The sequence below is a fragment of the Manis pentadactyla genome, chromosome 3, assembly GCF_030020395.1.
Source record: "Manis pentadactyla isolate mManPen7 chromosome 3, mManPen7.hap1, whole genome shotgun sequence".
NCBI lineage: Eukaryota > Metazoa > Chordata > Mammalia > Pholidota > Manidae > Manis > Manis pentadactyla.
Window position 1 is genome coordinate 217,652,579 of NC_080021.1, and position 528,126 is coordinate 218,180,704.

Genomic DNA, 528,126 nt, shown 5'->3' on the forward strand with positions numbered 1-528,126 from the left:
ATAACAGTGGAGAGAGTGGGCATCCCTGTCTAGTTCCCGATCTCAGAGGAAATCCTTTCAGCTTCTCGCTGTTCAATATAATGTTGGCTGTGGGTTTATCATAGATGGCCTTTATTATGTTGAGGTACTTGCCCTCTATTCCCATTTTGCTGAAAGTTTTTAACATGAATGGATGTTGAACTTTGTCAAATGCTTTTTCAGCATCTATGGAGATGATCATGTGGTTTTTGTCTTTCTTTTTGTTGATGTGGTGGATGATGTTGATGGACTTTCGAATGTTGTACCATCCTTGCATCCCTGGGATGAATCCCACTTGGTCATGGTGTACGATCCTTTTGATGTATTTTTGAATTCGGTTTGCTAATATTTTGTTGAGTATTTTTGCATCTACGTTCATCAGGGATATTGGTCTGTAGTTTTCTTTTTTGGTGGGGTCTTTGCCTGGTTTTGGTATTAGGGTGATGTTAGCTTCATAGAATGAGTTTGGGAATATCCCCTCCTCCTCTATTTTTTGGAAAACTTTAAGGAGAATGGGTATTATGTCTTCCCTGTATGTCTGATAAAATTCCGAGGTAAATCCATCTGGCCCGGGGGTTTTGTTCTTTGGTAGTTTTTTGATTACCGCTTCAATTTCGTTGCTGGTAATTGGTCTGTTTAGATTTTCTGTTTCTTCCTGGGTCAATCTTGGAAGGTTATATTTTTCTAGGAAGTTGTCCATTTCTCCTAGGTTTCCCAGCTTGTTAGCATATAGGTTTTCATAGTAATCTCCAATAATTCTTTGCATTTCCGTGGGGTCCGTCGTGATTTTTCCTTTCTCGTTTCTGATACTGTTGATTTGTGTTGACTCTCTTTTCTTCTTAATAAGTCTGGCTAGAGGCTTATCTATTTTGTTTATTTTCTCGAAGAACCAGCTCTTGGTTTCATTGATTTTTGCTATTGTTTTATTCTTCTCAATTTTATTTATTTCTTCTCTGATCTTTATTATGTCCCTCCTTCTGCTGACCTTAGGCCTCATCTGTTCTTCTTTTTCCAATTTCGATAATTGTGACATTAGACCATTCATTTGGGATTGTTCTTCCTTTTTTAAATATGCTTGGATTGCTATATACTTTCCTCTTAAGACTGCTTTTGCTGCGTCCCACAGAAGTTGGGGCTTAGTGTTGTTGTTGTCATTTGTTTCCATATATTGCTGGATCTCCATTTTGATTTGGTCATTGATCCATTGATTATTTAGGAGCGTGTTGTTAAGCCTCCATGTGTTTGTTAGCCTCTTTGCTTTCTTTGTACAGTTTATTTCTAGTTTTATGCCTTTGTGGTCTGAAAAGTTGGTTGGTAGGATTTCAATCTTTTGGAATTTTCTGAGGCTCTTTTTGTGGCCTAGTATGTGGTCTATTCTAGAGAATGTTCCATGTGCACTTGAGAAGAATGTATATCCCGCTGCTTTTGGATGTAGAGTTCTATAGATGTCTATTAGGTCCATCTGCTCTACTGTGTTGTTCAGTGCTTCTGTGTCCTTACTTATTTTCTGCCCAGTGGATCTATCCTTTGGGGTGAGTGGTGTGTTGAAGTCTCCTAGAATGAATGCATTGCAGTCTATATCCCCCTTTAGTTCTGTTAGTATTTGTTTCACATATGCTGGTGCTCCTGTGTTGGGTGCATATATATTTAGAATGGTTATATCCTCTTGTTGGACTGAGCCCTTTATCATTATGTAGTGTACTTCTTTATCTCTTCTTACTTTCTTTGTTTTGAAGTCTATTTTGTCTGATATTAGTACTGCAACCCCTGCTTTCTTCTCACTGTTGTTTGCTTGAAATATGTTTTTCCATCCCTTGACTTTTAGTCTGTACATGTCTTTGGGTTTGAGGTGAGTTTCTTGTAAGCAGCATATAGATGGGTCTTGCTTTTTTATCCATTCTGTTACTCTGTGTCTTTTGATTGGTGCATTCAACCCATTAACATTTAGGGTGACTATTGAAAGATATGTACTTATTGCCATTGCAGGCTTTAAATTCGTGGTTACCAAAGGTTCAAGGTTAGCCTCTTTAGTATCTTACTGCCTAACTTAGCTCGCTTATTGAGCTGTTATATACACTGTCTGGAGATTCTTTTCTTCTCTCCCTTCTTGTTCCTCCTCCTCGATTCTTCATATGTTGGGTGTTTTGTGCTGTGCTCTTTCTAGGAGTGCTCCCATCTAGAGCAGTCCCTGTAAGATGTTCTGTAGAGGTGGTTTGTGGAAAGCAAATTCCCTCAGCTTTTGTTTGTCTGGGAATTGTTTAATCCCACCGTCATATTTGAATGATAGTCGTGGTGGATACAGTATCCTTGGTTCAAGGCCCTTCTGTTTCATTGTATTAAATATATCATGCCATTCTCTTCTGGCCTGTAGGGTTTCTGTTGAGAAATCTGACGTTAGCCTGATGGGTTTCCCTTTATAGGTGACCTTTTTCTCTCTAGCTGCCTTTAACACTCTTTCCTTGTCCTTGATCTTTGCCATTTTAATTATTATGTGTCTTGGTGTTGCCCTTCTTGGATCCTTTCTGTTCGGGGTTCTGTGTATTTCCGTGGTCTGTTCGATTACTTCCTCCCCCAGTGTGGGGAAGTTTTCAGCAATTATTTCTTCTAAGATACTTTCCATCTCTTTTCCTCTCTCTTCTTCTTCTGGGATCCCTATAATACAGATATTGTTCCTTTTGGATTGGTCACACAGTTCTCTTAATATTGTTTCATTCCTGGAGATCCTTTTGTCTCTCTCTATGTCCGCTTCTATGCGTTCCTGTTCTCTGATTTCAATTCCATCAATGGCCTCTTGCATTCTATCCATTCTGCTTATAAACCCTTCCAGAGTTTGTTTCATTTCTGCGATCTCCTTTCTGGCATCTGTGATCTCCGTCTGGACTTCATCCCATTTCTCTTGCGTATTTCTCTGCATCTCTGTCAGCATGTTTATGATTCTTATTTTGAATTCTTTGTCAGGAAGACTGGTTAGGTCTGTCTCCTTCTCTGGTGTTGTCTCTGTGATCTTTGTCTGCCTGTAGCTTTGCCTTTTCATGGTGATAGGAATAGTCTGCAGAGCTGGGACGAGTGACGGCTGGAAGGACTTCCTTTCTTGTTGGTTTGTGGCCCTCCTGTCCTGGGAGAACAGCGGCCTCTAGTGGCTTGTGCTGCGCAGCTGCGCACAGACAGGGTTTCTGCTTCCTGCCGGGCTGCTATGGAGTTAATCTCTGCTGTTGCTGTGGGCGTGGCCTGGCTCGGGCAGCTACTCCAAAATGGTGGAGTTGCGTTGGAGCAGGAGCTGCTGGGAGGCTATTTATCTCCGTAAGGGGCCTCCCTGCTCCCTGCAGCCCAGGGGTTAGGGTGCCCAGAGATCCCGGATTCCCTACCTCTGGATTAAGTGACCCGCCCTGCCCCTTTAAGACTTCCAAAAAGCACCCGCCAAAACAAAACAACGCCCACCAAAAAAAAAAAGAAAAAAAAAATTTTTAATTAAAAAAAAAAAAAGTTTTTAATTAAAAAAAAAAAAAAAAAGATGGCCGTTCGTTTTTCTTTATTCTCCGGTGCCAGCCTCAGGCCTCTGCTCACCGGTCTTTCTGCCCTGTTTCCCTAGTATTGGGGTCCCTATCCCTTTAAGACTTCCAAAAAGCGCTCGCCAAAACAAAACAGCAAAAAAGCAAAAAAAAAAATGGTCGCCCGCTTTTCTTATGCCCACTGTCGCCCAGCCTCCAGTGCCTGCTCACTGTTCTTGCTGCCCTGTTTTCCCAGTATCGAGCGCCCTGCACTCTGTCCCGGATGGCGGGGGCTGGGTGCTCGGCAGTCCTGGGCTCCGTCTCCCTCCCTCTCTGCCTGCTCTTCTCCCGCCGGGAGCTGGGGGGAGGGGCGCTCGGCTCCCGCGGGGCCGGGGCTTGTATCTTACCCCCTTTGCTAGGCGCTGGGTTCTCTCAGGTGCGGATGTGGTCTGGATATTGTCCTGTGTCCTCTGGTCTTTATTCTAGGAAGGGTTGTCTTTGTTATATTTTCATAGATATATGTTGTTTTGGGAGGAGATTTCCGCTGCTCTACTCACGCCGCCATCTTCCGCCCCTCACCCATAATCTATTTTAAAGTAGGAAGGAGAGAAACACTTATAAAATGCCCAGTGACTTACTGCTCTGTAAGGAACAGAGTATTGCCCTGACTACTGAACGGGGGGTACACAGCAGCTTTGGGCTAGGGATGCAGGAAAATGCTGTAACTTACTATGAAAAAAGAGAACAGTGGAATTTTAGGTTGAAGAAAATCTTTTGATATTTAACATTAATCTGTTTGCCTTTATACTAACAGTCATAAAATACAGTTTTGGGCATTTTTAAGGAAAGTGTCCACAAAGGCAAAATTAGTATCTAGGACCCTCTAAACTCATGATTGCATCTTGCCTCTGAGCCCTCTGTAGGCCTTGTAACTTTGTCAAGTTTGTTTTTAATTTGTAAACAATATATTTGCTTTTGCATGTTCTTTGCCTTTCTACTTATGGAATTATACCAAACGTATTTTTCTGCAAACTGCTTTTTACAATCAACGTTATGTCTGAAGACTCATCTATCCAAGATACACTCAAGAGTTTTACAGCCCAAAGCTACACAACTTGAGAGGTGTTCTTAAAAATATAATGATGAAATTTATGAATACACAATATTTATTTGGAATGAATAGCACAAATTACACATTTTTTAAATTAGTAAGACCCACTAATATTTTTCAAAATCAAGAAAAAAATATTTAAACTGCAAGCACGCTATAGAAGCTACATATTTTGGCTTCATACACTTTAATTACCTCAACACCTCAACAATTAAGTTGAAGATCATTTCCTATACAGAGATTCACGGGCTAATTCAGTCTTTTCTCTAGCAAGGTTGATGAAATTTCATTAAGAGTTCATAAAAGTTTCTTTGAAATTAATGATTTCATTTGATGTCATGTGAATTTTTAGGATTATCAAAGAAAATTTCTGTCAAGCTTTTTATTCACATATGAGCTGTAAGATTTCAGAGCACATAGTTTGTGCAGCAATTGAACCTAAATACTTAGGTTTGATGACACATGGTTACCAAGTTGTCATAGAGGTTCTCACTTTTAGGTATGTATTACAAGTTTTATGTCAGTATTTTATGTCAAAATTTCAGTACTTTTTCCAGTTTGATCATGTGTCTCATTCCTCATCACTATTTGAATTATCAACAATCCAGGAGCCTGTAACTCATTATTTCTATTTGAAATGGATCTCTTCTTAATGAATTACTGAAATTTTTTGCTATTTCTATTGATTTCATCATTCATCTTCACTTCTGCCTCATATTCCATTGTTTTGTAAACTTTATATAATTTATATGCAGTTATATTCAATAAAATACACAAATTTAAGTGTATGATTTGAGGATTATTCACAACTATAATTTCATGTAACCATCTCTAATCAAGATAGAAATCATTTTCTTCATCCAAATAAGTGCCCTTGGACCACCTGTGCAGTAAATCCCCCTCTCCACACTCACCTGATAAAACTACTGATCTGATTTCTATCACCAAAGATTCATTTAAATCATTCTAGAACACTCTATCAATGGAATTATATATTGTGTACTCTTTTGTCCATCTTCTTTTGTTCAAGATGAAATGTGTGGCATTCATAGATGTTGCATATATCAGCAAATCATTATTATAAAGTAGGATATTAAATGAATATACCACAATTTGTCTTTTTCACTCTTCTTCTGATGAATATTGGGGACTTTCAAGTGTTCTGCTATTAAGAATAAAGTTGTTATAAACATTGGTGTACCAGGCTTCTAATGGACATATGTTTTCATTTGACTTGGATAAACATCTAGGAGTGGAACTGCTGGATTACAGTGTAGGTGTGTCTTTGTCTTAACATTATGAGAACTTACAATTCATTTTCCAAAGTGATCTTACCATCTTACATTTCTTAAAAACAAAGTATAAGGCTTCCATATGCTCCGCAACCTTGCCAAAAGTTCCTATTGTGAATCTTTCAAGTGTCAGTCATCCCAGTAGGTTAAAAGTGTACCTCATCTTTATTTCCCTGATAAGAAATGATGTAGAATGTCTTGTCATGTTATTTATTGGGTATTAGTATATGTTCTTTGTGAATTGTCTGCATGAGTCTTTGACCATACTTTTTTAAAGGACTTAATTTTTTTTATTAAGGTATCATTGATACACAGTCACATGAGCAACATTGTGGTTACTGATTCCCCCCATTATAAAGTCCCCACCACATACCCTATTACAGTCACTGTCCATCAGCATAATAAGATGCTAGAGTCACTACTTTTCTCTTCATACTTCCCAGTGCCTCCCCTACATTATGTATGCTAATCATAATGCCCCTTAATCCTCTTATCATTCCCTTCCCACCCACGCTCCCCAGTCCTTTTACCTTTGATAACTGTTAGTCCATTCTTGGTTCTGTGAGTCTGCTGCTGTTTTGTTCCTTCAGTTTTTGCTTTGCTATTAAACTCCACAGATGGGTGAAATCATTTGATACTTGGCTTTTTCCATCTGGCTTATTTCACTGAGCATAATACCCTCTAGCTCCATCCATGTTGTTAGAAATGGTAGGATTTGTTTTTTTATTATGGCTGAATAGTATTCCATTGTGTATATGTACCACATCTTTATCCATTCATCTACTGATAGACACTTAGGTTGCTTCCATTTCTTGGCTATTGTGAATAGTGCTGCAACAAACGTAGAGGTGCATATGTCTTTTTCAATCTGGGATCCTGCATTCTTAGGGTAAATTCCTAGGAGTGGAATTCCTGGGTCAAATGGTATTTCTATTTTTAGTTTTTTGAGGAACCTCCATATTGCTTTGCACAATGGTTGGACTAGTTTACATTCCCACCAGCAGTGTAGGAGGGTTCCCCTTTCTCTGCATCTTCGCCAGCATTTGTTGTTCCTAGTCTTTTGGATGTTGGCCATCCTAACTGGTGTGAGGTGATATCTCATTGTGGTTTTAATTTGCATTTCTCTGATAATTATTAATGTGGAGCATCTTTTCATGTGCCTGTTGGCCATCTGAATTTCTTCTTTGGAGAACTGTTCAGATCCTTTGGTTATTTGCTTTTTGGTTGTTGAGGTGTGTGAGCTCTTTATATATTTTGGATGTCAACCCCTTATTGATATGTCATTTATGAATATATTCTCCCATACTGTAGGATGCCTTTTTGTTCTACTGATGGTGTCCTTAAAGGACTTAATTTTTTTAGAGTAGTTTTAGGTTAAATCAATATTGAGAGAAAAGTGCAGAGATTTCCAATATACTCCCTGCCCCCAACATAAGTAAAGCCTCCCCAATGATCAATATCTTATCTTTCCCCAGCATGGTACATTATTAACAACTGATGAACCAACATTGACCATCATTTTCATTTTTGGCCGGTAGGATGGCTAGAGTAGGCTGGAGTTGGGTACTTCCCTTTCACCCAAGTCACTGGAGCTGACTGGATTTCCCTATTTTCCTTTCCCCAGGACAGTTAGGCTCTGACACTACCCTAGCACAGTAGGTTTTGGTTAGTTTCTCCTTAAGGAAAGCCTTTTTAAGAACAGAATGCTCTGGTATATTTCAAAATGTTTCCTTTTCCCCTTTCCCTGCTGGAAGACCAAGATTTTTCTCTGATAATATATTGTGGTAAACTGGTTGAGCTCCTGGAGGCAAATTTCATAAAATTGTGGGGGACTCCCTGTGACTCAATGCTCCCAGTTTTTATCTCAGAGTTGTCTACACTGAGCCTGCAGCCATTCCTCAATTCAGAGGAATGAATTGAGGATTCATTCTAGTCAGGTTTTCTTACTCAGCATAGGTTTCCATTTGTGGGTCTCAGCTCAGTTGAGTTGTTACACTCTGTATCCACCCATCTGTCTCCAGTTTGTGAGGCAGCATGTTGCCCTGTGTCCTCCCCTGTCTTGTAGATCCTAGAAGAGCTGTTGACTTTTCAGTCAGTTCAGCTTTATACTTGTTGTTAGGATGGAGTGGTAGCCAAGATCCTTACATGCAGAACTGGGAAATGGAAGTAGTCTCCTTTGGCCATTTTTAATCAGATCGTTTCAAGTTGTAAGACCTCTTTACATACTGTACATTCAAAATGATGAAACTGGACCACTTTCTTACATCATACACAAAAATAAACTCAAAATGGATTAAATACCTAAATGTAAGACCTGAAACCATAAAACTCCCAAAAGAAAACATAGGCAGTAAGTTCCTGGATGCAGGCCTTAGCAATATTTTTGTTGTTTCCTTAGGCAAGGGAGAGAAAAACAAAATTAAACAATCAGGACTACATCAGACTAAAAGGCTTTGTGCACAGTGAAGGAAACTGTCCATAAAAGAAAAAGGCAGCCTACTGAATGGGAAAATCTATTTGTGAAAGATGTATCTAGTAAGTGGTACACATTCAAAATATGTAAAGAACACATACAACTCAACACACACACACAAAAAACCAATACAATTAAAAAACGGGCAGAGAACCTGAATGGACATTTTTCTAAAGGAGACAGACAGATGGCCAACAAGGCACATGAAAAGATGCTCACCAACAGTAAATGAATGGATAAAGAAGATGTAGTTCATATACACAATGGAATATTATTCAGCCATAAGAAAAAAACAAATCCTACCATTTGCAACAACATGGATGGAGCTAGAGGGTATTATGCTCAGTGAAATAAGCCAGGCGGAGAAAGACAAGTACCAAATGATTTCACTCATCTGTGGAGTATAAGAACAAAGAAAAACTGATGGAACAAAACAGCAGCAGACTCACAGAGCCCAAGAATGGACTAACAGTTACCAAAGGGAAAGGGACTGGGCAGGAGGGGTGGGAAGGGAGGGAAAAGGGGAAAAAGGGGCATTACGATTAGCACACATAATGTGGGGAGGGGGCACAGGGAGGGCTGTACAACACAGAGAAGACAAGTAGTGATTCTACAGCATCTTACTACGCAGATGGACAGTGACTATAATGGGGTATGTGGTGGGGACTTGATAATGGGGGGAGTGTAGGGCATGTATGTAAAAAGGGTGTTTGGCAAAGGTGATATTTGTATGGTATACTTTTTATCTCTGAGGAAGGGCATGGAAATAAAGGTGGGAAGTTACTCTTTTACCAGATAAATTTCACAGCACAGGCAGTTACCCACTCCCACACACACTTGTAGGTAGCTTCCTGAGTCCATTCACCTCTTCTGTGAAGGGCCCCTGATTTCCCATCCCACTGGGTAGTTACCCTCTCAGCAGTTCAAGGCATGTCTGGGCTAAATCCAGCTCTGGAAGTGAGCCCTGACTGGCTGAAGACAAACCATTTTCCTGGCTCCATGATGGTCCAGAATTGGGCACAAGTTCTAATTTGGGCATGAGGAGCAAAACCCAGGACTTAAGCAAGAGCAGTTAGGAGACCCTTTTCTCTTTCCCTGAATGGGAGGCAGGATGCTGAAATGTGGCTAGGAGGGCATCCCTCCGGCCAAGGGGGCCCCTTGTGTGGACTGAAGAGGAAGTGGGCTCTGGAGAAGGTGTGTGAAGGGGGCAGCAGAGAATCGGTAAGGAAGCACACCTCTGGGGACTCTGAGTAGTTGGGTCAGCCCCTGCCTCAAAGGAGCACTCCTGCTGGGCCTCCAGTCGTGAGAGTCCCCGGATTCCTTAGGTCTGTCTGGGTCTGACTGCTTGACACTTATGAATTAAGAGTTTTAACCTATAAACTCACTATCCCAGAGAGAACTACTGTTGACACTTTGGGTTTAATTCCTCCCATAGATTTATATATATGCAATTTCATTACTTTTTTTATTTTTACAGAATTGATAAAATATACTCTTCTGAAATATTTCAGTTGATAATGTTGCTTACCCTTATGTTAATAACCAAATCTATCAGTACCATTTTTAATTACTGTATAACATCCCATTCGAGCAATATACCATAATTTAACAAATTTCCTTCAAACAAGCACTCCCGCTGGGCCTCCAGTCTTGAGAGTCCCTGGATTCCGTAGATCTATGAGTCTGACTGCTTGGCACTTGTGAATTGAGAATTCTAACCTAAATATTCACAATCCCAGAGAGAAACACTGTCGACACTTTGGGTTTAATACCTCCCATACATTTATATATATGCAATTTCATTTATTTTTTTATTTTTACAAAATTGAAAAAATACACTCTTCTGAAATGTCAGTTGATAATGTTGCTTAGCCTTTTTATGTTATCGAAATCTATCAGTATCATTTTTAATTACTGCATAACATCCCATTCTAGGAATATATCATAATTTAACAAATTTCCTATTAAGGAACATTCACTTTTTTTCTATTTTTCATATTATAAATGTGCCATCCTTATACACTAGTTCTGTTATTTCTTTAGGTCTTGAAGTGAAGTTGCTGGATCACAGAGTATATGCATTCTTAAGGCTTTGACTTTTACCAGAATGTTCTCCAAAAGGAACATACAATTTATACTCCCATCAGCAGAGATTGGTATGTTTAATAGACAGAAAGAGGTGACTAAAGGCACATACTTGCTAAAAAGAAACCATTCGTGTACCAACTGAATGTTTGAATGCCTATTATTTGCACAACACTGTGATAGGTGTTGGGGGTACAGTGGTGACCAAGGACTCCTCAATTCGTTTCTCTGTTTTCTTTGTTCTCCAATCACGGCAGGTTTGGAAAAATATCTAGCTTTACGGATGAACTAACTAACTTTGCACATGATGATGTTACATGGATGACAGCAGACAGAACACTCAGGAGACGGTAGAGTTGCACCCTGGCATAGATGGTGCCATCATTGTATGGATTATTGCTCACCAACACCTTCCCTCCTATGCTCTCCCCTGCCCAGATGTGACTAGAAGCCTAGAAACCTTACTTCCCTTGCCAGCAGGGTTCTGCTAAGGGGCTGCTACAGGAGGTACTGGTGAGAGACTAGAAGGCAGGAGGGAGGCAGAAGTTGCTGTGTTCCAAGGAGACACCAGTTCCTGCTGAGGCCACATGGCAGAAAGAGGACACAGCGGCACGGGCTCCTCCAAGGGCAGCAGCTGCAGACAGCCCAGACTCTGCAGAGAACCTGGGGCACGTCAGCACCGGCCAGCCAAGGGGCTGGAGCGGCTTTCCCTCGGCTCCCCGCTGTGGGGTAACACTCAACCTTCCCCCGTTTGCTCCTTCATCCTGTTTAATCATTTTGTAACCCAAATCCCTCTATTAAATCTCTGTTTGAAATATCCAGAGTGGTTTTGCTTTCCTGACTGATGGGATAGCCCAGCGTCAAAATTATCCTCAGAATCCGGTTAGGTCTGAGTCGTGCCTGAGACCTGCACGGCATCTTTCATTAAGCCTAACAGAGCCAGTTTTTCTGAAACAATGGAAAGACTTCTGGATTTTTCTGTTTTTTTTTTTCCCCCTGGTTGAATACGAGATGAATTCAGGGACTGGCTTGGACGGGGCATCTTGTATGAAAAATACATATCTTTAAACTGTAGAGTCACACTCAGGAAGATGTGATTCACAAACTACGACAGGCATATGGGAACTGAAACCACTTTGGGGGAACAGCAGATCCACGGCTTCCCCCTCCCATGCATCTCATACTTACCCACGTTATGAATATGTACATAAACTGGGAGAACAAAGCAAAATGGCACATGTTACTCAAGCTATTAAAGTTCTCATTTTTGCTCTGTGCACACATGGTTGAATCCGTGTAACACATTGTTCACTGGATGTGACTCTACCTCCTGCTACAATCAGAGGAACCTGGGTACTGCTGTTTCAGAAACAACATTAGCTGTAATTATTTTCAATATAACAGTACAGAAATATTCAATCAATTCATGTGCTCCTCTTTCTTTTCACATTCAACCACACTTGAATATGAATGTGTTAATAAAATTTTAATGCCCCATCATAAACTTGTTTTCACACCCTTCCTTTGGCTGCTGTACCTTCTCTTTAATAAACCTCAATAATGAAAAGAGCTGAGCTGACACACATATAAATATAACTAAACCTGGAAAAACAAACGAGAAATAGCACCCGTTTAGCTTCTGTCATGCATGTCTTCTCCCTCGCTGTCATCGTCACAATGGAAGATGTCCCTAAACAGAAAGACTTGCTTGGGTGCTGCAGGAGACTGGACTTCAGTGCCTTTTTTCGCCATTTTCTTCTCCAGCTTTTCTTTAAGCAAAGGTAGACTCGTCTCATAAAGGTAGTCTATGATCTCTAAAGAAAAGAAATTTAATTTTGAAATTACTTGTACAAAGCCTCTACCCAAAGTCAAAGACTACAGGGCACGGATGTGCTGTTATGTGTGAGATCCTCTCTAGCTGGTTTACTGACATTCACTCATTCAGTCCTCTCACAAATCCCATGAAGTAGGCACTGTTGTGAACCCATTTCTCAAATGGGAAAGCTGAGGCATAAAGACAATATGAAATGTACTTAAGGCCATGGAGTTGGTCCGGGGAAGCCAGGATTCAAACCCAGGAAGTGACATTGCTGAATGTAAGAAGTATTTCATCACACTCCAGGGCAGTGTCATCTGAACCAGTGGTCCCCAAACGCTTGTGCTGGGCAGACCACCTGAGGCTCCCCTGTGAGCTCCTCAAGAAGTCTAGCCTCTGGATATACTCTGGAGATACGATTCCATATGTCTAGGATGAGGCCCAGGGACATAGATCTTTAATGAGCTCCCCCCATAACTCTGATGATCTGTTTAGGGATTACATATCCCCCCATAGCTCTGATGATCTGTTTGGGAATTACGTATCTAAACCACACAAAAATAGCTGCAGGAAAGGATCCAGACATCTTTTGTTTTTTCTGGAACAGGGTGTATGCAAGCATGAGATATGAGTGTGTGCATGTGAGTGCATGGTGTGAGCACTGTGAGCACACGTGTGTGTGAACACATGGTGTGTGTACATGTGCATGGTGTGTGTGTGAGCACATGGTGTGAACATGTGCGTGTGTGAGTGCATGGTGTGAATGTGTGAGCACGAGTCTGCATATAAGCATGTGCGTTCTGAGTGCATGGTGTGGGCGTGTGCATGTGAATGTGTGCATGTGAGCACATGGTATGAGTGTGTGCATGTGAGCCCATGGTGTGAGTATGTGCGTGTGAGCCCATGGTGTGAATGTGTGTGTGAGTGCATGGTGTGAGAGAGCATGTGAGCGCATGGTGGCAATTCAGAAGCACTTATTTAGTGAGTGCTTTCTAGCAGGCTGCACACATTTCCATCACCTCAGTTAATCCTTTGTGAAAGTCCCATCAGGTTGGGATTATGATTTGCCAATTTTCATAGTTTTAAGACTGGAGAAAGTGAGGTTCCCAGAAATTAAGGCACATGCTCAGGGTCACACTACCAGCTCATGGCACCATTTGCTGGGTTCTCAACTATTCAAATACTGAAAACACTGACCTGGAAAAGTCTTCTTCTGCCAAAAGGGAACACAGGTAGCTTTCAGCTTATAAAATTTACTTTGAACATAAGTTGGAGGCACATCACTTTAGAAAGGAAAAGGTAAAAAAGTTAGTGTCAGCTTAGAAATTGGTGATTTCTAAGTGCATCAACAAGGGGAGATCTACAGATGTAAGTAGCTTTCTTAATCATCATGTCCTGAGCAGGAGATCATCATGTCCATAAACATGACAAAAACAAGACACATGTGAAAAGCTACTGTTAATTTGGCTGAAAACACACACATGCAAAAGGAAGAAAATCAATAGTACATAAGATGGATTCTGTTTCAATTAGAACAATGTACATTACTAATTGGGAAGACAGGCCCAGATATTATAGCTAATAAGGGGTAGAGCTCGGAATTCACTAGGGTAGCCTGGCTTCAAATCTTAGGCTGTTAAACATTACATTTAGAATAAGTACATATTTGTCACCATTCAAAAGCAGATGTCCCCTGATTTTTTTATTTTGCAAAGCTAAAAAAAAGTAGATGCTATTATGACTGGGTGCATGAAATACATTTTCCATTTACAATAAGTAGTACAGAAGCAACCAAATCCTAAGTTGTTTTTTTAAAGTGCAAATCACTAACTTTCACTTCCTGGACACTTCAACAATAAAAGTGTCTCTAATTTGTTTCAATAATTAACTAATGTAATAGTTAAAGTGATTAGTGTGAGTAACTTTGTGTGTTAAGAAGGGACAGGAACAGGTACAGGTACAGGTACAGGTATAAGATAACTGAGTTCTTAGAATAAGAAATGATAAACGAAAAATCACTACAGACCCACAGAAATATAAAGAATTATTAGAGACTACTATGAAAAATTATAGGCTAACAAACTGGATAACCTAGAAGAAATGGACAACTTTCTAGAAAAATACAACCTTCCAAGGCTGACCCAGAAAGAAACAGAAAATCTGAACAGACCAATTACCAGCAACAAAATTGAATTGGTAATCAAAAACCTATCGAAGAACAAAACTCCGGGACCAGATGGCTTCACCGCTGAATTTTATAAAACATTTAGTGGAGACCTCTTTTCCAAAGAGTAGAAGAAGAGGGAATACTTCCAAACTCATTCTATGAGGCCAGCCTCACTCTAAAACCCAAACCAGGCAAAGACACCACAAAAAAAAGAAAATTACAGACCAATATTCCTGATGAACATAGATGCAAAAATACTCAACAAAGTATTAGCAAACCGAATTCAAAAATACATCAAAAAGATCATCCATCATGATCAAGTAGGATTTATTCCAGGGATGCAAGGATGGTACAACATTCGAAAATCCATCAACATCATCCACCACATCAACAAAAAGAAGGACAAAAACCACATGATCATTTCCAAAAATGCTGAAAAAGCATTTGACAAAATCCAACATCCATTCATGATAAAAACTCTCAACCAAATGGGTATAGAGGGCAAGGACCTCAACATAATAAAGGCCATCTATGATAAACCCACAGCCAACATTATACTTAAGAGCAAGAAGCTGAAAGCTTTTCCTTTAAGATCAGGAACAAGACAAGGATGCCTACTCTCCCCACTTCTATTCAACATAGTACTGGAGGTCCTAGCCACGGTAGTCAGACAACACAGAGAAATAAAAGGAATCCAGATTGGCAAGGAAGAAATTAAACTGTCCCTGTTGTAGATGACACGATATTGTACATAAAACCTAAAGAATCCACTCCAAAACTACTAGAACTAACATCGGAATTCAGCAAAGTTGCAGGATACAAAATTAATACACAGAAATCTGTGGTATTCCTATACACTAACAATGAACTAGCAGAGAGAGAAATCAGGAAAACAATTCCATTCACAATTGCATCAAAAAGAATAAAATACCTAGGAATAAACCTAACCAACGAAGTGAAAGACCCATACTCTGAAAACTACAAGACATTCATGAGAGAAATTCAAGAAGATACCAATAAATGGAAACACATCCCGTGCTCATGGATAGGAAGAATTAATATTATCAAAATGGCCATCCTGCCTAAAGCAATCTATAGATTCAATGCAATTCCTATCAAAATACCAACAGCATTCTTCAACAAACTAGAGAAAATCATCCTAAAATTCATATGGAACCACAGAAGATCCCGAATAGCCTAAGCAATCCTGAGAAGGAAGAATAAAGCTGGGGGAATTATGCTCCCCAACTTCAAGCTCTACTACGAAGCCACAGTAATCAAGACAATTTGGTACTGGCACAAGAACAGAGCCACAGACCAATGGAACAGACTAGAGAGCCCTGATATAAACCCAACCACATATGGTCAATTAATATATGATAAAGGAGCCATGGACATACAATGGGGAAATGACAGCCTCTTCAACAGCTGGTGTTGGCAAAACTGGACAGCTACATGCAAGAGAATGAAACTGGATTATTGTTTAACCCCATACACAAAAGTAATCTCGAAATGGATTAAAGACTTGAATGTAAGTCATGAAACCATAAAACTCTTAGAAGACAACATAGGCAAACATCTCCTGAATATAAGCATGAGCAACTTCTTCCTGAACCCATCTCCTTGAGAAAGGGAAACGAGCAAAAATGAACTCATGGGACTATATCAAACTAAAAAGTTTTTGTATGGCAAAGGACACCATCAACAAAACAAAAAGGCTTCCTACAGTATGGGAGAATATATTTGTAAATGACAGATCTGACAAGGAGTTAACATCCAAAATATATAAAGAACTTACACACCTCAACACCCAAGAAGCAAATAACCCGATTAACAAATGGGCAGAGGATATGAAAAGACAGTTCTCCAAATAAGAAATTCAGATGGCCAATAGGCACATGAAAAGATACTCCACATCACTAATCATCAGGAAAATGCAAATTAAAACCACAATGAGATATCACCTCACACCAGTAAGGATGGCCAGCATTGAAAAGACTAAGAACAACAAATGCTGGTGAGGATGCAGAGAAAGGAGAACCCTCCTACACTGCTGGTGGGAATGTAAGCTAGTTCAACCATTGCAGAAAGCAATATGGAGGTTCCTCAAAAAACTAAAAATAGAAATACCATTTGACCTGGGAATCCCACTCCTAGGAATTTACCCAAAGAATACAACTTCTCAGATTCAAAAAGACATATGCACCCCTATGTTTATTGCAGCACTTTTTACAATAGCCAAGATATGGAAGCAACCTAAGTGTCCATCTGTAGATGAATGGATAAAGATGTGGTACATATACACAATGGAATACTATTCAGCCATTAGAAACAAATTCTACCATTTGCAAGAACATGGATGGAGCTGGAGGACATTATGCTCAGTGAAATAAGCCAGACGGAGAAAGACAAGTGCCAAATGATTTCCCTCATCTGTGGAGCATAACAAAGCAAAACTGAAGGAACAAAATAGCAGCAGACTCACAGACTCCAAGAAGGGACTAACGGTTACCAAAGGGGAGGGGTGGGGGAGGGCTGGTGGGGAGGGAGGGAGAAGGGGACTGAGGGGTATTATGTTTAGTACACATGGTGTGGGGGGGTCACAGGGAGAACAGTGTAGCCCAGAGAAGGCACATAGTGGATCTGTGGCATCTTGCTGTACTGATGGACAGTGACTGCAAGGGGGTATGGGTGGGGACCCGATAATGTGGGTAAATGTAGTAACCACATTGTTTTTTCATGTAAAACCTTCAAGAGTGTATATCAATAATACCTTAATAAAAAATTAAAAAAAAGAAAAGATGACTGGGTTCTTTCAGTCTCATCACAGTGACCACCTGCTGAACACGTACTCTGTGCCAGGCCCTGGACTAACCATCTCCCACGTATTATCTCCTCCAGTCCTCATACGGTCCTATTAAACCAGTCTGTAGATGAGAAAAGTGAGGCTCAGAGAAAGTCAGAGAAGAACCTGCCCAAGGATGGCTAAATAGCAAGTCACTCCCAGGACCCAGCGCCGGGTCGGCGTGGCTGCAAAGGCCAGGCGCTAAGGCGTCCACGTCTTCCCTCTCCCAGCAGGGCCAGCCCAGCCTGACCTTCAGGGGACCCGAGCCCCGGCTCTGAGGAGTAACAGTAATTGATCTGGACATTTGCAAACTAAGTAGGTGATACACCTTATTAGGTGGACATACTTTGTTTAAGTCATGCCTAAATAATAATTCAAGGGAGGCTTTAAGAATCTAAGAGATTGGACTTTTAATTTTTTTTCTAATGTTTTAATTCATTATTAAAACCTTGAAATTATACCATTTCAAACAGTATTTGACCTGATACCATAACCTCTGTTTTACAGCTTTGGGATTTATAAATTGGTAAGTAGAACAACCTACCTTTCAATATATAATTTTACTCAAAATCCATTAAAAGCCCATTTTACCTTAAGAAATCATGTGATCTGAAGCAATATCATACAATACACAAAAACTTATTGGAAAAGTCAAAATTTTCAAAAAAATGTTTTGCTGTTATAAAGGGGGGCTTTGTTGACATGAGTCCTCAAGGTGGGAGTTGGTGGGGTACACAGCAGGACCCTCCTTCAGAGCGCCTGGCACCCTCACTCTCAGGGACCTATAATACTGCAGGTCCCCTCAGGTGAGCCAGAAAAGGACAGGGCTTGGAAACACAGGCATGTGTCTGTGATTCCTCAGCATGTATCCATGAAATTCCCAATTCTCCAAGTTAAAAAAAAAAAAAAAAGCCAATGTTCTTTGTCCATAATCCCAAGGTGTAAATAACTAACCAGTATCAGTTTAAACCCTTCCTAATGATCAACAAAACCTGACACCAGAAAGCCAGCCAGGCTATAGCAGCGTCACTCTAGTTCCGAAACTAAAAGCTGAGCAATCCCTCAATACTCCCAATTCCCTAAGCCCGCCAATCCAAGCACCACAATCCTCAATGATGTGCTTTGTTTAGAGGGCCTGTGCTCTGCAGATCAATTCTCTCTTGCTTAGCAAGTAATAAATTCTGATATTGAGAGAAGCAGCCTCTCTCTTCAATAGCAGGAACTGATTCAAAAGAGCAAGGTAAACAGAGATCACTTACAAACACGTGATATAAAGCTCTGCTGCCTCGGTGTCTGGTGACACTGAACTGTGCTGCATACAGGCTACCCGTCCTGCAGCGTGTCCCGGAGTGAGACCCCACCCCACTTCTGGACGAGAAGGGCAAACGAACACCACAAAAACTACTGAGGGAAGCTCAAAGAGGAACAGGATCATTATATTGTCTCACCCTATCTCCCCACAGCCAGTTCTTATCACAAAAGAGAAAAACTGGCACTTTTATATAGTGGGGAAATGTGGCAGATGCCACCAGAGCCAAATGATCAAAATCAGAATCACGTGCCTCACGATGTGATGGGATGATACTGACATGGCATTATGTATGTTGTATTCCTGCCAGAAATACAGAACATGGATCTAATCATGAGGAAACGCCAAACTCGGCTGTTTCTACAAAACAGCTAGACTGTATTCAACCACAACTTCAAAGCCACCTAAGAAACAGACAGAAGGGCTTTACAGTTGAAAGACACTTAGGAAGACAGGACAATTAAATGCAATGTGTGATCCTGGATTGGATCTTAAATCAGGGGGAAAATTCTACAACAGCCATTATTGGGACAACTGGTGAAATCTAAATGCGAACTGTGTTCTAGAAAATAGTATTCTATCAACGTCAAATACCCTGCATATGATCGACATACTGTGGTCATGGACAGTAACCTGCTTGTGTAGGGTAATTCATCTACCACAAACTCTTAAATGGTTAGGGGGAAATTTTTCCTCCCTTGGAGGAGGGAGCAGCAAGGGAGGAGGGGAGGGGAGGGCAAATGCAGCAAACTGTGCAGAATGGGTGATTCTGGGCAACGGGTCTATGGGGTCTTTGAACAAGTCTTAGAAGTTGTTAGTTCTTTGAGGCTTTGAAGAGACTTTGCACACATTTCATTCATCCTTCTTAGGAGTCTTCAGTAAGGGGTGGAGTGGAGGGAGGGGCCGATTTACATGGTCCACAGTACACTGAGTGGGGCTTCCAAATACATGTTACATGATATGAGCTACAGATGGGTCCATATGTAGTGCGAAGTAGAGCCCCGCTCTTTAAAATCTGAGACTCACTCGTTAAGTCATCTCTTATCTTTCAATCAGCTTACTATTAAATTAATGGCCTTACCCTATGGTACCAGCAAGGTCTTCCCAGTCTATTTCAGTAGCATCTTCCACATTTACTTCATACAACCTATGAGAGAAAATAAAGTTTTCAAGGAAAAGTCAGTACGACAGGCACCCTTATGGACTCCCAGGAGACTAAGAGCTTGAAGGCATCAGCAGGTCCACCCCTTCCGGCTCCCTCAGACAGGCCCTGCGGCCTCAGCATGCAAGCCCAAGGCCACCCGAGGTCACCGAGGCAGTGACCTGCAGACCAGGAGGCTGCCTCTCCACCTCCCGAGCCCTCCACGTCCCCCACCAAGCCATGCTGCTGCTTCACAGTGAGAGACACAAGTTCGCCGATCAGTGTGGGCAGGTGGCATCAGTACACATGGACTTAGCGCGTAACACCTCGACACCTGCTAATTCATTTACCCTTAATGCCCCCCATGATGAGATGGGGGCATCATCTGTTCTACAGACCAGAGAATGGGGGTGAAAGCCCGAGCTGCTGGCTCAGGCACTTCATGACTGACTGGAACCCAGCCAGGCCTGCCCAACTTGAGACGCCCTCCTCGGGTCTGCAGTGCTGCTCCTCCGTAGGGCAATACGGTGGAGGCGTAAGCAGCCAGACAGTGTGGAGGGTCAGGAGCACACGGATGAACTTCAAGCAGGGCTCATGATGGAGAGCAGGAAGAACGAAGCTGGACAGGTGGCCAGAATACAAAGGTTTCTTCTGTGCTTGCTGGCACTCACATGACATGAGCCCAGGTCCACCGGTGTTGGGGAAGGTCCTTGAGAAGCCATGACAGCCAGCTGCCCTGTGAGCTGAATGCCAGGAGTCAGAGGCTGCATGCCCTCACCCCATCCTTGGAATGTGGGTTCTGCTTGCCTCCCCCGCTCCCAGAGGCTGTCTCAAGGACAGGGCCTTGAGATAGTGTGCGGTGTTGAGACCATCTGGATGGTGTACGCAACTAAACCCAGTTAAGGCCTCTATAAAAATGTTACAATTTGGTGGGTGTGTGTGGGGATCTACTCATGTACCAGCCACCCAAGACAGGCCAGGTATTATTCCTTGCTTATTACCCCTACCCTAGCCCCCTGCAGTGGCTTGCCTCTTTCTTTGGTCTCTCCCTGTCCTCCAAGTATGGGGGCAGGTTTCAGACCACATCTGGGCAGCTTTTGAGGAGCTGAGACTCACAGGCGTTGTTCAACAGACCCGTGCCTCCCCTTCTATCAGGGGAGGGAGGACTCTAGAGCTCCATGGACCAGGAGCTCAAAGACAAAGCAGAACCCAGGCAGCAGCGACACCAGCTCACAGGCGCTGGGGGGCAGGAGGGCTCAGCCTCAATTATTTACCTCCATTTTCCAATGGACAGAGATAACTTAAATCCACAGGAAAACTCCCAAAGACATTTTAGTCTACATTTACTGAGGCCATGGTATGTCTTACAGTGTTAGCTCACTTCTTCGCCAAAGTACACTAAGAGGCAGGTGCTAGCATCACCCTCACTTAAGATGACAGACCAAGAGCCAAGGGCCTATGTGTAGAAAGTGCTGGAACAGGGATTTCAACTTCAGTGATCTCGCTACAGATTCTGCTGTTTAACAACTACTCTTTGGCTGGAGAGAACAGTTAAAACTGTGTCACTTTCTATTTCTGTACCTTTCAATCAGGTTGATTTTGGCCTGCAGGGCATTAGCTCCACGGAATACATCCCGACCATTTGTCATCCTCTTGGTTAGAACTTCTGTCCTGTGTTAAAGGAAAGAAAAACACAGTTTACTTTTGGAGGCCAAGTTTCCATTAAAACATCCTACATTTTTCTCATCTAAATTACCTTTATTCAAACCATTTTTTAACATTTGCAACTTACCACTGTTAACATTTACCACCATTGAGGATACACCTATTTTTAAAGAAAAGTGGGAAAAGATAAATAAAACGACAGGAAGTTGATAGTTATTGAAACTAGATGAGGGATACAAGGAGTTCTAAGTCTGTGTGTGTCATAAAATTCCCATAATAAAAATTTTAAAGGAGTGGGTCGGGGGGGTGGGGCACAGAAAAAGCCTATTAGCAGGTGCTAAGGACACTGTGTAAACTCAGTTTATTTATTTTTGATTGTTTATTAGACAGAAGGACATCGTGCTCATTACCATTACTAGCTGTTGGGACACAAAGTAAGACAAATTTAGTGAAGTGATAAATGATTTGATGATCCCTCCAAGGCCCAAAGCTGGTGGCTGAAGAAGAGGGCTCCCCGAAGTTCCTGATGACAGCAACCGCCCCACGGCAGGTGCTGTCGAAGTACTTATCCTGACTAGCAAAATGCGTCACGACCTGATGGGCAGATCATCAGCCGTTACATTCACATCCTTGATAAGGGATTCACGGGACACACACAGGTAACTGACGCTTGTTCTGGCTAATAGCCATCTGTGGTCGCTGGTTTGAAGTGGATCCCTTGAGGTCATTTCAGTGTCACAGAAGTAAATATATGGTCAAGCTTCAGGTTTCCTACTTTTTCCTTCAAATTCAAAGGGAGTCGTTCACACTACCTTCATTGTGCTGACTCTGGTGCAGAGCCACCCCCTCATCATCTCCCTTTGGAAACAGATACATCATCCCCCGGTTGAGGCTTATAACTCATTCCTATTTTTAATCTAAATATAGGAGTAGAAAGGGCTCTGGTCCCTCCATATTATACACCTTCCCTCCCCAAACATTATCTGTTCTTTGGAGTTTATTTCCCTGAGTGTAGTCCTCTATTCAACCAAGCAAATATTCTACAGAAGAATTGGAAGGCATGTAAATAATGAACAGCATGATCTAGGAGTTTGGTTTGAACACTAAATAGGCCTACTCCAGATTTCATTCTTGTCTGATATTCAAGATGACCGAGGTCCCCTAGTGTCCAAGACATGGGTCATGAGCTACAGAACCATTGCTCGAGGTGTCATGTGACGGCTGAACATCCAGCTCAGAGACCCTCCAGGGCAAAGAGTGGGCAGCAAGATCAGGGCTGCATATACGTCTGTGTGATGAATGCAGAGAGAAGTTCTAAGAGGAAGAGTGTGACTGGCTCCCTTTAGATGAAAACAGAGGAACTGCTGACTGAGCCAAAGTAAAAAAGGCAGAACTATTACTGATCACTATGCTTTCATTTCTCTCGAGTGTTAGTTTTATATTTATTTTTTATGCTGCAAAACAGATAACTATCTTGTTTTGTTAAAGACTTAGAAAGGGACAGAGTGAAGAAACCGTAAGTCAATATTCAGTACCAGCAAAGTTCAAGTTCTTTGTGAGGAAGCCGTACAATGAACTGGGGCTAGGTAAGTGCTAACTTGACTCAGATACTGATACTGAGGTAGTTGGAGCAGTGGGTCAGAGGTGGTCATTCCTGACATGTGAGGCTTTCCACATGCAAGCCGCACAGACCTTCTTAGCAACCTTGCCAATCTACCCACTCTATAGAAATTACTGAGAGAGAGAGAGAGAGAGAGAGAGAATATCTATTGAAACTTAGGAAGCCTTAAAACTTACCACTTACTTTTACACTGCATCCAATTTCTGGTTTCTACTATAGCTTCTACTTCTGCCCAAGATATGCCCTTGTAGAGTTTTTCCCGAACAATTGACAGGCAGCCTTCAGGATTTTCTTGGAGTCTAGAATCCACCTCTTTTAACTCCTGGGGAGTCATTTTCTTTAGAATCACTTCTTCAACAGCCTTGATTAGTTTCTGGGTCTCTGTCTTACTCCAAGTACCATGATTTCTTTCTACAGACATAAAAAGATGGTCGTATAGTTGCTAATCTATTTGCTTTCAAATACAATATAAAAAACAAAATGGTTACAATAGACAACATGTCATTACACATTTGTCCAAACCTACAGACTGTATAACACCGACCAGGAACCTAACATTAAAAACTACAGAGGAGGGGGCGGAAGATGGCGGCGTGAGTAGAGCAGCGGAAATCTCCTCCCAAAACAGCATATATCTATGAAAATATAACAAAGACAACCCTTCCTAGAATAAAGACCAGAGGACACAGGACAATATCCAGACCACATCCGCACCTGAGAGAACCCAGCGCCTCGCGAAGGGGGTGAGATACAAGCCCCGGCCCCGCGGGAGCCGAGCGCCCCTCCCCCCAGCTCCTGGCGGGAGAAGAGCAGGCAGAGCGGGAGGGAGACGGAGCCCAGGGCTGCCGAACACCCAGCCCCAGCCATCCGGGCCAGAGTGCAGGGCCCTCGATACTGGGAAAACAGGGCAGAAAGAACAGTGAGCAGGCACTGGAGGCTGGGCGACAGAGGGCATAAGAAAAGCGCGCGACCATTTTTTTTTTTTTTTGCTTTTTTGCTGCTTTGTTTTGGCGAGCGCTTTTTGGAAGTCTTAAAGGGACAGGGACCCCAATATTAGGGAAACAGGGCAGAAAGACCGGTGAGCAGAGGACTGAGGCTGGCACCGGAGAATAAAGAAAAACGAACGACCACCTTTTTTTTTTTTAATTAAAAAAAATTTTTTTTTTTAATTAAAAAAATTTTTTTTTCTTGTTTTTTTTGTGGTCGTTTTGTTTTGGCGGGTGCTTTTTGGAAGTCTTAAAGGGGCAGGGCGGGCCACTTAATCCAGAGGTAGGGAATCCGGGATCTCTGGGCACCCTAACCCCTGGGCTGCAGGGAGCAGGGAGGCCCCTTACGGAGATAAATAGCCTCCCAGCAGCTCCTGCTCCAAGGCGACTCCACCATTTTGGAGTAGCTGCCCGAGCCAGGCCACGCCCACAGCAACAGCGGAGATTAACTCCATAGCAGCCGGGCAGGAAGCAGAAACCCTGTCTGCGCGCAGCTGCGCAGCACAAGCCACTAGAGGCCGCTGTTCTCCCAGGAGAGGAGGGCCACAAACCAACAAGAAAGGAAGTCCTTCCAGCCGTCACTCGTCCCAGTTCTGCAGACTATTCCTATCACCATGAAAAGGCAAAGCTATAGGCAGACAAAGATCACAGAGACAACACCAGAGAAGGAGACAGACCTAACCAGTCTTCCTGACAAAGAATTCAAAATAAGAATCATAAACATGCTGACAGAGATGCAGAGAAATACGCAAGAAAAACGGGATGAAGTCCGGAAAGAGATCACAGATGCCAGAAAGGAGATCGCAGAAATGAAACAAACTCTGGAAGGGTTTATAAGCAGAATGGATAGAATGCAAGAGGCCATTGATGGAATTGAAATGAGAGAACAGGAACGCATAGAAGCTGACATAGAGAGAGACAAAAGGATCTCCAGGAATGAAACAATATTAAGAGAATTGTGTGACCAATCTAAAAGGAGCAATATCCGTATTATAGGGGTCCCAGAAGAAGAAGAGAGAGGCAAAGAGATGGAAAGTATCTTAGAAGAAATAATTGCTGAAAACTTCCCCACACTGGGGGAGGAAGTAAGCAAACAGACCACGGAAATACACAGAACCCCGAACAGAAAGGATCCAAGAAGGGCAACACCAAGACACATAATAATTAAAATGGCAAAGATCAAGGACAAGGAAAGAGTGTTAAAGGCAGCTAGAGAGAAAAAGGTCACCTATAAAGGGAAACCCATCAGGCTAACGTCAGATTTCTCAACAGAAACCCTACAGGCCAGAAGAGAATGGCATGATATATTTAATACAATGAAACAGAAGGGCCTTGAACCAAGGATACTGTATCCAGCACGACTATCATTCAAATATGACGGTGGGATTAAACAATTCCCAGACAAACAAAAGCTGAGGGAATTTGCTTTCCACAAACCACCTCTACAGAACATCTTACAGGGACTGCTCTAGATGGGAGCACTCCTAGAAAGAGCACAGCACAAAACACCCAACATATGAAGAATCGAGGAGGAGGAACAAGAAGGGAGAGAAGAAAAGAATCTCCAGACAGTGTATATAACAGCTCAATAAGCGAGCTGAGTTAGGCAGTAAGATACTAAAGAGGCTAACCTTGAACCTTTGGTAACCACGAATTTAAAGCCTGCAATGGCAATAAGTACATATCTTTCAATAGTCACCCTAAATGTTAATGGGTTGAATGCACCAATCAAAAGACACAGAGTAACAGAATGGATAAAAAAGCAAGACCCATCTATATGCTGCTTACAAGAAACTCACCTCAAACCCAAAGACATGTACAGACTAAAAGTCAAGGGATGGAAAAACATATTTCAAGCAAACAACAGTGAGAAGAAAGCAGGGGTTGCAGTACTAATATCAGACAAAATAGACTTCAAAACAAAGAAAGTAACAAGAGATAAAGAAGGACACTACATAATGATAAAGGGCTCAGTCAAACAAGAGGATATAACCATTCTAAATATATATGCACCCAACACAGGAGCACCAGCATATGTGAAACAAATACTAACAGAACTAAAGGGGGATATAGACTGCAATGCATTCATTCTAGGAGACTTCAACACACCACTCACCCCAAAGGATAGATCCACTGGGCAGAAAATAAGTAAGGACACGGAAGCACTGAACAACACACTAGAGCAGATGGACCTAATAGACATCTATAGAACTCTACATCCAAAAGCAGCGGGATATACATTCTTCTCAAGTGCACATGGAACATTCTCCAGAATAGACCACATACTAGGCCACAAAAAGAGCCTCAGAAAATTCCAAAAGATTGAAATCCTACCAACCAACTTTTCAGACCACAAAGGCATAAAACTAGAAATAAACTGTACAAAGAAAGCAAAGAGGCTCACAAACATGGAGGCTTAACAACATGCTCCTAAATAATCAATGGATCAATGACCAAATCAAAATGGAGATCCAGCAATATATGGAAACAAATGACAACAACAACACTAAGCCCCAACTTCTGTGGGACACAGCAAAAGCAGTCTTAAGAGGAAAGTATATAGCAATCCAAGCATATTTAAAAAAGGAAGAGCAATCCCAAATGAATGGTCTAATGTCACAATTATCGAAATTGGAAAAAGAAGAACAGATGAGGCCTAAGGTCAGCAGAAGGAGGGACATAATAAAGATCAGAGAAGAAATAAATAAAATTGAGAAGAATAAAACAATAGCAAAAATCAATGAAACCAAGAGCTGGTTCTTCGAGAAAATAAACAAAATAGATAAGCCTCTAGCCAGACTTATTAAGAAGAAAAGAGAGTCAACACAAATCAACAGTATCAGAAACGAGAAAGGAAAAATCACGACGGACCCCACGGAAATGCAAAGAATTATTGGAGACTACTATGAAAACCTATATGCTAACAAGCTGGGAAACCTAGGAGAAATGGACAACTTCCTAGAAAACTATAACCTTCCAAGATTGACCCAGGAAGAAACAGAAAATCTAAACAGACCAATTACCAGCAACGAAATTGAAGCAGTAATCAAAAAACTACCAAAGAACAAAACCCCCGGGCCAGATGGATTTACCTCGGAATTTTATCAGACATACAGGGAAGACATAATACCCATTCTCCTTAAAGTTTTCCAAAAAATAGAGGAGGAGGGGATACTCCCAAACTCATTCTATGAAGCTAACATCACCCTAATACCAAAACCAGGCAAAGACCCCACCAAAAAAGAAAACTACAGACCAATATCCCTGATGAAGGTAGATGCAAAAATACTCAACAAAATACTAGCAAACCGAATTCAAAAATACATCAAAAGGATCATACACCATGACCAAGTGGGATTCATCCCAGGGATGCAAGGATGGTACAACATTCGAAAGTCCATCAACATCATCCACCACATCAACAAAAAGAAAGACAAAAACCACATGATCATCTCCATAGATGCTGAAAAAGCATTTGACAAAGTTCAACATCCATTCATGTTAAAAACTCTCAGCAAAATGGGAATAGAGGGCAAGTACCTCAACATAATAAAGGCCATCTATGATAAACCCACAGCCAACATTATATTGAACAGCGAGAAGCTGAAAGCATTTCCTCTGAGATCGGGAACTAGACAGGGATGCCCACTCTCTCCACTGTTATTTAACATAGTACTGGAGGTCCTGGCCACGGCAATCAGACAAAATAAAGAAATACAAGGAATCCAGATTGGTAAAGAAGAAGTTAAACTGTCACTATTTGCAGATGACATGATACTGTACATAAAAAACCCTAAAGATTCCACCCCAAAACTACTAGAACTGATATCGGAATACAGCAAAGTTGCAGGATACAAAATCAACACACAGAAATCTGTGGCTTTCCTATATACTAACAATGAACCAACAGAGAGAGAAATCAGGAAAACAACTCCATTCACAATTGCATCAAAAAAAATAAAATACCTAGGAATAAACCTAACCAAAGAAGTGAAAGACTTATACTCTGAAAACTACAAGTCACTCTTAAGAGAAATTAAAGGGGACACTAACAGATGGAAACTCATCCCATGCTCGTGGCTAGGAAGAATTAATATCGTTAAAATGGCCATCCTGCCCAAAGCAATATACAGATTTGATGCAATCCCTATGAAACTACCAGCAACATTCTTCAATGAACTGGAACAAATAATTCAAAAATTCATATGGAAACACCAAAGACCCCGAATAGCCAAAGCAATCCTGAGAAAGAAGAATAAAGTAGGGGGGATCTCACTCCCCAACTTCAAGCTCTACTATAAAGCCATAGTAATCAAGACAATTTGGTACTGGCACAAGAGCAGAGCCACAGACCAATGGAACAGACTAGAGAATCCAGACATTAACCCAGACATATATGGTCAATTAATATTTGATAAAGGAGCCATGGACATACAATGGCGAAATGACAGTCTCTTCAACAGGTGGTGCTGGCAAAACTGGACAGCTACATGTAGGAGAATGAAACTGGACCATTGTCTAACCCCATATACAAAAGTAAACTCAAAATGGATCAAAGACCTGAATGTAAGCCATGAAACCATTAAACTCTTGGAAGAAAACATAGGCAAAAACCTCTTAGACATAAACATGAGTGACCTCTTCTTGAACATATCTCCCCGGGCAAGGAAAACAACAGCAAAAATGAGTAAGTGGGACTATATTAAGCTGAAAAGCTTCTGTACAGCAAAAGACACCATCAATAGAACAAGAAGGATCCCTACAGTATGGGAGAATATATTTGAAAATGACACATCCGATAAAGGCTTGACGTCCAGAATATATAAGGAGCTCTCACGCCTCAACAAACAAAAAACAAATAACCCAATTAAAAAATGGGCAGAGGAACTGAACAGACAGTTCTCCAAAAAAGAAATACAGATGGCCAACAGACACATGAAAAGATGCTCCACATCGCTAATTATCAGAGAAATGCAAATTAAAACTACAATGAGGTATCACCTCACACCAGTAAGGATGGCTGCCATCCAAAAGACAAACAACAACAAATGTTGGCGAGGCTGTGGAGAAAGGGGAACCCTCCTACACTGCTGGTGGGAATGTAAGTTAGTTCAACCATTGTGGAAAGCAGTATGGAGGTACATCAAAATGCTCAAAACAGACTTACCATTTGACCCAGGAATTGCACTCCTAGGAATTTACCCTAAGAATGCAGCAATGAAGTTTGAGAAAGACAGATGCACCCCTATGTTTATTGCAGCACTATTTACAATAGCCAAGAATTGGAAGCAACCTAAATGTCCATCAATAGATGAATGGATAAAGAAGATGTGGTACATATACACAATGGAATACTACTCAGCTATAAGAAAAGGGCAAATCCAATCATTTGCAGCAACATGGATGGAGCTGGAGGGTATTATGCTCAGTGAAACAAGCCAAGCGGAGAAAGAGAAATACCAAATGATTTCACTTATCTGTGGAATATAAGAACAAAGGAAAAACTGAAGGAACAAAACAGCAGCAGAATCACAGAACTCAAGAATGGACTAACAGGTACCAAAGGGAAAGGGACTGGGGAGGATGGGTGGGTAGGGAGGGATAAGGGGGGAGAAGTAGGGGGGTATTAAGATTAACATGCATGGGGGGTAGGAGAAAAGGGAGGGCTGTACAACTCAGAGAAGGCAAGTAGTGATTCTACAACATTTTGCTATGCTGATGGACAGTGACTGTAAAGGGGTTTATAGGGGAGACCTGGTATAGGGGAGAGCCTAGTAAACATAATATTCGTCATGTAAGTGTAGATTAGTGATAGCAAAAAAAAAAAAAAAAAAAAAAAAAAAAAGGGCAGTTCCTGTGTGGTAACCTCCAACGAGTTCTACACAAGGGTATAAAGGGCATATAAAAGGGTAGGCAAAGGGTCTGTTTGTGTTTATACAGAGGATCAAAGCCTAATTGGGCTACCCCGAAAATGAACTAAGATACGATATGAAAAAGAACTTCCAACATCTGCACTCTCTGGAAGACTCATGCCAGAAGATGATCATCAAAAAACCCCAACAAAGATCCACGCACTGCTACAGCTGTAGATGCACTCATCCCACCAGTTCCTGGACCTGCCATGGGAATGAGGAAGGAGATATCTAAGCTGGCCTGTGCATACAGTAAAACAACAAATTTGACTGGATCTATACTGTTGGAACTCAACCAAGAATTTGGAGAAGTGCAAATTGTAGCACTCCAAAGTCTTACAACTACAAACTACTTATTGTTAAAAGAACATATGGCATGTGAACAGTCCCCAGGAATGGGTTGTTTTCATTTGTCTGATTTCTCTCAGACTGTTCAAGTTCATTTGGACAATATCCACCATATCATAGATAAGTTTTCACAAATGCCTAAGGTGCCTAACTGGTTTTCTTGGTTTCACTGCAGATGGCTGGTAATTACAGATATGCTTTGGTTATGTAACTATACTCCTATTATGTTAATGTGTGTGTGCAATTTAAGTAGTCGCTTAAAACCTATACATGCTGAAGTTACTCTACAAGAAGATATATCAAAGAAATAATCAATCTTCCCATGTTTTCTTCCGCCTGCTACTTCTATAGCTTTTCTTCTTCCTTCCTAATTACAACCCTTAAATAGAATTCGTGCCTCATATCAAATTTACCGAGTATCATAATTCTTCCAAGTGGTAAAGATACCTCAAGACAAATGCTGGGCATAGAAGCCACAGGGCATAAATATGCAAAGAAGTAAAAAGTTAACTTTTTCAAACAATAAGGCTTCTCTCTCACTTACCAACTTCACATTTCCCTGTATGGCCCCGGAAGATGACTGGTTAGCCAGAGACGGGTAAGATTCCTCAAGGGAGGAACAACCTAAGACAGGCACAGTCGCAGGGGGGCCATCAGGTGAGAAATTGGGGATCAACAGAGGTGAGGCTTAGAACCTCACCCCCCCGTTCTGAGAGAAACCTTCTGCATACGTGGATGTTTTATTGCCCTGGTCTAGCTTGGATTAACACATAGTCTACAGGCACACACCTGATCATCTACATGTGCTCTCTTACAACACTAAACTATGTTTTCTACCTTTATCTTGTATCTACCTACCACTTCAGCATTTTATTAAAAATAATAATAATAAAGAGAGAAATGTGGTATCCACATATAAATCAAGTATAAAAACCAAATGAGTATTCATATTTGAACTGACTGTTTATAGTTCATAAGGCATGAGCAAAACCGAAAGTTTCTGTGATGACTGCCCTTGTACTGTTCACTATGTAACTTATTCATTATGTAAGAATTTGTTCTCCATGTAAGAACTTGTTTGTTATGCCTCAGAAGATTGGAGACTGACGAAAATTAGGCTTGGGGTGGAATAATGATTGTGCATTGAGCATTGACTCCCCTATAGAGAATTTTATTGTCGTTAACAACCATTTGATCAATAAATATGAGAGATGCCCTCACAGAAAAAAAAAAAAAAAAAAAAAAAAAAGGACAGACTTCCAATGGTAAAATAAATTAGTAACCGGGATGTAATGTATAGCATAAGGAATATAGTCAAGATATTGTAACAGCCTGGTAGGGTGATAGCTGGAACCTAGAATTATGTATATAAATGTTCTACCACTGTGTTGTACACTTGAAACTCATGTAATGTAATAGTGTGTGTCAACTACCCTTCAATAAAAAATAATTATTAAAATTAAAAAAAAAAAAAAAAAAAAAAAGAAACATCTTTCTTGATCACAGATCACGAAGAACTTCTACCCACTTGGTCCCAGAATCATTTATCCCTATTATTCTACTATCTCTTTATCATATGTAATCAATTAAATATACATAGTTATTATTTATCTTCATTCACTAAATATAAACTCTGGGGAACCAAAAAAAAAAAAAAAAAAACTACAGACTCTGAGGGATGTGCCAATGTAGATTCATGGCACCATCTGGTGAGGGATGCTGGTAATGAGAGAGGGTTGTGCACGCATGGGGGCAAGAAACACATGGGAAATCTCTGTACCTTCCTTTCAATTTTACTGTGAGCCCAAAACGGCTCTAAAAAGATAAAGAGTTAAAGGCAAATTAGACACATTTCAGAAGACAATGGGCAACATCTCAATTACAAACACAGTTGATAAAATTATCAAACAGTTACATGCAAATTAAAATGAAACCATCGAAGTGGACATTCTTTGCAAGAACCAATATCAGAAAAGTCCTTTCTTAAAGCAACATATTTTTTTCAACTTCAAAGAAGTTGTCCTGTTTCTGACAGAAGTATCTCCTGCATGACACCGTGAGGTTCTCAAATATTTAATGGGAAAAAAAGAACTAAATGACTTTTATGTTACATACCTAACTCTCCCCAAGAGTTCCCAGTTGAATTAAGAGCTGCAATGACATGCTCGCAGGAGTGAGCAGTGGAGACACCTGAATTTAAGCCAATCACCTGGGGAAGGTGTCAAATGAATCTGTGGTTCATCCGTGTCTAGATGTTCAGTCACGCTAAGGAAGAGGCCTCAAACCACAGCCTATAATTATCTTTGGTTTGGCTTTAAGAGTGTCATTTTCCACTCAATAACAATTTGGATGAACAGTTAAAAAGCAAGAGTTCAAAAAATAAAAGTCTAGATTTCATACATACACACACACACGAGTGTCCCTCCCCTTCTCCAGATCTGGGTTTTAATTCTCAGAAACCAGAAGAACTGGCCATGCTGAGTATTTGCATGCACCAGTGGCCAGAGCTGGCAGCATGAAGGCGTGATCTCCAGCTGACCCCAGAGCCTACCACACGCCAGCCATGCAAATGCCCAGCTGCGTAGCCTGTTGCATGCTCTGCCCATGTGCCGGGAGCAGGGGAGCCCTGCCTAACTGCAACACTGACCGAAGACTGTCTCCTTAAAGCAACTGACAGTTTTTATTGTGAAGAATAAACTTCATATATATAAACTTCTTTATGAAAGTGGGGAAAAGGAGACCATTAAATCCCTGCTCAACAGGCCAGCTGCACCGCACCCCAGCCGATCTCCCTTGCTGCCTCGGGGAAGGGACCTTCCCCACCCAGGTTCTCCCACACAGTGGCTTCCGTGGGTATCAGTCAACTTGGCAGTTATAGTCCTGCTGAAAGCTACTGAACTGAGGTGCAGTAGAAACTAATCATGTGAATAAGGACGGCACAGTTTCATAAACGCACACAAGGAAATGACAGGAACCAGCATGCAGAATGGCTCAGGCAACGATGGCACTCACTCAGAGGACAGGCCTGTGGATGCCTGGGCACCAGATCGTCGCAGGCTAGTGAGGCTTTCCAGGCTCATTCATTTCCCAGGCAGGCCCCTGAGCCCAGACTTACCGCTGCTGATCTGGGAGAACTTCAAGGCAACGGAGAGGCTGCTTCGAGCCACCATCTCCCCGATCTTTTTCCAATCGTTCCCATGGAGGGCCTGGTATATCTTTAACTTCTTCGTATCTCCTTTGCTGTACCTAAGAGAAAGGGAAAACATTACAAGTTTGAATTAACTGCAAGGTTAGAAACTGTATTCTCATGCTGTACACAGCAGTCCTGGAAAAAGGTGAATGGGTGGGCCATCAGAAAGACCACCCAGAGCTCCTGCCACTTCCTATCTTGGCATCTCAACTGTGGTCACCCTGTAAGCCAAGCACCGCAGTCCGTGGCCAGGGGCCTGGCTGAGCAGCCAGAGCAAATAACTGGACAGTTATCACTCCCCATTCAAATCCCTAAAAAGGTTTCAGGCACAATACAAGTCAGACTTCTGAATGTGCCCACAAAGCCTGGCACTCCCTACTGTTCAGCCCCGCCAGCCTTTTAGGCCCGTCTCAGCTCAGAGCCTCCGTGCGGGCAGTGGGAATGGCCTTCCTCCACCCCACCTGGACAACTCCTACAAGGTCTTCAGACGCAGCATACGTGGCGGACCCTCAGTGAGGACCCTGAGCTCAAGGCCCCCGTTGGTCCCTCTAGAGAACACTCAGCTCCTGTCACTGGACTTCGTGCTGGCTTGTAATTACATACATTTAGGGTTTCCCTTGTTTACCTGTCTCTTCCTCTAGACCAGTGTTGTCCAACAGAAATACAAGGCGGGCCACACACATCAGTCAAGTTTTTCTAGTGGTCACATGAATATTAACTTAATTAATTAGCTTAATAATATATGCATTTAAGCCAATAAATTTAAAAGGCAATCATTCCAAAATGTAGTCAGTATCCAAAAGTATTAATGAGATATTATGCACTCTTTCTTTAAACCAAGGCTTCTGGCTCCAGGGTATATTTAACACATAATACAGCACATCTCAGTTTGGACTGACTCCACTTCAAGTGCTCAACAGCCAAGTGAGGTTGCTGATCACCGCGATGGACAGCACAGCCCCGGAGGGGAAGCCCTACAAGGGGAGGGACCTGTCGGTTTTCTACACTATGGGATCTGTAATGCTTGCCAGACAACAGGCATGCAGTAAATGTGACAAATGGCTTGACACAAATATACAATTATTGAAGGAATTTAGGGTGCAGTAATCCCATGTAAAAACAAATATATTAAAGATAAGAACTGAAAGAGCACTAGAACATAAATGGATTTTGAAATGAATCACCTTAAATGTTTAAGTGAAGAAAAGCAATTGGTATGACACTGTGCAATCCCTGGGGGCGCGGAGTGGAGGTTTTTGTTATTATTAATACAACACAAAAGAGGCCCGAGAAAAACACTAGCCCCCTCTGCTGCCAGCCACGCAGAGCTGCTTCTGTCAGTAAGATCCCAACACTCTCAAGAATTCACCTAAAAACGCAGAGTGTAGTAAACAGAGGCTCGTAATCTCACTCTGAAGGACCTACTTCCTGGTAGTTTCCTTCTCAAGGGCACTCTTGAAGCAACAGAAAGAGGACACCAGCGAGAAACAGAGCCCAAAAATGAGGAAACGGGCACACAGCCTCTAACAGCCCTCAGGGCCTTCAAATTCTTGGATTTTTGACTTTCTACTGTTTTTTTCAGTTAAGGAGTCCTAAAATTAGAAAAACAACCCAAAATAAGCGGTCATCACAAATATGGTACAAACAATGGAATGAACTTTTATTACTACAGTGAGAAACATTCTAAAAAGTTCACTCCCACGCTCACGTCACAGGTAGAAAAATATGTCCCTCCGCTGCCACCATTTATTTACCAAAAGCATTCTCTTAAGGCTCATTTCAGATGTCATCTTCAGTGCGTGTCCTTCAGTTCTGTCCACAGTGGTCTATCACTGAGGCTTGGAGACACAGCAGGGTGGGCTTCAGTCCTTGGGGACCTTTCCTCTACTTAAGGTTGATTTCTTTTGGTAAAGATTTAAAAAAAAGAAGCCAAGGTCAAGTCAATGCCTTGGTTTAAAATCACGTAGCTAAGTGTAACTCCGCTGGTCTTGCCACATTTCCTAAACCTGCCTCCCAGAGGGAGACGGAGCAGCTGGGCCATCGGCGACTGCTGTGGGGCCCTCAGAGGCAGGAGCTGCCTGTGTCCTCGAGGAGAGTGATGATCCACAGCTGACACCTGATCTACATTAGTTTTATTTGGAATGTTGGAAAACAAACTATAATTGGGTATTTTATCTGGGGAAAGAGGGAGGAGAGAGTGGTCATCACCCATGAAGCAGGCTGTGCAGACGACGCCACTGAATCAAACTTAAGTGGCCTCCTCCGCATGCTTCCCTCCACCTTAAAGTATTTCTTGCAAATGCAAAGAACTGGGCTCAGGGCTGGCTGGGGAACAGTGCACCGAGAAGGAATGTTCATGCATGGGATGCTCACAAGTTGGCGCGGAGCAAACTGCACGAGGAACAGTAAGAGGCACAGTGTGTTGGGGGAATGATGAAAGTATAAAGAAAAAGGTGAGGATTTAGAAAGCGGAGATCTCAGAAGATTTATTAAAGGGGTGTAAATGGAAAGTGGCCTGGAAGACACACAGCTGGTTTCACACCCACAAACCAGCCTGGTTTCTTTCTTCAAAGCTATTCTTGCAGACATTCTGCTTTACATTATCAGCACACTAGAGAAATGTTCTGATTTAAGTTGATAAGACTTTTTTTCTTACCTGCCTTTGTAATTATTGACATCGAACATCTTCTTTGCTCGATAGTATACAAGTTTCCAGGGCCGGGCGATGCCCTTCCCTATAGTTAGAAGAAAGGCAGTGAGAGATGCACACAGCCTGGCATGAGATGCACCCACGTCATAGAAGGAGCCCAAGACAGCCCCTTATGATACTATCCCAGACCCCAGGATCAGGCTGGGATTTCACATGTCCTGCAGACAGCTGGCTTAGGGAGTGGATGCACAAAATCACCAGTTTCCCAGGAGATCTCTGAAAACTAGATGCTTAGTATATAGCAGCTCTAGTTTCTAGTCTACTAAATTCATGGAAAAGACCCTTAGAGGGCAGAGTAATTTTAACATAATTTGAATGAAGAGGAAGGGATGCTAAGGTGGAAGACACATGCCAACAGTTCTTCATCAGATTAACCAAAACCTTTCCAAATGGGCTTTTCTCTCTTTCCCACTTTAAAGACAGAACAATCCCTCCACAGGGGCTCACTATTCTGTCTACTCTCTTTTCCTTTCTGCATTCCAGGGAACACCTAAGAAATTATCCTTTTTAAATTCGAGAGAGATTTATTTCAGTCCAATCCTATTTTGCTTCATGAGCTTCTAACATTCTAAGTATACGTCCAGGAAGAGGGTTCCAGGTACAAAGCATGACATGGCTATACTAAAATACATTTCAGAGATCACAGGGCATGTAAGGCTGTGTTTTGTGCAGCATACACAGAAATACGTAATAAGGAACAGGAAGAGAAATCAAAGACATAATTATAACCAAGTAGGAAAACTAGAAGTTGACCATGTAATTCTTATAAAATCTGTAAAAGCACTATACCTGGGAGACCTGAATGAAGTTCCAAATCGTCAAAAGTACAGGCTGGCAACAAGAGGACTATTAATCATGGAGGCTGTTAACACATACTTCATGCACTTGATGGGCCGGGCACTGTGCTAAATACTCTGCACGGGCTGTCTGTCTACGGAGGCTGAGGATGGGCACAGAGCAAAGCAAGTCCTAAACTTACCAATGTGCAATCGAAATGAGTATTTTCTTTTCAAGTTGGTGATCGCAGACTTCTCCTCAGGATATCTGTCTGTGTACAGCAGCTTGTCTGCATTCTCAATTCCCGTCAGGGATAGAAATTCTTGCACATTTTGCTCTAACTGTTTATTTTCCTTTACAGAAAACTTGCCAAATTTAATAGTGACACCTAGGGTTTGGGTGGGAAGAAAAAGGACGTATTGTCAATATGAAAAAAAGCAACCCTCCCGCTTGGTCTTCAGCCATGACAACACGGTGGTTCACCAGCTCCTCCCTGCTGGGGAGGAGCCCCTACTTAGGCACCTGACATCGCCTCTCCCAGGCCACACTGGGGAAGTCGGCTTTCCTTCAGTGTTCAGCTCAAGCCACACTCTTTTCCCTAAACCTTCTCTGGTCATCCCATTCCAAAGTGACCTTTTCTGATTCATCGATCTCCTTCTAAAATAGTTTAAAAATATATATATTAAAAAGTAAAATATGTTCATGAAAAATGTGAACAATATTGAAATGGAAGTTTAGGAGAAGGCCCGCCCTTACTCTCCTCTGCCACCCCACACCCCTGCGGGAGCGCCGTGAGCTGCCCGGCATGAGTGTGAATACCTTTGTGTATTCCTGATGCGTGTTTACGGGGGTGGCGACGTCACTGCCCTTTACGTTCTCCCCCTCCTTGTGACTCAACGCATTTGGTTCATTATGTATTGTGTTACACAGCATATTTTTCTATTCTTAGACTTATTTTTTAAATATCTCATAAAATTTCATCATAGAATATACAAATAAAACTGGATCATTCCATAGATACTGCTCTGTAAATTTTTTTCTTGATTAATTTGTTTTTAAAAACTAATCTCTTCAACATGATCAATTCCATAAGGCTAAGGCCTCTTTTTACTTTTTCCAATGACCAGTGGCATTGGGCCTCACACACTCAGTAAATATTGCTCATTTATAGTACACAGCATTGTATTTGTAATTTATTCATAAATCCAGTAAGCCTCCTAGGAGGTTCCTGTAACACAGTGAAATTAAGACTAAGTTGGGTCATGCTTGAAACCATGCCCACGACAACCAGCTTATCCTCAAATTAGTACCACAGGGAAAGAAACTACAACTTGTTGAGGCTGACGATGCCAATACTGGTGTTAGTTTTATTTCACTTCTGTACCCCTCCCAGGGTCTCAGCCACGCACACCCCTCCTCCGCTCCCAGGACTGATGGTTAGTCTGTGGATCACTGGTTTCTTCCGCCCCATCCTCCTTGCTGCCTCTACCAGAAGTTGGGCAAAAAACAGGAAAGCCAGAGCAGTTCATTTTGCTAATTTTACAGCTCAGGCAATCATTCTGGAAGGAGATAAAGCTAAAAAGTAGCTGAAGGATGTTTCTTATGAATCTATAAATACACATCATTCACAAGAGTCAGGGGCTAGTTATGCACACAGGAAGTTCAACAAAGATTAAAGTGCCACAAGCTCACCCTGTGCTTTAAACTCTTTAAACCGTCCCAGGTCATCCCGGTACATTCGCTTGATTGTCGTGGCCGCCCTGTCCTTGATGTCCGGGATGAACTCTTGGAGCTGCCTCACAGCGGAGTCCAAATCCACATCTAGATCGCCTGAAGCTCTAGAATCTTCGGATAAATATTTTGTTGCAGAATCTTCAGCCAGTTCCAAATTGCTTTCTTCTTCATTTGTAGGTTCTAACCTAAGGGCAAAATCTGGATTAACGTTAACATAACACCTGCTCTGATGGCTTTTCAATTCTTTTCTTAGAATGACTCTCACTCTGACTACTACAGCATGAGAGCTACAAGGCCTCTTGGAGTGGACTCAGTCTGTGATGTCTGAACTCTTTCACTTTCCTAACTTGGATATACCTCAGAGGCAGCCCAGGAAGTAAGTGTGTGGCTCTAAGCCTTATTTCCACCAGGTATTATTTCTTATCTTACTATTTTTAAGATTTTTTGCTTTAGATACTGACTTCCTAATAAACTAAGCTGTCTTCTACCCCCATGGAAACTCAAGACCCCCAATGAGTTAAGTTTTATAAATAATGGTTACTAATTAGATAAATCAGTATCAGGTCTTACATGGTTACAGTTGCTTTGCTACAGTTAAGAATGGCCATATTTTTTCCCTTTGCATACATTTCTATGTATCTATCACTAATTCATCCCCTTTGAGTATATTCAATCATAACAGCTGACCACTCAGACATGAAACTGAAAAAAACACTATGCATTTGTCGTATGAAACACTATGAAAGGGTCAACAGCTTCTAGAAGACCCACAGCCCAATACAAGTTAAGAACCACAGTCCTAGAACATTGCTACCGCATTTTCAGTGTTCTGAAAATGTCCCCGATGAGATGGCACAGGGGATGACATGAGTGGGCCCATAACTATTATGGGCAGTGTCTTGAGTGCGACCCTCTCCCATTTAACTTCATGTGAAACTTTCAAGACAGGAAAACCTAACAAAAGTAAGAAAGTCAGTGAGGAAAAATGGGGAGAAAATCTGTCCCAAGTCCCAGGAAGTGGTTAAAAAAATTCCTGTATGTATTCACCAGGCAGTTCACTTAAATGATAATTACATAAATAATGACATCTAAATTCCCTTTGTTAGTGAGAACTCTAATTCACGTGTTTTTCCTGCTCTGCTTCACTGTAAATTATCTAATCCTTTCTTCTATGTATATGCATATAGACAAAGGTAATTTGGGGGCCTTAAATGCCTTTGAAACTTATTCATAGAATTTCAGGGCTGGAATAGTTCATAGTGAAAATCTAACTGCCTTATTTTACACACAAAGAAAGGAAGCTACCTGCCAAGTTACTTGGTTAAATGTGTACACCTTTTTGTACATTTTACAGTTTCTCTCTTCATGATTCCTACCATTTACTATGGATGCGTAGAGTAAACAGGTCGCAGGCAGAATTCATGCAAAGACACACACCATCAGAAGGCACTACATTCCCACGTTACCTGTGTGCCTCTTCCGAACGGGCCTGGGTCTTTCCCCCGTGTGGCCTGGGTCTCACACTTTCTTCAGTCAAGGTACCATTCCCGTCCAGTGAGTCAAAGAGCGTGTCCTCCAAGCTCGGACTGAGCACTGAAAAATCAGCCCCCAACGCTGCCACACTTCCAACAGAAGACGTTCGCTTCCTTTTCTTGGTCTTTCTCTTTCTACTGCGGGAGCCCTCACTGCCTTCTGCAGGCCCAACCTCCCCGAGGACCCACACGCCTTCAGAGGGCTCGTCCTCGGGACTCTCGGGCGCTGCCGGGGCCGCAAACTCCTGGTTCTTTGAGAATTTTCTCTTCTTCTTTTTCTCCACCTTACTTCTGTGGGCAGATAGTGAGGCAGGGGTGGTTTCGCCCTCCAGGCCCGCAGACAGCAGGGAGTCCTGTTCCTGCAACTCCGGTGGGGCCAGGGTGCGGCTGGCACACGGGCTCCCCTGCGAGGCATCACAGGATGCGGCTCTCCACCGCCGCTTTTTATTCTTTTTCTCCCTAACTTGACCGTGACGTTCTGACTCCTGTTTATGTGACTTAGTAACTGCGTGTGGTCTGTCTGCTTCAGGCTCTTCTGGTGACTTCTGTCTCTTGCTCATATTAACATAAACGACGTCAACATCCCTTCTAAAATCCTCTGGCATGTTCTCAGTATTTTTTTTATCCACCAGGATGTATGAAACACCTTTTTCCCTGTCTACACCCAGAGCACTGTTTCTTCTCTTTTTCTTCTTTTTGGGAACACAGGTGGCCTTTTCAGTCTCATCACAGGCTTCTGATTTCTTCACAGGAGAAGAAACGAAGTGCTGGAAATCCTTTTTCCTTTTTTTACTCTTATTAGTTATATGTGATGTTTCACTTGCCAGGGGGGATTGTCTGAAACTGTCGCAAGAACATCTCTGATGTCTGTCCTTATGGACTGAATACTTTTTCTTTTTCTTGTGAAAAGCTGGAGTGTGGATTTCCCATCTGCTTGGTTCTCCTTCCATTTTATTCCTACAGGGAAATTTGAAAACAATGGTTTATTTTTGCAAAGTGTCTTAAATGTTGGCCTCAGGAGAAAAAAAAAAAAAGCAGAGAGAAATGAAACTATAACAAATGACAAGCCTGGAACCATGATTACAAATTTCATGCTATGCTACATGCACAGGGGGCTCACTGTGCTTCACTATCCAGTCCCATCAACTTTCTGGCAGGGAAAAGCAGTTAACAGAGAAAAACTGTGGCCTGCATGCTCAGGTCCTTGTTCCCACCACAACTGCATCTCTGGACTTTCCTCCCAGCTCTGCTCCAGCCACACATGCCTGGTGCTGGTCTCCCACACAGGCCACAGTCTTACCGTGGACTCAAGGTCTTACAGCGTATGACCCCCTCTGCCTGTGCTCTTGGCTGCCTCCCCCATCTCCCTGCCTCCTCCTTTCATCCTTCAGAGCTTGGCTTAAACATCACTTCAAGAAAGCTTTCCCTAATTGAAAGGATATATACATGGTGACACCATGTATATTAAATTTAAAACACGTAAAATGATTTTATGTATCTTTTCTAAATGGATGCAAATGCAGTAAAACTATGACTTAGCGGCATGGGGATTATAACTGGCAAATCCCGGGAGTTGGGACAAGTACAGAGCCCGTTTCTCTGACAGCTATAATCTCTTATTTCTATAATTGGGGTAACGAGCAGGGGAGTGTTTGTTATTATTATTATTTTTTTATCTACACTTAACTGAATGCCCGAAGTAGTTCTCTTAGGAAACCAGGGGCAGAACAAGGGTACAGATTGCTTAAATCTGTGTTTGAAAACAAGCCACTGAAGAATATAAATATATATCTATTTACAAAAAAAAAAAAAGAAAAGGAAGCTTTCCCTGACTCCCTGAGTTTGGTGCCTTCCGCAAATGATATACTTTCATGGTAAACTGTACTTTTTTTGTAGCATTTGGCCCAGCTCTAGTTTAAAAAATAATTATTTAACTAACCATTTAATGTCTGTCTCCTCTGCTAAAAAAAGGAAACCCCAAGAAGGAAGGCACTGTCTGTCTTGTTCCCCTCTGTACTTCCATCAGAGTGCAGGACATGCCACTGTCTTCACAGTGGGGGTGTCAAATACCCATTGACCTCAAGCCAGAAGATTACCTCTTTGATTAAAAGGCTGAATGGACCTTGTTAGGGCCAATAAAGAGTCAAAACTCTGCAATAAGTTAGAACGGAGTTTCATAAGGCTCAGGTGTCAATACTCATATAAAGCACATGTATTTTTGGAGTTTAAGTATGGTAACAGAAATGTACTTTACAAAAGAGATGATTAAAAACATAATTTTACAGGCATGTCTTATAGCCCTCCTTACTCTGAGTTGCACCTGAGTTTCAGTTTTTAAGATTTTATTTCTCTTTGACTAGGTAATACATTTACGTGACTCAAACATCAAAAACAATCTATTCTTTTTTCTCCTCCTTTCTTACACAGAAAGTAGCTGCTATATATTCTGATCAGCATTTTGCTATACAAAAATATGCTCGCACAATAAACTATGCAATACTGGAGATGTCTTTGTATCCATAGTCTTTCAGGTCTGTGTGCTACGCACATTTTCTACGGAAGGCACATAATTTGTTCTAGGAGGGGAGAAGCTTTAAGAATCGGGTAGCTGGAGGGAAGGGGAACGTGAATGAGCATGTGGCCTTATACCTACAGACCATATCCCCCAGCTCCAGGACCTCACCTTCAATGGAGGCACCTAGAGCTTGGGTTGATGACCCTAAGGTCATCCAGAGAAGCATGGAAACTCATCTGTGACCTCTTTGAAATCTCAGCTACCAGCAGGTTGAGAGCTGCAAGTCAACTCTCTGCTCAGAGAGGGCCTAGCAGACTTTGTCTATCTTAAGCGCTGCTGCAGCCTCAGCATCTGGCATGGTGCCTGGCTCATAGAAGGAGCTCAACAAATATTTTTCTTCAAATTAATTAATGCCTTCTCTTTGGCTGCCCTCGAACTGCTAATGGCTGGAGAAAAAACTCACAACTGAGCAGATGGGCACCAGTCTACATTCTTGGCTGCTGACTATAGGTGGGGCCTGAACACCGCCCAGTAACCAAACTATATCCCTCCAGATCTGCACTGTCCAATACAGTAGCCACTAGCCACACAAGGCTGCTAAGCACTTAAAATGGGGCCAGGCCAAACTGTGCTCTAAGAGTAAAATACACATTGGACTTCAAAGACTTGGAACAAAGATGGTAAAACAACTCTAACTTTTGTATACTGCCTTCATGTTAAAACAATAATTTGGATATTAGGTTAACTAAAATACATTCCTAATTCCACCTGTTCCTTTTTATGTTTTTTAATGTGGCCACTAGCAAATTCTAAACTATTTGATTTTTTTGGACAACACTGCCACAGACAGCTCACTCTCCCACTCTTCTTGAAATAGTTTCCAATCTCCTAACTCTGAATGAATGGTTAAATTGCATTCTTCCATTTCAGCTGCAGCACCTTAGCTTGCCTATGACTTCACACTCACACACACAAGACAAGAAATATGTTACCCCAAACCTAACATGCTTGCCTGTGTCTGACCTGTCCTCCTTCCCTCTTCCTCCAACAGAGGAAGTATCCCTTCTGTCAAAGGCCATGTCCTCTGGGTGCTGGGTCTCAGTGCCCTCCTGGCTTCTCAGAAAGCTTGGGATCCAGCAGGTAATGCCTCCCACCAGCTCCAGCCTCTCACTGCCCTGGCTCCCTTCTAGCAACCCTCCAGCGATCTTTCATTTCTCCCAGCTTCAAACTAACAAACAGAAAACAAAGATGCAACCATTCTCTAACCCTCAAGTCCCATCAAGCTATTCTCTTTCCTCCCTTTCACGGCAAAATTTCTTAAAAGAGAAACTGCTCCCTCCATTTCCTTATCTTCTGTCCACTTCTTAACCCACTTCCTTGCAGCTTCCACTGCTATTCCTCCCCTAAGACTGCGCCAGTAAGAGTGCCTATAACCTTTGAGCCACTAAATTCAACAGATACATACTTGCCAGGCCCATCTTTCAGGACCCCTTAATAACAATGCACAGATCAAATGATGCCTTTATTCTGTAACCTTCCATCAGTTTCTTTTTTTCTTCCATTTTTGTAAACAGCCCTTAAGCTTCTCCCTCTGGTCTCTGGAAATCAGCACAACCTTTTAAATATGTAGTCACTTCCCGCCAAAACTTTTTGTTTTTCCTCAGTATTATTAAGATAAAGTTCAAAATCCTTACAGACCCTCCATGCCCTTAATGATCCCGTCCTTACCTGCCTCTCCACCTCATTTCTCTCTGGGTTTCAAACACCTTGCCTTTTTCATTCAGTGCCTAAAATATACCATGTTCCCTTTCATTCTCAGGGACTTTGCAAAAGCAGCTCATTCTGCTAGGAATGCTCATCCTCCGTTACCTGAGTGTTAACTGGTCTAAGTTTGAAAGTCACTTCCTCAAGAAGGCCTCTCTAATCGCTTAACTAGTCGGGTCTCCCCGACGTGCAGTGTTTCTCAACAAACCTGCTGCTTCCCTATTGCACTTCGCGCGGTTTGACAAGATCGGCCTCCCACGGGCTAGAACCTTGTCGGTCTGGCTCCCAATGATTCCCCTGTGCTCATACACGTGGATAGGCAATTACCCCCGCTTATTCGGAACATCCCACCTCCCGCCCCCCTAGGACCTGCCCAAGCCTGGATTCTCTCGCCACCTGTGGGCTGCAATGGAGACCTGCTCTTCTCTGCTCTGCTGTGAAAGGCGCTCCGGCTGCGAGGGAGCTACCAGCCAGATGTCTGACTATCCATCCGCTCCTGCCCAAGATCGAAGCCTGGGTTCTTGTGGAAGGGCCTGGAGCGGCCGTGCAGGAAGAGGCGCGGCCCCAACCCCCGGACGCCTCGGGCTAAAGGCGAGTCCCCGGAGACGACAACCACAACCTCCGCTCGATTTTTGTACGCGCATTAAAGAGCCAGAACAACCGAAGGAGTTTCAACCTACCGACCCAAGCACCACCACTTTTCTCCCAACCCGGAAGCACTGTGTGGAAGCGGAAGTAGTTGTACGTTGCTTCCGGCCCCACTCGGCATCACGACGCCATGGCAACACTCTGCGCCGAGGCTGACGCAGGCGTGGTTGCAGGGTGTTTTGTTCCTGGGGTTCGCCGGGAGTTGGGTGGGGTTGACTGAGAGAGCAGGACGGGATACCTGATAGGCTTATTAATTCATGCGTGCATTCCACTTTGTCAGCAGGGTATTGTTGAGCTCCAGGAGTGAGCAAGATAGTGAGGTCCCTACCCTGAGACAGACAGATAAATCAACCGAGATACTTTCAGATTATCCTATAAGGAAAATAAAACAGGGTAATGCGATGGAGAGTGACTGGGGACAGTGCGTACTGTTTTAGATGGAAGCGACGTCTCATTGAGGATTGACATTTGGGCTTAGTTCTAAATGAAAAGGGCGAGCAAAAATTCTGATGGGAGATTGTTCCAGGCTAGAAGCAAATAGAAAGGCCCTGAACTTGGCTGCTGGAAAAACTGAAAAAGGTCAGGAGAGCTGGAGCAGTGAATGAAGGAGAGAGTGAAGGAGATGAAGTCAGAGGCAGGCAGGGACGAGATGGTGCAGATCTGATGCACATTCAGCTAGCAGGAGCTTTGGAGTTCTCTTCCAACCCCCCTATTTCAACCAGGTCCTGAAGAAACTTAGTTTATGATAAAATGTAAAGCCTTAACTAGGCCATCAGATCGAGGACAGTATATGTACCACTCAGACTTTTAGCCTTACTGCATAGTGAACATAACCATCTTGGCAATTAGTTTTCTCATTTAATCCTCTAACAACCCTGTGTTGTAGATATCTTTATTAGGTATTATCAGCCTCATCTGCAGATGAGAAAACCAGGGCATAACACAACTTGTCCAAGTGGACGTATGTGGCCCACCCCAAGATTCAAACCTGTGCTCCCTCCGCTGCTCCACTCATTCCTCCACCTAATTGACTTCCTCTGTGTGAGCTGCCAAGCAGCTCTGATTAAAAAGTGCACAACCTGTATTTCTGTGAAAGTATGGGAGATAAACAGGCTGGAGAAACCATAAGCACATATATGCACACATGTCACCACCCAAGGGATGCTACAGTCTGTCTGTCTGGAAATGTGGTGTTGGTGTCCACTGTTGGTATGTAAGGCCTTGAAGAGGAGGTTTGTCATTGGTGCAACTTGCTCCATGGTGAACCCAGAGCCTTGTGGGTATTTGCATGTTTAGGTTTTCATTGTACTCCTCTTTCAACTTCTCTGTGTGAACTTAAAAAAAAAAATCTGAGGGGGAGGGAGATTTTTTAATTTTTATTTATTTTTTATTTTGGTATCATTAATAGACAATTACATGAGCAACATTGTGGTTACTAGATTCCCCTCATTATCAAGTCCCCACCACATACCCCATTACAGTCACTCTCCATCAGGAGGGAGATTTTTTAAAATGCAGATTTCCAGACATTCTAATTCGGTGAGTCTGGGTGAGATCCTGGGAATCTCTATTTTTCAATTTCCCTCCATTCTTTTGAACAAAGTTGGGTACCATTAATCTCATTCAACTCTATAGGCTTTCCTCCCCACCCTTTTCACAGAAGACAAAACTGAGGACCCCAGACATGCCTAACTGGAGATCACCCAGTGGATTCGCAGTAACATCAGCCCCGGAATGAGGATTTCTATTTCCTCAGGAGGGATGTAGCGCTCTATCTCGGGTGTGTAATGGGGCACGGAAAGGAGAAATGAGAAGGGACAGTGGGGGCGGGAGGTCTGGGGGAAAATAGAACATCTGGGACTCAAGACCCCGGCGCTTTTAGCACAACCCGTGGCATTTTGGGTTTTCTCAAATTTGTTTAAGAAAACTTACACAGGTCCACTCTGAGAGCCACCAGTAGTTTCCCGCAGGAGAAACCTACCAGAACCGCCGCGGCGCCGTTGGCGTCCCGTCGCCATGGAGACCGGCCGTTCCATTCTTCTAAAGGGGTGGCCTCAATTTCCCCTCCTTCTACGATGCTCAGCGTGGCGGCTAGGGACTTGCCGAGGAGCCAGACGAGCTGCTGTAGCGTTTTCGGAATCCATACAGCGGGGCCTCGGCGCTAGGCGGGCGCGCCCCGCTCCGGAGGGGCCCGGTACCCGAGGCCACCCCCGTCAGGATGGTGCGGCCCGACACGGCTGGGGCTCTAGTGAGCCGGGCGCTGGTCCGCTAGCACACAAGCTGGCCGCTCCGGCCAGGGGCGACTTCCCGTGACCCCAGGATGCCAGAGGTCAAAAGCTCCTTCCAGGACCCCATGCGATGGACAAAGAAGCAGCAGCAGCCGGTGCGCCGCACTGTCAGCCAGATCTGCCCGCCCGCGCGGCGACCCCTGACCGTGGCCGACATCCGGCCGGGCATGGAAAACGAGAGGCTGGGGGTCGTGCGGGATTCCATGTTTCAGAACCCGCTCATCGTCAAGGTGAGCCGCTCCCCGCCGCCCGCCCTTGCTCTGGGCGCCTGCGCTACCAGTGGCCTGCGCCGGGTCCGAGATGCGAGGCGTATTCAGCTCTTGTCCGGACACACGGGAGCCCCGCGCGGCCCCGCGGGGGAGTCGCCTCTTTGAGCCTGTTTCCTCATCCTCAAAGTGGGCGTGAATGCGCTCATTACAGGGAGCGATAGGCAGTTGGGATGGGGTCTTGCCCGCGGGCCCCCTGCACAGCGCCCAGCCGTGTTGGCACTTGCCCGTCTACCCACGAGACCGCTAGTGAACCCACAGTGGCCGACTGTGTGCTTGCTCACGACCCCGCCAGCCCTCGCAGGCTCAGCCACTCGCTCGCATTTCCTGCTCCCTGAGCTGCACTCTGCAGCAAGCGTCCTGCATCCCTCTGCAAGCACCAACCGCACACTCTGATGCCCAGCCGTCACGCTCTTTAGAGTTACCACCCTACGAGAAAAAAAGCGCGAGTCTCTGCCCTGGGACGCCCGCAGGCACCAGTGAGGGAGCTGAGGTTTCAAACTAGATCGCCTCCTCTTAGTGCATGCTCCCTCGGATTGGTCTCTTTTCGGTGACCGCGCTGCGCTGGCGCCGCTACACCCAATGCTGCGGCCGCTGGAAGCGTCGGGTTGAGGTCCCGTTCCGGGACTTGGTCGTGGAGCAACTTTACTTTGTACCACTGGAGGGCAGTGTGCTTTTAGAAATGCGGGCAGTTCCCAGGTGACAGACGCGGAAGGCGCAGATGGTAACCATGTTTTCAGTAACAATTTATCTGAATGCCAGGAGCTGATTAGAGAGCCCTGAGGTGGTGATTTTTGCTTTTGATACTGGAAACCTGGGCTTTCTTTACATCGTACTAGAATTATCTGAATTAATTGGATCCTATGACAACACTGCCTTTTCCCTTCCCTTCCCCAAACTATGTCCCTGGGCCAGCCACTTGGGAAAGCTGCCTTATCACCCTCCCCACTCTACCATTTAATATGCTCCCTTTCTTAGGGGCCCCCCAAAGCGGAACGAGGCCCTTCACTCATGCCTAGGTGAGAAGAGCTGCTTTCAGGGGACAGACGGGACAGATGGATGGAGTTCACCATTCTGGGGTCAAGGGGAGAATCAAACCTCTCATCAGCTCTTTGGATGGGAGTGATTACTTTCACTCAGGCAGTTACTAGCAAGCCAGCTCCTTGCTTCTTAACTATAAAATGAATGGCCTTGTGGAGTTATTCTCCTCCATGATGAGTTCATAGTGTGATGTCCACCCAAGCCATATATATACATATATGTGCATAATGCGTATACATGTAGGTATGTGTATATGTGAATGTGTATATACATATACACATACATTTTACACGGATATGTGCACATGGATACATACATGCATCTGTGTGCAGTATATGTGTGATATACGCATATATAAGTAAAAACTTGCCTCCCTCTTTTACTTTTCCTCACTCCACACACCACGAAGGACAGTATTTGGCCTCTGGATGGCACTAGCTGAACAGTTTCCAGGATGAGTTCAATCCCTGATACCTGCACTGGAACGTCAGTGTGGCAGGAGATGACTGACCCATGCCCCAGGGTTCTGTCTCCAGGGTGTGAGATGCAGAGCAGGACTGCCCTGGCCAGCAGTGCCTGAGCGGAGCAGCAGAGGGCCATTTCCAGGCGCTCTCCGGTGACTGTGCCTGGCTTCTCCTTGTCCTAGGCAGCCAGGGGCAGAGAGCCTTTCCTTCTTACTTTCTCCCTCTGAATCTTAATAGGCCACCAGGTACTTTCTGTGGCAGTTAAGATCATGTCCACATTTCGGTATTTACCTCTGCTACAAGACTTTCTACCAAAACCATACCTAAGAAAAAGCTGCAGAGACATTGAGAGGGAAAAGGAACCTTGACTGTTACCTCTTCCAGACCCCTCCTTACAACCAGGTTCACAGGGGCCATTCGCAGTGGGCTCTTTGCACAAAGTTCTGACAGTGCCTGGGTTGGAAGGTATGTTCACTGGCTCCCAGCCCAGCATTATTTTTTACAACTGCAAAGAGCTTCCTGTATTTTAGAGAAAACTTAAATTATGAAAAAACTTGGGGATTTTCAACTTTAAAGGAGGTTGAAAGTATCCAAGGTTGTGGAGATTTTAAAAATATACCTTCAGTATGTTGTTGAAATCTCCCGTTGAAGTTTGGCTTGTGGATTTCTTTCACTTTGGCATGCCAGTTTCACAAGCCCCTAGGTGAGTGTGCACCTGCTTATGGTGTGTAGCAGAGGGGGGAGTGCCCTCTGTGGAGGGTGTCTTTAGGAGGATGATTGGAATAGAAGTATATGTCAGTTTTGTCCAAGTCTGAACCCGTAGGCTGCATCTATATTGGAAGACTGTAACACCTTAGAAATAGTCATTTATGCCACCACACTGGATGTTTTTGTGCAGACTGTTTTCTCCAGTGAATAGGAGCAGGATTTTTTTCATTGAAAATGCACACACACTGCCTGAACAAACCCAGCACAGCTATTTCACACCCATGGAATTTACCAGGATGTATACACATCAGTTATTCACGGACATGTCTGCAAGATGCCACAGTAACCAAGTGAAAAGTGGAAAACGCAGACATCCAAGCAGGTATTTTATCTACAAATGCTCATGCTCAACAACTATTTGCCTCATTGAAAACTGAACCAACTGCTTATTAGTGGGACTGATTCAATCAACTCAGTATCTTAGGTGGGCACAAAGAGACATAAATATTTTCCATTAGAAAGAGCTTCTACTCTATTGTATCAAGGGATATGCAGTTAGCCAGTTTTCCTTCAAATGTGACTCTCTGGGAAGAATAAAATTAAATAGAGAAGGAACCCAGCCTCTCTCTGCTTGATTCTCATTTCCCCAGAATTCTGTGACTCAACACAGGATCCTGCTACAATAGCCTTCAAGGCTCTTCACACAACCTGTCAGAGTGCACCCTTCCTGCCACGGAAACTCAGCTGATACCTTGTCAATACAATTACAGGGAGAGACTGCTTGGTTTGCTCCAGTGACAGCCTTGAATCTTTTGTCGCCCTGGAGAGGCAGGCTATGTACAGGGGTGGAATTTACTGAATCGAGCTCCCTCAGAAAGTGCAAATGATCATGGCACAATTTTTTCATAATTTATTACTGACTTTGTTTTTCTGTGGGAGTTTATGTCACAAATAAGAAGTACATGCATTTGTAAAATAGAGTCATTGAATCTCATCACTGGGGGCTGCACAGAGGCTTCCAGATACCTAGTCCAATTCCTTTTTTAAGGATATTGAGGCACAGAGAGAGGGAGAGATTAGTCCAAGGTGCCAGTCTGACCTGGTTGCAGAAGTGGGATGAGATTCACATCTTCTGACTTCCAGCCACATGCTCTTGTGGCCACATTTCACTATTAATCAGTTACTTAATCACAACTGAGATTGGTTATGTCTGTACAGCAGGCAGTCAAAAGTGTTCACCAGTGAATCTAATGCTGGTATCATTTCACTCTATATTCCTTCCAAAGTGAGCTCTACAAATTACAAATTTCTTGGGATTTCTTGATGGCCAAGAATTACTTTTTGAATGTGTACTAAGTGCCTAGCACCACGCAGACGGGAAGTTACCTATTTAGCGAGGGAGATGGGTGTGTGTATATATATATATATATATATATATATATATATATATATATATATATATGTAGCTTAGCATAGACCTGCCTTAAAGAAAGCTCTCAGGAGATGTGAGCTTGTATTGCTGAACGCGCCCCCGCACATGGACACACACATAATAAGCAATGTCATGGGTCACCCCCTGTAAGTTTCAAGTTTCGTGACCCAGAAGCATTCAGATTTGGGGAGAGAAAGCCTTGGGTAGGACTCAGGAGGCTTTCCAAAGGAACAAACCTGGACCTGGACCTTGAAAGGCAGGGAGGCAGATTCTAATCAGGGGTGGATTGGGAAAAACTCAGCCCCTGGGCCGAATGGTTCACCCTCCCAAGACCCTAAGTTGTTCCTAGGTCTTCACCCCGACTGGAGCTTTAGTTCATGATACTTGGCGCCCCTGCTGTGCCCCTTGCCATTATCGTCAGGAGGGAGTATTCTTTTAGAGCTGGTGTGTTCGAATTGGATGCTTTGCAAAATTAGGCAACCACACCATGCCCTCTAACAGCTTAATATTTCTAATAAATATTGATGCTGGTGAACATAAATGCAGACAGAGACAAATGCAAAGAAGGCAGGCAAACACCCAGTTGTACAAATATCCCAGCGTGGGTCAATATTTTTATTATGTTGGAGTGAAATGTGAAAATGTTATATTCAGCTTTATCAGCTGAAGAGAATATACCTCTGATTGCTCAAATCCTTTTACATTCAATTATAATGTAATAGAAGGAAATCAGTTGTTAGGCAGGGGGATTAAAAATGAGTTGCCTTCCCATCCTAATGGACCCCTCTGGGCTGAGCCAGTGGGTAGGTTTCATTTTTCTAGGGAAAGCAGTGGGTTTATCTACCCTTGCAACTCCCTCTCTTGTTCTTTTTTTACTTTGTCTTTTTTTTAAGTCAAAGCCTCCCCCTTACCAGAGCTTGGGCACATCCCTGGGTGAGCCATGCTGGGGCGGAGGCAGGAAACTAATCTCCCTGCCCAGCTCCACGGCCACTTCAGGAAGCCAAGTTGCCCCCTCACAGGCTTTTCAGCGAGGCGCAGCTGCCCTACCAGAGGAGGCCTCCTCCCTTTTTGTCCCTGTGGGAAAGGGGTGCTTTGGCTTTGAAATTTTGATGATAAGACCTCCAAATTTGGGTTCCTCTGCTTGAACTCAGCTACCGTCTGAGTCTCACAACATTGCAGTGTGGCGGGCAGGCCGCTCCTGAAGGAAGAGCTCTGAGTTCTGGATGAGCAAGTCAGCTGTCACTTCCAGCACCTTCCAGAACCTTCCCGGCTCACATGTTGTTCCCTGTATCCTGTATCGTTCAGGCCACTTTTCCTTCATTTGAAAGACAAAGTTTTCTGGATTTACAACTGGCCCTAACAAAACTTCAAGTCCCTATTTTCTACTGCAGTGGTTTTCAAGCTGTTTTGTCACAAAAAATGTCTGATTCAAACTGCATTTTAAGAAAAAATGCATCTTTAACTGTTTAAGAAGTATAATAAAAAGGAAACTCAGCTACATGCGTCCTATGTGAAATGCCAATTCGTAAGCTGTTATTTGACTCGTTTTGGGGTGTTCTGTGCTTGAGCTGGAACTGCAGTAATGTGTCACAGACAGGGAGACTTACAACCAAGCACGGGTCATTCCGGACTTGCAGGCTGGGCCAACCAGTCAGTGTAGGACAAAGTGCAGAGTGCTCTGCTGTGGCCCCTGGCATCCAGGCCCCATTAGATTTCAGACCCATCTGCTTCAGGACCCTCTGGCTGGTTGGGCAAAAATAACCAAAGGCACAACACAGTCACGATCTTGTACCACGTTGGGTTGGCTTTAGCGTATATTGTAAATGTCAGGTGCTTCTTATCAGCCTCTGTATTTGTATTTGTAAAAAAGCAAAAAACAAAAAAAAAAGGTTGGGGGCAGCAATTGTTGGCTGTTGGTAACAATTCAACTTTAAATGCACCTGCTCCTGAATCAGTGTGAGGACTGTTAAAACCCCTCCAGGCCGCAGCTGTTGTTTTCATACACTCAGCCACTTTCTTGCTCTGCCACCTGTGAGAACTTTGAGCCTCAGTGTCCTCCCTGTAAAATGGGGTGACAGTAGTTGGCAGCTGGCCATGGGACAGTGGTGAGGACTCAGTGAGACAACATGGGTGTGCCCAGCCCAGGAGGGCACCTAATAACTGGGCACTTTTGTTATTTTTCCAGTATCTTGATTCCAAATGTTTATGTCCTTCAGAACGACCTTTGTGTTCTCATTGGTCAACTTTAAATGTTATAAATCTGAACTTATATAAATAATGTAGACTGAGATAACACCACCCAAGTGCTTACTTCCCCATTCTGGGCTCTCCTTGAGAAACACTGTCACTGCCCCACGTCAGGTTTCCGGCAGCTGCGTGCCCTGGAGCAGGTGTGCCCTGGCTCACCGAGGAAACAACTGTTTTCCTAGCTCTTGCCAGGGTTCTTGGGCAAGTGGCTTCCTCTCGGAGCCTCAGTTTCCCGTTATATGGAAAGCACGGGTGCTCATCCCTACCTTGCCTACTTCTCAAGGACATAATGAAGATCCATTTCAGTGAGACACTATCTAATGGGAGAGATTATGACATTCTAAAATGAGACCAGTGGTTTGCAATGGAGTGGGCTGATTTCTCTTCCCAGGGAACATCTGGCCAGAGCTGGAGATATTTTTGGTTATCACAATGGAGGGTGTGTATGTGTGTGTGCACACGCGCACTACTGGCATCTGGTGGGCCAAAAACCAGGGATGTTGCTCTGCGTCCTGTGAAGCCCCTACACCAGGGAATCATCTGGTCCGCGATGTCAGCAGCACTGAGGCTGAGAAACCCTGAACCATAAGACATGAACATGTGGGGAATTCATGGTTATCTTACCCATCGTCCAGGACCTCTTGAAAATCTAACACAAAGTTTATAAACATGTGATCGTTTAGTGGTTACTGCTTCCTGATGCATTTTTGCCTGTTTCCCCCTTGCCTTACATGTATGGTGATTTTAACCCCCACCCCACTCCACCTCACCCCCTTTGAATCCATTTCCTCTCCCTTAGTTATAGCTTCTGTAAGTTTGTGGGCTTTTGTTGGGGGCTTGTCTATCTCCGACCTCACCCACGTGGTAGTTTAAAGAAATAAAAAGCATTTCCAGCCATCCTTACAGGGCTGCTCGGCAATTCATCAGCTAAGCTAATTAGCATCGGGGCGGGCCTGTTGAGTCCCCGCGGCGACCCAGCTTTGCTTCCCTGGGGCACCTCCTTCCAAGGGTTCTGTTTGCTTTTGTTTTGTTTTTCTCAGCATGAACTCATCTCAGATTTAAAACGTAATTGCTTGGGTACACCAGAAATTGAACTCCTGGCGGGCCAGAGCCCCATCACAGCCTGTCTGCTTTCATTGCGGCACTAAGTTCAACATTTCAGGGAAGCAAATAAATGCGCTTTAGAAAGAGAACGGCTGTATTTTCCCACCCACTAATTTAAAGGCACATCAAGGTTCGGTCAAGAAATTGACTCCTATGGGTCAATGAGCAGAAAGGTCAACACGGGTAGCACATGGGGGAGAATGGCCCACCAAAAGCATTGTAGAAAACACATAATGAGCCCAAAAGAGGGATTTTTTCATCTTTTATGTGAGCCAAACAATACATATTTGGGAGACCAATGAACCCAGAAGTGTACAAGATAAATTTCTTTGTGTGGATCAAAATCTTTTGTGTTTGTCCAGAAGACTGCAAGTGGCGACGCAGAAGCTCTTTGATTTCAAGGTACAGCTTTAGTGAACGCCTGTACCGCGGCCAGGTGGCCGGCTGTTTGTGACCACGGGCATAGTGTCTAAGCCGCATTTGCCACATTGGAGAAAAAGCCCCAGTTAGCTGATGTTTAGATGCTGCAGCCTCCCATGAAGACGGGGGCCCCCAGAAAGACGTGGGGAGAGGCGATCCTTTGGCTGCAGCATTTCAGCCGAGAGAATTAGAGAATTTGCGGCGGCTTTGTTGGTCGGTGTTACTGGACAATAGTGAATCTGGCTGTGTTGCTACAATAAAATGCTGTCTTAATGTTCCCGTTATGCAGGATTGCATTCATATCTTCCCTCTGTCCCCCAGGAGATCTTTAAGAACAGAGGAGTTGGCTTTTCATGTATTTATTTAGTTTTGGCATGCGCTGGCGACTCAATGAACCCAGTCAATGAGCAAATACTTGCGGAACACCTAAGTGTGCAGAGCGCTGGTGCAGATACAAGGGCTTTGAGAGTTCGTTCCCAAGGAGTTTGGGGTCCATGGAGAAGCAGACTTTGCACATTAAAACCAATAATGAAAGTTATTAAAGGCAGAAGGGGAGGTGATGCAAGACGAGAAGTGTCATCCTTAGGAAAGAAGGCAGGAGCCGCCTAGAAAGCTTAGGCGACTGGACGGGGGCTCTGGGATGGGCTGGACTCTGGTGGATGGACAGGAGGACGGAGACAAGAGACACCTGGAGGGGGGCTGCCTGAGCAAAGGCATAGTGTGTGAAATGGCCAAGGTGTTTTCAGCAAGAACAGACAACTCCATGGTTCTGTGGGCACCATGAGGAAGGTAGTGGGATACACACTCATTCAATCGCTGCTTGTTATTAACAGAAGCTTTTAAACACCTACTGTGTAACAGGCACGGAGCTAGGCACCAAGGATCTGGGGGTAGACCAACCTGCATATAGGCTTTACCTTCAAAGAGCTTATAATTTGCCAGGCAAAAACAGGCTTAAACACAAATGTGAAATAAGACCCATGCAGTGCTGAAGCCAGCAGTCCCTGGATGTGGGGAGGTGAGAGAAGTTCTGCTAGGCTAGCAGGCTTGAGCTGAATCTCCACACAAGATTAACAAATGTGTGTGGGGAGCTGGAGGGGTGAGTGCAGAGGTGGACCCGGGTTTCGTATGACCTGAAGTTCATGCAATTTGGGGATCCCCCTTAAAGAAACAGAGTACAAAGTTGGACACTAAGTCCAAGGCCTTGGAAGGGGCCGTGTCCAAGCAGGCAGTCCTGAAGGTACAGCTTCACTGGCTTCAGGGTGAACCAACTTTGTCTTGGGGAGAGAAAGCTTTCCAGGAAAAAGGGGTGGTGTGTCCCAGGGAGTGGAGAGGGGAAAGCCACTAGTGGGCCAGACTTGAGAATGCTTGGTTCCTTTCCAGGCTGTGTGCCATTCATGCATTCATTCATTCACTAAGCATTGCACACTTCCCCTGGACCAGGCATGCCAGGCCCCAGGGCCACAGTGATGAACTCACAGTCTACCGCACCCCCTTGACTCTGAAACCTTGGGTGAGCCCCTTGGAGGCTTTAAGTCTTGGTTCCTCACACTCAAATGGCTTCCCCTCTGAGAACCAGCCAGAGTCGACCTTTTATTTGCTCATTCAACCATTTGCAAAATGTTTATCTAGGGGCTGTTAGGTGCCCGGCAGTGTGTTGAATCTTGTAGGTACCTTGGTGGACAAAGAACCTTAGTTTCTGCCTGCAGGCAGCTGGCAAGGCCCTGATGAAGACAATCAGGCAACTACCACTTACTAGGGAAGGAGGCCAGGGTGCTAAGCGGTGGCCACCAGGAGGCGAAGGAAGTCTCATTCCCAGGACATGACCTCTCAGCCCAACCTTCTGAGATGTGTAGAGGTGGTCAGAGGTGTTTGGGTGGGCCGTGAGTGGAGACTGTTCAGGCAAGTAAGAGGCTTTGTGCCTCCAAGGGAAGGAGGAACTTGGAACTTTGGAGGCTGCAGTGAAGCATGGAGGAAAACAAGTGCTGAGAGGAGGCTGGCCCTGGCGGGGACTCCAGTCAGCCCTGAGACTTGCGGGGGCCAAAGTAAGACAGGACAGAGGGCAGGGACACAGGTCCAAGTCTACAGCGCCAGTCCTGCGCTGATGGGGACACAGGCCAACAGAGAGATGTGGTCCTGGCCTCAGGACGCTGCGGTTTGACAAGGAGACCACCAAGCGTGCCCCTGTGCTGGAATGGACATGTTAACTGTGTCCCCTACTAGGCTGCATGCTTGAAGCACCATCAGTGGGGCCAGACCCACAATGGTTTAGGGTTCACGACTGCAATGCATTACTTTTTACAAGTGAAACAGGCCCCCAGTCGGTCACACTCCCATTTTCCTCCAAGTTCCTTGAGGGTCTCTCAGGGCCGAGTGCTGGGCTTCATGGCTGCCTCCAAAAATTTTATAAACTGGCACTGAAGATTTTGCTCTCTCTGTGGGCACCCAGTGGACATACATTTGGAGGTTTAAGCAAGTCTTTCAAAACCTCCCGTTCCAAAGGGAAGGCTCCTGCCTGGCATTCCTGAAAGCTCTTGTCATGTTCTAGGCAGCACTCGCTTCTCATGGCAGATGCTCCCAGAGTCACCCTGCAGGCCTGACTTCTCCTAGAGCTGGGGCATGAGGAGGAGGCTGAGGCCTGGAATCGGGGTTTCCAGGAAGCTCCTGGCTCTAGTCCCATTTGGCCAGCTGACACCCCCACTGTGCCAGCCAACAGCAGCTACCCTTTGAGGAGACCACTGTGTGCCAGGCCTTGTGCACCAGGCACTGTGCTGGCCCTTCTCAGGCATCATCTCTCTTAAGTCTTTGCAACAATCCCAAGAGACAGGATTGCTATTCTTCCCATTTTACAAATGGGGAAGCTGAGGCTTAAAGAGGTTACTCAAGTTGCCCAAGTCATCCAGCAAATGTATGAAGGCTTCTAGCCACGTCTCTTACTCCACAGCCCAAAGTCATAACTAGTGTGCAAATCTAAAGAACTCTGTGACCATCAGAGTGCTACCAAGCACCACACATCTACAGACATGATCACAGCTCTGCAAGGTCGGTGCTTTTAGCTCAGAAAGACTCAGTGACACACTCAAGGTCACACAGAGGGTACGTGGCAGAGTAGGGCCTGTGCCATGGCCTGTGGGGGTCCACAGCTTGTCAGGATCCTTACATTTATGCTATACTGCCCATTACCCCGGAAACTCCTTTGTCTTGATGGAGAGAAAAATCCAGTTCATCTATGTCTACGTCTCCTACATCTACATCTGTCTAAAGGGTCAACTTAATCTGGAGGTGTACGTCCTGGTGCCAAGGAGCTTGCGGTCTAGTGAGGCACACAGCCACACTGCACACATGCACACACACCTACCAGTTGCTGCACATGGCTGGAACCAACAGGGCCAGTGGTGTGACCCGGACCAGACTTGTTAGACTAGAAGTGAGAAAGAGGGGCGGGACCCATGGCCCAGAGTGGTCCAGGGAAGCCCAGGCAGGCCTCAGTGAGGCTGAGGCGAGGGAGCAGGTCCTCTTAGGTGTAGAATGGCCGACACCATGAGCTCAGGTATGTTCGCAGGGAAGGTCTGGGGTAAGCGTGGCATGAGGAGGCACAGGGAGAGGGATGCTGACCGCTGTCTGGATGGCCTAGGGAGTCTGCACTTCTGGTGTCAGACCACATGTTTTTAAGAAGAGATGAGACATGAGCCAGAGGGATGCGTGGTTTCCCATGGAAGCCGGGAGTCTAGGCTATTCTTAACGTGTGCATCTGCTGGCCAGGGGGCCAGGATGGTGGACCGGAGTGGCCTCACCCTTTCAAAGGGAAGGTGTCCCTCCTCCTCTCCCACCCATGGCCCTGTCCGCTCCCCGCCTCCCTAATCAGTGAGAGCAAATTGTTATCAGATTAGTGGCAGCAATGAAAAGCACAGTCCCTCACCCTCGCAGTTAGTTAGCATTTAGATAGGCTGGGACAGGGGCCCACACAATAGGCATCAAAGCCTGCTCGGGAGAGGGAGGGATTAATTTCTTTAACCAACAGGCCCGATCTGGCCTAACTCATTACCCTGCCTTGTCAGTGTGGTTGTTAGATTCGATTGAAGATTATATACCATTTAGGCCTTTCCCTTGTTTTCTGCTGAAACCGGGGCTATTGAATTGCACATTCTCGCGTAGCCACCATCAATACCCAGCGGCCTGAGGTTCTAATTCTGCTTCATTTAAACTTCATCAACTTTTCCAATCAAGTGGAAGGATCCGAAATAGGCTCTGTGAGCAGAAAGGCCTGCTTCCCTTTGTCAGATAATTTATTCTGCCTTCTCCCCGCCTGCCCCGCTCTTTTTCCCCCTGCAGCCTGGCTCCGCTCTCCCTGCCGAGCTCCCACCCTCCTCGCCCCAATGCTGAAAATGAGATTACAGTATTTAAATGACTATGATAATCAATCCAGGGACCCGGAGCCGAGATTGAGGTTAATTTTTCTTAGCAGAACAAAGAAGCCTGATGCCTTTGGGGACATGGAGGTGCAATCTGGGTTTCTTGCCTGTGTTTTTTTCTCCCCCTGAAATTGCAGTTTTAGGAGTCTTTTCTTGTTACTAACTAGGCGCCGAGTGTGATTTTTAACAGCAGCAGCCCCTCAGAGAGCAGAAATGTAATTTTGAGTTGATAAACAGCTAACGGCCTTCAATCAACAATTTTAATAGGAAAAAAAAAAAGTCACTTATATGTTATGAGTACGGATCTAATGAAAGGGTGATCATTTACCTTACTTATTTTTAAACACGCTAGGAAAAATTTCCCACTGTGTTCGAACTAGTAATTACAGCCACACCGTACACCCATAAACTTTTGAATGAGGAGCCTTGTCATTCAGGCGATCTCCCTGGCAGCTTTTGGAGCTACAAAAGTTGAGATTTTGTCATGTTTTGGCTAATTGGAAACAGGGTCATTATACCACTGAAAATCAACACGAAAGTCTCTTGTTCACTTGTTAACTGAAACGTTCCCAAGCCGGCCAGTCATTCTGCGGGTACCTATCCCCCTCCAACCCCCACCTCAGCTTCTAAAACAGAGAGAATCAAAATATGTATATTTCTTTGTCTCCCTTTGCTATCTTGTCAGAGCTGTTTTACATGCTGCCACCCAATGTTATCTTTTATTTGTGTCAGGAGAAAGGATTTGACAAGTTCAGTATACAATGTTCATTTGGCAAGGCAAATTTTTCATACCAATTTTGAGTAGGAAATGAAACTATCTTTCAACGGAATGGGCAACATCATTTTTGGACAGACTTATTATGAGAGAGAGGATTGCAGAACTTTATTGCCTCACATGATCCTGAGAAGTCGAATACATTTTTAAAAAGTAGGACTTGGTTTCACACGGAACCCGAGTTGAGGGAAATAAGAAACACCCATGACGTCTTCAAGGGATACCTAGTATTATATCCCCCTCCCAGCTCCCAAGTTATTAATAGGCTGCAATAAATGGTTCCTCTTCTATATTATAAGGACTTTGTTTCAGACCCTTTAAACTCTGGGTGAGTCTCCCACAGTTATCTGCATTTCCAAAGCAAAATATTTAATAACCACCATCGTCTGAAGGAGCAGCAGAAACCAGATGCCACTGTTTGTGAAGAGTGAAATCTCCCACCCCCGTATCTACTTTCCATCGCTGTTTACCTACAAAAGAAGACTCTCTCACCTTCTGTGCTACCAGATTCATTTGGGGCAGTGGTTTATGGTGACATTTTTCTTTCTTAAAGCAAATATTGACTCACCATGGGGAAATTAAAACTCCATTAGGCATTGCTACATTGTACAGCAGGCTGCATTACAGCAGTCAAGCTACTATTAATTGGTTTCTTCCTAAGGAATAATTCAGGGAGGGCAGAGAGAAAGGGAAGGAGAAGGTGGATCTAAGCCGTAATTCCTGAAAATGATACCATCTAGAACGGCCCAGGTGATCACTACATGGTTATTCATCTAAATATAAACTTGACGCTGCCTAATAGAATGGATTTATCAATACAAAAAGCCTGCGGTTGAGTTATTTCCAGGCTGGGGAGAGTACATGTCCAGGCGCACGTGGGCCAGCCTCCAGCAGGTCTGGGGACTCAGGGTGAACTTCCTGGGAGCACGGGAAACCCCAGTTCTTCCGATTCTCCCATCTGAGACATTGTTTTCTTTCCTGAGATGAGTTACGAATCCCCGTCCAGAGCGTTCCCTGCTTCCTTCCCAGCACGTACGCTCTGCTTTCCTGCCAGGCTGGCTCTGTCCCTCGCCTGGGTCCCCCCCACTGTGGTCATCCCTGGGTCTAGTGATTGCATCTTCTGCTTTCGTTGGCTAGGGCGCTGTAATGAAAGACCGCCACCTGGGCATCTTAAAAACAGAAATTTATTCATTCATGTATTTATTTTAATATGTAAATTACAATTGATTTATTTATTGCCTCTCAGGTCTGGAGTTGGAAGCCTGAGGTCAGGGTGTGGGCAGGGCTGGTTCTTTCTGAGCGCCGTGGGGCGGGACCTGTTGCTCGCCCCTCTCTTTGGTTCGCAGATGGCCATCTCCATATTCATGTGGCTTTCTCCCTGTATGTGTCTATGTCCAAATGTCCCCCTTTTAAAGGACGCCAGCTGGATTAGGGGTCCACTCTGCTGCATTACGACCTTTGCAATGACCCCATGAGGTCACCCTCTGAGGCACTGGGGGTTAGGACTTCAACATGTAACTGCGTTGGGCTTGGGCGCTGGTCCCTGGTGCAGGGGTTGTGGGAAGGATAGCAAGGCAATCCATCAATAGAGTGGCGTCTTCCATCCTGAGCTTGAGGCTGCTGTCTTGAGGGCTGTGGGCATGGCAAGTGTGTACAGCTCTGCGGTCTCCCCTCCAGCGCAGCGTGAACCACTCATAGGATAAACAATCATGCATGGTCCTGTGCCATCTATGGTACTTTGGCCTTGTTATTGGTATTTAACCCTTAAACATAACTAACTTGGGTCACTCACCATCTGTAAGCTACTCCTTGAGGGCTGATTCCGCAACGTATTTCTTTTTATCTCCCACAGAGCTATGTATCCATCCATCCATCCATCTGTTCTTTTAGTCAACAAATACATTCATATTTACTGAATTTCTATTATATATGACAGCTACTGGTCTGGGCAGCAGAGAAGATATCAGTGAGCGAAATTTGACATGATCATCACCCTTGTGGAATCTTATGGTCTAACTGAGCAGACAAACATTAATCAAAGAATCACAAATGCAAGATTACAGGTGTGATAAGAGTGAAAGAGGAGAAGTTCATTGTATATCTAATTGGGAGACTTCTCGTGGTTGGAGGTCAGGGAAGACTTCCTGAAAGAAGAGAAAATCGAGCTGAGATTTGAATTAACTATGAGAGGAATGTATGTGTGTGGGGGGGTGCAGATGGAGAGAAAGGACAAGGGCATGCCAGGCACTTTGAAGAGCATGTGCAAAGAGCCTGTGGTGGGAAAGAATGTGGGGATTCAAGGCACTGAATGAAGCCTGAGCGGCCAGAGCATGGCAAGGGGAGACAATGGTGTGAGGTAGGGCACTGCATCTCTGAGAGCAGATCATGCAGGCCCTGGCTGGAGGTCAGTTGAAGAGTCTGACCTGTAGCCCAGGAGCAATGGGGAGCAGGTAAAGGCTGTTAAGTGGGGGTTGGGACTGGAGGAGTAGGGACATGGTCAGATTGGCTTTGGAAAGGTCCTTCCGGCTACAGGTGGAGAATGTACTGGAGTGGCCCATGGGGAGATCCATTAGGAGGCTTATGAAGTAATACAGGTGAGAGATAGCTCTTGAATGAGGGTAGGGGAGATGGAGACAAATGGGTAAATTGGAGGGATAGCTAGTAGGGAGATGGGGTAAGACTTGGTTATGGGGGATAAAGGTGTATATGGGGATGAAGGGGAAGGAGGTGTGGAGTTTGGAGGGAAGATCACGGGTTTGCTTTTGGATATTTCTTGTGGGTCAGGGTCTGGTTCTCAGTGTCTGATGATTCAGTGAGTTGCTGCTACCTGTCTGGACTTCTCTCTCATTGCACCTTATCTACAGCTCCCCGCAGGTCCCCCCACCTGTGTGCACGCTCATACTTCCCTGTATTTCTACCGTCTGCCAGCTCACTGCACACCTAGCTGGTTCCTACACAGTAAGACTTAGTTCAAGAAGTTTCTCCTCTTGAAAATGCTTCTGTATCTCCCTGCACTTCATGTGTTCCTCTAACCACTTTATACTGGATTGAAATTGTCCTTTTCTATGTCTATCTGCGGTGAGCTCTGAGTGTCTCTAGGGCAAGGACAGTGCCTTGTCCTTTTCTTTATTTCATGTTTTAGCCAGTATTTGGTATATTGTGGACACTATAATGCACATGTTTCTTGAATAAATCAATGAGTGGATATAGGAAACAATGAATAAATGGATATGTGGACGGCTTAAAAGTTTCTGCAGTAACAGGCATTGGGTGGTACTGCAGTAAACAAGACTTACTTTTTTTCTTGAGGGGCTACAGCATAAGCCTGGAATTTTTAATGACCCTCCATCACCTACAGAACAGAATCTAGACTCTTCCATTTGTCAAAAATTTTCTGAGTCTGTTCAAAACTAATCTGGTCCTTGGCTAATTCATGAGTTATTCTCTACCATTATGCTCTGATAATATTTAACTGCATGTTGTTTCCCACCAAACCATATCCTCCATGCCTCCGTGCCTTTGCACAGGCTGCTTGCTCTGCCTGGAACACCTTCCTCATTCTTTTGTTGGGCCATGTGATGCATTCTTATCCTCAGAGTCCCAGTGCAAATACTATCTCTTCTATGCCACCTTCCCTGACTCCCTCTACTAGACATGGATATTCCTCTTGTGTTCTTTGAATATTATTCCATGGTGGCAATCACCTTAATGTATTGTAATCCTTGGGGACAGGGATTGTTTCTTTTTATCTTTATGTCCCACGAACCTTACTCAGTGCCTGGCATGTGACAGGTGCTCAGTAAGTGTCTGTTAGTTGAATGGCTGAATGAATGACTTGCTGTATGATCTTGGGTGTGTTATTTCTCTTCCCTGCTCATTTCCAAGATCTCAGATTGCTTCTTTGGCCATAACAGTGTAGTTTTAAAAATTGATGTGATATGTTTTGATACCCCTTCAGCAATGAGTTATAATTTTCTAAAAGCTTTTGTCTATTTGCCTTTTAACTTCTTCATATAGGAGTTTTTCCTTTGGTTCCTGTCTTGCTTGGTGATGATTTCTCTCAAATGTTTCACTGTTCTTGGTGTTGCAGTAATATTTATATTTGCCATTCCCTAAGTACTTGCATGTATATTTTTTGTCTCTTCACTGCCTCTAGTGATTGTTGGGGGAGAGATGGGGTAGTTTGGGAAGTGGGATGAGCTGGCAGTTTTTCCCTCTGGGTGAGAGCATACTTCTGGGAATGAGGAGCTACAGGATAGTAACTTTTAGTCTCTCCCATGATCTTGCCTTAGTCTGGATACAAACGCTGCTGGGGCTCTCGCTTAGGGAAACCTTGGAAGGAGAGGCTGAGCCAACCTGACTGCTCCAAAAGCAGCATCTCACGTAGCCCCAAACTATTGCCCCAGCACCACTCCCCATTTCTGTATGTTTCGTGTGGGCTTGGCATTCTCCTGGACACTCCCTGGCTCCATAGCAATCATCTCCTACATGTATTTCTGGTGGTGGCTTTCTCTAGTTTTTCTTTACTATATGTCTGGTTCTATCTGGTTTTGATCATTTGGAATTTCTCAAAATTTCTGGTTCACTGATGGGGCTCTTTCTTGTTTTCCTACACCGTTTTGGATTTTTTCCCTTTTGAAAAAAAGTTTCTTTGCTCTTTCATGGTATTTTGGGAGGGTGGGAAGGTAGACATAAAGATGTGTTCAACCCACCATTTTGAGCTACTCCCCTCATTTCTCCTTCCTAAGATTTTGCAAGCATTAGATCTCATGATACGCTTTTAAGGAGCGCTCCAAATTGTAGCATAAAGAGGGTTTTAGAAACTCCTTTAGCATCTACCCATATTTTTAAGCACAACAAAGAATGTTTCCATTTTTCTCAATGACCATATCTACCCAAAGAACTAGAAAACCACTGCCTAGTTGTGATTTGAGAGAAGTCCTTCGGTGCCAGTTCTTCCTACTAGACTGCTGTGGTACTAGAAAATCCCGACAGAATCCCTTCTCTCCCTTGGGGCGTCTGAGATTGCAGCGAATATGCCCAGAGGAGGAAGCAACACATGAAGCTGTTTTTATCCAATAACATAAAATTTGTACCTCTTTTGTTCATGGCCAAGTAAGTTCCTATCAGACAAACTCTCCCAGAAAAAAACAATCTGTAAACTTTGGACAAAATATTTTAAAATATTGAAACAAAATACTACCTGAAGGTGCTGGAAAGAGAACAAACACAAGAAGATATCGTAGGCAGATGAGGGTGTCGACGCATGGAAGGAGAGAAAAGCAGGGCATGATTTTATCATTTGAAAAATGGCATTTCACCAAATGTCAGGCTACCGTCAAGTGCTGCACAGGGTGTCTAGAATTTGGATAGAAATCTCTGGTTCCATCCAACCCGTGTTGAGGAACCAGAAGACAAGAGTTTGAGGAAACTAGAGTCAGAGAAAAATGAGGGAAGAACCCAGGAAAGGAGAGAGCCAAGGAAGGGGAGTCAAGATTCGGCATGTGAACTCTGCCTACGTCTCTGGAGGATTCCTGAACTACATGTAAGTGGTGCAGACTCTTTTTTAAAAAGTCCAATTCAGGCTGGTTAAACAAGTGAGCTTAGATGCGAGCTGCTGCCCGTAGGAGAGGAGGCAGCTTTCAATCTGGGTTCAACCAAACTGCTGCTTACAAACCAAACCAAACCGAACCAAACCAGAAAGCTCTTAAGAAGAATATAACAGAATCCAGAGTAGCTACAATATATCACTCATGGTATCCAGGGTATACTTCAAAGTTGCCTGACACACAAAGAAGTAGGAAAACATGGCTTATTCTAGAGTGAAAAGACATTTAATTGAGACAGACCTCACAGATGGCCCATATTTGGGCTTAGCAATCGAGAATTTTAAGTGGTTATTGTAACTAGGCTGAAGACATAAGGAAAAGATGTTCATAATGAATGAAAAGACAGGAGAAAGAACCAAACAGAAATTTTAGAAGTCAACATACAATATCTGAAATTTTAAAACTCACTGAAAATGGGCTCAACATCAAAATCTAAATAACAGAAGAGTTAGTGAGCATGAAGACATATCCATAGAAATTATCCAGTTAGGAAATAGAGAAAAAAGTGGGCAGATCCTCAGGGACCTGTGAGATAACATCAAAGGCCTAATGTATGTATTATTGAAGAAATAATGGCCAAAATTTCCCCAAATTTACTCAAAGACATACATTTGCAGATGAAATAAGCTCAGTGAACTCTGAGCAAGAGTTTTAAAAAACTGACTATGCACATCATAGTCAGTTTGCTAAGAACCAAAGAGAAAATCTTGAAACCAGACACAGAGAAAAATAACACATTGTGTACAAGGGAACAATTCAAATAACCACCGACTTCTTATCAGAAAAAAAAAAAGTCCAGTAACAGAGATCTTACAGTGGATTTATTAGACTTTCTAGTTCTTTAGAACAACATCAGGGAGCAGGACACAGTATAAGTGAGCCTGGATTTGGGGCAGGGAGGGAGGAAAGATGATACAAGGAAAAAATGTTTGTTTGGAGGGACAAAGTGGGATGGGAATGACTGATCTCTAAGCAGCAGGTGCATACCGAGTCTGAGAGATGAAAAGAGGTGGACAGCTCTGGCCCACATTTGAGAAATACTGCCAGCTCCACAATCTTGCTGGGAGCCAGTCCTACCCATGGACTTGGCCATGGGATTTGGACTCAAGCAGATATACCTCCTGACCCTTCTTCTGCCACTTTCTGTCCACAGAGCTTCAGTTCCCTGTCTATAAAAGAGGGGTAATCATCATACTTACCTCGTGGGGCCATTGCAAAGATTACAGAAGCAAATGTACATAAACACAAGCTCAGAGCTCAGTAAGTGGCAACTGCTGTGATGGTTACTACTGTCCTCAGGTCAGCAGCCCCTGATTGCAGACACTTCAGGTGCTCTACACACTTTGAGTACTCGTTGCTCTCTGTGTTACACGACGTGTACCACTTGCCTCATTGCCTCCATGAGGATGGACGTCCCGATGTGGCATGCACTGGTCAGGGTGACTAGCTGTCTGCCTGTGGGCAGGCTGCCCCTCCTGCTGAGATGCTGCCTCTCTGCACACACCCCTTCCTCCTGTTCTCACGTGGCCATTTCTCACCCACCATTCAAACTCACCTCTGAGTGCCCTCCCTCTGCCTTCCCTGACCCTGTCCCTGTCTGAGAAGCATTAAGTGCCAACCCCCACTGCTGCCTCCAAAATATCCTGTGTGTATTTCTGTCATTGCTCTTAGAATATATATTCAAATGTCTGTTCTTGTGGGTTCCTTCTTGGCAGAAACCAGCCTCATTCATCTTCTTATTCGCAGGGCTTGGCATAAAGTTGGTACTCAATAAATGTTTGCTGGATGAGTGAATAAATAAATGGTTTAATGAGTACCTAGGAGACTGTTCCCTAGTAAATAGTAACCTTGGCATTTCTATGAATGCCTTGATTTATTTTTCAATTCCAACTTGAGACACTTCCATTTTAAGATTTAAACACAGGGTGTTCTCCATGAAGGAAGACATAGCCATGTGCACAGGTGGGTGAAAGCTCTGAGCCTGCAAGTTGGCCTCATGGAGAAGCAAAATATCTGTGCACAGAATTTTGTGTCATTGAAGCATAGGTAATATCCACAACATGTGTGTTATCAAGCCAGGTACCTAAGAACAGTGGAAATGCATACAGGGACCTGCTGGGGGCTGGGAGGTTGTTTCTGGTCAGCCTTTTGATGTGAGTATTTAACAAGCAAATCCAAGCAGGGACTTTGGAACCGCGCTCCCATCGATCACAGCCATTCCTCATGGGCAGCCTGGAGCCCAGAAGGAACAAAGAGGGCACGTGGCCACTCCCAAACCAGAAAGGGCTTTTCTGCAAGAGGACATCGAGCTGTGTGATAAAGCCCAACTTTACGCCTGAATTCTGTGTGGAGGCTTGGAGCAAGAACATTGTTCAGACACCTCATGTGGACTTGGGTGCATCCCCTTCCTCCGTCACCCTCTGAGGTGGTGGTGTGGGCTGAAATGATTTGCATTGTGTTTATAAGCTGACAGGGTAATCCTGAGAACAGCGGGAGGGGAAGCAACCTAAGCAAGACTTCTCAACCCTGCTAATTAAAACAATCCTTCCTCTCCCCACGAAGGCTAATGAGACAGAAAGAGAGTGGGCTAATGAAAATGTCACCATGAGATTGCCCACTTATTTTATTTATTTACTTAATGCTATAACTTCCATTTTGGGATTCTGAGAGAGAGAAATTTTCAAGAATTTTCTAGAAGACTCATTTTATTCAGCATGGCTCAACACAGCATGAGCTCACCCCCAAGCATATCATCGATGATCTGAAATTTTATCTCCACTTGTCAGTAATAACATATTCTAGGAAGAGGGTCTTGCCTGTGTTCACTTTGAGACAAATAAAAACGAAGTGAATCTGAACCCCTTCTCAGAGTATTTTCTCCCAAATCCAAGAGGCCAGTTTGCTCATGGAAGCCTCAGCCCCTCCCGCAGGGGGCTGGCTGGGTAGGTTGAAGGAGCATCCCCCGTATCTGGCGGTGTCGGCAAGATGAGTTCTCTCCGCTCAAACAGACTTAATATTGATCCCATCAGCACTTGGCTCCGCCAAAGGATGGCAAGAATTCAATTAATATGGTGTTTAATGGAGCCCAGCATGACCTGACCCTTCAATACTGTGAAGGCACCCCAGGCCCGCCTTTACTCCAACCCCTTCAATGCTTGGTGACTTCAGTGAATGACTTCATCGGCACCCACTGTTTGCATGACTTGTGAAAGAAAGACACCATTCCCTGGGCTGTAGATTCTAGTTAAGTGGGATTTTTATGCTGGTGAATAGATAAGGCAAGTGCTACCCACCGTGTAACACAGAGAGCCTGAGTTTTTTGTTACCGGAGGGTATCTGCTCAACAGGACATTTGCACCGTGAGATTCACCATCCTCTGCAGCAGGTGCTCGTGCTTGGGGAGAAGCCAGGGAGTGAAGAGAAGACAGGCTGGTTATGGATCTGGCAGGCGTATTTGCTTCCTATGGCTACCTTAACAAACCATCAAAAACTGGAGCGCTTGAAACAGCAGAAACACAATCCCTTATGGTTCTGGAGTCCAGAGGTCTGAAGTCAAGGTGTCATCTTGAGAACCCTTGAGGAGCCCTCCTTGCTTCTTCCAGCTTCTGGAAGCTCCAGGTGTTGCTTGGCTGGTGACCGAGTCCCGCCAATCTCTGTCTGCCTGGGGACATGGTCCTCTCTGTCTTCTTTCTTACAAGGGCACTTCTCGTGGGATTTAGGGCCCACACAGATAGTGCGGGGCGATCTCATCTCAAGTCCTTAACTTAATCACATCCGCAGAGACCCATTCTCCAAATATGCTCACATTCACAGGTTCCAGGGACATATCTTTTTTTGAGGGGGGCTGGGGTGCTATACAACCCACTATCATGGGGTTGGGCCACATAGAGTTGAATCGGTCAGTTGATCCACGTCAGTTAAACGAGCATTTCCCACTCTTGCTTCGAGGAAGAACTTGTTCCCCTCGCCTTTCACACGGCATCATGGTGTACAGAGTAGCTTTATGAAAAGAACGTTCAGAAAAGAATACAACTTCTTAAAGACTTTACTCACTACCTTTCCACTGTGCATGTAAAGCTGGAGGATTCAATTCTGTGTCTACTGAAAGTGATACCTAGGAAGACTTGAAGCCATACGGAGATGCTCATGATATGATGATAAGTGGGGGCAGGGGTGAACACAAAATTAAATCTCCGGTTTGGTTACACTTCTGTAAAAATTATCCTTGTCCACGAACAGGGCCAGGAGGGGGATTCTGACAAATGAAACGTGATGAAAGTTATGTACAGGGGTGGATATTACAGATTTCCCCCCACCCCTATTTTAAAATTCCTGTTATAATGATAATAAAAAAAATTATTATAGTGGCTGCCTCTTAGGGACAGAAGGGGGGGGACTCTTGAGAGGCAGGAACAAGGAGACTTACTGTTCATTTTACACCTTTTGTTTCTTTCTTTTTTGTTTTGTTTTGTTTTGTATTAATGTACAATTACATGAGCAATATTATGGTTACTAGACTCCCCCCATCACCAAGTCCCCCCCACAATCCCCATTACAGTCACTGTCCATCAGTGTAGTAAGACGCTGTAGTATCACTACTTGTCTTCTCTGTGTTGTACAGCCCTCCCCGGGCCCCCACCCCCTACGTTCTGTGTGCTAATAGTAATGCCCCATTTTTCCCCTTATCCCTCCCTTCCCACCCATCTTCCCCAGTCCCTTTCCCCTTGGTAACTGTTAGTCCTTTCTTGGGTTCTGTGAGTCTTCTGCTGTTTTGTTCCTTCAGTTTTTGCTTTGTTCTTATGCTCCACAGATGAGTGAAATCATTTGGTACTTGTCTTTCTCCGCCTGGCTTATTTCACTGAGCATAATACCCTCTAGCTCCATCCATGTTGTTGCAAATGGTAGGATTTGTTTTCTTCTCATGGCTGAATAGTATTCCATTGTGTATATGTACCACCTCTTCTTTATCCATTCATCTACTGATGGACACTTAGGTTGCTTCCATTTCTTGGCTATTGTGAATAGTGCTGCGATAAACATAGGGGTGCATATGTCTTTTTCAAACTGGGTTCTTAGGGTAAATTCCTAGGAGTGGAATTCCTGGGTCACATGGTATTTCTATTTTGAGTTTTTTAAGGAACCTCCATACTGCTTTCCACAATGCTTGAACTAATTTACACTCCCACCAGCAGTGTAGGAGGGTTCCCCTTTCTCCACATCCTCGCCAACATTTGTTGTTGTTTGTCTTTTGGATGTTGGCCATCCTTACTGGTGTGAGGTGATATCTCATTGTGGTTTTAATTTGCATTTCTCTGATGATTAGCAATGTGGAGCATCTTTTCATGTGTCTGTTGGCCATGTGAATTTCTTCTTTGGAGAAGTGTCTGTTCAGATCCTCTGCCCATTTTTTTAATTGGATTATTTGCTTTTTGTTTGTTGAGGTATGTGAGCTCTTTATATAATTTGGATGTCAACCCTTTATCGGTTCTGCCATTTATGAATATATTCTCCCATACTGTAGGATACCTTTTTGTTCTATTAATGGTGTCCTTTGCTGTACAGAAGCTTTTTAGTTTGATATAGTCCCACTTGCTCATTTTTGCTTTTGTTTCCCTTGCCCAGGGAGATATGTTCATGAAGAAGTCGCTCATGTTTATGTCCAAGAGATTTCTGCCTATGTGTTTTTCTCTAAGAGTTTTATGGTTTCATGACTTACATTCAGGTCTTTGATCCATTTTGAGTTTACTTTTCTGTATGGGGTTAGACAGTGATCCAGTTTCACTCTCTTACATGTAGCTGTCCCATTTTGACAACACCAGCTATTGATCCTTTTGTTTCTTTTTAATTTTGTGCCATGTACATGTAATATTTATTCAGAAAACTAAATACATAAAAAAGATGAAAAGTCCCATTCTCATGAAACCTTCTCTGATCACCCTCTCCCCAAGAGTGGGACCTGCTTGCTGAAGCTTTTCTTAGGCATTAACACACTGTTAGTATGTTTATCATACCGCTCTGTCAAGGCTTGGGTGTTCCTTACCTCCTGAATACCAGTAACATCAGGGACTAAGTACTTCAGGAACAGAAAAACACAGTCAGTATTCACCAGTTTCAAATTTGAGGCAGGAGGCAGCAATAGATGGGTCCGGAGCAAGGAATCTTGGATGTCATGGTAGGAATCTGGACTTTGTTCCAGGGCAGTGGGAAGCCATTGAGATGGACATGATTGTGTTTGCATTTTAGAAAGATCACTCTTGAGTATACAAAATGAGTGTATAGTATTTTCACAGTGCAGATATAATAGATGTCAATAAATCCCAAGAGTATAGGTAATAGTAAATAAATAATATAATAGTAATAAATAGTAATAAACAATAAATAGTAATAAAATAATAAGGGAATGATGAGTTTTGAGTATTTATTGCCCTTGTTTTTAATGTAACTTATTTAACCATGAGTTTATATGATTTTAATAATGGCTTTGTTTAACAATTGGCCTACAAAATTCCTGAATATTTAACAGTCGGCTCTGGTGAGCTGGTACATACGGGCACTGCACACCACTAGTTTCAACTGAGTCTCAAATGTGTATATTTTAGAAGAATGTAATTGCCACCGTACAGCCAAGTCTCAGGGATAAGAGGATCCCTAAGTTCCCCTTTATTTTGCAGGGTTGGGGAGAGATGGTCATTATTATTAAATAAGGTCTTAGAAGGAAGTTGAACATGTCATTTCACTCTGCACTGGGGGCTGGCTCCCATCACTAGCATTGGCACTCCAAGGTCAACCAGTGTGGGCAGCAGGGGCATGTCCTCGCCCCGTCCCCTCCCCTCTCTGAGCCGCGGGCTGAGGGATTCATCTCTTTGTGGTCTGCTTCAGTCTCCCCGACTCATCCTCAGATAAATCAGCCAGGTTACAGTTCCAACTCTTTCTCTGGATCATATCCCCTCATCTGTGTGTCCAGAGCAGGCATCTCTCTTGGCCCTTGATCCTATGATGCGGTGATGTGGTTCACCACTCAGGGAGGAATGGGAATTCTCACCATTATCACCATCCTCCTCACTATCACCATCACCACCCTCATCAGCAACATCATCATGCCCATCACTGTGTAACAGGAGAAGCTTGGCTCTCTGCTTCCCTACTGCATTTGTCTCCTTCCCTGCTTTCACCTTTGTGCTGAAAAGAAAAAAAAAAACAGAAAGGAAAAGGGCTTCTGCTCAGTCCCACACGTAGGCTTGTTAATCATCAGAAGGGATTTTTGTAGTGTGAGATTTCTGCAAATAGCCCCTTCTGCGAGGAGATAGGGAAATATGTGTGGAAATGATGATTGCCCTGTGGGAGGGTTTAGGAGCGTCATGACCACACCTAGGTCAGTGAGAGTCAACCACCCCAGGCCCAGAGTTCCTCAGCTCTCCTCAGACCCTTGCCACATCTGCAGCCTTCACTCACCCCCAACCTGCTCCCCTTTCCCAGCATAAAAACTTGCAATCAACCCCAAGTTAACACGGTGATTTAAGACACCAGTCCGCCATCGTCTCGGTCTGTTGGCTGCCCGAATAAAGTCGCTTTCCTTGCCCCAACCCCTTGTCTCTTGGCTTACTGGCACATCATGTAGCAAGCGGCGAGCTTGGACTCTGGAACAGATGGGGAATCTCACTATCGTCAGCAGCAGTAGCAACAGCTCACATCTCCTGAGTCCCTCCCATGGGCGCGGCACTGGTCTTAACAAGCATTCTCTCATCAGAGCCTTACAGTAACCCCACAGGGTAGGCACCATAGTCACCTCCATGTTACAGATGAGGAAGGTGAGGCTCAGAGAGGTGTAGAAACTTGCCTGAAGTCACACAGCTAGTGAGTAGGGAAGCCAAGATCCAAGCCTCGGTTGGACTGACACCAAAGCCTGTGCTTCGGTTTCCACTGACTGGCTGTTAACAAAAAATTAGCAACTAGATTATACTTAATGGTTTGCAAAGAACGTTTGCATCCATCATGTCATTTTCTGTCATTACTACTATTGTCATTTGAGAGTCAAGGAACTTGAGGCTCAGAGAGGTAAAGGGACTTTAGATCCCACAAATGGCAGGCTGTAGAGTGGCTCTGGAACCTGCATCCTGAACCCCACAGGCTGTGGGGGTTGCGCTGTCTTAGATAAACGCCTTCTGGGGTCTGGACCTTTCTTCCGTAAGCAGGTATCTCCCATATACAGTACTTCCTGAGGCAACCTGTGTGTGTTTCCAAACCAGCTGTTAAGTGACAGATAGTCCAGCCTGCTGATGTGAAGCTTGCAAAGACCACCCCGATCGTCACCGTCAGCCATCTCTCCCAGCCCCTCACCCGCGCCTGCACCCTCAGTATGCAGTACCAGGACTGGTGGGACCCTGCCTGCCTTTGTTTTCAAAGTGAAGTGTTGAGAAACTCACCCCATAAATCTTCCATTTGCATATGTTTCTTTGGGAGTAGGAGTAAAGGAGGCTGGGGGCCAGATATTCTCATGCAATTCTACTCATTATTTACACAGACAAGGAGATATTTCAGTAAGACTGCACTCAACTCTGAGTGACAAGGTATCTTTCTGCAGTGCAGGGTTCAGGGAAATTGTAGTGAAGTTGACAGCTTTTTAATGTACAGTTGCTATTCCACTGAAATATGGCATGTTTTTATTTGGGAAGTACAAGATGACCTGTTTATTAGCTGTGATTCAAACTGATTTTACATACTTGGAAATACAAAGGCAGAAGAACAGCGTGTTTCTTTTGGGGGCCACAGACTCGCCCCCTCCTCCTTCTGCCACAGTAAGAAGACAGCGAACGCTAAACACCCAATGTTCCAAATTGGAGTGGACGTATTTTCCTTGAAATGACAGCCTACCTTGGAATCACAGGAAAAAGTTGCCAATTGCCTTAATCCTCCTCCACAGGGTAACCAGGAAATGCGAGGAGAACCTCCCTGGTGCTGGGAGACTAAGTGAACAGGGACACCGGGGGAAACACACGGCCCTGGGATCTGGCTCAGAAACCTGCTCTTTTTCCTCAGTGGCAGGGCTCTGGATCTGCCGTGCCTGGGCTCGTGCCCCTCCAAGGGTGACTGGTGGACCAGCAGCACGGGCATCCCCGGGCACTTGGAAATCCTGAATCTCAGCCCCGACCCAAGACCAAGCAAATCAGAGCCTGCATTTAACAAGGCCTGCATTGAACACAGGTGATCTGTGTGCACATACCAAGTGGAGAAGAGCTGGCCTGGAGTGTCCTCCACCCTTCACCCAGGCTGCGGGAAACCCAGTTGCTGGCATCATTCAGCACACATTTGTTTGACACTACTATGTGCCAGGAGCCAATTTAGGGAATAACGCAGGAAATGACCCTGCCCTGCCCCGGGGAGCTTGCACGCCAGTGGGGAAGCCACACGGGGAACAAGGAATCACGGGTGGGGTGGATTACAAGACCATCCCTACCTGGACAGAATGGCATTTGCATCTCAGTGGGATTGTAACCGGCAAAACGTATCCAAATAAGAAAAAATACCTGTATTATGTTTCACATGCTTTGTTTTCCACAATCTCATAAACCTTGTCTTACAGGTTGTTTCATACCGGGATTCTTTTTCACTCAGGCAAAATCTACACAGATACAATGAACCATTTACAGCGCCCAATTTGGTTACCTTTATAGTTTCACCATGAGCAAATGCCACCTCTCCAGTTTTGAAACTCCCTCATCCTCCCAGAACAGCCTATATCCATTCAGTGATCTCTCTCCTTGTCCTCCCCAATCTCGTCTGCTTTCTGTCTCTGGGTTTGCCTATTCTGGACATTTCATATGGAAGGAACCGTGTGATATGTGACCTTCTGTGTCTGGTCTCTTTTTTGAGGTTCAGCCACATCACAGCCTATTCAGCACCTCATTCCTGATTATGGCTGAATACTGTCCCCTTGTCCGAGGGGACCACAGTTTCTTTATCCGTTCATTCATTGAAGGACATCATGCTCACTAAAAAGAACTCTTCCCATTTAAAATAGGCTGTGTCTATCTTATGTGAAATAAACTGTGTTGTTCCTATGAGGGAACAATGCTCATTTTGGATTATTACTTTATCAAAAATGTGTCTGTTTTGTCAATTATATTGGTCTGAAAGGCTCAAATCAGAGCCTTACCCCGAGAATAGAACTCCAGGTTACATGCATGGGGCTCCTGGACACACACGTGAGTGGTAGGCACTGGTAGTTAAAAAATCACTTATTTGGGTGTGCAAAGCATGAATTTTGCGCCCAGGATACAGCATGAAATCAGAGGCAGATCTGGGCTGTCTTTCCATTTTATTCCATCAGTCACTGAGTTCACTCAACAGCAGTTTATTGAAGGTCAGCTCAAGAGTGGGCCCCAGAGAGATGACAGGGGCCCTTCAGGCCTTTGGGTGAGACACTCGGACACTCCCAGCGAGGGTGAGGGGCTCCACCTGGTCCCTCTCTGGATTCTGAAGACACCCCCTCCCCATATCCTGCAGAGACGGTCTTTGCAGCTCTGAAGAAAATCAGGTGGAAAATGAAAGCTGTGGGCCTGAGCCGAGGCAATGGAAGAAGGTATTTGTGAGGATGCGGCGCTCAGATGGCGCTTTCCAGCCAAGTAAACCGGGAGCCACCTGCAGCACTGCCAGGGAGACACACGCCGCATCTGGAAGGAGAGCTGCATAATCCACAGCTTGTCGTGTGGGCGGGAAGTGTTTCTCTCCTTTGAGAATCTGCCTAATTATGGGCTGGATGTGCGCCAGGGAAGAGGGGCGCAGAGAAACGAAGCATCGGCCCACACACATGGCCCGTCCCCGCCCTCCCGGGGCGCCCCTCCCCGGGGGGTGGCCCTCCTCTGGGGGCAGCAGGTCCAGGAGCCGCTCTTCCAGCCGGGGCTGCTCCTCCTCCAGGCCGCAGGTTGGGAGGCGCCCCTCCTCGGATTCCAGAGGGCCGGGCCTGTGAGGCGGGAAGGCGACCCAGCCCCATGGGCCGGCGGCGGTCCTGCCTGTGAGCTGAAAGGCTGCAGAGTTTGGACCCGCTGCAGCGGGTGTGGCAGATTCTCCGTGGCTACTGGTACGATACTGACTTTTGCAGGTTATTGCCTTTCTGTCCTTTTTCATTTTTTAAAAATTGTAAAGTACACATCAAATCTGCCATCTTAGCCATTCTTATGTGTTTAAGGTACATTCACAATGTTGTATAACTGTCCCACCATCCATCTCCGGAACTTTTTCATCTTTCCAAATGGAAACTCTGTCCCCCAATCCACACTAGCTCCCCCTTTCCCCCTGCCTCTGGCCCCCACCATTCTGCTGTCTATCTATATGGATTTTGACAACTCCAGGGGCCTCCTATCAGCGGAATTGTACAGTATTTGTCCCTCTGTGACTGGCTTCTTTCACAGAGCGTAATGTCCTCCCCACATAATGTGGAGGTGTCAGGATTTCCTCCTTTTTATGGCCGAGTAATACTCCGTGGCATGGAAGGACCACCTCCTGCCTATCCATTGCCCAGTCGACAGCCGCTGTCTGCTCCTAGCTCTCGGCTGCTGTGAGCACGGATGCTCAGGTTGTTGCCTTCTGAACAGTTGTTCAGTCTTGCTGCCCTCCCCCTTGTGCTCCCTGTGGGTTCCCCAGGGCTGCGGGCCTTGGGCATCACTCTCCATCACCTGATGCCACTGTGGCGAGAGGCAGATACAGTTGGCTCTTATGGTCACACCAATTATCAAAGATCACCCTGTCCTGTAAGCAACTGATCATGGAGGGGGCGGTTTCCTCAAGACCTAGGTTGCTCCTGGGCATGGTGAGAGCACACAACCTGTCAGATATTTCACTGTGCAAAAAAGGTGGCAAAGAGCTTCCTTAAAACCTGGGATGTTAAAAGAATCAGCTCGAGCAGTTCCAGAGAGCAGCCCAGAGGGGACTGGACTTTGACCCAGAGCCTGAGACTGCCACCCTCAGCCCTGGGTCCCCGAGTCTGTGGGGCACGAATGGTCCTCCTTCCCGTCTTCACTGTAGAGACGCCTAAGGAGGCTAGGACAGACATCTTACAGTGCTTTCCACACTGCACTTCACTGCCTGGGGAGCCTGCCAAAAATATGGCTTCCTGGGCCCCATATCTGGAGAGTCTGATGCAGAAGGGGGCCCAGGAAGCTGCATTTAGTGATTCCCGTGCAGGCTGCCCCTGGGCCACACCGACAGACAGTGCTGACGTTTGCAGGAGGTAGAACGTACTGCTGCCTCTCCCAGATGCCCCAACTGTTGTGGGCTGACTTATGCCTGAGACGGAGTGAGCACAAGAAGATACATTTTAAGCAGCCAATCCCTTATGGGCAGGATTGGTGGGCACGGGCAGGGGGAGGTGCCCATCTTGATTTCAGAATAAGTAAGCCCTCTTCCATCCATTCCTGAGGCCATTCCTGCCGACACTGCCTTTGCACTGAAGGCTTGAACTACAGGTAGGAGACTTTGTCAGAAAAACCCTGGAAGAGTTGAGCCTCTTCATCCACACTGACACTGCTGGCTCGGCCTCATGAACTCACCTTGGGGACTCTCCACATGCGTGTGCAGGGGCCCCGTGAGCTTGGCAGTCATGCCCTCTTCACTCTCAGACATCGAATTGTACAATGCAGATCACACTGCGGCTGACCGAGAGCTCTGTGTCAGCAAGCGTGCCAAGCGATGCACTGACACTGTCTCATTCACATGAATCCTCCTGCAGCTTATGAGCGAGGAATTCATTCTCCCATTTTACAGAGAGGGAAACAGAGGCTCAAGGAAGCTAGCGAGGTGCCTCCAAAGCCCCGGAGTCAGCCAAGCAGGGGAACCAGGATTCCCACCAGCGTCTCACTTTTTAGATTCCACACTCTGCCGCTGGTTCTGCATTTTGCATTACCCCCCTTAAAATCAACTAATGAGTGAATCCTGATGCCGAGGCAGCTGGAGGTGGCCTCCTCCACCTGTCAATTAGCACCTGCCTCTTTTGGGGGATGCAGAGAGGAAACTAAGTCAAATTAATTGATCATTTTCTATTTCAGGGGACCCCCTCACAAGGAAAAAAAAGCTGTATTATTCTAATGCCATTTTCACTTCAAGCCAGCTAATAACTGAAAGCAGGTGCCAGGGATGCATAAAGCAGCTCACTGTGCGAGGCTTTGTCTCCAGTCCCTGCATGGACTTGATTCTCCACCCTACCACCCAGAGGGTGCAGCCTCTCCCTGCGTCCCCCCAACTAAACAGGGTGCAGACGTGGCTCTGGGATGGCAGATCAGCATCCCACGACATCCAGCGCACCTTCTTTCCGTGTGTTCCAAACTCACACTCCTCTCAAATGCACGCCGAGCTGCTGACAGCAGCGAATGCAGAGACCTCAGACACCCAGCCCATCGTATATGCTGAAAGAGTGGGTTTCTAAATACTCGGAAAGGTCGAACATGCCCCAAAACTGGGCTGATTAAAGAATCCGCCTGCTGCATCCATCTGTACCCAGCCGTAGAATATTTCTTAATAAAACCACCCGACATTCAAGTGCTATCTGTCGATGGAAAAGACCTACTCAGGAGTGCCGTTTACACGGCAGTGGGATTATTTGGTTTATTTACAGCGAGTTGCTGTATTATGCAGCGAGGGGCTGCCAGGGGAGGTAGCCATCGTTAACATGATGACACTGTTATGTGCTTTGTTTGGGAGTGTGGCTTAATTAGATGACAACTTGGAGGTGCTAGCTGTTTGCAAAGTAACAGGGTCTCCTGGGCGGAGGACTAATTTAGCTTTTTGGTTTGATTTGGAAATGAGGAGAAAAGAGAGAAAAGGCTCAGATGTTGGCGGGTCAAGAACACACACACACGTGTAGACATTATACGTACATCACAAAACTTTGGGTGCATGACCCTGGGAAGACAGAGTCGGGGAGGATGGAATGGCTCCCTCATTCAATTAGGTCTGACACAACCCATCATTCCCGAGCGCTTTCTCTCATGCGTGCTGCATCAGGCAGTATAATGTAATGTTTAAGGCGCAGCCTTGATTCATACAGACAGACAGACAGACCTGGCCTTGAAGCCCAGCCCCACCACTTGTAGCTGTCTGATGTTGACAGGTGTCTATCCAACCCCCTTGAGCCTCCATTATTTGGTAAAACCGGGATAGTAATACCTACCTAGGGTAGGGAGTGGGGTTGGAGGGTGTGGTGTTATGAGGCTCATGTGAGGACACGTAAATTAGCATGTGGCAGAGTTCTTGGAACACAGTGAGTGCTCTGTGGGAGGAGTCTCCTGATTACAGAATGCAGAGGAACAGGGAAGGATGGAAGTGTCCAGGCCCTGCCACCTGGCTAATCATGAGACGAGCCTGTCTAATGCCAAGGTTGTGGAAAAGGCCAACACTGGGACAGGGCAGCCAGAGCCTGCAAGTCTGAGGCTTTACAGGGGCTGCCAGTCTGGAGGGGGATTTTAAATTTGGTCTCTATTGCTTATAAAGGTATTATTTTTCATACAAAAAAATTCACTCATTTTAAGCATACAGTTTGGTGAATTTTGGTAATTGTGTACAGTCATATAACCTCCATCACAGTCAAGACAGAGAACAGTTTCCCCACCCTAAACAGCTCCCATGAGCCCGTTTGTACTAGATCTTCTCTCTCATTTCTAGCCTCAGGCAACCACTGCTTTCTGTCAATACAGTTCTGCTTTTCTGAGACTTTCATATAAATGGAACTGTGCAGTTCATAGTCTTTTATGTTAGACTTCTTTCTTTAGCATAAGGCATTTGAGATTCATCTATGTTGTAGCCTATGTCGGTACTGCATTCTTTTTCTTTGCTGAGTAGTTTTCCATTGTATGGCTGTACCACTATTTGTTTATCCATCTGCCAGAACATTTAAGTTGCTGCCAGTTCAGAACTACTGTGAATAATGCTGCTATGAGTGTCCACACACACATTTTTGTGTGGGTGTATGTTTTCATTTCTCTTGCGTAAATATCTAGGAGTGCAATTTCTGGGTTACAAAATTAGCATACATTTCACTTCATAAGGTTCTGGAATATTGTTTTCCAAAGTGGCTGTACCATTTTGCATTTTCACCAGCAGGGTGTGAGGGTTCCAGTTACTCCACATTCTCACCAACATTTGCTGTTATCAGTACTTTTAACTTTGATGCTGGAGTTTTGAAGGATGATTAAAAATTTAGTAGGCAAATGAGGTGGGAGGATATTCTAGGTAAGGTTAATAGCACAAGGAGATGCAGGGAAACAAGAAGGATGCCACATGTGGGAACTTGAGGAAGGTCAGTGTTGCTGGGGCAAAAAGTATGAGACCTGGGAGTGGGGAAGCTGGGAGTGCAGGAGATGACCTCAAGGTGTGGGTAGAGGCTGGACATGATGGACTATACCTAAAAATGCAAAAAATGACTACAACTGGCACCCATTGAATGCTGCATACCAGGTGCCAAGCTTCTGTAAGACAGATCCTCATATTATCCTTTCTACAGATGCGGAAACTGAGGCATGACTCATTAACATTATCTTCATCCGCATAGCTAGTAAGCAGTAGAGCTCTGGCCATCTAGTTGTAGAGGTCAGGTGCATAACCATTACACCACACTGCCCAAATCCAGGTTATGATCCTACAGGCCATGGGAGCATGTTAATGTTCCTAAGTGGGAGATGAAATGAACAGGCCTGGTTTTTTGCAAGACCACTTGGCTGTAGAGTGATAATGGATTGGAGGGGGTAAGCCTGGAGGCAGGGAGACCCAGAGGAGGCTGCTGCCATTGCACGGGTGAGAGGTGATGGTAGATCTTAGTAAGTCAGCAGCAGTGGGGAAGAATCAAGGGGATGGACTGGAGGGTTTAGGAGGTAACTGATTGAGTGTGAGGGCAGGGAAAAGAGATTGAGGATGGAGATAGCAAGTTTCTGGCTAGGGCCACCGAGTCAACAGAGGTGCCTCTAACCAAAATAGAAAATCCCAGAATGGGAGCAGGTCTGCAGAAAGACCGTGAATTCAGTCTGGACTTGTGGATGTGGACAGCAGGTGTGGCACAAGCTATGGTCTCTTGGTGCTGGTAGTTTGAACACTCACATGGGGGGCATGAAGGCCTGTGATAGTTGATTCATAGTTTTGTGGAGATATGCATGTGAATATCCTGCACTGTGAAGTGCGTGTGTAGGGGTCATTTAAACTAATGAGTGTGCCCAGTCAGCCACCCAGCATCCCTACTCTGGGCTCTCTCCTCTGCATTGCATGACACTCGTGAAGACCTCGATCCCTCTCTTTATCCCCACAGTTCCCCCTAAGTTCTACACCATTATGGTTTGCTCCCTGGGCTAATTGCAATTGCCCCCTACCTGGCATCTCCCTACATGTTCTAGTCTCCTTGTCCCTGTTCCCAACACGGAATCTTAGGATCTTCCTAAATATAAATCAATTCCCCTCACATCCCCATTTCAAGCCCGTTAGGGCTCCCCTTGCTGTCTGCAGGGCTGGCCACCATGCGTGTGTGCCCCAGGTTAGTGTGAGATGACACGGAGGGGGCCATGGTAGGGGGGCCCCGGCGGAAGGGACATTTCTGCAGTTCATACCTCGATAAGAACATCGACACTGCCTCCCTGGAAGTGTAAGGGAAACTGAGGCTCATTCATAAGAAGGCTCCTGGAGCAGCCAAGTGGCGTTGGGTTGGGCACTGACCGTTATAAACAGGCAAGAGCTGCTCCCCGCCCTCCTCTGCAGGACCACCTGGACTCCATTCTGGTCACATGGGGTACGGTGGGCAGGAAGGTCAGGGGAGAGGCTGGTGAGCCGCCCAGAAACCACGGGAGGACCAGTCGAAGGAGAAGATTCGTGGCGCGTGCTCAGGTGACGTGAACACCTGGCTTTTCTTTGGCTGAGTATCATGGTGGTAGGGGTGGATGAATGTGGGCCACTGGCACGATGCCTGGACCACACTCTCTCATGCCTGAGAGCCTCAGGTTCCTCTCTGTGAGAGGAAGGGAGTGACTCAGTGATTTCTAAAGTCCTTCCCAAATCTAACACTCATCTTTTAAAAAAAAAAAGCCATTATAATTCATATCTCTTAAAGAAGGAAATGTATCTCTTGTTGGTTAAAATTGAAGCTGGAAGATTCATTTTTTAAAATGACACAGAAACATCTCATAAAAAGAGGTCCAGTCTGGAGGTCAGGGCCAGGAGCACCAGATGACAGTCTCCAGTCCTGTACCTCCCTGCCCACTGTGGCAGCAATTCCTGGATTCTGGGGCAAGACTAGAAAGCCTGATTGTGGCGGATGTTTTCCCCTTCAATTATCTTTTGGCCTCTCACGTCTGAGTATATATGAACCATTTGCTTTTCTAATTTATAGGTCTTCCTTTTGGAATGTTGGCTCTTACTGATTCAGAGAAAGGTTTGTTTTAATAGATTGGAATTTTATCAGCCTGCGTATTTGCACCAAAGCATAATAATAATAAATTATAGTCCTAATAAGTAGGCTGCCCAGAAGGACGATGGTGGCACCCCCCAATAATTGATGTACATTCTTTGGAATTTAGAGGCATCATAATTTATTGGGGTTCATTTTTCTATCCAATTTGAGGAAAGCAGCTGTGTTTGGTAAGCAATAAAGCCTGCCTTTGTATTTCTTGGCTAAACAGAAAAAAGCATTCTTATGTTTTACCCGTCTCCTAGTTATTACTGCAGTATCTAGAAGCTTCTTTATGGGAAAGAGTTTATCAATATTTCAATTATACACTCCAATTTCCAGGATGTTTGTAACTCGTCTATTTAAAAATCAGATCAGGTAGAGAACACTGAGTAGCCCATCATCCCAGGAACCTGAGCACTTTCTAAAACATTAAACAACCAGTACAAGTAAGTTGGGTTCCTTTCAACTTTAAGGATGAAACTTTGGTTTTTCTAAACCCCACAAATAAAGTGGAATTAAGTCTCTTTTTCTATCAGAAGCGTTCAGAGCTTACTGGGGTTTCATTTGCAGCGGGAGGGAACAGATAGTGGAGGCAGCATGCCCACATACTCTCAGTGGAAGGTTCGCTCTGGAGAAGCACCCAGAAATCATCTTTTTGCTACCAGTTGAGTGATCGTTTGATACAACCCCTTTTGAACGGACCCGCGTGGTGACTCCTATTCTAGAAGTGAAGACTCCCTGGGAAAGCAAATAAGCAGTCTTAATTATGCGGCCGGCACATTGGCTTTTAGGAGAGTAAACATACCTGAGTGTAGCCACAGGCCAGCGGTCGGGTGGTCCAGCCCTCAGGGTAGGCATGCCAGGTACTCCAGCTCCCAAGGGCGATCTGTGGACTCCAGTCCCCTGGCTTGAGCCAGCTCTCTCCATGCATACCACATGCCACGTCCTTCTTTCCAAGTTCCCATAATTCAGAAGTGCTTGACCACGTAGAGCATCCCAGGGCCGCCCGGAGTGAGAACACAAAATACCATGGCACTCCAGCCCTACATAGATCCCATTTTATTGGGTTGGCCTTTAAAAGAGAAGCCAACAAATTAGCCTGCCGGAAGGACTGCCTACAGCAAAAGCTCAGCACTGTCTCGAGAAGGAACAGGTGGCCTGTAGTCCACTTGTCGCTTCTGTCTGGACCTTTCTTGGGCCTCATTAACGACGGGGGAAATCTTACTCCTGGTGACGTCCTGTGCCACTGCAGCAGAGCCCACTAGTTCTCTGCTGTTGTCTCTCCAGTGGGTTTCAGCTCCTGGCAAGTTCACTCTTGATTTGGTGAGACTGAAAAATGACAACGGAAAGTTCTTGGGGGGAAAGAGTTTGACGGTGGCGGCGGGTCAAGCACTAGAATCCCATCTGCCTCAGGGCAAGTCTGCCTGCGCAAGTGGGTCTCTGCCTCCTGGCCTCCCGCCCCCGCAGCCGTCTCAGCCTCCGTCCTCGGGTGCTGCCACTCCAACCTCTGCTGCAGAGCTCTGGGCGGAGCTCTCTATATAGTCAGTAATAATGTACTGCCCACACGTGTGCAGTGAGCCAGCCGATCAGGGGCAGGTGAGAATCCTGCCACAGGACCTTCCACTTCATCTCCAGCTGCTCATGGGTTTCCCATCTTAAAAACAATCCCTGCAGCCCCAGTTTCTCTCCACTCAGCCCCCAACAGGATGCAAGAGTCACGGAAAAGCAGGAAGTCCAACTTGAGGGTTTGGAAAGGCCATGAAGTGTGGTGGCCAGAATGTGGGCTTTGGGTGCCTACCTGAGTCCTCAGCCCGCCTCGGTTGCCTACCGGCTGTGAAACCTGGAGCAGGTTGGCTGACGGCCCTTGGTTTTCCCGTCCGTGAATGGGGATGACCGCATGCACCTGGCGGCCGTGCTGTGGGGCTTAAATGAGAAAGTGTGAGTGTGGGCTTGGCATCCATTCAGTCCCTGCATTTCTAGGAAGCACCTACCTTATATCAGGCACTGTCCCAGGCTCTGCAGAAACAGAGAGAAAGAGAGATAGGGTGCCTCTCTTATGCTTATGTTCTCATGGGGGAAAAACAGACAAGGAAAGAGTAACCAAAAAATGGCATTTCTGTGGTAAGCGCCTGGGCAGGGGACAGTGAAGGCCGCTCTGAGCCAGTGACTGAGGAGGGACCCCATCCATAGTAGCTATTGTCTCTCTTTCATGACCCATTTCAAAGGGCGCCTCCTCCAGGCAGCCTGGCCTGACCCTATCCTGATGTCTCCTTCCCTCTGCCCAGCACGTATGCCCATTCCCACCCTACCCCATCCTCGGCCAGCTCCATGTCTCTGCATTCACGATGACGGACTTGAACATGGGTGCAGAGTCTAATAAAGATGTCCAGAGGGGCGTCCTTCACGGGACCCTGGTTAGCACACGGGGACTCAAGTCTGTCTCTTCTTCCTCTGGTCTTCAGGGGACAACAGTAGGACAGAGAAACCATTCCGCCTGGGCAAGAACGAGCTGGGAGATGATGGGAAAAGGCCTGATCCAGCTGGAGATGTTAAAAAGGTGACTGTTTAAAACTGTGAAAGCAACTAAGGGCAATCCCTCTCATTTACTCAGGCGCGAACTGAGCCCCTAGAATGGGTGGCCCCTGAAGGGGAGGACGCCACTGGGCTGAGCATCCCCTTGGCGGAGCCCCTGCCCCATGCCACGGTGGCCCGCCCAGTTGCCACGCATGCCCATAGACAACTCAACCCTGGGAACTGACAGGAGGCTGCATCTTATAAAGGGGAAAAAAAGGATTAAATTCAAGATTTTGCTATTATTTTTCTCTGATAAAAGTGCAGTGAGGAATAGCTCAATTGTGTCACCGCCTAGTTTTTCATTTGTGTTTTCTTTTCATGCTTCAATATCTTCCCCCAGCTCCTCACGTCTCCTTTTCTTTCTCCTTCCTTTGATCTATTCCTTTTTCCAAGAAATGGGGTTTATAAATCATTGTAATGCAGCCTTGGGAAAGATGGTGCTTAGTGCAGGGAGAAATCCATCGTTGCTAACAGCCCCGGCAGGGAGAAAAACTCTCGGCTTGTTGCTGGGTTCTGGCGACGCGTTACTGATGGCATTTGCTTTCCATGTGTGCGCGCGTGCCACCGGGGCAGGCCCGCAGGGAGCGTTCCGCACGCCACCTTTGTAATATTTCAAGCCTCCTCCGGCAGCCGAAAACAAACTGCTCCTGCTTTGCTCTGGAGGCAGGGAGAGGAAGGGAAGGAGAAGCCAAACGGGGAGGCAGCCCAGAGAAGCGCGCTTGTTTCTCTCTGGATTCCGCCTCAGATACAGCGGCTCCTAAACCGGCTGTCCCTGCCTCCCTTAGACCGTTCGGCGTCCCTCGTAATGAATCTGGCATTGCGGGGCCTCGAGCCCAGCTCTCTGCGGCACTTAGGAGTCTAACAGCCCGGATCCCTTCTTGCCGCAGCCGCGAGCCTCCCTCGTCATGTTTTATGGTCCCATTTTCTCCACAGCTCACAGCAGCCGGGAAGCGCTGCGCTCAGAGGCGAGGGTTGCCTTCTGACTCAGGGCGGCCGTGCTGCGCGGGTGAGATCCCGGGCGCAGCAATGAAAATCCTGCCAGGCCGTAAATCAGAACATAAACACAGATCCGGCTGTCCTGGAGCAAGGGGCATCTGCACCAGCCCGCGCCCCTCAGCGGCCCGAGTCACATGGAAGCGCTGCTCATACGGACATCAAGGGTCTCTGATACCTTCCCGACCCACGGGGCCCTCCACGGTCTCGTACTGGGTGGAGGCTGGGGAGGCTCAGCGGGCCTCACCTCACCCACCCTCCCCACCCTCCTTCCTCCGCATCGGGCATCGTGGCTGAATCTTCCTGGCACCGCCTGTGTCCATCCACCTCATCTTACCTGTGGAGGCCAAGTATTAACCCTACCAGTGACCTTGACTCAGCAAAAGAAAACGTTTATTTCCTTTCATCGGTCAGGCCTAGCCAGGACGGAGTGAAATGGAGAGAGCGACTCCACTGGCATTGTGCAGGCCAGCGCCGTCCACTAGAACTTTGTGTGGTGATGGGAGCCCCCCGTCTCTGCTCTGACCCGTGGGATCACCACGTGGGGATACTCAGCACTGGAAATCTGGCTGCTGTGACTGAAGATTATTTTAAAAATCTAGATAGCACTCGTGGCTGGTGGCTGTCATCTTAGGCACACAGATGCAGACAGAACTCTGGAACGTTCCGAGAGGAAAGCTTTGGGTTATGTCTCCTGTTATCCCAAGCCGCTGCTCCCTCAGGCAGGCTGGCACTGAGACACGAGGCAAGTCCGAGCAGATAAAAGTGCCGGGGGAGAGCATGGAAGGAGTGAAGACTTTTGGGGTCATGTTCTCTCCCCCAAGTACAACTGGGGGTGAAGACACTCACCGATTTGATAGCTAGACGAGATCATGGAAGAAAACTTCCCATAGGGTAAAAATGAAGATAATCTGGAAAACTGACTTGTGTTCTCAGGAGCAGTTCAGACACAACCCTGGAATTGTCTCATTTATTGCCTTGCATCTAATCTAGCCTGAATGGATGGATGGATGGATGGACAGACAGACGGATGCACGGATGGATGGTATGTGTGCTTGTTGAAGATCTTCAAGAAACTGCTCCTGATTACCCAGGTCTTAACATGTTTGGTGTGGCACACCATACGCTATAGGGCTTCATCAGCCATGGGGCTTACTGACCAACCCCTTTAAAGTTAACTGAAGGGCTTTTCTGGATGTGCCAGATGGGATGCTACAGAGAAGTCACCAAGTCCCATCTCCTGCCATCACTCTACCTGCTGTCACCACTGCCCCAGCCCCTCCCCTAGTTCCTGGGCAGGTTGGTGCTCCAACTGCCTGGCTATATCTGGGCCCTCCTACTTTATGGGTAAATGACTTGACCTTCTAAAGCCCCCATTCCTCCTCTGTAGAGTGGAAATTACTATAACACCTACCTCAAAAATGTATGAACACTCATCAGTGGATGAATGGGTACACAAAATGTGGGCTAGCCAAACAATGGAATATTATACAGCCATAAAAAAGGAGGTACTGATACCTGCTACGATGTGGCTAAACCTCAAAAACATGATGCTAAGAAGCCAGACACCAAAGGCCACACATTGTATGATTGCATTGCTAGGAAATACCTAGAACAGATAAATCAAATCCATTGAGACTGAAAGTAGATTAGTGGTTGTGGAGTGAATGGTTAATGATACTGATTTGCTTTGTGGTTGTGAAAAGTTTTGGCACTAGATAGAGGTGGTGTTTGCACAACATTGTGAATGTACTAAATGCCACTAAACTGTATGCTTTAAAATGATCAGTTTTATATTATGTGATTTTCACTACAGCAAAAAAATAATTCTAGAAAGGTAGGAACATTCTTTGACATAAACACCTCGGCACTGCACCTGGTGCATAATAAGTGCTGAACAAAGGCTGGGTCTTAAAAGCAGTAGCAGTAATAACCCAACCAAGTTCTCTGATCACTATAGAAAGTTTCACTTCTGACCACAGAAATGTCTCAGGATAAACAGGCCACACACATTCAGATGATGCTTAAAAAGTGACCGTATATAGGGAGGATGCGTGCAGATAGCACACGTGAGCAGGAACATGGGCAAAGGGCCAACTGCTTCTGGTTAGACAAAAGCCCCATTGGAGGAGGTGGTGGCCAAGGATGCGCCCTGGTGCAGGGGCCTTTTCCCTGCCTCTCTCCCAGTGGCAGGCCGAGTTAGGGACCCCATGCCCCCCCCCCCCCCACCATGGTACCTGCTACAGCTTTGCTATCACATGCATTCCCTTCGCCCTGGCAACCTTGTCCCTGGCTCTGGGACCACTTCTGTTTCCCTGCTCCCTTGTCCCCAGCAGCCACAGGGGCAGTCCCTAGCAGCGGGAGCGGCTTGATTTCTCAAGCCCAAGGAAGCCATAAATCCAGAGCTTAATCATGTCTTCATGATCATTCAGCAAAGAGCAACAGAGGATTTATTCTGCCGGGACCGCAAAGGGAAGACTGCAGGGGGTTGTCATGGGGGTATATTGGTTTAGCAAAGGTAGAACAGCTCCCCTGGGCCCTTCCCAGGACCAGCCGATGAACGATGACACGGACGGTCATAACAAGGCAATTACTGGCATGCGCAGGCAGTGCTTTGTTAAAGAGGCCGGCTTCCCGCACGGGCCCTTTGTGGTGCGCCTCTCCCGAGCTGCAGAGCGCCTGCAATTTCTCCCCATCTCTGCTCTAGAGCCTCGTCCTTGAGAAAGTAGTAAGCATTTTTTAAGAGCCCCAAGGGTCCTTTCCAGTTTCCTCTGCAAATGATAAGGAGGAAAGTCAGGGAAACCCAAAGAGGACTCTCTGGTCCCTTGCACGTGATAGGCACATTATGTCTATTTATGGAACATCTCCACTCCTTCATTTTGTGGGAAAGAAGAAAGAGGTCCAGAGAGGTAGCAATTAGTAACTGTCACACAGCGGTCTCACAGTCCCCAGTGGGAGCTGACTGCTGGAGTGCGTGGCTTCATGTACAAGCCTCAGCACTAGAGCAGCAGAAAGTGAGTGGGCTCCCCTGAGAAGGCAAGAAGCCCAGCCCCGCTTTTTGGGGGTGATCTCTGTGCAGGGTTTCTTGTGAGTTACTCCAGAAAAAATGCAGGTGGGTGCAAGTGCTCCTGTCCTCTCTGTTTGCTTGTTTGTTTTTCCACACATGGGTTTTCTTTGCTTATTTAACCACCTGTGAGGATCGGGCCATCCCTTCACAGCGGTAGACATTCCACTTCCTGCTTTCTTGAAGGTGCGTCTCATTCCACCAAAGGACCATAACGTGCAGCTCCCTCTGGCCCACCGCCAGCCCCACCACCATAATCAAGTTTCTAACCTTGAAATCGTGTTTGCATGTATGTCAAGTACATCTACAGGTTGAATCTTAGTCTGGGAGTTGCTGGGCCAAAGGATACTCACATTTCAAAATGTCACAGGTGAAAATCACCCTCCATGAAGGTTGGCCAACTTGCTCTCCCACAGACGCCATCCGAGCTCATGGCCTCCCCTCCCACCCCATTAGCTACCTTTTCCACATCTGCTGCTTGTGTGTCTCTTATGTATTCTCCTTCTTCACACCCTCTGAGCCTACTGTCCAGCCCTCTGCTTAGATTGATGGACACATGATAGGTGCTCACCATTATGAACACATACACAAATTCCCCTGGGTGCCAGGCACCATTTCTGGTGCTGGGAGAAAGACCCAGACCTGTTTCATGGAGCTTACTCCCTGGCAGGAGCTGGAACAGATGAGGCTGGAAGCTCAGTGTCCCTGGGGCCACCCACCTGGAGAACCTGAAGAAGGTAGGGTCTCCCAGGTGCGCACCACACACTAGTGGAGCAAGCCCAGCCCCAATAAAAGATCCCTCGTGGCACAGGAGGAGACGGGGCACCAGCCTAATGACACAAGGGCAGGGAGGGGTCACCATAGCTGGAGACTGATCTTCCTGACACCTTCTTTCCTCCAGCACTCCCAGTCCAGGGCTTCCAGAAGCAGCGGCGTCCCACAGGAGCAAACAGAGACCACCGCGCAGGCCTGGGCATGGAGGGAGATGTGTTTCCTGGAGGAAAATGAAATCAGGCCTGAGGACTGGTGGGTCTCTGGGGTCCCTGTCATCTGTGAATGGAGCTGCCGACAGGAAGGAGGCAAAAACTCACCTGGCTGGGGAGGGCCGTGAACTGAGCCGCGGATGCACAGACAGGAGTAAATTCCACTCCCACAGAACCTGAGCTAGGAGTCCCTAACAGAGTTCCTAATCTTGGCTGCAGGCAGCAGGCAAAAGAGTTGGGTGGGGATCATGGAAATAGGTGGCTTGATCTAATTACAAGTAACAGCCTGCTTTCAATGAACGTCTCTATATAGACTAATTTCTTATTTAATAACAATAAACACGTTCAGGTGTTTCTCAGGAAATGGTACCTAAAACCATCATGAGCATTTTACAATTTCATATTTAAAGGAACCGTGCTGATCTGCCCATCAACAGCTGGCACACTGGCTGCCACCACCGAGTGTGTGCCCTGAGCCAGGCCCAGGCTCCGCCTCCAGGGATGTTTCCCCATGAACCCTCCTGCTGTCCCCACTTCACAGATGAATGAACTGAGACCTGGAGAGGTTAAATTACTCACCCAGGTTAAAAAGGAAACAGGGAAAGGCAGAGTTGGGGGTTCGGCTCAGAAGCGCCTATCTGCAAAGCCTGTTTTCCAGACGGCACATGGCTGCGGAGCACAGAGGGTCTGGAGCAGCGCTGGCCCATAGAAAATCTACAGACACCGTGTACATGGCTTAACATTCTCTGGTAGCCACGTTAAAAAAGAAACAGGTGAAATTAATTTTAATAAATATTATTTAACAACATATTCAAGATAGTATTGCTTCAGCATGTAATCAGTATAGAAGTTATTAATGAGCTCTTTTGAATTCCTTTTCTCATACTATGTCTTTGGAATCTGATGTGCATTTTACACGTACAGCCCATCTTGGGGTGGGCCAGCCACATTTCAGGTGCTTAATGGCCACACATGGGTTAGTGGCTGTTGTGTTGAAAAGCATAGCTCAAAAGAGTGAGCAGTGACTATGCAGGTGACGTGAGAATGCTGGCTGCCTCCCCTGACTTAGGGTGGGAGCCGTGCTTTTGTGGGTACTTGTCTCAGGGGCTCTATTACAAGTCAAATTCACATGATATTTTTTTACCTAATTCTTCTGTTTTGGGGAATCTCTTCTACAAAAATCTATGAGGCAAGGATATACACATACACACAAGGATGTTTGCTGCAGCCTTCTTTGCAACAGCAAAAAGCAAAAATGAGAACATGGAAACAACCCATCTGGCCACGGGGGTGACACCATGTAGCTGCCCTGTGGAGTATTATACAGCCACGAAAAAACACGAGTTAGGCCTCAACAGAGGTCTTAAGGGAGAGACACAAGTTGCAGAGAGCACTTGTACAGGGGGAAATCCCTGTATCTCTCTAGATCTCTATGTGGGCACATGGCTAAGTGAGAAAGGCAGGGCAGGGCACACCCAGCTGTTAACACTGGAGCCCTCAGTGTGTGGGTGGGGAAAGGGATGATTTACTTTGTATACACATCTGACTGTTTGGCTTGTACAACAAGCACAAATTACTGAACATAGATATTCATCATATTTCCTAAGCAGCCCCTCAGTTCTGTAAACCCTACCCCTGGGTCCTGGAGCAGAGCACGCAGTTCCCAGCTCTTTATGGGAGCTGCTAGCTTTTAGAAACAAACAGGGTGAACTGCACAAGGGCAGGAGGAGACATGACAACCCAACAGAGACAAGAAAACAAAAGACAGTTCAGCACGCAGCCTGGAATGAGCCAGGGGGAAGGACTCTCTCCAGAAACCTCCGAACTGCCTCGGTCTGTGGATAGTGGCCATTAATACCATTTGAGCTTGCAAAGTGAGGGGGTGATAGCTTAGGTTCCAAAGGAGTCTTGGCCACAGACTATCTGGGGGAGGGGTGGGAGGGGCAGATATTAGCATTTTTTTAAAGGCTCCTGGATGATTTGAAAGGGCAGCTGGGGTTGAGAATGTCTGCTCTACCATCATAACGGCACTTGCCCCAGGACTCCTTTAGACAAACACTTAATTTACATGAATTCAAGGTACCTGCAGATTGTATGGCTGTGTCTCTATGTGAAGCCAGACACACCTGCAAACCAAGTCCTGGGGGGATCATAGCTTCTAGAACTTGTGGGCAGAGGACCGGCTCATTCTGCAAGGCCAGATGCCAGATGATGAATGTTAAATTGCCGTCCTGACTATATGAGCAATCAGGTCCCTGGGGAAGAAAGACTGTTCAGGTTGGCATGGGGATGCCTGGCCAAGAGAGGCCCTGATGAGCTATTTTCCCTTCAAGAAGAACATCTCACCAACACTTGTTATTTTCTGTTTTTCTTGTTTGGGCAGGAGCCATCCTAGCGGGTATCAGGAAGGGGTACGTCCTTCTAAAAGCTCCATGAGTGACATGCTCTGGCATGTGGGTCACACAGCCAATGCAGGTATATAAGACCACCCTTCCCTTCCTGCTTAAAAACCTGAGTCCTTAAAATGGACCACAGCCCTGCCTGTTCCTGACGTGCCTCCCTGGGACGTGGGGCTTGGGCTCCATGCCCCTCGCCCGGCTGTTCCCTACTTGCCCTCAGGTGTCAGCTCTGGAGTCCATCTCCCTGGGAGACTCTGACCCCTGCCTGCACTTTTCCAACACTTATCACAGGGTGATTCAATGCCCTCCTGTGACACCTACCTGATAAAGCCGCTCTTGTGAGAACGTAGGAGCCACGTGGACAGGCTGCATCCCCAGGCCTCCTTTCCATGGTAGGCGCTCACTCAGTCTTCTGAAAGAGTGCGTGAAGGGCCTCACAGGCCCACTTGTGAACAAGCGCATGCGTGCACACATATACACACGTGGCACCCGGTGTTCAAGTCTATCTCAGCCTGTGTGCACCACCCCAGGCAGCCCATCTCTAAACGGAAGAACCAAGATAATTGTCAAATGCACCAGATTTTATTTTGATCTCCCCTTCCTGCAATTTCCTCTCTTTCTCCCTCCAGCTGGAAGTACCTAAAAAACACCATCTTTGCCACTCACATCTTTGTAACGGAACCCAGAAGCTTTCTGAGAAAAAAAGACATTCCCTTATTAGAACAAGGGCTGGAGCAGGGCACCCACTGCTGCCTGGATAGGAGGCCCGAGCAGCCCCAGTGGGCAGCAGGGGCAGAGAACCACCGCCGAGGCGCCTGAGCCGCCAGTGTGTGTGGTCCCAGAGACTGGTCCTCCAAGTGCCTTCCAAAAAAAGCTAAAAGCAAGACAAAAATACCTTCCTTTTCTCCTAATTTGTAGTTTTCTGGTGTTAGCAAGGCTTATAAGACACATGCTCCCAATTAGCTGCTCCTCTTAATTTAAATGCTTCATAAATTATCTCCTGCGCCTGTGGATTATCACTTCATAATGCGAGTTAGCATTTAAATAAATAGCTGTGGTGTAGAAAATTAGAGAGGTTTACTTCTGAGGCGCTGGCATAATGAAGGGAAACACCGCGGCAGCTGAACAGGGGCGGGGGAGGACGTGAGGGGCACGGAGGCTGATCCGTGCCTCCCAGGAAATGAGAGTCACTCCCCACGTCCATCCGCACTTATTGGTGTCGACATTCTCTTTTATGAAGGCTATTTCATTGGCTCCATCTTTTTTTTTAGCTTTTAATCTTGAAATAATTACAGACTCATAAGAAGTTGCAAAACAGTACAGAGAGGTCCCTACTTCCCTCCCCCTGCTTCCCCCAGTGGTAATGACTTACATAACTAAAGAAATAATCAAAACCAGGAAATTGACACTGGTTCCATCCACAAGTCTTGATCAAATCCCACCAGTTGCTCTGCCATTTTTTTTCAAGTGGGCATTTGTCTCACCAGTGAGTTTCAGCCCCGGGCAAATTCACTCTTGATTCGGTGAGACCAAAAAATGACAGCGGAACGTTCTTGGGGTGAAAGGGTTTATACCCAACTTTATTCCCACAGTGGCAGGTCAAGTGCTAGAATCCCATCTGACTCAGGGCAAGTCAGCCTGCAGCAAGCGGGTCTCTGCCTCTGTCCTCGGAGCTGCCACCACCCCAGCCTCTGCTCCCCTGCGGCCGTGCAGCCAGAGCCCTGGGCGGAGCTCTTTAGACAGAGTCAGTTATAAGGTATTGCCCACAGGTGTGCAGTGGGCAAGCCGAGCAGGGTCAGGTGAGAATGCTGGCCACAGGACCTTCCATTTTCTCTACAGTATTTCAAAGGCGTCTCAGGGTGCGGCAACACCGGGAGGAGCCGCCGCCCCTCGGGGAGCACCTGTGAAGTGCCACACCCGGTACTGGGGGCTTTGTAGCCAGTGTCTCACCCAGTTGCTGCACCACCGGGGGATGAGTTCTCCTGTTATGCCCATTTCTCAGACGAGGGAGCCGAGGCTCAGTGAGGATGCCTCCTGCTCCAGGCAGGATCAGAACCCAGGTCAAAATGATCACACAGCCTGTGTGCTGAACCTCCTCGGCTCCTGGTGGGTGGCCCTGGAGGTGGGATGGGGTGCAGACCAGCCTCTTTCTGCCTCAGTGTTCTTTCTGCTGGGTCGTGGGTCTGAAATTTCAGCACTGCAGGGCCCCAAAATCTGAATGCTTATTTCTTCTTGAGAAGTTTGGGCGGTTTGCCAGGCGAGTCAGATGCTTTGGGCATTCCAGCGATGGGCATACGAGCAGGGCCACTTGTAGGGTAATGTTCACAGGCTCTGGACTCTTGCTTTCGTGAGCCCATAAAAAAGTTGAAAACTACATTTTACAGATGTATATGTTTATTCTGTTTTCTTCTGCCAGGGAGAGAAATTAAAACATTTCTGTAGGCCCCTCAAAGCCCCTGGGCCCCGGATGCCGTGTTCTGGTGCTGACGGATGGGTCAGCCCCGCACACAGGACTCAGTTCTCAAGCAGCAGTTAGAGCACTAAAATTGCTTAGGAAAGCCATGGCCCTCGCAGGATTAGGCCCTGGCATCTGTGACCTGAAACTCATCAGGACACCATGCTGAATGAGGTGGGGAAGTTGGGAAGGTCCCACAAAATGATCTGGAGGAGGTGGCCACAGACACAGCTCCCCAGGACTCAGTGGCAGGTGGCAGAGCCCCAGAGCGTAAACTGTCAGTGTCATGCTGGAGTGGCCCTTCTGCCCCCAGCGCTCTTGGCCCCCAAAGGAGGTCTACCCTCTTCTCTTTAACTCTTTATGGACCCGCCGCCACACCCAGTCAACAGTCACACCCTCAGTTCCTGCACAGATGTCTACAGCTGCTTCTTGAAACCTGGTCTCTTCTACTTTGGGATATGTTAACACTGTGCTGTAAACATTATCAGGGAGACCTGACCAGCCGCAGGGCAGCCTGTTTTAAGGAGAGTATAATTTTTACCTGAAATACATGTCACAATGGACTGATCTAAATTCATATGTTGAAATCCTAACACCCCAGGTGGTGGTGGTAGGAGGTGGGGTCTTTGGGAGGTGGTGGTGGTAGGAGGTGGTTTGGTCATGAGGGTGGAGCCCCATGAGTGGGATTAGAGCCCTCATTAAAGGGACCCCAGAGAGCCCCTCGCCCTCCCACCAGGTGATGTGCCACAGGGTCATTGCTAGATTCTAAATGATTTCTGATGAGGATTTGGCCCCCTCCTGAGGATGAACTGGGATTTCTTTTGCATCATTCCTACCCAGCAAAGGCCACCAGATAAAATATAGGCTGTCCAGTTAAATTTCAGATAAGCAGTGAGTAGTAAGTATGCCTCATGCTATATATTTGGGACACATTTATACTAAAAAATTAATCGTTGTTTCTCTGAACTATTTTAATTACTTTTTTATTAAGGTATCATTGATATACAATCTTTATGTTTCACATGAGCAACATTGTGGTTACTACATTCACCCATATTGTCAAGTCCCCCCTTACACCCCATTACAGTCACTGTCCACCAGTGTAGTAAGATGCTATAGAGTCACTATTTGTCATCTCTGTGCTAAATCGTCTTACCCGTGACCCTCCCTACATATGTGTGCTGATCATAATGCCCCTCAATCCCCTTCTCCCTCCTCCCCACCCACCCTCCCCAACATTTCCTTTGGTAACTGCTGGTCCCTTCTTGGAGTCTGTGATTCTGCTGCTGTTTTGTTCCTCCAGTTTTGCTTTGTTCTTATACTCCACAGATGAGTGATATCATTTGGTACTTGTCTTTGTCCACCTGGCTTATTTCACTGAGTTTCTCTGAACTTTTAATTAAACTGGATGCCCTGCACTTTTATTTGTTAAATCTGGCGATGGAGCCCAGCAGCCAAGCAGACTCCCATCATGTTCCTATTACTCGACCCCATGGGCACCTGTTTCCTTTCTGTGCCTCAGGAAATGACAAGTTTGGGGGAGCCACGAATTGTGTGTCTAATTTCAGTATCCCCCTCACTGTGTACAACACCCAGCACACACCTGACAGCAGATGTTGTCTGTCAAACACACGCCGGGGCATGGCTCTTGGGAGGTTTCTGTGGAGAGATGGGCTGATAGTTCAGGAGGCTATTTGCAAGGCTCTTTACTGCAGAGGGAGAAGAGCAAGTTGCAGGGTGGCAGGGCCGTGATGGGCCCTGGGGTGTATGGAGACACGCCTCGATAGGTGTGTTTGTGACGCAGGCAACTGTGAACTCGGACACAGCACCAAGGCCCTTCCCACCGAGGGCGTGGTGCGGGCAGGCGCTGGGCAAAGTATAGCGCTGAACCCTATGAAATTGCCTGTGATTTCCCGGTTGAACCCCCAACTGGCTGTTTTGGGCAGTTGAGTCTAACCCTTGATGGGCATTCTCATCTCTGATTCTCAAAACAAACCTGGGAGGCAGTTACTATTGGGCATCCCCATTTTACAGTTGGGGAGACTGAGGCCAGAAGGGGTGATGTCACTTGTGCAAGGCTGCTCAGCTGGTGAGTGTTTCGGTTCAGGCAGGCAGCCATGCACACTGAACCTCCAAAGTGTACACCTGCACATTGGGGTAACTTCCGCCCCGGCAGAGCCATTCCAGCTGGGCCAAACCAGATGTACGGGAGCGGTCCTCCCGGTGTGTCCCTGGTACGGGGGTGCAGCTCCTGGTTGCACAGGCACTGGTGCCAACCTGCTTAGAGCTCTGGACTTCCCACGGATTCCTTCAGCTCCTCTTCTGACAAACAGGTTTGTCATCAGGATGCCCTGCACATGTCAAAACTCTTGCAGAATGGGGATTGTTCTTGAGCAAGGATTTGCATTTTTTGCATTTATGAAAATCTTGTTTGGTTAAAAATGAAGTTCACTGTGCACTGTTGAGATGTGTATCTTTTTATTTAAATAGGGAATACATGTTGTCCAGTGGACACCTTCCCCTAGAAGAGTCTGGTGTTCCTAGTCTCTGTTCCGTGTGGCTTTCTTCTGGACAGTCATACACTTAGGCAGGCCTTGGGCATTCATTCATCCCTTCAGCCATTCACTCGTCTACTCATTTACCCAAACATGAAAATCACAGAGCTAGGACTGCAGCTCCATTCATCCCAGGAAAGGCTATGACTCCAGTAAAACAGGAGAAGTGCAGCAGGTCACATCCCTCAGGGATGCCAGGGACCAAAGGCCACCCTTGGAATGTTCTAAGCCCTTTGAAGCTCGTAATGAAAGGTGTCTGAGAGAGTTCAGTCCTTAGGACCTGAGGGAAGCGCACAGAGGAAGCTGCCAGGAATGGGCTGCAGGGGAGATGCGAACTGGGTTGTGGCAGCAGGTTTTCGTGCTCCGAGAGGCGTTAGGGGTGACGAAGCTCGTGGTGCATGGGCATACCAGGATAAAGGACAAAGACAGGCAAAACGGTGCCCCGATCCCATGGCACATTGTTTGGGGGCATCAGAAATGCCCAGGACAGTGTCTGTGAAATAGTCAAAATTGGATCTGCCTGCCTATGTCTTTCCACCTGATCTACTAATCATATTTCTTCAAATTTTATATCCCGGACCCTTGTAAGGGATTGTATTGGAGGCGTGTTTTAAGCTGCATTTTAATAAGTCAATAAGAAAGCTCAAAATTATTTAAAGCTTCTTAAAGAGGATTATATTTGATTTCTTAGGGGGATTCTGGGGAGTAGAAGAGTAAAGACGCTCTGTCCTTCTGCGATTGTTTGACATGAAGGAAGCACGTCGCTGTAGACAAAAACTTTTCACTATTTTGTTGTTGGAACGGGGATGACTCGGTGTCAGAAGATTTTTGCTACCTGCTGGTGGCATTCGCCAAGCCTGAGGCCTCTGAAGCAGGAGGATCACGTTTGAAGCTTTCAAACAAACGCTGGGGCTCTCCTTTGCAGTTTGTTTCTACGCTTTAAAATGAGAGTCTTCTGATATTCTGAGAAGGACAGATTTCCCAGGTGCCTGGGAGAGCCCGGCCTGGACATTGTGCATCGTGGGGTCTAGAGAAATCTGGGCCAGAGCACATATTAAGGTTTGTTTTTATGGCCACTGGGCCGCCATTCTAAGGCTGGTCTGCAGTGGGGGCAGCACAGGACCCAGGCTAGTTCTAGTTTTCCTGCCGAGGGGACGCTGGGGTAGGCCCACTTTGGAACTGAGCAGACAATGCTCTTTGATTTTCCTGTCCTGAATGCCCCAGCCAAAAGAGAAATCCGGGGCAGTTGGGCAGGGGAAGGGGATAGATTAGGGATGGGAAGAATAAAGGAGCCAACTGAAACCGGGCCGGCAGCCTTCTCTACATCAGATCACCTTTGGGGGCACTGGAGCCTGGACAGCTCAGATGTCTCGCGGCTCAGTCCTCACAGCTGCCCTCTCGGCTCAGACTCTTGTCGCCTCCCACCTGGACTGCAGAGCCAGACTCCTGGGGCCCCCCGGGGACCCCACCCCCCGCCATTCTGCTCTCTCTTCCAGTCCCTGCTGTAGTCACTCGCAACCATCCCTGACTCCCTATTAACCTGTTAAAGAAGACAGCCTGGCACGGTCTGGCCCACTACTCGTCTTTCCTCTGGGCAGCCAGACCATTTCTGCTGCCGTGTTTCCTGTTCATGCTCTTCCGCTATCTTGGCGTGTGAAGCACTGCCCCGTAGCTCTCTCTCCACCTGGCATGATGAGCGCTTCTGAAATGCTGCCTTTTCTGGGAGGTGGGCCCCGAGCCTGGCAGGCAGGTGAGCCTGCTCCCTTCCTGGGGTCCCCACAGCTGTATTCCCAGTCATACTTCTTGATGGTGTTTGGGCCGTCTCCTATGTGCCCGGGGGCTCTGCATGTGTCAGCCTCTGCTTGGTCCCAGGGGCCACACACTTCCAGGACTGTCCCTCACTTTCTATGCCCCATCCATGTGCTCCGGGAAACCTTCTCCTACATGATCCCACACCTTCCTGGGAGGGCAGGTGGTGAGCTTCTTTCGTCTTCTGGGCCCCAGAACTATGCTTTCCTATTTCTTCAGGCTCTGATCTACCGTCTCCGCATGAGTTGTAATAGGGGTCACACCCGATTTCAGTCCCAGGAGATGGGGTCTGGCTCATCTTGATACAGTGCATGGCATGGAGGTGTTTCCCCTGACATGTGTTTGATCAAAGCTGTGTGTTGCTAGGCATCCTGGCCCCTGTGCTTGTCAGCGTGGATGGCTGGATGGCACTGCTGTGTCATGTTGTTGGAGGTGTGGGGACTGAATATGACCCCCAAGAAGAAATGTCCGAGTCTCAACTCCAGGCCCTGTGAATGGGACCTTATTTGGAAATAGGGTCTTTGCAGCTGTCAGCAGGTTAAGGATCTCAAGATGACACCTCACCGAACTGAGGGTCAGTCCCAAATCCAGTGACTAGAGTCCTTACAAGAGAAAGGAGAGGGAGCTTTGAGACACAGACACATACAGGGAAGAGGCCATGTGAAATGGACGCAGAGGCTGGGGTGATGCACCCACAAGCCAAAGAATGCCAAGGATTTGCCAACGGCCACCAGAAGCCAGGAGAGAACCCAGAACGTGCTGTCTGTGGCGGCCTCCAGGGGTGCCATCGCTGCTGACACTTGGTTTTGAACTTCTGGCTTCCAGACGAGCAAAAGCAAATTTATGTTGTTTGAAGCCACCAAGTTTGTGGCAATTTGTTGCAACAGCCACAGGAATAAATACAGAGGAGACGGTCTAGGGACATTGCGAGGACGTCGTAACCATCTGTGCTGTGACACTGACCTACTCAGGCTCTGGGGCAGCTGGTGCCATGCGCAGCCTCTTGCATTTACCTTGGTGCCTCGTGTCAATCTGATGGTTTCCCTTCTGCGCAGGAGAGTGAGAAGGCTGTAGCGGATAGTAGAGGCACCAGCCAGAGGTGGCCACACTCAGGCCACTTGGCCCCCTAGCCTGGCCTCTGGCAATTAGCTGGGTGCCCCCGGGCATGCATGAAACCTCCGAGCACTAATCTGTAAAACTGGGACAACAGTAGACTTACTTCTAAAGTTACAATCATTCATTCATTCTGCAACAGAGATTTATTGAGCACCTACTATGTGCCAAGACCTCTTTTAGGCACTGGGGATAGAACAATGAATAACAACCGCAAAGAAAACCAGGCTCTGCCCCACAAAGCTCACCGGTTAGAAGAGAGAGATGGAGACCAAAGTCCATAGCAGAACGCACAGCCGGTTGGGAGAAACGAGGGGCAAAGGAGGGGTGAGGAGAGGCTTGGGCACAGCTTTAAATAACAGGTCATGTCAGAGGGGTCAAGGGATCAGTGGGAGTCAGTGCTTAGCTCCGGCCAAGGCGCTGGGCACAGTGATCGCTCAGCACGCAGCAGCTGTACTTCTCTGGGCCATTCTCTGGGGAGAGAAACAAGCGCTTATTTCTCTCAGTTTTGGCGGCAGGAAGTTCAACATCCGGGTGCCAGCATGGCTGGGTTTCTGGTGAAGCTCTCTTCCTGGTTCACAGACGACTGGCTTTTCCTTGTGTCCTCGCACGGTGGGAAACAAGTGAGGTAGCTCCCCGGCCTCTTCTTATAAGGGAGCAACCCCGTTTGTGAGGGCTTCATTCTCGTGACCTGATCACCTCCCAGAGGCCCCACCTCCGAACACCATCACACTGGGGGTTCATTAGGTTTCAACACAGGCATTTGCAGGGGTCACAACCATTCAGCCTGTCGTGGTGTGCAAGACCCGAAGGAGCTCCTGCTCCCCGTTTCTGTTCTCTCTGCAGGATGCTCTGTGCCCCCTTTTGTCCTGTATGTGCCCCCTCCCTTGGGTATCCTGGATGCCCAGGCAGGTATCTGGAGATGAGAAGAAAATGCCTGAACTCATGTGGGAAAATGAGGGGCTGCTGACTCCAACGGGCAGTCTGGTGGGGGCCCTTGCAAACCAGGGGTCATAAAGGAGGGGCTGCTAAGATGGCTGTGCTGGTGGCCATCTGCTGCAGCCACCCACCCCTTCATTCATTCAACTTGTTTCTGCCCAGGAGACAAAAAAGCCCAAATGTTTGCAATTTCTTTAAAAACAAAGATGAGAGCCAGCATGGGAGATTATAGAGTTGGCATAAGAAATGTGTCCTGTTTTTTCCCTTGTCATCTGACTGACCCAACCAGGTCTGACAGCGCTGCCACTCCCACTAGGCATGGTTGGGAAGAGGGTCACCAGGCAGCAGGCCTGGGCTGTCCACACCCTGCACATTCCAAAGAAAGGACTGGCCTTGTCCTGCCCCCTGGGAGGCAAACCTCTAGTCTCTGAGCCCTTGATATGTCCTGCCTGAATGGAGCACGTATTTACCTGGGGCCTTGGGCTGGTTGGTCCATGCTAACAATGTGATTTATGGTGGGGGGCCCTCACACCTGGGGGGTATCAGTGCAACCTCTGGAGGGGCTGGAGACTAAAGTCAATCACATGACTGGCCAGCCAGGTCTATGTGACCAACTCCCAGTAAAACCCTGGACACCAAGGCTTGGACAAAGGTCCCCATTGGCAGTGTTCTATGTGTATCATCACACCATTGCTGGGACAAGTAAGCACCATCCACCCAGTGCCACCGGGACAGGACAGCTGGAAGTTCTGCACCTGTCAGAACCTGGACCCTGTGCCAACCGCCTCTTCCCTTTGCCAATTTTAGTCTGTATCCTTTTCAATATAATAATCCATAACAATGAGCAGAAAGGCTTTTCTGAGTTCTTAAGGTCCTTCTAATGAATTATGGAAACTAAAGATGATCTTGGGGACCCCCAAATGGCAACAAGCATTTGGCCTCTACTTATCCCTGAATAGCAGCATGAAGCTGAGGGGCTCACTGCAGCATTTCAGTAGGGGTTAAGGTGCATGTTCTTAATATCTGCCAAAAAGAATGCTCCTGCTCAGATGATTGAGGCTGTGATCTAGGTGAGGAGGTGGGCACTTCCTCCTCAACCTTCAAACAGACAGCATGGCAGGGGAACTTGGGCGGATATCTGGTCTACCTCTCAGGTCGGGACACAGGGCTGGCATTCCCCCAGTTGTTCTGGCAGTGCTGGTGGCACTGGGTGTACGTTCAAACCTCCAGACTTCAGAAGGTGCACCCTCAGAGAAGAGCAGTCCTTCCCTCTAATAAGCAAAACCCCAATGGCTTTTATTACTTTGGGCAAAATAAAATGTGCTCCTGATAAGCAAAGGCTGTGTCGACTTGAGGTGTCCTATTTGAAAAGATATGAGAGGCGAGGGACAAAAAAATGCAAGGCTCCTGCAAGGCAGGTGGGGCCTGCACAGGCTCGAGGTGACAACAGGGGGCTGATCATCTAATGAAGGAGAGAGGAGTGGGCGCAGAGATGCTCATTTCAGCCTCACCCTTTCAAACCAAAGTGACGGAGTTCATTTGCATTTAGATCTCCTTGGCTCACTCTTTTCATCTAAAGACAAATCCTCACAAAAGGCTGCTTAATTAGACCAAATTAGATTTCCGCTCAGCAGCTTGTCATTCATTACAAAATGCTTGCTCTTTTTCTATTTTGGTAATTATAGGCTGGTCTATACCAGTCTGTAAGTATTCAGTCCAGCCATTGAGTATGACTAGCATTCCTGATTTTGTGCAGAGAGGAGGAAAATTATTCAGTTGCACCAAATCTGTCTATTTTATAAGTTGGATCAAGACCATCACTGGAGTCTTTGACAATAATGAGTATTCTCACCCTTAATTCTTTAATGATTAATTGTAGGAGCAGCACAGAGCCTGGTAATTTCCAAGACTAAAAGCTAAGTACAAACAGATTTCACATGTAGCAATTACGCCATGTATTTGAAATCCTCACCTGAGTTACGCAGCCCTATTCCGTCTAAGGAGCCACCCATTAAATCACTTAGAGGACAGCCCCTTGTCCTCAGTTAATACCGATCAGCTGTCTTTTGTGCTGAACTTCTTCAGGGCAGCTCAGACGTTTTCCCCCACAGTTCATTCCCTCCTCCCAAGCACGGAGCCGTGGCATTCCCAGTGCTCAGCAATAGAGACACGGCGGAGCGGCTGCAGGCAGGGGCCTTAGCAGGCTGGGCGCACGCGGGCCCATCCAGGGTCTTCATTCTCCCGTCCTTCCCACCCCTTCTACTCAGGGCCCTGGGTGCGGCTCTGCCCCTAAAGCGCTCTCCACAAACCCAGGGACGGTCCCCAAAGGGGCTGGCATTGTGCTGGAGAGGCCGTGGGAGGCGCTCCATCCCAGGGCGGCGCGGTTGGCTTTGCTCTGGTCAGCTGAGAGCCTGTGGGCAGGTGGGCATGAGCCACGACCAGGCGCAGGTGCTGCTGGTGGAGGTGGACCAGGGAGCCTCAAGTCCCTCGAATGAGAGATGGGAGGAGGTTCTCTCCTCACCCCGAACTGGCCGGTGTTGAGAGAGGAGCCAGCCCATGGGAGAGCCGGCCAGGGAGCCCGGACGAGGCGGGCCCTAAAGCTGTCCCGCCGTGCCGCTCTGCCCTCCTCAGCAGAGGGCCTGGGCCGTGCGCATCTAGACACGATCCAGAAAGAGAATGGCGGAGCCAGGGGGGGCCCCGGAAATCAACTAGCCCTGTTCCTTCATTTTACGGAGGGGGACACTGAGGCCAGCGAAGGACAGGGAGCCTCCCCAGAGCTGCCCTCCTGGGCTGCCCTTGGCCCCCAGCCTCCCACACCTGCTGGTTCCTGCCCGCTAGTCCTAGTCACAGGGCGGGAACCTGCCTGGGTCTGCTGCTCTCCCTGAGCCCGCACGCTGTAGCCTTCCTTGAGGGTCCTCAGCGGCGCTGGGCTGGCCTCTTCCACTTTTTGCCCTCAGAACTCAATTCCCTGGAGAACCTGAGAACAGATGCCGTAGGCTGTTCCAGAAGACCTGCCCCAGGCGGGCCAGGCCTGGGAGGAGCTCTGCTTCCACTAGCTTCCAGAGCACCAGCGGTCTGTACAGCTCCCAGGCCCTCAGTCACACAAGGATTACAGAAGAGTGTGCTGAAGACCTACTGTGTATCAGGCACTGGGCAGGGCAGATCTGCCCCTGTGCTTAGGCGACTGACATGAGCTGAGTGGTATGTGGCAGAAACCACTGCCCAAATGATCGGTCAGTTATGAGCCGGGTTCAGGAGGGAACATGTGTAAGATCCTGTCACTGGATGGGGGCGGGGGGGATATGGATGAACATGGACTTTCCGTGGGAGGGGCTGTCAGGTTCACGGAGCTGAACCAAGGCCAGTGGCTGGGAGTAGAAAGTGAGCCAGAGGGGGTGAGGCTAGAGTGGAAGCAGAGCCCTCCTGCATGGCCTGGGCCCTGTTACATCCAGGAGCCAAAGGCGCCCTGTGTTTGGGTCCCTAGGCTGTTTGTTTCTGCAAGCAGGCTGACACCCATTAGCTCAAAAACCCACCGGCACCAAACTCAAGTTTTTACATATCTAATTGTTTAAAAAATAGCCCAAACAGATTTTTAGCCGTGTAGAGACTGCCTGCTTTGCATGCCCCTCCAAACAACATGTTGATAAGATAGAGCCTTGGGGTCACTAGACCCAGAGCCACTGCTGCGCATCCGTGTTCTCAGACCCAGGGGACCTGCCCTGAGCAACATCGCCTGGACGCCTACACTCCTCCTGCCCGGAATTCCTCTGCCCTCCCTTTCTGGATGGTGGCCCCTTTGCCCATAAAACAGTCTCATACTGAGCGGGACTTCCCTGCTGTCCATCCACCCTGTCCAAGCGCTGCCCGTGTAGCCTGTGTGGTGATGCATCTCGTGGTCATGTGGTCATGTCTTTCCTCGATCAGCCCAGATCCTTGAACTCACTTCTTACACTCCTCTGCAACTAGATCAGTACCCGTCTCCACCCGTCTCCATATCCCCACAAGTGGCTGCTGCCTCTGCATCACCTTCCCTATAAACGGCAGTCCGGAGCCAGTCAGAAAACAACCCCACAGGCTGCACAGTGGAGGGGGGCAGTGGGACCCTGTCAGAAATCAATTGCCACCCTTAGTAACAGGCCCCATCTCAGAGCCCCTTCGTCTGCTTGTGCTGTCTGCTCTGCTAACAGGTCAGCTGCCATTTTGTGTCAAACTCCTTTTCATTTATTACAATGCCAGTTTTTTATTGACATGGAAATAAAACTTACAATCAATGAGATATTATGAAATATACATCAAAACAAAAGTCACTGGGGCTGGCGTTTTCATCTGTTCTCGGGGAGGAACAAGGGTTTATCGGGGGAGGGAGAAAACATTGAACATTTTCCTTCCCTATTACATGATGCGATTTTCAATGAATCTATAAAGAAAATGAAAACATAAATAGAGTAACCAAACCCACTGATCCCGGCAGCTGTCAAAACTTAAAACAGTTCAGTCTTCCTTTGATTTCTGTTTTAAGTTTTGAAAAGTACATAGATCATTCTCGGCTTTTCCTTTTTCTTCCTTTCTTTCCTCTCTCTCTGTCTCTCTGTCTCTCTGTCTCTCTCTTTGTTTTGGGGGAGAGCGTCTTCCTTAAGTCCTCTCCCTCTGTGGCCTGCTTGCCTCCACCCATGGCAGCTGAGCTGTCCAAGTGGCCAAAGGAATGCACCACATTTCTTATGCCCACACCCCGTGTCTGTAGGGGGACCTCTTACTCCATTCATTACTTCTCAGCAGTCTGAAAACTTGGTCCTTTCCTTGTCAGATGCCACATCAAAGTAAGCTTTGTCCCCTTACTAACCTAGTGGCACGTGGAGAAGGGGGGGGCAGGGCCGAGCCCTTCCCAGCCGGCGCGCACCTACTGCGGCGGGCCAGGCTCCCCCGGGCCTTACCTCAGCCGCCTCGTCTAAATCTCACGCTCATACCCCAAGACAGGGATGCGGGGTCAGTTCTCCCATTTCAGATCATGAGAAACTCAGCCCCAAAGAGGTCGAGTAACTTGCTCAAAGTCTCGCAGTGAAGAGGGGTCAGAGCCCAGACTCAGACCCATCTGCCTACACCAGGCGGACGAGGCAAGGACCTCAGAGATGGCCTAGCCAGGTGATTCATTCTTTTCTTCAAGTCGTGGAAACTGCTGTTCTGAAGAAGACTGATGTGGAGACCCCCATAAATAAAATGGGCACCACAGCGGCCCCTGGTCAGGTCAGGATGAGTGCTTCCTGCTCCCAGGGTCCTCTTCTTGTTGGCCACCTGAGCCACAAGGCCCTGTGGCCCTCAGCGCAGAGCCCTTGATCTCCTCCTCGGTGCCCCAGTACAGATGAGGCAGGGGCTGGGGAGCAGGCGGGGTGGACCGGCAGTCCAGGCATCCTTCCCCACACAGCCTTTCAAAGGTGAGGCCACGCAGCAGAGGAGGGATGTGACATTGAAATGGGATCCATTGAGTTTCACTGGTCCTTAGGCTTGCTTTGGAACCAATATTCATGAAGATCTAAGAAGCTTCTTACAGGCATGTCCGCGCCAGTTTCCAGCATGCAGACCATCAGAGCAATGAGACTGGATGGACTTAGCCGTAAATACTCCAGTCCCGGCCTAGACACCGCCTCCTCCCTGCCCAAGGCTCACTTCCTCGAAGCTGAACACTCTTGTCCAACCACGTTGTCCCTCAGTGAGAGAGTCATCCCTCCACATGCATTTCTTTCCTGCTCCGTCCCAGAAAGAGAGAAGTTCACTAAGCTGTTTGGGTGAAAGGCATGGCATATCCTTTCTGTGCATATTTTAGTTTTTCTTTTTATTGAGGCAAAATTCCCATAAAGTTAACCGTGAACCACATTTAAGCATACGATTCATGGCATTTGGCATGTTCACAATGTTGCAAGGCTGTCCAGTTCCTAGGCGTGTTCATCACCCCAAAAGGAAGTGCCATGCCCAGGGACCTGTCTCTCCTACCCTGCCCTCCCCCCATTCCTTGGGGACCACTGATCTGCTTTCTGCATCTGTGCATTTGCCTATACTGGACATTTCACTTAGTGGAATCACACAACATGTAGCCTTTGTGTCTGGCTTCTCTCACTCAGCATAAATGCCTTCCAGGTGCGTGCACATTGTAGCGGGTGTCAGGCCTTCACCCCTTCTTACGGCTCACTAGTAGTCTGCTGTGAGGATCGACTACATTTTGTTTATCCACTCATCAGTCGATGGACATTTGAGTGGTTCCCATCCCCTTTCTGAGGAGCTATCAAATGGACATATTACTTTTACATCTGGTTCTCTGATGACACCAATGGAGACAGAGTTGCTGATAATTCAAAATAGTGGAGAGGCTAATGAAGACCACTAGCCAGGATGCGCACTTGTTATTAAGAACCTTCCAGGCCCTCTGCTAAGACCTTTCCCTGCATTAGGAAACGCCCCAACAGTGCTATGAGCTGGGCACTCTCATTATACCTCTTTTATAGGTAGGGACGCTGAGGCTGGGTGGATAAGCAACCTGCTCAAGGTTACCCAGAGTTGAGAAGCCAGAATTCCAACCCAGAAATCCACTCTCAAGATCATGGTCTTAAGCGCCAAACTGCAATGTGCCGATAATGTGCCAAATGATTTCTTTGGATCTGGAATGTGATGGGGTGTAGGCTGGCAGCAGCAGAGCTCTGCTGCCAATTCTGCCCAGTTGGGGACTGTTACAAAAATAGGTTTGCCTCCCTTAAGCCCATCCCAGCTGTGAGTGTCCGGAGCTGGCCTGTAGGGGGGCTGGAATTAAAGCCCACGCAGTGCATAATGCATGAAACATAAGGGACACATGACTATAAAGCACTATACCAGGTGATTTCTCTCCCCCAGGCTTTAAGCTTTATCCCTTGTTCCTTCGCCCCCATGACAGCTCCATTTCTTGGGCACCCACTCTGCATCCACCATGGTGTTGAAATCAGCTTATTTACTCATCTCAGCCACAGACCTAAGAGAGGGTGTTGTTTGTCCCACATTACAGATAAGGAACTTGGGGTCCAGATAGCTTGAGTTACGGTCAAGACCACACAGGTGTCATTGGCCCAGTGCTCCCGTCGTTCAGATTCAAGAGCCTTGCTTATAAGCAGGAGCCGACCCTCACCTCCTTCCCTGATCAGAGGCACCATCTGTTTCAGGAGCTTCTGACTCTGCCCAGGAGGAGAAGTTTCTGGGAATTTGCTCCCCAGGGCAAGAAGCTGCCTCATAAGAGTGGCGTGGGTCTGTTCATAACTCACATGACACCTAGCCAATTTGGGTTGCTTTTGGTTTAAAAAAAAAATTCCAAATCACGGTGTTTGTTCCTTCCAACCACTCACATTTGCCTTTTTCAAAACACTGTGCCTGTTCCCCCCATCCGCCTAAACCTGCTGTTGAGTTACCGGCCCCCAGAGGCTGCCAGCTCAGAGCGATGCATCCGTGCACTTCGCTGCTCGCCGCCTTCTCCGAGTGTAATCAAACATCAAGCTAAGTAGCAAATAAATCTCTCGATCTCATAAGCTGCACAGCGAGATCATGTAAATGCAAATGAAGGACCTGCTTTCAAGCTGTCGAGGGGGAAGGGAGGGAACACAGGGGCCCTGTCACCATGACCGCCTCATGCGGCAAGGGTCATACATCAGCTGCAGTAACAGCGCTGGCGGTTCCTAGGTCTGCAGTGCAGCAGAAGGGAGCCCGGGCTGCCCCAGGGAGGATGGGGGACCAGCAGGCGGCAAACCCTAGGACCGTGAGGACCAGGCAAGGGCTGAGTGGGGTGACCGGGCAGGTGCAAGGGGCCTGGAGGGGTGTCCCCATGGAAACGGGGCTCCCCTGCACCTGAGCCAGAGAGCTACTCTGGAGATACCAGCAATAACCCAGCAGTAGCAGAAGCTACCGTGTCCTGAGCATGCTTCCTGGGCCAGACACCACAGAAAGCTCTCTGCAGTCTGGGGAGGTTTTCCAGGCCAGGAAACAGGGCCCAGACAAATGGAATGACTTGCCCAAGGTCACACGGGAATGGCAGAGCTGGGACTCAGTTCCGTGTGACATTAACACGCTGGCTTCTGTACCCTGCCATTTGGCTGGAGACCACCCCCACGGGCCTCCCCCAACCCAGCGGCAGCCAGCTTACCCCCGTTACAACCTCAAGGCACAGGACACAAACCTCAACTTTGACCCTTGGCAGGTATATGGAGAAATAGAAACTTAATGCTTTATTTCTGCCCCTGACTTCTTCAATTACAAAAGTAAAACCTCAATACCACCCAAAAAGCCCCTCACTCTAACTCCATACCCTCACCCCATCAGTTACATTACCGGGTTTCCTTCCAGTTTTTTTTTTTTTCAATGATTTGTTTTCACATGGTCGTCACAACAGTATATGTAAAATTTTGAATCCTGCTGTGTGTGTGTGTTTTTTTTTTTCCACTCGACCTTCTTTTCTATTCCTTTGATCATATATGGATGTGGTCTTCTCACGTGTGGCTTTTTAGTATCGTTATGCGATGTTCACCTGCCACTCACACAATGCACACGGTTCAAAGAATCTGGCTTCTAAGACGATGCCAGGGTCCTTTGATGCATAATGCACCTTATTTCACATGATTGTTTATCTGAGGTTCTCATTATGGAAATAAATAAATATCTTCTATGCTAATCATGATCACAATTTGCATTTATATTGTGCTTTTCATTCGAGGATCTTAAGTTGTTTTACAATAATGAACTACCCCTCTGTGAGCGCAATGGTATGTGTGTGCATATGCATGTGTGGGTAAAGCTATATACAGATATTTATTTAATAACTACCAAGCAATAACTGTGGGATTTCACGTAACTACGCTTTAATAGGATGCAGGAAAGTGAGTGGAGGCTTTTCAACTGTCGAACAAACATTCTTTTAGTTTAGACGCTGGGCTACAGGGTTAATGAGCTACACTGCGTGTGGCTTCCAGGAAGCAGGAGGGATTCCTTTATGGGGCTGCTCCTGATGCAGTGAACATCTCAGATAGGTCTAGAACCCAAGCATTGAGCCCCCAGACAGAAAACCCATCTTGGAAATGACCACCAGCCGTTTGTCCAGAGTGACATCCAATTCAGGCCATCCAAGAAGCAAGGCCAATTGATTTTACCCATTCTCCCTCTTTGGTGGGAAACAGGAGCTAGTTAAGAATTTTAAAAAGTGTTCTGAGTGGAAAATTATTAGATTTGCGTTGCAAGACCTGGTCACTGGTTTTGAAGCTGCCCCATGGAAACGGGCTTTGGTGAAGCTCCAGGGCTAGGGGCCCCCCTTCCTGGGACCCAGGAGCCTTCAGAGCAAGCAGCAGCCTGTGGAAATGCCACCTGGACTTGCCTCTGGAAAGCCCCACGGTCCTCACGCCGGTGACTGGCTGCTCCTAGTCCTTCCAGATGGGGGCTGCCTGTCCAGGCTGGTGCCCAGTGTGGGTTTCTGGGGCCTGCCCCCCACGGGGAGGGAGCCACTGTGCGGAAGGAGCCAGAGAACCCCAGGACCTCCCGGGATGGGGAGGGAGAGGGTTTTAATTAGAGCTGAGAGATGGAAAATAAGGCAGCGAGGGATGACATCTTAATGAGGTTTAATGAAGCTGTCTGCTGATGGGGACAGCTGTCACCCTGAGCTGTGTTCCAGCCAAGTCACTTCGTGACAGAGGAAACTCAGAAAAAGGCACAGTTTGAAAGCTGCTGAGGAGGGCGGGGCGGCCTGACTGAGACCTGGGACTTTTCTCCCACGTTTGCCTCTTGATTCTAACACCTCAGTGACAAGGGATTCCGGCTGGTGGGCCATATTTGAATAGCTTCCAATACTTCATAATTCCCTGCTGTGCAAAGCTAAGGCGTGCCTCTTAAAAGACCTTGAGAATTTTGCATGTGATGTCTTAGAATTCAGGTTTAAGAAATGAGACATGCACGAAGGGCCTGAATTTATGGGCTGACAGGTTCATCTCTGCCTGAGCCTTGATTTCCCCTTCTGCCCACTGGCAATGATGCGGCTGCCTTGCAGAGCTGCTGTGAGGCCCACTGTGGGCTCAACAGAGAGTTATGGCGGCCGAAAGAGCCATGTGTACACCAGCTCCTCAACTTACCACCTGGGCGGCTTTGGGCAAGCGTGAACCCCTTTACAGTTCAGTTTTCCCATCTGTAAAATGGGAAAGCTACCTCACAGTGGGGTTGGCAGAGTTCAGAGAGGAGCACAAAAAGCTTTCAGGACTGAATAAGTTCTCAGGAAAGGGGTTTGCAAAATGAGGTCACATGACATAAGCCCCGCAGTGGGGAGGCGCTCAGCAAGTATTCAGTCCCGTCCTTGCTTCTGTCTTGACTTCTCCAGTAAAAATGTGTGGAGCTTCCAAGGGATCCTTGTCGGGGGAGGGTGTCTCCAGCCCTCATGTGGCCCAACAGCCTATCCTTGCCATCTGCCCCAGGACCTTTGCCCATTCCAGCCTGAGATCTGGCTGGGAGACCCCTTTTGCTCTAGGGTGTCCCTCATCCTGTTCTTGGCTGAGGGGGACAGGCGGCCTGGGGACCGGGTGGCCAATCAAGCTGTGCTTTGTGGCCACATCTCATGAGTTTCATGGATATTAGAGTGGGGTTGCTATGGCAAAGCGGGCGACCAGTACTGTCTGGTTTCACATTCCCTTGTGTTTCAACAGCAGCCGATCTCAGATGTCTGTGGGACTGGCTTACAGGAACCCCTCTGGGTGCCCTTGTCAGTCCTTAGCTGGCTTCACACATCTTCTGTGAGGTTCCCAGACCCACAGATCCCTCTGTGAGGTAGTTTTTCTCTCAGGCTTCTAGAAGTCCCCTCTAGGCAAGCTGGGCAAGGAGGCCCAGGGTCAGGGCTGGGCCCTTCCACCTCCGACTCCTTCCTACTTCCAGGGAGCCCCAGCAGTCCCTCTGGAATTTTCTTCAGGTCGGCTCTCCCCAACACGCCAACCCAAGGTCTTCCCACCATTCCTCTGAGCCAGTCATGACTTTGCTGTCCTGTATCCAGGTCACTGCCAGCCCGCAGTCTTTCCTAAGTGACAGCACTTCCCAGAACCTCCAGCCTAGGCATCACACAGGAGACTCAGTCTGGGGCTGTCAGGCATGAGGCTACTTACAAGCTTAGTAAGATCGGTGCACGCAGAAGGACAACGACGTCCTGGAAGTTTGTGCAGAAGGCCAAGTGAGTAGTTAAGAGGCAACAAAGACTGTGTGGAGTCAGGTGCAGGTTCAAATCCTGCCTCGGCTACTCATTAGCTGTGCAGCTTTGAGCAAACAAGGCCCTAAGCTATCTGGGCCCCCATCTCCCCACCCCAAAACCAGATGGCAGGAAGCCCTCTGCAGGACTGCTTTAAGCATTAGAGTAAAGGGGCCAAGTTCCCTCTCGGAGCCAGGCCCTCGGTCAGTTGCTGCGGTTGATGGGGTGGCACCAGGGTGGACCCGTGGGCTCGTGTCTTCGGTTAGCTGAGCCGGCCATGTATGATAAGCTGCTCCTCTAGAGCTTCTCTCACTGGAATGTGAACGCAAGCCCTGAGCTGGAAGGACTGAGTTTCGAAGGGAGAAATGTCAAGCCTGGGGATGGGTGGAATAGAGGAAAAGGCCAGGGGGCACCGCCAGCCCCAGCTGGGCAGACACTGCACTGAGCCTGGTGGGCGCTCTCAGGCCACAGTAGAGCAGGTGCAGCATCCCTCTGGGCTTCCTACCGTGGCACCATCTGACACGGGGGTGTGACCGGAAATCCAGAATCCAGTGGCAAGGGTGGAAGGCTGAATCTGCTTCTCAGCTGAATTATTGGGGGCGGGGGTTCTACCTCATTCTACCAGGAAATGCTCCCACCTGGGAAAGTCAGAGGAAATGAGGAAACCAACACTCAGGGGATTCCAGGTGGGGCCCAGTTCCCCAGAATCCTTGGGAGCTAGCGAGTTGGCTCTGTCTTGCTGCAGCTGTTTGTCTTTGCCTGTGCTTGGGCAGTGCTTGCATGGAGAGCCCGCTGCTCTTTCAACACGCAGCCACATTCACAGCTCAGATGCGGGGGTTCGAAGGAGGGTGGTGGGCGGGACTGCACAGTGAAGGACGCCCACATCAGGAAACGGGGACCAACGCCCCGAGCCTCCCTGTGCTGCTCTCAGCCCCTACTCCTGCCCCCAGGCACCCACACTCCTGACCTCAAACCAGAGACTGGTCATGCCCACGTCTGAGCTCCTCTGGCAGGAGGCAGAGCACCCCGTGTGTCTGGCGTCTTGCACCCCGCACACCCCGGGGGTGTGTATAGCTGCTCTTTCCTTGATCTAGAGTGGGATTCGTGACTGCAGCGCTATTGGCTTTTGGGGCCCTCTTTGTTGTTAGGGTGGGGATTGTGGCACAGACCTAGCAGCATCCCTGGCCTCCACCCACCAGATGGAAGGCACTACTCCCTCCCAAGGTGTGACAACTCAAAATGTGTCCAGACTGTATGTCCACTGGGGGGCAAAATCAGCCATGATTGAAGACCTCAGCTCAGAGGTTTCTGTGGAAGGAATATGTTACAACTTTGTTACCTGTCTGTGACAGCCATTTGGGTTCTCTCTGGTGCTTGGCTGTTCAGATTGAGCTACTGTAAGCATCTGACCTGTCTTTGGGTGAACACAGGCACTCATTTCTGTTGGGTGTCCAGGAAGGAATTATCAGGTTAGTGGGCAGGTGTGTGTTTAGCTTTAATAGATATTGCTAAATAGCTTCCCATAGTGGCTGTACCCATCTACACTACAAGTACTGGTTTACATTACAGATACAAGTGCACAAGTGTTCTGGGTGCTCCACATCCTCACCAATAGTATTGAGCTTTTACTTTGCATTTCCCAGAGGTTGAGAACCCTTGAAATACAAGTCTTGGCCACTTGGCATCCTTTTAACGAAGTGCCTATACAAGTCTCTTGCTCATGTTTCTATGGGAGTGTCTGCCTTTTTTTTCTTATTGACTTGTAGCAGCTCTTTATATATGATGGGTAAGAGTCCTTTGTCAAATATATTATTATAAATATCTTGTCTCACTCTATGGATTCACAGATTTTTACAGCTAAAGGCAATCTGTGCCCATCAAACCTCCTGGTGCACGTAACTGTCATTACTCAACTGGCCTTTTTTCAAGACAGTGAATTTCATAAGGACAGGGGTATGTGTCTGCTTTGTTCACCTTAGAACTCCTGGCATAGTTGCTGCAAAGTAGGTACAAAATAAATATTTGTGGAGTGAAAGAATGAGTGAACCTTCCCTTGGGATGATTTTTGTAGCCTAAGGCTTCAATGTGTTTCAGCCATTGTTGACTCCCAGGCAACTCACACTAAAAAATGCGGAGGTTGAGGCAGCCGCTTATTTCCCCACCCAAAGTGGCAGCCGGCTTCTGAGTCTGTCAGGTCATTCCTTTGCCAGCTGGAAGTCTGCCCACCTGCACCTGCTCAGAGGGAGGCCAGGCCTCTCCTAGAGAAGTCACATTTTAATTAACTTCCCCTGCAGTCACCAGAGAGGCCAGATCATCTTCATAAACAACTGAGAAGCCAGAGCTTTGTCTGCGGCTCAGAGTGAGTCATGTGAAAGGAATTTAAAAAACCACCCAGTAGAGGCCCTGTGTGCCCGCCTGGAACTCAGAACTGCGTCGCCTCGAGGGAGGCCAGGCTCAGCCTGGGATTTGAGATGGGAAAAAAGAGGGAGAAAAATGATCAGGTACTGTGTTGAAAAGAACTGGTGTAATCTCTAAGTAGGCATTTTGTCCACATCCATTCATTCATTCATTCACACATCTCCTATTTACGAGCATCTCTCCAGTGCTGGGCCCTGGAGAATGGGGGGAATAAAGGCTGAATGGGGCAATCTGCCTGCTGCTCAACTGTGCTGTGAACCTCAAACTGCTCTTTAAACAAGTCTACTTAAAAAAAAATGAAACAAAATTAACCTCAAAATAAATACATAAAGACTGAACACACAGTCTACCACGGGAAGTGGACATTAAACAGATTATCATGCAGTTAATGACTTAATTACACTACTTTGTAATTTTTAATGGCTTTACTGGCATATAATTCACATACCATCCGATTCACCCACTTAAAGTGTGCAAGCCAATGGCTGTCAGCACATTCACAGAGCTGTGCAACTAACATCACAGTTAGTTTGAGAACATCACCATTACCCCAAAGAAGCCCCACACCCTTTAGCCATCATCCAATCATCTCATTCCCCTCCCAGCCTCTGGCCACCACTAATTACATCCTGTCTATGGATTTGCCTATTTGAGACATTTCTTGGAAATGAAATTACAGAATTTGTGGTCCTTTGTAACTGGTTTCTCACAGAGCTTCACACTGTCAAGGCCATCCACACCGTGGCAGTTACCACTGTGTAATTTTGAAAGTGCCCTGAAGGTGGAGTTCAGGGCTCCGTGGTGGCTGGGCTGAAGGCAACCTTGGAGGGCTTCCCAGAGGAAGATGTTTTTGCTCTCAGGCACTTGTTGAGCACCTGCTATGTGCCACTTGGAAAAAGAAGGCAATAGAAGCTATGGTTTTGGCTGAGCAGAAATTTACAATCCAGGCAGGCTAGCCTGGCATGTGCCTTCATGTTCTAAGCCCCAAATGACTAGAACCAATAGTTAAGAGTTCCCGGAGCCAGGTGGGGGAGAAGCCCCTGTGAGGCGGAAGGCTCCAGAGAGCTTGAAGAATGTAGACAGGCCAGGAGCAAAGGGGCTTCCAGGAGGCTGGGGCGCCTGCAGATCCTTCAAAGGTGGGGAGAGAGCCAGTCACATAGACCTGGGGGTCACATGGGGGAGCCTGGGAGGAGAAGCTGCAGAGGTGGGTGGGGTTGGACTGCCAGCCCCGGGGAGTGCTTTATTCCAAAGGCAGGGACGAGCCACCACTGGGGGCCCTGATCATGCAGCTCTGTGCACGCAGGTCTCTGGGAGCCAGAGAGATGGGGACATAGGTGAGATGGGAGGAGAAGGGGTGAGGCCAGAGCGGCTGACCCTCTGGATAGCGAGGCCAAAACCAAGGATGCCCAGGAGACACAGCACCCTGCACCAGGGAGCTCACAACCATGGCCCCGGGGACAGGGAGCAGCTGCACCCCCCTTCTAATGTCAACAGGCCTGCCAGCGCCATGAGCCACGTACATCTGGGGCTTGTTGGTTTTTACTTAGCTGGTGGATCTGGGTGTGGGCTGGAGACAGGTGGCCTGGGTTCAGCCCCAGCTCTGCCATTTCCTACTGCAGGGCCTTCTTCCTCTGTGCCTCAGCTTCCCGTCTGAGAAATGGGGTAGTGAGGGGATCTGCTTCCCAGGGCTGTTGTGAGGACTAAATGAGAGATGTGTATGAGGAACCAAGTACGAACCTGGAACACAGTCAGAACTCAGCAAGTGCCCACCAGTGAAGAAGGTGATGATGTTCTAAGTGCCATACAGTCTGGGACCTCTGACCTCAGGATGCTGCCCATCTAAAGAGAGGCCGGGTGGGGTACTGATCAAGAGCTCCAGCCTGGGTGCCCGCCACAGCCACTCCCTCAGGGGCCGTGGATCTTGCCTCCACCTCTGTAGGTCTCGGCTGCCCCATCTGAAAATGGGGGGATTAATGTGGCTGATCATAGAGCAATTTTTTTCCAACAAACCCCTTTGGGGTTTTTTGCCAGAGACCCAGAGAGTAGGAATAGCTGCCCAGCCCCTGGGAGGGCGACAGTGGGCTTCGTCACCGTATTCCCCCCTCAGGTGAGGGATCAAGGAGGCAGCGTTGGCCTCATGAGCTCCAGGGACAAGGATCGGAGCTGTCCCTGGTAGGAATGAGGGTTAGGTAGGAAAGATGCCCCCTCCCCTGAGGTTGGCCTCAGAGGCAGTCTCTGGGGGCCGGGTCCTTCAGTGAATCTGCACACGTGAGTCTCGTCTACCTCCAGCCAGGCAGATCCAGGCTGGATCCCAGATACAGGTGCTCAAGGCAGGCGCCGCACTCCCCTTGCCCGTTGTGCAAATGTCTCCCACGGACCTCCTAACTCTGCTCTCCTCCTTGCCCCTCTGCATGAACCCTGACATGCAGAGAACCCCCAGTGCATGCCTCCACCTCCAGCTGCCATTTGGTGTTCATTGTGTGGAGGGCTCTGTCATCTACCCCTGCAGCCCTGAAGGTCACCCATGGGACCTGGGGCAAAGCAAGCACCCCATGACTCTCTATTGCTGAATTTATTGTAACACGCTTGGTCTGAGATTACACCCCTCACCTTTGTGCTCCGTCCTTCTCCCAACAGGCTGAACTCGGAAAGCCCCGGGAAAGAAGTTGCAGTCTGCCTGGACTTGATTTTAATTATGGACTTTACATCCGGGGCCTGGATGGAGGTGTCCCTGAAGGTGAGTGTGCATCCTTTGGAGCTCAGGAGGGCTCAAGCTCTTGACCTAGGCTGGCCACTTGGCAGCTGGTCATGTGGCAGGAAAACAGCTAAGGGACCTGCCTTGCAGCATGATTCTGTTGGAAACCACAGCCTGGGCTTGGTGGAGATGGGTAGGACCCAACAGGGGCCAGATCTAAGGTGTCAGGAAAATAGCAAGGGCCTCAGCCAGAGTGGGCCCTTGTTCCCTGGCAAGAGAGTGTCTGCGCTCTGCACCGTTTGAGCTTCGAGCACAGAATGGGCTCAGGATCAACCCTCTGATCGTGCACAGGAGGTCGAGGCCATGCAAACCCAGGTGCATGAAGGATGCTCAGGCACCCTCTGGAGTCCCTGGGAATCCTGATGCCTCCCTTTCCAGGCGCCCAAGCAGGGCTGTCACCCAGCAGGCTCCAGGTCAAAGGGAAAGCGTGTGTGCTCCAGTCTCTTTTCAGTCAGATGCCACAGATGGCCTTGTTTCCCGGACTGACCACTGCCCCGTGGTTCTGTCTCTCCCTGCCCTCAGCCATCGGCCACTGGAACGTGTTGAAGCAGCAGCCCACCTGCCCCCATGAGCTGACCAAGAATTACATTGCCATGAACCGCCGGGCAGTGAAAGCCGGCCTGGTAACTGCCCGGGACAACTTCCTCTACCGGCGGCTCAATGACATCCGCATCCGTGACCAGGATGACTGGCGCTTCAGGAAGGAGCCGCCCTCTCTCCCTCCGAACATGACGTTCGGCATCCGCGCCCGGTAAGGTGGCTGGCGACCAGGGCTCCCCCGTCACCACGGTCAGGGGTGGGGGGTCAGGAGGCACGCAGCGGAGACGGAATCAGGGAACCTCATGGGAGCTCGGCTCTTAGCTCCAGGGAGGGCTGATGACCCAGATCTGACCCAACAGCGTATTTCACAAAACCTGTTCACAGTGACTGGTTCGGAGGCAGACTTACAACCCACGCCCCGACCCTGGTCTGTAAGACAGTCTATAAAAGTTGAATGTGGTTGCACATAATCAAATAATCAAATTGCAACGCAAACCACCTTGATTTCTTTCTAAGGGGAATTTATTGGCGCACATGACTGGAAACCCCAGGGGCGGAGCTTCAGGCACAGCGGGATGCGGGCGCTCAGGCAGTGTCCGCAGCATGCGGTGTGGCCTCCGCACCTCGGCTGTCCTCTGCCTCCGGGCTCTGTTCTCCGACAAGCTTCTTCCCCAGGTGGCAGAAAGGCCACGAGCAGCTCCATTCTTAGGTCCTATTCTCTCGGCACCTCCAGTAGGAAAGGGATAGGAACTACGAAAGCCTTGAAATTAAGATTCTTTGGACCAACTTTGGTGCCATGCCCATCCCTGAACCACCCGCTCGCTGGGAGGCGGTGTTGCAAAACACGCTGATCGGCCAAGTCCTTGCCCCTTCTCCGAGGTGGTTGCAGGCAGCCCCACAGTCCACAGGGGCTAATGAGAGAAAGAATAGGGGTTCTAACTCAGAAGGAGAATAGCTCACAGGAGCAGGCAAAACCAGCAGGTGCCCACGATGGCAGAGCTTCCAAACTCACACCAGGTCACAGCTCAAACTTAAAAACAAAAACAAAAATCCCCACTAATACCTGTGCATCACACGATAGGAACAAACAGAAGCACTGTCGGCGGGCACCAAGCGCCTGGCGGCTCCAGCCGCCCCAAGCCCCTCTGAGCCTGTGACTGAGCCAGTATCCTGGCCCGGCTGTGCGGCAGTGCCCCGCCCTGTCCGCACGCAAGACCACTGACAGTCCGTCCCCAGCCTCTTGCCCACCTGACACCCTGTTCCTGGATAGGTTCTTTTCTTCAGCTATGCCATCAGACATTTTTTTTGTCATTAAAACACTGTGCAGGAGGTAGGCAGGGTTACCTATCCTGCTGAGGCAGGGGGACATTCACTGACTCCCCAAGTTGGATTCTCAACTGTGGGGAAAATGGAAGTGCCTATGACCAGGATCCTCACTGAACCCTAAGCTACTTGATGGAATTGGCCTACTGCTGGGCCACTGCTTCCACACCCATAGGCAATAAGCTATTATTGACCGAGTCACTAATAAGCCAGGTGTCAACCCCAAGAATGTTCTGTTGTCATTTCTTCATCTCACCACATGGGGTGAACCTGCCTAGAACCGAAACCTCAGGCCAGACATCAATCCAGCATGCTGACAGTTAAAGATATAAAATATTAGAATGCATAAGACATTAGTGCCTGGTTCAAAGCCCTGATTTAAAATGAAAATAGAAGTGAAGAGAAGTGAAGAGACTTTCCTAAGGTCACACAGCAAGCTGTGACCAGACAAGAGCCAGATCTCAAGCCAGGCTGGTGGACTCCCTGTCCAGTGCTCTTCCTTCTACATCCTGCCCCTGGTAGGACTGAGGTACAGCATGAGCACCCACAGTTTCCGGTCCTGCAGATGCGTTATTCCACATACAATGGAAAAGGTTAAGTCAGCTGGGCTTAGAAAGGATATCCATTATCATCTAGCTTTCAATATAAAATCTTAAATTGCTATAAAACCGAGTGGCTACAATTCCAGGGAAGGGACGTGATGAAGTGGCATCTATATCTTCTGTGATGGTAAATGGGCTTTGCATATGCAAATTGAATGGATTTTAAAATGGTATTTAATGACAATTTTCGTAGCAGACGTTAACATTAATTGCACAAAAATGAAAATGCTGCATTAGGTTGCTGTTAGCAGCAAACATCATGGCCATAAAGCTTTATCTTTATCAACAGCAGCCCTTTCTGATGTGACAGGGTGGCTCAGCAAATCACAAGCAAAAGGGCTTTTACGGAACAAAAATAACCCCCAAAGCAGGCCCAAATCAGCATCAATTTCCCTTTATCTCTCTGTAAATGGAGGTTAAATGGCTGCTGGAGAAGCTTTTACTGAGATGCCCAGCCTGCCTGCAAGGCCCCTCACCCTCCCAAAGTAAATGCAAGGAACGGTTACAAAATCATTGCCCCTTTCCATAATGGGGCTATTACTTTAAAGTTATGGGGCGAAGCCCATTCTCTAATGATCACCTTTTACAAGCCTCGATTGTATTTATTTCTTTACTTTAAAAGCATGTTAGTACCCAAATCCGATTACACACAACCACCCGAGGACTTGTTGGGGTGATTTGGTCCAATAAATAAATAAAAAAAGAAACAAACAAGCGCCATGTTAGAAAATAAAGTCTCATTTCAGACTTAATACACTAAAACTCCCTGTGAGCTAGGGATGCTCATGAGCATGGGGTTGTAATTGCCATGGGAGGTGAAGTTCTGACCACAGCTCTCCCCCCAGCTCCAGGATCAAGCCCTCTTGCCCTTCCTATATTTCATGCCGGACAAAATAGATGTGGGGACAGCGTACACGTCCATCCACCTGTCCACTCATGCAACCTCTCGATACCAGATGGGATCCACACCTGGGTGGCATGACGCAATTACTTCCTTTCCAGTTAGCTGATTTGGTTTCCAATCCACACCAATTTGTTGCAGATTGTCACTACATTGGAAAGGTACATTTCAATCCACCAGGCTCTGTGGCTAAAGGTAAGTGGAGAGCTAAGCAATTACCTGGGAAAGGGTGCCCATGCCGACACACGGCCGTTAGCGGGCACCGCGGCCAGGCCAGCCCACAGAGATGTTTAGTTCAGCCTGTGCAGTCATTTAAAAAAAGTTTGAGTGAGTTGCCACATTTAGAAAATCAGGAGACCTCATATAAAAACCTGATTTCCTGCTTCTCTTAAAAAGGCAGCAGCCTGGGCAGCTTGGGTCTGCACTCCTGCCCGGCGCCAGGGGCTGGTTCAGGTAGGTACTGAATTTGCAGCTGCTGGCGTAGACGGGTCGTCTCGGTCCCTCAGCTAACGGCTGCCTCTCTTTGTCCTCTGGTAACGGTAGGGGCCACCCCTGGCAGAAGCTGCTGTGAACTGAGTTTCCATGTGGCTGGCATTTTGCACATGAAATTGCTAATCCTAGTATCAATTCTGTGAGGCAGGTACCCCCCTGCTCACTTCATAGGCCAGGAAAGGGATGATAGGAGCCCCACCAAAGGCTGCAGGCGGCAGGGCCTGGATCCGTACCCCGGCTGGCAGGCCAGCCTTAAGGACGGCGCCTCTAGGATCGGGCAGCTGGAAAGAGCCTACGCATTCTCACTCTACCATTCGCTGCCAAACCTCAGAATTCAAATCAGGGAGGAATTTTAAGTTCTCCTCACCAGCGTGTAAGGCCATGATACAGATCTCAGAGCATGCTGTGACCCAAGGCCCATAAACAGATTATGTCTGGAGGCCAGAAATGTAACTATTAAAGAAGTGCTTAATTATTGATGCATTTTAATAAGTGTTTGCAAGTGTTCACATGCCCATGGCACATCTTAATTGTTAATGCTCCTAATTGGTCCGGCATTGTCAACTATGATGCGTCAGGGACGGCGGGAGGGGAGGGGCAGAAAGAGCTGAGCAGCAGCCGGCACTCCTGGCAGAGTCGGGGTGCCCAGGGCCCTACCACAGTCCTGCGGGGGGGCCTCACGCCACACACCAGGCAAGGATGCTAAGCAGAGGAGCCACCACTCGGTCAGTGAGCCGACAGTCCCCTGCCTATCTGTGTCTGACACGGACCTCATGAAAGGTAGGTAGACCGTGCTTTGAATTAATAATGGCAATGATGTATTATTACTATTACATGTCAGACATATTGCTGAGCACCTCAGATGCGTCCTCTCCTTAAATAACCCTGAACAGTTCAAGTGAGCGTGAGGTTGGAATTCTCACATCCCATCTTACAGAAGAAGAGACAGAGGGTCAGAGAGGCGAAGTCATTTGCCTCTGGCTGCTCTGCATTGAGATAGGAATTGGTCTGGCTTGAATACCTGTGACTGTGGCACTGATCTGCCTGCGTAACAAACACAAGGATGAAGGTGACACGGGTAAATGACATCCAAGTTTCTTCTGCACTAGAAGAAAGCCATCCTATCCAAATTTTTTTGAAAGCTTTAAACTTAATCTTAACACATTAAAAGAGCCTACTAAGTGTCCTTTTTGGTGTGTCACTTCCCTTCACCATCTTCAGGGACTCCCCACTTCCTGATAAACAGCTCCTTGTGGGGTATCCAGAAACTTCGCTGGCCCTCATCACCCCAGCATTCCCAGGGCTGACCCCAGTGTCTGGGCTGACGAGGCCCTCGTAAATATTTGCTGAAGGAATGCACGAACAAATGGCCACCTTGGGATCTGGGTCTGAGGCCAGCAGAAACAGGCAACTTCACTAGAATACTTAGCTCACCCACCAGTTAGTTTAGTCGAGACCCCCTCCTGCTCTGGCACTGAAAGCGTGCAGACCATGGAAAAATAACAAGAAATGTAGGTGATGCAGCCCAGCCTTCTGCCTGTGGCTGCTGCTCGCCCAGCTATCAGATGCAGCAGCAGCCTGGCACTGACAAATGTGAAGGATGGAGGGAATTTTACAGGCTGTTAAAAAAATGTTTGCTGCCTGACAGGTTTTTTGAATCTCTCTGCCAAGCTGATTTATTTTACAAATTTACAATGGTCCCATCAATCACTCTGGGTTATTTTGTTTCTCCTGGAGCCAACAGCCAAAATCCAAGCCACTCACCTAAACTCCTATAAAATAATAATAAGCCCTCTCCCAGGCAACTGTCCCAGGGATCCAAGACAGTTTCTGAATGCAGAGACCAACTCCAGGCTTATTGGGGGCCTGCAACCTGACTGAATGAAACCAGGTTTACCACCAGGGGGAGTATGTGCACCTTGAAAAACACCCTGAGCCTCCAGCAGGCTGGAAATGCACCTCCTGCCGGGCAGAGAAGCCCCCCAACCTTTCCCCCACCCCCACCCCCGCCCCAACCAGCCCTCCTCACTGCCGGCACTGCAATGCAACAGTCCACCTTATGGCAGTCTTCTCCACTGCATACTCAGGTCCTGGAGGGCAGGAACAACATCAGTTTGGGCTATTGCTTAATCATCAGAGCCTGGTACACAGTAGGCACTCAGTAAATATTTGTTGGGGAGAAATACGGTCCAGGGCCTTTTGACGATTTTGAGTTACTGAAAGTGAAGAGACAGTCCATTTGAGACCCAGAGAGAGGAGATGGTGAAACCAGAAATTCTTATGTCATTGAACAGATTCTGAATGCTGTGATCCCCTATGGTTGGTGTTATGAATCAACATTGTGGCGATAATGCCTCAAAAAGCGAATGTGTCCCTTGGCTGCATTAATAGAGGCAGCAAGTCCAGAATAAGGGAGGTGGCCTTCCGACTACTATATTCTGCTGCTCAGGCCCCACTTGAAACATCAAGTTAAAAAATGTGGGGCATCATACGTTTGGGGAAGGCTCATAAACAAGAGAGTGTCAGAGGGGAGACAGCAGGATGGTGGGTGGGATGAGGGAGGGAGACCACCGTGTACAAAGAACACGATAAGAAGTGAGCTCTTCCTAGCTGGATGAGTAAAGCTGCAGAGTCCTCAATTCTGAGACTCTGTTCTGAGGACAATGGAGGGGCTACATTCCCAGGGGATTCAGAGAACAAAATGAGGACCAGCGTGTGTGTTTTTGGGGGCAGTCCTCGCAGCTGATGTTTGCAGAGCCCTGGGTTGGTGGTGAAGTGAGCATTTTACATGCATCATCTTGTTAAATCCTTGCAACTCCAAGTAGGGAGTAGTTTATTGTTATTATTCCCATTTTGTAGATGGGGAAATTAAGGCTCAGAGAGTCACTTGCCTAAGACCACATGGCCAGTCAGTACAGAACCAAGGTTTGAACCACCCCTCCTCGCGGAGCCGCCTTCCATACCCACAGGCTGCATGCCTCCAGGGGTCAGAGCCAGGCCCGGGGGCGGGGGGGGGGTCGTTTCTCCCGACCCAGTCCACAGAGGGGCCTGCTGCCTGTCTCAGAGGCAAGCCCCCAGCAGTAGACGGCATCTGTGCACAGCACCGCAGACATCAACAACCAGACTGATGAGCATTTACCAGGGGCCCAGCCTTCCACAGACTCAACTGATCCTCACTGCAGCCCAGCCCCTGCGTTTATCCACGAAGAAACTGAGGCATAGAGAAGTTAGGCCCTTCGCAAGAGGTCACAGGGGTTAAGTTGGGAGTGTGGCCCTTTACCCCAAGATCCTCACACTCAGCAGCCAGAACAGATTCTCACAGGAGGCGGGCGCGCTGGCTGGCACCCCAGACCTGCACAGCCAGGCCGGCCAGAGCCCGGAGCACCCCCCCCCGCTAGGCCCTACCCAGGCTCCCTCCTCAGGGCCGGCCTGCTTCCGCGGGCCTGGAGGGCATTTTGTGAAAGGCAGGGAGCTAGAGGGAGAGGTGTTTGGGGCCATCCTCTCTCCGCGTCCCGGGGACCCCAGGCTCTCGGGGCGCGGCTGCCGCCCCGGATCCCCGCGCCGCTGCTCGCGCCCTCCCCAGGGCGGCCTTGTTGCCAGAGCGGGAAGGAGACATTTGTCATCCTTTGCCTCTTGCCCCCTCCGCTCTCCGGCGGCCTGATGGAGATTTATTCCTGGCCTGGGCGCCGTGGCATTCGGAGCAGGGAGGGCCCTGGAGGCCCCGACGGGCCGTAATGGATGGGGCCGCCGCCCCCGGGGCCGCTCCCGCCCGAGCCCCATCCATCAGGAGCCGCTCAGCGCCGGGTCGGCGCTAACGAGGCTGCCGGCCGCTCCCCACCGGGGCCGCCCCGGCGCATCCTGCAGGCTCCCGTCCTGCTTTGGATTTTTCCAGAGCTGGGCAAAGTGAGGGGGTGGGCTCACGCCTGGCTGGCCATGGGCCTTTCTTCGCGTCTGAAGCCCCCAGTCTTGACACAGGGGGAGGGCCCGCTGGGGTGCAGCTGGCTCTACCTTTCTGGCGACACAGTGGCCCCTGTGACACAGGGCATGGAGGAGCCGGTACTCCTGGGAGCCGGCCCGCACCCCATGGAGTGGCATGACGAGCCAGGCCTCAAGAGTGACCCAGCACCCCACGTCTGTTGCCCTGCAAGACCCACAGGCAAAGGCATTTGCAGAATGCGCGAGTCCCACCCCATCTGTCCCTTCGCCTTTGGAGGCGAGCTGGGGGTGGCCATTCACGCCGGAAACCAGCATTAGTTTTGCCCGAGAGCAGCTTGTCTCTTCAGCTCCAGGGGCCCGGGCACAGGGAAGCACATCCTCTCATGAAGCCCTCAGAATGGCCCTGTAGGTCGCAGTTCTTTTGTCTCCACTGTACAGACGGCGAAACTGAGGCCCAGAGACACTTGTCCACCATCACATGGCCAGAAAGTCATGCTGGGGTTTCATCTCACAGGCCACATTTTGCTCCCTCTGTCCTATGCTGTGTGTTCATTCAGCGCCCACCTGTGCTGGGCATCATGCCGGGTGCTTGAAATGCAGAGAGGCAACGGGACAAAATGAAATAAGTAGCAAATGGATGAGGCCGCAGTGCAGCCCCACTGCTTCTGGGTGGGCAGCGGAGGGGCTGGCAAGGGCGCAGAGACTTTGGGTCAAGCCTGGCTTTGCTCACTGCTGCACCCTAGGGCCTAGAATACAGTAGGTGCTCAATAAAGGCTTGTTGAATTAGTGCAGGGGAAAGAATAGCTAGCTTGTGATCCTAATGCCGAAAAATGCATGAGAAGGCCAACCCTTCCCCGGGACGGACTTGTCAGCGTGTCCTGGGGCTTCTCCAGCAGAGTGCCACGAAATTCGGGGCTTAAAACAGCAGAGGTTTATTCTCTCATAATGTGGAGCCCAGAAGTCCAAAATTAGGGTGTCAGAGGGCCGTACTCCCTCCGGAGGCTCTAAGGGACAGGCCTCCCTGCCTCTCCCAGCTCCTGCTGGCCGAGGTGTCCCTCCTTGAGGCTGTGCCCCTCCAGTCTCTGCTCGGTGCTTGCGTGGACTCTCCTTTGCACGTGTCTCCTCTTTCGTCTCTGATAAAGACACCTGCATTGCATTTAGGGCTCCCCTGAATAATCCAGGTGCTCTCACCTTAAGGTAATTAATTACATGTGAAAAGACTCCTCTTCCAATTAAGTCTTGGAACTTAATTGGTCACATTCTCAAGTTAGGTTAGACAAGGACATATGTTTTTGGGGGCCACCCACCATTCACCCCACTGTAATTGTCAAAGCATCTTACCACAATGGCAGAAAGTCCTGCATTTTCAGTATTATTGGGTTTTGAGAAAACTACCTTTAAAATTGTTATTTTACAACACTGCCCTTGGAGTCTTGTACGTTGCCCTTATGTTTTTGTGAAGAATATGAAAGGGTTTGTAATCACTCAAAAGTTTTAATCAGTCAAAGGTGACAGATACGCTTTCCTGAGGAGTAAACATTTCTGGCAAACCTCTCTTCTGTGTTTATTAGGAAACTGTCCAAAAACAGAAAAGTTCCCAAACTCCCTACCTCCACCATCCCACCACTAGGATTAACAAATGTTACCAAGGACATACTTGTTTCCAATCCTCCATTATTATTATTATTAAACAAATAAAATACAACAAATACAGCCCGAAGCCCCTCCTCGCCCTCCCCAGCCCCACGCCCTTTCCTTTCTTCCCTGAGGACCATCCTGAGGTTGGAACACACATGCTTTCCACCTAGGTTTTCACATTTTCGCTATACCATTCGATGCCCAAATATATTGCATATTATTTACTGTGTTTCACACCATATATGTTGCTGTGCTCAGTGACTCGTTTTTTTCACTCCCTATGTTTGCAAATGTTAGCTGGCTCCCCATCTGAGTCACCCACGGTGGACGTAGCTCTCTCTGTCATTGGACAACCAGGTGGCTTCTCATTTCTCCTATGACAACGAGGTGCCCTGCACGCCTTACACCTGTATGTGAGATTCCTCAGGATCACGTCCACAAGTACAGCCTCCCCGAGATGCCCTGATTGTTCCCATGGTCTTTCTAGCACCCTCACGACCCCCTGGGCAGGGACACCCCACTTGCCACTCACCTTTCCCCAGGTGCCAGGCTGCCGCTGCACAGTAGGCTCCGGAGCAGTCTGGAGTATTTCACTCTCGTCACACCAACTTGGCTTCCCTGGGCGTTTTCCTTTCTCTCCAGAAGGGCTGAAGCCACAGCCAGCTGTGTCGGGGTGGGGGGTGCACTGGAGTGCAGAGGGATAGCTCCCAGTTTTGGGGTGCAGGCACTCAAGATTGGCAGAAGCTTCCCGAAAGCCTGGCCAGCTCTGCAGCCCATCCTGCCGCCACTGCTGGGTGCCTGTGCGGGGAGCTGCTAATTGAATTCACCCTTGTGAAAAATGTTAACAAATTGCAAATGACCCCGTAGACAAATTTAGAAGTCAAGAGTGTGCTGCTAACTAAGCCTCCCTCCTCTGTCATTAGCTTTTATGTTGGATCCACAAACAATTAAAAAATAACCACAAGCCCAGAGGCCCTCTTCTCTAATTAGCTCTAAGAGTCCTGCCAGGGAGAGGCTGCACCTCAATTACCACCCTTCCTCCTGCCTAGTTAGGAAAGACGGGCCCTCTGGCCAAGGGGGGACAATTAAGAAAAAGGCAGTGGGACTGAGGGGGGAGGTAGGGGGACTCCAGTGGTCCCTTGGGAACCAGAGCTGACCAGCCAGCCCACCCCAGGACAGAGGTGCTGGCAGCCACCAGGTTGGAGGGTCCTCTGCACAGGGAAGGTGCCAGGGACCGTGGAGGCCAGCATCACCTGGGCTGGGGGATGCTGCATCCTTGGTAAAATGCAGATGTCTGGGCCCCAGCCCAGGCCGGGCAAGTCAGAACGTCCAATGGTGGGGCCCCGGTACCTCTGCTTCCAATGAGCTCGCTGGGGGATTCTTATTTACCCTCAAGACTGAGGATCTCTGGCCTCAGCAGGATGAAGGGAAGAAAGACGTGTTCACACGCAGCTCCTGGTCCAGGCCAAGGCCGAGCACAGCTGGTTGCTGGGGACGTCTGCGGGCCCTGGGCACGCTTGCTGTTGTGAGCCTCTCCCTCCATAAAAAAGTAATAATAATTTAAAGTATTTTATGGCTGTGCTGGTATAAATATAAATATGCTGCAGCCTGGGTTATGTTTATGTTTTTCTTCTGATTTTAGAATAGATTAAAACATTTTCATGGCTCCCTAGCAGTGTCTGAGGGCCCAGGCCCCATGCCACCTGGGCCAGCAGACAAATTGGCCCCAGTTTTCCCCACAAGCCTCATCATCCGCTTCCTCTCTTCAAGGGGTTCCTCTCTTCCCCTGTCCCTCCCAGCGCCTCCTTTCTGGAGGGAGCGGGGATGAGGCAGAGGATGGAAAACTGGCCTTGAAACCTGAGACTCCAGACCCAGCATAGCTCTCCCCTGCCCCCACGCTGAGGGACTTTGAGTGCATCCCTTAACAACCTCCGTGAAACTCCATTTCTCCATCTGTGAGTGGGATTAATACTACCTCCTCCTATGACAGAAAAAAAATGGTGTGAATTCATCAGTAAAGAGTTCTTTGAGCTCTTAGGAAGAAAGAGACATACCAAGTATTTTTGTTATTTGAGACATAGAGCCAGGGCTACAATTCCACTTGCCTGCAGGGGTCTGGCAGGTCAAAGGGCAAAGCCAGCCCCATGTAAGGCAATAGGGAGTGGTGGGGACTGTGTCAAACTCAAGCACATGCCTGGCCTAAGGGAAGCAGCTCCAGCCAGTTACTGACACCAGGGGAATGTGAGCTCAGTGTTACCAGATCATCTAACACCTCATCAAAGAAGGCCGGGCATTTGGATTTTTATGTGAATTCTTCTGATTAAAAAGTATATATTGGTAGTAAGAGTTTTTAAGTGCTATAGACCAAACTAAGCATGCCTGCAGGCCAGGTGTGGCCTAGAGTCTGCCATGTGCAACCACACTGGTGCAATGGTGGTGGATATGGATTCCAGGGAAGTGTTTCATCTCATTGAACTCCTTATCAATACTTCAGTATCAACAGTTCTTTATCAATAAGTGGGGGAACATAGTAACAGTTCCTGTCTAGCAGGGTTCTTGTAAGGATGAAATGAAGAGTCACTGGCACATGGGTGCAGTGTGGGAGGGAGGTGGGCATGGTTACAGACAGGCAACAGGCAGATCCTTGTGGGGATGGGACTGTTGTGTCTTGACCACGTGCTGGGTACACGAGCCTGCACATGTGATGAGACTGCATAGAAATAAACACACACACAGATGAGTACCAGTGATCTGGGGAAGTCTGTACAAGAGGAGCAGGTTGTCTCAATGTCAATATCCTGGTGACTTTGTTCTTTAAGAGTTTTTTAAGATGTCATCATTGGGGGAAGCTGGATAAGGGATACAGGGCATCTTTGTTTTATTCTTACACCTGTATGTGAATCTCCAATGATCTCAATAAAAATGTTGACTAAAAAAGGCCAAAAAAAAAAAAAAAAAGCATTGAGCTGTGGCTTTGGCACCGTGTGGGGAATGTTAGAATCACTTTACTAGAAGAAACAGTGGTACAACTTCAGGCACAAGTAAAGTACTTGGTAAATGGTCACAGGAGTCACTTGACGGTCAGACAGATGAGCCCATTTAGGAAGCCCCAGTGGCAAGAAGGGAGGCCCCCAGGCCTGAACGGCACTGCTCAGGCCATGCAAGGATGGGCCCTTCAGAGCCCCACCTGTGCTGGGGCACCCTCAGCTGATGAAGGAGCTGGGTCTCCTTAGATGGCACCATGGCTGGGTGTCCCTTGTGGGTTCAGTTTTGATTTAGAACCTGAGAGAAGTTCAGCCCTCCAGCCTTTTTCCTCCAAAACCAGACCACCCACCATCCACCTTGAGCTCTGAACTGCGTGCTCAGCTGGGGAGATGCAGCCCAGCCCGGAGGCCACTGTCCACTGCTGCAGCCCCTGAGGGTGTGTGGGCGCCAGCACCTCTCCTGCCTGGGGAGCAGCCGACCACTGGCATATTAGAGATGGATTTTAATTTTATTTTAACAAAATAGCTGTCTCCACTGGAAGAAGCATCAAGTGCCAAATAAGGACCAGTTTTGAGCGGAATCACATTGAACAGACCTCCGTGCTGTCATTGATTTTCCAGGAAGAAAAAAACTGCCTCTGGCTACTAAACCGAATTAGTAGTCACTGATGACCAATTATTTTAGCCCGCTGTGAACGGAGAGCCGTACTAAAATCCGGTTTGTCAGACCCAAGGCTCCCTTCTCAAACACCTTTCAACAAATGTGTACCTAAAGTCCCTCAGAAGGCCCCTACAGCTTCCTCTCTTCCGCCAAGTTCTCCAGCTCCACCAAGTTTTAATGAGCAGCGAAGATGAAGATGGGCTGGCATGAAAGGCCCCCTCTAATCCACAGAGCGCTCTTTGGCAGAGAGCAGCCGCGCCGGCAAATCAGAGCTGTCAGCCCTCAGCCCCCACACGCACAAAGTGTCAGCCTAATGTTTGCAAATGATCATTTCCATTTCCCTTGCTCGTCCCTGGTGCCTTCATCGGAGATCAACCCCTGGTCTGGGGTATCAGTTGCGAAGCAGCCAAGATGGATTTGATGGAACTAATTTGAAGTTTCTTGCAGGCCTACCCCAAGTAGGAGCTGATTTCATTTCATTTCATTCCCCATTTTCCGCTCTATTAGACTTAGTTTTGACATGGTTTTGCTGTTAGTGGGAACATCAGGATGGTGAGAAACTTTTCCAAGAGGTTCCTGCCAGGTTATCAACAAATAATTTGTCACTAACGTGGCGCTCAGAAACAGAGAAGAGGGCAGCAAGGAAAACCTCAGCGTGCCTGAGGGCCTGGGGACCAGGGACAGGCCACCAGGGGGCCAGGGTGAATCAGACTTCTTTGTGGAGAGGAAGCTAACAAAGTCCAGAGAAGCAAAGTGTAGAAAAACACAACTTCACTCTACCGTCTGGGCATGGAGCAGGACTGGCAGCAAGGGCACCGGGACAGGGATGGTTGGACCGCTCAGGCCCGCTTTGGGGTCATGGAGCACACAGCCTAACCGTGAGGAGCAAGGATCTGGATCTGCCTCCCGGGTGCTCTGTGTCTGTGAGCAAATCTCAGGCAAGTTGCTTGATTTATCTGAGCCTCAGTTTCCCCATCTGAAAGCTGGAATGTTCATCCTTACTTTCAGAGAGATGAGAAGTCAGGGAGACTGCCGCGGGAATGCTCAACAGCGGACTCGGTGTAGTACGTGCTCATTAAAACAGGAAATGCTTTGGGACCGCTGTCCTCCAGTGCCCGTCAGGCCAATGTGCGGCTGGGAGGCACGGAGCTATGGCGTGATCCCTATCTTTGTTCACACTGCTCCCTCAGTCTGCAGTCACCTCACTTCCTTCCCTGCCCGGCCACTGTCCTTGTCCCACGACGCCCTGGCTGAATTAGCCCTTCTCTCCTCTGAGCTCTGATGGCCGTCCCAACTCACACGTAGCCCTGCTGGGGGGTGGGCTGCAAGGTGGATGCCCCCAGAAGCTTCTGACACAAATGCAGCAGTTGCTTGCTGGCTGTGTGCTCTTGGGCAAGCCAGCGAACTCCTGGGGCCTCAGGTTTCTCATCTGTGAAATGGGGGTATTAGTGTCTGTCTCTAGACTTGTGCGAGGGCCCAGGCGGCAGGCAGGCAGTGTGGGCTGCGAGGGTGATCGCTACTTCCGCTACATGCCCTGCGACCCCAGCGTGCAGAGAGCACGTCCCCACATCTCAGAGAGCCCGGCCCGTTACAGGGGGCCCTGAATGCTGCTGGGGGGGTCAGATGGATGGAGGCACAAGTGAGTACGTGAACACAGAGGCCATCTCATTCACAAGCCGAGCATCCCTTCTGCTGTGTCTTCCCTCCCCGGGGAGGCCTGGGGTCCTCAAACCCCGTGCCCTTCCTCCGGTCCCGGCCTAATTCACTCCACCACGCGGCAGCAGTTCTAAGTGTGGCTGTCATCACCACACCCCCTCCTTCTCCTCTTGCTCGGCTCCCTAGTACCTTCACAAAGACCTTCCTGTTACAACCTCTGGCTCAGCTATTTTCTCCTCAATCTGTCTTCTTAGTTTTTCTTTTAAAACAACTTAATTGAGGTGTAATTTACAGACATTGAAATGGCTCACGTACAATTTGATGAACTTTGACAAGTGTGTGTACCTGGGCATCCAGGGAAGGTAACAGCGCATCTCCATCACCCCAGAGTCCCCAGGCCCCTTTACAGTCAGTTCCTGCGCCCACCTCCAGGGGGGTCTCCGCCCTGACCAAGCTCCCAAACTCTGGTGTGGACCTGGATCGGAGGCCTTCTGCCCCCCTAGCCCAGGAGCCCCTCCCCAGACCTCCAGGTACAGGCAGAGCATCTCTCTCTAGGCTCTGCAGGCCTCCAAGCAAGCCTCAGCACCGTGTCCCCAGCCCTGATGCTCTGGGGACCCTTGCGGGATTACACGGAAGCACAGACTTCCATGAGCCCAGATCACCTTCCAACAAGGTTTTAAAGACCCATCATGAGACAGGCTCTGGGGGGACACCTTGTCCAGCCTCCTCCTCGGCTTCATGAATCCCCTCATCTCAGGGTGGGGCCGCTGCCCCATGTCCCCTGTCCTGACACGACCCTCTGTACCTGGGGGGAGGGGTGCCATTGCCCTTTCTGGGCCCAGGATCTGCCCTGACATGCTGGCTCTAGTAACAGCCCCCGGTGGGGAGAGGTAGGGCCCAAGAGGCCGCGGCTTGCCCTCCGTGTCTGCACACTGTGCGGGGTGCCAGGGCCACGCCCCCGCCCACCCGTCTCTAGGCTCCAAGGAGAGGCTCATTTCTTCCAGAGACAGCCCATCTAGGGCACTGCAGTGGAGGGGGCCAGCCACCCCCAGGAAAAGGAGCGGGATTGGATCTGCCGCCATGCAGATCATTGACAAAGCACAGACTTTCTGGGCAGGGAGGTGTGGAGGGAGCGATCCAGCCTCCACCCCTGCTGCCTGGAGCATGGAGCCTTGTGAGAAACGCAGACACCGAAGAACCAATCCCTCTGTACGAATGTCAGAAAGACCTTCCCAGGTGCAATTGCAGGGGCTCGAAGTCCCACAGAGTTAAGGGAAGTCTCAGGGAGCGACCTCGGGGGGAGGCGGGTTGTCTCATTTAAGCTGAGACCCAGTGGGATGGAGCGAACCGGGGACAGTGAGGAACAGCCCCGGAGGACGCCGGCACCGGGGGCCCTGGGAGAAGTGGGGTGCCCTGGGCTCTGCCAGTCTGGGAGGCAGCAGGAGCGGGATGGGGTTTGGGAGACGGTGCGGGGCCCAGGGCTGGGGCTGGTGCAGGGTTGTGCCAGCGGACGGTGCCCACCGAGGTCTGGGGGCCTATGTGAGCAGGGCCAGGCCCCTGGGTTGGCCTCTGTCTGGCGCTGGCTCACAGGCAAGTTCCCTTCAGCCTGTGCGGAAACCGGTTCTTACCCTCCTGGCTGCGGATGAGGTAGCCCGAGGCGTGGGAGTCAGGCTTTGCTTTTAGACTGTGCTGTGTGACCCTGGGCCAGCCCCTGGCCTCTCTGGGCCTCGGCTTCCCCACTCCCACCTTCCCACCGCGTTTAGTGAGGGTAAATAATTAAGACCTTCTGAGTGAACTCCTCCAGCTCCACCAAAGAGAGCTGCAGACAGGACGGCTAGAACTGTGGCCACAGGGACTCGCAGCCTGTGGCAAAAATCATTCATTTTGTGGTGGAAAAGTGCCTTTTTTTATTATAAAGAACTACATTTACTTAAAAAAGAGTTGAACATTGTCTAAGGTAGCAGCAAAAAATTGATGCAGAAGAAAACAAGAAAAATGGCTCATATAGATGCATCCTCAAAGGGTCAAGTACGTGGGAAGATGCTAGAACTCCCCGGGGGTCCCCCCCCCACCGACCCCTAAGGCCGGCAGGCCCCCTGGGCTGCTTGTGGAGAAAAGGGTGAAAAACAAATACCCGGACAGTCCTGGCCCTATGTTCGTAGGCTGTGCACCATGGGGCTGGGGGGCGGGGTGGGCTTGCATCCTGACGCCGAGTCTGGGGACCTGGACCTGTCACCCCCATTACTGGCTGTGTGGCAGAGTCATTCTCAGACTTGGAGGTTTTTTTTCCCCCTCTTTATTTGTTACAAGCGTCACATAAAACCAGTAAGTCAATGGGGGGAGGAGCCGGGCCCGTTGCCCCGCTCCGCCCATGTCTGTCCCCAGCCCCCGGGCTTCACTGGTGGGCTCCCTTCTGGTCTGTCTCCGTCCACTCACACCAAGCTGATGCCCTGTGCACCTGCCCCTCTTCCCCCACCTCCTGGCGTGTCCTGTCTGGTGTAGTAACCAAAGGTCCAGCTTCACTGCGCAAAGTTTCTTTCCTCCCCACGGGGAGACTCGGTGGGAAGGTCAGGGAGTGGGCCGCTCTCTGGGGCCTGCCTCCCGTCGGCGGGGGGTGGTGAGGGCACTGCAGGAAGGCTTTCCTTACTAATACCTTGCCCGACCGGATACGGTACTATTTCATTTAGCAATCTTTCATTTGCTCTTCTAAGTGAGACTGACCAACAGTGTATACACTCTCTTTGTCTCAGTTTGGATCATAAAACGATTTGGGAAGCTTTTTTTCATAAAACGCTCTGGAGAGCCCTGGAACTCTGTCTATAGCAAAGCTGTGAGAGCTCCCGGGTCCCCAGCCCGGTACCGCAGCTCTGTTAACGTTTTCTATACGTGCGTCAGTCAACTTTGACCTTCTGTATTTCCCTAGATAAATTATCCATTTTGTTTTGATTTTCAAATGTATTAGCATAAACGTATACATAATATTCTCTTACTATTAAGAAAAACATCTTACCTGAGCTCGGGGGCAGCTCCCACTTTTGTGTCACCTGCAGTTCAGTTTGGGGCCATTTTTTGAAAACAAAAAGTCAGAATCACCTATACAAATTTAGGCACAAAACCAAAACCTTAACTGGAATGCGAAAACAAACCAGAACAAATTACAGATTGAAATAAGCTGACAAATGCCACAAACCACAAAATCCAGAAAAATAAAACATTAAAAAATTAATTGCCCTCTGTTCATTTTTCTCCTAATTAACGTGCCCTCTGTTTATTTTTCTCCTATGCTTTTGGGTTCCTTACTCTTTGATTATCTCTTTGTATGACAGTAATTTTATACTACTTTTCCATAAAGTAGAAAGCTATTCCAGTCTTCCCTCTAGCATGCTTGATTACATTTTAAAAAATATTTTACTTTGATATTCATAAATGACATATCTGATAAGGGGTTGACATCCAAATTATATAAAGAGCTTACACACCTCAACAAACAAAAAGCAAATAAACCAATTAAAAAATGGGCAGAGGAGCTGAACAGACATTTCTCCAAAGAAGAAATTCAGATGGGTGGGAAGGGAGGGTAAGGGGGGGAAAAAAAAGAAAGGGGGCCTTACGATTAGCATGTATAGTGTGGGGGGCACGGGGAGGGCTGTGCAACACAGAGAAGACAGGTAGTGAGTCTACAGCATCTTACTACGCTGATGGACAGTGACTGTAATGGGGTATGTGGGGGGGACTTGGTGAAGGGGGGAGCCTAGTAAACATAATGTCCTTCATGTAATTGTAGATTAATGATACCAAAATAAAATTTAAAAAAAAAAAAGAAGAAGAAGAAATTCAGATGGCCAACAGGCACATGAAAAGATGCTTGCTCCGCATCGCTAATCATCAGAGAAATGCAAATTAAAACCACAATGAGATATCACCTCACACCAGTAAGGATGGCCAACATCCAAAAGACAAACAACAACAAATGTTGGCGAGGTTGGGGAGAAAGGGGAACCCTCCTACACTGCTGGTGGGAATGTAAACCAGTTCAACCACTGTGGAAGGCAGTATGGAGGTTCCTCAAAAAACTAAAAATAGAAATGCCATTTGACCCAGGAATTCCACTCCTAGGAATTTACCCTAAGAATGCAGCAGCCCAGTTTGAAAAAGACATATGCACCCCTATGTTTATTGCAGCACTATTTACAATAGCCAAGAAATGGAAGCAACCTAAGTGTCCATCAGTAGATGAATGGATAAAGAAGATGTGGTACATATACACAATGGGATATTATTCAGCCATAAGAAGAAAACAAATCCTACCATTCGCAACAACATGGATGGAGCTAGAGGGTATTATGCTCAGTGAAATAAGCCAGGCAGAGAAAGACAAGTACCAAATGATTTCACTCATCTGTGGAGTATAAGAACAAAGAAAAAAACTGAAGGAACAAGACAGCAGCAGACTCACAGGACCCAAGAATGGACTAACAGTTACCAAAGGGAAAAGGACTGGGGAGGGATAAGGGGGGAAAAAGGGGCATTATGATTAGCACACATAATGTAGTGGGGGGGACATGGGAAAGGCAGTATATACAGAGAAGACAAGTAATGACTCTATAGCATCTTACTATGTTGATGGACAGTGACTGTAATGGGTTATGTGGGGGGGACTTGATAACGGGGGAGTCTAGTAACCATAATGTTGTTCAAGTAATTTTACATTAACAATATCAAAATTAAAAAATTAAAAAAATGAAAAAATAAAATAAAAATATTTTACTTTGAAATAATTATAGCTTAGCAGAAAGTTGTAAAAATAGTACAGAGATCCTGTATATGCTCTACCCAAATTTACCCCAGTGATAAAATCATACCTAACCACTATGCAATATCAGAACTAAAAACTGACATTAGTCCAATGCACAGAATTGATTTCTTTGTGATTTTCTCACAGTGCAGATGTGAGTGAACACAATCAGATACAGAACCGTTCTATCACCTCTGAGATCTCCCTCATGGGACTCCTGGGTGGCTCCCCTCCCCATCATCCCCTAACCCCCGGCAAATTCCACAGTGTCCCATGCATGGAATCATATGGTAAGTAACCTTTTGACATTGGCCTTTTTCACTCAGCATAAAGGCTTTGAGATCCATAAGTTCCCATTTCTCTGGAATAAATGCCCCAGGAGTGCAATTGCTGGGCCACATGGCAAGGGTATGTTTAGTTTTTTAGGAAACTCCAAGTATTTTCCAGAGTGGCTCTACCACTTTACATTCCCACCAGCAACACACAAGACCTTTAGTTTCCCTGCATCCTTGCCAACATTTGATGTCGCCGCCACTTCCTACTCCGGCTCTGCTAAAGGTGTGAAATGCCTACGTCATCATGAGCTAATCTGTGTTTCTCTGGTGGCTAAGGATAATGGTTGTTTTCACATGCTTACCTGCTATCCATATATCCTCTTCCAAGAAACATCTCTTGATGTCTTTGGCCCATTTGCTAATTGGATTTGTTCTGTTTGCTTTTTACTGTTGAGTTTTGACAGTTCTTTACCCCTTCTCCCTAGAGGTCCTTTGCCGGCTGTATGGTTTGCAAATACTTTCTCCCAGTCTGCGGTCTGTCTTTTCGTCTTCTTAAGAGGATCCTTTCACGGGACAGAAGTTCTGAATTTTAAGGAAATCTGATTTATTCTTTTTTTCCTCTCCTGGATTATGCTTTTTGGTGTCAAGTGTAAACTCTTCACCTTGTCTACCTCTAGATCCCAAAGATTTTCTCTTACCATTTTTTCTAAAAGCTTTATAGTTTCACATTTAAATGTATGTTTGAGTTCATTCTGGATAGGGTGTAAGACTTAGGTTGAGAGATGTGTTTTTTTTTAATTTGGGGGTTTTTTGGCTTATGCTGTCCAATTGTTTCAGCACCGTTTGTTGAAAAGACTATTCTCCCACTGAATTTCAGTTTCCATCCATTCACTCCCTCTAACCTATTATAACTCATATATAGCTTCGTTTTTATAACACCCTGAATCATGAGAAAGTATATCTCCTAGAAGTTTGCTTCATCTTTCTTTCTCCGACTCCTCCCGTGCCCTGTTTTCCAACGACAAATAATTACTGAGAGCGGCAGTGAGCCAGCTCTCCTGGAGGCGGACGGCTCCTGAGCCCAGGTGCGGGCGTTCCGTGGCTGAGGCTGGTGACCAACCAGCAACGGAATGAGGGCAGTGCTTCTGCGTGGGGGCCGTCTGCAGGTGGGCTGGTGGGGACGAGCCCTCTGAGAAAGTGGCCTGACAGCGGAGCCCTGGAGGGAAAGGAGAAGCTGAGCACGTGCCGAACAGGAGAAAGAGGATTCCAGGTGGAGGACAAAGGCTTGGAGGGCTGGGAAAGAGCCCAGGCTTCGTCTAAGAAATGTCAGCTTAAAGAAAGGGTGATGTGACCTGATCGATGTCCTGAGCTTTCCCCGTGTCAGACAACCTCTCCACCTTTTTATCCAAGTTAATGAGCCACAGCAGAAATGGGCAAAGCCTGCTGGCTCTCCTTCAGCTGGGGCTGGGCCCCTGTGACTCAGGGTGTGTCCACTGCCCTCCCCGCCTGAGCCCCTTCCTGCCTCTCCAGGTAATAAGAACTGCTGACCTGGCAGCAGCAGGACCCAGAGCCAGCCAGCCCAGGCTGCAGGGGGCTGCAGGGGTGGGTTCTTGGTGATATATGCAGCAGGGGCTGCTGGGAAGGTCACTTTTCTGTTGTGAATGGCCTCTTGGGGTAGATCCTGCGAGATGACACATCTAGTGTCATTAGAAAGCCTAGCTATAATTTAGGCTGCTCAGAAGCATGGGGTGTGTAATAATTAAGTAATAAAAATCGCCACAGGAGTAAAGGAATTGGAAAACAAAGAGCCACTGTTGGTAGATGCACTGCAGGTTGCTCTGTAAAGAGACCTCTGAGCTCAAGTGGCATTTCAAAGCCACTGAACCTCGAGTCAGACAGAGTCTCGGCCCAGCACAGTCCCAAAGAGGTGCACATGTAGGGCAAGCAGACTGTACCAGGGGCACAGGTTTGGTAGGAGAGTGGGAAGTGGAGATCTGGGGTCTGGTCCAGCTTTCCATTTGACTCTGGGTCCACAATGTTCAAAACATGGAAGGGCCCAGCAGGTAGCAGAGGTAGTCTGGTAAAAGGGCAATAGGGAAGGGAGAGGTCTGGGGCCAAATGGCACCAGACAACTCAGGTCCAGCCAATTGTTGTTACATAGGAATGCAGGCCCATGTGGTCAGAACATTTTCAAGAAAATCTGAAAGTTGGTTCTTTATGTAAACTTTCCCAACTTTTAGGTGTTGGCAACAATTTCAAAGTCTTATGACAAATTCTGGAGGCCAGAAGCTTGAAGTCAAGGTGTTGGCTGGGTTGCACGCCCTCTGGAGGCTTTAGTGGAGCCTCTTTCCCTGCTTCGTCCCACCTTGGGTGGCCCCAGCGTTCTTTGGCTTGTGGCCACATCACTCCAGTCTCTGCCTCTGAGCTCACTTCTCCTCCCCTTCTCCCTGTGTCTTTCTTCTGTGTACCTCTTAGAAGGACACTTGTCATTGGGTTGAGGGCCTACCTTAAAAAGCATTTACATGATTATTAGTACCATCTCAAGATCCTTAACTTGATTATATCAGCAAAAGTCCTTTTTCCAAATAAAGTCATATTCACAGATTCTGGAGATTAGGATGGAAACATATCATTTTGAGGGTCACCATTCAACCCATTAGAGCCTGATCAGAACTACTTTCTTTTCTTGGGCCCTACTCCCACTTCCTGAAGCAGAACCTCTGAGGAGTAGGCCCAGGCAATTTTTCTGCACCATGAAATCTGACAACATATGGCCCAGGGAATGGGGAAATAACCAGCTTAGACATGAGTGGTAAAAAATCAGCTCAGACTTGAGTGGCTAAATTGTTCACAATCAAAAGGAAGATCAGAAAGAAATGAGTGGAGAAAACAAGGAGCTTTATCTACTGTTTTTTTCTTTTTCGCTTTTCACCTCTTCTTATGAAAAATTTCAAACATGCACAAAAGTATAGCAAATAGTAATCCACTCCCAGGATCAACCTTTACAAGCTCAACCATTATCAATATGTTCTACTATTCCTGTTTCATCTTTTTATTGTATTGTATTACATTTTTTGCTGGAGTTCTTTTTTTGAAGTAATTCTAAACATATTATTCTACCCACAAACCCTTCGTATGCATCTCTCACAGAGAAAGACTTGAACAACCACAATACGTTATCGCGCACAACACAACTGCAACATTTCCTCAGTGGTTTCTAAAACTCAGCTTAGTGTTCACTTTTCCCCAGTTGCCTAAAGAAATTACCTTTCCACTGTTAATTTGTTTGAATCAGGATCTGAACATATTGCATTTGGTGCTGTGTTTCTTAAGTCACTTTTAGTCTCTATCACTTCCTCATCCTCCCCTTCCTTCAAGGTCCCTTGTTTGCTGAAGTGATTGAGTCATCTGTCCTGCAGAATGTCCCACACTCCAGACCGGGCAGATGGCATCCTCGTGGTGGTGTTTGGCATGCTCCTCTGTCCCCTTCATCTCCGTAAATCGTAGTATGCAGGCTGAGAGCACCGGTCCAGGGTGGCAGCACTGGTCAGGGGGGCTATTGAGCACTTGGAATGTGGCTAGTGTGGCTGAGGAACTGAATTTTCCATTTTGTTCACTTTTAACTAATATAAATTCGAATTTAAAAACTGAATCTTTTGAAATAATCCATTAATATTTTAAATGGATTACATGTTGACATGCTAAGATTTTGTATATATTAGGTTAATAAAGTGTATTACTAGGATTAATTCCACGTTTTTCTTTTTACTCTTTTTAACAAAGCTACTAGAGAAATTTTAGTTATGCAGTGGGCTTGCATGGTATTTCTGTTTGGCAGAGCTTGTCTACAGGTTTGCTTACCTCCAGGCTCACTGTGGCTTTTTTTCCCCATCAAAATTATTTGATCGATGGTACTGCACACCTCCTATGATATCACTTCCCACACAATATTTGTTTGTTACTTTCAGCAATGGTAAGATTAATCATTTGGGTTTTATGTTATGTATATTTTACTACAATTTTAAAAAATGATCATTTGGTTCAGCTCCTGCAGCCTGACCCATACACCGTAACATTCCCCATTAGCCTTCCGCCTAATCACTTTAGCAGCTATTGACGATGGTTGCCTAAGTCCGGGATTTCATTAGGAGTTGTAAAACAGCGATTCCTTCCCCTCGATCCTGTCATTCCTCCTGCGTTCACTAGCTCTGTTCTTCCGTAAAGATCTTGCCTCTGGCACCTGTGTGGTCACCCCGAGCAGGTCTGTCTTGCAGCCATCCCCCCTGCTCTGGATGGGGATGATAAAAGTACCCTCTTTACAGCGTGTAGGGGTGGGGCCCGCAAAATGCTCTGCACGGGGTACAGTTTTCCCTAGCTGGAGACCCTTGTCAAAGAGAACCAGAGTCAGACACCAGAGGTGATAAAGACAGATCTCCCTCTGTGCTATTACAAAAGGGGAAAGAACCTTCATTACAGAACGGGCTTGATTCTGAATACAACATGAGGGAGCTTTATAGCCAAGGAGCAGAGGGCAGGGGTCAGTGGATTGAAAATCACCAAGAAGATAAGGGGTAAAGGGATTCTTGCCAAACTGACTTAACAGGGTTCTTGGTAAAATCAGGCCAATGCGATCAGATATCAAGGGTGGGGGGTGGCGGCACTGACTTCTCAGATTCTTTGCTAAGACTGGCTTCTGGGGCCAAGGATTGAGCCCAAGGACAAGGCCTAGTAGAAAAGAGGTCTCCGTAGGGGCTTCTCTAAAATATGGTCACGGGGAGAGTCTGCCACCATCTCAGGCCCAGCGCTTGGTTGGTGTGCAGTAAGAAACATTTGTTGAATGACTTGTCAAGGCGCCTATTTCTTGCCCTGCTCTGGGAGGCCAGAGAGAGCCTCTCACAGCCTTGGGGGGAGCGGTTTGTCCTGCAGCCCAGACAGACAGGTGGTGCCCCCCTCAGAGAGAGGCCTCAGCCCTTCCATGACCTCAGGCATGTCTGGACTTGTTCTCTGCAGGCCTTCCACCCCTTTCTCTGATCTGCTGCAGCACCGGTACCAGCAGCTATGGGTGCAGGAACAAAAGGCCACCCAGAAAGCCATTAAACTGGAGAAAAAGCACAAGGTAAATGCACCCTTCAGGCTAAAGTGGCCCACAGGGAGGGAGAGTTCTGGTGGGGCAAAGCCTGGAGAATGGCTTTGTGCGCACTTGCCCCTGGGCTGGGGGTGGGGCCAAGTCTCACATCATTGTGCTGAAGGGGTCTTGGCGACGATCAGGTTCAACCCCTACGGAGCCCCCAAGATTGGAAGATTCTGACATGGGTCCCCGGTAAGTTGGCTCCATTTTTCTGAGGCAGGATAGAACCCGGTCTCCTGACTCCTGCCGGGGGACTCCTTCTACCCAAACTCTGCACGACTTCACACATCCGGAAAGCAGATTGTAAACTCACTTGACCCGGCCTAGACAAAAACGTGCCCTGTCCTGTCTACAAAGGAAAGGCTGACAAGGCAAAGTCACTGAGGAGGCCACATCCAGGAGGGGCCATGAAGAACGCATCTTTCCAACTTTAACAGTACGTTTTGTCTCAAACAAATGAATAGGCCCCATGCTGAACACTTCACGTACATCACATGCATCATCTCATTTGCACCGGACAAAAACCCAGGAGGCAGGTCCCTGCTCCCCAGGCCTGGACAGGGAGGCTCAGAGGTGGCACAGGCGAAGACACTGGGCTGAGAAAAGAACAAGGTCCGAACACAGGGGTCACCGTAGGTCCAGACCAGTCACCGTAAAATCCGAACGGCTTACCGTGCTAGCAGTGCCACGCAGACTTCATCAGAAGGGCGGTGCCAGTGCCTCTGGTTGTCGCTGCGTCCATAGCCAGGGTGGCCCCCATCCCGCGCTCCCTGCAGGCACCACGCTGAGCATGCACCGGCTATGCATTCTCTCATGAGGTTGGGTCTCAGCAGATTATCCCAATTTGTTTCATTTTCACACGGGGAAACTGAGGCTCAGAGAGATTAAGTGACTGGTCAAAGGTGTCCAAGCTAGGCCTGGACTCATGTGTGTCCAGCCCCAGAGCCCAGGCTCCTCTTGACTGTGAGGTCCGACTCCTGCTGATTTGGGGAAAACTTGGGGTTCAGCAACAGTGCTAAACAGGGAAGCATGAGTCCTCAGGGATTGCCTTTGTGGACGGCGTCTGCACGCTTCTATCGTGGCAGGGGTTTTATGGTGGGAGATGCTGAAAGTCCTCCAGGCCCTGCTCTCAGGAGAAGACTGCCTTCAAGCATAGACGAAATGAGGGCCCGGCAGATTCAGGCTCAAGAAAAAGCACACAGAGTGTATTACTCTTACAAGTTCTACAAAAACATAGGAGCACGTGAGCACATGAATCAGGCCCCCCAGGACCTTTGTGCTCCCTGTCCTGTGCCCCTTCCTCATGCCCCCTGCCACAGTGGCACATCCTCTCGGGTCACCTGAGTGCCAGCACATCGCCCAGCTCATCTCCAGGTCTGGGGCTCCGACTTGCTCCTTTGAGGAGCTCCATATAAACAAGAGTCCTCTGTTACCTGGAAACATCCCCAGGAATTTGTATGATTTTTTGAGAAGGATCTTGGCCTCGGGCTAAGGTTTGACTGTGAGTGGAAATCTCAGGGGCACCCAAGGAAAATACAGGGTCCAGGGCCCCTCCCCACCTACTGTGGGATTGAGGCCCTGGACCCTGCGTTAGTCTGCTTGGGTGGCCACGACAAAGCACTAGAGGCTGGGCAGCTTAGACAACAGAAATCCATTTTCTTTCTCACCATTCTGGAGGCTGGAAGTCCAAGATCAAGGTACTGGCTGGGCTGGTTTCTCCTGAGGCCTCTCTCCTTGGCTTGCAGGTGACATTCTCTGAGTGCCTTCACACGACCTTTCTCTGTGTGCATCTCTGGGGTCTCTTCCTCTTCTTACAAGGACATCAGCCCATTGTGTTAGGACACACTTCTTAGGACCTTCCTGAACATTAGTAATTTCCTTAACGGCCCATCTCCAGATACAATCACATCGGGGGATAGGACTTCAACATGTGAATGTGGAGGGGACATGATTCAGACCGTGATAGACCGTGTACGGCAGGACCCCAAGTGTGGGCTTGCCAACATCTGTTAGTGGGCACAGAGTAGTTAAAGAGGATCACGACTTCCTCTGTGCCTCTGAAATCCCTTCTACAGAGACCTTGTGGGCTCCTAACTCAGCCCCTGAATCCTTCCTCCCAAAGGAGTCCTCCTTCCTCTTCCACAGGCAGACCACAGCGGGGACCTGCTCCTGAGAGATGGCATCAGTCCACCAAATCATGCATTCTTCAAGCACTGTAGAGTCCCTACTAACTGCAGGGCTGTGTGAACTGTGCAAGAAATCACAAGGATTCCTGGGACCCTGTACCTGCCCTCAGGTGGCTGCATGCCAGAACCCCACGTTCTAGGACCGAACCAGAAACCAGAACAATGTGCTCACAGCACCCCATGGTCCCAGGTGCCACGGTATCAGGCCTGGAGAAGGGCCAGATCCAGGAGGCATGTGACCCATGGGTGTGCAGCCGTGCCCCAGCCCTCTGCCCCCGCATCCCTGAATCGTAGCTCAGGCTTCTCCAGGCCGCCAGGTCGCCATCTTGCCTTTTGCATTTCTCTGGCATGCAGGTGATGCTCGGAAAGCTTTATGAGACTCGGAGCAGTCAGCTGAGGAGGTACAAGCCCCCCGTGAAGCTGGATGCCCTCTGGCACATGCCTCATTTCCAGAAGGTCAGTCTTGCCTCAACCACCCCTTCCTGCAGTGGCGGGTGCCCCTCACTCTGCCCTCTCTTCACCTGTCCTCAAGACAGTGGAATTTTGTGAGCTTCTAGCCACTGATTGCATAACAATAGCAATAACAGCAATGGCATAACTAATTTTGAGCAGTTCCTGAGTGCCAGGCGCTGAGCTCCACTTACATTATCTTTTGAGTCTCCACACTTAGCTGTGGCAGGCTGCCACCCTCAGTCCCGCTTCACAGACAGGATGCGAGTGCTGCTAAGTGGCAGCCTTGGGTGGCATCGGGCCAGCTGATCGTGGAGCCTGTGCGCCAGGGCGGACACCGTCTGGGCTAAACCCCCTCCGCTGAGGGTCATCCGTGCACCGCCTTCTGTGCTGGGGACTTAAGGGTACAGCCAGCCCATGCCACCAGCGCTGAAGCTCCTGCAGATGGTGTCCCGGGGAGAAGGGAACAAAGGTCTAATGCGGGCCCATGTAAGGGCTTGACACGCACTCAGAGGCACCTGGCACCCGCCTTGCTCTGGCCTCAGAACTGAACTGGTGCTTATTAGACCACACAGCCCCTGTAGTACCCAGATGGCGTCATCTCCATCCTCATTTAGCAGGAGGGGAAGAAAAACGAAAGAGCTGAGGGCATTGGACAGACGAGGTGACCTGGGAGATTCAGGGACAGTGGCCTCAGGATGGCAGGGAGCTGTTCATGCCCAGCTGGGACCCAGCGAGGCTGCCTCAGGGCCACAGGGACACGCCTGGTCCTGGGAAGACAGCTGGGCCAAGCACCGTTCCCGGCCAGCCCCGGCCTGGCGGCTGTGTTGAGTTAAACTGCAATTTAGACAATGAAGGGGCGGGTGCCTTCTTGAGCCTAATGCAATCGAACAAGCCGCCGCGCTGGGCGGAGAAGCCTGCCCGCCGCCTGGATGCGGCCTCTCGTGTCCTGCCCCGTGGCCTCCGTCAGCGCCTGTCAGCAACCATCCGCCCACCGCCCGCCCTGGCCTCGGCCACTGCCTCTCCCAGTCTCCGGCCTTTCTCCGGGTTCCTTCTCCCCTTCTCCCCTTCTCCCTCTCGCACTCGGCAGTTCCAACCACAGCCTCCTCCCGGGCCTCCTTCTGTGGCCTTTCCTCCTTCCTTTTCTCCCTGATTTCCTGGGAAGCTGAGGGGCGGGGCGGAGCCAGGGCTCTGCCAGGCAGATTCTTTATAGCGCTGCCTGCTGCCCAGGCAACAGACAAAGAAGGGCTCGGGTGGTGTCCCCCGGCAGAGCATGGAGAGCCCCCAGCCTCCAGGTCACCCTGATTCTCCTGCGTCCAGAGCACCTGCACCACAGGCAGGTAGCCCCACATGCCTGGCCCCCAGTAGAGCACAGAGCAGAATGAACAACTGTTTCCACTGTCAGAGGAGGGGATCTGACTCGGCCGTCCGGGGGTCTCCTCTAGGCTTTAGAGTGTTGCCGTAAAACACTGGCGTGCACACGTAGCCAGCCTGCAATGCTGGCCTTTTACTCAGTGTCCGTCGCCTATGAGTATTATCTCATGTCATCTTCCAAACAAGTGTCCTTTCCCCACCTGGGTGGCTGGGCCGGGACCCAGGTTCCTTTGCCTGTAGGACCCTCACTGGAATGCACCACCCATCATGACACAGAACTAGTGAGACGGGGTTAACGACGCAACCCTGGGACGTACGGGTGTTTGTGTCTCTTCCGGGGATGTTCACGGGATTCTGTTGGGAAATACTACCGACAAAAAGCATTTATCAAGCCTCACGTGTGTATCAAGTGCTGGACACGCCTTAGCTCAGCTCTGCTGTCCCTGTTCCACGGCGTGGAGACTGAGAGCGGTGAGAGAGCTCACCCTATAAGGTGGGGCCCTGGGTTCAATCCAGGGCTGCCCTCAGCCCAGGGCCTGCAATCTCCCTCCCTCCAGTCCTGTGCCAGCACAGCCGGCTCCTCTCCACCCGCAGAGAGCTCCCTTTTTTCCTTCACAGTGTTCTTCCACATTGGAATTAATTAACTAATCGGGTGATTAGCTGTTCAACGTCCATCTTCCCCAGCAAAATGGACACCCACCCACTAGGACCATGCCTGCCATGTCCCCACCGCATCCCCAGCGCCCAGAGCAGGGCTTGGCACCCAGTAAGTAACGGTTGTGGAAGGAACGGACAAGGAGTAGATGAATGAGTGGATGGATGAGCAGGACTGCCCAGAATGACCGAGAATTCAAAAGCCCTTCACAGACCTGCTGAAATCCCTCACCCACCTGGCTGCCCGCTGCTCTGAGCTCGGAGGCCCCCGGCCCCAGGGTGGGGCTGCCGCTCTCCCAGGCGTGTCTGCCAAACCCCAGGGGGGTCTTGGTCTGCGCCTCGCGTCTCTGCTAACCCACAACCCCCACCGGCCCCGTGAAGAAAGGAAAACATGCTTCCAAAAAAGTTGAACCTGTCATAGTGACGGATGACCTAAACGGGCTCTCCCCGCTTGCGAACAGATGTCAACGCTGAACTCTGTCAGAAATAATTAAACACCTTTCACACGGAAAAACAGCCGGCAGGGGCACGGAGGCTGCTCCCGGGGCTGGGTCAACGCGAGCAAGCTGGCCTCCGCGCTGACCCAGCCAGCCCGCCAGGGGGCCGCACCCCTGCACCCAGGCCGTGAGCCCCAGTGGGCCCAGGAGAAGCCCTTCGCGGGGCTCCTGCGGGCCTGGCTGGACCCTCAGACAGTGCTGCTGGCGGCCCCAGGCTTCTCTCAGGTCTGTGTGGCCAGCAGCTGCCACAGATGGCCAGTGCCCAGAGGGAGGGTCGCCCACAGCTGGGAGTGGCCCTTCTGCCAGGGCGTTTATCCTGTGCCACCAGCCGGCCAAGAGGCCCAGGCCAGCCACGGAGACTCCATGCTCCTCCGTTTCCTCGTCTGAATATGAGGGGGAAGCACCTGCTCTTGAGGGGCTCTGTGACCCCAAGTTCACTGGCCAAAGAGCCAGGTGGGAGGGGCCTGGGGACCCCCACAGGTGGTGGACCCCAAACCCAGAGTGAGCTGTCCAGGGAACCTTCCTCAGGACCCATCTGGGGGACAGGATGTGAACTCATCGCCTCCCACACCTGAGTGGAGGGATCTTGGGCTTGGGGCCAGCACCCTCTGAGCCCCGTGGCCAAGGCAGTGGGCTCTCTACTGCCCCACACAGGGTGCGCTGGGAGCAGCCTGCAGGGACGGAGGAGGGGAGCCGGGTGGTGTGTGTGTGTGTGCGCGTGACTCCGGGGCACACGGACGCCCTGCCATTCCCTACCTGTGAGGTGGCTTTCCCTGTCCCAGGCCCAGTTTCCTCTTCTGTAAGTGGGCTAGTAGGAGTTTTTGAGAGAACACATGTATGTGACATTCAGCAAGCACCTGGTCCCTACTAAGGTCTCAACAAACAGCAGCTGCCATGAGGATGGTCCTGCTGATCATTCATTCATTCATTCATTCACACATCTTGTTGAGCAGTCTGCTTCAGGCCCTGTTCTCAGTGCCCACCATAGGCTGCTTCGGGCTGCTGGCACCTGGCAAAGGGTGAGGTGAATGGACAGACAGTGGGCAGGTGGGTAACTGCACAGGTGGATGGCTAGACAGGGACATTTGGAGCAGCTCTGCCCCCAGGTAGCCCAAAATGGTGGGAACACCAACCCTAGTTGGTGGACCAAAGCTCACGGGTAGGGATGACCCCATAAGGACCAGACTCATTAGCATAATCCTGGCATGGACTGGCCCACCCTGTTCATGTGCCTTTTGCAGAAACCGCCTCAGGTTTTCCCGGGTGGAGGCCGGATATCCCAGCATGTCCAGGACGGCCCTCCTCTGGGCCTGTCGGGAGGCGAGATTATTTATAGCGCTGCCTTCTGCTCTCAAAAGTGACCCCGACTGAACCGCACATTGCATGACTGCCTAATATTAAGCCAAGAAAAACAGACGGTTTATCCTTTACAAAAAGGCTGCCAGTGACAGCAGCCCAAAGACAAAGGGGCGAGCGCCCCACATATTCATGGCAGCACCGACAGCAGCGAGGAGAAGGCCTCTGCACCTGCTGGCAGATTCTGTACAGACATTATGGAGGTAACAGTGATGCCACACAGCCGCTGAGCGGAGCGACTTGTCTGTGCGTGTGGACTGATCGCCGCTCATCGGGAACAACCTCTGTGGTGACCCTGCCTGGGTGGGCCACGCATCCCTGCAGGTGGCCATGACGTGGGAAGGAGGCCTCCCAAGCCGGGCGGCGTGACCTCTGGGGCGGGCTGGAGGCTGAGTTTCACTTTCTCTGATGCTCTTTTCTGCATTGTTTGAATTTTTACTCTGAGTACACGTAACTCTTACCAAAACCAGTTTTTTTTAATGTGTTGGAAGGATGGGGACGCTGCGCCCTTCCCGGGGGCTCGTCCAGCGCTCATGCCCCCTTTCAACCCAGTTCCCCCTGAACTCACAGGACGCTTGCATGCTGCTGGCCCAGCTGCTTGCTCAAACTCCATTTCCGTCAGGCGTGAAGGTCAGAGGCCAGAAGGGAAGGCAGTGGGCTTCCCGAGCAGGGTCCCTACCACCAAGTCCATGCTCCAATTGGAGACCCCAATTCCATTCTAGAGGTGGGGTTTGCCCAAGCACCTCACGTCCTCCACGTCAACCTGAGCTGTGCCTCCCCCTGCACAGACCTCCCCAGCGCCCACAACCACTGACATTACATAGTCATTCAGTCACTAAAGTATGAACAAATTGACTATATTTTCATTTGGCTTTTGGTTTCAGCCCCACTGCTTTAGAATAATGGCCCAAGCTATTAAGCTAACGGGTTGATTTACAAGCTCTTGTGCTCCCAATGCTGGATCGGATTCCTATCTTTGTGGAAGACTAACCCTGCCTCAGGTCTCCTGGGCCCCCAACTCCCTAATAGAACGGGAGACGGCGGGAGAAAACCAGCAGGCAGCCAAGCAGAGACGCAGCTGATTAGTGAAAGCTGCTGAATCTAAGGAAAGGATTTTCTTTCCCACCTTTAAGCTCTCTTACAAATCATGGCTGGCTGGAAAGTTAACTCTCTGTTAAGCCCCCAGAGCGGGCTCTGAGCCTGTCCGCCCTGCTGCCACCGCCTCTCCAAAGGGCTTGCCCAGTGCAAATAAAGGTGGGCCTTTCCCTGCACAGATGCGTCCAGCCCCAAAGCCACTCCTTCCAGGCTCAGGAAGGACAGATTCTTGATCTCTGCCCCTCCCTGACGTCCCCGCACCAGTGATATATTTTGAGAATTCTGTCGCTCTGTTGCACAGAATTAGAATCATCCCATATTGCCATGTAAAGCACTGAGGACGGGTGGGTGTGTCACACGCAGAAACAGGGTGATAGGAAAAATGGTTCAGAGGCCCTAATGCAGGTGACATTGCTCCCCTAAATACAGACATACCCCCATTATAAATCAGGTCCGTGTGCAGAAGAGCTGACTGGGTGAAGGGATAAAAGCAGGGGCTTCGTTGGTTTTGCATCATCTGGCACCTTGGAGGTACAGAATTTTTAGGCACCTGTTCATGAGGTGGTGACCTTGCTGTTCAATATCGGCAAATGGAAAATAGTCAGAGATGAAGCTCTGGGGACAGGGGCGAGAGGAAGGGACAGTGGAGAGGAGATAAAGGCCAAGCTCCCAGAGCATCTGGAGGAAAGCTGGGTCACGTACGGAGACATCAGCGTCTATGCTGGGGCCCAGAGAGGCCGACACCGCAGATGTGGGAGCTGGCACTTTTAACAGGACCATCCCTGCAACCTGGGGACCACAGCCTGGCTGCCCCCTAATCCTTCCAGCACACAGGAATTTTCAGTTTAATCCAGAAAGCTCTTCTCCCCTACTGAGTGCAAAAGTATTTCAAATTTTGCGTTGGGAATCAACCAGAAAATAGACTAAGAGAGCTTGTTTTGCCATGAGGTATTTGTTTCTAACCCCTGGAGATAGCTAGACTCTCATGTTGAGTTTTGGGGGTCAATAGGATGCTGGGGGTCCCCAATTTCTTCATCCACATCATCCCCAAGGGAGTAAATTCTCGATGGTCTAGAGAATCTCTCGGGCTTGCGAAGGAGTTTGGGCTAACGCCTGCCACTTCTGTGATGCCTTCCACAGTGTCTCCCATGAATCCCTCATTCCCCTGGGTCCCCACTTCTCAGTCTCTGTCGCCAGGCACCAGCGCCGCTGGTGTGGTGGGACCGAAAGCTACCCAGCCTGTGGTAACTTTATCAAGCACCCACGGCATTCATGATACCGAGCATCAACCTGCCAAGCACAGGGGGTCAGGTTTCAGCAGATAAACAACAGTAAAGGATTTACTCAGATAAACTCAAGGTTCCATCAAACTGAGGTTTGTGTAAAGTGCTGGCAAGGAGAACTGAGAGGCTGGCATCCTCGTTTCTAAAAGCCACAAACAACACACACTGCCACCCTTCTTGCCTTGGAGATGGAAAGCCCGCTGCACGTCTGACGTGGGGAAAGTAAGACAATGGGCCTCTTCCCACCTTCTCAAAGAGGTCCTGGGAAACGATGCCTTAGAGCAGTGCAAAAAAATGGGGGTAGTTTGACCTAAGTCCGATGGCCGGCAGTGCAGAGGGAGGTGTGTGCATGAAGTTCCCCCAAGCCCCTTGTCCTGGATATTGTCCAGCGACAATAACAACATGGACAGCCACACATCTAGAGCCCCTCTGCGCTGGGCTGGGTGACCTGAGGAATGATCTCATTTCATGTCAGGACTCCCAGTAACCCCATGCAGGAGAGAGGAGTCACAGTTTCAGAGATGAGGACACTAAAGCCTGGGGGCTTAAAGCCACATGCCCTGGGTTCACAGTTAACAGGGGGCAGAGTCGGGGCTTGGACCTCAGGCTCTGAAGGAGCCCATAAATACTAAGGACCTGCCACTGAGGTCAGGGGCCAGTGGGGGCTAAATGCAGGACCTGAGGAGGACAGTGAAGGGCAGTCAGGAACTCGGGTTTTTATAGGTGTCCAGAGGGTCATGGCCAGCCCTGCTCTGGCTGAGTTAAGCCCTTGCAATAAACAAAACTTCCCACTATTCTGAAAGCCTCCAGGCCTTGATAAAATGACTGGGCATGTTTTAAATTGCAGTTTGGCCCCAAGGCTAAAGAGGAAAGCGGCCAGTGTCAAGCCTTGCCATAGCAGAAGGTGTAAGGCAGAGAGGGGGCACTGCTGGGGGGCTGAGCCTGTGGGCTCCAGCCAGCCTCACGCCTGCCTTGCTGTCTGCATCAGTAAAGTGGGATGACCTCAGAGGGAATCAGGCGCAGTCGCGCACGTGCAGGCCTTGGTGTGGACCTGGCCAGGGGAAGGGTGTGGAGTAGTTCATTCTCTGGGTTGGACAGGGCTTTGGCTGCAGCTCCTGTAGATGAATGGTCCTCAAACCTGGCTGTACCTGGGGTCCTCTGAGGAGGGCCTTAAAATGCAGATTCCAGGGCCCCACTGCCAAGCCTGCATCTTTAGCAAGCAACTCAGCAGCTCCCGGGTCAGTGTCAGCTCCTCTTAGACAGTCATGACCTTTAAAGTACTATTCTTGATGGCAGGTGGGTGCCCTTCATCCATCCGATATGTTGTGGCCTTCAAGAGGAGACACGCTTGTTGCAATGGCCTGTCATCTGTTAACAGCCCTAAGGACCATGAACTTCCATCTTAATCTGCTCAGGCTGTGTGACAAACACCACAGACATTTATTTCTCTCAGTTCTGGAGGCTGGAAGTCCGAGATTAGCATGCCAGCAGGTCGGGGCCCGGTGAGACTCCTCCTGGCTTGCAGAAAGCAGGCTTCTCGCTGCGCCCTGAACTGGCAGGGAGACAGAGCAAGCTCCCTGGAGTCTTCTGACATGGGTGCTGATCCCAGGATGCGGCCCCACCCTCATGACCTCATGTAAACCCAATTACTCTGAAAGGCCCCATCTCCAAACACGATCACACTGGGGTAGGGGGAGTAGGGCTTCAACATATGAATTCTGGGGCACAAATCAGTCTGTAGCAACTTCTTTCTCAAGGTCAGTCAAAATCTGCCTTCTTTTACCTTCCACCTCCTGGAGTGTTTCTCCTTCCGGGGCGCTTGGAATCACCTGCTCGCCCTTCTAAGACACAGCCCTGCAAATACCCAGAGTCAGATGCTGCTTCCTCGCGGATGCCCAGGTTCTGCATGGTTCCTCTGAGCAGAGAGTTCCGAGTGTCAGCACTGGGACCCTGTGCGGCAGTGAGAGTGGGCCACCCAGACCCCATGACCTTGGCCAGTCGGTGGTGCATTCTCTTCCTTAATCTACAGCCATACAAGAATTGTCAACTTTAACTGCCTTTCTGCATATTTTTGAACAAAATTGTGGTTGAAGATGTTCATCATTGTCACTTGGGTCATTTAATACAAGAAGCTATGTGAACATTTCCTGCTTGAGGGCAATTCCAGGAAGACATTGCAGTCAGATTTGTATACTAGAAATAATAGTAATAACAGTAGCAGCCACCATGTCTTGGGTGCTTACTCTCTGTGCCAGGCACTGTGCACACAAATATTTGTCAAGTACCCACGGCGTTCATGATACCGAGCATCAACCTGCCAAACATAGTGGCATCAGGGTGTCTACACTCAGATTCAAAAGCTACATGCAGATCCATGACCCCATGGGTTGCATAGGATGACTCCACATTTTCTTCAGAAACTCTGTTTTATGCAAGCAACCCTTTAATATCTTATTTCACGTGATGTGTAAATCATTGGGCCCCTTTAAATCACTTGGAAGGAGACAAAGTACAAATACTGAAGAAAATAAAACACCTCTTCTACTTAGAGTTTAAGCTGAGCTAAGCAGATGGAGAGGGTCTTTAGGAGGCTTGAATCTCAGATGCATTTCTAAAGGCGCTTTGCCTTATCCCAGGCTCCTAACCCATCCATCTGCCCATCCGGCCATCCATCCATCCATCCATCCATCCATCCAACCATCCAACCATCCAACCATCTGTTCATCTACTCAGCCATTCAGCCAAGATTTGTTGAGTGTGGGGTGCCCCCAGCAGTCCAGTTTCCGCAGGACCTCTGAAAGTCTCCTGTCTGTTGACATTTCCCCAGAAGAGTGTCCAGAATAAGGCATTCACATCCTCATCGTCTAGCTGAGGACACTTAACTCTAAAATTCCTATTTGTCATTTGACAGGGTCAACCTTATCAACCACAGAAAGGTTCTGTTTCTCCTTTAAAAATAGCCCCCCAAATTCTTCCTGCTCATTAGTCCAACAAGAGAAAAGGGGAGAGACAACATCAAACCTCACCACATGCACCCCAACCCAACAGGCCACGGACACCAACCATCTGAGCATGTCCCCAGCTCCTGGCAGTAACAGGAGTTGCTCAACAACCTGTATGAATAAGCGATTAGCCATTGACGGGCACTGCACAGATGGCTCAGCAAAGGACTTAATTTGCAAACAAGCACAAAATCAAAGATCCTGTCAGCCAAAGAACCGTGTGCCTGGATATCCACCTTGCACTACCTGAGAAAGCACTGTCAGGTAAATTTCCAGAGAAGGTAATTAAGGAATCCCCATCGCCTATTTTCAGCAGCAAAATTTGGAGCTCTGGAATTTGATGCTCATTGGGGATCTGGTGTCTCCTCCCAGCCTGATCCTTCATCCAAATGAGCAGCGGGGGTTTATGCCTGGATCGGCTGGCAAAGCCCCCTCGCTCTCCGGAAGATGCCCTCCAGCACTGTGTGCTCCGGCTTCGGACAAACATTAGCAGCAAATGAAATCACCGCTTGTGGGATGGGGACGAGAATAAAACACAAATGTGGAGGCCTCTCTGAGATGTGGCAAGTGCCAATTAATATTTATCAAGTACCCAGGACGTTCACGATACCGAGCATCAACATGCAAAACATGCTGGCATCGGGGAGTCTACACTGATTCAAAAACTACATACAGATAGCTGCCCTGCCCTGGTGGGAGGCCCCCTCGGGGGTTCAAGCAATATTTACAGCAAGTGGACTCGTTCCTGAGACGGTGCGGTGCAGAATTCTCAGCCAGGAACAGCCACCCAGGCCTCCCCGGGGGCGCGGTGCTGAGACACCAGCCCAGGTCGCTGGGGCCACTGCATGGGACCCCCCCCCACCAAGGGTCTCGCGGACGCGCCTCCTCCACTAACTCCTTCCTGAGCTCCTACTCGAGTTTAATAAAAGGCGTCCCGCCCTCCAGTGCCGGCGAGACTGCCGGCACCGTCCAGATCCTGGCATTTCTAAGTGGGGTGGCCGGCTGGCAATACCCGGGCGGGCACCCCAGGGGCCGTTTGCAGCCGGTTGCCCCCCGGCGCCTCCCCGAGGAACAGCACCAAGCAGACCCCCACCGTCCGGGCTCCGAGAGGAGGGGAGGCCCTGCGAGCAGCCCCGCCCGTCGCGGCTGCGTTGACTGACACGCGAGGCAGGGGGCCCCGGAGCGCAGGGAGGGCGAGCCCCGTCCCCCGGACACCCCTTCCTCGGACGGGTCCCGGAAGGCGAAAAGTCTGGAAAACAACCCCCTCCGCCTCCCGCCCACCCCGGCGTCGCAGAGGGAGAGGCCGGCGAGCCGCCTCACCTGGCCCCGCGGTGCACCGCCGCCAATTACATCAAAATGGGTTGTTTTTAATGGTCTTTTACACTGACAAGTGGGCGATCATTCCGGGCCCGCTGGCTGTCAGGGAGCCGAGGCAAACCCTCCGCTGATAATGCCCAACGCTGCCAATTAGGCGCCGCGGCCGCTCCTGGCGCGCTAACGACCCCCCCGCCGCCCCCGCGGCCCTTGGGCGCCGGCGCCTGCTTCTTGCTCTTCCCCGCAAATTACCGGCACAAAACGCGGGGCCCGCGCCTGCTCCGCCACGCCAGGCCGGGCCCTGTTGGGCCTAATGAGCCGATGGAAGTTTCGTGGCTCCGGCGCTAAATTCTTTTCTTGTTTGACAGCTGCTCGGCTAAGGCGAGTGTTGACCTTATAAAAGATTTAGTGTTTCTCATTATTTTCTGTCAAGCTTCACAAGTGATGGCTCTGCGGCTATCATTTGCATCCTGGGGGTGTGCGCGTGCGGAGGGGCCCCAGGAGGAGACGGGAAGCGGGAAGGGGGCTCTCTCTCCCTGCGCCGCGCCGGGCTTCTGCACAGGGGCTTCCGGAGGCACAGATGCCCGGGCCGAGGGCTCCAGAGGGAAGCGGGGAGGCGAAGCCGAGCGGATGGAGCCGCGGTGGGGGCGCAGGGGAACGCGGCACCCCGAGACTGGCCGGCTCCAGAGCCTCCCGGGCAGCAGCCCCGACGTGCTGGGCAGAAGGTTTTCGGGCCACCAGGGTCTCACCGGGAGGAGCTCCCTCTTCTCTTCCAGGCCCCATTCAAGCCATTTCCTGCAAGCTTCCTCCCTCCGCTTTGCATCCATCTAAGGATTCAATGGTTTTAAAAAGCAGAACCGTTTTCAAAAGTGGCACGCATTCTTCTCCCCTGTGAGACTCTGGGGGCATTTGTTAGCCCTTGATTCCTGCACCTCTGCCAAATGGGGGCCACCCTTCAGGGACAAGGCTCCAGTGGGGGTCCCTGCCGGCTCCTCTGCCAGCCTCCCGACGGCCTCTCCCTCCCATCTCTTTCAATCCCCGTGTTCACCCTCTGCTCTCACCTACCCACTGACCATCGGAGGTGAGAGTGACCCGAGGTTGCCTAGGAAGGGGAGAGAGGTAAGGGCAGGTAAACACAGTGTCTTCCCCCAGGGGTTCTGAGGCTTTACTTATCCTTGTTATCATGGGATTCTACTTTGATCTCTTAGAGCAAAATCATGGCACCTTCTCCCCACTGGACCCATAGCAGACCTTGCTAATCAGTCACTGCACACCTTTTCATGAGCTAGACTCAACCTGAGAATGTTTTATAACAGAACATGGGCATCAGCCACCATCAGTCTGTTAGAGCTGATAGGTGAAATGAAGCTACTCACCACCCTTGCCTTAGGGCGGCCATTTAAGATGATATGCACATAAAAGGAAATAAAACATAACCCACTAAAAAAATAGAGAATTTAGACTTTATCAACATTAAGGACTTAGGGGATTCAAATGATACTATTAAAGTGCAAAGACAACACACAGACTAGGAAAATATATTTTCAAATCATGTATCTGATAAGGTACTTATATCTATGGCTATAAATATTACTCTTACAACTCAGTAATAAAAAGATAAATAACCCAATTTTAACATGGGCAAAGGATTTGAGTAGACATTTCTCCAAAGAAGACACACAAATGGCCAATAAGCACATGAAAGATACTCAGCATCGTTAGCCATCAGGGAAATGAAAGTCAAAAACACAATGAGATACCACTTCGCACCCACTAACTAGGTTGGCTATAATAAAAAAAGACAGTAACAAGTGTTGACAAGGATGCAGAGCAATTGGAGCACTCGTATATTGCTGGTGAGAATGAAAAATGGGTGCAGCCGCTTTGGAAAACACTGTGGCAGTTCCCCAAAAACTAATCATCGAGTTTCCATATGACCCTATGCTCCTCAGTATATACCCAGGAGAAATGACAACCTACATCCACACACAAACTTGTCCATGAAGTTTCTAGCATGATTGTTGATAATGGCCAAAAAGTGAAAATAATCCAATTGTCCATCAACTGATGAGTGGATGAATAAAATATGGTAGATCTGTACAATAGAATCGATGAAAAGGAATTAAGTACTGAAGCATGCTAATCGTGGATGAACCTTGAAAACATGGTCAGTGAAAGGAGCCAGTCATGAACGCCCACACCTTGGAAGATTCCGTCTGTGTGAAATGTCCAAAACAGAGACAGAAAAGAGTGGTTGCCAGGTGCTGGAGGAGAGAAATGGTGAGTGACTATTAAGTGGGTTCAGGTTTCTAATCTAAGTGCTTTCGACTTGAGATGGTGGTGATTGCAAAACCCTGTGAATGTACTAAAAGTCACTGATTTATACCCTTCAAACAGGTGCGTTTTATGATATATGAATTACATCTCAACAAAGCATTAAAGAAAAAGGTCAAGCCACTTGAAAAAAAAAATTAACCCACTTGAGTTAGATATGTGCTCATCGCCCAGATTCTGTCTTTGGAGCCTGGAACAGGGCGATAATTGGCCCCCGTAAAATGGCCTCAGATGGTGAGGGAAGGTCTGGTATGTTCTTAGCTCCGCCCAGTTACCCATTACGACTCTCACTTCCCTGAAGCCTATTAAACAAGGAAGCTGAAGAACAGGGTGCGCACTGACCAGGAGGTGTTTGGAGGGCTCAGACAAACACCCCACCTTGGTGTTTCCCATTATGTATCTAACAGCATCTAGCAAACAGATTCATTGTTCAGTTTCTTACCAACTGCTGCTTACTAGCCTTAGCTAATCCTTGGGAATGATCTAGAGATGCTGGTCTGGCTTCCGGAAATAGCAAATCGATTCCCATTTTCAAAGGCCTGCGTGACAGTCTTGTCTTCTCCCCAGTCTGTCTCCAGAGCCCTACAGTCAGTGGCACCCAGACCTGGATCCCAGTTCTGGCTTTGCCACTTTTAGCTGGGCCTCCTTGGGCCAGTGCCTTAACCACCCTGAGTCTTGTCAAGTGAGGACGGTGTCCCCCACCCCTTGTCCTCAGAGGGCCGCCACTGCTCCCCACCCCCACCCAGCACAGTGGTTCCCTGTGGTCCCACGTTAGACCTTGTGAAGAGGCAGGAAATTTGTTTTCTTAGCCACAGTCCCGATGTTCTTTGAAAAGGCAGCATGTGTCAGCAGGGAGTCAGGCCCTGTGTCCTTGCTCCTTCTATTTTGGGACCACAGAGAAATTAGAGCCATAGCAGAATAACAATTTAGGGGACCAGATGTCTCAGGAGAGATTGTCACCCTCAGTAATTACTTCAGCTACAGACCTGCCACATCAGAGCTGAGGACCCGGCCTGCTCGCCCGTGCCATCCCCTGCGGATCTGTGTTGCACCCAGGCTTCTGACCTCCAGCTGCCCTGAACTTGACAGAAATTACTGACCTGGGACTGATCCATAATTTTCAAGTGCCTCTCATTAGAGAAGACAGCCTCTCAATCTTTTAAAGCAAAAATCTCTCTCCCAGTCACCTGAGCAGCTGTCACTTTAAAAAAACTAAACTAAAATATCTATAGCTGTCTATTTTTTTTCTTTAGCTCTTTGACAGATCTTTTTTTTTTTTTTAACTCTGGCTATTTTTTTCTCAACTCCTGCCTTTGCCTTCCTTCTCAGCCCTCAGCTTGGCACTGGAAGGCTTGAGGTCATTTGGGGAGACCTCTGTGTGGCCAAAGGGTCAGCAGGACTGCGTTGGGGGGCCTGGACTCCAGCAGGTACAGGACGGCTGCTCAGCCTACGAGCTTGTTCAGTGGGGGACCAGCTCTCGCGGCTGGTGTGTCCACGTACACACACCCCTCCACTGCATGCCCGGATAAGGCTGCATGAACAGCACTGAGGCCTGGCAATGCAGAGAAGGTACAAGGAAAACCGCTGACCTCCTGGTGAAGAGCCGGGGCTGTGGCTGCCACGGTGTGTCCCCTGAAGGAAGAAAGCAACGGGGTGAGAAAGAACGAGGAGGAGGCGGAGCGTTGCTCACTCCTGGGCGTGTGGACCAAGGCCTGTGCCACCAGACAAAAGAAAACAGCCGCCTCGGGTCCTGGGTGTTTTCTTAGGCACTGAGTGAATTTAAGCCCTTGAAGCAGGAGAAACCTAACAAGCAGGGGCCTTGGGGAAAGTCAGCACAAGCCAAAGCCATAAATCACCGGCTGCAAAGCTTCGTTTGGCAGCAAAACTCTTGATTCAAATGGAATCAGACACCAGCCTCCAATAAATAAAGCTCGTGACACAGAGTAACTCTTTTCTAAATTGTGCAAGTGGAGGGAGGAGCCCATGCCTCGCCCTGGAGTCACTTCTCCAAAATATGGTTTGAAATTCCTCCCTGTGTTTTCATGTTAAACCGAGGAAAAGGCAAGAACCCTTCACAGATAACGCTGAAGGCCTCTCTGCCTCCCTCCCCTCCCGGAGGCAGGGCCGGAACACGCTGCAGCCCTCCTCCCAGGCCCACCCAACTGGGCTCATACACACGCCTGAACAGGGGGCTCGTTTTATGGGCTTAAAATTTTTCATATGAATGGCATCATACTTAAGTTCCTCTCTGTAAATCACACTTCATTTTCACCCAACATTGTTTTTAAGATTTGTATGTGCTGATCCAGAGAGACCAACGGCAGCGTGTCCAGTAGAGCTTTCTGTGATGACGGAAATGGTGTCTGTCTGCCCTGTCCATTCAGCAGCCCCTGGCTGCACGGGGTTACTGAGTGCTTGGAAGGTGGTTAGTGCAATAAAGGAGCTGAATTTTGAATTTTATTTCATTTTAGTCACTTGAAATTTAAACAGCCTCATGTGGCTGGCGGTGGCCACAGCAGTGCCTCTCTGGAGTGTTCATTTGAGTTGAGGCAGCTCCCACTTTGCTTTACCCAGGCCCCACGGACGGGCGGTCGTGCCCAGTATGTGCTAGCATGTAACAATGAGGGTTCTTGTACACATCTCTCAGCAGACATCTTTGAAAGCTTCTCCAAGGTGTACATCTAGACACGGGCTCCCTGGTTCATGGGCTGTGCACACATCCAGCCTGCCCAGCTAATGCCACATCCCCTAAGAGTGGCTGCACCGATCTACACCCTCACCAGTAGTACACGAAAGTTCCCATTTCCAGTGTCAGACTTATTACTGTATGATCAATCGGATGGGCAGGAAATGGCATTTTCTTGCTTTATTCTCTGATTGCACACAGTAGGATGGCGACCTTTCCTGTGTTTGCTGGCCTTCAGACCCCCTGCGAGCTGCCCTTTCCTTATTTCTGCCTGGTTTTGTGCCACTGTGAGGAGCCCACACCACTTCCGCCTCCACATCCCCATCTTATTCGGAGTCTCTGCTTGCTTCTTGTTTGCTATTTAGGGCCTTCTCTGGCCCCAAAGCATGAGTTTGAGTCTTTATTACGATCTCTCACAGAATCTGGTACTTCTTTTAGTAGTCAGCACAATTACCACAGAATAATTAGTTATGCAATTATATTTTTATACTGGTTTCCTGGCTCCAGGCTAGCACAGACCTGCTGGATTCTCCCTGTATCCTGGCCTAGCACAGAATCCGGAACACAGTGGACACTCAGTATGCATTCAAGTGAAATAATGGGCACATAAAGGAAGGGCACTTGCCACGCCTTAGCCCCTAACCCAGGTCATGTGGCACCTTCTCTATAATGGCGCCGGTTCATTCCACACAGGGATTTTCTGTTGACAGCGGAGCAGACTTTTCAAGCAAGCACAAAAACTAAAAACTCAACAAATACCAGAGGGCCTGGTTCATGCCGATGACTTAAACACCAAAGAAATTAACTTAGAAACCTGCCACAAACATAACTAATAAAATCACCTGGAAATTTTAAAAGCATATTTGTAAATAACCAAAGGACCAAAGAAGAAACCCAAAAAGAAAACTGATAGAAATCAGAAGAGAACAGAACAAAAATAAATATACTCAAAACTTGTGAGATGGGGTAAAAGAAAATTTTGAGGCAAACGCAGTTGCTAATGCTGTGCTCTGGAAGTGCCAGCATTAGGGAAAAATTAAGATTGAAGGGTATTTAGCTAAGCAGACATCTCCAGAGGCTAGGAAAACAACAACAGAGTCACCTCAAAAAAGGAAATCACGAAGTCAAGGCAAAAGTAATGAAATGTCAAAGGTACAATTAAGGGTATCGACCAAATGAAAAGTCAGCTCATTGAAAGTGGATCAGGAAAGTGTAGATGCTTCCAAGTGAATCAGGAAATGGCATTCCCACGGGGCTAAGGGGAGACCACAAGTCAGGGGAGCGGGTTCTGGAAAAGGTGACAGACAAGCTGGCCTCAGCTCTGCGAGGAGGACTTCTGGGAGGCCCTGGGAGAATCGCGGCCCCCTGGGGCCTGGGATTTTTTTTTTTCCCACCTGTAGCACAGGAGATCTGTGCTCTCCAAGGTCTCTTTGACCCCAGGTTTCTCGGATTCATTTTATTCTAAGAGGGTTACACAGAGGCAACGGATATCATCCAGGGATGGGATCACGATTCTTAGGACCAGGGCTGAATACAAATCCCTTCTAAGACCCGACGGCTGCTCACCTCCCCTGCCTCATCTCATTCTCAGCCATTCTGATTTGCTTTCATTTCCTCTAATTTGCCCAGCTGCGCCCCACCTCAGTCAGGGCTTGGGCCGGTCCCCAGCATCCGGACATTCTCACCTTCCTCTTCCCTCATCCCCTCTAGAAAGGCCTTCCTGCCACTGAGATGCAGTTAGAATGCCCCAGTCCATAGTCTTATTCAATTGCCATTAACCAGTTACATGTCCTGTGTGTTTAGCAGTCACCTCTGGGCCACTGTGCAGGCTCCACGTGGGCAAGCTCCCTGGCTTGGCTTACTCACCCGTGTGCCCACAGGTGTACTGTGCCATGGAGCTGGGGGTCCTTATTCAGGCAATATTATTTTAGATGCCCCCCATGCACACAGGGCCAACACCTTGGCCAACCCAGGTAGAGCCACCTCCGCCTGCCCAGCTCCCAGGGCTACTGGCGGGCCCTGGCACTCACCTCTTATTTACCTACATTGACCTTAGAACGACTCAGCTCCATTCAGCAAAGCTGTCTCCTGCCAACGCTGTTACAATTTCTTAGCTCCAGGCAGAGACAGACTGCAGATGGCTTAATTTAGAAGCATCTCAGAAGGAATTCCTTGCTCCATAGCTCTTCATTCCTTGACTCCAGGGGTCCATGGGGTCATGACCACACGCAGCTTGAGGACTGGCTTGTAATTAGGATCCTCATCTCTGGCTGGAGCAGCTATTTTAGGAGGGTCAGCATGCGTGTGGGACAGGAGCCACAACGTCCCCAGCAGTGACTTTTGTGAGACCCATTTCATGAGCCTTTATCAAGAGAGTGGAGTCTGTCACTGGAGATCTGGGTCCAGTCTGTGTGAATGGAGAAAAGACTTAACCTTTTTGGGCCTCGTTTCCCCATCTGCAAAATGGAGACAACTCCTGGATGTTCTGAGGCTTATGTGAAACAATGCTCTGCAAACAGCGCACCCAGCAAACGGCCAGTCTGTGATCGTGACGCTCTGAGATCCCAGCCGAGGGCTCCAGGGCAGATGTGAAGGGGGCGCCCGGCTTGTTGGCACTCTGCCAGCCGGCTCTCCTCTCCGTGGTCTCCTGTGTGCTGTTGAGGGACTCAAGGATTTCTGGGTACAGAGCGGTCCCCGTTTCCCTCTCTTTCTAAAGACCCATCCCACAGTGGTGGTAAGGGTTCGCTTGAGGTAGCTTTCTGGAGAGTCCATCAGGCCCAGATGCTCAGCATCCCCTTTGGTTATCACGCCAAACTCACGTAGTGCTGCCCCCGAGCCCCCAAGACCAGGGGAATTCTGCCCACTTCCTTCCCCAGCTCACTCATTTCCTCACCCTTCCATGCCGGCTGTGGGGGCCCCGGGGAACAGCACAGGCACAGACCCGCCTCATAGAGCTTCGGGGTGGAGCACTCATTTGAGCTGCCCTGTCTTGGAAGACTTAACTCCTTGACACTTCAGTTGGAATGGGAATTGAGAGACTATGTGTGCCTTCCGCCTCCGCCCCCCACCCCCCAGTCAGCCCAGAGCTGCAGAGAACATTGTAGGTGCCGGAATGTGGGTGGCCAGACATGGGGGTGAGCCTCCAATGCCCAAAAACACCCCCTTAGACAACCAAGGGAAAATGGGACTTGGAAGCTGACGAATAAACAGTGTGTCATCCTGGCACATAGAAGTGCTTAATACATATTTTGTAGGTGGATGGATGAATGAACATTTCTTATTCACTGAAGTTTCTAAGAGTAGTTCGCAAAAACGAAATTTTCTACTAGGGTCTCTTTCGTCTTGGTGCTCGTTTTACCCTGATTACCTCTCAGCTGAGCGGCTCCTCAGGGCCTGGGCCCTCCTGCCACCTCCTCAGGAGCTGAAAGGGGTTCTGAGCCTCCTGCCATCAGCATCGCCCACCCCCCCACCGTTCCTACACGCTGAGCTGCCCAGGGAGTGGCCTGCACGGGGCATTTGTTTTGTTCCCCGAGGCTGCCGTAACAAATCGCACAAACGTGGTGGTTTGAACAGTAGAAACGTATTCTCCAACTGTTCTGGAGGCCAGAAATCCCAAACCAAGGTTTGAGCAGGGCTGCCTTCCCACTGGAAGCTCCGTGGGGAATTCTTTCTTGCCTCTCCCAGCACTGGCGGCTCCTGACATTCCCGAGCAGCGGCTGTGTCACTCCAATCTGTGGCTCTGTCCTCCCACGGCCTCCCCTTCTGGGTCTGTGTCTCTTGGAAGGATGCTTGTCGTTGGATTTAGAGGCTGCCTGAATAATTCAGGAAGTTCTCATCTCAGGGTCCTCAACTTAATCACACATGCAAAGACCCTTTTTACAAATAAGGTCACATTCATAGATTTCAGTGGCTAGGATGTGGGCATATCTTTTGGGGGCTCAGCATTCAACCCATTACAAGGGTCAGGGAAGGGTGCATGGAGACAGCAGAGAAGTAGACTGCGACAGCTACACTTCTGTGTTAAGAACCACTGGTAAATGGCTACCAGACACAGACCTCTGCCGTGCGGAATGCTACGGAAGACTGGAGACCTAAAAGTCCTCACATGCCAGCCTTCCTGAGCATCTCTAGCTGCCTTCTGGAAAGTATGTGTGTCCAGAAAATCATGTCACACTGTAAAAATGCAGCCATCCCTTGCCAGGGGAAATACAAAGGCGCTCCTTGGAAGCCTTCCATTTGTTGGCTTTTTTCTTACTGCATAATGTATATATAGGGTCTTCTCTCCTCTTGGTAACTTTTGTGCAGCCACTGGGAGTTTTTCTGAAACTGGAGATTGAGCTGAGAACATGATCATCATTCGACTGATCCAAATGAGTTGAGCAGCAGGTACTAGGCCCGGCCTGGTGGGATTAGGTGACTGTGGCAAGGCTGTACTGCTCAACTCAGTAGCTTTGGGATGTGACTTAGGCCCTGTGTGGGTTACCAGAGCCCCAGATGATCCTGATGCACATCCAAGAATCCCAAACCTGAGGCTGGGGCTGAGGTGGCTCTGGGAAATGCTGCCATGGGTGGTCTGTGGAGAGACTTGCAAAGGGTTCACAAATCTTGATATGGACTGCCCTGCTTTACACCTTAGGGCTTGTGGGGTTTTGTTTTTGTTTTTGTTTTTCCAGAAGAAAGGATCCATGGCTTTCTGCAGTCTCCAAAGGGTCTACATCCTCCAGAAAGCAAAGAACTTATTTTATGTCCTGGAATAAGTAAATCTGCTCAAAGCCATTTGATTTGTATGGGTTTCCAATAAGCTTCTGCAGCTCCCTCTCCCAGGCCTGTCCCAGGCCTCTGCTCCCAGGGGGGGACCCCAGGATGGGGCACGGGGCACAGAGACTTTCCCTGTAAGTCCCTCCTCTACTTCCTTTTAATATTTTATCCTCTCCCTGGTTTTCTCTGACCTGTCATCACTGGAAGGCTGCCTGCAGCCCTGGGGGCTTAGCTAAACTCCCAGGAGCAACCTGGCCTGGATTCTTGACCAAATCAGTGGCCAGCCTGGGGCCTGGGGCCTGCTTTATCCTGAAGACATAGCAGAGCCTTCAGCTGCTCCTGCACATCAGAGGAAACCTGCCTGCAGACCCTCCACCTTGGCTACCATGTCCCTCTGTGACCTTGAGCTCTGGTGGGCCCCAGGGCCCCATGCTGCCCCCTTAGCCTGGAAATCCCTGCTTATCCTTCAAGCCTCTCCTTCATGTCTGATCCCCAGAGAGACCCCCTGACTCCTGCCAGGGTTAAGCTCCTGCTATTTGTGTTCACTGTACACCCCCCACCACTCCACCAGTTCTAACAGCTGCATAATCGCCCTTGATGCTGGCTCCCTATAGATGAAAAGTTCCATGAAGGGAGAGTGGGTCCCTCATTTACTGCTATATCCCCAGCGCCTGGCACTGAGTCATACTCAATACGTGCTGCGTGAATGAATGTGAAATAAACAAGTGAGCCTGAAACCTTTCTACCCTGTGCCGCCCTTAGGTTATCCGAAAGAAGAAATGCCATTTTAGGGGGAATTTTCTTGTACTTGGAGGTGATATAACAGACTGAGGAAACAGGAGGGGCTTTCACCTGCCACTGTCTCTTGAGAAGGAAGGGCAGGCTGAGATTTAACTGAAGAGAACCCTGCTCGCTGGGTCTGTCTGCCTTGTGTGTTTCCTCTGGAAGGGCGATGTTCTGGAACTCTGGCTCTGGTACTGTTGGGGGTTGACCCCTCGACTCCTGGGGTGGCTACCACCCAGGAGGAGGGACTAACTAGATCATCCTCCCCTGAAGGGGTGCTGGCGGTGCCAGGAGGTCCCCCTTGGAGATGGTGGCTTGTTCAGGGTTTTTAATGGTGGAGAATCAGCATGTGAAGGACGGCACTGGCTATTTGGTCCCACTGCTCTGCCATCGTCGGGTGATATTTATCATGCACATACCATCCCAGGCAATGAGCTGGATGGAAGAAAAAGGGCTGGCGCCCTGGCAGCCCTTGCTCTCTCTGTGTCCCCTCCCAGAGCTCAACTTCCCTCAGGGCCAGGGTGTTCATGCACTTACTCCCTGCTTCTTTGCCTTACAGTGATTTTTATTATTGCTTTAAGATGGAAGTTGGAGGGGGCACGCACTGGGGACAGGCCCCCAGAGCCCTCATGCCCACTGACCTGCTCTTCCCCTTTGTCCATAGGTGGGCCCCCATCTGGATACCTTCCCCACTGAGGCTGACCGCCAGAGAGCATTCAAAGCCCACCAGGAGGAGTCTGCTGTGCGCCAGGGGACCCTGCGGATGGGCAACTACACCCACCCCTAAAGCCTTCTTGACACAGAAAATTCCCGAAGGACTCACCTTTCTCACTCCAACTCACATGACACTACCCCATTTTTATGCAGGTTCTTTTCAGTAGGGACCTCAGAGTCACGCCTTAGATCAATTATTTTCGGTAAGAGTCCCTCTCTTTAGGTTAGCCAACACTAGCTTGCCTTAGTCCTGGCAGCCCTCTACCTAGGAACACCACCTTTTCTGGAGGCCACCTACCCTCTCTTCTCAAGCCCCCACCTGGTAAGATAAACCCAAATTACAGGGCAGATATTAGACTCCAGGCTGAGGGTCATTTCCAAGGCTCTGCCCATTAAGTTAAGAACAGCCCCGGTGTTTCCTGCAGAAAGCATGACAGTAACATGAAAGTCCTCACTTCCATATTCCAGACCTGAGTTCTAATTGCTCTTTGCGGGATTCCGGAGGTCTCACCGTGACAGTGTGATCTCTTTGAAACCCCTGACAAGACGAGCCGATGCTTAGGCCTGGGGGCCTGCTCGCACCCCCTCCATGCTGGGGCCCTATTGCTCAAGCAGGCCGAGGTGGGCTTCTCCACCGAGCCCAACTTTTGAAGAGCCTTCTGGGTCAGGGGGCGGGCTGGAAATGCGTAGGCCAAGGGATGCCTCAGCCAAACTCCAGGCACTTCTTACCTCAGTCTTTCTTCATGTTCTTTGGCTTCTTCCCACAAATTATATACTGATTTATTTTCAATTAAAAATGCTATTTGTCACCCTCCTCTTGGGTCTTTATTTGAAAACAAGTAAACCTGTAACTGGTGCAAGAACCAACCTCCAACCCTTCAGATGCTGCTGTTACCATGCAGATCAAGGTGGATCACCTTCCCCGAGACATCCCTGCAGTGCGGGCAGGAGTTGGACAAGGACTCGCGTTCTTAAATCCCGTTTCTAGTCTGAGGATTCCCAATTATTGATCTTCACCCTGGAGCTCTCCCCGAAATTCTAGACTCATTTATCCTGCGGTCCACCGGACATCTCCACCCAAGCGTCTGGTGCGCATCTCAGACCCGCATAGCCCAGACGGGACGTTTGACTTTTTCACCAAATTTGCTGCTTCCTGCGTTTTCCCATGTCACCTGTGAGACCATCACCCAGCTGCTGAAGCCAAACCTTTCCACACGGCTGCCTTGCCCTCTCACACTGAATCCATCAACAAGCCCATCAGCTGTGCTTCCAGAGCACTCCCGATCCACCCGCTTCTCTCTAAGCTCATCGTGTCCATGGAAAGTCCTTACCCTATCCCTGCTTTACCTCCCAATCCAAGCAGCCCCTTAGCACTTCAGGGGCCTCTGCTGCTCATGAAGTAACGTCCACACACCACACTAGGCCGCAGCACCCTGGGCGAGGCAGCCGAGGGCCACCCCTGTGGCTTCATCTCCCACCTCTGATAGCATTCATTGCTACCCATGGCCAGGGCTGCTGACTCCTGACTTAGGCTTTCTGCTTGCTTTTCCCTCTGCCTGGAACACTGGACCCAGGTCACCTGAAATGCCTGCCCACTCCTTGTCATTTAGATCCCAACTCAAAAATCAAGTCCCCTTCTCAAACAGGCCTTCCCCACAACAGCCATGAGCTCACACCAACCTGCTTTGCTCTACGCAAAGCACTGATGCCTTGTTAGCACCCCTCTCTCCTCTAGAAGGGAAGTTGCATGGGATCAGGGGTCTGAGATCCCAGGGGCCCAGCGTATGGTAAGTGGCCAGTGCTACCTGTGGAATGACCCACTGCATGAAGGTCTGCTACGGCTTAGCCGCCTACAGACCAAGTGCTGGGCAGGGCCCGTCCATCAGCCTCTGCAGGGAGACACACCCAAGTCTCGTGATAACGGATCTGAGTCTTGACCAGCCTGCACCCCCATCTCCTCCCCACCCACACCACCAACTCCACAAAAACATCACACATACTAACTCCATCAGGTACCTGCCCCAAGCCAGGGCCTTACCAGCACCCCACCCCAAGGGTCTGAAATCACCCTCCATGAACCAGAGGAAATAAGTATTCCCCACTCACCTTGGCTAAAGCCACCCTGAAGCATTCTGACCCACAGGGAGCAATGAGCCTGGCATGGGAGCTGGAGGGGCCTGGGCACTGTGCCAGCAGCCACTCCAAGTGGACAAGAGCATGAAACCCACATCGGTAATTTCTCTGTGACCTCAAGTAAGTGTCTTAACCTCTCTGTGCCTGCCTGTGAGACAGGACCCTGACACAGATAGGTCATCTCCCAGGCTAAATTAGATAATGACTGCATTAAAGAATGTGTATAACATTATTAGCACTGGGTCTGGCATTTTAAGCAATAGATTAATGTGAACTGCTATTTTCTTATTAATAAAGCACTCTGAATCCTGTGAGCTGGGGGGAGAGGGTGAGATGTCCAAAGGAACAGAAGCCTTTGTGTCTAGGTGCATCCGGAAGGTGAAGATATTTTTAACTGAACCCACTTTTTTGCTGAGCAATCCCTATGGAAAGGGGACAGGGGCACATCGGGATGCGAAGTTTCCCGAAGGCCTGAAATTAGGCTGTATCCCCCGAAGAGTGGGGCAAGCTCTGGGAAAGAAGGGGGGCTATGGCAGGGAGAGGGTGCCATCAGGAAGTGGCCCGTCCAGGCCTGCTTTCCCACGGACTTGGGCCAAGGAGATAGTCTGTACGTGGTTCCAAAAAGCTCTGGCAAGTCTCTTGTTTGTTTGTTCACATCTTGCCCCACTCAGCAGGGGGCCCGAGTGCTGGGGGCGTGGTCGGGGCTGTGACAGGTGCTTGGGAACCCGCCCTCCATCCTGTCCCGGAGATGTCTTGAGGCTCAGGAGCCCCTCCGCCCAGGGCCCCTCAGCGCCTTGTCCTACAGCGCCACCCACTGGCGAGTCTGCGTCAGAGGCCACCGCGCTCCTGGCCCGCCCCCGCCGCGCCCTCCCGCAGCTTGGCTCCTCCCTCCTCATGCATCACTTGCGCGCAAAGCCCCAGTTCGGATTCCAGTCTGATTCTGACTTCCCAGGTATCCTGTTGCGTCAGCCGAATGCCCGTCCTCGCTCACGCTGACTCTGGCTGGGGAGCGCTCCCAGCACAATCGGGGTACCTCTGCCTGCCCTTCAGGACCCAGGGTAGAGTTCCCAAAGGATCCAGCCCGGAGGGGCCTCGGGGATTGTCTGTTAGCCTCCCTCCACCATCCGCTCCCCACCCCACAGACGGAAACCAGATGTGGAAGGAGGCCGGAGTGCGCAGCACGCTGGCTCCAGGCAGTGACTGGTCGCCATGCGTTCCAGAGCCTGCCCCCCAAAACCACTTCTCAAAGATGGGTAGAAACGGGGGTTGCTAATCTTTCCACTCCAAGTCCTCCTAATCACACACACACACCAATAAATGCCACGCGAGGGTTTCCGCCACCAGGTAAGGCCTGTGCCCTGTTTTAGCTCATTTCCCTGCTGGTTAGCCTCTGGGAATATTCTGCCTCCTGGAGGGTTTTCTTGGTGATACCCCATCAGGGACTTCCTTTACCCCAAAGAAGCCCACATGAACTGGCTTCATGAGCAGCAAGGAGGCGGCCGGTCTGCACCCTCACTTGTCGGCTTGAAATGTTTGAAGTCCCCTCTCAAGTGGGGTAGGCTATGCTCATGCTGCTGTGTGCTGGGCCAGAGGGGAAGCAGGGGCCGGCCTGGGGTGCAAGAGGGTTGAGATGGAGCCTTGGGAAACAGGACTCAGGAAGCTGGGAGCAGCCTGAGGAAACGTCTAGTCCTGCCAGAGCAGACAGGGCTGTGGAGCTGCTGAGCAGCCAGACTAGGCCTCGAACAGACCTCTAGGCTGGTGGGTTCAGCTTTCTCCTCATGCTGAACCCCCACTGACTTCAATCTAGTTCCAGATTTTTAAACTAAGAGCCCAAACCCTTTCATTCCCATACTGCCTGCTTTTCTCTCCCTCCCTCCTTCTCTCTTTGCTATAACTAGATCATTAATAGTCTTCTTGGCTGGAAGAAAAGAGAGAGGGCTTGTGGAGGCTTCTCAGGGTGCTGCCTGGCTGGGGCCTCCTCGAAGCCTCAAGAGGAAGCACCGCTCACAAGCCTCAGATCCAAATCCCATCTCTGGATGCAGGTAGAGATGGTCTGGCTTTTTGGTTCACCCACCCCAGTGCCCAACTATTGCTGGTTTAGAAACCACAGAGTTCAGGGGTCCAGAGAAGGTGCCTCTCTGGCAGCAAGCAGGGCAGCAGCCCAGGTGCCAAGGGGGCCTGCACTGCAGCCAGGCCTGTGATTCCAAGCAGGGGCCTCTCTTGTGTTCATCCTAATGACCAAAACAGTCCTTTGGCTGCATTTCTTTTTATCTGGGAAACCCTTTGATGCTTGGAATCATCATTAAAAAACAAACAAAACATGAGGTTGGCTTTTTATACAGGTTTCTAGAGCGGAATGCAGGTAAATTATAAACTTGAATCTACAAATGAGAAGTCATCTATGAAGAGCAAATTTTAGATTGATAGGCTCCACAGCCTGCTGAACTCCATGAAGGTCCATGCGGTCCTTGTCAATGACATCTCCAGCATCCAGCACGGTGCCCCGTGAGGGGCAGAGTACATGCTTAGTAGGAAGGAGGGAGGGGAAGAAAGTATATGCTCCTTTTGGTTTCAGGAGCTACATGGGGTTTTGAGCTCTGTCAACACAAATGCTTGAGAACAGCATGACCTGCAGGCCCACAAAATGTTCAAATCCTTGTCCAGCCCATCTGTTTGCAGAGCAGAGAGGTATTAGCACCCAGGCCTGGCCTATGTCATTGAACTCCCCGGCTCACCCCGCATTACAAACTGGTTTTGGTCAGAAGTCCGGGGGCAGAGAGGGTGCTGACCTCTCCAGTGGGGAACAGGGAGACAAGCCTGGGGGCGCTCACCTGCCAGAGACAAGCACTGGCTGTTGTTGTTAGTAGTTGTACTAGGAATTGCATAATTGCTATCCTCCAACGGAGCCAAGGGCAGAGTCCTCACAACCGCCATGTGAAGCGGGCAACAGCATGCCCATCTTACAGCTGAAAAAAACGCAGCTCAGAAAGTGCATGTTCAAGGTCACAGAGCAGGACTGGGACTATAATGAGGTAGGTAAGGCCCTTGCCTAAGGTGCAAGATTTACAGTGTTGCCCCCCAAATCAGTAACCAAGACAAACAATATTCTAATGTAATACTTTCATAAACAAGATTTTAAAATCCCTATGGACAAAATAGCTACAGTTTCAATAAAGCTGTGCAAGACTCACCCCCTTTGCCTCAATTCCAGAGCACCGGATTCCAGAGCCAGGAGTCCACTTCAGGTCTGGCTGATTCTGGAGTCCATATCCTCACCACACACCCTGCCCACATTATACCACCCCTGACGCCAGCCGCTCAGAACCCTGAATGATGGGATTCAAGCCAGAGTTCAGTCATGAGCAGGGAGCAGAGAAGACCTCAGGGTCATTCTCCAAAAGCTTTGAGTACGTCTCCCCGTGTGGCTCTGCCCGCTGAGCCAGGTGACCCAAACAAGCCCTTCCCTGTGCCTTTCAGTGGAGAGGGCTGTGGGGCTGGGAGGAAGGAAGCTAGTAAGAACCACGGCCCAGCCGAGGCCCAGACACACCCAGCCCCATTCCTGATCCCAAACCCAAGCCAACAGCCCCAGGTAGAGCAGACGATGTGGATCCTACAGGCAGGCCGCTTCATCTCCATGCGCGGGCCTCTCCCACTGGCGTCTTTCCCTGCGAACTCTGATGTGAACATCCTCGTACCAAAGGGGAAGCTGAGGTCCAGGCAAGAGAGAGGCTCTGTCCAGAGTGGAGCAGGGCCAGAGCCCAGGCCTTGGGGGGCTTGTCCACACAGCTGCCCTTCCTGCCCCTGGAGAAGAGCAATGGCTCCTCTGTGGGTGTCTCTCTGTGGGCCACTGGGTGGCTTCTAGGGCTCTGGGTCCATTAAGAGGTTGAAGGTTTAAAAGAAAGCAGCCTCAAAGGACGGGATGGGCAGGGGCTGGAATTTGAAGGCCGAGAGTCCAAAGGGAAGTTGAGGGCTACACAGGAGGGGTCGGAGCCCCGCAAGGGGAGCCTGGGTGCCTGACTGGCAGGCAGTCTGTGCTCCTGGTTAAGACAGCAGGTCCTGGGCATGCCCCTGTGGCACTCACCCCTGAGCGCCACCACCACCACCACAGCCCCTTCATCAGGCCCACTTCCTCCCTGGTGAGCAGGGAAGAGGTCTGCCTCCTGCTGTGTAAACAGAGCTCTTGAGGTTAAATGACCTGCCCTGGTCACACTTGGCTGTGCTGGACCTTGGAGACCTTGCTGCCCTCCAGCACTGACTAGGTCCTTTCTCAAACGGTAGAGTGGGTCACCCCCCAGGAGCCCTGGACGCTCCTTCCCAGCTAAACAAGAACCCAGATTGAGCGAGCGTGCACACACACACACACACACACATACACACACACACCTCTCTGCTGCGGACTAGAGGAGGTACAAAAGCCATCCAGGTTGAGGGAGAAAAGAGAACGGAGCTAGAGAGAGCTGAATCCTATATTCCAAATAAAATAAATCACACACCATGCTTTATATTATAATAGACAACAATAATTCGATATTAATGATAAACTAAGCACATGATAAATATTGTTGGGCCCTAAGAAGCACCAAGAGGACGACCAGGGTTGCAGGAGGGCCTCACTGTCCTTTCCCTCACCGGCTACACACACACACACACACCCCAGCGCAGCGCTCTGCGCCTCCGCAGGCTTTGCTTTCGCTGGATGAGGGATGCAAACGTCAGCCTAAGACACGGAAGCCAGCAAGGGTCCCTGCGCTGCTGCCAGATGCACCTCGGGGCAGGGCAGAGCAGAACGTGGACTTCCGTTCGGCCCGGCGGGTCCTGTGGATCCTGGCCCTGGGGCATCATGACATTTAACAGGCCCGGAGGGGATCCTCTTGACCCAAGCTGGGTCCCTGGACGCTCCGGAGGAGATGAGGCCCCCGGGGAGATGGAGGTCGGGGTGAGAGAGAGGAGAGGGGCGAGGAGGCCCCAGGGGCGCCTCGGCTGAGGGCCGGCTGGGAAGGGCCAGGGCGGTCAGCGCTGCTCGGTGATTTATGCCCCCCTCCCCACCCACCAAACGAGAATGAAAGGCAGGCCAGGCTCAGCCGGTGGCGGGAGGCGCTCACCAAGCCAGGGCGGGGGCCTGTCTGCTCGGGGCCCCTCGGCGCCCGCCCTCCCGCCTCCCCGACAGCTTGCAGGCGAGCCGGACCCGCCTTCCCCGGGGAGCCGCTCGCCCTCGCCCCCAGCCCGGCCGGCGGCGGGGCCGCTTCCAATCTGCCGGAGGGCGCGCAGGGGGAGAGCGCGGGGAGCCGGGCGTGAGGCCACCGCCGACTTCGCCGAGGGGCAAGAAAGTTTCTTCTGAGCCCGCCTCGTGGGTTTGGGGGTGCGGCGCCTCGCTGTTTCGCTGCGGCCTCGGTCGCGGAGCCTGACACGGGGCCGGCTGGGAGGGAGGCAGCGCGCCGGCCCGGCTGGAAAGGCCCCGGCTCCCGGCGGGAGGCGGGCGGGGGGCGCTCGGCTCCCTCCGCCCTTTGACCGCAGACCAGGGTTGCGACCCCTGGGGTTATGCGGAGAGGATCCAGTCCCGGGAGGAGCCTGAGACCTGCCCGCCTTCCTGCTCCTGCTGGAGGCCGACCCTGGAAAGGCGCTAAACTAGAGAACGTGGCGGAGTGGGGAGGGCGGGCGGGCGCGCTATTCACAACGAAAAGCCCGTGTTTCCAGCGCTGCCTTGAAAATACATCCCCGGAATAAGAAGCCGTTTGCAGACGTCTGCACCCGCACTCGGATGCTCTTGCGCGGTCCTGTTCAGAGGTACAGAAACACTCGGCCCGGGACGCGGTAGTCGTGCCTTCCTTGCCGTTTGCGCTGCCTGCCTCGGGCCACACGATTTCTCGTCCGAGGCCCGGTCTTCCCAGGTCCTCCCCCCGACGCCCCACAGTAATGCCGTCGTGCCGGCCTCTCCTCGGGGCACACACTGCGTTTCCCCACCCCTGCCTGGCCCTCAGGGTCCACAACGGGCTGCATCTAGAACCCAGCAAAACGGCCCGAAAACAATGTTAACAAGTTAACATCTCTTCGCCACGCCGGGACAGAGCTCCACACACACACACTGCTTTCTCTGCTGGGTCTAGTCCCCTCCTGTTGCTGGAGGAAGAAAAATGGGGAGAAAGAGGATCTATGACAACCCCGCGGACGAATAATTTGAATAATTGTGGGAAGGGGTAGGGAGAAACTTAAAAAAACCTCATATCCCAACCCGCCGGCAGCGGCGGCCGGGCCCGGACCCCTCCCCGACAGCGCAGACCCCCCTCGGCTAATCACCCTCATTAGAAGGCTCATCACCGGCCTAATGAAAGCAAACCGTGTGGAAATCGCCGGTAAACAGTTGGGTCTGTGCTTTAATTAATTCAGTGTCTCTTTTAATCAAACTGAAAGGGAATCGGGCAGCGGCTTGCGGAGCCGTGACATCACCTCCAAAATCGGCCAGAGCCAATCAGCGTCATCACTCCGGGGACACGTGGGCGAGTCCCCTTTAAAAAAAACACACACAACACAACGAAAAAAAAAATAGAAACAACAACAAAAAAAACCCGAGCCCCAAAGTAAAAGTGACACAAGTTCATTTTTTAAAGAAAGGGGGGGAGGCGAAGGCGCGCGCGGAGGACCGGCCGAGAGCTGCGGCCGCGGAGCCGGCGGCGCTGTCCGCGGTGCTGACGGGCCCCCGGGAGCGCCGAGGGAGGACCGCCCCGGCCAGGTGGAGCGCCCCGCGCGGCGGGCCGCCGCTATCCGCGGTGCTGACGCCGCCAGGTGCGCTCGGTTCCGCCGGCTGGTAGGGCGGCTCGGGCCCGCTGCTGTCCGCGGTGCTGATCACTCCGCCTTCGGCGGCCGCGCGCTTGGAGGAAGCGGACGGTTTGGATTTTTAAAAAGCCGTTCTTTATTTAGATTCTAGTATCCTCGCATCTCTTCTGCGCCAGAGGGGCGCTCAGGCCGTCCGTCTCCCCCTCTGCTCTCCCCAGCTTTGCGCACCCTCCCCCCATTCCTCCCTGGCACTCCCACCACCCCCCTCGGCTCGGCAGCTCAGCGCTGTGCTGCAGAAGACGCGCTGAGCCCTTTTGGATCTAATGCGCAGAGGAGGTTGGCCCAGAGCTCCTGGGCTCCCCCAAGGCTGAACTCCGTCCAAGGTGCCCGCAGGCTCCCTGCCCGCCTTCCCCATGCCAGCCCACAGCTAGGGGCAGGGGCAGCAGCGGCTGGGGTTGGGGGTGGGTGGGGAGCTTCTGGGGAGGACAGGTCGCAGCTTGGCTATGGAAGGCTCCAATGGCTTTGGGATCGACTCCATTCTCTCCCACCGCGCGGGCAGCCCCGCCCTTCCCAAGGGGGACCCCTTGCTCGGGGACTGCCGCTCGCCCCTGGAGCTGAGTCCGCGCTCGGAGAGCAGCAGCGACTGCTCTTCACCAGCCTCGCCAGGAAGGGACTGTCTGGAGACGGGCGCCCCGCGGCCTGGTGGGGCGTCAGGCCCAGGTTTGGACTCCCACCTGCAGCCTGGGCAGCTCTCGGCCCCAGCCCAGTCGCGCACCGTGACCTCCTCCTTTCTGATCAGGGACATCCTTGCCGACTGCAAACCACTAGCGGCCTGTGCACCCTACTCTAGCAGCGGGCAGCCGGCTGCCCCTGAGCCTGGGGGCCGTCTTGCGGCCAAGGCCGGAGAGGACTTTAGAGAAAAGCTGGACAAAAGTGGAAGCAACAATTCCTCAGATTCTGAGTACAAAGGTAAGAAGTCGGGAGCTGAAAACTTGGGGGGATGTTATACTCCTAAAAATTAGTATTTAAACTTTAGGTTCACACACTTGGGGACATGCACATGCTCATTCGGAGCTACCGAATGGCCTGCGCTGAGCAGTAGGTCTTGTCTGAACCTTTCAGCTGGCCCTGTGGCTACAGCTTGGCTTTGAGCAACAAAGAGTCCAGCGGAGAGAGCGCGGAGAGGGATACTGTGTGCCCTAGGAGAGATTCCCCAAATGCCGGGCAAACTTCTGAACTTCAGCTGGGACCACCCTTCCAGCGGTGCTGGTAGACAGGGGCAGGTTCCTATCAGGCCAGTGGCTCTCCACTGGGAAAAGGCCATGTACAAGCAATGAAACACCCAAAGGGTTCTGCTTGAATGTCCTTGCGTAAGAGCAAAAAACTGGCAGGAAATTTCAGCTGGAGCCCAGAGAACAATCAGAATTTTCCACCCTTTAATCTGAACTTTCGGATGGGAGGAGGAACTGGGCTTTCCTTCCCATTAGGCCCAGCGCAATAGGGCCCTGGGAATCATGCAAAAGAAAATGCTCACTGCAAAGAAGAAACAGCAGCCAGGCGGCTGACTGGGAGCAGGTTCAGAGGTCTGGTGAAGAGGGGAGGACTCTTCACCTACCCAACTGTTCTCACTGAATTTGATTTTAAGTGCATTGGGCAATCAACTTCAGGTGGTGAGTGGGACCCAGAGATTCCCAACTAACCAGCCCTGCTTCCCCTATATTGGGGTTGCAGCCTCTCCACTTGCCTTTTCGCCTCCGTCAATCTTTTCATTGCCATTGCTCCCTTCTTAACCAAGGAGCTGAGATTGGGAATAAAAGGAAAAGAGGGAAGGGAGGAGAGAAAGGGAAGGAAGGGAAGAAGGGAAGAAGGAAAGAAATTCAGAAATTCTGTTTCCTGCCCCCAGCCATTACCTTGACTTTGCTCTTTGTTGAGGCCAGAAGCACAAAGTCTTTCTAGGAAGAAGTCAGCAGGCAGGAGGTGAAGGCGTTATCAGGGCTTCAAGGGAGAGAGCCCTGTGTCCCCCATCCAGGGGAAAGCCAGGGGCTGGCAGAGGCTGTTCAGAGCTTTTTCAGCCTTATAATTAACTCTCAGAACCCTTTTCATGAGATTAAACTTCCCTGTAAAGGCAACTTCTTTATTGTCCTGGGGGCCCTGCTCTTCCTGACCCCTGTTTGTACTAAATCTTCACGAAAATTTAGGAAGATTCATTTAACACTCTCCTCCCGACCAAGAATTCGTTTGTGGACGGGTCCTAACCTCCAACGGAAACCCATCTGGGGCCCTGCTCCACATCTCACTCCCCTTTGCAACCCCACAAAACAGCCAAGCCTCCTTCAGCCTCACTGTGCCAACCATGCCTAGAAACGGGCGGGTCGAGCCAGAGAACCAGGAAAGAGGTCGAGAGGCATGTGGCCCAGCGAGCCTTGCTCCTCCCCCTGGGGCCTGTTTAGAGAATCAAGAAAATTTGCCCTGGAAAGACAGGAGTTGAGAATGGGGGGAGGGAGATAACGGAAACATATTTATAACATCGTGTTTTATTATTTATAATTCTCATCTGCAACACCCAGCCTATAGTTAGAGTAAGAGGCAAGAATCCTCAGACTGCATGCTAATGACTGGTGCTCTTGGTTGTGAAAGAGTTGGCTCTTGTCTCCTTTTATTTCTTTGCCCATAGGTAGGATTTTGAGGAGAGGTTTCATTTAAGATAATTGGAATATCAATTTTCTTCTCCGGTCCCTGATGATATCTGATCAGGGACGTGATGAGGACCGGCTGTCCACATATCGCTTAAATAGGTTTGCAGCAGAGGTGGGTGGAAGGTCTCCCCCCACCTGCACCCCTAGGCGCTGCCACCTTTGTACCAACGAAGCCTGCGATGAAAAAGAGAGTGGGAACATTCACTGCCAAGGCATGGTTGAGCATTTCTCAAATGTGGAGGTGACTTTTTTCAGGGCCTGAGTGGGAAGATTTGCTGAGACAGACACAGGGTGGGCATCTAAGTGACTCGACTCTCCACCCACCCTCCATGCTAAGAGTCATGCAGTCGAGGCAGGGCATAGAGGGAAGGCCGGTCCCACCCCCGAGGTTCTGGTGTCACGGGCCCCTCGCGCATCACACACGTAAAAAAGCTGAAGCTTTGAAGTAAGGCAGCCTGGCCCTGGGCCTTGCCTGCTAGAGCCAACACCCGAGCAGAAACCAAACCAACACTTCTCTGTAAGTAGGCAGGGCCAGTGGGCATGGAAGTCCGGGGCGTTGAGATGTGGCCCCTGTGCCACAGTCTGAGGCCCCATCGGCTGAGCCTGTTCCCGAGGCTGAAGCTGAGCGGTGCCCAGCGTGCATCCGGCATCTGAAGGCTGTAGCCTGCACGGGGGAGACTGGAGCAAAGCCCCAGCAGCCGACCCGTTCCTCCTGCCCCCACAAACTGCCTCCCACCTCAGCCCTGAGAAGGGATTTTCATAAATAATCCGGGCAATTAGGTGAAAAGGTGATTCCCACAATATCAGGTTTGAGGTTTGGACGATTGTTTCCTCATACTCGTTCAGACTTTACCTGCTGGCATGGACGGAACTCGTTTCCCCAGCCCAGCACACCTCCGGGTCGGCCGAGCCCAGGAGGGCAGGGCCAGCCAGCCGCACGGGCGGCGCGGGGAAGGCAGGCCGGCGGCCGGCGCGGGTTCTCCCCGCCCGCGCTCTCCCTGCGCTCCCGCCTCGGTGCTCCCGCTGCCCGGCGCCCTCCCGGCCCAACCGCTGCCTTTCCGGTTGAAAAGTCTCGTTCCCTAGTGGCTCAATTAACCGGATTATTGTTTCCTACAGAGAGAAATCCACTCGCGTTCAGCTGAACCCTGTCACTGCAAACGCACAATGAAACTCGGCATAAAGGGAAATGGAGAAAAAGAGGGGGAGCCCCAGACCGCGCCACTAGTTTTGGGGAAACGGCCTCCCTCTAAAGTGCTTTGCGGGGAGAGGAGCGAGATGCTGAGCTCGCCCGATCGGGTGTTTGTTTTCGGGCGGGTCCACCCCGCACGGAAGTGCCTGGGGGAGAAAGACACCGCCTTTGCCGAGGCCGTTCTTGGGGCTCAGGAGCGGAGTCCCTGCTGGGGTGTCCCGACGCCGGGGTGGAAACGCGCGACCGCACGGACAGCGCCCCCAGCCGCGCGCCCTCTAAGGCTTCGCCTGTTTCCCGAGGCTCCGCGCTTCCGGACGCGCGCCGGCGGCCCGCCCGGCCCGGCCCGGCCCCGCGCCCTGTCTGCAGGCGGCCTAAGAACCGGGAGGAACGGTCGCTGCAGAACCGCATCCTTTCGGGGCCGGGAGAGACATGGGTACAAGCGTTTGTTTTCGGGACAGCGATTCGCTCCGAGGCGAACGGGGTTCCGTCCCTCCACGCGGGTTTTCTCCGCACTGGGGGAAAGCGGAATCGGGGCGCAGATGAGAAGCACAGCCCCGCGCGGCCCGTCCGGCTGGAACCCCTGGGTCCCTATCCTGCCCCGCGGGTCCACCGGACGCTCGGCTGCACCGCGGTTACTCGTCTACCCCTCCAGGGAGAGTCGAGGAGGGCAAGCGGATCGCGCTCTCTGGCCTTTGGGTTACTTCGGCCCAGAGGTGCCAGTCCTCCGTCGGTATTCGCGCCCTGGATCTGGGGGACCCGGAGGCCCCGGCTCCGAGCGCCTTTGCCGCGGCCCCCACGCGCTGGAGTGCGGCGCGGCCGCCGCCGTCGGGAGCCACGCTCACACGAGCGCTCCGGGCCGGCGCGGGCAGGGACGCCAGGGCGCGGGCGGACGGGCAGGCGGCGAGGCCGGGCCCTGACGCGCCGCCGTGTCTCCGCAGTGAAGGAGGAGGGCGACCGCGAGATCTCCAGCTCTCGGGACAGCCCCCCGGTGCGCCTGAAGAAGCCGCGCAAGGCGCGCACGGCCTTCACCGACCATCAGCTGGCGCAGCTGGAGCGCAGCTTCGAGCGGCAGAAGTACCTGAGCGTTCAGGACCGCATGGAGCTCGCTGCGTCGCTCAACCTCACCGACACACAGGTCAAGACCTGGTACCAGAACCGCAGGTGAGGCCTGGCTGCCGCGTGGGGGCTGAAAGGGTCCCCTCTCCTTTCCCACTGCCTCTCTATGGGACCCAGGAGCCCATCGCCTGATGCTGAGGGTCCCTGAGCTTTCCCCGTTCTGTACAGTGGGGACCTTGAGGCCCGCAGGAGGGATGGCCCTGCCCAGAGTCCACAGTGAGGGAAAGGTACGGAGCGGGAATAGGTCTCCAGGGCCATCACCCGCATCCAGGACGGAGGACAGACACAGGGCCAGCAGAGGTCCAAGGCCTTCCCCCCCAGGCAGGATCCTACCACCCCCGGGCCAGCCCTAGTCCCACTGTTGGGGGCTGCTGAACTCTCCCAGCAGAAGTGCCAGGCCAGGAGAGGCCAGAAGCTTTGGTGGCCAGAACACACCTGGGGGAGGAAGCCCAGCCCAGCCCAGGCAGCTGCTGGGGGAGGAAGGGGTGGCCGAGCTCTCCCAGGGCTCTTCCGCCTTCTTAGCCTTCTTAGCCCTCCCAGTCCTGACACCCGAGAAAGGAACAGGCCTCCCTCCAACTCCTTGGGGACCAGGAGACTGGGAAATCGGTGTTGGCACTGGTCTTGAACCGGGTGTTTCCTAATCTCCTTCCCCAGCACATTCACAGGATGAAGGTACACGAGTACAACACACACACACATCTGTAGCCACGCACACACACCTACAGACACACAGTGACACAACTGACACAGTCACACACAAACATACCCTCTCAGCTGTGGCTGGAATGGTGCTTTCCATAAACAAGCCTCAGAACACATCGCCCCATTAATAATAAATACCATTACTGCTCCGGGCATCAATAATTAAGGCCCGTTACAGTAATTACGCAATTATGATGATGATGAATAATTCAGGGAGGGAAACAGGGTTGGTGGCTGAGCCCGCCTCAGTGGGACCGAGACTGGGCGGCCCAGCCTTGCCGGCCAGGTGCACCCAGAAGTCTGGCTGAAGCTCTGTGGTGAAAGGGTGTGTGGCCTCGACTTCCTTGTCTTCCCAAATCGGCTCATAGTTGGCCGGAGGCCTCCTTACTTCAGGGCCAGAAAGGCTGCAAGGCTCACCCTAGGCCCTGGACCTGGGTACAGAGGGCAGCGGGTGAGACGGAGCAGCCAAAAGGGGCTGTGTGCACAGCAGTCCGCTCGTGCTGCAGTCGTCCTCCGAGCTTCCACAGAAGCCGCTAACTGGCACACATTGGGGGTGCTGGCCTCCACGGGCAGGTGTTGCCCCTGGGAGAATCAGCTGGGCCCCTATCTATGGCTAGCAGCCCCACCCCAGGGTCACCCCAGGGGATGGATATGCCGGCGGAGGCCCAAGGCCCAGCTCCAAGGGTCCCGTGTGATCCCCGAAGCAGAATGTAGCGAACTTAGAACCCAGTCTTTTGACACAGACAGCCTGGCTCTGCCTTTTGAGACCATTTCTAAAACTGGCCCATGACTCAGTTTCCTTATGTGTAAAATGGGGCGTGCAGACATGGAGGGTCCAGGTGGAAGATTAAAGGAGCTGAAGACCCTAACAGGTGAGAACGGTGCCTGGCTCTCTGCAGTCCGCTCACACACTCCTGCGGTCCCACGTGGCCTCCCTGCGAGTCTCTGGGCCGCACTCCTTGAGGCGCAGGGTCTCCTGGTGCCGTGGTCCCGACCCCGCCTTACGGGTTTATTTTGGTCTCTAGGACTAAATGGAAGCGACAGACTGCCGTCGGGCTGGAGCTGCTGGCGGAGGCAGGCAATTACTCGGCGCTCCAGAGGATGTTCCCGTCGCCTTATTTCTACCCGCAGAGTCTCGTTTCCAACCTAGATCCCGGCGCCGCACTGTATCTGTACCGCGGGCCCAGCGCGCCCCCGCCCGCCCTGCAGAGACCTCTGGTCCCGCGCATCCTCATCCACGGACTCCAGGGCGCCAGCGAGCCGCCCCCGCCGCTGCCCCCGCTGGCCGGCGTCCTGCCGCGCGCCGCGCAGCCTCGGTGAACCGTGCGCCCGCCGCCCCGCGGCCCCCTTTGCCTGAAGCTCGGAGGGCGCGGGTTTCAACGCCCCTTCCAGGGGCCCCCTGTCCGGCCTCCCAGGCGCCCCAGCCAGTGTCCCCGAAGGGCCCAAAGCCAAGTCTACTGAGGCCCGGACCCCGGACTGAGTCTCCCTAACCCTCCCCGGCGTCCTCCCTCCCGGCGGCTCCGTCAGGGAGCCACTTCCGTGGGATGTACATACATGCCCCCCACCCCACCGCGGGCGCCCCTCGCCCTCCCCAGGAGCAGGCTGCACTCTCCCCCCCGCTCCATGCTCCAGCTGTACACAAGCTCTCTCCTCGCACCCCTGCCAGGCGGAGGCGTGGGTGCAGCCCCTCTGCCCGAGCGCCCGGAGCAGCAGAGCTGTGCGTACGGTGCGAAGTGTATATGAAGTTATTTATTCGTGACCCACGAGCCCGTGACCGTGTCCGTGAATCAGTGAGTCTGTGGCTTGTGCCCTCCCCGCCTTGCCCAGGCAGGGCAGGAAGGGGTCAAGGGTGCCTGCCCACCCACCCCGAGCCCCAGCCCCCACACCTCCAGCCTTCGGGGGTGGGCAGCCAGGCCCCTCGGGTTCTCTTTTTTAAATGTCGAAATAAACTTCTTACAAATGACAGGCGCCTGTCCGCACTCCGCCCTTCTTTCCCATCCCCGCCAAGGATCCGTTCTCCCCTCCTGGGACGTGGTCTCCTTCCGTCCTCAATAAGGAAGTATTTTTGTTCCCCTCTCTTCCTCGGTGCTGTGGTCGCGGGCAGGGCCCCAAATGGACTCCCGGGACCTCAGTCAGGGTCTCCCCTCCCTGGCTTCAGTCTTCCTATTTCTGCAGAGGGGAGCCCTCGACTCCCGCCGCCGCCTTCCTCCCCGTTGGGCTCTGGCTGCTCCAGCCAGTCCTGGGGCCGCGTGGGGGTCGGCACCCGGCTTGCTCTGCCGCGGCTGGGCTGCGGGACCCTCGCTGAGCCGGCTCATCTGGCCACGACAAGGGTGCCGGCAGCTGGTCACCGGCCTGCCGTGCGTGGGGCTGACAGATGGGCTCCGAGCTGCTGCCCCCATCGGCCCCCTCGGCCGCTCGCCCAACCGCGCCCCAGCTCCCGACGCTCGCGGGTGCCCAGGCAGCTCCTGGCCCGGGCCGCGTAGGACCCGACCCAGTCTTCGCTGGGGCCCTGGCTTCACATCTGTAACCCTCCACTCCTGCATCTGCTTAATTCCCCGTTAGCCCAGGAGTCCACTGGAGATGAGCCCCAGAGGGAACCAAATCCCAGCATCTGACCCACGCCCCAGCCTGCGGCTCCAGGACCCCAGGGGAGTGGGTTTAAATCTCTAGCCAGACTTGAGGCCTCCAGTTCACATTCAAAGGGCCAAGGTCACCTCCTGAGGCCGTTCCCTCTCTGGGGAGGTGGGCACAGGTGCTCCCCTCCCACACACCACCTGCAGCTCAGACTCCCAGGATGGAAGACAGCCCAGGGCTGGAAAGTTCTGGGGCCCAGCAAGCCGAGTCCCCCGCAGTATGGGCAGGATTGCTCTGGGAGAGGACTGCCTCCTGGAGGAGGGGCAGAGGGCATGTGTAAACCATGACCCCCACCCCTTAAAACCGGACCCTGCTACTGTTTCCTCCCCACCCCCCACCCCTCACACCACCACTTTTCTTTCCTGGGACGGTGAGGGTATTATTCTAATTTTGCAAAATGCACAGCAGCTAATTAAGTCAAGGAGCCCCTCGGCTTTCTAGTTCTTTTGCATGTGAATGGGGGTTGGTAAATCCCCAGCTCGGCTGTGGTGGGGGGCGAGGGGAGACGGTCCCCAACTCAGGGTTAATGAAGTGGGAAAGGAGTCTCTCATAGCCTCCTGCAAACAAACCCCCCAAGCAACAAACCCCGTCCAAATCCTACACGGATTGACTTAAACCCAGGGGATAAGTGCTTTAAATTAATCTCATTGAATAAGAATGAGACCAAACAAAACTCTTTAAAATCATATTAAAAATCTATCAAAGGACAACTTGCACTGGTGTGCTTTTCATTTTGTGGCAGCGGAGGAGGTAGACTGCAGCGGCCGCCCTTACATTTACACAGCGGCAGTGTAAATCACACACACATCCTCAACTATGTAATTGTCCTTGTACCTCAGAGGCGATTTCATATCTTACATTAATGAAGAACAAGGCTTCCCTACAAGTTTATAATTACAATATTTTAAATTGTCCTGCACTTCCCATCTGTAATAATAACTTTACAACCTTTGCAGTGAGGTGGGCTCCCGCTTTCATCCAGTTAGAAGGCTAAATTGGTTTCTCTGTTCCCAGCCCTGGAGTGGGGCAAACTCTCGTTCCAAATAGGAAAGAATGAGTGAGAGACCCCCGGCGGGCAGAACAAAAGGAGGCGGCCCTGCAGAGGCACTGAAGACCCCCACCCCCACCCATTTATAAACCCAGACTCAACAGGACAGAAGCAAGAAAGTTTAAAGGAAGTTTAGATCCCTTACAAGCCTTGTTGCGAGACTTCTGGAAAATTTTAAGAAGTCAAGCATATTTTAACGGTACCCCGCTGCCCCCACACCGAACAGGCCTTCCTACGAATTTTTCACACGACGGAACAGATTAAGAGATAAAGTGTAACAGTCACGCAGGTAATTTAACAAGGCCAGTTAGGCACCCTTTTCAAGCAAGGCAACTTTGCCAGTGGAGAGAAGCCTTACATTTTGTCTCCTGGACGCGACGGTCGGATTTTAATGGCTTCCATGGATTGTATGTTGAGGGGCTGAGGTGCTAAACAGCAAGGCGACTCGCTAACCATTTGGGATGACCTGCCAGAAGGGGCTCCATTTACTGCCCACTCTTCCCTAAATCTTGCCTCCCTTCACTGCAGGAAAGAAAAAAAAAAATCAAAGGAATCCACTGGGCTTTGTCAAAATGTCCTTTGCTGAGATTTGGTTGGCTCTGGGCTTCTCTGAGAGTGGAGGATGCCGTTCACATTGCATCAGCGCTGACTTAATCACTCGCCAAGGGCTCTTTGCCCTTCAGTGTGTGAGGATGGGGGGCCCCCTCTGAAGATGTGCAACCGCTTAGGGTTACAAATATGATTTTTTAAAAAGAGCATTCTACAAGCCCACGAGGGGGAAAGAGCTTTAGGCTGCACATTCCTTGAAATGCCCAAATTTTCTGCAACTTCAAATATGGGGATCAGGCTTATGACACAGAGACATAGGGAAGTTTGGGAAATTAGAAAAGGCAGCACAATTAAAACTACACGCAAAATTAAGAGTATGTACAATGGAATTAGGCTAAAGCTTTGCCTAATGCCTGAAACGTATAATCTGTCAAGAGCCATAATAGGAGAGAGATTTATTTTAATGTTATTTAAATTTAGATAACATTAACCCTAAACCTGCTAATTCCGTATTTCTTTATTAACTGGGGGCAATATATTGATTCTACTTGGAAACAGGCCCACAAAGCATCTGTTAAGAAACCTCACCTGAGGGTTAGCAAATTAAGCCTAAATTTTGATCTTGGAATTATAGTCACTTAAAAACTTTGCAAGGTGCTAGCACTTCCCCTGCCCCCATCCAGGAATGCAGGGCTCTGCAGATTCGCCCTTTAATGGAATGAGTACTATGGGGGAAAAAAAGTAGGGTTTCTCTTTGATCATCCCCAATCACTGGCATTAATCCTGTTTCTCACACAGCTGGGTTTTATCCCTAACGTATTTCTCCTTTTCTCATCCAAATCATGTGAACCATTACACAGTGACACAGAAGTTGGCAGATTTGCCCAAAGTTGGTTTGACATGTGCTGCTGGGTTTTATTATTATTATTATCGTACAAATTTCACCAACCGTCCCTATTAATTCGCATGTGACAGCCAATTCTGAGAAGGCCGGATTTTCCTTCCTTCCTGCAGAAGATCAAAGCTCAGGAGGCTCACACCCGCTCTCAGCGAGTCCCGAGTCCCTTCTGGTCCGGTGTGGGTGACGGCTGCCATCAGACAGGGACGCAGGCAAGGGTGCTGCCCCGGCCGCATCCCCACGGACGGCCCTTCCTGCACCTCTCGTGATCCCTCCTGGCCGTGTAGTTCTTGTGAATTTGGAAGGTCTGCTGCAGTGGCGCCTCAACACCCATCTCAGGAGTGGGGAGGGGAGGAAGGGACGCTGACGAAGAGGTGGACACTGCGCTGGCAGACGCAGGGTCAGAGGCTTTTACCCCTCCCGCCTCTGGACCCCCCTGGGGTCACCACGTCCAAGTGTTACATTTATTGGGAAATCAATACTCCCCGGGGGCCCTCTTTCAAAAGTCCCAGAAAACACAACAGGGGAGAGGCGGCTGAGGGCTGGGTCACAATACAAAGACCCCCAGACCTTTTGGAAGACAGGATAGGACTCAGGGGGAGAAAAAGCTCAGGGCACCAGTGCCTTTTGGCTTCAAAGGCAACCGTACATCAGTTAGCCCCGAAAGAGTTTTCTGAGGACACGAAAGAGACTGTAATGCTTGTGAACGTGACACGCAGTTCAGAGCAGCAGCCTGCATTTGGAAGACATGGGCTCATGTGAAACTCAGGGGCAGTTTTCACCCACACCCCAAACTCTCTTGGTTTAAACAAAGCATTTGTAGATCAAGAAAAAGATGTGATAAATTTTTTCCTCTTCTTTTATAAATTCAAGACTTTAAAATCCAATTTCACAAAATTCATGACAATAGATGCACTGATTGGGTGGCTACAGCAAAACGCTGTCCCAGGCTGGCTCCCAGCCCCTCCTGGCTGAGGTGGGGACAGTAGGCTTTTACAGTAAGTTGTGGGGGCGCCATTTGATCTACTGGCAAAGACAAGTGTCTGGCATTGGTGGGATAAATGCAGGATGTAAGGTACCTTCCGTAAGGCACAAGCTAAGTGGCTCGCCTACACTGTGCGGGCGCTAGCCCCACCTGCGCCCCACTGCTTCCTGGAAGGGCTCTCCTGACCAGAGGCAAGGCTGGGGCTCCAGGAGCCTCCGGGGCTCAGTCTTCAGGGCAGGGCGGCACCAGTACTACTTGACAAGAATATGGAGGCCATCTAGTGCCTCCAGGGGCCCCTGGGATCCACTCCGAGGCCCAGCCCTGTGGAAGCAGAGTTTAAAAAAACTTTCTGGGAATTCTTGTCCCTCAGTAAGTCTTTCTGGACTTTTCTCTGCTTCATGGAGAGTGTTTTTTATGTTTTCCCACGGCCGAGGCTGGGAGCCGGGTGCAGACGGCGCTGCATGGCTGGCTGCCGCGCGCTGCATGTTTGTTTTGCTCTTTGACCTCGGCGACGCTGGCCTCCATCCCGCTGGAGTATTCCGAACGCAAGATTTCAGCAAGGCGGTGTTTACTCTGCATCTTCCTATGAAGGTCAGGCCTGAGGGACAGTAACAGCAGAGAGGAAAAGAAACTTTATTATTTTTTTTCTTTCCTATTTGGAAGGAGGCTGAGAGCAGCTGGTTCCGAGACTGTGGAACTGACATTTCTGCATTAACAGAAGTACAATCCCTTCAATGGTGCTTGTTTTGATATTCTAGGCACCAGGAGATTAGATACGGCGCTGACAGATTTTCATAACGGTGGCAAAATATCATGGCATTTTTAAAAGTGAGGCTTTGTTCTGTGTTGTTTTCATGGAAAAAAAAGAACAGTACACACTCATACTCTGACGGCAAATGGGGGTGCATGATACAGCAGTCTGCCAGAGGATGGGGGAAGAAACCGCTTTGAAACCCAGCAACGCTCAGCAGTAGAAGCCCGCCAGCCTCCTTGCTTTAAGGCACTCGGCCTCCTCCTGGACTGGGCGGCCATCCTGAGGGGCCAAACGGCGAGCAGCGGGAGGGGTGGGGTCAGTCACAGGCACCCCCCACTGGCTGAAGAGACTCTTGTCAACATTTCTGACCTCAAAACAGGCAAACCCCAGGGGTGCCTGGGCAGAGTGTCGGTGTCTGCACTGCAGCCAGAACGGCAGCTCTCTGCGTGCCACAGGCTGGGGGCGGGAGAGGGGTGTCTCCCGGCCCAGGCCCACATGGAAAACTCGAAAGGCTGAAAATCAGTTTCAGATGGCGAATCTTAGTAACTGTTTTCAAAAAACAGCAGCCTTACCATGTGGTCAGAAGATGAGAGGAGGGAATCTGTAGAGGTTCAACTGTACACAGAAAAAAACGATAGGAAAATTGAAGAGTAAAATAATGTTTAAGATAGGACTGCCATTACTACAAAGTCTATATTGCTACGTTAGCAATTCCTTCAACCCTAAAATGGCAGTGTCCTAGGATAACACAGTGCCTTGGAGTTCCTACAAAAGGTAGATGTCACCCTTACTACTTATATTTACAACATCTTCTTGGCTGTACTAATCAGAGGATAGATTGGACTAAATTTGTGGTCAAAGTAAATACAACAGACCTCCTTTAAAATCCAGGAATTAGAAACAGGACTACTACTATGCTAAGCTGATTATGGAAGGTTACAGAATCCAGTCCTAGCATTATAATCATACCCACGTACAACCAGACCTACTGACAACCACATTCCACGGGCAGGTGTGAGTGGCAGGGCAGCTCCATCCCCACGACCGTCCTGCGGTGGTTCTCTGCTGTGACACCCAGGGAGCAGCAAGGGAGCTGACCTCTGAGGGGAAAACAAGGCTGGAGCCAAGGGCTGGGATTTTACAGTAAGGGCGTGTGTCCGTCAGGGACGGGGCTCAGGGGGTGAGAACTATCCAGGGAAATGCCTTCTGGGCTCTACATTACTGCACGTGATCTTCATCAGACAAGGCAGGCAGGATTAGCATCCTTACTTTACAGACAAGGAAACCAAGACCGGAGGCGGCGAGGTACCTTGCCCAAGACCATCTGTTACGTAAGTGCAGAAGCTGAGATGCAAACCCAGGTCAGGCGGATTCAAGGCCTGCGCTCTTCCCCTGAGGCTGCTGGTCCAGGACCTAACAATCAGGCGTGAAAAGGGGGACGAATGCACGATTTGAAAGAGGGACTCCTCTGTGGTCTCACAGGAGTTTTAGAGGGATGAAGGGGGCGGAAGCCAGATGACAAAGGAGCAAGGAGTGAGGGGGACAGAAAGGCCGGCGGAGGGGTGGAGAGGCCTTGCTCTGCTGCCCGCCAGCTGACTGACACGGAAGGAGTCACTCAGACGCTGTATGTCTCAGTTGATCCTCTTCTGGAAAATGAGGATGATACAAAGAACAGAATTCATGAGGTTTTGTAAGAATTGAATAAAATAAGACCTATAAGGTGCCAGCTGGTGGCTGGAATGTGGATTTCAGTCAATCACAGTTAAAAATGAGGAAACTAAGGTCCGGAGATGCCAAATGACTGCCCCAAGGCCATGCAGGAGCCAGGACTCACTCTGGGTCCTGGGTAGCTGGGCAGGGCTTTTCTGAGGCCCTGCCTGCGTGGACTGGGTGCTGGCGCCCGGGCCAGAAGCCACGCCCTGGGGGTGCCGAGTGTGGTCTGGAAGCAGCAGGAGACAGGCTGAGCTGGCGACACTGAACTTGTTCCAAACTGAAGGCTGCCGGTTCGGGTGCCTGGCGTTTATTTTTAGTCAGGTTATATGACAGACAGAGTGAAAAGGTTCTGACAGGAAGGAATGCTTTTTCTTTCACCTTTTTGAAGCCAGGTACTCACAATGTGTATAATTTTAAATGTAACAACCCTAGTTTCAAAATATGCAAAATTTCAGTCAAAATACCCTTCCCAGCATAAGCTCTACAACTTCAGTGATTGCTCCTGCCACTGCTAAAGCAAAATAAATAACCAGAATCTCATTTGGGTGATTGATACACTACCTGCCGACAGAGCAAGCTCGGCCTGTGGGAGCCGCACCCTTCCAGCCAACGCATTTGGCAGTGTGCTGCGCTCAGACTGGAGGTCCACCGACGCAGCGGAAGAAATGGTGTGGAAGGCCACACCAATGTGCACAACACATGGCAGACACACCCACTGTAGACACACACACACCACGCAGGCCACAAGATCCGTCCCAGACAAATACAGCCGGGACAGGGCAGTGGAAGGTGACCTTCTGGTGGGCATGCTGTGCCACTGAGCAGGTATGTTCATTAAGCGTCCTCGAGCCCACACTGAGGTGGGGAATGCCGTCAGGAAGCAGAGCTTGAATACGGTCGTTTGCCTTGCAGTCATGATCTCAGAGTTCCTATTTTATGATCTCATTTTAGTCACTGTACCTTCATTTTGGGGTGCAAACCCAAACCCCAAGGTTTTTGGTGGTCCAGAGAGCAAGCAGGTGTCTACAATTTCCAGACCTAGCCTGCTTCCTTAGAGGAAGGACCCCATGGTCGACCCTGCAGGGCTTCCCTGCTGTCCACCCCAGCAGGACCCACCTTTTCCCTGGGCCAGCTCACTGCGTTTCCTTTGTTCTGAGGCCCAGTGCTAAAAAGGCCAAGTACAGATGGGAAGATGAAACGTTCTAGCCCCAACCTGCCGTGGGCACATGTGGGCTCGATTCCTTCTGCCAAGCTGCAGTTCTCCCAGTAACTTGCCAACTTCCTGCCCTCCTTGCCCTCCGAACACCTGAACCCCTCTCCAATGGACTTCCCGCACATCCACCAGAGTAGTCCTGTAGTTACCAAGCGACAGATGAGTTTATCTAACCGCAGGGAGCTCCCTTGTAGTGAAGGCTGAATACCCACCTCAGTTACCAGGCTGGATTACCCAGCAGGACAGGCAGATGTCACTTTCACTGCCAATAAGGTGAAATCACAGCCTAATTAGTAAATCAATAAGCTGGCTAGGAGGACCACTGAAGAAGAGCGATCTCGGGACCTTCTCCGACTTCATCAGTAAACTCACAGATGATCGTCCTAAGTAAAGAGCCACTTTAACTCACGCTTGTGTTAATGACATCCTTTTGCAGGAGAGAATTTGTCTTATTTGTGGTATTGTCAAGTTTCTCAATATTTTCGTCAACATTTTATGGCTTTAGGATCATGCTTATAAAAGTCTTCCTCATCCTACCATTTAAAAACTACTGATTTTCTTTTAGCTTACCCTTACTGCTTTAATTCCATCTAGATTTTATTTTGGTTTATGGTAGGATATGGAGAATTTTACTACTTCTTCCTAAGAGTTACCCAGCCATCCAAGATAGGCACCGAACAGCAAATCTTTTCCCCAAGGACTTGAAATGTGCTCTGTGACATTCCTTCACACATGCAGAAGGCTTCTGAAGGCTACATTTAGAGAGCAGATGAGGATAAGGATTGTGGCCAACATTAATGGGGTTTACCAAATATATAACACAATGTTTAAGCAAATACAATTACATGGGTTGTTAATGGATTCAAGTATAAAACTGGTCAAATCAAGGTCACTCAACTGGCTATGTGACTTTAATAATAGTTATACTCCTAACATTTACCCTGCATGTCACTTACCCTGTTTTCAGCATTTGCGAGGCACTGAACTAAATCATTTATTTCTCCGACAACCCTCCCAACAGGTTTCAGTAGCACCCCCATTTTAATGAAACTGAGATGCGGAGAGGGTGTGTAGCATGTCCAGGGTCGCAAACCAGTTACAGAAGAGCGGGGATTTGAGCCTGGGAGTTCTGGCTCCATGACGTGCACACCTAACCTCTGCACTTTGAGTCTGTATCAAAACAATGAGCAAGTTTCCTGCATGAACAGATTTTAATTCAGGAACAATGTTCATGTTATCTCAAATCTCAAGGATTTTTCGAAGCTCTGATAAAGTGCATCTTAAGAGTAATAACTAAGTAACAAGTGAAAAGAGCGGTTAAAAAAATCATTTGTTCAATCTCATTATAGATACTAAAATAATCCGTATACGTATGCATGCAGAGAAAGTCTGAAAGACATAAAAAATGTGAATTAAGGAGTATTATTTTTATCATTAAACAAGAACACCAGTATATTCACTTTAGGGGGAAAAAAACCAACTGATAGACTTTTGTCCTATGTAAAAGCATTTTGATTTTTCCTTATCACAAACCTCTTTGCCTTTTAGTTTGTTTGATTTTGTGAAGGAATTTTCTCTTGTTGTATAACTCAGAAAGACAGACCAAGGATTAAAAAATGTATTTTTCTAATCTGAAAGGCTCTGCTTGTAAGCAAATGACCCAGGGCCCCAAAAACTCTGCCGGAGAAGCAAGCCCCGCTGGAAGAAAAGCCTGGGTTCTAAGTGGTTGTGGTAGCGGACAAGGACGACTCAGACGGCGTAAGGCCGACTCGAAGCTTCTCCCCTCCTGCCTCGCTCTATGCAGAAAAGGCGACCATGTCTGAGTGGGGTTTGCTGGCTCTCAGATGACAGTAAGAGTGACAAACAGCTCCAGGGAGATTGTGACAAGCAGTCCCCTTGGTGCAACAAAATAGTTCAGGTGAAGATCAGCTAGTGTGCAATGGTAATTTAGCCTACATGCCATCAAACCTTCCGTGGTCATTGAAGGAAAAGCAACCGAATTAAGACTCTCTCAACCTTTGGAGTCTGTTTTGGCGGAGCGTACACTGGCAGACTGACCATTTTAGGGATGCCTTCTTTGTGATTTCTTAGGACCAAACCATCTTTAGCTTTTATAAAACTACCAGGGCTGCTGAAGGCACCCACTCCAGGCGAGCTCTCTGGTGGCAGTGAATATCACAGCAAATTCCCGAGAGTGGCCTTGTGGGCACAGATCGATAGAAAGTGAGTCTCTGTCTTATATCCAAGAACAAGACCAGTGAAGAGCAGAAAAGAGCACTGAGGCACCTAGCTAAGGACAGCATGACACCAGGACATGAAGGTCACAGGTGGCTGATACCTCACCCCCACGGCCGATGTGCTCCTGGCAGGGCATGCTTAGCAGGACAATGCTTAGAGATGGCCTGACACGGAAAAGTGAAGAGCTGAATCCAAACCCAAGCCCCAGGAACGGACAGGAACTTTGAGACTATTCAGTGTAAGTGTTCTGTCGGGACTTAGGCCTGAACATTGCACGGCAGGGTGGCAGTGCTGGGGAAGGGGCAGAGTATCAGAATTCCAATGACCCTCCTGGATCCCAGCTCTGCCCCTCACCTGGCTAATGTTCTTCTTATCAAGGCAGCAGCTTCTTTAAGCTTAGTTTCCTCATGTCAGAAAGGGCCTCCATGTAGGTACAGGGCTAGTACGAAGGTAAAACAGACTAGTGTGTTAGGGTGCTTTGTAAGTGTAAATTCCCCATGAAAATATGATGGATAAATGCAGGGTGCACATGGAAACAATTAAATGTATTTGTAACTTATGATTATATCCTGAGAGTACTGACTGAGATGGATGAGCTCGGGGCAGAATCTTAGCACCAATCCCAGCACTCAGGCCTCTGGGCCTGTCCTGCTTGACGTTATTATTGATGACTTAGATGATATCACGAGGCAATTTATCACACTCGCAGATGAAAAGCAGCCTGCAGGGACAGCTCGCACACTTGTGACGGGACACGCTAACCGGCCAAGAGCAGGGGCTCCGTGGAAGGCTGAGGCTGAGCTGGGGCCTGGGCAGGGCCTTGCTCCTGGAGCAGACCCCGGGCGGTCTGAATCACCACGCGTGAGAGCAGGCGGGCACTGAGCGGGTGCGCCACACCTGAGCGCGGGACGACCCAGGTGCCCAGAGCCCGAGAAGCCGCTATGATTAAGACTATGAACCGGGTGCCAGGAAGCCTGGGTTTGAATCCCAGCCCTGCCCTGTGAAAAGGAACAGCATGACAGGGAGGACAAAAGGAGGTGGCCCTGCACTGCTGAGGACCTGGCTGGCACTGAGTGCCACACCGGTGCAGCCACAATCCCCGCCCCTACCGTCAGCCACACTATTGCCGTGGTTGCCCTCCCCCCAGAGCCAGTCAGTCTCTACTGCACGTTTGGGAAGTTTTACACACCCGATTCAGAAAAGAACCTGGGCTGAGAGAAAAGCCGTTCAGACAATGCGCTGTGCGCCCTGGGGCAGGCACATGGGGGCAGAGCGGCCCCTGGGGCGGGAAGACCCTGGCGCTGCCCTGAACTGGCAGTAGGACGTTCTCTGAGTTGGCCAGGGCACCCATTTTCCCCCCAGTCCCAGTCTGCCCACTTACAAAAGGATTAAATGAACTAATGAATCAAAGCGCTTCTCACAGGGCCTGCTGCAAAGGCGTTCACTGAATGTTGACTATTGTTATTATCAACAGCATGGAAAAGAGAGAAGGCGGAGGAGAAAAGGAGCCGTCCCCAGGAACCACCACGGCACGGGGACCAGGACTGCTCTGATCAGTGGTTAACACCACCTGGTATTTTTGTGTTTGCAAATCATGCACATTCAGCCTTTGAACCTCACAGAGACCAAAGGGCGGAAATAAGACCCAAGGGTGGAAAATGAAAGCAGTCAGTCTGGGCTCACTTTCAGGAGCTCTAACAGCGAGCAGGGTCCATTGTGGAGGTGGTGAGCCGCCCGCTGCTGGGAGGCCTGAAGAGATGTGATGAGGTTTGGGACAGTGTGGGCTGTGCAAGGACTGATGCTTTCACCTTATGTCTGGACTCAGAGGAGCAGGGACGGGTGGAGGAGCCCTGGTTGGGCCGCCCAGTGCTGCATGCTGTCGCTCCCGCCCTCACCTCCACGGGAACCCCCTTCCATGGGTCGGCCGCACTTAAGTTCCAAAGTCTGACCGCAAGCCCAGGCCTCTTCACTGCTCCCTTCTGCCTCTAGACTTATTGGGAAACCAGAGGAAAAATGGATCCAGGTGTCAGTCGCAGCTATCTCTTGTCAAAGGCCTTCTGAGACGACTGCCCCACAAGCACTCCAGGTTTCTGCCCCGATGGTTTCAAATCAGTCTTCCATATACACAACCAAAATGTCTTCTCCTTTAAGTCCATTTCTTTGGTTACATGAAGAATTATCTGTTCATGTAAAAAAAATCCCTAACAGGGTTCATATATTTGCTACTTCACCAAATACTGATTCTAGAAGCCAGAAGCTTCTGAACAGGGTATGCAAGGAAGCAGAGGTGCCGGCAGTGTGGGCTCCAGGGTCACTCAGACTCAGGGCCACATGACCAGGCACGCCCACTTCTCCACCAGGTCCTAGGGGCCTGCCTTGGTCACAGGGCCCTGGTGAGGTCTCAGTGAGACGATGCATTTGGCCTCCGCCCAGCCAGGGGCACATGTAGGCCTTACACATGCTGCCACCCCAGAACCTAGAACTAAAGAGCTGCACCCGGTGGCTCCCGTTGAGTCTCCAACCGCATCCCTCTTCTTGACTATTAAGTAGTTGACCCATTACTCAACACTTCAGACTACAGCTGTTACCATCAGGTCCAGAATGAAGTTGACCCTTGAAGAGACGTGCAGTCACTGTGTAGAGGTCCCAACAAGACGGAATGGCTCTGCCATGATTAACGTGAAGGGAGCACGAAGGGCCTGGGGATGCACACCTTCCCAAAGAGGAGCCCGAGGAATGTGGGGGAAGATCAGAGGAGGAGGAGGAGGAGGAGTGGGCCCTCAGAGGGCCAGCAGGGGCTCAGGAAGATGAATACTAAACTGTAGCAAGGGGAGAGCTGGAGCCTTGGGTCCCGTGGATTTCTCAAATGCTATGAACTAAAGGCCCTCTGAGCGAGGGGCCCGGTGTGAGCTGGTCTCTCCTGTTGCACGCGGCGTCGGGGGCCTGCCGACTCAGGCAGCCAGAGCTTCCAGTGCCACTGCTTGGAAGGCTTCGGCAGTGAATGTTGCCGCCTCCCGCGCTCTCCCAGGAGAGGCTGGCTGGGTTCCTGTGCTTTGTTGTCAGCCCGGCCGCCTGACTGAGAGCAGACCCTGTGGTTCCTGCTGTCTGCAGGTGACCCAGGTGCGGCGGAAGCACAGGGTCACTGTGAAATCCCTCTAATCGCCTCGTTAGCCGGGTGGGGATGGGGGTGTATCTGTTCCACAAGGAGGCAGAGGGCTGGTAATTACATGGTGTCAGATAGAAAAAATAGTGGTGGAAGCAAAGGCCAAATGTAAAAAGCTGCAAGTGCAGAGCTGTAATTAAACCAGAGCCCAGGAAGGCAGGGCCCAGTGTCAGGCGCAGGAGAAGGGAAGGGAGTTACAACTGATTTGCATTGGCTGTGCTGGGAGGGAAAGGGGGCGAGCCCTCCAGAGGGGCCTGGGCCCACCCGGTGTGACCCATCTGGAGCTGCCTGTCCACACGGCGGGTGGGGCCAGTGACCCACAGGGAACGCGGCTGACACCCAGCCGGAGTGACCGCCCTGTGCGGGGCGTGCTCCAGATGGGACCCAGCTACCTTCCACAGCACTTTCCTGCCTCTTGTCCAGTCTGGACAAGAGTTTATTCTCCTCAGTACAAATGTCCCAAAGAGATAATCCAGCACGGATGTCAAAGCCACCCACCTTGTCTCCCTTGACAGGCCAGCAGACTATGCTCTTGACTACAATTGCACCATTTACCCAGGTTCTATGTTCAAATATTATTAATTAACCCTTACTCATCTTTAAACCATAGATCCACTGAGCCCTCACTCTCCCCTTGTGCTAAGGAGGACACCCATCACTTGCCCTGAAGACTACATTCTTTCAGGTTCCCAGGGCTGAACCTGGGCCTAGACTTTTGAGATTTGGTAAAGCTCATGATCACCTGCTTCTCACTCGTCATGATGTCAGACTTTACTGACCCACAGTCTCCTAGGTTGGGGCTGGGCATCTGCATGTTTATGCAGCTCCCCAGCAGATCCAGAGAGCAGATTGTGCTCCCTGCTCCAGGGAACATGCACATCTGTCGACCCTCCATCTGGGCATTGCTCTAGCCTTGTCCCCATGGGGCGGGGACCCCAATCCTGAGCCTGTTCATCTGCATGTTCTCTAGGCTGACCCCCATGCCTCCACACCTGCGAAGTCGGAGAAACAGAGCCAGAGGCGTCGTCCTTCAGTGGGACTGGTTTCAGCCCCGAGGAAGGCGACCCCAGGCTGTTCTTAGGACAGACCGACTAACGGAGCAGTGCAGGACGTGCCTGAAAGGCAAGTGGTTCCCCGACAGGATTGGCTGTTTGCAGGGTCCACTAAACAACTAAGAGGAATTTACCTTTTCCATGCCAGAAGAATGCCTTTTTTCTTTCCCTTTATGCTCTTTCTCTCAGAATTACAGAATGTTTTCAGTTTCTATAAGTCTATTCAAAAATATTTCCTGAGCATCTACTGTGTGCCAGGTCCTATGGATGGCACTGGGGATTCAGTGAGAAGAGCCAGACAGGGTTCCACCCTGAGTTATACTTGACCACACACACAAATGACAGAGACATAAATGGCTGTGCCAGCAGAGGAGGCGTGGGGGTGGGTCTGCCGGAGAAGATGACCTTGCAGAAGACACGGAGGTCCAAAGATGAAGAAGAGCAGGAGAGGCCCAGGCCACAGCATGCTTGGCCCAGGGCCCGGAGGGCAGACTGGGAAGAACGGGAGGGCCGGCTGAGGCGAGGTCAGTGAGGCCAGGCCACGCAGGGCCTTAGAAAGGGGGTCTGCTGGCATCTGCTTCAGGCACTAGCCTGAGACATCACGGAAAGGCGGAAGTCAGAGTGAGAAGGGCAGGGTGCAAGCCTCTCCCACCCTTCATCTCTGCAACTCCGTCCCTTCTGCCAGCTCGTCTTCTCTGACCCACCTGCCTGGGTGGACACCCCCCGTCTTCCAATGCTGGCACAGTGTTTTATGCCTGTTTGTACAGGCTTGCAGGGGAGCCGCGTGGCTGCAAGAGACCTGATAGCAGACGGTTCTGGAAGTTCCAAGCGGAGGGGCAAGAGCTGCCATTCATGAAGACAGGGCTTGGAAAGCTGAGGGACTGATGCAAGGCGGTCAGCGGGATCAGTGGTGCTGACTGGCACTGCAAGATCGAGTTGAGGAGAAGCCCACGTGCAGGCCGGGGATTTGCATGGAGAAGCCCCATGTTCTGAGTGTGGCTTTGTCCAGTCTCTGATCTCATGTTTAGACAATCTGCCTTTTTACAAAATCACTGGCTCAATGGAATCGAGGAAATTTTCACAGTGGGCAAGATTCCAGCTTTGCCTTCAGCTAATTAAGTGATATTAGGGAGGTTGTAAATGCCACATAAAAATTGGCGGGTAAGCTGCTCCTAATGATGAGAATATTGCTTTGCAGGGAGATGCAGCTGCAGCTTCTTAGTGCCGGTCTTGGAGGGAACCAGTTCCGTGTGTTCAAGGTTGTTGCTGGTAAGAGTTCAAGGGTGCTAAGGGCTGACAGTCAAGTACTTTCACTCTCTCTGTTCCGGGGACATTCATAAGTACGATGAGGGCCAGGGGAGAGAGAATTTCCTCGTCACTGCCACCGTATCAACAAGTGCGCCCCTGCACTCACATTGTAGACCCTGTGTCCAGAGCCTGAGGCTCAGCATCTGCTTTGATCCTCAGGACAAGTGAGGCTTCGGTGCCCCCATCTGAGAGGCAGAGGCATCGAGCCACAGGAAGGCTGTCACTTGTCCCAGGGCATAAAAAAGGTAAGTGATCAATCCAGAGGCCTGTGTTAATAAAACCTGGACTCTCCGCCACGGTGGGACGCTCCCAAAGTCAGCACGCAAGAAACCAGGGAGGGGCAAGGAGATGGCTAAAGGGTCATCAACTTCTCGGACTGGAGCATTGGTCAACACAGTGACCCTTAACTACTTACTTAACAGTTACTGAACAAGGAGGACGAGAATCAGAGAGAGAGGCACAGCAGAAGCCTTCAAAGATGAAAAATACCCTGAAATGGGACAAAATCTCTCATTTGAACTGCAGTGATAAAGCATCTGTGATAAATCACATGAGAAGAGTTGGGTAACTCTGATCTCCAGATGTTTTTCTTACCTCAGAGGACACGCCGTATCTGCAGTGTGGCAAGTGACAGAGGGTGAGGACAGGCGCGGCTTAGGTGTGTGGTGGTTCTGAGGTCCACACCCAGGGGAGCGGCCCCACACCCCCTTTACCACCCATCACAGCCTGCTGAGCACTGGCTGGGCACACCCTCATCTAGTCCGTATTAAGGGAGAAGAGGTCCCATTTAGATTGTTTACCTGTTTGATAAAATCAGGAACTACCAGGTACCACTGTAGCTAGGCTGGCTTGAGAAAACTTACACAGGCGAAATAAAATTGTATTTCTTTTATGAATAGTCAAAATTCAGATTTTTGTTCCTCTCCCAATTTCAGAAGGGAGCTGAGACCAGTGGAGCAAAATTACTGAATTCCAGATAAAGAAGATGTCCCAGATGCTTCTAGAAACTAAGAACAACTCAGCAAGACAGGGACAGCAGAAGCCAGGGGTAAGGCCAGTCTCAGGTAGCTACAAACTAAATCATTTGGGGAAAAGTAGTGCCTTTTGTAATTACAGCCCACAATTCCACTGCGATAGGGTGGCTGAAAGCCAGCAGGCCTGCTCTCTCTTTTCATGCTGTCACAGTAACACTAAGACCTTAAGGCACATTCCTTTCTCTATTTTTGAACCATCTTCTAGTGTCAGATGAGACTGCAGCCCTCACTGAATGGTGTGCCTGCTCTTCGTTCCTGGATACGTCCTCCTCCTTAGTGTGACTACCCAGACAGACAGACACCCTAGCAAACAACACAGCTCTGCCCTCTCATGGCAGACAGCGCTGGGTCTCAGTGTCTCTTGGGAAGAAACAAGGAAATCTAGGAAGTTATGTTACTTGGCTTTGCAGGAACTGCTGAATCTACGTGGCTTCAAAACAAGAACCACATTTCAGGGGAGGAAAATGCCATGCTCATGCGGCATGTCACTAGTGGGCCATTCAGTGGCTTACCAACAGCGCTAGCTCTGTGTTGGCGCACGTGCAGGTGCTTGGAGTGGGGGCTGTTCTGACAGGCTGGTGTCAGGTGGTAGAAGGGGTTCGGCCTGTGTGCTGGGGGAAGACATTTAGTGCTCCCTTTCAGAACAGAGGACTGAAGAGGCAGACAGAGTCCTGGTGATTAAGACCTCCTTTGGGAAATTAACTATTTCTTTCTCTGAGAAGTGGTCAAGTAAAGGAATAAAGGCATACAGATGAGATAAAGCTCCTTTGTCACTGCAGGGAAATGTCCAGTGGCCTCCTGACCCAGGCTGCCCTTGCTTCACATGTCAACACCAGGCTGAACTCCTTGTTTGGGAGATGAAAGGTGAGCCAAGATTTTGCTTACAGTCTCATGGACTTGGTTTGCACCTATGAGAAGTTTGCACATGACAGAGAGTTATTCTAGGCAGTAAACACCACAAAATGGAACGCAGAATTTAGAGAATTTAGTGCGTTTACTTTATCTACCCCTACAAAACATACGGAACCCATTCTCTTTCTTGACAGATGGATTTCAGAAGAGACGCCTCAGCTCAGAACAATCACTGTGGCCACAGCATAACCCTCTGCACTTTGTGGGTTTAATGAACTTTTCTCTCCAGTCCTCAAAAAGCAGCAACTGGCATTTGCTTGAGCCTTGACTGAGGTGTGGAAAATCTGTCAAGTTTTCTCTGCCGCTTACCCTGACCACAATTATACGGTCCATATGCAGATTAGCTGCAAAGTCATTCTTCCTGTGGGAGCGACAAGATTTCCAAATAAGAAAAGGTACCCACGGTACCCTCGAGTGCCCATGTGCATTAGCAAGGCAGGGGTGGGGTGGGAGGGTGTACGGAGCCGGGAGGGAAATGCCTTCTAAAGGGCGTAACAACAGAAAAGGAGCTGTAACAGGGTGGTGACATGGCAAGAACAGAGAGTGGTATTGTCATGGGCAGAGTAATCCTGTGACACACTGCTGTCACTCAGCACCCGGCTCCCTGCTGCGCCAGCCAGACATCAAAGGCTGCCCCATACCATCTTACATGCTCTTTATCGGCTAATCAGCCCATTCTTCCCTAAATAAAGCCCTGTTAAATCCCCTGCTCACAGGGGCATAGCAGTCCTGGTGCCCATCTGCTAGCGAGGGTCCGCTGAAGCAGGAGGCGGCGGTTTGCTCTCTCCCTGGTGGCTCCTCAAGGTAAGCACAGTACTGCTCCAAGTCCCCTCCCAACCGCCTCCCCGCTTCAGTTCTTCAGGACCTGGCTAAGAGCTGAGGACATCCAGGCTGAGAGCGGCTATCTGGATTAACACTTGCTCATGAAATTCCCCGTCTGCTATCAATAAAATACTGGACTGCATTTATATGGGGAGAGGAGTAAACAAAACATGTGTTCCTTACTAGTAATCACCTGGCAGACCTACTCCTCCTCTTCCAAAGTGGCAAGTACTTCTGGAGCTGGGGACAGGATGGTCAGGCTTCTAGATTAGGAGGTCACTCTCAGTCCTCACTCCAAGCCCCACGGCCTTACACATACTCAAAATCAAAGTTGGTATTCACAAATACCAGCTACCCCAAATCCCAAGACAGGACCCTAACTCTGGTAGGCAGGCAGCCCCCAATCCTGGCACAGCTGTCACGGCCGGGAGTAGATGCAAGGGGTTTCTCCCTGGGAGGACCCGGCTCTAGAGGGTGGGCAGAGAGGTCTCTGGCCGCAGCCCCGCCCAGGACAGGTGGTGGCCAGCAGCAGGTGGTGTTTTGCACCTCAGCGCCCTGGGAGAAACTGGCTAGACGTGTCTCAGTCTCGTCTGGGCACTGGAGAACGGCACACGTGGAGAGGACTTGCCTCACAGGATTACTGGACTATTTACTGTCCCAAATGACAGGTTTTAATATATGAAAAAATCAAGCATCTTAAAAAAATTCCAAAATTGGAATCAGAATCAGGTAAAGTTGTATCCATCATGAAGAGCCTTGCAGATACCAAGTCCCCAGACAGGCGAGGCGGACCTGAACTCCTCCGGCCTCCGGCTCCCTGTCCTAAGGCACCTCACCTGCCTGGCCCTTTCTGGTTCAAAAGGCACGTTCCCACGTATCACCTAATTTTGCTTCTCAAAACAATCCTGTGAAGTAGTTAAAAATACCGATGTCCTTCTCCCTTCTGAGGACACAGTGGCTCTGGGAAGTTAAGGGGATACGGTCTGGCGCCCGTAAGCTCACATCAGACAGGAGCTGGCATTCCAACTCCAAGAGCAACGGTCACTTCCCTACACTGGGTGGGCCTCCCGCGTCATCTCATGCCGGAGAAGCCGGGGCTCCAACCAGGCTGATAATGTCCTCAACCTTCTTGGTGATGAGCAGACAGACCTCGTGCTGGAGCGCGTACGGAGTGCGGTGCCGCCCACAGATGCTCAGTCTGAGCAGGTACAGTCTGGAGTCTGCAAGACGACGGTCCAGAGCATTCAACAGTTCCTTGGGCCCCCAAACTTTTGTTCAGTGTATCCTTCCCACCTACATATTACATAAGCAAAATGGCAATCCATTCCCAAATTGCCTAGAAAAGCAGCTCAGGCTATCTAAGATGCCCGAGTTCCTGTGAGGGGCTGGGTCTGGTACTAAAAGAACACTGGCTTTATGGAGAGAAAGACCTTTTACAACTGCATTTTGATGCATGGAATCATCTCAGGACCTCCTGAAATTGTGAAGGTGGACACAGAGCCCAGTGCTCACCCACAGGGTAACGCTCCCCATTCTCCCTCTCCTCTCGCTGGGACCTCTGGACAATTCTGAGCCTGCTTTTCAGGGCAGGGGTCAGGGAGGTAGGGGGAAGAGTCTGTGGAGCTTGCTTCCAGCAGTGCTTGGCTGCAGGCGCACGTCAGCACCAAGGAGAGCAACACATGCTGAAGGGCAGATGAAGCCTGCAGGGGACCCGCCATGGCTGGGCTGGCAGTGCGGCCCCTCCCATCTCCCTGGGACAGGGTGTGCCACACCAGGGCTGATGTCGCGGAACAGGCCAGAAGTCCCCATCAAGTCCCAGAGGCTTTGCCAGCTGGACCACAGCACATCTGAAGCTCCAAATGCGGCAGGTCCCTGGGTTACTCTACTGGGGCAGTGAGGGCCACCCAACAGGTTCATCCTGCTGCCCCAATAATCCCACTACATCCAGACCCCCAGGAGATGCCACCCAGTTTCTGCAGGTGCCTTAAAAACATCCAATTAGGTATTTACCCTCTTGTTCCAAGCACTTATTCTAGTGAGAGAAGGGCTGCTACTTGTAGTAACTTACCACAAAAAACCAAGACAGAGGGGTTCACACCGAGCACACAGCAGCCTACCACGTCATCCCACTGCCGCTCACCTGACAGAGCTCTCCACACCCATGTGACTTTCAGCCCCTGTCACAGGACAGATTCGGCTCATCTTACCTTTTCAGGTTTGCCTTCCTCTTCTTTATAGCTGAGACACTAAGATTTTGGGGGGCATCTCTTAGCCCAAAGCTCTTAGCCACGTGCCCGAGGTGGAGCAGTCGGACATGGAAGATGTGCTTCAGCTCCCGGGGGTAGGTTGCGTAGGCTCGGATGAAGGACTGCAGGGCTGAAAGAAAAGGAGGGGGAGAAGGCGGTCAGCAAGGCCTCGACTGCCATGCCTGCCCCAGTCCAGGGGCTGTGCTGCAGTTTATCTTGCCAGGTAACGACGACACACACCAGGGCAGTATACCAAACACGAACAACCTAAATCTACACTTGTGTATTTTTTTTTTTAATTCCTCAAAAAGCAAACAACGGAACAACCTTAGGACATACTATCAGTTGAATACCCTCCCTGCAATTTCAGATTTTACTGTGTAGCTTGCAGTAATCCTGAGAGCAGGGGCCCTGTTTTCCTCTTCATTATGTCTCGGGGCTTCGCTCTGTACCTGGCACACAGCAGGCCTTTGATGACTGTTTGCTATATAAATGAATGAAAGGCAGAGTGAATGAAGAAACTTCAGTGTATGGTATTTTCTCATGAAAAATGAAATCATTAGACGTTTATGTTAGGAAAAAGTTTTCCTAATTAAATTTTACTCCTTTTTTGAATAGCTAATATATGCAAAGGTTACAAAATTCAATGGTGATTGTCATTATGTTCATTATTACTCTATGTTATTATTACCACACATGTTGCTTCCCACCTTAAGCTCCACCTCCAGCTGCCTCATCCAGGGGAATCACTGATAACAGTTTTTTGTGCACTCAGGAGATTTTAAAACCAAATTCATTCTAAAGTATCCAAGACTGACTGAAATATGCTTCTTACGCATTCACGGAATGCATAACAAAGTAAATAAAGACAGAATCTTTAAAGGGAGAAAGAAAATTTAAGTTTCTAAAATAGTTCACAAAACAGTTCATCCCTTGAGGATTACCAAGAGTTTAGAGATGTTCACCAGATATTCTATCATGAAAACGTCAGTCCTATTTTAACGTTGTGAAGGGTCCCATCCTACACCTTGGCACTGGCCAGAGAAACCAAGGCAACCAAGCCAGGCACGGTTCCCAGGAGGGTGGTGTCTTGGCTACACTTTAACTGGGCATTCCTTCAAGGAAAAGTTTGTCCGATGCATACCTAGTTCCCTTTGAGTATCTTGCAGTAACAAGGAAAACCAAGTATCTGCTCTTTCCTCACGCCAACAGGGCCGGTGGGGATTGTTCTGAAAAGCGCTCCCCATCCCCATCGCCATCCCCATCGCCATCCTCGGACTTTCCTTCCAAGCCCTGGTCTTCTGCTGGCCCAGCCAGAGCCCAGCACTGCGCATCTCATGCAAGCAGCCACTAAAGCCAGCCGTTCTTGCCCTCCCTCGTTGAGCCACTGGACTGGCAAGTTTGCCCACAGCTTAAACATAATATCCCAGCAGCACCTGGAGATTGGCGTTTATGAACAGTAATAAAAAGTGTCATTTTAGCAGATCAGCTCCTGGAAGGATCCTGGGAATCCATCAAAGCTCTGTTTACTGAGCAAAGTGAACTCCTTTTCCCAATCGATGAGGAATCGTAACCAAGGCAACTCCTGCACCCCTCTCTTAAATCAGTGCTTACTCCCCTTTTTAATAACTGGGAGACAAGCTTTCTCAAGGAAAAACTTTAACACTTCAAGTGGTCTGGGCTGTCTGGAGGGCTCTGACACCAGGCTTCTCGACACAGAGCTGCATATTGAAGTCTGCAGAGAGGAAGCTACCCGACTCAAGCGATCCCGGCCCCCTGTGCTACCTCTCCGACTTTTCCCAACTCCTACCATTTACTCTGGTCTAAAAACACAGACTGAAGCCAAGCCAAAGAGTTTAAGCTTTAAAAATCTCAGTTACCCGACCACTGGCCCAGGCCTCCTCATTCACAGCTCTCTCCTGCTTAGCAGACTGGCCCTGGCTTCTATCTGGTGAGCACCCCCCCTTCCTCTCCTCTACCCCAATCCTAAGGGCCGAGGATGAGAGCCTGTCCCAGGAAATGCAGGTGCCCAACGAGCAGCTTTACAGAGGTAACGACTCAGCCAAGAAATGGCACATGTGTTTTCTTCCTCCATAACTGTTCTGGGAGGATTTCGCACTGTGTCTTTTTGCTAAACCTCACTGTCCTCAAGACTGCTGTCTCACTGGGGACAGTGACAGGTGGCTGCCATCACATACTTGCATGGCCTTCTGTGTTTGGACGATTCAGAGAAGCAGGAATTTTAGACACAGCAGCAGCAGCTGTTTGAAGGGCCTTCCAAGGGCCAGGAAGGGACTTACATTGGCAGTGTCGAGAATGTGTAGAAGGAATAGGGGCTGTGGGGCCAAGACAAGAGTAAAGGAGAGAAATAATGAAAGCAGACATTTATTTAGGATGATGGATGAAGCTACAACCAATTAGAGAGCCTCCTCTGTAGTCGCCTATTCTGATTTCATAGCCATAAGGTAGGTGTATTAAGGGAAATCTGTTTTAAAATACCCTATGTGGACATTCTGTCCTTTTTCATAACATTGACTTTATTCCTGGACATCTGATCAGGAACAGGGGCATCTTCCGGATGATGCTCAGAAGCCAGGGAAGAGAAAGAGCAAAACTGCGACCCGGGAGGCGCAAATCACCCTCGCTGCTCCCTCCCCCCACCAACAAAGGCACCTGCACCTTCCCATGTGCATGGCAACAGGGACAAGCACCCAGAGGAGGCGGAGAGGCGGCTTGTTAGCGAAGCTCCGGGCCAAGGACCCAGCCAGCTCCGAGGGGAAAGAGGATGACCTGCCATGGGTAGCAGGGTTTTCCTGACTTGGAGAAGCATCTCTTCCAAGCCAGACAGGACGCCTGTACACACAGTCCCTGCTCTTCAGGGAGGCCTGAGACGGACAGGAGCAAACCACGGAAGACTCCATTTTCGAAATTTTTGTTCCAGCTTCTGGAGTTTAAACTTAGGTTACTGTAATTTTTACTATTTGAATCTCTACCTAAGAGATGCAAGAAATGAGAGAAAAAAAGGGGCAACTGCCTCTGGAAACTGACAATGATTAAATACTGGTCATTAATATGACTGGGCCAAAATGCAGAAAGAAAACAAATGTATACTTGGCCCAGTTTCCAACTAGTTTTCTGCCATAAAGGTAAAAAACAGCTGCTTTGTTCATTATTCACGAGGTGGGTTACAAAATGTCATAAAAGGAAAGCAAGTCAGCAGTGGGAATTTGCATACATAGATTGAAATGCAAAAGATAGTATCCATTTACAGGATGAGTGGCTGTCCCCTGGTGAATTTAACACTTTACGTGGCAATTATGTGAACATTGCCTCCAAGCCTCCAGAACACATGATCCTAAGTAACAAGGGTAGAAAAGAAATAGGGAGCTTCGTGTCTGATGTGGGGTGACTGAGACCCACTAGAGGCAGTTTCCACCCAGGCCATCATCAATATGGTGTGGAAACCAAGTAGCAGATAAGGAAGATGATATATTTATTTCTCCTTGGTACATAAACATGGGGGAGTGGCCCACTCTACCAACCATTAAGAAGAACAGTAACTCTTATTCCTTGGTGTTAGCAAGTTCACCAGTAATGATGATGACAGAGCACAAGCCGCACGCTCTGGGCATTACTTGCTGTGATTTTAACTCGATGGCTCAGACCAAAACACCTCTGACATCAAAACTAAAGATGATGGTGTGGCTTCATTTCTTTTCATTGCGACTTTGTTATTAACTCTGAAATTTGGCCGCATGACGCCTAGTTATGTACCCAAAGCGAGCTGAGTCTGCCTGACTTTCAGCAAATGACCAAACGGTGAAGTTACACTGTGCCCAATATTCTGTTCCTCTTGTGAGGCATATGCCAGCACTTCCCTAAAGATGGGTTCATGGGAAAGCCCTTAGGAATTGTCAAATTCACTTTGGGGACATGCAAGGGCAGGGTACTATTAGAAACTAGTCTAGGAGGTCACACGGTTGCTGTGTACAGTGGTTACAGGCCATTGCTGGGATGTCACCTTTCATCCTGTGGTTCTGATTGGCTCCAGTGTGATGGCAACAGCCAAGGACTGCTGTTAGGACATGCCAGGGTCTGTAATAGGCCCTTGGGAACATCTGCTGACCACCCTGTCTGGCAGCTATTTCCTGCCACCCACAACCACCGGTAGCTGGCTTCCCAGGCCTCACCCAGCCGAGGCTATTCTTGCACAGCACCAGGTGAGTCTTGCAGCCTTGGTTAGACCACACTAAATCTCTGCCCTGAGCCCTCCAATGGCTCCCACTTCACTCATTTTGGGGTATGGAGATACCCCAAAGACCTCTCAACAGCCTCCAAGCCCCACCTCCTCCTGGCCACACTGCCCTCCTTGGCCCCTCCACGCCGGGAACACCCTCTGCCATTGCCCGGTGGCTGAGCCTCTTCGGGTTTTTGTTCACATGTCACTTTCACAACCCAGCTTGCTCCGATCTTTTACTTGAGGTGCACTCTGCCCTATCACCCCCTACATCTCCCTACCTGTTCTATTTTTCCCAAGGTTCTTATCACCTTTTAACAGTCTGATTTATGTATGATTTATGTTTACTATGCTGTCTTCTCCCCCACTGGGATGTTAAAAGGCAAGGGTTTATCTGTTTTGTTTGGTCCCTGATGTATCCTAGAACAGTGCCCAATTCAATATTTTTTAAATGCATGACTTAAAAAATTTCTTCCAATTCATAAAAAGAAGAAAAGAAAGGATGCTATAATATTTGTATACTGGTAAGCCAGCCTGATGTTCTCAAACCAGCAGGTAACTATCAAAAAGAACTGTGGATCCCCCCTCCATGGACTACATCTCATTAGCACACACATGAGACAGTCGCCAGCCAAAACCCACAAAGCTCCACTAGGAAGGACGCTTGGCCCTTCTCGGCTCCCTGCCTGCACGCTCTGTGCTCGGAGTCAACTGGAGTCCATGCCTAATGCCTGGTGATCCCAGGAGCAAATTTATCCTACAAAAGGGCCAGAATGTTACATTAATATTAAACTCAGTAAGATGTTAAATTAACACCTAACTCTTTTGTAAATGTCCTAGGAGTTGTGTTCTCTGGTCCTTCCTTAGCACTGTCCTTTCTCATTTCTCTTTGTACTTTCAAACTGGAACTGCTCAAGTCTACTATTTTCAGCCCTTACCTGCCTCTCTTATTTCTACCTCTACAACTATTTCCACTGACAGGTCAAATCTCTTCTATCCAGTTTCCAACGAAAGGGAAAAGCGAGTCCCTAAAATCCAAGCTGCTGGGCCACAGTTCTCATCCTGATGTAAGCCAAGGTAGAGCTTTATTTGTGCACAACACAGGGAAGGATGGAATTAACATTTAATATCACTTTAAAGCCTTCGTGCCTGCTTCCAAACCCTGCAGAATTAGGGAGATTGAAGGCTTTGTTGCTGAGTAGAGATGCCAGGCTGGCCTCTCAGCCCGCCGGGGGTATCCAGAGAAGGGGGTGAGGCTCTGCTGAGCTGTCCATCCAGTCACCTAAGAAGTCCACCAACCTTTCTTTGCCCAGGAGACCCTCCTCTCACTGGAGTGCACGTAATCTTCAAATACTGTCTGCAAGACTGTGGCTCGCTCTCGGATTTCCTGGGGGCCCACGGCACGGGATTTCTGGGAGGGTGACGGAAGGATTAGAGGAGAGACAGTCAGTGTCAGGAATAATGAAGCAGTTTATAATAGATTTAATAACAGTAAAATCACACAGTAACCACCTAGGGGCCAACAGGGTAATCCTTTCAATATTACTAGGAGAGAAAAAGGGAGCTATAAAGATGTTAAAGTCAAGCAAAGATGAGGATGGCTTTGTGAGAGAGCAGATCAGGTCTACTTACTTATTTACTTATTTACTTACTCTTCTTCCTGGCCTCTTATCACTCATGTTCAAAGAAAGCCCAGTGGAGACACTATGGAATTTTCCAAGTCCCATTTGGACTCTCACAACATCACTGAACACGAGCAGTTTCCAATGAGTCTTGTGTCTCCCACTTAGGCCTAAGTCTCCTCCCTTTCTCCTATACTCATCAACAAAACTGGCAATTCCTCTGTAAGAGCATCTCACAGTGACCTGCCTAAAATCTAGCCTACCCTTGAATTTCTGAGCATGGACTTTCTTCGTTCCTTGTGAACCTAGAGAAGTTCACACCCTTGGTGTTTCAGATTCGTTCTTTCAGCCAAGAATCGTCATGCGACCTTCCAGGAGCCTGTTAAGGAGTGGGCTGCTCCAGCACTCACATTCGAAGCGGACTGCAAGGACCCTCACAGTAAACTGCCCTGTGCAAGAAATAACATCTCTTTGCACCAAAAGACCCTCCAGTTGGAAAATGTTAATAAAATAAAAAACTATTTTCTTTTCATCCTTTAAAACAATCTCGGAGAAAAAGATTTCCTTTCTTTAGGTTCTCCTAAAAATGAGTGGTTTTATTTCTCATTCCTTAAAACAAACAGAGCTGCCTCCTCTTGAGTGTGAAACTGACCCAGAACACAGATTTTCCACAAGTTTGGCTACGATGCCTCCCCAAGATCTTGACTGTCTGAATGATGCTATTAAGTCTCTACCCACACCAACACTGTACATGGAAACACTGCACAGGGAAAAGCCAGTGCAAAACCCAGTATGTGCCCATTAACCCCATACAGGACAGAGCGTGCGCACCCGTGTCTGGCTGCCTGTGCCTAACTGCGACTCCTGACACCCTCTCACTTCTAAAGCTGCCACAGGAGAACAGACGGGGGAGAAGAAAAAGCCTTACTCTTTTGATTGACACTCATCTCTCTGTATTAATAGAGACTTAACCTGGAAATGTTTTTAGTTTAGTCAGATCATTCCTTCTGCCTGTTTGGTTGATGACAGTCTAGTTTATTTCACAGTACATGGTCCCCCAAAGGGCTTTACCCACGCATGTGTCAAGAAAAGTCACTCAGGAGCTGTGTCATTTAGGGAAGTGGACATTTGCTATTGTCATTAACAAGGATTTTTTCTTTACCCTCCTAACTGATGTGAAATGCAAACTTTTTTTTTTCTGCCCTCCTTTCGTTAAGCCACCTCAGCAGCACAACTGTCACCTTCCTTGTGTTTTTTTTAATATGAATGTGAAATTAGCGAGGATGCCCTTTCCCCTGGCGGACAGAATCCTCTGTTATTAAAAAGTAAAGCACTTTAATAATGAAAACTTTTTCCTCTTTTTCCTGTGTTTTAACTGTTTAAAATTAATGAGAAGGGCAGAATGGTTGTCAAAGCGATATTGAAAGCCGGGCAGCCAGGACCGAATAAGCACAAAAATCCCTCTAGAGTGTTAGATAAACAGAGCTCCAGCCCGCTCGAATCCCTCTGTTGGTTATTGTATACATTCTGTAACAGCTCTCAGAATAGATCTGAGAGCCAGGGAGGCAGAGAGGTTTCAGAATTCCAATAAAGGCCTCAAATTAAAGACAGCCTGGTGCGAATTCCAGGAGAAAATTAAAGAGACCTCAAGCTTAAGTGACAGGTGACTTGCTTCTGTGTCACAACTGTCAGGGGATTTAGTGATAATATGGCAATATATTACAAAGGGCTTTTCTTATTCCCCCCTTTAGGTTTCAAAATGAGGCATCTTTTCTTCCAAACCAAAAAAAAAAAAATTACACATACACACATATATAATATGAGCGTGTATACAAGTGAAATATGAAGAAAAAAGGGGATAAAACTAGGTTCACATGTTTGAAAGGATGAGGTCAGTTTCAGTAAAATATAAGAAAAAGTTAATGGCAGAAAACATAATATACTTAGGAAAAAGCATGTCTTTTTCCCCTCACTCCCACTCCCAGAAATACTTCACTTTAAAATTGCCCCTCTTGAGAATGACTGAGATATTTTTCATATGTCTTCTGGGGAGGACAGTCTAAATTTAAACTGCAGACAGAGGGGCACAGTTATGCAGCACCATCTCAGCCCCAGACAGCTATGATGCTCCCGTAACAAGGGCGGGTCAAAGCCCGGAGGGCACAGGAACGCCCTGCAGGCCTGGCTTTCCCACCCTCAGAGGCACACAGACTCGGTACTGGGTAATGAAGCTAACTTATAACTAGTGGGCCATGGGTACTTTAGAAAAATAAATTCCAACAGTCCACACACACTCACTATTCCTTTGTCTGTGAGACCCTCTGATCTTGGAGAGCACAGATGATCAAACAGGACTCAGCAAAGGGACTACTGGTCTTAGTTTAATATCTCATGATGCCAGTGACAGATTTTTAAGTTTACAGGCGTATTTCGTAGAACTAAAAAATTTATGTAAGAAAACATGTTTGGGTGTGTGGATACTTTGAAGATGAAAATTTCATGCCTATCACGAGGCAATAGACAACCTTAAGATATCTAAGCCGGACTATTTTTGTTGTAAAAATGTTTTAGATGGTAACAACGGTGGGGGAGGGCCATTTTCTCTTTTTTTGGAAGCATGCCTTGATACTAGCGACTTCTAAGGTATTTTTAAACTAAATGGAAGGATTCTGTTTTAATCACTTTATTGCCAAGCAGAGTTTTACCCCTACAGTCCCTAGAACCTTCTGAGTGCTTCTCAGTAAAGTTGAAAGATCAAATTTATTCTCTTTGTAGGTGGGTGAACACACTCGACGTAGCTATATATTTTTTATATACCTAAATATGAAATATACATTTTACAGATGCTTCACTTTCTTTCTGTTCACAGAAACCCAAAAATGTATGTGCCAAAGGGACATTTATAATGGACTTCAGCCAGGCTGGGAGAGGAAGGGCATTATAGTGAGGCGCCTGGCTATATGTGTACAGGGCGATCGACTGAGTCTTTGTTTACCTGGTCTTGCACTGGTCCATGTACTGGAAAGGACTGTCCAAATTGAGCCCAGCAATCAAGACATTCTGTCTGTCTTCTGAGGAACAAACAGTAAGCTGTATCCAGCATCTGCTTTATTCTTTTTACTACTCACATGGGTCAGGAACTCTCAAGCTGCATATCTACGTGACAATAAGTAAGTCAACCCTAGTAAGGTCGTCAATTTACTTTTTCTTTGTCCTTTTGAATTACTGTTAAATTTGGTCACAAAAGTCAGGTTTTCATCAACATGACATCTCGAACCTAGTATGATTGATTTAATTTAACCAGTTATTTTGATGTCAGTGAAAGTGCAACCTTGCTTAGTGTTTATTTTTTTAAAACAAAGACCACCACACCTTAAAAGTATCAAAATACTGTCCTCATTCCTATCTGTAAGGCAGGAGCTCAGGGCTGCAGTGAACTTACAGGGCCCAGAAGTGGGCAGGGCACTTTCTGCCTTGTGTTAGCTACTCCTCACAGCAACCCTACAAGATGGGCTCTTGTTCTCATTCCACAGATGGGGAAACTGAGGCTGGGGACAAGAGGGTCTGCCCAACATTGCTAACCACCAGTAGTGAAGCAAGAGCTCAAACCCAAGTCCATCTGACACGATCTCACACCAGTTCCTCACGTCTCAGCAATCCAAGGCTGGCCTTGAGGTGAGGAAAGGGCTTGGAAAGAGGAACTGATGCCGCGAGGCCACAGAAGGGCAGATGCTACAAAAATGGCTGTGCTGGTTCCTCAAAGAGCAGAAGGCAGTGCAGCCGTCCGCTTCTTCCCTGGGGACTGTCCTGCAGGCTCCACACACATCCACTGCTGCCCAAAGACAAGGCCCAGCCTCCCGGAGAGAACTGATCTGCGCCCCGGATAAACACCAGCACCAAAGCTGGCCACAGAGACTGTATAAGGGAAGCCTAGATGGCCTAAACCTCTGCTGACTAATTTTGTGACTTCACTGCTTGCTCTTATTTCTGTAGAGTGGGGCAGGCTGTGATGGTCTATTTATTGTGCTACTACTGCAAAAGGCACTGGGCTCCGTGTCACTGAGTCTGGGCTTATCCCCCCACCTGCTGCTGGCTGACGTGGTGATGATGATGGCCAGGAGGACAGCGGCCCCCAGGCCCCGTGTGGCTACTCAGGTTACTTCTGACTCCACCCTCCAATCTCCTTACGAGAACACTAGTATTCTCAATTTTACACATGAAGACTGAGGCTTAGGAAGGTCCAGCACTTGTTCAAAGCCACACAGCTGGTGAGTAAGATTAGGTATGTGGCCCTAAGGCCATCTCTTGACCACTGTGCTACACTGCCTGCTTATCCCTACACTGCTGTCGTGGGCTAGAGTGAAGTATCTGCAGGAACATTAAAAAAACCTACCTCGAATTTGCAATAGCTTTAGAGGAACAGAAGTGTGTCAAGACCAGTGAGTATCTGTCTGGTTAGTAGCCAGTTCCCTTGAAAACAAACTATTCATATGGGATCCCCAAAAGTCCAGCATGGCTGGGATGTTTTACAACGAAGCCATGCTTTAAAAGACCTGTTTGATCAACTGAATCTTTAACTGCTATTTTTGTTTCCAGAGATCTTTGTTGTGGTACTATTTCTTGACCAAATTTCACCTCTATGAAAATGACTAACATTGCTTGATCCAACAAGCAATTTAGCTCCATTTTCTTGGCTTAGGTAATACTAACAGAGGCGTGCTGGTATATGACGTCAGATGGCCTGCTTTCACACCCCAGGATCAAGGACTGTTAGCTGCCCTTCACCTCTCTGGCCCATTTCCTCGTCTGCAGAGTAGGACACCGATGTCTACCTTCCAGGGCTGCTGGGAGGATGACACAGGACCAAGCACATACAGAGCTTAGCAGAGTCCTGGGTCCAGAATCCACACTGGGACCATTTCCTTGCCTTTCCCTAGGTGAATTCCCTCAGGTGCGCTCTGGTACCAGAGAGCTTACATCAGGGCCAACTAGAGTCCCCGCCTCAGGGAGGATATCAATCCAAATAATGACTCAAACTAACCCATTAAAAAAACCCATTGGCCTCATCTATTTGGCTTTGATTTTCCCGTCTGTCCTTAGGCGTAACAAATTGCAAAATAGTCAAGTACTTAGTATGTCATAGATAAAATCACATACAACACATACACACATGCAACATGCCAAGTGATGTGTTGTGGGGAAAAGATTGCTGGCCAAGGGAAAGCCTCAGAGAAGCAGTTGGAAAGGATGTTCGGGGCTGCTTGCAACCACTCAGGATGTCCATATGGAACTGCACGGATAATAAAACTTTTCTTAATGATTTCAGCTTTACTCTCTCTCTGGGTTATAGCACACACATTAAGAAATGAATGAATTGTGTCTGAAAGGAGACACAGGGATATTTTAATTTTCTAGTCTGTCTTGGATGGACGGGTCTGGTCACTTGTCCATACCGACACTCTGGAAAGGGACGTCCGGGGCTAAGTGTGTAACGCTGCCTCCAAACTCGTTCTGGCCTGGAATGCGACCTTCTTTCTGGGAAGGCTGCTGCTGCCTGGCCCATTAACTGGACTGAGACCAGCAAACACATCCAGAAGCCAAGAGAAAAAGCACCATCAAGATTTGGCCTCACCTCATGTTCATGGTTTTTATACACCGTGCTTGATGGAGGAAGTTAACTACCCCATGCACGACATCTCCACTACCCCAAAGCAAGAAATGAGTCACGTCGGTTACTAGGAAGCACATACACAATACAACTCACCTGCTTTCCCCGGCGCCTCCCTTTGAAACAATCATCCCTTGTCAGGACAGACAAAATATCTTCCACCTTAATCGCAGAAACACTGTAAAAGAAGGGCGTATCGAGGTAAACTTATTTTGTCAAAAACATTCAAAATCATGCATAAAACTGGCCTATTCTCAAGCTAGTTAGATTTAAAGTAGAAGCTACATCTTCACAGAGAAGAGAGTATTTTTGTAAATTTAGGAATTGGGAAGAGGACCTCTATGATATTCTAGGGACAGATGGAGCAACATTCAAACAATTTCCTCCTTAATGAATTTAAAATAAGCTACATTTAGAATTTCCTTTATAGGGATCATGTGATTGTTTCTTGTTAAGTCTCAAATACTAAATTAGTAGGCTTTCTTGCTTATTGAATATACTACCTTGACTTGGGCAGAAGATGATAAACATTTCGGATAGTCCCTTTGGTTTTAATAGTTAAAAAAATAAGGTGGAGAAGGCTAAAGACCCTTAACTCCCCCGTGCCGGGTAAGAGTAACGAGCGCCCCCCATCTACGCACAGCTCTCTTCCAGTCTCCGCTGAAGGACTTCGCCCTCTTGTGCCTTGCTTATTAAGCAGTGAGAGCCACACAATGTCTGTTGAATCCAGAGCTACGTGCAAATGGCTGAAACCAGAGTCTGGGCTTCACCCTCAAACAGAAGCCATCAGGAAGGAGCCGGAAGCAGGCTGTCCGCCCTGCCGGGCAGTGTCTGGCTCCACCCGCGCTGCCGGGCCACGGCGCTCCCCCTGGGGCTGTGGGGGCAGCGGGGTGCATTAGGGGCTAGGGAGGAACACGAGCGGCCAAAAACACTTCCCCGGGAGAAAGAAACAGGGCAGGAGGCGCTCTGGAGGGAAAAACAGATCTTAAGAAGATAAATGATTTTCCTGTACGTGTTTTTTTTTTTTAATGTAACAGCAAATTAAAACACAAACGGCAACCTCGTGAGAGAAGACAATTCTCTCCCTTTCCCCCAAAGGTTGGTCTGACAAAGCTATGAATGAAAATGTCAGATCTGTGACAGCGGTTTACCTGAAATGTGTCACCACTTTCCCGGCGCCCCAGCACCCTCCCCTCAGCTTTCCCGCCTGCTGCCAGCCCCAGGATATGTGAATCTTTCTCCGGCAGCTGAGAGTCAACTGGAGAAGGCAGAGTAGATACCGCAAGCGCAGGAGTTGGGGGGAAAATGCTCAGGACTTCATGGAAAATCCATGTAGTTACAGAATTTGCCTTATTCATACCTGGGAATCTGAAAAGAGGTGAAAACAGAGCCCAGTCCTACCTTTCCCTTTGTCTATCTGCCTTGCCTCTATTCATCGCTTTTTTTCTTGAGGGGGGAAAAAAAGGAAACACAGAAAAATCAGAACATGGGTCAAACACTGAAGCGGGGAGAAAGAAACATGAGTAAGGCCACCGCAGCCAGGCATACTCGGAACTGCGGCTGCCACGGGAGGCGCCGTCCTCCGAGCCGCGCGGCAGTGCGGCCTCCCAGCCAGCCTGGCTCCCGGGCTGTGCGTCTGCGTGACAGCGCTGGGGCCGATCACCCGAAGCGAACAGGAGCCGGGAGAACTGCAGCGCCTTACAGTTTACAAGGCATTCCTCCGAGTCTAAGAAATTGTGGCTTCTGAGAAACAAAGCAGATCTACCCTGCTTATTTATGGTTCTATCAACAGATCTAAATCACCCCTCTTTACTGTGAAAAGAGAGAGAGAGAGAAATTCAAGGAGCCAGTCTTATGCCTGATCTAAGAAATGTACGTTTTGATGAAGCATTTACATTTTAATAAACCAATGATGACTGTCATTAGAAACATATTTAAAGAAGAAGTGGGAAAAAGTTAGGAATTCAGGAAGCCAAAAGGATCCAGAAACAAAGCTGCACCGAGAGAGCGGCGGCCCGGCCCAGGGCACCCGCCTCCCGCCCTGCCGGCCCAGCCACACTGCCAGGGGGAGTCCTGCGGTCAGCGCACGAAGGCAGGCGGTGACCTGCTGTGACGGCCGCTGCTGCCGAGACCCCCGGCCTGCCTTCCTGAACCTCCCCTGCGATCCATCAGCCATCCCAGCATCCCACTGCCTGGCTCTCAGGCACAAAATGTACCCACACACCTTCCTCCTCCTCCTTTTTCTTAGTATTTAGGTATGTACCTTTTGGGTTCAAAAAATGTTCAAATCTGCTTCTTTCCATTGTACACTTTCCAGTTCATTCTTGTTAGATTTCATTTTGTATTAAATCAAAAAAGCAACCTATTTACATATATCCACTATATGGCCCTTCATCCAACAGAAATCAGGCAGTGGGATGTACCGGCTGTGACATATACTAAGCTGTTGTTTTTTAAGGTTGACTACATCTGGCCCACGAAGCAGTTGGTGGTTCAGGCTCGGGCACCTCAACAGGTGCATTTTTCAGGGCAGAAACCAGCGAGACTGCAGCCCTACAGCACCCCTTCCCCACAGCTAAGTGCTCTCACACTACCCCACCCCTTCTCGCCACAGAGGACCCAAGTCTCTTCTCACCCCTCACCTGCCCCAAGTTCAAATCGCTGGAAGCATCGTGTTGAACTGCCCACAAATGCTGCAGGTGTGCTATTTTTCCAGCTAAGATCATCGCAGAGGATGACTGTACTTCTATCTTTAAAATATACTTGGCTCACTAATAATTCATGTTGGTACTGTTATTTTCCCTTTTCCAACTGAGGTTTACATTTGAACCTTTCACATCAATCAACTTGGATGTGTTCATTAAAGAAAAATCAGAGAGCAGAGCAAGGCAGAGGCACCATGCTGGTAACTCCGGGCTGGACAATCAACGTGTGACTCCATGACTGCAGCACTCGCCTTCCTGAGATCACACCAGATGACAAAGCATGGAAGAACTTCCAGGGAGCCGTGGCGGGAAGGAACGGGAGGCTGTGAGTTTGCAGGTCCCGAATGGAAGATGGAGGGAGCCTGAGAGGCCGCGGAGGGGCACTGATGCCATTTTTTACTGAAATGCCGTCCAGGGGAACACAGATCCCTGCAACAGGGAGAGCGGCCCTGGCCTGTGACGACGGCCATCCAGCCTGTGAGGCCAGGAGGCCAGGTTGGTCAGTGGGCTCCCTTTCACCCACAGTGCTTCTGGAGTGCGACCGCCTCACCAGGGGCCCGCCTAGATGCTGAAAGCACGCAAACGGGAAGAGGCAGCCAGGGTCCAGCCCAGGGAACTCAGGATCTCCAGACGGAGACGAAGCCCTTGGTGCTTGATGGATTGATGGGCATGAGATTTCTCTCTCACAACTAAGATAAAATATGCGTGCCTTCCTGAAACAAAATCACTAAACTGACAAACTGTATTAAGGTGGGACACATTAAATAGTAGAAAGCCCAAACCATCTTTATTACTAGATTCATCAGGAGTGGGTCCCTGCTTCCGCCAGCTTTGAAGAGCGTAAGGCTCAGGTTCTGAGAAAGCCCCAGTCCATAAATGTTCACATCAGCAACCTTGAGAGAGCGTTGAGAGTGTTGCAAGTCTGACAAGGGTGAGAGGCAGAGCTCTGCAGGGCAGGATGCGTGGCGGGTGCTGCTGGGGGTAGCCACGTGCAGTTTCCTAAGTGGGTGCCCTGCACTTAGTCCCACAGCCCCCCAGACCAGGTCCCCATGCTGACTGCTGGACATTCCAGTTCAGATATAGAATGCAATGACTTTCCCAGCTCTGAACTTTAGGGAAAGAAAGTCTCATCATTTTATTTGATGGATGACATAAAACACAAAGCTGGGCAAAAAAAGCACCAAGAAACATGACCCTCCCATTCAGCCACACAGCTGACCCGTGTGCCAGCGTCACAGCATCAGTTCTAGGTGGCGTTCGAAGCAGCCATCACTGCTTCTGTGCATGGCCTGTTCGTGTGCCACCATCTGGGGCACACATAACTCTTCTTATGCTTCCAAAAACAGTTAATGCACCATTGTTCTCTGTCTGAGCAGAAGACACTCTTGAAAGTAGACTGGTGTGAAAACTGCATGCTGTTAGGAGCCCAGTGTCAGAGCTTGAATACTCAGGTGCCAGAGGTTTCATGGAAATCATGACAAAACAAATTTATTTCCATGGCCAAGGTGAATTCTTTCTGCTTTCCTCATAAGTCCTTCTGGCCAGGTGGAGACATTGTTCTCTGTATTTCTTTCTTTGTCTTTCCTGAGTTAAGTTCAGGGTCTGATGGAAGCCCCTGACTGGTAAGCCTCCATGCAGTCAGGCCCATGACCAACAGCAAGAACTGAAGGCTTTACCTGGGGACATTAGGTGCTACCACTTGACTGGGCACATACGAGATGGCAGCCAGACAGCCTTGGCTGGAATGTACAGTGTGTATTCAACTGACACTAAATTTCTTCCCTGGGCTTATTTTCCTAGGGGACGGACAGTTGTGGGATGAGTAAGAAGTACTACTTTTCTCAAAGACAAATCAACTCTAAAGGTACAAAACATTAATTGGAAGAAATATAAAGTGTGAATAAAAAAGATCTTTAAGAAGCTGGCTGTGACGGCTGTGCACATTGACAGTAAGAGAAATAAAACAAAGAGTTCTCTCTTAAAGTAAAACGAAGTGCAACAGATCGTTCTCTTAGTCTGGCATCACAATGAAAATTGTCATGTGCTGATGATATTAAGGGTTTTAGTCTTTGCCACTGGCTATTCTGGGACTCGTTTAGGGATCACAAGGGTTAATGGCTCTTCGTCAGCTTACAAGGCCCATCCACTGTAAAAAGTGACAGAAAGTTAATTAGGTGAGATCAGCTGAAACCCTGTTCAGGTTTCTGACTCACTTGATTTTGTGAGAAGCCAACGAGTTGACATATTCTGCCTCCGAAGGAGCCAAAATGAGCAGGCTGCTCCCATGGCAGCCAATCCGGGCGGTTCTCCCAATCCGATGGATGTATTCAGCGGGTGAAGATGGAGCATTGTACTAAAAAAGGTAACAAAAATGAAGGCATTCGCAGATCAAGAGATTGCCATTAATTGGAAGTGCAATACCCCTTACCTGCCTCCAGGTACCCCAAGAATTAAAACCTGGTGCTATGGTTGCAAAACCTATTGCAATCACAAGAAGTTGCTCAACCCTGAAACTCCTGGCTTCATTGGAAATAACAAGGCTCTGACATGCAAATGTGAACAGTGGCCAAGTTTGAGATAAATGAGATGTCTTCTCATCCCAACATCTCCCTTTTAATTTTACTTCTCCACAGGTCTCTTCATTGCCCTATCTGCATCTTTTCACTGAGGTGACCCTGCAAGGTGAAACGGAGGCAGGTGGGGAAATTGCTGCAGGATGACCGCATGACCTTGGCCTACTTCCTCTGTACACAAAGCAGTGGAGACAGGCCACAGAGGACTGGACAGGATGAGGAGGAAGGGTCCAACCACTCTGATCCCAGAGGTAAGCCCTGTGCCAGGCCCCTGCACCCACCCAGGAGCGGCCCCATCCCTGGGTTGCAGTCCCACTCTGCCCCAATGGAGCGGAGTCTCAGGGCAGTTGGGAAGCAGGTTTCCTCCCTGCAGGGACAGGCTTCTGCTCCCATGGAGAGCATTCTTCACTTGGGGGAAAAGGGCAGACTCCATAAGACAGCAGAATGAATTATGTATAGCATGTCATGTTCTCATGGCAATAACTTTGTCACCATTAAAATGAACTGACCATATATTCATTCTTCCTTTTTCTTCTTTGCTGCTTCACGAATCAAAAATCAGAATGCTATGATGAATATAATGCAGAGGAGGCCAGGCACATTAATCAGCATCCACACTGTTAGAAGGCTCTAAATGATCGATTTGATGTGTCTGGCATGCCACACATTAAAATTATCCTTGCCTTATCTTTAATTTGCTCTGTTGCTAGCAGGAAAGAAGACACAATGCCTCTAGTTGCAGTGATCATCTGCCACAAGATCAGATTTCCTAGCCAATGAAAGGCATCCAATTCCACTAACGTGAATAAAACCATGACTCACGTAAACAGGGCATGTGTCCCCTGGCCCCCACACAGAACAGCTTCAAAATACCATTCTGCAGACTAACAAAAAGAAAAAAACAAAACTAAAACTGTCAAACTCTAGTGCTAACACCTGTACCCTCTGGCAAAGCGTCTAAGGCTAGAGGTATGTGTAAGATGCTGTCAGGGACTTAATTGCCCCCTGAAGGTCAATGTACACGGACACGGCTCTCAGGACAGCTGAGCCATCTCCTTCTGGACACAATGAGGCCTCCCATGGGCCCAGGTAATTCCTGCTATTTTCAGATTGCTGAAACCTTGGTGTGACATGCGTTAGTCTTGGGAGCAGGGGAGCCTGCCCCTCCCTCCCGCAGCCGCACAGTCTGGCTGTTTTGTTGCAGCAGTTAGGTGGGCTGGGTTAAGGAAAGATGTCAGGAGAATTGTGCAGAGAAGGCTGGTTGCTGCCTGGTTACCAGGGCAACACCCAAGAGGGTAATAATAATTATTCCACTTAAAGCCAATGCATCTACTCATGATCATACATTCCAGCCTCGAGCTCGCACCTTAACAACTAAAAAATTACCTGAACAATCCATGTGACTTGAGGGAGATCTAAGCCCCGAGCTGCAACATCCTTCAAAACAGAAAAGAATATGGCTTAGAATTGAGTTTCTGAACCATTCTGGGGTCACGGATCCATTAGACAATGTAATGCAAACCAGTGAGGGCTCACCACATCTCAATGTGCACAGGCATGTACATGTAACATACACACACACCTCTCAATGTGCACAGGCATGTACATATAACATACACACACATGCACACAAGTGCACACACACATACCCATTTGTATTCAACTTCAAGAACCCACTGAAGTCTGTGCTTAAAAATTCTAATTTAGGGCAAGTTCTACAGAAGCCTGCTGGTGTGGCAGTCACAACCCGTTTCAAAAAGAATACAATCTGCAGGTTGGCCCAAGACCTTAAGTCATTACCAGCTGTGTCAGGTAAGAATTCTGAACACTTTCTAGCATGTTCTACTACTTTTACATTTTATTTGGAAAACCACTCTACAAGGAATGCAGTCATGGCTTACTATCCCTAGCCCATACTTATCAGCAATGCCTCCCAATGATGTGGCTTTGAGGCATGCTTCTAGAAGATCACTCCAAGATACTCCTTAAGGTGAGCTGCAAAGTATTTTCTGGGGACACTGCTTATTAGCCTCTGAGAGCAGAAAGGATCAAGTAATGCCCCACCTCCTCTGACAGCTAAATTAGAATGCCAGCTGAAGATTTAACCAGACAAAAGAAAACTATAAATGCAACAGAGATTTACTTTTTCTTTTCAGCTGGTTCCCACCCCAAAAGCAAAGACTGTCTGCTCTCTAGTCTCTGGCCATTCTGGCAGAGAGACTAGAAAATGGGCATTCTCTAGCCTCACAATACCCTCACACCCAGCATTCATCTTCAAGACTATCGGTCACAAAAAGAAACCTACCATTTACTGAGTACTTAGTAAACATCAGACCCTGTGTGCAGCATTTTGCCTGCATTATCTTGACTGACCTTCAGATCAGTTTTTCTCAAAACATTTATTACTCCCATTTGACAGAGAGGAAACCAGGGTTCAGAGAGACTGAGTCAGTTGTCCAGGGACACACTGCTAAGTGGAGGGAGCCCTCAAATCGGGTCTGCTTTACTTTCTATGGCCCAATGATAGTACACTGTTGCAAAGTCAAAAAGATGCTGCATTCCTCACATGCTGCTGATGGGAATGCAAAGCAGCACTGACCCTGATGGTGGAGAATTTGGTAACACCCAGCAAAATTACATATGCACTTGCCCTTTAGCCCATATGCAATCTCACACCTAGAAACCCATCTCAAAGACACACTGACAAAAATATAAAATGATATACACAAGGCTGTTCATTCCGGCACTATTTGTAATTGCAGGTCTGGACAAAACCACAACGTCTAGCGAAAGAGGCAGGTGGAATAAAATACGGCAATACCTACCCAAGTAAGAGTATCACACAGGCAGAAAAGGAACGAAGATTCCCATGTTGATATGGAGAATCTCTAGGATGTATTTTGGGTGCATAAAGTATGCTTTTGTGCAAAAAATGGGGAAATATAAATATATCTGCTCATATTTCAGAAAAGAATGATGGAAAAATCTAAGAGCTTATAAAAACAGTTACCAAAGGGGAGGGAAGAGAATGGGGAGAGGGGACAGGGAAGGAAGCTAGACTCCCTTTAATGGACTTTTTAAATTTGACTCTGAGACCATATAAATGTTTTGACATTAATTAAATAGTAAGAAAATGAGCTATCATACAGTATCACCTAAGATGTATTCTTGCCAAAAACAAAGGAAGACCCTACCACCCAAACGCAATCACAGACCTAACTACTAGTTTGCCGGAGTATGTGGGGAGAGGAACAAGTTCGCCGCCACCACCACAGGGGCACAGCCAAAGCCCAGAATGTCTAAAAGACACATGATTTGGTTCCTCCTACCAAAAATATCAAAGGAGAAAAAGGTAACAAAAGCAAGGCATTACATGGATAGATGGGTAAATGGGTAGTTGGAGCCATAAACCAAGAACCAAACCTGGAAGAAGGTTCATCAAAACTATCAGCTGTGGTTACCTCAGGGCAGAGGGGGCTGGGCTGAGTTTCACTTTTCTCTTTGCATTTTCCTGTGTTGCTTGCTTTGTAATAACAAATGCCTATTATTTCTCCCCAAATTTTCATTTAAATAACCTACAGGAAATTGGAAGCAAAGTACAATGAGCACCTGTGTATCCTTCACCTGAACCCACTGACGGCTCAGCTTTGGCACGTCGGTTCTCTCTCTATACATGCGTTTTTCTCAACCATCTGAAAGTAAGTTGCAAATATGACATTTCACCTCTCAAAACCTTAACACATGTGTCCTAAGTAAAAGGACATTCTCCTACATAATCATACCTAAAAAGTTTAATATTAAATAACATTATTTACCAATCATCAGCATACTCAAATTTCTCCAGTCATACCTAAGATGACTTTTTAACTTGTTTTTCTTTCACAACCCAGAACTGAATCACAAAGCATACTATTTTTATTATATCCCTCTAGACTTCCTTTAATTTAGAATGATAGCCCTGCCCACAATATTTTCTTATTTAGTTTTTTGATAACAATACATTTTGAATAGTCCAGGTGTCTTGAGGAACTTTCCAGAATCAGGATTTGTCTGTTCTCCATGCTAAGATCTGGGTGAAGCATTCTGGCAAAGAGACAACAGTGGTGTGGTGTGTACTTCCCGGCACACGATGCTGAGACACACACTACAGCAGTCTGTCCCACACTGATAGTACTATGCTCACTCACCCTAGTTAGGGGCACCCCCCCAGCTCTCTCCATTGTGAAGGGGACTTTCTTCTTTGAAATTAATCAGTTCAATGGGAAGGGAGAACTTAAGACTGCTTCCCAAAACCCTTTGCCCAGCGATTTCAGCATCTCTGATGCTGCCTGTCTGCAAAATGATGACTTCCTTAGTCCATCATTCCTTCCTTCCAGTTAGTAGCTGGCATTTTTCTGTTAAGAATAGCTCTCCCTCCCCTCCCCTCACTTTCAAGTATCACTAACAATTTATGTGCATAAAGCTTTTTGGAAAATAATTACCCTATGCAGTTTCTCTAAGTAGCATGTTAAAACAATCAGGGTCAGAGGCAAGACCCAAGGAAGATACTGTCTTCCCATCACCTAATTTGCCCAGAAGGCCCACAGAGGGCAGGGCAGGATCTGATTACACCTGAGCTTTCTGGTTTCCTTTGCACAGTGGCTAGCTGCATGTATTACGTGTTAAATGGAAGTTTAGTGTACTAAAAGTGTGTCAGCCACCCACAGAGTGTTTCCAGATAGTTCCCACACGCCCTGAAAGCTGAAGGCTGGTGTCCCAGAGCTGATGCCTTTGAGAGCACAGTTTAGAGAGCTCTCCAGCTAAGAAGGAGCAGGAGCTGCTTTCTCTGCTAACCGCAGCTGATGTCTTTAGAAAAGCTGACGGGTTCTTAACTCCGCTAAGCTCTTGTTAATAAATGACTTATTTTATTTAAGTGCCCTGCAGTGGGAGAGGCGTGTACACGATGGGCTGCCTGAGCTTTACAGACAGGCTTTGTAAAAAATTTAACGCTTGTTGCCTTAGTAAATTCAACGAAGAACATAGAAAAACTCTGAAATAGCACATAGCACATGGTGTTGCTGAAACCCCCCGAATACAAACACGCTGGAAGGTGAGTTAGGAGGGTGCCAGGTGGCTGTCACTGGGACCGCTCAAGGTTCTCTTTCCCACCTGGGCAATCTAGCTCAGGGCCACGGAGCTCCCACTCCCAGTACCTCCTGTGCCGGCGTGGGGGGCGGGGCCTCACTGACAGCTAAGCACCACCCGCACTTAACCCAGCTGTTTCTATAACGCTTCTATTTCTTCCCAGCCTAGGCTGCCAGAGGACAGGAAGCGGGAGCAGTCCTCCTGCTCTAGAATCAGAGAGACCTGGGCTCTAGCACCACTTCAGTAGCATACACGATCAGGGCAAGCCAGCTCAGCTCTCTGAGCCTCAGTTTACCCACCTATAAAATGGCTGAAGACCCATCCTATTTACACCATGGGGTCTTGTGAAGATCAAATAAGACCATGTATGTGAAAGGTGTTTTGAGAATCATACATCTATTTCATTTCATGGTAAAGTTAAGACTTGATATGGTGGCAATCAGACAGTGATTTAGAAGCCTCTTCACTTGGCAAAGGCTTTGGTTCTCTGCCACTGTCAGAACTTAGATCCAGCCCAACTGTACTCTAACCTAATTAGGGCAAAAGAATTGCTAAAGTCAGTTCTGAAAGACACTCAATGGTGAGGCCTTGCAGGCCCTGGGCTTGACAATTGGCTGCCTCCATGAGACCAACGGGTACAGATGGAGGGCAGCTTGCTCAGGTGCCAGCCTGTCAGTTGGATTAAAATGACTCATTTATTTACCCAAGAACCTCACAAAGTGCTTTTACTAACGGAGAGGGAGCCTGCCGGCTCTCGGAGCAAGGGACACAGCAAATTCGCCTCTGCTGCCTTCCCAGCCTGCCAAGAGTCATTACTGCCGTGTGTGGAAAGCCATCAGCAGGGTGCAGGCCCCCGTTGTCCGGGTGACAGATTGGGCTGCGTAATCAGAGGAGGAAGGAAAGAGCGCAGAAGCCGTCAGAGGCAAGAGATCTTGGCTGGAGTCACCAAAAACCTGGCAACATGAGTTAGCGTAACTGAGTAAACAGCCAGCTATCTCCAAATGATCCTGCCGTTAACACAAATGAAAGAAAGTGGCAAAAATAAACTGTACCTAAAAAACACACCCCAGAGAAAACCAAGAAAGCCTACATTTATCTTGGTAGTAAACTGACATTCTTGTGACTCTTACAGCCTCGACTCCTTTGTCTCCTACCTCCTGGCGCAATAGAAATTCCCCAGGAGGAAAAGAAATTAAGAACCGCACAGACATAACAGTGTGCTTCAAGGGAAAAAGGAGAAGGTGGAGGAAGGCGGCGCAGGGGACTCAGGCATCTTGTGAAAAAGCAAGCATGTGCTGGACAACCACAGTGCACTCCGGCAGTGACGAGCCAGCAGACCTGTCCAGAGAGGCTGGAAGTGCCTCTCCTTGTTGGGGAAAAGGTGACTGTCCTCCTTTATCCAGGGACACCCAGAGAGCTCCATGTGCACCAACAGAAGGCCTAGCGTCGGCCCTAAAGCCAGAGGTGGCTAGGAAGTACCATTCTCCAGCACATTTCTCTCTACCAGTTCACCAGGGAAACAATGGTATTAAAACCACGTTCCCTCCCTTTGGCTTAGGGTAAGTTCTCTACCATAAGCATGAGGAGGTATTCTGTTGATAATCCAATTATGTTCTGATTCATTTGATTCCTTAATTCCATTTGGGAAAGTGGGCTTTGAACTTACAAGTAACTTTCTCTTAACTTGGCTGCTTCTTAGATCTTCTAGAGGACACAAACTTACATTTCAAACATGTAAAGACCAGTCTTTCACAAACTGGTCCCTCCTGCCCCAACTACCCTCTTACGTTTGCCTAGACTCCATATCACCATTGTCACATGTTTATTGAGAACCCACAGACCATGTACCAGGCCCTGAAAGACTGCATGAAATTAGAAAGATCCAAGCTTTTAAGATGTTTATAATCAAGAAGAAAGAAAATACACACATATACCCTTACTGTTCCCAATAACAAAATAGAGAGAAGGTAGGAAAGTGGGGTGGAGGGTGAAGTTTCCTAGAAGTACAAGAAATAGCATAAGAGAGCTTCTGTGTGGTCACACCCCAATTCCCAACTTTTCATACAGACATTCAGTCTTCTGGCTCATTCAAAGATCTTGGGATGATAGATTGAAGTGGCAAAAGGAATGTTATGAAGGGGAAAAAACCCCACATAACAACATGATTCCTCTTTACCAAAAGAAGCCAGTTCCCATCAGCCTGTCCTGATGTGGCCCCCGTTCTTCACGGGCACTAAGAAGCCTCCTGAAGAGCAGTCAAGAGGGCTGGCAAGCAACAGGCTCTTTAAAAGAACGCAGAATAACTGTACCCCCAGTCAGGTGTGACCCAGCACAGCTTGTCTCATGTGCCCCACCTCTCTCAGACACCAGAGACTTCAGGCTAAAGCAAACAAATATGGCAGAGTAGAAGGAACTGAGAGTGGATGAAGACCTTCTCATCACTGCCTAGGCTCGAATCCTGGCTTAGAAATGGAGGGAATGAGCCTCCACCCGACTCTCCTCCGGGCACGATCACTGCAGAGTAATGAAGAGACTGCCAGCGGAGGATCGGTGTACTGGAGGCAACCTGAACAAGTAAGCAAACACTCAACACAGGACTTTACGAAGAGAAATCAGGTTGTGCCAAGTCAGAGCCTGCTTCCCATGCATACCCAGACTGGCAGGGGCCCATCAGGGTGCCATGCTTTGCTAAGCCAATGGCACTCGGTCTACTGACATCGCTCGCCTGCAGGTATCAGCCAGGCAGAACAACGGAAGTCATATGCTTTTGACCCCACTGAGAATTACATTTCAGAAAGAATGATCTTTACTTCCATGTGGAGCTACTAAAAAAACCAAAACCAAAACAAACTGAGAAACTGAACTTCAAACACCTGGAGTTTCCTTCTGCCTCTGACTGAACCCGTGTCTGTAAAACACAGCAGGATGTGTGGAAGGAGGCTCGACAAGTTCCCACCAGGGACAAGGCGAGCATCTTCAGGGCCAAAGATAAACATGTTGTCCCTATCCTAACTCAGACGCCAACACAAAGGTTCCTCCTGCCTTCCGTTCCAATAGACACGTGGTGACATTCACCCCTCAGGCAACACCATATTCACAGAAAGCTAACTCATTTCCAATAAGCAAGTATTTTAGTCTTAGCCTCTCTCACCAGAGCAGGCCATCTGGTGGGAAGACCCCTAGACAGGGTGTGATGAGTGGCACAGAGAAATGCAGGGCACACTGGGCCTGCTCAACATGGAAGGGCTGGGGCTCCAGGGATTGCTTTCCTGAAAAAGTGAAATTGAAGCTGAGAGCCGAAAAGCATTTACAGGGCCAGTATCCCAGGCAGAGGGAACCCATACATTAAAACTTCAAGGCCAGAAAAAGCAGGAATGATGCAGTCAGGAACTGAAAGACCTGTTTGGCGGAAGGGTTGGGAGAGAGGAGGACGTGGAGACAGAGGGCACAGGAAGGAGTCAGGTTCCAGGAAGTATTACTAGGCATAAATTTTTGATGAGTTCCTTTATCAAGTAGATTATTTGGATCCATTTTCACTTTAGACCTAGCCTTTAAAGATGGTTTTAGAACAAACATGAGCTGTCTGATGTGTGGCAGGCTTCCTCAAGGGAAGGGCTCCTTGGTCAGACTCAGACCTTCTTAGGAGGCAAGATTCTGTGGCAACTGTTCTCAGATCTGCATGTCCTGCGTCAGTGGAACCCCTGTTCACCACACATGTGAGAACTGGCACACTATGATAAGCAGGTGACCGGGGAGGCTATCTTGACCCATAAGAAACAAAGCTGCACTCACTCATAAGCTCTAGATTTAGAAAGAAAACAATCTGTTACCTTTAAAACTGAGCACAGAGTAGGAGTTACTTACAAAGCAATTGTATTAAATAAGGCCTAGACAGGATTCACCTAGCGAACCATCTTTGTTTCCACCAGCACTCAATTTACAGTGCACTTTCATGACTGTATATACAGAGATTTCTCAAATAACCAATTGGGGACTCAGTTATATCATCCAAACTACAGGGAAAGTATTTTCATCTTGGGGGGTAAGCAACAACCATGTTGGAGTGGATCCCCAGAGATGGGGAGACAGTGAAGGCGTGTTTTCCATCTCGAAAGAACATAAGAGATGTGCATTAAAAAGGTCAGCACTGTGCTGCACGAGGCAGCTATCCAAGACTGCAAAGATGGAGGCTGAGTGAACTGGCCCCTGAAAATTGGAGGGCAAATGATAGTTTTAGACAATAGCAAATAAAATCTGTCCAAGCACATCTATTTTCCTTTAAGAAAAGGTGAGCAGAGGCAAATCACATGACTTTGTCATGGAAAGACTTTCTCGGCTCTAATTACTCCCGATAGCTGTAATTTACAAGTTTTTGGTGGAGAGAAATTGCCAAGATTCACACGTTTTCAGAGCAACAGCTGCCGCTATTAGTGAGCAAATCACCAAGCCTTCTGCATGGTGGCGGCCAGCGATCTGAGGTGTAGTCAGCTGACAAACCAGAAGTGCAGAGACCAGCCACCCCAAGAGGCCCCTGGTATTCCCACTCTTTGCACCTTTTGTCAAGAGACAAAAAATTGCCACTAGCACCACAGGAAATTTCAACGTTCACGTGGAGTCTGGAATGGTACGTACTGTGCAAAGAAGGATGCCTGCTGTGGAATGTGAGAATTCTTGAAACACTGCTGTTCTTTCCTACAAAAACAAGGAAAAGCAAGGCCTTACAACTCAGAGACCAATGCCAGCAAGGCAGGCTTAGTTTCCCATAACCTTCCCAGTTTCCTATGCGGTGGCTCTTTAGGCACAGACGCTTTACCAAGAAAGAGGAAGAAGGGGGGATTCTTCCCATCTTCTCGTAAGACCCTCTGCATACAGGACGGGATTTCCCAGGCTCCAGCAGAGAGGCAGAGCTTTGAGGGCTGCACCTTCCCGTGCAACAATGCCAGGGCAGCAGCCCCTTCAGCAGCGACCAAGGCCAAGCAAGCAAAGCCAAAGGCCACAGGTCGCTGCAATCAGGGTCCCCTGCACAGAGTTTATTCTTAGTACATTTCCTAAGGCGGTTCAGAGGAATGAAGAACAACCAACTTTTACCACAGGGCAAATTCTTAAAAAAACTAATTTAAAAAAGATTTGAAAATTATAAAAGCCATATATTTTAAGTCAAAAGAAGAAAATTACATCATCCTACCACTGACAACACCTTGGTGTTTCCCAAGCCTCCTTCCATGCAAAACCTAACCAAATATGTAACTTTAAAAAACAGCATCATCCCACTTTTACACCATTAGCATGCTCTTACATTATATCAAAAGAACTGAACATGTTTTTATGCCAAGAAATATCCAAAGCCACAGTGTGTCTCATGACTGTATAGTATCCAGCTGAACGGGAGCCCCTCATATATGCCCGGGAGCCCCTCATATATGCCCAGAGCACCGTCGTTAGCAAGGGAGGTTGTCTGCAACTGTTTACTATTACAAACAATGCCGGGAAAACGGCTCTGCAGGTAAGTCGTGTGTACATGCTTGATCATTCCCTTGGGGTAAACTCCTAAGGGCAGACTTGCAGGACCAAAAGGGAGCGTACACTGAGAGCTTCTCAGCAAGAGGCTGAAAGGGCAGGCCCAGTGGGTGTTCAAGTCACATGGTTCCACGCATGTCCATCTGTCAGCAACAACAAAAAGGGAAATATAACCAAATTACTAAAAATCTGGAAAACAGAAAAAAGTGAAGTCTCTCCTCCCACTCCGGCACAGCCACTCTGCCACGGAGGTGCACCTCATTCCAGTCTTTCGCCATGCGTGGATTCTGACACGTAACTGGGAGGGGGCCCAAGGGCCACATCACTCATATAGCAAATAATGACAGCCAGCATGCCCTGAACACTACTGTGCCCACCACTGGCCTTCGCTGTATGCATCTGGACTTACCCAATCCCTGTGACGACCCTACGAGGAGATACTAGTACCAGCTCCATTTCCAAATGGAAACACGGGGGCAGAGAGGCTAAGCAACCTGCCCCCAGGACACACACACAGCTGGTACAGGTTGGACTGCACCGGGCCCAGGAGTTATGCTCCAGAGTTGGGGCTCAGACCCCCCAAGGACAGCTGTATTTGCCCATTTGCTGCATGGGCTGTCCGGGGGCATTCCGAATGGCTGCGCTGTAGATGCGAAATCAGAAAGGTTCATAAAAGCCTGTGAAGCATCCCGACGCCTGCACACACCGGGCACAGACCTGGGCCGAGGAGGTCCATCACACGCTTGAGCTTTCGTCACAACTACCACGCGGCAACTCCTTCAAACAGTCTCACCTCCTAACGCTCCTAAACTTGGTTAGAGCTGTGTGGGTCACCTATGGAGACCACACCACGGTCATGTGGAGCAGTGGCCGGGGTAACAAGGCAGCTGTGACTGGGACTCTTTTAGTCTGGTCTGAGACAGACACTGTACCTCAGTGCAGTTCATAAATCAAAATGCAGAAATTGTCCCACCCATCTTCTACCCATCTCAAGGGAAGGCTGTAAAGGCTAAATCCTTAATATACAAAGTAACACAGTAAAATACTAACAATTACAAAATTATAGAAAAATCTAATTATTCCTGAAAGAAAAAGAGGGACAGTAATAACAGCACCTCCCCTTTCCAGAGCACTTCCTATGTGCCAGGCCCAGACTAAGCAGCTTAACTGCATTAGTTCAGTGAATTGTCACAAAGCCCTATGAGGTAAGTTCTGTTACTATCTCCTTTTAGAGACATAGAAACTGCAGCACAAGAAAGTTAAATGTCCTCTTCCTGAGGTCACACAGCCAGGACATGGCAGAGCAAGGACCAGAACACAGCAGTCTGCCCCACAACACACAGCTATGAACATCCTGCTAGACTGTTACCTGCTACAACGTGAGATAAGCAGTTGGAAAGAATTTAACTACAGAATCTTCTGTATGATCCATCCAAATTCCTAGATCCTCCTGAGTTCACATCCAGCCCCCTCCTCACCCTCGGGCCTGCCCTGCAGAATGCCTGATGGCAACAGTCCTAGAGGCTCAGTAAACTAAGGCTAAAAAACCAACCACCGCAAATTGTATTACATCATGAGCTCAACAAAAAACTGACTAAGGGATCCTAAAGGTAAAAACCAAGAGTTTATGCACTTCACAAAGGCTGCAGTATTCAGGAAATTCTAGATAAACTTGTAAATAAGCTGTGTCCTTGAGTGACCTTGAGCAAGTTCACTTGTTTGAGCCTCCACTTCCTAACTTACTAAAACAAAAAAGCAGAAACAGAAGAGGGCTGGACTTGATCTTTAATGCCTCTTTCAGCTCTACAATGTTGTGATTTTTTCCACCAGGTCCAATCAAATCTTATTATTCCAACTTCTGGTTTTCTCCCACTCCTTCCAGTCTCCTCAGATGCCCAGCAACCACTCCCCCAAGATGCTCCTGTTCCCAAGCCCTTCGCAGTTCCCGTGAGTTTACCTCATCCTATTCTCCACCCGGACGCCCTGACCAGATGGCCCAGTGCCTGGGAGTAGAATCACACTTCTGCAGCTCAGTTCCTAAAATAAGGAAAATGTTCTACTTTTCTTCCTGAACAAAAACATTACTCAGAGCTGAGACGGAACTGAGATCCCCGGCCCCTGACGCACAGCACCCTCTCCCAACCCAAAACGTCCAGAGCAAAGCGCTGCATCTTGTTGACAATGACAGCAGTCCTGCTCAGCAGTACCATCTGGGGTCCACAATTTAGCTCCATTAATGCTCTTAATTTGAAGACATCGAGCCCTAATTACACACTGGGTACTAAAAGGCAAACCCATCCCTGGTGCCAGCTACTTAGTGGTTCTCTGTTGCCGTGGCAGCTGGCTGAGGTAGGTGGAGGCCAAGCCGGGCCTGTGAGCGCTCTCAGGTGGAAGAGCCCAGCTCCCCACGCAAGAGCGAACGGGAACAATGGGCTCCCCTTGGCCGTGGCCACAGAGCCGTGTGACCTGCCTCTGCTCCAGTGGGCCGCGCGCTTTAGGCTAGCGATTCCCTAGCCCAGTGGAGTCTGTGAGGGAAGCTAGCGCTGACCCCAAAGGATGAGTTCAAGTTCAGCAGGACTCAGCTCTGTTCCCGTTTCCGCTCGTGGGACAGGCGCGGGTGCTCACCTCCTGCTGCATGTTGCCATGCAGCCGTAGGAATTTTAATTGTGAGGAGGCAGATGGTGGCTGCTCTGACGCGGGGGCTCCTGAGCAGCTCAGCAGGGTCTGGACGAAGAGGTGGTAGTGGAACTCCACCAGCTCGCAACTTGAGAAGAAGATGATCATCTTCTGGTCTTTTTCAAACTACATCGATACAAAGGGGAAAAGCAACCACATTTTTTAGATTGGGTGACACCTAAAACAAGTATTTATCTAGAATCAGTCATGCAGGCCCCCCATTTGGAAACATGTGACAGACAGCTTTGAATTAAAGAACAACATTGACAGTGCACGCTACAAAGAATTCAGGAAAGGAAAAAGACACAGCCATCGCCCAGCCCAGGTTCCCCACATCCAACGAAGACAGGTACACTGTGAGGGGAAGGCCGGACGTCAGCTCGGTTCCCTCATTCTCACCACCACGACCGGCTGGGACTGCAGATGCCAGAAGACCTTGGGGCCTCGCTCTCAAGCCCTTCCACCTACGATTTCCCCGTACACCAGAGAAACTTACCACATGAGTCTAGTAAATAAACACAGACATCCTAGGAGTCTTTAAAACACACGAGCTCTGGCCCTTTTTTTTTTGCCTCACCTTCAGCACCTTTCTGTCATCTATGACACTCCTAGCATCAGTCCCAGAAAGATATGTAAGGCAGATTTCAAGCTGAATGCAATGGCTACCGCTGACCTCTGATTCTTTCCTAGAACCACTAATACCTGTTATGCATTCACAAACACAGGTAAGTTGGAAATCTTCTGCATGTGCGTCTCAACTCGCTGCCATCAATGCCTGACACGAACACAACAAGGCTTTCTCCCCTGGTTCAAGCCGGGTCTCGTCCAGGCCTACCTTACATTTCTGCAGGATGAAGGCTGCTAAGGAGACAAGCCTCAGTTTGCTGGGAACCAACGTCACGTGCTGATCCAGCCTCTCTGGTATTGCAAAGCTGTGCAGCTCGTCGCTAGCTTGTGGAGGCCAAACCTCAGGAACTGCTCGGCCCTTTGGGTCAGACTGACCATGGCTTTCATCCAGGACAGAAATACAGACTGGATTGTGCAAACTGATATCAGCCAGCCGTGCTACACCTTGGATAGAAAGTGACAAAGACAAAACAGCTGCCAGGCACACGCCATGAGACTGGTGTGTTCGCACAGCCCACACAGGCTGCGCCAACACCGAGGCAGCACTGGTCTCCCTACGGCCGTCGTGGGGGAAGCCCATCGATGGCTCCCCACACCCAGCAACCCTTCCACACCCGGTTTCTCAACTTGGACCCGTGGAAGGCCACCGAGAGGACATTAACAGGTGTCTGCCCACCACCCCCAGAGAGGGCGCTATGGCCAGGTAAGTCATGAGAATGCTGCTTGGTTTTCACAGGCTCACTGGCCCTCCCAGGACCTTGCCTGTGTGAATGTGCACCAGGACCCTCCAAGAGGAGGCAGGAATGTGTGGCATTTCCCAAACTTTTGAGCACACAATCCTTTTCACGGATTATCTCTGAGGATTAATATTATCTAGAATATACTTTTGAGACAGTCGATCAGTCACATGAATGGCATCTGGTATGTGCACATCAAAATGTGGCTAGAAAACCAAGTAGGCCAGACCCAAGAACGGGAAAGCTGCACTATTGTTCAGTGACTTGAGCAGGACAGTTCTGCTGGAGTCTGTAGGACTTTTCCAAGCCTTAGTGTTCCCATCTATAAAAGAATGCTAAGGATTTCCATCTCGTGAGGATGCAAAGACTGAGCTTCAAGAATTTTCTGTTGAAGGCGCAGTGTCACTTTAGGAGAAAGGCAGGGGAGGGTGACTGCGGTAAAAACCACACCGGGTAAGAGGCCATCACCTCCAGGACCAGCGCCCTGCTCTCCTTGAGCTGCAATCATGAAAAAACCTCACGAAACCACTAGGTGGATGGCAATCAGCCTTTTCTCTTCCTCTGCCCCGACACAAGTAGCATCCTCCTCACAGAGATGGTTCTGGACCTGGGACCTGCCCACTCTCCCCATGCCCCAGGGAACACAGCAGGGGGAGGGCAGGACACAGTCTAGGAAAGCAGTCCTTTGTGGCACTTCTCTCCTCACCCTCTCTGCAAGGCTGAGAACCATGCAGATGACATCTAGTTCTCCTCTTCGTTAAGCACAAAGGCCCCTCTTTACAACTCACCTTCTGTGAGCGTTGCCGACAGCAAGACGTTCTGTCGTTTCTGGCACTCAGAATTCACGGCATTGAGGATCACTGTGACATCCTTTTCAAAACCCAAGTCCAAGATTCTGTGGTTTTCAGAGAAGGAATTTTAATCAATATGACGAATAAATGCTGCGACAAAGACACCAGAAGCCCCTTTGCTTCCACCTTTCATGCTTCCTGGATGAGGCTCACCTGTCTGCTTCATCCAAAACCAGCCACTGTATCCGACTAAAATGAATGCTCTTTGTGGATTTTATGTGATCCACCAGACGACCAGGAGTTGAGATAAGGATATTTATTCCTTTGCGGAGTCTGTTTAAAATTATATATCACAAAAGAAAGTAAATCAAACAGGGTTGTATCAATATAAAACACAGGAACAAGGCCAAGAAAGATTCATGTCTAGCATCAAGGTACCATAACTCAAAATTGTCACAAACATCATGACAGATAGAGACATGGGTATATTTAATTTTTCTCTGAAGTTTCTCTCCTACAGAATACAATTGTTAAGACCTGAAATTATATTAAAATCATAAAACCTTAACCTTGAAAGGAATCTTTACAACCCAATGCCCTTTACATGCTTCATAGATCTTTCTAGAACAGATGGTCATCCAGTCTGTTAGTGAAGGCTTCTGAGCCAGAGAACCTCTTACCTAGAGATATCCCATGCCAATGTATTCTAATGGCTAGAACCTTTTTGTAACTTCCATACAACAGGCCTAACTTTGCCCCATAGACGAGGTAGAATAAATCTCATGTCTTACTCCCAAACATCATTTATCCCATTATTCCACAGCAATAAAATCCTCCAATTTTTAAGCTGTGTTTGTTTTCCAGCTTCTCTTGGAATTAAATGTGGTCATGTGCCTATGTTCAAGCAATGGGATAAAAGGATAAAAGAATAAAAGGAATATGCAACTCCCATGAGTGCCTTTAAAAGGATGAAGATGACAGTATTTTTCCCGCTGAGACAGTATCCTCCACCTGGCAGGGAATTAGATGTAATGGCTGGAGCTCTAGCAACTAAGACTATGAGATGACCTTGAAAATGGAAGTCCCACTTAGAAGGAACCTGGGTCCTGACACTAAAGCACCACGCCAGCCCTGGATCGGCTATGCCAGGCTTCTTGAATATGAAAGAAGAAAAGAACTTCCCTCCTGTTTGTGCCACTGCTGTATGTTGTTATTTACAAAGGAATCTAATCCTAACCATCCTTTCAGGCTTCAAATTTAATATTTACTCCTCAGTTACAGACTACACACATTGCTGGGTGTTAGTTACTAAGCATTAAGCTGAAGCACAATAAAAACGTTTTAAAAAGGATGCAAACAATTTGGGGTTTACTTGTTGCAGTGATCTTCAGTGATACTCCCTGCCAGTTGTACAGAAGCAGCCATCAGTGTATGCGGACAGGAAAGGCGAGGTACAAAGGCACTAGGTAAGCTTACAGTCTTGTTTTTGGAACACCAAGTGACCAAAAGCCAAACCCCAATGTACACAAAAAGGAGTCACCAAGGGGACTGTAACAAGGGGGACCATGGGGCTCAGGGGGATGGGAGTTAAGAAGGTAACGAGCATTGTTACTGACTACATAAGACAGGAACGCTTTGTAGGCTATCCAGTATTTTAAACCACAGCACCTCCTAGAAGTGACCGCTTCCGCTGACTAGTACGTCCCCACACACTAGGGCCAGGAAGCACAGTCCGAGACAGGGCTCTTGGGTTTGGAAGGATGAGTGTTACTGAACAGGGAGGCAGGACAGACAGAGTCAAAAGGAATTAACAACAAACAAACCTCCCCCTACCTGGCTTTTTCTGATTTTCTCTTCTCTCCTCCCATCAACACTCCAGGCACAATCCAGTTAAATGGCTACAGAGAAGACATCAGACAGAAATCAAGGCAAAGCCCCGTTTACTGAAAATACGGAGACTGATTCTAAATTCCTTTTCCTCAAAGACGGTGGGAGGAAAGAGTGAGTCCTCTCATAGTGTCAGGTGCCCTCGTGCAGATACAGTCCCTAAGCTCCATCCACCACGCCCATGATCACCACCAGCAGTGACCTAAATTACAGCTACGTGACTAGCTCCCAGCACCATGAGAGAAACTGAGTTTTTAAATGATTCAAGTAGCTTCTCTGCCTTTCCCCATGGGGCCCGAGCTGAAAACACACTTTGGTAATTCTGTTGCCTTTTTTTTCCTTTCTGGTTAAAATAAAACCCAAACACAATCCATCCTTACCCCTAACTCCTGATGAAAGAAAGGACAGACGGGTGATTCTGTCTAATTCGGTGGGATGGTGGCTTTGGCTCTGAAGCCTCCTCTCTCTCTACTTCTCTGCTTTCTTAAACTCCAGTGCAGCTTTCTAAGTTGTCCTCCAGTCGGTCACCTCCAGGCTGTACCTGTGAACCTTTGCCTGTGGTCTGCTGGTGACTAGGAACTGACTACAGGACGTTCCGCACCAGGAAGCCCTAGTAATGTAGCGAAGCTAGGTATCAGCAGTCTCTAAAGCCTCCATCAGTGAAAACTACAAACTGCACCCAGGGAGAGCAGAGACATCCAGGGAATAGAGGGAAATCAGAGTAATTCCCAGCTCTTTGAAAACAAAGACAAGACTGTGGAAACCTCTCTTTCCTCAAAAAGTCAGGAAAAAAAGATAAAACTGACCTCATGGCTTGCCTTACCTTAAGCAGCTTCTGGACAGTGTCAAAGCTTTGTAGAGCCAGCTGTAAGTATTAAAAAGTCACAGATGAGGAGCATGGTCCCCCCACCCCCACCTTTTAAAAAATTTAGACAATGTCAAGTAATTAGGACCCAACCTTGGACCTCAAAGTTAAGACTTAAGGAAACACACACACACACACACACACACACACACACACACACACACAGACACACACACACACACACACACACACACACACAATCTACTGGGAAAATATGTCTTGTTCTTATTCTTAAGTATGTCCACAGCCTGTCAGTTTAGAGAACAAGGGTAGTCATCTCATCTACTTCTCGGACGTATATAAAAACAGTGTTTTGTGCTCCCTCTACTGGTCCGAATTCCCAGAGTGCCACACAGAAGTGCAAGTGTGTGGTGAACAAAAGATGGGAGAAATTAAACAGTGACCTGATTCTGGCTTTCTTTCGAGAGAGAGAGAGAGAGAGAGAAAATATAGTATGTACAAAGGGGAAAACTGGCACAGTGACACGACGGGCAGCCTGGGGAAGTTGGCTCCAAAGGTAATATGGCTGCATCCTAAAAATATGCCAGGTAGAGCAGCAGTGAAAGACTGAGTGATGGTCATTCCCCGAGTTTATTAAAGAGAAAACCCAACAAGCCCAGTGGAAAGCAGAGAAAGTGAAAATTACTGTAGGTCACAACCATTAACAAACATCAAAAAAGCTTCTATGTGTTCCCTTTATCCAAGGACATGGATACAGTTTCTACATGTTTGGTATTCATGGAGCATCCCAGGGAAGGAGCAAGTTTGCTGCTGTAAAAATTTAAACAGCTCTGTGCCTGCTCCTCACTGGATGGAGCTGAGATAGGGCACCGCAGGCTGTACAGAAGGCCGAGTGGGAGCTTCCAGCTCCACGAACAATTCTCCACAAGGAATGATTAGCATAGAGAACAGATACCCTAATCTGAAACTGTCTCCACAGGCAAATAAAATATATCAGATGTAAGAGATTTCTACCAAGAAAGAAGAAAAATATGGAGAAGCGGAACTTTCAGGAACAAGTAAAACATTTGGTATATTTGGTATGTAGCTTCTTAAAAAATTTTTTTTGATTATTTATAACAAGCAAGAAAAGTATAAAAACGTAATTATTTTCATCCTTAAATTATTAAAAAGACAGAAATTTATAGTATCTTATTAGTTTTTAGACAACAGGGAAATCATATTTATGATTTTCAAAGAGTATTTGAACTTTTCTTAACAGGAACCAGAAGGATGGTTCCTAGGCAAAGGAAAGGGTGTAGTGGTTTGTGCAGGAAGGAGAAAAATAATTTAACCGCTTTTAAATTCAACAGGGCATCACTGAAATACTTGCTTAAATTCACCCTGAAAGCGAGGCTGCTTACCTCTCTCGTTGGCACGAGCACCAGAGCATAGGGGCCATCGCTGCGCTGTTGACACAGAAGGAAAGAAACGCCATGAGGAGGATGAGTGAAGGTACAGGGCTCCAGGTGGACAGAACTGAAGGGTGGCCACGGCGAGCATCAGCTGCAGTCTCACTAGAGAAAGGGACCGAAGCCCCACTACCCTCGTTATTATGGAGCACTGTTCTAGAGGCTCCGGCCCATGCAATCAGAGAAGAGAAAGAAACACACATAAACCTGGAAAGCAGGAGGTAAAGTTGTCATTATTAGCAGATAAGGTTTTGTCCTAAAAACAAAAAAAAAATTAAGAGAAGCAAGTGAAAATCTATTACAAAAATGACAATTCTGTCAAGTAGCTGAATGCAAAATTAATACAGCAAAATTCAAGCCTTTCAACATAGAAGTTAGAAAATATAATGGAAGGGGGGGAAATCACACTTAATTAGCAACAAAAAAGACATAAACAATAGGCTTAATAAAAAATATACAAAACCCATATGATGAAAATTTTAAAACACTTCTGAGGAGCATAAAATAAAATTTGAATAAATGGGAAGATGTAGCATATTCTTGGGTAAGATGACTCACTATTAAAAATAAGCTATTTTTCTCCATAATTCAACCCAGAAGTGTAATGCAATCCTAACAAAATGCCATAAATATGCATACATATGCGTATAAAAATAACCATCAGACCAGCTGATTTCCAAGTAAGTATGCAAAAGAAATGTGTAAGAATAACCAAGACATTTCTGAAAACCATCAGCTGTTAAAACAATTTAAAGCTATAGTAATTTTTAAATTGATAGTAGCACATAGAGATTTCAGTAGTAAACACAGTCTAGAATAGAATCAAATATATACAGAAATCTAGGAAATAAGAAAAGCGGCATTTTACATTAGTAGGGAAAAGATGGGCCACTCAGAAGTCCTTTTAGAAAAAAAAGTTGGAATTCAGTTGGCCTTTTTACAGATGGCATAAAACTCTGAAACCACAGACAAAAACATGGATAGATTTTATTACATAAAAATTTTAAATTTCAGAATGGAAAAATAATACCTAAACAAAATAGTTAAATGACAATATGGGTAAAAAATATGCCAAGCATAAAAATGACCAGTTTCCTTAGCTCATAAAGGTTTATAATTAAATTTAAAAATAAAAATGAAAAAGACCATAACAACTCAAATAGAAATATGGAGAAAGGATATGAACAGCTGGTCAGTGGAAATATGAATTCAAAACATGGCTTTTTACACATATGAGAAGATGTTCAACTTTACTCCTAAGAGAAATTCAAATTGAAACCATAATATGCTTTTTTTCCCTGAGCAAAACTGAAACAGCTGACACGGCTGATGAGGGCGTGGGCAAACAGGGGCTCTTGCACACTGCTGGGAGCAATGCAGATCGGCATAACCCAGGTAGAGGTCAATCTTAGTATTATCTATCAACTAAAAATGCAAATCCCACTTATAGGAATTTCTCTAAAAGACACACACATGTACATAAGAAAGTTGTAAAGTATTTCACATACGGTAGAGTATTTTTAATAGCCTTGTTTGCAGCCAACTATTGGATATAATGTGAATGCTACCAATGAGGGGTTGATTCAATGATTTATGGTGCATTCACACAGCGGAATACCAGGCGGCCATTAGACGCATGACGCAGATGTCCTGATAAGAAGTTATCCGACATACATTGAGTGAATGAACAAACATCATATATAAAAGACAACCATTTGCGACTCGAACCAAACAGAATAGAAAAACAAATGAACAAAAACTTCGATCCAAGAGGAAAGGGGAACTATGCACACTCAGATTTGCTTTACACACCCAGAATGTCCCCAGGAGAATGCACAGAGAGTGGGGAGAAGGATGCCTGGGTCCTGGGACGACACCAGTCCATGGTGAAGGGAAGGAGGAGCAGAGGGACTTACTTTTCACAAGTTTTCTGGTACTCTTTAATACATTACATCTAAAAATAACAGGATTAGCAATAATAAAAGGAAACAAAAAATCCAATGAAGCCCCACCTTGAAAGGGATCGCAGACACTTAGGAATGAATCAAAACAATGTTAGTGCAGAAGCTAAGCACAGACTGCGCAGCAAATTTGAAAGTATGGTTTTCATGTTTTGCATAGAAAGCATTTACACACAAGGAAAAAAGGATTTGGAATTCAAACTAGAGCCGTCTGTACTGAACACCAACTTCGTGAGGCTGCGCGGAAGCGCAGGCAAGGAACGGTAAACATGTTAGAACAACGGTATCAACGTGCCAGTGTGACGTTAGGAGATTCTGACATTTCAAAAGGTGTTACTACACGGGCAAGAAGAAAGAAAAATCAATTCCTTGCAGGGCAGAAGTGAGTGAAGAAGGGTAGATGTGATGTTTAAAAAATCAGAGCTAAAATAACTGAAAGAGTGAAAACAGAAAAGCAGTCCACGCTCATTCCATCACCAAAGCAATTTAAGATTCTGTTGGGTGCCCTGAATTTGCGGTTTCCTCAGATATGTTTTTTACAGGTCAGATCATTTTCAGTGACCTCCAAGGGTCTATATTAAATATTACTTGAAATAAGTGAATTAAATTTGCGCTTGGAAAACTCTTTCTATAGAGTATTTCAGCCTTTAACAGAATGAGGTGTTAAGGGTAGTAAAATATCTGAGCAAATAAAAACAACCTCATGGCTTGTTAATGGTTCTAAACATAAGCACATCAAATCACTGCCCTTCAAATGAGCCGCAGGCCTGAGGCAATGCTTCCCGAGTAGGTCCTCTGCATGCACTGGCTCACCTGACCCTCACCATAACCCTAGATGACAGGTGCTGCGATCAGCCCCGCACGACAGGTGAGGGCACTGAAGCACAGAGCGGTGAAAGGGGCTGCCTGGAGTCACACTCGGACCCAGGCTTTGTGCAGAGCTCCCCGCCAAGCTGCCTCTCTCAGTGCGTCATCCAACCTCTGCAGTCCTCGTTCACAAATCTGTGAGTGGGACAGCCAGACTAGAACAGAAGGACTCATTCCAGCTCAATTATTCCCTAACTCCACGCTTCGGAGAGGAAAAAACCCTCTCCTGGCAAGAAGTTCTCGCGGGGTATATAAATGGATGAGACTTTGCTGCACTATTATGAGAATTTGCATTTCATCCTGTGAGCCAGGAACAGTGCTAAGTGTTGGCGTGAACTGTCTCACTGTAAAGCACCCAGTGCGAAGAAAAAGCTGGTCTGCTCACCCAGGAAATCAAATCCCTCCTTTACCCATCTCAGAGAAGACCGGTGTAATCGTTTGACCTTGCCTTTTCATGAACACACAGACACACAGATTAGTACGTATGAAATGGAGTCACACTATTTTGTAATCTGCCTTTTTCCAATTAACATGGCAAGACTTGTCAAGGTAACAGTAATTTCTTTCAATTTTATGTTTTACTGATTTTTAATTGTTTGAATAAAATTTAAACATTCATTTTAAAATAATTTCAGCATTACAGAACAACTGCACTATAGTACAAAGAACTCCATTATATCCTTCCCCCGGCTTCCTCATATGCTACTGATTTTCAAAATCACAGTATGATCATCAAAACCAGGAAATTTTTGATTCAATACTATTAATCAATCTACAGACCTTATTCAAATTTCATTAGCTGCCTTATGAACATCCTTTTTCCAGATTGGGATCCAGTTCAGTACCACATGTTACAGTTAGCTATCACACCTCCTTTGACTCTCAATTGGGGGGAGTTTTTAGTATTTGTCTTTTCTGACCTTTTGAAGAGTACTGGCCAGATGCTTTGTAGAATGTCCCTCAATTTGGGTTAGTCTGACATTTGCTTATGAATAAATTAGGGTTATGTGTTTTCAGTGAGAATCACAGAAGTGATGTGTCCTCCATGCACCTATCAGAGGCACATGGGGTCTACACATCTCAGCACTGGGGACGCCCACCCTGATCATTGAGTGAAGGTGGTGACAGCCCAGCTTCCACATTGTAAAGTTATTATTCTTCCGTTTGTGATTAAGAAGTATCTTGTGGGGAGATGCTTTAAGACAATGCAAATACCCATTTTTCATCAGGCTTTCATTCACTCACTTTATCATCTATGATGATCCTTGCCTGAAACATTACTGTGGCATTTGCCAAATGATGATATTCTACATTTATTCATTGGAATTCCACTTTAAGGAAGGGCTTTCCCTTCTCCATTTACTTATTCAATAATTTATTTATATCAGTTTGGACTCATGGATATTTGTTTTAGTCTATGAGCTGTAATCCAATACTATCATTATTATTTTCTCACTCTAGTATCAGGTAGGTGTGATACACATCTAACTCCACATGTTCAAATTGAGAAAAAAGGTAAACCAATTGGCTCTTCTCATCTGCTGGTGCACCCACCTTGCTTCCTATTTCTGACCTCACCATTTCCTCTCAACTGAGAATAGCTAGGGCTGTATTTGTGGGATTTGGGGCTAGGTTTTGAGACACCGCCGATGCCTCTGAACACAACAGTTAACTGGCCTCCTAGGGTTCCCAAGGGGACCAATTCTGGCCTCTTGGGGTTAAGTGTTCTACTCACCACACGGCCTTCGAAAGTTACTTAACTTCACCAAGACTCCATTTCTTTTTTGCAAAATTGGGGGAACAGTTTAATACCTACAACTCAGAGGCAGTTCAAGGTTCAATAGGTAACACAGCAAAGCACTTGGCATGATGTCTGACACACGGGGAGCATTTTCCACATGTTCCCTATTAGACCTACAGTGATGATGATGAAATATTTTATTCTATTCTACTCTGAGCACAATCTTCAGATGCAGCATGCTTATGTAATAAGCAAATTAAAAAGAGGTAAGAAAACAATGCTAAGTGAGAAGAGATCCATTTGGGCCTGGAACACCTGCTTTGGTTCAGTCTGATGCACAGTATTTATGCACTGAGCAGTAATAACAGAAAAACATTTACTCTCACCTGTATTTTTGATTTCATTGCTTGAAGACACTGGACCACAGGGATGCAGTAGGCAAGAGTTTTACCTTTTAAAAAAAGTACAAAAGCAATTAAAATCATACACCCTGTAGATGTAAGAAAAGCAAATATATTAAGAGAAATGGCCATCTTTGAGTAGTACTGAATTCTGGGGAAAGAAAAAGCACACATCATACATTCCAGAGGGGTGAAAATGGAATTCCCGTTTGCCACAATGCAATCATTTTGCTTTGTAAATTCAGTACTCCTGAAAGAAACCCTGCAGACTCAGCTCTATCACGCATCTAACACGGGAGGCTCTGATACCTCCCCCAGGTTACACAAAGGTGCACCTTACTGGTTGTTCCTGGAAGCTAGAAAGCTCTTCTGAAGTCCTTAACCTCTCAAAAGAGCTTCAGTGGTCAAGTAAATGTCCTTTGTGGTGCTGATGTGATTAGGAGCCAGTCTGAATCCCAGACTTAGCCTCTAAAGACCAAGGAGAAACCAAGGGATGCCAAAAGCCTTAGGTTTCCACCCGCCTAAATGGTGGCTGAGCTCAGGGGGCCGAGGGCACAGAGGATCAAAAGAATAAGTCCAGACAACTCTGGAACACGCAAAAACCATGTTCCATGTCCGAGTATACTAACGACATCCAACAGTGTCAGACTGTTTTAATGCCAGAAGGAAATATTCATTCCCCACTGGAGTGAGGTTGGGCGGCTCTGGCCACAGCCAGCAGGACTGGCGAAGGGCTCTCAGGGACGGCGGCAGGACCTGATGACTTCCTGGTTGTGGCACCACCGGACCAGCCCCTTCCTTTCCCCATGGGAACAGATTCCGGGAGCTAATCAAAAGCCAGCATGGCCTCCCTCCCCAACAAAGCAGCCACCACTACAGACACCTTACTATACAGCTACTCCGTGAACATGGCCTCGAGACACAGGACGAAGGACAGAACAAGTGCCACTGACCTGAGCCCGTCTGCGATCTCACGAGAGCATCTCTGCCTTCCAGCAACGCGGGAATACTTTGCTTCTGAACACTTGGGTCCAAAAGAAAGAACATATGCTTATCTGTAATATGTTACCCATTATGTTTACAGGCAGAGCAGCAGGCCACACAAATGCAACCGGCCCGTGCTTTGGTTTGCCTGTCACCTGCCACCTTACACGTGACCTAAACATTCAGTGAGGGGCTGAGAAGCTTCTGACGATTAGAAGAAGGAAACCTCAGTTAATTTCTGGAACTTAGTTGAAAATGTAAGCCAGAGATTGGCCATTCTTTTAGATTCATTAAAAAGAAAAATGTGACAGGCACGATGATATCAGAACTGCCATGAAAACACGTCACACACACTCCTGCCTTCCATAACGGGGGATAGAAAACACTAAAACACGATGGGAAGAGTCCCAAGCAGAAGGGAAGCGGGAGCCTGTGAGCCATCCGGAGGGACAGAAGTGCTATCCATTCTCCAGAAAACCAAGATACGACTGAAACACACACACTACGACGTATGTCTACATGTCTATTTAAAGACAAACAACAGCAAGAGTACAGAAATTATTTAAATTTGGTTGATAAAACTGAACCAAAAATACTGATGAGGTCTCCTTATTTTATTCAGTATTCTTATTAATTTTCACTTTAAGTAAATGTGATTACTAGAAATTGTAAAGAAGCATTCATACTCGAAAAGAGCAAGTTCATCTCTGCTACGTACCTTTTTTTACTATTCTATTTCCATTTTCTGAGAGCTTTACTACTAACAAACTTTTCAAAGACCTTTTTTCAGTATCCCATTGTATCTAACCAAATATTTACTCGCCTTTTTGGTAGAGTCTAGTTCTTAATATAAAGAAATTACATGATAAATTCTGTATTTTGGACAAATTATTTTAGGGCAGCATGGATGACAGTGGGGTCTTATGCACACCATCTTATGGACTAGAGCTCTCTTATAGCTTAGGGCTGAGAGCAGAACCAGATGGAGACCTAGTCTCTCCATTTAACAGGTGAGGAAACTGAGTGGCTAAGTGGTATGTCAAGCCGTCGATGGTCAATGATGTGGCATTGTTTGCTAATGCCAAGACACAAGGTTGCTCTGTCCTCTGCAGACAATTATGATTTCATTTGCTTATACCCACTTACATCCTAAGAATATCAAGGCTGGCCTGGAATTCTTACCTGGTCATACATGACATTTTTAAGACTGTATTTATTGTGGAAATCTAAAAGAGAAGACAAAAAGCAATTTTCTTTATGGATTTTTTGGTACAAATATACTTAATGCAAATAAGGACATAGAAAGGAGAAAATACTGGTATGAAACGATTACCATGGTCAAATCAAGTCCCTCCAGCCCAGTGGTTCTCAACTGGGGGTGGTTCTGCATCCCCCTCCCATCTGCCGACTACACCATGCCATGACATGTGGCTGTGGCTGGAGAATTGTTACAACTGAGGGAGGTGAACAGAGGCACAGGCTGCGGCTGAACCTCCTACAGTGCCCAGGACAGCGTTTCCATCCCCAGATGCCCACAGCTGCCAAAGCTGTAGGTGAGAAAACCCACCCTAAAAGCTCTCGGGAGTGGGAAACTGCGACCATATGAGCAGAAGAAATCCAGATGCCCTAAAAGTTAATGTATTTTTCTCTTCTTACACTAAAATAAGTCTGGAAAACGCATTCATGGTTTTTAGGGAAAAAAGTGTCTATTTGTGCATAGTAAATTCATGTTAAAATAGCCTCGTCTTCCTTCAATTCTTTGTAACTACAGACTTCCCTTAAGAGCAAGATGCCAGCGCAGTTCCCTTCCCTGTGGTCACTGTGACATCTACCACCCAGAACAGCCTCAATGTCCCATCTGTCCAGTAATTAGGATGTTGTCTTCAAGTCCAATAGACTCCCAGTCCTAAACTAAATTAGGTGAGGAAAGTCTTTAGATTTTTATTAAAAGGGAGTAGAAGTAATTCCTATTATTAAAATGGGGTAAATGGAGGTAAGGAAAGTGGCCAGCAACCTAAGCTCACTTGAACTGTCCTGGAAGAGCAGCTTAGCAACCTGAGTTCATTCAGGTAACTTGGTACAGAAATGACCATTCTTTTTTTTTCTTCTTCTAGAACTGTCATGAATAATCAAATAATTAAAAAAAAAATCCACTGCATAAGACAGTGGAAAGATACTTACCAAATGTGGGTGGAGGTCCAATCCATGAAAAGCATCTGAAGTAAACACTTTTTCTTGTACCTGCTTTACTACAGGTCTGCAAATGATGACCAAAACCCAGGCATCAGTTCCAACAAACAAAGAAAAAGGCACAAACACTTAATTCCTTTTATTCCTAAAGTGCACCTGCACCTGGACATACCTGTGGAGTTCTGGAATTTCAGGGTTGTTTTTAAACAATGATGAAGTCTTAATGCATGGTTTCTGTTCTTGCTTTCTATCACTGGCACTAGCGGAAGACTTCTTCAGAGAAAATATTTTCTGTGCTTTCCCCTTAAAAGTCTTCTGTGTTTCTTTTGGAGCAGTTTTCTTTGCCGGGAGAAATGATGTCTCGTTCTTCCGTTTCCCTGGGGGAGCCTCACTGGACCCTTGGTATTTTCTTTTGGTGGCCTCTCCTCGCTGCATTGTTCCCAAAAGGAAAGAGCAACAAGAGATGCATTAGTCCATGAAGACAGACCTCAGAGTGAAGCCTCACTGCCCACAGAATTGCATCTCTCCCTGCAGAGATCATTATGCCCCATATGTCAAGCAACAGTTTAGGGTCTGCAATCACATTCTTTGACTCAGCTTTTTTTCCAAAAGGAAAACAAAAAAATCCCACAAAATCTCAGCTCATTCATCTACTAGACCCCATCATCCATCTTAACTGTCAACTTAGCCAAGATGAAGATCAGGCTCAAGAAGGGAGAAACATTTTGGGGCTGAATGTTAACAAATGGAGTCTGTTTTAGGGAAGAACCCACCTTGTAAGGTATGCATGTAAGTCACCCACATCCCTGGAAACCCATTCACACGAGAAGAAGGGGGGCAGGGGAAATGAATCCTCCCTCTCTACCAACAACGCCCATTGGCGACTACATGTGGAAGGCTGCATCCCAGCTTACACGCACGCAAAAACCTTCATTACTGCTCCACCCTCGCAGGCTTGGATCGCAGTCATTCTCTCCCCTCAAGCTGCTCCCCCAGATTCAGATGGCTTTCACACAATTCCTTCTTGCCGTTTCCATTCCAAATGAGAATTCTGCTCCATCCGTCACTTCTGCCACAATTATTTCCAACCCTCCTTGCCCTTCAGCATCCCATCTGATCACCAATCACAGGCTACAACGCTAGATGTTTTCTTGCCTGTTGCTTATTTCCGTAACATGAATGTGGTTAAATTCATGATATCCAAGCTTCCCCTAGGAGAAGAAACATCCAATTCTTCTATTTTCTTTGGCCTTCTCTTCCAATTTACACATGAATATAAAAAACCCCGTGAGTAGCCAGGGCTTGTTATTCTGGAGTTTGGGGTTCACTTGAAATATGTTACTTTCCTCTTAGCTTGAAATGATGACTTCCAATTACACATCAGCTTGCTTTAGCCGTAACTGTCAGCTTCACACTAACCTGCTGATAACAAGAGTTCTTTGTCCTAGCAACAACAGGAACTCCTACATCTAAGTAACGCAATAAATACAGCCTCACATATTTAATATTAATAAAATACTGACCTACCTCATTTTCCAAATTTATTCTTACAGAGTCCCAAGTTTATGAATTTTCAGATTAAAGAAAGAGATGAAGTCAAGCTGCAGGTCTGTTTGATCATTCACAAGGCAGAATGAAATGTGCAAACTTTACCTGATTCATAGAACCACAGACTCTCTGAGCATAAAAAGGCCTTAAGGCCACTGCCACCACACACGGACTTCCTATCACAGGCTCACGGGTGGTGTTTCTGCCTACACACCTCTTCTTAACTGTTCTCCATCCCTTGAGGCAGACCAAAGTCTAAGAGTTATGAAGCTGTTTCTGAAATTCAGGTAAGATCTGCCACCTTGACCATCTACCTACTAGTCTGAGGTTTGCTGTCTGCGTCAACACAGAAGCAGCTTACTTCCTCTTGTACGTAACATTTCTCATACATCAGATATCTCCTTTTCTCTGTCTTCTTTGGACTAAATAATCCAAATAGGACACAAACTTTAGATCCCTTATCATACTGGTCACCCTTTACTTCCATGTCAACTTCTCTCTAAAAGCAAATATTCAGAGTTAAGTACAATATTTATTAGACAGCTTTTCCATTGCTCTTAAGCTAAATCTGTAGTAATATTATCTACAAAGCCCTCTAAAATCTGGTCTCTGCCCATCTCACCAGTCTCAGCTGTACCCTCTGCTTTTCTGGTCTTTCTTAATTCCTAGAATGTACCACACTCCCTCCCTCCACAGGGCCTTTGCACATGTTACTCTTACCCCCATGTCTCCAACCCTCCCTTTGGCTGCCTGACTGACACTCATCCTTAGAAGAGTCTTTCCTGACCTCCTCTTTTTTTTTTTGGTGGCCTCTCCTCGCTGCATTGTTCCCAAAAGGAAAGAGCAACAAGAAATGCATTAGTCCATGAAGACAGACCTCAGAGTGAAGCCTCACTGCCCACAGAATTGCATGTCTCCCTGCAGAGATCATTATGCCCCATATGTCAAGCAACAGTTTAGGGTCTGTAATCATTCTTTGACTCAGCTTTTTTTCCAAAAGGAAAAAAATCCCACAAAAATCTCAGCTCATTTATCTACTAGACCCCATCAAGCTAAGGATCCTGTTCTTGACTCACCTGGAACCCTTATTCTCCTTTGTAGCACTTAGCACAATAACATGCACGGAATGTAATTCACTGTGTGGGGTCTGTCTTCCCTGTTAGATCATAAGCTCCGTAAAGAAATGGATGAGCCTGTCTTGCACAGCACTGAGTCCCTGCATGGGCCCAGGTCTGGCACAAAGTAAGTGCTCTACAAACACTTGTAAGATGAGTGAACGGCAATGGAATTATCCCTTTCTGTAACATGGACACTACCCTACTACAGCTTAGCTTTTCTCCCCCAGTGCCCACAGCACATTCGTTTAAAATCCGACTGCTTAGTAGCTGCCAAGTAGCTTGCTTCTTAAGATACCATGCTGGAATATCAGCCAAGCCCTGGAGGAAGTCACAGACTGCTGGAGAGACATGTACCACCACATATCCAAACCCGTATTTCCACTATAGAAGAGGTATGGACAAAGGACTATGAAAGCACAAAATAAGAAGAAAGACTACTATGGTTTATCACAAGCAGACGCAAAGAAACAGGAATGCATCATGAGGTGGTATTTGAGCAGAGGAGCAAGGACCTATTGAGATCTACTAAGAATGAGCTACACAGCATGAAGCAAGTCACATCTGAGTCTCTGCTCCTGCACCCGTAAATGAAGATTATGGCAGCTGCCCCCCTAGGGCCCATCTGGCCCTCACAGTCTAGATACTATGTGTTCAGTATCAGTAAACATACTGACTAGTTACTGTGCACCAGGCAGTATGCTAAGCACTTATACGAATGATCTCATTTACCAACAGAGGTACAGGTATCCTCCCATTTTAAGGTGACGACACTGAGGCAGAGACGGGAGGTAATCTGTCCCAGAATCACTGAGAGATCCAGGCTTCGCCCAGGCGTCGATTACACAGCTTGGGTTCCTGACAATACTATAACTGCATTTATTAATTATATCCTGTTTGGTTAGAAAACATCACATACAATTTGATCGTTATTTTGTTTTGAGCTGTTTTCTGGAAGGATATATACCAAAATGTTAATCAGAGTTCTCTCTAAGTATGGCAACTGTGGATGGGGATTTTTTAATTTGGTTTTATTTATCTACTTTCCAATTTTCCAACAATAAATTTGTGTTAATTTAATGACCAGAAAACACTTTAGAAAGAGAATGTTCTGCATAGTGTTAGATATAGGGTAATTTAACAGATCAAGGTTTTTCCAAATCCAGTATGTTACCTATTCATCCCAAATTCAGGCTACTGGCAAATTTAATTAGCATGTCCACAATTCATAATTGTGAGGACACAAATACGTAGATGCAGACAAAACCACTATAGACACTTATACTTACCACCTTATTAGTTAACACCCTTTTAACACAATGGTTTAAGCAATCGTAAAACAGACACCCTATGTCTATTTATTAAACTCAAAAGTTTCAGCAAGTGCTTCCTATGTGTTAGTTACTAGGCACATACACAGCACAAGCACCTCACTTTCATTATGTAGCAATTATATTACTGAAAATGGAACTAATATTATTATTTTTTAATTATTGACATTTATTAAATGCCCTTCTATGGACCAGAAAATGTATAGAGTGTTTCTGTGTATTATCTCACTTAATCCTCATAATAACCTTATATGAAGTATAAGTTACTCTCATTTGATGGGTAGGAAAAGTGAAAATCAGAGAGGCGCAGAAACTCCCCCAAGGTCACGGAGCTAGTCTATTGCAAGGCTGGCATGTAATCCCAGGTCTGTCCTACCCCAAATGCAACTCTCCCAGTTGTGACTTTCCCTTCCCCTTCCCACAGAGATGTGGCAATACCATTGGCTAGCTGAAAACTCCTTACTCCCAAGCTTCTAAATCCTGAAGTTTGATTAATACAAAAAAATAACCAAAGAGAATACAGACAGCGGGTGTTTGCAGCTGTAAGGTTCTATGAACTCAAGGAATTTCATCTTCAACACATTGGTTGAACTGAACTGAACTTCGGCAATTGACTTTTCAACGGGCTTAATCTGCTGCTTTTTCGAGAACACGCGTGCACACACACTCTCCGTCATTAGCGTGAGATTGTGGTCCGGTAACATGATTTTACAGATTTTCTGCCCTGCAGATCTCCTCTTTCCTAAGAGATAAGTCAACCGTCCCAGAAAAGTTTTCAGTTGTGGCCTGGGTTGAATTTAAGGCATCTTTCCCCTCCCTAGTGAAGGGTTTATACTGAGCTGTATCCTTTCCCCCTCCACGGCACGTGGATGGAAATCTATGCCATTTCTAAAAGCTCTAGAAAAAAATGTCTCGTCTCCAATCCTCATTACTGAAACAAATTACCCTAAGTGCAGGCAACAGAGACAGAGAGAGAAGTGTGGCTGGTAAGTGACGGGGCTGGGACTCCCGCCCGTGCGCCGGTTCCCAACTCCAAAGGGAAAGAGCCTCCGACCTTCACACTACCTTTCGAGTCCTCCAACTACCAAGGGCTTCCCAAGCCAGCAGCCACCCCTCTAACCAGTCCGCTCCCTCCAAGACCCTCCTGCGCGGGGTGGAGTTCCGGTCTCAAACACGTGTTGCTCGGCGACTCCTCCAGAAGCTAATGCTATCTGACTTTCTACCAACTACGTCAATAATTTCGAAACCCGACCCAGAGGCAAGGCGGCAGTTCGCGGCGCGCCGCAGGCCCGGCCCAGTTGCGGACGGATCTGAAGCCGGGTCAGCACTCACCCGCCTCGCCTGGGCTCGGCGCGGTCCGGAGGACGTCCTGGGGGCGGCAGCCGGGGACTCGAAACCCTGGAGGAGCACGCCGTGGGCGACAGCCATGGCCGGCGGTGGGGTGCAGCCTCAGGCGGGCGAGCCCGACGGGCCTGGACCTGGAGAAGCTGGACGGCGGCTCCGCTTGTGCCCACGTGGGACGCGCGCGAGGACCCCACAGCTGCCCCGTCGGGTCCTGCGGCCGCGCCCCTTCCGGGTCCCGGAGGGCCCGCGAACACCGGGTCATGCCCGCTGGAGATTGGAGCCGCGGCGCCGGAGCCCCAGAGCTGGCGAGGGACGCCGGCCGGTGCAGGGGATGTCCAATTACACAGCCCCGGAGTACATGCTTGTGAAGTTTGAATGCCTCTGAGAAACAAGAAGAGGCCGTGCACCACCTACCCAACGTTTCCTTCGTCTGCCGCCGGGTTACGGTCCCCTCGCACTGTAGTTGCCCGGGGAGGTCGCTGTAGGGCCTGGGGCTTGCTCTCCCAGACAGGGTGTCCTCGAAACTGTTTCCCCTCGCCCTTCGCGACCGAGTCCCGGCTCTTCTGTCCAGCCAGCAGAGGAGGCGCGGTTTCTGGACAGGCAGCGCCTTGGCCACCTGGCAGGGCTAGGTCGCCTAGCAACGGCGGGGTCCTTCGTGGCTCCGCGGCGCTCCGGGCCTGCGGGGAGTGAACTGCTGCGGCGGGTGCAGGGGGCCGGCGGCGACGGTGCGAGGTGCGGCAACGCAACGGCGACGCGGGGTTGGCGAGCGCGGGCACCCGGCCTCTACATCTGAGGAGAGATGAACACTGCCGACAAGGCCCGGATGGGGCCTGCGGCCGACGGGTCTGCGCCGCCCGAGGAGGAGGAGGGCGAGGAGGGCGGGAAGGAGCGGGCGGCGGACGCGGTCCCCGGGCCCAGCGCCGCTTTCCGTCTCCTGGTTACTCGGCGAGAGCCGGCCGTGAAGCTTCAGTATGCAGTGAGCGGATTGGAGCCGCTGGCCTGGTCCGAGGACCACCGCGTGTCCGTGTCCACGGCCCGCAGCATCGCCGTGCTGGAGCTCATCTGCGATGTGCACAACCCGGGCCAGGACCTGGTCATCCACCGCACCTCGGTGCCAGCCCCTCTCAACAGCTGCCTTCTCAAAGTAAGTCATCCCGGGGCCTCAGCCCTGGGGTCTCCTCCTGCGGCCGCGTCACTGGTCTCGGGGGGGATTCCCCTCTCACCCAGCGCCTAGGGCTAAATGACTAGCGTCGCTGTAGTTTTAAACACACACAAAAACGCTTGCTGCCGTTTGTTTGCCCCGAGTTTCCTGGATCATCCACCCGCTTCCGACACACATGTATCCTAGGAGGCCCGTCGGAGCCAGGTCCTTCCTTCGCCCCTGCGTCTGGCCAGCTGCAGGAGCAGATACTCCCTGTCGAGCTTTCTGAGGCTCCACCCCCTGCTGACCCAGCCCCAGAGCTGCCTCTGCAGTTGCTTCTATTGTTTGGGACCTACTCCCTGATGCCCTTGGTTGGCATTGTTTACTGTGATGTGCCCTCCTCTTGCGCCTCTTTTGCTTTGGAGAAGCATAAGAAATTTCGGTCCGTTCCGTTATCTTAACTATTTCCGGGACTTTATTATGAACGGTCCTTGCTTCTCTCATCTTGGGCAGCTGGGCAAATACCGAATCACGCGGTTTGTTCTCTAGTTTTTCTTTAATAGCTAAAAATCTTTAGGATGTAGAATGAAAAATACAGCCTCTGTAATAAATGCAGTTCTTAAACTTCAAGTCCAAGGTCTCTGTAGATTTAGAGCTTTCAGCTTCATGTAAACTAAGTTTACCTTCAGAACTTCAGGGTTCCTGAAGTCTAAACTCCTTTAATATCACCATTTTCAACTTCACCTTTCTTAAGTGGTAAATTATATTATTCATCATTAGTGGTTTAGAAGTATAAAAATTTTCTCTAGTTCCTTTATAGATCTGTATGCATATATGTGGCCTATTAAAGTGTATATTCACTCACTCAATAGATACTGAATATCACTGTGTATCATCTAGACACTGATCTAAGTTTTGGAAGTCAATGTACAGAACAGTCCCTGCCCTCATGGAGGCTGCATTCTTCGGCAAGTCAGAGCAAATAATAATGCTGTCAGTGGTAAGTGCTGTAGAGACCTGTATCCATCCATATTCAGAGAATGTATGTGAAGTTTTTTTAAACCCATATTCTGCACAGCCATTTTAAATATGAATCAGGAGTTACACATAGGGTGCAGGGAGCCCACACCACAAAGCATACTTTTAAGTCAAGTTTTGAACGACAGTTTGATGCTGAATTAGGTCATTGGTAACTTGTATGGCTAACCCTTCTACGATCTTGGAGAAAATATAAAATTGGTTCAAGGATAAATAAATAAGATAGATGATAATATGGTGAGATTGTGAAACACGCAGGGAGGGAGGCAGAAGAAGGGGGCCTGAAAGGGCGTGTGCTCTGCCAAAAGGGAACTACTGTTTCTGAGGATATTCATATTCTCATGAACTAGAGAAAACTTTAAGTGTGTGTGTCAGTATGGTAGAGATTTAAGAAAGAATAGTGAGGAGAGGTGCTTGTATCAGGAATGTTATGTGGTGGTGAATCTGCAGTCCTAAAGGAAGGGTTTTTTGGCTTGTAAGAGGAAGGGAAGAAGGGGTCCTCCAGGTGGTAGGAATAAGATAAGAAGTTGGCATTTGCATATGTATTTAAGCCAATGACCTTACTTACTGTTGTTTAATTAGTGATGGATCAACAGATGAGGTCTTCTAGAGGACCGGAGAAAGTGAGATGAGGCCAGTTTGGGAACTTTGAAGGTTAATCTGAGGAAGTTGGCTTCGATCTAGGAGGCCCTAAGGTGCTATTACAATTTTCATAAGCAGGGATTGACATGGTATGGTTCAAGAATGTGAATCTGTCTGGATTAGAGGCAAGATGATGATTATTGGGGTTGGTATGAAATAGAGGTTAAGAGATTGAGCTTTAGACTGCTGCATGGTGGCACAGATGATGTGGGCGGCAGTGGACACCCAGGGCTTCTGAGAGCTCACCCAGGGTCCTGGCTGGTTGTTTGGGGGGCGGGTGCCTGGTCCCACTGGAGATCAGGGGCGGAGGATACAGAAAGAAGGACGGAAGAAGCAGGGGGAGAGGGGAGAAAAGGAAGACTACTTTTTAAAAGCCCAAGTTACAGTCAATAAAATTACTGGCTAAAAAAAAAGAGATTGGGTTTGAGCACAAGATAGCAAAATAGATAATAAAACCTTTTTGGGAGATTAAATTAAATACATATATACATATGGATACACACACACAGTCGATACAGTTCTGGCACGCTGTAAATGCTTGAGGTAAAAAATGCAGACAAACAGGCATGAAGGAATATCTGGATTAATTCTGTGGCTGTGGACAGGAAGGTTTCCACAGTATGCTGATAAAAATTCCACTCTGTCATGGGGTGCACAACTGTCTAACAAGTAATAGGGAATCTTTATATATATCTCTCATAATTGATAGCTTGCCTGAAATTAATTAATGGCATCTTCCCCTTGTGTACTGTTCTTTGGTATGCACATCACACAAGGCATCAATCAGTTCGCAGTCCTGCAATGCTAGGCCTGCCTGGTGAATGAATGCTGAGTTGTCCCTGCAATTCTAAAAGAGGCCTCTATGGGTAAAACTGCGGTGTACTGGTAGGAATGTAAAGAAGTCTGTATTAGCAGAACTTGGATGGCTCTACCCATCAGCAGTCTCTGGGGATATAAATCAGCTCCATGCTGGCCAGCTTGCCTTTGCTCTTCACACGAAGGATGGACATCCTGCAGCCTGGGTGGCAGTGGTAGTGTGTAGCACTGCTGGGAGGCTACACGCTAAACCTCTCTGAAGCTTTTGCTGTATGATTCTGTTATTTAGGTTACGAATTTCTTTGGGGAAAATATGTAGTTTTCTAATAGTTCAAATATTACCCACTATTTACAAGTTAATGTCCTGGGCACTGAGGTTATGTGATAAGAAGGTGAATGATATAAATATGAAAAGCAACAACATTGTGATTTAAGAATAATTTTTGCAATTTTTCTTCCTATTAGATTACTGGTTCAGTGAATCTAGTTGTACAGTTACAAATTCTGATAGTATATGTACAACTAATTTTATCATGTACCAATTGCTAGGAGCATTAGAAAGTATTCTTCCATCCACTACATTAAGTTAAATAACTATCATCTGTCTTTGGAATTATCCTGTCCTCAAGAAGCTTCCTGTCCCATAGCTTCAAATGTGTTTCTGCTTGTTAGGTACTTAACCGAGTACATAGCTATTAGTGGCAATAATAGACAACTGGAAACAGGATGGTATATAACTAAAATGATTGGCTAGGAACGGACCTCTGGCTGCTGAACTGGACTCTTAGTGGTGTATGCTCCTTGGGTGTCTTGAATATTTTCAGTTTGTTAACTAGTTTTGTGATATGGAGAGCTGGGGGGAGGTGCAATAGGCTCATTCAAACATGTATTAGAAATTCACAAAACTTCTCCAGTGGCTGAGATCCATGCTGCTCTCCCTCCTATCAAGAATTCTTCTCATAAGGAATGAACTAAGGGTTGCTCCTCTAGCTTCCTTTATTAAATTCTGTGCTGCTGTTTTGGGATACAAAGCCTCAAAGTTTACTTTTAATTCTATAGTAGCTTTTATCTGTAGCAAATTTACCTATACTAAGGATTATTGCTTGGTTTATAGTATTACAGTATTTGGTGAATAATTTTATATCTACCCTTCATTTAGTGGACAACCTTTTATCTACCCTGCATTTTATATACTTTTATTAAGTCTTACTAACATTTGTTTAATCCTGAGAGTATTAATAAATTATCATAGCTAGTGTTGATTGAACACTTAATAGATGTTTTACATATATTGGCTTATTTAACCTTCCAAACTCTGTGAGACATGTATTGTTAGTTCTTGTTTATAAGTGAGGAAATTACAGCTGGAAGATCAAAGCAATTCGTGCGGCATCTCAGAGCTAGTATGTGATCGGCCAGAATTGGACCCAGAGTCTGGCACCATAGCACAGATTTTCAGTCATTATTCTGTGCTTCATTTGTCATATTTCAAATTTTATTTACGCATACAAAGCTCTAGGCTTTGGTTAGCTTTACTAACCGGCTAGCCTGCTACACCTCCATTTGAGTATCCAAGGGACTGTTTTAAGGGTTTTTCTAAGATCAAAATATAGTGTCTCAAACATCATTTCCAGAGTACTTCAGGATGTTAAAGGATGCCTTTCCCCCGAAAAAATGGTTGTTTAAAAAAGAAGTTTAGATACCTCTGGCTAAATAAGTCTCCACAGTAACTCCTTAGGACACTTAACATGCTCCTGTGGCCCTTCGAGGGAGGCTGGCTTACGTGCATTCCCAAAACTACTTGGCCATGAAACTCTTCTTCAAGGGACGGTTCAGGGGAGTAGTATTCTGTGAACACACTTTCGGAAAAGTTAGTAATCAAACTCATTTGTTGGACATTTTATCTACCTTTCATTTTATATGCTTATTTATTATGTCATCCACCAGTTTCAGCAGGAAAGAGCGTAGATTCTTCCAGTTTTCCTATGCCTTTTTTTAATGATCCCTGCTGTCTATGCAATCCATTCTTCTGTTATACACTGGGGGATTTTATTCCCTATCAGGCTCAGTGGTCTGTGTTTTTGGTTCTCTGCTTGCCATTTGGGAGGTACTTGAGAACTGTTTATCGCACTCTGGTTTTCTGACGTTGCCAGCCATCCAGGGCTTACTGAGGGCTGTAGTCGGTGGTTCTGAGTGCAGCGTCTTCCAACTTCTGGGTTCTCGAATGTAATTCCTCTGCGCTTGGGGACTTAACCTCATTGAAAAGGACTTACTGTATCCGTACCTGTCTGGCTTGAAATCCTTTTTAATCATGCTTGTTCTACCCTTTTCAGTTTGAAGATCGGCCTGTATGTAAAAGGAGATTGACCTTGAAAGGTTCTGCTTTCTTTCTGTTATCCATTTCTCTAAAGAGAGGGGTCAAGGCCTTTTTTTAATCCTGCTTCCAACATATCAGAAACCATATTTTAGTTGACCTCTGTATTTTGGGCATTAGCCTTCCTGGCTATTTCTTTTGGCCATTTCTCTCTTCCTCTGTCTTAAATAGCTCTTTAAAATCTGTCAGATTTAAAGAGGTCACCATCATACAATGAGGCTAAATAAATAGCACTGCTGATACATGTCACAAACTTGGAGGAGGGTTGCTGAATGAAGCTAGAAAGATGTCAGAAGGCCTCTCAGAGAACTAGACCTAGTAGGATGGATGGGATTTAGGTGGGAGGGAAGAGGATCCTGGGCAAGGGAGCCAAGGAAGGCAGACGGGAAGGCTTAGGGAAGGGCAGGCAGTCTAGTTGGAGTGGACATTATAGAAACGGTGGGCAGAGCAGTTGGAGTTGGCTTTCAGTGTACTTGGTAAATGAAATTTCAGGTAGAAAACTTAAAACTTAAACCTAGCATTTGCATCACAAAGATACTGTAAAACCCAAATAGATCTAATTGTATCAGAGTTGTATATAGATAGGTATTATCGTGAATTTGTAACAAGTTTATTGTTTTATGTCTAGTTCTGCTAGATGCCCTGTTGACTCTTAAGAATCAAATACATCTCTATTATCACTATTGGTTAGTAGTTTCAAGAAGACTGAGAACCAAGCTATGAATAATGACAACACTAAGTCTTGCCCTTTAAAAAAAAACTGTGATATCTTTAGTAAATCATCATTTAGTTTTAGATGTGTACTTGATCTCTTCAGTGCTTGTCACACCCAAATTAACAGAATACAAAAAATGAATCAATTAATATATGCTAAGTAATATAAATATATTTCTCTTAGAGTAAAATATTTATCTGATAGTTTTTATATTTCTTATTTTCAGGTTGGCTCAAAAACAGAAGTTGCTGAGTGTAAGGAGAAATTTGCCACTTCTAAGGACCCCACAGTCAGTCAGACTTTCATGTTGGACAGGGTGTTCAACCCTGAGGGGAAGGCTTTGCCACCAATGAGAGGATTCAAATACACTAGCTGGTCCCCCATGGGTTGTGATGCTAATGGCAGGTGCCTCTTGGCGGCTCTGACCATGGACAATCGCCTGACTGTCCAGGCCAACCTCAACAGACTGCAGTGGGTCCAGCTGGTTGATCTGACTGAGATTTATGGAGAACGTCTTAATGAGACCGGTTACAGGCTCTTTAAAAACGAGGCCCCAGGAGGGACTCTGGGGGATTTTGCTGAGTTTCAGAGGAGATACAGCATGCAGACACCAGTCCGAATGGAGTGGTCAGGCGTCTGCACCACGCAGCAGGTACGGCACAACAACGAGTGCCGGGATGTGGGCAGTGTGCTCCTGGCCGTCCTCTTCGAGAACGGCAACATTGCTGTGTGGCAGTTTCAGCTCCCGTTTGTAGGAAAGGAATCCATCTCTTCGTGCAACACAATTGAATCAGGAATCAGCTCTCCTAGCGTTTTGTTTTGGTGGGAATACGAGCACAGTAATCGGAAAATGAGTGGCCTTATTGTGGGGAGTGCATTTGGACCTGTAAAGATACTTCCTGTCAATGTCAAAGCAGTTAAAGGCTACTTCACTTTAAGGCAGCCTGTTGTCTTATGGAAAGAAATGGACCAGTTGCCCGTGCACAGCATTAAATGTGTGCCACTGTATCACCCTTACCAGAAGTGCAGTTGTAGCTTAGTGGTGGCTGCAAGAGGATCCTATGTGTTCTGGTGTCTTCTTCTGATCTCCAAGGCAGGTCTGAATGTTCACAATTCGCATGTCACAGGCCTCCACTCACTGCCAATTGTCTCCATGACCGCAGACAAACAGAATGGGACGGTGTATACTTGTTCCAGCGATGGGAAGGTGAGGCAGCTGATTCCCATTTTCACAGATGTCGCGTTAAAGTTTGAACACCAGTTGATTAAACTCTCAGACGTGTTTGGCTCAGTGAGGACACATGGGATAGCAGTGAGCCCCTGCGGTGCTTACCTGGCCGTCATCACCACCGAGGGCATGGTCAGCGGCCTCCATCCTGTTAACAAAAACTACCAGGTCCAGTTTGTCACTCTCAAGACCTTTGAAGAGGCAGCTGCTCAGCTCCTAGAATCTTCAGTTCAGAATCTCTTTAAACAGGTAGATTTAATAGACCTACTACGCTGGAAGATTTTAAAAGATAAGCATATCCCTCAGTTTTTACAGGAAGCTTTGGAAAAAAAGATTGAAAGCAGTGGGGCCACCTATTTTTGGCGTTTCAAACTTTTCCTCCTGAGGATTTTGTATCAGTCAATGCAGAAAACCCCTTCGGAGGCCTTGTGGAAGCCCACCCTTGAGGACTCGAAAATCTTAGTAGCAGACTCGCCTGGGCTGGGCAATGCTGAGGATGACCAGCAAGAAGAAGGCTCTTCTTCCAAACAAGCGAGTAAGCAAGGCCTTCACGAGAGGAGCAAAGAAGGTGACCCAGAGGATGCCCCGGAGGACTCGCTCACCCAGTGCGGCGAGGGAGGCCGGGAGCCAATGGAAGAGAAGCTCCTTGAAATCCAAGGGAAGATCGAAGCCGCGGAGATGCACTTGGCCAGGGAGCACATGAAGCGGGTGCTGGGGGAAGTGTACCTGCACACCTGGATCACAGAGAACACCGGCATCCCCACCAGGGGCCTCTGCAACTTCCTGATGTCGGATGAAGAGCGTGACGACAGAACAGCCCGGGTAGGTGTTTGTCAGCAAAAACGCCGGAACAGTGGGAACTCTGCCTGCTCTGTGACAGAGAAATGGACGGCGTTGAGTTCCTGCAGCCCAGCTTTCGCTCTGATATTTTTAGGTAGTTGGTCAGCATGAGGTGCGGGAGAATAGACAGGAAGCACAGGTCGACGCGGAGGACATTCACATCCCGTGCAGAATAGTTCATGCCTCCTCCCGCTGTGGCCTTGGTTTGTGAGATGAGGTCCCCAGGCTGTGGATGAGCTGGAGGAGGCTGCCCGGGGCGGAATGGTGTGTGACTGAGCAGTCACTGCAGGTGGAGTGTGACACCGGGCTCCCTCCCCTGCCTGTTTGCAAGGGGGCTGTGGGGGCGGGCAGGTGGCCAGAATCCACTCCAGTTGAAAGGACTTGAGGGGGTCTTCGGACTTAGTCAAGAAGGGCATATAAGTAACCAGGTTTTTACTCATATGTTGTTGTTGTTCACAAAAACTGGTCATAATCTTTATTTACGGTGTTGTTGTTCACAAAAACTGGTCATAGAACAGTCTTAAGGTGTTATCCAGCATGTATTCACAGAATTTACGTTCCTTGACAGAACACCAGGGTTCCGAGCTTGGAGAAATGCTACATGCTGTACACTCCACCTAAAGATTCTCAGGGTTCTGAGAGCTCCTGCAGAAAGGAAACCATTGTTAATCAGGGACCTGTCTTTGAGCTAATAGCTGCGAAAATCCTGGAGAACTTGTGTTTCAAGGAATATACTCTATACTAAAATACTGAAAACCACAAAAGCCTGCGTTCCTTTTTACTTGAAAGATTGACAGTCATTAAGTATATCTTATTTAAAATATTAATTGAAAGCAGTAAATTCAGATATCTTCATGCCTAATGTTAAACCATTGCATTTTTAAATTTTTTCTTATTTTGGTATCATTAATATAAAATTACATGAGCAACACTGGTTACTAGATTTCCCCCATTATCAAGTCCCCCCCACATACCCCATTACAGTCACTGTCCATCAGCGCAGTAAGATGCTATAGAATCACTACTTGTCTTCTCTGTGCTATACTGCCTTTCCCGTGCCCCCTCCTACGTTATGTGTGCTAATCCTAATGCCCCTTATTCCCCTTCTCCCTCCCTTCACTCCCACCCTCCCCAGTCCCTTTCCCTTTGGTAACTGTTAGTCCATTCTTGGGTTCTGTGAGTCTGCTGCTGTTTTGTTCCTTCAGTTTTTCTTTGGTCTTATACTCCACAGATGAGTGAAGTCATTTGGTACTTGTCTTTCTCTGCCTGGCTTATTTCACTGAGCATAATATCCTCCAGCTCCATCCATGTCGTTGCAAATGGTAGGATTTGTTTTCTTCTTATGGCTGAATAATATTCCATTGTGTATATGTACCACACCTTCTTTATCCATTCATCTGCTGATGGACACTTAGGTTGCTTCCATTTCTTGGCTATTGTAAATAGTGCTGCAATAAACATAGGGGTGCATATGTCTTTTTCAAACTGGGCTGCTGCATTTTTAGGGTAAATTCCTAAGAGTGGAATTCCTGGGACAAATGGTATTTCTATTTTGAGTTTTTTGAGGAACCTCCCTACTGCTTTCCACAATAGTTGAACTAATTTATATTCCCACCAGCCGTGTAGGAGGGTTCCCCTTTCTCTGCATCCTCTCCAGCATTTGTTGTTCCTATTCTGTTCTATGCTGGCCATCCTAACGGGTGTGAGGTGATATCTCATTGTGCTTTTAATTTGCATTTTTCTTATGATTAGCAATGTGGAGCATCTTTTCATGTGCCCGTTGGCCATCTGAATTTCTTCCTTGGTGAAGTGTCTGTTCAGATCCTCTGCTCATTTTTTAATTGGCTTATTTGCTTTTTGTGTGTTGTTATTGGATATGTCATTTATGAATATATTCTCCCACACTGTAGGATGCTTTTTTCTTCTACTGATGGTGTCCTTTGCTGTACAGAAGCTTTTTAGTTTGATGTAGTTCCACATGTTCATTTTTGCTTTTATTTCCCTTGCCTGTGGAGATATGTTCATGAAGAAGTTGTTCATGTTTATATTCAAGAGATTTTTGCCTATGTTTTCTTCTAAGAGTTTTATGGTTTCATGACTTACATTCAGGTCTTTGATCCATTTCAAGTTTACTTTTGTATATGGAGTTAGACAATGATCCAGTTTCATTCTCTTACCTGTAGCTGTCCAGTTTTGCCAACACCAGCTGTTGAAGAGTCTGTCATTTCCCCATTGTATATCCATGGCTCCTTTATCATATATTAATTGACCATATATGCTTAGATTAACATCTGGACTCTTTATTCTGTTCCACTGTTCTATGGGTCTGTTCTTGTGCCAAAACCATTGCATTTTTAGAAGTTACTTGTTGCATTTTCTTGTTGGAGTGTGTTTGTGTTAGAAAATCCCTGTAACTTCAGCTCATAGGATGTTTGCAGTAATCTCAAGAGTGGTTAAGATGTGCTGTTCATGTAACTGACTATTCATCTTTGAAAGTCGACTTTCAGAATTTTTTCCTGTTGTCTAAAGTATGTGGAAGAGGTTTCTGGTTATCATTGTTTCTTAGGACCTAGCAGGGGTATTATAAAGAGTTAGTGAAATATTAACAAAAACAATTTGGAAAATATGTAATGGAAGTTGGTTGGTAATGGTTTAGTATAATTGTCCTTGTCCGGATGCTGAGTAGCCTGGGAGGCTGTGTTTAGCATAGTTATGTGTTTCCAACAGAGCCATTTTAAAGAACGGGAGATTGTACCTCTGCCCATCCACGGCAACTAGGTTTTGATGGAGAACAATGCATTTCATGTTAAAAATCCCACCGTATATCTAAAATGAATCTTCAAAACTAGTGCACTGACTTACTAGTAACTGTAAATTGTCTCTGAGATTCTCAGCTGGTATACTGGTAGTTAACGACCAGAAAGTTTTCATAATCACCTCCTGGCCCCAGGATCTTTAGGCACTTTTCTTCTAGTTGTTCTTGCTCGTGGAATTTTAATACCACAGAAAATATTGTATATCTCTTTATGTGCTGTCTATATCTGTTGCACATAAAAAGGGTAAAAACATTTTGTCCCCAAGAACCAATATTTGCCACCCTTGGAACCACTGTTACCCCCGTTGAGAATGTATGAGCCAAACAAACACAGTTGGCCTTGATGATCAAGGCTGGTGAGCAGAAACAGAAATACTTCCCCATGTAAAATGTGAGTGCATCTCCACTGGAGGAATTCTGAGCAGATTCCTTCACTATAACACTATCAGGGTGTTGGCCTGTCTAGAAATGAGGGCAGAGATGGTTGTCCCTGCTCTAAGGCTCTATGAAATAGAATTCTTAAGGCTAAAAAACAAAAAGGACAAAAGTTAATGGACTTTAAACTCGTATAGTATATGCAGAGTAGATAAGACACCCTTCTGAGCTATTAAGATACTCTTCAAAACTTCAGTTTTCCTTCCATGGTTATAGTTCACCCGGTTGTCACAGGGTCCCTGAATGAATTGATTTTACTTAGCCAGTTCCACAAGTTGAAGGTGTAGCTTTTTTACATTCCAGACAGTATGCTCGGCCTATGTGGAAGTGCAAACCTCCCGTCTTGTCCATGATCCTGCATATTTTTCATTCCCCTGTGTCAGTAGGTTTTTTCACAGGAATCCTGAACTCACCACTAAACATTGCCGACCGCTTTGTCTCACTAGGTGCTCATTGGACACATCTCCAAGAAGATGAACAAACAGACCTTCCCCGAGCACTGTAGTTTGTGTAAAGAGATCCTGCCGTTCACAGATCGCAAACAGGCAGTCTGCTCCAATGGCCACATTTGGCTCCGGTAAGCCATTTTCAGTTTTGTACAGCACAACCCATTATAAAGTATTGAGCCAAAATATATGTCCATGCCATTAGGTCGGAGAAAAGCTGCTATTGTAAAACTGTGGGCTTTTCTCATCCGTCTGACTTAAGCAAGACACCCTTTAAAGACAGTGTTTTACTGCTTGATATGTATATAGGTGTTTCTTCATTTTGGTAATACTATTTTCCTTTGAAGGAGCATTAAATTTTTAAAGATTAGTATTACAAATATAATACCTGTTGAAGTTAATGGAATATAAAAGTGCCTGTGTACACTCTGTAACTTATAATGGAGGGTAGAAGGCCTCCTCCTCCTCTGCCCTCAGTCTCACTTGGAAGGAACCAAAGTGGGGCCGCCCTCACTTTCTGGCCCCCTGAGCTGCGTCACGCTCCCTGCGCTCCACCTCCCTTGTTTGCCTGGTCCTGGTAGGTGCTCAGTGACTAGTCACTGGATGGAGTTGACCCTGGGAACATTTGTTCCATGTCCCTTCTTGTTTTGCACCATTAATTTTGTTTTCTGTATCCTTCAGGTTTTCCCCATCATACTGTCAGGTTCTTGAAGACAGTGCTTACACCTAATCTTAAAAATCACTACAAAAATATTAAAATATAATACATGATCAGTTTTTTTTAACATATCAAAAATTCAAAGTACAGTCAAGTATAGACAGATTAAATTCTTTCCCAGTGCTGCAAACAAGGCCCAAAAAGGAGCTTCAGTGACTGGATTGGAAGCTCTGCATCTCTTGGCCTAGTTTGCTTTATTAAGTGTGGATCCGGCCAGCCTGGAGTGCAGAGGGACACGTTATTGCTGTGAATTTGTGAACTCTTCTGGCTGTACTTGGTTAATGGTGGTTTTAGGATGACCCTCAACTCTGTGCTGCTTTTCAGGTGTTGCTAGAACTGATGATACAGTCAATTTTCTTTTAGGTGCTTCCTAACCTACCAGTCCTGCCAGAGTTTGATATACAGAAGGTGTTTGCTCCATGACAGCATTGCCCGCCATCCGGCCCCGGAAGGTGAATGCTTTCCCGGCCCTGGGAGGGTGCGGTCGGGCTCCCCCCTGCTTAGTCTCAGGCTCCCAGGGAGGTGAGCGGGCTCGTTCTGCTCTTTACAGTAGTGTCATGAATCAACAGCTAACTTAAAATTGATAATGGAACTGTGTCATATTAAAGTACATACTGCATTTTAATATCTGAGTAAGACTGCAGTTGCTTTTCTGTCACTGCAAACGAATGTCAGAGCCTGTTTTAGATGGCATACGTAGATTATACTTGAAACTTGAGCAGAGCCAGTGTAGCAGAGCCATGCTAGGATGTGCACTTGGAGTTGTTCTTCCGAGGGCCATGATGGAATGTTTTCATCGTTGGTCGATATTCTCTCCTGATAGCCTGAGTGACAAAGCTGACTTTTCAGAGATAACAAGTTGGAAATAAGATCGTAGGCATAAGCAGAGAACTAGTGATTTAAATAGCCACACGAATGTCAAATTTATGATCCGAGGTTCATTAACATCACACTCTGACCAAATAAGCTAATCAGACATAAGTGTTTTCAATGATCTAAATGTCTGGGGGGGAATTCATGGTCTCCGTTAAACAGAAAACATTCTACATAAAACCAAACTTGTATTCTTGAGTTTTGCTCTAAACTGCCTGAAGCTCTCCAGTTCTGAGAAGTTGGTGTGTTGGCAGCTTGTGTTCTGTCTTAACTTTTTATTATAGGAAATGCAATCACATATAAAAGTAGAGAGAAGAGTATGATATACCCTTTTGTACCTGCCACGGTAGCTTCAAAATTTGCCAGCTTGTAGCCTTTTGTGATCCATCCCTCACCTGCTTCCCTCCTGTTGGGCTGTTCTGGAACAAAATATTGGGAACTTTTAGTACTCACTGCAACTGAGAATTGGTGTACTATTGAGAGAAAAAATCAGGGAAAGGTTAAAACAAATTTAAAAAAACAAACACACCTGCCAGCTGACATTGAGCTGAGCCACATACAGCTTTTGGGAAGAAAAATAATCTATGGGATCATGGGAACAGTAGTAGAGCATTTCGCAGACCAGGGAAGTTTTTTAAAAGGGGTAGGTGTTGACCCACTGTTGCCACTGGGTCATTAAAAAATTTACTATTCCTGTAATTTTACAAAAGAGGACGTTGTAGCCTCTCAGAACAAAGTACAGGCCTTTCTTTTAATTGAATAAGTTGAGATTTATGAAACATTCATTCCCCTTATTTTGCCATTTCATCACAGAGGGATGAAAATTTCATTACATACTTAGCTTTGGGAACCACAGATTTAGTTCAGCCTTGTTTAGACTGTTAGAGTGAGGTGCTCTGTCCAGGCACAGAGCTGGGACCAGAAAGCCACTGCGGTCTACCGTGTGGCTGCCTTTTCTGAAGCTAACGCTCAATACTATTTGTCTTCCTTTTGCAGATCCTGACTGGATTAAGAGGCTACTGAAAAGCCCCTGCCCTTTCTGTGATTCTCCTGTCTTCTAAATGTCAGTGGTGGGAAGAGGGAAAGGACGTGTGTCCTGCTGCAGGAGATACCCTGTAGTCTGGAGAGAGAGGGTGCGCCGGGGTAAGCCCGGCCTCCTCAAGTGGAGAGGCATGCGTCATGATTGGAAATAGGGTCCTGGCAACTCGTTTTTGAAGTGCATCCTCCATCTCCAGGGACTAAAGGATATCTTTAAAATGACTGAATACAGAGACTATAGGTCATTTGGAGATGAATGTTAGTCCCTCCAACCCCACTCCTTACCCAATAAGGAACACTTATTTTTCAAGTGTCTTGACTGAAGCAGTTTGAACAAAAAGAACGCCCCATTGTTTCTTGGAACAGAATGACCCTCCTAGAGAGTTTGGACAAGGGCCTTGTTGGGCTGAGATAGGCTCTCGTCCTTGCCTTGGTCTGGAACTGCCTGGTGGCTCCAGAGAGCTTCAATCACCTAGTACGTGGCAGGCAGTGTGCCAACAAACATTAAAAGTGTCTAAAATTAATTCAGGGGCCTGATGGTTTGCTCTCAACAAATACCACAGATTTGTATCCCACCATACTTGTTTTTCATGCCTATTGAAAACATTTTCATAAAATTCTTGTTTTTAAGAGTTGAACCCAAGACTAAAGTTGGTTTTAATGTGTCAAAAGATCAGGTGATTCTTACAAGTCAGTAATTGTGACTTACTTTTAAAGGTCTCCTATGTCAGCAGGTTTCCCACAGCAACTCCTTGATGTGTATAAAGATGTCAAGTTCCACTTCACCTGTGCCACATCCCTGCTTCACACTCAACTGTAGTCACCTAGATGGGTTATCTGTACATAGAAGGAAAAGAATAGTTTCTCCTTTAATGTTAAGTTAAAACTTCTAGTATTTTTCATGTTGATACTTCCAGTCAATTCGCCAGCATAGGAGTGTGCATGGCGTCTATCTAGAGATTCCAGGGAGGAGACAGGCAGCTCAGAAGTACAGACTTGAGCTCCGGTGTTCCAACTGTGTGCAGCTCGGTTGACCAGAGCCTGGGCATTTCTTCTCTGCAAAGATCCTTGGTACTTACAGGTCTGCTTCCATGGGCTATTCAGAGATGTTAGACCTTAATTGGTCTTAAAACTTAAAGTAAAAAACAGACACTCTGAAATTGCAGTGTTCTTGGATTGTTGAAATAAGTGTCCTAAGGATTGGTGCTAATCTACAGGACTGTAATGCGCACATCTTGATACGGTGCATATTTCTGGGAAGTTGGATGAGAAATACAAAATGTGAAATTCTAACTCCTATTACTGCTATCTTTATTGCATTTATTCCAACATTTATTCCTGCTTTTATTTCATATCCTTTGTGGAAGACATTTTATCCTCACTTTAGAAACACTTGAAATTTGGATAACACTGTAACAGAAACCACACACCACTGGGTGCCCCCCGTCCTCCCCCTTCTGTCCATTTGTAGTGGAGACAAGATTCCTTAAGAAGCTCTTCCAAACAGTCTGCTTTGAAATGTCTTTTGTTTCCTATTCAAATTTTTGTTTTCTCTTCTGTGTTTGCTTGAGTCTTGTGTTTATCTTTCTGATCGTAGTGGTAATTTCAGCAATCGTTTTATCCAGAATTTAGGGTCCAGCATGTGAAGTAATTTTCAATAAAGAGAACCAGGCGAGCAGCATTAAAATCATGAATAACAACTCAGAAGGTTGTTTGTGGTCATTTGTGCTGTCGCTGCAAATATAACAGTAAACACTGATACTGTGTCAAGAATCATTGCAGGTTTTGTGATCATGGTATGCTTAGTTTCACTCTCTGTTCCCAGAGTCAGTAGTTGATCTTTTCTTATTGGGGAATTTTGTGTTGCTGCCTTTTAAAACTTACATTAAGTTCTTATTTGAAGCAGCTGTGCATTTGGGGGAACCTGTAACTCTTAGGAGTTAACGAAAAGGGATCTGCGAAATTATTTTGTACGTCTGCATAGGAATAAGTATGGCAACTCTTTCGCTAGAGCGTGGCTTTTCTCTGCAGGGGGCTAGGCCCAGTGACGTTAAGAACGAAACCCGGGTGACATCTCAAGCCCAAGTTTCTGCACATGAGTAGGGTGGCCCTACCCCCTTCTCCCCCCCAACCCCCATCGTGGAGGTTAATCACCGACCTGCGAGAGCAGATTTCAGCTAAGGCAGCATCATGAACCCAGTCCACTTCTGAGATCAGTGCGGTCAGCATACATGACGCTAGAGTTTGGTCAGTGGGACCTTGGGAAAGAGGAGGAGTGACACCAGGAATCGCAGACTTGGCTGCTTCCCCCAGAATAGATTTATCACTCTCTCTGTACCTCCTAAAATTTGCCTGATCTATTTAATGGATTTCAAGTTTATTTCAGCTGTCACTGTAACAACCGTGGCAGGGATGGCAGATGTCATGTTGCTGCACCACATTAAGGTGCAGAGCACAGATTCTATACAGTTAGACCTTTGCAGCTACAACACTTGCATTTTGGGAGTCTGATATCCACACCTGGTTCCCATTTTCTCTGCCTAGAGTTAATTTGTCCTTATTATTCTAGATAAGAAATCGATAGCTTGTTAGGCATGATATTCATTCTGAAATCCTCGTGTCTGTCCACCACCCAGACTTTAAGCAGTCTCTACCTAGTATTCTATCTGCCAAGACTACCAATTATTTTTCAGTGTCAGAAGTTATTAGAACCACTGGTGAAGCCCATGGCTGAGGGTGACATTTTTCTGCTTCTCCCTCTAAAAAGTTTCTGAGAAAGTTAATGTTGAAGCATGTGGATTGGATCTGTTGGCAAGTTTCACAGGTTAATTAGGTTAAAAGGTATTAGTTAAGTATTAAAATACGTTGTAATTATAATGTATCAGCTAAGCCATAGAAGAAATTTTGATGCTTACAGTGCTTGTTCCGGGGACTCATGCTGCTGGCTTTACAGAGCACCTGCTCGTCTTGCCACAGTCACACTGCTTTGGAGTTCGGCGAGTGGCTGCAGCCAGGAACCAGCATCACTGGTCCACGTCCGCAGGGGCTGTGTGGCCTCTCTGCCCCGACCTCTCTCTTTCCTTCCTGGAGAGATCCTCTTGATTCCCATGCCTCCACTTCTGTCTGCTTCAGGACACAGTCAGAGCTAACAGAGTTCGTGTTTGAGAGAAAAACAGATTAGTGATAAAGTTTCAAAAAACTAAATCACGTAGTAGGCCTCTCTTCCTAGAAAAAACTGTTGAACAGGAATTGTTCTCTCTAAAAGTAAGTGTCAGGTGTTGGTGAGCTACCTGGTTCTCTTCAGAATTCTCCATCACACTCCTGCCAGAGCTGAGGGACTCCCGGCTGGGCTGTGGGCTAGAGGGGGCTAGATTTCAGCTCCTGGCCGCCCGCCCACACCTCTCCCCAAGCCGATACTCTTGACAAGCAAAAATTCTGGTTAACGCTAAGCTGAATGGGTTATATTCAAAGTCAGCAGGTCTAAATTTTTTAAAGGAAAAACATATTCTGCCTTTTCTTTCTGTTTAGAGACTGGGCAGCAAATAGCCAGATAGGTAAATGAATCTCTTTATAGGTAGCCCATCACAGACTGTTGGGAGAGTCTGCACAGCTTCCGTAACTGAGCAGGGATCTATCTTTGTGCTCATGCCACCCCCCTGCGTGCTGCTGGGGTGCAGCGGGGCCGTAAACTGCAGTGTCTCAGGAACCTAACCTTTCCTCTCAAGGTCGTCAGATTTCAAAACGCCTCTAAAGGCCTACCTGAAGTCAGTTGTTTTCATTTTAGTATTAGTGGAAGTATCATTTGGCAGCTCCAAGCAGAATTTTAGATTTATGTCTCAAGTCTCATAGTTATTAAATTTTGCCCTTTCTGGAAGCTAAAAAGTTTTAGAGTTAGGATCATCATGTCTAACACATCTGCTGTTCAAATTGGTTGTAGGACATGTGAAATTTGTCCTTAAGTCAAATTGCAGAAAATAGAGTTGCTTCTGATGTGAAGTGCCGAGCATCGCTAGCCTGCTGAGAGAGCAGGGTTTCTGGAAGGCTGTGAACTCGTTCCGGTGGCGCAGACGTAAGTCAGGAACAGGACTTCACTAAGCGGCTGAGGCCGGCGTGTAGGATGCGGCTGTCCGTCTGCGTATGCAGTTTTAAGACAAGGCTGGTTCTGAAAACTTGCTGTGGAAATCAATAAATTTAACTGGGGAATGACTGTCTATAAAGATGTTCTGGAAAGAAAATCCTTTTGGTATAAGAATATTTCTCCCCTGACCTGTTTAGCCAATTAGGTGATTCATCTTTTCTTGCATTTTCTTTGTGTTGTGCTTTGTGGGGGACAATAAAAATCTGAGGCCCTAGTCAGTGAGTTCACTTAGAGCAATGTTACGTGTTTGCCAGCGTGGTGTCTATTCATTCATTCCAGGCTTGGGGGGAGCTGGAGAAAGGGAAGGGTGGTCCTCCTGCTGACACAGTGAAGGGAAGGCACCGGCGTTCCAGTTGGACTATTGCAAGTAGGTGGGGTGGAATGACATTTCAGAACTCTACATCTTAATGTTTATTTCTGATCTCAAAATGTGTTTACCTCACTACCCCAAAATCCTGTGACTTTCATAAAGTTCCTACAGAGAAGTTGGGTTGAATGATGTAACAGGCTGTGGCTTTGAGGCATTTCCGTTTTACACTTGGCTAACAGGCTGGTAGGATTTAGGGTGCTTTGTGTTGGTTTGCTACTAAAGCAGAATTAAATGCAAAAATGAATTCGGTCTTTTTCAAGACTTTGACTCAGACTTGTACTTCAAGGTGTGACAGTAACTTGAGTATCAAACTTGTTTATACAGAAATAAGACTGCACCGAGAACTCTGTTGTGTGCAGTGTCCAAGCCTTTATGTTTACCCAGGGCCTGTGCTATTCTTTGTGCTCGACTTTCCATTATTTATATGTTTACATGTGACAGTTTTTTGAAATAAAACAAACAGACATCTAAACACTTCGCAGTCACAGAAAGATGGTCCTTAAACCCTTCTCTCTGACTGGGCAGTAGGCCTTAGACTCCTAGTGTTTAAATAAAACCTTTACAAATGCTAACACCTTTGGCTTGGGGTGCCCCCCAACCAGAAAAACTGGCTGCTTCTCTCCATTGTAGGCGTGTACATAGTGCTTATGATTAGACTGTAAGCTCCTCGAGGGCAGGAACTGTGTTTCATCGGTGGTTCCTGCAGCACCTAGTGTAAAGTGCCTTGCACAGAGTAGGTGCTCACGGTGCTGAGAATGAGTGAGCAACTTCCTTCTGTCTTGACCATAAAGCACAGTTCGCTTTTCCAGTGCATTCAAAACTGCAAAGAACTAATGACCGGAAGAGGGCCAAATTCTCTCTTGGGTTTGAGGCAGGCTCTGTCCTTAGCACGGTATAGCCGTCTTTTCCTGAAGGTAGTATACCAGTGTGCTGGGCTTTTACTTAATATTAGGGCAGAGGTTTCTGGGGAAAGTTTGACATGGAGAAGATAGAGAAAATGAAACGGAAAATTTGGAGAGTGTTTGTCAATATCCAGCCCTGTGGGGCAGTCCTACCTTAGTTATTACTAAATAAAGGGATAACAGGTCCTCTGATTCTTACCAGTTAGCTGGTAGGCCAATTTTCCAGTTAATGAAAGATCACTGGTTTTTAGCTTTTTCCATTTTGGATTCCCCTCAATTGCTCATATGATTCTAGTACTTAAGAGTCTAATGAAGTTGCTGTGAGTATCCAGTGCTGTACATAATGGCAGTTTTGTAAATGTGAAATAACCTCAGTATGTCATGTTTTATATGCAGAGCCACTAGTAGTATTATCTTGGCCACTTTTCTATTCAAAATAAATATATTGCAGAATTACTTGTATATTGTGTGCGTATTTTTATCAGGTTCATGTGGCTTGTGGTGAAGCTTGGCCTCTTTAGGCCTGACAAGCACCAGCAAGGTTGGTGATGCCCAGGCGCGAGCAGGGGGGCAGAGCTGTGTGTGGTACAGAGACAGCCACCACCTTACTCAGAGGCAATACAATGCGTCTTTGTTCCAGAAAAAGGAGGAGACCTGTGAGGGGACATATCATAGAGCTCCTGTAGCGTGTTAGAGCGCGTTCCTAACAGTGCGGGTAAACAGCATCTGCTGATTCCTTGCAGGAAGTCAAACATAACCATGTAATTCAGACACATGCCCCTGCTGAGAGCAACCAGAAAAGCTCCGGAAGCACCAAATAGGAGAAAAGGGCGAGTGACACACCTACAGCTATGACAGTGACACTACCAAAAATCAAGAGAAAAAGGTTAAAAAAGGTTACCTTAAAAGGAGCAGTGATAAGACCTCCAGATGAGCTCTCGACAGAAATGGCGCACGAGGAGGCCGCGACAGGGTGCTCTCAAGGTGCAGAAACAGTAACCACCAGCCAAGGACTCCGGACTTAACAGGATGTCCTTTAGGAATGAAAGCAAGACATTTTCAGACCAGTAAAAATGGAAAATAATGTATCCCCAGACCAGAACTGAAGGGAATTCCAAATACCAGATGGAAGGAAGTTCAGGGAAGCGGCAAAGAAGCAAGAGCACCGAAAGTGGGCACAGACCGGCCACACAGGACAAACGCCCTGGGAGGCTCTGCAGTAACTGCCCACAAGTCAGGAGGCGGGATGCTTAGGCCCTTGCCTTATCTAGGAACAGGGAAAACTAATCCATATTAGACTGTGCTAATAAAGTCTGTAGAATAATCCAAAGGCAAGAAAGGAGAAAAACAGGCTAGAGAAGGAAACATAATAAGAATGGATTTAAAAGTAGAGTGCTGATTACATTAAATGTAAATAAGCAGGTGGCCCAAATTGAAGACTGTCAGGCTGATTTAAAAAACTACACCCTGTTGCTTGTAAGTGATATAGGCAAAACACAAGGATACAGAAAGCTTTAAAGGATGGAAAGGTACACTGAACAAACCCTAATCAAAAGGTAGATCTCTGGTGATGTTCCCCAACCTTCATGCCATCATTGCCATGTCATTGTCCTACATACATTATAAACCCAACATGCAAAGTGATTTTGTTTTAAACAGCCACTTGCCTTAGCTCAGGCAGTCATAACAAAATACTATAGACTGCTGGCTCAAAAACATTCATGTCTCACACTTCTGGAGGCTGGGACGTCCAAGAGGAAGGTGCTGAGGGGGTAGGTTTCATTCTGAGACGTCTCCTGGCTTGTCAATGGCCACCCTCTCGCTGTGTGCTCATGTGACCACCTTGTGGGTGAGCAGGGAGAGAGCAGGACCTGTGCCTCTCTACTTAGAAGGGTGCTAGACCTAACTTGAGGGCCCCACCCCCATGACCTCAGCTGGTCAGTCACCCCCAAAGGCCCTACCTCCAGCTACCATCACACTGGGGGTAAAGACCTCAACATAGGAATTCAAGGCACACACACCTTCGGTCCATAGCACTGGTGCTCCCCATTCCTTCCTGGAGAGCCAAGTTCCCACTTGGTGTCATTCTCGTACCAGGGCCACTCTGGCCCTTACTTACCGTGGTGCTGCTCTGCTGGGACCGATTCTCTCCGCTTCTTTGATCTGACAAATGTATTTAGACCTCCTTTGAAAAAAAAAAAAAGGAGGAAAAACTGGTTTATATACAGTATTTTTTCTTTTTCTCCACTTCATCTTTGGAGAATATTTTCACAGGATATAGTGGAAATTATGTAATTTACATTAAAGTGTATTTTATATACTCAGATAAGTTTAGTTATAATTTATATTACAAAGGTACAGAAGTTGTGAATTGTTATATTTATGTAATAATATGTATTTTATGTACATATATATATATATATACACACACTCCCCCACCAGCACGTTAAAAATTTAATTCCATTGTCTTCTGGCCTCTGTTTTAAGTCATTCTCCACCCGTGTGTGGCGTCTCTCTCCCACTGGCTGCAGCCAAGGCCTGAGCTTGTCCCCGCTCTCATCGTCCTGCAGTAACTGCTGTCTGCGGCACAGCGCGGGCCAGCAGCTGCTTCCTGCCTGGATCGGTCTCTGCCCCGGCCCTCCTGGGCCCTGGCGGCCCGCTCAGTGCGGCCCAGCAGCTGGGGAAGCTAAGGCGCCGGGCCTGCTCAGCACAGCCCACGGGGGCAGGGTCTGGTCTGAGCGCTCCCCGCACTTCCCGGCCTCCCTCCCATGAGGAGCCACCTCCTCAGAGCGGTGACCTGCCGTGACCACCACTGCAAGGCTCCCCCCACTTCCCGGCCTCACTTCACCTTCTTTGGATCACCTCCCAGATAAACCAAAGCCCTCATTTCCGTCTGCTCTGGGGACACTGGTACCCAAGTGCCCTGGAGGGTATCCCCCTCAGGTGGGAGTCTGCACCAGGGCCACTCGCCAGGTGGTCAGCAAGCAGCACCGGTGGGCCGCCTGGGGGCTGCAAGGGAGCCTGAAGACATTGCCGCCTCCTAGACCAGAATCAGGTTTCCGGTGAGGACTCGGAGATCGGGGGCAGAGCCTTGAAAATGCCGACTCCCGTCGGCCAGCAGATGGTTCCCTCCCGACAGGACAGCAGCTCCTGGAGAGCGGGCTCGAGGCCTGCTTCCTCCTCGGGGTCTGCTCGGGCTTCCCCCCACTCCCTCTCCGTCAGCCCGCAGGGCCTCCCACCGGGGCAGGGTGGTCCCTGGCACAGGAGGACGCTGCAAACTGGCCACAGCCGCAGGCCCTGAGCTGGCACAAGCCAGAGCATTGGGGCGAAAAAAGGGGACAGACAGCAGGGGTTGGGCAGGGGGGTCTTACCGCTGTAGAAGTGCTCTGGGACACAGGCGAGGCCACCTGGACAGGGCCCTGTGTAACTACGGAGTCCACTGAGGCCCAAAAACATTCCGGAGCCAGACGGTGGCCTGAGCTGCACCGTTCCCACACGCCACACAAGCCTGCTGCCCTGCCAGCTGGCCTCGCTTCCCAGAGAGACCAGGCACACCCTTCCAGGTGAAGCCAACAGGTGGGCGCTGCAGTCAGAAGCCCCACGGTGGCTGTCCCCTAGGCTGGGACTGACGAGAGTTTCTGCCAAGGAATCGGAATTAGATTCCAGAATCGCCGACACCGGGTGGCAGTGGCCCAACTGCTCGGGGATTGGGGACTATACTGACCACAGCAGCAGGCTTTGTGGTAGGAACTAATAGACCACCAGGGTATGTTTTATTTTAACCAACAATGATTAAAATGGGGTCAGTGGGCTTGAAACTCCACCCTGCGGCCGTTGCCCCAATTCCAGATTCCTATCTGGAATGACAAACTTAGCACTGTGTCTTGCCAATGGGTTTCAGCCCTGGGCAAGTTCGCTATGGATTCAGTGTGACCAAAGAAATGGCAGTAGAACGTTTTTGGGGTGAAAGGGTTATACCCAACTTTATTTCCAGGTGGCAGGTCAGTCACTAAAATCCCATTCACTCAGAGCGAGTCTGTATGCAGCAAGCCAGTCTCTGCCTCTGGGCCTCTCTGTTCGCACAGCCGTCCCACACAGCCGTCCTCTGGGCCTCTGTCCTCGGTGCTGCCACCACTCCAGCCTCTGCTCTGCTCTCCTGCAGCCTTGCAGCCCCGCCACCGTGTCGTGCCCAGAGCACTGGGCGGAGCTCTTTATAGAGAGTCAACAGCCATGTATTGCCCCCAGGTGTGCAGGGAGCTAGTCAACCAGGGCCAGGTGAATCCTGGCCACAGGAACTCTCGTTTTATCCACACACTGTTTCTCTGACCCGGGGAGAAAGGGCCAAGCGGAATTCCCTGAAACTGCTGCTGCCAGCCTGGATGCAAAGCAGAAGCAATACTGCAGGCCAGGTGGCGATGACGATCAATGTTACCCTGAAGACACAAAAGTGGTGGTGCTGGGCGCCCAGGAATCAGAGGTGACTCAGCCCAGCTCTTGCCCTCCGGCTCTCTGGCTCTGATTCTCAGGGCTCTGCCCTCGTCTGCATTTGAGCATCATCCTCAGGCTGCCAGCAGGAATGTGCACCTGCTGATCCTAAATTGTTTCTCTCAATAGCACCCAAGCCGGGCTGCCTGTGAGAAGGCGAGGCTCCGCAGGGCGTCAAGAGGCGGGCTCTTAGAATCTGCAAGGTGAACGAGCTCCTCAGGTGCCTCTCACACGTTTGTTAACTCACCTGCAGTCTCTTACGCTATACCACTCACTAGCAGGTGACCCCGGTGTTTTTCCACATGGCGGTGCCCTTTCCGGCCCTGCTGGTCTGAAGGAGTTTTTACATTATTGCCAGCCTAGGAGTGTGGAACACTATCCTGTTACTGTTGCATTTCCCCAGTTCCCATATTAAAATCTCTCCTGCCTGCTCCCAGAGCCCCCGGGCACACCCCCAGACTCACCCTAATCACACCACTGTGCCCATGAACCTTGTCTGACCCCCCTGCAAAAAGAGATGAGCATGCTGGCAAGGCCTAGGGATGTTTCATGGGGCCCAAGGACAGAGATGGGTCTCAGGAGCCATCAGAAATCAGACAGTCTGTCTTCTCTCATCTTTCTGCCATTGTCTTTGGAAAACAGAAGCTTTATAGTGGCAGAAATTCTGTTCCTTTTTTCTCTGCTAAGTCCCTGGTGCTGGGCACATAATAGGCACTCAGCAAACACTTGTGGAGTGAATGAAGTGGGTACATGCCTGATGACTTGCATTGCGGCACTGTGCTGCGCACGGGCCAGACTCCGGATATCCTCTCCTTCCTGCAAGCAGCGGGAAGAGACTGACCAGCTGCCCTCTGATCTTTTCCCAAGTACCTGGGAGAGAGAAGGTGATTGGCTCAGCTTGCAGCAGCCAGAGGTGTGGGCTCATCAGCGGCAGCCAGGTATAGGGTTCCGCAGGAGAGACTCCTGGGGAGGCTGCCAGGGGTAGACAGGCAGGGACCCCAAAGGGGCCTCTGCACACCATCTGGATGTCCCACCGCCAGAGGGGTGGGGCAGGGAGGGGACAGTGCAAACAGACATCCACCAGGGTGACACGCTGGGAGCAGAGGGAGTTTGTGGTGACAACTATAAAAGAGGTTGGAATGAATCACGTGCTTTAATGATGATAACATCGGAGTGATTTGTTCTCTTTCAAGTTACCACCGTTAATCAGACTTCCGAGGTTAACTTCAAGTGCTGCCGCTGATCTGGAAATTAAGGCGTTTGCCCTGCAGCCAGGGGACTGGGACCAGGAAGCCCAGGACCAGCGCCAGCGGGCGGGAACTGGATGCTAACAGCTGCAGCCCGGCGCCCAACTGGGAGCCTAAGGGTCCCGCAGCCTGAGCGCTGGAGCGAGAAGCCTCGCCTCGCAAAGCGACGGGAGAAGCTGCGGCCTCGGGGGCAGGGGAACCTGTGCCATTTGCTCGCTTCGCTTCCGAGGGCGCGGTCTACACGAGCAGGAGCGTGTTGGGCCAAGCCCGGTGCGGCGCCCCCGTCCCCCGCACACTCGAGGGGCGCGCCCGGCGAGGGCGCCTGAGCGCATCTCAGTGAGGCTCACGCTGCCCCGCGGCCACGGCGCCCTCTGCCCGCAGCCCGATGCCAGGAGCTCAGGCGGCCAGGGACCCCGGAGGGGCGGGAGGGGCGCCGGCGCCGCCTGTCCACGTGTTGTTCCTGGGGTCGGGCTCCCCCGCCGGCCCCGCAGGCCGGGATGCCCTCTGAGACTCCAACAGCAAAGGTGCCAGGTGGGCAGATGCTCACACATGTGGAGTTCAGGGACCCGCTAGGGTGGGCTTGGGTGCTGACCCTTCGCTGCCACTTACTACGTGCAGCCCTGCACAAGTCATTTAGCTTCTCTGAGCCCCGATTTCCTCACCGAAGGATATAAACAACGCTGACCTCTGGCGGAGCTGAGTTAGATGAGCAACAATGACATCATTTATCCGGGATGTACTGTGAGCCAGGCCCTGTTTGGGGCCACTATATGCATGAACTCATCTCACCCCACAATACCTAGCAGGCAATGACTATTTTGCTCTGGTTTTACAGGAATCCTGAGAGGGGCAGGCCTGGGGCTCAACCTGCCTGTGATGGGGCAGAAGTAGGAGGGCAGGCCTAGGAGGCTGGGTCAGTGCACACCAGCTGCCGGCTGGCATGCTCACCAGCTGCCATGCTGGAGCCAGGGTCCTGTCTTTGCTGGAGGGACTCGGGGCCACTCCAGGCTAGAAGGGCATTAACCACCAGGCCTCGTCTCCGAGCTTCCCTGAGCCCTGAGGCTGGAACCCTAGGGTTGTGCCCAGGCTGGCCTGGCCTGCTGATGCCCAGCAGACAGAGTGCAGAGCACTAGGCACCTGGGTGACCTCAGGCCAGCCACTTAACCTCCATGGCTATTGTGTCTTCTGTTGATGGGGAGATCCCCCAAGTACCTACATAATGAGATAAGAGGAATTAATGGGGGAGCAGGGGCTCATGGAAGAGGAACAAGAGCTCCACCAGCCTCAGATGTTACCGCCCTGCCCCTCAGGGTCCACCCCTGGGCACAGTAGGCTCTACAGGCCCCAGAGAGGCTGTTTCAGTGCGACCTGAAGGCAGGCCCTCTAAGGGGTTCTAGCCAATCTTAAGAAACAATTGAGTCGTTAAGAACTGCACTGTCCAACACAGCAGCCACTAGTCACATGTGGCTATTTACATTTCGTGAAAATTAAGCAAAAATTAAAAACTATCTCCTTAGCTGCACCAGCCATGTTCCAAGGGTCAACAGCTGCCTGCCTAGTGGCTGCCATCCTGGACAGTGCAGAGAGAGCATGCCCGTCATTCCAGAGTTCTCCTGGACATTGCTGCTCTAGAGAGCATGGCTCTTTTTAAAACTACATTTACTGAGAACCTACTGTGTACCAGGCACTGTGCTAACAGCTTTACCTGCATCTCCTCATTTAATTCCACAACAATCCCTGAGGCAGGGGTTGTGGTTACTCTGTCTTGCTTGTGAGAAAGGACAGAGGTCCTGAGGGTTCTGAGGGTGCTTGTAGCCTTGTGCTGATGCGGCCGGCCCTGCTCTACGTCACTGCCGCCTGGGCTTTGCCTGCCCTGTGTTCCCAGACCCCCACACAAGGCCACCTTACCTCAGGACACGCAAGACTGAACCCAGCACTCTTTATTGGTTTGGTTAAGGTTCCAGAAGGTTGGGGTGGGGGTGACCTTTGTCTCCCTGGGGGATGCTCCTTGCTCTGGGCCCATCAGGGAACTTTCTTGGGCAGGGGGTTAATGATCCCACTTTCTATGTATTCGAAGACCGTGTACGGGTCCTGGTCCCCATTGAGGGTGATGGCCTGCCCGTAGAACTCCTCCAGTTCAGCAGAATTCTGGTAGAACAGATCCATTTTGAGCTTGACCTGCTCTTCAGCGTCCTTTGGGTTCTGAAGGAGGCGGGCCTGGATTTCCATGGTCGGAGGTGGCTTGTACATGAGGTGGTACCTACAAGAGAAGAAGGGAAGCAGGGGACTGTGGTCTAGCCCAGAAGGCAGGGGACAAAAGGGCCCAATTGTTGATCCACTGGTCACCACTGTCACCAAACTGTCCCTGAGCACTGGCTGTGTTCACATCCTCAGCTGAGCCCTGGAGCTAGAGACCGCAAACACGGCCCCTGCCCGGGGGAGAAGGCTACAGACCAACAAAAGGACAGAATGGAGTATATCAAGTGCCAAATTCCTCTATTTCCTTCCTCCCTTCCTTTCTCCTTATTCTTCCTTCCCAAGAAGATCTATTAAGCGCCTGCTATCCATCTGGCATTATATCTGCTATTGACAATGTAATGGCAAGCGAGGCAGATGCTACCTCTGTTCACGGAGCTCACAGTCAAGTGGGGGAGTGGGACATTTTAACAACAAATGTGAACGGAGATGACAGGAAGCGCCCCAGTCACTGTTGGGAGAGACCCCCGGGGCAGGGTGCCAGGAAGGCCATCGTTCTTGACGTGCTCAAGCAAGGGTGAGACATCAGCCTTAGTTTAGAAAAGTCCTGCTGCTCCCTGCCTGCCCCTCCCCACTCCACTCCTAAGCCCCTGCCAAGAATGACGGCCTGGTGACCAGGGAGGACGGAGTTTCTACCTCTTCATGATTGTGGGGACTTTAAGCTCCACTTCAACATGAACACAGTGACTGGCTTGGTCAGACTGCAGAACGAAGGCCAGAATTTACCTCCTGTCACTACGGGAAGGCTCACAGATGGCCTGTGATGTGAACCGTGGATGTGTCTGTAAGCAGCCACTTCCGGGAGGCATCGCAGGGAAAGCAAAGGCCCAGAGAGGTGAACAGGTGATGCCTGCCCAGCGTGGCCATTCCACATGCTGGGGTCAGAACTGTGGCCCCAGAACAGAGGGGGGGACTATTTCTCCAATTTCTATAGCACTTGAGTCATTAATTTCCTAGTTGCTCTTCCAGGCAAAAAGGGTTGACAGACACTGCACAGAGTCGCCAGCTGGATGAGCCCTCCTCTTTCTAGAGTCTTCTTCCAGTAGCCACCCCGCCGTGGCATCTGTCAGACAGACAGACTGTCAGAGGAGACCCCCAGCGAGGCCTGCCCTGGAGCCCTCGGCCAGCCAGCCAGCCTCCGGGAGCTGGACACGAACCTTTCTCCAGTGACAGGATCAGTTCTTCTCAGGGTCAGCCGCTCGATGACAGAATCAAATGGCACATTCAGGAAAAACACCCTACGGGGAGAGAACGAGGTGAGCTGGAGAGAACCCCAGGCTGGGCTCCTGTCCCTGAGAGCAGGGTCAGCATCGTCCCTTGCGCATGGGTGGAGCCCCGGGTGCCACCGCTCAGGGGCTCCAGGGTCCAGGGAGGGATAAAGGCAGGGGCTTCCCTGCCAGTGGAAGCTCTCTGCACCCTTGATTCAGTGACACCTCCCAGCCCCCATCACTCCTGGGTGAGGCACCCCAGGAGGCAGGGGTCAGCTGGGCTGGGGGGAGCAGATGCCTTATCCTTGTGCAGTCACACAGACTTGGGTTAGAATGACCTCCACCATGGGCTTGTTGTGTGACTAACACAACCTCACCCTCCTGCTTGATTTCCTCAACTGCAAAATGGGGCTAAAAATACCCCCGGTGTTGGGGACTTAATGAGATGAAGCGCAGGGTGTGTGCACCTCGGCGCTCAAACATGGCAGCCGGTGCATCGTGTAATCACTGGACGCCTTCCCGAGAGTTCAGCTGTGCTGACTGCCCGGGTCCACCTTGGGAGAAGCTTCCTCATTTCCTCTTTTACAAAGGAGCCCCAGAACAAAGGGAACAGGACCCTCAAAAGTCAACAGCCCAAATCCGAGCTCAGTGGAAGAGGCAGTGCTCACCTCTGGTCAATCAGGCTGCCAAGAGGCCAAGCTTCGGCGGGTCCAATGGGACGGTGGTCCCATGGGCCCTGGACCAGCCTCTCGGGCCCAGGTGCCACCTGCTAGGGCCAGTAATGACCAGCCCCCACCCAGTGTTCTGACATCCAGCGAGTGCTCAGGGAACACTTGTGAAGGAATGAGTACATGACTGCTTGGTACACAGATCTAGCCTCCTAAGAGAAACTCTTTCTGCCGACTGCCTTTCTTCCATCCCAGCCAAAAAACAGGTAACTGTGAATGATGCTAAGTTCCACAGCTGAAAGGTTCTTGGGCACGTTTCCCTAATTTCCAGGAACCAGGTACATCAGAATGCCCTGGAAGCCTGTGCCTGGGTGGGCTGCCGAGGCTCCCGCCATTCCCGCAGGAATGCTCATCAGGGGAACTGGAGGAGGCCAGCATCCCCCAGGGACTGGAACCCTCTGCCTTGGAGAGCGCCTGGGCTGGGGATTTGGCACCAGGCGCCCCCACACATCCTGTGAACCCTGGAAATTACATACAAACTGTTGACTACAGTATTTTCTGGGAGGTGCTGGGTCCATGTTTCTTAACCGATTCTCTAAGGGGTGCCAGTTCTTGAAAATGGTTATGAGTCACGGGTCTGAATCAAACCCTTGTGTTTTCAAGGATGAGGGACGCAGCCCCAGTGGACCATGAGGAGGTGAGGAGGTGGCAGAGCTGGCCTTCCCCGGGTGCTGCACGCTGCCCTGACACTCACCACTTCCCTCCGCTTACAGACCGCATGCCGATTTTCCCAGGGCCCTCTGGGAAGCCTGCCTGATCCCCTCTCATCCCTGGGACTTGCTTGGAATTAACTCCCCCCAGAGTGGAGGGCGGGGAGGCCCAGATGTGGCCAATCTGAGTGCCGGCTCCTCCTGGTCACAGGAACAGGAGCAGGACGGACGCTGCCCCACAGCTTGTCAGAGAGAAACGAGCTTCATTTCAGCTGGGGCTGCTAAGGAGATGATGTGGAAGTGTGGCTGCCTGGGGCCTGCGCCCAGAGGGAGCCTACCTGAGAACGAAGCCCCAGCCCCCAGCCCTCCCAAGAGCAGAGAGATGGTGAGGGGCACTCGGGCCCTGAATCAAGCTGTGCCCGAAGCCAACACACCTCAGTGTTACCGTGACATGAATCCATAAACCTCTTCTTTTGCTTAAGCTGGTTTGAGCTGGGCTTCCTGCAGTTGTTATCCAAAGGACACCTCAAACATCTAGTCTCACTAATGGCCCTTGCTTCTGGGAAATGTGTGAACTTTCCAAAAATATGAGTCCCTGAGCCAAATGTTCTCTCTGCTTCGAGGCCAGCCTCTCCCACCGCCTTTCCTCTCCCTCCCTCACTTCGCCCCTGCTGTTGGCTGCGGTTCACCTCTGCCCCGTGACCAAGAGGCCCCTTACTGGCACACGGTGCAAGCTGCAGCCACCCCTCCACAAAGCAGGCGCAACAGTTCCCTCAGCGGCCTGGGGGCTGGGAGCCATGAAAATCCGCTTCTCTCCCGCACATGTTCTCTGTAATGATCCATTCACAACATGCTGCAAAATAACAGCCACCAAATAAAACATGCGAGATCGGGGAGCAACTGAACACGGGGAACACAGGTGTTTCAACATGCTTTTATCCCTTACACTCCAAACATGCTGATTCCCCCACTCGCACCCCCAGAATGTGTGAGGCCCAACAGCAACACCAAAACACGGCTGTCACCGCCACTGGCGGCTGATGGTGCTGCTCCAGATGCCAACGGCAGTAGAAAGGATGCCAGTTTGGAAATCCCTAATAATTGATGCTGCTTCATAAACAAAAAGCCCCAATTGAAAGATTTTTAACCCAGCATATCAAGACCACTGTCATCATTCAAGGGAATGGCTTGTGAAAAACTGGAGAGATCAGAAGCACAAGGACACCAATCTGGTACTTGAAACACGTCGCTGGGAAAAGCCTTGCAGGAAAGGAGCTGTTCCCATGCCGGAAGCATCTGATTTGCCAGGCTCCTGGTGCACGGTGCCAGAGCCAGGTGGCAGGGCGGAGTGGGGGGCCTGAGCAGCTCTGTGGAGGCACGGCGCCCCACGCATGCCCCCGCCCGCTGGCTTTTTAGTCTGCTCCCCATTTATGATAACACAGCCAGGAATGGGAGAGTGGGGAAAGCAGGCTGCGGGGGGCACGCACACTCCTGGTGAGTAGAGGGGGTTCCTGGACTCACGGCAGCGGGACCTCACCTGCTTTGGGGGCTGCAGAATTTTAGGCTGCTGGTTGCCTCCACGGGGAGGTGGAAGGTACCCAGGGAGGCCTCGGATTCCTGCTACTCGAAGTGGGGTCCCTGGACCAGCGGCATCGGCACATGGGAGCTCAAGCACCACGGCCCACCCACTGAACCAAAGTCTACATTTTCACAAGATCCACAAAGATTTGTTGGCATGTCAAGGCTGGACAAGTGTCACTCTGATTCCGTGTTTCCCAGATTTGTCTGGCTTTGAGAATCACCCAGAAGGCTAATCTAAAATACAAATTCCAGGCACCCCTCCCAGAGTTACGGAACCAATACCCCCAGAGGAGGGGCTGGGGGACCTGTATTTCCAAATCAGCAGCACAGTTGATTCTCATTTTCAGGCAGGTGTGGGAGTTCTGCTCCTGGCTCTAATCCAAGGTGTCAGCCTCGCTAACACCCTGGAACCATGCGGGAGCTTTGAGGATACTGAGGGCCCCACCCCTAGAGGTTCTGCTATAATTGGGCCAAGGTGAGACCTGGGGATGGAGACTTTTAAAGTCCACCAGTGATGGTAGTAAGTGGTCAGGGCTGAGGACCACTGCTCTGATGCAGTCTGCTCAGTGCACCACGGGGGATGGTCCCACAGATGTGAGGGCCCACACTCTGCCACCCAGGGCATTAGTGCCAGACACCCAGTGACAGCTCGGATCTCTTGTCCCACCCTCATCACGCCCCCTCTGGCCACACTGCCTGGACTCCATGTGGGGAGCAAAGGAAGCCGTCCTCCTCAAAGGCCTTGAAGCTCACCCTCTGTTATGTAGCTAAATTCACTGGAAATGAGGGATGGAATTTTCCCTGGACCCATGGATAGATTTGGTAAAGTGAGAAGTGTGATATACAATAACTGCTTTAAATAAATGTGGTGTCCAGGCCTGCCCAGAAGCAGAACTTGCCCTTGTTAGCCTCTTGATCTTAATCAATAAGCCTCCACTATGTGCAAAACTATATAAAGCACCATCGTGTAACTACAATGAGATACCATTTCACACCTGTCACACCTTGAAGGGCTGTTATTAAAAAACCAGCAGTAACAAGCGTTGGGGAAGATGTGGAGAAGGTGGAACACTTGTGCATTACTAGTGGGAATGTGAAATGGTACAACCACTATGGAAAATGGTTTGGTGGTGGTTCCTCAAAAAAGTAAACACAGTGCTGTATGACTCAGCTATTCTGCTTCTGAGTATATACCCAAAATAAGGGAAAGCAGAGAATGGAAAAAGATATTTATACACCCAAATTCATAGCAGCATTATTCACAACAACCAAAAAGTGGAAGCAACCCAAATGTCCATTGATGGGCACTGGGGAGACAACATGTGTCCATCTGTACACTGACATGTTATTTAGCCTTAAAAAGGAATTAAATCCTGACACAGGCTACAACCTAGATGAACCTTGAAGATATTACACTAAGTGAAATAAGTCAGACACAAAAGGACAAATACTGTATGGTTTCTCTTATTTGGCGTGCCTAGAGCTGTCAGATTCATAGAGGCAGAGAGCAGAATAGTGAGGGCCAGGCTGGAGGAGGGAGACGGGGGTTAGTGGTTAATGGGGACAGAGTTTTAGTCTGAGAAGCTCAAACCGGAGACAGATGGTGGGGATGGTCGCATAACAATGTGAATGTACTTAATGTCACTAAACTGTATACCTAAAAATGGTTAAAATAGTACATTTTGTGTTATGTATTTTACCACAAAAACAAAAAAAAACATTATGGGGTAGCAGACATTATGGTAAAGGCAGAGGAAGGGGGTGGTTCTCTGGCCTTGAATAAACTTACAATTTAATGAGATTCTGAATATTCACATGTATACAAATAAATGGATGGACCAAAAAATCTGAACCATGTGATAGTACTAATTCTATACCAACTACGATATTGATGCTACACAACTCTCAGAAAATAGAAGAGATAGAACTTCATTCATTAGGCAGCCTCTCCCTGATACACAAAACCAGACAGTACAAGAAACTATTGACCAACATCCCTCATAAATACAGATGCAAAAATACTCAATAAAATATTAGCACATTGAATTCAGAAATACATTTAAAAAAATAAACATTAGGTAGGGTTTAGCCTGGGAATGAAAATATGGTCTACCATTCGAAAACCAATCAATGTAATATACCATGTCATTACAATAACAAAGAAAAACTATATAATCATCTCAATAGACGCAGGAAAAGCATTTAACAAAATGTTACATCAATTCCTGATAAATACTCTAAGCAAACTAGAAATAGAATTAACTTCCTCAATCCAATAAAAGGCATGTAAAAAAAAACTACAGCTAACACCGTATGTAATGGTGAAAGGCTGTTTTCCCTCCAAGATTGGGGACAAGGCAAGGACGTCTACTCTCACTACTCCTATTCAACATTATACTGGAAGCCCTGGATAATTCAGTAAGACAAGAAAAGGAAATAACATGCATAGAAACTGAAAGGGAAAAAATAAGATTGTCTCTATTTGCAGATGACATGAGTGTCTGAATAGAAGTCCCAAAGAATCTTCAGAAAGGTTATTATAACCAGAAGTAAGTGTAGTGAGTTCACAGGATACAAAATCAATATACAAAAGATAAACTGACTTTTAAGACACTAGCAATAAACAATTGGAAATTGAAATTTTAAAATCTCATTTATAATAGTGCTAAAATGAAATACTTAGGTGTAAATCTAAGAAAATATGTAAGATCTATATGCTGAAAACTATGAAACACTGATGTAAGAAATCAGACTTAAAGAAATGGAGAGCTACACCATGTCCATGGACTCAGACACTCAGTATTGTTAAAATGTCAGTCCTCCCCCAACAGATTATAGATTCAATGCAATTGCAGCCAAAATTCCAGCAAGGGTTTAAAAAGATTCTACATGTCAATTCTCAAATTGATATAGAAGGTATTTCTGGAAGAGAATTAGAATCACCAAAACAATGTTGAGAAAGAAGAACAAATTGATTAGAAGACTTACTGCAAAGCTACAACAGTCAAGACAGTATGAGCACTAGTGAAAGGCTAGACACAGAGATCAAAGGAATACAGTGAGAGTCCAGAAATAGACTCATACCAATATGGGCAATAATTTTCCAACAAAGCTGCCAATGCAATTCAATAAAGATTTTTTTTTTTACTCAATGGTGATGGAAAACAATTAGACGTCCAATTATCTTGACCCATATCTCATACCATACACAAAATTAAAATCAAAATGGATAATAGACCTAAACATAAAACCTAAAACGATTAAACCTCTAGTGGGAAATCTTTGTGATTTGGGGTTAAAGATAGGACACCAAAATCATGAAAAAATTGGTAACATATTTCATTAAATCTAACAATAAAAAACTTACACCTTTTGAAAGACATTAAGAAAATGAAGAGCCCAGATATAAGTCCATGTACATATGGTCAATTATTATATGATAAAGAAGCCATGAATATATAATAGGTAAAAGACAGCCTCTTCAACAGCTGGTGTTGGGAAAACTGGACAGCTACATGTAAGAGAATGAAACTGGATTATTGTCTAACCCCATACCAAAAGTAAACTCAAAATAGATCAAAGACCTGAATATACATCATTAAACCATAAAACTCTTAGAAAAAAAATTGGCAAAAATCTCTTGAACATAAGCATGAGCAATTTTTTTCCTGGACACATATCCTTGGGCAAGGGAAACAAAAATGAACAGGTGTGACTACATTAAACTAAAAGGTTTCTGAACAGCAAAGGACACCATTAATAAAACAAAAAGGCAACCTACAGTATGGGAGAATATATTTGTAAATTACTCATCTGGTAAGGGGTTAACATCCAAAATATATAAAGAATTCATATACCTCAACACCCAGAAAACAAATAACCTAGTTAAAAAATGGGCAGAGGAAAAAAAAAATGGGCAGAGGACCTGAACAGACATTTCTCTAAAGATGAAATACAAATGGTCAACAGGCATATGAAAGGATGCTCCACATCACTAATCATCAGAGAAATTCAAATCAAAACCACAATGAGATATCACCTCATACCAATTAGGATGGCCAACATCTAAAAGACAAGAAATAACAAATGTTGGCAAGGATGTGGAGAAAGGTGAACCCTCCTACACTGCTGGTGGGAATGTAAATTGGTAAATTGGCACAACTGCTGTGGAAAGCAGTATGGAGTTTCCTCAAAAAACTAAAAATAGAAATACCATTCGATCCAGTAATTCCACTTCTAGGAATTTACCCAAAGAAAACAAAATCCCTGATTTTAAAAGATATGCACCTCTATGTTTATCACTGCACTATTCGCAGTAGCCAAGATATGGAAGCAACCTAAGTGCCTGTCGACAGATGAAAGGATAAAGAAGCAGTGGTACATATACACAATAGAATATCATTCAGCCATAAAAAAGAAATCCTGCCATTTGCAAAAACATAGATGGATCTAGAGGGTATTATGCTCAGTGAAATAAGCCAGGTGTAGAAAGACAAATACCATATGATTTCACTTATTTGTGGAATATAAGAACAAAGCCAAACAGAAGGAAAGCAGCAGGAGACTCATAGGCACTGAGAAGTGACTAGTGGTTACCAAGGGGAAGGGGTTGGGGTGGGGAGGAGGGGGAGGGGAATGAAGGGGCACAGTTATTAGTAATCAGGATATAAGGTGGTCATGGGTACAGTAGTACGACATGGAGAATATAGTCAATGATTCTGTAACATCTTTCTACGTTGACAGATAGTAACCACACTACAAGGGGTGAGGATTTAATAACATGGGTAGCCGTTGAACCACTGGGTTGTACATTTGAAACCAGTATAAGATTGTATATCAACAGTACTTCAATTTTTTTTTAAGTGCAAGATATGACACAGACTAAGAGAAATATTTGCAAAACATATATCTGATAAAGGATTTGTATCCAGAATATGTAAAAATGTGAATTACATGCAGAGCAAAAGATATACAGGTGGAATCACAAAAAGATCTCTTACTACCTTGTATTTCTACATTTGACATTTAGATTGGGAAAGTCTAGTCTAGGAAAACAGTTTCTGGAGAAAAGCTCAAACTGCCTCCTCCTTCCCCAGTTCCTTCAGAGCCTGAAGGGCTGTGGTACACCCTCTAGAAGGCAATGGTGCCACCCCGGTTTTAAATGAAGACTGGGCGTCTGTCACTCAGAGCCCCTTTTAGGGGCAGGAAGACATACCCAGAGCATCCTTTTCCAGGCAGGCAGCTGGAGTCTCAGGCTATTGTCAAGGCGTCTTCTCTCAAGGCCACTCCGTAATGGCCCCTGCTGGAGCAGGGGAGCAGAGAGAACAGAGAACCAGCAGGAACAATGCAGAACGACACCGCACACTGATGCTCAGGGTGGTCTGGTCCTCTTTCACTAAAATGTGTGCCCGTGACACATCAGACAGGTGGTGTGACACTGAAGCTGTTGCAAAACAGTCTATGCGCAGTGCTTGTTTAGCACAGAGCAGGAGCAACCATTTTTTGGAGATGTGTGAGGACAAGGCCTCCGTCTCGTCTAAGGGCAGAGGGAGGCAGCATCCGACTCCCAGTCGAGATGCTGGCGTCTGGGGCTGGCAGGGAGGAATGCGAGCATTGTTACCGGGAGCTAAGATGGAACAGGGCTGAGTGGGGAGGCAGAAGGGGCCTCTGAGAGGCCGACTGGACGGAAGGTGCGAGTGAACGAGGCACAGACTCTCGAAAAATAAAAAATAAAAAATGGACCACCCCTTTAAACAAGGCGGTGAGGTAAGGGGGGCGCTGGGCCCAGTGCAGGCGTACAGTGGGTGCCAAATCCACGCATAGGGGCACGTCCGCTGAGAGGGGGCCGACCTGGTGCAGAAACATGCCCGGCAGCTCTGCGGGGCTGGGGCCCCCCTGAACTCTGGAAAAGGCCCTGGCCAGAAGTTGTAAATCTATACTCTGTGTATTTTTCACTGACAAGGGTCCACTTTGAAAACTAAAGGCCAAGCGTCTCGACCTCATTGCACAGCTCTATGCCCCAGGCCTCCTGCCTGCAGCTGCAGCGCCCGCGCACCTCCGCTTTCTGCTCCCCACTCCTCAAAACGGAGGCCCCCGCTGGCCAGTTCTTGTTTAAAACCCTGCATAACTGACAACGGCAAATCAACCCTGGCTGTGTCTGAAACCACCCAGGGGCGGGAAGGACGCTCGCCCGATGACACCGACTGGCAGATTGGCCAGCGCTCCCGGCAGCCCAGCCCGCCACACTCCAAACGCAGCAGGCTGCTTGTGAGCCGACCCGGGGATCGGATTCCTGCACGATCTGCCTCCATTTTAAAGTCATCTTGAAATTTCTGCCTCCTTCACCGTGGGAAGGAAGAGAACCGTTCCTCTGCACACCGCCACCCAGACGCTCCCCAGCCGCTCAGGAAGCACAAGTTATTGGAAGCCAGAAAGTTCAGCAAACTTCTCCCAGAGAGAAAGGCAAGTCAGTTTAAGGCCAAAATGACAGCAGTCATGTGGAAAGCCAGCCGGAGCTACACTGTTGGGCTGGCCAGTCTGAGCCGGGCCCGGACACCGTCTACACCTGTGGCTGTCGGCCTGGAGGGGTGGGGACACGGCAGCACTCTAAATATTCTGGCCGGGGTCTTTTCTCGACTCCCCGCAGGCCCAGGGTCCAAACTCTCCCAACATGGCGCCCTCACCCCCATCTCTCGCCCTCATTGCCCCCCATCAGCCGGCACACCAGCCCATCAGCCTTCAGCACAGGGCGCTCGACCTGACGCAGCCACTCTGCTGCCGGGCCCACCCACACGCCTCACTCTCTTCCTCCTGTCGTCTTTGAGCTGTGAGTGTGTTTGAGGGGGCCTGGCTCCCTACCCAGCTGGAGTCCTGTGTGCTCACGACACGGAGTTCCTGCGTGTTCCTGGAAACCCGTCTTTCTTGGGCACCAACCGGAAGCCACAGTACACCTGACCCGTCCTCAGCCTCACTACACCTGCCCCATCCTCAGCCTCACTACACCTGCCCTGTCCTCAGCCTCACTACACCTGCCCCGTCCTCAGCCTCACTGCACCTGCTGCATCCTAGTGCACTCACAGGTACACCAGCCTGCTGGTGCAGGGTCCCTTCTGACCGACACTGACCAACACTGACGTAGGCTGGCGTGGACACCAGCTTCCACGCACTGGCCAGCAACAGTCCCAGAAGAACACCTGGGCTGGTGAACCCTTCATCGGGGCCCTGGGGGTGTGGCTCAAGTGCAGATGCTCCATTGGTTCCCCCTTTGGGAAGGAATTTGTAAGGAGTGTGGTAAGCTCACAGCGTCCTGCTGTCAGGAGGGACTTGCTCTGTTGTTGCTGTTTTTAACAGACTTGCCGAGATATAATTCACCTCTTAAAAGTATACAAGGCAATGATTTCCAGGTATTTACAGGGTTGTGTGGCCATCAATGCCACCTACGTCCAGGACATTTCCATCAGCCCCAGAGGAATCCCTGTGCCCAGGGGCAGTCCCTCCCGGGGCCCCAGCTCCCAGGCCTCGCAGCCACAAAGGTACTTTCTGCCTCTGGGTTTGCCTATCCTGCATGTTTCATATAAATGGAATCCTACGATATGTGGCCCTCCACATCTCCATTTTGAAGAAAAAAAGAAAAGAAAGGAATACCTCAGAAAATAAATTTAAGGATTAAACATGAATCCAGATCAAGCCCTTACCACATAACAATAACATAGATCACCCATGCGGGCCCACCTGCCAGCCATCTTCCTCTCAGCCTGGCATTTCCAGGGTACACCCACACTGTAGCCTGCATCACAGCTTCATTTCCTGACACTGGTATGAATAGACCACGTGTTCATCCATTTACCAGTTGATGGACATTTTAACCAAAGCTTTTGATCAAGTTCACACTGTTCTGTGGGCAGCCTTTAGCCAGGGGCTGAGCATGCACGGGACCAGGGTCTGGCTGTTTCTGCCCCACGCAGCCTCCCTCAGTGGGCAACCCCTGCTCCAGAGTGGCCTGCCTCCTCACCCCACGGCTCCCTGGCCCCATCCGCGTCAGCCCTTTCTATGGTCTGGCTGTTGCCTCTTCATGACACTTCATATGCCCTTGACTCTGTCTCAGCATCCAGACAACCCAGCCTGTGACGTGCCCTAAAGGGTACTGGGCCTTAAAGGATTCAGCCCCATTTAAGTGAACTGCAACTTCCAGTTTGCATGTGGCCCCACCAGACGTCAGCTCCTTAGGGCGGGGATGCAGCACGTTCCTCAGGCAGTAGACAGGGGAGTGGCTAAGACATGGGCTCTGAGATCAGGAAGACCTGGGCACAAATTCCACCTCACCTTCTGGCTCACTGTGGATCCAGCTGTGGGACCCTCAAAGTCTGTGTTTATGAGAATTAAAAAATAAATAAAACTCACAATGCTATTTCAGGGATTAAATATGATAATGTATACAAAGTGCTTGTGCACAATAATAAAAGAATATCCATGCAGGCCTATGTGCCAGGCACTCACTCTTCTAAGACTTGACCTACCCAAGGTGGTGACTCCTCATCACAGCCTCATGGGAGGCATATTATCCTCTCCACTGTGACAGTGAGATCATTAAGAGAAGGTAGCAACCTGCCAAAGCTCACCCGCTAGAAAGGGTCTGTGATGGTTAATTTTGGGTCAAGTTGAATGGGCCACAGGGCACCCAGATATTTGGTCAAATGTTACTCTGGGTGTACTAGTAGAGTGTCTCTGGGTGAGACTGACACTTAAATTGGTGGACTGAATGAAGCAGACGTGCCCTCCCCAACATGGGTGGGCCGCATCCAATCAGTTGAAGGTCTACATAAAGAAAAACACCGACCTCCCCTGCGTAAGAGAGATTCCTCTTGTCTGATGGCCTCCAAGCTGGGATAATAGCTTTCTCCTGCCTTCAGATCTAGCAGGGTACGGGTAGGATTGACACTGCTTATCACCCATCCTCCAGGCTTGCTGGACCCCACTTAAGAAGACTCCTTCAGACCAAAGACTTCGACTTCCTGCCTTCTGGATCTTTCTTGGGTCTCAAGCCTCCTGGCCTTTGGACTAGAACTATACCATCAGCTCTCCAGCTTGCCGATCTCAGGACTTGTCAGTCTCCATACTGGCATTAGCCAATTCTTTACAATATATCTTTTTCTATACAGTGTATACAACACACCTCCTGTCGGTTCTGTCTCTCTGGAGAGCCCTGACTGATACAGTGGTGGAGCAAGGATTCGAACCCAGGCGGCTGCTCCTCTGTGCGGTTGACCATGGCTCTCGGAGGGAGGAAGGAAGGAGACTTGGTGGCCCTCTGCTTGGTACAAAACACAGCCCCACGCAGGGCCTAGCTGCAGCTCTCCGGGAGGGGCCTGCACAGAATCCCCGGTCCAGAGCCAGCTGATGTCTGGGCCTTGTGTCTCCACCTTAAACAGATAGCTGAAAGGGATGCAGACAGAAATGGGGTGGATGCCAAGGAGTCCTCTTCAAGTGCCCTTGTTCCCAGCCCTTGCCGCCATCAGGCAGACCCCTAGGAATTTGCTTAAAAGACCGGAGAGCAAGATGTGCGAGATGTGGCTCCTTAGGCAACCCGGTAAACAAGTTTATCTCCTTGTCACAGGTCCCTGGGAACAGGGAGCAGAGACAGGGGTGGGCGAACCAATTTGCAGGTTTCCTTTCTCAGTCCCAGTCCCCACAGAGAACACGCTGCGTTAAAATCTGCCCCTGCTGAGGAGTTACATAAGCACGTCCCAGGGCCCCTCTGCCATGCACCTTCTCCGCCCACTGTCCGAATCTCCACTCTGGAGTTTCCACTGTATTTTTTAAGGTGCTGCAGAGAAGCTTCTGCTTAAAACCTTTCCACAGCTGGCATTTTCCTCCGTGCATCTCTGTCTAAACACATCTTCTTTCTCGGCTTGGACTGAAATCCTCTGCCCCACGTCCACCACCACCCCCATCCCCATCACTGCAAGCCTTTACGTCCCTGCTACATGCCAGGTGCTTTTCTTTTCCAAAGCACCCAAGTTCTGTGACCCTGCCCATTTCAAGGGCGAACAACCTCGGGTCCCAAGAGGCCAAGTGACGCCCCCACGCAGGGCTCCAGGCCCAGCTGACCCTAGGCCACTCTCCGGCTGCTCTGCTGGCTTCCTCTATGTAAACTGATTTTGCTTCCTCACCTGAGATGGTTAGACCACTCCTGACACCTCTGGTGGGAACTGGGGAATGGGAAGCGAACCCTGAAGTGATTTAGGAGGAAAGCTAGTGGGAAGGTCAGCACTGCTGTGCACCCCCATCTTTCAGGCTTGCTGGACCCCACTGCAGACCCCTTCAGGCCAAAGTCACTGGCTCACCTGTGTCCTCCGTCACCTAAGAGACACCTGGCTCCTAGCCTGGGAACCCCCTCCTCAGGTGGCCTCGTCAGGGATGCTGTGCACAGCTGTCTGCCAGGGCTCAGGATAAATAACGTGGATACCAATAGATCCTTCATCCCCAATCACAGCTGCCCTGCCTGAGGAATCCGCCACCGTGTTTGTTAAACCCACACTTTAATTACTCCAAAATTATGCTAAATCCTTGCATAAATATTGCAGTGGCATCTTGCGAAGAATTTCATTACAGTAAGTTGGGTTGCCGCCACAGCTCTCGGTTAAAAAGTATGGGGAGAACAGACACACGTGAGAAAGATAGATATTGTTTTCAAGATAAAAAGGCAAGGGGGTTATCCTTAGATCGCCCAGGTGTCAAAGAGAAATAGACTCCCAGGAGGAAAAATCTCCCATTTTACAGACTGAGGGGAAAAAATATGCCCTTCAGGCCTCCAATCTAATAGGTTTTACTTCTCAAAAAACCTAAATCTGATTAAATATTAATAACCAGTGGTATTAATTAGGAGGAAAAAGTCCATCAAGAGAACCCCAATATGTTTACAGTGTCCCCGGGAAGCTGGGAAAACTCACAATCAAGTGTGTAAATGTTCTAAAAAAGGGTCCTGAATATTTTATGAATATTTGTCATAAAACAGAAATAATAACCACTGTGCAGAGCTATTAGAATTAATATTTATGCTGCCCACCATGAAATATTCATGGGGACAGAGAAAGGGGGGCTGTAAGACAAGAATTAATTTACACTGGGCTCGGTTTACCCGCTGGCTTGATGTTTAAAGACGGTTGACAAGCCTCCGTATGAATCCGCCAGTCACTTCCCGCAGCCGGTGGAGTGCAGCGGGTGGGGGACGGGTCTGGGCTGCTGACAGCTCACAGATTGAGTTTCTGACAGCCCTTAAAAAACCTAAACGGCCCCCCACCTTTTTCTCCTTCTTCTATTGCCCAAGGCGCTCTGTTCTGCCACCGTTCATCCGATCTCCCCTTCCATCTGCTGAAATTAACGAATTAATGAATGCGATACGCTTTACAGTGGGGCCCTATGAATGTTTACAGGCGATTAAATTATAATGCGGGACGGCTGTATAATTCATGAACCAATTAAAGGAAGTGTTAGTTGATTTGATGGGATGAGGACGTACAAAATGCATTTAACTAATGGGGAGCCACGGGCTGCGGAGGCCGGCTGCCTCTCTCGGATTACGCGGCTAATTGCTGCACTTTATGGGGCTGTCACTGATAGCCATGCATATTTCATTGTTCTCAAATACTTCAATTGTGTGCGCCAGTGTCGTGGCTGTAATGCGGAGAAGCGGGGCCAAACTTGGCTGTAGTTACAGTGGCCTGGCTGCCGCAGCTGGAAATCCAAGCTTGGGCATCGGAAGGCCCCACCATTAGGTGATTAAAAGGGCTCAGCATACAATCAGCTTTTGTTTTACTAACAATTCCGCAAGCCAGCCTCATGACAGTGGCAACACCAGGGCCCAGACGCCCTTTTTGTGGTGGAGGTGGGAGGGGAAGTCCCCCCTGTACTGTCCCCACCATGCCTGCATCCAGGGTGCGGGGACCCCTCAGGTCACCCAGAAGGCCCAGGTTCCCCCAGGGCAGTCCCCTGGGTGCCTCTCCAGCTAAGGATTTCCTCTTGGCTCACTTAGCCCATTGCACAAGGTGGCCACTCGGGGCTTCATTAAACATAGTGGCAAACTTGGACCCAAACTGGAGGCTCTGTTGTCAGCACATTGGTGTGTGCATGGCAGGAAACTGCAGAGAAGAGCAAATGAACTTGCCACGAGAAGGAGCAAGGTCATTCTGGTGCTCAGGAAGAGAGAGCATGCTTCCACGGTTCTGTGAGCCAGAGGACAAGGTGGTGTGTGGCCAACACCACAGCTGGAGCAATTGGAGTGCCTAGTCAGAAGGGATGCTACCTTTACACCAACAATCCCAATTCACTCTGTGCGCACGGGGGCAAGCGTCCCCCGACCCCTCCCAGATCACGGGAGCCCAGCATCAATGGGCTGCTGGTCTCAGCAGCTCAGCCCACTGGCCAGTCCTCTGAAATGCTATGAAATGCTACTTTCTTCCCTGGCTTCTATGTCTGGAGCTAAACACACACACACACACACACACAGAAAATAAACTAATCAAAATCCCTGTGGTTAACATCTTCAATCCCCCTGTGGATGCCCTAGAAAGAATTCTTTTGCTCCCGCTTTTGCACCCAGAGCTGTGAGGAGGGACTGACCAGTGGCTGCATTCTCTGATCAATGCCCACAACCGTTCTCCACACACAGGAGCTGTGGGAACCCTGGGTAAGCCCCAGGTTTTCTGCTTCTAAGAGGACAACGGGATGGGGGTAGGTGGTGAAGATGGAAAGAGCTAATCCAAGTGCTTAGTATCTGGCCTGCCATGTAAGCATTGCCCAGATTGTTTTAGTCACTGTCATCACGTGATAACAGAGAAGGTAAACTCACACTCTTCTCTCCTACAAATGCACACTGTGGTCCACTCCGCATAGCATCCTGAAAGCTGTGAGCGACCAGAGAAGTCTGCAAGAAGGCCTGTGGAGTCAGCAGAACTCGCTGCTATGCAGGGTGTCTCTGGGACCAGATCCAGAATGGCAAGGTTGCGGGACCCCAGGGACCACGGGTGACAACAGCACCCAAATGGTGCCACTTCAAGGATGGAGGAAGGGCCAGTTGTAGATTAACAGAAAGTAAGTTATCTCAGCCTAAAATACCAACTTTGGGCCTAAGCTTAGATGTAACAGTAGTGGGGTAGCCAAGCTAGATTTAATGCATTCTGGTTTAAAATAAAACCAAAGTATCATGTATCAAGTGTAAGTATGTGTAACCAATTGCCCTAAATATTTTGCAGACATGACCTTATAATATCTTTTGAGATAAACTTTATTATTCTCAATGCACAAATGGAGAAACTGAGGCCCAGGGGAACCAAGCATCTACAAGCGAACACTTGCGTAAGTGCAAAGCTTTATGGGCAAGTATTCCCACTGCTGAATTACTTATAGCAGCAAAGAACTGGACACAACAGAAAAGTCCACAAAGAGAGGAAGGCTTAAAAAATTGTGGCATATCCACAATTCTGCAGCTTTTACAAGAAATGAGGTGGACCTAGGGGACTGACATTGGAGAGAAGTCTAAGACACAACCTTAAGTTTAAAAAGAAGTTATATAACAACTCATAGCGTATGAGTCTGTTTATGTTTAAAGAGAGAAGTAAATCTGGAAGGATACACACCAAACTGACCATCATGATTATTTTAGGGGAGAGATCAGGGGAAGTCAAAGGGGCTTTTTACTTTACTCAAGCGCCAGCCTGATCCACCCCCCTACACCCCCACCCCCGACATCATGGACTCTGCATTCCACTTCACAAAGTGGGCAGAGGACAAACCAGGTAAGAACCAAATGGAGAGATGATCCTGGGTGTAGACGGGGCCTCTCCCCCGAGCAGCAGCCTCCCAGGCACCCAGGGGCCAGGTGCAAGAGGGAAAAGTGGGTGCAAGCCATTGCCTCTCATTCAGGAACATTAACTTACATCCACTAATTCATTCAACAGGTATTCACCCTGTGCCTGGCTCCATGCTAGTCAGCAACTGTCCGGGTGCCAGGGGTCTAGTGATGAAGGAGCCAGTCATGTCCTGCCCTCACAGAGCTTACCACATATGTTTATGCACATGGATAAACAGCACCTGTCCTTGGCACTTGGGGTTGCCCCTGCCATTAAAAGATTAAAAATTCATAGTATGGAAGACCAGTCTGCAACCAGCAAAGAGATGAGATGCCCAAGTTATTCGGTAAATATGGTTTGGGCAAGGCAGATGACGTACACTCCAGTATCTTGCATGGATCACATTCCGATGAAAGATGAAATGGCTGCCATTAGAAAATATTTACAATGTTTTCTATGAGCTAGGCATGTTACGTACATAACCGTACCTCATGGAATCTTCTCCCTGTATGAGGTAGGTACAACTATTATGTCCCATCTGATAGGATGGGAACTGGGGCTCAAAGCAGCTGGTGAGCTTCTCAGGATGGGCCACATCCTTGGTGATGCCAGACTCCCTGAGTTCAGGGCAGCAGGACCCCCCATCGGAGCTGCAGCCCCTGGGCTGCACCACCTTCCTGGAGGCTCTCGTGCAGAGCACCTCATGGTGGGAGCTCGGGCCCTTCGGAGAGCCCAGACCTGGTATCACACTGAGGGTGTGCAGACACCGCCTCCCGGGTGCTAGTCCTCCCAGCAGCCCTGTGATGACGGTGTTGGCATCACCCCCATGTGACAGATGAGGCAGCTCGTTGTCGCCAGCCAGAGAGTGCCCGGTGAACGTGGGCCCCACACCGCTGCACACCAGCACCCGGGGGGCGGCCCCTGGGCCTTTGACGGTTCACCAAATGCACGGGCTCCTCTAAGTGCTCCATCTGTATAATCAGATTGACTCTTTTTCTGGAGGCAGGCTTGTTTGTCATTTATTTTTAATTTTTTAATTAAGGAGAAATTTGCATAACATAAAATTAGCCATTTTAAAGCATGCGGTTCAGTAGCGTTTGCAAGTGCCTGTGTTGTTCTCTGCCCTACCATCAGCTCCCAGGACAGCGCCAAGCACATGGTAGGTGCTCGAAGGATGGGCGCTGACTGAAGTACGTCATCCTCAAGGACCTTGTCCTCCGAATGGAGGGGGAATCTCTGAAGGGCTGGTTGGAGCTAAGGACAGTGGAACAATGAGCAGCGACAACCACTAGCCTCAAGCCACTTGGGAACAGCCGTAAGGGACACTCGAGGCTGCCCAAGGCGACAGGCGGGTAGGCGGGATCCGCACAGGTATTTGCAGTCTTTTCCCTTCCCCCAAGACCTACTTCCTTTGCCTTCCTTTCTCACAGTCCTGATGCTCAGCACACTTTTATTGAGTTTCCGACATGGGCAGGTTTGCGGGGGCGGCCCAGGCCCTGCCTGAGAGGCCTTACGGGCAGGCCAGTGCCCCCCTGAGCTGGCCTCTGCTCTGCCTCCGCACGGCCTTACCAGCCTCCGCAGTCACATCCTCCACACATCTTTTCCCTCCGCATGACGCCACACAGGCCCTGTGGAGGACACCTCTGATCTTCCAGCATAATTCAAAGGACTTCCTAGAATATTCCAAGTCAAGGAAGTCCCCTCTGAGCTGCATTCCAAGAAGGCCAATCTCTCTTTCTTCTCAAATTTCTAAATATGATAGGAAGCTTTTACTTGCAGACTAACAAAGATATAGGTTCAAACTCTCCCAAGTCAGATAGACTCCAACCAGCAAATCCCATCATGACACTGCTCAACCCCTTTCGGGAGGTTCCCTTAGACACTAGCCCCTCCGAAGCTGCACCTGACTTCGGGTTGCACCCAGAGATGCATTGCTAATGGCAGTTAGGTACAAATTGCATCCTGGACTTGACTGATTGCAATTGGAGGAACTTTGCTTTTGAAGATAAAGGACACCTGCCCTGGGAGGCCTCACCCAAAGACCAGCCCTGGGGCTTGGAGATGCCAAGGAAAGACTCCTGGATTGCTTACTACCTAGAAACCCAGGGTTAAACTCTTTATCTGGATATGCTCCTGGGTTAAACTTCTTAAGTGAACCAACCTAGGATGTGAAACCTGAGTTTCCAGATAAAGCGTTTCCACATCCTTGGCTGGGACACAGGTCTGCAATTTAAAACCTCTGGGTCTCAATAGTTGCCTGTGAAGTAACTCTGTTACTGCAGTCCAGGAGCCTTCCGGCTCTGGGGGAATCCACCCCAGGCATCTCGCTGCAATGATCCTGCAACTGTGTGTTGGGGCTGATGAGCACAAACGCTTTCAAAGGAGTACTGTGCAGCCACTAACACAGGGCCGAGGACGGCGTTAGTGAACATGGATCCGTAATGCACTCGGTGGAAGAAAGGGATGCGGTATGTGTGCGGGCAAGCCCCAGTTTCTGTAGAGTACTTGAAAAATGTTGGAATATGCATATACCTAACTGCTAACATTATCTCTGGATACTGGAAACATCTTTATTAGCTAGATTTTCTAACTGTTTCACAATAGATGGATTCCCAGTGTAATGAAATGTTTGAGACACACATAGACAACAAAACCCACCCCCAGCCCGGGGTTCTCTGACCGACTCCCCCAAGGGCTTCTGATGGCTGTGCCCTTGCTTATGAAGGGGCTGGGTCTGGCCTGGCCCTTCAAGCTCATCTTTGGCCTTTACAGTCTCCCTGTCATCCCCAGATCTGCAGACCAGCTGCCTGCATGCCTGGCTTCGTGCTGCCCAAGCCCGGGCACTAACTACCCCTCATTCTCATCTTCCCACCGCTGCCTCCTTCTTTCATCAAGCCTTAGCTCACACCGTGGTCTTTAACTTCCCATCTTAATGGAGCATTTTGTCTTCTGGATATTTGTCCTTGGCTAGTCTGGTTGCTGTCCTCCTCCCCTGGGAATGTTCTGTTCACTTCTGTAGCCCCAGGATCTGGGAGAGTGACAGGCAAAGAGCAGTCCACAAGCAAGCCCTGAGTCTTGCAAATCGATGCCCGAGTCCTGCCCTTAATACTAGGACCGGCAGCTGCCCGTCTGGGCTCCAAGCTGAGCACTCGCGGCTGGGAAATCGCATGGCGTTCCCGTGAGGAAGTACCCTTCTTCACCTCTCTTAGTAATGAGCGTGATGCTCCGAGAGGTAGTCACCTGCCAGGTCTGCCCCAGTGAGTGCTCATGTCCCCACCGCACGGGGCTCAAGCTCTTCCTCTTAACCCCTCCATTGCTGAGATGCCCACTGGTGGACCTGGCCCTGCTGGACTGGCACTTGGTGGGTAGCAGGCACTGACCCTCTGCCTGGCCCCAACGGTGGGGCCCAGATTTCTATCTGGGGAGGACTTGGGGCAGTGGCCTGGTTAGAAATGCTCACAGGACGTGTCCACAGAGTCACACTCTGCTTAGCTGGTGGGTCAGGGCTCATGGAGGGGAGGGACTGAAGCCATCGGGGACTCTACCCCAGGCACACACCCTTGCTGGGGAAGGGCCCTACGGGTGGGCTCCCACCGGCGGCTCCAGAACTGGTTTTGTTGCTGAAGGACTGGCAGTCATGCTCCCTCCGGTGGCCCTGATGGCTGCCCTCCCTGCCCCGCTGGGGTGGAAAGGGCCCTTCACTGTGGTGGATCCCCCCAAAGGTGAATCCTGAAGCTCCCCAATGTTTGGGACCACGGGAGACAAGCAGGCAGTGTGCACAAAGACCTCCTTGTCAACTCCGAGTTCAGGACTATTATCAGTGATATTTCATGATCCTGGAAAGGCGCATCTGAAGTGAAACAACTGGCCTCAGTTTGTGCAGCAGAGAAGGGACTGGGCTGGCAGGGGAGCCCCAGCGGCTGGCACCAGCCCTTCATCTTCACCTCCTCTTCATGCTACCTCTCTGAAAGGCCCACTGCAGGCAGACGTGCAGTTAACAGCCCCCTGCGCGCCCAGTCCACTCAGCACAACCCCAGGGAGGCAGAGCAAGGGGAGGGAGACGGTGGAATGCGCCAGGCCAGGGCACGGGACGCACTGGGCAGATGAAGCTCTCTGACGTTGTCTGAAGTGCCTCGGCCACAATTTTTGCCTTTCATTATCTGTGCGCAGGGCTGCAGACACAAAAGGGCACCCAGACGAAGTGAAATCGCTGACTTCAGTGTGAGCCCGAGCCGGGGCGACAGAGGGAGGCCCTCGAGGTGGGAAGGCTCTGGCTTGGGCTTTTCACCGACTGGGCAGTGATTCTGAGTGACGAAGGCCCCCGAAGGCCAGGAAGCAGGCCAGGGAGGGCACCGCATCAGGCCCCACGTCTACCTGATCGGATGCGGAGTTCGTCAGAAGCCCCGCCCCTTTCACTGCAAGTTTCCGACACGAAAGGTCAGACCTTGAGCCCGCCTTACTCCTGCCACTGTGTTCTCTGCGGCCTGCTCACTTCTGGGGCGTCCCCACCAAGGGACACTTCAGCAAGAAGCAGCTTTTCTTCTCACTTCCCCCAGCCGCGTCTGCCTCATGTAGTGGTCCAACGTTTTTCAATTTGATTCTACACTTTCCTCCGACCACTCAAAGAAAAAGGCCTTAATGGCCAAAACATTACTGCTGACCTGATTAGCCATTCTTTGCTGACGTTTTTATCAGCACTTCCCCCTTACCGGTGACAGGAGCGCCCACTCCCTGTTGTGCCAGGATATCTGGATTACAACTTGTTAGATATATTTTCAACAGGTTTTCATATTTTCCATGTGTCAGGGGATGCCTAGGTGTCTCCCAATTGTGGAGGGTGTCCTCCCGGTGTCCAGTGCTCTACCCTGCCCCCAGGGGCCTCCCCAGGGAAGACTGCTGTGGAGCAAGCACCCTCAAGCACCCTCCATCCCTCCTGGAGGGAGACCTCCCCGGGGAGGCTCTGGGAGGGGAGGCCCATGTCTCACTCACAGCCTGCACAGGGTGCCCTGAACACTCATCATAGGGCCTTAGCCAGAGTTTGCTGAATGACTGAATGACCTTCCTATTTGCTGAGATCCACAAGCCCCCAGCTGTGGAGCAGCTGCAGTGTGGCACCCCCAGGGCAAAGGGAACCCCAGAAGCCCTCCACTTCTGCAGGCAGAAGTGCCTCAGACCAATGATCGGCTCCAGTTCTTGGAGACTTCCAAGGAAAAAGGCCTACCACCCAGTCTCCTTTGATTTTTCTCTTGTGACCACCTTTACAGACACTGCTAAAGTTCGTGTTGTCCAGACTCTTACTGGTCCATTTAGGACCTTTGTCTCCCTCTCACAGGAAACACCAAAGCAGCAGCTCACTCTCTTGGATGGAGAAGATCTATCCTCCCCAAAGGAGCTCCCAGATGCTAAAGAGGAAGCTTCGAGGCCAGCAGTTCAGACCATTAGCCTTGGGCAGCATCTATAGGAAGGATGGTGAAGGTGTTCAGCATGGGGCCCTCTCCCACAGGGAGCCTGCGGTGCAGCGCTGATGTCAGGCCAGGGAGAGGGAGCGAGGGGGCCCGCCCGAAACCTGTAAACACGTTTGTTAAGTAAATCACTTGCATACTTCAACGTTTTAATTATTCTTGGTGACAAAGTCCTTCTGACGCACCTCTCTAACAACCACAAAACCATGACCTGCTCCATGGAGGGCAAGCATGGGGTCGAGATCAGCTGCCAGAGGCCACAATCCAAAAATCCAAATGGCACCTGAGCCACCCTCTCCCCAGGATTGCTGGCACCTACTGACATAACTCCTGGCATCCTTCTGGCCAAGGGTGCTGGATTCTCTCACTCTTACCAGCATTGTAGACCCTGGACGCATCTCACCTGATTTGTTTCTCACCACACTCTGGCGGCAAAAGCCATGGTCATCATGCCCACTTGATAGAGCAGGGAAGTGACCTGCCCAAGGTCACGTGGCCAGTAACTGGGAAAGCAGGATTTGGACCTGGGCAGTCTGGGCCCCTCATGGCCACACCTGTCCACACAGCTGCTCCGCCCAGCCTCTGGACCACAGCAGCTCAGGGGTTTCAAGTTCTCCACCAGAGAGGGCCTCTTCTGCACATCCTGGTGCACGCAGGCCGCCTTACAGGCTGACCCAGGGCTCCGTACCACGGCATCTGGCAGGTGCTCCTCTGGCCAGTCTGCCCCTTTCCCCAGTTGGCTGCACCTCTGCCCTCTCCATTCAGATACCTGAAGGGCAAATAGGTTGTCTGCTGATGGACGCAGCTACTGAAGGCAGCACAGCCCTCCACGCATGTGCTCATCAAGCGCACGTCTGCACACCCAGAACGTGGCTCACTCAAGATCATCACAGACCCTGCATATACAACTCACTAGACTGGGATCCAGAGAATTCTGCTGGCTGACTTTCTGTTCTTCTAACTACTCCACAACTAAATGTTTCACAAAGCCATTTCCTCCCCAAATATTTATGTTCTTAAATATTTATTAGCCTCTCTATCATGATCAAGATTTTATGAGCACTTTATACCAACTGTGAACTAAATACATAATTTCGGATCCATCAAATCCAGGTCAGTGTTACATTTGTCTCTATTATGCTGCAGCAGTTGCCGTGGGCACCCAGCAGATGACAACTGAACACATTTGTCCAGGGGCAGCCAAAGTGACTGACATTTCAATCCAGGGGCAGCCACGGGGATTTGGCTCTTACCCCAGTAAGAGGGAGAAGTACCACCGCTCACTGCACTGTTGGAGGATTCCGGAGCACCACCTTCCCCAACCCCCCCCACACCCCATCCTCATTCCAGGGACCAGCACTTCCCCAGCTCATGGTCCCCAGAAAAGGAGGGCCCACCACTGAAGGAGACCGATGGGCAAGACGACAGACCGTCCTTTCCTTTGAATAGCAGTGCCAACTCTCCCACAGAACCACGGGGCTGAGCCTAGGGGCCCGCTGGTCAATCTGCTCTCCCTGCGAAATACAGAAGGAACAGCAGCTCAGAGCCTGGAACAAAAACAGGAACCCACTGCAGTTCATTAGTCACATTCCCCCATACTACCTCACTGGGCCTGAGAGCGACCTCCCTCCACGCGCGCTATCAATTCCCCTTTGCAAGGTGAGAAGCAGGCTCCTCAAGGCAACGGGGCCAGAAAGCAGCGGCGCTGCTCCTGTCTCTGGGCCTTTGCCCTCCGGTTCCCTCTGCTTCCCCTACACGTGCCCTTGGGGTCTCAGAGCCAACTAAAGCAGTTGGCATTACAAGCAGCTGGCCTGTCCGTCCTGTTCACTGTTCCAGCACATGCCACGGGCTCAGTACATAGTCATCAGCTGATACTGATTCAGACTCAGGTTTCTTTGACTCCAAACCTCCATCTTTAACACTAAACCTACCACTTCTAGAGAATGCCAGCCAGCAGCCCCAGGGAACTGAGTGGGTCTGCTTCCAGATGGAGCTCTATTTCTCAGATGTCCATCCATTCTCAAAAAGGATGGGTGATCCCGGCATGCTTCTCCCACCAGGCTTCAGGGTGGGCAGCCTGAGCCAAGAGCAGTTCCCAGGGACTTGCATTCCTGAAGGCTAAATGCTTGGGTTGCACCCCAGTCACAGGGCAGCTCCCTGCTCAGTACTGAGTGGAGGTGCTCATGATGTCACACATTTCCACAGCTTGAGCACGTCTGGTGATTCAACTGAAGGGAACCACCCACTCAGGCAGCTCCCACTGCTGTCCGGGTGTGCTTGGGAGTCCTGCAGCATGGCATCCCAAACGTGAAGGATGGTCCTTGGAAGTTCTAGAAGTTTCCAAAGCACACACCACCTTCAGTCCCACCACAACGCTCTATTTCCACCGATAAATTAGGGGCTCTTGGGCACGTCGGCAGCACCCGCTGAAAATAAAATGCAACTACAATTCAGCAATTCCACTTCTAGGATTTTAATCCATAAGAACAGTCTCATGACTACACAGAGCAGTGTGTACAGGACATTTTTCATAGCACTATATGCAGAGGGAAAGGAAGAAAACGGTCTGAATGCTCATCAGCAGGGACCTTTGGTTAAATTAATAGCTGTAGAGTCCCAGGCTGGAGTCCTCTATGGCCATTCAAAAGAGCAGAGCTGTATGCGCCATACCGAACAATCTCCAGACACGCTGTGCAGAGGTAGAGAGAGTGAGCAGTGCAATGCAGCATGTCTCCACGTACATAAAACAAATGCAGATACTTACATCTCCTATTGACGCAGAGGAATTTTCTAGGAGAATACCAAACAAACTAGGAACACTGGTTGCTTCTGGAGAAGTGAGTGCAAGTCTGAGGTGAGAAGGAAGCTTAATATTTTCCCCATTTTCTATTAGGACACATTTTGATAACATAAAAACAGGCTATACAACATATACTTCATCAGTCCACAGATATTTACGAGCAACAACTATGTGCTAGGCACTATTACTGTAGCAACTTGAGATGTATTAGTGAATAGAACAAAGACCCCCTTCTGGAAGAATTCCTATCCTGGTGGAGATGCGCACACACACACACACACACACACACACACACTCATGCTGTGAACCCACTGGGAAGCACACCCCAAGAGCAAGGAAACACAAGAGCAAGGATGCTGTCCCTCTGTCTAGACCCAAAAAAAGGGCCATCATGAATTTTTTTAAGTGTACATGAATACCCAAATAACACACTGCTTATATGCTTGTTATCATGCTAGATATGTTCTTTTACAACTTGCTTTTTCACTCAACATTATTTTTTTGAGACCCCGCCATACAATGTGTGTGGCTAGAGTTCATTCACTCCCACTGCTGGACAGTGTACATCTGGGGACCACTGTGTGGCTCTGTTGCGATTCCCCCAGGCTCTTCTCTGCGGCCACTGGCCTACTGCAGTGTTTTGCTCTCACACACAGAGCTGCTAGGAGTGTCTGGGAGTCAGCAAGGTTTTACTTTTATGATTCAGTGTATTTAATAGTTACAGGACTGTCTGCATTTTCTGTTCTTACGTCAGTACTGATGACTTTTTTCCTGCAAAATTATCCATCTTCTCTATATTTCCAGATTTATCATCATAAAGTTGTTCATAATATTCTCCTTACCCTTTTAAACTCTGCTATATTTATGGTTATGTCTTCATTTTTACTCCAAATATTGTTTCTCTGTACATTCTTTTTGCTCGAGATGTGTCCATTTCATCAATTTGCCAGAGAACCAACTTTTGGCTCTCCTGTCACTTTATTTTCTATTCCCTTAATTTCTTTTCCTCTGGCCTCGTTCCTGCCAGTTTTGGGTTTATTATTTTTCTAACCTAAGTCAGAGGCTTAAATGGTTAATCTTCAGTTCTTCTTTGGAGATTTCCTTTTCACGGACTATCCATTTGTAATCCTTCAATTTCTGACTCCTTTCAGTTAGAAACTAAAAGTGATTTTTAAATTGTGTATATCCTTTGGCTCAGCAGATCCATTTCCATGAATTTTTCCTAAGAAAACGAGCAAAACAAATGCATGAAGGTGTGTGTGTGTGTGTGTGTGTGTGTGTGTGTGTGTGTGTGAGGGTGGGTGCATGCTTGCTGCCACTGTAACAGGGAGAACTGGAAACAAACATCTGCCGCTAGGCACTGGACTGGGGGACGCTGGACAGGAGCTACGAGTATGTAATAGTCTGTGTAATGTACTACTGTGCAAACACTCAATGACATAGCTTTATGTAATGATAGAGAAAGATGGCCACAATACCTTAAGTAGAAAAGCAGGTTACATAAGGACATACACAATTCTATTTTTTCTTATAAACACTCCATGGTTTAAAATTCACTGGAAAGCACTGGGTTTTAGTTCCAGCCACATCACTTTCGAGGTTCTCTGGCTGGTTGGACCATCGATTTACTAAACAGTGAACACAATACAGTCTCTGCCCTCATGTGGAAGAACAGACAAGGTTTCTGGTGAGCTCTCTCCTACAAGGGAGAAACGAGGGGCCAAGAAAGCACGTGGGAGAGGCTCCCCAGCAATTTTCCCCCAGAGATCATGTGAAATACTCAAAAGAGAATCCACAGGGGTTAACAGAGGTGTGAAAAGGCTGGACACCTCGCCACTCCCTCCCATGTGACCTTGAGCTCCAGCCTCTTGGCCTCTCTGAGCCTTCGTTTTTGGGGGGTATATAGTGACTTGAACTGAGGATCTCTGAGGATTCTTCAGTCTGAAATTCTCTGCTGACACTTGCCAACTGCAAAGCTGCCTCCGGGTGGAACCTGAAACCTCTGGGGAAAGCTGGGGGCCTCTATTCAAATGGAACCTCTCCCAGAACTTTCCCAAGGCGGGGACCTCTGCCTCACATGCCTGGGGGCACTCAGTACAAGGAAGCAGGGTGCTGGGACAAGCAAGGGAAGGACTGACTGACAGTGGAGCAAACGCACAAGGCAGGGCCTCACGGTGGGGCTGGAGCATGATTTCACAGGAAGGTTTTTCTTACAGGTTCTTCAAGGTGGTCTCGAGCTTGCCGCCACGCAGCCCGGTGCCAGGAGGACAAATCAGCAGAGAGAGCTCCCGTCTCTCGTTTTTTTCTACCCACTGCCACTCACCACTCCTGCTAGGTAGTCAGATCGCTGTGAACTGATCCCGCTGCCAGGTGAGCTGGCCCACTGGTCCTTAGTACCCTTTCAGGGAGAGGATCCCGCCATCACTCCCCAGCCTGCTCCTGGGCTGGAGGCTCAATTAACTTAATGCTATGCAAATGAGAGGCTCTTCTCATCATTAGCTTATAGCCAAGGAATGTTAATCGCATAATTGGGCCTTCAGCAGGGTAATTAGACATGATTTCGTCCATTAGTCTTACAAGGATAATCATTGTTGAGAGGAGAGGGGGACGCTCCCCAAGCTCCTCGTGCGAGGGGCATCTGGTTGAAGCGATCACGGGCCCACGTCCGCCAGGTCAACTGCACTCACAGTGCAGCTTCGCCGTCCATCACAGAGTCAGGCGGCAGAAGGCCTCATCGCTGGAGTGACTGCGCAGTGGGTGCGGTGACCTCCCCAGCGCGCTGGGATGGAGAAAAGGAGTATGGAGTTTAAGAGCAGAACAAACTAGACAGTGGCCAGTCCCAGGCCAGGAGATCTGCTTCCAGCCGCCACTCACTAACGTGCAGCCCTCAGCCACGTTGCTTGGTCTCTTTGGGCCTCTGCTTCTCCTCTGGTGCAATCTGGAGGTTGTGCATGGTGGTCGCCAGGAGCCTTCTGGGTTTGACTTTCATGGATTTGAATCTCAGAATGAAAAAAGAAAGCTCCGAGCTCTGGATGGGGTTGGGGTGGCAGGGGTGATGGAAAAACTTGCCCAGGAGTGGGAGGTGGTATCAGGAGAAGCCCAGGGCTCCGGGGTCTCTGAACACATGCCCCGGCTGTAACTCAGGCAGGTGGGAAGGGTGCGCTGAGGCACCCACTAGGAATCTGTACTGGTTTGCCTGGCTGCCGACACCAAGTACCCCAGGGGCTGCTACAGGCTGCGCGTGCCCTCCACAGTTCCTATGCTCAAGCCCTAACCGCGAGTCCTGCTCAGTGTGACTGATTTGGAGATGGGGCCTTTAAAACTGTGATTAAATCGCAGTGAGGCTGTCAGGATGGGCCCTAACCCAATCTGAATGGTGTCTTACGAGAAGAGACACAGGGGACACAGGTACACAGAGTGCAGATCATGTGAAGAGGCAGCAAGAGGCTGGCTGGCTGCAAACCAAGGAGAGAGGCCTCAGGAGAAAGCAACCCTGCCCACACTTATCTTGGACTTCGAGCCTCCAGAGCTGGAATTTCAGCGGTGTAAGCCCCTTGGTCTGTGGTGCTTCGATACGGCGGCCTGCGAAACTCAGATTCCTAACAGGCATCTCAATCTTGTGCGTGTGCATGCGTGCATCTGTGTGTGTGTGTGTGTGTGTGTGTGTGTGTGCGCGTTACTGAGGTATGGTTGATATACAATCTAATACTGGTTTCAAGTGTACAACACAGTGGTTCAATAGCCATATTCTTCTCTTTTTTCATTATTATTTTTTTAATAGGGTATCATTGATATACAATCTTATGAAAGTTTCATATGAACAACATTGTGGTTACTACATTCACCCATATTATCAAGTCCCCCCCACACCCCACTGCAGGCACTGTCCACCAGCGTAGTAAGAAGGCATCTCAATCTTATGTCCTGAGCCAGGTAGGTGGCCCCTGACCCAAACACAGGTGACGGCTGGCCCACTATTCCCAGATGCTCCAGCAAACACTGGGGTTCTCCTGATGCCTCTCTTCATCACAGGTTCTGCAACCAATCTGACAGCCCATCAACCATATTCTACCCTCGAAATACAGTCAGAGCCCAACTACTCTTCACCTCCATGGCTACTGCCCTGGGCCATGGCACCAAAATCTCACATCTGGATCACTGCCAAAGGCCCCACCCGACCTTCCTGCTTCTGCCTGCTGTCCACCTGCCTGCAGTCCATTCTCCACCCGTAGCCTGAGTAACCCTTTTAAAACATGTTAGATCCCATCACTAATCTGCTCAGAGTCCCCAGTGGCTCCCACTTGACTCAGAGGAGAATCCCAGTCCTCCCAGGGCCCAACCTATCTCCACTCCGCATCTGCCACTTTCTTCCTGCTCCATCAGCAACAGCCTCCATGATGCGCCTTAAACATGCCGAGCACATTCCTACCTCAGGGCCTTTGCACTTGCTGTTCCCAGGCCTGGCCTGCTTTTCCCCAGATCTTCTCATGATTCCTTTAAGCCTCTGCTCAAATGTCCTTTATTAGAATGGCAGTCCCCAACCACCTTCTATACAATGTGCCATCCCATCCTCTCTGCCCATCTTCCTTCCTCCCCTTCACCTTTTCCCATGGAACCCAACATATAACATATCTGTTGGCTGCATATACTCTTTCTCACTCCAGCTAGAAGGTAAGCCACATGATAGCAAGTACGTTAGGTTTTATTTCCTTTTGTGTTCCCAGAACTCAAGCAGTACCTGAACATGATAGATTTTTCTATAAATATCTGCTTCTTATCTGAGTAAAGTCATCCCCACCTTGCCCAGGAGGAAACTAAGGTGCAGAGATGGTAAACGCCTGTCCAGTCTCACACAGCCTTTAAGGGCAAAGCTGGGATTCCAGAGCCTCTTGTTTAACCACTGGTCTTTTAAGCTGCTTCCTAGCACAAGAACAATGCATAAAGTCCTGCAAAGGTGCACAGCAAGGAGAAGCATCAGGGAGGAAGGCTTCCTGGAGGAGGTGTAGTTTGAGATAAGCCTTGTAGAAAACATGCAATTTGGACGAAAACACCTGGTGCTCTGAGAGAAGACACACCGTGAGCAAACATTGGTGTGTTTCAGAAGCAAGAAGCAGGCAAGAAGGGGATGGTGGGAAGGAGAGACTCCTCCCTCTCCTGACCCCGACCCTGGCCCTCTGCTCTGGAGGGGAGCTTCAGGCTGGCAGGTCATTCCCGAGGCGTGCAGTCCTTCCTAGGATCTGGAGCCCATGCTTCATGAGACAGGACCAGGCAAGGAGGGGCAGTGAGGGGGGCCCCTGGAAGCAGGCTGCTCTGCTCAGGAGGTGCATGGGGGTTGCGGCCCACCTGCCCCTGGGCACAGGGTCTGGGGCCTGGAATCTGCAGAAATCTCAAAGCTGACAAGGAGGCAATGCCCAGAGTCTCACAATCTCAGAAAAGGTACAGCTGAACTTCTGTTTGTGGAAGACTTTCTCTAAAAGTTTTTTTATTATTAAATAATTTCTGTGATATTTAGGAAGGAGAGCTTCAAGCTTTTAGACATCTGCCACCTGAATCTGGCAGAGGCCCTAGCTTTTAAAGCACAAGGCTGGGTTCAACAGTTCAGCACTTTATTTATGCCTCTAAGGAAGATGGAAAATTGAAGTATGCTCTGATGTCTCCCAAAGTCTCCTATGGGTAAAGAAAAACAAATACGATTTCTCCAAGTCATCTCAGCATCTCAGTGCTCTTGCCTTTCTCTGGGAAATGAATTTAAGTTGACGGCCAAGTGTCGCACCTGCCCAAAATGGGGGCATCTCCATCAGAGCTGGACTCAAATGCCAACTACCCTGGGCTCCGTTCTGTTAAAGGCCACCTGTCATTCTCCACCCAGGCATGATGATTGCTTTGGACCTCTGATAACCGTAGTGGGGAAGGAATGTTTATCTTCTCTGATGTCTTACCCACCACCAGCTTAGGCCCAGCTGTTACTGGCTAGGTGAACCCCAGTGGACCCTGAATAAGAGCTTAGAATCCACAGGTGAAAAAGAAATCGAGAAGCGCTTTGCCAATGATGAATAGTGACTTTGATGGAGAAAAAAGGGAGAGTTGGGCATGAGGGGCAATTTTCTGACTATGAAGACTTTCAGACGCTAAAATAAGACATTGAGAAAAGCTGTCACTCTCTCCCCAAATGACACATGTACCTGGAGTGGTGTGCTAAACATAGAGGGTAGCAAATGGACCCTGGAATGTTTCCTAGACCTCTTAGAGCCAGCAGGAAAGGATGACCCATGCTGCAGGCAGGGCTGAGCGCTCTCAGAACATCATCAGGAAAAAGTTTTTAAGTGGTTAATAAATAAACAGAGTTTCAATATATTCCGGCAAGACTGTTAGTGTCAGCCTTTAATTAACAAAATTACTCACCAGGAAAATAACATGCAAATCCCTTGCTATAATATGCCCTGTCTCCTCCTAAAGTCTGAGCCCCCAGACCTTCAAACAGCCAGTACAGACCACCTCCTGATGGCTCCTGCCCGCCAGCTCCCCTGAGGTCTCTGGCTGCCCGCACACCGCGCCACGCGCCCACCCAGTCCGGCGTTTGGGTCAGCAGTGCTGAGCCTGCGGTCGCCCGGGCTTGCGCTCTCTCTGGGAATTCCCTGGGTGTCTATACCCTGCAAGATCCTTGAGGCTGCAGGTGTGGAGTTCAAAGGTAATGCACATTTTTGATGTTGTTGCTTCAAAAGTAATTGCTCCTGTGCTCTCAAAGACAGACGACAGACCTAGGAACAGACTCTCATAAAGTAAGTTTTAACCCAGGAAGAAGGCAGCAGTGACCTTCCACATTTGCTCAGAATCACGGTCCCCAGACTTTTTCTTACACAAACACTGGAAATAAGTGGTAAAATGCCAATAGTCCCAAGGCAGGAAAATAATGGGAGAACTTTCCTTATTCCGCTTCAGTTCTGATTTACTGAAAGATTGAAATGCGGCGGCTCCAGGGGCTGTGGGCTGCTGGCCCTGTCACCACCGAGGCCAGGGAAGCACCTCCTCCCTGAGTCCAGGCAGGTGACCCAGCCGCAGCCTCTGGGAACCGCTGCCACGCTCTTCTACCCCCTCCCACGAGGCTGCCAAATTCCTGTCACGAGCAAGTGGTTATTTTTGCTACAACAAAGCACAACATTGCTCTCGGAGCCGGGTCAGTCAGGGTGCGCTGCTGCCAAGCGCTAGTGGCGGTAGGAAGCGCGGTGGAAGCAGCCATCGCATGGGGGCCCGCGTCTGCGGGGGTGGGTGGACAAGGAGTTCACTGGCACAGCCCCAGGATGCTGGAGCACAGGATGGCAGAGCTTTCAGAGCCCAGGGTCACCATGAGGTAGGATGACAAGGTCGCACAGGTGCATGGACTTCGGGTTGAGTTTGAATCCTTTCAAGGCTGTGTCCATAAGGCTGTTTCCTAACCATGGAAAAGTCAAGAACGCAGACCTGGGAGGGGCCGGCTCTCTCACTTCCCTCACCCGGGACAGGTGTGACACAGTTCACAAGCGCTATCCTGGTCCAGTTTTGAAATCACGGCTAGTACCTCGATTCCCCTCCTCAGGTAGCTTGCTAAGCTCCTCCTCCAACCACTTCCTTTACGGGGCCCCCAGATTCCCTCTGGGAACAGCACCTATGCCCTGAAGCCCCGAAATTATTTAATTCGCCAATCCGCAGAGAGCCTGCAAATTCTAGCTCACTGCCGCGCCCCCCACCTGCCCCCGGGGCCATACACGGAGCTGCCAGCCACTGCCCAGCCTCCGCCTCTGTCCCCACGGGCCAGCCCCCACCCCATCCCCGCCCCATTTCCCCCGCCCCCCACCGCGGCCCAGGTGGCAGCACCTCCCTTGTTGAGCTGGAAGTAACAAGAAGTTGTGCCTTTCATCTTGGAGGGTCCCCACTTTGTGCCCAGCCATCAAAAGAGTCTTTAAACTGCATGAAGCAACAGGGCCAGATGCTGAAAGGCCCACACTCTTTGAAGATGGGTCTCATGGCCTCCGTACAATCTGTGAGGCTGTTCGGGCATTATGATCTCCTGTCTGGCTGGCTCCACAGTGGCCCCGACATAAGTGCTTTTTGTGTTTATCTCTTTGCGTGATCATTCTCCTGCCCCGCGTATGGCAGGTGAACAGGAACTACCTTCCCGCTCCCAGAGGAAAGCCATCCGCTCAGAGCAGCTGAGGGGCCGCCCTGGGCCACAAACCCTTGCAACTGGTATTTTGGTGTGCAACTGGTCTGACTTTGCTTTTCAGAAGTTCCGATCTCCATGGCCAGGCACGGAGTTCCCAGCATATTAGGAAATAAGCACAGTTCCCACGTGTGGAGCCGGCATGGAGTTCCCAGCATATCAGTGAGACAGGGACCGTGGGTGTAGTCAGAGTAGGGTGAGGGGGCCCCCCTGCTAAAACTCCATGTTAAACATTAAACTCTAGAATCATTCTTCAGTGAGATCAGTTAATGTTCCCCAGATAAAGAAGAATAGCACATGTTTTATTATGCTAACCATCGGTAACCATGTGTAAGATTCACTTCAGCATACTAAAAGGCCCAGGACTGCATAGTAAAGGGCAGGAAGAATTCCATCTTAAAAGATTGCATTTTAACACCCAAGAAGTTTAAGAGGTAAGATTCTTTAGCAAGTAGACAATACCTCGGCCCACCTTGGGGGCTGGGCAGGCAGCCTTCTGATGTGCTACCAGACCGAGGCGCCAGTGTCCCAGAGAGAAATCAAGGCAGGAAATTCCTTATGTTAAGTTAATTTTTAATATTCAGGGACCACTTAACAAGTCCACACCTCTAAACTCTTTTTCACGTTCCCAAATATCCTCAACTGCCTATAAAACCCCTAAACAACGCACCACTACGGACTCCCTTGTCTCCTCCTGGCGTGAGCCAAGAGCTCTATTCTCTCACTTTATTTCTAAATAAAAGCCTGCACCTCGCTCTCCTCCCTTGAGTGTTTGTGAAGCTCATTCTTCAGCTTCGTGAACAAGAACCGCGGCATCATCAGGGGTGAGCACAGCTCCCACGCGTGGAGCCGGGCACGGCGCTCCCAGGCTCTAGGCCAGGCAAGGTGCTCCCTGCCCCACTGCAGCCAATCCTCCCCCCTGAAGTCCTCGGGGTGGCTGCCCCTGGCTTTTAGTTGAGGATAGTGAGGCGCAGAGAGGTTATAATAACCTGCCGTGGGAAACTCAGGTTTCCATTTGTAATCTGTTGACATTCTCTCTGTTGGACAGAGCATTTACCAATTAGTAAATCCCACCTGTACACATTTTCCCAGCAAGGGCCTACATGAATCCAGCAAAGATGAGGTGAGGGGGCGGGAGTATTTCCCCATCTGATGGTTAAGGAAACTGAGGCTGAGAAAGGTTAAGTGGAGGCCCCAGGCCGTTTACCCAGGAGCCACAAAGCAGGATTGTCAGAAACGCGCAGTGAGCCGTGAACCTTGTGGCTGTGGGGGGTTGGGAGGGTCAGGTGCAAAACACACAGCTGCCACGTGTTGAAAGAGGACACGGGAAGAGTCAGGCTGCATGCGGCTCTGTCCCTACTCCCACCCTGCCACACTTTCTTTCCCACCCTGGACCCCAGACACGTGGCCGAGACCATGCTACATCCTCCCACGGTGAGGCAAAAGCCCTAAAGCCGAGCGGGCATCCGCTTGCAGGCGCCGAGAGAAGGCACAGAGCCCTGCTGTACCACCCTGGCACAACAAAGTCAGAACGGTTTGAGGGTCCTTTGTAGGCAGCTGCACAGCGACTCTACTCCTGGGGGATCTCACGGCTCACCCATCTTTAAGAAAGAGCTTTCTTTCCAAAACAAAAGGCACCCATGGAGCACACAGTCGATGATAAGTATTCCAGCCCATGTCTGGTAAACCCTCGGATGCTGGCAGCAAAGCAGGGTCACACGGGTTCTATTAGCTCAATTAATGAGGAGCAAGATAAGGCTGACGCCCTGCTCGTGGGGCGGCTCAGCACAGAGCTGGAGTAATGGAGTTATTAACCTCCGTCAGCCACTGAATTTTGCTGCTGATTCCAACTCCATTTCCTAGTTCAGGCCTCCATTAATGGGCTGTTTATTATCCCTAATCCACATAAGGATCAGCTGCAGAAATATGAGAGCTTCTTGGAAGGACCAAGTGATAATAAAAAAGAGAGAGAGAGAGAGAAAGAGAGAGGAGAGAGAGAGAGGCAAGAAATCCTCTACTTTGCATTTTAATTTTTCTTTGGTCCTGCTGCTGTCCTTTTAAGAGATTACATATAGCATCCTTCTCACTTGGAACATGTTAGAAATGGCAAAGCCATCACCAAGGGTTTCAGTGTGTTGTCCCCGAAAACACAGTGTCATATAGAACCGAAAAGGAACACGCTTTTCAATCTAATCAGAGAGCTCTGGCACACAAACTATGCACACCGTGTGCCAGGTCAGTTTTGCTTCCATAATGTGCCATGACGTCCCACTGTCTAAAACCGAACACAATCAAAGCCAAGAAACGAAGCGGGCAGCCGGCAGGGCCGCTTGTCAGCGCCGCTGTGCCCTGACCGTGCTCCCAGCTCGCCTGGCTCCGCGGGGTCCTCCGGGCAAAAGGGTACTTTTGGCTTTGTTCAAGCTGTCCTCCTACCCCGTGTGCTGTCAGCTGAACAAGGAGCTGCCTGCCCCGACTCCAAGCCACCCAGGTCTTGAAAATATCCTCCATAGGTGAGAAAGGAGAAAGGTTGCTACTAGAGAAAAAAGATTTTTAAATAGCAGTAAGTTATCTGCACCAACCCATAATGTGTAGCTGCAGCTAACACTCCCTGCCTGTACTGTATCACTCCCCCTGGAGTGTACCTATATTTGCCACTTTAACCTTTTTTTATGTAACAGGAATTAAAAATCATGTGGTGACTATCATAATAAATATTTGCACGCTTCTTAGCATGTAGGCAAATCGGCAGCTCCCCTCCTTAGGGGGCATGAGTGTTTCATTTATCAATAATTTAGAGTAGGAGAGAAAACCATACCCTACACTTTGAAAGAGGGTTTCCCCCACCAGGAGGAGCCGTGGGGCCTACAGGCAGAGCCAGATCCGAGAGCGGCCCACTGTGTCAGACGGCACTTTCCACTTATAAATCACGTGTCACATGTCACACGCACATATATTCCTTTGCTCTCCAGAGCAGTGGTGCTATCCGGTTAGAGAAGTAGAGGTTATTGCCCCCATTTGACAGATAAGAAAACTGAGACTAAATGTAGCTGCTTCAAGCCAGTCAGCCAGTGAGCAGGGCTGAACAGTAATCGCATTGCTGAGAGGTCACAAAGTGACAGTTCAGAGCGAGCGGCTGGGCTCTGGGCCAGTCTTTTCTGTGGGGCACGAGGCGAGGATCTAGCTTCTCCCACTCGGGTGTCTTTTCCTGAGCAAACCTGCTTTGTAGGCTGTTGAACGAATGAAGTGAGATGTAAAGCAGGCACGTAATTGGCGCCAGGTATTGTCTCATCATCTTATTGTCAGGATGACGATGGCGATAAAGACAAGGCAGCAGGAGGGGACGGCAGGGAGGAGGTGTCCTGAGAGACCTGACCTGGGGACAAGGTGGGGCTGCTTCAGAGCAGAGTCAGAGTGGGCGGAGAGCCGAAGATGGCAAAGGGGTTCCTGTCAGCACCAGGAGGCCCCTGGACAGATGTTCTGGGCCAGCCGCAGCCCAGGGACGGCCGGAACACTGCTGCGATGTCCGGCCTGAAGCTCCTGGGGCTTGTTTCAGGGGCCTGCCCGGGAGGCCTGACGAGCTTGCCCCGCGTGGGCCCCGGCAGGCTGCGCTTAGCCGTGGGGTTCCCGGGCCCTGTTGCACGGTGCCCGTGTCTGCCAGCCTGTCTGGCTGGGAGGCTCTGCTCTCTGGCTCCCTGGAGGACAGGGCTGTGTGTCCAGGAAATGCCATCAACCCACCCAGCACTCATGGGAGCCAGGGCAAGGCAGGGACAGGGGACCTGCCACCGCTTCTCCGGGACAACCAGACGCCCTCTGGGCTCCTCCAAATATGGGCACCACAACCACCTAGTTTAGACAATAACAATAAATAAAAATTCAAGACGACAACATCCTCAAAGGAATCTGTCAAGCAGTTTCCAATTCGCACAAAAGGACCTGGGACGCCAATGAGCTAATCTAAAGTATTGTCCTTGGGTGATTTCTTTACAGTTCCCAAAGTTAGTCCAGTGGAATGCAGAAAGAGAGAAATATTGAAGTAACACTAGTAAATCCCCGTGGCCATTCTCCTCAGTTCCATTGCTCCTGGCTCAGCGAGGGTCCCGCCTTTACCCTCCGTCCCGGGGATTCCGGAGAGGGGCGGCAGGACACGTGCAGCCGGACAGGACCGACACCCCGCCGGCCCTGCAGCAGTGCAGTTGGGGGGGGGGCAGGGTCAATCAAGGCCACGCCTGCCCTGCTCCCTCCTTGCAGCACTGAGCTAAAGCAGGATGCAAACCCCAGTCAGTCTGATACACTGAGAACTTCCCAACATCAATCAGAATCCTATACACCCTCTCTATAGTAAACATTAATTTTAAAAGAAAATACCACGCTACCAACGTGCAGCATGAAATGAATTATTTTACAGCCAGACAGAGGGCTGCTTTCCAGATGGAGCCTAGGATAGTTCTTTCTTTGTTCCTCTCTTCTTCCTTTTTTTTTTTTTACTATTATTATTACATTTTAACAAACTTTATAGCCCATTTTATTTGTTCTCAAATAACTTTTTCTCCTTCTTTTCGACACATCAATTACTTGGTTTGCTTCCTGCCCTGCGTGATGCTAGAATCAAGAGATTGATGCCGCTCAGCAGAATATAATTTAGTATTATGTGCCATGGGCTTATGAGCTAGGAGTCAAACAAAACATTGCATTTGAACACTATCCATTTATTAGCCCAAAGAAGAGATTTATTTTTGACAAGGAGACAATAACTTTGTTTCCTGATAAGCCAAAGAGGTCTATTGCTGTGTCCAATACACAGAAGAGCTAACCCTTCCTCAAAAACTCTATTTACTAGTATGAATATATTTTAATAATAAAGTTGATATATATGGAAATTTATTTTAATCTAATTTCATCAAACCCTCCTGAAAAAGGAGCCTTTGTAGATTGTTTTTGTATCTGAATTATAGATTTCTATACCGTAGTCCCAGATTGATTTCTAGGCTATAATTCTGTCAAGATTTCCTCCTGGTGTCAAAAACAGCCACACCACGGCTAGAATGCTTTATAATCGGCGTCACCACCAAACCAGAATCATAGCCCTGATGCTTCCCCCGGTGCTGGATGGGCTCACTGTGGAATAGTTCCCTTTTGCTAACCTGGACTTGAAGGTTTATGGCTAAAATTACTTTCTGATTAATCAGAAAAATGTTTAATTGAAAGCTAAGACAGGGGAAATGGATAGTCAGAGATGAGAAAGGGGGAAATACACTCTGCGATGGGAGAGAAACAGGGAAGACTGATTAGCCATCGTCCGTGATCAAACTGATGTGAAAACTTCCCCTGCTTGTCCTCTGCCCTAGGGTCAAATAAATTACACTGGCGTATTTACTAAGTCTTTCAAAACTGGTTTTCACTCCGTGGTGAATAGAGAAGCACTTCCTGGCAAGCCCCACCAGACCGGCAGCCTCCTGACTAGTCCCCAGGCCCTCCCGGCTGCTCTAGGCAGTCCTGGCACCGTGGGCAGGGCTGATGCCTAAACAGTCATTTTTCCCTTGGGGTTCAGATAAAACCAGCACTGGCTTCTCTCCCCCACCGAGTCAATGACCTGCTCCAGCCTCCTTCTAAGCAACTGTTTTGCATTTTGCCTGGTGCCCTTCATCTTCAGTTAGGTGATGAGTTTACACAGAAGCTGACTCACTGGCATCAAAGTCTGTTTCACTGCCAGGAACCAGAGGGTGGAAACTTAGCCTCATGGCATCATGGTTCCTGGAAATTCACAGGCATCGTAGGTAGTAAAAGGGGGTGCTCCGGCTGTCTGCTGGGTCCCTACCACCCCAGAACTAAACAAACATCTCCATCCTCCTGGAGGAAGCTCTCCAGCCCCGACTCTAGGGATGTAACTAGACAGAGTTGAGGAGAATCCCATTGTGGAGGGCGGAATAATGCCCCCCAAGATGTCCACCTCCTAATCACCACAATCTGGGGATATGTTACTTTATCTGGCAAAAAGGACTTTGCAAATGAGATTAAGTTAAAGACCTGGATATGGTTAGATTACCTCAGATTACCTGAGTAAGCCCAGCCTAGTCACATGCAAACCTTAAAACCTGAGAACGTTCCCAGCTCTGGTCGGAGAGAGATGCGCCTACAGAAGGGCGAGCAAGTGGCCACATTGCTGGCTTTGAGAACGAAGGAAACAGCCACGATCCAAGGATGGGGGACAATGTAGAATCTGGACAAGGAAAGGATGGGATTTTCCCTAGGGCCTCCAGAATGAAATGCAGTCCGGACGAAACACTGACTTGAGACACGTGGCACAGTAAGACAACGGATTTGCGCTGGTGAAGCCACCGAGTGTGCGGTACTTATCACGGCGGCCACAGAAAACCGCTGCGCCAGCTCCCACTCTTCTCGGACAGACAACAGGCCTATTCAGAGACAGATGATTCGCAAAATATATCCATCTTGGGACCCGGTTATGTTACCAAAAAAGGGGTCATAAAAGTAAAAAAAAGAGAGAGAGAGACAATGAGTACCTTCTAGAAGAAGAATTGCTCCAAGAACATAGGAACATTTTAGATAAAGCCTTATCAATATGTTCCAAATAACTGAGAGAGAACAGGCTCTATGATAGAAGAAATCAAAGAAAATAACAGATAAAAAAGGACATGGAAGATAGCTGACAAAGTTAAGGGGAAAAACTAAGAAATGTAAAAGCATTATAGAAATAAAAAGTAAATTAGAATCAGTAAGAAGTAAATACAATTGAAAATAGTTAAGAGATATCAGAAGAAAGCCGAGCAAAAAAAAAACCCAGAAAAATATTAATACATATACTAGAAGAAAGGTCTCTTGAAATAATATAAATGGAAAGGATTTATAACATTCCACAGAAAGGTAATACAGAGAACCAAGACTGAGACCCGGCCTGGTAAATGCAAATAAAATTCAAGAGAGAGAGAGGGCGGGAGAGAAATCCCATGAGCACCCAGGCCAAAGAAGCACATTATCTAAAATGAAAAAAATCCTCACTGTCCTCAACATTGCTGCAACCCCAGAGATGTCAGAGGACAAAACAGAAGTGATACAGGATGCAGAGGGGGAAGACATGTGATCGAGGAATTCTTCACTTTACTAGGTGTTGTTTATAAATAGATAATAGAAAGACATTCTCAAATATATAAGAATTTAGGAAGTTTAGAAGGCATGTGCCCTGGCTGAAAATGAATCAAAGACATAATCCATTCAAATGAAAGATGAATCAAAATTGATAAATAGAGAGGTTGAACTATGTAAACAGCTGGTGTTGAACTCTGAATCCAGCTGTAGAGAGAATTAAAATCTCACAAGTATAGTAATTATCCTAAAAGCAATATAATTGTTACATTTCTAGAAAGTTTAATCAATCATGTATGTTAACATATAAATTGTGTTGAAGAGACTAATAGAACTAGAAACAGATTATCTTCTAAATTAATTGACAGAAGAGGAGAGAAGCTAACGGTAGCAATAATAAAGCTCAAAGAAAATGGAGGCCATAAAAAAAAGATGGAAACCACAATGAAGCATCAGATAAAGTGATAAACACAAAAATAAGCAGGATAAACTCAACTATTCAAGGAAGAAGACACACAGGCTGCAGAAAAAATATTAAACCCAAGTTCATTCTGTCCCAACAGCAACAAGAAATAAGGGAAGCAAAGAAATAAGGGAAGCAACAAGAAATAAGGGACATCCACCCGTGACAAGTGGTCGGGGGACGGTGCCGGGGGAGCTCAGCAGATGGGAACACGCACCACATCTTGGGTCCTCCTAGAGCCCCACAGAGAAGTGACAGACAAGGGGCTTTGAAGACCTGACTGACAAGGCCAGAGAGAAGAGAGGAAGAGGGAAGCGACCGAGAAGCTCGGACACTGGGCAGCAGACGGACCAGCAGCTGCCGGCCGCAGAGGCCTCAGAGAGCCAGCCCGCCCGCTGCGGGCAAAGCGGAGAGCAGACCCAGTCTCACCAGCAAACCCTCAAAGGCTCGGGCACAGGCACCACCTGGACCTGGAGGCTGAAAGGAGGGTGGGCTGAAATTCATTTAAGAAGTGGTTAAGCCCCAGATCCCCTCCGCACTCCATCTAGCTGAGTGGATGTCCCCCCAGCTTAGATAGAAATTGAAGGTTTATTCTCTAGAGAGGATATAACACAGGCTCTTTGGGCTGAAGGATGCCAAACATAGTTGAGGACCTGAGTCTGTAGCAAAATAAGGGAAGCAGGTAAAAAATATGCACCAGGCTGCAGCGTGGGAGACCTCCTCTCATCTCCTGGCACCCCCACCCCCATTCTGCTTCTCCCTGGGCCCCCAGCCCCTTTCCCCTCCAGGAGGAGGTGGACGATCCTCTCGGGGCATCTGAGCAACACAGAGGAAAAGCCCTAAAGATACGGACCACTGGTGGGGGTTCTGCACGGCCTGAGCAGATCACCCCACAGCGAAGACGGGCTGTGGGCTCCGCTCACGCGCTCAGAGCCTTCAGAGACCTTCTCGGCCTCCCACGTTACATGTAGGCAAACAACCAAGGGTTACCCAACATCTGAAAACAAACAAACAAACAAAGACTTCATTGAAAAAGAATGAGCCCAAGACCGATGAAAACTCAATAGAAACAGACCATGAAGAGAGGGGACCAACCCCACCTTCTGCAGAAACAAGCCCATCATTAACATTTCCAAGAGATAAAAAATTCATGAAACAAGATCAAGAAATGACAAAAGGAATATTCAGAGAACAAAAAGAAAGGTCTTGAATATAAAAATAAACACTACAGCAGAAATTAAAAATTCGATAAAAGAGTCGGAGGAGAAAGCTGAGGAAATCTCCTAGAAGAAGAGCAAAACAAAACAAACACCGACACACGCAGAGAAACAGACCAAAAAACCCAAAGATACAGAATACAAGAGAGAAAAGATATTTTCTAAAAATTTGGAAGGCCAGTCCAGGAGATCTAATACCCAAGTAACAGTTTCCAGAGAGAACAGGAAAAAAAAAGTAGAAATCATCAACAAAATAATTCAAGAGAAGCTCCCAGAATTGAAGGACATGGGTTTCCAAATTTCCGGTAGAGTGGAGTAAATTGGACCCATACCTAAGAAATAAATGACATTTTACTGTGAAATTTCAGAGCCCTGGGGACAGAGGGAAGGTGCTACCAACTTCTGGAGAGAAAAGAAAGGTCACGTATGACGGATCAGAAGTCGGTCTGGCGCTGGGCTTCCTGGTGGCAACCTGAAGTTGTCGAGGGAAAGCGGCTTCTGTCACTTCCTCCCCCAGTGGAAGCATCCAACGAGTAGGGAGGTAGAATAAAGATACTTTCAGTCTCAAGAAGTTTGCCTCCAGTGCCACGTTTCTCAGGAAGCTACCAATGGATGATGGATGTTTGACCAAAACAAGGCGGTAAAGCGAGTAAAAGTCAGTCACAGGATATGGAAATAAAGATCGCTGCTGTGGGAGAGAGGCAGAGGGAGCCTTCAGGTGCTGCGGAACGGGAATTCTGGAAGACCGTGTAGCAGGCGTGGGGGAGACCTTCAGCCGGCAGCGCAGGTGTTGAGGCATACGGCCGCTGAACCAGTTATTTAACACGATATGCTCGGCCAGACCAAGGAAGTATGTTGGAGAGAGGAAGACGTGTGATTCAGGAAACCAGGCCTCTCACTCAGAAGAAAGACCAAGGGCCTCCTCTGATCACAGTGCGGAAAAGCCCAGGAGCAGCCAGTGACAGCCAGGAGAAAAAGCAGTCCACGTGAGAGGACTGGGTGTGACGAGAAAACACCCGGGACGGAGAGATCACATGACATGATGGCCTTTGAGGAAAGCTATTTTGAGGGGCTGTTACAAGGTGTGGAAATTATTAGCAAATAGATGTGAAGAAAACTAGCAAGCTGGCATCCCAAATGCAGGTTTTCTGCATGTGACACACAGCAGTGAGCTGGCCAGCACTTGGTCACTGGTTCCATATAGCTGCCAAGGAGACCGGAAAATGGATGCTTTTATTACAGACACCAGTGTGCTTCACTGAAAATTGTTTTGTTACCAAGGAGGAAAGGCAGAATGACTGCCAGACTAGACGAGAAGCAGTCTGTCGCACATGATCCCTTTCACAAGATGACATTTCACAATGAACACATGGCTGACATAAGCCTTTACGAACTCAATAACATGGCGCCAAAACACTAAAGCAAAAACCGCACGAAGCACAAGGAAAATGAACAGAACTACAGCAGTAATGGGAGATTAACAAATCTCTTAGTCCTTGGCGGGATAACAGGCGCCGCAGCAAGAAACCGCACCGACGACGAGGCAAGGACAGAGGGGATCTACGTGTACAATTCCGAAGTTTGACCTGATATATCTAACTATAACTTTAAATTAAAAATACACCATCCTTTCAAATACCTATTGAACAAACATCCACAGAATAAACCTCAATTTTTCAAAAATTAGAGGTTGTACTTAAATGCTCCATATTCTACACGAAAATGAAAAACTAAAAATGAAAGTTGAAATAATAACAATAAAATGTCAACTACCTGGAAACTTCAAAATTCTCCTGAACTAAATCAGTGTCTGAAGCAATCAGCCCCGAATGGCCGGGACTTGATCCGTAACTAAGAGCTTCCCTAATTTTTGCCACCGTTCTTAACGTGGGACCAACCCGAGAGCACTGAACACGCTCCCTAACCAAGCACACAGGACGCCCGGCTTCCAGTCGGCTGCCTCCAGCTTTCCCGGGCCCACGGCCGCCACAGGGCTCGCCCGAAGCCTTCCCTTTTCCACGACAAGCTTCCCTGTTCCCCTGCCTGCCCCCCGAGTCTGCCAAATGCAAGCGAGGGGGGCCCACTCCCTGGACAGAGCAAGCTCTGCGTAAAGCCTCCGCTTCCCTCACCTGGGGGGTCTTCCTTTGTTCCCATAGTACACACGGTTGTGGCGTGCCTTCAGGTTAACGGAAGGACAGAATGTTCAACACATTTCAGCGTTGTTTTGGAACAAATGGGTAACCATTTGGGGGAAAAAAGAGTTAGACTCCTACTGCATACCTATATCAAAATAAATATCTCATGCACCAAAGATTTTAAGGTAAAATAATGCAACTGCAAAAAATCACAGAAGGGAATATCAGTTGATTCTCACAACAACAACATGAGGAAGGCCAGACTGGTCGGTGTGTATTACCATTCACAGAGGAAGGTGTTCAGGTCCACAAAGAGGAGTGACTGAGGCAGGATTTGAACCCAAGCCTGACACAAATGGGCAGATGCGGTGCGTGTGCGGAAAGGCCGATGACTGACATTCAGCTTCAGGAACACGCGGCGGCTCTAGTACACTGTCAGCCGAGCCCCTGGAGGGAGGATGCCCAGTGGCAGAGACCTTCCCAGGAGTGTCGCGGCCAGGGCTGCGGCCCCGCGGGAAGGGGACAGCTCACCTGTTGGGCTTGGGGCCCAGGCTGTGCAGCATGTGTGCCTGGTCCAGGTCTCTCGGGAAGCCGTGCAGCACCCACCCTTTCTGAACACAGTCCTGCCGGCTCAGGCGATGGCTCAGCACCTTCACGATGATGCTGTCAGGGACTGCGGAGAGAAGACAAGTGATCACCCGGCCAGCCTGGGCACCTCTCCTGCCCCAACAGCAATGTGAGAGGGGCTTCCTAATTACTTGGTCACGGGCTGAACTGGGGAACTGTTGGATTTAGGTGGATGAGGCTGTGGGTGCGCCTCCTCGGTCCCAGCAATGGGAGGAATGTGGCTCCTGAGAAGGGAAAGGCATTGGGTGGCCCTGACCTTGACAAGATAACATGCTTAGCAGAAGCCTGGGTCGTTCCTGGCCCTCCAGAGATCTGCAGGCAGTCTCCCCCATCCCCAATCTAGTCTTTGCAGCGGAAGACCTCACAGAAGCACGCCAGGCCCCGCTGAAGCTCAGGTTCCGCCAACGGGATGGCACTGCTGCCCCCAGTGCTCTCTGCAAATTTGGGGTGCTGTTCTTCCCTCCCCCGAGTTCTTCCCTCCTGGATGGTTAGAATCAAATCTCTCTCAAGAATCACAGCTCTAGTTATAACCAGAGACTGCAATAAAGTCTTAGGGAGAATGAGATACTGAGAAGGCTCTTGTTTACATTACCACAATTGACATTTTCCTGAAATCTAGACGTCTCTTCTCAGACTCATTAAATGTCCTATGTTGCCAATGTATTGCGTTCTAGCAATTTGCACTGCATTTCCTGCACTTTGCACTCATTTTTCCAGAAATACTCGGTAAATATTACCATTGTTTGCTATGAAGGTGGGCCCCCTGACAAGCTGGCTCCCCGAGCTGCGATGACAGAGCCTTCGGCAGCTTCTCTGGAGGTGCTGAGGCCCTTCCTACCCGCCATCATGGGTCGGCAAGTGGTCCTGATGCACGTCTGAAGCCTTCCAACATGCACCCCATCATGGTTGAGAGCCAGGCGAGCACAGGGATGAGAGATGCAGAAACACCACTAACAGCGGCTTTCCTCCACGGCCATGACACGCTAGGCCACTCCCTCTTCACCAAGGGACCATAAACCTTAGTCTGAGTAACCTGCACTTCCCTGAATTTGTTCCCTCTCACATCCTTCAGCCTTTCTGCCCCAGGCTCTACAGAAGAGAAAAGGGGTTTCGCTCCAACAGCACATGAATGAGAAGCTGGTACAGCCGACCCTCTCCTGCCCTGCAGAAACCTGCTGGGGCTCTCCAGTGCTCTGAGGGTAGAGCAGTCCTGGCCCCTGCGGCAAGAGGGCCCCTCAGGACGGCCTCCTGCTCCCTCCCAGGGGGCTCCCTGTGGCTCTGCTCCCCCTGAACATGCCAGTCCCTGCAGCCAGAATGTCCTTCCCCCTCACTTTGCCTGGACTCAACCTTTGGGCCCCAGAGGAATGTTTCCTCTGAGGACAGCCCCCAGCCTGGGTTGGCACCTGTACTTCTTTGTTTGCCACCCCTGGCATGAACTGTCTGGCTAATTCTTTGTGTTACGTCTGTGTCTCATGAAAGACCATGAGTTCCATGAGGAAAGGCCGTGCCCACCTCGTTTTTCCATGATTAACACGGCACCTGGCATGTAGCGGACTCTGGGGAGCCCAGGAGATGGAGAGGAGGACACGGGCTGGAGTGTGCAGGCGGAACCTCCAGTCGGTCAATCGGTCTCTCGGATCTCAGCTTCCCATCTGCCGGAAGAGGATGCCAGGGACTGCCACCACTACGTGGTTAACACGGCACATGAAGTTCCAGGCATGTGGCAGACACTTCAAAGATGGTGGCTGGGATTTCCAGTTAGGAGAGGTATGTCAGGAAGCAATGTCCCAGGAGCATCCCCACGTGTCCCCCAGGGTCAGGGCTTTCTGAGCACAGATTTCCGCTCCCAGGATAAAGGAAGACTGACTTCAAACAAGCCTGGGGAGTTAGAGATAGAGACCTGTGGAGACTGAGAGACCTCTGTCCCCAGACCCTGTTTACCTCCCAGGGTCAGTAAACTTGGCACTCCCCCTGACCCCTGCCCCTCTCCAGCTGTTGTTTCAACTCAGGACAAAGCCTGGGAGGGAGGGCGGGTGGCCGCCCTCTCGAACCATCATGATGTCAGGCATCCCTGCTACGGGCCCCTGTGCTCACAGGGGCGCAGGCTCAGCACACCGCCCTGCGAGGAATGGGGTGCGGGGAGCCAGCACTAAGAGCACTGTGTGAAGGAGTAACGGGTCTGTTCTCTGAGCCAGAAACCTTGTGTTTTCTGTCAGCATAAATCAATATGGATGAAAAACAAAGTGAGTTAAGAACCTGCCAGAGAGCTTTCCTATCCAGGTCTACCCCTAAATATTTACACAAATTTTCACCTAAATAAGAAATGAATACAGAAACAAGCCTCTCCCAGGGACTAATCCAGCGGATAGTTACGGAGATACGCGCTGCACCAGGCCCTGCATTCGACACTGGTACACAGCAAGCAAGCCGCCAAGGACCCTGCCTTCCCGGAGTTTACACTCTGGCAGGGGAGACGGTCAACACACACATAAATAGCGAGCCATCTCAGAGAGTCTTAAACGCTATGGAGAAAAATAAACCAAGTGACAGGAGGCTGTTGGTCTGACTGGGTGCAGGACGGCCTCTGAGAGGGTCACATTCGGCTGAGATCTGAACGGTGAGTCCAGCCCTAGGGAGCCCTGGGAGGCTGTTCTTGGCAGAGGGTGGTAAGGGCAAAGGCCCTGGGGTGGGAATGAACTTGACACAGTCAAGGACCAGGAAGGGGCAGTGTGGCTGGAAGAGAGTGGTCTGTGGGGGGTGAGGGTAGGGAGGCCCAGCCAGGTCTCCAGGAAGGAAGGGGATTGGGGCCACACCAGGCCATCTTGGGACTGATCACACGCTGGCCCTCGGTGCCTATTTATTAAATGAACACACAGGAGTTAATCTCAGGATCCTGAGCTGGAGAGCCCAGAAACATGCACTTTGCCACGTTTGCACATGGAAAGCTCTTTTGTGGAATCAGCCAGCAAAGTCCCCATGTGGGGCACCGGTGTTGCTAATCGACAGCACCATTTTCAAAGTGGCCACTGCAGACTCACTCCTCTGGGCAGAAATGGATCCTGCCATAAAGTCTGCAAACAGCTTGGGTTGAGGAGCCCTGAGTAAAACTCAGCTGCTAACAGCTCCAGCTTTTTGAATGTCTAAAAAGAAACCATCTTTTGCTGACCCCCACATGCACAGTGCCCTTCAAGTCCTGGAGACTCCTGAACATCTGAGAGATGCTATGAGCCTCTAGAGAGGTGGCTGTGATGGAGGGAGCCTGCTGACTCCCTTTCCTAGTCCCAGCTATGCCCCGACTAGCTTCTGAGACTCTGAACTTCAGTCGCTCCATCTGCAAACTGGGAAGGGGAGGGGTGGCTGAGCTCCAGGGGGGCAGGGTACAGGAAAGTTTGTAATATTGCTGCTTTTATGAGCATTCCTTAGAAAAAAAACCCAGAAAACTCACCTCTTCATTTCCGGGATTCCTTTCTTAAAAGAATGGTGAGTTTATAGTTCATGATGTGTGGTCAAAACCGAAAGTTTCTGTGATGACTGCCCCTGCACTGTTCACCACGTAAGAACTTGTTCACCATGTAAGAACTTGTTCGTTATGCTTCAGAAGATTGGAGACTGTTGAGAACTAGGCTTGGGGTGGATTAATGATTGTGCATTGAGTCCCCTATACAGAATTTTATTGTTGTTAACAACCATTTGATCAATAAGTATGAGAGATGCCCTCTAAAAAAAAAAAAAAAAGCTAAGAAATGGTATGTCTTAGGGAAAAGTGAAATATTTTCCTTTAGCTTCTAAGGCATAATGGCTTTTTTACTTTATTGCGGTAATGGACAGAAAATTGCATATAAAAATATTTGGAGGGAAACGTTCTCCCAGTTGGTTTTAAATCATTATACTAACCTGAAAAGTTTTTAGATTCTTACACTGTTTTGTCCACCAGCATTTAATGTGATGCCATTTAGATATAAAATTATAGTGAAGGATAAGAAGTAGATCCTAAGTGGTTTTTATAACCTGGACATTTAATGAATGTGCCAACATTTTTTAGGAAGAATTTCAATAATCTTCTACCCTCTACTTTCTTACATTGTGAAGTTTTACATGAAGACGTTGAGCAGAAACCTACCATGTTTTATGAAATGTGTGTATGGCAATAAGCTGAAAATACAGATAAACTCTTATTTTGAAAATACATTGGGTCAATTTAGGCTTTTAAAAATATAATTTTGTTTTTTAAATAAAAGTCTCTTCCATCATTAAAAAAAAAAAAAAGAAGTGTGAGCTGAGAGCCTGAGAGCCCTGTGGTCCAGTGGCCTCTGCTTGGCACCCATGGGACATCCCTGAACTTCAGTGTCCTCCTCTGTGACACCTGCCTCATTGGCTATTGTGGGGCCTGAAGACAACTCGGGGGAGATGCCAGATCCATTAGAGGTCTTCTGAAGGGATGGGTGGGTATCTTTTAGTTGCTTTTAAAAGCTTATCCAGATTTCCATCGGATAGATAGATGGCTGCAGTGAAGCCAGTGGCAAAAATACGTGACCCTTAAATTACAAACACGAAGCCCAACATCTAAGCTTAAATGTGACTTCAGGAAAGAGTGCTGTATGTTTGAAATGGGTTTGCCTTTGGAGGAGGACGTGCACTAGGTGACTAGCTGGCTGACTAGGGATGCTATGGGCCCACTGAGGCCTCAGTTGCTTGGGGCGAGGACTGGACTGGACCCAGTAGCCAGGCCCTGCTTGAAAACCAGGTTGCTGTCCAGGGAGGTCTGAGCTGCTGAGCCACAGCCCTCCTGGGGTGACGGTGGGTTGGCGACTCAGAGAGGGAAGGGCATCCCCTCAACCTCCCTCATTTAAACATTGAGAAACCAAGGCCCCCAAAGGCCGTGGCATAAGTGAACTCCGCTGGGGACAGATCAGACTCAAGGGAAGAATGGAAAACCAGATGGAAGCATGAACTTTTTTGGAGAACAGGTAGGGGTGGGGTGGTTGCAAAGATTTCTAGAGGGAATTTCACAATTTTCATCAAAAGCTAAAATGTACATGCCTTTTGACCCAGCAGTCTTATTTTAAAAATTTATACCTAAGATATAATAGCACAGACGGGAAAACATGTGTGCAAAGATGTCCATTTCAATGTTGTTTATAATGGTAACAATAAAAAATAATCTAAAATGTCCACCAGCAGAGGATAGGCTAAATGAAAGATGGTACATCTAGGCAACAGGATATTTTGCAAACTTTAAAAAGAGGTCACTGACAGACTATCAAGTGGGGAGAAAAGCAAGTGAACAAATGGCATATATGATATGGTCTAATTTACATATATACAATTGCATATACACACACCCACATATATGCACACTACACACACGTGCGTGCACACGTGCACACACACACACACACACACACACACACGTGAGAGAGAGAGGAGCGGCCCCCACCTGGTGGCCCATGAATTAGACACAACCTTTCCCAGAGCCCAGGGCCCTGGAGTCAGGAGACAAGGACCCAAGTGCGTACCCTGGCAGGAAAGTCGTAAGGACACGGGAGATGCAGGAAGCACTGGGGGCCCGGTAGGAGGGGAAGGGCACATTTCCAGAAGACAGGAGGCATGCGAATGCTCACATTGACTCCATCTTTGAGCCAAAACTAAACAAGCCCCTCTCTTCAGGAGTCAGGAAAGCACAGACCCTCAAACCAGCACTTCACCTCGGAAGGACTTACCACAGCTGTGAGCCACTAATTACTGGTGCAATATTTGTTTAATGCCTATATTCCCACTGCAGCTCCCCCTGAACGCAGAGACCCCCAGAGAGCAGGGCCCATGGCTATACCCGGCCCCTGGCACAGTGCCCAACACAAGGTGGGCACTTAGTGCACACTCTGCAAGGGATGGATGAGTGACTAGGACCGTTTCCAAAAGGCAGAAGGCTCTTTGGTTCCTCAAGGGTTTGTGTGCAGGGAACCTAAGGCCCCTTCTCCGGAGACCAGATCAGGTTCTGCACAGTGGGCGGGGGTCACCGAGGGAGGCCCCTCCCCAGCGATCCCTCCCATCCACACCAAACTCCCCGGGAATCACACAGGTAGTCAGATGAATCTGTGTAGGGCCTGGGACTTGTTTAAAAATAGCCCCGTGCGGAGGGGTCTTTTGGGTGGGCTCTAGCCACACCCAGGGTAGCCGCGAGCTCATGTGGTTTCAGTGTTGGCGATGGGGTCCCACAGCTTCGTTATTCTGTTCTCTCCACTTTTTAATATGTGTTTACAGGCTTCCATTTAAAAAGCAGTTTTTGTTTAAAGGAAATTACTTAAATGCCCACAGGAGGTTGAAATGGCCACCATGAGAGGCTCCTCTGTGGAGCTGGCTGTGTCCCAAGTGATGCTGGGAAACTGCCGGTGGCTAACGGGGGACAGACCCCTCTGCACGCTGCCCCCGGGAACTGGCCTGGCGGGGTGCGGCCCTCCCCAGCAGTGCGTGCAGGTCCGGGGCTGCAGGGAGCAGGGTGGCCCCCCCTCAGCGCCTCCCCATCACTCGGCAGCCCCAGTCAGGTCTGCTCTGAGGCTTTGCTTGGCTGCCATTTTTCCTGGAGGCCATCAACTCTTTCCCAGCCCCACAGGTCTGACCAGCCGGTTCAGGAGAAATGCAGCTTTTTCAGAACAGACCTCAGAACAGGCCGAGAGTTGAAGGCCTCCTTGATAACCCTGTCCGATTAGGCTCTGTCCTCCCAGGGAGAGGCCGCTGTGAGCCCAGCCTCTTTCTCCTTCCAGTCAGCTGCCTCAGGCTTGATTTCCAGGCTTGACAGCTAACATCTTACCCTGCAGATAAGCTACTGCCAAGGGCCACCTCTCCGGAATGTTCTGTCAACCCTAAATTTAGCGAAGTGCAAGATATGAACATCCCATTATTTCATAAAGCCACACCACATGGTTGCAGGGTTTTTTTCCCCACTGAAGATCTTCCATAAAATATGGCAGTCCTCGCAATGACCTTGAGGTTATTAAAATCTCAATCCATGTATTCCCCATCAGCTGGGCATGCTTGGTCACAAGGGCAGACAGGGAGTCACGGCCCCAGGATGCTGCCACGTCCCCGACCCCACCCTACCAGGACAAGCAGCTTGCCCTGTCTTGGAGGGGAGGTGGTCCTGGACAAAGGCCAGCCTCCTGCACATCAAATCCATGGCTCCCAACAGAAGAAGGTGCCAGTGTGAGTCAGGCCGCCCATGAGGCCACGGGACGGGATGTTTCATCAAAAGTCACCCCAGTCAAGTCCAGCTCAGAGGTCCCATTGCTAAGCGGGGGTGAGGGTGCTGGGGGGCACCGCGCACGCTTGTACTCCACCCACCCGCTACTGTCCTGAACTGGGGCTCCACTGGGGGACAGAGCGGGTGAGGGGCACCAAGGCTGCCGGAGCTGGCCCAGAGGACAGGATGAAACTGGGGACAGGGAAATGGCTCCCTCAGCTGGCGCTTACAGGTAAAAAACGGCCCCAGGTTGATTGGTACCCGGAGATAAGCCCCTTCCTGCCACCCCCGGGCAAACCAGAAAAGCTGAGCACCTTACCACACACACCTGCACACCCCTACACAGGCACTCAGAAACACACCCACACACCCAACACGGGCACTGACACAGACACGCTCGGGGCACCCTTGCACCCCTACTACATGTGTGTACACATGCCCACTACACACACTAACCCCACGTGCACCACACACACTCTATACCCCACACTCCACACTGCACCTCACACTCACTGATGCTTGAAAGAAACAGGGCCCTCACTGCCCCCAGGCATCCCTTCCCCAGATTGCTGGGGGCATGGCCAGGACACAGGTTGGAGCCTTTGGGGCCCTTACTATCACTCTATAGACTCCATTCCTGGGGGCCCGTAGGCCCCCCTCGCTGCCGTAACTGGAAATCAGGAGTCTCAGGCAGGCGGCTACACCCACAGTGCCAGGACCTGGGGCCGGGTGTCATTAGCAAAGCTGTTTGTCTGTTATTTACTGCCACCTGCTGGTCAATTCTGGGACCTGCGCTCCAAGTGAGCGCTGAAAATGATAAACAACATTTCTAAAACCTGCATAGATGAGAGGAGAAACAGGATTGCTCCAACTGGCCACACCCTGCAATTTCTCGGAGGGCAGGAAGCCCATTGGATAGCCTGCCTCCTTGGTAAACTCAAGTCACTTGCCCCAGACAAGACCCCGTCCTGCACGGGTCTGGGTTTTCCAGTCACAAGAGGGAATAGATGCCTCCTGAGATGTCTTTAGTTTCAAAAGTCTAACGTCTATATTACTTAACAGCACTGGAAACTGCTTGGCAGACAATGGTGCCTGGAAATAACAATTTTTAACAGTGGTTTTTTCAAGTCCAGAGGGGTCCATTAGCCGTGGGGATCTTTCCAATTAGGAGGATATTCTGTGCTGCCCACCTCTCCAAGAGTGGCTCTCCCCTTTCTACCACCTTCTATCACTTCCCTCTCTGCCATGACTACTTGGGCAAAAAGCAAAGACAAGTGCAAGGAGCCCCCACACCACCGACACATCACAGCTGTGAGGCAGAGCCTCCAACAGTGGAGTCTGGTCTCCCTAATGAGGTTTTAGATGAGAAAAAAGACCATTTAAAAATAGACAATTCTATAAATAAATGGTACTCAGTAAACTAATAAGGCTTTCAATAAAAATGCTCACTTACCCTACTGTGCATAATGATTTGGTAATTATTCTTACAGGAATATGAAAGTCCCTGGGAAAACAGGAAGGGGTCAGCCAGGCTGTGTGGACTGGACCAAAGTGCAGTGTATGAACATTAAGTGTGTATGAAGATCAGAGAGTTAACAAACATGCTTCTCCTTCCACTGTAACGAAGCCGGGGCTGAGAACCAGTCCTGCCCCCACATCTCCAGGGCAGTGACAACACCGTTGCCCACGTGGCTGAGGTAAGAAACCCAGCAACCGCTGAGAGACGGACACAGCCACGAGCTGGGTTTCGGGATGGAAAAGGAGTGAGGGTGTATTTGTATGACTGGCATGTGGGCTCAGTGCCCACCATGAGCTCGGCACTGTTCTAAGCATGCATTTGTTCTAATGCAGGTATTAACTCATGTAGTCTTCCTAACAACCCCACTTTACGGATTAGGAAACTGAGGCACAGAGGGAGGAAGTAATTTGCCCGAGGCCACACAGCAGCTAACAGATAGTGAAGCCCAGATTTAAACCCAGGCCGTCTGGCTCTGGGCGCTGGGTGCTCAGTCTCTGGGCTCTCTGCGTACCTTGCAGGGAAAGGAGCAGCATGAAGTCTGCCCCCCACTCTGCATTTCCTTGCAGCGTGCCCTTGGGAGGAGTCCCCTTACCTCCCAACTGGGCTTTCTTCCTTTTTAAAAGAGAATTGCACCCCGAGGTCTGGAGTTACCAGCAAACCCCAATGCAGCGCACCTGGAGTCGCGTGGTCACCCAGCTCCTGAGGATCTGAAGCTGCCCAAGATCCGCCTTGCACGGTCACAGGGTGCAACGGTCAGGAACGAAGCCAAGAGGTGCCACTCAAGCCTCCCCTGCTGCGGAGCTCAGAGACAGGCACTCCTCCCGCTGTGCGGTGGGCTCTGGGCTCCAGCCCTTGAAGCTGGGCTGGTCTTACTAAGAATGAACAGCATCAGGTGGAAGCTCATTCTGGGGCCTCTGAGGCTGGGCCACAAGAAGCCTACTGGCCTCCACCCCAACTACCACCAGCACCCTTGGGCTCCCTGGGATGCCTGGACGCCCACCTTGTAAAAGGCTGACTAACCTGAGGCCGCCTGGGCTGTGAGGAAGCCCGGGCCAGCCACATGAAGAGGCTGCATGCAGAGAGATGCCTGACCGGCCCCGGCTGCTCCAAGCATCTCTTTCCAGGCACCGGGAATGGGGAGAAGGATCCACCCTGGACTCAGGGGAGCCCAACCGGATGCAAGAGGGAGAAGAGCCCAGGAGCCAAGCTGACACCAAACTGAGACACAGTCGTAGGGCCCGGAGGGGCAAGCCCTCCGCCTCCAGCTGCTCCAGCCGTGCTGGCCAAGGCCCAGGTCAGCACGAGCGCGGTCGAGCCCTCCCTGCTGTGCCCTGCCTGAAATCCTGACCCACGAACTCAGGAGTGTGATAAAATCATCATTTTATGTCATGAAAAAGTCACGGAGCTGCAACAGATAACTGGGGCACCAGAGGTATGGCAAACTGGGCTTTTGCCAACTCCTGATTACCACGGGACCAGGACCCAAAGCTGGCAGCAATCACAGGAGAACAAGATAGCCCCACACCTACATGCGAAACATACGTGCACACCCACTGTGTCCTGCCGCTCCCACCATTACTCCCACAGCCACGACGGTGATGACAGCCACTACCGTTAATACTAAGGACTGTAAGCGCCCAAGTAACGGCCTGTGGGGTGCCCCGCAGGGTGCTGAGCATGCGTGTGGACACGTTTCTGTTCTATATACCTGACAACCAGCGACTGCGACACTGAGAACCTCCCCTCGCAGATGATGAGGGCAGCTCTGAGGGGCCTCGTGCTTTGCCCAAGGTCGCACGGCCAGGAAGTGGCTGGTCTGAACTGGAATCAAATGGTGTGCTTCTAGAGCCCAAAGCTGAGGTCACCCCCCGACTGCAGGGAGCTGCCACCACTGCCCGCCTCCCTGGAGGCCGTGGCGGTGAAGGGGGCTCCCCCTCCGACAGGCGGGCAGCAGAGGGATCCTGGGCCAGCAGCTGTGAGGCCCTTCATTCACTCGTCCACAGACATTAGCTGAGCTCCTACTATAAGCCAGGCTGGTGCCAGGGACTGGGGAGCAGACAGTTGGCCGGGCAGAGCATGGGCGTGAGGTGCTGGGAGATGCTGGGGTAAGGAGGGGACCCAAGTTCCAGCAGCCAGGATCACACGGGGTAAACCAGACGTACATTCAAGGTCCGAGGTGGCAGGTGGGAAGGAAAACGGGGCCTCTCTCCTCACCTGCCGCCTCCCCTGGTCCCGTAAAATGCCCCACAGTCTCCGGGCTGCCCTGCAGCTTCCGCTTCCCGCTCAGAGCAGCGCAGATGGGGCAGAGCTGAAGGGTGTGTCACAGTTGTGCCCGGTTCCCCACGGGGAGCCTCAGCACCGCCTTCCGGCTGACAGAGATGCGGCACCTGTCCAAAGGGTAGGGGCTCCCGAAGGTCACCAGGGGCAGCCTCACCCCCCCACATCAGGCCCCGCTCACAGCCCGAGGAGAAAGAAGCCGGTGTCAGCTCCGTGTGGGGGACGTTGCGAGAGGGAACGGGGCTCCGGGCAGCACCTGGGAGGGCGGCCCAGACGGCTGCACAAGGAGACCACCTGGCTGGAGAAGGCTGGGGCCTCAGGGTCTGCCTGTCGCAGACGATTTCACAGCTGAGTGGGCTGGACGTCTCTGGGGTGCCTATGGAGGGGAAATGCTTCCAGAAGCTCTGGTCAGAGTGAGAAGGACACCGTGCCCCTCGGGCACACCGTAGGCTTCCCAGAAATGGCTGGCTCTGGGTTCGTTTCATTTTGTAATCTGAATGCCCAACACACAGCAAGCCCTGGCTGGACATTCAGTCCAGCAAAACCATCGGCAGCTGCCCTGCTCTGGGACAGCCGGGTGCTCAGAATGGCACTGGACACGGCCCGCTCTTGTCGGGGACAGAGACATTTCGGTGAATGGATGCACAGGTGAATGGAGAGCCTCTCAGTGCCTCAGTTTCCCCACTGGAATGGCCATGAACGAAAATCTTTTTCACCTTTTGGTGACACACCTTTTGATGACACCTGGCAAAGCAACATTTTAATACAGAGGAGAGGAGCGCCCACTTTCGTGTTGAAAGCCTAGTTTAAAGAAAGGGGCAGGACCCTTTAGGGGGACAAACCCGTTGGTAAATGGGGGCGCTGACCCCCTTCCTATAACCATTCTCATTAGCAGGCTCTCTGGCTGTCTTATGCTCTGAGACCTGCTGCTTGTTGGGCGCTAGCCTGGCCTCGACTTCCTCCCCGGCAGAAAGACTCCTACCTAGTTTCCATTCGGAGATCTTTGTAGCAGTCCCCGTGGAGAAGTCAAAAGTTTGACTTGAAAAAAGGAGCTACTTCAAAAGCATTGTCAGGCCGAGGTGAGGGTTCCTTTAAAGAGCATGAATTACAGGGCGCCCACTAATCAACCTGCACAGGCTGCCCAGTGGCAGGGGCTGGGTGGGGGCGCCAAAGGGACGTTTGGGGGCACACTGGGGGAGGCGAAGCCAATAAAATACAGGTTGAATAAAAGAGTGAGTTAATGTGTTTATTACTTACTGCTTGGAGAGAGAGAATGTGTGTGTGTGTGTAGAAAAATGAAAGAAAAATGTAGGGTTTTTTTCTATAATAAAAAGGGAGTTGCACTGCAGGGCCCCTAAAGCCTGTGAAAAATTAAACTCGACGGATTCAAACTGTCCTATTTCCACTTCAAAAGCGATGAGGCACTGAGCTCTTCCCAACTTATCTTCAAACGCCCAGCACCCTAGAAAGTTTCTTTAAAAAAATAAAGCCTCCTGTTCCCCCAAGCACTGTACTGGTTACTGTACCCACTGTCTCTCCCTCTTCTAATTATACCCCTGTGAGTCTATTAATCAACTGGTAAATTATTTAGAGAGTCACGTGCTGTCTTCAGCTAGTACAAACACACCACATGCAAGACTTGCTGGAAACGGGCAGAGGCCCCTCAGGGTCCCCGCTCCGCGCAAGACAGCTTGCAGCTCGCCGAGGCCGACCGTTAAACAAGAAATAGCATCCCGCTCACCTCCTCAGATGGGAGGATTTACTTTGTCTTTCAACTCAGCAACTCTTTGCAAGTTTTTAACAAAAGAGAAGAGTTGGTCTATTGTCAAGTCTTTAGTGTGCATTTAGTCATGGGAAAATTAATTCCCCCTAAGAAATGGCAGCACTTCGGCAGGCTCTGATCTGTGCCTTGTGGGATGTGGACACATGGAAGGCTCTGGAAAATGCTTGTAATCATCCCAGTTCGGGGCTGGTTTGGCTGAGAGGGTTTGTGTGAGAGGGTTCAGTTGGCTAAGCTGAGGTCTCACTACCAGAAATGGTGCAAAGTAGCCTTGAGTCTCACATCTCCCACCTCTTCTTGGGCTCCGCTAGGCCAGGAGGGACCTTCTCCAGACAGACATGTGTAGGCAACAGAGGGGCGCTGGGGAGGGGCACAGGCAACGCTCAGGAGTGGTCTGTCTGCCTCATTACCTTTCCACACATCAGGACTTGTGCTTTGGGGGGAAAGTTCTTACACCAGCTAAATAGTTGTTTTCCCCCCTGAAAGTCAGTTCATGTCTGGCGCGGGCCCCAAGGAATTTGCGCCTTCCTGCAGCTGAACCACTTCCATGTTGGGGGAATGCCGGCAGGGTGGGGCTGGCTGGAAAGGTGAAGTGAGTTGGGAGCTCGCTGTAATCTGGCCCACAAGTCAGTTGACAGGTGTTGGAAAGGGGCTCCCTTTCCTCTCCTGGAGAGACAGATGTGAAAAACCAGCATCTGACTCAAAACCTCCCCACTGGGGATGCCCCCTCACGGCAGTCCCGACCCGATGACCCCGCACGTCTGAGCGCAGTGCAGAATGATCAGGATGAGCATGTCTCACGCTTGAGCAAACACTTGGGCCAACAAGGACAAGATACGCCTTCGGCTGTTTTAAACACCTTCCCTGGTGGCTGTTCTCCTGAAAACGTCCAACCAATGTTCAAGAATGAAAACAATTACCAGAGCCAGGGTAGAGGGCAACCCTTCAGAACCAAAAAGATGGTGGCGTTCCACTAACTCCACCCAGCAACCTGGAACTAGGTTCCACCCATCACCAGCCACACCTGGACCATGATTTAGGCCTGAGATATCCAAGAGAAGGGCTACAAATAAAACCATGCAGACTCCCTTCTGAAGGGTGGACAAAGGCCAATGTGGGTGGCTGGTTTTATATGAAGTGGAAGTTTGAGCACCAGACATCCCAGTGGACAAAGACAGAATGGCTGCTTTCCTTGGGAAGCTCTAGGTCTCTGGAACTAAGAAATCACACCTTCCACAAGGCCCTTGAGTAGGAATGAAGCCCCAGGAAAGGAGCTGAGCGTAGATTTGGAGGTGGTGGCCACTGTGAGTCAGCAATGACTTAAGCAGAGTTGAGATCCTGTGCCTGATCTCAGGGCGAAAATAAGCATCTTCACACATTGCCACAGAACACATTGGAAACAGAGTCTATCGGCATAAACTATCTAATTGTGAAAGGTATGCAAACAGCTGAGAACTTAGTTTTTCAAAAGCCCGGGATAGTTTTTACTATTTCATACCCATGTAAAAGTGACAGGAGCTTCCTGCAGCTAAGCCTGCATGATTGAAGGCCTGACCCTGGGTGTCGTGTGCAGCCCAAACTCCCGTTGACTGTCATGGAGGTCGCCTGCATAAAGAACGCCGTGTGCAGAACCCTGGGGAATAAATTTGTTCTGTTCACTGCAGCTAGAGTCAGAATGAGTTTAGTAGGAGGTCAGATCTATATATTTCCAAGTCCAGGGAACAGAATAAGCAACCCTCCAGCCCTCTGTCTGTGGGGCTGTTGCCAAGAGCCTAGGATCAAGAGATTTAGGACAAACTAAGATGGGGCCCTGGAGTCCTTTGCCCAGTAAATGTGAAAAGATGGGAAAACAACACAGTTATTAATTTTGTTGCTGATTTGAAAGAAGGAGGTGTTGGCAGGACCTGTGAGGACAAAAAAGAACATAACTAAGTCTGCAGAGGTCACGACTGGGACATAACATCATGAGACCCCATGGGGGGAGAAAGAAGAAGTGGCTTCATGGGGGGAAGATGACACCTGATCTGCTCAGCTGGACTGGCCGCGGTGAGGATGACGGTGGTGAGGGTGGCCGGGAAGCACCACCACAACAAAACCACCTGCCTCTGGGGCTCACAGCTCCAAGGTGAGTGCAGAGGGCATGTGCCCACAGCAGGGACCCGGAGCAAGCGGGCCAGCAGCTGGGAGCACAGGGCAGGGGCCCCAGAGGAGGAGGAGGTCCAGAAGGCACTGCCTGGCTTGGGGGGTGTTGAGGGATGGTCTCCGGCCCTGGCTTGGCTACGCGGTGGGACTCTCTGGCAGCGAGGCCTGCCGGCTCAGCCCCAGAGGGATGAGGCCGCCCCGCTGAACCCCATGAACCCTGAGTCAGTGTGTGAGAACCCCTGCAGGGGATGGCCAGCCGCTCTCCGCGGTCCCAGGAAGGCCCCAGGCAGCCACGGCGAAAGTATCTGAAGCGGGAAATCTGAGCTGCGTCCATGGGCCCCCAGAGGGCCGGAAGAGCGCCACGGTGTCCCTGTGCTGGAAGTCCTGGCAAGGGGTTCGAAGCGCCCTTGCGCATTCAGGAGGGGCCTTCTGTCCTAGGGTGGTGCTGGGAGGACGGGCTCGCCTGCCCCCACCTCCCAGGAGGCCTCACTCATCAGCTGGTCTCGTCCCTCAGCCCAACCTCCACCCTGGAGGGCTGGCCTCCCGCTTCTGCCTCCACTCAGCCAGGGCTCTTCCGGGGAAGGACTGGAGCCAGTCTCCCCATCCCCACCATTGGGGTATGACCGTTTCTTGGTCAGAGGCCACCTCCGCATCTCAACTGGCTCGTCCCCAGTCCTGGACTTCCGGGTGTGTTAGGAAGCTCGAGCAGAGCCTCAACCCCAGCCACATCCTCCAGCTGATGCTCCCGACAAGCTCTGGGTCCACCTCCTACGGGTTCGGGACTCAGGGTGTGGGGTGATGTGGTTGATCACCACCCCCACAGGCCCGGAGGGGCGCATCCAAGCATGGGTCCCAGGCCTCAGCAATGCTGGATTCCAGAAGAAGGGGGGGCCTGGGCTGGGCTACCAGCTGAGTCATCAGAGACGAGCAAGCCTGTGGTCAGCTAAAGCAGGGTTTCTGCGTTCAGTCGGACCTTCTCTTCAAAACCGAACGCAGCCGAGAGTCATTGTAATTTTCTTCCCATTTCTGCATTTCTGCACTTCCCACTGCAGGGGGTGAAGTGGGCCCTGCCAGACCCGAGTGCCTCCCAAGCTCCTCTGCCAGCAGAGCGCTTTGGTTTGCTCGACAGCGTCCGCACGGCCCACTAACGAGACCCTGTTAGTGGTTATGGATGCAAATGCATTTTCTTTGTCACACGCATGAGGTCAGGATTAGTGAAATGACAGAATTTATTGCTTCTGTGAAGAAGATACGATATTGGTCGTTCTATCTTTAATTTTGTAGGAGGTGTGGAAGTATAGAGCTATAGGGGAAAGAGCTATAAACAAAGGCTATAAGGGAAAAAATTTAGTGCAAAGCATTGAAGATCAAAGCTACCTGATGTCACTACTTTATGGGAAGTTGAGAATTGTGCCATCTCCTTTATAGTCATCAAAAAATCCCCAAAAACACAAAACAAAAAATTACTCTGCCTCTCGACCACCAATGAAAAGACTTATTGGGTTTATTTTTAACTGGCCAGAGAGTGAGAGATTTGAAGAAGCTCCACGACTGATTTTGGAAAAGGGGGATGGGGCCTCTAGAAGCTGCAAAAGCCAAGGAGACAGACCCTCCGCAGAGCCTCAGGAAGGCTCTGACACCGTGGCTTCGGGACTTCCGACCTCCAGGATGGGCAGACAACAAATGTGTGCTGCTTTAAACCACTGTATGCTTCGGCAGCAGTACAGAAGGACTAAGCGGGCAGTGCCCAGCGATGGCAGTCACAGAGGGCGTGAGCATCCCGTGCACTGAGGAGTCACAGTTGCTAATGGCATGACCTTTAACCCAGTGTATCAAATTATCCTAAGGTATCAGGGTGTTTGCAATCTTGTATAGGTATGAGTATATGCATTATGGTCCTACTGAAGGAGTACAAATTTGGAAGCCACCCAAATACTTACTTTCTGTAACTTTTTATTTAACAATAAGTACACACAAGTTGCAAAAAGAGTCAAAGAATTCCTGCAGGCCCTTGTCCAAAATTCACTGATTATTAACACTACCTTCTCTGCTTGGTCACTGTCTTTCTCTCTGAACCACTAAATGCTTGTTAGGAGGGAATTAGATTATCATCCAGTCCATTCAATGGAATGCCGTACAGCAAAATTTTAAATGACATAAATCTGGTAACTGTGATTACATCCACTTACTATTCAACAAATAGTTCCTTAGGGTGCTAATAACCACCCCCACCCCCACCCCAGAGAACCGGCAGTTGGCACCGTTGCAGGGAACCAGGCTTGGGTATGCACGAGGTGCTCCAGCATTGCCTCTGAGCGCGGCTGTCTCTAACAGCATCCTCCCAGGCACTGCAGACACACATCCCATCCGGTCCTCATGAGAACCTGCACCCAGGGATTTCATTTTCCATCTCACACTCAGAGTCGGGGGCTCAGTGGAGCCACATGGCTGGTGGGGGGTGGCACCGGGATCTGAACCAGACAGGGAAGCACCAAAGTTTGCACTGGTTTTTACTCTTGCCTGGTGCCCCCTGGTTCCATCTCATTCTACTTACTGTCACAGCGGCTTAGGGATGAACAGACTCACCCACTAACCTCCCGCTTCACAGATCACCGTGTCTGATGGCTTTGACCCTACCCTGTGGACTAGGAGGAGGGACTTGGGAGCAGCGAGCCAGGATGTCATCCCAGGGGCCCTTTGAGCTTATGGTTAGGAACAAGCAGCCTGTTCTTATGTTTTATATTAACTTATTCTACCCAGGGAATTGTAGGAGAAGGCAGTTCTGCCAGGAGGGTGTCCTGGTCAACTCACACATTGTCCATTACAATGGCGGCTTTGTTCCTGGGTTGATTTTCTTTACAGTCTAAGTACATGCTCACATCTGCCCTGATCCCTGAGCGTGTACTGGCTGCACAGAGGAGCTTCAGTATTTTATGCAAGAGAGGAAGGTGTTGGGTACACGGACAATACACTGCCCAGGGAAGAGACGCAGAGACCAGGGGAACCCAGATGTGAACTGGCTGCGTGGCCTCAGCGGCCCACTTCCTTCTCTATTTGTGGACCCAGGAAAGTGGACTAGACTGGCCTTGGACTGGACTAGACTTGTCCAGCACCCTTCCTGGGGGCTGCATCCCGGGAATGCTTTCAGATTACAGACCACAGAGGGGTCTGGACAGATGAGCTGGTCCAGCAACCCCCCTCCAAGTGAGCGTCCAGTCCCCTGAAGACCAGTGGCCGGTTAGTCCTTACATCTGCAAGGCTGTCTAAACCTTCCGGCTTCAGAAAGCTGATTAAATAGGAGTATTTGTCCATATTTCTGTACATCAAATAATAAAGGATGTGGCTGCTCTGTGGCCTCTCCTGGATCTCATTTTTAAGTGTTATCAGTTAACAAAAAGCAAACATTCTAGAGAAACAGGAAAATTCCAAACCTCTGGTGATCACACATTAGGTCTCCAAAGCCCCCTCACTTGGGGCGGGGTGGGAAGTCAGGAGGACTTAGCAGGGAACAAAAACAGAGACTTTGTTTACAAGAAAGTCCAATTTCCATTTACCAGCTGTTTTGCCCAATTTGAATCCCTGGCACTCAGCGAGGCTCCCAAGGAGCAGCTTCGCCCCAGGGTGTCAGGTGGTGGCAATCACGGGAAGTCGCACTCACCTGCAACCCCCTTTTCAAGAAAGGGCTGGATGAGCCCTCCGAGGCTCGACTCGTCCGCCACAGCCTCCTTCAGCAGCTGCCCGCAGCAGACTGGAGGAGAGAGAAGAGAAGGACACCTGCTAAATTTTAAACAGAAGGAAGGATGAGAAAAGAAGAAACCCCAGTGCTGCCTGCTAAGGAATAAAAAAGGTCACTGAGAAAAATATAAAAGGCTTTTTCTGAGTGGGTCTGTGTCTAAGTACAAGTATTAAAATGAAATTGGGAGATAAAAAGGAAGCTGAGGAGGAAAGTGCAGAATGAAAAGAATGCATCTGGCAAAGAACGTATTAAAACTGGGAGGCCACTAACAATGCCACCTTTGGAGAAGCTCCGGCAGGGCACCGACCGTGCCTGGGACTGCTGGACGGGAGGCTGGCCGGTGCTGAGGACCGACGCCAGGGGAGAACTGCTCGGACCCGAGTGACGTGCCACGAGCACGTTCCTATTCCCTCAGGTGCTCCTCGGGGGGGGCAGGGAGGCTTGCTCCCAAGGCCTTGCAGCTGCCAAGGTGTTTCCACAGGGTGATGGGTCCACAGAGAGGGGCACTTTACATAACGAAGGGGCTCACTCCTAATCAAGGCAGCACACAGGAGTCACGTGGCCAGCAGCTGCCCACCCTCTTTGCAGGTGTGGTCTCTGCAAGCAGGAGCCTTCCCGTCATGAGCCCCACCCTGTCAACACCCGAGAGGCATCAGTCAACAAGTGTGCAGTGAGTAAACACAGGCTAACCTCTCCTTGACCATAAAAGCCTTTTCAGCCAAAGCTGGAAGGTTCAAGCTATATTTTCAAGAGTTGTTTGTTACATTATCTTGCTTTTCCTAACTTTACGGCCAAGGAGTTTTCTTCCTATATTAAGGAAAACAAAAGCAATCCTAAAGTTAACTGGCAAAAGTGAATGCTTAAGACAACAACCATCACCAAAGATATAGCCCTCAATGATGACATGCTCGGTTCACTGTGTACGTGACAGCAGTGCTGGTATTCAAAGGGGCAGATTCATGCTCTTCGGGAACCAGAGGTACTAGTAAAGACTGATAACAGGTCTCTCTATATGCCAAGCACTGTGCTAAGTATGCCTGGTCTTATTCAGTCCTCATGATGATCTGTTGCTTTTTACATAAGAACACAGACTAAGAGAGGTGAAGTACCCTGTTCCAGGTCACAGAGCCAGTCAGCAGCAGAGCTGGGATTCACACCCAGGTCCATGTGGCACCAAACACACCAAACTTCCAGTTCTGGCCAGGAAGGAGTAGGAGGTTTCATATTTACCTTCTGTCATAAAAATACATAAATGGGACAACATATATGAAGCAACTCCTCAGGCTTTGGACAACAGGCAGCACAGGGCTGTGACCCTTGAGAGAGGGAAACGCAACAAGTGAGGCCAACTTCACCCGGGGCTTCTACCTACGGGCACTTTCAGACCAGCCCACAGGACGAGTGGAACCCACACGGAGCAGTGGGCAGCAAAGACTGGAGTCTGGGGTCTGAGACGGCTGGGTCCGGGGAACGGGGAGCAGAGAGAAGGGAGTTGTGCAGAGAAAGGGTTTCAGAGATCTGCATGGGGGTTCCCTGGGGGCTTTGGGTAACGCAGAGCTGCACATGTGTGGGGTGAGATTCCACCAGGCCTGGCAGAGAAGCTGCCGGGAGGCTGTGAGCTGCCTGGAGATCTGCACAGCGTGGGGAGATGCCAATGTGAGAGACGGCACTGAACACCCCAGACATCCAGCTGAGACTCCAGGAAGGCCACACCTCGGGGGCCGGGATCCACTAGACCGAGAGGAAGCACACTCTAGTCCAACCTGAACAAAGACTATAAATGAGCCTAATGTGATCAAATTGATTCTCTGAATTAACTGCCTGTTAGAACGCAACTCCTTTTAACTCAATATTCCTAAAGCACAACCACACAATCCAGACTTCCACAATGTGAGAATCACAACGTTCAGCATATAATAAAAAAAACTACTTGAAATGCAAAAAAAAAAAAATCCAGGAAAATGTGATCCCTACACAGAGAGAAAACAACAGAATCAGATCAAGGGATGACAGATGTCAGAATTGTGCACAGGAATTATAAGAGTTATTATAAATTTGTTTAAAACTCTAAAGGAAAATATAGTTAAAATGAGTGAACAGATAGAGAATCTCAGCAGAGAAATGGCAACTCTAAAAAGAATGAGATGGAAATTCTAGAACCGGGAAATACATTATCTTAAAAGGAAAACAATGCTGGATGAGCTGCAATCAGTGAATCTGAAGACAGGAAAAAAGGCAACAGAAAGTATTCAAGCTAAAGCAAAGAGAGGGCGGGAGAGGACAGGGCAAAGAAGATGAGGACCTTAGGGACCTGGACGACAATACCAAGAAGTCTAATAAACGTGCAATTGGAGCTCCAGAAAGAAGAGAGACAGAAAAATGTATTTGAGAAAGTCATGGCAGGAGGATTTCAAAATTTGATGAAAAATATCAACCCACAGATTTAAGAATCTCTGAGACCCAAGCAGAATAAACACAAAGTAAACCACACCTTGATATATTATAGTCAAATTTCTGAAAACTAAAGATAAAGAGAAAATATTAAAGGCAACTGGGGGTGGGAGAGATATATTATGTACAGAGGGGAACAATGACAAAAATGATCTGCGTTTTCATCAGAAGCAATGCAAGGGGTAAGACATGGAACAACGACACCCTTACAGTGTCGAGAAAACAGCAACATCATATGCGAAACAGCAACATCCCATGCGCTGCCAGCACTGATCTCTGCAGGCAGCAGGAACAGCCCTCAAGAATGAGGGTGAAGTGAAGGCATGTTCAGGTGGACGGAAGCCGAGGTCGTCACCCACGGGTGTGCACTATAAGGAAGGTTAAAGGACGTTCTTCAGGCCGAAAGCAAATGGTATCAGGTGGAAACCTGGATCTAAACAAAGGAGTGAAAAGTGTTGATATATGTGTATATATATATATATATATATATATATATATATATATATATATAAGCCTACCCCTCACTTCCTGACTCACAAACACATCAAATGACTGTTTAAAGCAAAAATAATTACAATCTACTGTAGGGCTTATAACATGTGTTATGGTAACAAGAGAAGAAAGGATAGCAGCAAGGTAGCAGCAGGACCCACCTAGATCCTTAGGTTTTTCTCATTTTTTCTACATTTGCCCTATCTGTGCAGCCAACGACATGCACTGCATACAGCAGGCACTCAATGAGTTAAGGGTAACAACATTTTAATAAAATTCTTCATGGTTGTTTCTGGGTAGGAAATTCATGCTCATTGCAAAGTAAAAAATAAAAGCAGAAAAGGTTTAATAGACCACTCCCCAGAGATAACCAGCTTAGAGTGCGGATGTTCCTTCAGCTTTTTTCTGAGCATACATAGACTAACAAAATGAGATTTTTAAACAAAAATGAGATCATCCCCTGAAAAGCAAGCTGAGTGACTTGCTTCCTGGCCCCTCCCTCCATTATGTGGGTTTATCACCGCTTACTTAACTAACCCTCTTATTAATAGAGTTGGGGGTTTCCTCTATTTTTCATTATGCATTTTTCCCATTTCTTGTTTAGGATCTGAGTATTTCAATAGAATAAAATCCTAGGAGTGAAATCACTGGGCCAAAGAATTTGCAACAATAGTGCGTTAATCAATAGTGGCCTTTATCTTTCAAAAAGTTGTGCCTGTTTATTTTCTTGCCAATCGTTCAATAACAGTAAATGTTGGGTTGCTTGTTGGGAGATGCTTTCCCGTGACTGAGATGCTCATAAATGTGGAGATAGGAACCAAGCCCAGGGATGGCCGCCAGGAAGCAGGCGGTCAGTTCCTGGAGCCCTGGGTGCAGACAGGCCTCTGCAGAGACCTCAGTGGACAGCACCTGGCTTGCCTCTGCCAGTCGGGGCTCCTTAAGTCGGTTTACTGAAATCTCATAATGTCTTGTATTCATCAAGAACACGGCCCCAACATGATTGGTGCACTGAAAACAATTTAAATTTAAAAATACTTCCTTTGAGTGGGAGTGTCTGCATGAATAACAGTGACAGTTATTTTTAAAAAGCTGTGCGCTATATTCAGGTCTTGCAGTGGTGTTTTTCAGACCTTCCCTCTGCCAGTAATGTTCTTCTCACTGTAACTCTTCACGTCCCTTCCCATAACAGTGAGTGCAGGTACTTAACAAACATGTGGGCGTGGCTACAAGCAGACTCTTGCTCATTCTTACTGAAGAAGTCATCCTTAATCTTAACTGGAAATTTAGCTTAGAATACTCTTCAGATGTAAAGTTAAAAGGAGAAGGAATTATCTGAATAATTTAGTTTAAAAAAAATTGATGCAAGCAAAAGCATTTTTTTATCCTGAAGTGTCCAGGTTATTTTTCCATGCTAATCAAATCAGATACTACTAATAGGACTATTACTATTTTTCATTACTAATCAGAATCTTACTTCTCTATCTTCATTGTATGGGTATGATTTTTGTCCTTGATTCCCTGGCTAGTCTCAGTGGCTTTGGAATTTTAAGTTGGAAGAGACCTAATTGAAAAACATTTTTATTCAAAACTTGATCCTTCTGGGATGGTGTGTGTGTGTGTATATATATATTTGTGTGGTGTTTCTGTATGATTTGGGGGCATATATATGCACATTTATACATCTGGGGGGTGCGGGTCTCATGCTTCCTTAGTGAACAGAGGCTATGCAGGATTTCAGAGCACGTGAAGAGGGGGCTGGGGCAGCCTGTAACTGCCTCCAGCTGCTCCGTGTCCGCTCTGCCTCTTCCTCCTTGCAGCCCTTTACCCTCCTGAAGGCGGGCTGGCATCCACGACCACCTGGGACCACCTGGGAAAGACCTGGAGAACTGATTTCAATATTTTCTCTCCTCCTGGTAAAATATTCATTGAAACTGTGTTGAGCAAGAAGCCTTCCTCTGGTTCAGAAATTGTTCGCCTGTAAACACACTGACCTGGGATAGGGAGCCAAACAAGACTGGGGAAAACACATAAACAGCAGCTGCATGTATGCCAGGGCTGCAGCTTCCAGGGAGATGCTGAGTCCAGGCACCACTGCTCCAAAGCCGAGGAAAATGATGGCTGGAAAATGTGCAGGCTCTTTGGGCTGCAGACGTGTTTCCATTGGTTAATGTTTTTATGGCAATATTCTTCGGGAAGAAAAGCTTATCCCTGCAAAGATGGGCTAACTGAAAATTGTTCAGAGCAGAGAGCAAGACAGAGAAGTGATACTGACCCTTTCTCCCAGGCCCTGTGAGGCGGGAAAGCTTGGGAGGGCAGGAGGCAGGGGAAGGTCCTGGAAGCAGGGCACTCACCGTTGATGAGGCCATATTTCTGGGCCAGGAGGGCGGCTTGCAGACTTTTCCCACTGCCCATGGGCCCACAAAGCAGCACCCGAGGGGTGAATGGGGCATTAGATCGATGGCTGGTCTGGACATAGGTCAGAGCTGGGAAGAGAAGATGTGAGGATAATAAACTCAGTCCTAAAGAAAAGGAAACCAGCTCACATCCCCGGTGCTTTGGCTTTTTTAATGGCAGTAATTACTTCTCTCTTTTCCGGCACCGTGGAAACCCTCTGTGCATCCACTCAGCGTGGCCACAGGGCAAAGCTGCAGGGAAGGAATTATGCTTCAGGCCTGGGCACCAGGGTGGGAGGAAGCGGCGAAGCCACAGAAGCCACCCCTGGAGTGGCACCCTGGAATTCCTCTAAAACGCTGTGGGGTCACCTGCACTTCCCTCCCGGTTGAAGGGGGGCTGGTCCCAGATCGCAGGATGCGCACCATTGGGTGGGGATGTTTCCAAGTTGAATCCAGGCTAAGCCTCTACCAGAAGCCCCATACCAGGCCTGTCTCCTGGTGTCAGATACAGGCTTTGACAAATGCGCCAGGCCACGTGGACCTAGCATATAGGAACTTCTGAAGGACTCGGGAACTGGAGAATAGTTCGCCCTGCACTCTGGTGACACCACTTTGTTTCGAGCCTCCAAAGAGGCAGCGATCAAATAGGTGCCAGGCGTGGGCACGTGCAGCTGCCCTGGCATCTGCTGCACAAGTAAGTGGGGAGACAGGGATGAGTGTCTCTGACACTGAGATGACCGACCACACCATGGGCGACACTGGACCCCAGGAACTACTGAACATCAAACCAGGTCACCCCCTACCCGAGCACAGGGGAGGGTCCGTGAGAGACGGCAGCAGAGGCCATTAAAGGAGCCACTCAGTGCTGGGCCCGGATGCAGGCTGGGGTGCCTGCATCAAAATGGGGCTCTCCTTACCCAGCCCTGCCTCCTGCCCAGACTGAGACCATCCTACGTGAGGTCAGCTGTGGGCAGCCCTGTGACACCTTCCCGCCTTGGGCTGGACGCCGCCCTGGGAAGGGGGCTGAGACAACACCTCACCCTCCTGAACCACTGACAGGTATGCAGTGTTGGCTGGCCTCGCACTCCTGACATCTTGGGCATATCCCTGGCCGCTAGCCACCAGGTGCCAGCAGCACTCCCACAAGCCGTGACAACCGCGAGTGCCCCCGGACATTGCTAGATGAGGTGGGGCAGAGCAGGCAACACTGAGAACCACTGGGGTATGTTCATTGTGAAGATTCTGGCCTCTCAAATTTTTGCAGGACTTTTTTAAATTAAAAGGATCAGTACGGATTCCACAATTCACCTCTTTTTTAGAACTAAAGGCACAGGTAATTCAACCGACTATCTTCAAGGCTGTGATAGTGACCGTTGTCATAATCGCCAGCATGTTATTAACTGCTGAGCTAAACATTCTATAGGCATTATCTCATGTGACTGCTGCAACAGCCCAAGACGGATGTGTTGTCCTTGCCCCCATCTTACAGAGTTGGCAGGGCTGGGGCAACTCTCCCAAGCCTACTCTTGGGGGCAACATCTTTAATAATGTTAAATATTATTATTTATTTAATGTAATAGCAGGGGGAAGCTATTCGAGCAAGTCTCTCTCTTCTCAGACCTTCCATGATCCAGCGCATCTGAAATGCACAAGTACCACAGGCAAAGCAGCCTGCTTACAAATGGTGCTTAATTTACAGTAAATAACTAAGTTAATTAGAAGTAATGATCCCCCAGGCAGTCTCAACATCTAATTATTCTTTTTAAAAATATGTGGTTGTTGGACGCACTGCAGAGAGATTAAAAAAAAAAAAAACAGAATTTTGCATTCCAATTTTCAATTTATCCCTCTGCATTATTAACTAATAATAATTAATATTCAGGCACTCACTCTTTTATTTACAATTCCAGGCATGAATTCTTTATGAACAATCATATGAACTTTTAAATTTAATTAAGTAATTTGGAAGTAATTAATGTGTAAATTTGGAATCATGGCATAAGATAAACGTGGTGGTGGTTTATCTTCCAAGTGCACTGTTTGCTACTAAAGACCCTTCTGAGATGCAAAATCACTGAGAGTGTAAAGTTCCCACAAGCTTGGCTTTTCTGAAGTGGGATCATCTCCTAGCCATCCACACAGCAGCTGGCCTCTCGGTACAGCAAGGCCACGCAGGCAGCGAGCTGTTCAGCACCACCTCCCACCCGAACAACATTCTCCGTGAGGACATGCGAGAGAATACAAGGGAAACGCCCCACAAACTGTACAAGACTTAAATGTCTGTGGTGATACTTTTATTGTCATCTGCCTGGCAGTGCACAGAAGGGGCTCGCTGGATATGGCGGCAACTGAAGCTTGGCAAGACTTTAAAAAATTGTAATTCAGCTGTTTTGGGAGAGATTGTTCTAACTTGCCCTTGCCGTTTGGACAGGACACTGAACCCCGATGGTAGCAGTGATGTCGGTCCAAGCTGCTGCACTCACCACTGTGAACACAGATTTGCGGAGTCCCAAGTAGCCTTTATCTAAGCCTGAGAGGCAGGCAAGGTTTTTGTTCCCATTTTAGGGATGACACACCTGAGGTGTAGAAGGGGTAAGAGAGCTGCCAAAGCCAGGGAGTGGTGGGGATGAGATCTGGGCACAGGGCACCAGGCTGCGAAGTCTCGGGGCCCCACCCTCTCCCGGCTTCAGCCTGTTTCCCGGAAGCTGCCATGATCCTGTGCTGTTGCTCCGGCCGCGGTGAGGGGCCAGGGTGGGGCTGTGCATCCCTGCTCCAGACGGGCTCCTGGCGCTGCAGCTGTGCGGCCCGTGGTGCGGGGTTTTGTTTGTATGTTTGCTCATTGTAATTCCTATAAATTTGCTCTTCTTTCTTCCTCACCTTCAGGGCAAAAGTTCTTGCTACTACGTCTCCTCCCCCATCCCTCACCTCTCCTCACCCCCATCACACCTGCCGACCAGCTGGAGTCAGAACATAAGCTCAGGGTCCCCGGATGGGGTGCTCTCAGGGACCTCACGCTCCTTTCTGGGCCTCCCATGATTTGACTCCCCGTGTCCCAAGCACATCCTGGACGCTGGCAGCACTGCCACCTTGTCACTGGGATGAGGAGGGCAGAGGAGCGTGCCCGCTGGTGTTTACCCTGGTAGAAGACGTCCACACACGGCTGGTCGGCACTGATGGCTTTCAGGACTTTGCGGTAAGAGGGGAGGATCCTGGCGATGTTCCTGTGATGCTCCAGCAGCTTCTGGGCCGTCTCCAGCGCCGAGATGCCTGCCGGCACCACCAGCCGGTCCTGAACTTCAGACTCGGGGGGCCAGTCAAAGGTGGTGTGATAAATCTCTGCAAGGAGAGGGGTACGTGGCCGCAGTCACCCACCCAGCCCTGTCAAGGACGCCACTGCATCCGGAGAGGGCCTTGCCCTCCTGGAAGCCAGCCTCCGCCCCCAGGGCCATTCACCAACCCCTCCGCAGTGCAGGGTGCACTTCGACTCTGGGCCTGTGCTTCCGTTACTATTAACAACAACAAAATGGTGACAATTCTCAGGACAATGCGGGGCAGCTGTGACTTCCTGATGCTTGCTCGGTGCCAGACTCTCCGACGGGCGCCCACTGCAGACTCCCACAGTGATCAGATCAAAAGGTAAGTCTCAACCCCATGTACTGATGAGAAAACAGTCTCAGAAATGCTGGGCAACTCATCCCACATCACATAGCTGGGAAGGGGCAGAGCCGGGGTCCACAAGCCCAGGTCCAACTGCTGCCAAAGCCTGCGGCTGGAGGCTCAGGGCCCCCACACCTCCCTGCGGAACTGCTCAACACCCACAGGCTCCTCCTTAAACTCTGGGGGCCTCCGACCCCTCATCTGCCGGACTTTGTCATTTCCCAATGTCTTCCAGCTCGGAGCTCGGTCTGTGGTATTTGTGCCTGTGCTGGCCTGTGTGGGGCCCAGAGGAGCACAGGGCTCAGTAAAAAGTGGATGGAGCTGTACTACCATTGATCATCGATCAACTGATCACCCCTGAAACCCCATGGAGTGGTGGGCGTGGTGGGGGGAGTGAGGCAGAAGTGGCCATACCTCCAGTTTGAGGGTCGACTCTCTTCCCCAAGTTTCTCTCTATCAGGACAGTGTCTGGAGCATTCAGCACAACTGCATAGAGAAAGGAGCAAAACCGGGCACGCTGGGCAGCAGACCCAAGGCGTCTGAACCTCACGGCCCAGTAATTTGTCTCATGTTTCTCTTGCTCTGTCATGACGTTAAAACAACAATCCTCCAATCCTGATAATCCCTTGAAAGAAAGGTGGGCTTGGCACCACAACACAAAGACACAAAATCTGGGCAATGGACAGCCCATGCTTGAACATGTCACTTGCTAACAATTTTCGTCATACTAAATTACATATTTGTGCATAATGCTTTTGCTTTATTTTGGATTATTTCTCAAAGAGAGTTTCTCAGATGTGGAATTCTTAGAACAAGGAAACTCCAGGGTCAAAACAAACCCCACATTTCTAAGAATGATCCCAGAATGCATTTGGCTTTCTGAAGAGCTTGACGGTACCACTGGCTCACAGGCCCACCAAGCTCCTCTTGGACAGAGCCTGGGCTGACAGTGGGCACTGGGGAGGCAGCAGTCAGAGCGGGGCACTCCCACACGGGGCCCGGGGCTCTCGGGGGGCCACTCACTGACGTGTCTGGGGGTGATTCCAAGAGTCTGGACCATCAGGGCCTGCTCCCGAGTCTCAGGGATGCCATCCAGAATCCAGCCCTAGGCAGAAAATTTGGAAAGGTGCTCATCTATTTTTATTTTTTAGATTTTGGGGAATTATAAGAGGAATATAATAGCTTTGTAGAAAAACTAGAACTTTAAACACAAAAGAAAATATATGACTCTGATAGCCACAGCACCCAACTTTACTATCATATTATTACATTCCCTTCCAAATCTTATGTCTACAATTATACTCATAACATACATATTTTATGCCCTGATTTTTCCCACCACACGTAACTACCACAGCATTTTTTCATCGTGCCATGCCTCTTCATTGCCATTTTCAAAGGTTATACAATGTTTCACCAAGTGAGTGGGCCATTAGTTACTTACCCACGCCTCATGAAGGAACATTTCACCCACTAACAATTCTCCCTATCATAAATAAGTCCACGATGAACATCTTTGTGCACACAGCTCTTTCACATTTTGGATTATCTCCCAAAGAGAATATCTGTGATATATGGTTCCTGGGACAAGGAACCACTGGGGTCAAAACAAAACCCCACTTTTCTTAACAAGCTCCAAGTGAAGCATTAAAAGACCTGAGATCAAGTTTCTGTTCTATATCTGACTTGTGATAGGGCTGAAATCCTTCAGGCATCAGCTCCTTCTTGGTACAACTAGGTTTAGAAGATTTATTTATATTAACAGTTCAACTTCAGTTATGAAACTAATATTTGACCATTGTAGATGATGCAGAAAATACTGAAGAGCTGAAGTAAGACAAATCAAGAACTCAAAACTAGCCATTGTTAACATTTTGGTGCACCTCCTTCCAGCCATCACACACAGGTTATCTTTTTTTCCTGTGGAGGGGGAAGGAATTGCACTGTACATACTATTTTGTAGGCCAAAATGCTCCTGTCCTGGGAGTTTTTATAGCTGCCTGGCATTGTATGACTTGACCTGCCGAATGTTAACGAATCCCATATTCTTGCTCATTTTGTTTCATTCCAGTTTTTTGCCATTATAAAAAAATGTTGTAAGTATATTTTGATGCATATAGAACATCCTTGAGGGGAATTTCTAAAAGTTGCTATCTTCTTTTGTGACCTTTGATATATTTTGCCACATCACTCTGCAAAACTTTCCTGGCCAATTTATGAGTACAATGGCAGATCGCCTGTTTCCCTGCATCTTTGTCAATGTCAGGCATTATCTTGGAGGAAAAGGTGTCCAGCAAAATAGAGAATGCCATTGCTGCTTTAATATACATTTCTGTGCTCATTTCTGAGGTTTAATATTTTTTTCATAATAGTTTACTGGCTATTTGAATTTCTTCTTTTCCAAAATGTCTATCCATACCATCTATCCATTTTCCCCTTGGGGTTTTATCCTTTTATTTATATACAAGAGCTCTTTACATATTAAGAATATTAATCCATCTTGGTGAACACTATCAGAGACCTTTTGAGGCAAACAACGTTGCCAACATTTTCTGCAGTCTGTCTTTGGCCTTTTAATTTTGTGTTGGGGGCTAGTTTTAACCCACAAATTTTGGGCTAAATCATCAATGCTTTTCCTCTTTGGATTCTGGCAATGTGTGGATGTATAAAAAAGACTTTTCCTACTTAAAAAGTTGGTATTCACTTGCATTTAAATTGTGTTCTCTTACAATTTTACTCTTTACATGTAAGTATTTAATAGAGCTACATTTTATTTGTAACATGATGCAAGGCTGTGATCTAATTTTCCTTGTGGCTCACCCATGGTTCCAACCTCATCCGTGAAGCGGCCTATCCTTCCCCTCTGAAGGCCACTATTTATTGCAGCCTAAATGCTGATATGATGTTGACTTGGCATCTTTCTACCTGAAGACTCTTGTATCATCTTCACACCATTTAAATTAATGGTTGTTTTATAATTTACTGTTACATCTAACAGGATATACTCCTCCTGCTTTTTCTTTTTTTCAAATATTGGTTCTTCCAGGTAAGCAGAAAAAATACTTTGACAAGTTTCAAAACAGAAGTTCTTCTAGGATTTTTGGAATGACATTAAATGTACAGACTAATTTACGAGAACTGACATTTTTACAGTATCAACACATTATCTCTCATTTGCTTAAGTTTCTTTTTTTTAATGTCCCTCAGCAATGTTTACATTAAACAATTTCTCAAGTCCCATGAGTCTAGAGTTACTTACACACACACACACACACACACACACCAGGGAGGGGGTCAGGTGGCGACAAGTTGAAGCCAGGTTCCTGATCCTGGCCCCAGAAGGGCGACCCCCTTGCCATAGAGCCCTCCCTCTCAGTCACCATGAGAACTTGGTTGCTTTAAGGCCAGAGGATGGAGTGATGGGGTGAACCCAGACTCAGGGTCACTCGTAAGCTATAACACCTGCTTTACAGAACACCATGCAGAAGAGGGCAAGAAGTGTCTCCCTTAAAAACAAAAACAAGAAAGAGCCCACATTTCTTCAATATTAAAATAAAATATTTACATTCCAACTGCCTCAACTGACAGTTAAAAAAAAGCCAGACAAATTTACCGAGTAGAGAGTGTTGGAAAAATCAGGAATACTTTCATTAATTTCTTAAATTATGCAGGACAGTGTGCAGCTATGGAACCCCTGCTTTCCAGAACTAATGAAGCAAGAGTACAAAAAACAATTTTGAAGAGCCTTGTTCTCCCTCAAGTCCTTATTACAGCCAGCCAGGAGCTGGGCTGCAGCTCTTAAAAAGACATCCATCGATGTGCACACCACCGCAGGAAGCAGGACACAAAGCTTCTGCAAACTTCCCCACTTACAGTTCTGGGGGCCAAACCAGAATTTTCTGAACTTTAGCTACATTCAGAACCCCTTATTTTTTCTCTATTTGGAGGGGAAGGGTTGGGAGCCCACTGATGGTTTCTTCTAGTACAAGGGCTAGTGGTTCTGTTTTGAGTCAGTTTTTGAATCTGAAAGAAGGTTGGAACTCCATCTTCACCCGGTGCCGAGAAATGCCTCCACTTGTAATCCTGCATTACTGAGCAATCATTGTAACCAAGCCCATACATTGCAGCTGATACCCGTATGTGGTCCAAAGCTTTTACAACTATTCAGGGGAACAGCTCTCACTAGCTCCTCACTGGAGAAAGCGGGCCTTCCAATTACACAGGAGAAGTGCAGCAAAATGAGGCACATCTCCCCAATTAGCCTGGCCTCCCTGGTGCGGCATTCCGGGGCAGACGTGAAATTCAAAGAAGGTGGGGGGCTCTGGAGTGAACCCCAGGCCACCAGCTCTCCACATCTGCTCTCTCAGGCTCAAGGGGATGGTACGATCACCCAGGTACTAAGAAACAAGGTCCCTCAGGGACCACTTAAGAAAGCCCCATGCTCTGTGGGGAAGGCAGCCATGGAGCCCCTTAATTCCCACGCCAGCCCATGTGGGTCCATGTCAGCCCTCCTGCAAAGAAGGACACAGTGGCCACGGCCTCTGCGCCAGGGAATGTCGGTCCTGGGGCATCCTCAGGATGGAAGCCCCAGGCTTAACACTTAGGAAAGATCTTTCCCAAAGCTCTTCCATTTATGGAGGTGTGGGTGACTGCCTGGTTGCAAAGTGGACTGCTCTTTCCAGGGAAAACAGCAATGTTGGCTGACAGCAAGTTAATGGCTGCAAATTCTGTCAAAGCCAAAAGTCATGAATCAGTAAATAGCAGCTGACCACTGCCATGATGGGACACTCGTTAGGTTCGCGGGTCTGACTACTTCCAGGAGTGGCTGGATGCAGAGGTATCTGTCAGTCCCTAATTAGAATACATTATCCATCTTCCTGACACTTCAGTGAAATGTCTCTTCCACTCTGCAGCTGCAGCTTTGTTCAGAGCAGGTTAATTGATATTCTGATGCCTCCGCTCACCATACCCCTGCGGCTCGGTTCTGTTTTATCACACATCAAAAAGGCCGTATGCTCAGGGCATCCGTGCACCAGTGCGGGGCTGGAGGTCTGCACAGCTGCGAGGGGTACAGTATCACAGGAGGGACAAGCACTGAGCAGATGTCACAGATGAAAAAAAAGGGAAGAAAAGCAGCCAGCCAGCCTAGGGAACTTGGCGAGGCCCAGCAGAGTGCGGCCTGATGCATAGTGGGCCGCGCTGCTCTGTGTGAACACTGGCCTTTTCTGCCCTCCTGACTATTATTAAAGCACAATTAACAACTTCCTGCGGTAAGGCTCTTGCCCTCTGGGTCCTCTGCCTTTTTGATGCCTGGCGCCTCATCTCCTCCCCCTTCCTCTGAAGGCCTGGGTGGGGCACTCCTCTGGGTTTCCCCGAGGACACCCCTGATCCGGCTCCCAGCTCTGACTGCTCACTGCAAGGCTCCACCCCAGACTTTCCTTGGAGTCAGAAGCTGATTCCTTACAGTGCCAGGGAGGTGATCTGAGGATGAAGTTTTGGATTTGAAAAACCAAATTCACTCTGCTCAAAGTCTGAATCCAGGGAAGTGGATTGGGCATTGTAGGCCCAATGACCACCCATTTCTTTCTAAAGAAATATGTGGTTTCCCAACACAGAAAGAAAATGATTTTACCAGCCAGAAAAGAAATGCATCATAAGAGATCAAATTTGGGAAACTGGTGTGTTCTAAAGGCAATCAGCTAGAATGAGACTATTCTGGTGTTCAGAAAAAAGCTGAGATCAAAATGCTCCCCACTACCAGCTCCTTTGGTTTACACAAGAATGTGAAAATCTTAGCCTAAATGGACCACATACGGATATCACCTAATATCAAGATGCCTTCCGTAATCAAATCATCTGAAAGATGACCAGCAAGAATTTTTATTCTGAAGTTTAATCTCAAACAATATGCAACACTTGCTGGCATGTCCCAACTTGAGCTGGCATGCTCAAGTCTGTGAACGTAACAGCAGGAATGGTTACTCCTTAACTAACGCTCCCACACGGCGGCCCCCCCACCCAACAGGGTGGCACCCCGGGCTCTGCCGGGCCTTTTCTGCACAAAGCCCAACAGCGTGCCCGCTCAGAGAGGGCTCAGAGTGCCGGCGACTCTTCTCAATAAAACAATGTCAAGTCCTCCCCTTGCTGATCAGCGACACGTGTGTGACGTTTTCATACACACACAGACCCAGGAAAATCTCTATTCCTACGTCTGCAGGTTAAAGCCAGCGATGGCCAGGATGTTAAATCGGGAACAGCACTGATGTGAATGTTCAAGAGATATTTTTTTAGTTTTCAAACAGCTAAACAAAAAGTTTGAAGTCAAATTCATATCAAACATTGCAGGTGGCCCTGAAGCCAATCTGCAGAGGAAGACATAGTTTGAAGACCACACTGCTCCGTCCCCAGTTGGACTGGTCCCGTCCCATCTCTGAGGCTGGGATGACACTGAGATAACCCGCTGCAGAGATAACTCACTTATGGATTCACGGTCAGCTCTCAGGCTCAGACACGGTGGGCTCTGGTGCTGAGGCAGGGACCATGGGCTTAGAGCAGGGTGAGGGCCTCCGGAAAATGACCCCTACCAAAACTCCATGTTAAACAAGGAAAGCCAAAATCACATTAATTCTCTAAAGCAAAAATATCAAACTAGGAACATAAGCATTCTTCAGTGAGATTAGTTAAAACTAAAAAGCCAAGAGCAACTTGACCTAGAAGTTTGCATACTCCCTAGATAAAGAAAAGTATCTCAATATAGCCTATGTTTTCACTGTATCAATTAGAACTTTAGCACCTGCTCAAAGGCCCAACTTATTCAGGAAAAATTCTATCTCAAAGCTAAGATTGCATTTTAATCAAATGGACAGTGGCTCAGCCCACACTGAAGGAAGGCAAGGCAGACACTCTTGATTAATATGCTTCCAGACAGAAGCTGATATCCTGGAAAAGAATCAAAGCAGTAAATTTCTTGTGTTAAGATAACTTTGAAGAATAACCCACTGATAAGAAACTTAGTATCTCTTGAAAAATAAACATTTTGGGACCATCTGACAGGTTGGCATCCCTAGCCCTTTTTTTCTCAACCGCCTATAAATCCCGTAGACAACGCACTACCCCGGGTTCTCTTGTCCCCTCCTGGCTCTGTCTTCACACTTTATCTCTAATTAAAAGCCTCTCCCTGGCTCTCCTACCCTAGTGTTTGCAAAGTTCAATTTTCAACTCTGCAAACAAGAACCCCAGCATCACTGGGAAACAAAAGAATTGGACAAGCTAACAACATGTGGTCAGTGGTCCATTCCTCTCAAACATTTCAGGACTTGTCTGTGGTATAGATCCATCTCCTGAGGAGCAAGATTAGCTCTTTTTGGGTTCAGATTATCATGGTGGTGAAACTCTGAAGTCACCCTGTGTCACTGCCAGGTGCGTTACTTTTAACTGGTCCCCTTAATCCCTCTGGGCTTGTTCTCCTTACCTGCAAAATGGAGACACTAGTAACAACCTATTCCATAGTTGTTGGGATAATTAAACAAGGACTGTAAACAAACAAATAAACAACACACAGTGTGTGGCAATGAAGAAATGTTCCAATCAATGTTAATAGCTTTCTTATTATAATTTTGAAAAAGGTTGACTATGTTCTTTTGCTCTACCTACTTATAAGTCTGTAGAACTTGATATAAATAATTGATTTAAAAAGGTAATCTCTTGGAAAAAGGAGTCACTGTCATTCTGGATATGAACTGAGGAAAACTTTCTAATTAAAGAGAGGACTCAAGAAAACACATTTCAGTTAAAACAAGGGGAGTCTGGCGGGTTGCCAGCTCCAGAGCGCTCGTGCCACGTGCCGTGGCCTGGCCAGGGGCTCCTCCCGGGGGGAGCTTGCCATCTAGAATCAAAGCGCAGGGTCCTGCACACACGTGAACAGCAATCACGCTGTCACAGTCGGGTGAGAGTCTCCATGGGAAGAGCTAGGACCCATTCATTCACTCACTGCCCCACCTACTCATTAGTTCACTTGAATGTTTATCCACCACCCTGTGCTTCATACTGGAAAGGTTAGAGGCATCTGTGCTGGGTTTGGGGGCTCGTCTGATGGGTAGCATCTGGCGGGTGAATGGGGTCTGGTTCACTTACTAATTACTGCCAAGTCTGGCTTCCCCAACTCTTAAACCCCAATGGCCGTTTGACTTGGGCAAGGTTGGACCAGGTGATGTTGATGCTGGGGTTCTTGTTCACGGAGCCGAAGAATGAACTTCGCAAACAGTCAAGGTAGGAGAGCCAGGCAGAGGCTTTTATTTAGAGAGAAAGCCAGAGGAGAGAGGTCCTGGCTCAGGTCAGGAGGGGACAAGAGAGCCCGGGGTCTAGGGGTTTTATACGCAGTTGAGAGACAAAGGGCTAGGGATGCACACCTGCTACGTGGTCCCAAATACCTTTGAAGAAACAGTAAGTTTCTTATTAGTCTTCCTGGTTATTTACAAGAATTTTACTGCTCTGATTTCCTCCCAGGATAGCAGCTTCCTGGTCTGGGAGCATGTCACTCAAGGCCCACTTGCTTTGCTCCCCAGGTGGGCTGAGTGACTGTCTCTTTGTTAAGAAACTTTTTTTTAACTAATTGGGTTTTAAGAGGGAATCCTTCCTGTTTTTACTATGTTGTTTTGGGTTTGCTTGCTACATTGCCTAAATTGCAATGAATTATTTGTTTAGGGCTGGAGGAAGAAAAGCAGCACCTGGGTAAAGTTAGAAAAATAAGCTGCCCCCCCACCGCACCCCCCCCACCCCAAGAGGGCCAAAGCAAATCTCACAATGGATCATCTTGCTTTGTTTTTTTTCCAGAGGCCTTCACCCTGCTCTGTCTAAGCCCATGGTCCCTGCCTCAGCATCAAAGCCGGGGAATTGTAAGATTTATGGTCTAACAAAGGCATTTGCAGAGTAAGTGGGCACACTATTAATAATTATGTGGGGAGAATCACCATCAGCCGGGACAAGTGACTGCCCTGCCCTGCCATAGTCAAACACTGTGACCCGCTTTCGGGCATGCTGCCTGACTCTTCCGCTGCTTTCTGACAGCTCCCTGAAATCATAAAAAGAAGCGGGGACCCTGTGGGCAGCGAGGGCAGACAATGGGCAGGGGACAAGCTACCAAAGTCGGAGCAACGGCGGAAACGACTCCTCTCCCACCCTGAAGGCCGAGTGCTGGGCTGAGCTGAGCAACCACCGTGGGCACAGAGCTCCGGGCCCTGTCCTCAAAGTCGCAACGTCCCCGTCCCAGACCCCAAACCGGCTCCTCAAGCTCATTCCTGCCCTCCACTCCAGAGCCACTGACGCAGGCTCCGCTCAGAAGCAAGGCAGGCAGGCCCTGGATTCCCCGCCTGCCCTCAGGCTGGAGCCCCTGCTCATCCTGGGAGCCCCACACCTGTCACTCTGGGCCCTGGTGCAGGGACAGGGCCGTGGCTGAGTCCAGATCGCGGCTCTCACCCCCAGCCCGAGTCCCAGTGTCCTTCTCTGTGAAATGGGGCAGTAGGACCTGCCTGAGGGAGGATCAGTGGGATGGCTTGGCGAGGCTGCTGACAGCGGGGCAGGTACTGGTGTCGCTTCCCTTCCATCTCCCGGAAACAACTGAGGCGCGAGGTCAGTCTTTCCACAAGACTGAAGAAACTGGATCCACAAAGGGACGACTTTACAAAGCTGTACTTCTCCAGTAGCCGAGGAGAGAGGGGCTGAGGAGCTGGCGCCCCGGCTCTGTCCTCCCAGCAGGCCGGTCCCATTTGACCCTCAGAATCCGCATGGCCCAGTGGGTGGCTCTGGCTCTGAGTCCAGGCCCACCTCCAGCACCACGGTGCCCCTCCGATACTCCCTGCTGCCCCAAAGTCCACTTAGAGTCGCTCGAACATCAGACTTTGTCCTGCATTCCAGTCACCTGCTTTTCCTCCCAGACTGTAGTGAGGACTCACAGGGCGCACCCCAACTTGCAGACAGGTGGGCCACACATGCTGTCAACAAGCCCTACATCCCCCCGACTGGCCAGCCCCCCAGCAGCAGGATGCAGAAATACCCACAAAAGAGGGACCCGTGGGGGTGAGCTCAGAGCCCTTCTGAGCTCCCGTCTCACTGGAATGATGCTGTAAGTTTTCTGCGTAGGGTTCAGACCCCTCCGCTGCCCTGCAATCCTAACTGCATTTGTATCAGAGGAACACGAGCCCCGGGCCTCAGCAGAGCTGCTCATCAATAAGACCGCACTCCTCAGAGGATGCAAGTGACATCTATAAACCCGTGAGTGTCAAAACAATGGCAAGAAAATCCTGTGTTCCTACTGTCAGAGGATGAAAGCCGCGGAATTAATGCCGGCCCAATGACACCGCAAGGAGAAATAAAACAAACAGCCGGGGGTTCTGCAGCCCAGTCGGGCTCCTCCACTCCGCTAGCGTTTCCACCATAAAACACTGACTCACGTTATGGGCAGGGAAGCATAAATCTGCAACCAATGAAAAAGAGAAAAAAGACTCTAGAAACCTGCCAAGTAGATTTTAAACTTTTGGCTCCATAGTCAAAAATGTGCCACCTCCCCTCCTCTTATCATGAAGCACCTGAGTCTCCACGATCTTCAATGAGCTCAAAAAGCGGTTAACCTGTGCTTGCAAATATCTTGCTCTTAGGTACAGTGAAGGAGACGCCCCACCTGGTGCTGTCAGTCGTGGGGTGGGGTGTGGCCCTTCCCAGTGTGCATGGGAGATCTTCTCCCTGATGCCAGAAATCTGGGGGCCAGGGTGAAGTCTGGCAGACCACTCAAAGTTTTGCTTTTGGTGATGGCATTCTTTCTTCAGCTCCAGGAGGGAGACTATGTGGAATCAGATGTTTTGAACTTGATGGATTTCCGGGTCTGTTCTCCTTCTAGCTAACACACACATCCTTCCTTTGACAGGCAGTGGGCTTCCGGTGCTGCAGCCCCCTTTGCTGTAAGAAGCGGGAGAATGGCCTCCTTACCACCTACCTGCACACAAGTGGGCACTCTCTCCTTTGCTCTGTTTGGTCCCTAATATGATGTAGATCAGTTGCTGGCACACAATAGGTGCCCAGAAGCCTTAGTTGTTGAGATCTTGTAGGACAGCAGTGCAGATCCCATCAGAAAATGCCTCAGAGATCTGCACAGCTAATAAATGCCTGCGACCATTATCTGTATCTTTACCTTGATGGGCCAGTTCTGCTCTCTTCCACCTGTGCTTGGCCTGAGTTTTATTCTTCCCAATCTTTACTGGCACAAGAGCACAGGCCTAGGGAGTTGGGGGGCAAGGTAATTTGAACTCACTGCAGTAGATGCCTGTTTACAGCCCATTTAACTAACCACATGCCCCATGGTCAAGTTGCATCTTTCACTCCTTTGCTTTAGGTAGGGGTGTTAGGAAGACTTCCTGCCCAGCTGCTGGGGAACCAGAAGAGCTGGTAGAACTCAGTGCCTGAGTGCGGATGGGGGCAGCATCCCTCCACAGCCTTCCGATCAGCCACACCAGGAGACAAGGCAGAGGTGCAGCAGGCCTCGTCTTTGGTGGTCAGAATGTGGCTTCCACTTGGGTGGGGGCTCCAAGCTCATGGTCTGGGGAGCAGTGGAAGAAATGCCGTGACCCTAAGTGTGGTAACAGGTAAAATGCCCACTGCCCTGGCCCCCTGGTCCTCCGAGCTCACCTAAGTCCCTTCTTCCATTTGGGCCTCATTTTCCCCTTTTGTAAAAGGTTTTAGTTAGGATTATTTCTACAATGTTTTTAACAAGTTGATGAGACAAACTATAAGTCCTCCCAAAGGCACAGTCACTTTTATGATGTGCTTTAATGTTCTAACCTCTAGCCTCCTGGTGGTTGACCCTTATTACAGCCAATTAAAGGAATGAAGAGGGGGGACACAGGAAGCCCCAGCACAGGGCACCAAGATCCAACTGGAAGACTAGCGTTCAAAAACTTGAACCCTAGGTCTTGGGGTGCAACACCACCCTTGAGGTGCAGGAGTTGCACATGGTCAAGCTGGAGGAGCCCAAGGCTAAATGGGAACCTTGTTAAGATGTGATGAGGAAAGTTGGGCTAGGACTTCACTGCCACGGTGGAACAGGCTGGGGAATGATCGCTCCTCTCATGAGTATTTCCTGAGTTCAGAGTCTATGCCAGGTACAGATGTTGGGGATTCTGTGGTGAGCAGACACCAGGCCCCCTGTCCTCACAGACCTTGAGTTCCTGATTATGACTGTGGAGTGTGGTGGGGGGAGGAAAACACGTGTACCAGGGACCCCAGCCTCGCTGGGGTGGGCAGGTCAGGGGGCATCCCTTTAACACGAGACAGGAGCGGGGGGCAGCTGTGCAGCCCCAGGCAGGCGCAGAGCTCGGGCAGGGGAGAGAGCACATGGGCATTAGTTTCCTGTTGCTCTGTAACGAACCGTCCCAGTCTTCATGGCTTAAACAACACATTTGCTGTCTCACAGCTTCTGCGAGGCAGGACTCAGAGCGCCGCTTAGCTGGGTTCTCTGCTCAGGGTCTCATGGGGCAGCAGTGAAGCTGTGAGCGGGGCTGCACTCCCATCTGGAGGCTTGACAGAGGGAGGATCTGCTTCCAAGCTCATTCTGGTTGTTGACGGAGTTTGCCGCATGCTGCTGCAGGGCCGAGCGCCCTGGCTTCTTGCTGGAGGGAGGCCGGAGCTGCCCGCCGGCCCTAGAGGCTGCCCATATGGGCTCTGTGACACAGCAGCGCACTTCACCAAGCCGGTAAGGAGACTGTCCGGTTGCTGAGCGAAGTGTTTGATGCTGTGAAGTCAGCATCGGAGTGACACTTCATCGCCTTTGCCCTCTTCTGTTGGACGTGTCCCCACTCAAGTGGGGGATCACACAGCACACAGGCTCCAGGAAAAGGGAAACCATCGGGCCCCCTGGGCTCTGCCCACCACGGCATAGGGAGACCCTGAGTGGGGCCGGCGCTGGTGAGCTGGAGGAGGCCTGAGAGGACACGGACGCAGAAGCTGTGGTTGAGCGAGGCAGAGGGACGGAGCCGGGCAGCAGGCAGGCCCAGGCCTCCAGGCCTGGAAGGACGTTCGCCAACGAGGATGGCAGCAGTGAAGGTTCCCAGCAGTGGAGGGACAAAACAACACTTGTTTTAAAAAGACAAATGCTTCTCTCTATATAAAATAATCTTCAGAAGGATGTTCTGTCAACAGAGTGCTGACATCAGTTGCCTCCGAGGAAGGAGCCAGGTGCCTGGGGGAGCAATGTGAGGGGCACCTGGTACCTTTTGAATTTTGAACCACGTGAACGTAGTACAATCAAAAAATTAATTTGTTCATTTTTTTAAAAAAGCAATGCCTGTGGTGGCAATGAGAAGGGACTGGGAAGAAACCAGGGTAGCTGCAGGGGGACAGATTAGGTATCAAAGAAAAGAAGGGAAAGCAGGGGATAACTATGGGGAAGGCTGGTCTAGGAATCTCTTTTGTATTAGAGCCTTTCCCCCCAAATTTCATTAACTCACCCCCTTATTGCCCTAGAGATGTGGTCTGAAGAACTCCCGGACTTCAAGAATCTGGCTGTCCCTAAAAAAAGGTCACTGGGTCCCCAAGAGGTACAGCACACCTCCTTTTGATAGTTCCAATTCAAAGTGCTAATTTCTCTTTCTCTAATGCATTTGATGGTCACTTCAGAGAAATTCTTCAAAGAGATTGCATTAGACCAAAAGAAAAAAAGGGCGAGAGGGGGAAAGAAAAAACCCCAACCAACATTAACTACAGAACCCTGATGGGTTATGAGTGCGTTATTTTTCCCTAAACACTATTCCCCGCATCCTTTTTGTGCTCTAAATTACCAGTTCTAGTCCCTGTGCAGCTAAATAATAATAATTACCATATAAATGAATATGCATATGTGTCACTTCTCTCCCTAAAAGCAAGAAAGCCTGTTTATTTTGAATGAGGGCTTGTTTTGCTTCTGAACAACCAAAGTACATAATTAGGAGCTTCACCTCTTACTCTTAAAATCCTGTCCCCACTGGGAGGAGATGAAAAAGGTACTGGATGCCCCTTGAAGCTCAGAAGAAATTTTACAACACATTAAAAGCAATATTTCTTTACTCTGCAAGCAACAATGGCTTGGACACGATCAGAATCAGAACACAAGCTAAGGTAGGAAGGGGCTGCAATGCTCAAGCCCAACCCCTCTGTTCCACAGACGGGCAAAGGGAAGTCCCATGAAGGGAGGCACCTGCAGAAAGGGCACGGCGTGTACTGGTGAGAGAGGAAGACCAGCTAAAAGCACGACTCCACGTTTGCATTTCCATTCCGGGACTGACTGTGGGAACTCAAGCAAGACACACAACGTTTGCAAGTCGTAGATTCTGCATTCCTAAAACAGCGGTGCCGACAAGGCGGCCTCCATTGGGCCCCATCAGTGGTCACGCTCAACAGTGTAACAATCACGGCCTCTCTGCATGGTACATAGGGCACCTGCAATGCGATTTGGTGGACAAGTGCCAGGCCAGGCATCTCAAGTCTTTATTTGGAGTCCAGACAACATCTACCATTGTCATCAAAATTGTAATAATGATAATTAATATCATTATTATAAATAGTGATATAAATAGTGTTAATTCAAGCAGTAGTATTAATGACAATGCACATTATAATCACATAGTACGATGTCACTAATATCATTTCATTTAGAATACAATGAAGTGATAACAGTAATGATAAACGTTACCGTTTTGATGAGGCAAGGACTTGGTATACCTGGCCTCCCGTCTCGTCCACACTGCAGGTGCACTGTGTGAAGGGCTGTGCAGACCAAGCTTTAAGGTGACTTCAGCAAGGGTTTGTAGAAGTCAAATGCATGTTTCAGAGACTATACTAGATCACTGAGGGCAATTCTGGGTGTCTGGTTGAAATCACAGATTTTTTCCCAGTATCCATGACTTGGTGACTTAAGGAGATTTTGTTTTTAACCATATGAATGAACGGCCCCGAGCTGCTGGGCCCAGTGTGAGAGTTCCAGGGGGTGGATTTCACTGGTGGCATGTACCAATGACCCAACCCCATGATTCCAAGCCTCCAAGTTCTAGGTTGAATGCTTACACATTGGTAAACATTTAACTTGGGATGCAGGAACTTATAAAAATAACTTGCACAAAGTTAGTCAGATTGATTCACAGGTTTCCAGATTGGGAAGGATGGTGTCTCTGCGGGTTGCCTAGAGGTCCTGCTCCAGGCTGGTTGGTTCAGGGTCACCAGTGATATGAGAGCAGGTTCCTCCCTTCCTTTCTTTCCTCTCTGCCTGCGTCCATCCTGCCGTCAGCCTGCACAGCTCTGGGTGTGGACTGGGGAGGGCAGGCCACAGAGGCACCCCCCGGGCCCTAGACATCCCTTCTCCTCTGGGTGTACCGCCAGGCCCCTCTCTGCTGTGCCTCCCAAGCCCCCAGCTCTGGCTAACATCATGGCTGCGTATCTCACTTATTCATTTGGTTTCTGGTCTGTCTCCCCATGGCCAGAAACTGTGCTCCTTGAGAGCAGAGCACTAACTGTTTTCACTCACTGCTTTGGCATTTGCTGCATGAGAGAATGCAGGATGTCTTTAGGAAATCTGGCAGGTGGGTCAGCAAACCCTGGCCCGGCCTGTGGTGATGATGTGAAGGAGGGAGGACCAACCCTGTGGACTGCAGAGGGCACACCGCCTCCGCGTGGCTTCGGAGCTCTCAGCGGGGCCCCCTGGCCAGGAGTCAAAGCACCGGCCCTGCATACCATGAGCCCAGGCCCACGCTGGCCAGTCCGCTGCTCCGGCTCTGTGGCTTTGGGCAAGCTCAGACCCTGCATCTGTACAACTGGCTTAATAACAATAATAACACTGACCTCGTGGGGTCATGTGAGGATGTGTAAAGTGCTGAGCCTGGTGCCTGTCTGAGAAACCAGCTTTTTCCTGGGCCAGTGGAGGGTTTGAGCAGAGAAGCTGGAACCAGCATTTCACTGCTGGTGAAGAGGAAACAGCAGTCCAGCTCTAAAGAGGAAGAGAAGAAAGGCACACCGAACACTGCCAGCCTGGCGGTCTGCAGTGCAAGAGTTTAGTTCAACGTGGCAGACTCAGTCAGTTAGGATTCAAGGCTTGCCCCACTGCCTGCCAGACCCCAGGGCCTCTTGCGTCCCAGTGGTCAGCTGGGCTGGGCTCCAGGTTGCTTCTGCGCACCAAGGCAGGCTGTGAAAGTGAACTCTTGGCTGCGAGAAAGGCCTGTGAGCAGAGCGGCTGGGAAGCGGCAGCTCCTCCTCAAGCTCCTGGGTCCGGTGGTGCTTTGGGGTCAAAAGCTTCTCAAAAGAAATTCTGAGCAAGGCGTGGGGTGCTCCTGCCACCTTTGCTGAGCCTGAGACAGAGCGTGGGGACACCTCTGCTGGGACTTCTGTGTGGCAGGGGCGTGACTGCGGCTCAGGAGCAGCCTGCACTCCTCACAGCGGGTGCGAGTCGGGATGGGGACTGAAGAGGGACTCCCTTCCCGTGTGGCGAGAGCCACAGCCGATTATGCTGATAGTCATGGTTCCAGGAGCTCTTGGCATAACAGATCTGCCTGGTGTGCAAGGCTGTGTCCAGCTGGGTCTTTAAATGCAGCCCCGTCCCACTGAGGGGTTCAGGTCTGGGTGGCCTGGATGCTCGTACCAAAGGAGTGATATCCCTCAGAATTTGGCCAAATGGGACCAGCATTTCACTGCTGGTGAAGAGGAAACAGCAGCCCAGCTCTAAAGAGGAAGAGAAGAAAGGCACACCGAACACTGCCAGCCTGGCGGTCTGCAGTGCAAGAGTTTAGTTCAACGTGGCAGACTCAGTCAGTTAGGATTCAAGGCTTGCCCCACTGCCTGCCAGACCCCAGGGCCTCTTGCGTCCCAGTGGTCAGCTGGGCTGGGCTCCAGGTTGCTTCTGCGCACCAAGGCAGGCTGTGAAAGTGAACTCTTGGCTGCGAGAAAGGCCTGTGAGCAGAGCGGCTGGGAAGCGGCAGCTCCTCCTCAAGCTCCTGGGTCCGGTGGTGCTTTGGGGTCAAAAGCTTCTCAAAAGAAATTCTGAGCAAGGCGTGGGGTGCTCCTGCCACCTTTGCTGAGCCTGAGACAGAGCGTGGGGACACCTCTGCTGGGACTTCTGTGTGGCAGGGGCGTGACTGCGGCTCAGGAGCAGCCTGCACTCCTCACAGCGGGTGCGAGTCGGGATGGGGACTGAAGAGGGACTCCCTTCCCGTGTGGCGAGAGCCACAGCCGATTATGCTGATAGTCATGGTTCCAGGAGCTCTTGGCATAACAGATCTGCCTGGTGTGCAAGGCTGTGTCCAGCTGGGTCTTTAAATGCAGCCCCGTCCCACTGAGGGGTTCAGGTCTGGGTGGCCTGGATGCTCGTACCAAAGGAGTGATATCCCTCAGAATTTGGCCAAATGGGACCAGCATTTCACTGCTGGTGAAGAGGAAACAGCAGCCCAGCTCTAAAGAGGAAGAGAAGAAAGGCACACCGAACACTGCCAGCCTGGCGGTCCGCAGTGCAAGAGTTTAGTTCAACGTGGCAGACTCAGTCAGTTAGGATTCAAGGCCTGGAGTGTTGCACGGGAGAGTGCCAGTCCCATTCTAGTTGCTTAGAGCACTCCCCCAGATCTTCATCCCCAACAAATGATTGCTTCAGCATCTCCCAGAGAGAAGAGGGAAACTTCAAAAGGGTGACCAACTGATGGGGCACTTTTCAGCTGATCTAAGGTTGGTTGAACTAAGAGTGTTGAAGCAGCAGTGATAAAGGGAGCCTGCACACTCCGGGTACCAGGGGACATTCCTCTCAAGTCCCTAGAGAACAGAGCCCCATGCATTTTTCCTCTCTCTGTCTTCTTCTATTTGGTCTGGTCATAGATGCAGTAATGGGAAGCCTGCGCAGAGCAGGATAAAGTCCCAGCTTTCTGGCCAGAAAACCAAAAAGAGCAGCAAGGAACTGAAAGTGGTCACAGAAATAGCAGAGAGGGGAGCTCAGGAAAGCAACCACATATAGTTGCTCATGGACTCATGGACTCTCCCCAACATGTGCATGCATGGGTCTGACATAAACAGCATTCCAAAGACACTGAAAAATGAACTACAGAACAGACCACGCCCAGGCCCCACTGAGTGGCGTACACACAGCACAGAGCTGCAGAGCGCTCCACACCACTTGCAAAGGCTTTGAAAACACAAGCGGGGTGGAAACCACAACCCACAGAAGGTGGATGGAAGTTGGGACCTGAGCCCAACTAAATAGACTGCCCCTTAAGTCCAAAATATCAACATTTGACATAGGAATAAAAAAAGACCCAAAGTCTCATAGCAATATTAAAGATGTCCAGGATACAAAATCATTCAGCATGGGTTGAACCAGGAAAATCTCAGTTCACATGGGAAAAGATACCAGACATCAGCACCGTAACTCAGGCGCTGGAATCCCTGAACAAAGACTGAAGCAGCAACAAGAGCAAAGCTCAAACACGCAAATGATGGACAAGTAGGAAGTCTCTGCACAGAAACGGAAGACAGAAGGAACCAGTGGAAGTTTTAGAGCTGAAAAATGCAAGAATCAAAATTAAAAATTCACTGGATAGGCTCCACAGTAGAATGGCAATGAGGAAGGAAGGACTTGGTGCGCCTGAAGATAGTTCAATACAAATCAGCAACTCTTACCCACCGAGAAAAAGAGAGAAAATATAGAGTTTCAGGAACCTGTAGACAATCATGGCATTGGAGTGTCAGAAGGAGAGAAGAAAGGGGATGGGGTGCAGAAAATTATTTGAAGAAATAATGGCTGAAAAATTCCCAAGTTTGGAGAAAAGCATAAACTTGTAAATTCAAGGAACTCAGCAAACCCAAAAAGAATAAATCCAAAGAAATTTATGTCCAGACACGTTGTAATTAAACCACTTAAATTTAAAACAAAAAATGATCTTGAAAGTAACAGGAGAAAAATGATGCTTTACTTATAAAAGAGTTTGAATGGTTGTGGCCTTTTCACAAGAAACCATAGTGATCAAAAATAAGTGGAATATTTGTTAAGTGCTGAAAGAAAAAACTGTCAATCTAGAATTGTAAATCCAGATAAAACATCCTTTGGGAATGAAGGCAAAATAAAGGTATTCTCAAATGAAGGAAAATCAAGGAATTCATTGCCAGCAGACCTATTCTAAAAGAATTGCTAAAAGAAAACTTTTTCAGGAGATTCTTAAGATGGCGGCATGAGCAGGGTGGCAGAAATCTCCTCCCAAAACCATAAATATTTTGAAAATACAGCAAATACAACTATTCCTAAAAGAGTGACCAGAAGATACAGTACACAAGCCAGGCTATATCTGAGAGAACCCAGCATCTCATGGAAAAGGGTAAGATACAGAGCCGTGACCCAGCGGGACCCTAGACTCCCCCTGCCCCAGCTCACCAGCAGGAGGAAAAGAATCAGAGTGGGGAGGGAGTGGAAGCACAGGACTGCTAAATGCCCAGCCCTAGTGACCTGCCCCAGGGGCACAGACACACAGTGCATGGTGCTCTGGATATCAGAGGAGCAGAAAAGCAAAATCCAAGATCAAGACTGCGAACAGGTTCCCACAGCTGGCTGCCCTGGGACAGAAGAAAAGCAGGCGCGTTAAAAGTCTTAAAGGGACAAGGGTATAAATCATCCTGGCACACTCAGCCCAGCAGACTGGTAACTTTAAGGAACTTCAGGCACCCTAACTCCATGGGTTGGCAACACAGCTCCAAACCCCCTCACGGTGATAAGCAGCCTGCCATTCCTTCCCCTCCACCAGCACTGCAAGCAAACCAGTAACCTGCCATTGCTGCAGAACAGCCGGGGAGCAGCCCCGCCTACAGCAACCACACAGCTTAACACAGAGGCTTCTGAGTGCAGCTAACCAGCCCAGACCCAGAGGCTGCGCCCTGCGTGCAGCTGACTGGCACAGACAGTGGAGACTGGCGCAGAGTCCGGGAGGCACAAAGGGGCTTTGTTCTCATGGCAGAACACACACTGTTCTACTGTGACCCCCGCCAGTGCCCTGGGCCAACCTGAGGGCTGCCCCGACCACGGCAGCTCAGGGGATTAACCCAGAGGCTGCTCCCTGCGTGCAGTTGACTGGCACAGACAGCGGAGAGAAGCGCGGAGATCGGGAGGCACAAAGGGGCTTTGCTCTTGTGGCAGAACATGCGCTGCTGGCCTGCGACCCCCGCTATTGCCCTAGGCCATCTCAAAGGCCGCGCTGCCCACGGCAGCTTAGGGGATTAACCCAGGGGCTTCTCCCTGTGTGTGGTTAACTGGCACAGACAACAGAGACAGGCAAGACGACTGGCAAGCAGGAAGGAACTTTGTTCTCCCAGCTGACACATGCACCACTTGCCGGCGACCACTCCCATCACCATGAAAAGGCAGAAGAACCTTGTTCAGTCCAAAATCCCTCAAACACCAGAAAGAGGGCTCAGTGAGGCTGAAATCACCAATCATCCTGAAAAAGAATTCAAAAGAAAAGTCATAAGCATGCTGATGGAGCTACAGAGAAATATTCAAGAGCTAAGGGATGAGTTCAGGAGGGCGATAACAGAAATGAAACGAACAATGGAAGGATTTAAAAGCAGACTAGATGAGGTGGAAGAGTGTGTTAATGGAATAGAAATCAGAGAACAGGAATACAGAGAAGCTGAGGCAGAGACATAAAAGGATCTCCAGGAATGAAAGAATACTAAGAGAACTGTGACCAATAGAAACAGAACAATATTCTCATTATAGAGGCACCAGAAGAAGAAGAGAGAGAAAAAGGGATAGAAAGTGTCTTTGAAGAAATAATTGCTGAAAACTTCCCCAATCTGGGGAAGGAAATAGTCTCTCAGGCCATGGAAGTCCACAGATCTCCCAACACAAGGGACCCAAGGAGGACAATACCAAGACATAAAATAATTAAAATGGCAAAGATAAAAAAGAACAAACAGCCAGAGAGAGAAAAAAAATCACCTACAAAGGAAAACCTATCAGGCTATCATCAGAAATCTCAGCAGAAACTCTACAGGCCAGAAGGGAGTGGCATGATATATTCAATGCAATGAAACAGAAGAGCCTCGAACCAAGAATACCATATCCAGCAAGATTATCATTTAAATTTGAAGGAGGGATGAAACAATTCCCAGATAAGCAGAAGTTGAGAGAATTTACCTCCCACAAACCATCTTTGCAGTGTATTTTAAAGGGACTTCTCTAGATGGAAGTACTCTTAAGGCTAAATAGCTGTCACCAGAGAAAATAAAACCACAGCAAAGAAAGTACAACAACCAAATACTAACTAAATGCAAAATAAAATCAGCTATCCACAAACTCAGTCAAGGGAAACACAAAGAGTACAGAATAAAACACTGAACTGGAGGAGGAAGAAAAAGAAGGGAGAGAAATAAAGAATCATCATACTGTGTTTATAATAGCATAGTAAGTGAGTTAAGTTAGATGGTTAGATAGTAAAGAAGCTGCCCTTGAACTTTTGGTAACCATGAATCCAAAACCTGCAATGGCAATAGTACGTATCTATCGATGATCACCTTAATGTAAATGGACTGAATGCACCAATCAAGAGACATAGAGTAACAGAATGGATAAAAAAGCAAGACCATCAATATGCTGCTTACAAGAGACTCATTTCAAACCCAAAGACATACATAGACTAAAAGAGAAGGGATGAAAAAAGATATATCATGAAAACAATATGGAGAAAAAAGCAGGTGTTGCAGTACTTGTATCAGACAAAATAGACTTCAAAACAAAGTAACAAGAGACAAAGAAGGACATTACATAATGATAAAGGGGTCAGTCCAACAAGAGGATATAACCATTATAAATATTTATGCACCCAACACAGGAGCACCTACATATGTGAAACAAATACTAGCAGAATTAAAGGAGGAAATAGAATGCAATGCATTCATTTTAGGAGACTTCAACACACCACTTACTCCAAAGGACAGATCAACCAGACAGAAAATAAATAAGGACACAGAGGCACTGAACAACACATTAGAACAGATGGACCTAACAGACATCTACAGAACTCTACACCCAAAAGCAGCAGGATACACATTCTTCTCAAGTGCACATGAAACATTTTTCAGAATAGACCACACACTAGGCCACAAAAAGAACCTCAGTAAATTCAAAAACATTGAAATTGTACCAACCAACTGCTTAGATCACAAAGGTATAAACCTAGAAATAAATTGTACAAAGAAAATAAAAAGGCTCACAAACACATGGAGGCTTAAAAAAATGCTCCTAAATAATCAATGGATCAATGACCTAATAAAAATAGAGATCAAGCAATATAGAGAGACAAATGAAAACAACAGCACAACACCCCAACTTCTGTGGGACGCAGCAAAGGCATTTCTAAGAGGAAAGAATATAGCAATCCAGGCCTATTTAAAGAAGGAAGATCAATCCCAAATGAATAGTCTAAATTCACAATTATTGAAACTGGCAAAAGAAGAACAAATGAGGTAGCAGAAGGAGGGACATAATAAAGATCAGAGAAGAAATAAATAAAATTGAGAAGAATAAAACAATAGAAAGAATTAATTAAACCAAGAGCTGGTTCATTGAGAAAATAAACAAAACCGATAAGCCCCTAGCCAGACTTATTAAGAAAAAAAGAGAATCTACACACATTAACAGAATCAGAAATGAAAAAGGAAAAATCACTATGGATACCACAGAAACACAAAGAATTACTAGAGAATACTATGAAAATATATATGCTAACAAGCTGGATGGATAACCTAGAAGAAATGGACAACTTTCTAGAAATATACAACCTTCTAAGACTGACCCAGGAAAAAACATAAAATCTAAACAGACCAATTACCAGCAATGAAATTGAATCAGTAATCAAAAACTACCCAAGAACAAAATCCCTGAACCAGACAGATTCACCACTGAATTCTATCACACATTTAGAGAAGACATAGTACCCATTCTCCTTAAAGTTTTCCAAAAAATAGAAGAGGAGGGAATACTTCCAAACTCATTTTATGAAGCCAGCATCACTCTAATACCAAAACCAGGCAAAGACACCACAAAAAAAGAAAACTACAGACCAATATCCCTGATGAACATAGATGCAAAAATACTCAACAAAATAGTAGCAAACCAAATTCAAAAATACATCAAGAGGATCGTACACCATGACCAAGTGGGATTCATCCCAGGGGTGCAAGGATGGTACAACATTTGAAAATCCATCATCATCATCCACCACATCAACAAAAAGGACAAAAACCACATGATCATCTCCATAGATGCTGAAAAAGCATTCAACAAAATTCAACATCCATTCATGATAAAAACTCTCAACAAAATGTGTATAGAGGGCAAGTACCTCAACATAATAAAGGCCATATATGACAAACCCACAGTCAACATTATACTTAACAGCAAGAAGCTTAAAGCTTTTCCCCTAAGATCAGAAACAAGACAGGGATGCCCACTCTCCCCACTGTTATTCAACATAGTTCTGGAGGTCCTAGCCACGGCAATCAGACAACACAAAGAAATAAAAGGCATCCAGATTGGTAAGGAGGAAGTCAAACTGTCACTGTTTGCAGAAGACATGATATTGTACATAAAAAACCCTAAAAAATCCACTCCAAAACTACTAGAACTAATATTAGAATTCAGCAAAGTTGCAGGATACAAAATTAATACACAGAAATCTGTTGCATTCCTATACACTAATGATGAACTAGCAGAAAGAGAAATCAGGAAAACAATTCCATTCACAATTGCATCAAAAAGAATAAAATACCTAGGAATAAACCTAACCAAGGAAGTGAAAGACCTATACCCTGAAAACTACAAGACACTCTTAAGAGAAATTAAAGAGGATACTAACAAATGGAAACACATCCCATGCTCTTGGCTAGGAAGAATTAATATTGTCAAAATGGCCATCCTGCCTAAAGCAATCTACAGATTCGATGCACTCCCTATCAAAATACCGACAGTATTCTTCATCGAACTGGAACAAATAGTTCTAAAATTCATATGGAACCACAAAAACCCTGAATAGCTAAAGCAATCCTGAGAAGGAAAAATAAAGCAGGGGGATCTCGCTTCCCAACTTTAAGCTCTACTACAAAGCCACAGTAATCAAGATAATTTGGTGCTGGCACAAGAACAGACCCATAGACCAGTGGAACAGAATAGAGAGTCCAGATATTATCCCAAACATATATGGTCAATTAATATATGATAAAAGAGCCATGGACATACAATGGGGAAATGACAGCCTCTTCAACAGCTGGTGTTGGCAAAACTGGACAACTACATGCAAGAGAATGAAACTGGATTACTGTCTAACTCCATAGACAAAAGTAAACCTGAAATGGATCAAAAACCTGAATGTAAGTCGTGAAACCATAAAACTCTTAGAAGAAAACATAGGCAAAACTCTCTTGAATATAAACATGAACAACTTCTTCATGAACATATCTCCACAGGCAAGGGAAACCAAAGCAAAAATGAATAAATGGGACTATATCAAACTAAAAAGCTTCTGTACAGCAAAGGACACCACCAACAGAACAAAAAGGTATCCTACAGTATGGGAGAATATATTCATAAATGACATATCCAATAAGGGGTTGACATCCAAAATATACAAAGAGCTCACACACCTCAACAATAAAAAGCAAATAATCCAATTAAAAAATGGGCACAGGATCTGAACAGACACTTCTCCAAAAAATAAATTCAGATGGCCAACAGGTACATGAAAAGATGCTCCACATCACTAATCATCAGAGAAATTCAAATTAAAACCACAATGAGATATCACCTTACACCAGTTAGGACAGCCAACATCCAAAAGACAAACAACAACAAATGTTGGTGAGGATGTGGAGAAAGGGGAACCCTCCTATACTGCTGGTGGGAATGTAAATTAGTTCAACCATTGTGGAAAGCAGTATGGAGGTTCCTCAAAAAACTCAAAATAGAAATACCATTTGACCCAGAAATTCCACTTGTAGGAATTTACGCTAAGAATGCAGGAGCCCAGTTTGAAGAAGACATATGCACACCTATGTTTATCACAGCATTATTTACAATAGCCAAGATATGGAAGCAACCTAAGTGTCCATCAGTAAATGAATGGATAAATAAGATGTGGTACATATACACAATGGAATACTATTCAGCCATAAGAAACAAATCCTACCATTTGCAACAACATGGATGGAGCTGGAGGACATTACGCTCAGTGAAATAAGCCAGGCAGAGAAAGACAAATGCCAAATGATTTCCCTCATTTGTGGAGTATAACAATGAAGCAAAACTGAAGGAACAAAATGGCAGCAGATGCAGAGACTCCAAGAATGAATTAGTGGTTACCAAAGGGGAGGGGTGTGGGAGGGCGGGTGGGGAGGGAGGGAGAAGGGGATTGAGGGGTATTATGTTTAGCACACATGGTGTGGGGGGATCACGGGGAGAACAGTGTAGCACAGAGAAGGTACATAGTGGATCTGTGGCATCTTGCTGCACTGATGGACAGTGACTGCATTGGGGTATGGGTGGGGACTTGATAATATGGGTAAATGTAGTAACCACATTGTTTTTTCATGTGAAACCTTCATAAGAGTGTATATCAATCATACCTTAATAAAAAAAAAGAAGAAGAAGATATGGTACATATACACAATGGAATATTATTCAGCCATAAGAAGAAAACAAATCCTAACCATTTGCAACAACATGGATGGAGCTAGAGGGTATTATGCTCAGTGAAATAAACCAGGCAGAGAAAGACAAGTACCAAATGATTTCACTCATCTGTGGAGCATAAGAACAAAGCAAAAACTGAAGGAACAAAACAGCAGCAGAATCACAGAACCCAAGAATGGTCTAACAGTTACAAAAGGGAAAGGGACTGGGGAGGATGGGTGGGGAGAGAGGGAGAAGGGGAATAAGGGGCATTATGATTAGCACACATAATGTGGGGGGGTACGGGGAAGGCAGTATAGCACAGAGAAGACAAGTAGTGATTCTACAGCATCTTACTACACTGATGAACAGTGACTGTAATGGGGTATGTGGGGGGGACTTGATAATAGGGGGAATCTAGTAACCACAGTGCTGCTCATGTAATTGTACATTAATGATACCAAAAGAAAAAAAGAAAAAGAAAACTTTTTCAGAGAGAGAGGGATACTTGGAACATCAGGAATGAAAGAAAAGCCACAGAAATGGTAAATGCTTGGAGAAATACCATGACTATCCTCCTTGTAAGTTAAGGTATGTTTGATGACTGAAAGCAAAAACTCTAGCACTGCCTGATGGGATTTTCAACACACATAGATGTAAAACATGACACAACCACAACCTACGGAGGAAAGGAAAAGGACCTGGACTTCCCACCCCACTGGGAATGGTACCCACTGCAGGGGAGTCTGCATACTGTAATTACTCCACATACTGTAATCAGCCACTGAAAAACCTGTATAAAGAGATATAGTAAAAACTAAAAGAGAAAAAATTGAATACTAAAAAAAGTTCAAGTAATTTATAAATTGGACTTCATGAAAATTAAAAACATTGGCTCTGTGAAAGATACTGATACAGGAATGATAAACTAGCTGCAGGCTGGGAGGAGAAACTTGGAAATCCCACAGCCAGACCTCAGTCTCCTCACCCGTAAAATGGGGAAGCAGTGGTGCCCGCTAAGCAGGGCTCCCGCGGGGATCGGAGTCGGTGCGTGTGAAGCCTCGCGTGGTGCCCATCCGTGCACGCTGCACAGGCCCTGTTCCTCTGGCTGTCCGCTCGCCCCTCCGGCACCACCCTCCCTCCCACCCGGCTTTAGGCTCCGGTCACCAACTCCAGTGTGTGGAGGGAGGGTTTCCACACAACACCAAGCAATTCAAGGACACCCTCACCGAGTCCTGCAGCTCAACTCACTGCTGACGCCGTCTGCCCGGAGACAGCGTCAGATCCCACAGGCTGAGGGCTCCGCCGAGCCCAGGGTGTTACCAGGGCTGCTGACCAACAGGCTACAGGTCGCAGGTTCCCAGGACCCCGCCTCGGGTTTGATTCAGCTGCTAGAGCACCCACCACACTCAGAGAAACGTTTTACTTACTAGGTCACTAGTTTCTTACACAAGGCTGTGACTACAAGAGCCAGTGGAAGAGGTGCACAGGCAGGGTGTGGGAAGGGGCCTCCAAGCCTCTCCAGGGCACCACAACGTGGTCACCCCCCCTAAGCGCTCAGAACCCCTCCTTTGGGGTTTTATGGAGGCTTCATGACTGAGGCATGACGGACTGCATCACTGACCATTGGCAGCTGACTCAGCCTCAGTCCGTCTCCCCTCCGAGGTTGGGGTGGGGTGGGCCCCCTAATCTTGTGGTTGGGTACTCTGGCACCCAGCCCTCGACCTTAGAAGGGTCTAAAAATCACCTCAGTAGCATAACAAAAGACACCTTTATGGCTATCATCACTTAGAAAATTCCAAGGATTTAGGAGCCCAAAAACAGAGATGCGGACCACATATGTATTTATTGTAAGTCCAATATCACAACCCCGCTCCGCTTCACCTGGAGCCCCTGCCCTCGGCTACACTGGATCTCGCCAAAGCAGGCACTGAGAGATCAGAAGACAGGAGGAGAGTTTGGGGCACCCCCAATCCTCCTCTGCCCCTCCAGGTCCAGGGCTGCCCAGCTCCCTGCGCCGCTGGCCTCGGGCACTTCACCAGCACTTGTCGGCTGCCTTAATTCCTCTCATGTCCACAACTCTCCTCTCATCAAATGCTCTCCTGTGACCCTTGGGTGCGGGGGCAGCTCCTTCCTACAGGAACCCTGCTGGATACCCCAGTTCCACCTCATTATCTTCCTCCAGCCAAGGTGAAATCGACATCTGCAGACCGACCTTCACAGAGCTCTGACTTGCCCATCTTTGCCTTCTCTGCAGGCCTCGGTCACCCTGCTCCAGGACGTGAACACGGGCCCCACACCCTCCCATTACCTGGTGACGGTCCCCCAAGTGGCGTTCTTACCCGCCTGACACAGTCCTCTTGCTGCAGGCGCTCCTTAACCATCCTGGCAAGCAGCATGCTGGGTACTGTCTACAGGAAAGGTGACAGGGAATTAGGTCTGAGCTTGCATGTTGGAGCAAAAAAAGACTTACAACCAGCAGGCCAGGGGCCTCAGTGAGATCCAAGGACCCGGCTGCGTTAACAACAAGTGCCTCCAGGTCCCTGACTGACATCCTCTGTGAAGCCCAGGCCCGCCTTTGGCCCCAGCCCCTTCCCTGGTTTCATTCCGCGCTGGCATCTCCTTGACGGGCCCCCCGCCAGGCCACACGCACACTGACCTCCCTGCTCTCGCTTACCCAGGGCCCCCACCCAGACGTCTCCGCCACTGCCACCCAAGTGGCTCCAGGGCTCCCTGGATGGGTTGGAGGCTGCCATAATCCCCAGTGGCAGACTCTCTTACTGCACTGACCCCATGGCATCCCAGGGGCCTGCTCCTGTGTCCATCTCTCCAGAGACTTTTGAGGCTCCTGGAAGAATGGGACCAAGTCTTACCGTTTTTATGTCCCTAGACAGTGATGTGTGGGAGAGAGCTGATGGGGGGGTCTCTTCCCAACTCCACATTCAGGGACCTTGGAGTAGCTTGAAATTGGCCTAGGAGAGGGGGCGGGGCCTCCTTCAGCTACAGGTGAGTGCCTTGGGGCCATAGCAGGGCAGGTGTGGGCTGGGCGCACCCAGGGGCACCCAGCTGAGGAGGCAAGCAATCTACCTGAGGCGCCTTTTGCCAAGCCCAGGGCCCTGGACCGGTGCCGCGCAGGCTGGGGGACGGGCACCTTTCCCCAGCTTCCTGAAGTTCCTTAGGCCTTGTGGTGGCCCTGCCAACATTTCCGTGACTCTGGAGAAAGTCTCCATGTCTCATTCCCAACCCAGCATTTGGGAGGGTTCGGAGCGGCCGGATCCTGCCTCCATGCTCAGGAACGACGTCGGGGCCGCCTGGAGCACTGTCAGGGCACCTACAGAGACGGCCAGCTGGGACATCATGGGCTCTCCCGAACAGGCTTTGGGAAACGTCTGGGCTGCTGACTTGGAAACGGTGCTTACACAGGCGTCACGCATCTAGCAGAACGTGGCCACACCTCACATTGTGTCCTGGTGGTTAGGGTAAGGGAGAAAATAGCACTCAACTACCTCTAACTATTGATGCTTGCCGTGTTTTGAGCCCAAATAATTTATTTATCTGTGTCCACGAACCGGCTTAGGGTCAGCTCACGCGCAGAGCAGTCCAGACAGAGGGGACAGGGCACTGGCACATGCACAGGGAAGCAGGCTTGTGGATAATCCCCAAGGAGGCCCAGTTCCTGCCTGCAGGGATTCCCCTGGGTTCCTGAGGCAGAGCCCTGACCTGCCTTTTCCTCGAGCTGTTTGAATGGGTTTCCTGACACCAGCAAGCTGGGCTCGGTCATATGAAGGCGGTGGTGAGGGATGTCCTTGGGGAGCATGGCACTGGGGTAACCGGCTCCCCGGGCAGGGACGGGAGCTCCCCGCAGAGGAGGCAGCGGGCTCTGAGGCTTCTGAGCAAGAGATTCAAGGGGGTTGTCCTGGCTTTCGGGGGAGGGTGGGCCAAGAGGGGAAGGAATGTTCCCAGGGGCTCAGATGTCCCTGACCACCTGCTGAGCACCCCTGGACAAGGGCCTCCAAAGGACTGAGTTCAGTTTCCTTGTTTATACATAAGAAGGAGACACTATGCCTCCAAGAGCCGCCACGCAGGTCGCAGGAGGCGCTGATGTGACAAACCTGGACGCGCCCGGCCTCCGGCAAGGCCCCCGGGCCGCGGCGGTCAGGGTCCCGGAGCACCCTAAGACACCCTGCGTGCTCCTTCCGCGGTGGGGAGCCAGAGAGGAAGCAGCTCGGCCAGCAGGCCACAGTGCCTGGTCTGAGTCTCTCCCCTTGCAGTGAACTACCAGAAGCCAAAACTCTCTCCCAGTGCCCACTCAGATCTCTGACAAAGCAGGCGGGAAGCTAAAATAAGCTCCGAGCAATAAGGCTCACCCCTGGGGGTGGGGACTCCTGGGACAGCCTCCCTCGCGCAGAGCGGAGACTCATCCTCGGCTTGAGGGCTCGTCTCCCCAACCCCTGCCCTGGGCTGGCTCCGCTCACGGTCAGGCTCCTTCCTCTTGGCTACATAACTGCTGCTGCAGCTCTACCCAGCTGCCTGGGGCTTGACCTCTTCAGGACTCGCACACCTCACCAGTAGAAATGCGTAATGATACCATAGGTTTTGCTTTTTATTTTCTGCCCAGCATCCACACACCCCACCTCCAGAAACGTGTTCCCTCAAAGGAACTTTGAGGAGCCACCGTCTTGCCCTTTGGCCTGTATAGTTTCTGTGAGGTGAAGCCCACCCTCAGATCCAGAGAAGGGCTCTGACTGGTGCATGCCGATCAGCATATCCCCCCCCCCACCAGCAGCACTCTGACTGCTTCAGAAGCGATCCACGACCCAATCCTGGCCAGCAGGAGTCAGGCCCAGGACATGGGTGCAATCATTCGAGGCAAGAACCTTTGCTTTCCAATGGATCCAAAGCTGAGAAGACGTAAGAGCTGGAGCTGCAGCAGCCAATTTGCAGGCATGAGGAGGATGTAAGAGAATGAAGCCAGTACAAAGGTAGAGAGAAACCAAGTTTCTCAGGCCCAGAATGGCTTTTCCAGGGATGTGGAATTGGAAGAGAAGAGCAAACAGTGAGAGGAAGAGGGAGGCAGAGCCTCTTATGGGAATCACACTTGTATTTGTCCACTTGAAAGTTATGGGGCCACTCTGGCTACTACAAAGTGGACAGCAAAAGTCAAGAGCAAGAGTAAACAGGAGAGAGAGCATGAAGGAACGGTACACAGAGAAGAGAGGAGGTCGGAGAGACAAGAAGGCAGCTGCCAGCACCCAGCTCCTGGTTTCAGCATCTCCTGAGACACCTCTGGGTCCTTACGTCTGTCCGCTCTCCACCTTGCCCATTTCTTGCTTAAGCCAGTCCTTCTCAACCTGACCCTGGAAAGCTTGTCAAAGCACAGATCACTGACCCACCCCAGGGTTTCTGATTCAGCAGGTCTGGGGTGGGGCTGAGAATCTGCATTTCTAACAAGTTGGCAGATGATGCTGAGGCTGCTGTCTGGGGGTCACATCTGGAGAACCACTGTTTTAAGCAAACTCAAGCACCAAGAGTCCTACCCAACATGGGAGACGCTGCCAAGGGAGGGTGTCTTTCTGCGGGTGCTGATATCCTCCCAGCTACCCCAGGAAATTCTCCAGGCTGGCGGGGGAAGAGAGGTGGACAGGGAGCAGCCGTGCCCCACCCCTCTGCATGGCTTCCATCCTTTGGTGTCCCCCTGCACTGCCTGCCCACCCCAAGCAGAGCTGGTTTCCACCCTGAGGCGGGTTCCCCAAGATTCATTCCGTTCCCTGACAACACTTATTCAGGAGGCAGCACTCAAACAGGTACAGGAATGCAGGGGACGCAAGGGGGTGCAAGCCACTCAAGAATACCAGTTGAAAGGTGACAGGTCCAGGTGGGGCACAGTGTCCCCCACAGTCTGCACAGTGGGGGACAGACTGGCGACTTTGAGCGCAGGCCCTCCCAGGTGACCCCTGCCGCTGCCTGCCTCTGTGCTGTCTTGACTCCAGCTCTGATGTGTCATGTCAGCAGCGGGGGCTTCCCAGGCGCCGCTTCTCAGAGCCCTGCCAAACTGTCTTTGCAGGATCAGGTTCCCTCCTCCCGGAGCTCTGCCATGCTCCTCCGCCTCGGCCCCGCAAAGCCTGGCTTTTGGGGAAGAGTCAGGGACACACTGATGGAGCCCAGTGAAGCCCCTACGGGTCAGAGGGAAGGCCCAGCCCGGGTGCAGCTGGGCTCATCTCTCAGTAATGCAACACAGCCTGCTTCTTGGCCACCAAGAACAGAACAGGCTGCGCTGCCTCCAATTTGGACCTTTCTGCCCCCTCCAGTGCCCATCCTGGGGACTGCAACTGAACCACCCCGCCTGAAGGATTGCTGCTGTTCAGAGGCAGCCAAGAGCAGTGCTGGCTCGAACCCGGACTCCACTCCCAGGGCACCTCACTTCTCTAAGCCTGGGCTTCCTCACTGGGACAACGTGAGCCAGCACGGTCCCATCACGTGGCCCCACTCTCAGGGCCCTAATGTCCCCGTGTCACCTTTGGGTGACTCTTGCTCAGGAGTCAAAGACATTTTTCTCTGCAGTATAATTTCCAGCTGAGCAGAGCTGGTATGGAACAGTGGACACTCCCGGTCTGCCCCACTCCCTTCCCCAGCATTTTCTCACTTAAAAAGAAACTGGAAACTAGCTGAGTAGGGCAGAGGTGAGGGGCTCTGTCACCCTGTGTACACACCCCCAACACACCCCCAGGGCCAGTCCTACCTTAGTTTTCTGGTAGTGCCACCTGGCACCTGCAGCCAAAGAGGAAGCTTCATTTGCCATCAAGTTCTCCACGCTGAGAAGATTGCTGTTGAGATGTTTGCAAAGCCACATTGCCTAAAGGAAAGAGGAACATTTTAGCAAAAGTTTTAATTAAGACAACTCCATTAAAATGCCCAGGTCCTTCTGCATTCTACTAGGAAAGACTGGCCCTTGGGAAGTCTAATCGTTTCTGGCCAGAAGGAGGCCACCAAGAGAGACAAACCATAGAGTACCTCCCAGCCTAAGAACTCTCCTTGTATGCTCCCTCTTCTTCAACCAGCCACTGACTCTAAATGGAGCTGGAAAAACCTACCAATGGGCTGTTTTTAGCTGCCCCTGGCATGTCTTTCCAAGCTCTGTGGACCATGAGTTTTTAACTCCAGAAAGGTTTATAACAGGAAATACAGGGACAGGACCTAAATATGGGTCACAACCATACTTGATGTTCATTTTTTCTTAAAGATTGGGTGATGACATATTCTAGCCAAATGAATGTTTAGTTCATTGATGACTACTATATATACTCTATAAGGGAAGAATAAATATTAAGGAATAATAATGCAATAAAATGTTCTTAATACCAAGATTATATTGATGACCATTTTCACACTGGATGATTCAGAAGACCCTGAAGCTCCCCTGGGCAGGTTGAACTTTAATTCTCTGCATTCCTTGCACTGGGAAATGTCAGCAATGATATCAGGAAACAACACTTTAAGACTCCGTTTGGATTTTACTATCTATCACCTTATTGTAAAATTACATTCTGGATGTCCCCATACAGTGCTCAGGGACAGGAGCAGTGAATTCACCAGAAGGCTTACAGGGGCAACACGCTAAGTGCTGGTGGCCCTGACCTCACCAGGGAGGACAAGTCGAGACCTGACAAAGGAAGGTCTCTGTGCTCAGGACACTTCACGAGTCTACCCAGCAACTTCCTGCCAGTGATCAGAGAGGAGCTAGAACTGGGAAGGAAGTGCGGTGGTCCCAGGGTGCCAGACGTCTCAAAGATGAGGGCCCATTTGCCAAGGAGACCCCTGACCCTGACCTGACTCTGCTGTGTCATGGCCCAGAGCACCCGTCTGTCTCAGTACACAGGCTACCACCCTGGTGCCTGGTGTCAGCATCACCTCGGCAGCAGTTTCAACGAGCTCCCCGGACCCCTCCCCAGGATATTCTGAGTAGGCCGGTCTGCAAGGGAGCCTGGGAACCTGCATTTTCCAAAGCACTGTGGTGATGCTCAGGACTGCCAGGTCCAGAAGCCCCTGGTTTCTAACAGTCACAGTGATTCAGGTGGGTGGATTGCAGAGAGAAGTGAAAGCTGACAGCCTGATCCTAAGGAACAAAGTGGAAAAACTACAGACAGAGACTGACAGATGGACAGTGGGGTAGATGAACAGACGGATAGGTAAAGAGATAAGAGCAGCTATACTAACTCCAAAGCATAGCAAATGCAGGTTACTTTGTGCAAGGATCCTCCATCTTATCTCCTTTTCGGAACACAGCAAAGTACCAGCTAATCAGGGCAAACAGCCCGCGGCACGATCCAGGCCAGGCCGAGTGCTCCAGCACAGGCATCCAGGGCTAACCCATGTTCCTAACTGGCTTTTAAAAGACAGAAACTTTCATCTCAGATTATTAAAATGTGAACAACTTCTTGGCACTTATAAAAAGGAGTTTAAAGATTAAAACCATAGACAGGATGAAGCACCCCCGCTTCAGGAGGGGCTGCCCCCAAGGGAGGAGAGACAAAAAAGGGGGAGGCAGGATGAGGTAGCCACTGTATTTTAAAGTTGTATTGTCTTTAAAACAGAGAATCATCAAAGCAAATGGGGCAAAATGGAAAATTCTGTAAAATCTGGCAGTTGAGTACATGAGTATCTATGGTTCTCTACAGATTTTTACGCTTTTCTGATTGGCCAGACTATTTCATAACAAAAATTTTAAGAGCGAATCTGAAGATTCCGTGTCAAAAGTCTTTGAATGTGTATATTTGAGCCAGCACTCCCGCTTCTAGAAATTTATCCTAAGGGTATAACTGAGGGTGTGCAGAGAGTGTCCGTGTGGCCACGAGAACCCTGGCAGGCATATCCAAATGTTAAAATAATGCTTCTCTCTCCACGGTTGGGGAATTGGATTTTTGGTTTTTCTCTTGTCTACTATGAACACACACTGCTTCTTGTAATCAGAAAATGAGAAGCAGGAGAAGGAGAAGATGAAAAAAAGCTCAGTAAAGCTGCACATTTGCTGAGGTGCAGTCTCATTCCAGCTCTGCAGGATCAGTGAGATATCACAGTATCACAGCACCTAATATGATACACTTACTATAGTTGTTTTCCCCGAGGCCGGTGGACCAAGTATTATAATCTTTGGCACTGTGGAATAAAAAGATTTGAATGTCATGGCTCGATTTGACAAAGCAACCTCCCCTGCCCGCGGTGCTCTGCATGTATTTATTTCTTTCCTCCCCAGATTTCATTTTCTGCAAGTGGCACGGTCGTTTGTAACCCAGCAGCTCAGAGATGTTCTCACCATACAATATATTCTCTGTGTTTAGAGAGGTAAGTGATCACTGAGATGGTTTATTTTTCTGTCTCCAAGGGGACATGGACACGGTAACTTGTTTACCAAACTAATAAATATCAAGAACAATTGGGATTTCAAACACCATAAAGCATTTTAAACAGGGACTTTGTCTCGGGGACACACTCTCAAATAAAGCTGTATTTTATGTAAATCGACCCTTGAAGCTTTTTTTATATATATTTATGCCTTTTTATTTAGCAAAATGTATTCCCCATCATTTTACAGAGGGAAATAATGGGAAAAAGCCTGGGGTATATGGGCCAGATTTATAAAACTGCAGATAGGAAAGTCTTTGTTTTCAAATATGGGCATTTCTATGCAAATGGAAACAACTGGCTGCAGTGTGAGACTCCGGGCCCTGGAAGGTTCATGGCCCCAGAATTCCTAAAGCAGCCACCTACCAGACTATTTAGTAGGTGTGGGCCCCTGGAGAAGACCAGCGTCTTAAGAGCACTGGGAAGTTGTGTTCTTGGGTCAAAACAAGGAACCAGGATGTGGTGTCTAGACAGATGAGTCCTTGCTGATCCCGCCCTGAATGCCACTGGGATATGTCACCACCTCCTCCTAGCTGGGGAGCGAGGGCCACAGAACAGGGGTCAGAGAAACGAGACCTTTGCCCCGTTAGCCTGGCCCACGGAGACTGACGAAAACAAGAGCCCTCCCACCCGTCTGAGCCTCCGATGTCTATGGGCAGGCCCATCCCTGCCAGGCCGCCGAGCAGAACCTCACCCATGCAGGGCAGGACGGGCATGTGTGAGCTTCTAGTCTGGACATGGGCACTGAGAAGGCACAAGAGTATCCGTTTGGCCCACGATTTACTGATCAGCACATCTACACCCAGCCACGCTGCTTGGGTTTAAACAGACCTTTGCCCAAATTCATAGCATCTTCTCATTTTCAGGGAACTGTGAAGGGAAAGCTCAGGTAATTCATGGATCCGCTCCACAAACATTGCGCCCCTCATCTGTACTTGGCACCCTGCTGGGTGCCTGAAGGAAAGTCAGCAAGGTGACTGTGGCTCCAGAACTGAAAGGGGGCGGCCAGGCCTGGCCCCGGGGGGCTGACAGGGAGCGGCTCTCTCCTCAGGAACCGGGGAGCTGGGCGCATATCACGGCTTCCCGCGGCTCCATTTTTATGTATCCCCAGAAAGCTGCTTTAGAACACTGCTGTCTTCTAGGGGTCTGAACATTGGTAATCAGGTCCGTCGGCCCCACTGATGTGTGAAATGTAGGCAACTTGCTTCTGGGAAGCCCGAAGGCTCCCCTGGTGGTGGTGGCATGAATCAGAGCCATGGGGGCAGGAAGGTCCGGGCAAGGTGGCGAGCTCTGCTCCCCTCTTCTCTGCACAGCAGGCTGGGCCCGGGAGCCTCCTGCCCTCGACAGTACAGTGGGCCCAGCTTCCAGTGTTCTGGCCAAAGGGCTCTGGGGCCCTTTAAGTCCTTTTGGACCCAGAGGGCATGACCTCAGGAGGAGGCTAGGATGTGTCCTGGCCATCCTAACAGCTGGCCCTCCAGAGCCTCACCTAGCGGGGACCCCAGGGTCCTGGGAGCACTAAGCAATCCCCCCTTGACCCTGGACTTCCTCCTTCCCCGTTTGCCACTTACCACCTCAGCGCCGGCCTCCACCCCAACCCACCCAGCACCCACCCAGCCCCACTGGCTTCCTTCTCCGAGTTTCTTGCTCCTGCTCGTGACCCAGCGGCTCCCTGCTGCTCACCTGCCGCCTGGTGAGTTCTGTCCCACTGCTGAGTGGCCAGGGCAATGCTGTCCCCACCGAATGGCAGGCTCCCAAGGGCAGGGACCTTTATGGGGACCAGAACTGCAAGTAGCTATGCCCACCACAGGACCCACAGAGGCCTCCTGCTGGCTGTCCCCCTCTCTTTCTGTGGTCACTGAGTGCTTGTCACCTTTGTCACCACCATTACCTCCTCCTTACAAAGGTGCCCTGAGCCAGTCGGCATCTCGGGGGCAGGCCGCAGGAACCAGCTGCAGCTGGGCTGAGCAGAGAAGGGGTTTCACAGCATCCCGCTCAGGCGCAAGCCCAGCTCAGGCCCACCCGGCCAGGAGCAGTACCACAAGTAAGGCCACAGCTGTGTGGGGAGCACGCACTGCTGTACCAGGCTCGAGACACGCAGCCTGTGCCCATGATGCCACTAACAGATGGGGGCCCCAGGGTGGCCACCCAGGAGCCAGGCCCTGCAAGGGCCACCAGGGAGAACACCTACCAGACCGCGACCCGGAGTCTGGGCTCACCTGACCGGTGAAGCCCAGGACAGGCCCAGCTTTTCCAGCTGCGGCACGCATCGGGACGGACAGGGATCCACCGCCCATTCTCAGCTCTGGTCGCCTCACGGGGGGCAAAGCCTTCCAGGGCCTCCACGTGACTGAGAGAAGCCACCGCGGGGGGAAAACAGTGCTGACAGGGTGAGTCTGGGAAGGGGCAGCCCCAGGCACTCTAGGTCGGGAGAAGTGATGGGGGGCTGCAGCTGGGGCGCCGGGGAAGGTTTGAGGGAAGGGGGCAACATGAGAGCAGCAGGGAGGGCGGTCCAGGGAGAGCGCCTCGTGCTGTGAAGCAGAGACCTCACTCACGGGGGCCCAGAGATCGCCTGCCAGCCAAAGCCGCACTAGTGGGGGGGCCGGAGGCCAGCCCACGGGCCATCGCCCTGCCGCCTCTCCACAGGCTCCAACCACAGACCACCACTGAAGCTCCTCAGAACTTGGGCCAGACCCGGCAGGGCTGGGGCCGGCAGAGCCACGGAGAACGGAGACACACCCCAAGCAGAGCACCTGGGGAACGAGTCGGCTCCCAAGTCACCCACTCATCGTGATAAAGTTACCGGTCTCAAAGATGGCTGGACAAACCCTTCCAGGCTCCCCTATGTGGCACCCAAGTTGTACACATCTGTGAAAATGCTTTAAAAGGGGAACATCCATGGCCTTTCTCCCCACCTAATTTCTCACACGCATTTATGTGATTAATTTCAGTTTCTTAAAATCTAACACCTTGAAACTCCAGCCCTGCTCATGAGTAATTATTTATAAACAGTGTCATAAAAGGCTGCTTGACTGCCAAGAGTAATCAACTTCTTCAAACCACTTCAAAGGAAATCAAAAACCCTTTCCGTCCAGAGATCCTTTTGAGGTTTAACTAGGAGCATGATTGAAAATTCACAGGAAAGCCCTCAGGTATTGGGGCTCTAATACACAGCTTTCTTGGACAAACGTTTGATGAAAAACGAAACATACCATCATATACAGCATCACCGACTTTAATATCGCCCAGGGCTACTGTAAACGCTCACTTTGTACTAAATCTGCCTTTCTTGTGGCAAACGGGCAGCCAGCCCATGTGCTGGTGGCCCCTCTCGGTCCCGCCTGTGCACGCTCACTAGGACGAGTCCAGAGCCTCCTCTCCCTCTATACCAGCCACTGGCAGTGTCACCAGGTGTCGCAGTGAGCCCCTGCCCACCCACCACCCTCGCCCAGTAAGCTGAAGTGCTGGGCGCCCAACCTCTAGTTAACACAGGCCACTGCATGGCCGACACTCGGAGGCGTGACAATCTGACCCACTAGCCCAGGGCAGCATGAATGCTCACTAGACATCAGGGGACCCCTCCACACCTCCCGTCCTCTTCAAGAACATACAAGGTTGGGGCAACCTGTTTCCAGATTCTCCTCACTCCTAGAAGAGTCACAGAAGCATAGTCCCTTCCCCTGCTGCCCCCTCTCTTCCCCCACATTTTTGTTTTACTTGTCAGTGAAGGCCTGGGCACAGACAGGCAAACTCCCAGCTGTCCCTCCCTGCTTCCCATGGGAGCAGTTGGGGCTTGAGCCAAAGGGCATAGGTGTTCCAACATCCATAGGAGATGCCAGCCAAGGCCTGGAAGTGGGGGCGGAGGGCTGTGGAAACAAATCAACCACCCAAAACAGTGGTTAATGAGGAGCCAGTGACTCTACTTCCCGAGAAAGCATCTGGACCAAAAACCCTGACTCCAGCTGTTCAGGACAGACAGGAAGCCAGCCCCTGGTCAGGGCTAAACGGAGCGGGTCTGGACCCTTCACCCCTGATGAAGAACAGCAGAGCAGGTGTCGTGCAGAGAATGGAATGAAGGCTCCGTGGAGGGGGGCCTTGGGGAGCAAGCCCCATGAAGGAAGAAAAGGGGTGCAGAGGAGGACAGAAGGATGCGGGAGAGAGCAAGGATGAGATGAGCAGAGGTGGCGTTGAGGCCAGTGCCCGACGTCAGCTAGGCTGTGTTTAAAATGGAAAGATGATGTCTGAACTTAAAGAGTCTGGTGAAGTGGATAGCTTGACACTGAGGAGCAAGATTAAATATAAACAGAAGATGGACTCTGCTTCAAATGTCAGGGTCTTGAATTCCCGCTGGGGAGGCAGGCTAAGCTTTGAGGCTCATGACTTAAGGACACACAACGTGGCACACTCACCCCTACGGAAACTCTCTCACCAGCAGTATGAAGTGCATCGCAACCCAGCTTCTCAGAGTTCAAATGGTCATTACTTTGTCAAGTATAATTTTTAGTTTAGAAACCTCTCATGAAGCTTCTCACTAGTGGAAACTCCACCTGGCACTGCCAGAAGCCCTGCGGGGGCATGGAGGCCTCGTCAAGTCCACAGCCCAGCCTGAAGCATCCTTCCCACGGCAGCCACTGACCAGGCCAGAGCTGCAGTGCCTCGGCTCAGCAAACCAAACACACCCATTCTACAAATGAGAAAACCGAGGCCCAGAGAGAGCAATGATCTCTCAGTGTCTCTTTACATATTCATAGGAGGATTCTGAAGATCAATCATGGGGCCATCGGGGGTGGGGGGCTTCATTGAGCTGCACTTTCACTGTACCCTGTGCTTTGCTCTTATTTTAGTTTAACTCTGAGTTTACTTTAACCTTTACTGTGCTTTGATTTGTTTATTTGGTGGTAGCTATACAAGAGAGCTGAAAATGGGGAGAAATGCTCCTAGCAGCCCTCAAATAGCAGAGCTCAGCAACACCGAGCCCCTGTCTAGCCTCAGGCCCAGGGAAGTGGAAATGCAGAAACATCTTCCTCTGGCAAACGAAGGGGAGGCCCGGGGAGGCCTGGGTGGTGAGCTGCAGCAGGACTGCCAGGAAGGAAGATGGCTTGACCACCCTTCCCGCCCCGTGGAGCAGGTGAACCTCCCTCTCGCACCATATGATAAAGAGCCAGCCAGAGAATGGGGGCCTCTTAGAGGAGGCTCTGCGGGGCAAAGCGAGTCACACCAGGAACGCAAGGAGGCAGGGTGGACAGCGTGAGAAGGGGGTGCCCCTGAGCCCCATGGCCATGGCTCCATCTCACCCAGGGCATACCGATTCTCAATTCTGCCTAGATACAGGCTCAGAAAGGGCCCTGCTGGGGCTCTGTCTGCCCCACCTTGCTTAGTTGGTGAAATGGCGCTGGGACCCAAGAAGCCCCTCCCTCCCTCTGATGTCTGCAGCCAAGCCTGAGACTACATCAGGGCTGCGGGCAGGGAGCGCTGCAAAGACCAGGTGGGCCGGGAGCACCTGCAGGCGTGCAGTCTCCTCTCTCTTACCCTTTATTTTTTGTTAACTACTTTGCATTCCTTCCACATCGTAGGACTCTGAACCCCACCACGGGGCAGTTGGGCCTCCGTCCCTATTGCTGCACCAAGCGCTGACTTCACTGGTGCGCTGGCAGCTCCTGCAAAGTGGCTAGTGCGTCAATGAAAGAAACATCAAAGCTCCAAGACACCGGTTTCCCTGGCTCACGCAGGACAGAATGACACTCCACTTGGCAAACTGACCGCAGAATGGGGCCTCTTCTCCCAGTCCCAGGCTCTGTGCTCTGGCCCTGGGCTGGGGCTGAGGACTGAGGAGCTCTGGACCTCATTAAAGGGCACTCATCATGAGGCCACGAGGAAAACCCAAGTGCTGCCTGCCTAGGTAGACCAGAAACCCAATTCATACCCGACCAGGGGAGCAAGCACAGAGCATAATCCCAAGAGGCGACATCAGCTGTGGCACTCTAAAGCGTTAATGACTGATTCTGAGGTTTTCATTTTAATAACTTGCCAAGAGAGTTTTTTTACTGGTGCTCCAAAAGAAATTAAGGCATTTTTCAGTTAACCACTACCCCAAGTTGTCAAAACCCCGCCCCACCCTGTCTGCCCTCCCCTCAAACACAGGAAAGCAGAGTAGTCCACAGCTGTTCCACGGAGGAGGGGGGCGCACCGAGTGTGAGGGGCCTCCCAGGGGCTCACCGTCATCGTTGTCTAGTTGCAAGTGACTGATCATGAACTGGATGGGGTCGGAGGGCTGGTGGATCAGGAGTTGCTCCAGCATGTTCTGTGAACACAGGGCAGACACCGAGGTGGTTAACACCTGCATGGGCACAGAGGGTCCAGGGCTCAGGGGGCCTAGCACCCTGGTTGCTATGGATATTGGTTATGGGGCCTGATCTCTCCACTGCACCCCACCAAACATGCCTTCAGCTCGGGACTCCGCCCCCACCCCAGCTGGCATGTGCTTGGGTCCCCGTGAGCAGAAGCATGAGGGAGGGACCATGTGGGTATGGCTGCTGCAGCACCACCAGAGGGACGGTGCCCTTGACTCAGCAGGCAGTCCCAGGCCCTCTCCCCACAGTCCCTTTGTGCTTCCCAGACCAGCCTCCTCCTGGACCTTAGCAAACGCTGTTCCCTTGGGTTGGAACACTGTTTCTTCAAGCCCTCAGGTCCCAGGGGAAACACGGCTTCAGGATCACACTCCCTAGGTCAGTCCTGGCATGTGCTCCTGCAGCCCCCATGCACCCTCATTAATGCCTTGCCCTGGTCCCAGAGCCTGGCATGGTTTCAGTAGGTACTCAAAGCAGGTGCCTGCTGGGGAACCTGTGTGCCTCCAGTGGGACAGAATATTTGCCAGCCAAATATCTAAATAGTCCAGCCACTTAATTCCAAAGGGAAAGCAGCTTCTATGTTTCCAGAACAAAAGATACAGAAATGAACCCAGTAGCTGAGAGGAGCTGGGCTGGTGCCATAATCAGCATCCTTCAGGGACAAGCAGGGAGGGCCTTCGCCCCCTGGGGGCAGAGGGAGTGCGGAGGTTGGGAGAGAGAGCACTGAATGGTGCTGACCCTGCTCTGCACCTCGCCATGGAGTCCCTCCCCTTCCCGGGGTCTCAGCCTCGCAGCCTGTCAATGGCACACGCGGCCAAGCTCCCTAATCGTTTACCGCCAGTGAGATGGTGTGAGGTGCCCGTAGACGGGTCACAGATGAGTATTTTCAATTTTACTTTTAGATAGTTGCATATCTAACGTGTATGAGAAAAATTAGTCCCTCAAACCTGATTTCAAGGATATTCTTAGGAAGAGGTAAAATAAGTTGATTTTTTTTAAGTGGGTTGATTTAAAGAAATACTTAAGCTAAAATGGAAATGTGGTGGTGGTTCTATGAATCTATACCTGTGATAAAATTTCATAGAACCACACACCCACCAAAAAAATCATGAGCACAGGTAAAAATGGATGAAATTCATGGGTCTTATCGTCCAGTTCACAGTATTGCACCAATGTCAACTTCCTGGTTTTGAGAATGTGTCGATATTGGGGGGATGCCGGGGGAAGGGTACATCAGCGCTCCATACTATTTTTGTAACTCCCCCAATTTTTTTTAAATAAAAAGTGTAAGAAATGAAAAGCTAAAACCCACGGAGGGAGCACACAAATGACTAAGGACTAGAAATACTGATTAAAAGCTTTTTCAGGCTGCTCTTTCTAGCAATCATTACGAGATACGCCAGGTTCTCTAAGAACAGACCGCAGCGCTCCCAGGAGCTGCCCATCCTGTCCACCACCCAGTGACTTAAACTCGGCTGGCCATTTTCTTTACTTAGATTGGCCAACTCCGTTTTAGAAATCTGTCTCTCGCCCTCCATCAGTTACCACATTCAAAAGGCAGCATGTATTTGGCAAGATGGTGACTCAGGGTACTCAGTATGAGCTCTGCTCTCATGTGTGCAGGTCAGAGGCACGGGTGACCACGGGCGTCACCACGACGAGGCCTCTGAGAAGGGTATGCCGGGAAGAGCAAATGCTCTGGAAGCTGCACTCCAGCCTCTCTTTGGCCCTCAGAACCTCTGAGTGACTGCTAGTGCTTCCAGTCCAGCTCCTGAAATCTCTACCTCCAAGAAGTGCAGAAGGGAAACCTGGAACACAAGCAGGGGCAGGGCTTTGCCCAAGGTCACACAGGGAGTGGGGACAGGAACCCAGGAGGAGAGCTTGGGAGCAGCCCGAAGACGGGCCAGGCGGGAAGTGCTGCTATCCAAACCGGGCTGCTGTCCCAGGAGGCGGCCATCTCAGAGGATGGTGATGCCACCTTGAACTCGGACACTCCCCAGCTCAGAAGCCAATACGCGGACAGGGGCTGAGCCCTTGAAGCCGCACTTCACAGATGGGGAAACTGAGAAAAGGAAGGGACGTGTTGCAGGCTGTCGAGCCAGCTGGCGCGGAGCAAGGGCCAAATCCTGGCCAGGATGACCTGCCCCCTTTCCTCCCTCCTGGGTCTGCGGGACGGGGACAGGGGAAGTCTTCAGTCCGAGGGATCCTCGGGGTCATGACGGTACAACAGTCGGACACCACAAACGTGCCGCCCAGCTGCGGGGTGGCCGCCACGCAGCCCGGTACCGCGACAGAGGTTCCCCGGCCACCGCCCGGTGTCGCGACAGGGCGAGGCCGCCCGGGTCACCTGCATCATCTTGAAGATGTGGTTCTCCTCCCCGTACTGGGGCATTTCCGGGGGAATATGCTGCGGGGCAGTGGACACGTCCGTGTAACCCAGCATCGCGACCGCTCCCCGGTGACCGCCGTCGTTAGGGGAAGGGAGAGGGCGGGTCGCGCAACGTCATCAGAGCGCGCCCCTCCCTGGTGACCGCCGTCGCTAAGGGCGCCGCGGAACGCCATCAGCGCGCGTCGAGCCCAATCCCAGCTAGCACGCTCGGCCGGCCGCCAGGGGCCAGCGCTTCCCCGCTAGGCCTGTCTCTGCGGCCTGCGCGTCTCAGTGGGGCGCTTCGGGGCGCTTCCAGCTGTGGCCTTCTAGGACCACAGGTGTCCCTGGTAGGGGCCTCCCTGTTCTGAGACCTGACAACACCCAAAGGGCACATCGGCCCCGGGGCGAGAGGGGCGGGAGGCGGCTCCTGCCCCTGCTCCGACAGTGCGCCCTGCCCGCGCGTTAGGAGCTCCGTGGGCCAGCCCCCGCTCTGCTCTCCGGGCCTGTTTCTCATCTTTAAAATAAACAGATGTCGAGGAGGAGATCTGAACAGGGAGCAGTGTCCATGGGGCGGGCCGGAAGACCGAGGGTCCCGCAGGAGCCCGGGGAGCCCCCGCCGCCGGCTCGGCGTGAGGCGGGGCTTCCACGTGACGCGGTTACTATGGCACCGCGGTAACAATCAGGCCCCACCCCTCCGCCCCGACTTCCTCACCGCCCCCAAGCCGCCCGCCGGGGCCCGGACGCCCACGGAGGCACCCAGGCTCGGGGCGCTCTGTGAGTGTCGGCGGCTCTAGCACAAGCAAGGTTAGAGCGGGTCAGGGGCGGCCCACCCAAGCCCCGGGGTCGAAAACTGGGATGGGGGTGGAGAATGGAAGGAACTGCCTCTGCTACCTCGGGAGGCAGATGGTGGGGACACGCTCGGGAAAGGAGCGCTGTGAGTAGTGTCAGTCCCCAGTGGGGTGGGCGGCCTGGTATCGGAAGCAGCATTGAGCTGGGAGTCCTTGCTCTTGTCTGTTGCCATTTTTTAGGAGCAACGGTGTTTGAGCTGTCTGGGCTCAATAAAACCGCGGTGTCTGTGGAGGCGGGTATTACGCTAGGAAGAGTATGGGAATTGAGTTTGAATCCTGCCTCCCCCTCTTACTAGCTGTGTGAGCCGCCTGTGCTTTACTTCCCTCCTCTGTGAAGTGGGTATTATGGGAGGATTCCATGAACTAATATATCTGAGGCATTAGTAACTGGCATGTAGTAACAGATAAGACATAAGGGCTACTATTAGTAATATTCTCTCATTTAATCTTGTCACCAGCCCTGAGAAATAGGTATCTTCACTCCTATGTGTACAGAGGAGAAACTGGAGGATCAGAATGGTGACTTTGCAGAGGGACTTTGGGCAAGTCATTTCTCCTTTCTGGGCCTCCTTCCTCATCAGATCTTGGTCACAGAGCATTAACCTCATGAGTCCCTTGAAGAGCCTCTGATCCAAACTCCCTATTGTACAGATGGATAAAACTGAGGCCCAGAATGGGAGAATTTCTTGACTGAGTTCCTTGTTAATCAAAGGCGGGGCCAGTGCTGGAAAGATGCAGCCTGACTCCTAGCCAAATCCTTTTCCACCAGCCACTAGCCGGGAGACATGCCCTCCCATAGTAAAAGGTGCAGTTCTGCCTCTCACCGTCACGTGCACACCTTGGTAGGCTTGTCAAACCCAACTGCAAAGACATCTGGGGAAGAAAAGGAAGCTGCTTGCCCTGAACAAAGAACACAACAACCAAGACTGCAGTTTGCACTGGAGAGGTTCAGTCTGCTCCCTGGACATCTCTGAAATGACTTGCCTTTCTCCTCATTTATTTTAAGCCCTAGGCATTTTTCATAACACGATTTAATCTTCCTTAGCAGCCTGGAAAAATACAAATCAATTAAAGCCTAAAGCCTATTGGGTAACCATTTTTATCTTCCTCCACCCCCAGATTGGGAAGTGCCTGCACCCTGTGCCTTTCATCCAGACTAATTTGGCTGCAGTGACTCTCGTTCAAGGGACGATCACTTTGGATAGCTTATTACAGCTCTTCTCACAACATTCCTGGCATGCATATCACAAGTCGTTAGGATCAAGAACTAAGTCAGTTTTGCTCTCAGGGACTCTTGGGGCCAGCAGCTGAGGTAGTGCAGTATCCCTGGAGAACTTGGCAGCCCCAAGAAGCCCCAGAAAGGTAGCAGGGGACCAGACACACAGGACAGTCCCCTGAATGCCAGAACTCATGCTTTCGGATCGAGAGCCATGAGCAGTTTCAATGGCAGTGGAAACAAGGCCCAGGAGTCCAGCTAGTGCATGACCCCGGGAGGGTTCAGGAAGTTCTTCAGGTCCTTGGTATCCGCCCTCATCCCTGACCCCCAGCTACAATCTGATGCCTGGCATGTTCGTCTCTGAGGACCACCACAGAGGAAAGGCGGGAGATACCCAATTAAGAGCCCAGACTTTGTGAAGTCAGGCAGAGCTGAGTAGGGAATCCTGGCTTGCTCACTTCCTAGCTGTGTGACCTTGGCTTCGTCATTTGTCTTGTGGGGATAATTGCGGTACCCTGTTCACAGGGCTGTGGTGAGGACTTGAAATACGGCATGTACAGGGCTTTCCTAGAGCCCCACTGAGTGACCTGCTGTTCTTCGGAGGACTGGGCTGTTCAGATCTCGCTGAAGGCTGGAGCACAGCTCTAGTTGGTGCTGACCCCACCCCCTGCTCTCCCAAATGCACCTCTTGCAGACCAAGTGGCCCTTCGTCCCCATGTTCCCATCTCACTTCCCTGCTTCATTTTCTCTATAGCAGTGCCCTTGTCTAAAATACTGCTCATTCACCTATCCTTGTTGTCTGCCTCCCACTCTAAAGATAGGTTCCCCCAAGGTAGGGAATCTTGGCTACTTTGTTCCATGCTGTGTATAGCCTAGCATCCAGAATAATGTCTGGCACATGGTAGGTGCTGCCGAATGAATGAATGAACAAATGAATGAATGCATGTGCCTCTTACGCCCTTTGGCCTTCATGGTTCTCAGCTTTGCCCGACTCTCAGGGTCCCTCAGCCTCGCCCTGTCCGCTGACGCCTCCTGTGCCACCTCCCCAAAGCCTCCCTTTTCAAACCGGCCCTGGTCCAGGAGGTCAGTTCCTCAGCAGCCTCTGCCTCTTCGGAGTGCACGCCATGCCCATTGCACGGTTTGGTCGCCGTGGCACCGCCTCCCAGCTCTAGGACCCACACCATAGCCCTGCCCGCCATGCAGTGCCCACCCCAAGGCTGGGAGGCTGGCGCTCTCATCTCTCCCGGCGTATCAGGGCACCAAGGCTCAGCCCGAGGCCGGCAAGAAGTGGCCGAAGCTGGATCTCGACCCTGGACTGTGCGGCTGCAGAGCTTGGGCTCTTCAGGCACCAACCACAGCTCTGAGCATTATGGGGGTGCCCGACTGAAAGCGACCCCAGTCCCCGAAACCCACCTATATGCCGGGCTCGGACTTTCCTTAGGTGTCCAACTCCCGAGTCATTTGTACGCCCTGGGCCCGAAAGAGGGCGAGGCAGTTGCCCCGGTGCACAATGTAAGGGGGTGATAATCGAGAGGAGTAATATGTTAATGCGATTAATTTTAGAAATCGAAATGCAAAATCCATTTAGAATAAAATAGCCAGAATTTAAATAAAAACATGCTCAGTATTACTTTTTCCTTTTGTGTCAGGCTCCAGTTTGAGAAGGTACAATGCTGTACCCTATTTAAAATTCTGATTTTGTGTTTTTGGTGTTAACTTTCACTTTTAAAAATAGTGTGTTAAAATTTTTACCTATTTTGATGGCTGAATTTTCTGGCATCCCTTAGATTTTGCGAGAAGGTGAGTGCCTCCCCTGCCCTAAGGCAGGTGTTCAGCCAACAGCGGGCTCTGCTGCATCCGCATAACCCCGGCTCCCATTCCCAGAGTGCCCACGGCAGGGGGTGCTGCGTGAGGAAGAGGCTGAGCTGGAAGGAGGGCCCCTGCCTGGCCCCCGGGCCAGACCACACCCAGTGCAGCTGCAGCTGCTCTGCTGGCAAACAGGCACTAGGTCTCCCAGGGTGACCTCAGGGCGCAGCCGCTTAACTGCTCCATTATATTTACAGTAGACCCGCTCGGTCTACGGGACCTGTTGGGGTCCCTTGTGGTGCAGCTCCTTTATCGCAATCCAGCTGTGCTTCAGCTCCCAGCCCGAGACTGGGGCTCCATCTCCCCAGCCCTCCCCACCTTCTCTGCCTTACCCCTCCCAGCATGGAGGCCATCTTCTGGTCTATCCTCCTTGCGTTTCCTTTCGCCCCCACCAGTGCCATCTCCTCTTGGGACGCCCTCCCTGGCTTCAGCCCTGCTCTGGACTCAGAATGCTGAGGCAGACACAGCAGAAAGGCCTCGGCACCAATCTGTTCTTCCTCCTCTCCACCGGGGGCCTGCCCAGAAGCCTGGAATGTGTCGGTCCCACCTGTGCTTGCCATGTGTTCTGGCACCTTCTGCCTGCAGCATCTTGCCTGGAACCTAGCTTGGGGCAGCCTCCCCTGACACCCCTCAGGCAGGGCATGTCCGAGCCTGGACTCAGTGTGCACTGGTGCCTCATGGTAGAGGGGCAGCTGGCTGTGGCACCTCTGAGGATGCTGGTGAGACATCAGGAAGCCTGAGACCTAGGGGTGTCTCTGGCACAAGTCTGCTGTGATACCCTGGGCCTCAGTTCCCCCAGAAATTAAGGGGAGTTGATCTGCTGAAGTCCCTTCCAGCTCTAACATTCCACAGATCTGTGACCTGGAGCACTTTGCATGTACTCAGGAAAACTGTGATGCCACGGAGGGCAGAACCCGCAGCCTTTTCTGATCACAGGGGAGATTCTAAACACGTTGTGGGCTGCCTAGATCACACCAGAGACTGTCTGTGAGGCACCAAAAGAGGCACTCCCGCAGCGCTGATGTTTCCAATCAGGGTCATTCCTGCAATTAACACGGAAGGCAGGGAGGAGTTGCCAGCAGCCCACCCCTGCCCTGGGAACGGGGAAAACCGGTGATCAGGCCTCCTGCCCAAGCCCAGAACCGGGAAACTGCATCTGCTTAGACTGGAAAGTCCAGCGCTGACTCTTGCCCTGCTGAGCCTATGGGAAAGAACCCCTAAACCTTCCTACCAATTGCAGAGTGGCAGATGTTTTAGAACAATTTGGTCTAAACATAAAAATCACAGATTTTATATGTTGTGCCGTATTCCTTGATCCCTACTTTTGCTGACACCAGAAGGGGGGGAGGGTGTGTGTGTGTGTGTGTGTGTGTGTGACCGACCACAACCTGGAGAAACTGAGGACCAGAGGAATTCTTGTCCACAGCTGAGGGAAGTCACATTTCATGGCAAAGAACATATCCCTGGAGGGTGAACGGCCGGGAGTCAGGCTCTGCTCTGCCGTGGACAGCCAGGGGTCTTGATGTGCGCAGCCTGCCAATGGGAGGGGCCGCGGACATCCTCTCTGACTGCAGAGCTGGTCCCAAGGCCTGGCCCGGGACCTCATGGCTGCCCTCTTCCTCCCCACAGCATCCTCTCCTGCCTGCCCACAGAGGAAGACAATGAACGAGGTGAAGGAGGCCCTGCGGAACGTCGAGCAGAAGTACAAGCTCTTCCAGCAGCAGCAGTTCACGTTCATCTCTGCGCTGGAGCACTCCCGGGAGAATGCCCACAGCAAGATCCAGCCCATCTCCAGCATCGAACAGGTGGCGCCCACTCGGGGCCGGCGGGCGGGGGCCGGGGTCCTGGGAATACACCAGATGCAGACATTCTGCTGGGGAACTAGGCCCAGTCCCCTTGCTCCAAAGATGAAACTCTGAGGCCCAGTGAGGGCACGCACGTTTGTGCAGGAAAGGGGCTTGGCTCCTAGCTGGTAGGATGAGCCATTCCCTCCCACGCCATGTGTGGGAATAACACAGGAAATGTGGGCTCTAGACAGCCAGCCAGGGTTTAAGTCCTGGCTCAGTCATATGCAACTTCCGGGACCTCGGGCCAGTGAGTCACCCCTCTTGGCTTCAGTTTCCTCATCTGTCAACTGAGAACAGCACACCTCATAGGACTGTTTTCAGATTTAAGGACCTGACCACAGCAGATGCCCAGCCAGGCGCAGGCTAAGTGCCAGGATTGACGTGAACAGGCACAGATGGTCCCAGCTGTCGTCCACTGGGGTTTGAGAAACCATAGCACGTCAAGCCCCCAGTTGGGCTCAGCTCCACGGCAGACGTTTCTGTTTGGCCCGTGTCTCCTTGTGGGTTAACTGCTGGCCACGTTTGCTCTGCAGGACCGGGAGACCTCAAGACCAAACGGGCCTTCCAGGAAGCAAGGGCTCAAGGCTCGGCGCATCAGGAACATGCACCTAGGCAGACCTTCTCTGACCGCAAAGATGCTGCCTGCAAAGGGGCTGCCTTGACAAAGGCCAGCCACTCCCAGGGTGGGGTGGACGTGGGGACCAGGGCTCAGAGCTGCTTAGGAGAAGCACACAGGGCCACGGAGAACAGCAACCCTGTTGGCAGCATCCTTCAAAAACATTTTTTTCTAATTTTTGTAAAAATTCCTCACAATTTTTTAACTTGAAAAATTTGAAACCTACAGAAAATGAACAGCCATGTGACCTTCACCTAGATACACAAATTTGCAATAGTTAGCCAGGTCTATACTCTCCCCCAAGACACTTATGCTTTACCCTGAACCATTTGAAAGTAAACTGTCTGAACCCTTTTGAGCCTATCCCCCAAAGGCTCAAAGGCACTAGACAAGTTTTCAGTATCAGGAAGGATCACCAGATACCCACCCCCACCTTTGCTCAGAATCTACATCCATGCTGTGTGACCCCATCCTCTCCTGTGCACAAGGGAGCGGCCTTCTTGTCTTAGACCCAAGAAGGCTCTGGGTAAGCCATAGCCCCCGTTTTGACTGTCCATCTAAGTGGAGCCTCTCAGCCCTCACCCTGCCCTCCCGGGACCACAGATACCAGCAGGTCATCTGCACACGCGGCAGGCAGTCCAGCAACTGCGCCACAGTACAGGTTCCTCATCCACCACGGGTCCCGGGCAGGCGTGTGCAGTGGGTGTCAAAAACCTCTTCCCGCTTACAAAGCTACTGTACTTGGGAAAGAACTACTTTAGGGAGTTTGGGAAGACACACCCAGCAACCAGAAGGCAACCGAGGCAGCAGGAAACCCTGGTGTGGCCTTAGAGTTCATGGGAGCTGGGGAAGGTGGCTGACACCCTCTTCCATCAGATTGCTGGGCAGGGGAAAACCATTTGACCTTGAAATGGGTCAGTTAATCCTGCCCAGAACTGAGCGGGTTCCTCCCAGCACAAGGTCAGGCCTCCACCCTTCCTGACCTCTGACTGGGTCACTGGCTGGCCCCGGGGTTCCTCTGGAGAGAAAGAGCCCTGGCCCAGAAGGGAAGACCCCCATCCCCCCAGGAAAAGGACTGGAGAGGAGGTGAGCTGCCGCACCATCCTTAGCCCCTTTCATGATTTGTATAAGCAAGGTCCTCTACACTCATGGCTGAAACACGTCCCCGTGGGAGGGTCAGTTTGTTTGGGGCGCCAGAGTTCCCCACCCTCCCAGAGTTGATCTTTGTCTATGGTGTGATGTATTTTTGTCTACAATTGTTTCTCACATGGATAACCACTGACCCCAGCTGCCCTCATCCCGCTTTCTCTACCTTGGAAACACAGGACAACAAAACTGCAAAGGATTCTAGTTCCTCCTGTTTGCTCTTCAGTCAGGGTGGCCCAACCCAGCAGTTCTGAGCAGGTGCTCTAAGAGGGACTATGGCAAGACACCAGCCCTCTGCTTCAGGAGTCAGCTTAGAGGCACGGGGACCGGGAGGGGTGAGGCTCAGAGCCATCAAGCTGGTGGTGAAATCCAGCCTCACCATTTCCAGTGGTGCCTGAGCAGCGCTGTTCACCTCTCTGAGCCTCCGGAGTTCATCTGTAAAACAAGTACTTAAAAAGGCATCCATTGTACAGGGTGTAGGTGAGGATGGAGTGAGATCGGGCCCAAGAGGGGCACGGGGCACGGTCCTCGGCCACTCGCTAACGTTTGCTATGTACAGAGGTCTGTGCATCCAGATGCTTAGACATTGCTGGCATTTCTCTGTGACTCTGGGAGGCTAGGAGGAATGGGGTGAATGCTCCTGGGGGTTTGCCCCCAAACCAGCCAGGGTCTGGGTTGGGGCCTCCTCAGCTCACACCACACCGGCCTTCGCAGGTGCAGAGCTACATGGAACACCATTGCAACAACTCCACGGACCAGCGCATTCTGCTCATGTTCCTGGACGTCTGCACGGAGCTGAGCAAGCTCTGCCAGCGCTTTGAAGCCCTGCACTCTGGCACCCCGGTCACCAACAACCTCCTCGAGAAATGTAAAGCCCTTGTTAGCCAAAGCAACGACTTAAGTAGTCTTAGAGCGAAGTAAGTCTCCCTCTGGTCCTGTTCTTAAGGTCCCAGCGTGTGCACGTGGGGAGGGGCAGGGACAGGAGAGGAGGGGTCCTGGAGAAAGAGGGCAGGGAAGTCTGAACAGATGACTCATGCGGCTACTGTCTAAACCTCCCTAGGAGGGAATACTAGGCCCAGGGAGGTACTGGGATGACTCTGACCCAACAATCTGGCAGAGAGCGGCGCCTTGCCTGCATTTTGAAACCAAGGGATTCTGAGGCACCAGATGCAGTTGGGATACAAGCCCTCTCACTGAATAGCCAGGCAAAGGGAAGGGAGTCATACAGCAGTTGTTTCCCAAAGCCCATAAAGCAGCAGGACGTCTGGAGCCTGTTCCCATGGGTGCCAGCACCACCAGTGTGGCTCCTTAATCCTGAGCCCTGGGGAATCCACAGCACGAAGGACCAAATTCTTACTCTAGGTGTTAGGGTAAGAAGGGTCAGAGGACTCACCAGCATGCATGAGAATGATTAAAGTAGGTTTCCACAGCCCAGCCCAGGTCTGTACAAAGCACAAGCAGGTGAGTGATTCACAGCGCCTGCCATTCATACTAATTTTACGTGAGGCTCTGGCCCCCCAAGCCTGCTAAACCCCAGTGTGTAGGAGAGAGAGCCTGGCATGGTCCATGCACAATTCTAGAGCCTCCCCAGGGGATTCTGATGTGCAGTCAGGGCTAAAAACCTCTGCCAAGGTCTGGACCCTGGTGGGTCCCTCTTGCCACCCCGCAGATATCCGCATGACGTGGTCAACCACCTCAGCTGTGACGAAGCCAGGAACCACTACGGAGGCGTGGTCAGCCTCATCCCCATCGTCCTAGACTTCATGAAAGAGTGGATCGCCCATTCGGAGAAGCTGTCCCACAAAGTGCTACAGCACGTGAGTGAGCCCCAGCTGGGCCAGGAGGCCACCGGGGCCACCTCTCATCCTTCCCAGACCACAGGCACCCAGCTTTGCTTAAGAAAACACAAGTGTAGGCAACTTACAAAGGACAGCCTCAAACCTAGTGGGAAAGACAAAGGATGTCCTAAGCCTCCCTGGAGACCATCTGGTTGGAAACTCTAACTCAAAGCTGAGACCTGCTCAACTGCACAGGGCACTTTGTGACTAGGTTTCCACTGGTGATCCATTTTCACTGCCACCCACGGTCCCTGCCACTTAGTAACCCCAAAGGGAACTGCCTGATAGATCACGAGGCGCTCTCTCCCCCTCTCCCTCCCATCGTCCCTCCCCTGAGGGTCAGGCCCTGTGCCCGGAAGGCTGGGGAGGAGTTAGGGCCCTGACCGCCCCACCCAGGCCTCCGGGCCTCCGAGCACTCCTACCCACCAGCCTATGGGCAGCCCACACTGCAGGTCCGGCTCTCCTGGCCCAGCCATCAAGCTGGAGGAGACCACACAGCTCCTTGCCCACTGTGGTGGCAACGGTAGGCAGGGCCACTCCCTCTGCCCGGGATGCCTAGGGTTGGCACTGTGACCGGGTCTCTGGAGCAAAGCCCAAAGGGGGACAGACCCACCGTTGCTCTCCTTTACTTGGGCGAGGGAGGCTAGGGGAGAAGCTGGAAGGATTCTGCTTCTGGGGCTCCTGTACAAGGACAGTTAGCTGGTGTTCACAGCGTAACGGAGACGCAGACTTCGTCAAATGCCTTGCTGGCATTTCAGCTTGCTGGAAGAACTGTCTGACTTTTGGTTTTTCCCTTCACAGGGGGCGACTTAGCTTCTGTATTCTTGTTTCCTTGGGGGCGACTGTCAAGAATAAAAAGTGTCCTACTACCTCTCTGCCTGGCTTGGTTTCCTGGGATTTATCCCTTGAATTTATCCTAAGACATCACAGGACGCTGGGCAGTTAGCCTCCCAAGCAAGACCACTAGCGAAGAGCAGCCTCAACAGAAGGAGCATTCAGCTCCCAAGAGGGTTGCTTTTGAGGTTCATGCCAAAAACCCACAGCAGGCCAGCACAGTGACTCCTTGAATAGAACCTTTTCAGACAAGAATATCTGAATTTTCCAGACAAAACTGAAAACTGCCATGTCCGAGTCTGTCTCAAAGGAACTGCTTCTGCCATTAAAATGGGCAGAACACACCGACTTCCAGGGGCAGCAGGGCAGAGGTGAGCGATTCAAAACCACACTGCAAATGGAGTTCTTCATCACTGTCCCAAGCAAGAGACGGTTAAGGCCAGGCTGAGTCTGACAATTAGGCCGGGGTGCATCTAACAATCATTTGAAGGTGGTCTCCCACCTCCTTCCAAACCCCCGACAGCACATGGAAGGTGGCGGAGGCAGGCTGCTCCTTTCCTTCACACACTCACAAAACACAGCCTGCAAGGCTCAGAGGCAGTGAGCTCTTGACAACTTCCTGTCACCTGGGCTCCACCACGTGGGCCGTTGACCCCATGTGCCAGCCACCCGCTAGGACCAGGGCCCATGCCGAGAGCAGGGCTGGACAGGGAGCACTCCGCAGGCCGCCTGGTTTCAAGAGCTTTCTAAGGATGACTCACACCATCCTGCCGTGCCACCACACCACTCTTGGGGAAGGGCATGGATTTGAAGCCAGTTGTGGCTATTTGAACAAAAGGGTCCTACAGAGACTAAAGCCGAATTAAGTCAGCATCCTCTGCCAGCCAGCCAAGGTAACCAACAAGTCCAGACCCTGAGGCTTTCGCATCTTTGGACGAGTCCCTCCTTTGCCCATAAGCCCCCTCAGAGGCTGGCGCAAGTCACTTCCTGTCAACACAGCAGAGTAGTGCAAAACAATAAATTTTTATTTGTTCACAGTTAAACACAAGCAACTGCCTTGACATTTTAGAACATTCTAAGAAGGACAGCAAACCCTTTTGACTCCAATTCTCATTCACTAAGATTGTACCATTTTCTCTTGCAGTTCACGTTTATGGCCATCTGATGGGGATTGTTTGACATGCTTTTAAGATCGAGGCAGGAAAGTTTAAACCTTTTGACAAGAGATGACTTTCTTAAATTTAACTAAAAGCAGTCAAAATTTTTTTTGATTTTCAGTGATGGGACCTCTTTAAACTGCAAGTTAGCCACATATGATTACCCATGATTGAATTACAAAACTAGATTACATCTCAGCACAATCTGTCCCTCCGTAATATATTCCTATGGTCCATAGAAGTCTCCTGAAAAGTGATCGCTGATTCTTCCCAGTGCAGAATGCCCGGCTGCCTCTTTGATAGGCCCACATACCTGCTGCACAGCAGCACCGTACCCTCCTGCCAAACACTGTATGGGGTGGGGAAAGGGGTGGACAGGTCGGTCTGGGGGGGTTCTCAGACTCTCAGGAGTCTCCCCTAAAAGACTCCAACTGTTCAACTAGCCTACTAATCCCAGAGGATGGATAATTTTGTGGCACTGGGAAGGGAAGAGGGGGAGAAAGGTCCTTGGCCTTCACCAACTGATTTGAGGGCCAGAGAAGTGGGCACAGGTGCTCAACCATCCCAGGCAGGTCTCCCCTGGGGCTGTAGCCACTCTTCTCTCCGGTAAACATATACAGACTGGAGAACAGCAGGGAGAAGACGGGAACACTGCTCTCCTCTGTTGCATCAGAGGGTCATGGATGGGAACCCTTTGGGCCACATGGGACAAGGGTCACAGGAGCAGCCTAGAGGCCAGGCCCCAACCTAAACTTGCTCTTTCACCTATAGAGAGAAGCTTAATCAAGTGCAATCAATTCCTTTACAGAGGTCTTAGGGAGGAGGGCAGGGACACACGTCACAGAATTCTGGATGTAAACAAATACACAAACATCTTCAGACTGGATACGTTTTCCAATACCCACTGCTGGTTGACTTTACAGCATGTACCTTAAAAAGTGAAAATGTAGCAGAGTAAGGTGTGCTGATTTGGGCCAATACATAAGGCAGCTTTCTTCCCCAAGTGAGACACAAGCTCCTGGGTGAGACTGATATTCTCCAAGGGCTACTCCAGAGAGAGGACTTTCTGAAAGCATCCGCAGGTGGCGACACTGCCTTGACTGCAGTTCTGGACTAAGCCTTCCCTCTGGCCCAAACCCTCCTTGAACCTGTCCACACTTTCTACCACTTCTTAGTGCTCTCAGTGAGAGAGACTAGGTAGCTTCACACGGTACTTTCTTTCATTTGTTCTTCAATTATTTCCTTCTGACTTCAAGTGGCATGCTCTAGGATTCAGTGAAAATTCACATTGGCTAGTCACAGCGTATCTGTTACACTCTCTACATAGAAAAACCTTTTTTTAATTCTTAACTGTATGTCTGAACCTCTGGTCCAGCTCACAGAGATCCTCTCATCGCCATGATCATTGTGTACATCCTCTTTTCCAACTGGTTTCTTGACAAAACCGCCAGAAACTCCATGTGCTGTTGCCGGGAGCCTGGCTCGGGGTCTGGAGTGCTGTTTCCTGTCACTCTGATGTGCAGGCTCTTTGGCCATGGTGGCCTGGTGGGTTAATTTTCTCTTGTCAGGGGTTTCCCGGACCTTCTCCTGGATTGTTACAGTTACTTCTAAGAAGAGTTTGGACTATTTCCCCCTGAACACAGTACATACGTTCTGGCTCACAAAGTAGCTTATCTGTCCCTTCTCTCTCCACTCGTGAAGCCTACGAAGAACCTTCTGCAGCTCATCCCAAAGGTCAGGTAGCTTCCTCTGAAACAGTCTGGGGACAAACCCAAGGAGGCCACGTCCAACCACCGGCCTTATGAGGCTGACCCTAGCACTCATCTCCAGAGAGACTGTTAAACCTCTTGACCCAAGAAACAACCTTCATCTCCTACCTTTGGATTTCAGTCAGTTTTCTTACTTGTGACCAGGTATTTTTTCCAATCCCATACTAACAATTCTTGTAAACTTTATGGCAGAACCTCGTCAAAAACTTTTTTTTAATTTATTAAGTTCTGTCTGGGAGACCTATGTGCTTCTTTCCTATAGTAGATTCAGGAACTCATTTTTCCTGTGGAGGCCATGCTGTCATCTCCAAGCTCCACTCCCCTCCACCCCCACCAATGGTACTGTAGTGCTTCTTTTAAAAACAAATTTCATGCTGCCCAAGAAGCAGACTCCAGCCTGTTGTGACCCCAGTTAGTGTCAGGTGGGGGTCAGAGTGGGTTACGCACTTTGGCCAAACAGCTCTGAGGCAGGCAAGCCTGCTCAAGAGACACTGTGGGCAGGCTGACCCCCATGGGCTCCAGGCTGCTCCCTCAGTCCCAAGCCAGCTCTGCCCCAACACCAATCCCCCGCCAGTTCCCAGGCCTGAAGTCTCCCTTGGGAGCTCCCCTTCCACCGCGGGTCCATCGTTTAATACTCGCCGCCACGTGATCAAGTGACCTGCTGATCCTTGGCAGGTTTATCATTTTAAAACCAAACCAAACCTTACTATTAACTCGAGATCTTTACAACACAAAAACCTCCATTTTTAGATGGGTAACTTCAACATGACTCCAGGTCTTAATCTACCAGCCCTGACTGATTAAACGCACGGCTCCTAGAACCCAAAGGAAGCTGGGTGCAGCTCTTCTGGACCAGCAGGGTTGTAAGCTGAGCAAACAGATGCCCAGGCCCCAGGAATGTGCCCAGGGCCAGAGAGCTGCCTGCAGAGCGCCAGCACGGGCCGCCATCCACTTAGCCATGCTGCCTCCTTCTTCCCTCTATTTGTACAATCCACCCACTGAAAAAAATTTTTTAATGTTTTTCTTCCTTCACACTGGCTTCCTTGCCTTTGCTAGTTAGAGAAAAGGCTTTGATTTAAGCGCCTGGTTATCTTTGTTCTGTGGCACAGATCTCTTGGGCTTGGGGAGGGGGGTAAGTGTTTTGAACCAGCTGCAATAGTTACCCTGTATTCAGTTTTCCTTTCTGAACTTGCTTGTGTTTTCCTTTGCTAAAACTGGATTAGGAAACAAGAACGTATTCAGTTTTAAGCTTTCCTTTAGACAAGGCTGAGTTAACTGTGTGTGTCACTAACACTCCACGTGGGACCCCAGCAGCAGTAGCCAATGCCATGCTGGGCCGCGCGCAGCCAGGGGCGTACCCTCCTCAGGCTGCCAATCAGTCACAACTGAAAACCCCGTCCCCAGAGGCCTCCTGCCAGTACAGCCATGGTGACAGAGCCTCTTGTTACCCAGCTCCCTGTGGGTAGGGATGCTAGACTACTTATTCCACACGAAAACAAGAGACTTTTACCCTCACGTGCTGAAAGCTTCCATGTGCAGTAAGATTTCGTACCATTACTGTTTGCCTTTTCTCTCTTCATGGCTGAACCCTTTCAACTAAAAGTTTTAACTAAAAGGATAAAACATCAGATTCCTCAGCTCTTCCCCCCCACCCCCCCTTGCCTCAGCTGGAAGATCAGGCCACAGCTCTCGGGCATCTAGCACTGACTTCAGGAGCGAGTGCTGAGCCCAGAGCCCAGGTGCGCCACCACCACAGGTGTTCTGAGCGTACCCCTCTCCAGAGCATGTGCGGGCAGCCCGGGAGATCCCCAGCAGTCAACCTTTGTCAGCGCTCCCCAGGACGGCTCTAGGGCGCTCTGCCGTCACTAACAGCACCAAGCTCCCTCAACAGTTGGCCTCTGAAAGCGAGAATGGTGTAAAGATGCTGTTACTTTTTCGGGGCCCCAGAACCTCCTACAGGGAGGCAACTCTAACAGCCTGAGAAACGTGGCCACTGAGCTCTGAAGAAACTCTCTGGGCCTTCAGGGCCTTTCTGCTGCAGCGCCACATGGCAGCTGACATGGACGGCAGGCTGAGAGACACAAAGGGAGGCGGGCAGATGGAGGGGTTTCACCACGAGGCTCGGCAAGCTCAGCCATGCCTGAAGGGGCAGCTCCTCATCACAAGTGCTTCCTGGGCAACTGCTGCAGTCACCACCCTCCCCCCTGCAGAGGGCAGGTTTTACCACCCACACCCCAACCTGTGGTCAGAACAGTACCAGCTTTCGAGCAAATGGCAAATAAATAAGAGGTAGTGGGGAAGGAGGGACAGAATGTTCACAGAGGAGAGTAGGGTCTCCACAGTGCCAGCTCCAGACTTCTCAACCAACAGACATTTGTTCACACAGAACTTTCTCGGAAATCAAAAGAACGTAAGGGTGAAGACACCATTGTTTTTCTAGATCTGCTGCTTCAGATGCTGAACTTCAGAACCAAAAGCAGAGGAAAAGTCTCACGTAAAAGCTTTCACGTGAAGATAGTCAGCTGCTCACACTGTCCTCCTGAGAAGGGACAAAAACGGACTTACCTGCACCACCACCAATTTACCTGGGCCAACAGCCAGCCAGCCCAGTTATCTGAGCTTTAGGGAAGGGAGAGAGTGATGTGTTAGACTCAAAGATTAGATTTGGCCTCATATTGCACAGGTTCAAAGGACGCAACCATTTTGGGGAAAGGGAGGAAATAAAGCTGCTGAGGAATGCAAAGTGGCCCTTGGGTCAGTACACCCTGCTGGGAACATAAGAGACGATTGCGGGTGGGGGGAGGGAAGGAAGAGGCATCTTAATACCAGACCCAAAAACCGTTCTGCATTCAGTCAGCTGTTAAAAGGACCATCCCATTCCCACTGCGTGAGCTAGCCACTCAAACCCCGGAAATAGGAAAGCTTTGAATCGTGCATCACACCTCCTGTTCTATGCCAGCAATATGCAAGGTGACACTGATTGGCCGCCATCCTAGCTGTGTTCGTGCTGAGTCTCATTGTAATCCATGATATGGAACTGCCCGACACTGCCCGGGCTGGGGGGAGACGGGTGTGGGCCATCCAGGTTCAGGGGCGTCTTGGCTTCTGCACCCAAGTCTTTGCCCAGCTCTGTCTTCAGGGTCTCGGAAAGGCTACTGATGGCCACGCTGTCCTCATCACACTGGCTCTCACTCTTATTACGGAACAGCTCTCGAGCCTTCATGCCCAGGAAGCTCTTTGAACTGGGCAGTGAGCCCACAGTCGCAGGGATGCTGGCAGAGGGCTCTCCCATGGCAGCTTCCCACCGGCTGCCCAAGGAGCCTGCCCTCTGGTGTGGGGTTTTCTCCGGGGCAGAAAGCTCACTGCTGCAGCGGCCTCCACCTCCTCTACTCCCACCACTGCCCCGGGCAAAGCCAGGTCTGGGGGGCCTGGTCTCACCGTTGTGGCCAGACGCCTCTGCGTTGTGCCCTGTTCCAGAATTCGAGCAGCTGTCATTATAACAGTCAAGCCTGTAAGAAACCCAGGGAGGGGAAAAGGGGCTGGTGACCGCAGAGACCGTCTTTGGGACATGGGGAATTACCCTGTCGCGCCCTTACTGTGACCTTGAGCTCTGCCAGCCCACCCTTTGTTTTATAATAGAGGACTCAGGCGTGACATCTCATCGAGAGAGACTTCAGTCACAACTAGGGGTACCAGATGGCAATCCACACATGAACTGCTTCCTGTGGGGTGATGTGGGGTCAAGGAAGAGGAACATGGAGGGGGCAGCGGCCGTTCTGCGGGAAGGCACGTCAGGGGCGGCTCTGCAGGCGAGCTGAGTGCTGCCGCCGGGCGAATCAGGCCGCAGTCGCTCCCAGTGCCACTCAAGGCCTTGCTCTCTGGGTGGCAGCTTAATGACAAGGCCACCAATGCCAACCCTTTGTTCCTACCTTTCTTCTGCCACTTCAGCTGCTTCTGTTTTCTCTTCTTCAAGTTTTTTCAGGAGGCCATCTTTCTCCAAACGGCCATACAGATCTAAGATCTCCAATTCAAACACTTGGGTAATCCTCTTCTGAGCCTCGTACCTGCTCTCCGCAGCCTGCAGCTGTCCCCTGAAAGATACACACCACCCAGAATAAAGAAGCCCACCTACTGAAACACCCATCACCACAAAAACCTTTCCTGATGAAAGTTACCTTGCCTGGAGTTTGACATCCTCTAAGTATTTCTTCTGTTCCAAAAGAAGGTGGTCTTTCTTGGCCAGATGAGATTCCAGTTCCAAAATCCTTTTCTGAGAGGTATCCAGCCTCTGATTCTGCTGGAGGACATGGCTTCTGTTTTTTTCTAGTTCTTTCCGGTACGCGGCTTTCATCATTTCCACTTCCTGAAAAAGGGACTGGAGTTAGTGCTTTTAGAAAACGAACGTGCCTATCCATTTTGAAAATTGAGGTGATAAGCACTGAGAAGGCACTTAAGTATACTGCTGGTGGAAATAAAAATTAGTACAACTTTCTGGAAAGTAAGCTGGCAGCAAGTATCAACCTAGTAACCTTTCCTTGAAACTTATGCCTAAGGAAATAATTTGAAATATGACTACATTTTGGCACAAAAATAATCACCACGGCATACTCAGAAGGGCAAAAAACTAGTAGAAACACTGGTAAGTCTAACATCAGGTAAATAGTTAAGTAAAGCTGGCAGCAAGTATCAACCTAGTAACCTTTCCTTGAAACTTATGCCTAAGGAAATAATTTGAAATATGACTACATTTTGGCACAAAAATAATCACCATGGCATACTCAGAAGGGCAAAAAACTAGAAACACTGGTAAGTCTAACATCAGGTAAATAGTTAAGTAAATTAAAGTACATCTTACATTTGTAAGTTTTTAAAAACTACATTATCAGTACAAAGATAAGAAAGCAAACTATAAAACCCTGTGAGTAGGATGATTCACTATGTAAATGCACATTCACCAAACAGCAAGTGAAAATGTGCCACGGGCCGATATCCGGTTACAGCTTGCATCTGGTGGTGGTGCAGTTTGCTGTTAGATCCTCCTTCCTCTGCCACAACTGGCTAAGGTAAAGCTACAGAGGCGACGCGAGTGGAGCAGGTGTGCTCTGGCAAAGCAGCAGAGCGGTGCCCTTGCAAGGTGTGTGCACCACACCAGGCTGATGGCCTGCCTGCTGGCTTAAACTCAAATCAAGCACAATCCCCTTCTCTGAAAGACAGGTGGGTGGAGCGTGGTTCCAGCAGGCAGGTGTTGTATCTGTGTTGTGTGCTCACTGGGGTAACATGCACAACATTAGATTTATCATCCATTTGTTTTTTTTAAAAAAAATAATAAACCATAAGAAGCAAGGACATGATCTTCCACAGAGGCACCTCAGCCTCCTCGGCCTCGAAGATGACCATGAGCCCAATGCTTGCTCGACGTAGGTGGGACAGATTTAAGCTCAGACTGGACGCCAGATTGTGTAGGCCTAGCAGCTCCAGACTTTAGCACAGGTTAAGTAGACAAACTGGGCCATTGTCATAAGTAACAGCACATGTTTACGGAGACTCAAACAAAGTATTCAACTAGGAACGTTCATGCGCTTTCACTACGCCCCACAACCACACCATGAGGTGCACGCCCAACACCCAACAGCCATTCCCCACCCGGTTCTCAGATACCCATCCCTCCTCTCCCATTTGACTGTGCACACAACACAACCCTGGCAAATAACAAAGGTGCTAAGTCTGGGGAAGTGTTCCTGGGAAAGGTTTCCTTGCTGAGACCCAAGGAAGCAACAGCCTCTCTCCGTTACGGCATCCCTGGTGGTGGCTGTGACTATGGCACACCCCTTACAGCCATGAGGACTGTGACCCCGAGGACAGGGCTGATGGGTAGGTGAAGTGCAGGGGAGTGGGGAAGAACCAGGCTCCTTGAAGCTGTCCCTACACTGCTGACTTGACCAGCCTGGAACTCAACTGCCCCAGACCTCCTGCCAAGTGAAAAGCCAAACTCCCTATGGCTAGGCCCATTTGTTTGCTTTGCTGCTGCTTATCACCGAAGGCATCTCAACTGTTACAAGTCAGCACCATCACCCCATTTGCTGACTGTGAAACAGGGCTCAGAGGGGTCAGGTGGCTTGCTTGAGGCCTCAAACACAAGTGCTCCCCCTGGAAGACAGCCCCTGAGGCGGGTCCACCTAGACTTCTCTCGGGACATCAGGAAGGCACTGAAGTAAGCTTTTTCAGAGGTTCTGCTGGCCCAGTGTGTTTTCTCCTCTTTCCTATGCTTCCACATGGGAAATGATGCTTCCACAAGGTGGTCACTGGTTTCTAGAGGAAGTTCCATATGTAACATCCTTCTAAGGGGGTCTGAATCTGAGAGCCAAGAGGAGCCAAGGAATCAGGAGTGACCCTAACATGGAAATCACACCTCTCTGACTCTGGGACCACTCCATGTGCGGCTGCGACAGGAGGCACCCGAGCACTCGCTGCTAAAGGTCTGGTCCCCACGCAGGCCACCCGGGGCTGCTTGTAAGGGACACAGAGCTCCCGCCTCAACGCCACTGCTGAGGTGCTGGTGAATGCAAGGCCGTCCTCATGCTGGCCTTGCTGCCAGGACTGGGCCGCCACCTGCTGAATTCAGAACTTAAAGGAAGAAAAAGCGTTGACCCCTGTGCGCCCACAGTCTTGAGAGTCGTGCTGACAGGGTGGGCTTCCATCCTTTCCCTCCGTCTCTATGAAGGGGGCATGGGTATGAGGAGGGGAACACTCGGTCTCCTACCCTGGGCCCACCTACACCTGACTTAACTTCAGCAACCCCGCCGGGGCAAACGAGCTCACACGATGGCTGAGAGCGCTTGCGTGAGGCCAGGAGAGGCGGAAAGGGACGGCAGGCTGCTCAGCCCCTTGCAGAGAACAGCTCACAGAGCCCCAGCCCCTCGGGTGACATGCCGTGGACGTGGTCCAGGGCCCTGAGAGCTTCCCGCCTGAGGTCAGGCCCCGAGCCCCGGCATACCTTTGTGGTGTCCGAATGCTTGTTCTGCAGTTGTTCCAAATACAGCTCATTGACCTCCCCGAGGACCAACAGCTGCCTGTTCAGGAACTCCATCTGCTGTTGGACCGACTCACTGTTTGAGAGCTAACCAAGATGGAAGCAAGCAGGTGAGAGACCCAACCACACCAGACGAGCAAGTGGGCATCCGGCAGGGAGCAGCCGGGAGCCGGCCCTCCCGTGCCAGGGCAGAGCAGGCAGCTCCTGTGGTTTCTGGCAGGAGGAAGGCACCCGGGGTGAAGGGAACGGACAAGACGTACTTCAAAATTATGCCATTCAAAGGGAAGGTGACACAGATGTGTCACCCAAGGGATGCCTGGAGAAGACGGGCACGGTTATGCCCAGCGGAGCAGGGACACGAGGTCTGTAGCACAGAGCCCCAGGGAAAACTCACTCGTTCTTGAGTATGTGGTTTTTACAGAGTGCAGTGAATCCCAGGAGAGCCTGACTCAAAACCGTGAACGAGCTTTAAACACGCAGGGCATCGGGGAGCTCCCCGGGAGGCACGGCAGGGCTCAGGCTGGCCAGTTCTCCACTGGGGAGACCGGCCTGCACACTGTGGGAGGTTTAGCAGCACCCTGGCCCCTATCCATTCTGTGTCCACTCTGTGCAAAAATGTCAACGAAAACTGTCCACACACTGCCACGTGTCCCCACCCCAGGGCCGGTGACTCACTCCCTGCTGTGAGCTTCTGACACAGACACGCAAGGAACGCATCTGTCCTGTCAGCTAGCGGGTGCAAACAGGCTGGCTCGTCCCAACCCTTCCTTACCTTCTGGGAAACCTGACTGAGCAGCAGCTCAGTGTGGCACACCTTGCTTCTGGCATTCCTCAGCTCCAGGCCCAGCTTCGCGATCTTGTCCTGGGAGTCCTCCAGCTTTGTCTACCCGAAGAGACACACCACGAGGTTAGCACCGGCAGGCCAGGCAAGGGCCCACCTGGCCGGGGCCCACAGAGAACTGGGAAAGCCTAGTTCCTCGGTTGTTCTACTATTCTTGAGCCATTGGGATTTAATTTCTTAGCTTGAAAAAGTAAGTTAAGGTTGATTCCTGAGTTCCTGATTTAACAAAAGAAAGAAAGAAAAAAAAGACCTTAGATTCCCAAACCAGGGGCCAAAGAGCCCCGTGGCTGTGTAGCAAACTCATAGGGATTTAAAATTTTTGAAGGAACAGAGCGACATCTGTCGGTCACCATGTGAACTACCAACTGAGACAGGCAGTTCAGTTTCAGTATTAGATGTGCTGTGCGCCGGTGGACGGCGCCATCTCTGCAAAGCTGGGCTTCAGGTGGCTGCTGGGAGAAAAGTAACCATACAAAAACCAATGTGAAACAGGACAGGACAGTGTCAGTGTCCCCTCTGATTGAAGGTCTGAGACTGTGCAGTGCCCAACAGGTGTAAGCAATTGTGGTGTTATGTGTATTATTTTCAAACAGCTACTAACTTGTCAGGACATAACACTAAGAACTGTTCGGTGTTACTTCTGGCTGCTGAGGGCCAGGAAAAAAATCACTGCCATGCTAAGGGAGCTACACACCAAGAGCTGGAGAACCTGTGTCCCAGACAAAATGCATCTGGCGTGAAATCGATGTGCCGCAACTTCAGAGAGGGAAGTTCTTCACCTTAGTTAACATGAACAAAAGTGCTTTCATGCCCTTGTTTCGTGGCCACTTCTACACAAGCTCCCATTTACTGCCCCTGATTCAGGAGACTGCCACCTCCCCTTACTCCACCTCCCTTTGCCACTGACCCCCAGCACCGGCCACACTCAGCAGTACCCCGCTGACTCTGCCGGGGGTCACTTTCTGTACCTGCAGTTCCTGGCTCTGGTTGTAGAATTCCTCCCGGTCATGCTGCAGCTGTCTGATCTGGCTGTGGAGCTGGGTCACCACCGTGTCTCGCTGCTCCTGAAGCTGACTGTATCTGGCTTGTTCTTTCTGCAGACTAACCTTCCACATCTGGATGTCTTTCTCTTGTAACTTCAACTGGTCTTTCTAGCGGAGACCAAAGATGCCATCATCTTAGCTGGTGGTGAACATGGGCGGTGATGCTGAAGCATTTAACAGACGCCACAACGTTTCACCTAAACAGTCACATGCCGCCCTGAACCTATGGCTACAGGCCCAGAATCTGACACCACATATCATCTAACTTGGCTTGGGGCAAAAGTGCTACCAAATTTCACGTTACCAAATTTATCCTAAGTTGTTAAAGACCTTCTATCAGGATAAATTTGCTCCCAACACCCTCAAAAGTCCTAACCACCAGCACTGGAATAGCATGTCCAATTAAGGTCACTAAAAGATGAACATTTACTGAACGATCACCCTGCGCCGGGCACTGAACATGGGCTTACTGACATGATTTCCTTTCATCACCACAGTTAAAATAGGTGCTGCTGGCATTATTTCCATTTTACAGAATGTTAACAGAGACTTCAGGTAGCTAACTTTAGTTCTCAAAGTTAACAGGTGGTAGAGCCAAAGATTAATCTCCTGGTCTGAATGGCTTCACAACTGTGCCCCAAGTTTTTGCCATAAAACAACTTCGGGAGAGCTGGTTCCACATTTGGAGAAACAATCTTTTGACTCTGTTGTCATCAGGGCCACCTACACACACAGACTCACCTGTCCCCACATCCCCACAGTTTGCGAGAGCTGCGAGGGCAATCAGACGTCTAGCTGCCCACGTCCCCCTCAGAGGGTTAAGCGACCTGGCCAAGCAGTACCACTAAGCAGAGCTCGGAGAACTGCCTCTCTTTACAAACTGTCACGGTGGCACAGAACAAAAGAAAAAACGAGCCCACCTTCTCCTAGCCCTTGTGCCACTCACCATCGCCGCATTGTGTTCCTCCAGGGCAGCCGCTCTGATCACCTTGCGGAGGAGCCGCCTGTTCCGGAGCGCATGCTGCTGCCTCTTAAAACGCTCATAGAGTAACTGGTTGTGCAGTAAAAGCAACTGGTTACGGAGGGTGCGGATCTCATCTGAGGGAGGAGAGCCTGATTTTAAAGCAGAGGGAGGGCAGCAGAGATGCCTTTTACTTACGGTTCAGTCAAGCCCCTGCCCAGGGTTTGTTAGCTCAAGAAACACAATTCCTTTAAGAAACAAATCACCACTCACTTTGCGAATGACCACTTGGTTCTCGGCAACGGCCACTCATTAGGTGGTGAGGGGAGATTTCTACCTATCTCCCTTCTGAAGGAATGAGAGGGGTTTAATGTGGGATGGCTCTTGCGAGCTTTTTTTACTTTTCCCCACAAGCCTGAACCAGCCTTGTTCCTTCACACCGTGTTCTCCTCCAAGACCTCTCCCAGTACCACCGCCTGCACTTGGGTCTTTTCCAGGGAAGCCTGGCAAGATATCTGCACTTTTTACACTCCCTCTCCCAAGCCCTTGGTACTTGCCACTTCTCAAAAATAGGAATGCTGGCTTTGTGACACTTGAGATACTATTTAGCCAAGCAGATAATCTGGCTGGAACAGGAGCAAAGGGGAGCTGTTTCCTAGAGGGCACACCTCCTTCAAGGAAGAAAAGGCAACAAGCGAGCAGGATCCACCACAGGGGCTGGATTTGGAGCCAAAGTAACTTTACCTCCAAAGTGGGTCCAGTCCACAGACTTGCTGGGTAAAGACAACCTAGGAAGAAAGTTGTTGAATAACAAAGTTACTGACCTTACCCAGAAAAAACTTAATTGGACTTTTAATTGTAGCAAGGTTAGATCACTTCCCTGTGATCAGAAGTGGCACTAGTTAAAAGATTTTGAAACCCACAGTTGCAGGGAGTCAGAGGAGAAGCCTTGCAGAGCGGGGGCCCGAGGGCGGGGCTCACCGTGGCCTCCTTCCGGCAGCCGCCTGAACAACTGCTCAAACACCCAGAGCTGTTTCCAGCCCTCTGCTGAAATACAGGGGAAGCTCAGTTTAAAGAAAAAGGAGGTAATTTATCCTGAGCCTATTACACCAAATCTCATTCAAAAAGAGGAAGCTTCAATATCATCATCTCTGTCAAATTCCACCTTAGGTTACTATAAAGAAGAAAACTTAAAACTAACATTCCCCAAGAATCTGTTCAGAAATGGCAGAGGATTGGAACTCTGGGCTAGCAAGTCCCTTATCCTTTCCTGGACCACCTCTGAAAAGGGTAATATAGGAAGGGTTGAAACCAGTGTGTCTCAGGTCGGTTTCTTTCTAAAAACCGTTATGGAGGGTGGGAGTGGAGACAGGGGCAGGCCACCCTCAACTTGCATTATAATGGTGCTAATTTTTATCTCCCATCTGATGAACTATGTTGCCAAAAGAGGAAAACAAAAAATCTGTAGCTAGAGGAGGAGACACTACGACAAATCCTCCTATATTATTTGTACCAAAACTTTGTTCTCAAATTTTCAGAGAGCAAATGTGAAAGCATTTCAGTGTCCTCATAACACAGTGGCACAAAGAGGCCTATATGGAAAGGATTCATTTTTAAAGGGGCCGCAGTTATCGGAGGGCTTACTCCAGCTTAACATGTATACACAGACGATACACAGGTTCACGCAGGAATGAAAGCAGCAGACTGGAAGGGCGTCTGACACACAGGAGGGCCGGCTGCCCCTGGTAAAAGCGTGAGGAATGGCTCGTGTGCCCGCCCCTCTGCCTCCTGTATTTCTGTATTTCCTCCCAAAGCGGAGTGTTCACAGAGCCCAGGCCACGCCTTACTTGCTGAGCTCCTTGCCGTGAGCCTCCGCCCCTTGCTGTATCAGCCTGTCCAGCACTTCCACTGGGGAGGCAGACGGCGCACAGTCTTCCTCTGCGGTGCCTTTCGCTTTCTGTGACAGTTCCTCAGTCTTCTTGCTGACAAAATGACGGGCAGTCTTGGGCAATGCCACCTCGAACAGATGATCATATGGGGGAGGCTGCCCACTTCCAAACCCCACTCCCCTCTGAGGTGGAATTTTACAAGGGCTGGGCGTGAGGATGCTGGTCTCCAGGGAAGCCTGGCGCTCCCTGCTCCCGGCAGGGCTTTCCTCCGCGCTGCCACAGGGCAGGTCTATGGGAGTAAAGGCTTGCTTTGGTGCGTCAGGCCCAAGCTTGTCCTGGGAGGAGTTCAAGGGCTCAGGGTTCACACTGGCGCCCTGGGCCCCGGAGGCGGCCGAGTGGGTCTTCCGCGGACAGCCCGGGAGACTGTCCCGGTAGAAGGGAGAGTCAAAGCCTCCTCGAGGAGCCAGGAGCTCGGCGCCGGCCGTCGTGATCTCAGAGAGTTCTTTAAATATTGCGGCTGGGGGGTGGGAAGGAGACAAGAAACACCGCAGTCATCCGGCCATCAGAGTGAGGCCACGCTATGTGGGACTGTGTGCTGCCACGTGCCCCCCCAGAACAGACAGAAAGCAGCCTCCCTTCAGCTGGCATAGGACCCAGAATAAAACTCCCAACTTCTTCCCCCAAGAGGAAAACCAAGCAAGGCTGTGAGTTTTGACACTAAATCCCGACTTCAGAGCGGAGCAAGGGAGGCTTTTATCAGCTCGCAGCCGTCTCGCCCAGAATCCCCCAAGAATTACCTTCTTCTTTATCCTTTTCAAAGCTGTCTTCCTCAGAGGCCAGGCCACCTAAAAACCCTGGAAGATCACTCAGAGTGACGGGACCTCTGCCGCCAGATGGCTCTTCTGTAGGGGAACAAAGACAGCGCGAGTCGGAGGAACACACCGCAGCAGAGCGGGCAGAGCGGGCGTGGGGCGGCTCTTCCTGCTCAACAGAGAGAGGGCTGGCACCGGCCCCCTCCTGCAGCCGCTACAGCAAGCTGCGGCGACCAACCCAACCGAAGGCACCAAAAAATGATTCCACACAAAACAAAATTCTCCATTCTTAATGTCTCAGAGAATAAAACCAGCTCAAAACACAGGTACTTCACTACAACTAATTAAAAGCTTTATTTGATATTATTATTAAGTTGGCTTTTAGAATTAATTACATGTTTCATTATCTCTGGGCTTCAGTGTTTTGCAGTGTTCTGGAATTTCTTGTTTCCACATACAACCCAATAGGAGGAGACAAGCAAGGTCTACGATTCCCCACGGATTTTACCTAGTCCTCTGTCATTCAGCAGCTGTTGTCTGTGTAGACAGGGCCTTGCAGAATCTGCTCTCTCTTCCTAAAACGACAGGCACCATTTAAACCACAAGGTGGACAACTGTGAGCATATTCTCCAATGCAAGAGAAACATCCTAAATATCTAAAATTTTAGTATATTATTAAGGAGTTTAAAGTTTAGCCAAGTGAGTCTCAAAATGTTTGGTCTCAGAATAACTTCCTATTCCTAAGAATTATTGGGAATCCCCTGAATTTGTTTTTTTTTTTTTTAATGAGGTTGTATCTATTCAGTGACCATATTAGTAATTAAAACAGAAAATTTTAAAATACTGAACTAGTAATTCACTGAATAAATGCATTACATGTAAAAACAAATAACATATTTTTATGAAAAACAACTATATTTACCAAAAACAAAACAAAACAAATTTAGTGAGAAGAGTGGAGCTGTTTTATCACATCTTTGCCATCTCTTTCAAGTACCTGGCTTAATGGAAGGCAGCTGGATTCTCATAGCTACTGCTGCACTCAATCTGTGCAATACATTATAGAATATTCTGGGGCCCCCAGGTAAGTAATTATATACATACAAAAAGTAAATGTATGTTAACAGACTTTTCAGATAACTGTGGATAACCATCTTTGATAGCACACCAAAATTTGACAAGGGGTCATTTCTTACAGGTCAGCTGCAATGTGGAATCTGAACCATGGCAATTAACGTTTCTACTGTGTTAAAATCCGCTAGTTGACCTGGTGCTCTGAGTGCACCTTTTACCTAAGTATGAGTTTGTAACATCATACATTGGACATTTAGGAAATACTGACTCACTAAGTTATGCAGATCTGCCAAATGTTGAAACATTTCCTTATACAATATCAAAAACCTAAATTATTAACCAAACTTCCTAAAACTTTTCAGTCTCATCATAAAGGCCTCAGGGATGCTATCAAGCTCATGGTGGCAGATACCAGTTAGTTTTTTAATATTCTAATTTCACCTGAGTTGAATTTACCATGGGCAACAAACACCATTAGCTGTTTATTTTGAGCTGGCAGACTTAGCTTGTCATTTAAGAAACTGCCACTTAAGAAACTGCCAGATACTCAAGTCTGAATAAACACAGTTTTTCAGTCAGTTGTTCTTTCAAATAAAACTGGTGCTCCACGAAAAAGAGCAGCTGGTTCAGCTCTCAACTCAAATAATTGCACATTGCTTGAGATGACCACCATAGTTTGGTTTGTAGTAAACATGCTTTATATTTCTATTTTATCACAAAGAATACTAAACATACATGTTCTCAAGGGTCAATATTTAATAAAATCAGTAATTTTAACTGCCTTCTACTACTAGAAGCTCTTAAATTCTCAGTGTTTTTCTTTTTTCCTTTTAAACTGAAAACACATCAAGGAAGAAGAGTGCCATCCCCACTGGCACCATTCAGTGCCTGCTTCAATTTGTGCTAAGGGGCAGCCACTTCACCCACTGTTGTCCCTGCGCCGTGCGTGCCAATGGCAGCACAGTGACATGGGCAAACGGCAGCACAGCGTTACTGTAACCGCTCCCTTCACCTGCTCCCTTCACCTCACAGAGTCCCTAGGAGGGTGTCGGGACCATAGGGGGGCAGATCATACTTTAAGAGCTGCTGGTTAGTCTATTTTCAATTGTTCTGACTGAAACCCATCACATTTTAGATCAAAATCCTATTGGTATGGCAGGCTTCACAAAGCAAGGACGTGAACGGGTCACTGTGCTTGGGCAGAGGGACAGCAGACCAGCCTGAACACACCTTCCTGGGGGGCGTGGCTGCGGCCTGCGGGAGTGAAACGTGCACAAAGTCATCCGAATGGCAGAGCGGGACTGGAGGAGGAGAAGTTGCTGGGGTTCCCAGAGGAGTTCCTTTTCCACCTACTCAGAGACAAGGACAGAATAAACACAGTCACTGAGCCTAACAGAAAAAACAGTGAATTTTTTTCAGCCTGTTACCACAAAGAAAGCTGCCAAAGTTAGCTTTCTGGGGATCTAGAGCAGTCTTTCTTTTTTAGGTTCACTTTACATGTTCTTACTGGAAGTCCCAGGCATTTGCATTAGGTGTCAAACATAGGTCATTAAGGCAAGTGGCTCCCAAACCCACTGTTGGATCTTTCTTGTCATAAAAGGTAGGCCTAAGCTAACCCACCAAATCCAACCTAAGACATACTTACCAGTTGTACCAAAGACTTTACTGTAAGGGTGGGACAGATCAGATGGGACATTTCCAGGAGAAGTTGGAGGAGTGGTCATACCACAAGCCATGGATGGGCTCCAAAGGGTAGCCTGGGAAGTTAGTAAGGAATGTCAGCAATGATGGATGAACACTAAATCATCCCCAAGGTTTTGATCCGTGACTGACGGTCACTTTAAATATAGTCCTTTCAAATGGAAAAAGCATCGTACTAAGTGTTATTAAGAGACAAGTTGCATTTTCTAGGTCTAGACTCCACAGGGACACATGTGGCAATAGTGACTTTCTGTGGTAGGATCGCGCATCCTTAAATGGACTCCCGAAAGGAGAACAGGCTTTCCCAACCATATGCTAAATCCTGACCCAAGTGGCTGGCTTCATCAGCAAGCAGAGAGGAAAGCAGGCACGCTACTTGACACCATACTTGTGGCGGCTCAGTTGACAGCCGAGTCGATGGGGAGCTCAGAGTCTGAGGTAGCTGCCCGGGCATAGTTAACAACATCAGTCGAGAGGTGGGGTGAGGAGTAGAAGTAACACTCCCTAAAACGAAAGGGAAAGAATGCACGGGGTTAGTGGGTGCTTTTACATTATTCTGATAAAAACACTACAGTCTGCTAGGTCACTAGGTCATATGCAGTTCTCTACATTTAAAAAACCTGAGGGAACTCCTGACATCCTTGGGACAAAGTAACATTTAAAAGGTTCTTCAGAAATAAAGTTCGTTAAGGTCTGATGCCTAGTTCAGCTTCATGATGGCTTGAGGAAGCACAACGTGGATGACAAGTTCAGTGTGTGCAACGTACAGGTAAGCCCAACTTTCATATGAAACCCATTCTAGATTGTCCAGACTCATGTAAACTGTGTCAACGCTGTAGCCCAGAGGGCCTCCCTTAGAAGTACCTGAAAAATGGAACGATTCCCTTATGAGGTGGAGCCAAGAAATCAAACACGTGAGTCCATTTTTTTAAAGTATTGAAGACACATCCCCAAGTCTGCTGGTATGCTATCAGGTAGGAGAGCAAGGATATGGGGCCCAAAGTAAACTTGGAGGAGGAATTAATCAGGAGAAAATGGAGGCAAATTCAAATTTTAAATACTTGGGAAGTAGCTCCTAGGAAACTAAGTCTTATTCTAGGAAAAGAAAACAGTCAATAAAAACAAACAAATGCTTTCCAGAGACAAAGTTGTAAAGCAGATAAGTACCAAAGTCACTTTTTACCATAGCTATTCTGTGTGTCAACATAAGGGCTGGCAGCGACGTCGGCTGAACGATGAGGAAAGCGGGTGGAGATTTGGTGAGACACAGAATAGCCATCTTCATATGAGGCTTCTGTAGGGTCCAGAGAGATTTTGGCACACTCTATTACAACATCGTGTGTTTCTAATCTCTTCCACCTGTAAAAGGCAATGAAAGTCAAGAAACACAAGTCATAATCCACTCAATCAAACCACCAAATGCTTAAGAGTGCCCCCTCTATGCCTGCCGCTGAACTAGGATTAGCAAAGAACAAGGCAGAAGCATCCCAGCCCAAGTACTAAGCAGTCCTCTTATATAAAGAATTAGTCACTCATTTTACAAACCTAAAATACCCTCCCTATGTAAAATGGTTATATCAAGTCATCTGAAACAAAAATCTCATCAACAGAAGACCAGAATAGTCTCAAAATAGAACAACCATGCAGAACAATCACCAGGGGGAAAATGTCCTTTGAAACAAAGGCATCAAAGTACAAGGAGACCTGGAAACGTCTGGGTAGCTGACGCTGACGTCAGGTCTTCCATCAAAGCCCCGGGATTCTAAAATGCCCCGAGGCCAGAAACACGGCACACAGGAACTCAAACTCAGAGAGGACATTTAAACGATTGTCTAAAGATTCCTGCTACATGATCCACCTTGCCACTACTGACAATTTAGCCTATGAAACCAGACATACATCAAGATGTGCAACGACGTTCAGCACAGATTCTAACAGAAAGAAAAAAGAAGATGACCCCAAGTCAAACCAAAGAGATATATTCTGAAGAAGAAAAATTATTACACCACCATGAAAAAGCACGCTTCTAGCAGGACAGTGGTCGCCAGGAGCGGGGAGGGGACTGACCACAAAGGGCAGGGAAGAATTGTCTGGGCCATGAAATGCTCTTTATCATGATTGTGACTTCTGTCAAAACTTAACAAAATTGATGAATTTCAGTCTATGTAAATTATAACTTAACTAAAGTTGATTTTAAAAATCATGCTTTCCAATCCTGGGAATGAAGAATAAAGCGGGGGAGATTATGCTCCCTGACTTCAAGCTCTACTACAAAGCCACATAATCAAGGCAATTTGGTACTGGCACAAGAACAGACCCATAGATCAAAGGAACAGACTAGAGAGCCCAGATATAAACCCAAGCATATATGGTCAATTGATGTACGATAAAGGAGCCATGGATATACAATGGAGAAACGACAGCCTCTTCAACAGCTGGTGTTGGCAAAACTGGACAACTACATGCAAGAGAATGAAACGGGATTATTGTCTAACCCCATACACAAAAGTAAATTTAAAATGGATCAAAGACCTAAATGTAAGTCATGAAACCATAAAACTCTTAGAAGAAAACATAGGCAAAAATCTCTTGAATATAAACATGAGCAACTTTTTCCTGAACACATCTCCTTGGGCAAGGGAAACAAAATAAAAAATGAACAAATGAGACTACATCATGCTAAAAAGCTTCTGTACAGCAAAGGACACTATCAGCAGAACAAAAAGGCAGCCTACAGTATGGGAGAATATATTTGTAAGTGACATATCCAACAAGGGGTTAACATCCAAAATATATAAAGAACTCATATGCCTCAACACCCAAAAAGCAAATAACCCTATTAAAAAATGGGCAGAGGATATGAACAGACACTTCTCCAAAGAAGAAATTCAGACTGCCAACAGGCACATGAAAAGATGCTCCACATCGCTAATCATCAGAGAAATGCAAATTAAAACCATAATGAGATATCACCTCACACCAGTTAGGATGGCCAACATCCAAAAGACAAACAACAACAAATGCTGATGAGGATGTGGAGAGAGAGGAACCCTCCTACACTGCTGGTGGAAATGTAAACTAGTTCAACCATTGTGGAAAGCAGTATGGAGGTTCCTCAAAAAACTAAAAATAGAAATACCATTTGTCCCAGGAATTCCACTCCTAGGAATTTACCCTACGAATGCAGCAGCCCAGTTTGAAAAAGACATATGCACCCCTATGTTTATCGCAGCACTATTTACAATAGCCAAGAAATGGAAGCAACCTAAGTGTTCATCGGTAGATGAATGGATAAAGAAGATGTGGTACATATACACAATGGAATATTATTCAGCCATAAGAAGAAAACAAATCCTACCATTTACAAGAACATGGATGGAGCTATACCCTAGTATTATGCTCAGTGAATGAAATAAGCCAAGCAGAGAAAGACAAGTGACCAAATGATTTCACTCATCTGTGGAGCATAAGAACAAAGCAAAAATCGAAGAAACAAAAACAGCAGCAGACTCACAGAATCCAAGAATGGACTAAGAGTTGCCAAAGGGAAAGGGACTTGTGGGGGCAGGTGGGTGGGAAGGGAGGGAGAAGGGGAACAAGGGGCATTACAATGAGCACACATAACGTGGGGGGGAGGGGCATGGGGAAGGCAGTATGGCACAGAGAAGACAACGAGTGACTCTAGCATCTTACTATGCTGATGGACAGTGACTGTAATGGGGTAGGTGGTGGGGAATTGATAATGGGGGAATCTAGTAACCACAATGTTGCTCATGTAACTTTATATTAATGATACCAAAATAAAAATCATGCTTTCAAAGAGGAAATGATTTTTGGTCAGGATATAACGTTAAATGAATAAAGGGAACAAAAATACTCAGAGATATGCCCACAAATAGATATGACCACACTTAGTATTCAAATTGGAAGAACTGAAGTTACAGGTGGTATTTCTTTTCTGCTTTCACCTCTTCAGTATTTGACAAATGTTCTACAAAGCCCTAATAACTAGGACAACATTTACTTGCTCAAGTATAACCTTACTTTCTTTTAGACAACATAACTTTGCTATGCATGTTTCTAAATAGTTAGTAATCCAACAGTGTCTCTTCCAAAGTTTACTGAGAAACAGCCCAGCAGTCCTGAGGGCACTCCATGGGTCTACCCTAACAAAGCATCTGATACTACACAACTATTCTAAAATGCTTATCATTAAACCTTACATAGGGAAAATGTGGCATTCAATATAGAATGAAAGAATGCAGGGCCTGGGAGAAAGTAAGATTTTAGGGTTGCATCTTCAGTCACCACAAGATTCTCACTGCCCATGGTGTTTGTGCTGAGTGACAGTCTCCTCTTTAGCTATTATCAGCATTTCAGGAAAGTGACTGAGTTGGACCAAGAGTCCGGATGCATATGTACACACAGGAAGATCGATTTTAGAGAAGAAAACAAGAACCATATTTAAGTAGAAATATATTTAAATGTTTTTATCAAAGTAATGTATGCTCTCTTACAAAATTTCCTTAGTTTCCTAAAGGGACTTTACATATTTTAACATCTCTGAAACTGGCAAGTATAGGCTAATCAGTTGGGCACTAGTTTATCTGGCATTTTTTCTTTCTCAGACATACATAAAATATAATACATCCTATACACAATGGCCTACCACAATCAATGAAATACGGTAGTTTAAAAAGTCAATATAGTATTAAAAGGTACCTCCCATGCCTCGCCCAACCCTTTTGGTAGCTGCTTCCAATTTTTTTAGCTGAATGGTCACCCTACCTCATATTTCTAAAGAATACTCCCTATGCTTTAAATTTCCTGATGTATGGATTTCAGACACCATCTATTAACTTCCTATTATGGTAGGTGAGGATTTAGGCAACTTTCATATTTCCTAACTCTTCCCCAACATGCTCAAAGTGTATCACTGTTTTGTTTTGTTTTTCAGTATCAGTTTCAACAATTACTATGACTATTTAAGTACTACTTATGGCTGAGCCAAAGAGGATACTATGGTATTTCCTTCTTTGTTCCATTTAGTTGGCCTGGAGTTGCAATTTTTCTGTTTCTTTTCCTCAGTCTTCTGTGTATCTATTACTAATTCTTCTTCAACTTACTCTAACAACTCTGAAACAATGGCTAAATATGATTTTTATATAATGATATGCAAATATCTGGCAGGATTATTCCCCCCTCCTTTCTGGAGCCACCCTCTCCCACTTCATTCTGGATGGTTATTCTCGGCACTGTGGTATAGTGGTACCCCAGACTTCCCTTGCCCATGATCCTAACTCAGGTCCCTGCTTCCTGGACTCTGTCTTGTTCATGTTCAATTAGATACCTGATGGGTATATGAGAGGTAAATTTGGGTACCTGCCTATCTAAAAATATCTTATACTTGATAGAAAATTTGCTGGATCTAGAATTCTAAGTTGAAAAGCCTTTTCTCTCAATTTTGCAGGTACTTCAGAAGCTAACACGACTCTGCTTTTGATCCTTATTAAGTGTTTTGATTTTTTTCTCTCCAAAAGGTTTATCCCTAGTGCTCTGAAATTTCAAATACTGAGAATCGGCAGCATTGGTTTTTTTTTTTGTATCATTAATCTGCAATTACATGAGCAACATTATGTTTACTAGACTCCCCCATCATCAAGTTCCCTCCACATACCCCATTACAATCACTGTCCATCAGCATAGTAAGATGTTATAGAATCACTACTTGTCTTCTCTGTGTTATACAGCCCTCCCCGTGTTCCTTCAGTTTTTTTTTCCTTTGTTCTTATACTCCACAGATGAGTGATCATTTGATACCTTTTTCCACCTGGCTCATTTCACTGCATAATACCCTCTAGCTCCATCCATGTTCTTGTAAATGGTAGGATTTGTTTTCTTCTTATGCCTGAATAATATTCCATTGTGTATATGTACCACATCTTCTTTATCCATTCATCTACTGATGGACACTTAGTTGCTTCCATTTCTTGGCTATTGTAAATAGTGCTGCGATAAACATAGGGGTGCATCTGTCTTTTTCAAACTGGAGTGCTGCATTCTTAGGGTAAATTCCTAGAAGTGGAATTCCTGGGTCAAATGGTATTTCTATTTTTAGTTTTTTGAGGAACCTCCACACTGCTTTCCACAATGGTTGAACTAATTTACATTCCCACCAGCAGTGTAGGAGGGTTCCCCTTTCTCCACAGCCTCGCCAACATTTGTTGGTTTGTCTTTTGGATGGTGGCGATCCTTACTGGTGTAAGGTGATATCTCATTGTGGTTTTAATTTGCATTTCTCTGATGACTAGTGATGTAGAGCATCTTTTCATGTGTCTGTTGGCCATGTGAATTTCTTCTTTGGAGAAGTGTCTGTTCAGATCCTCTGTCCATTTTTTAATTGGATTATTTCTTTTGTTTGTTGAGGTGCATGAGCTCTTTATATATTTTGGATGTCAACCTTTTATCGGATCTGTCATTTATGAATATATTATCCCATACTGTAGGGTACCTTTTTGTTCTACTGATGGTATCCTTTCCTGTACAGAAGCTTTTCAGCTTGATATAGTCCCACTTAATTCATTTTTGCTTTTGTTTTCCTTGCCCAGGGAGATATGTTCATGAAGAAGTTGGTCATGTTTATATTCAAGAGATTTTTGCCTATGTTTTTTTCTAAGAGTTTTATGGTTTCATAAGTTACATTCAGGTCTGTGTTCCATTTCGAGTTTACTTTTGTGTATGAGGTTAGACAATGATCCAGTTTCATTCTCTTGCATGTAGCTGTCCAGTTTTGTCAACACCAGCTGTTGAAGAGGCTGTCATTCCCCCATTGTATGTCCATGGCTCCTTTATTGTATATCAATTGACCATATATGTTTGGGTTAATATCTGGACTCTATATTCTGTTCCACTGGTCTGTGGGTCTGTTTTTGTGCCAGTACCAAATTGTCTTCGTTACTGTGGCTTTGTAGTAGAGCTTGAAGTTAGGAAGCGAGAAGCAGCATTCTTCTTTACTAAACCTGGGCTCTAGATAAACCTTATCAATCTGGAAACACATGTCCTTCAGTTCCAGCATTAATATATTTTCTTTGTGTTATTTGTAGTTGTATTGGAAATTTTCTTCTATTATTTCTTTCACTATTTCTTCCCCCAACAAAGTTTACTCCTCTCTTTTTAAAACTCTTTTTTTGGGATGTAGAACTTCTTGGACTGATTATTTTAAATTTCTTACATTTCTTCACATATTATGCATCTCTACCTTTGATTCTGCTTTCTGAGATAGTCTCAACTTTACCTTCCAATTATTTTATTAGAATGTTTATTTTTGCTATCAGTTATAATTTTCAAGAGTGCTTTCTTTAGTTTCTGAATGGTCCCTTCTGTGGCATCCTCACCTTTATATATAAACAGACACCTCATCTCCATAGCTATTATAAATATTTCCTTCTGCTCCCTGTATTGTCAATGTTTCTTCCAAGCTCCTTTTCCTCCTCTTTATGTTGGTCCATCTCTTGCATTACAGCTTTCTTCAAAAGCCAGATGACCCCTGCCTATGCAAGGTGAGTGAGGTAAGCTAACCTAGTAGGCTTCCAAGCTAACATGGAACATGAACGTGAACATGCTCGTTCAACTATAAAACCCCAAATCCCACCAAATCTACAGTAAGGATCTGTTTATTTTTAAACATAAATTCCCATAAAGGAGAAGAATGGGAGAAAAGAGAATAGCTCCACAAGTTTCTGAAAATGGAAAGGAGACAGACAAGTGGTAGCTTGACTTCACAAATCCAAGAAAGCAGAATCCTAAGTTGCCAGTGTTTCAAATCTAAAATCACCCTGACTTATATTGCAGAATCCTTAAAAAGCTAAAGAATTTTTATACCTCCAATACTTCTCAAACTGGAGACAAGTAACAGGTAGGTGAGGGCAGCTAATAACAAGATAAGGTGACAAGTCTTTGGGGAGCAGACCCCTTTCCCAAATCTATGCTCCCAGGCAGCAGCCCTTTTCTCGCCAGAAATGAGACTATTTTCTGGAAAGAGTGTAACAGCATTTCTGGACCAAACTACTCCAGAAATAGTTGATGGCATGAATACCCTTCAAACAAGGGGATTAAGTGAGCACATACATTCTGAGTGCCAAGATCACCAACCCTGCCCCCCACCAGCCTCCTGTGCAGCCACACCCCTCAGAGGCTAGAGTTCAGAAGGCCCTTTTCTAAAAAACTGTGACCAGCTCAAGAGGAAAACAATACTGTCATCAGTATCTCCAAGAGAAGTTCAGATCAACACACCAGAAAGCTCAAAGTAAACAAGTCCCACCCTGTGAACAGAGGTTTTTGGTCTCCCCACCTAAACACAACCAGATCACCCCACCTTGGTGAGAAGCCTCAAAGATTTAAAAAGAACAACAGAAGAGCAGCAGAGAGGAAATAATTACACAGGGAAAAGAAAACCTAAAAAACCCAAACAATTGTCAACATTCTCAAAGACAGGAGAGACTGCATCCAGGAAACAAAAACAGCTGACTATTAAAAAGGAGCACAGAAAACTAAACACAGTTGCAGAAATGCAACTATAATAGGATTAAAAGACAAAGACAAGGAAATCTTTAGGAGGTAGAACCAAAGAGCAGACAGAAAACACAGGAGAGTGAAGAAAAGCAGAGGATCACTCCAGAGATCCAATTGGAATGCTGGAAGTTCTAGAAACAAAGATAGAGACAGTGGAGGAAAGGAAATCATACACAAAATAACTAAAGAAAATCCCCTAGAACTTCAACATGAATGTCTCCAGACTGAACAATGAGAACAGATTCATACCAAGGACATCACTAGGGAATTTCAGAATACAATGAGAACAAAGAATAGACTCTACCAGTTCCCACACAGAAGAATACAGCCAGTACAGATGTTCAGAAATCAGAATGTCTTTGTATTTCTACAGCAACACTGGAAGCAAGGTGACAATGGCATAATGCCTTCAAACTGCCAAATGACAGTGAGTCCTGACTCAGATGGCTACACCCAGCCAAGCAGTTGCTTCTTTTCTCTACAAACGACTAGAGGACATATTCCAGGGCAACAAGAGTAAGCCAAGAAAGAAGACGTGAGAAGCAGGAAAAAAGAAACCCTGCACCGGAGAGAGAGAAAGGAAGGCCCTAGGTGAGATAAGATGACATCTGTATACAAGGTACAAAAGACAACCTGCTCAGATCAGGACATGCCAAGAGACGGGCATGCTGCAGGCCATCACTGCCACTGTACTATCTTTTCAACTTAGAACAAAGCGTCTAGGTGACCCTGGCCTAGATAACTTTTCTGCATGCAGCTTGTCTTGAGTATACATTGATGAAGATGCTACTCTCCCTTCTCTGCCTGGATCAGCTGACGACATTACTTTCATCCCACAGAGGATTCTGTTCTGACCTATTCCTTCCTGGAAGCAGGCCATGGAGAGCATGGACCCAGCAAATAAGCAGTCTCCTCCCTCTGCCGTACTTCGGCAGCAGATCCAGGACATGGCTCTCACTGCAGGCCTTGCCAAATGCTCTGACTACAGTAAGCCTTAACATTTCTCAGGACTCATCATGACCTTGCCCGCTGACTTCCCCATAAGGGGCTCTGTAGACACGCAAGGAAGGGGAAGCTGGACCAGGACTCCGACACTCGGTTCTCTCTCTCTTTTCCTAGGACCTCCATCTAACAGTGACAAGATTGCCCATTCCTTAGCCAGGCTTTGCTTCCTAATTAGCTTTTCAAAACAAGTAATACATTTGGTAAAACTCTTAAAGAAAGAGAATGATTAACATCAAAGCAAGAACTGTAGCTATCTCTAAAGTGAGACAGGAAGCAGTAAAAGATGGCAGCAACTGGGGAAGGTAATATCCAGTTCTCAAGCTGGGTGGTGGTTACATATGCAGACAGTCACGTGCTGTTATTAAACTTTATATACATGTTCTACTCTGCTTACAAGAGCTCTCACAGAAAGTTGCTTTGAGCGGACTGAGGCTCTGTGGGGGCGGGGGGGTTGTGCAGAGGTGAGATTTGCTACAGGGGGGAATCAGGCAGTGAGCCAGCTTTTTTAGTGGGAGATCCCCAAATGTCACTACCTGTGAATTGGCTTCCCCAAAAAAGGGCTCAATCGCCTGCCTGGGGAGCAGAAGCCTGGCTGGCAGCAGAGAAAAGTAGGGGAGGGAGCCAAGCTTCTCACAGAGCAGTGCCGAGAATGCCATGTTACTCTCTCCTGTCGTGACTCAGCTCCACCCTCCACCATGCCTGGAGTCCTCAGAGGAGGAGCCCTGAAGGTTCAGTTTCCCCAGAGAATAAACCTGGAAGCCTCTGCAGGGCCCCATGGAGGACAGCAGACTTGAAGAATTGGAGAAAGGGACCCAAGCCATCCAGCCACTTGACATCCAAGCTTCCCACAATCCACCTGTTTCCGACTACACGCTGCCCCGCCTGCCTCACACAATCCCTGGCACCACTTAGCCGAGAGACCCTCCGGCCTCTGCAGGGCAGGCATCTGCAGTGCAGCATCCTCCACTGTTGGACGAGCCAGCAACTCTGTCTGTGAGGAATATGTTCTAGATGCATAAAAAGCTTCAGCTGCACAAGTCCTTTAAAATGGACTGATTCTGCAAGTGAAGAATCTGTGTTCCCAAATAATGGCTCGACAAGGACATTTTCTAGATCACACTATCAATCTCTCAAGAGGGTCCGTAAAATTCTGTCACTAGTTTAGTTTCTATACCTTCGAGGGTCCAGTTCATGGTCCTTGGATCCAGTCACTAATTCCGGATGAATTCGCACATGCTCCATCATTGGCTAGAAGAGTTTGGGTTGACAAATTATAAAAGGTGCACATTTCTGTGGTATCTCCACACAATGGAATACTGCTTGACAGCAAAAGGAATGAAGCACTGACACGCACCACAACATGGACGACCCTGGAAACATGTTAAGTGAAAGAAGCCAGACACAAAAGACCACATATTCTATGGTTCCACTTACAAGAAATGTTCTGGATAGGCAAGTCTATAAAGGCAGAAAATACATCAGTGGTTGCCTAGGGCAGAGGCTGAGGGGGCAGGTTGCAGGGAAGGCTGAATTTCTTTTCAAAATCTCCCTCTGCCATCTCATACAAAAGTTATAAATGCAGCCTGTGTACACAGTCTGCTAAGTCTCAAACGAATGAGCAGATTTCATTTACCTTGACCACTTCTTCAAAAGTCTCCAAGTTTTCCTTCATACTGTAGTGAGAACGCAGAAAGGAGACGAAGTTGCAAGGGTACATTCCATAAAGGCGATGAAAGAAGGCATAAACACTGGCATGGAGATGGACGAGATAGATCTCTGTCACGTGGCCTAAAAAGGGAACCATTGAGAGGGAACTCTTAGCTGGACACAAGATGATTTGTGCCAGTAGACAGACATGAACACGTGGCCGCCAGCATGACTTTCTGTTCCTGTACACACCCACCTTGCTCCAAAGATAGCAAGTGAGAGTGGTTTTCTGAAACACCGATCTGAACACACCAGCCACCCCATGTACAATCCATCGGTGGCTCCCTATGGCGTTTGGATAAATGCCCATCTTCTTAGAGTGACCTACAGGGGCTCTACCTGGTCTGCTCTCTGCCCTCCTCTCCAGTTATCCCTCAAAAAGGACTCCAGACTTTCTCACAATACTCAGCTGCCCTTACGACGACGGCATTCCCCCTACAGCTGGTAACTACACCTCTCCACTGGCCTGCTCAGCGTGAGTCTCTGAGGAGAGAACACTGCCTTACTCTCCTCTACCCTGGGACCCCGCACAGTGCTGAGGCACAACAGGCATTCGAATATTTGCAGAATGAATGTGTGACAACCCTTTCAAGTCACTACATATAGTCTTACTATGCATATTTGTAGCAATAGTGAAAAACAACAATAGAGTGAGAAACTAGCTTCAGGAGCTAGGAGTGGGAGGGATTGAAATTTCATTAACTATCCTTACCGAAACCCTGTGGCAACTGCCAAGTCAAAGTATGCACAAAGCTGCACCACGCTGAAGGACAGACCACTCCTCTCTCCCGGGAAGAGCCTGCTAATCAGCCGGCACCCTATGAACCTGGGCTGGTCCTTCGATCCCGCATGGGAAGCCACAGCATCCTGTTCCACGGGGCTTACGCATTTCATTCCCTCAACACAAATGCCTCATGCTGGAGTCACCAGCAGGTCCCAAATCTCACATGCTGTAGCTGTGGAGGCACCTTGATAGTGTTGTGCTACCAACTGATATAGAAAAAAGCCCACTGTGTTCAAAGCCAGAGCTCTAATTAGGACACACGGGGTTTTCCCTCCTCCTCCTTCATGTACAACAGGCAAGTTCTCGGAACCAGAAGTTTGTGCCCTGTCACCACAGAACAGCAGAGTAAGACAAGAAGGTTCCACAGGTTTAGTCCTGAGTCCTACAACACACACTGAGGTTGTTTTTCAGTTTACTGAAAACCGCAAGGTTTTACATCCTACCAATGAGCTTCTCTGACGACTTCCGGCCCACGAGAACAAGCACGGCATCTCCTCCACAGCCGCACGTCTTCTTTGTGCCTATGGTGGATGCACCCGGCATATTTCCTCATCTGGCTAGTGACAACCACCACTTCAGCCATAAAATCTCACACATCCCCCCCTTATAGCTCATGACCTGTCACTTAGCAAACAGAGCATTCACCTGGTCAGGTGATGCAGGGGTAAGGGAGCGGTTACCTGGTTTCTTCAGGCACCACGATGAAAGACGGCCAAAAATATCAAAGAAATCATGAAGATGCTGTTTTCCCGATTGTGGGATCATTGGTAGCATGGTTATCAACACCAAGACACCTGTTGTGAGGACAACGACATCGGTGTCCATCTGCAGAAGGAAAGTCGAGCAAGAACACAGACCTGTCAGGAGCAGGACTAGGACCAGCACCCGAAGAGGCCCTAGCACCAAAAGGACGGCAGGTTAGAGGGGTGCTCACGCTCATTTCCCTGCCCCTGTGGGCTCTGGGGGACAACCCTCAAACAGACTTGACAGAACACTACTGGGGACAAGCCTGACGGAAATGAGGCTGTGAGGATCATTTTTTGAGGCACCAGGACACACTCACCAGGAGGGGAGCTTACACTTGGCCTGGGGACCCCCAAACCCTAAAGCCTGAGGATGTCCTGTGTGTAACACTTGGAGGGAAGCACAAAGCTGCTTTTCAACATAACAAAGGAACTCTGTTGTTTTCGTTCATTCCACCAAATCCTAAAGTATTTATTTTTTGTTAATCAATTGAAAAAACACTACACATTGACAAGTAATTGACTATTTTTAAAGGATTATAACAGAAGTATAATTTAAGAAGAAATCAGTATAGCACTAACAAGTCTACTTAACAGCTCACCTTCATAGCAACATTTCAAGATCAGCAAACAAAAGAAGACATGGTGACCTCTGACCATGTCTACAGTTTATAACTTTAGGCTGACTGAAGATACTTAATACCCGATGGATAATGAATCAACTAAGATTAGCTACAGCAGCTCACCTGACCTATAATTAAGTCATGAATGTTTGCCAAGTAACTGGAATTCAGATTTAAGAAACAAGATATTAATCAAAAGGCTACCATGTAGGCAAAGACATTCATTATTCCTATTCAAAAAGGAGTCTGTGAGTTACATCAAGCACCAAACTGTTGTTACAATAGGTATCTAGTAAGAAGCACATAAAGCATTGGTAAAAGAATCAGGAATATATAAGGAGAATTTGCAATAAGTTCCAGTGGGCAAGATCAACTCTAATTTGTTTATCATGACATTCTAACTGAAGGCCTAGGTAGTAGCCCATGATTAGTTTTCAAGGCTTACCCTTCTGGAAAAGCTAAGTGTTTTGCAATCTGAACTAAACAGTGTGTCTCAAAATTGGATCATATTCTCATTGATCTATTTACTTTAAAAAAATTGGGTTGTTAGAATCATTCCCATTTTTTCTCAACATTAAATGCACACTTCATGACGCCCTACCAATGTGACTCCTTGGGACCCACCTCTAGGGATAATGAAACAGTTACCCTTGTTGGCAGAGACAAAAATCAGTCGGCATGGTGCTGTATCAGATGAATCCAAAGGTGCTGCCACCCTGGAACAAATACTACTGGGCATTTTCAGGCACAGGCAGTTAATATTAACTGCATTTTCTTATTTTATAGATAGGAAACAAGTCCAGGGACTGAGACAGAGTAAACAAATAGCCCTGAGTATTTCAGCAAGCCACTGTCAGAACTCAAACCAGAAAGTTCTATTTAGGTTTTGACTGCCTGTGTAGAAAAATGCACTGAATTTAGTGCAAAGAAGTAGAGTGTAACTTACAGAGTTCCTATCGACCAAACCTTAAGTGCAGCTGCAACCAGAACAGGCTCCTAAATGATTAAAACAGGCTTTTAAGCTACAAGAGAATTTTGGACAAGAAACCAGCATGTTTGTAACAGAGGGAAGGCCAGACAATGATGGCATGGGGGAGGGCTGGAATGATGTAATGTTGAACCAACTGGATTAAAATGTTACCAAATTTGCTTGGACAACAGATACTCAACAATCACAGTGATAACTTACTTAGGACCAACTCTGGGTTACATGACATTCAAGAAAACCCAAATACCTGTAAGTGTTTAAAACTCAAAGTTAAAACCTAGCTTGCTTGCTTTAAGTTACTGAAAATGTCAGAAACTATATTCAGAAACATTTTGTTCAAACCCTTACAAACATCGTACCTTGAGACATTTTAGTAAAGAAGGCAAAAGGGGTGCGTGAGAGAGCTTATGCTTCCAAGATGGCTGCAGCCTTACGACGTGCCCCAGTAACGAGAGGGTGGATAACCGAGAGGCGGCCTTGCCCACACATTCATTCATTTTGTCCAAGAGGTGCTAAAAATGTAAAAGAACAAGGGAAATATATCTTGATAAGGCTGGGGGGGTGGGAATCAAAGGAATCAAGAGAGATCCTCCTATGAATGTATGAAGTTAGCACAAACAGAGGCAGCAGTGATGTGCTCCGGTCCCTCACGTCTCCCTGTGATGTCAAGCAGGTAAAGAACATACTAAAAAAATGTTTAAAACCACATTGGCAAGAACATTGTTGCATTTGGCCTGAAGGAGGGAGCCAGTTTGCCATTTCTGAAAACGGATCTCCATCATACAGTCTGCAAGTGTGAGGAGACTCCTTCACGGGCCCTCTTTCTGAAATACAAACGGGCCACTTCTTACAATAACCACTGGCCCCAAGCTTTGTGGCGGGGGCTCCTGAACTGGAAGCAGCTACTTATTGCTACAGTAGCCCAGCCTACACAGTTTGCTCCAAATATAAATCAGGGAGTCTAGCAGTTAAAACTCAGCTCAGAGGGAGAAAAACCAAGATGTGCCACAACAGGCACACAGTGGCCAGGCCGTCAAACCCTACTGGAGTCCCCAGCATTTACAGACACAGGACTCACCAACGCCTGCAATTACAACTCTTTCTTAGCTGCTTAGCACCAACAAAAATAAAAGCAAAAACAAAACACAAACAAGCCCTCCCCATGCCTGGTGCCAGGAAACAGGACTCGTCAATTAGCCCCACTATGTTGCCTGCACTTACAGATTTTCCTGTACTGATCAGACGTCTACAACCCCCATTCAAAGCATGGGTTTAAAGATGGGCACCTTATTGATCAAGTCATCATTGTAAGAAGAAAGATTACAGGATTTCTTTAAACAGCAAGATGTTAAAAAAAAAAAGCCTCTGAAATATATTTTATTTTGCGAAGTTCAGTAAACAGGTCCTGCAAATTATTTTTATACGTTGTTATAATCTGAGTACAATATCATCCATGGCACACAGAAGCCGGAGGAGTAAGCTCCAACAGGCTGCACAATGGGTTTGCATAGAAACTGTCGCATGACACATAGGAAGTGCACCAAACACTCTACTGTTGCATCCCAGTAGTCACCTTATCATGTGGTTCTTGCAAGGTCGTCAGGATGTGCAGGACAGGCTGAGAACTGGTTTCCAGGTAATAATCCACCAAGGTGTTTACAAGCATTGGACCACGATCTAAGGAAAGAAAAGGCAGTTCATTAACATTCTAAATTTATGTCAAATCATTGCCTGTCACAACATCCAGAAAATAGTTTTTATATGGTACCCAAAGTTGTATTATGCATTGTATTTCTGCCTCCTTAATTTAGATTTAAAGATAGGATAATACCAAGTTTATCTGCCTAAATATCCATAAGAGCACATGAAATGCTAACTTCTTTTATTGCTTTTTTAATTATTAAAAAATCCATGTCTGTTACTAATAATTCAGATTATATGAATGTACATAAAAGTGAAAGTCCTCCTCACCACCTGCCTCCCAACCCACTCTTCAGAAACAAACATCCTCAAGCCTGGAATATGTCCTCTCAAACCTGTTCCTACCTGTGTCATCTCACACACATTCACTCACACAGGCACACACGTCCACAGACACCCAGTCTGAGTATGTGTATGTACCGAGGCACTGCAGACACCTTCCGATGCCAGCCCCTGTGTCCTGCTGCGCTCTCTTCATGGGCCTAGTGTTCTGCTGCGTGGCTCTACATATAACTCAACATTCACCACCTATTAAAGGATGCTTGGGCTTTTCCAATTTTTCATGTATTTCATTCAAGGCTATACAGAAACACAGATTCTTTTAAGTGGGATAAATGGTACGTGCTTTTAAAATGATGACAGATACTTCCAAAAAGGCTAAGCACCAATTTGCTCTTCTAATAGTGCCCACTTCCATGATCAATATTTGATTTCTGCCAACCTGGTAGGCAAAAAGAGGTACTGTTTAAATTTGTATTTCTCTCATTAAAGATATATTAAGCATTTTTCATATGAAAAATCACACATATGGTTTACAGAGGAAATAATGTATCTGGGGTGTTTGCTTTAAAATACTTGGGCAGGGAAGTCAGGGAGGTAAGATGACGCAAGAAGGGCAGAAACTCTGAAGCTGGGTCCACAGGATTCATTACGTAGAGGTCTGTGTGTATCTGGAACATTTCCCTGACTAAAAGTTTAAAACACACAGAGTAAATCCACCATGTAAGCTCTTCCTTGGTTTCAGAGACGCTCTTTGTAGGATGAAAACCAAATTTATCAATAGGATTCTAGTCCCTTCTAGGTCAGTCTCTTCGATTAGCAGGTAACCTAAAAGGATCCAATTTTGCTCACCAGAACTGAGGTTCTCTTTAAAGACAGCTGTTACATCGTCACGCACACTCAGCACGGGGGAATCCAGCATGGAGAGGAGCTCCCCGATATTCGCTTGTTGGGCCATTCTCTTACACAGATGTGCTGCGCTGGGTCCGTGGTGTGCATTAAAGCCTCTCAATGCTCTTCATGGGTGCCACAACTAGACTGAGAAAAAGGAAGATGAATAGTGTGTGACAAAAGAGCCCCATTTCTCCCCACAAACAACCTGCAAGACAAACGAACATGCTCCGTGTAGGGAAACATGTGCCCAGACTGTGCTGCTGAAAGCTGTTAGGGTATACGGGTAATTCTTTTTGGCAAATTTATGAAGAGAAGTTCTATGGAGTACAAAAATCAGAAACCTAAGAATGGATGCCCCTCAGAACCTCTGCTCTTACTTCTGACTCCACCTTGGGTTCTAGCTAACACCATGGTTATGTTTCAAATCACCAAGTTAAAAAGTAGGTGAACTATTTTCAGAGGAAGAGTTTAAAGGATACTATTTTCTTTTTGAGAGTGCCATCAAGGTCTGAAAGTATGGCTGGTTAGGAAGTCCATAAGTTCAAGACTCGTTTGAACCAGGGATGGTCTGTTTTTCACTCACCTCAAGACACCTATCACACACTCAAATGCCACTGGCTACAGGGAAGCAGATAGACTCCTCATACTAGTGCACGTGACTGGTTCTTTTGTCCCCATTTTATAGGAAGAGAAACAGAGATCAAGCCTTGTGCTTGGGGTCACAAAGCTAGCAAGAGGCAAAACCAGGGGAGACTGAAATCTGAACCCAGATCTGCTTGACTGCAAAGTCCTAAGACCCTTAAATGTGACATTAAACTTGTGATTTTGATCCTCACAGCAACCCTGTGAGGTAAACTGGGTATCATCCTTATTTAACAAATGAGAAGATCGACTCAAAAAGGATAAATGAGTTTGCCTTGGTCACATGGTAAAGCAGAATGTAGATGGCCCAGCTCCCAGGCCAATGATTATACATGCCATTTGCAGCCATATGAAAATAGATTCTTATTTTCTATTTGCTTGTCTCTGAGAAAGCTAAAGTAGCAGGTCTCAAGCTTTCGTCTACATCAAAACCACCTTGGATGCTTGTTAGAGATGCAGTTTCCTGGACCCATTCCAGAACCGAATTTTAGGCTCAGGAACCTACATTTTAGCACCCAGATAATTCTTATATGGGTGATAAATGAGCCATGTTGGAGAAATACTACTCTGAAGACAAATTCCACTTAAGAGTTAAGCTCTTCCTGCAAGGATGCCAAATTTAAAAAAGCAATGATTCCAGAAACTGACAAGTATTAACTTTCTATCATCTACATTGTTTAATTACAATCTGGTGATACTCACTGATTTGGCTCTTGGTGAATCAGGAGTTCACTAGCCAGGAAAATCAACTGAAATGTCAAAATGCATTTTTATAACAAATCATGATGTAGGGAAGTTGCTGGCTCACACCTATAAATATAAATCTTACAAGTACATCAATTTTAAAGGGCTCAGAAATGTGACACCACAACAATTAATATTTTATTGTCAAAGAGTTCAAAGCTGAAAACAGAAACAAATTTCAACTTTTTATGAGATGAATTAAATTAAATTTGTGAGTGACACCAACCTGTCAGGGCTACTGCTCTGTGAGATGATTAAAGAGATAATGCATGCACACACTCAGCACACTCCTGGCACGAACACTCACTGAGCAGTACTTTCTATTATCAGAAAGAATACTGTGGATAAAATGAAGGTTCCTGTGGCCAGGATTGTCACCTGGCCCTGGTTGGCTAGTTCACCACACATGTGTGGGCAGTATGTTGCTATTGACTCTATATAAAGAGCCCCACCCAGTGCTCTGGGCCACACGGTGGCACAGCTGCAAGGTTGCAGGAGAGCAGAGCAGAAGCTGGAGTGGTGGCAGCGCCAAGGACAGAGGCTCAGGGGACGGCTGTGCGGGCCCAAGAGGCCCAGAGGGAGAGACCGGCTTGCTGTATACAGACTCGCTCTGAGTAAATGAGATTTTAGTGACTGACCTGCCACCGTGGAAATAAAGTTGGATATAACCCTTTTACCCCAAGAACGTTCTACTGTCATTTCTTTGGTCACATTGAATCCATAGTGAACTTGCCTGGGGCTGAAACCCATTGGCAAGACAAATACTAGCAAAACTCTTTGGGCCGCCACTTTCAAGCTGACTTACAGCATATTTAGCTCGCTAGCCCCCACATTCATTTGTACTTCAGGTAAACCACAAATGATTCTCAGATTTAAAAGTATTTTGTCCCTGAATTTGGTTTTGTTCCAGTAAAGCTGCTTCTTAACCAGTCTCAGTCTACTGAGACTCTGAGTTTGTCTTTTGTGTGTATTCAGAAGATAGTAACGTCAGAGCTGTTCCTCCAAATGCAGGAGCTCCATCCAGTCAAATGGGCAATAGTCAGGGCTGACTGGCTTGTCCAATCTGTACATTTAACTTAGTTGTCAAAGTCTAGTTTTTGGAGCCTACTCTTTCCAAATGCTTTAAGGAAAGCAAATATAAGATTTTATTCTAAAGCACAATAGTACATTTTGGCAACAAATTTTTCTCTTTAGTCCTAAAATTCTACCTTTCAATCATACTTTTTAATCTCCAGAAAAAATATAAATCTTAGGCTTTGTGTGAGAGCTTTAGTTTGAGTGCCCTAAAGTCAAGAATTTTTTACATTCTAAAAAGCTCTCATGAGAGTTAAAGCATAAGCTTTTGGAATCAGTCTCATGATTGTAATCTCTCTCCTTATTAAACTCATTCAAATATATCTTGAGGGGTTAAGTATGGGCTGCTGAGAAGGGAAGACAGATTTAGCAAGAGCAATGAGGGATTCCATGTGCGTGAGAGAAAACGGACATGGGTCAGTGGGTGTACAAAGGAGGGGAGGGACCAGCCCTGCCTGGACGTGGTGGTGGTGGGTGAGACGCACACACATTAAACACACTTCACAGCCTATGGAAGACTGACTGGGAAAAGCCGCTTACAGGTTAGCACCACAGACGCATGAAGCACCCACTCACAACTGTAAAAGTCTCTCTTCCATCTTGGAGGTGACCAAGTACAGACAGTAGGAAACAGGAGAAGCTGAAAGTCATTATCCTGATTAATATATTTCTGTATCCTACATGCCACAGCAACATTCCATTAAGTTCAATATTTTCTTTAGTGGCCACATGCCACAGTAGAGTGACACTATTTATTCTAAGGAGCCATAACATTCAACGCCCACTCCCCTCCCCAAAACCTGTCATTCTGCCAGTCTTCGGGATCTTGATAAAGACATGGCCATCAGTCTAAATATCCTGGACTCTCCACCATTCTCACCCTCACACTCAATCCATCAACAAACCCACTGATTTTGCTGCCATCCAGTCCAAGGTCCCCTCATCTCCCCAGGAGGCATGGGGTGGCCCCCCTCATCCTCTCCCTGCCTGTACTCCTGCTCCCATACATTCACTTGCCACCAAACAACAAAGAGACACTCTGAAATAAGGAAATCAGAATCTGTCACTCCTGTTTATCATCCAATGGCTCCCCATGGAGCTAATAAGAATCAACCTCACGAGTGGTTGACAGGGCTCCCACGGTTCAGCCAGTTACAAACACCCCACTCCTCGGCCTCCATTTCACACCATGGGGCCTCTTCATCCCCCTGCTCTAATCTTGGTCTTCTAGAACCCAGGAAAACAGGTTCTTGCTCAAGGGCTTTGAGATGAAATGTTCCTCCTCCTCGAAATGCTCTTCTCCCAGAGCCTCACATGGCTGAGATCTCTGTTCAAAATACCACCTGGCCTCCCCTGACCACCCAATCTAAAGCAACAGAGGGATTGTTAGTCACCCCTTTTGAATACAGCAAGTTGCAACCCTAATCTGGTAATCAGGTTTGATCAAACCAGATACTCAGTATACCCTCAACAAGCAGGAAAACAGGGATTTACCAACGTTTGACTTTAGTCTCTGTGCTTGGTCAAAATCTCTGGCCTTGGTCGTCACAAGGTTTGAAAGCTGAACAGTCAGCCGCCTCCTTTGGCAGCATTTCTGGCATCCTTGACCGTGGGTGATCGAAAACACTGTTCTCGCCATTACCGGGATACCTGATCTACATGATGTCAGTGATGCAGACGAGACGTGCATTGAGAATTACTATTAATATCTGAACATTCATTTTCAAATAGAAGTAAAAACATTCGAGATGTAATATCCAAATTTTGTATTTTATAAATTAAAATTCTGTCAGTCTAAGTATAAATGCAACTTATAATAGAAATTAAAGCGTCAGTAATGATGAATATGAATTTTTGTTCAAAAACAAAAACTTTCAAATAGTTAAATATATTAACTGATATAAGTATTAAGAGGTTAGATTAGCTAGATTAACTTTACAAATCATGTTTATTACTCTTTGAGCCACGTTTATAACAATATTAATAACACATGACAAAATAACAAATTAAATATTTTAATTCTAACTTTGTTGCATTTATTACAAAGTAATCTGTAAGAACTGCATTTAATTTGTAGGCTTATAATCTGCAGTCTTTCATGAAAAAGCCAAATTTGGAAATACCTCACATCTTATGAGGATGAATTAAAAATAAAATGTCAACTTGTCATCTCAATTTTACAACATGAAAAAATCCAAAATCACAGTCAACAACATCCATGCTAAATCACCCTCAAGCCAAACATAAAGAACAGAGAATATGAAGAAAACAATGTTACGAAGAAATTGAAGTACCCAAACACATTTTGTACTTGCTAATCAAATTTTAAAACAGACTTTACAAATACGCTTTAGGAAGACAATTTCTTGTAGCTGTGTGTCTACAGAGGCCAAATATTTAAACAAAAAGCTTGTCCAAATGATTGCTATAGGCTACCAACAATTTTTAGCAGCTGAAGATGAAGGATCTTTGAGGCTTGCCCAAGCTATAAATCCCAGGTACAGGTTCCTTCTAGAAAACAAAGTACCAGCAACTCTTCTGAATTACATTCTGCTTTGGTCCAGAAAGTCAGTGACAGGGCTACATGCAGTAGCTGGAGAGGCACATGTATTTGGTATCACACAGGTGGAACACTGACCACAAGGGCAATCTAGCCGCTGAGAGTGCTGACAAAGTGTTTTTCCTACATTAAAATTTCAAACTTTAACAATCTGGCTACTACAATGTAACACAACTACAGTACTGAAAAATGCTTAACAAAATTTGAGATTTATGATGTGTGATATTCAGCTTGGGCCTCAATGATATGAACACAAACCACTCGACACTGGGTTCCAGTTCACATTCTGGGACTTCTACAATAGGGACAGTGTGAAGTACACTCAAAAATTTGAAAATTAGAAGTCAAACTGAGACATCTTCCATTCTGTTAGACAGTATTAAGTCCCTGTTTGTGAACTGACACTGATCTTTAAGGCAGAAATCCTGCCCTTATTCCACAATTCCTATGCCGTAAGGTGAGGCAAACAGCACAGTAAGTGGAAAGCACTGTGAGCCGTTAAGTGAATCCCATTAAGCTATCCATGTATGTGGACGGCTTCCCTACACCATTCCCACAGACACGCATGCACTGGGCACTCCCACCAGTAAACTCAAAATCAGAACAAGAGAGCTCCGTGATCAGCCAGGTGGCTAAGACTAAACTCATTTCCACAGAAACGCCAGAGCATCTGTACTTATGAAGGATGTACTCTGGGACTTGGAGAATCCTCCAATTCCTAGAAACCACTACAGCACATAATTCATCCCCCAAAAAGAATTAGAACAATTAATAACTTGAGCCATGTTAAGATGTAAATGTTAATTCACTAGCTCAGGGGTTCTCATCTCAGGATGTACATTAGAATCACCTGAGAGTTTACAAAATCCTGATGCCCAGGCCCCACTCTAGAGCAAGTTAGGGGTGGGGCACAGATAGTACATTCGGTTTACTTTTAGAGAGAACCAAGTGGATTTCTAAGGCACAGCCAGGTTGAGAATCTCTGCACGAGTTAAATGACTTCCTCCAACAGGCAGGCTTCAACTTAATGTAGTGGCTAAAACCAAATTTTGCTGCCAGACAGAACTGACTTGAGTGGACAAGTCCACCAAATACTAGCTACACAAGCTTAGGAAAATAAGTACCATCTCAGAGTCCAGTTCCTCCTCTGTAAAGTGGGGATACACCAAGTGTGGCTGTGAAAGAAAGAGAATGCACTGAACACAGCACCTGGCCCCGAATAAGCAATTACTAAACATTGGTAACTTGCCTAATCACTTCGTGCCACAGAAGGCCCAGGTCCAGGAGGGAGCTAAAACCACCTGAATGCAAAGAAACCTCTATGCACCAGTATAACCATGGACAAGATGAAGTACTCCCTTCTGTCTTCCCCCAACCACTGGACTGAGTTTAAACCTTACCTGTTCTGGGGACAATTGGTACTTCAGTTTCTAGTGCTGTCAACCTGGTGTCTTTCATGGTCACTGCAGGGAAAACACACATATAATAACGTTACAATGAAGTGATGTCCCAGACATAGCGGCAGTTAGGGCTCATCTGGGTCAACCTCCTTCCCCCTTTGTCCCTGACAGGTGGCCATCCGGTTTCCACTGGGATCAACCCTCAGAATCATTGGGCACACATGTCTCTTGCTGTCTACACTTCTGAAAAGCTGGAAAATTCTTTGCATTGTGCTGAACTTGTAATCTCTGCCTTTTGTTAACTGTCTGTTTTTAGAGCTGTAAACAGACAGGATAGGCTCTAGAATTAGGGAGTTCCGAATTGAAACCCAAGCCTTGCCACTTATCAGCTGTGGTAATTTTTGGCTATTTATCTTATCTTAGGTCTCTAACATCTCGCCTTAAGTCACCTCATCTGTAAAGTGAGAAAAGCAGCCTCTGCCTCAGGAGGCTGTGTAGGGATTCAATGAGGCGATGCCTCCAGAACCCTGCGCGCAGTGTGTGGCACAGAGGAATCACACAGGGACCCCTGGGGGACAAGCTCCAAGAGAGGAACAGGGATGGGCACAAAGCACCCAGTGGCCGGCAGCACCTCTGCACCCACCCGACTCCCCTCCTACCTACACCGACCTGGCCCCACTGGCCTCGCAGTCCCTCACCATGACATGCTGTCTCTGTCCCTGACAGACTCCACCCCTGCCCCTCCCAAGCTAAGTATTCACCCTTAAAATCTCAGCTTCAACTTTGCTTCATCAGAGACGCCTTTACTTCTCTCCATTCTCATGCCCCAGACTAGGTCAGGTCCCCTGCTAGATACTCTGAGCAGCCTCTACTTCTTTGTGTCACTTACTGCAACCCAATTAAATAGGTGTAATTAGTTCCTGATCATATCTCCCTCACCAGAAGAGAAATTACGTCCGGGGAGAGAGAGCAACTTATTCAGTACTGTACCTCTGGCAGCTACCAGTGTTGCTCTTGTTGACCACGTGACTAGGAGTTAAACTATTTCTTAAATGTTCAAAGCTGAGCTCTGCCTTCAAAACAGCAAAAGCTTAATCAAATCCTTCTGCATGACAAGTGTCAAATATTTGTGAACAGCTCTCACTTCTCTTTCTTCCCCCTTTTTACCTTACTTCCTGTCTAAATTATCTCATGCTAAATAACCACGTTAAATATGAGTATACATAGTTACATTCGTTTGCTTTTAAAATGTGGGCCCTTCCAGCTATATTTAGGTACAGTCTGATCACTGGACTGTAAGCTCCATGAGGACAGGGTCCATTGGTTTGGTCCACCAATGGACACCCAGAGCCTATTTCAGTGTCTGGCACACAAGAGGTAAATACACCCTGTTGAGCTCAGCAAAAATTTCATCAACTTCTTTGGTAGCCATTCCAGGTCGAATAGAGTTAAAGGCTGAGTCTCATACAGTATATACACCTAATTACACTGAGCATGGAAAAGCCTGGAAATAAGCCTTTCAATATACAATCATGGTCAAAGTCGAACTACTGGACTGAGCAACTCCCGAACAATTAAAATCCCTTGCTCCAGATGACAGGGTAATTCTATTTTCTGTGGTGCACATTCTTTGCATTAAACACCAGTAGTCGTGAGGGGCCTACTGCAAGTGTGTGCACAGTACTGGAAGGCAGGCTGGCCTTGCAGAAGGGCCAACCAAACCATTCAGACAGAGAGCGCTCACCTGGCCACAGTCATGCAACCCAACAGAGAGGGAGAAAGAAAACACAGGAGTCTCCAAACTTCAGAATCTTTAAACCAGATGTTAATCCAGTGAGTCATACTGCCTTCCTCCTGCAATCAATTCCCGTGGATCTTTTACCTGAAGAGGCGCATCTAAGGCAAGGGTAAAATTAGGAGATACACAAGATGAGATCCTGTAGCCTGCCCAGCCATGGTCACTGTCCTAGATGAAGGCACTGGCAGAGGAAACTAGCATGGATTTTGTCCAATGCTCAACATGAAGACTTCTTAACTTGTTATCACTATGCTAAAAAATAGTAATGGTCAGCATCAATTTAGAGTTGGCATGTCAAAGGCTACCTGCCATTATCTGTATTTTCAAGTGTTTATTTACTTATTCATTTATACTTAAGTCCTGCCTTATGGAGGTACTGTTAGGTAAAATCATTCAGGCAAGTAAAGTGAGATGGGCTCTGTGAACTTCCTGGTCAGAAGTAAAGAATGGAGAAGACCTCTCACCCCTGAAGATGTGTACCCCTAAGGGGTGTGCATGGAAACATCTGTCAGAACACAACAGGGGCAATCCATGGTCTCATCTTCAAAAGTCATCAACTAGATTTGCCTCTTTGATATCTGACCCAATCTCACCTAAAAGCAACATTGTAAGTATACTTCCACAAGCAATCTTTCTGAGGAAAAACAAGGGAAAGGTTTGAGGGTGAAGATGAGGACTTGGTGCTTTAGTATTTTGAGATTAAAAAGAGCATATGTCACTTATGTTCACAATTCCCCATAATTAATCTCATTCTTGAGGTGTTCACAGGTAGATGGTTTATGTACCTAGGATCACACACCAACTCCAGCCTAGAAGCCGGGGATAGCTGTCACTACCAGGGCCCGAGCAGATTTTTTCACATATTTCTACCCTAGACAAGAGATGCATTATAAGGTGTGAGAGAGCTAAGAGCTATATATATCTTTATGAAATACTAGTGGCAGGTACCTAAAATGCCTTTAGAAAGTGTTTTATCTGAAAATATCAGTTGAATATTCAGACTTTCAGAAAACCAGTGCTGTGTGTGGCCCTCTACTCCCTAGGACTCCTCAAAACTGGAAATCACATATAAAAGGAAACTGTATATCATAATGCCTAAGATAATTTTGTGCACACGTGTCTATGATGTGAAAATACAACCATGGGTGTAAATGAAGGCAGATGTCTTCTCACTATAACTTGTTTGCTATACTCAGGTTTTTAATCTAAAGAAATCAAGACAATTCAGATACAGGTTCAGTCACAGAGGGCTATTTTATGACCAAGTACAGACAGAGCAGAAACCTTATGCTAACACAGATATTTACAGTATGCTAATAATACACTATTGCATTGCTACGTTCAACTCCGGCTCAGCAACTCTCAGGTGATTTCTTATAGTGATGTTCTATCAAGTGAACAAAGTTGTCATTAGCACAAATGCATCCAAGAAGGTAAGATACTAGTTCCAGTTCCCTCTTTCTACTGACGCACAGAAGGAAAGAGAAGGGATAGGAAATACTACTTCCTATGTGAGAGTAAAAGAGCTGAAGGCAAAACCTGCCAAGTTGTGTAGTCATGTAAACAGGCTCAGCGGCTGTAGTCCCTCTCAAGGTCACTTAATCTGCGGCAAGAGCGCTTCAGGTTCTCCATTCAGAACTTTTGCCAACAGGGACCTTGAAGGACAATCTGCTGAAGCTTAAAGTCTATTTCAAAGATGGATCCTCTAGTAACATGCCTGCTTGTAGGGACAGAGCTTGGCTTTGGTAAGCAATCTCTCTTCTATAAATAATGTTCCTTATATGTTGGTCTTCTATTAGCATGAACAAAATCATTTACCAAGAAAATAGAGGCCAGAGAGATACTATGTATGTTTCAAAAAGTCACTATACAGAGCTCCCCCTACAAGAAATCTGAGCAGACTATGATTTCTTTGGGTTTCAAGTTCACAGGACTACAATAGATACATACTGGGGAAAAAAGGGCACAGAGGTTGATAGTCTAGGACATTGGTTTTCAAATGTGGTCCTCACATCAGCATCACCTGGGGATTTGTTAGAAATGCAACTTCTTGGGTCTTTCCCAAGACCTCTGAATCAGAAACTATGAGGGTGGGGTCTTTTAGGTAATTCCGATGCCTGCCTAAGTAAGGCTGAGACTCACTGGCCTGGGAAAAAGGATAAAGGCAAGAAATATTAAAAATTTATGCTTATATATATTAATACATACTTCGAGGTTCAAAGCTAAAAAAAATAAAGTACATAAGCCTTGGAAAAAAGCCCAATGGACTTCTGCCAGGTGCTAAAGGTACCAGTGCAGGCTGAAACCAAGCCCGACAAGCATTTGGCAAGGGACATACCTCACTTCTCTACTTCTTGTTTTCTTAATGTGGCACCTAAGGTTGAATTCCCATTGAAGTGTAAAGAATCTTTCCATATAAAAGTTTAACAAAGTGATTTATAATATAAACAGTACATAGGTCCATCTTTAAAAGACTTGGGGCTTTCCTACCTATTTGGTTTAAGAAAAAAAGATTGTTTTTAATAAAGCCCCATTTTTAAGAGCATTAATCTATCTAGAATGATCCGGTGGGCTTAGAGCTGAGTCCATACAGTCCCTGAAGCTATATCCAAAATTTCAGATCTGAATTAATTTTCATGGTGATGGTGGGACAGGAAGGGGTAGGGTATTTGATCCATAATTTCCCACAGATTTTCGGAGAGGAACTGAGGTCTCCAAAAAGGTAAGAACCATTGACCTATTACAAGATTAGCAATCAGCTTATCACAGTGAAGGACAGAATGTTTGGGCTCTGGAACCAACCAACACAGCTCAAGTCCCACCTCGGCCACTGAGTAAGTGACCCTGGGCCTCAGCTTCCTTACCTCCCTATCCTGTCTCTTAAGGCTGTGGGAAAACCTAAGGGGATCGCGCATATAAAATATTCAGCACAGTGTTTGGCACATCAGTACTCAGCAAGTATAAACCTTATTGTAACAATACTACTACTAAACAAAATGTACTGCTGGGTACATAAGGCTTAGCAGTCTATTTAACAACTTACACTTGAAACATTGATAAAACTATTTTGTAACTTAAAATCAATACATTTACGTTTGTTACATGCTCTGTGAACTATTCAAAGTAAACTCCGAGTAGCACGGGTCTTAGTACTTGCAGACACTAAGGTCACTACACCTCTTCTTCCTTACCACTTCCTCCTGTGCAGAAGGGCAAAACTGCCCCTTGCTCCTCAGATACTCCATGGCCTCAACTACATTAATCTTTACTTTAGAAAGTGACCTGTGAGTTCCAGGCTAATAACTCTCATTCCATGTTTTCTATCAAAGTTAGCCTTTTAAGGCACTTTACTCATTAGATGACAATCTGAAATTCATTCAACCTTAAAAGTATTGTTACCTTCTGCTAGCTCCCTATACAGAACAAGTCAGCACTGCACAAGGGAAGATCAGTAAGGTTCTGATATTAAATATCTTTTATATACATATAAAGGACATATACAGGATTTTTTTATTTTCCCCTTCAAAAATAGACCTTAAACATTAAATACTAATTGCTGGTAATTATAGGCTTAAAAAACACATCAGAAAAAGAATAATCTCAAATTGCTGACAGCAGACCTCTTTCAGACTAATTTAAACAGGAAAAAAATGAGTATTTCATGCAAAGTAAATGATATTAAACACTGAGGGAAAAATAGTGTTTGAGTATATATTAGTTATATATATGTATACAAATACATATTTTTTCTTCTTAAAGCAAAAAGCTACAGGTTTGAATGCTATTGAGTATTAATTTTCTTTCATACTGCAGCTACTTAAATGACAAAAACTAATACAAATAAAACTAATCTCTCAAGGAGATTAATAATATGAGGAACTTAGGAGAAAACAGGCAAATATTTCTTGAAAATAAACATGAGCAACCTTTTTCCTGGACACATCTCATCAGGCAAGGGAAACAAAATAAAAAAATGATCAAATGGGACATCAAACTAAAAAGCTTCTGTACAGCAAAGGACACCATCAGCAGACAGAAAGGCATCCTACAGTATAGGAGAATATATTCGTAAACAATTTATCTGATAAGGGGTTAACATCCAAAATATATAAAGAACTCAAAAGCTTCAACACCCAAAAAACAAATAACCCTATTAAACAATGGGCAGAGGACCTGAAACAGACACTTCTCCAAAAAAGAAATACAGATGGTCAACAGGCACATGAAAAGATGCTTCACACAGCTAATCATCAGGGAAATGCAAATCAAAACCACAATGAGATATCACCTCACACCAGTTAGGATGGCCACTATCCAAAAGTCAAGAAATAACAAATGCTGGCAATGCAGAGAAATGGGCACCCTCCTACACTGTTCGTGGGAACGTAAATTGATGCAACCATTGTGGAAAGCAATATGGAGGTTCCTCAAAAAAAACTAAAAACAGAAATACCATTTGACCCAGGAATTCCACTTCTAGGAATTTACCTGAAGAAAACAAGACCCCTGATTTGAAAAGATATATGCACCTCTATGTTTATCGCAGCACTATTTGCTATAGCCAAATATAGAAGCAACCTAAGTGTCATCAGTAGATGAATGGATAAAGAAGAGGTGATACATATACACAATGGAATATTATTCAGCCACAAAAAGAAAAGAAATCCTGCCATTTGCAACAACATGGATGGACCTAGAAGGTACTATGCTCAGTGAAATAAGCCAGGTGCAGAAAGACAAATACCAAATGATTTCACTTATTTGTGGAGTATAAAAACAAAGCAAAACCGAAGAAACAAAACAGCAGCAGACTCACAGACACTGAGAAGGAACTAGTGGTTGTTACCACGGTTAATGATTCTGTAACATCTTACTATGATCAACACTGGAGGGGGTGAGAACTTGATAATATGGGTAAATGCTGAACCACTGTGTTATTTGAAACCAACATAAGATTGTACAACAGTGATACTCTAATAAAAAAATAAATAAGAGGAACTTATGGGGAATTACCTTTTAAAAAATATTGTGATTCAAAGGGAAGGATAAACAAGTCATCAAAGTCACCAATTTGCTTAGTTTATTAAGCCATTAACACTTTGATTCAGTCAGTTTAGTCAGAATGTTTAACTGAAGCCCCAGGATAACTTTAAATCAGTTTAGACATAGAAATACTCTAATTTACAACCCAGCTCTTATTTCCCAGATGCAGAAACTGAATCTGAGAGTTTAAGTGACCTGTCAAAAGTTGAAAGCTATTTTACTTTTTAAAAAGTTTGCAATTATTGATGTATTGCTGTGTGTGGCTCATCTGCATCCAAGAATATCCAATTAATTCCAGGAAAAGCTAATTTTAGTCCAGTATGGTCCTGGCACCCAGAAAAGAACATACCTGTACCCGAACAAACTTGGAAAGTAGAGCTATAAGATCAAGTCAGCTGTAATTCAGAGGCCAAAACTCACCCACCACTACACACACCAGAGGTTAGAAGCTATTTTAAGAAATGCCTCTGCAATAAAATATAAAGTTTTAAAAATAGCCAAAATGATACTTTAAGCCACTGGTCCTCAGGCTCTGGTGCATATCAGAATCATCTATAACTTCTTCCAAAATACATTTCCAAGGTGTCCTCAAAAGACCAAGTATGTACATCTACCTACTCTTGGTCCTGACATCTGTGCATGCAGTTTCTGATGAAGACTACTGTTTGAAATCTCATTTCTGGCAATCCCATTATTTTTTAAACATCACGTACACAAGTATTTGACTCGTCCCAGTAAGACTATTCAGTTTCATCTCACAAATGAAACCAGGCATGCAGAGGGCATCACATTACACCACAACAGTAGCACTGTTTGCTCTTAACCCTGTGAGTAAGAAGACAACTGAGTCACAGGATTTGAGAAACTCCAATTTAACGGAAACAAGGCTTGTAGCCACCTAGGAATCAAATAGGAATTTAGGAACATACCAAGTTTTTATGACACCAGTAAATGCATGAAGCAAAGAAAGCTTACATCATCTGCCCTTCCAGGCACGTGATGTAAGAGTGTTTTGGGTAAGATATTAACTTTAGTGAAAGGGTATTTTCCATTTACGTCTTCTATAAATACCCCTTAAGTTTACACCAGGTGGTTAGAGAAAGATTCTGCAGCTCCCCAGGGCAATAGCAAAAAATATTTCACTGTTTCTGAGGAGCCTCATTTTCCTGATGCATGACTGTTAAAGGTACATTTCCCTACACAACCCTAAATCAGCTTTCACATTTGCATATTCCAGGTTTACTCAGGAATGTTCAACTTAAAAATCACAGGGGGTTGCTCAGTAAATCAAGGACTCCCAGAAGATTGGGTTTTATAATGCTTCTTGGAATTTACAGCTCCATTTTGCCAGCATGTTTGAATGTAGTTGACTCCAAGTTGATCCCAAAATTATAAATCAAAGTATCTCAGAAGAGTATTATTCTATTTTAGTGCTTTTACAGCTCACTCTGTGTAAAGTGAAGGGCTGTTTCTATGCTTTCTATTAAAAAAAAAAATCCAACAAGGATTTTAGCAGGACTTCTTTCTGTAGTAAATGCATCCGTTTTATAAACACAACAAATACTTCCCAGCCTAATTTAGACTAACGCGTTCACAGGCATAACAGTGCCATCCCAAACAAAAGCTAAGGTAGATAGCAAATGCAGCCCTCTTCAGAATTAAACACACACAAGAGCACTTGAGCACACACCTTGGCCAACTGATTCATTCTAATCACTTAATTAGAATGACAGGCTAGCTTTGATCAAAAAACAGGTAAATGAGTCATATGAGTAAAAATGACGACGGGAGCATAGTCTTGGAATCAGTGAGACCCCAGTTCCAGTCTTGGCTGAAATAATCGCAGAGGTGTGACCTTGGGCAGATAACCCTAATCTCTCTGGACCTCAGTTACTTCATGTGAGACGCAGAAGTATTAACTGGCTGCCTCTTTCCTTTGTCGTGAGAGGACTAAAGGAGATGGTGACTACACGACGTTTTCATAGTGAGCATTCCATAAGTATGAGCTGTGGTTATTAGTTAGGGGGACCCCTTCTCAACCTCCCCACCCCAAATCCAAAACACACGAAGCAAAACTCTTTAACAGGAAACAGAAAAGAGCTTAATTCTAAAAGGTCTCTTTGCAGGCTCTTCATCCGCCAGTTCCTCAAATGAATGAATGAGCGTCTAGGAGTGGCTCTGCAAATAGCTGTCTCTTAAGAAGCACCTCTGCGGACTTTAAGATAACTGTCTTTCACCGTCAATTAAACACCCACAAGCACACCCGGAGCGAGGCACTCCAGTCATGTGAATTTCAGCGAAGACCGACTCCAGGAGAGCCCTTGATGCCCACAGGCAGCCTCCATTCATTGTCCCCTCCACCGCGACCCCCCTCAACAAGCCCTGGGACCAGCCTCACCTCGGCCCTTCCCCTCCGGCCGAGGGTCGCTCCCCTGTTCTCCGCACCTCGCGTGAACCTGTCACCCCATTGAGTGAGTGGCTGGCGAAGGGGCCCACCTCACCCCTGTCCCCTGTACCGCGGCCTGGGGTGCAGCCGTCCCCTCAGCCGCCAGGGAGGGGCGAAGTGCCAGCCCGGCTCGCTTCTCCTCCCCAGGGACCCGCCAGCCCTGCTGGGCCCCGCCGGAGACAGCGCGTAATAAGAGGAGGGGAAGCCCTCCGAATCCCCCTTCCCGGGGTCCCCTCCCCAACAAGTGAGCCCCTTGCCCCAGCCCCCCAGGGCTTCCCAGACTGGGGTAGTGGTGCCGGGGCCGCCCCGGGAGGCCCCCATGAAAAGGCAGGGGCGACACCCCCGTACTCACCCAACGTCTCCTCCCTCTCAGCTGTTTACCTCACAGCTCCTCCAGCCTACAGGGCGCCGCCATCTTGGACGTACAGCACCTCCCCCGCGGTGAAATGTCCACAGCCGACTGCGACCTCCGCCACGAAAATAAGTCCCCAGCTGTGTCTCGTCTCTCCACCGAGCTCAGTGACAGACGACCACGGTTGACAGCCCCGTTGGACGGAAGATGCCGTTCTGCTCATTCCTGAGGACGCGAACCAGTGTAGAAAGAACCGAGGAGCGTTTGTAAGACAAGGGGGCGGGGACGGGCGGAAGAATCCCGAAAGGAGACCGCTGAGAGATCTTGTGACTCAGAGGGAGGCGAAAAGAAGGGCCGGCGTGGCGGGCGGAGCCACGCGAGCGAGGGAGGGGGCGGGGCGGTCACGTGGGCGGGGCGGGCGGGGCCCGGCTAGAGGCGTAAACAAGCTCGCCGGGCTGGGTGTGGTGGGGGCCTCCTGCCTGCCCAGGACGGCTTATGCCGGTGCAGACGCGGTGGCGGCCCCCGGGGTCCCTCTGTGCCCGGCCACGGAGCTGCGATCCCGGTTCCCAGAACGCCGCCGGGACCCGCAAAGGCTGTGCTTTGGAGCCTTCGAGGAGGGCAGCTCGCCTAGGGAAGGAAGGAGAAGCTGCAGCAGGGCAACCGTCTTTCCTTTGCAGAGCATGTGCAAAAGCCCCCGTCTGGAACCTCGAAGAACCACACAGGCTTCTGCCCGCTGGTTGCTGACGCTTGGGACCTGGTCACGACGTTTATGGAAAGCCACCCTTATCAGAGCAGGCAGCTTTAAAATCAGGCCTTTAATTCAGTTCCTGCTGGGCCGTTCCTTAGCTGTGTACACCCGAGAAGTCTTCGAGTGCTCTGAGCCTCAGTTTTTCTCTCTGAAATGGACATAATAACATTCATGAAATGAGAGTTCAAGGAGATAAAGTATGGAGCACGGTATGCGGAACATAGTAAATGCTCAATAGCTGATGATCCTTATCAGAGGCAGTACACATTAAGCTCTGAAACTGATACAAAGTAGTGTGACAGAGGGACCGAGAGTGAGATGACCTTAACTGTGGTATTTGGAAGGCTTTTTGAAGGAGTGGGCATCTGGCTGGGTTTTAAAGGGAAGGTAGGCTTTATGAAATAGAAATGGCATAGGCTGTTGGGAAGAAAAGGGCATTCTAGGCCAAGAGAAGCAAAAGCCTGGAGCCAATAAATGCTGGATGAGTTAGGGGAATAACAAGTTTTGCCATGGGAACTAATTGGGTCACAATCCAAGACGGCCTAAGATTTACAGGGCCAGGTGTGTGAGTGGCCTGTGGGGCAGAGACTGTCAGAATTATAAGCGGCCAGCATGATCCTGGGTTAGGCCACAACTAGTCAATGTGGTGCCTTTGTAAGAATTAGAGATAGGCACCCACTCTGGGCCCATAGCCCATGTGAGCTAAGCCCAGGCTATATTTCAGCCCCTGCCCTCTCACCTGCAACCCTTCTGGGGATCCTTGAGCAGTTCACAACCTTTATGACTGACCATACTGGCTTATGGGCATTGAGCTGGGGACCCCACCAGTCTAACATAGCATTTGATGGACTCCTGAGAGTGATGGATGGTGGCTGTGAGGCCAGTTAACATAGTAACAATAGTAACATTTATCGATCTAGGTATGGAGGCAGTTGGGGGAAACCAACAGTTCTTGATTCAGACTTGAGTTTGAATGTGGCGTTCTCCATGGTACTAATTGGGTGAGCCTTATTTTCCTCATCATCAGCATAGGGGTATTAAGAATCCCTACCTAATGGGGATGGGAGGTTGATTCAATGAGACATTAAGATATAACTAGCATAAAGCCTAGCTCAATAAAAAATGTTACTTTTGTTATTATATTAACTGGCCTCACAGCCAGCATCCATCACTCTCAGGAGCCCATCCATCAAATGCTAGATTATTCTGTGTAGCTATCCAAGTACAATTGGTTTGGGGTCCAGAAATGGAAAGAGAAGAGGAAGGGTCGGGTTTCTCCCAGTTCATCCCACCTGTCCACACACCATTTCACGGAATGCACTGCTGCCCTTGCATTCGCACCAGACGGGGACTCAAGTGCATTCAGGGATTTCTGGGACCACTCAAGATTGGGAGAGTTCAGGGTAAGGGGTGGAGTCAGGGCCAGGCCTACCCCCTCCCTACCCCCAACTTTCCTTAGCTCCCTGACCTCATCCTGCTGGAATGCTCTCCTCTTTGGAAGGGAGCAGTGATCCACAGAGCTCATCAACTGCAGGCCCTCAAGGGGGCTGTAATCACATCGTTACTGTTTACTCAGTGTCTAGAAGAATTGTAATTGTTCTCTTAGTACAGACCACTAGGGGCTTGCGAGAAAGGGATGGAAAGAGCATGCAGAAGCAGACTGGGCTGCCTAGAGTATTTTTGCTTTCTGGAATTGACATCTGACTTGAGCTGATACTTTCTGTTTCGGACCTCCTGTGAGTCACCCTGCCTTGGTGGCCTCGCATCTGCTGCAGGATGGATCCAAGCTCCCTCTGTGACCTTGGAGGTCATTGTCTTCATCGTCCTCTTGCTGTCTAACACTGTGTCTTAATAGACCCAGGAAATATATATGTGTGCATATATCTATACATATACATATGTTTTTAAGTAACCATTTTCATATGTTATAGATGGCAATCTGCTTTTTACTTATTCCCCCACTCACTGTTACGTTTGAACCTCCGTGCACGCTCGCTTGCACACATCTAGCCCGTAGCTTCTCGCTCCAAGCAGCCATTCAGCGATGCGGATCTAGTCTCCATTCTCAGGGAATGACGTCCACAGCACCATCAGAAACAGCACAGACAGAACTGTATTTGTTCCCTTACACATCTGGCTGAGAATTTCTTTGGCATGTGTATCTGAGTGAAACTGGTGGACTTATTTTTATTGTTGATTTTAAAGAAAAATGTTAGCTTTACTGACGTATAATTGATATACAAAAAATCGCACACATTTGATGCGTACATCTGCATGACTTTGGGGATACGGGTACAGCCAGGAGCTCATCACCACAGCTGACGCACTACACACAGCCATCTCCTCCAAAACTTTGGCCTGGACTTACTTTTAAGAAACACCACAAAATTGGTTTCCAGGACGGCTGCCTCAGTCTACCCTCCTGCTAGAAGTCCACAGAAGTGCCCCTGTCCCTGCCAGCGTTCGGCAGCAACTAGCTGTTTAATTTTTTGAGTATAATGAGGCTAGATGACATGCTGCTCTTAATTTCTCTCTCAGTAGTAAAGAGATGGAACATTGCTTCACATTCTTGTTAGTTTTATGGGTTTCTTCCTCCATTGATTGCTGATTCTTATCTTTTGACCATTTTTCAGGTAGAGTCATTATCTTTTCCTTGTTGATTTGCAGGAGTGCCTTATATAGTCTAGAAATATGTCCCTTGTTGTCTATAGATACTGCAAGTGGCTTTCTCCAATCTGTTATCCTCCTGGTAACTGTATTGTACTTTCTTGGAAAAGAGACGGTACCTGTGATGTTATCAAATTTGTCTTTTTTTTTTCTTGGGACTTATACTTTGGGTTTTTGAGGTTTTGTTTAAGAATGCCTTTCCAACCCTTAGTCATAAAGGAGAATTGGTTGTGGTGGCCGCAGGTGTGCAGTGCACGAATCAGGCCATCTGGTGAGGACAGAGAGGGCCAGGTGAGCTGGGATCCTGGCTCTACAACCCAGCTTTGTGGGCTGGGCCAGTTGCCAGTCTTCAGCTCCTCCACTTGAAAAGTGAGCAATGACACTGATATCTTAAATACCCAGCTCGGAACGTTGCTGGGACAGTCTGGTGAGAGAGACACGTAAATGCTCAGCAAAGCACCTGCGTCAGTGTGGGCATCAATCAATGTTGTTATTACCATTGCCTGTTCCATGAGGTGTCCTCGGGCTGCCCTAACAAATCACAACAAATGGGGTGGCTTAGAACAATGGAAAAATATTCTCTCACTGTCCTGGAGGCCAGAAGTCTGCTTTACGTGGAGGCTCTGAGGGGGACTCTGCTGCATGCCTCTCTCCTGGCTTCTGGAGGCTGCTGGACGTCTTTGACAGTCCATGGTTTGTAGATGAATCATTCCACTGTCTTCTTCTGACTTCATGTGACCTTCCCTGATGTCTTCACACTGCCCTCGTGTGTGTGTGTGTGTGTCCTCTGCTCTTCTTATAAGGACCCCAGTCATTGGATTTAGGGCCCACGTGCATCCAGTATGGCTCCATCTGAACTACGCCTGTTAAAGACTTCATTTCCAAATAAGGTCACATTCTGAGATTCTGGTTAGATGTGAATTTGGTGGGGGTAGAGGGACACTGTCCAGTCCCCTACACCTGCTTTCAAGGAACATGGAGTCCAGCAGATGGGATTGGAGAAGGACCAACCGCACTGTGATTCAGAGTCAGGTCCAGCCCAGAACCAACCTGCTAAGAGCTACCGGACACAGAGGTCATACTCAGAGCGATGAGAACAACATACCGATGGGATGGGATTTGAAGTTTGCTTCTCGTGTATTCAGAAACTCGGTAAGTGGTACTGGAGCAGACACCTTTACAGGAGGAAGACCCAGCTTAAGCAAAGGCATCGAGGCAAGACCATGTAAGGCTTGTTTGCTTGGTAAGTGGTCAGATTTAGGATGTGCATGAAAGAGGAGGTAAGAAGGCAGCGTGTGAGGGCCTCGAGCTAAATAAGAAACCTGGACTATATCTGGAGGCAGCGAGGAGCCCCTGGAGGTTTGAAAGAGTTGAGGAAAGCGGAAGAGAAAGTTGCTCGCTGAATATTGGCAAAGGCTTCATCTTGACTGTACTGCTTGCAGATTTAACTTAGAAACCCTGGACTGTCTGTCTCCCTGGGGAGGCCACGTCCTCACCCACGTGCCTGATTACATCTCTGCGCGCCCTTTGTGCAATATAGTATGCAGGGCCACACCACACAGAGTGCTGGAGTCAGTTTCGTGGTCACCGGGGGACCGTCCGCCTCCCCACAAGGCCGAAGCTTTCACAAGAGATTTCATTTTAGTTGGGCCTCTGAAGAATACGTCATGACCATTTGGAAAAAAAGATAAATTTAGATCCCAACTTCACACCCTATACCAGAATCAACTCGAAAGGTATCAGGGCTCCAAGTGTCAGGAGTGAAACTATACAAGTCTAGGAGAAAACGAAATGGGTGAATTTTTCTGTCATTGGGAATGAAGAAAACCTTTCTATAAATGGCTGAAAGGTTAGATGCAGCAGCAGAAAAGGCTGACAAATCAGACAACCTCCCAAAACAAAACACCTATTTCCTTGCAGAAAGAAAATAAACAATATCCAGTTACAAATAAGAGAGAAAACATTTGCAACGTGTATAACAAACAAGCCTCCTAATACAGAGAGGACTCTTAAAAATCTTTAAAAAATCATTTCTTGGAAAAAAAGCGCAAAAGACATGAATAGAAAGTTCACAGAAGAAGAAATGTAATTGAGTTCAGACTTCTGGCCCCCAGAACAGAACTGTGAGAGAATACATTTTTGTTGTCTTAAGCCACCTAGTTGTGGTAATTTGTTCCGACAGCCCTCAGAAACGAATACACTGGCCATAAAAAAGAATTCCTGTAATTGAATAGAAAACACTGAATAAATAAAAATCCACGGCTTCACTGTTATACTCAAATTAAGTGGGGCAGGGGGAGAAAGAAATCCAAGTAGGCCAGAACCTTGCAATTGAAAATCAGCGATTAAGAGAAAAAAAATAATTTACACTCTTGGGAAGAATTGTGGTTCATCCACAGTTAATGAAGAAAAGCACCTCTTTACAGAAAAAGTGCCAAATAATAAATATAGAAGGAATAATAGAATTAGGAGAGTCACCATTTTTTGACCACCAATGAAATAATTGACTCAGGTGAGGACCGGTAATAATGGATGCTGACTCCACTGAGGGAAGGTTATGCAGAGCAGGACCCTTGCGTGATGACAGGGTCCTATGCACAGATCGCCCCTCAGCTCACCTCTGTGATGGAGAGAGCTGGTTGTCACCACTTTAACCAGCAAACCAAACTTAGCATCACGAAGGCGGGACAACCGACCTCAGGTATCTCCATGCCACAAGGCCCAGAGCATCATCTCACCTGACTCCAATCAAGCCTTGGCCTAACTTTCAGTGTGCATGGGATGGAGGAACAGGTTAAATGGCACCACAAGATATCAAACAAATCCAAGAGTCAGGACCTGCCACCAGCCTGGTCTGGAATCTTACAGGGGAAAAAAAATCCATCAATGTCAAAAGAAAGGGGTAGGGGGCGCTGTTCTATCAGAGAGGTGACAAGTAAACAAATGGAACGCTCAAAGGATGGCAGGATCCTGATTCTAAAAGATGGACTCTGAAAGAAAACTGGGGAAAACTACAAAAATGTGAAATATACTGAATATTTGATGATATTCGGGAATTATTGGTAATTTTCTTACATGTGATAATGACGTTGTAGGTGCATGGTGATGTCACAAGTATCTGCTTCAGGAGATACCTTTATGCGTGAAGGGCCATAATACCTACAATATACCTTCAAAATGTTTTATCAAAACAAAATTTATGTATATATACCTCCCTATGTATATGGAGAGATAAAGCCTATTTGTCAAATGCTAACTTGTGGAATAAAGGTGTGGATATCTAGGTGTTTATTAACATGTTTCATTCATGGTCCTGTTTGAAATATTTTCATGATAAAAATTGGAAAAATATTTGAAGATTAAAGAATAGGTGGAATCCACAGGGAAGGGAAGTTGGAGGTCCTGCTCCACCTTCCCCTCCCTGTACCTCCACTTTCCCTGTCCGAAAATGAAGGACCGGGCAGGATGGTTTGTATTTAAATTGTAGTGAAATACACATAACATTTACCATCTTAACCCTAAGTGTGCAATTCAGGGGCATTAGGTACATTCACATTGTTTGGCAACCATCAGTACTTCTAGTCCTCTGCACAGGTGTATGCAGCCTCCCCAGTATCCTTGCCGGGGCTCCTCCCTTCTTTATGTGTTCGTTTGAGGCTTTGCTTCCGGGGTCTGGATGCTGAAACAATGCCCCAGGCCCAAAGCCCCTGGCCAGGCAGGATATGGGGGAGACAGGGCCTGTCCCCATTCTGCAACCACAGCAACTACCCAGGCAGCAAGCCCATCACCCGCTGTGGGTGCCACTCGATGGAGTGTGACTGTGGAGGTGAGGACCCACTGGGAGATTTCACCCTCCTAAGGCTAGCTAATGAACACACACACACACACACACACACACTTGGAGAGCACGACTTGCACACTTGCATCCCACACTTAATAATCCTGTGATTTGCTAGGCATGGAGCTGGGGAAACACTGGGGAATAAAAGCAGGGGGCCATGCCCTAGTGGGGTGGGCCCCCCCACGTCACTGTGTGCACCTGGCTGTGGTGCCAGCTGTACCTGGGGGCGGGGTCTTGGTTTCTCAATTTGGTCAATACTTCCAAGTGGCAAAATGCCCCCATGGACTAAAAGAGACAGGCTCGTGAAGCCCCTCCAGTCTATCTGTCCCAGGTCAATGTTCACAAAGCTTTCATCCCCTCCTCCGTGTCTGCAGCCCCCAAATGGGCTTCCCAGAGAATGCAAACACGGAAGTCATGGGGAGTTTCTGGAGCAGTAAACAAATGCAGTGTTTCATTAATAATCAACCTGCCATGTAAATTAGCCCAACCCACCAGGTAGGACTCAGGCTGACGCGGCTCTGATTGTTTTGTTTGGCTGGTTTTTGGCCCCAGCAGTGAAGGCTGCTCTTGACCATTGCAATTAAACAGATGAGGGGCAGAGTTCTGCAGTCAGCGGCTGAACATTTCTGCCAAGAAATAACATCACACGTTTAAAGCATTTTAGCATTTATGAAATGTGTTGGCATGTATTATTGCATTTGCAACCTGTAACAACCGTAGGGGAAGCATTATTCTTAGCCCCATTTTAGAGCTGTTGAGTGTGAAGATCAGGGGAGGCCAATGCCAGGCCAAGGTCACACAGCTGGTGTGTGCAAAGACCAGGCTGCCGTCCCAGGTCTGAACGCCAGAATGATGCCTCCATCTCACCCAAGTGACTCTGGGGAATCAGACGTTATCTGCTCTGCTGATTCCCACTGGGGGGTTGTTCTATGAAACACAGATGAGATGTCTAGATAGGAGGCAGAACACCCACAGCCGCCACTTGGAGGGACTTTCAGGAGGAGTCAGGAGACCAGGGTCCTGGCCTTGGCTCTGCTTTTCAGGAGCTCTGTGACCCTGGCAGACCTCTCTCGAGGCCTCCGTTTCCCCTTGTGAAGCCTCAGGTGGCTGACATGGGGATCTGTAGTCACCCTGTCTCCCCACCCTGCCTCCCCAGTCCTTCTGGCCTGACAGAGGGTGTCATGTTCGCTTGAGGAAATCGGATGGAGACTTTCTAAAGAGGCCTCCCAGCTGAGAAGTCACTGCTGGGGAAGAAGGAGCATGTGGCTTCAGATCAGCTTGTTATTTCCTAAACCTAGAAACGGGGTCCCGGTGTGCCCTGAGTGACACCCCGCCAGGGTTGCTGGAGTCCCCCTTTCAGATCGGAGGACATATTCTCTCACTGTGTGGTACCCAACGGCAAAGGGCAGCTCAGTTTATTTGAACTGGAAAACATCATACACACCACACCGCATGTGTGGAGAGAGGAGAGAGGGAGAGAGGGAGGGGGAGGGAGGGGGAGAGGGAAGGAAAAAGAAAGACTAAAATTGTACACATCAAGATGGAGTGAATAGTCTTTCATGTTCCTCTTTCTACTCTGATCACATACAGCTCCTGGAATTTAAGCAGTAATCAGACCACGGTTTTCAGGCTGGCTTTTGCTGGAGGAGAAAGGGCAGGGGCGCCACCGCGTGGCAACCCGGTGAATAGCTTCCTCCCGTGGAGCAGGGGCGCCTGGGCTGTGGGCCAGCAGGGCAGCGCCATCTGGAAGTGGCAGGCAGCGTTTGCAAGCGGGGCTCTCTCCACCTCAGCTGCCTGCAGCCCTTGGCAAGGAGCTGGGTTTGGGAAGGCTCCACAATCTCCCTGAATGACTGAGTCTCAGCAGGACAGCTGATGGGCTCTTTTTTGGCACTAAGAGGTGGGCAGAGGAGGGTGGCCCCAGGGCGCAACAGGTTCGCTGAGAGCCCCCAACCCCCAGGGCAGGAACCACCAGATATATCCTCGAGTTCCCAGGTGCAGAGGCTCAGCTCATGTTTGTTGCATTCGGCATTCTGTGGTCATTCTAACCAAGCAGGAAAAGTGTGCCCACCGTCACCCAGCTAATGCCAGCTGGTCCTGGAACCAGAGCCGGGACCCTGCCTTCAGCCCAGCACAGCGCGTTTCCCACCTTCAGGGCTTCCGAGCCCACCAGCACTTGCCTGAGATGTCTCTGCCGCACACTCGGGGCCTGCACCCTGCCAGGTCCCTGCTGACAGCGGCTCCCATTTACTGGGCGTGATCACCGTTTCTGCAGGCCAGCCTTACCCAGGTCAGGCTGTGCACGGTGCCTGCCGAGAGAGGACTCCACACCCTTAGATAGATGCTGGTGTCACCGAGAAGCAGCTGAGTGCCCATGACTGACAAAGCAAGACAAGAATTCGCGGGTTGTCATGAGTGGGCTGAATCCTCTATGCCACAGGAGACCCCAGGCATTGTGGGAGTCTAGGAAGTCTTCCTGCAGGAGATGAGAGCTGAATTGGGCTGTGAAAAGACTGAAGAGAGAGAACATGCTGGTTGGGGGAACAGGAAGGGCAAAGACAGCTGGGGTTTGGTCCCCAGCAGGAAAGAATGCAGCACACTCAGGAGACAACAGTCAGAAGACAGAAGGTGGAAGGTGGAAGCTATGCTCCCAAATGCTTCTCCGGCCATTCTGTGTGGGGACAACTGCCCTGTCCTCCCAAACTCACCCCTACCTCCAGAATCCTTAGTCCAAGTGGCAGGAGGGTCTGTCAGCCCCAGCCAATGAGAGACGCACATCCCCCCTTGGCCACAGCGATTGGTGCAGGGAGAGGCCCGTGACCAGGCTGGGCCAATCAGAGTCAGTCCCGGGCTCCTTTCAGAAACGGCAGGGGTTTCTAACGAAGTCGTGGCTGCAGCCCGGGATGCTGGTGATCTCAGCCCCCGGATAAAGCCAGCCCAGGAGAAGGCAAAGCCGAGAGATGGCAAGAGATATGCATGCATTGATGGATCCATCCATTCTGTAAATATGTTATTATTGTCTACCATGGACTGTGCTAAGCACTGGAGATTCAACTGTGAGCCAGGCAGACGTGCCATCTGCTCTTGAAAAGTGTTTACACTCCTTGTGGGCAGTCAGGCCAAAAAATAAGTAAGAAGGTAAGACAGAAATAATATGCTTTCAGATAATTCTGAATGCCAACAAGAACAAAGGGCAGGATGATGGAACCAAAAGTGGCTGAGGTGAGAAGGTCCTGCTTCAGTTGATGGCCAAGAAGGTCTCTCTGTAGAGGGGACATTTCAGTTGAAACCTGAATGACGAGAAGGAGTCAGCCATGGAAAAATGGGGACAACAAATGCAGAAACGAATGAGATCCAGACAATACCATTTGAGCATCTGGATCCAAGCATGCCTGAAGCTGGAACTTTTCAGTCCCATGAGCTGATTGACCTGTCGTTATTAAACTTGTTGAAATCGGGTTTCTGCCACTTGCATCTGAAAAAGTGCCATCTTTGGAAAGAGTTCCCACACTGTAAAACACTTCCGAGTGCTAATCTCGGAAGCTGAGATTTTTGCCCTGTTAGGTAGAGGGAAATCACTGGAGGTTTTAAACCAGGGAGGCATCTGCCTGGCCGTATTCCTTCTTTCCTCTCTTGGCTCAACTCTTGAAAGCTCTGCCTTTCCCTCCTCCCCCTCAGTCCTCACCCTCCACCCACACTAGGCTGTCAGTTCCCAGGTCCTGGCCTGCAGCTCTCTGCGCTTGGTTTCCTTCTCCCAGCCAGCTCAGCCTGGCGTCAGCTTCAATGTCCCTTTCTTCACTAGCTGTCCAACTCTGGGTCCATTTCCCCCTTGTACACCATGTTAACATCGCAGCACTCATCACCTCAAATTGTCAGTATCAGGGTGCTCTGTTCCACCTGCTAGACCAGGAAAATTCTAGCTGGTTCTCGTTTGAAACCCCAGCACCTGGTACCTAGTGGGCATGCAGCAAACACCTATTAGCCTAGAGAGTGTGATAGGCTGAATGTTTGTGTCCCCAGGGTGGTGGTGTTAGGAGATGGTGGGGTCTTGGGGAGGTAATTAGGCCGGGTGAGGTCATGAGGCCCCATCATGGGATCAGTGTCATTGTAAGATGAAGAGAGACCAGAGCTTGCCCGCTCTCTCTCTCTCTCTCTCTCTCTCCCTCTCTCTGCCTGGTGAGGACCCAGTGGGAAGGCAGCCATCTGTAAACCAGAAAGCTTGTGTTCACCAGAAACTGCCTCTGCAGGCGCCGTGATCTTGGACCTCCCAGCCTCTGTGACAATCAGCTGTTGTTTAAGTCACCGAGTCTGTGGTGTTCTGTTATGGCAGCCGCGCTAAGACGGGAGGAAGAGGATGAAGGAGGAACCTGGCGCACGATGCACCCACAATGGCTGGAGTGAATGAGAGCACGGACAGGCACAGGGGTGCTGAGGTCATTCAGCCCTTAAGAGACCATTCCAGGGGACTGTTGGCCATGTGCACGACCCAAATAATATCGCAGGTGTTTCCACTAATCCCTCTCCACCAAGAGGAACAGGACTGGGAGCTGCTGTCCCCTGTGCGTGGCTAAGGCTGGGACCTGCACCCCCACGGTGTCATGCAGCCCCGTGGGACCTCTAGGCCTAGCAGCAGGAAAACCTCACCCCAAACCCCCCTTTCTATTCGTGTCAGACCTTGAACTTGCAGTTTAAGTTGAGCCTTCCTGTCGCCAAACTTGTTTTCTTTATGAAGGAAACGTAATCTCTCCCTTGCTGAGCTGGAAGAGCATGCAAATCAGTCTAACAGAGCTTTTGTTTTGAGTTCCCCCCTTATGCAAAACCTCCTGGAATAAATCAGTCACCCTGTAAGCCGGAGGCTTGAGGGGCAGAGGGGGAAGGAGGTGGGGGGATCAGGATGGGGCTCCTGGCCAAATGGGGCGAGGTGTCCGAGGCTGGCCACCCCCGCGTTCCCGGTGGTGACAGAGGGCTCCCCTGGACTCCTCGTCGGCCACCAGATGGCGGCACACACAGGCCCTGGGACCCAGAGTGCGACCTGCGCGTGGGCGCGAGCAGGCTGAGGATCCCGCTGCCTCGCGGGGCACCCGCGTTCACGACCACACTTCGGCCGCCTCTTCCCCGGTTCTAGGGCCAAGTCTGGGGAAGCGTGACTTCTCGGAGGTGACCCCTGCAAGGACAAGGGGGGCCCTTCTAAGGGCGGTCCACGGAGCCCCCAAGCCAAGGGCTTGGCAGCAGCGGACGCTGGACTTGGGCAGGGAGGGAGGGAGGCAGAAAAGTTATGAGTTCTCTGTACAAATCAGGTCTATAAATGAATGCTTTATTCTGACTTTAATTTTTTAAATTGAGAAGCTAGCTACTACTTTCTTTTCATCCAGATGTTATTCAAAATTTCTGGAGAGAGCGAGTCCTGCCCGCAGAGTGGCGGGTTAGACCTGAGAAGTGTCCGTCCCGGGAGGCTTTGATAAGCAAATACGGCCCCGCGCCCGCGCGCTTGCTATTGGCTGTTCCTCCACTGCCAGATTTTGACACAAATAATCAGATTGGAAATCAAGGAGGGGAAAAGAGGAAAAAAAAAAAAAACCAGAGAGAGAGAGGAAAAAAAAAAAAGGAGAAGTATCTGTTTGTGCAGAGAGTCACGAAGTTGGCAGAGTGGAGCCGATCCCCAGAGAGGCCGCGAGATTCCCGCGCAGGAGGGGCCGGCAGCCGGCAGCCGGACGGGTGAGTGCCCCGGATCGCGCCCCTGCCTCTGCTGTTGGCATCTGCAGGTCTGCCCTCAGTCGCTTCCAGGCAGGTCACCTAGACCCTTTTGCAGCTATAGGGCCAGTCAGGTGGGCTGGAAACTCTTTTATCGGATGTGGCTTTCAGGGGCCAAGTCGTAGTGAGAAGAGTCTTATCTGAGATGCAGCGAGACTGTCTAGGAATTATGCCTTCCTCCAACTGTATATAGACACTCTTCTCAAAACTCGATTTGGGGCGGATAGCTATCCCCTCTGTGCACACCCCAGGTCTCCCAGGGACCTGGCACAAGGTGTCTGACTTGATGTCTCCCCTTGGGCACAAACTGGCTTGTTCGCCCAGCACTCTGAGCCTTTCTTTGTCTATAAAATAAGCGAGTGGGGTTGCAAGAACTCAGTGAAGATCTATCCCCAGTGTCCCACGGTCCCACCAAAGTTCCCGGGACTCTTTGAGAATGAGGAGCCCTCTTACCAAGATGCTCCTAAGGAGAAAAGGGAGCCTGCCATCTCTGCCTCATCCCCAGCTCCCCCCGTCCCACACACCCACTGCCCCCAGCCTCCAGGAACACGAGGACTAAGGACAGGGACGTAGTGGCTCGGCCTTTTCTACCTATTTTGAGGGAAAATCCAGGTTAAGAGTCTGGGCGCCAGGGGAGAGGTGCTTGCTCTAAAGTTAGTCTTGTTAAGGGTCCGTGGAATTGCTATGGGTGTGGGCCTGGGTACATTTTTCTGAGGAGAGAGTCCACAGCTTCCATGAGATTCCTGAGGGGACAGAAATTGATTGGCAGCCTATAGACGTGGATCTGGTGGAAGATAGCTCAGCTGCACCTGCCTGCCTCACTCTTGCCCATTTCTGAGGAGGCATAAGGCAGACCCTGTCAGTCTTAGTAAGTGGCGAGGTGCCGATCCTCACAGGTGCAGCAGAGGGACTCTGGGTAAGGACACGCGTGTGGTCTCTTCTGACTCAGATTTTGGGGTCGGCATTCTAGTTTCCTGGCAGAGGGTTCTCAGGGAACATCAGAGAGCTCACTCAGACCCAAGGCAGACCCTCCTCTCCCGGCTGTCGGGGGTGGTGCGGGGTGCGACTGAGGAGCGCCCCGGGAAGGCACCCTGATCACACTCGATGCTTCCCTGGGACACAGCCTCTCCACCCTTTCCAGAAACAACAGAAAACCTTGCCTTGCCCCTCCCCAGTCCAGGGGGAAGTTTTTGTTCATTTGTTTCCAGGAATGCAAACCAATGGATGCTGCTTTAAGTCTCTAATTCAGAGATGTTCAGGAAACGTTTCACTCATTTCTGTTTTTAGTAAGCTAAAATACACATAGCGTGAAACGGACCCTCTTAACCATTTTTAAGCACACATTTCGGTAGTGCTGTGTGCACACATTGCTGTGCAGCACCGCCCCCCACCTCCAGACCTTTTCTCATCTTGCAAAACTGAGACTCCGTCCCGTCGCACACCCACACCTCCTCTTCCTCCCCGTAGCCCCTGGTCCCCGCCTTTTGTCTTCTGACTCCATGAACTCGATGACTCTAGGGACCTCCTATCAGTGGAATCATCCAGTATTTGTCCTTTTTAGACAGAGTTTAGCACAATGCCCTCAAGGTTCATCCATGTCGCAGCAGGTGTCAGGATTTCCTTCCTTTTATGGCTGAATAATATTCCATTGTATGTCTATACCACATTTTGTTTATCCAGTTATCTGTTGATAGACACATGGGTTGCTTCCCTCTTTTGGCTGCCAGGAATAATGCTGCTATAAATTTGGGTGTACAAATATCAGAGTCCCTGGTTTCAATGCTTTGGGGTATACCCCCAGAAGTGGATTGATTCACTTTTGACATTGTGTTCTCTGAACTTTGGAGGCATTTGAGAACCCCTTCCAAATTTCAAATAAAAATAATACTCTCTGCTGGAGCCCTTAAAATGATCTGGGATAATCTCCCCCAACTCCTACAGGGAAGGTTTTTCTGTTTGTTTCCCCTTGAGTCACATCTTTAAACACAAAGGAAGTCCAAAGGGTCCTCTGTCACTGACTCTGAGAAACCACGAAGCCTTACCCAACCCTCCTGAAAAGGGAACCCAGGCGATGCTTCTCAGCCAAGGTGGGTCAGTCCCGCACTGAAGGTCAACGAATTGTGCATGGGATTTTAGAGCAAAAGGGAAGTTTAGAAATCTCTTAGTCCAACCGTCCCTTTTGAGAGATAGGAAAACCAAGCCCCAGGCTGGAGGCTGACATGGTCAAGCTCCAAGTCACAAAATCAGACTCAGCGCAAGAGGGCCCACATCACCTTGTTGTGCAGAAATCACAGGCCTGTGGCTCTGGCCCCACCTGGGAGCGAGGGTACGAGGCTGCCCCCCCACCAGAAGCCCTGGCTGAGATTCTGACTTGGGGTCAAGGGACCCTCTATCGGGACTGGGGGTTTTTGGAGAGATGTTAACAGTGGGTCTCTTTCCGGAGGCCCGATATCATCAAGGCTCTGTTTTATGAAGAAATCTTAGGGTTCTTTCACAATCTCTGCGCTTAGCTCTTTCTCAGAACGGGTTCGTGTGAATCAGAACGGTGTGGCTGTTCATTAACTACAGTACAGGTGATTGGTTCCTGCTTTTCTTTTTTTTTTTTTAACTCAGTGAACAGGGGCCCAAAGGAAGTTCTCCCCCTGTATTTGGCCGTGACGGTGCACTGGGAGGCTTGGCCATGGGGTCGGCTGCACCGCAGTCACTTAGCCAGGATTGGCGGAGACACCCTTCTGGGCAGGAGACTGGGGGCTCTGGGGGATCACTAGAGTAGCCCCAAGCATCACCTCCTGGAAACTGGGCCCCTGCTCCCCTGTGTGAGTGCTCACAAGCCCTGGGGGTGCTCGTGTGCTGTCCCGCCTTCGAATCCATTGACCTCTAGGGTCTCTTTAGGTCCTGAGCCCGAGGGAACACCAAAGCCTCCTAAGGGGTCCGTCCTTTCACTGGCCTCCACACCTGAAACTCTCAGGAACCTGCATGGGGCCCTCTGGGCTCTGGAAAGATGTGAAGATCAGGGGGATTGGGTTTTCCACCATCTTGCCCCACCAGCCGGCCAGCCTGGCCCTCCCTGCTCCGGGCAGGCTGTCTTCATCGGCTGCTGCAAGGGCCATGCACAGATGCAGATGGGCAGGGAACCAGGCCGCGAGCCACCTCCTGGCAGGACAGGAGCCCTGGGCCTGGCTCTGCTGCGAGACCCTGGGCCAGCCACTTTCTTCTCCCAGCCTCGGTTTCCCCTGTGCCCCAGGAAGACAATCACTGCCTCCCCTACCCCAGTGGGTGGCAGATTCAATGCCATGCCACATACCAGGGAGGTTTAAATGCCCTCCCATCCTCCACGTGTCAGCTCAGGGCCTGCCACACTGAATAAATGCCCACCCACTGTCTGCCTTCAGGAGCATGGCTACCGGGGGACCTCCAGCCGGCCTTTAGCCGGGCCCCTCCTCTACGAAATGTGGTGACAGTGACTCAGCTCACAGGTCAGAACCAGCGGAGCTGAGGCTGTGCAGCTCCAGCTGCAGGGAGGATTTCATTCCAGCGTGGCGGCTGTAGTGCCCACCTTTGGTGCTAACTCACTTACTAATAAAATACTGCCTAAAAAATGATACACAGCCTTTTTATAGAGAGACAGATCATAGCCCTCAGAAGCCTCTGCAGAGCAAAAGGTGAGAGGAAGCCAGCCCCCAGCCCTCCCTCAGCTCGGGGGTGTCCTCCCACTCTGCCCAGGGTCTGGCCTCCCCAGGGAGGTTCCTGAAGCCCAGAGTTAGAAGGGGGAAGGAAGGGGGTGTGGGGAGCCCTGGTGGGGGAGGGGGAAGGGGCAGGAGGAAGAAGACTGTCCCTGGGAGATAAGGCCGCCGCAGGCTGCCCCACAAGCCTGCGGAGGATGGCAGGCCAGGCCCGCCCTGTGAAGCCAAAATCTGACAGCTGGATGGGACCCCAGAAGCCTTCAAGTGCTACCTCCTCATTTCAGAGCCCAGACTAGAAGGGCCTGGGGCATGTCCCCAGCAGGTGGTCCAGGCTGGTCCCCGTGCTTGGAGTCACCTGCTGTGGGCCAGGGGCTGGGGATGCCGTGGGCCAGGGCAGGGCGCAGGCAGTGCCTGCCCTCTGGCAGCTGCTCCCCTGCCAGCTGAGCCGTCAGCTCAGCGCCAAGCACTCTACATGCCTGTTGGTAACAAAGAAGGTCCTGCCCTGGCCCAGCGCTCCCAGGATTTGGGCTGTGATCCCCATCTAGCAGATCTGGACATTAAGGCCTACAGCAAGGAGGGTCAGGCCTGGCTTGCCCCTGGGTGGAGCTGCCATGGCCCAAACTCCCGACGCCCCCTGAGGGCTCTGGGAAGGGGCAGGCAGGCTTAGGCACGGTCGGGGGTCCTCTTCTGTCTAGCTCTGGGCTATCCCCTTGGGGAAGGGGTGATTTCCCAGGCCTGCTCCAAAGGCAGAGCTCCAAGCTACCCTCTCTAATCTGCCTCTTCCCAGCCTGCTCCTCGGCACGGCCTTATCACCCAGGGCTCGCTGTCGTTCAGAGCAGCCATAACCCCTTCCCGCGCTTGGCCGTATCACTCGGGCAGCCTTGCATGGCGGCTGGCCCAGGGCAGCGGGACCACTCCTCCGAGGAGCGAGGACCACTCCAGCAGAGGAGCCGCCAGGCCGCACTGGCTGAGCACTTCCTCTGAGCTCTTGCCTGGGTGCAGCATGGTGGGGAAGAGGAGAGAGGACCACCCGAAGATGCCGACTCCCAGAGCCCTCAGGAGAGCCTCACGTGGTGGGCACAGGGATGCAGGCGATGCTCTCTGCCCCAGAGGGTTCTGCACTGTACACCAGGAGTACCAGGATGTTCAGGCCGGCCTGGCTCTGCTGCTCTCCACCCCTTCCCGGGACCAAGGGCAGGTCACCTCACTGATGCGGTTCCTCGGTGTCTTCCCCCCGTGGGTTCAGTGATGGGCTGGGCTGGGCCCTGGGATTGGTGGACATTGGCCTCTTCCTCCACGTGCACAAAATGGCCTCAGGCTTCTGGGTGAGGGGGAGCAAGGGGGTGGTCCTCTTGGACCTTGAACCCCACACAGCTCCAACCCTCCTTCCACTCCCACCAAGAGAAAGAAGGCCCATCCCTCTCTAGGGACCAGACTATGGGCAGGGGCTGTGGACAAGGTGCAGCCCTATTCTGACCCCAGCAGCTCCCAGCTTGCCCGTTAACGTGCATTTGCAATTGAGGTGGCCGCCTGTTGCAGCCTGCCTGCCAGACCCCTTGTGAGAGGCACAGAGCCCATATGATGTACTTGCTGGCACTATAAACCAGGACACCACACCTTACAGCAAAAGGGGGAGGCCCAGAGAGGTTAAACATCTGCCCTAAATTGCACAGCAGGTGAGCTAGGATTCTAACTCATGAGCATCTAACTCCCAAACCTGAGGCCAGACCACCCCCTTTCCGTGGCCTCTGAATTTGCAGATCCCACCAGGATGCAAATGCAGCTTTACGGATATGAGGATGTGAGGTCCCCAGTGTGCCCCATGTGGAGATGACCCTGCCCTTCCTTCTCCCCTCCCAGTGCAGCTAGAGCGTGCAGGTGGGAGGAGGCTGACTTGGGGGTTTCTAGAAGGCAGGTGTATCTGGTTCCTAGCAAGGGAGCGGTGAGGAAGCCAGGATTTGTAGCTGCCATAACAAAGTACCACAAACCAGGTGGCTTAAAATAACACAAATTTACCCTTTTGGGGTTCTGGAGTCTAGAAATCCAAACTCAAAGTGTCAGCAGGGCCAGTTCCCCCTGAAGCCTCTGAGGGAGGGTCTGCTGCACGCCCCCCTCCCTGCCTCCAGTGGTGCCGGCGCCCCTTGGCACCCCTTGACTCACAGCCACATCGCTTGGACCTCCACCTCTGTCTCAGGTGGTTCTTCCTGTGTGCCTGTGCCTATGTGTCTCCATGTCCCTGCACTCACAAGGACACTAGTCATATTGGATTTAGGGCCTCAGTATGACCTCATCTTATCCTGAATACATCTGCAGAGACCCTATTCCCAAGTAGGGTTCCAGGTGGACATGAACTTTTGGGGGATGCTATTCAACCCAGGACAGTGCATTCTAATTTAGGAGGAGGCTCTAAAATACACAGGAGTATTGTTCTTGTGTCCCTCCTAACCTCACCCTCTCCCCCTGTAGCTGCAGGGTGCATGCTGACAATGCCACGCTCCTTCCTGGTGAAGAGCAAGAAGGCTCACACCTACCACCAGCCTCGCGTCCAGGAAGATGAGCCAGTCTGGCCTCCTGCCATCAGCCCTGGTGAGTCAGCACCCAGGCTGGGCCCCCTGCCCCGTGTGGTGGGGATATAGCAGCATCCCACCCAAGGCAACCCATCCTCCAAGTCAGGAAGCAGGAGGAGCTCAGTAAATGATGGTTGAATGAATGAATGCAACCTTTTCTCCTGACCCCTTGGGGTGGGAAGAGCATCAGGGTTGGAGCTGGTCCTCAGTACCTGATGGGTGGGTCCTGATCGAAGGTCTGATCTAGGGCTGAGATCCAGCGCTTAGGAAAACAGAGACTGGCTCAAGAGTTCTCCTTGGGGGTCTCTGCCTGGCCCCCACGCAGCAACCACCACCTGGGCAGAGCCCCTTAGCATGAGCAGCCAGAGCGGCAGCAAGCTGTCTCTCCCTGGTGCCCGTTCTCCTGGAAGGGAGTCCTCTCCTTTGCTCCCTCGGCTTCCCAGAGCTGTAACTACTGGCTCTGGGGTCCTGTCTCCCCACAGTGGCCAGGGACCAGGTCCTTAGCAATGGCCCCGTCCTCAGCACCCTGGTCCCAAACCAGTGCCTGGATTGGACCCACCTCAAACGGGAGCCAGAGGCAGAGCTGGACCAGAGCTTGGCCAGGACGGCCCCAGCACCAGGTACCCAGCCCAGGGGCCCAGCCTCTCTGCAGCAAGTGCTAGGGGAAAGGAGTGTGGGTGGGTCAGGAAGCAAGGGCCCTGGGAGTCATGCAGTCAGGAAGGATGGGCAAGGTCACCTGCGTGCAATCCGGGCTCCCCAGCTTCTGCTTGGACCCCTCCAGGGTGGGGAGCTCATTCCCAAATGAGAGCTTCTGTGTGGTGGGGCAGAGGACCCAGCCAGCAGGCCAATGCAGTGGGCGAGGTGGGCACTCTGCAGGGGCCGGGGGTGCATCCCCAGACTGAAAAGCTGAGGAGCCACAGTGAGGGCTCAGAGCCAGCCCAACAGTAAATGATTGGGCTACACACTGAACTCCTCAGCATGAGGTCACTAAGTGGAGGACGGTGGGGAGTGGAACCCTATTGGTAAGTGAATCAGCAACCAGGCATGTGTCCCATTCTCCACAGAGGGCCCTGCTGTGATAGCCCGACCCCAGGACAGGGACTTGCCACCCTCCGACTCACCCCCGTTCTACAAGCCCAGCTTCTCCTGGGATGCCCTGGCCACATCCTATGGCCACAGCTACCGGCAGGCCCCCTCCACCATGCAGTCAGCTTTCCTGGAGCACTCCGTCAGCCTGTACGGCAGCCCTCTGGTGCCCAGCGCTGAGCCACCCTTGGACTTCAGCCTCCACTACTCTCCAGGCATGGACACATACCACTGCATCAAGTGCAACAAGGTGAGCAGCTGGGTCTGGGTGGGCTCGCAGGCCAGCCCACCATCCCTGCTCCTGTACTCTGGCATCTATGGGTGTTCATAGCCTGGTGTTCCCTGTGCTATGCGTCTTGGGTCTCCTGGTGGGATCAAGGATTCATAATGTCGGTCCTCACTGCCATTCACTGAGCCCTAACCACGTGCCCTGCCATGTGCTCAGCACTTGACACACATGAGCCCCCGGGGGGAGGGGTGGATGAAGGGCTAAGGCTCAGAGAGGTTGAGTCACTTGCTCAAAAGCACACAGTAGATATCAGAACCAGCATTGAAACCTGGTTCTGTCCAACTCCCAGCTCTTCACCACTGGAATTTTCAGCCTCTAATACGTTCAGAGGGGCTGTGTAGATGCCCCTCCAAGCCCCATTTTATAGACAGGAAATTGAGTCACAGAAAGGGAGAAGGACCTTCCCAGGACACACAGCAAATGCCAGCAGAATCGGCAGTCCAGTGCTCCTCCGGCTCCACACCGATGCAAGCCTGGGCCTGGGCGCAGAGGTGGGGTGGCCACAGGGCCCCAGCCGGCCTGCCTCTGCAGCCCTCAGCAGGCCCACACTCTGCCCCCTGCCCCTAGGTGTTCTCCACCCCTCATGGGCTTGAAGTGCACGTCCGCCGCTCCCACAGCGGGACCCGGCCCTTCGCCTGTGACGTCTGCGGCAAAACGTTCGGCCACGCCGTGAGCCTGGAGCAGCACACACACGTCCACTCTCAGGTGGGCAGCTGTTCAAGCACAGGGCCCCCTGGTCCCCCTCCTGCCCCGTGCTTCTCCCAGGAGGCCATGGCGAGGTTTCTGACCCCACCCTGAGGGTGACTGACACAAATCAGGGTCCCTCACTGTCTGCCTCCCCTAACACCCACTCCTGACACATGGCACTCCCTGGTGGACCGCGTAGCTTCATGCACAGCTGGAAGAGCCTCTTGGCCCAGGTGGGATGTTGGAGGCAGTGAGATGACTGTGGTGCTCAGAAACCATCCTGCCCCCTGGGTGGTGAGGGCAGGTGTGCTCAGCTCTGAGGCTCTTGACTTTGAGAATCTGGGGGTCAGGCTTCGATGTTCCTCTCATCCACTTAGCCCTAGCTGACTCCTGCCTAGGCTAGGGAGCCCCTTCTTCAGGACTCCATCCCAGGGAAAGCCCCTGAAGCTGGCCCGAGTTCCAGCACCTGGGCAAATACAACACATCGGGTGGGAAGAGCAGGAAATGATCGCGAGGGCTTCCGTGTGTGAGTGTGGGCCTCGTGCCCTCTGTTGGCTCACTTCTCTACCCTTTGAGGTCATTACTACGATTCCAATGTACAGATGAGGAAACTGAGTCTCACGGAGCTTAAATGACTTGCCTGAGGTCACATGGCTAGTCAGAGAAAGAAACCAGAACTGGGCCCCAATAATTCAGACTCTTAACCAAACCACTGCACAGCCCGTGACCATCCCTGCCTCAAGGAACTCACTCTGGGTTAAGGGGCCTGGAAAAGCCCCCAGAACAGTTGCTCCATGAGTCAGTTGATAAACATGTATTGAGGCTTAGTTTGTGTGGATGCTGTAAATATTACAAGGACAAATCCCACACAGGCCACAAGCCTCAGTCCCTCCTGGGGTGCAGGAATGGGGGTCCCTGGGTCCTGCTCCTTCAGACCCTGTCCTCAGGGCCACCCCAACAGAGTGTCCTGTTCCTCAGGGGATCCCGGCCGGGTCCAGTCCTGCGCCCAGCGTGGCAGTCCCGGGTCGCGAGGCCCCGCCTGTGCCTGACCCCCCGGGGCCTCGTTTCCTCCGGCAGGAGCGCAGCTTCGAGTGCGGGATGTGCGGCAAGGCCTTCAAGCGCTCGTCCACCCTTTCCACCCACCTGCTCATCCACTCAGACACCCGGCCCTACCCCTGCCAGTTCTGCGGCAAGCGCTTCCACCAGAAGTCAGACATGAAGAAGCACACTTACATCCACACTGGTGAGGCCGCCGCCCAGCCTGGGTGCCCGCACCAAGCCCGCCCGGGGCCCAGGCAGAGCCCCAGGGGACCCTGCCTGCCACTGCTGACAGGTCCCAGCTTTCGGGGGTGAGGTCAAGTTACGAAGTGGGGGCCGTGCTCCCCTGCAACAGGAGGGCAGGACGCACTGTTACTTAGGTTCACATGATGCGTAGAAAAAATACTGGAAGGAGACAGAAAAGGTCAACACTGGCGATCTCTGGGCAGAAGTGAGACTAGCAGGTGAAGCTGTCTTGCATTGACCCTTCCTTCCCTCCTCCAGCTCACGCTCCTCGGGCTGACCAGCCTCCCCTGCACGCGGCCCTGGGCCAGGTGCCGGGCTGGATTGATAAACAAGACGGACCGGCTCCTACCTAACCCGGGTCAGGGACAACCTGGGGGATTTAGGGGCGTCAAAGCTGTAGTTTTGCTGGTCTCCCTTTTCTCCTTATTTTCCAGAATGAGTGTGGCTGGCAGTGACAGAGAACGTACCCAAGTTTGGGAGACCAGACGCAGGGCTCTGGGGCACCAGACCTGGCGCGGTGGGCCCTGACCTGACCCTCCCTGTCCTGCAGGTGAGAAGCCACACAAGTGCCAGGTGTGCGGGAAGGCTTTCAGCCAGAGCTCCAACCTCATCACCCACAGCCGGAAGCACACCGGCTTCAAGCCCTTCAGCTGCGAGCTGTGCACCAAGGGCTTCCAGCGCAAGGTGGACCTGCGGCGGCACCGCGAGAGCCAGCACCACCTCAAGTGAGGCTGCACCGCTTCTGGACCCCGGCCAGCCTGCCCTGAGGTCCCGGAACCCAGAGGGAGACCAGCCTCCTGCTCCCAGACCCCCAGTCTCCTGGAGGCAGCACTGGATGGGAATCTTCAAGCTTGTTTTGAGACTTGGGGATTGCTGTGTGACCTTGGGCAAGTTGCTTTCCCTCTCTGGACCCAGATTTTGCTGCTGCAAAGTGTGGGACCTGGGTTGGGCCTTTTCTGAGCTGAAGTTGTCTAGAGGCCTAAGAGCTTGGGTGCCTTCCCTAGGGCAGAGCCTAGAAGGCTGGAGAGGCCCCATGTGGACAGGGCTCCTAGGACAGATGAGAACTGGGGCCCACAAGAAGTCCCCCCCCACCTGCCCACTGCCCTCTATGCTGGGATCTGATCACCTGGGATTTTAGGGGGCCTCTTTCTGGTCACCATGGATGTTCAGAGCTTCCTCCTGCCCCAGTAGGGGGCTAGCGCCCCTCTGCTTCAGCCGGATGTGCTGTCTGCCCCCCACTTCTGACCAGCACTCAGCTGGCCACGGGGTTTCCAATTCTACTGTCAGACCACAGGGCCAGAGAAGCCTGCAGTTATTGCTGTCAGAAGCCTGTTCCTTGCCACTGCTGTAAATAAAAATAAAGACACAGATTTATTTACATTTGACCTGCCTGTATTAAATGCCTACTGGGTGCAAGCTAGTGTGTGAAGCTTTGGGAAGGGGTGGTGTGGAGCTGCTCACAGACCAGGTGGGAGACATGTTCCCACACCAAACTGGTAAGCGCTGGACCAGAAGCCTAAGAGCCCCGTGGGCCAAACCACAGGGAAGGGCCAGGTGAAGGCAGCTGGGGGCTGTGCCCGCTTCCTGGGGCAGCTGCAACAGATGACCACAGACTTAGGGGCTTAAAACAACACACATTTATTTTCTTATGGTTGTGGAGGACAGAAGCCCAAAAAGTATCTTACAGGGCTAAGCTCAAAGTGTCATCAGGGCTGGTTCCTTCTAGATGACAGAGGAGAGGGGGAAGATTTGCTTCCTCAGCCTCCTTCAGCTTCTAGAGGCCGGTGCATTCCCCTGCCGGGCGGCCACTTCCTCCCCGTTCACAGCGGGTCCCTCTGACGGTCACTGCCGTCATCCCATCTCACCCTGCCTGACCTTCTTGCCTCCTCCTTGTGAGGGCTTTTGGGCTGGCATCAGGGTCACAAGGATAACCCAGGAGGTAGTCTTCCCATCCCAGGGTCCTTACTGTAGTCACTGTGGTAGGCAGAATAATGGCCCCGAAGCTGACACCTGCATCCTAGTCCCTGAAACCTGTGAATGTCACCTTATATGGCAAAAGGGACTTTGCAGATGTAATTCAACCAAGCTGGGTGCCGCCCCTCACTAGCTGTGTGGCTTCAGGCTGAGCTTCCCCTGTTGGGAGGATTCCCTGAGCCCATGTGTGCACAGCAGCGAGCAGGGCCCAGCATGTAATAAGCGCTGCCGGCCACGAACCACCCCTCTTTTGAAATCCTGCCCATCTTACAAGGCCCGCTCAAATGCTGCCTCCTCTGTGAAGCCTCCCTTGGTCATTCCAGCCAGAAGTTTTTCTCCCTCCTCTGAACACTGAGCTCCTTGGGCCCTCACTTAGAGCTCAGGACCCAGTGATTCTGGAAGGGTACCTTTTACCTCTGCTAGGAGGCATTCTCCCTGGACTCCAGCCCGCAGCACCAAGTCCATGCCTGGCCACAGCAATGGACAGATCTGAATGAGTCACCTCCAGGTACTGAGCTGGGTCCAGGGTTTCCACATCTCTAACCTGCACAACCCTCTGCCAAGGAGGTGTCATTATCCCATTTCACAGGGGGATAACAGGCTCAGAGAGGTTGGCCAGCTTTCCCAAGCTCACACAGCAGGCAAGGGCAGACTGGGATTGGAATCTGATTCAATGTTGAGGCTGTCTCCTTCCAAGTCTCCATTCACCCTTCCTCCCAGTGACACCTGCAGTTTCCTCTAGTCTGGCCCCTGAGGAAGGGCACACCCCACGACTCCCAGGCTCTGGGGTTGGCTGGGCAGGACCCCAATGGTACACCTCATTTCAGAGGCTCTTTCTGTTTACTTTAACCAGAATTCCCCTCAACAACCTGCCAGGTATGCGGAACAGGGTGGTGGTTGACATTTGCATAGGTGGTGGTCTGGCCTCCTCCACAGGCTCCCAGTTCCTGAAGTTGCTCTGGGCTCCGACAACCCTTGGAGCCCACTTGCTCCCCCACTCCCCTCCTCCTGTCCCTGGACACAGGGGGCCCAAAGGAGGAGAGGACTTTCCCAAAGCTGCTCATCGGGACCAGGCCTGGAATGGGCTTCTGATCCCTGGATGTGGGACCTGGCCCTGCACCCCCAGTCAGGGGCAAAGGTGGGTGCTGGGGAAGGGGTCACACACACACACACACACACACACACACACACACACACACACACAGGAAGCTGCTTTGCATGTTCCTTGTTTGCTAAACAAAACCACACTACTCGGTAAGGATTTGGGCCACTTCTGCAGCAGGGTGGGGCAAAGACAGGGGAGCTGAGCCACAGGGGACCAAGGCTCTCGCCTTCCTTCACTTGCTGAGGCCCGGGGAGATGGTCATTCAGCTTCTCTGACCCTCGGCTGCACGCCTGCAGTGACGGGGAGGCCGCAGCAGCCTCAGAGCAGAATCCCACTAGCACACTGCCGAGAAAAGAGCCAGTGTCGGGGCAGGTGTGCGGCCGGGCTGTGGAACCTGCTTCTCAGGAAGAGTCAGCACTGGGCCGCGGGGGGCACCCCCAGCTTCAGAAGGTGGTCGCGGGGGCTGGGGGGCTGCTCGGAGTGTGCCCTGCTCCGCTGCCCTAAGCCGGGAAGCACTGCCACTGTCCCTTCCCAGGGAAGCCCGGGGCTGTCACGGGCAGGGAGGGCTTCACATTCAGAGCTGTGGCCCCCCGAGGAGGCTCGCAGACACATGAGCCCACAGACCAATGGGGGTTTTCATGCCATGAACTCCCTGGCAAAGTTTTTCTCCCTCAGGATGCTGGGCTGTGCTCCTCCCTGGGACTGGGGTCTCGCTCAGTAGGTGCGGTGGGGGCCCGCGGCTGCTGTCCGTGACTGGAGTGGGTTCTCTATTCTCCTTCCCACTGCTCTTCTGTTCCCTGCCTGCTCTGACATTCCCACCATCTAAGGCGCTGTGTGTGCAGGAGAGACCCCAGAAGAGTCTTCTAAATACACCAAAGCCACTGAGAGCTTTGCAGACCAGGGCAGGAGCCAAAGAGAATCGGAGCTGAGCTTTACAAAGATGATCTGCAGCGCGTGCACAGTCCAGCCTGGGGAACACCGCGGGGCATGGGGGGCCAGAGGGGGAGCTCCTCCCTGGCTCCCTGCCAGGGCCAGTCAGGGAGTGGAGGGCTCCCTGGGTGCAGGGGAGGTGGAGGGAGAGCCGTGGAAGAACATCAAGGCCACACCAGCCCACTTCCCTGGAGTTCCAGACAAGCAGCCAAGTCCCCCAGAAGGCCTCTAGAAAATTCTCCATGCCTTTTCTCACCCTAGCGTCTTTACCCACGGTGTTCCCCCTGCCCCAAATGCCCTCTGAACCCTCCCAGGTCAAATGCATTAAAGTTTTCAACATGCTTCCCCGCTGACCCCCAGTTCCACTCCTAGGAGTTTATGTTAAATAAATAGGGGTGGGGACACAGGTTAGCTACAAGACCATCTTCTGAAGCCCATTGGTAATGGGGGGAGAAAAAGCTGGAACCAACCTAAAGTCCCCAGAGAGGAGACAGGCCCAGCGACCAGCAGTGCCTCCAGATGGTGGGCATGCATCAGCCATAACAGGAGTGAGACGCTTCGCACGGACTGACCGGAAGGGGCCTGGAGGCTGGTTCACAACTCTTCTGTAAAAACAGCACAGCATACATTTGTAGATGTTTGGAGAAAGAAATCTGAAAATCCACCAAACCACTGACAGCAGTTGTTTCTGGGGGCTGGGCAAGAGGGCTGGATTTCAGTCTCAATGCTTTCTGTACAAGAGACTTGGATTTATTTAAATGTGTGTGTGTATATATATATATATATATTTTTTACTGAAAAATTGAAGAGAAATAGATTTTACAGAATAAATGTGTCAGCATAGGAAGCTGTTCATGATATCTTCAGTGAAAAAGTGGTTTAAAAATCAGTATATACCATACAATTGATTCCATTTTGTTACTTACACACTCCCAGGGAAGGAAGTTTGTAAGGATAAAGTGAGTCATATCAACACGGCTGTGGCTGAATAAAGAGGGTTGCACACATTTTTTTCTCCTAATTTCTTAGTGTGTATGTTTTCTTTTTCTGGAATGGGCATGCATGATAACATTATCACTGGCATTAAAAAAAGACTCCCTCCACTTAAATGTCGTTTTCCTGTCTTGAGGTTTGCCTTCCCGCCCCTCCCTGCAAGCTGCTAGCCCTCCGGGCTCCCGTCAGGTTCCCTGCGTGGCTCCCTGGGCAGATTCTTCTCTCCTAGACAAGTATTGGCTTCTCCCCAACCCCGTGAGCCATCTCCCAGCTGGCACTGGGTCCCACCCTTCGTGTCCTAACACCCAGCTTAGGGCCCAGCACCTTGGAGGTCTGTAATTGTCTAAATCCGATGGCCAATCCCCTGAGGGTCCCTGGCTCCTTTTGTGGCAGGGAGGGTGGGACCCTTAAGGGGGAGCCTGGTTTGGGGGCAGTGGGGCGGACACTGGACACCCAGCCCTTCCTCCTGCCCTCCTCCCCCTGGTGGAGGGCTGCCCCCTCCAGCCTCCCTGGTGTGTCCAGCTCCTAGCTAGGAGCCTGGCAGGTCCGGATCCCAACAGCGGGGGGCTGCAGGAAGGCAGAAGGAGGGAAATCTGAGGCAGGGGCATGTGCTGAGCGGCCGTGCTCAGGTTTGGCCTGATAAGTTTATCAAACGGTGCCTGCTGCCAACTGTCAGCCTGGAGCAGGCCAGCAGGCTAGGGCAGGAGGAGGCTTCAGCCGATAGCGCCTTCCAAGCGTTATCAGGAGCCTGATGGCCCAGAGAGCGGGAAAAAGGGGAGCAGGACAGAGAGAGAGAGAGAGAGAGAGAGATGCTTTCAGCCACTTTACCCCCATGACAGAAGCCAGGGAGGAAGAGGCCTCGGAGGTTCCTTGGGGGTGCTCTTGACGTGCCAGCCACATGAACAAATGCAGCTGGGAATTAGCCCCTTGTGGCTGCAGGCTGGAGACCCCATTTCTGCCCCATCACAGCCTTCCAGGCCGCAGAATGAGGCTGATGATTCCCAAGTCTCCTGCAAGGCCTAAGAGAAAGTCCCTTTTTCTAGAAAGTTCTGAAAACTCCAGCCTTTCTCTCCCTCCTGCTGTGGTCTCCAGGGCGAGTCAGACTCAGGTTGCGCTTGGCCAGCCCCTTAGTACCCGGCCTGGCCCTTGTCACGGTCCCAGTAATCACCACTCAGGAAATCGGGCACGTTATCACCAGTGCCTTACAATCGAGGAAACTGAGTCAGAGCATAAACAGGAGGAAGAGGACCCAGGAAGCGGGGAGTGGGCCCAGGAGGGGTATGGGAGGGGGCCTGGGTGGCCACCCCCAGGCCGAGGCTCTGCCAGCAGAGCTCTTCATCTGCAGGGGAAGCCGCCCCTGGGGTGCTGCTATTCCCGGCCCAAGGCTCAGGGCGCAGGCAGCCTGACCCGGGCACCGTGAAGCCCGCTGTCACAGGGATGGGTCCACGGGGCCGTCTTGGGGCCGGTGTCACAGTGCATTTTTAAAATTCTCTAGACCTCTTCTGGATTTTCCATGATTTCTACAATAACAACGCAGGAGTTTTGGGGTGGGATGGTGGGGCAGGGGGGCAAAGTGATTTGTTTTTCTTTAAGAGGGAAAAAAGGGGAGAGGGCAAGCGTCCCTGGCAGGCCAGGAGCATGCATCTGGGCTTCCCAACCCAGAAGCCGTCTGCAGGCACCCTACCCCCACCCAGCCTGGTGTCCCCTAGCATCCCATGTGACAGCCAGGCCCAGGACCTTCCAGAGAAGCAAAGACCACCCTAAGAGTTCACATTCATTCACCAACTCATATGCACTGAAGGTGCCACATGCCAGGCGCCCTTCTAGCTGCTGAGGACGGAGCGGAAGGGAAAACCCACCCTTGTGGAGCTCGGTGGGGACATAGAGGGAAGTCAAAGGCCAGGAGAAGCAGCGGGCCTAAAGGGGAGATCGGTGGGGAGGTCACGGGTTCCACTGAGGCCAGGGGGCCCGCACGGAGAAACACTGCGTTGTTCCCTCCCACAAGAGAGAGGTGGGGAAGGAAAGAGCCCCGGGGGGCCGGGAGCTGGGATGTCACCCTGGCCTCCGCTCAGCAGGACAACTTTCAGGAACTTCCTTCTGGGCGTGTTTCACCTGTAAAGTGGCACCTGAGGTCTTTAGAAACCTCCAGATTCCACCTGCACACACTCCAGGTTCCAAGACTTCCTTTTGTCAGTTCTTGGACAAGGGAGTCGGGGGTGAGGGTGGCAACTGCTGGGGAGAGACCGGCGGGCTGGCATGTCGTGGGTCTGAAGTGCATGTGGCTGCAAGAGCGTGTCCAGACTTGGGGCACAGTTTGAGGACAACAGGAAAGCCGTGCCTGACACATCTTCCCCAACTTACACTTCTGCTTGGCATCACTGGTAATACACAAATATCCCATAGTTACGGAACTTAAGAAGTGCCAGATACCACCGCAAGCGTGTTGTACAATGAACTCTTTGAAAGGAATTTGATCCCCATTTTCCTGATGGGGAAACCGAGGCCAGAGGGTCGAATAACTTGGCAGGTCCACAGGTGGCTCGCTGTTGCCTGCACCTGTCCACACCTCCTGATTCTGGGCTTCTGCTCGAATAACCATGGTTGTCATCATTGCCAGTGGCTCTGGCCTCGCAGCACAAGCTCCTTCGGGCCTGGTGCCCTCCCTGCCATCGTGTGATGAACTGACCTGGGTGACACTCACGGGCTGTCCCTGCTGACAGCTGGAGCCACAGACGCCAGAGTGAAGCTCTGAGCTATTTCTGCAGAGGGTGACTTGGGACTTCCTCCCGGATCTCTTAAAAATAAAGGGGTTATCGTAGCCCTCAGGCGCCTTCCTCCACCCCGGAACGCTGACATGATTTCTGGGGAAGGCCTGAGCCCCCAGGCCTCTCTCACCCAGTGAGGACTTATCTCTGAGCTCAGTTGGGCAGCAGGAAGGGAGGGACACGACCACCGCGGGCACATCTTCCTGCCCCAGAAGCCCCTTTTGGGACCAGCAGGGGATGTGGCCACTGACTCAGGGGCGTCAATCACCCTTCTTCCTCCAGGCTGCGGTTGCCCACCAGACTCTAGGGGGATGAGAAATCAGGGGGGCAGATAGCATTTTGGGGGGGCCTCGGGAACATCCAGCCTGGTGTCTGCTCTGGGCCCTCCCACTGGGCCCCGCTCACCCTCATCTCTGCATGTGGTCCACCGCCACCCGGTGCTGATCAGACGTTCATCCCCACTAGACTGCCAGTCCCTGTGCGGGCTGGAGGACCGGGCCCCTGAAGTCAGACCAGCCTGCAGAGAGAGTGAGGGGTGAGGGTGAGGGGGTGCAGGCTGGGCCTGGGCCAGAGCCACCTCTCCCTGCCATTTGGCCCACTCTGCAGCAGACTGGGGGCCCCAGGGCCGGCCCACACCCTGTGGGGATTTCTTCCCAGCTTGCATGGTCTAGAATTTTAGTCCCAGGAGAAGGCAACTTCTCTCAGAGCTCCAAGGAGAGAGCCCCACTTTGGGCCAGGCCCTGGTGGGGCAAGACCCAGGAGAGGGGACACCTAGGGGACCCTGGGAAGCCACCAAGCCCAACCCAGGGGCAGGGAAGTCTTCCAGCAGACAGCTGAAAGAGGAAAAGAATTTGATCAAGAATATTATCTGGGGTGCTGCCCCAGGCCAAGAAAATGGTGGTGTAAGGCTCTTGGGGGGGACAGAGGCCTTTGGTCTGTCTGGCCCAGCCCCACCCCTGACCTGCTGGCCACAGGAGACCAATGTGGGAAGCAGGTGTGACTCAGAGGGTGGGAGCCACCCCGTGTGCCTGGATGCATCCATCCTGGTGGCTGCTGCTGCAGGGGCCCTGCCTGCAGCCCAGCCCTCCTCTGGCCACCTCTGGAAGAAGGTTCAGGCTCCCCAAGCTGAGTATCCCTCAGGGCGGCTCTGCAGGAGCCACAATCTTAGCTAGAAACTGTCAGAGTTCGGGGTTTCCTCTGGGCTGGCTCCCCAGCGCCCCTCAGCCTGGCCTCAGACTTATCAGGGTCCTCCACCTGCCTCGCCCCCAGCCCCCTCCAACCACCACCCCCGGATGATTCAGCAAATCTTCCCTCCCTGGGGGGAAAAACAAGGGTGAAAAAATCAGAATGTCAGATTACAAAGCCCCAACTGTAGGGCAGGCCCCTGGCAGGGAGATAAGGGTCCCTCCTCCCTCAAAGCCCCTCTGGCAGATAAGCCTTCTGAAGCAGCGGTGGGCTGCTGCAGGCCTGGGGGGCCAAGGCCTGGCCTTGAGGAAGCCCAGCAGGGGCTGGGGGACAGGCCGTTGGGTGGCCCTGCAGGGCTGAGGGCCCAGGGCCTGACCACCTCGCAGTAAGCTGGGCAAAGAGGAAGCAGTGTGGCAGGCACTGGGGGTGGCCATCCCACCCCCAGCCCCTCCTGGGAGGGAGAGAGAGAAGGGTGCGGGCCTTCTCAGAAAGTGTTTGGGAGGGTGCCCACAAATGCCCTCCACCCTGGTGACCTGCCAGCTCAGCCTGCAAACTATGCAGCATGCAGGGCCCAGCTGTGTTGAGGAAGCGAAGATGCCTGCTCTCAAAAGAGGGAGGAGTCAGGTCGCTATTCCAAAGCCAGATGCATCCCAGGGGGATTGGGTGAGGCCAGAGCCGGCTCCCCACATCAGCCCTGGAGACCGGTCCAGAGGGAACCCTGGCTCTGCTGGCTGGAGTTGGGCCAGCCCTGGGCCACCCTAGGGTGTCCATCTCAGGAGACCTCTGGCATGGGGAACAGGCTGGGCTGCTGCACACGGCCAGACGGAATGATGATTTGCAGCAGACCTTGTGCAGGGCTCCGTCACATCTCTGCCCTGTGCCCCACTGCTCATCTGTAAAGTGAGAGATGATAAACCCCCCCTGCAGGGTTCTCCTGGGAGGAAATGTGGGCACATCACGCCTGAGTCTCCCGTCTCTGTTTCCAGGGCTGGGGTGTTAGCGTGTGATTGGAATTGAGATGGCTTGGGGACAAGGGCCACACAGTGCTTGGCACCCAGGGCCAGTGTCCGGCCATCTCAGGGCCTGGCTACGTCCACCTGGGGAAGCTTTCATAGGCCAGGTCTCAGAAGGCAGACAGCTGCCGTACAGCAGGAGGCTCAGCGCCTCGGGTCAGGCTTGGGTCTCAGGGCCTCCTGCCTATCTAACCCTCCGGCTACTTCGGGCTGCTGTGACTTTGGGGAAGTCCCTTTCTTCCTCTGGGGCCTTTGCACTGAGAGGCAAAGGAAAGAGAGCTGGTCAAGAGGAGGTCTAGAGTCCCTTTTTTCTAGAATTTTGCAAAAACCAGCTGCTCGTTGGGGTGTGTGCTTGGCCCAACATGCCAAGCCAAAGAGGCAAGAACGGCTAGAGGGTTTCGTGGAAGCACCAGTCACGGGGGTCAGAAGGAAGCAGCCCAAGTGGCCATGGGGAGATGATGGGTAAACAAAGTGCGGGTCATCTATCCACTGCAATGTCCTTCAGCCTTTAAAAGGAAGGAAATTCTGACCTGCCACAACCTGGATGAACCTGGACAACACTGCGCTCAGGGAAATAAACCAGCACAAAGAGACAAATGCCGTACGCCTCCACCGATACGAGACCCCTAGAGTCGTCATACTCTCAGAGATGGAAAACAGAATGGTGGGGGTGGGCTAGGGAGTTAGTGTTTAATATGAAGAGGGTTTCAGTTTGGGAAGATGAGAGGGCTCTGGAGGCGGCTGTGGGTGGTGGCTGCAGAACGATGCGTATGTACTTTGCCACCGAACTGTCCAAATAAAAATACTTAAAATGGCAAATCAAGAAACCATAAGAAAACAAAGCTGGCAGGTGCCTTGGGGCCTTAGTGTTTGCTGAACAAAGGCTTGAGACCCAGAATCCAGCCCCAAGCCACCCAACGCCCAGCAGAGAGGCAGGGCATGCAAGTCCCCTCCGCTGAGGCCAACGATGCCAGGGACCCTCCTCCGGACAAGGGCAGGCAGGGACCTTCTGGGCTGCGGGGGAGCTGCAGGGAGAGGCCAGTCTATACAGGTGAGTGACTGAGTACCCACAAGGGAGCATCACCAGAATCCCTATGTCCACCTCCTTCTCCAGGACTGGCTTTGCCTGCCTCTGAGCTTCCCAGAATGCTGTTCCCTCTGCCCTGCAGGTGGTTCCCTCAGTTCTCCACCAGGCTCACTCATTCTTCATTCTAGTTTCATCCCACATGCACCATGTAAGGAGGCCTCCCCTCACCAATTACAGACACACAGCTCCCAGTGAGTCTCCCCTCTGACGCTGATCATAATTGTCATTACACATTTGTGCATTGTGTCATTGTCTGAACACATTCCATGAAGGTCTCCACTGCACCCAGTAAATAAATACTTTTCAAAGGATGGGTGTGAAAGGTCAGGTGGGAGTGTGGGTGGATTGATGGGTGAATGCGTGGGACAGTGGTTAGGTGGACAGACAGGTGGGAGGGTGGGTGGGTGGATAGATGGGTGGATGGATGGGTAGGCAAACAAACTAAGGACCTGTCCCTCCCCACCCTAAAGGGGCTGCTGCACAGCGAGGGCCCAGAGCTGGATAACAGGTGGAGCTGGGGATGTGGGGGGTGTGGGGTTGGGGGAGGGAGTTCTAATCTTTTGGCCCAGGACTGTGAATTGGAGTTGAGAACCACTGTCAGGCCTTCCTGAACCCGAATGGACTGGAGATCAGTTGGAGACCTGCTTCCCCCGCCGTCAGAAGGGGATGCCTGGGACCAGCCCAGAGCTGCCCAAGGGGAGGAGGAGCCCGCAGATCTGAGCAGCCTGGGAGGCCCATCCCAATCGGCACCCTCTGTCCACACTGAGCGCTTCCCGTGTAAATGCTGGAGGCCACGTGTCCTTGATTCACAGCCCAGGAAACGGGGGCACAGGCTTGTGCAAAGACTGACTGCCAAGGGCTCGAGGGTCCGCCCCCCCGGCCACGCTCTCCTCCCCAGTCCTCCGAACTCCCGGTCCTGGGCAGCAGGGTGTTCGCCCCTGCGCTGGGCAGACGGGGGGCGGGGGTCAGGAGGGAAGCCGGTCGCCCTCCTCTCCCTCGTGACCCGCGCGACTCCCCGCGGCCCTTTCTCCCGCCCCACCTCCTTTCCTTCTTGCCAGCCACCCGTGCGGCCCCAGCCCTGCCAAGCTCTGTGGCCGAAACTGCTGAATTCCTTGAATATTCGGGTCATTCACCCCCTTTTCGCGTTCCCCGAGCGCCCCTCCGCAGCGAGGACCCCGGCCTGACCCGCGGACCCGCAGGCCTGCAGGGGGACCGGAGCGGGGGCGGGGACGGCGCCCCCTGGTGGCGCTCCCGGGAGGGCGCTGCGGGGCCCGCGAGTCCAGGCGCGGCTCCGCGTCCGCTTGCCGATGCCCGCCCTTCAGCAGCCGGCGATTAGGCTCGCCTGTGACAGGCGCGGAGGGGGGCTGAGGGACCCCGCCTCCAGCAAACCATCAGGCGCTGGTGGGGGGCACAGCGGGTGCGCTATGCTCAGGGGCCAATTCAAGGTGGGGGCTGGCCCGGGCTGCAGGGGTGGGTCGGGCGGGGGGGGGGGGGGAGAACTGCAGGGTTAGGAATTTGGGTAGGGGACAAAATGTGTATGGTTGGGAGGGGGCAAGAGAAGCCGGGAGAGCAGGACCCCCCCAGGTCTCTGTGAAAGGGTCTGGGTCCCCACACCTCAGAGGCGGTGGGGATCTAGGAGAGTTCTGAGGCAGCCAGGAGGTGCTGATGTGCGTTTGGGGGAGAACAGCACCCCCTGGCCTCAAGGGGAACCCCCAGGAGGGGACACGCAGCCCCCTCCAAATGGAACCGCACTGGGCCAGGGCTGGAGGATGGCCAGGGGCCCCGGGGCCCTCCAATCCAGCACAGCCTGGCCTCACCGGGTGGGGGAGGATTGTGAACGGCTTCCGCCCCAATGGGGGAACGTTTAGTGACGTCTGACAAAATCACAGATGCACATACCCTTTGACCCAACAAACTCTTACAGATATCCAACCATGTGTGAAGTGACACAGGCCGGTGATTCATTGCTATATGGTATTTGCCAAAGGTTGGAAACAACCTAAATATCCCACAAAGAGGGCTAGTTAAATCAATCAGGGGCCACACAGTGGAATCGTGTTCATTTGTTCAAAAAAATGAGGAAGTGCTGTATGAATTGATCCGGAGTAATTTCCATGATATATTGTCAAGGGAAAAAGGAAGGTAGGGGAGGGAGGGTATAGGACCATCTGTGGTCAGCTGCGACAGGGCGAGGAGTCATATTCCAATCTTTAGGGAAGCCAGGAAAAGCGTCTGCAGCTTTTTGTTGGAGGGGAAGTAGAATACAAACCCATTTGTGGGTGAGCTGTTCACTTTTTAAAAGGGGATTGAGAACATATATACACTTTTGCTTATAACTATGTGGATGATCTTCAGAGAGACAAGCAAGAGGGGATCACCACGCGTCATCTCCAGAGAAAAGTGATCTCCGTCTCTGGGGGGAAGGAGTGGGAGGGACTTTGGTGTCTTGTGGACTTTGAACCACCAGGATGTAGTTTCCCATCCCTCTGAGAGAAAAACGTAAGTGGACATGGGGAAGTCAGGAGGCTGTTCGCATTGCAGCTGAGAGGTGATGTGGGCCATGGGGCCGTGGAGGGGGTGGGGCTGGAAGGTGGGCTTCTTTTGAGGAGGGGTAGTGGACCACGTGGCGGCGGATGGGGGCAGGAGCGGGGGACCCTGGTGCTGTCATTCCTGACGAAGGGGGATCCTAGAGGAGGACTGTTGGGGAAGAGGTTTGGGGAGAGACAGGGTGAGTCTAGTCTGCCTTCCCCGCATGACTGTCCAGGACCCCCTCCACCTCTCTTCTGGAGACATTTCCCTTTGTAGGTGGTCTTGGGAGGGGAGGGCAGTTTTCAGTACCATCCTGGCGTGTCTGAGTGAGCCCTGGGTTCAAATGCCTCCTGGAGCCCTTGGACCCCATGTGTTCTCCCTGCCTAACTGGTGAGGTGACTCACTGCACAGGGAACTAGGGAATTCTCCAAGTGATTGAGATAGGCGTGACTGAGGTGGTGACTACAGTTATGTATTTGTACGTTGAACTGTACACTTAAACTGGGTGTATTTTATTGCATGTGAATTATACCTCAATAAAGCTGCTTTAAAATTATATATATATATACACACACACTATATACATACATACACATATGTATAAATATTAATGATATGATAACAATAATATGAAAGACAAGAGGGGTATAAACATGTCTTTGCATCGTCACACCAGTGGTAGAAGGTCCTAATTCATACCTGACTTCAATAGATCAAGGGCTCATATTATGATCTCTAGGGTCATCAGCAAAAGTATGTACAAGTATTTATTAGGGGGAAAATAGCATAGAAGAGGAAGAGACAGGAGAGGAAAAGACATAGAACAGATGGGACAAATAGAAAACAAATAGGAACATGAAAGATTTAAACCCAAATACCCCAGCATTACATCAAGTACAAAATGATTACATACTCCTGTCCCAAGACCCAGGATATTAGACAGGAGAGAAAATAAATACAACTATCCTGCTTATAAGAGACAGACTTAAGGCATAAGGATGCAGAAACACTGAAAGTGAAAAGATGGGAAAAGATACGTGTCATGGAAATATCAATACATCTCATACAAATCTCATACAAATATCATACAATCTCTTGTAGCATAATTAATATCACACAACTAGACTTTTCTAGAGGTAAAGAGGAACATGTGGTGATGGTTAGAGGAATACGTAACACTTCCAATCTGTATGTACACAGTAACATGGACCTGATTACAGATGAAGCAAGACTGACAAAGCTAAGAGGGGAAGTTGGCAAATTCACCATCATAGTGGGAAACGTTAACATGTTTCTTATGGAATGAGCAGACCAACACACACGCACCAGGAAGGCGGAGGACATCACACCTGACCCCTGCAGGATGCACATTTGTTTCTGATGTACCTGGAGCATTTAACAAGACTGCCCACATGCAAGGTGACAAAGCAGGTCCCAACAGATTTCACAGGGAGGATTGGAAACATACAAATTATGTTCTCTATGGGGGAGTTACACAAGAAGTAATAACAGAAAAGATCATTTTTAAATTCTCTAATTTTTGTATATTAAGCAATAGACTTCTAAATACCCGCAAGGATCAAAGAAAATATCACAATGGTTGTTGGAAAATATTTTCAACTGAGAGAAGAGGGGAGGGGAGAGAGGAATGAAAGGGGGCCCCTCACAGATAATACAGATTAAAAAGACCCTCAGAGAAGTTTCCCTTTCAGTTGGGAAAGACAACTGCTCCCACCCTGAAGATGAAATACCTCAGGGGGACTGGAAACCTACACAATTTTAGGGGCCTTCTTTAAACCAAAGAAAACAATATTAAGATTACAAAACTAGGCATAAAAGCAACTTGCTATTTAGAATGAGAAAAAAATCATTACAAATGATAAACTCTGCATGACATTTAAAAATCCAAAAGTTCAGAAAAGAATAATATTTATTCATTGCCAAACATCTCTCCTTAGTACCCTTCCTCTTATGTTCTTTGGCTACATACCCTTTGCTCGCCTCCTCATACGGTGATTTTGTAGCACTGTTTTCTACAGAGAGAATGGAGTCTTCAGCAGGGTTGAGCGCCATTCTGCTTTTGTCATTGCTAGTTAAGATTTTTTTCCCCAGCAAGTTACCACTGAGAATACTGTGGTAAAATACAGTCCTACCTGTGAGAGAGCATAAAACATGCTACTCTGCCCCCAGATGGCTGGTCAGCTGTACATGGGCCCTATGCAGAATTTGGAGCAATTCTGTTTTCTGTGACTCCTGTCAAAAATGACAACAAATGTATGTTGCACTTAGGCTTGTAAATGCTGCTTTACCCCTTTTAGCCCTGATGGGAGAGAACATCCATTTAGATTACCTGTCAGTGAGAACCAAATCCTCTGCTTACACTGTTTAAAAAATTGTGGTGAAATGCACATAACGTGAAATCGACATCTTTGCCATTTTTAAAGGTATGGTTTGGTAGCACTAAGCACATTCACACTGTTGTGCAGCCATCCCCACCATCATCTCCGGAACTTTCATCTTGCAAACTGAAGCTCTACCCATTAAACATGGACTCCACTCCCGCATCCCCCTGAGCCCCTGGCAACGAATATCCTACTTTCTGTTTCGGTGGATTTCACTTCTCCAGGGACTTCACACAAGTTGAATCATACAGGATTTGTCTTTTTTGACTGGCTTACTTCACTCAGCATCATGTCCTCCAGGTTCATCCATGCTATAGCCAGTGCCAGGATTTCCTCCCTTTAAAAAGCTGAATAATATTCCATTGTGTGCATAGACCACATTTTGCTCATCCATCGACAGACACCTGGGTTACTTCTGCCTTTTGGCTGTTGTGAGTAATGCCGCTGTGAACATGGGTGCTCAAATGTCTTCAAGACTCTGCTATTAATTCCTTAGGATACTTGCTTAGAAGCAGAATTGCTGGATCATAAGGTCATTTTATTTTTAATTTTTTGAGGAGCTGTCATACTGTTTTCCACAGAAATTGTACCATTTCACATTGCTCTGCCTGCAATTTTATATGTCTGCTGATTGGAGCAATTTCCCACAGCCTGGCTTTTGGCTCTGACTGCTGTGCTACATCTGGCCCTGGACCTTCATATCACACCACCTGTAAACTGTCACAGAGGGTGGCAGAGCGTGAACCGCTGGAAGCCATTCCTACAGAGGATGGCGAGCAGTAACTGCACACGGAAGTGACTGCAGCCAAGCACCTCCACCCACTCAACCCAGACTGAGTGTACCCCCAGCTCGCCTCCCCCTTAGTCACGTCCCCCAAATACTCCATCAGCGTGTGACCGTATCGGTGCCTCCCAACACCAAAGGAAAGGGTGACGGAGGACAGGTTAGATAGAAAGAGACAGCAGTCTTAGCCAAATGCAGCTAAAATAGCTTATTTTTCAAATTTTATAAAAACATACGCCCGTGTGAACACCACGATCAGGTACCTCTCAGGGCCCTGAAACAGGGTACCTGCAACAGAGGGGCTCTGATGTTTAAATTCTACTAGATTCAGTGTGAATTTGCCTCTGCCTGGCACATTTTGGAAAATACTTAATTTGGCAACATAAACTCTAAGAATTACCTTTGAAGTTCAGGCTTGTATCTATTCAGTTTAATTTTGCTTTCAGTTGACAAGCTGACTAGGAAGGCGAATGAATATCCTTTGGAACAGTTTGTCCCACTTGGAGGTGGAAGGAAAACCGAGGGGTCCGTCTAAACCCCTTTCCCAGGTCGAGTCATTTGCCCCCAGTGATGGGACCGTGTGGGAGGATCCTGGGCCTCGGCGTGCCTGTACAGGGTCTGGGCGGGGGGGGGGGGTGCTACACCTCCCTGTGGTCGGACCAGATCGGAACCAGGCTGCTGACCCCAGCCTGGCTTCCTGTGCCCCCAAGCCTATTTCTTGACCCTCAGCAGTCACTCTGCCCTTTCTTCCAGGTGTCATGGGCGCCACTGACCACCAGGTGGCGGTGTTGCCCACGAGGACGCTCTATCGCCATCTCGAGGCCTAAAGTGAACACTATGCCTCTGTCCCCTCTTAAGGGTGCATGGAGAATGCAGTCCCGGGTGGGGAATATTAAACACCCACTGTGTGCGTCACAGACTGACTCAGCGGCACAGGAAGGAATATTCAGATTCTGGGGCCTAAAGATAACATTTTCCACAGGCTTTTTAGCTTTCGGTTAATGTAGTGGCAATAACCTCCAACCCAGGTCCAGTTCCCTCATAGAAGGGGCTCCTGGGCCAGTACTCAAGATTCAGACTCTACACTGGAGTAAGACGTGACGGTGAGGGGTGTCAGGCCACTTGCCCATCCAGGCCCCATGGCATGTGGCCATACCAGTCCACCAGCAGCCCCCTTCCACTGCCCTGGGGCACCTCTGCAGGCAGGACAGTTGTGTGTCCTCACTCAGGGAGCAGGGATGCTGGGACAGCCAGGGCTGGACTGGGCACCTCCTTAGTGCTTGAGGGGCTGGGACAACGGCTGGGGCATGGGTGGTGCTCACCCCAGCAGAACTGCCCAGGAGGATCTGAGCCTGTGTACTCATGCTGTGACTCCCTGCGGTCTGGAGTGTGGTGAGGCTTGTGGGGAAACATGCAGGTACTGAGCCCGGAAAACAGTTAACATACACCAGGCTTTGCTTTCCTGGGAACCCCCATTACCTGCTATGCCATAGGTGTTCACTTGTCTCATTTGCACGCCGTCTGTCTCCACGCATCAGATTGGAGCGCCGCCAGGGCAGGGGCCCTTGTCCTCTCTTCTGTGCCATCCGAGCCTAGCTCAGGGTCCTGCACACAGTGGGCACCCAAGGAGGGTTTAAGTGACTCTTGCTGCAGCTCGGCTACCCAGGTTACGTGTGCAACATTTAACACCGTGCTACTTCAGAGAGAGCCCCCAGCCTGGAAAGGGGGGTCTCTGATCTCACGAAGGTGTGTGAGATGGGCAGGGGAGGTCTGCCACACAGTGAGTGACTTCAGTGACTCGAGAGAGAAGAAAAACTGCCCCAATCATGGCAGAAAATGTCATAACTCAAAAATGAATCCTGAAAATACTCTAGAAATTCAAGGACTCTGCCTGGATTAGTCCTGGGACTGCCATGATAAATTACCATAAACCGAGTGGGTTAAGGCCCCACAAAAACTTATTCTCACAGTTCTGGAGGCCGGAAGTCCCAAACAGGTAACAGCAGGGCTGCGCTCCCTCTGAACGCCATAAGGGAGGATCTTCCAGCCTCTCCCAGCTCCCAGTGGCTATCAGTATCCCTTGACTAGTGACTGCATTGCTCCAAATGGCCTCATAGCCACGCGGCCTCTTCCCTTTGTGTCTGTGTCCAATCTTCCTCTGCCTCTCTCATAAGAACACTTGTCATTGGATTGGGGGCCCAGCTGCATAATGCAGGGAGATCCTCCCTCTCGAATTCCTAAGCCTGATGACATCTGCAGAAACACTTGACCTAAATAAGGTCTCATTCACAGGTAGCAAGGATAAAGATGTGGACATGTCCAGGGGCACCACTCTGTGCACGGTGCCCCTGAGCTGGCTTGTGCTTTGCTTTGCACATAAAATGCATAGCATGCCAGGCATGAGAATTATGCTTGTATTTATTACCTGTCTCCCTTCTCCAGGAGGGATCTACTGCTAAGGCCAAGATGCAGTCTGAGACCCAAGCTGTGCCTGAGAAGGCAGGTTCTCAGCCTTCTCGGAGGGAGGGTCTCTGAGTCTGGGAAGGGCAGCACAGTCCCAAGGGTTGGCCGTGCAGGCACACCGTGTGTGCCAGGAGTCTCCACCTTTCCCAGGGCAGCAAAGGCTAGTCACCAACACCAGAACAACTGCATCGCTCCCAGGCGGGAGTGGTATGCACAGGATGCCCCTGGCCCCCACCACACCCCAATCCAGACCACAAGAGGGGCGAGAGCTGCAGAGACCCCCAAGCCCTTCCATCCAATGGGGGGAAGATCCCACCCTGCAGACTAGGGTTGGAAAGATGCCCTGAAACTGGGCAAGCAAAGTGCCCCCAATGTGCAAATATTAAGCATCACTGTTGCCTGCTCTGAATGCAGCAATGAGTCGGGGCGCATCAGAGCTGTTTCTTTAGCTGGGCTCCTGATCCTTCCTGGCCTCACTGCCCCACCCCTGCCTCTGACCTCTGTGCCACAGATCCCAGGACCGACCAACGCTCTGTCCCCAGGAAACTTAGGCCAATGCTGAGGTTGGCCTTGGCCTTCCCCTCGACCCCAGGTTCACCCTCTCCTCAGTTACTCTGCATTCTGGGGACAAGGCTTGATTTAGTGTCTATTCCCTGACCTGAAGGCTGGATTGAACTGAAGTCTCAAGTGAGTCAAGGGGCCTCATGTGCTCAATGAATTTCCCGAGCATCTGCTCTGGGCCCAGCCCCATGCCAAGACCTGGGAACACAGTAGTGAACCAGGCAGACCTGAGCCCTGTCCTCAGGAAGCTGCTGCTCTGTTGGAGAAATAAAAATAGTAAAACATGCTGTGGGTTCTGATAGGTGTTTGGATGTCACGGGCACAGAGGCTGACACCAAACTCTCCAGGCAAGGTGAGCTCTCAGCAGAACCCCAAGGACAATGAAGAGTCAGCCAGGTGGAGAGATGGGGAATGGGTGAGGGATTCACGACAGACAGGGCCAGAGTGAGATTTCATTCTAGAGAAAGCTAGAGGGTCATTGGATGGGGGCGTGTGTGTGGTCAGGACCTCAGTGGGCACACTATGGTTCCAGGTGCTTTACAATCAGCTTTGCAAGTTCAGAAACCAAGTCCTTTAATACTCACAGGTAGGGTACTGAATGAATGTTTAGTATAAGTTTGTTCCCAATATTGCATCAAATTCAAATTCAACTCTGTGTCCCATATTTTATGGGACAATGACAGACTCTTCAGGACTGACTCACGTGTACTAAACTCACAGGGATCTGATGTAAATACACCAATATATTAATTTACAGCTGTAGACAAGGGTAAAATGCATACATCTGTTTTCCAGTCTCCTGGTGAGCGTGGAATGCTCTTCCAATTACAATATAATGAAATATTTCATGTTCAGGTTACATGTTTTTCTCTTTAAAATGTATTTAGTGGTCTTTGCAGCTTTCTTACATCCATCTAAAACAATGAAGTAACCTTTGGATTCAGAAATCATTTCAGAAACCTGGGGTACCCATAGCCACGGGGGACCTTGCTCTTACTAATTTTTAATCTCCTAATAGCCTCATACCCAGTCCCTTCTTTCCACTCTCACTGTCACTTCTCTGGCCCTGAGCAGCATCTCTTAGCAGGACTTGCAGCCTCTCAGCTGGTTTATCTTGAATCCACTTCTGCCCTCTCTGATGTACTCTGCACAACAACCAGAGAGTCATTTACGTGTATAAACCAGATCATGGCACCCCCGGCATAAAACCCCTCAAGGGCTCTCCACCGCACTCAGAAAAAGCCAATCAATCCGTTAGGTACATCTTTTTTAGGATCTGTCTGGCCTGTGCGCCCTCCGACCCCTCACCTCCCCCAGCTTTGCTCCCTATAGTTTTGTCCCTTCCTAGAATGGGCCAAGCTCTTTTCTTCAGTGTCCCCACACAGCCGCTGGCTTAATGCTTCTCGGTTCCGAGTGGTGCCCAGCACACAGCACGCGCTTAATAACTGACCGCCTAAGAAATGAAGGACCGACGCCCTCCTTCCGCCCCGAGCTCCCGGGAGGAGGGCAGTTCGGGGCTTTCTGGGTGCGGAGGTGGGGCAAGCATTCAAAGCGCAATTCCCTCGCGCTCGCCATTTCCAGACCCAATTCCCCGCAGCCTCCACGCGCGTAGAAGAGCCGTCCCGGGCGGCCGGCCAGCATGACAGCCCCCGCGCAGAACGCCGCTTGCCGGACCCTGAGCCACGGAAAGAAAGCTCCTGTTGGTACCTAAAGCGGAAGAAGGCGGGCCGGAAGTCTGCCTCGGGTCCACTCCCTGGCTGCCATTGGGTGAAATTCGACAATGGGGCGGGGACAAGGCCTGGTCCTGGTTGTCTATTGGCTAAAACGTGAGGAGCTAAGGTAGGTGGAACCTGGCTTTCTCCGGACTCTTCATTAGCTAAAGGCCCGCGGGTTCTCATTGGCTAACATTAAGGGCTGGGCAGTACTTATAATCTCGGCGGCGTCTAGGGTTGGTGGGAGAGTCAGGCCCGTGCCCCGGCCCTTGGACTAACCCTCTCATTTTAAACAAAATTGAAGACCCGGCGGTTGCTTACGCCCTAGCCTTGTGACTTCCCCATGGGCATTTGCTCCCAAAGGTCTTCGGGTCTCGCTGAGCCCGGGATTTAGAGAAACGCGAGCGGCGACGGAACCCGGAACGATTCCTCCGCGGAACCATTGAGACGAAGTCCCTGGGGCGCGTGGAGGGACTGACCGCGTGGTCCAGCCAGACCCGCAGGGATGGCGGCGGAGCCGACTGATGCGGGCACGGGGGTGGCCGTCCCCGTGGAGCTGCGACGCGAGCGGCGCATGGTGTGTGTGGAGTACCCGGGAGTGGTGCGCGACGTGTCCAAGATGCTGCCGACTCTGGGCGGCGAGGAAGGCGTCTCCCGGGTAGGAGTGGGGAGTGTCCGGGACCATGGGGAGTACTGAGTCGCGGCACTGCTACCGAAGGGATGGGAGCACGCAGGGAAAGTGAGGTTTCCTCGGCCGCGGAGCTGGGGGCGCGCTCTGGGGTGGCCAGAGGGCGGTCTTTTGCTTCTGAAAGCGCCGGTAATGGACGGACCGTCTTTCCCTGGGAGCAGGGGGAGGGGACTGTGGGGTAAAAACCCAGAAAGGGGAGGAGTCCTTTGCGCCCCGTCCACGGATCAGCCTTAGTCTCGGCATCCCTGCCGTGCAGAAAGCGCAACTGCAGCCCGCCAGGATGTTCTGGGCGGTCACATCCTGGTTTCATGCAGTAGAAAACCGAGGCATCGGGAGATTAAGAACGGTTGAACTACATGAGAGGAGGACGAGTGTTACGTTTTATTAAAGTTAAAGGTAACACCTCACTCTGTGCCAGGCACAGTTCTAGGTGCTTTACTTACTTTTGATCCTCATTAGAACGCTTCCAGGTAGGAACTGTCAGTATCTGCATTTTACAATGAAACCAAGGCAGCTTGGTCCAGGCTACTTGTAGGGGAGCTAGGATGAATTCTTACTTTATGCAAAGTTGTAAGTGCGTTATAGGCACCAGATCTGGAATTGTCTCTTCTTTAGAGAGTCCTTCCCTGACTGCCCTAATTAAAGTGGCCTCTAGCATTTAATAGTTGCCTCCTCAGCCTGTTAATTCCAGCTGAAATTATGTTTTAGCATGTTCAGTGTCTGTCTTGGCCTCTTGGCTCTGAGACTGTAAATCCGTGAGAGGAGGGCCTTGTCTCTGGTGACGTTCTCTAGTCCTCACACCCACAAGAGTGCCTGCCTCCAAAATATTTGTCAAATGCGTCATTGAATCCTCACAATAGTCTGGTGAGTTAGGTGCTGTTATTCCCATTTTTCAGATAAAGATGCAGGTTTTAACAAAAGTTAGATCAAACAAACCTCTTCACAAAACTTTTCAAATCTGGAGATTTGAAATCAGGCATGCCTCCCCTCTGAGGTCAGAACTCTTAACTGCTGCTTCCTTGTCCTTTATGAATACACACCTTGAACCTATCATTAAACACAGGATGCCAGTAGACGCCCAGCCAGCCGTATTGTATTTCTTTATCCTGATGTGTTCACTTTACTGTGGTGATGACGGGGACCTTACTGTCACCCCCAGAGATATTTGTACCCAGCTACAATGGGAGCCCTTTGGGAAGAGACTGACCATTCACCCATTCCATTATTGTTTCTTGTGTACCTCTTCTGTGCCAGGCCCACGTGTGGGGCTGTCCGCAGCCTAGCAGCCTCATAGACCTGTGTTTCATGAGAAGGGATTCCTGCGGTTGGGGCTCCTCCCGTCTTTCTCTGGGTGTTTCCTGAGCACCTACTAAGGTCCGGCTGTGTCCTGGGTATTGGAGAGCCAGCAGACAAGCTAGTAAATGACCTTGGCCAGTGGGCATTGTTATACGTTCACACGCACACAGCTGACTGTGTCTGTTTTACCCCGTGTGGGGCACTCATTCATATGTGAGTGACACGTGTGGAGTGTTTATCATAAGCTAGGCGCCTGGCTAAGTGCTTTGCACATACTTTCGTTTAGTCACTGTAACAGTTCTGTAAGTAGGCACCCTTACCTCCATTTTAAGGAGAAGGAACCAAGGCTGGGAAAGGATAAGTAACAGCTGGGTAGGAAGCCCTAGACTAGTCACCCGACCCCGCCGGCCTCAGCTGCCTCCACAGTAAACTCAGCGGTGATGATGCCACCATGAAGTGAAACAGTGCCAAAGAGCCGCATGGCTGCCCACCCAGGATGGGTGCCTGACGGATGATGACATTCCTTAACGGGCATTATCATCTCCAGCTTTACCATCTCTTAGAGGGGAAGAGACTATTCTCATTTCCTCTACTAGATAAAAATTGAGATACCTGGGCTTGTAAAAGAGTCTTTGGGGAATTAAAATTTCCAAACCGACCACAAGCCTCCTGGTCCTCCCTTTGTCACCTGGGCCACCGTGAGACTTCCGTTGAGAGAGGAGCAGTTCCCTGCTAGCTGCTTATCTGGTCACTGCTTCACTGTCTCTCTCTTGGCCCAACACAGATCTACGCAGACCCCACCAAGAGGCTGGAGCTATACTTCCGGCCCAAGGACCCCTACTGCCACCCTGTGTGCGCCAACCGCTTCAGTACGAGCAGCCTGCTGCTCCGGGTCAGGAGGCAGACAAGGTGGCAGAGGGGGCTGCCAGGGTCCGAGGCCCAGCCCAAGGTCACCTTCGACATGGAGATCCTCGGCATCATCTCCACCATCTACAAGTTTCAAGGTAACTGCGAGATGCGTTCTTCCTGCATTGGGGTATTTCAGGGCCTGAGTCCCTCATGCCTGCAGGAGCTGCCCGGGCCGTCCACATAGTGGACTGGGCTGGGACGGGCCCAGTGTGAGGGGCAGGGAGCGAGGGGAGCGGCAGAGCGCAGGCCCCATCTAGAGGGCAGGTTTTCTCCCCAGCCAACAGGTCCGTGCAGGTTATGGTCCCACTGCTGCTGGAGCCTCTGCATTTTTAAGGGACGCTAGAGTTCTGTGAGAAATCTCATTTTTAAATCCGCTAAGTGGAGCCATATAAAACGGGTCAGCAAGCCTCCAATGTTTGATACCCAGTGTTTTGGAAGCTTCTCTCAGTCTTCCCTGTTCCTGGGCTTGCCTCCCATCTGAAGCCTTCCCAGGTCATCCCAGCTGACTTCATGTGCCTTTGGACTCGTAGTCCACTGGTTGTCTCCTGTAGGGTCCTCAGCTGAGTTGCTCCCCACAGGGAAGCCCAGTGAGGAGGCAGTACCTGTGGGACGGGGTGGGAGAGGGAGAAAGAGCATGGGTGGTGGAGCTGGGCCTGCCAGAGCTCTGCGAGTTTCTGGGCAGACGGCCTGGCTTCCCTCAGCCTCCGTCCCCGGGTCATCTGTACAGTGGGAGCCCTGGGGTCATCAGGCCCTTGGGAAGACACACGGGAGGCCCTCGGCAAATTACTAAGGAGCCTTAGAAATGTTTGTCCTTGCCTCTTCAGTTCTAAGGCCGAACCTGAAGAGAGTACAGATGGAGAAAGGAAGAGGGGCCTGGAAAGTGAAAGGAAACATCAGCAGGGCCTGGGACCCTCGGGGCTGGGTGTGCGGGAATGTCAGTCGTTCTGGTGGGATGCTGTGCTCCTTCCTGGGACGGCGGCTCTCCCTTCTCACCTGTCTTGCTGAGCCACCGCTCAGCCCTCAGGGTGCAATTCAGGGCCAGCAGCGTCAGCCTCTCCTGGGAGCTTGTTGGAAATGCAGCACCTCAGGGTCCGCCTATAGCAAGATCCCAGGGGAGTCACATTCTAAGAAGCACTGGCCTAGACTTGATCCTCACATATCATGGAGCCCCCAGCCCCAAATAAGATTTATTCAGGTAACTTGGAGGGTGCTGAGCCAAGTTCACTGAACATTTTGGAAGGGTGTTGTTTCGGCAACCCCCACCATTGCCTGGCAGCCCCCACCACTGTGGGGCTCCTCAGCAACCCCCAAAGAAGATGTGGATGGGGAAACAAAAACAAAAATGAACAACCAGTGGGACTATATCAAGCTGAAAAGCTTCTGTACAGCAAAGGACACCGTCAATAGAACAGAAAGGTACCCTACAGTATGGGAGAATATATTCATAAATGACAGATCCGATAAAGGATTGACATCCAAAATATATAAAGAGCTCGGGCACCTCAACAAACAAAAAGCAAATACAGACACTTCTTCAAAGAAGAAATACAGATGGCCAATAGGCACATGAAAAGATGCTCCACATCGCTAATCATCAGAGAAATGCAAATTAAAACCACAAGGAGATATCACGTCACACCAGTTAGAATGGCCAACATCCAAAAGACAAACAACAACAAATGTTGGCGAGGATGTGGAGAAAGGGGAACCCTCCTACACTGCTGGTGGGAATGTAAATTAGTTCAACCATTGTGGAAATCAGTATGGAGGTTCCTCAAAAAGCTCAAAATAGAAATACCATTTGACCCAGGAATTCCACTTCTAGGAATTTACCCTAAGAATGCAGCAGCCCAGTTTGAAAAAGACAGATGCACCCCTATGTTTATCGCAGCACTATTTACAATAGCCAAGAAATGGAAGCAACCTAAGTGTCCATCAGTAGATGAATGGATAAAGAGGTGGTACATATACACAATGGAATATTATTCAGCCATAAGAAGAAAACAAATCCTACCATTTGCAACAACATGGATGGAGCTAGAGGGTATTATGCTCAGTGAAATAAGCCGGGCAGAGAAAGACAAGTACCAAATGATTTCACTCATATGTGGAGCATAAGAACAAAGCAAAAACTGAAGGAACAAAACAGCAGCACAATCACAGAACCCAAGAATGGACTAACAGTTACCAAAGGGAAAGGGACTGGGGAGGATGGGTGGGAAGGGAGGGAGAAGGGGAATAAGGGGCACTATGATTAGCACACATAATGTGGGGGGGGGCAGGGGGAAGGCAGTAGAGCACAGAGAAGACGAGTGATTCTATAGCATCTGACTACACTGATGGACAGTGACTGTAATGGGGTATGTGGGGGGGACTTGGTGAAGGGGGGAGTCTAGTAACCATAATGTTGCTCATGTAATTGTACATTAATGATACCAAAATAAAAAATAAAAAAAGAAGATGTGGATGTTGGCGAGTGGCAGCTGCCAGTTCCTGTGCCATTGTCACAGGGTGTCCGCCATCTGTCTGCTGCTCTTCCCAGGAATGTCCGACTTCCAGTACTTGGCTGTGCACACGGAGGAGGGCGGCAGGCACACGTCCATGTATGACAAAGTGCTCATGCTCAAGCCCGAGAAGGAGGCTTTCTTCCACCAGGAGCTGCCGCTCTACATCCCCCCACCCATCTTCTCGCGGCTGGACACCCCGGTGGACTACTTCTACCGACCGGAGACGCAGCACCGGTAAGGCCCCCTTCTGCTGAGGCATCAGCTCAGAGTCCGGGCCCTCCGGTCAGAGGGCCTGGGTCAGAGGCCCTGCTCAAGCCCACGGCCCCAGTGCCTCCAGAGGCGGCGCAGCTGGTGACGAGGGGCCCTGACGGGTGTCGGGGGCCAGCCCTGGTGCCAGCGCCCCACCGAGAGGCCTTGCTCAGAGCTGTCCCCACCCCACGGAGACTGAATCAGGGTGTCACCTTTGAACTTGAAGACCCATCCCCACCACTTGCACCTTGAGGTGCGGAGAGACACCAACCGGAGGAGCACCTTGACGAGCCCAGACGTCTGGGAGGCGACCCGGCGCGGCAGCAGGAGTCTAAGGGCTGCTCCTGTTGACCAAGCAACCCCGCTTCTAGGAATTCACACCTCGGTGCCCCGACCTAGGTACTCAGAGGTACACTTATGAGAGCGCTTACTGAGTATTGGCAGCAGCAAGAAACAGCCTGGTGTGGGAGAGAGCCCAGGCTGGCGCTGGGCGCCCTCGTTCAGATCCTGGCGCTGCCTCACGGGGTGCGGCCTCCGTGCCAGTGTCCCTGCCTGGAAAGGGCATGGCGACAGTACCCCCTTTCCCTGTGGTGTTTGGGTAAATGACAAGATTTTTGGCATACTTAGCACAGTGTGTGCCTGGCAGACTCTGAAAAAATAAATAATTGATTAGTCCATTAATAGGGACATGGTCAGTGACATTACAGCCTGTGCCGGGGAGCCCCGGGCAGCCTCTGAGACAGCAGCTTGTGGGCTGACGGGGCACATGCCAGGAGCACTGTGCTCGGGGAAAAGGCAGGTGTGAGAGCAGAGTCTACGGCACAGAAACAAACCACGCTGTGACAACAGAGGCTGGACAAGTCTGGGAGATGGGGCCCAGAACTGTTCTCTCTGGGGGGGTGGGAGGACGCCCACTTTTCCTCTCCTTGTTTCATGTTTCCACCAAGTACTGACCGCCTGTCATAGCCCAGGGCCCTCCGTGGAGCCTGGCGTCAGTGGAGCACACAGCCCAGGAGGTTCTGTGCAGGTCTGGGGTCCAGCCGTGGTGGATGACGAGTGTGCCTAGGTGTGTGGCTTAAAGGCAGTCAAAGGGGAGTGGATGGTGATGGGCAGTGGGGCACGGGCTAAGGCCCTCAGGGAGGGCCCTCGGAGGAGCTGGCATTTGGAACAGAGTGATGACGGGGGCTGGCAGGTGAAAATCAGGGAGAACATTCCAGACCAGGGGCCTGGCACACACTAAGGAATGGTCGCGAGGCTGGCCCCCCAGGAGCGGAGTGAGCTGGGCAGAGATGTAGGGACACGGGTCCCACAGTCCATGGTAGGGGGCTTAGATTCAATCCTAAGGAGAAGTTATACTCTGTGCCTTTGAAAAAATATGTTATGGGAAGTTGTGAGTGTACCCCAAAGTAGAGAGAAGCAGCTAGTGGCCGCCCACCCGCATCTCCGCCTCGCGGATGAGTGGCCTCTGCTGGCTCCTCCTCACCCCACTGCCCACCCGCGCCGCGGCACGTCCTTGAGAAAGGGTCGGAGGGAGGGACTTGTTTTCTTAAAACTAATGCTGTGAGCGGAGTGAGCGGATGTCCGACCCCGTCAGGGCCTCCCCATGCTTGTCGGGTCCCCCTTGTCGCACCGAGACCCGGAGCCAGAGCCACAGCAGCCTTGAGGGGCGTCCCTCAGGCCCGAGGAATCCGCACCACCGCTCCCCTCTTCCGGACTGCAGGAGCACGTGGGGCTCCTTAGAAGAGCAAAACATCACAGAAATGTGTGACCAAAAAGAGTGGGGTCGCATCCCTCCCTGCTGAGCACACCTGTGTGTTGAATGATAGAGTTTTCTGTGTATAATAATACTCAATCAGACAGTTTTAACCGAGGGGAGATATAGTCCATTTTTAAATTCACACACTTTTGAAATGTTTTGATTATTTTTTTTTAAATTAAGGTATCATTGATATACAATCTTTTGAAGGTTTCATATGAGCAACACTGTGGTTTCAGCATTGACCCATATTATCAAATCCCCCCACCCCACCGCAGTCACCCCATCAGCGTGGTCAGACGCTACAGTCATCACTTGTCCTCTGTGCTGTAGTGCCTTCCCTGTGACCCATCTAAATTGAGTGCTAATTATAGGGCCCCTTACCGATTATTTTTCTTCCACAAGCATTTAACTTACAGTCAGAAACAAACAAAAATATATAGGAGAAAATAAAGCTCCCCTCTGACTGCCGACCCTGGCCGTGGATGGCATGCATGAGTCACTGCCCAGTAGGGCCAGCAGGCAGCTGCTCCCAAGCCTCTGGTAGGGGGACAAGGAAGGAGGGTCAGCCACTCATGGACCCACAGGCCCTTTCTTTCTCCCCACGTGGTTTATTGATTTTCCAGCTCATGGAAAGAACCTGCCTTTTCTCCCAAGGCCATCGATTTTTCTGCTCTGCTGGCCCTCCTGGGAGCACAGGACTGGCTGTGGGGAGACTGGGTCCAGGGAGGCTGGCCTGAGCGGGTCCCTCCCTGGGGAGATTAGAGTGGGTGGGGGTGGGGGGCTGGCAGAGCAGCAAGGAGCCTGTCCCCAGGTGGGCACGGCTGGGCAGTCACCTGGTCTGGGGCGAGCCACTGGGGCCTTCCCTTCTTGGGGGTGTCCAGGGTTTTAGGGAGGTGTCTCTCAAAACAGGATATGTTGCACCTGTTCGGGATGGTTTCTATTATATTAAAAAGAAAGGGCTCAGACCTGACCCTGTCTTTGTGTGGGGCAGGGTATGGCTGAGTGCCTCGGGGACCCCTCACCAGTGTGTCCTGGGCTAACGGAGAGGGACCCAAGTGTGACTGGTGTTAGCATCTTGCTTTGCCCTTGGCCCGGGTAATGTCCAGATGCTTCTGTGACGCCCGGCCAGAGGGTGGCGGGACGGGTTGTTGGCGGGGCCCCTGGCCAGCCTCCCCCACCTGCGAGTCCGGCTCTGTTATGGTGAGCTCTGACTCTAGGCACGTTTTCAGCCCCTGGGCCTCAGTTACATCACAGGAAAATGGTTCATTCCTTGTAGGATTATTTTGAGGGTTAAACAAGTAAATTAAATAAGTAGAAATCAGTGAGTGTGGCTCTTGCCTGACAGCTGGCTCTGGCCTTAACTGATCAGTCAGTGACTGCAGCTTAACTGACTTCACCATTCCTGCCTGATGGGCATTTAGCTTGCTTCTAGTTTCTCACGGCCTAGCCAGTGCCTGTGCCTGACTCGCTGCAGGGGTGAGGCCACAGCCTTGTGACAGGGGCCCTTCCCTGCACCCCCGCCTCTGGGACCTTGGCCTTGCCCAGCTTCAGGGCCGGGGCCTCCTGCGCCCCGGCGTTGTGTTCGGCAGCCATGGCCCGTCTCCCCCCGGAGAACAGTCTCCTGCCTCCGGCTACAGGTGTTGCAGGCCTGGCGGGCTCCGCCAGGACTGGGCAGGCCTGTGTCTGGGGTCGTCCACTAGCACTCTCTGCCCTCAGGGAAGGCTACAACAATCCCACCATCTCAGGCGAGAATCTGATTGGCCTGAGTAGGGCCCGGCGCCCCCACAACGCCATCTTTGTCAACTTTGAGGAAGACGAGGTGCCCACGCAGCCACTGGAGGCTGCAGTGCAGACGTGGAAGCGGGTCTGCACCAACCCCGTGGATCGGAAGGTGGAAGAGGAGCTGCGGAAGGTGAGCCGGAGCCGCCCCGCGCCCACAGGCCCCCCTGCGCCCGCCCCTGTTTACCCAGCTGCGCCCTGTCCTTCAGCACGTTGTGGTCGGCTGTGCTGGCTTTCTCACAGACCTGTTCGTGGCACATGGCAGCTTTTCACCTCCAGATGTCATGTCTGAAAGATGTGCCAACATGAGCCTTGCATTCCCAATGTTGAAAATACTTAGAATTCCTAGGAGGGCCTTGTGGGGTGGTGAACAGCGTGGCGTCAGAGTGCAGCTCCCGGACTCCAGCATCCAGGAGGCGTAGCCATTCATGGGTCGTTCTAAGCACCTACTGGGTGCCAGGCCGGCACACCACCCCGTCGGCTGGAGTGGGCAGGACCCCTGGGAAGGCAGCCGCCCTCTGTCTTGTCCTCTGGCTTGCGGTTCTGGGAAGACTCAGGCAGGGGCCCCTGGTCCTCGTCTCCACAGGTGTGGACAGCAGGGTCTCGGGGAGGCCACATCGCTGCTGCCTGAGGCTTGCCTCTTCCCTTTCAGAGTTTTATTTCTTAAAGAGACTGTGTGGACACCTTGTGTTTCTTGCCATCACAGGGGAAGGGGGACATGGTGGGGCTTGGAGGCTCCTCCTTGTCCTGTGGACATAACCCAATCCTGAAGCCAACTCAGGGCCTTTCCTGCCCTGGCCTTGCGCGGTCCAGCCACACTGGCCTTTTGCAGGCTTCCCCTGGACCAGGCCATCCCCTCCAGCCCTCATGCTGTCCCCACTCAGGCGCTGCCCTCTAGGTTGGGGTTGCTCGGGGTCCTGGAGATCTGGCATGTCCCCCACCTGGCCCTGCTCTGCTCCTTTGGTTGTCTGCCGCCCTGCTGCCCTGTGAGCTGCGTAAGGACTGGGACGTGTCCGCAGCCGTCTCAGGACCCCCAGGCCCTGCACCTGCAGTTGGCACACACCGGGTGTGCAGTCCACGCTCCCAGGCCAGGGCTGATGAGGGTGTGTAGTTCTGGGGCCGGTCCATGCTTGCTCGGGCCCTGCTCTCACGACTCCTCTCCAGATGGGCCTGGTGGGGGGCTGGCCGATCTGGGGGCAGCTGGCAGGCAGCTGCACACACTCACCCCAGCCTCTGCCTTGACCCCCTCAGCTGTTTGACATCCGTCCCATCTGGTCACGTAACGCCGTCAAGGCCAACATCAGCGTCCACCCTGACAAGCTCAAGGTCTTGCTGCCCTTCGTGGCCTATTACATGGTGAGCGTCTACCCTGCTGTGCACCCGGGTTCCCACCTGGTCCCCGTCCCTGACGCAGCCTCTCAGAACCGTGGGGCCCCCAGGAAGCCAGCTACAGCCGTTAGGGGAGCCCCTTCCCCCAGCCTCCTCAGGAACGCATTCGGCCATGCTGGGATGATTCTAGAATCAGAGCAACTACATGACGTGGAGTAAAAGGGGCTTTACGTTCTCGAATGACCCAATGTCAAGAACCGTCTAAGGACCAGGCGCTGGGTGAAGTGCTGTGCAGCAGGATCCCCTTTTCACCCCGGAGGCAGAGCCTAGGCTTACAGAGGTGACTTGATGTGCCACGGCCCTGCAGCCAGCGAGTGGCAGAGCTGCCCAGGAGCCCGGCCTGGGTGGTTTGGGACCCGGGTCCCTAACTACTGAACTTCTACCTCGGCTCACTCCGCCTGCTTTGAGGTCCAAGGGAGGCAGAGCCACCTTGGGCTCAGTCCAGGAGGGGGTGAAGATGGGGGTGCCAGTATGGAGGTTCCCGAAGGTGCTGGCAAGACGGGAGCCCAGTGCAGCACAGAGGAGATAAGGATAAGGTGATACCAGGTGGTGGGATGTGAGAAAGGTTTGTCCCTCCTGAGCTCGGACCCCAGACTTGGGAGAGCCATGTCTACTTTCCGGCATTGGCTTCCTAGATGTAGGACCTCAGGAATACCATTTGGGGACAGTGCATTCCACATGTTAGGACGGTAATGACATTTATGGGGCACTTACTATGTGCCAGGCACCATGATCAAGGCTCCAGGACATTGCCTCTAATCTTCCCAGAAACCATGAGGATGGGGGCTCATGTCTCCGTCGTGCAGATGTATCAAGGCCTGGAAAGGCCAAGTGACTGGTCCGTGGTGCCAGGGCCGCACGGGCAGAGCCGGTGTGTTCCACTGCCCCACTCAGGCCTGCACCTCTGCTTGCTGGGGGTCAGTCTTGACATCACTCTGCGCTCCCACTTTTTCTGTCTCCAGATAACTGGCCCCTGGAGAAGCCTATGGATTCGATATGGGTATGACCCCCGAAAAAACCCAGATGCCAAGATTTATCAAGTCCTTGATTTCCGAATCCGTTGCGGAATGAAATACGGTAAAAGTCTCTCAAGGCTTTGCTTTCTCTCCTTGTATCCGTCTCCTAGCCTTCTCTCCCGCAGTAAGGGTGTATCCACACGGAGAGGGTGAGAAAGCCTCTCCCCTTAGGTGGGATCTGTCGGATGCAGGGTAGCAGAGGCTTGAGTCCTGGCCCACCACTGGCCCTCCAGCTGCTCACGGCCACTGTGGCATAGGCCAGGTGTCCAGTATGGGTCCAGTCCCCAGGCCCACAGCGAGCCACTGCAGGCAACCCCAGCACGCAGCCCTGTGTGGTTGGAGCATCACACAGGGCTCCTGTCACTCCAGGGCACAGGAGCCTAGAGTCCTTTTCTCAGGATTTGGCCCCAGTGAACTCAGTGTGCCTGGAATGCAAAACCAGAGCTGCTTGGCAGAAGGGGTGCCTCTCCTTGTCTGTAGGCTATGCTTCCAGCGACATGCCTGTCAAGGCCAAGCGCAGCACCTACAACTACAGCCTCCCCATCACTGTCAAGAAGACACGTAAGTGCCCCAGCTCGCTCAGTGGGTCAGGGCAGGAGGGCAGGGTGGGGTTTGGGAGACATGCCCCCTGTATTCAAAGTACATCGGTGCTGTCCCCTTGCAGCCAGCCAGCTTGTCACCATGCACGACCTGAAGCACGGCCTGGGCCCACCAGGTACGGTCGGTGCCCGGAAACTGGCCTCCAGCAAGTACAAGCTCAAGGTAGGCACCTCCTGAGCCCTGGGGGAGGGAGCTGCCCGCTTGGTTGAGAGCTGAGTTGGGGCTGAGGGGCCCCTCCCTTGGGCAGGCCTGGCATACACAGTACACTCCTGGGCCCCTGTCTATGACACTGGGAGGGGCTTTGACTGAGGCAGCTCTGCGTGCCGAGCCCCTTTGCACGTTCCCACCTTCCAGGACAGCTTCTGAAGACAGAGTGAGAAGTTGGGTTTGAACTACCCGAGGCAGTGGGTACTGAGGACCATCTGGGCAAAGAGCTGGTAGCAAGTCTCAGAGGGAAGTCTGATGCCACAAACTGCAGGTGGTGCCCGTTGTGAGCCCAGGCCGCTGAGGCATGGGATGGTCAGAACTGGGTACATGGAGCCAGAGCAGACTGTCCGGGCCCCAGCTGTGGGCTGAGCGTGGGTACGGCTGTGACCCAGAGCCCAGGGTCCCCGACAGGGTGGCGTTGTCATTCACAGCATCGCCCAGCAGTGGCGGCAAGTTCCAAAGGCCTTTCCCATGCTCGGCCGCTCTGAACTACTGTCCGGGGACCACCTGCCTCACAAGGGGCTGGCGCGGGGTGTGCGTAGGAGCAGGCAGGGAGGGAGGCACAGGGACACGGGCCGGCTGGGAGGGACAGGCTGTCTGCCAGCCGTCAGTCCTCTCCTCTCAGGGCAGCCTGAGTGCCTGCCTTCCTCAGAGACACTCATTTTAGGCCTGGGTAGGAGGAAGAGAAAACGGACAGTCGGTGATCCTGGCTTTGTTTCAGGGCAGCGTGCAGGCTACATAAGATGACCCCTTAGTAGAAGTCACCAAGGGCGAGGAGGGCCGGCTCGGCCCACAGAGCACAGCACCAGGCTGGCACCCCACCCCGAGCCATGTGCCCGGCCTGCCATGCGGGCAGCTTGAGGCTGGGGCCGCGGGAGGGCCTGGCTGCTCTGTCTGCCCCCCCGGAACCTCCTGGGGGTCAGAGCTCGTTTCCCTGTCTGCTCCCTGGCCTCTGTCCTGGCCTCCAGGCAGAGGAGACAGCTGACTCCCTGGGGGTGCGGGGGGCCTGGGGGAGCTGCAGTGTGGGGCTCACCACCGCCTGCCCCAGAGGACAGCTCCGGCTGACCTTCCCCCGCTTTCCCCAGGACTCAGTCTACATCTTCCGGGAGGGGGCCCTGCCGCCCTATCGACAGATGTTCTACCAGCTGTGTGACCTGAACGTGGACGAGTACGTGCGTGGGGGCCCCGGACGCCGAGGCGGGCATCTTGCGGGATGCGGGTGGTGCTGAGAAACTGCCCGGGGACCAGGGTATTTCCTGCAGCTCTTCCTTTCGTGTCAGCCTCCGTCTGTCAGTGGGAAGGCTCTCTGGTCTGGGAGTCAGGTGCTGCCGGGGCATTCCCTCAGCCCGGCCCAGCAGCCCTCGGGACCGCGGCCAGTGTCCACCTGGCTGCCCCTCCCGACACTGCCTGATCCTCCCAGAGCGACTAGAATCCCAGGAACCTTTAATCCAGGTGTTCTTAGTGATGTTTTAAAAATGGAGGTGGGGCCCTGCGATGGGAGGAGACAGGCGCACGTGTACACAGCTTGAGGCGCCGCGAGAGCTGCCAGCCCTCCCAGCGGGAGAGGGAACAGGCACAGCCCTGCTCTGTGTGCAGGGTCAGGGGCCTGCCCACTTCAGGACCCCGCGGGGCGCACACAGCTTCCCTGCCATGTCCATCCTCTGGCCACACTCCAGGTGCTAGTTTTTAAGCACAACCCCACCTCTGCCACAACCACTCACTGGCGCCTATTGGCAAAAGCCCCACCCTGGAACCTGCATCTGGCCCCCAGGTTGCAGAAGATAATCCACCGCAATGACGGGGCCGAGGACTCCTGCACAGAGCGGGATGGCTGGTGCCTCCCCAAGACCAGTGACGACCTGAGGGACTCAATGTCCCTCATGATCCGGCAGACCATCCGCTCCAAGAGGCCTGGTGAGAGCCGCAAGGGGTGAGGGAGGCCCCGGATGCCCTGCGCCCCGCTTGGGGAACAGAGCAAGTGCTCAGTGGGCCCGTTCCCTGAGAACCTGCACCCAGGCAGGGCCATCTTGCCTAGGGGCCAGCATCTCCCAGGCTGCCTGCTGAGGCCGTTTAGGTGGGAGTCACAGCATCCAGCCCTGGGGTCTCAGGCAGGAGATAGGCCGGAGGGTGGGGCTGGAGCAGGGTGGACACTGCCACCCGAGGCCACCACTTAGGCCCGGATACCCCCACACCTTCCAGCCACACGTGGGCATGTTCTGCCCACCTGCCCCCTCCTGGGACCTGGTGGCCCCAGTGACCTGGGATGGGAGGGCCGGGAGTGAGCACGCACGGGGCTGTGGGGCTGATGCAGTCATCAGCAAGAGGTCCCTTGGGCTTCCAGGCTTGGTGAGGGGTCCCAGGCCCACCACACCCCAACAGAGGTCATGGGAGTAGGTTTGCCTCGTTTGGGACACAGCCCCCTCTGAGAATCTAATCGGGGCTATGGATCCCCATCCCAGATAAAAGGTGTCACACAAAATGCCATGCACTCTCTCAAGGAGTCCTTTGGACCCTTGAAGTGGCCCCAGGTTCCTCCAGGAAGTGGTCTTGAAGCTGCCAGCTTCAGTGCCCCTGAAGTGCCTGTTAGCCTGCTGAGTCCCAGGTCCCCGAGCCGTCCGTGCGTCCCAAAGCTGCCTCTCCAGAGCTTGAGCCCAGACACCGTGACTGCCCCGTGCCCCAGGTGCTGAGGGCTGGCACAGCTGGGCGCTGTCTGCCTGAGACCAGCCGCAGCTGGACGGGAGGCCCCTCAGGAGGCCTGCACTGAGGTGCACGTGGCCTCGTCCCATGGCCCCAGCTCTCTTCTCCAGCCAGGCCAAGGCTGACGGTGAGAAAGAGCAGCTGACCTATGAGTCCGGGGAAGACGAAGAGGACGACGAGGAGGAGGAGGAGGACTTCAAACCCTCAGACGGGAGTGAGAACGAGATGGAGACAGAGATGCTGGACTATGTGTGACGCGGCCTTGGCACAGGGCTGGGCCTCCCTGACCAGGCGAGGCTGCCGCCCAGCCTGAGGGGGGAGCAGGGACAGCTCCGAGGAAAGCCGGGGTCCCAGAGCAGGCCGCAGCCGGCCCTGGTCCCGCCTGTGACCTGCTGCTCGGGGCTGCCCTCCAGCCCTGGGTGCTCGGGGACATTGCTAAGGGTTCTGCCTTGCTTTGCACAGCCACGAGCCAGCCCAGCGTCCCGTGGCTGAGCCGGCAGCCTGCCTCTCTGTGGCTGAGACCAGCAAAACAGGTGGAGATGGTGCAGCTTGGGGAGGGGCCTGTCTCCACGTGGGTCCGTGGCTGACAGGGGCGTGAGGAGCCCCGCCCGTGGTCACAGATGGCGGGGGGCTATGCTTGCACTGGGATCCCATCCATCTGGGGTTGCCTGGCAAAGGCCCGGCCCAGCTGGAATCGACCTTGTTATTAAATACATTTATTATTTACATGATTAAAGACATTTCCCAAGAGTCTTGGTATCTCAGTGGGGGTGTTTGAGCCTTGCCTTGAGGCTTGGGCTGCCGCCAGACCATCATTTGTTCCTTCAGTCCCTTACCTCAGTGACCTCATGCTGGGTGATGCTGGGACCGTTGAGAACAAGCCTGACGCCCTTTGCCTGTGGGTCAGGTGAGAGCAGCCGGAAGTAACCCCAAGGCCCAGTTCCAGAGGGTCCTGCAGCCTCATGTCAGCCCTCACTACCCGAAATGTATACATTCATGAGGGGTTCATGGGAAACAGACCCTGATGCCTCAAGGCCACTGCCGTGAAAACAGAGGCAGCCAGGGTTTCCGGGGCTGAGCCTGCCCTCCCAGGAGGCAGGGGAAGGGGTGCCGAGGTCCTGCAAAACGGCCTGAGCCAGAGGAAGCCCGTCACCCCCGTCCTCGGCCAGCAGATAGGGCCACTTAGTGTGACCCTAAGTCCCTAATTAACATTAATTCCAAAGTCATATGCCTCATGCAAGCCCCATCCTGCTGAGCAGGCTCCTGGGAAGCCCCCTCTCGGAACAGACCAGGAGCCCCCGAGGCTCGGTCCGTGGGGTGATCGCTGTGCTCCCCTGCTGCTGGGGACAGTCTGGCGGGACACAGTACTGAGTCACCACCAGAGCAGCTCTCCCGGCGGCAGGCGGGGCCCCGGGCCTGTTCATGCCTTCTCAGGGATGGTTTCCCTCAGGCTGCTGCTCTCTGCCGGTGGACCTCAGCTGGACATCAGCTGGGGCCGTTCCCACTTCTGAGCCTTACTACTAGCCCCCCATCAGGGGGAAAGGGTCTAGGTTCTGGTCCCTTCTCCCCAGAAGCCGCCTTGGCCCCTGGGCAAACCTGAGAAGGGTGGGCCGGGGCTCTCCCTCGGTGCCCCACCCTCCGCGGCTGAGCCCCAGGGCCTCACCCGGAGCCTGCCCTGCCCAAGCTGAGCTAGAGAGGCCGCCAAGTGCAGCACCTGTGTGATTCCTCGGATCCACGCTTAGAAACCTAAATACCTCCCCTACCTTTTAAAGCTGTTTATTATGGAAAACAGCGAATATGCGCAGAAGTCCTGAGTATTGCATCATGAGCTCCTTGACCCCTCACGTGGCTGCAGCAGTTGCCACATGCTGCCCAGCCTCTTGGATCTACTCCCCAAGGTTTTGTTTGGTTTCACTCTTCTGTTCTCCTGGGATTGTTTTTTGGAAATCCCAAACTTTGGCATGTGTCTCTAACACACTGGGACTTTGTTTTAGTAGCACAACAGTGCAGTTACCACACCTAACAAATCAACGGCAACTCGGGTTCAGGACCTCCCCTAGGCAGCTGCTGCCAGGGGAGAGGCGTGATGTCAGTCTGTCCTCTCAGGACATGAGCACAGGCCCTCGGGTGGTGTCCCCTTGGCAATGGCCAGTGATGACCAGGCAGACTTGTTTTAGCTTCACCATAAATTCTTAGGTTTGTTTCCATCGATTGCTGTCATGCTTTTTGATGCCCAGCCTCTCCCATCTTTGGCCTGAGGGTGGCTCCTGTCCTTTGACACACCTTCTAGTCTTCTATGCCTTCTTGCTTCTGGGCCACCATGATGGCCCAAGCTCTTCCTCCTCATCTTCCACCCTAAACCCGGCCCAGCAGTCACCTCAGCCCCGGTTCCCTGGCACAGAAATGGTGCTTAGAGACCCCAACCTGGGCACTAGTTCAGTGTGTGTTGCCCCTAGGTTTTCCTTACCTCTAGAGCTTTTAAATACACAGAGGTAAGAAATACACATTTCTTTACAAAGAAAAAATTGAGATGATAAAGATTAGTTCCCAATTAAAATGTAAGATCATAGGGTTTTACTTCCCTGATCTTAAACTTGCTTCTTTTAACACCTATGCTGACAGTCTTGATTCCAGCACAATTATTTTCTTTCTCCTATAATATGCATTTCAAAACAGAAGATATTATATCACATAAGAAATTATATACAAATTTAGATAACAAGTGATAAAATATATAAAGTACTACAAAATAATAAAGACTACTGAAAATGATTTAAGATGGCTTTGCACTTATCACTGTCAAACTACCAACAGCATTCTTCAACAAACTAGAGCAAATAGTTCTAAAATTCATATGGAACCATAAAAGACCCTGAATAACCAAAGCAATCCTGAGAAGGAAGAATAAAGCTGGGGGGATTATGCTCCCTGACTTCAAGCTCTAGTACAAAGCCACAGTAGTCAAGACAGTTTGGTACTGGCACAAGAACAGACCCATAGACCAAAAGAACAGACTAGAGAGCCCAGATATAAACCCAAGCATATATGGTCACTCGATATACAATAAAGGAGCCATGGACATACAATGGGGAAATGACAGCCTCTTCAACAACTGGTGTTGGCAAAACTGGACAGCTACATGTAGGAGAATGAAACTGCATTATTGTCTAACCCCACACACAAAAGTAAACTTGAAATGGATCAAAGACCTGAATGTAAGTCATGAAACCATAAAACTCTTAGAAGAAAATAGAGGCAAAAATCTCTTGAATATAAACATGAGCAACTTTTTCCTGAATGCATCTCCTCGGGCAAGGGAAACAAAATAAAAAATGAACAAATGGGACTATATCAAACTAAAAAGCTTCTGTACAGCAAAGGACACCATCAGTAGAACAAAAAGGCATCCTACAGTATGGGAAAATATATTTATAAATGACATATCTGAAGGGGTTAACATCCAAAATATATAAAGAACTCACACGCCTCAACAAACAAAAAGCAAATAACCCTATTAAAAAATGGGCAGAGGGTATGAACAGACAATTCTCCAAAGAAGAAATTCAGATAGTCGACAGGCATGTGAAACGATGCTCCACATTGCTAATTATCAGGGAAATGAAAATTAAAACCACAATGAGATATCACCTCACACCAGTTAGGACAGCCAACATCAGAAAGACTAGGAATAACAAATGTTGGTGAGGATGCAGAGAAAGGGGAACCCTCCTACACTGCTGGTGGGAATGTAAATTAGTTCAGCCATTGTGGAAAGCAATATGGAGGTTCCTCAAAAAACTAAAAATAGAAATACCATTTGACCCAGGAATTCCACTCCCAAGAATTTACCCAAAGGAAGCAAGATCTCAGATTCAAAAAGACATATGCACCCCTATGTTTATTGCAGCACTATTTACAATGACCAAGATATGGAAGCAACCTAAGTGTCCATCAGTAGATGAATGGATAAAGAAGAGGTGGTACATATACACAGTGGAATACTATTGAGCCATGAGAAGAAAAAGAAATCCTACCATTTGCAACAACATGGATGGAGCTAGAGGGTATTATGCTCAGTGAAATAAGCCAGGCAGAGAAAGACAAGTACCAGATGATTTCCCTCATTTGTGGAGTATAACAACAAAGCAAAACTGAAGGAACAAAATAGCAGTAGACTCACAGACTCCAAGAAGGGACTAGCGGTTACCAAAGGGGAGGGGTGGGGGACAGTGGGTGGGGAGGGAGGGAGAAGGGGGTTGTGGGGTATCATGATTGGCACACATGGTGTGGGGGGGTCATGGGGAAGACAGTGTAGCTCAGAGAAGTAGTGACTATGGCATCTCACTACACTGATGGACAGTGACTGCAATGGGGTATGGGGGGTGCTTGATAATATGGGTAAATGTAGTAACCACAATGGTTTTCACGTGAAACCTTCATAAGAGTGTTTATCAATGATACCTTAATAAGAACAAAAAGATGGCTTTGCACTTTCTTTCTCCTTAGGAGAAATCTTGCAGTGGATATACAGTCCTGCCTCCAAGCCACTTGGAGTAACTCTTTTCCCTGTTGTCAGACCATCTGCTGATAAACAGTTTCCCTACAATTTTTACATGGATGCTTCTCTGCCTGAAAAAAAGTAACAAATGTTCCCCTCAAAGCACCTTGTAAAGTATAAGAGCCATAGACCCAGATACTTACTTAGACTTACGGCACACAGCGCCCTGAACAAAGGTGACAATGGGGAGGCTCAGAGGTAAAGGAACGTGGCCGGGCCACCCAGCTGTCGCATGGCAGCGTCAGGGTAGGGCCTGTGTCAGTGTCTGCCTCGCATGATGTTGACACGGGTGCATTTGCCCTGACAGAATGCGCTCCAGCCCGGAATAAGCTTTTTAAGCTGTGTGTGTCATTAAATCAACTGGTTAGTTTTCTATTTTGTCAGTTATATCAATTCAGAACTTTGACACTTCCAGCCTAGATCTTATGGAAGGTCATAGATGCTGCAAGCATCCAGTGATAGCCATGGAATCTTCCCTCAGAAAAATATGCATCCCCACGTATATGTGCATCCAATTTCAGGGGTATCCAGGCTCCTATAGTCTGTCTGGAACTTCCTAACAGGTCCATGGACCAGGACTCAACTCCGAGTTCAGACTTTTGGATTACATCTTCTCCACCAAATGACCGTAGTGCCCTTGACATGTAACAACCACACTGCTCCGAGTTTTGTCTGGTTTTCCCGATGTTCTTTTGTGAGAGCGAGGGAGTCAGGAGGTTGTCTGAGCAGAAGAGCAGCCGCTGAGGCCGAGGCGTCATGGACCCCACAGCCCACGGGGCCCAGTGGCCCGGCACACAGACCAGCCCCTGCCCAGGGCTGGGGCTCAGGGCTCTTGGAGGAGGTCTCTCAAAGAAAAGCCAGAGCTGGACAGTTGTCAGAGCAGTAAAAATAAGCAGATCTTATTTACGATTACTGCAGCAGGGGAAAAGAGGTTTCAGTATTGGCCTGAGCTCAGGCACGGCATGTGGGGCTTTACAGCCGAGGAGCAGGGGGCCGCTGGACGGAAAATCCCCAAGAGGAAACTTCAGGGGGAGGGGGGTCCTGGCCTACAACCCAACAGGATTCTTGGAGGGTCGTCCCACGAGGGTGGAGGATCCTGGTTAAACCAACTTAGGGTTCTTGCAAAAACTGAATGATGCAGAGACAGACACCCAGTAGGGTTCAGGGGAGCCTGAGCAGAGACTGGTCAAGGACAGGATCTTTGTCAGACCGCAGACGCTGGCCAAATCTTTTTTTGGCTGAAGTTAATGCCCTTAAAAGTCAGCTCTCCAAAGGATCAACCAACGGACATGTTTGACAAATGTTGCCAGGGAGCCAGCTGGCGGTTGTTCTATTGAATGGATAGCGTGAGTTTCTTCTGGATATTTCTGGGAATGCTTGCCCAGT

The 528,126-nt window shown here is 49.2% G+C and overlaps 10 protein-coding genes and 3 long non-coding RNA genes across 36 annotated transcripts; 7 read left to right on the top strand and 6 right to left on the bottom strand.

Annotated features, from left to right (window-relative positions):
* Positions 1-10,197: 10,197 nt before the first annotated feature.
* On the bottom strand, positions 10,198-45,217 carry TTF1 (transcription termination factor 1). Of its 3 annotated transcripts, none has more exons than XM_036913472.2 (11): positions 45,180-45,217; positions 40,155-41,177; positions 38,647-38,873; positions 37,157-37,342; positions 36,124-36,202; positions 33,393-33,523; positions 23,208-23,442; positions 21,327-21,416; positions 19,686-19,751; positions 13,481-13,566; positions 10,198-12,281 (listed from the first exon to the last, which is right to left on the bottom strand). In XM_036913472.2, the coding sequence occupies exons 2-11, from the start codon at positions 41,168-41,170 to the stop codon at positions 12,100-12,102; spliced, it is 2,298 nt and encodes a 765-aa protein (XP_036769367.2). In that variant the 5' UTR covers positions 41,171-41,177; positions 45,180-45,217; the 3' UTR covers positions 10,198-12,099. The 3 variants fall into 3 exon arrangements, 2 of the variants coding, with proteins under 2 accessions (XP_036769367.2, XP_036769368.2); XM_036913473.2 differs by lacking the exon at positions 45,180-45,217 and adding an exon at positions 44,896-45,128; XR_008996674.1 differs by lacking the exons at positions 10,198-12,281; positions 13,481-13,566; positions 45,180-45,217 and adding an exon at positions 44,896-45,143 and having other exon boundaries at positions 23,215-23,442.
* A 2,171-nt stretch (positions 45,218-47,388) lies between these two features.
* CFAP77 (cilia and flagella associated protein 77) lies at positions 47,389-168,824 on the top strand. Of its 2 annotated transcripts, XM_036913469.2 has the most exons (6): positions 47,389-47,665; positions 118,481-118,580; positions 119,121-119,349; positions 143,412-143,517; positions 146,070-146,171; positions 167,966-168,824. In XM_036913469.2, the coding sequence occupies exons 1-6, from the start codon at positions 47,468-47,470 to the stop codon at positions 168,086-168,088; spliced, it is 858 nt and encodes a 285-aa protein (XP_036769364.2). In that variant the 5' UTR covers positions 47,389-47,467; the 3' UTR covers positions 168,089-168,824. The 2 variants fall into 2 exon arrangements, with proteins under 2 accessions (XP_036769364.2, XP_036769365.2); XM_036913470.2 differs by lacking the exons at positions 143,412-143,517; positions 146,070-146,171.
* An 8,561-nt stretch (positions 168,825-177,385) lies between these two features.
* BARHL1 (BarH like homeobox 1) lies at positions 177,386-184,118 on the top strand. Its single transcript, XM_036913468.2, has 3 exons — positions 177,386-177,888; positions 181,743-181,965; positions 183,648-184,118. The coding sequence occupies exons 1-3, from the start codon at positions 177,423-177,425 to the stop codon at positions 183,940-183,942; spliced, it is 984 nt and encodes a 327-aa protein (XP_036769363.1). The 5' UTR covers positions 177,386-177,422; the 3' UTR covers positions 183,943-184,118.
* Positions 184,119-188,587: 4,469 nt separating this feature from the next.
* Positions 188,588-255,242, bottom strand: DDX31 (DEAD-box helicase 31). Its single transcript, XM_036913466.2, has 20 exons — positions 255,103-255,242; positions 249,949-250,205; positions 249,768-249,843; positions 248,769-248,812; positions 247,556-247,626; positions 246,588-246,652; positions 241,585-241,629; positions 240,179-240,220; positions 239,302-239,366; positions 237,682-237,801; positions 237,466-237,572; positions 236,149-236,384; positions 235,263-235,439; positions 231,753-231,812; positions 223,383-223,433; positions 221,637-221,776; positions 216,815-216,896; positions 210,728-210,839; positions 205,153-205,321; positions 188,588-189,334 (listed from the first exon to the last, which is right to left on the bottom strand). Exons 1-20 carry the CDS (start codon positions 255,196-255,198, stop codon positions 189,133-189,135), a joined length of 2,217 nt encoding a protein of 738 aa, XP_036769361.2. The 5' UTR covers positions 255,199-255,242; the 3' UTR covers positions 188,588-189,132.
* A 639-nt stretch (positions 255,243-255,881) lies between these two features.
* On the top strand, positions 255,882-276,105 carry GTF3C4 (general transcription factor IIIC subunit 4). 2 transcript variants are annotated; one of them, XM_057499164.1, is made up of 5 exons: positions 255,882-256,258; positions 262,067-263,890; positions 267,605-267,735; positions 268,686-268,774; positions 270,192-276,105. In XM_057499164.1, exons 1-5 carry the CDS (start codon positions 255,914-255,916, stop codon positions 270,254-270,256), a joined length of 2,454 nt encoding a protein of 817 aa, XP_057355147.1. In that variant the 5' UTR covers positions 255,882-255,913; the 3' UTR covers positions 270,257-276,105. The 2 variants fall into 2 exon arrangements, with proteins under 2 accessions (XP_057355147.1, XP_036769359.1); XM_036913464.2 differs by lacking the exon at positions 270,192-276,105 and having other exon boundaries at positions 268,686-270,170.
* On the bottom strand, positions 263,970-273,213 carry LOC118926521 (uncharacterized). The gene is made up of 3 exons (XR_008996676.1): positions 273,149-273,213; positions 270,943-271,070; positions 263,970-264,553 (listed from the first exon to the last, which is right to left on the bottom strand). It is a non-coding gene; the product is annotated as an uncharacterized LOC118926521 (long non-coding RNA).
* LOC130683060 (uncharacterized) lies at positions 273,278-277,795 on the bottom strand. Its single transcript, XR_008996675.1, has 3 exons — positions 277,663-277,795; positions 276,545-276,677; positions 273,278-273,378 (listed from the first exon to the last, which is right to left on the bottom strand). It is a non-coding gene; the product is annotated as an uncharacterized LOC130683060 (long non-coding RNA).
* A 5,216-nt stretch (positions 277,796-283,011) lies between these two features.
* Positions 283,012-401,252, bottom strand: AK8 (adenylate kinase 8). Of its 4 annotated transcripts, XM_036913461.2 has the most exons (13): positions 401,121-401,252; positions 398,643-398,727; positions 392,134-392,183; positions 389,770-389,883; positions 385,373-385,441; positions 358,355-358,436; positions 357,746-357,817; positions 356,810-357,010; positions 353,633-353,764; positions 348,261-348,350; positions 329,552-329,693; positions 284,789-284,869; positions 283,012-283,635 (listed from the first exon to the last, which is right to left on the bottom strand). In XM_036913461.2, the coding sequence occupies exons 1-13, from the start codon at positions 401,214-401,216 to the stop codon at positions 283,398-283,400; spliced, it is 1,452 nt and encodes a 483-aa protein (XP_036769356.2). In that variant the 5' UTR covers positions 401,217-401,252; the 3' UTR covers positions 283,012-283,397. The 4 variants fall into 4 exon arrangements, with proteins under 4 accessions (XP_036769356.2, XP_057355149.1, XP_057355150.1 ...); XM_057499166.1 differs by lacking the exon at positions 385,373-385,441; XM_057499167.1 differs by lacking the exon at positions 392,134-392,183 and having other exon boundaries at positions 401,121-401,163.
* Positions 331,192-340,517, top strand: LOC118926517 (uncharacterized). Its single transcript, XR_005030497.2, has 3 exons — positions 331,192-332,264; positions 338,375-338,581; positions 339,027-340,517. It is a non-coding gene; the product is annotated as an uncharacterized LOC118926517 (long non-coding RNA).
* Positions 401,253-401,376: 124 nt separating the features above from the next.
* Positions 401,377-411,404, top strand: SPACA9 (sperm acrosome associated 9). Of its 7 annotated transcripts, none has more exons than XM_057499172.1 (5): positions 401,377-401,945; positions 402,836-402,940; positions 406,701-406,876; positions 409,395-409,597; positions 410,350-411,402. In XM_057499172.1, exons 3-5 carry the CDS (start codon positions 406,733-406,735, stop codon positions 410,681-410,683), a joined length of 681 nt encoding a protein of 226 aa, XP_057355155.1. In that variant the 5' UTR covers positions 401,377-401,945; positions 402,836-402,940; positions 406,701-406,732; the 3' UTR covers positions 410,684-411,402. The 7 variants fall into 7 exon arrangements, with proteins under 7 accessions (XP_057355155.1, XP_036769354.1, XP_057355157.1 ...); XM_057499171.1 differs by lacking the exon at positions 401,377-401,945 and having other exon boundaries at positions 402,406-402,940; positions 410,350-410,497; positions 411,320-411,391; XM_036913459.2 differs by lacking the exon at positions 402,836-402,940.
* Positions 411,405-412,355: 951 nt separating this feature from the next.
* TSC1 (TSC complex subunit 1) lies at positions 412,356-463,280 on the bottom strand. Of its 9 annotated transcripts, none has more exons than XM_036913456.2 (24): positions 462,984-463,280; positions 455,089-455,240; positions 453,345-453,407; positions 446,883-447,068; positions 445,624-445,727; positions 444,410-444,562; positions 442,377-442,521; positions 440,839-440,993; positions 440,380-440,453; positions 430,813-430,988; positions 430,018-430,133; positions 429,574-429,685; positions 429,159-429,277; positions 427,363-427,429; positions 426,840-426,944; positions 426,001-426,559; positions 424,898-424,941; positions 424,139-424,290; positions 423,118-423,300; positions 422,081-422,191; positions 421,273-421,395; positions 418,454-418,641; positions 418,208-418,369; positions 412,356-417,787 (listed from the first exon to the last, which is right to left on the bottom strand). In XM_036913456.2, the coding sequence occupies exons 4-24, from the start codon at positions 446,986-446,988 to the stop codon at positions 417,271-417,273; spliced, it is 3,471 nt and encodes a 1,156-aa protein (XP_036769351.2). In that variant the 5' UTR covers positions 446,989-447,068; positions 453,345-453,407; positions 455,089-455,240; positions 462,984-463,280; the 3' UTR covers positions 412,356-417,270. The 9 variants fall into 9 exon arrangements, with proteins under 9 accessions (XP_036769351.2, XP_036769346.2, XP_036769344.2 ...); XM_036913451.2 differs by having other exon boundaries at positions 424,139-424,305; positions 446,883-447,063; positions 462,984-463,278; XM_036913449.2 differs by having other exon boundaries at positions 424,139-424,305; positions 462,984-463,278.
* Positions 463,281-475,322: 12,042 nt separating this feature from the next.
* On the top strand, positions 475,323-486,942 carry GFI1B (growth factor independent 1B transcriptional repressor). Of its 2 annotated transcripts, none has more exons than XM_036913416.2 (7): positions 475,323-475,951; positions 482,137-482,256; positions 482,720-482,857; positions 483,302-483,573; positions 484,180-484,317; positions 485,278-485,542; positions 486,134-486,942. In XM_036913416.2, exons 2-7 carry the CDS (start codon positions 482,148-482,150, stop codon positions 486,310-486,312), a joined length of 1,101 nt encoding a protein of 366 aa, XP_036769311.2. In that variant the 5' UTR covers positions 475,323-475,951; positions 482,137-482,147; the 3' UTR covers positions 486,313-486,942. The 2 variants fall into 2 exon arrangements, with proteins under 2 accessions (XP_036769311.2, XP_057355151.1); XM_057499168.1 differs by having other exon boundaries at positions 485,377-485,542.
* Positions 486,943-507,295: 20,353 nt separating this feature from the next.
* GTF3C5 (general transcription factor IIIC subunit 5) lies at positions 507,296-522,932 on the top strand. 2 transcript variants are annotated; one of them, XM_057499165.1, is made up of 11 exons: positions 507,296-507,744; positions 509,855-510,074; positions 512,522-512,720; positions 516,211-516,406; positions 517,525-517,629; positions 518,625-518,739; positions 519,159-519,239; positions 519,343-519,440; positions 520,571-520,653; positions 521,257-521,399; positions 522,293-522,932. In XM_057499165.1, the coding sequence occupies exons 1-11, from the start codon at positions 507,592-507,594 to the stop codon at positions 522,325-522,327; spliced, it is 1,428 nt and encodes a 475-aa protein (XP_057355148.1). In that variant the 5' UTR covers positions 507,296-507,591; the 3' UTR covers positions 522,328-522,932. The 2 variants fall into 2 exon arrangements, with proteins under 2 accessions (XP_057355148.1, XP_036769342.1); XM_036913447.2 differs by having other exon boundaries at positions 507,297-507,744; positions 522,280-522,932.
* Positions 522,933-528,126: the final 5,194 nt, after the last annotated feature.

Coding starts and splice junctions, on each gene's coding strand:
- BARHL1 (XM_036913468.2), top strand. CDS start 177,423: ATGGAAGGCTCCAATGGCTTTGGGATCGACTCCATTCTCTCCCACCGC. Junction 177,889..181,742: donor CTCAGATTCTGAGTACAAAG/GTAAGAAGTCGG, acceptor GTGTCTCCGCAG/TGAAGGAGGAGGGCGACCGC. Junction 181,966..183,647: donor ACCTGGTACCAGAACCGCAG/GTGAGGCCTGGC, acceptor TTTGGTCTCTAG/GACTAAATGGAAGCGACAGA.
- TTF1 (XM_036913472.2), bottom strand. CDS start 41,170: ATGGAAGGAGAACCAAGCAGATGGGAAATCCACACTCCAGCTTTTCAC. Junction 38,874..40,154: donor CGTTCGGAAGAGGCACACAG/GTAACGTGGGAA, acceptor TTTTGCCCTTAG/GTTAGAACCTACAAATGAAG. Junction 12,282..13,480: donor GCAGAAGAAGACTTTTCCAG/GTCAGTGTTTTC, acceptor TCTTTTCTTTAG/AGATCATAGACTACCTTTAT.
- TSC1 (XM_057499161.1), bottom strand. CDS start 446,988: ATGGCCCAACAAGCGAATATCGGGGAGCTCCTCTCCATGCTGGATTCC. Junction 427,430..429,158: donor CAGCCACGCCCCCCAGGAAG/GTGTGTTCAGGC, acceptor CTGTCGTTTTAG/GAAGAGAGAGCAGATTCTGC. Junction 423,301..424,138: donor AGGAACACAATGCGGCGATG/GTGAGTGGCACA, acceptor GGTCTCCGCTAG/AAAGACCAGTTGAAGTTACA.
- CFAP77 (XM_036913469.2), top strand. CDS start 47,468: ATGCCAGAGGTCAAAAGCTCCTTCCAGGACCCCATGCGATGGACAAAG. Junction 118,581..119,120: donor GGATGGAGGTGTCCCTGAAG/GTGAGTGTGCAT, acceptor CCCTGCCCTCAG/CCATCGGCCACTGGAACGTG. Junction 119,350..143,411: donor ACGTTCGGCATCCGCGCCCG/GTAAGGTGGCTG, acceptor TGTTCTCTGCAG/GCCTTCCACCCCTTTCTCTG.
- GTF3C5 (XM_036913447.2), top strand. CDS start 507,592: ATGGCGGCGGAGCCGACTGATGCGGGCACGGGGGTGGCCGTCCCCGTG. Junction 516,407..517,524: donor TGGAAGAGGAGCTGCGGAAG/GTGAGCCGGAGC, acceptor TGACCCCCTCAG/CTGTTTGACATCCGTCCCAT. Junction 520,654..521,256: donor TGTGACCTGAACGTGGACGA/GTACGTGCGTGG, acceptor TCTGGCCCCCAG/GTTGCAGAAGATAATCCACC.
- SPACA9 (XM_057499169.1), top strand. CDS start 402,775: ATGCCCTCCCATAGTAAAAGGTGCAGTTCTGCCTCTCACCGTCACGTG. Junction 402,941..406,700: donor GTTTGCACTGGAGAGGTTCA/GTCTGCTCCCTG, acceptor TCCTCCCCACAG/CATCCTCTCCTGCCTGCCCA. Junction 406,877..409,394: donor CCATCTCCAGCATCGAACAG/GTGGCGCCCACT, acceptor CGGCCTTCGCAG/GTGCAGAGCTACATGGAACA.
- GFI1B (XM_036913416.2), top strand. CDS start 482,148: ATGCTGACAATGCCACGCTCCTTCCTGGTGAAGAGCAAGAAGGCTCAC. Junction 482,257..482,719: donor GCCTCCTGCCATCAGCCCTG/GTGAGTCAGCAC, acceptor GTCTCCCCACAG/TGGCCAGGGACCAGGTCCTT. Junction 483,574..484,179: donor ACTGCATCAAGTGCAACAAG/GTGAGCAGCTGG, acceptor CCCTGCCCCTAG/GTGTTCTCCACCCCTCATGG.
- AK8 (XM_036913461.2), bottom strand. CDS start 401,216: ATGCTGGGTTACACGGACGTGTCCACTGCCCCGCAGCATATTCCCCCG. Junction 389,884..392,133: donor CCTCGGGGAAAACAACTATA/GTAAGTGTATCA, acceptor TCTTTCCTTTAG/GCAATGTGGCTTTGCAAACA. Junction 283,636..284,788: donor GATCCTGTCACTGGAGAAAG/GTTCGTGTCCAG, acceptor CTTCTCTTGTAG/GTACCACCTCATGTACAAGC.
- DDX31 (XM_036913466.2), bottom strand. CDS start 255,198: ATGGCTGTCGCCCACGGCGTGCTCCTCCAGGGTTTCGAGTCCCCGGCT. Junction 246,653..247,555: donor GAGATCGCAGACGGGCTCAG/GTCAGTGGCACT, acceptor TTTTTTTAAAAG/GTAAAACTCTTGCCTACTGC. Junction 221,777..223,382: donor AAGTCACATGGATTGTTCAG/GTAATTTTTTAG, acceptor TACCTTTTTTAG/TACAATGCTCCATCTTCACC.
- GTF3C4 (XM_036913464.2), top strand. CDS start 255,914: ATGAACACTGCCGACAAGGCCCGGATGGGGCCTGCGGCCGACGGGTCT. Junction 256,259..262,066: donor TCAACAGCTGCCTTCTCAAA/GTAAGTCATCCC, acceptor TCTTATTTTCAG/GTTGGCTCAAAAACAGAAGT. Junction 267,736..268,685: donor AATGGCCACATTTGGCTCCG/GTAAGCCATTTT, acceptor ATTTTCTTTTAG/GTGCTTCCTAACCTACCAGT.